The 520,521-nt window shown below is 53.9% G+C and overlaps 25 protein-coding genes across 59 annotated transcripts in view; 12 read left to right on the forward strand and 13 right to left on the reverse strand.

Moving 5' to 3' along the window:
• FKBP5 (FKBP prolyl isomerase 5) overlaps positions 1-12,090 on the forward strand; it is a 26,944-nt gene extending 14,854 nt beyond the window's left edge. For all 3 annotated transcript variants that reach the window (XM_075174419.1, XM_075174417.1, XM_075174418.1), the window contains exons 5-13: positions 50-194; positions 472-614; positions 1,466-1,580; positions 5,749-5,905; positions 6,428-6,518; positions 7,661-7,744; positions 8,288-8,473; positions 9,410-9,649; positions 10,784-12,090. In XM_075174419.1, coding sequence (XP_075030520.1) covers positions 50-194; positions 472-614; positions 1,466-1,580; positions 5,749-5,905; positions 6,428-6,518; positions 7,661-7,744; positions 8,288-8,473; positions 9,410-9,649; positions 10,784-10,891 — 1,269 coding nt within the window. In that variant the 3' untranslated portion in view covers positions 10,892-12,090. The remainder of the gene's footprint in view (positions 1-49; positions 195-471; positions 615-1,465; positions 1,581-5,748; positions 5,906-6,427; positions 6,519-7,660; positions 7,745-8,287; positions 8,474-9,409; positions 9,650-10,783) is intronic.
• Positions 12,091-17,373: 5,283 nt separating this feature from the next.
• On the forward strand, positions 17,374-23,925 carry TULP1 (TUB like protein 1). The gene is made up of 9 exons (XM_075174420.1): positions 17,374-17,428; positions 17,542-17,676; positions 17,844-17,935; positions 18,151-18,324; positions 18,739-18,851; positions 19,382-19,490; positions 19,698-19,796; positions 20,076-20,247; positions 21,088-23,925. Exons 1-9 carry the CDS (start codon positions 17,374-17,376, stop codon positions 21,219-21,221), a joined length of 1,083 nt encoding a protein of 360 aa, XP_075030521.1. The 3' UTR covers positions 21,222-23,925.
• Positions 23,926-39,126: 15,201 nt separating this feature from the next.
• TEAD3 (TEA domain transcription factor 3) lies at positions 39,127-51,440 on the forward strand. The gene is made up of 11 exons (XM_075174089.1): positions 39,127-39,476; positions 42,654-42,718; positions 44,767-44,829; positions 48,046-48,183; positions 48,417-48,460; positions 48,542-48,603; positions 49,133-49,266; positions 49,385-49,558; positions 49,745-49,885; positions 50,119-50,271; positions 51,120-51,440. The coding sequence occupies exons 1-11, from the start codon at positions 39,341-39,343 to the stop codon at positions 51,231-51,233; spliced, it is 1,224 nt and encodes a 407-aa protein (XP_075030190.1). The 5' UTR covers positions 39,127-39,340; the 3' UTR covers positions 51,234-51,440.
• Positions 51,441-55,568: 4,128 nt separating this feature from the next.
• On the forward strand, positions 55,569-60,597 carry SMPD2 (sphingomyelin phosphodiesterase 2). 2 transcript variants are annotated; one of them, XM_075174534.1, is made up of 11 exons: positions 55,569-55,647; positions 56,835-56,937; positions 57,359-57,455; positions 57,738-57,814; positions 58,083-58,176; positions 58,265-58,354; positions 58,695-58,777; positions 59,082-59,214; positions 59,288-59,392; positions 59,469-59,625; positions 59,861-60,597. In XM_075174534.1, the coding sequence occupies exons 2-11, from the start codon at positions 56,888-56,890 to the stop codon at positions 60,202-60,204; spliced, it is 1,230 nt and encodes a 409-aa protein (XP_075030635.1). In that variant the 5' UTR covers positions 55,569-55,647; positions 56,835-56,887; the 3' UTR covers positions 60,205-60,597. The 2 variants fall into 2 exon arrangements, with proteins under 2 accessions (XP_075030635.1, XP_075030636.1); XM_075174535.1 differs by lacking the exon at positions 55,569-55,647 and having other exon boundaries at positions 56,687-56,937.
• Positions 60,598-61,629: 1,032 nt separating this feature from the next.
• Positions 61,630-74,737, reverse strand: MICAL1 (microtubule associated monooxygenase, calponin and LIM domain containing 1). The gene is made up of 26 exons (XM_075174533.1): positions 74,627-74,737; positions 70,505-70,703; positions 70,151-70,429; positions 69,205-69,412; positions 68,992-69,096; positions 68,711-68,809; positions 68,477-68,632; positions 68,157-68,257; positions 67,612-67,869; positions 67,056-67,171; positions 66,842-66,968; positions 66,503-66,575; positions 65,884-66,034; positions 65,623-65,810; positions 65,412-65,521; positions 65,278-65,328; positions 65,116-65,193; positions 64,605-64,773; positions 64,436-64,518; positions 63,872-64,325; positions 63,678-63,751; positions 63,429-63,527; positions 63,204-63,297; positions 63,021-63,120; positions 62,851-62,924; positions 61,630-62,747 (listed from the first exon to the last, which is right to left on the reverse strand). Exons 3-26 carry the CDS (start codon positions 70,409-70,411, stop codon positions 62,617-62,619), a joined length of 3,360 nt encoding a protein of 1,119 aa, XP_075030634.1. The 5' UTR covers positions 70,412-70,429; positions 70,505-70,703; positions 74,627-74,737; the 3' UTR covers positions 61,630-62,616.
• A 1,540-nt stretch (positions 74,738-76,277) lies between these two features.
• LOC142093224 (uncharacterized) lies at positions 76,278-82,698 on the reverse strand. The gene is made up of 15 exons (XM_075174187.1): positions 82,548-82,698; positions 82,314-82,468; positions 81,348-81,394; positions 80,864-80,940; positions 80,646-80,709; positions 80,270-80,345; positions 79,991-80,018; positions 79,210-79,350; positions 78,961-79,092; positions 78,522-78,669; positions 77,975-78,027; positions 77,274-77,324; positions 77,070-77,152; positions 76,875-76,988; positions 76,278-76,540 (listed from the first exon to the last, which is right to left on the reverse strand). The coding sequence occupies exons 2-15, from the start codon at positions 82,433-82,435 to the stop codon at positions 76,381-76,383; spliced, it is 1,296 nt and encodes a 431-aa protein (XP_075030288.1). The 5' UTR covers positions 82,436-82,468; positions 82,548-82,698; the 3' UTR covers positions 76,278-76,380.
• A 7,937-nt stretch (positions 82,699-90,635) lies between these two features.
• FANCE (FA complementation group E) lies at positions 90,636-95,172 on the reverse strand. 2 transcript variants are annotated; one of them, XM_075174158.1, is made up of 12 exons: positions 95,077-95,172; positions 94,281-94,530; positions 93,352-93,988; positions 93,225-93,269; positions 92,882-92,941; positions 92,650-92,793; positions 92,449-92,572; positions 91,785-91,860; positions 91,585-91,651; positions 91,362-91,487; positions 91,136-91,230; positions 90,636-90,936 (listed from the first exon to the last, which is right to left on the reverse strand). In XM_075174158.1, exons 2-12 carry the CDS (start codon positions 94,502-94,504, stop codon positions 90,933-90,935), a joined length of 1,602 nt encoding a protein of 533 aa, XP_075030259.1. In that variant the 5' UTR covers positions 94,505-94,530; positions 95,077-95,172; the 3' UTR covers positions 90,636-90,932. The 2 variants fall into 2 exon arrangements, with proteins under 2 accessions (XP_075030259.1, XP_075030258.1); XM_075174157.1 differs by lacking the exon at positions 95,077-95,172 and adding an exon at positions 94,986-95,072.
• A 710-nt stretch (positions 95,173-95,882) lies between these two features.
• Positions 95,883-98,488, reverse strand: LOC142093103 (uncharacterized). Its single transcript, XM_075173975.1, has 8 exons — positions 98,418-98,488; positions 97,740-97,859; positions 97,375-97,628; positions 96,994-97,055; positions 96,666-96,886; positions 96,342-96,452; positions 96,084-96,254; positions 95,883-96,003 (listed from the first exon to the last, which is right to left on the reverse strand). The coding sequence occupies exons 1-8, from the start codon at positions 98,486-98,488 to the stop codon at positions 95,883-95,885; spliced, it is 1,131 nt and encodes a 376-aa protein (XP_075030076.1).
• A 673-nt stretch (positions 98,489-99,161) lies between these two features.
• On the reverse strand, positions 99,162-120,446 carry PPARD (peroxisome proliferator activated receptor delta). 4 transcript variants are annotated; one of them, XM_075174399.1, is made up of 8 exons: positions 120,416-120,446; positions 116,340-116,428; positions 105,353-105,587; positions 104,467-104,618; positions 103,571-103,709; positions 102,759-102,961; positions 101,997-102,447; positions 99,162-101,594 (listed from the first exon to the last, which is right to left on the reverse strand). In XM_075174399.1, the coding sequence occupies exons 3-8, from the start codon at positions 105,486-105,488 to the stop codon at positions 101,347-101,349; spliced, it is 1,329 nt and encodes a 442-aa protein (XP_075030500.1). In that variant the 5' UTR covers positions 105,489-105,587; positions 116,340-116,428; positions 120,416-120,446; the 3' UTR covers positions 99,162-101,346. The 4 variants fall into 4 exon arrangements, with proteins under 4 accessions (XP_075030500.1, XP_075030499.1, XP_075030498.1 ...); XM_075174397.1 differs by having other exon boundaries at positions 99,171-101,657; positions 120,416-120,445; XM_075174398.1 differs by lacking the exon at positions 120,416-120,446 and having other exon boundaries at positions 101,997-102,450; positions 116,340-119,341.
• A 1,982-nt stretch (positions 120,447-122,428) lies between these two features.
• Positions 122,429-138,901, reverse strand: DEF6 (DEF6 guanine nucleotide exchange factor). Its single transcript, XM_075174312.1, has 11 exons — positions 137,772-138,901; positions 132,477-132,617; positions 130,582-130,767; positions 128,464-128,691; positions 128,237-128,383; positions 127,938-128,046; positions 127,557-127,855; positions 126,869-127,035; positions 126,465-126,663; positions 126,017-126,107; positions 122,429-125,792 (listed from the first exon to the last, which is right to left on the reverse strand). The coding sequence occupies exons 1-11, from the start codon at positions 137,979-137,981 to the stop codon at positions 125,581-125,583; spliced, it is 1,989 nt and encodes a 662-aa protein (XP_075030413.1). The 5' UTR covers positions 137,982-138,901; the 3' UTR covers positions 122,429-125,580.
• Positions 138,902-139,423: 522 nt separating this feature from the next.
• On the reverse strand, positions 139,424-150,093 carry ZNF76 (zinc finger protein 76). Of its 7 annotated transcripts, none has more exons than XM_075174314.1 (16): positions 149,563-149,655; positions 148,677-148,781; positions 147,806-147,997; positions 146,389-146,469; positions 145,559-145,636; positions 145,212-145,414; positions 144,331-144,408; positions 143,818-143,934; positions 143,495-143,570; positions 143,037-143,162; positions 142,512-142,691; positions 141,985-142,218; positions 141,447-141,589; positions 140,513-140,665; positions 140,290-140,403; positions 139,424-139,929 (listed from the first exon to the last, which is right to left on the reverse strand). In XM_075174314.1, exons 3-16 carry the CDS (start codon positions 147,876-147,878, stop codon positions 139,825-139,827), a joined length of 1,761 nt encoding a protein of 586 aa, XP_075030415.1. In that variant the 5' UTR covers positions 147,879-147,997; positions 148,677-148,781; positions 149,563-149,655; the 3' UTR covers positions 139,424-139,824. The 7 variants fall into 7 exon arrangements, with proteins under 7 accessions (XP_075030415.1, XP_075030416.1, XP_075030418.1 ...); XM_075174315.1 differs by having other exon boundaries at positions 148,677-148,778; positions 149,563-149,626; XM_075174317.1 differs by lacking the exons at positions 148,677-148,781; positions 149,563-149,655 and adding an exon at positions 150,075-150,093.
• A 21-nt stretch (positions 150,094-150,114) lies between these two features.
• Positions 150,115-154,063, forward strand: RPL10A (ribosomal protein L10a). Its single transcript, XM_075174321.1, has 6 exons — positions 150,115-150,472; positions 150,691-150,765; positions 150,865-150,945; positions 151,302-151,450; positions 152,390-152,562; positions 153,861-154,063. Exons 1-6 carry the CDS (start codon positions 150,333-150,335, stop codon positions 154,029-154,031), a joined length of 789 nt encoding a protein of 262 aa, XP_075030422.1. The 5' UTR covers positions 150,115-150,332; the 3' UTR covers positions 154,032-154,063.
• A 3,988-nt stretch (positions 154,064-158,051) lies between these two features.
• SCUBE3 (signal peptide, CUB domain and EGF like domain containing 3) lies at positions 158,052-193,791 on the reverse strand. The gene is made up of 23 exons (XM_075174311.1): positions 193,689-193,791; positions 184,622-184,744; positions 183,494-183,619; positions 180,267-180,401; positions 177,038-177,163; positions 175,943-176,059; positions 171,967-172,014; positions 168,119-168,235; positions 166,410-166,532; positions 164,235-164,351; positions 162,936-163,058; positions 162,213-162,347; positions 161,805-161,897; positions 161,603-161,719; positions 161,364-161,525; positions 160,729-160,932; positions 160,475-160,636; positions 160,044-160,211; positions 159,780-159,941; positions 159,331-159,528; positions 158,709-158,861; positions 158,447-158,526; positions 158,052-158,257 (listed from the first exon to the last, which is right to left on the reverse strand). The coding sequence occupies exons 1-23, from the start codon at positions 193,789-193,791 to the stop codon at positions 158,108-158,110; spliced, it is 3,042 nt and encodes a 1,013-aa protein (XP_075030412.1). The 3' UTR covers positions 158,052-158,107.
• Positions 193,792-207,486: 13,695 nt separating this feature from the next.
• Positions 207,487-214,539, forward strand: TCP11 (t-complex 11). Its single transcript, XM_075173976.1, has 9 exons — positions 207,487-207,577; positions 208,039-208,171; positions 208,862-208,982; positions 209,714-209,934; positions 210,316-210,452; positions 211,154-211,374; positions 211,693-211,877; positions 212,336-212,499; positions 214,094-214,539. The coding sequence occupies exons 1-9, from the start codon at positions 207,487-207,489 to the stop codon at positions 214,330-214,332; spliced, it is 1,512 nt and encodes a 503-aa protein (XP_075030077.1). The 3' UTR covers positions 214,333-214,539.
• Positions 214,381-324,655, reverse strand: ANKS1A (ankyrin repeat and sterile alpha motif domain containing 1A). Of its 10 annotated transcripts, none has more exons than XM_075174070.1 (25): positions 324,410-324,655; positions 296,307-296,387; positions 295,369-295,525; positions 293,390-293,452; positions 287,281-287,577; positions 286,531-286,606; positions 286,124-286,225; positions 284,746-284,841; positions 284,439-284,635; positions 282,480-282,572; positions 278,428-278,545; positions 271,616-272,187; positions 254,067-254,133; positions 245,293-245,399; positions 229,502-229,600; positions 228,978-229,130; positions 228,701-228,808; positions 225,774-225,938; positions 225,284-225,409; positions 225,001-225,072; positions 224,506-224,592; positions 223,991-224,128; positions 223,094-223,264; positions 221,735-221,832; positions 214,381-214,441 (listed from the first exon to the last, which is right to left on the reverse strand). In XM_075174070.1, exons 1-25 carry the CDS (start codon positions 324,613-324,615, stop codon positions 214,396-214,398), a joined length of 3,495 nt encoding a protein of 1,164 aa, XP_075030171.1. In that variant the 5' UTR covers positions 324,616-324,655; the 3' UTR covers positions 214,381-214,395. The 10 variants fall into 10 exon arrangements, 9 of the variants coding, with proteins under 9 accessions (XP_075030171.1, XP_075030178.1, XP_075030176.1 ...); XM_075174077.1 differs by having other exon boundaries at positions 287,281-287,638; positions 324,410-324,451; XR_012677306.1 differs by lacking the exon at positions 214,381-214,441 and adding an exon at positions 215,615-218,715 and having other exon boundaries at positions 221,502-221,832.
• Positions 324,656-327,056: 2,401 nt separating this feature from the next.
• On the forward strand, positions 327,057-330,128 carry TAF11 (TATA-box binding protein associated factor 11). The gene is made up of 5 exons (XM_075174068.1): positions 327,057-327,287; positions 327,376-327,515; positions 327,844-327,931; positions 328,400-328,496; positions 329,616-330,128. Exons 1-5 carry the CDS (start codon positions 327,084-327,086, stop codon positions 329,744-329,746), a joined length of 660 nt encoding a protein of 219 aa, XP_075030169.1. The 5' UTR covers positions 327,057-327,083; the 3' UTR covers positions 329,747-330,128.
• Positions 330,129-330,413: 285 nt separating this feature from the next.
• On the reverse strand, positions 330,414-366,520 carry BLTP3A (bridge-like lipid transfer protein family member 3A). Of its 6 annotated transcripts, XM_075174061.1 has the most exons (23): positions 366,404-366,495; positions 361,545-361,762; positions 361,318-361,427; positions 351,924-352,086; positions 350,264-350,302; positions 349,703-349,794; positions 349,303-349,492; positions 348,714-348,854; positions 347,977-348,147; positions 346,678-346,855; positions 345,523-345,609; positions 344,765-344,929; positions 344,116-344,258; positions 343,208-343,349; positions 342,498-342,691; positions 340,211-341,760; positions 339,771-339,967; positions 339,078-339,229; positions 338,822-338,969; positions 337,563-337,834; positions 336,598-336,706; positions 335,897-336,012; positions 330,414-334,498 (listed from the first exon to the last, which is right to left on the reverse strand). In XM_075174061.1, exons 2-23 carry the CDS (start codon positions 361,551-361,553, stop codon positions 334,373-334,375), a joined length of 4,494 nt encoding a protein of 1,497 aa, XP_075030162.1. In that variant the 5' UTR covers positions 361,554-361,762; positions 366,404-366,495; the 3' UTR covers positions 330,414-334,372. The 6 variants fall into 6 exon arrangements, with proteins under 6 accessions (XP_075030162.1, XP_075030166.1, XP_075030163.1 ...); XM_075174065.1 differs by lacking the exon at positions 361,318-361,427; XM_075174062.1 differs by lacking the exon at positions 350,264-350,302.
• Positions 366,521-368,482: 1,962 nt separating this feature from the next.
• SNRPC (small nuclear ribonucleoprotein polypeptide C) lies at positions 368,483-373,928 on the reverse strand. Of its 2 annotated transcripts, none has more exons than XM_075174483.1 (6): positions 373,246-373,928; positions 372,861-372,903; positions 372,345-372,453; positions 370,879-370,971; positions 370,144-370,248; positions 368,483-368,878 (listed from the first exon to the last, which is right to left on the reverse strand). In XM_075174483.1, exons 1-6 carry the CDS (start codon positions 373,251-373,253, stop codon positions 368,754-368,756), a joined length of 483 nt encoding a protein of 160 aa, XP_075030584.1. In that variant the 5' UTR covers positions 373,254-373,928; the 3' UTR covers positions 368,483-368,753. The 2 variants fall into 2 exon arrangements, with proteins under 2 accessions (XP_075030584.1, XP_075030585.1); XM_075174484.1 differs by having other exon boundaries at positions 370,879-370,968; positions 373,246-373,925.
• Positions 373,929-374,389: 461 nt separating this feature from the next.
• On the forward strand, positions 374,390-409,074 carry ILRUN (inflammation and lipid regulator with UBA-like and NBR1-like domains). Its single transcript, XM_075174482.1, has 5 exons — positions 374,390-374,661; positions 389,354-389,508; positions 393,197-393,394; positions 395,831-396,159; positions 404,949-409,074. Exons 1-5 carry the CDS (start codon positions 374,504-374,506, stop codon positions 404,982-404,984), a joined length of 876 nt encoding a protein of 291 aa, XP_075030583.1. The 5' UTR covers positions 374,390-374,503; the 3' UTR covers positions 404,985-409,074.
• A 20,950-nt stretch (positions 409,075-430,024) lies between these two features.
• On the forward strand, positions 430,025-434,631 carry SPDEF (SAM pointed domain containing ETS transcription factor). 2 transcript variants are annotated; one of them, XM_075174233.1, is made up of 5 exons: positions 430,025-430,492; positions 431,457-431,654; positions 431,746-431,793; positions 432,260-432,403; positions 432,488-434,631. In XM_075174233.1, the coding sequence occupies exons 1-5, from the start codon at positions 430,045-430,047 to the stop codon at positions 432,664-432,666; spliced, it is 1,017 nt and encodes a 338-aa protein (XP_075030334.1). In that variant the 5' UTR covers positions 430,025-430,044; the 3' UTR covers positions 432,667-434,631. The 2 variants fall into 2 exon arrangements, with proteins under 2 accessions (XP_075030334.1, XP_075030336.1); XM_075174235.1 differs by having other exon boundaries at positions 432,263-432,403.
• A 1,055-nt stretch (positions 434,632-435,686) lies between these two features.
• Positions 435,687-447,236, reverse strand: PACSIN1 (protein kinase C and casein kinase substrate in neurons 1). Its single transcript, XM_075174468.1, has 10 exons — positions 447,071-447,236; positions 440,703-440,835; positions 440,161-440,317; positions 439,794-440,029; positions 439,470-439,625; positions 438,945-439,120; positions 438,507-438,627; positions 438,299-438,423; positions 437,825-438,018; positions 435,687-437,467 (listed from the first exon to the last, which is right to left on the reverse strand). Exons 2-10 carry the CDS (start codon positions 440,763-440,765, stop codon positions 437,358-437,360), a joined length of 1,338 nt encoding a protein of 445 aa, XP_075030569.1. The 5' UTR covers positions 440,766-440,835; positions 447,071-447,236; the 3' UTR covers positions 435,687-437,357.
• An 8,333-nt stretch (positions 447,237-455,569) lies between these two features.
• On the forward strand, positions 455,570-461,900 carry RPS10 (ribosomal protein S10). The gene is made up of 5 exons (XM_075174083.1): positions 455,570-456,640; positions 457,132-457,303; positions 460,725-460,802; positions 461,197-461,252; positions 461,813-461,900. The coding sequence occupies exons 1-5, from the start codon at positions 456,491-456,493 to the stop codon at positions 461,852-461,854; spliced, it is 498 nt and encodes a 165-aa protein (XP_075030184.1). The 5' UTR covers positions 455,570-456,490; the 3' UTR covers positions 461,855-461,900.
• A 2,270-nt stretch (positions 461,901-464,170) lies between these two features.
• Positions 464,171-495,984, forward strand: NUDT3 (nudix hydrolase 3). Of its 5 annotated transcripts, XR_012677308.1 has the most exons (7): positions 464,253-464,797; positions 464,949-465,062; positions 477,103-477,213; positions 485,265-485,309; positions 486,104-486,188; positions 486,690-486,817; positions 487,172-487,330. XR_012677308.1 is itself a non-coding variant. In XM_075174080.1 (6 exons), exons 1-6 carry the CDS (start codon positions 464,699-464,701, stop codon positions 487,339-487,341), a joined length of 624 nt encoding a protein of 207 aa, XP_075030181.1. In that variant the 5' UTR covers positions 464,279-464,698; the 3' UTR covers positions 487,342-489,636. The 5 variants fall into 5 exon arrangements, 3 of the variants coding, with proteins under 3 accessions (XP_075030183.1, XP_075030182.1, XP_075030181.1); XR_012677309.1 differs by lacking the exons at positions 486,690-486,817; positions 487,172-487,330 and adding an exon at positions 482,166-482,384 and having other exon boundaries at positions 464,196-464,797; positions 486,104-486,189; XM_075174080.1 differs by lacking the exon at positions 486,690-486,817 and having other exon boundaries at positions 464,279-464,797; positions 487,172-489,636.
• Positions 495,985-500,165: 4,181 nt separating this feature from the next.
• Positions 500,166-502,289, forward strand: SMIM29 (small integral membrane protein 29). Of its 2 annotated transcripts, none has more exons than XM_075174184.1 (5): positions 500,166-500,408; positions 501,004-501,176; positions 501,257-501,282; positions 501,356-501,510; positions 501,855-502,289. In XM_075174184.1, the coding sequence occupies exons 2-5, from the start codon at positions 501,066-501,068 to the stop codon at positions 502,031-502,033; spliced, it is 471 nt and encodes a 156-aa protein (XP_075030285.1). In that variant the 5' UTR covers positions 500,166-500,408; positions 501,004-501,065; the 3' UTR covers positions 502,034-502,289. The 2 variants fall into 2 exon arrangements, with proteins under 2 accessions (XP_075030285.1, XP_075030286.1); XM_075174185.1 differs by having other exon boundaries at positions 500,171-500,408; positions 501,356-501,461.
• A 1,261-nt stretch (positions 502,290-503,550) lies between these two features.
• On the reverse strand, positions 503,551-506,619 carry HMGA1 (high mobility group AT-hook 1). The gene is made up of 4 exons (XM_075174186.1): positions 506,518-506,619; positions 505,583-505,663; positions 505,063-505,113; positions 503,551-503,751 (listed from the first exon to the last, which is right to left on the reverse strand). The coding sequence occupies exons 1-4, from the start codon at positions 506,617-506,619 to the stop codon at positions 503,695-503,697; spliced, it is 291 nt and encodes a 96-aa protein (XP_075030287.1). The 3' UTR covers positions 503,551-503,694.
• Positions 506,620-520,521: the final 13,902 nt, after the last annotated feature.

The raw sequence follows: 520,521 nt of genomic DNA on the forward strand, positions 1-520,521 counted from the left end.
CCTTAGCTGTCCCATGGCTCCCTTCTCACGGGTGGTTTCTCTCTCTCAGATCATTAAACGACCCGGGAGCGAAGACGAGTCCCCCATGATCGGGGACAAGGTTTACGTCCACTACAAAGGCAAACTGGCCAACGGGAAAAAATTTGACTCCAGCCGCGATCGGAACGAGCCCTTCGTCTTCAGCCTGGGCAAGGGTGAGCTGGTCCAGGGGGTCCGTCCGTGGGGATGATCCCGGAGCGGGGGGGTGGGATGATCCCGGAGCGGGGGGGTGGGATGATCCCGGAGAGGGGTGGGATGATCCCGGAGAGGGGTGGGACCCTGTTGCAGGACAGATGGACGGTGTCAGCCTGGCCTTAAGTGACTTCTGAGGGTGTTTGTTTGGGTTTTTTTTGGAGTGCCATCCTCGCAGCACCCAAGCTGGGTTTTTTCTGCCGGTTGCTCCCTCCTGCCTGACATCTGCCTCTCTCCTAGGTCAGGTAATCAAGGCCTGGGACATCGGGGTGGCTACCATGAAGAAGGGGGAGATCTGCTACTTGCTCTGCAAACCCGAGTACGCGTACGGCTCTGCGGGCAGTGCCCCCAAAATCCCCTCCAATGCCACCCTCTTTTTCGAGGCAAGTAATGCCGGTGGGTGGATGAGCTCGCTCGCTCCCTTTCTGCTTTGCCAGCCAGCTCAGAAATAAAATAATAATAATAAAAAAAAAAAAAACCAACCCAAAAAACCCCAAACCCAACAAAAAAAAAAACCCAGCTTGGATTCCTGAAACGTGTCCCTCTGCTCCAGGAACCGCTGCCAGGGTTTTCTCAGAAATGTGTGTCTGAGCTGGGAGGCTGGGACTGAAACTCCGGCTGGGGAGAGCCCCGGTGCCGGGGCGGGGGGAGCAGGCAGATTCCTGCTTGAAAAATGGACGTGGGAAGGAGAAAAGCGGCTGGGAAACGCTGGGTGCTAAAAACCGATCAGTGCCGCGGGGTGGTAGGAAAGGCGAGGTTTTGGTACGGTGCGTTCGGTGGGGCGGGGGGAATGGGTCTGTCCTAAATTAAGGTTTAGTCTTTCCAAGTTGAGTGGGGACTAAGCCGTGGGTCGGAGCCGATCCCGTCGGAGAATGAAGGGGAAACTCCTGCCCACGCTGGTCCTGAGCAGCAGCTTCCAGCACCGGCTGCGTTGCACCCTTACAGGCTTAATAAACTTATTTTTACTGTTACTTTGTGTTACGCTTCAGGTACTGGACGTGTCCCAATTCCTAATAAATCGGGTGTATTATGCTGTGGCTTGGAGCTGGCTTTTATGGGCGACTTCTGCTCGTCAGCTGAATGGAGAATTAGCTGGCTTGGCTCTCCAGCCAGAGGATGAACTGCTGCTTTGTGGCTTTTCTGTTGTTTTTCTCCTCTCCTTCCTCCCTCCCTGAGCTCTGCCCACCTTTTCTTTATTATTTTTATTCCTTTTTTTTTTTTTTTTTTTTTTTAGGTTGAGCTGCTTGACTTCAAAGGCGAGGATTTGTTTGAGGATGGAGGGATAATCCGGAGGATCAAGAGGAAGGGAGAAGGTTACTCCAACCCTAACGAAGGTGCTACGGTGGAAAGTGAGTGCCAGTCCCTCTGTGGCGGGGGGGGGTCTGGAGGGGTGAGCCTGCAGCCCCGCTTTCTTCTCCCTAGCAAGGACCTGCGGGCGCTCCATAGGTTGGAGGTGGCCGTGCATCAGGGTGGGATGCAGTTGCATCCCTCCGGAGGCCGGACGGGATGGAGAGGGGCTGGGAGAGCAGCGGTTCGCTGCCCGCCCCGGGGATGCTGCTCCGAGCTCTCCTTGGCACGGCCCCGGCGGCGGCTCTGCCAGAGCTGCTGGCCGGGAGGATTGACTGGAAAACCTCAAGCCGCGGGAGCAGCCAGGCGATGAGGGAGCGACCACTCGAATATAACCTGCGCTGTTTTCTTAGTCGCCTTGGCAAACGCATCCCTGCGACCCGGGGGGGAGGATGGAGGGAGCAAAACCCCGCGGGGTTTCGGGGCTCTGCCGACTCCTCCGTCCCTTTTGCATCCATCGCGGTGTCCGAGCCGCTCCGGGATGCGCCGGCTGCCAAAACCCCGGCTCTGCCTTGCCTCAAAAGCGTCGGTAGCAGGGACGTCCTCCCTTGATGGCGCATCCCTTGCTAAGTGTTTTGGGCACCGACGCAGGCGCTCGACAGCTTCTTTGACCTCCTTGTTCCGACACTGATCATCGTTTTGGTGGGTTTTATCACATCTCTTGCAAAACTGAGCCTTTTCTTTCCTTTTCCCTGCAGCCAGAGGGCTGACGATGATGATGGGGGGAAGGAAATTAATACAGAGGGTTTGCTGAGGCCGGGGTGGTCTCAGCTGACATGGGAGGATGAGGAGCTCGGTCCCGTCGGGCTCTGCCTGTTCTGATCACATTTCTGGAGCAGACGTTTTGCGGGGCTGGATGGGGGAAGCCAGGCTCTTTTTTTTTTCCCCTTCCCAAGAACTTGGCCACAGACACAGACTCGCTCCGTACGGGAGGCATTTACTTTCTTTTCTCTCTTTCAGAGCTCCTGTACACAAAGATTAACTCCCTTTAGCGAAGGAGAAATTGGATCTGAGCTGTGACAGCTCATAAAGCTCGCCGCCTTAAACGGCTGGTTCTTCTAACGAGGCTTTCTTTTAAGAAAAAATGAGGTTTTGACTTAGATTCGACTGTCTGCCTCTCCCGCGGTGAGCATCCTAGCTGGGGACCAGCCAGGAGCCGAGCTTCAAGCCGGCTCCGCTACCTCAAAGATTAAACTAAAAGACTAAATATAATTGAAATCATGGCAGATCCAGCATTCCTCTCTATTTTGATTAGGTCTGAGCGCGTTACAGACAGTGCCGTGCCCAGCGCGGAGGACGGGGAGAGCCCCGGTCCCTCTGTGGTTCTTCCCTTTTGCAGCTCGAGGTTTTCCTGAACGTGCCGATGCTTTAATGGCTCAGGAGGGGGCTGAGGCCGGGGTGGGGGGGCACCAGCCAGGAATCATCTCTCTGAAAGGACATAAGGAGCCAAATAACGAGGCTCCTCCGACGCCTGATGCCCCAAAGCCGCCTGCTGCTGCTTTACCGATTTCAAACGAAAGCGTCCGTCGGAGCAAACACTGCGGGTGTGAGCACACGCCTGGTCAGAATAATGGAGATTAATGCCCTCCGAGGCAATCTTGCGTAACCGGTGTTGCTTGTGCAGGGCAGAGATCGGGAACATGGTGCTGATCCCGCCGGCAGCCCGCCTGCCGTGCCAGCCGCTCCATCCGCAGCTCCTGCAGCGCTGAATTCATTTGGACCTATGCATCCCTATGCATGCAGGGGCCGTGGACCCTTAAATATATCCTTGTGAGAAAGGATGAGGAGAAGCAGCACCAGGCAGCCTTGCAGGGAGCATTTTGGGTGCAAATAGGCTTTTTTTCTTTTTTTTTTTTTTTTTAACAAATGCAGTGCTATTTATGATGGGCCCTGGGGACGGCACGGTGGCCCTGGGGACGGCACGGCAGCCCGCCCCGGGGCAAGGCTGTGACCCAGGGGAGCAGCGATGGTTTATCTCAGCCACATATTTGGGAGGTGCATCGCCGCTGGAATTAGGCTGGAAGATACCGTGCTTGCAGGAGCGAGCATCTCCAGCCTGGAGTTTTGAAAGCGTTTTTATAGGTTTTAAGTTTTACAGAGCCTAATTCGCAGTTCCGGTCCCTAAAACCCGGGCTATAGTCGAAATCTGGCATTCCAGCTTTTGTTACAACCTTTCCCCCCCCTCCTCCTCCTCCTTCTCCGTTTTTAATCTGAGTACAAATTGCTGTCAGCACATCAAGTTCGTGTGCCAGCCGCACTCGGTACACTCTGTTCTCAGCTCTTCAAAAACAAAATCGCTGCAGGCACCGAGAGAACAATAAGTCAGGGCTGCAACCAGAGTGATGTTCCTTCGGTGGTTTGTTGGTTTTTTTCCTCCCCCCGCCCCCTGTAATCCAAGAGCTTCTGCAGCCAGCTGACCTGCTCCTGGAAACCTGAGCGGAGATTTTTTCCCCCCCCTCTTTGCCCGGTGTCTTTTATGCGCAATTAAAATAGAGCGAAACTATCCTCAAAGGGAAGGATCGCGGCATCCTCCCGCGCGTCCTCTTTTAAAGCGGGATCTTCCCGTCGCTGCCGCATCCCGCTGGGGACGGGGGACCTGGGCGAGCTGTCGTGCTGCTTTTGGGGTCAGGGATTCTGGATCCGAACTCGCTGGGAACGTGCGGGGAGATGGCACGGGGCTGCGGGGTTGCTGGGTTACCTGTAATTTAAGCTGAATTTTCTGCTTTTCTGTGCCTAGGAAAATAGCCAGCTTGGTTTTGGGTAGTGCAAAAGCAGAGGTTGGCCCCGGAGGAGCTGGATTTGCCTTTTGTCCTTGTCCCGAGCTGGGTGAGCGCAGGCCAGCCTGAGCCTCGTGGTCGCTGCACACCAGCGATGGATGCAGGATGCGTCCCGGGGCGCTGGCGAGCGCATGAGCATCCTCCGCTCTACCCGCACTTGAGTCCCAGCGTGGCTTCGGTGGCAGGAGGGGGGTGACGAGGCAGAGCTTGGGGTCCCGTCCCCGCTGTGGGGACCTGCCCTGGGAACGGGGCGCTGCCTGCGGTCCTGCTCGGTCCGTGCGTCTCATCCCAGGGATTTTCCATAGGTCCCAGGGCAGGGAAATGTCTGTGGGGCGGACGGGCAGGTTTCCTTCAGCCCAGGCTGCGGCTCTGCCGTACGCTTCGGTTTGTCCTTGTGTTTGCCTGCTGCCGCCGGGGCGGGGGGGTGCTCGGTGCCGCCGGGGCGGGGGGTGCTCGGTGCCGCCGGGGCCGGGGGTGCTCGGTGCCCCGCGGTACCTCAGGTCGCATCCTGCTCTCTCCCTTCTGCAGCGAGCAAAGGTAAAGCTCGTGTCCTTCCAGGCTGCAATGTCTTTAAGCAGAGTTGTGATAACGTGAATTTTTCCTCTTAAAAAGCCTTTTTTTGTTTGTTTTGGCTTTTTTTTAACAATACGTAGGAGTTCCTTAGGAAATTGCTTTTACTTTAAACCTGCCCGCACATGTGTGCCTTGTAGCCTGTGAGCAGAGGGCAAAGAACCTAAAACTGCCCCCAAAGCCCGGAACATCTTCAGGATCAAATAAATAAAGAAGAATCTTGCTGTGGAAACCCAGCCAGCGGTACCAGGTGGCGAATGTGCCAGGTACCCCCTGTCCGCTCCGGCCGCGCTTCTGCCAGCGTCTGGGGCTGGAACAGCGCGGTTATTGGTTGAATATTTTTAAAAAAAAAAAAAAAAAGTGTTTGTCTTGTACTTCTGAGTTCTTAGGGGCAGGAGAACATAGCCTTGTGTTGGAGGTAGAAGGCAAGGCGGTATAGCTCTGTATAGAAGATTTGTTAATCGCCGTGATAAACTCGGCGTGGCGGCGTGCCAGGAGCAATATCCAGTTCCAGTAAGACTTGACTCGTGCAGTTGAGTACAAGAGGAACATATTAGTCATGATGTTTATCTGTTGTCTGGTCCTTGGTTAGACGCGATATGCCTGTCTTGCTTTTCAGTGATGTTTCCAAGCCTTCCCCATCCCTCCCTGCTCACCAGGGGCTGCTCCCAGCTCCGTGCCTTCCGCCTTCCCGGGCTGGAGGCTTTGCTGGATTTTGGATGAAGTGTTTTTCTTTATAAGATGCTTTCTTTGGAGCCCACCTTGCCTTGGTTTGGGTGGCTCTGGGTGCGATCCTGCCCTGTCCCCTCTCTCCCCCCTGCAGTTCACCTGGAGGGATTCTGCGGCGGCACCAGGTTCGACTGCAAAGACGTGAAGTTCGTCGTGGGCGAAGGGGAGGACCACGACATTCCCATCGGCATCGACAAAGCCCTGGAGAAGATGCAGAGGGGAGAGCACTGCATCCTCTACCTCGGGCCACGGTAAGGAGCATCCCCGCAGGGATGCCGTCTAGTTTTAAGCTTCCAGCATCCGAGGTCATTTTAGCACTCGTGGAAGGCGGCGATCCCGAAAATAGGGACTCTCCAGGAGAGCCTCGGGATTGCAATGCCAGCAGGGATGGCAAGAGTGACCGGTGGCACGTAGGCAGGAATCTCGAGATGCTTTCAAAAATCAGGGCAGAGGGGTTTATCCGAGTCCTGCGGCTGAAAGGAAAATGTCTCCCTGGAAATCGCCAGGGCTGGGTCCTTACGCTGGAGAGAAACCCCTATAAAAAGATGGATTTGATGCATCCGGAGAGGATGATTCCCAATATATAATGCATTGTACATTCTCAGACATCTTTGCTCGTGGAGAATAACATCACCCTGGCCCCAAAACACGAGAAAGCTGCAGGCACGGAGCTGGCTGTGAGACCAGAATTAGTGACCTGGGTCTGTGCTTATGGCCAAACGCTGCCGAAACGAAGATTTCCCCCCTCCGACAGCTCCTTTCTGCCCTTCCAGGTACGGCTTCGGCGAGGCGGGGAAGCCGAAATACGGCATCCAGGCGAACGCGGAGCTGGTGTACGAGGTTACGCTGAAAAGCTTTGAAAAGGTGAGGGTAGGAGCGGGCTGGTCCCTCCCCAGGTTACGGGAACGCCGGTCCCTTTGCAGCGTCCACCCTTTGTCCCTGGCGCGGCTGCAGCCCGGCCCCTGCGAAGGGGATACGTCACCAGGGATCTCGGTGTTCTGCAGTTGTTCTTCTCTGTTGGTTTGTTTTATTTTGCTGGCTGGGCTCCAAGGCTGGTTCTCTTATTTGTTCCTAGCCTTGTGCCTTTTGTACTTTCTTTTTTTTTTCTTTTTTTTTTTTTTCCTTTTCCTTTTGTTTTTTTTTTCCTTTCCTTTTATTTTTTTCCCTTTTTCCCTTTTATTTTTTTCCCTTTTATTTTTTTCCCTTTTATTTTTTTCCCTTTTATTTTTTTCCCTTTTATTTTTTTCCCTTTTATTTTTTTCCCTTTTATTTTTTTCCCTTTTATTTTTTTCCCTTTTATTTTTTTCCCTTTTATTTTTTTCCCTTTTATTTTTTTCCCTTTTATTTTTTTCCCTTTTCTTTTTTTGTCCCCCCCTTTTCTTTTTTTGTCCCCCCCTTTTCTTTTTTTGTCCCCCCCTTTTCTTTTTTTGTCCCCCCCTTTTCTTTTTCCCTTTTTTTTTTTTTTCCCCTGTGGGCTGCACAGATTAAAAAAAAGTTGGTGTGTCCGGCCAGCTGGCTCCAAGTTGCTCGGCTGGCTCGCCGAGCCAGCTGTGTCCGTGGGGAGGCTGGGGATGGGACGCAGGAGATGCCCGTGGGATGGGGCAGGTGCTGCTGTGCCGCATCCCCCGGCTGGGTCCCCTCCCCACCCCATCACCCAGAGCGGGAGCAGCCACCGCATCCCCTCTCTGCTGGGGGATGTCTCTCCCCACCCTCCTCTTCCCTTTTTGGGGTTTATTTTTCCTCAGGGTTTTCCCTCCCGTGGGGTTGCGGTGGACCTGGCTCAGGGGGAAGCCCCAAACCTGTAAAGGGCTCCAGGTCCGCACCCCCACGTGTGCTCTGGGTGTCTCCTCGTCCCCAACCCCTCAAATTAAAAAAGCCGCCAGATCCGCCTTCTGTAGCACTGCCCTGACGAGCCCCGCTCGTTAACGAGCAATCCTAGAGAGCCCCGCGGTCCTGCCGGCGCGGTGCCGTGCTCCGCTGGGATTGCTCCGAGCATTTATTTGCAGGCCAAGGAGTCGTGGGAGATGGACACCAAAGAGAAGCTGGAGCAGGCTGCCGTCGTCAAGGAGAAGGGCACGATGTACTTCAAGGTTTGTAAACTTGGGGGTGGCGGAGCAAGGAGCTGGAAATAAATTGGGGGTGTCTGTCGGATACACGAGTTGGCAGTCGTGAGTGTGGGAGAAGCCATGTCCTCCCCAAACAGCGCTGGGGAAGGCGAGTCCTGCCCTTCCTCTGCCTTTTTTCTCACTCCCTGAGGTACCCCCTCCTTTCCGGGCATTGCCTTGCCCACGGGTGCTCCCTGCGGAGCGGGACGGCGGATCGGACTCTTCCCAGGGGTGGATGTGGCCAGGGCTAATGCCGAGGGGCTTTGCAAGTTCCCCTTCCCGGGCTGGAGCATCCCAATGCTCCTCTGCTCTGCCCGGAGGAGGAACGCAAGCTCCGACTTGGCTTTTCACGGGGGCAGCTCCCGCCAAGCCCCGGTGTGGTTGTCGGCGTTCAGCATCCTCCTTAATTCGTTTATTTAATTTAACACGCTGCGTTAAACTCCTAACCTGTTTGCAGGATGTTTCGGGAGCAGACCGAGCGTTGTCGGCGCGGGTTCCTCTAGCCTCTTCTTCTTTGCTCCATCCCAGGAAGGCAAATACCTGCAGGCGGTGATTCAGTATGGGAAGATCGTGTCCTGGCTGGAAATGGAGTACGGTTTGTCTGAGAAAGAGTCGAAAGCCTCCGACTCCTTCCTCCTGGCTGCCTTCCTCAACCTGGCCATGTGCTACCTGAAGCTGCGAGAGTACGCCAAAGCCGTCGAGTGCTGCGATAAGGTAGAGGTGCACGAGCCCAGGGGTTGGAGCATCCTCTCCTCTTGCACGTTTTCACTGGGGGTTTGGGGGCTTTTTGCATTTCTTTTCGTATAAGAAGCAATTTTCGAGCGGCGGTGGGATGGTGGCATCCCTTCTGCACCTCGGGGTCTGCGCGGATGCTGCGTGCTCGGAGATTGCAGGAGCAAAAGTGCTTTTTGGAGTTCAAAATCCACCTGGGCTTGAGCTTACAACAGCTTTTCTTCCAAAACCAGATCCATGTGAATGGATGCTGCGTGGACCGACAGCCTTAGGCTGCTGTTTGGGTCTGCCCGGGCTGGGTCTGGGCGTTGGGTGCTGATCTGGGTTCGACAGAGGCAGTCTCTGCCGGAGCTGCAGCGGATCTCCGAGTCCATTGAAGGGTGGGATGGGGCTTTGCCAGTCCCTAAAAGAGCTGCAACTTTGTCTTTGTCAGGAAACTATTAATTCTTTTATAAAAGGCTTAAATTTAAGCATCTTGCATATGGGAAAGATAGTGAAGCTAATTGTTTTAATCTAAAAGGTAAATCATCTCTGAGATGCGTTATGTGGCTTTTACTAAAGGAAAATAACGTCATTGCTAAAGCAGGGAGACAAAACCATGTTTAATCCATCAGCTCCCTTGCCTCCGAGCTCTCTGTGCTCAGGTTTAAGCATTTACGCCTGATTTTTTGTCTGTGGGTTTGTCTCCCACCAAATCTGCCACTTTCAGGGGGATTTTAAGCAAAGAGAAATAACTAAACTACATTAATGACCTGCCAACTGCTGGTGGAGACGAGTTAATTTTTGTTGAGCAAGATACAAGTGCTCTGGAGACTTGAAGCCACCTTGTCCTAATTTCAGCAGATTTAATGAGGCTTCGACCCTAAGGGGGTCTTTGGGGGATCCCCAAGTTGCTAAGAGGGACCTGTGTGTTTCCAGGCGCTAGGACTGGACCAGGACAACGAGAAGGGCTTGTACCGGAGGGGAGAAGCCAGGTTATTGATGAACGAGTTTGAGCTGGCAAAATGTGACTTTCAAAAAGTGCTGGAAGTGAATCCACAAAACAAAGCAGCGAAATCCCAGATCTCCGTCTGCCAGAAGAAAACGAAGGAGCACAACGAGCGGGACCGGAGGATCTACGCCAACATGTTCACAAAGTTTGCGGAGAGGGACGCAAAGGTGCGTGTTGCCCATTTTTGGCCATGTAACAGGCTGCACTGAAGGATGCTCGGCAGGTTTGTGGTGAGAAGAGATGGGTCAAAACCAATTAAATGGTAGATCAGGTTGAGGATGGAAGGATAGAGCCTGCTGCAATGGGAAGAAGTGGTTTATTTCTTGGTCTCTCTTCCGCAGAGACGGCCGTCAGATGCTCAGTCATCAGTAAAAGTATTTGCGGTGCGAGCTCCCGAGGGCTGATAACAGGGTTGGCATTTGTCCTTAATTTTGCTGTTCCCAGCTAGTGACTGGTGATGACCTGCGGGTCGCCGGTAAAATGAAATGTCATCCCATCTCTGGCAAGGCCAAGGGTATTTTGAGACATGATAGTATGGATTTCCTCAACCTGGTAAGGCGATAGCTGCTCCTCTGCTCGTACGGAGAGATCCCTGTCTCCTAGCAGGCTCTCATCCAAAATTCCTCCCAACAAAACCCGGTGTACTGTAACGAGAGAGGACACGGCTTTGCAAACCGTCTGCGCGGGTCATTTTTAGTATAATCTCTTCTGAACCGGTGCCTGGAGGTTGAAGCTGTGGAATAAGTGGCCGGCGCAGCCCCGGGGGAGCAGCGTGCCGGGGTAACCGGCTCGGGGCGGGGAGCGGAGCCGGCGCGGCCGGCTGCTGGCACCGTGGTGCGTCGGCTCGTGCAGCCGGCTGCGATGGGGAGAGTCACTGCTGGAGCGGGCGTGAGGCTTTCCCGTGCCTTAGCGCTCCCCTCCTGCACCCGTGGCCGGCTGTATGGGCTGCACCTATAGCTCGGTCCCGTATCTCCACTCCGACGCTGGTGCCTTATCTCCTTGTCCCTCTGTGCCCCGTCAGCCATCCGTCCAGGCTCGCAGTGCCCTGCTCCCGTCGAGGTGGGTCACATCATTCCCAGGGGATCCCGTACCTTGCCCAAAAGCTCGCTGAGCCCGTGAGGTTTAACCTCCGCCGGCCGCTGAGCCGAGAAAACGGGAGCCTCCGGCGTGAGCCGCGGTGGTCGATAGGCAGGGGGGAGCCAAGGGGGGAATGGTGCCGGGCTGGGCTGCCTGTGCCCGTCCCCAGCATCGCTATCACCTGCACCTCACTCCTTTTATTTGCTTTATTTGCTGTTTTGCAGGAAGCAGCTAGCAAAACCGGGCTCGAAAAAGCAGTGGAGAAAGCAGCTTGTGAAAAGAGACCGAAAACTCCCGGTGCTGAAGATGAAGAGGCTGAAGGACACGTATGATGGAGGAGGAGGAGGAGGAGGAGAAGGGAGAGCCTCCTGCCCTCGGCCCGCGCAGAAAAAGGTTGCTGCCAGACCTCGGGACTCGCCAGTGTTTTCTTGTAAAGCTTGTTACAGTTTGTGTGATCGTGGAAGCAAAAAGCGCCTCGCAAAGAAAAACGAACCCCATCCCACCGCCCTGGGTGCGCTCGGGGGCAGAGCGGGAGCGGCGGGACGCCGTGGGACCACCGCACGTGGAACAAATAGCTTTGAAATGGAGAGAAAGAGGGGGGAAAAAAAAAAATAAAGAAAAATTGAAACTCTTGGCTCTTGGGAGGTTTCCGTAGACAGCTTGTCCCGGCTCCCTTGGCTTCCTCTTGGCGCAGCATCCCGGGTCCTCCGAGCTGGGATGTGGGAGATGCTCCTTGTACACTGCAGGGCTGCCTCCGGTTGTATCCGGCACGCAACCGCGCTGCACCGCACCGGCACCAGCACCCGGTGCCTCCGCCAGCCCCCCAGCGCGGAGGGGAGCACTGCCGGCACGGGGACCCAGCGCCCCGGAGCACCCAGCGGCTCGCTCACCCATGGGTGCTCGCTGGGTTGGGGGGGAAAATTGGTTTTCTCTCCTGGTGGCTTCTTGCCTTGTGGCCGAAGGGGCTGGGATGCGGAGCCGGGTGTGAGGGTGAGGACCCGCATTACCTCCGCTGCAGCCCCTCGGTGCAGGGACGTAATTCGCCTTTAAAGCCCTGTTTCGGGGGGAGGATTTTATCTTCTGAAGAAGCTGGTTTCTATTTCCTTGGAGAGCAAAAGCCTCCTGTCCAGCTCCGCTGCTCGCGGGCGCTCAGTCCGCAGCCTGCACCCTATCCCTCGGCTCCCGTCTTTAAATGGGAGTTTTATTGCTGCTTTGGGGTCCCTACGGGGGGCGAAAACAAAAAAGAGCAGGTTGAGATAATGTGGTTTAGAAAATAAGTGGCTGGGTCTGAACCGGTACCGCGGGTTTACAGCTGCCGTGGCGAGGGGGGACCCCGGCGTGCGCAGGGCGCATCGTGTCCCCGCATCGGTGCTGCTGCCACCTCGGCCATCGTCCCCCTCCATCCTATAGGGATGTCGTCACTACCGTGTGAGAACAGCTTTCCGGTTGTTATTTTTCCTGTCTGTTCTTTGTAATACCCCTTCTGGAGCTTGAAAATAAACAACTGAAAGGAAAAAAAAAAAAAAAAAAAGTGCTTTTTCTCTGGATCCTGCTCAAAGGGGGTGGCGGTGGGGGGGGACGGGTGTGCTCTCCCCTGGGTGGAGGTGCCCAGGCTCCAGCGAGGGGTTCGTTAAGGAATTATCGGAGTCCCCAAGGACCCATGCTGCCCCTGTTTATCAGCACCATCGTTCCCTGGGGAGCCGGGGAAGGGCCAGCACACCCTGCTTCGGCGGTGCCTGCCTGGGGGATGCTGCTTGGGGGTCTTGGCTGTTTTTTCCAACCTGGGGGGGGTGTTTATCCTGATGCTTTTTTTTTTATTTATTTTTGCCAGCATGCACCTTTGGGAGGGGGTTCCCCAGGGGCACCTTGATGGGTGGAGGAGGCGTTTGTGCCCCTTGGCCAAGGGTCTTGCTGGGCGATGCTTTGCCCTGCTGCTGCAGCGAGCCCGGGGGAGCAGGGGACGCGCAGCCGGCGTGCGGAGCACCGGGGATGCTGTCCGGCTGCTCCGGCTGCTCATCCAGGTCTCCGGTTTTACACCATCCCTTGGGTCTCTCGTAGCCAGCAAAGCATCCCGGCGGGTGCTGCCTGGGGAGGGTGCTGCGAGACCCAGGGGCTCTGCAAAGAATTGGCTTTTTTTTTCTTGCACGCAGGGCAAAAAAGTTATTTGGGGGCAGCCCAAGCCACATTTTCCATAGGAAACAACCCTCAACAGGAAAAAACCAACTCGCTTTGCAGCTTCTGGGCTTTTCCCTGATTTTTAAGCAGATTTTTGGCTTATTTTGGCTTGGTGCTTTTCTCCTCCTCTTGGAAGAGAAATTAAACTGGGGCAGGTGATGAGCTGCCGTTTAGAGATTAAAGGGAAACGGGGAGGATTTTGTACCGAAGGCGTGGAAACCTTTGCGGTGCTGGTGGGTCCCGGGTGTGCGGTGTTCAAATGCCATCTAGTGGCACTGGACATGGGGTGGGAAATGGGGTGGCGAGGGATTTTGGGGTGTCTGTGGTGGGCCAAGGGTCCAGTGGGGACATTGGGGACACTTGGCTTGTCCGGCTTTTGAAGCGGAGAGCATCCGCGGGGCCTTGGGAGGGGAATATTAACAGCTAAATATTGAAGTGCTGTTAACAGCGAGGCGAGGCGGGAGCGGCGATGTGCAGGGTGTGAAAACTGTCACCCAAAGGGACCTGGGGACGTGGGACGGGGGTCGGAGCAGGGCGGTGGTCCGTAGGGAAGCCCTTAGCATCGCTGCCTTCCCCTGCACGGTAATAGGATTTCAGCCCAAATCTTGCTTTTCTCTCACCGAGGTGACATTTTTGGGTGGAAAAAGGTGCATCCAGGGAGGGTAACCCTAAACGAGGGCAGGCAGCATCCCTCTGCCCACGCCAGGCTGGAGCGAGCGGCCCCGCCGTGCCGGGGATCCCACCCAGCGTGGGGGGAGCCCTGCACCCCCAAAAGGCTCCCGGGGTCCGATTGACCCCCTGTGCCCCCCTGCGCTCCCGCAGGGCCCCCTTTTCCTGGGATTACCGCCCTGCCAGCTGCTCTCCCGGCGGGCCTGGCCGGCAGCCCCTGAAATCCTATTACCGAGTTTCAGGAGAAATAAAAAGTTAATCATCTCCTTCACCTGCTCTTCCTCCTCCTCCTCCTCCTCCTCCTCCTCATCCTCCGACCGCCGTGGAGGCTCACGGAGGCAGCTGAGCCGATGCTGCGAGGCCGCTCGGACCGTTGCCGCCGCGGCTGAGCCCATGGATCCGGCTGCGGGCTGGTAGGGGCTGCAGTGCCGGGGGGGTCAGCGGCCGGCGCCGGGGAGGAGGGAAGGAGGTCGGGGCAGGGCGGAGGGAGCCATCCCGCTGGACGCCGGGTTGGGAGCCATGCCGCTGCAGACGGAGATCCTGCGCGAGGTCTGGGCTGCCGACAGGTGAGTGCCGGTGGGCAGGATGCGACCCGCGGGGTGGGCGATGTGCTGGGCTTCCCCACTGGGTTCTCATCTCCTCCAGGGCCTTTTGCTCTTCTTTTGAGTTTAAATGCAATTTAATGAGTTGTTTTATCAGGTTTTTTTGCTCCGGGGGTCGGTGCGGTGATGCTCATTGGCTTACAGAGGGGAAAAGCGTGCGTTAGACGGGGGGGGGTCCCCAAATTAACCTCATTGCTGTCACCCTTGGCCCATCCTGTGCTCCCTGCTAGGAAGGATGCTGTCGGCCGAGCTCGACCCGGTCGAGATGGGGGGAGCTGCTTCTGGAGCCAAACGAAAGGCTGACCTTTCCCCAACCCCCCCAAAAATTGGGGTGGTGCTCGGCCGAAGGGTCTCGGCCCCCCCGGGAAAGCCCTCACCCCTTTGCTCTCTGTGCCCCACAGCCCCAGCGAGGAGCCGGGCAGCCCCCAGCAGCACAAGCCCAAGCAGGTGAGAAAAAAAATCCTTCCCCCCCCACCCCGTCCCCGATGCCACCGTCCCCTGCTACGGGGGACACTGGAGACCCCTAAACCCCAGCCCCACACCCAGACCAAACTGGGGCTGGATGGGCTGCTCTGTCGGGGTGCTGCAGCCCTGGGGGGGACATGAGCTTTTGGGGACCCCCCCTCCAGAGCAGGTGGGTAGAGGAAATCCCACAGCCCCCCTGCTCCTTTATGCATCCTTCCAAACCCCCTCTCCATCCCTTCGAAGCACCCCATGAGGTGGGCTCTCAGTTCCTAATTAATGCTTTAATTAAGCTTCTTAGTTAAGCCGTCAGCCGTGACTCACTTTCCCCCGGCCGTGGCCCCAAAGGCCAGCCCCCCCCCACTGCGTTTCGGCACAGCCCTCGGGTGCCGCCCAGCCTCCGCAGCACTTTTCATTGACCACCCGCTTTAATCAGCAGCCCCTCCTCGAAGGGCTTCGTTAAGTAATGAAGCGAGTGGCCGTCCTCCCCCCCAAGCTGCTTAAGGGATTAAAGGATGCGAAGGAGCTTTTCGGTGTGAGCTGATGACATGGAAGAAACCAGCCGGTTCCCAGCTCTGCCGTGGGACCCCCCCGCAAATCCACAGCACTGGAATCGCACTGGGATCCAGCCGGATCCCCCCCCTCTTGCAAAACACCTTCACCCACCGCGCTGGGGCACCCGGGAGGGACGAAACCCCTGCGAGGGGGAAGGTGCTTTGTTGGGTGGTGGGTGCCCTGCTGCAGTTGGATTTGTTTAAATCACTTTCTGAGGGCCGCGAGCTGACACCCACTCCCCAAATATCTCCTGTCCGGAGCCGAGTGCTGCCCCACACGCTCCGTATTTGGTAAATCAGGGTTATTTATAGCCCCTAACCAGGATTAGGTGCTGTGCCTAATCCCCTTGCTTCCCCGCTCCCGCTGACCTCCATCCCGGCATGGCCCCTTGCCTTCGACGGGAGCCTTTTGCATAGGCAAAAGGAGATGGAAGCGCGGAGCCGGGCTGCCTGCCCGTCCCCGTGTCCCCTGTCCCAGCTCAGGTCCCCCGGGATGCCCACCAGGAGATGGGCAGGTGCCCGGGGTGGCTCCCGGCCGGGGTCCCTCCCACCACGGCGTGGTGTCGGGGCAGCGCCAGCATCATGTCCCTCGTCCCTGGGGCTGGCACGTGGCCGTCTGTCCCGGCGCTGACGCTCTCCTGTCTGTCCGCTAACAGCCCTTTCTCTTTTCCTCCCTCCGCCTTCCCCGGGGGCTGCCCCATGGTAAGTCGCTCCCTTTGGTAATGGCTGGTTTGAAGGTGCAAGCGTGGCCCCGTCTCTCCGGAGCGGGTCCCTGCTCCCACGCGGGGCCGGAGAAAAGCCTGGCTGTATTTCGGAAAGGGAGCCGGTGCCGTGTGAGCAGGGGTTGCCTTGCAAAGGGAAAAGGGATTGAAGGCCGGCACCGTCTCCACAGCACCATCCGCGGGGGCAGAAGCTGAAGAAGAAGCGGCAGGAGCCTGCGATGGAGCCCGAGGCCAAGCCCCGGCGGCTGCGGGTGAAGAAACCAGGCGAGGCGGGGGCTGCGGAGGAGCCCCGTGCCCCTGCACAGGGTAAGCACAGACACCCCCCCCAGCTCCCATGGAAATGGGGGGACATGGGACGTGCTGGTCCCCCCAACGGCCCCATCCTGCACCAGTGGTGCTCTCCGTCATGGGCATCTCTTGAAATGCGCAGGGGTGAAGAAGCTGAGGAAGAAGAAGGAGGAAAAGGGGGAGGAAGAGAGCGAGAAGGACCCCTACTCCAAATTCACCAGGGAGCCTCGGAAGAAGAAGGAGAGCCCGGCCCCCCGCTCCCGCGTGGCCAAGGGCCCCAAGAAGCAGCAAGGTGGGGGGGCAGCACCCACCCCTCTGCAGGCACCCACTTGTGGCACCTCATGTCCCCATGCACCATGTCCCGCCGGTGCCATTGATGCTCCTGGTGTCTGTAGGGGCTTTGCATGTCCCTGGGGGGCTTTTTGGCCAAAACCCAGGAGAAAAGGGGATGTGGTGGGGGAGCTGCATGCGTGGCGTTGGCTGGGGAGTCGGGATCAAGGGGGGGGCACACACGGTCCCTGGGGATGCGGCAGTCGGTGGCAGGCCGGTGCCACCAGCTCCCCAGACATCGTTCCGGAGCAAAAAAAATGGGGTGGGTAAAAAGATGGGGCTCGTCCCCCCCACTCCGCACCCCGGGGCTGCAGCCGCGAGATGGCGGTGTGACTACGCACGCTGTGTCCGGCACTGGACACGTCCAGCGCGACGCTGGCCACCGTGGCTGGGCCGGGCACCCATGGCCCCAGCACCCTGGCCGTGGTGGGGTGGGTGCTCACACCGGCCGGCGCTGCCGAGGGAGGTTCCATGTTCGCAAACCGCGAGGCTGCGGGTCCCCGATGCCAGAGGCCATCGTGTTGCTGATGCCGTGGTGTCACCTCTGGGCAGAGCCGGCCGAGGACTCGGAGGATGAGGAGGAGGAAGAGGAGGTAGAGAATAAAGACCCACCAAAAAAGCTCAAGAAAAAGGTGCCCAAAGAGCCGCCCTCGAGCGAGAGCCGGGAGAAGAAGCTGAAGCCGAAGGGTGCATGCCCAGGGACGGGGATGGCTTGTACCCAGTGCCATTGCCACTGGCATCCGTCGTTGCTGGGATGAGGGGACCGCCTGCGTCCCGTTCCCATTGCTGTCGCGGGAGGCTCAGGGGGCTGTGGGGCAATCGCCCCGTCCCCGTGCAATCTCCCCCTGGCCCACCCCTTCCCGCTGCCCCCACCCTGCTACCTCCCTGACCCCCATCACCGCCCGGTCCCCATCCCCCCATCCGGCTGCTCATCAGCTCCTCCATCCTGCCAGGAGACAAGAGTGACCCCGACGGCAAAGCCAAATCTGCCAAAAGCACCAAGAAGGAGCCGATGTCCATGTTCCAGGTGAACGGGGAGAAGAAGGAGAAGAAAAGCAAGAAGAAAGGTTCGGGGCGAGCAGGGGTGGGGGTGGCAGCCAGTCCCACTGCCCCACGGCACCACCCCGAGCTGACAGCACCCGGTGCTGTGTGACAGTGTCCCCCGTGTGTCCCCCCCCAGCCGCCACCGGCAGCGATGAGGAGGACGATTCCGACTCCAGCACCAAACCCATCAGGTCGGAGAAGAAGAAAAACCCGGCGTCCCTCTTCCAGACCGGTGGGGACCCCCCCAAGGAGAAGAAAAGCAAAAAGAAAGGTGAGAGCCGGGTGCCGCAGGGGCTCGCGGGGGTGTGGGTGAACCTGGCTGTGGAGAGGGGGGTTATGATCGATGGTGTTGGCATGGGTCTAAGCTGAGCTCGGTTTTGGGGCTCGGCGGAGTCAGGCTCTTCACCCCCCTGTGCCCCTGCCTGTTCCTGCCTGCAGGTCCTCCCAAAGCAGCCGAGAGCGAGGAGGAGACCCCGGAGACCCCACAGAAAAACTCCAACAAGAAGGGGAAAGGAAAGAAATCAAAGAAGGTACAAAAAAGCCTCGGGGGTCCCCTCGGGGTGGGGGGCAGCAGCTCTTCCCCCCAGGACGGGTTGGGGGGCTGGAGCATCCCTTGGGGAGACCCGCTGCAGCACCGGCTGCAGAGCCACAGCCCCGGGGGGGGGAATGGGGAGCAAGGAGCGATTAGCTGGGAAAGGAGGGGAGCTTTTTGGTTTTGGGGTCAGCACCCCCTCTCGCGTTGCAGCCGAAGGAGGAGAGGCCCCCATCACCCATCATCGAGGTGGACAACCTGGAGGAGTTCGTGCTGCGGCCGGCGCCGCAGGGGGTGACCATCAAGTGCCGGGTGACGCGGGACAAGAAGGGGATGGACCGGGGGCTTTACCCCACCTATTACCTCCACTTGGATAACGACAAGAAGGTGAGCCAGGGTGGGGGTAAGGGGACCCCTGGGGCTCTGCACCCATCTCCGGGGGCACCCTCGGGGTTTTGGGGGGATTCCCCTCTGCATCCCACTGCGGGGGTGGGTCCTGGATGGGGCTGCTCCCCTCCCCTGCAATTCCTCCTGGGAAATGCCCTGCGTCGATGGTACCAGGGATAACGAGCAAACGGCGGCTGGAGAGCCACGCTAATGGAGGCCGGGCTCAGACCCTCTCGCCCCACGGCTCAGTTGATATTTTGGGGATCATCTTCACTCCATGACTTGAGGAAGGTCGCGGCAGTGACCTGTTGGGCCAAACCTTGCGCAAAGGGCTTGGCGAGGTGGCAAGCGGGGACGGTGGCGGCGATGGCGATGACAATGCCCCGTCCCCACGCGGTCCCGCCGCCCTCCCAGGTGTTCCTGCTCGCCGGGAGGAAGCGCAAGAAGAGCAAAACCTCCAACTACCTCATCTCCATCGACCCCACCGACCTGTCGCGGGGGGGAGAAAACTTCATCGGGAAGCTGAGGTAGGAGCGGAGGTAGCACCGTGTTTCGGTGGCACCCCATTCCTGCAGCACCCCATTCCTGCAGCACCCCATTCCTGCAGCACCCCGCTCCATGGGTTGCCGGCTGCCCCGAGCGATGGCTGGGTCAAGCAGGAGGCTAAATTCGGTGCTCCCCGCTGCCGGGTCCGACCTGAGGAGTGTCGGGGGGCCAGGAAGGGAAAACAGGCTCGTCTGGTTCCTCCCGGCAGACAGGTCACGGCTAGAAACGGCGCCCGGCGAGCCCGGCAAGTCCCAGCCCGCTGCACCGCCGGCAGCCGCGCAGCGATGCTGGGGGGTCCCCACAGCGGCAGCACCCTATAACACCGCGATTTAGGGGTGCCCTGAACCCAAGCAAACGGCTAAAGGGTGGGAAGGACAGTGTTGGCCGGGGGCTGCACGTGGGTTTTACAGCTGGAGCAAAGCTGGGGCTGTGCCTGGAGTGGGGGGGGTATGGGGGGGTCAGAGGGGACGCGGTGGCACCGGTCGCGGCTATCTCCCGTCCTCGGCTGCAGATCCAACCTGATGGGTACGAAGTTCACGGTGTTCGACAACGGCGCGAACCCCGACAGGGCCAACGCCGACTGGTCCAACGTGCGGCAGGAGCTCTCGGCCGTGATCTACGTAAGCAGCGGCGGGGGGAACCCCCCCGGCACCTCCCGGGCAGGCGGCGAGGGGGTCCCGACCTGCACCCTTTCGCTGGGCTCCTGCCCCGGGGGGGTGCAGAGATGCAGGATGGGCTGGATCCGTCCCTGAGCCCTCGTTCAGCCGCCGGCAAGAGGCTGCAGCCCGCGGCAGTCGTTGATTTTAGGGACGGGGTTTCTTTTGCAGGAGACCAACGTTTTAGGGTTCAAAGGCCCCCGGAAGATGACGGTCATCATTCCTGGGATGAACGCCGACAACGAGAGGGTGCCCATCCGGCCCCGAAACGTAAGTCAGTGGCCAGACTGGGAGAAACTCCTTGGGGACTAGATTTGGTGGGGTTCGCTTTGGATTTTACCCATTTTGGGGCAGGGAAAGGCTTTCAGGTGTCCCTAAATTCAAGGCACCTCCCTAGGAGGTGGGAGATGCGGTGTCTGTGGTTTTTTTCTGGATGCCATCTCCCAGCTGGGTACTGTACAGAGCATCCCCCTGGGCACAGCATGGGGGTTGGCAGGGCTCCGGGTAGGGTCACCCCAACCCTGCTGTCCCCCCTCTCGCCCTCCCCAGGATAACGACGGCCTCCTGATGCGATGGCAGAACAAAAACATGGACAACGTGATCGAGCTGCACAACAAAGCGCCAGTGTGGAACGACGAGACCCAATCCTACGTCCTCAATTTCCACGGCCGGGTCACCCACGCTTCCGTCAAAAACTTCCAGATCGTGCACGGCAGCGACAGTAAGCCGGGGAGTGGAGGGGACGAGGGGTGATGGTGGGGGAGCACTGCCCTTGGCAGCACCCCTCTTTTTGCTGAGGTTTAGTTTTTTTCTGCTTTGGGGTCCTGCTTGCCTTTGCCGGAGCTGGGGTGAAGGCGGCCAGGCTGTGCGGCACCGGGTGCCGGCAGAGGGAGCGCGCGGGTCACCTGTTGCCAGGCAGATTAGAGCAAGGACAAATCCTGTGGGGTGCTGAGCACCCCCCCCATCACACTACAACCACCCACTCAACCCAGAGCATCACCCCCGGCAAGCACCCCACGTTGCTGGCGGGCTCACCCCAGGGTGCATCGCGCCTTGGGGACGGTCCCTCGGGGGTGGCAGCGGCTCTGTCCCCGTGCGAGCGGCCGGACGCGGCCGTTTGTCACCTGTCCGGCACAGTCAGAAGCCCTCGGCCTCCGGGGTGTTGGGTTACGGGACAGAAAAAACCTCTCGGGGGCCCCCGGTTATTTTTACAGATTTCCTGTCACCCGCCCTCCGGTAGCAGCAGTCCCACGGGGGGGTGAGTGGGGTCCCTGTCCCTTGTGGGGCTGCGGCTCCTGACGAGGGGGTGCTGGGAGGACCGAAGGGTGCCGTGGTCCCGTGCTGGACCCGCGCAATGGGGAAATGATGCTTTTTGGTAACATGCGTTGCGGTACGGTGCAGCCGGTGCACGAGCTGCGGGCAGAGCTCGGTGGAAAGGCGGGGGGGGGGGGTGCTTCTTTGGGCTGCTGCTGCGCGGGAGAAGGACGGGATGGGTGCGCAGGTGACATCCCAGCCGCTCGCCCCCTCCGTGCCGACCGGAGCCATCCCCTTTCTCCCGCAGCCGACTACATCGTGATGCAGTTCGGGCGCGTGGCGGACGATGCCTTCACCATGGACTACAACTACCCGCTCTGCGCCGTCCAGGCCTTCGCCATCGCCCTCTCCAGCTTCGACGGGAAGCTGGCCTGCGAGTAGCACCCGCGCCGGGGCTGCCGGGGCCGCCCGGGCCGCGTGTCGGTGTCCGGAGGCTGCTCCTGCGTCCCCATCCTGCTCCGTTCCCTCGGTTTCCACCTTCTGCCCGGCAAATGCTGGCGGTTACAGCCGCTCGCGGTGCGCGGTGCCCGCAGAGCGCCGTGGGACGCTCATCCGGCCGCGGCCACCCTCTCCGAGCAAACTGGGGACAGATCGCTGGTCTGGGGCAGATGGCAGAGTCAGGCCCGGGGTATATTTAGCAGATGAGGCTGACTGCGATCCCAATCTCATCCCTTTGAGACGTTTCTTGGACTCGGATCCTGGAAACTCATCCCCCTTTTATTTTTTTTTTTTTTTTAGATTCTGGTTTGTATTTTGTAGCTCAATCTCACAGTGAGGGGGGGGGTTGGTGCTCTCTGGATTTGTGTTTCCTCATCCCCCTATGAGGGTGCTCTGCCCCAGTTCCCGGTGAGGGACCCCCTGCCCGGCTCGATGCCCACCGGGCACCAAACCCCTGTTTTGCCCCGTTTTGCCCTGGTGCGAGCGGCCGTGCGGTGCCCGCGGTGTCTCTGCACGTCCCGGGCTCTCCACCCGCTGGGTCTAACCCCGCTGCCTGGAAGCCTTCGGGGATTTGGGTCCCTGAGGAGCAGCCCGGCACCCAGAGCACCGGCGGCGCGCGGGCACGTGCCGAGGGAAGACGGTGCCGGCGGAGGAGGGCCGGCAGCCACGTGAGGCAGAGCCGGCATCACCGGCACGGGGCCAGGCTGGGTCGGTGCCACCAGGAGGGACCTGGAAGGGAAAACTCTGGGTGCACCAGGAAGCACCGGGGTGACTCACGAGGTGTGGTGTGGTGCTGAGTCACGCTCAGCGCCCGGATGGGCCCCGCCGAGCCCCCGTGCCCCCGCCGCTCACCGCCCCGGTGCTCTGCGGCATCCCTCCGGACCCCACCGGGGTGGTGGTCCCATGGAGCCCCGCGCACCCTGGGGGTCCCCGCTGCCGGGACCAGCCCCGCTGGTGCTCCCTGCTCGCAGGGAGGTGGCGGACGGGAGGTGCCACCCCATGGCACAGACCTGTGGGGTGCCACGGGGGGCTGCGGGGAGTCATTGGGAAGGGGAGGTGCTGGAGAGGGGCAGCTCGGGGGGAGCAGGGCAACCTGTGCCCCCATTCCCAGCACAAACCCGCCTTTGTGGGGTGAGGACGGACAGTCCCAAATCTGATTAATTCAGTGGTGAGAAACACCGGGACATGCCAAGGTGCCCCGAAACACCGTCCTCGACTCCCCGATAATGCTTCTCTCACCTGCTCAGATCACGCACTGACCCCGGGGGGGCTGATACAATTTGGGGTCCCCTTCCTGGGACACATACAGGTCTTTCCTCCATTCTGGGGGTGATCTGAGCCCCCCAAGTTAATGCTGCGAGAGGTAGCCGGGGGAAAGGCCGAGGAGCAGGAGACGGATGAGAGAGATGCGATTGTGCAAGGGGAATGCTCGTCCTTGCTGGGCAGTGTCACAATGCCACCACAGCCCGAACTCGTCCCTGCGTGGGGCTGGGGACAGGTGACAGTGACCGTGGGACCACGAGCTGCAGCCGGACTGTGGGCAAACATCTTTGCAGACAGAGCCGAGATTTTCCCACCAGCTGCACGAATCCGGGCTCCGTGATTCATCGGCAGATGCTCGTGGCGGGGGCGGACGGAGGTGGACAGCTCGGGGACAACGGGCCGGCGTGGGACATCGTCCGTTACCCACGCGGCGAGATCAGAGACCTTCTTGTGAGCTAAAAGGAGAACCAGCCACTGCGGTTCGGGGCCAGCGTCCCCTGGCTAGGTATGGCCAGCAAATGTGGGGAAAGCAAGAGCTTTCTGCCCAAATCCAGCCAGGAACCCACCATCTGTTTGAAATCGGGAAAAGCTCGGCTAACGGTTGAGCTCACACTTGTCCCCATTTCCTTCGGTGGAAGCAGAAAAGCCAAAGCAGGGTGAGAGAGAGCGGTTTGGGCTCCCCAAGCTCTTGCTGGAGCACGAGCCAGCATTATTCCAGCAGCTCCCCGGGGAGTTTCTCCCTCCCTGCACCCAAAACATCTCTGTGTTGCCCGTTGGTGCTTGCAAACCCCCTCAGGATTCCCAGCCTGCAGCTCAAACGGAGCAAAAAATCTGCCATGGGTGAGCAACGCGATGCCACCCCGGCCCAGAACACAGTTACCGCATCAGCCGCCCACCCCAAATCACTTACACAAACCCTCTAACCCAAACCAACTGCGGCACAAGAAACAAATGAAAACAATTTAATAGGGCGATGGATGTTCGGGCCCTTTGTTTGCGCTGGCTGTTAACACCAGAGGAGATGAGGAATGGAAGCAGTTGAAATGTGTATCTACTTTGGCCGACGGAAAGTGTGACGGATGCGCCGGCAGACCAATGGCGGAGGATGCTGGGGTGTGCGTGGGTGTGAAAGGAATGCTCGCTGCAAGAAAAGATAAAAAAAAAAAAAAAAAAAGAGAGAAGAAGGAGCCTTATCAACGGCGTTTGAGCCCAAAGTGTCTGTATTCCTTGGAGAAAGAGTTTTCTCAATCCCTAGGGATGATGTTTTCCCCGCAGCATGAGACACTGAAGCTTCTGAAGCTTCGTTTTAGGGGGCTGGTGTCGGGCTGGTGGTGCAGGGATGGATTTAACCCCACGAAGCGCTCGTGCCGGGGCACGAGCTCGGCCAGCAGCCGGAGGCGACTGTCGGCAGCTCCTCAAGGGAACCTCCTGGGAAATGCGTTTTATTTTGCAAAGATAGTTATAAGGCAAAGGGGAGGAAAAAAAATAAGGTCCCACCGTGATGCTCAGCGCCGCATCCTCGCTAGGACCAACGTCACTGTGGTGCCGGCGGCTCTCGCAGGCGGTGGTTGCCGGCATCCCCATCCCGCGCCCGTGAGTGGAAAGATGCTGGTCCAGAGCTGAGCAGGAGGATGGAAGCGGGGGGCTCTTCTCCGACATCTCCCTTCTCCCTCTGCCCCAGCCCCCCGGGGCTCGGGGGGCTCCGTGCACCCAGCCCTGAGCTCAGGCTCAGCCCCTCCACTTTAGGGGGGGCTGCGGGGTATTTCCATGGGGCTCCAAAAAGCAAATGCCCCATCAGCCGGGCAGCCCGCGGAGGGAGAGGGCTGGCTGCATCCCGGCAGGTTCGGGAGGGGAGGCCAGCGCGGGGCAACTCCTCGCCCGGCGATGGAAGGGCCGGAGCTGTTTGGTTCCCAGCGAGTGCCCTGCCCAGCGGAGAGCATCGCCTCAGCCTCGGGGGCTCTCGCTCCGTGCTTTGAAGTGGTGATACATTAATTAATTAAAGAAGTGACGGTGACCGGGTGTTTTTCTGTCCCCTTCCTCTCCCCGTGTATTTATTTCGGTGACATTTTTGAGGGGGAAAGGCAGGCTCGTGGCCGGTAAGTTGGGCTGCGGGTTTGCAGGATGGGCTCTTTCTCGGCACAGCAAGCGACAGGCAGTAACGGGCAAGCCAATATTTTTCAACTGCTTTTAAAATGGAATAATTTTTTAATTAGTGAATCCATTCTGGAGAAGTGTTGGAGTTTTACAATGTTGTAGCTGTTCTTGGTGTCTTGCCTAGACTTGGATGTTCTGGCCATAAGAAAATATTATTTATGGCGTTGCTGCCTGCAGCTCTTTTATATTATAATTTGGGAAAGGAAGTTGCTGTTCCCACCAGTGGACGAAGAATAGCAAAAATGAGGATTACGGACTTCTGAAGGAGGAAAAAAAATAAAAATTAAGAGGCAGGACTGAAACAAACCACCGAGCCGGGCTCAAATCGCCGCGCTCCGGAACAAGCTCATCCCGGCATCACCAGCGGTTGGGTCAGATGCTGTAACCGAGCCGAAGCCCGACCCCGGCAGGCCCGGCGCAGCGGTGACCCCCTCGGTACTCCCCTGCGCGGCGTTACATGTGTTCCTAAACATTTGCAGATCAGGCTTTTATTCATGGGCTAATGCACGCTTGTTTGCTCATGCCTTACTCAGCCTAAACTCCTATTGAACTCAATTAAGCCTGTCATCTCCAGGAGCAGTCAATGTCATTTTTGCCCAAGTAAGGGATGAGTAACGAGTGCTCCCAACGGCCCTTGGAGAATAGCAGCCATTTTGTTGCAGTTTTTGGTCCAGATTTCTTACAAGTTAGCACCAGGCCAAGGGTGGAAGAATGCGATACGGCTTTATTAATCACACACGATTGCTGAATGCGCTGGATGCTTCGGAGACGGTCGCTTTACGGGCTGCAGCGTTGGCTGTCTTGTCCCAAAATGCTTGACTATAACCGAGCTCGGCATGAAAATTAGAAAAATATGTTTCTAGAAGGGATGGGATGCAAAGAGCATCCCTTCCCCGAGCCGGGATGATCCCGTTCCCCGATTTACCTCTGTGGGTTTTGGGTACCGCGGCACAGGTCCTTGGCACGCATCAGACCCCATGGCCGGTGGGGCCGGGGTTTCTGCCGCATGTTGCCCGTATCAGGGCCACAGTTCCCGGCAGTCGGACTGGGTCACGGCCAGGGATTCGCATGCGATCAGCCGGCTGCGGCTTAGCACGTTACCACCCATCGGCTCGCTCCGAGGAAATGACCGTGGCCTGGCTCCTGGCTGGGTTCCCTTGGGAAATCACAACCGCGTGGGCTGAGATCCCCGTCCTGGGTACCGTGGGGTGGGGTGGGGGTCCGGGAAAGACGGGGAATCTGCACGCTGGTGGGGTGTGAGGGGCTGAGGGCGTGTATGGGGGGATGAGGAGGGGGATGAAGGTGTTTGGAGGGGGATGAGGGTGTGAGGATGGGGAAGAAGAGCAGGATGAAGGTGGGCGACAGGGCATGAGGGTGCATAGAGGACAATTAAGGTGTGTGGAAGGGAATGAAGGTATGCGGAGGGGGATGAAGGTGAGCACGGGGGGATGAAGGTGAGCATAGGGATGAAGGTGAGCACGGGGGGATGAAGGTGAGCACAGGGGTGAAGGTAAGCACGGGGGGCTGAGGATGTGCAGAAGGGGATGAAGGGGTGCACGGGGGACCCTGACTGGCTGGTGACGGGACGGGACAGCAGCACCCTCATGTCCCGGCCCGGGGCTGCATCCCGGGACTGCGGGCCGGAGGAGGAGGAGGAAGAGGAGGAGGGTGAGGAAGGCTCCTAGAGGCCGCTCCCAGAGCCCGGGCCGGGCCGAGCCGGGCTCCAGGGCTGCCCTTTCCACAAACAACCTCCCGGCGGAGGGGAAGCCCCGCGTCCCGGTGCCCATCGCGGAGCGCGGCCGCTGCCGCCGCCGCCCCGGGGGCGCGGGCAGGGAGGGAGGGAGGGTCGGCCGGGTGGAAGGAGGGAGGGAGGGCCGGGAGGAGGGAGGAAGGCAGCGGGAGGAGGGAAGAGGGTCGGCCCGGCCCCGCCGCCTCCTGATTGACTCCCAACTTTCTGCTCCTCCCTTGCATAAACTTTCCCGTCCCTGCGCCTGGCTCCGTGCGCGGACCCGGGAGCCCGCCGCGCTCCCCGCATTCCTGCCGCCCTCCCCGGCCCGGCCCCGGTCCCGGTCCGGCCCCGGTCCGGTCCCGGTCCCGGCACCCGCGGCCGGCCCAGCCCCTCCGGAGCACGGAGCAGGTAAGTGCTCGCCGGGAAGAGACTCCCAACCCCCCTTCCTCCTTCTCCTCCTCCTCCTCCTCCTCCTCCTCCTCCTCCTCCTCCTCCGGCGCCTCCTTCCTCCCGGCCCGCAGCCCTCCGGCTGCACCGAGCCCTCGGCAGCTCCGGCCCCGGCGGATGGGGGGGGCGGTGGGGTCGCACCAGCCCCCCCCTCCCCGGCAGCCCGGTGCCTCCCCCCGGGGCTCTCCCGCCTCTCCCCCCACCCCCCCGACGGCCCCTGGTGGGGGAGACACACAGCCGGGGGGTCCCCAAGGTGTCCCCAACCCACCCCCGTCGGGTCCCCAAGCTCCCACCCCCTCGGGGCTGCGCTGCCCCCCCCGGCCCCTCCGCTGGGTCCCCCCCGCTGCGGCGCATCCCCGGGGTGCGCGGCGGGCGCGGGCTATAGGGTTACAAAGAGGCCTTGTGTATGGTATAGCCTATACGTCGGGAGCGTGTAGGGAGCGGGCGCCAGGCGTTATATAAAGCGATAAACCGTCCCGTCTGCCTCTTGGCCCCCGCCGAAGCCCCCCGGGAAACGGCGCGGAGGAGGGGGGTCCCGGGTGGGGTGTGGGGGCCACACGCGTGTCACGTTACATGTGTGTCACACGCATGTAGGGGATGACCATACGCTGACTGTATGCTAAACACTTTGTGCCTCGTCATAGGGGCGCATTGCTAACGAGGCAGCAATTAGATGTATAATTTTCAGCAGTGTGTCATCTTTATTATTATTATTATTTTATTTTTACACCCTCCTTGGGTTTGGGGTTGTTGTTTTTTTTCCCCCTAACCCCCTTGGAAAAAAATAAGGCCAAGCCCTCGCAGTGCCGCCCGCCTCCGCTCCCCGAAACCGCTCAGGCCCTATGCAACGCGTTTGGCCTGTACCAACTGAGAAAAAAGCTCATATTTTGGGAAGAAACCAGCTGAAAACGGTACCGGAGGCCCTGCCGGAGCGGTGGGCACCCTGCAGCACCCCATCGCTGTCGGGTGGTTGGCATGGGGTGGCAGGGGAAAAGGCGAGGGCAGAGGTTTTGGGGGTTTTTGGTGCTTTGCAGGGAGCCAGGGCGAGCCGGGGCCGGGCGACCGTCCCACCGGCGAAGCGATAATCTCCGGTGTCAGGCGCGCCGGGGTATTTTGGGCTCCGGCGTCCTCTCTCCCCTCCTATCGCTTTACCCTGCGCGGGTACGTGCGCGCCGTGAGTCAGAGCTTTGGCACTGCCCGGCCACCCTGGGGGGCCCTGCCAGCGGGGCTGCCACCCACCCCTCCTCCCTGGTTTTGGGGTGCTCACGATGACGGCTGGAGAATTGAGGGGTCTGCCAGGCTGGTGACCCCCCCTGTGCACCCGCCAGCCCTGGGGGCTTCCGTGGCCCCAAAGCCCTTCGCCGCACCCGGCTATCGGGGTGGGTGATCGGGGTCGGCCATTTCCCCGTGGGATGGGGGGAAAAGGGTCCCCAAAGCAGACGGCGGACGAGGGCTTGCCAAGGTCACCCAACGGTGAAGCCGGGGGAGAAATGGATGGGGGGTGGTGGGACTGAGACCCCGCTAGTGGGGCAGGTGATGGTCACCGCGGCGCTGCCCGAGCGGCGTTCCCGGCACTTCCCCACCGGAGAGGACATGAGTGTCCCATTGGGAGAAGGCGCTGGATTTGGCCCTGTTTGAGTTTGCAGGGCCGGCATTCCCATGGGAAGGGGCTGCGGAGGGTGTGGGGTGAGCAGGGTGACACGGGGGGACGTTCCCGTCCCCAGAGGACCTCGGGCACTGAGCTCCCCCCCGGGGCAGGCGCGCGGCTGGCACCGCACTGGCTTTTCTAACAAAAATAACCCTTCGAAAGCGGCAGGCTCCGCGGCGGGCTCCAGCCGCCTTGCGTAAGCGGCACCTGGGTATTTCGAGGACCCTTGTCCTGACCGGGACGACTGCGGTGTCGAGGCTCAGCTTGGAGCAGGGGGATGCTTCGACTGAGGCATTTTGGGGGGCAAAGGGGCGCAGAGTCGAACCCTCCAGCAGCCATCCCACCTCTAACATCCCCCTCCTGCAAAGCAAAACCCTTTCCAGCCTCCACATCCATCAATAAAAGGGACTTGCATCCATTTCCCGTGACATACGGGCGCTATTTATCAGGATACCAGAAACAGCATCTCCTTTTAATCGCCATTTAATCCCTATCTTGCCACCATCGAGCGGGTCGGGAGGCGAATCCCGGTGGCCCCGGCACTGTGCCGAAGGAAAGAGCCTTTTCCCGGCGGTGTGTGAGCAGGTCGCGGCTCTGGGGAGGTGGGGGTGGCAGCGGTAAGCAGCTATAATTAATGTATTAAAAAGCGAGTAACCGCGCAGCTCCCGTCAAACACGCAGCGAGCACGAGGCCGGTGGCAGGTGAGCTCGGCGGCGGGCGGGATGCGGGCACATAGCAGCTGGAAAGGGGGGAAATGGGCAATTTTGGGCTGTTTGCAGGGAAAAAGATGTGTTTTCCTGCCTTAGTACCTCTTCTCCCGTCCGTGGGAGCGGAGGATGAGAGGAGAACGGGCTGCAGAGCCCTAACCAAGGGTGCTGCCAGGATTTGCGTGGCAAGAGCCATCCCGGGGCTCTTTGCGGGATTGGGATCCCTCTGTCTCTCAAAAGACGGGATGGATGCTGTCCAAAAAATGTCCCATTTCTCGGAGCTTCTTTCTCTTATTAAATCCTTGACGGCGATCGCAAGGGGCTGGCGGGGCTGCTGTGGTGTTTGCACCACCTTGGGCGCTGCTGGTGGATGGGGTATAACCAAATACCTTTGATTTTGGGAGCTCCCATCCCCGGGGGATTTGCCGGGCAGCCAGGCCATGCTCTTGAGCTTCTCAGCTGTGCGTCCGAGATGTTATTTGGGGTCGGTGCCCGGGCCGGGAGCGTGCCGGGGGCCGCGGCGGCCGAGCCCAGGCACCTGCGTGTTGCGGTCGGGGCAGGCACCTGAACGCGTGGGCGTTCGCTATTGCCACCGTCACGTGGCAGCTTATGAAATGTTTTTTTGGAGGGAGGGAGGGAGGGAAGGTAATGATGGGGTGAGCCAGCGGGGCCGTGCCCCGCGCCAGCCTGCAGCGGGCACGCAGCAGGAGCGGCCCCCCCCCCCCCCGCCCCGCGATAACGCATGGCCGGATCCTGCTGCGGGTCTGGACACGCCGCTACAACTCCCGGTGCTTCGGTTTTCCCCGCCTGTGAAATGGGAGCGAGGGGCCCCGGCAAAACGTCCTCGTGGTGCCAGACGGCCGCTCACCTGCCTGTGGCGGTGGGGAGCTGGGGGGTCACGCAGTGCCGGGTGCCGTTTCGGGCTCCCCGTGCAGCTCGTTGCAGGGTTTCGTGGTGCGGACGCGTGGCTGAGCCCTTCGGAGGTGACAGGCCACGAACCCCACGGTCTCATCCCTGGGGGTGGCAGCTGGTGGCCCTGCGGGCACGGCATTCGCACAGGGCTCTGTGTTGGCACAGCCGACGGGATCCTGCGGGCGAAGGGTCCGGAGACACACGAGTGTCCGATTGCACGAAGCACGTCCCATCCTGGCGGTGCAAATCCCACCGGAGTGTGTCCCCTCACCTGGTCCCAAATGGATGCAACGCTCCGATGTCCCCAGCGTCCCCCGTTACGTTCCATGAGACAGCAGCACCGAAACCCAGCGCGCCTACCTCGCACGCCGCCTTCCAGCTGGGCACTGGCTGTGTCACGAGATGTGCCAGGTCTCAGCTGGCTAAAGCCGACCTGGAGCTCATCCTTGGTCACCCTCGTACGAGCCAGAGGCGCAGAAGGTGACTTCAGCGGCTGCGCTTCACCCTGTAATAAATAACGCCGGGAAATGCTTGCTCGCAGGTGGCTCGTGGCTGGCGAGCGAGAGGCGAGCGATGGAGGAGGCTGGTTTATCCCCTTCCCGCTCGCCGCTGGGGGAATCGGTACCGACCCGGAGCGTGGGCTGGGAGAGCTCCCCCGGCTGCAGGGGGTGGCCGGGAATGGGACGGCAGAGCTGGAGCTGATTTTAGGGCAGAGCCTCGCGGGAAGTGGCCGGCCAGAGAGACGTGTCACGCCACGGTGCCCACGAGCATCGAGATGAGCGCCGGGGGTCCCTGGGTCTGAAGATGCTGCCATGGGTCGAGCCGTGCATTGGCTTTCCACCGCGGGGAAGAGCTGTGCCACCGCTGACGCCCCGGCTGCTGGACGGGCAACAGGTCTGGGGACACAGGGACAATGCCCTGGATGCCTGGATTCCCGGTTTGCATTACCCAGGACGCGGTTAAGCCCTGCGCCGCTCCGTGCCTCAGTTTCCCCAGGGCCGTCTCGCCGGCGCTCCCCCCCGGCGGGGTGCGGTGGAGGCAGGAGGGCTGGCCGGGCTCGGGGATCCTCGCCTGGGAGCGCCAAGCCTTATTATTTCCCCACGACTGTCTCCTCCTCGCTCCTCGTAAAATTAGATCCAGCTGTTCACAATAGCCACTAACTTCTCTCCGGAAGATGTTCAAAGTTTACAGACGCGGAGCGGCGCGGCGTGCGTGGAGGATGGGCTGCCGTTCCCATGCCAGCTCCTCGCCGCCCGCCCTTCCCCCAGAGGCAGCCAGCTCCTGCCTTCCCCCCTCCCTGGCTTAGGCAATTCGGGTTTAGGAAAAAGCACACCCGCACGCAGGCACGCGAACCCCCGACCCAAACGAGCGTCGGGTTTTTATTAGCGGGAAAATCTGGGTGCTTCGTAGTCCAGAAGCAAAGATCTGGTGCAAGACCCCGTTTTTTCCCTACCCGGCTTTTTGCCCGCATGCTTGGCGGGCGAGTCGGGCAGGGTGCTCGCTTGGTGCTCGCTTGGTGCTCGCTTGGTGCTCGCCGGCGCCTGTGCTCATCTGTGACATGCATTTGGGCTCCGGCTCTCGCGTGGGGTGGCCGATGTGCCCCGCTTACAGGCGGCATCGCAGAGCGGAGGGCCGGGGTCCGGCTCCGACGTTTGGGCACCGGCGTGCCGGTTGGGGGGGTAGCGCGCCGTGCCAGGCTCTCCGGCGTTCTTGGGCCGCGCTTCTTGCTGGAGCTCCTTTTTTACCAAGAATACCGCCTTCGTGTATTTTTAGCAACTTTCCTCCCCAAGGATTCCAGAGTAATTTTTCAATCTGCGGGAGCGGGAGTCGCTGTGCCCATTTCCAGCTCTTGGCTCGGGCAGCAGCGAGGGGTGCTGGGAGAAGGCGATGCTTTGCCACGGGCACCCAGTTTGCTCACTGGGCTGGTCTGGGGTGATGGCACACAGTAAAATGGTACTAAACCGAAATATCCTTTTCTGGGCGTAGATCGCCGATGCGGTTTGTGCGGGGCAGCGCGTACCTGCTCATGCAGCTCCTGCATTAAATGCAGGACCTCGGCGTGGAGGCTGCCCCAAGCTTCGTGAACTCATGGCAGGCGGGCAGGGAAGCGTGCCTCCTCGCAGGGGTGACAGTGGCCAAGTGACATTGCTATGGGATGTTTTGCCCCTGTCTCTGGCAGCCAGGGATGTCTCCGTGTCTCAGCTGGGATGGTAATGCCTGACAGCCCCCCCCACCGCCTTGTGCCTCGGGTGCCCGGGACGGGGGGGATCAGCTCTTGCATCCCCCCCACCCTGCTGGGTTTCTCCTCCTGGTCGCCCAGCCGGGGAGCGCGGTGGTGCTGGCCCCGGGCTCCGGCGGGTGCCGCGGTGCGGGCAGCGGGCGCAGCTGCTCCCCGGGCAGGGTTGGGTTTCGCGGGGGTGGAGGCAGCCGGGGGCGGGTGTGAAATGCATTGCAGCCTTCCTCCTCCTCCTCCTCCTCGCCTGGCAGCCGGCGTCCCCTGGAAGACGTTTTCCCTGGCCCTGCTGCAATGGCATAAAATGGGCTCAGCAGCACCCAGAACTCCTCCGTGGAGGCATTTCTCCTCCCAGGAGCGGGTCCGAGGGCTGGCAGGGTACCCGGGACGCCTGGCCCACCCAGGCGGTGGGACACCATCCCCCCGCAGGCACGGGGCTTCCCTGACCCCAGGCACCTTTGGCTTCCCCTTGCGACAAGCAGTGCTGGGAGTTCCAGGGGACTTGGGGACACGGTGGCTGCCCCGAGCTCATCTACAGGAGATGTTCAGTGGGAAAAATCCCGGAATGGGCGTATTTTGGTGCAGGAGCAAAATTCAATGGTCCCCAGTGGGTGCCATGCCCGGCACTGGCCGTGCCACAGGCCACCGACTCTGGGGGTGTCATGGGACGGCCGCGGGGGTGGCCTGTCCCTGGCAGGCGACTCCAACCCTGTTGTTTCCATCCAGCTCATTTCATAACGCAGAGAGCAATTAATGCTGCAAAAGCTTTCTATTTATGCGCTGCTGGGTGAAACGCCCCGTCCTGGCTGGGCAGGGCGGCCGTAATTGGGCCAGGGAGGGAAGCCGGGTTACGGTGTCCGTCTGTCCCCTGCCCTCGGGTTTTCAGCCCGGAGACTTGAGCAAAACCGGCTCAGGTCCTCCAGTAGCCGAAACCCAGCTCTGCCACCCTGCTGGGGCTGGAGGAAGAGGAGGAGATGGAGGGGTTGGTTTGCACGCCCGTGGTTCTGCCGTTAGGAAGGAGCATTTTTGCTCCTGGGGTTTGCCTGATCCCCCCTCCCTCCTCCCTGCCCAAATTTTTTCAGGGCAAATTGCTCAAGTTTCCCCCTTGTTCGCCCACAACCCTTTGGGATGAGGGGTCTGAGCATCCCTCAGATGCTTTGGGATGAGGACCAGCCGCATCCCTGCCGGGCGAGGGCTCGGGGCTTTGCTGGGAGCTGGGGGACCCTTTTGGGCTGCGGGGGTCCGGCTGGAGCTGGGGGGCACGTGCCCGGGGTGGCCATGGCAGCGCCGCGGACCCCAGTGGGATGCTGCCACGTGGCCTCCTGCGGTTTCCCCGCTCCGATTGCTTCCTGAGCCGCTCGCCAAGCCGGAAGGGACAGGAAGCGATAGAGGGGAGGAAATTAGTCGGGCTGTCTCATGGGGAGCAGGCCTGGCACACGGGGGGCTCTGCCACCGGCCGGGTCCCCAACCCGCGCCAGGGGTCCCTTCGGGGAGAAGGTGGCCGGTCCTTCCCGGCAGGAAGGTGCAAACCTGGGTGGGAGGGAGGAGGGTGGCCGCCCTTCCCTTCCCGAGCCGGGGAATCCCTCACCACAGCCCGAGAGCTGTTTGGAAGAGGAGCGCGATGTAAACAAACCTCCTTCCACCGCCCTCCCCGCCGAGCCGGGTCTCACTCGGCTGCTGCCACCCGCCTCGATGGGTGCTGGTTGTCCCCAGGATGGCCACGTGCCAACCGGGATGGTGTCCCTTGTGGGATCGGGGCAGAATTTGGGGCAGAACGTGGGGCAGAGAGTTCCCAAAGCGTCCCTGGGCGAGCTGCTGGGGATACAGGGCTCCTGCAAAAAGTGCTTGGCTATTGCAAGAAAAGTGCTGTAGGGTCGTGCCCGGCCGAGCCGAGAGTGTCCGGGCTCCGTGCACGGTGCTGGGGTCATCAGTGGACGGGGCAGCATCTTCCCTGGCGAGTTGAGGCCTTGCTGGGGTCCCCTGGGAGCCCCAAGGCTTTCGGGTTTGCTTCCAAGGGCTCTCCGGAGCCGGTGGCCGTGTCCACAGTGCGGGCAGCATTTCTCCCAGCCCTGTTCCCAGCCATTCCCTATGGCAGAGGTGGCAGCAGGGACCCCCTGCCCGAAACAAGGAGCACTTAATGACCCCTGCCCGAAATGAGGAGCACGTTAACGAAGGCCTCTGCCTGCCTCCAAATTGATGCCTGCTGTCCCCAACCACGTTCTTGCCGAGCCCCGATGTGCTGGGGGGACACGAGGAGGTTCTGGGGTGCCTGGGAACCTTGGCTTTGGGGTTTGCTCGTTTGAGGTCTTGCAGAGCCTGCTGTGTGACGGAGCAGCCCCTCTTGGTGTCCCTGCAGGAGAGCTGTCCCCAGGGACATCACCGCAGCGGGGCCAGCACGGCTTCCCGAACCAGCCCCGGCGGGGGGCTGCACGCTCAGCACCAGGGAGGATGGGGGCTCCTTTCCCCCATCACCCCCGGGGTACAGGTGCCACCGGTCACGGTGATGGGGAGGGGGTGACGGTGCCTCCGCGCGTCCCCCCCGCCGGGGCTGGCGCGGGCGGCGGTGCTTTGCCTGTGCTGGTGCGAGGCTGAGCACCGCGCTGTGCCGCGCCTGCCCGGGCTTGTCGGTGAACTTTTATCCTTTTGCCGTGGGGTCTGGGTGCAGGGGGGGAGGGAGGAGGGCTGGATCGCCCCGGGCCCCCCGCATGGGAAGGCGGGATGGAGCTGGGATGGAGCCGGACCCCCTCCGCCTCCTTTGCAGGGTCTGCTGGCCCCAGCACAGGGGAATCATCCTGTGGGGTCCTGGTGCCACCCCGCCGTGGGTCAGGGGAGCCCTGGGTAAGGAGGGGACCTTGGGGCCGCTCTGCCCCACACCTTGTCCCCCCGGATGGTGTCAGCTGGGGACACGCTGTGCTGCAGGCCCCCTCGTGCAGCGGATGCCGGTGGCCGTGCCCTGCGTCGCCGGCAGTTTGGGGGGATGCTGTGACAATAGCCACCCCCCTCAGTTTGCACAGGGCGAGAGACTGGCAGCCCTGGGGCTGTACCCAGGGAGGGGTGACACCGCCGCTGGCCATGACACCAGCCGGGAGGGCAGGGGTGGCCGGGGCGAGCAAGAACCACGGTGAGAGGCATCGGTCCATGTGCTGCGATACTGGCCAAGGCGGGACTGGGCGGTGGGGTGCTCGGCTGGGCGGGCGGTGGGGCATCACCCCGCTGCTTTGGGGAGACCCGGGTTCTTGGCTGTGCGCCCTGGTGCAGCCAGGACAGGGGGGCTTGGGGCGGCGCGGGGGCTGCCGGGGCTGTGCCTCGTGGTGTGCGAGATGGGGCAACGCTTTTGGGGCTGAGCACGCTGGGGAAAAGGAACACGCCGTTCCCCCCAGCTCGGTGGCATGGGACAGGGATGGGGACAGGGTGCTGCCCTGCACCCAGGGGCTTCGCAGGGGCGATGGGCACCTCTGCCCACATCATGGCCCCGTGGCCCTCAGCTCTGAGCAGCGACGTCCCCGTGCTCCCAGCCCCGAGGCCTCTCCCCCGCGCTGCCCTGCACGCCCCCAGCCCGATCCCTATCACGGCTGGTTGTGCTGGTCCCGGCAGCACCCTGCTCCTGACCTCGGCACCCGCGCCCGGCCCCAGCGGGGTGCCCACCGCGCTGCTCTGACCACAGCCGCTGCCTCCAAAATATTTCCTTCCCCCCATCCACCAGAAAACACCCATCTCCCGAGCACCCCTCCCTCCTTGCAACCCTCCTCTTTGCTTTTGCAGGGTTTAAAGAGGCTTCTCCTTGCTTGTCCAGGCTCTCCATCCCCAAGCAGCTCTCGCTGACGGGGCAGCTGCTTGCAGCCCTGCTGCCTGCACAATCCCCAGGTCTCCCTCGCACCCCCCCGGGTCTCCCTCGTACCCCCCAGGTCTCCCTCGCACCCCCCGCACACGGTGCCGGGGCCGAGCTCTGTGAGCCCGTGGGAACGCCGTCCCCGTCTACCAGCGCAGCCTTGGCCTCGCGGGGAGATAAGGGCGGCCCCGGCGGCATCCTCCCCTGCCCGCTGCAGGCACCCATCCTGCACCCGCTGGGGACCTCGCATGGGTGCAACCCCCCTCCAAGCACTCTCTAAAGCCTTGGGCTGGTGCGTGGCACCCTGCAAAGGCAGGGTGCAGAGGGGCAAGCGAGCTGGGTGCGGGGGCTCCTTCCCGGCATGGGTGCCAGCGAGCATCCGTGCTCATGGAGGGCGAGCATCCCCCCGGGGGTCGAGCATCCCCACGGGGGTCGAGCATCCCCACCACGGACCAGTGGTCCTGGGGTCCCCAAGCCCCGCAGAGATGCCTGCGCCGTGGGAGGGGGCTTCTCCTCCTGGTCCCCAGGGAGCAGCCGGGAGGCAGGAGCTGGTGCCATGTTTTCCGGCAGGTCCGGTCCCCTCCCCGCCCGGAGCAGGTCTGGCCGGCGGTCCCTCCGCAGGCCGTCCAGCCATGCCGGTTTCCTAATTGCTCCTGTTGTTGGTGTTTTGTAAGGGCTGGGTGGAGCGCGGCGCTCGGCCGTGCCTTGCGTCAGCGCGGTGCCTTGCACCCTCCCTCCAGGAAATCCAATGTCTCGGCCTGGCCAAAAGCAGGTTCGGTGGAGGAGGAGGAGGAGGAGCTGCTTCCTCACACCTTGGCCGGGGCCCTGACATCACCCTCCCTCCTCTCCTGGCTTCCCTGAAAAGGCTGGGCTGGGGTTTCCCTGCTGGGGGGGGGGGGGCAGTGGGGTGGGAGGGGGCTGGGGGTGCCGAGAGGGGGCTGGGGAGCTCCTGGGGAGGGGGGGAACGTGTGCCGCAGGCAGGGTGTGCGGGCTGCCGGCACCCTGTGCGTGCAGTGCCCGGCGTGGGGACGGTGACCCAGGGCACTGGGCACGCTGCTTGTTCCAGGATCCTGCCTGCAGTGGTGCAGCCAACCCTATAGATTTGCTCTCAGCCCTATAGCGTCATCCTTGGCCCTATAGCTTTGCCTTTGGCCCTATAGCTTCGCCCTTGGCCCAAAAGCACCCGTCAGTTGGGGAGGGCAAGGGGGTCTGGTGGGTTCCTGCAAAGCCACCCCCCGACACCAGCTCCTGGGACTTTTCCCTCTCGGGGTGAGCTGATGGCAGCCCTGGGGTGCTGGGGGGGTCCCAGGACGCTGCTGGGTCTTGGACTGGCGCAGGGCTGTGGGGTCCCAGGCCGCTGCGGGATCTTGAGGCTGGGGGCTCCTGAGCTGCCATGGTGCAGCTGGGGGGTCTTGGGCTGCCGTGGGGTCCCAGGCCACTGTGGGCTCTGGGGGCTGCGGGGTCTCAGGCTGCTGTGGTGCAGCTGGGGGATCTCTGGTTCTGGGGGATCCTGGGCTGCTGGGGGGTCTTGGGCTGCCACGGTGCAGCTGGGGCTCAGCACCCGGCCGAGGCAGCCGCACACCCCATTGTAGGCGCCACGCTGGGACGGAGCCCTGCTGCGGTGGGGGAGTGGGGGGGTCCCACTGGGGCAGTCCCCAGGTGCCACCTTTGCCGTCCCTGCCCAGCGCCTTATCCCCATGTCCCCCCACCCTCCCATCCCCGACACCCTGCTCGGTTCGGACAACACATCCCTCCCGGGGGGCTGCCCCAGGGAGCACCCCAGCAGTAGGCACAACCGGGATGCCATGGGACTCGGGGTGTCGTGGGACTCGGGGTGTCATGGGACTCGGGGTGTTGTGGGACTCGGGGTGCCGCGGGACTCGGGGTGCCGCGGGCCCGTCCGGCACCGCTGCCGCCATCCCTCCCTTGGCCGGCTGGCTCGATCCTACAATCCAGTTCTCCTTATTTGGCCACAGTGCTCGGCAAGAGGGGGAGCGGCAGGCGGGGGGGGACGGCGGGCAGGGGCGGGCGGGGGGGACCGGAGGGGCTGACATCACATCACGACGAGGGAGAGAGAGATGGGGAAGGCGGGGGGGGGGGGGGGGGAGAAGTTTCTATTTTTTATAAAAGAAAAAAAAAGAAAAAAAAAAAAAAGAAAGAAAGGCCTCGCAAGCGCGCTTGAGCCAGCGGGCTGCTGCAGTTCCTTTAAAAGGAGATGTCTGCGCCGGAGACCTTTGTACACTCCCAGCCCGTCCGGGAAGCGCAGCGGCGCAGGAGACACCTCTCCGCTCCCACCGCCGGCAGCTGCCGCCAAACATGTTATTGCAAAACACTGTGCCGGGAGCTGGGCAAAGGGAGGAGGAGGAGGAGGAGGAGGAGGGTTGAAGGCTCCCCGGCATCACCCGCCAGCCGGGGAGTGCCCAGGGCCCCGGCCGAGCATCCTCGGGGCAGGGGGCCTCTCCCGGTGCCAGGGGTAGGGCTGCCGGAGGGCTCCGGCCACCTGGTTCCCATTAGCGGGGTCTGGCTTGGAGCCGCCCAGCGTCTCCCTTCAAATCCCGGCTCTGCTTTTGCCAGGCGCGGCAGAGCGGGGATTTTTGGGGCTGGGGGTGGTTTCAGGGCCGGCTCGCCTGAGGAGGCGGCTGGGTGGCAGCGGGTGCTGGAGTCGGGGCTCGTGGGCTGTGGGGCTGCTGCTGTCCCGTCCCGAGGTGTCACCCGTGTGCCCGAGCTCCTCGTATGGATAATGCAGCGTCCCCGTTGTTTTCTTCCCAAACTTTATTTGGGTGGACCCTGGAGCGGTCACTTGTGGCTTGGATTTGGGGGTACTCATGGAAATCACGGCTCTGCCCCCAAGGAAAGCCTGTCTGTGTCTCTGACGCCCCACACCGGGATGCTGCTCCCAGCCCCGCGTGCGAGTGGGGACAGGGCCAGCACCGGGGACAGACCTGGGACCGTGCCATCGCTGCAGCCCCATACCCCCAGCAAGGGTCTCCGGGCGTAACACACGTCCCCTGTGTCCCGGCAGGTTGTCGCGTGTCCGTGGGGGCTCGGGGTCGGAGCCCAGAGCAGCCAGCACCATAGCGTCCAACAGCTGGAACGCCAGCGGCAGCCCCGGGGAGGGGCGGGAAGATGGCCAGGACGGCATGGACAAGAGTCTGGACAATGATGCCGAGGGCGTGTGGAGTCCGGACATCGAGCAGAGCTTCCAGGAGGCGCTGGCGATCTACCCCCCCTGCGGCCGGCGGAAAATCATCCTCTCGGATGAGGGCAAGATGTACGGTGAGTGATGGGGGCTGGACGGAGGCGGTGGGCAGGGCACCGCGCTGCCGGCTAGGATGGGGCGGCCGGGGTTGAAGCGAAACCTCCTGCCCCAAACCCACACCGGGGCATCGCCCTCGAGCACCCCCCAACCCCGAAAGCAGCTTCTCTGGGTGCATCCCGGAGCTGGACCGGGGAGGTGGCAGTGACCCACGTCCCCTCCCTCTGCGCTGGCTCTCCCTCCCGCTCCCTCCCTCTCTCGGCCGTGCCGGACCGACTGGTTTGGTGAAGCCGTCAGGCAGGGAGCGGGTGCGGGCAGGGAGCGGGTGCGGGCAGGGAGCGGGCGCAGGACTGCGGGGCCAGCGCCAGCCCTCCCGCTCCCGTGCGTCTCCGCATCGCTTCCCAAACCTTCCCCAACTGGACCTGGTGGTGGGGAGCACCTGGTGGTGAGGGCCACCCGCCCACCCCAAGCCACCGGCACCCGCGGCTCAGCGTTCGGTGACTTTGTTGGCAGCAGCGGGGCTGGTCGGCCCCACTGGTGCAATGAGTTTGCGGGGGGTCTCAGCCTAGTTTCTGGTGTCTCCCGAAACACCTCTGTCTTGGTGGGTCTCTGCAACAGGGGGGAAGAGGATGAGGACGGGCGCAGGCGGGGGCTGATACTGGCACAGGGTGCTTGGTGCCACCAAAGAGCAGTGGAAGCTGCCACGGTGTCCCCATCCCTGCCGGGGTAGGGGCTGGTCCCTCCTCCCCTCCGCCGCCCATGATGTCACCCCCAGGGCCGGTGACCTCAGACCCTCAGATGCGTTGCCATGTTACCGTCACCCCGAGGTGACAAAGGGACCAGGGCCGGCACCTCCATTCCCAGCTTCCAAAATAACACCCTCCCGGGATGCTGCCGTCACCGGCAATGGCTCACCCGCTGCCGGCAGAGAGGGGCAAAGGGGACGAGGCTTTGCGGTGAGCACCGTGCCACTGTCCCCGTCCCCGCGCCAGCTCCCTGTGCCACCCCGCTTGCCGGGGCCCCCAATCCGGGGCATCGGGGCTGGCGGCTGGGGGGGGAGCACAGGGCTTCCCAAGCGGGTGCATTTTTTGGATTTCTCCCGGAATAGCTGAAGTGCCGCCGGGAGCCTGGCCTTGCGCAGCACGCCGAGCCCCGACCGGTTTTTCCAGCCTTTCGGAGACATCTGGCAGCTGCTTAAAGAGGCAGCGGCCCCCGCCGGCTGCCTTTCATCTCCCCCCACCCTCCCCAGTATCTCCTCGCTGGGATCCCCGGGACCCCCAGCCAGCGGTGCTGAGCCTCCTGGGACCCCCGGGACAGGCGGCGGCACAGGCGATGCCGGCAACCGACATAAAGGTGTGCCGATACCGCTGCTCTTCACATCCCCCCGCTTTTTTGGGGGGGTCCCATGGGATGCCCACAGCCACGCCAGCTGATGCCAGCGGTGCGGGGGTGGCGAAGGGGCTGGGCGAGGGGCGCGTATCCCGGGAGCAGGTGGGAGCCGGGGGGCCGGGCCGGGCCACGCTGGCCCCCGCTCTCCCTCGCTGCCCGCCGGGTTAAAAATAACCCAGCCCGTCCAACTGGTTCACGTGGTGGTGTCAGGGGAGAGGAATTTGGGGAATGTGGTAATTTGGAGGAGGACGTGCCCTCTCGGAGGGAATGGCACGGTCCTGGGTGAATCACGGGGGACAGGGACTGGGACGGGGCACGCGGGCACTGGGACGGCTGCGGGGAGGCTGCAAGGGTGCAGCCTGGGGTGGTGGCCGGGACGTGGGGTGAGGCAGGATGGGTGCAGGAGATGCTTGGTGCTGGGCACTGGGTGCTAGGCTGGCACTGCCCCACCGGGTCATGAAGGCACCCACATTTATTTCCCACATTTATTTCCCACGGGCTGGGTATGGGGAGCGTGAGGATGGGACTCGGGTGTGCAAAGGGCGATGCTGCGGCGCTCGGTGAAGGCGTCCCGGCACCGGCATCCCCACCACCCGCACCCCTTGACAGCACCCTGTTGTGGGCATCATCTCACCAGGGCGACGTGGCCCTCGTTAGGTGCTAACGAGGCTAAGGAGCTGGTGCAGGCTGGGGATGGCAGGAGGGATGGGAGCCACGCTCGGTGCTTTGGGTGGCACTGGGGTGCCGTACTGGCCAGGCAAGGGGTGCCCCCATTTCCAGGGGTGCAGGGACCCACGATGGCCCCGGCCGCCCACCCACCAGCTCCTGCCCGGCATGGGCACCCTAAGGCGCAGCCGTCCCCACGCGGCACCTGGCCCTGTCTGTCCCCATGTGTCCCCCACCCAGGAGCGCCCAGTTGCTCTGGGGCTGGGAGGGGGCTGGCCAGGGTGGAAGAGTTGAGGGGGTGGGGGTGGAGGGGTGTGTGTGTGTGTAATTTTTTTTTAAAGAGATTTTTTTTTTTTTTTTAAAGCCGAAACCCGCTCCAAGGGCATTTCGACAAGTTCCAACCGCGACCATCTGGTCCATTAAAATAAATCTGGCGTGCCTGGCCGCCCCCGTGCGCGGGGGGTGCGGCGGCGGGGGGGGCCGGGGCCGGGGCCGGGAGAAGAAAGCTCCCAGCTGCTCTGACGTTTGAACGTAGATTGGCCACAGCTGGCCCCTAAAATGTGGCGCAAAAGCAACTTCTGCTTCGAATTAGACCCAGGACGTTAGGAAATACTGGTGGAAAGGCCAGCACGGCTTGCAAACGGGAAGCGGGGTGCCAGGGGGGCACCCCAGGACCCCTGTGGGAAGGGCTGTGGGGAGCGGGTTGATCGGCTCCCGCGGGGGGGGTGCTCCAGCTGGGATGGCTTTTTGGGGGGGTTCTGTGGTTGCCCATCTTTGGGGACACCGCTGTGGCGGGGGTCCCTGGTGGCTGTCACCCCCCTTCGAGCCCCTTGTGTATGGGGGCTGCCAAACCCGGTGGGGTGGGGGCCACAAGGTGGGTCCCGCTGGCCTGGCCGGGGGGGGCCCCGTGTCCCCCTCAGGCCACCCCAATGTCCCCTCGGGCCGGACAGCTGTCATGGCAGCGCCATCTCCTGGCAGTGCCTCCCTCATTAAGGACCAGCCTCATTAAGGACCGGCCTCATTAAGGACCAGCATCATCAGACCGGGCTGGCAGGTCGGGGTGGGGGCCGGAGGCACCTTTTGGGGCTGATGCCCCTGGCCCCCCCGTTTCCCCGGGGCTGACCCCGTGGCTCTGCCGGCAGGTCGTAACGAACTGATAGCCCGGTACATCAAGCTGCGGACGGGGAAGACACGGACGAGGAAGCAGGTGAGGCCGTCGCTCTGCTTTTTCTCTTGGGAGGGCTCGGGGGGGGCGGGGGGGGGGGGGCAGGTAAGCCTCGGGGTGTCTGGCAGTGTCACCCCCCCCTGTGTCCCCTCCTGGAGTCATCAGCGGGGACCCTCGTCCTCTGCGAGGAGCTTGGTCTGCGAGCGCAAACACCCTCGGGCTGGGCTGACCCAGCCTGATCTGGGGGTGCCCTGAAATTCGGGGTGCGGGGACAGGCAGCACCCAGGCCCCCTTACCTTGGCTGGGGTCACCCCGCGGGTGGCAGGAGCCCTTGAAATCTCCATCCAAGCAGCGTGTGTGTCTGTGAGCATCTCCCTTTGCGGCTCCACCTGGATCCGGAGACCGTTCCCACCTCTGCCCCTTGCCGGGCTTTATGCCGCTTGTGCCAGACGCCACGGTGAAGGCACCCCGAAAGCCCCTGGGCTGAGAGCAAGCTGTCCCCATCCCGGTTGGGGGACAGTGCTGGTCCTGGGGGGCCCAGAGGTACCGCAGAGCCCTCACCCCGACCTCGCTGCCTGCAAGGTTGGATGCTGGGGCGGGCAGCGCACAGGCAGGGAGCACTGGTCCCCCTTTGCCCGCATGGTGCGTGGGCAGGGTCACATCCAGCCCGGCTGCGAACCCTCACTGCACCCTCTTGCCAGAGACCAAACCTGTCCGAGGAAGGACTGCCGCAGCCCTGGATGTGACATGTCCGTTTGTCACGCGTCCCGGTGGCTCTTCCCTCTGTGTCCTGGCAGAGCCGGTCCTGGCAGAGCCGGTCGCCCAGGGTGCTGGGGAGTGGGTGCATCTCCCACCGCAGGGGGACGGATGGGTTTGGGGTGTGGGGACACTTACGTTGGGACTGTCCCCGTGCCACAAGTCCCCGCAAGGGAGGGATACTGGTCCCCAGGCACTGGGGGGGACATCCCTCCAGGACTGATGCTGGAGGGAGAGGGACCAGGGTCCGGCCACCGTCCTTGTGTTCAGACCAGCGCTGAGCAGCGCTTTAGTTCTGGCTTAAAGCCTTAACTGGCCCCCCTGTGCCCCCCCTCCATGGGGGAAGGATGTGGCGATGGGTGAAAGCGGTGCTCCGGGGGGACTCGGAAAAGGCACAGGGGAGAGTGCATGTGGCATTGTCCCCTCTGGGCAGTCGTGTCCTGGGCAGCCTGGGGTCCCTTCTTGGACAGCCTGGCGCTGGTGGGAGAAGGAGCTCACCAAAATCAGCCCTGGTGCCCGGTGGGTGCAGGGACCCCCACCCTGCCTGGGGCTCGGGGCAGGCACCCCAGCCACGCTGCATCTTTCCTGCCTGTACCTCAGCCCCTTTTCTTTGGATCCTGCTCTTACAGGGGTCTGGACACATAAAACCCAAACACTTTTCTCACCTTTCCCACCTGCAAAATCAGCAGGAGCCCTGGGGGAATGAGCCGGTCCCTCCTGGATCTCCCTTGGGACCGGCAGTCCCGCTGCAGGGGTGACCCAGGGGCACCCCAAACCAGCCGGGCCGTATGCTGGGCGCTGCGTGCAAGCAGCAGATCATTGCGTCGCAGGGGCCGGGGTCTGTCTGGCCGGGAAAAGATGATAAACGCAGACCCCCCAGCTTCACCCCAACCCGGGGAGGGCACAAACCAGCATCAATCAGCGCAGCGCCGGGGTCCCCCCCTTCAATTTTCCTCCCTCCAGCTCGCGGCGGGCGCAGGACCCTCTCAGCATCTCCAGGAGCATCACCCCGGCGTGCTCCCCCCCCCCGCCCCGCTTTCTCCGCTCTCCCTTCCCCGGGGACAACATCCCGCCTTGCGGGGGGAACATATCTTCACGCTCTCTGTATTTTCCTTTCCGAATGGCGTGGCGGGCGCTAGGTGTCCAGCCACATCCAGGTTCTAGCTCGGAAGAAGGTGCGGGAGTACCAGGTTGGCATCAAGGTACGTTGGGCGCCCTTGCCCAGGTGTCCGCGGCGGTGTCTCTGTGAGCATGGGCAGCCCCTCTTCTTCCTCCTCCTTTCCTCTGGTTGACGGCTCTGCTGTTCCCCCTCTCCTTCTGCTCTCTCTCTGCAGGTCTCTAGCCACTTGCAGGTTCTTGCCCGACGGAAATCTCGTGAGATTCAGTCCAAGCTGAAGGTACGCGTCCACCCCCCCCCGCCCCGCCTGGCCCCCCCGCCCGCTGACGACTAACGCACTCGGCTCTGCGGTGTGCCGCTTGCTTTCTTTTATACCTCTCTTTTTTGGTGGTTTTTTTTTTCTTCCCACTCCCTCGGCTCCTGGGACCGGATGGTTTTTAGTGGCATCATTGTGGGATGCCCAGAGAGAAGTGCAAGGGGGGGGTCCAGCTCAAAGGCTGGGTGGGGGCACCGGAGCCCTTCCCTCTCCCCCAGGAGGGTGAATTTGGGTGCCAAATCCCCTCCTTTTGCCCAGGCAAGGACTCCGCCGTGGGGTTTAAACCCTCCTCCGGTGATGCACGAGGGCTACCCCCTCTTTTGGGCCATCAGGAGGGGAAGGACCCCCCAGAGCACCCAGTGAGGCAAAGTGAGGTTCAAGCAAGGGGTGCAAAGCGCTCCCCCCCCCCAGCTGAGACCTGGCCCCGCTCGTGACGGGTGCCGGTGGGATGTGGGCAGAAGGAGGGGGGTCCCGCAGGTCCCTGCGAGCTGCCAGCCCGGTGGCCTGTGATGCACCAGGGTCCCAGTACGGCCCAGGTGGCACCTCAGGGATGTGGGTGGCAGCGGGTCTGGATGGGGCCATGCTGCCGGGGAGGGGGCACGGTGGTCCCGGGGAGGGGACACAGCGGTGCCGGGACAGCCCATGGTTCCAGGGGCCAAGGGAGCTGAGCGAGGAAAAACTGGATCATCCTCTCTTCTCTGGTTGGCTTTTCTTTCCTTCCTTCCTCCTAACTGGAGCCCGACTAACCCTTCCGTAACCGTTCCCACCGAGCTTCGTGGCGGTGGTGGGGAGGGTGATGATGGTGGGGGGGGTGTTGGGCATCGCCGAAGGACCGAGCCCTGCTCAGGTTGGACCCACACGGTGCGAGGTTGGGGACAGAGCGGTCCCCACTGTACGACAGCCCGGTGGGGACAGCCGGCTCCCGGCTGGGCTGCGCAACCCCGGGATGCTCCTGGGTTAATCCCTGCACCGTCACATCAGGGAGCAGCTCCTTGGGCAGGATCCGGGGGGGACCTGCTGCCTTCCCGAGGCTGTGGGAGCCCCAAAATCCTTTCAGCTCCCCCTGCCATGACCTCAAGGTCCCAAAAACATCGCCAGCTCCTCGTGTCCCTGTCCCAGGTGCTGTGTCCAAGTCTCCAGCACTGAGCTGGCAGCAGGGGCCACTGTCAGAGCTGGCACTGGCATTTTGGTCCCCAAAGCTTTAACGAGCTCTGGCTCACGCTGCCCGGGAGCCCACCAAGCCGTGCCCTCCAAAGCCTCCCTTCAGCAGGGACCCCTGTGCCCCATGAGTGGGGTGCCAGGAGGGCTCCCACACTCCGGTGGGTTTGGTTTGCTGGGAGAAGCCAGGAGAGGGCACCCAAAACTATTTTGGGAGGCTCCTTTAGGCTTGTACATCTTAAACCCAGCTCCCAACCCCAAGAGGGGCAGCTGGGGTGGGGGGGCAGCAGGGTCAGCAATAGCAGAAGCCTTTGCACAAAAAAATAAAATAGAATAGAATAAAATAGAATAGAATAGAATAAAATAAAATGGAATAGAATAAAATAAAATAGAATAGAATAAAATAAAATAGAATAAAATAGAATAGAATAAAATAGAATAGAATAGAATAGAATAAAATAAAATAGAACAGAATAAAATACAATAGAACAGAATAAAATAGAATAGAATAGGATAAAATAGAATAGAATAAAATACAATAGAACAGAATAAAATAGAATAGAATAGGATAAAATAGAATAGAATAGAACAGAATAAAATAAAATAAAATAAAATAAAATAAAATAAAATAAAATAGGCTTTCCTTGCCACACAGCGCAGGGCAAGGGGGAGTCAGGGGCAGGAGTGACCCCAGGGGTCTGGGGATGGAGGCCGGCGTCCGTGGCTGCGTGCTCCATCCCCGGCCACGCTGCCTGCAGGAATCCGGCAGGGAACAGCCGGGACAGAGGTCCCCCTAAGCAATACTCTGTGGATGCAAAACATCCTTTCCCAGCCATACTTGGAGGCAAAGCCTGGCGCAGGCAGCCCTCTGCCCTCACCCAGCGCTTGTCCTGTTGAATGGAAACTCCCTTCCGTGAGCAATATATACCTATATTTTTAAGCTGCAGTCACGTGTGTGTTAGCGCTGCCCGGCATGCGGCTGCATGCCCACGCTCCTACGCTGCCCCAGGTGAAAATAAATGAAGCGATTGATCCCTGCGGAAGGTTCAGAGGGAAAACAGAGGGTGTGCGGTGGGACCAGCACGCACGTGTGCTGGCGGTGCGGCTGGAGGAGCCGCGGGCAAGACCTCGGAGCCCTCCGCTCCTGTCCTGGGGCCTCCGGAGCAAAAGGGAAAAGGAAAAAATAATTGGTCTCCTATATAAATGCACACACGGCATAGGGGGGGTTGTGCCCAGGATCTTCCTTGCGGTGCCTATAGGGGAGTTGGTGCCGACATCCCGGGGAGCCGGGTGCAGGTGCCCTTTGCCGGGCAGGGCAGGAGCTGTGCGGCTCTTCCTTGCCGAGCCCTGGTTGCGGGCGTTGGGGGCTGCTGAGGAGGTTGTAAAGGATATTAAAGGCTGTAAAGGATATTAAAGAATACAAAGAATATTAAAAAGCCAACAAAAGGGCAGGCCTGGCTCGCCACAGTGACCCCCTAAAACAGTGGGGGGCTTTGGCATCCCGATCCTGGTGGGATTAAGCCCGGGCATCGGTGCCCACCATGCGCATCCCCCGGTGACCAGCCGGGTCGAGGGGTTCGCTCCCCAAATCAGGCTGCGGTGATGAGCCGGGGTGGGGGATACACAACTCGGGGGGCGCACACCGTGCCGCAGGCTCCCACGACGCTCTAACCTTTTTTTTTCTCTTTCTTTTGCGGACAGGCCATGAACTTGGTAAGTTGAGCTTGAGTTTGTGATGCCTTTTGTTCCCCATTGCCTTTCACCCCCTCCCGCGGAGGGGCTGGACCCTTCGCGTCCCCGGGGGAGCGGGGACACCTTCCAGACCCAGCAGCTCCTGCCCAGGGGACATTTGCAAGCTTAAAGCATTAATTAACATGGGTGTATTTGGGGAGGTGGGGGGCACCCACCAGCCCTGGTCCCTTGGCCGGGCTGCACAACCAGCTCCGTGGGCACACTCAGATTGGGAGGGGGGGGTCTCAGTCTGCCCATGTAACCTCCATCTCCCTCCTGTTCCCCCCCCAGGACCAGGTCTCGAAGGATAAGGCTCTGCAGAGCATGGCTTCCATGTCCTCCGCGCAGATCGTGTCGGCCAGCGTCCTGCAGAACAAGCTCAGCCCCCCCCCTCCTCTTCCTCAGGCCGTCTTCTCTGCTGCCCCCAGGGTGAGGACAGCCCCATGCCCCCCCATATGGGGACACCCCGGGGTGGGGGGGGACATGGATCCCCGTGTACGAGCTGCACAGGGGACCGGGGGGGGGGGATGTTTGATGGCCCCTTGGTCGCGGTGGCAATGCAAGGGGGGCTTTGGGGGCTCCCTGCGGTTTGCAGCAGGTGGGGAGGGGAATTGGGGGGGGGGGTCAGAAGCCGCTGACTCTTCCTTGTGCTGTTCCCCCAGTTTTGGAGTGGGCCTATCCCAGGACAGCCTGGACCCTCTCAGGAGTAAGTACGAGAGCCCTCGGCTGTGCAAGGGGCTGGGGCAACCCAGGCTTCGTTAACCTAACGATGCTCTTTGTTTTCCAGCATTAAACCGTTTGCACAACCAGCTTACCCCATCCAGCCACCCATGCCTCCATCACTAGCCAGTAAGTGCTGGCCTTGCCCCCTTCCAGGGGACCCTGCACCCCTGCTAGGTCCTGTTTGTCACCTGTCCTGTGCCACCCTCCCACCCACAGTGCCACCCACTTGCGGTCCCCTCCCCAGCCCCACCGGAGGAAAAAACTGGGGTTAAACCCAGGCAAAAGCCCCACAGGGAGCAGGACCCCGCTGCTCCTGGCTGTGTCCCCACTGTCCCTTTCCACCTGGGGACCGGCACATCCCACGTTTTGGTCGCCCCGTGGGAAAACCCCCGTGCTGGGCGATACGGGAGGGTGGGGGATGCGGCAAGGACAGCAGTGCCGTGGTGGTGCAGGGGGGGCTTGCTGCGGCGGTGCGGGGGGGGGCTTGCTGCGGCGGTGTGTGTGGGGGGCTTGCTGCGGCGGTGCAGGGGGGGCTTGCTGCGGCGGTGGGGGGGGGGGCTTGCTGCGGCGGTGCCGGGGGGGGGCTTGCTGCGGTGGTGCAGGGGGGGCTCGCCCCAGCTCACTCCTGCCCCTCCCCACCCCGTGCCCTCCCCAGGTTATGAGCCCTTGGCTCCGCTCCCACCAGCCGCCTCGGCCGTGCCCGTCTGGCAGGACCGCACCATCGCCTCCGCCAAACTCCGGCTCCTCGAGTATTCCGCCTTCATGGAAGTGCCGCGGGATGCCGAAACGGTAACGGTCCCCTCCGTGTCCCCACCACCCGGCTGGGAATGGTGCCCATCCCTGTGCTTGGTGGCATCTTGCTTTCATCTGACCTCTCGTTTTAATTTCCCCGCCCCGGTCCTTACAGTACAGCAAACACCTCTTCGTGCACATCGGCCAGACGAACCCCTCGTACAGCGATCCGCTGCTGGAGGCCGTGGACATCCGCCAGATCTATGACAAATTCCCCGAGAAGAAAGGTGGCCTCAAGGAGCTCTATGAGCGTGGGCCCCAGAACTCCTTCTTCCTCGTCAAATTTTGGGTACGATGCTGGGACGGGGAGGATGAGGAGGGTTGTCCTCGAGCCACGGGCTCGTTGCAGGTTGGGCACCCCGCCGGTGGCGCGGGAGCATCCTGAGCAGCTCCATAAGCCGGTGTCCCCTGTCCCCATCGAGAGCTGGGTGTGATGGCACCTAACGGGACCCTCTCCCCGCTCTCATCTCTCCAGGCGGATCTGAACAGCACGATCCAGGACGGGCCGGGGACTTTCTACGGTGTCAGCAGCCAGTACAGCAGTGCAGAGAACATGACCATCACGGTCTCCACCAAGGTGTGCTCCTTTGGGAAGCAGGTCGTGGAAAAGGTGGAGGTGAGTCCCGTGCCCCGGGAAGGGATGGGAATCGGAAATCGGGTCCACCACAGGTCCCAGGATGGAGAAAGTCCCAGAGCTGGGTGTAGGACACAGGAGTGCATGCCTGTCCATGGGTAGAGCGGAGAGGACATCTCCACCATGTCCCAGTTGGCCACCACCCACCCGTGCCCATGTCCCCGGCGGTGTTTCGGCTCCCGCGGGGCGGCGGCTCACTCTGCTGTCCCCCGCAGACGGAGTACGCGCGGCTGGAGAACGGCCGGTTCGTCTACCGCATCCACCGGTCTCCCATGTGCGAGTACATGATCAACTTCATCCACAAACTCAAGCACCTCCCGGAGAAGTACATGATGAACAGCGTCCTGGAGAATTTCACCATCCTGCAGGTACCTCCCCTTCTTTTCCAGGGAGCGTTTCCCACCGGGAATGTGGTGCCCGCACCTTGCACTGACCCTACCATCCCCGCCGTGTGCTGCCCGGCCCCGGGGCACCCCGCCTCGGCGTTGCAAATACAGGGGCTGTGCCTGCGCCCATGCAACCTCCAAAAAACGGGTAGCAGATTTTTGGGGGTGCAATTAAAGTCCTTGTGCCTGAGCGTGTGCAATCCCCCCAAATAATGGGTAGGAAATTTTTGGTGGTGCAAATAAAGTGGCTGTGCCTGAGCGCGTGCAAACCCCCCCAGATAACAGGTAGCAAATTTTTCATGGTGCAATTAAAGTGTCTGTGCCCGAGCCCATGCAAACCCCCCAATAACAGGTAGCAAATTTTTGTTGATGCAATTAAAATCCCTGTGCCTGAGTCTGTGCAAGCCCCCCAAAAAATGGGTAGCAAATTTTTGTTGGTGCAGTTAAATTGGCTGTGCCTGAGCCTGTGCAACCCCCCAAATAACAGGTAGCAAATTTTTCACGGTGCAGTTAAAGTAGCTGTGCCTAAGCCCATGCAACCCCCTCAAAAACTGGGTAGCAAATTTTTGGTGGTACAATTAAAGTGCCTGTGCCCGAACCTGTGCAACCCTCTGAATTACAGGGAGCAAATCTTGATGGTGCAAATAAAGTGGCTGTGCCTGAGCCTGTGCAAACCACCCCCCCCCAAAAATCGGGTAGCAAATTTTTCATGGTGCAATGAAAAAGTCTGCAAATTTAAATGTCTGTGCCCGAGCCCACGCAATCCCTCAAACAACAGCATCTCCCCGTGGGCACAGCCCCCTCCTAACGCGCTCTCTGCTCTGCCGCAGGTTGTTACCAACAGGGATACCCAGGAAACCTTGCTCTGCATAGCCTTCGTTTTCGAGGTCTCCACCAGCGAGCACGGCGCCCAGCACCACGTGTACAAGTTGGTCAAGGACTAGGGGCCCTCGGGGACGGGCAGGGGCACGAGGGGCGCGCAGGGGAGGGAAGGGGGGGGCCGTGCAGAAAAGCCGCCCGTGCCCGTTGCCTCGTGAGAAGTCATTTGAAGAGAGGAGGAGGAGGAGGAGGAGGAAGAAAAACAATAGCCAAAAAAGACTGACTTGCGATCGCAGATGTTTTCTACTTAGGAACAGTTTCTTTTTTTTTTTTAAATAAATAAAAAAAAAAAAAGAAGAATGGGGAAAGGAAGCGTAGGGAGAAAGGAAACCCGCGTCCGGCGCTGGATGGGGAGAGACCGGCCCTCGGTGTCGCCGATGAAGGCCGGGAGCCCGCCGTGCCGCCACCAACAGCGGGATATCGGAGCGGAGGACGACCCCCTCCTTTCGCCCCCCCGCCTCGCTCGGATGCAGTCCCGGTCCCGGTCCTGAGCGGAGAGGAGCGAGCACGGTCGGGCTGGAGGACGTGGCATCGCGCCAGGTCTGGTCCAAAACCGATTGGCACGGCAGCGGCCCCGGCGTCGGTATTGCCCGGCGGAGCCTGGGTGGCGGCAGGGACGTGGGGACGGACGTGCGGAGGCGGGAGCAGGTAGGAGCAGGGCAGGGCGACGGAGCGGGATGCTGCCGTGTCCCCGGGGACTGGCACCCGGGATGTTCCTTCTCCGTGCACGGCCGGGGCACCGGGAGCCGGCAGCGGTGAAGGCGGGAGGGCATCGATGATGCAAACCATTTTTTTTTATGGCTCATTTTTTTTTCCTTTTTTTAAATTAAAGCGCTTTTTAATACTTTTTAAAAAGACACCATGCTTGTAATTGGGATTATGCCCCTCTGCGGTGTCTGGGACCTGCTCCCCTGCCACCCCCACCATGCCGGTGACCGGAGGAGGTGACGCAGCCGAGTTTGCCGGATCGGAGCCGTGGAACAAAACTGCTGGGCACGGGGAGCCGGCTTGTGTAGGGAGGGCTTGGGGGTGTCTCCATCTCTCTGGGGTCGCTGCAGACCGGAGGCTGGTTTTTACGTGGCAGCGGGAGCCCCTGAGCTCTGCGTGTGCTTTCAGGGATTGCACTTGGGTAAACGTACCCCCCCGGGGTCGCTTGCCGAGGAGTAATGAGGAGAGAGCCGTGAGGGCGGATTTGCCTGATTTACTTTGCATAATGTACGTTTTCCGTCTTTTTTTTTTCTCCCCCCGCCCCCCCCCCCCCCTTTTTTGCCTTTTTTCTGTGTTGACTGGTCTGGTTTCAGCTGCTCCCTGCAGCTGCTCCGGCCGGCTCGCCTGCATCCCGCGGGAAGCAGCCAGGGAAGCAGCTCATGCAGGGAGAAGCACGTTGTGCAATGCAGGGCCAGGCTGCGAGCGGGCAGAGTTCGGGACAGAGAGAGGACAGAGAGGGGACAGAGGACAGGAGTGATGCCAGGACAGGGGGACGGGGTCTGCTTGGAGGTATTTTGTGGCTGCAGCCCAAAAATAAGCCAAGGCAGCATGCCCTGTCCCGAGGCGGCGGCTGCAAGGGCAGAGCCCGGGGCGAGCATCCCCGGGGCGCAGGAGGGACGCAGAGGGACAGAGGTCGGGTTTTGCGGCGGTGGCACAGAGCGGGGTGGCAGGAGGGTGGCAGGGGGACGGGGAGCCTGAGGTGGGCAGGTCTGGCAGGGTGTCCTGTGCCGGCGGGGGAGCGAAGGCAGCGGGAGGTGCAGAGCCAGGCGCTGCGGGAGGGCAGGAGTGGTTTGAGGGGCACCGGAGCCTGGGACGGGGGGGATGGGGGGGTTTAGGCTCGATGCTGCTGGGCATGGGGGAGCAGAAGCAGCCCCAGAGCTCAGGAAAGGGCCTTGGCTGCCATCACGATGCCACGTGTCCTGCGAGGGGACTTCGACCTCACTGCCGGGAGAAGCCACCCATCCCTGCGGGACGGGGCAGAGCCACCCCGGCCCCGTGCCCAGGCAAGGACGTGGCGGTGGGGATGGATGGAGGTGGCCGCGGCGAGCAGGGGGGGCCGGAGCAGGGGGGAAAGAGAGGGGGAAAAATCCAGGGAAAGGCACCGGCATCCCATCCCAGGGCTGTGCCGGGGCCGCCCGGCCGAATTCTCATATGTAGCATGTTTGTTGTTTCATGGTTCTTTTTCTTTCTTTCGTCTCACTCACTGATCTAAAACTCTGGGAATGAAAACTCAAAACTTCCCTGCCATAACACACAGGCGTGCCCTGCTCCCGGCCCCGCCGGGGGACGAAGCTCTTCGTTAACTGGACCGGTTTGTGCCTCCATCCCTCCCTCCATCCCTCTATCCCTGCATCCCTGCATCCCGCCTGCACCGAGCCCCGGGGCGCCCACCCGCACCCCACGCACACGGTGCTCCCGACGGCTCCGGCCGGGGTTTAGCCACGATCCCAGAGACACTTTCTCAACCCCCCCCAGCCCCTCCGTTCTCCTCCAGTGTATTTATGAATTTCACATGAAGTACTGTTTTATTTTTTTAAAGACTTTGTAAAGCTTACCAGGGTTACGATCACCATTTTTAGAGCTGTGTCAGTCCACAATGTTAAAAATCCATTTTTTTATGTATTATATTTTTTGTGTATTTTTTTTTTAATCCAGCTGTGATGGGTTGTATCATATATTTGTTGTGTTTACTGTATCTGTCCAACTTCAAAGAGAGGAGACTCTGGAGCTCCGAGAAAACTACGGTTCTGCTGAAAAAAAACATTAAAATTATTTGTTCATGGGTTGGCTCAAGCGGTTCTAAGTTCCTGTTCTTTTTATTTCTTGAGGTTTGCTGTGACAGCCGGGGCTATAAGCTCTTGGCTGGGTAACGCTTCTCCCGGGACCCCAGCTCCGGGCTTTCGGATGCCACATCCAGCAGTATTTTGCTGTGGTTTGCATCACTGGTGATGGTTTGCTTGGGAAAGGGGACTGCTGGGTTAACCTACCCCATGGCAAACGCTTCCCTGCAGCATCGCTGGGTTCAGGGACACGTATTTTAGAGGGTCACATCCTTGCCCACGCCTGCATCAGGTGACGGAGGGCTGAGTCTGTCCTACCAGTAAGAAATCCCCATCAAAGCTTTGCTCGCAGCACCTTGGCTCTTCAATACATCCCACCCCGTCCCAGAACAAGGCGACCCAGATGACATGTTCTAACACCAACCGCATTTCCAGCACTTTTCCCCTTTCTGCAAGCCGAACCATTGTATTTGTGTGCCCATTCCCATCGCCCCGAGGGCAGAGCCTGGTGCCCTGGCCGAACCCCGATGCCATTAGGGCCGATGGCTTTGCACATCCCAAACACCTCTAGACTCAGCTGCTTTAGCACCGATACACAAATCCTCCTGCCGCTGCTAAACACGCTCCAGCCCAGCAAAGAGCTGTCCTGCTGCTGTCCCTCTGCACCCGGGACAGTGTCCCCAAAGCAGGTGGGGGGACCTGCAGCCCTGCTCCTTCTGCTGCCCACCCCCTCCCCTGCTCTGAACCACGGGCCGGGGGTCCCGCACGGCATTAAGGCACCTGAGAGTTATTTCTAACGAGGTTCCCTGTGGGGCTAATCCAGGCTGGGTCACAGGCTGGGAAGGACAATAAAACACACATGCAGGATCCAAAAAGAGTCCCCGACAGCCCGGTCGGGCTCACTGCCATCCCGTGGGTACCAGCCTTTGCTGAGGACTCCGCTGCTCCGGGAACAGGCTGTGGATGTGTATGCAATGCTGGGCTGTGAAGGAGGAGGCTTTGGAGGAGGAGAGCTGGCCCCAGTATTGTGCCGCTGCTGCCTTTCCCAGTCTGGGCCCCTGTGGACAGGACCTGTTCCCTCCAGGACAAGTGAAGCAACAGTGGGGGCAGAGGGGGGGCAAGGCCCAAGGGGCCTGGGGGATGCTCCTAAAGTGACTTGGGACTCGGGAGCTAATGGAAGATGGTGTCCTGGGACAAGTGGGATGTCAGGGAGGATCCCACAGGCCTCCAAGGAGATGGAGGGAGGGGGGCTGTATAGACAGAAGCTGCAGGGGCTGCTTTGGGAAGGTGCAGAGCAGGGCAGGACCCTCCACACCCCCCTGCCACGGGGTGTGTGTGGGGGGTGTGTGTGAAGGGGCATCCCCATCCCCAGGGGAAGAAGCCGCCCTTACCCCTGGTATCCCCCCGCCCCGGGCACCCCCCAGTGCCCCCCTGCCAACGCACCCCGTTACACCCGCCCCCTCTCCTATCGCCCCCCACCATTTCCCCCACTGCACCCCAACCCCGTCCCCATTCACCCCTCACCGCACCCCTCCTCTCTCTCCACCGTTCCCCGCCCGCCGCCGCGCACCGCCTCCCGGGGCCGGCCCGGCCCGCTCCGGCCCCTTCCCTTCCCCTTCCCTTCCCCTTCCCCTTCCGCGCCGCTGCGCTGCCTGCCGGGACGCGTAGTCCCGTAGTCCCGCGGCCCCGCGCCGCTCCCGGCCCGCGCCAGGTCCGGTCCCGCTCCGCTCCGCGCCCCGCTCCGCGCTCCCCGCCCCCGCTCCGCGCCCCGCTCCGCGCCCCGGCTCCGCTCCGCGCCCCGCCGCCGGCCCCGCCGCTCGCTCCGCGCCCCGCTCCGCGGTCCGCCCCCCCCCCGCTCCGCCTGTTGCTCCGCGCTCCCGTCCCGGCTCCGCTGCTCTCCCCGCCCGGTCCCGCGGGGAGCTGGGGCGGGGGGAGGGAAGCGCTGCCGGGGCGGGGGGGAGCGACCCGGGGGGGCTCAGCCCCGGTAGGAGACGCCGGTATTAGCCCGGCGCAGGGGCGGGATGAGCCACTCGGTAATCCCGCCGGGGCAGGCAGAGCCCGTCTGCCTGCACCCGTCTGCCTGCACCCGTCTGCCTGCACCCGTCTGCCTGCACCGGGCTGCCTGCACCCGTCTGCCTGCACCCGTCTGCCTGCACCCGTCTGCCTGTAGCCGGCTGCCTGCACCGGGCTGCCTGTACTCAGCTGCCTGTAGCCGGCTGCCTGCACTGGGCTGCCTGTACCCAGCTGCCTGTACCCAGCTGCCTGCCTGTACCCAGCTGCCTGCACCCGGCTGCCTGTACCCGGCTGCCTGTACCCGGCTGCCTGTACCCAGCTGCTCGTCGCCTCCTGGAGCCCCGGGTTTGCTCTTTTGCGCTTCCTCAAAAATGGATAATCTCCCTGGGAGAGAGACGGGGGAGAAGCGGGGCTGGCAGAGCCGCCCAGCAAACAGCGCTGGGGCTGCTCCGGGAGCTGCTGGGCCCTCTGGGGCTTGGGGTTTTCAAAAGTATCCGTGGGCTTCCCAAGAGGGGAGGTGGGTGGTGGGGTGTCCCACGCCCGTGTCTCACAGCCAGGGTTAAAGTCCACCCAGGAACACGACTCGCTGACAGACAGAGTGTGAGCCCTGTCCCCCATCCCTGGCCCACCAGTGTCCCCACCCGCAGGATGGAGCGGTCACCCGTGTGGTTTGGGCACATGGGTCCCTGTCTGGGGACAAGTTGGGGTTCGGGGTGGGCCTTGCGGGCGGGAGAGGAGGGGACGGCGTGGGCCATGCTGGAGCACCCCGAGCGCTCCTCCCTCACGGCCTTTGCCTCGGCTCGGCCCCTCCGCCGTGCCAGCCCGGCTCTGCCCCGCGCCCTGCGCCCTCTCCCCAGGGCTGTCACCCCAACCCGCTCCCCGCAGGACCCCCCTCCGCCCGGTGTTGCCCTCCGGCCCCCACAAAGCCCCGTCGAGCGATGGAGGGAGATCCCACCCTGCGGCTCCGCGTCTTCGACCTCAACTGCTGGTGAGTCCAGAGTTCACCGGGGCCGTGCCGGGCTGCGCCGGTGGGGATGGGGACACCCGCACCGGGAGAGGGGTCCCACCTTGGCGTCACCTTTGTGTCCCCTTCTTTTCGGGGTCGCACCGCTCTCCCAGCCCCAAAGGGTCAGGAGGTGCTCAGCTGAGCAGTGCCCCCGTCCCCTCCGAGCCTGCTCCCCCAGCAAAGGGCCCCCCATTCGCACCCCAACCGGCCACCTCAATTTTGCAGGCAGGAAAAGCTGTCCCCAAACAGCCTCCCTGCCCCTCCCGCTTGTCCCCATGTCCCCCTTCCCTCCCATCTCCCCCAGTCTGCATCCTGCCCATACCAGTACCGGTTCCCGGCGTGCCCCGACAGCCCCCATCACCCCATCACCCCCCAAGCTGTGACGGTCACCCCTTTCCGGCAGGGCCATCCGCTACCTGAGCAAACGGCGGCAGGAGCGTGTCCGGCTCATCGGGGACACGTTGCGCCAGGAGGGCTTCGACCTGGTGCTTCTCCAGGAGGTGAGGGCAGCACATGAGCCGAATGCGCCCGTTCTCAGCCCATGAGATGAGTGCACCCGTTCTCAGTCCATGAGATGAGTGCACCCGTTCTCATCCTGTGAGATGAGTGCACCCGTTCTCAGCCCATGAGATGAGTGCACCCGTTCTCATCCTGTGAGATGAGTGCACCCGTTCTCAGCCCATGAGATGAGTGCACCCATTCTCAGCCTGTGAAATGAGTGCACCCGTTCTCAGCCCATGAGATGAGTGCACCCGTTCTCAGCCTGTCCCGCTGTTCTCCAGGTGTGGAGCGAGCGGGACTACAGCGACCTGAAGGCGAAGCTGGGAGGCTGTTACCCCTTCTCCCATTACTTCCGCAGGTGAGAGAAGCTGGGCCAGCCCCCCCCCGGGGCTGTCCATGGGGCGGTGGCAGGGCTGTGCCACGTCCTCGGCGTTTGCCACATGGAGAGACCGGTGCAGGTGCTGTAAGTCACTTCTGTCACCGTGGGAGGCCCCATGCCCGGAGAGTGGGATGCTCACGGGAGCACTCTGGGACCCAGGCATCCAGGGACCCCCTTGGCTCGGGGCTTGGGGGAGGCAGAGGTGGGGGGGACCACACTTCCTCACTGTGCTTTTCCCCTCTTGCAGCGGGGTGATCGGCAGCGGCCTCTGCGTCTTCTCCAGGTTCCCCATCCTGGACACCCTCCTCTACCAGTACTCGCTGAACGGGTACCCCTACATGGTGAGCGGGGCGGGGGGCACGCGGCGCTGCGGTGCCCGGCCCCACGGAGCCTCACCAGCCCCAACCTGCTCCCCTTCCCCTCCGGCAGCTCCAGCATGGGGACTGGTTCTGCGGCAAGTCTGTTGGCCTCGTCGTCATTAAGATCTCCGGGATCATCTTCAACGTCTACGTCACTCACGTGAGCGCCCCGGGGGAGGACCCGGCACGGGGGGGGACAATGGGGAGGAGGGGGATGAGTGGCCGTACCCCTCCTTTGCCGTCCCCTTGCTTTAACCACGGCTCTGCACCGTCTCTGCCGGGACCATGCACCGATTTAATGAAATATTGCTTGGGTGGGGGGGGGACAGTGACCCACAACCTGGCTGTGCAGTGGGTGAGCATCCCAGGCTGTCCCCAGAGGGGTGGGATAAAGACCGAGGGGTCAGCCAGACCCCAAAGGGACCGTCTAGAGGGGCTGGGTGGGTTTGCAGGTGCTGGCACGGGGGTCACGAACCACTTTGCCCCCCCGTTCTTGCCAGCTGCACGCCGAGTACTGCCGGGAGAAGGATGCCTACCTGCCCCACCGCCTGGTGCAGGCCTGGGAGCTGGCGCAGTTCATCCGGTGAGCAGCCGCGGCTCACTTTTATATTATAAAATATAAATTTTATATTTATAAAAATATAAAAATATTTTTACCAAATATTTTACTATTTGGTAAAAAATAGTTTCTCCCTCCCCACCCCAAACCACCCTCTGCTGCGGGTCCCCAGGGCGTGCGCTGTCACCCCTAGCCCTGGGGCTTGCACTGCAGAGAGCTCCCAGTTGCACCAGTCCCACCCAGGAGTATGGTTGGGGAGCACTGGGGGGGGGTCCCAGTAATCCCAGTCCGGCGCGGGGAAGGGGGTTAGCCATCCCCGTCCCCGCAGACACACCTCGAAGGCAGCCGACGTGGTGCTGCTGGGAGGGGACCTGAACATGCACCCCGAAGACGTGGGCATCCGACTGCTGCGTGGCTGGACGGGGCTGCGGGACGCCTTCGCCGAGGCCACACGCTTTGAGGTGAGCAGCAGGGGGTGAGCGGGATCCTGGGGCGCACCGAGAGCCCCCCACCCACCCAGGCCCTTGCTCTCAGGGCTGCGAGGACGGCTGCACCCTCGTCCCCAACAACTGCTTCACCGTCAAGACAGAGCTGCTGCCCTTCCCGCTGGGCATCCGCATCGACTACATCCTCTACAAGGTAACGGGGGGCCACTGGCTGCGGGTGGAAAGGAGGGGAGGTATCGGCGTGACCCCCCCCCCGTCCCCTCGCCCAGGCCATCTCCAGCTTCACGGTGAAGTGCGAAGAGCTGAAGACCACCACGGGGACAGCCCCGGGCATGGACATCCCCTTCTCAGACCATGAAGCCGTGATGGCAACGCTGCACATCCGGAGGCAGGGACAGGCTGCGGGTGCCAACGTTGGCACAGCCGGTAAGGTGGGGGGACGCTGCCGGGGTCCCCCATGTGCTGGGGGGGGGGGGGGGGGATGGACTGATGGAGTTGGACGAAGATGGAATTTTTTGGGGATGTTTCCCCTTGCTTAGGGCATCCTTTGGGGTGCTGCTTGTGGAGGGGTGCATGGACAGGGCAGAATGGCAGGGATGGGGAGAAAAAGGGGTGCGGGGGGGGGGGTGCCACCCAGCTGAGCCGCTCTTGTCCCCCGCAGAGCCAACGCTGGCGGACGTGGTGACGGAGGCGAGGACGGAGGTGGGCGTAGGGCTGCGGGCAGCGCAGCGGCAGCGTTATTCCACAGGCAGGATGGCCGTGCTGGCCCTGCTGCTGCTGCTGCTGCAGGCAGCGGCTGCGCTGGGCGCGCTGGCGGGGCTGGCGGCCGGGCAGCCCTTCCCCAAGCTCTCCTTCTCCTTGCTGGCCTTCCTCGCCATCGGCATCCTCCTCCTCGCCACCGGCCTCCATCTCTTCCACACCATGGAGGTGAAGATGCTGCAGGGCACCGAGGAGCAGATGCGGATGGCGCTGCGGGCGCTGCAGGAGCGTCCCAGCGACGGCTGAGCCGGGGCCGTGGGTGTCCCACGATGTCCCCCCCGGCCCCATCCCGGCCCCTTTCGGTCCCTTTTTCTAGTTGATGTCTGATTTTAGGCGAGCAGCGCTGCGGCCGGCTCGGTAGCGCAGGTTCGACAGCCGCCTCACTGGGTGAAATTAAGATTTTTGGGGCAGATTTGTCATGTTTGCCCCCATGGGAACCATGATGGAGGCGGGTTTTAATTGCTGGTTTTTTAACACACCTTTTGTACCCAGAGGGACGCGCCAGCGTGGCCGGGAGGCTCGAGAGGCTCAGCCTCCCCTTGCCCGGGGCGGCCTTGGGGGCTCCCGATGAAAGCTGGCGACTGCTCCAGCAACCAATTTGACTCGGATGGAAAATAAAGGTGGTTTTTTAACCCTTGGTGCCGGGTCGGGGAGGATTTATTTGAAGGGATGGGGGGGTTGCAGCAGGATAGTAGGGCTGGTACAAATGAAAGGCAGATGGGAGGGTGGGGGGAGGCGCTGAAGGGAGCGGCAGGACGAGGGCTGAGCGTGGGGGGGTATTGCTAACGGAGGAGCCCGCGCCCGGGACCCTCGTGCCCGACACGGCTGGGGCTGCCGTAAGCACCTTTAGCCATGGAGACCACCCCACAACAGCCGGGGACTCTGGAAAGGTCGGAGAGGTCTGTGCAAAGGCCAGTTTGGCATTGCCAAGCAGGAGAAACCCCGAAGAGGCAAGGAGGACACGGCCGCTGGTGTCCCTGTCCTCGGTGTCACACAGTGCCAGCCCTGGGCACAATCCTCTCGGGGAGCTGCTGGATAAAAAGCCCCTTCCCCGGCCCTGGGGCCTCGCAGGGAGGTTTCTGACCCTGGTTTCCTGCAGCGATGGTGGACAGCGTGGATGTGGCACCCAAAAGCAGCGATGCAGAGCGGCGGGATCAGCCCAGTCTGCCTGTCGTTGACCTCACTTGTAGAGCCAGGTGTCCCTGGCTGGGATGGATGTCCCTGGAAGAGATGGCTGTCCCAGGCTGGGATGGATGTCCCGGGTTAGGATGGATGTCCTCAGCTGGGATGGACGTCCCAGGTTAGGATGGATGTCCCGGGCTGGGCTGGATATCCTCAGTTAGGATGGATGTCCCGGCTTAGGATGGATGTCCCGGCTTAGGATGGATGTCCCGGGTTGGGATGGATGTCCCGGGTTGGGATGGATGTCCTCAGCTGGGCTGGATGTCCCGGGTTGGGATGGATGTCCTCAGCTGGGACGGATGTCCCGGGTTAGGATGGATGTCCTGGGTTAGGATGGATTTCCTCAGCTGGGATGGATGTCCCAGGTTAGGATGGATATCCCGGGCTGGGCTGGATGTCCCGGGTTAGGATGGATGTCCTCAGCTGGGCTGGACGTCCCAGGTTAGGATGGATGTCCCGGGCTGGGCTGGATATCCTCAGTTAGGATGGATGTCCTGGGTTAGGATGGACGTCCCGGGCTGGGATGGACGTCCCGGGCTGGGATGGATGTCCTCAGCTGGGATGGACGTCCCAGGTTAGGATGGATGTCCCGGGCTGGGCTGGATGTCCCGGGCTGGGCTGGATGTCCTCAGCCGGGCTGGATGTCCTGGGTTAGGATGGATGTCCTCAGCCGGGCTGGATGTCCCGGGTTAGGATGGATGTCCCAGGCTGGGCTGGATGTCCCAGGCTAGGATGGATGGCCCGGGCTGGGCTGGATGTCCTCGGTTAGGATGGATGGCCCCAGCTGGGAAGGACGTCGTGGGCTGGCTTCCAGGGGCTACTCCTGACGCTGCCCCTCCACATTTGGCATCTCCGCTGTGACTTGCCCGTGGGGGCTGCAGTCACAGCCCCGCCGCCGGGAGCGAAGCCCTTCGGTGCCGGGGGCGTGGGGCCGGCCGGGGAGCGAAGAGCCACCTCTCCCGCCGGGAGCCTCGAGCTCCCGCACGAGGGGCTCTGCCGGCCAAAACGCTTTCAATGCCCTGGCCAAGCCTCCGGGCAGCGTCCCCTCAAAACGGTGACAGTTGTGGGACCTCCTGCGCCGGGCAAGACCCCACTTCCCTGTGGGGCTTCTTCCTCCTGTAGCAAACCCCGGGCAGAGCCGCCGCAGCCCCCGTGTTTCGTAGCCCCCTGCAAATCTTGTTTTCAAGCAAGCACAAGGCAAAGGCAATCCAGCCAAGCGCAGGGACGCCCTCTCTGCACCCCAAAGCTGGGGTGCTCCTCGGTGTCTCCCCACGTGGGTGTCCACCAGCAGGTCCGGCCCCTCCACGGCAGGCTTTGGCAAGCGGGGGACCTGGATTCGCCGCAGCAGCTGCCTGCGGGCAGCTCAGGCATCACCACCTTCAGAAGCAGCTCAGGGTGATGCTCGGCTCGGGGTGGGGGGGACACCACTCGTCTCCCCCCCCGGGGAGGAACCGGCGGGTCCTGGGGCCGCCCGGATCAGGCCTGCAGCTCGCTGAGGCGCTTCTCCTCCTGGATGTGGATGAGGACGTTGCGCTTGTTCACCACCTCCAGCAGCTGCACCAGGATCTCCTGCTCGGCCGCACGATCCTCGGGTGTCTTCAGGGATTCTGTGGGAGAAGGGGGCTGGAGCAGGGCTGGGTGGGCCACAGCCCCGGCCCCGCTCCCCCCACCATGCCCAGGGACCCCCCCTCAGCACGTGCCAGCGCTCACCCTCCCTGTTCATGTAGCACCGGAGCTTCTGGTCGAGCTGCCACTGCTGCTCCTCCAGCTTCAGCTCCTGCACCCTGCGGGGAGGGAAAGGGGGTGCTGGGTGCTGTGCTCGGGGGGCATGGGGTGAGCCGAGCCCCCGCACTGCCCGGGGAGCATCCCCCGAGCCTTACGCGATCATGAGGTCCGACTCCTCGGACATCAGGCTGTTCTTCTTCTGGACCAGGTACAGCAGCTGGTTCATCCACTGCGTCTTTTGGTCGGCCGGGGTGCCTGCGGGGCGGCGGAGGGGGCGTGAGCAGGGCACAGACCCCCTGGACGTGGGGATCACAGTGCCCTGCCCACCCTGGTCTTACCGTCCTCATCCCGGAGCAACTTCTCCAACTTGATTCCCTTCTGCTCCAGCTCCCGGAATGTCACCTCGATCTCCTCCAGCCGCCTCTGGATGGCCTGCGAGGGAAGGGCAGTGCTTGCCCGTGGGCCATGACCTCCTGGCGCATGGCCACCGGCAGCGGGATGGAGGGGACGGGCTGGGGACCCCAGCGCTGGGCTGGGGACCTGGCTCTCCCCCGTGGGGCTACCTGGGCTTTGCAGAACCGCTTCATCTGGGCTTCCCTGGCCCGGCGGGTCAGCGTGCGCTTCCAGGTGGGGTATTTCTCCTCTTCCCCCAGGTCCAGGCACTGCGAAGGGACGGTGGCAGGGGGGGTCAGTCCCTGCGCCGGGCACCTCCTGCCCCAGCAGCCACGGCAGAGCCGGACCCGATGCCTCGGTGAGAGATGACACCTGCAAGAGCCCCAGCCACCACCCCGCTGCTCAGGGAAAGCACTCACCGACTCTGCCATGATGCCAAGGTCAGTGCCTTCCTCCTCCTTCTCCTCTTCCTCGCTGTCACTCTCCTCCAAAGCTGCCCCAAGAAAAGAGCCATTTCAGGCTGGTGCCTCACGAGCAAGACATGGGGCATGGCAGGGTACCAGAGGGACCCACAGCCCTGCTCGGCCAGAGACTCCAGCTTGCAGCCACCTACCTTCCTCCTCAGCCATTTCTTCCTCCTCCTCCTCCCAGGCGCCTTGTCCCCGCCACAGGGCAGGGAGGGCCTCGGGCGCTGCTTGGAGCCGCAGACGAGCCGGCTTCGGCGGTGGCTCGGGCTCCGCTTCACTGGTGAGGTTCAGCGTGGACAGCTTGAGCTTCTCCAGGGGCGTGAGGACGATCTTCCTCCTGCCCCCGCTCTCCTCACCCTCCTCCGTCACCCCTCGGGGCTCCGGTCTGGGACCCTCCTCCTCCTCCCTTGCATCTCCCCCAGGCTGTGCTGGCAGCTCCTGCTCCTCCACGTCACCAGCACCCACAGCATCCTCCGCTGCCCCAGGTTCTCCCCCCAGCTGTGGGGCTGCTGGTGGGGGCTGCAGGGGACCGGGTGCCCCCTCCTTGGGGGACACACATGGGCTCCCAGCATCCGAGGGCGGGCAGGCAGCAGCGGCATCCTAGGGCAGAGCCAGCAACGAGGGGTGATGCAGCACGGGGCCGTGCCCGAGCATCCCCCTCCACCTTCTGCCGTCCCCCCCCTCATCTATGGGCATTTACGGTGACTTACCCCATCCGGCAGCGCCGGGGGCTCGTCGCGGGGCAGGTCCATGCTGGGTGGATTGGGGTAGTGAAGCGAGCAGTAAAAATGACCTGGAAGGGGCCCAAACCCCTGTGACAACCTTCAAAGCGGAGAAACCTCGCCCCGAGCATCCCCCTCTCCCCAAAACCCTCCTCACCGTCCTCCTCGTCGAAGGCGTAGTCGCCCAGGCGCAGGGTGGCCCCGCACCGCCGGCACTGGAAGCAGCCGCGGTGGAAGAAGCGTCCCTCGGCGCTGGCTCGCTCCAGGATGTAGACGCGGCGGCCGCAGAAGTAGCAGGCGTCGCTGCTCTCCCCGCGGGCCGGCGGCTGCGGGGGGAGAGGACAGGTTGGGGTGGCACCGGGGTGCTGGCACCCACTCTGCCCCGGGGCTTTGCCGGCAGCCCAGGAGGTTCGGGGAGGGCAGGGGGGGCTTTGCCCCTCTTGCAGAGGTGGGTCTGGGTGCTCGGGATGGGGTTCCTGGCACCGACCAGGGAGTGGCAGCTCTTGGCTTGGGAAAACCAGTTGGATCAGGAAACAGGCAGGGAGGAGCCAGGAGCCCGTGGGCGTTCGCTTGCACAGCCCCGGTCCCAACCCTTGGCTCGGCCCCACCAGCCGCCGGTGCCCCCCAAGCACCCGCCCACCCCACCCTGGGGTGACACAAGGACCGACCTGCCCTGGGTCCATCGTGGTGGTTTGCGGCGGCTCGTGGGCACCGTCCAGAGTGTCTCCATCCAGCCCCGCGTCCAGCTACGAGCAACCCGAGGGGAGGATCAGCCCCCCGCTCTCTCCCCGGGACGGCTGCACCCCTCGAGGCGCCCGGGGCAGACCCACCTCGACGTCCCTGCGGCTCCTTTTGGCCTCAGCATCCTTCTGGGCACTATCCTGCAAATGCAAAGGGAGTGGTTAGGATGGGGAGGGGGGCATGGTTTTGGGGTGTCCCGAGGCTCCGGGTGGGGAACCCTCACCTGGGTGCGCTTGTGTGTCAAGTTCCAGCTCTTCTGCAGCTTGCTGAGGAAGAGGATGGCCCCTCGCGTGCCCCGGGGAGACAGTGGCTTCTTGCTGACCTCCTCCGCCTCTGCACAGAGGGGACACGGCCATGGTGGTGGTTCAAGGGGGGGCACCCAGCCAGCCCCGGTGGGGCTTGGGGTGGGATAAACCCCCTCCCAAATCTCACACCTGGAGAAGTCTTGAAAGCTTCATAAAACTGGCTGAGGTAGGTGATGAGCCCCAGGCGGTCGGGCTCTGCCATGGTGGCCATCTCGGCGCTGGAGAGGACGGGCTGGATGCCCAGCTCCTGCTCCGCCATGTCCAGCATCATCTGATGGGTCCGGATGGGATCCTGGGGGTCCACGGAGTCAAAGTCCCTGTGGGGAGACACGGGTGCCATCAGGGTGGGCTCCGCAGGGTGGAGGGTCCCGGGGGGGTCCCAGCACTCACAGCAGGTCGGGGCGGAAGCGGTGGACGAGGGCGCAGAGGGCCAAGCCGCTGGTCCAGGAGGTGGTGAAGTTGGTCACCGCCACGCCGCGGTACCCGGCCGTGCTGGCCTGGCACCAGCTCAGCAGCTCTTCGTAGGCGTCTCCGGAGACCGCTGGGGAGGCAGCACACGTGTCCCCATCCCAAAGAGGCAGGGGACAACCCCCCCCAACCCGCTCCCCGCTCCCAACATCAGTGCTTTAGAGGGGAAGGGGTCCCACGGGAGTGACACAAGACCCCCCCCCCACCATGCAACCACCCCCCAAGGGTTGATAAAGCATCCATCAATATTTCATGGCTCAGCATCAAGAAGGAGGGGGACAGCCTCCCCCCCCCAGAAGGCAGCTGGGGGGCTGCGTCCCCACGGGGGCTGTGGGCAGAGGGAACGGAAACCAGCGGTGTCACCGAGATGGAAACGCAGCCACTGCTGGGAGGAGCGTGGCGGCCGGCTGGACAGCGGCCAGGGCTCGAGAAAAGAAGGATGGGGAGGAAAATCAGAGCAGGAGCCGCTCTGGCATGGGCTGCCGGGAGGAACGGGAGGTCCTGGCGCTGGGGGGGCCGGGGCAGGACCGGCTGCTCCTACCGGTGCTGAGCCGGTTGTCCCTCTTCCTCTTGTGGTCCACCTCCACCATGCCCACGAGGTAGAGGTCCCGGACCTGCCGATGGGGACACATCGATGGCAGGTCACCACCTGCACAAAGCCAGCGCGGGGAGCTGACCCCGGCAAGGGGGACACCCGGACACCCCCACACCTCCCCAGAACCACCCGCATCTGCAACAGGCCATGCATTAAATGCCCTGGGGACCAGCAGCTTCAGCCTTGCATCCTTTGGGGACAAGGGACCGTGCAAATTGATGTCACCCTGACCGCTGGGGAGGCTGGGCTGGATGGCCGCCCCATGGCAGGACCTGGGCCGGGTACCTGGCTGGCTTTGATGGCCTGCAGGTTGATGTTGGGGTAGCGCGTGGCCGGGTCGATGCTGTACTGGCTGATGTTCTTGTTGGTGTTGTCCGGGGAGGTCTGCGAGAGGTGCTGGTAGATGCTCTCCCTGGGTGTGCACGAAGGGACAGGGCTGGGCTCAGTGCCACCGTCCTTGCCCGGTCCAGGACTAGCCCAGCGGGATGGGGACACTCACCTCTCGGCCAGCACCTCCAGTGGGGGGGTCCCGGCCGCCCAGCGCCGCACCATCCACGCTGCGTCGAAGGCGGCGAGGAAGCCCCTGGCCACGCCGGTGCCCAGCGGCCAGAAGGGCTGGGAAGGGAAAGGCAGAGAGGGACGGGGCTGGAGCCGCGCGGCCGGTCGGGGCGGCTGGGAGGAGGCAGGGAGCTGCTGGGCTTGGCCGGGGATGAAAGCGGGGAGCGGCGGCGGGACGCGCAGGGAGCGGACGGGCGGCCGTCTCCTCCCCGGCCCCATGGCTGAGCCGACGCTGCCGCCGGTGTGGATGCGTCTGGGGAGGAGCTGGGCTGCTCCTCCACCCTGAACCCTCCCACCCCCCAGATCTCTGGTGGGGCCGGGGAAGGGGAGAACCCCACCAAAGCATCCTGCTACCGGGGGAGCCGGCCGCAGGGACGGGGTGCACCGGGCAGTCGGGACGAGAAGAGCTCAGAGAGGGGGAATATATCGCAACCAAGGCATCTCGTAGGGAGAGGGGAAACTGAGGCACGTGATGGTGCTGCAAGGGGGACCCTCACCTCCACCAAGCAGTCGCCCACCAGCCCGAGGAGCAGACGGGCCCCGTTGTGCTCCCGCACCAGCGCCGCGTTCTCCGAGCGCGTCATGCAGGTGAAGTCAAACATGTCGACGTCCGGCAGGTCCCGGTGATTGAGGGCAAACTCCAGCTCGGGCAGGCGGTAGTTGGTGGAGAAGTTGGCGGCTTCTTTGGCGTAGCTGAGGAGGGCATCCCGGTTCACGTTCTCCGGGGACAGGAGGCTCTCGATGTCCGCTTTGTCCTGCAGGGATAGGGATGGGGTGAAGCCGGCCGGGATGCGGGGGGTGGTGTTTGCCCCCCAGCCTGGGTGCAGCCTGGGTGAAGCCGTGCCACCGGGCTTGGGGCTGTGAGCCCCCCAAAAGGAGATTTTCCCCCCGGCACCGGACACCGGCACAGGCGACGGCTGCCGAAGCCCCCACCATCCCAGGGGTGCACGGTCAAACCAGCACCCATGATTTGCATCCCACCCTCCAAGTTTTCAGCCGCCAATCAGTACGGGATCCCAGGGCCGGATCCTGCCCTCCTCACCTGGAGGATGACCCCCTTCTTGAGCAGGCTCTGCTTCTTGGCCGTCATGACGAAGTAGTGAGTGTCGTCCTTGTAGTAGACGATGTTTTCCAGGTCGATGCCTGGTGGTGGGGAAGGGGCTGAGCTGAGCCACGGGGCAGAGCCGGGGCCGTGGGGAGCCCCCGCACCGGGCTCAGCCACCAAATGTCCCCTGCAATGGGACACCATGCAGGGACATGCGTCCCACCACACAGGGGACATCCCAGGGCTGAGCCTCCAGTTGCACCAGGGGGGGACAGGGACCCCCGGGCACCCCCCATGCCAGGGCTGGGACCACCAACCCGTTTTGTTGTAGAGGTTTTGGAAGAACTTCTGGTTGTAGATTCGGGCCACGCCGCTGATCTCGGCCACCTCCACCTCGGCCCGGCTGTGGCGGTTGATGAAGTTGGTGGTGATGCCGATGGCCAGCTTCCCCCGCGTCTCCTTCCGCTTGAATCCTGCGGGATGGGAGAGGTGTGAGGCCGCACCCGGCCCCCCATACCGATCCCCGGGGTGCAGGGACCCTCTGCTATCACCTTCGGGGACAAATTTGCCGCCGCCGGCTGAGATGAGGACGTCGAACTCGTAGTGGCTGAGGGGAGAGGAGCCGGGCTGCAGCAGAGCCCGCCAGCCACCTGCGGGGAGAGGGACGGTCACGAGCGTGCTGGGTCTCAGCTGGGACCTGCTCCGGGGCAGGGGGAGAGGGTTGCACTTCATCCCCCCCTAAAAAGGCATGCCCCGGGCTAGCAAAGGGACTTGGGGGGCTCAGCCTGTCCTTGTCCCCGGGGATGCCACCCACCCCGCAGCGATGCCTTACCCTTGCCCGTGGGGGGGACGAGGCCCTTGAACTGCACGTTGATGTGCACCTCCACCCCCAGGAGCAGAGCCACCTTCAGCAGGATCAGCTGGAGCTGCCGGATACCTGGGAGGGGAGAGAGGGCACCCAGGGCTGTACCCCCTGGTCCCTGGGCTCCCCACAGTGGGGGGACCCCGGGGGGTGCAGAGCTTGGTCCCGCCCCCCAAAACTCACTAACGTGGTCCAGCGTGCCGGTGCAGAAGCGCCCATAAAACTTCTTGGCCCCCAGCGCCCGCAGGTCGTGGATGGTGAAGGGCCAGAGGTGCAGGACGTTGTTGCGGGAGAAGGAATCCCTCTTCTCCAGCAGCACCACGCGGGCGCCCAGCAGCGCCAGCTCGATGGCCGCCCGCAGCCCGCAGGGACCGGCCCCCACCACCAGGCACTGCGAAGGGGATGGGCACCCCCCCAAGAGCAGGGGTTTGGGTAAATCCCCAGGGAGCTCAGCATCCCCATAGGTAGCATCTCCCCCCTTCCCCGGGTCAGGATCTGGCCCTCCCCACTATTCCCCTTTTCCCCTGGGCTGCAAGCACTGCTTCTCCTTGCAAAGTGCGGGGCCCCGCGCGGTGCCCCCCGACTCCCTGAACCTTGCCATCGCACGGGGTGATGGCAGCAATTAAAGCACTGGGCGAGATAAGGCGTGCACGGGAACGGGGAGATTTCACCAGCAACAGCTCAAAACCAGGTTTGATCTGCACAGGGCTGGGGGGACGGTGGGGCACCAGCAGTGGGGACAAAAGCCATCAGCTCCGGGACAGGGGGATAGAAATAAGGTCCCCCAGCCCCAGGGGAACATCCTACCCCGGCATGCTTCTGTCCCCCAAAAAGGGCTCGGCAGGTCCCTCTGCCCCTTTGCAGCCCCCCATGGGATGTCCCCAGCGAGGAGCAGCCGGGAGGAGGAAGGACGCCGCTGGCTGGGTGGCACCGAGGTGGCATCACGCCACGGGGAGCGGAGCGGCACTAATTAACACCCTGTCCCATTAAACCCCATCAACCACCCGCCTGGCTCATCCTGCGTCCTCCTGGGGTGGGGGCCAGGGTGCCCCAAGGGATGCTCTCACCCCGGGGACAAGGACACAGGGCATGGAGGGACCCAAACCCCGCACCCCGGTGTCCCCGGTACCTTGGTGCTGGCACAGGCTGTGCCCTGGTCGTAGTCCGTGTGCCCGGCTTTCTTATCCAGCTTGGTCCACAGAGCCTTGGCACTCCAGTAGTTGAGGGCAGCCTTGAGGCCGTGGTAGAGCTGCAGCCCGCTGCCCTGCAGCCCCAGCCGCTGGCACAGCTCCCCGAAGCAGCCCAGCACCTCCCGGCACTCCCCGGCACGCAGGAACCTCTCGAAGGTGGCATGGGCCGGGTTGCCCGGCTCGTCGGCCGGCACGCTCATCCCGCTTCACCCGGCAGCCTGGTGAGGGACGGCAGGGATAAGGGTGGGGGCACCCTCCTGGACCCCCACCCTCAAACCCATCCGATACCAGACCTGGTGTCTCGGCGCAAGGTTTCCCAGCCGGGGGTGTCGGTGGGTGACGGTGCCACCAAAATCAGGGCCCTTTCCGGCAGTGGCTGGTGGAGCCTCCCCCGGGTGCTGCACCCAGCGAGCCACGGTGTCACCCTGCCGCGGTGACGTCAGGGGAGGGGACGGGGAAGGCAGCAAGTGGCTTCCTCCATACAGCGTGTACCTGCAGCGGTTGAGAGCAGAGCGAAGTGTTTTGGAGCTAAGATGCCGCTTCCTTCCTCTTCACCCTCAGCCTCGCCGGGGGAGGGACGGGGAGGGGGGTCCCGGCTGCAGGGACAAACCGCAGCTGCCCCAAAACCCAGCAAGACCCAGTCCTGGGGCAGGAGGGAGCAGGATTGGACCCATCCCACCAGCCTGGCTTTTGCAACCGGAGCGGGGCGACTTTCCCCCCCCACCTCCGCCTCTGCCACCCCTGGAGCGGGGCGGAAGCAGATTAGCACAGAGGAAGCACCGGGGGGGAAACCAAAAAAAGCCAAACCACTGCACGAACGGCCCCATCACGCCAGGGAACCCCTAGGAGGAGGGGTGCAGCGCATCCCCCTGTGAGCACCCCAAAACCCCCCTGCCCCTGGCACCTCCCAGGGGACCAGCGCTCCTTGCATCTGCCTCCCGCTCCTGGCACCGTCCCCCCAGCACCGTCCCAATGCCACCCTCTGTCTTGCCCGAGCACGAAGCACAAAGCTTTGCCCTTTCCAGCCGTTGTCGTTAAGCCCTGGGGCTGGGAAAGCCTCCCCCAGCCCGGCAAAGCAGCCGGCAGCGCTGCCAAGGAGGAACTGGTGGAAAGACTCATGAAACCGGAGCGCTCCTACCTTTGAACCATCGCTCTTTGCCCTCTCGCCACTCGGCATTACCATCAGGCATGCGGTGGCACCCCGAAGGCGGCAGCCGGCCCCGCAGCAGGATGCCGGAGGGGGAATGACGCTGCATCCGAGCTAAGCTGCCCTCGGTGGGGCAGAGGAAAGGAGGCGTTTAAGCCTAGGCTTAAATTTTGGCTGGAAAGCCCAAATTCTAGGCTGGGTTTCAAGTTCGGACTCGCTCCAGCAGCTTCTGACACCAGCACGGCACTTTGCAAGGCCAGCTGGAGGCACAGAGGATGCAAGGCACTTCTGCAGGTCACCTTCCCTCCCGAGCATCACAGCCAGGAGATCCCGGCGTTTTAACCTCTTCCTCCCTGGGCAGACACGAGGATAAAACATCCAGCCAGGCCGGAGCGGGAGCAGGCACCCACCGGTCCCCAAAGTGGCAGCATGGGGACAAGAGGACCCAACCGATGCATTTGTGGCGTGGCTGTAAGACCCGGGAACAGATTTCTGCTCTTCCCCCGAGCGGTGCCAGCCCTCCGACCCTGCCGGTGGGACAGAACGAGGAGCCTGGGGAAACTGAGGCAGCGCTGCAAACCTCACCGGAGAGTGCAGGCACGCTGTCCCGCCAGCCACCCGTCCTCCTCCCGCAGGAAGCTGCCCAGGCAGCCGTGCTGGCTGGCCGGGCTCCAGCACCCCACGCTGCCCGGGCACGATGGGTTTTCCCCCGGGGAGCTCACGTTACTGCACTGGCGCCTGCCAAGGCCACCATGCAGCAGCCCCAGGGCGATGGGGCAGAGGCAGCTGCCCGGGCTGGGAACACCCACTCCAGCATCACCAGCCCCTGGCTCCGAAAAAAACCCATCTCAAGGCCTCAATTCCCACCGGACACGGTGCTGAGGGAGCACGATGCCCAGGAAAGCTTTCCAGCACCAGCGTTTTGGCAGGGAGGCTCAGAGGAGACAGAACAACAAGCCTTGTGTTACACCAAGTTTCCTACGGAAATGATGCTCGTGCCGGCACACCACGTCCCCTTTGGCATGCTCGAACCCCCCCAACAATTGCAAGCAAGGACAGAAACCCCCACGGATACTTAGTTCCTGCAGGTTTGATGCAAATAAACAGCTTTCAGCCCACAAAAGCCAGTGCCAACGAAGGAGGGCACGGCACTGAGCCAGCTCCGCTCTCCCCACGAACGCCTTTTGCATTTCTTCCTTTAAAACTGCTCCTGCGAGATGGAGGGAGGAGGTGGGGGGGGTTGCAGCCAGCCCTGACTCAGCTCATGAAGGTTCTGGTTGGGGTGGCTGCAGACATGCAGCCTATAAGGACGTCACCCAGGACCGGCACGTGTGGAGCATCCCTGGAGCCGGGATACCGCATCCCGCTTTGCAGGTCGGGGTCTCCCCCCTGTCCTTGCCCTTGGGAGATGGCGGGGGGAGCCGCCCCGGGGGTGCTGGGCTGCTGGTGAGCTCACAGGCATGTGAAAATGGGGTGGGAAAGGACACGGCTCCATATGGAGCTAATGAAAGCCGGGAGGATTTCCAGGAGCAGCAGATCCCCTTCCAGCTGAGCCTCTCGCCTCACCGCTGTGCCAGCTCCCAGCATCTTTGGGATCCAGCTTGGAGACCCCCGGGCCAGGCTGCTGAGCTGGGCTGGACCCCGGGGAAAGTCCTGCCAGCAAATTCAGGGATGGCCCCAAGGCCAGCGGGCAGGATGGAAGGTCACACAAGAATTGTGGCCGTCCAATGGCTTGACCAAAGATCCTGCTTTCGACCGCTGGCTGAGCTGGGCCGGTGCTGGGAAGGGGCGAAGGCAGCGGGCACTGCTCTTCCCAGCGTTCCTGTGCTCGGGAGAAACATCCCAGGCGTGGGATTGGGCAGGGAGATCGCCTTGGCCGACCCCGTGGAAACCTGCCCTAATTTGGCTGATTTTTAATCCTTGGAGGGAGGGGAAAAATCCCTGTCGGTTTCTCTGGTTTGAACTGGGGATGGGGGTGCATGGGCACACCCCGGTTGAGCCCCCCCTTAGCAAGCCCCCAGCATGGAGCTGCGGGGAGAAGGGCTAAGGAGGGGGGACAAACCTGCCACCAGCACTGGCGAGGGCAGAGGCTGGCAGCTGCAGGGATGGGGTGTCGCGGTGCAGGGGGTTCTCTTTCAAGGGTGCATAAACCCCCCCTGGAAAGCACAGGCCAAAATCCCCCTCCGGAGGTGCAGGTCCCAGCCTCGGCTCCTGCAGCCACCGGGAGCAGAAGTGGGCACTTCTCCGGGGCATTTTGGCGTTGCCCTTCGCAGGGGATCCACAAGCCACAGCCCAGCCACGTCCCAGCGTAGAGACAACACTCGGGGGGGGGAGCAAACCTGCCCCCCTTATTTTGGCTGCTCAGCTTTGCTCCCCTGCCCAGCACCAGCACCAGCCCCACAGAGGGACCTGCCTTTTGCAGCACAATTTCGGTGCAAGCGGAAGTCTGCTCACGGCCAGGCTTCACATCCCGCATCCTTTTCCTCCTCCTGCTTCTCCTTCACCCCCAGCCACAGTCGTCCCCATGGGGTTGGCAGGAGACGTGTCTTGGGGTACAGTGGTGAACCCCGGGTTTGGTTACCCAAACGTACCAAGGCCTTCATGCACCCCAGCCTCAGCTCCGGGATGGGGCAGAGCCCCAAACCCCCAGCTGGGGCTCGCTGCCGGGGGCACATGGGGCATCCCTCCCCCTGCACCGGGCGGAGGGGTCAGGGTGGGGGAAAAGCACTTCTAGCAAAGCTCTTCCCACCCCATCCCACTCTGCACTGGGAGCACTAGTGGTACTGGGAATGGAGTCGAGGAGGAGGAGTGGGGGCTGCTCTCTTTGCCCTTTGTCCTGGGGGTTTGCAGAGCCCAGGGGCTGGAAGGGGAAAAGCAGCGAGGACGGGGCGGGGGGACCCTGCTGCCCCCCGGGAGAGGCTTTGGGGAGGGAGCAGCCGGAGAGCAAGCGCTACCCCGCCACCGAGCATCCCCGCTCGGCATCCCAGGGACGCGCAGGGCACGGGCACGGCGGGGCTGAGCGCTCCCCCCCCCCCCAGCACCCCAAAATCACCCCTCGGTTTTGGCAACCCCCCCCCCCATCCCCAGCTTGCGCAGCAGGGCGGGGCCCGCAGCGATGCTGCTCCCTCTTCGCGGGCGGCGGGGACCGGCCGGCGGGATGCTGTCCCCTCCGTGCCCGCATCCGAGCGGGGGGGACCACGGGGTGGGGGGCAGCAGGACCCCCACCCCCAGGGATGTTCTGCCCATCCCCACCCCCCCCCCCACTTACCTCCAGAGCCTCTCGGAGGGGGAAACTGAGGCACAGCCCGGGGAGGGAGTGGGGAGGGGCTCAGGACTGTTTGCAAGCGGGCGAGGACGAGCAGGAAAAGGGCTCCGGCTCCGCAAGCAGCTGCCGGCTGGCCCTCCCCCCCCTTCTCCACCCCTCCCTCCTCCTCCCCTCCCCCACGGCCGGGGGGACCCAGCGTCCCGGCTGCTGGAAGGCGGTGCTGGGGGGGTGGGGGCCGGGCAGCCCCCGGGGCTCCGGCTTTGTGCGGCTGCAAACGGTGCTGCAATTGGGTTTTTGCAGTGCTGAACGTCCCCCTCAGCCCACCCGCGAGTGGCAGCCCTGCCCTCCCCACGCCGCGGCGGGAGGTTTGGAGCAGGGGATGCACAGAGCAACCTCGGCTGGGTTTTTTGAATTTTAGGGTAAGAAACCGGCCTTTTCGCAAAGCAAACTAGAAGATTCGGGTGATGAAACCAAAGCGCTTCGCTTCCGTCCCGGCTCTCGCCCCTGCGCCGTACTTCCCCCCGCAGCCAGAAATAGAGGCCAGGAGGGAGCTGCGGGGACGGGGGGGGGGGGACCAGTGCCAGCCCCGCACCCCGACCAGTGACCCAGACCACCACAGCCCTCCTGGAAACTTTTGGGATGATGTTTCCACCTGGGTCCCCCGGGTGGGAATGACCCCCGTGGGGTGAAGGTACCTTGGGACAGATGATGGAGCCACCGGGGTCACCGAAGATCACTCCTGGCCGGGTGCTTTTCGGGGTTTTCTGATGGCGGCGTCCTTGGGGTGCCACTGGCCACTTGCCATGTGCCAGGGCGGGTGTCACGGCAAAGGGGCTCGCGGGGCGGTGACGCACGGTGACAACCTGCCACGAGGCTGGGGACGGTGACTCAGGGACACGGGGCGAGCTGGCATTCGGGGCGGGGGTTACGTCGGCCACCCGTGAGTCACTCATGGCACTGCCGGTGGCTGCGGCGAGCAGGGCCAGCCAGCCCAGCACCGCCATCCCTCCTTCCCGCAGCCCCCTCAGGCCTCTTCCTGGGGGTCCTGGTGCAGACCCCCCCCACCATGGTCCCCCCTGCAGCTCGGCTGGGGTGTTTCGAGCCCACCAGCCCCCTGCAAAGCTGCTGGGGGCAGGCGCAGTGGAGCCCACCTGCATTTCGGGGCTGCGAGAGGCCGGGGCGGACGCGGAAACGGGGCGTCTGCGTCAAACCAGGCAATTTTCCCAGGCGCCGGAGCGGTCGGAAATAGCTCCCTCTGTTTGTGAGTCCTTTGTGGTACCATGGGAAAGTCTGAACACTGACCCCCTCCTTCCAGCCCCAGCGTTGTCCCCTGGGCAGCAGCAAACGAGTATTAGATCTTAATTACAGCTCCCTATGCAGCAGGGACCAAGGACGTGCCGTGGTGAAGGGTGCCTGGCCAGCGCGGTGGGACACGGCTCTAACACAAGCCCACCGGCTGTGGGCAGCCCGGTCTCTGTCCCCAGCACAGGGGGAGGCGCGGTGGCATCCCTGCACCCCTTCGTGTGCCGAGAGAACAGGCAAACTCATAGCATCGATGAGGGCTGCTGCAGCTCCCTGAGCCCTTCACCCTGTAAGGTGGCTCCAACCAAACCTCAGATCCTAGCACAGGATGTTCCCCGCTGCTCCAGCATTCAAATTCCCCCATTTTTCCTCCAACTTTATTATTCTAAGGTTTTGGTGTTTTACAGGGTGGGGAAGGAGCAGCGACGGAGGTCGCCTTCCCCTCCCTGCTCCGGCTAGGCCTTGGGTGATGCCGCAGGCTGCAGCCGCTGCAGCTCCAGGACGCGGATGAGGAGGAGGAAGGCAATGCTCAGGAGAAGCAGCCAGAAGAAAACCCAGTAGTACTGCGGGAGGAAGAGCCACGGCCGCCACAGCTCCGCTGGGGACCCCTTGGATCTGGGGAAAAGGCGACCAAGGACACCCGTCATCCGGGATGGAGGGAGCAAATCCCACCTCCGCCCCAGCTGGGGATGAGGAGGGTGTTTAACTCAACCCCAAACCTCACTGGCCCTTTTGCAAACCCAATTGCAACAAGCCTGGGGAGGGCACGGGTGACCTGCAATGCACAGGGGAAACTGAGGCAGAGCAGGGTCGAGCTGGGGCAGTCAAGCAACATCCCAGCCTTCCATCACCAAATCCCCCAGCCCGTTTCCCACATGCTGGCCACCGTGACCACAGAGAGTCCAGCAGCCGTGGGGGGGATGCTGGGCACATGTGGGGTGCTGCTCACGTCAGCCCAAACTGCTCCGGCTCCTCGTCCTCTGCACTTGAGCCTCTGCCTTCTGCCTCGGCCGCCGGCTCCCTGCTCACGCCGCTGCCCTGGCCCTGCAGGTCCAGCTCGCTCCTGGGGAGGGAGAGGACGGGGTGCTGTGCCATGCCCCGTGGCCGCCGGTGCCGTGGCCTCCCCACCACCCAGTGCGGTTACCTCTGGGTGCTGGGCCGGCGCTGGGCCCCCTCCCTCTCCGGCTCACCGGCCAGGACTGCGCGGCTGTCAGGGCTGGCACCTGGCTGGGCACCGAAGGTGGGAGCATCAGTGGGGACCCAGACCTCCCCAGTAGCACCGAGCCTGGGGACACATGTCCGAGAGCAGGGCACAGCTCCTGTCCGTCCCCCCTGCGCGTGTCCTTACCAAGAGCTGCTTGGGGATGACGGCGATGCTGACTCTGCGGCGGGCAGACCCCTGCAAGGGAGGGGCTGGGGGTGAGCACCGCGCCGGCTGCCTCCCCGTGCTCCCCATCCCCTCCTTCCCCATCGCCTCCCCAGCACAGGGAAGGGACACCGAGGAGGAGAAGGGACGCTGCCAGCCTCCCCCTGGCCCTGGTGCTAAGGGGGGAAGCCGGAGAGCTGGTGAGATGAGGGAAGGTCAAAGCCAAGAGGTTTGCGCCTGTCCTTACTGCTTCAAGCCGTGCCGGCGGGGCTGCCTAACCCCCTCCCCGAGCGCTCCCCTACCTCTTGAGCTGTAGGGGAATCAGTGCCGAATTCGAGCTGGTGCTAGAGAACAGCCAAGCCTGCGGCTCTCGTGCTATGACCCTGCAATGCAGAGGGACCTGCCTGAGATCTCCTGGACAAGCAGCCCCCAACCCCAGGCACCCTGTCTCCCCAACCACGGGCACCCTGTCTCCCCAACCCCGGGCACCCTGTCTCCCCGCAGCCCTCCGAGGCCGCCCCTACATTTTGCCTCATCCCCAACATTTCTAGCAGACCTTGGCAGCAGCAAGCAGGAGTGGGATTGCCCGGGGACTAGCGGGTGTGTGGGGACCGCCGGGCAAGGGAGAGCGGCAGGGCACAGGGAGGCAGCTGTTCCGGGGCTGCTGAACTGGGACCAGTTACCTGCTGGAAAGTTCGCATCAGGGGGTGAGGCCTCAGCCGTGGTTCTGCGTCGTCTGGGAGCAAAGAGAAGCAGCCTTACATCACCCCCAAAAATGAAGACGGGGCTGATGCACAGACGGTTGCAAACCTCCCTCCCATCAAAAGCTGTCCTGGCCACATGCTCCGTGCTTGGCACAAGTCACAGGGGTGCCCTGGCCGGGGGGGACCTTGCTTGCCTGCACAGCCATGGTGTGCGTGGGCTTTGGCGTCCAGGGACAGAGCGTTCTTTGTATGCCCCGTGCCCCCCTGCCCCGCATTCCCAGCTGGGCCGCGGGACGATGGCTCTCCGGCCACCAGCACCTGCTCCCACGCTGCGTCTGCTGTTACACCAGCCCCTCACATTTGTCATCGGGTCCCAGCTGTCGCCCACCCCCGGTCCCCAGCTTGCACAACCCGCCAGCTCTGCGGTGCGGGGTCACACTGACCCCCCCGAGGCGTTCGGGACCAAATCCCGCAGGGTCGCCCCGTGCAAACCCCGCGCGGGCCCCGGCGGCAGAGCCCACCTCACCCTGGGTCTCCGCCAGCTGCCGGTTGCGGGAGTTTTGCTGGATCAGGCGCTTCATCTCCTCCAGTTCTGCGTGCTCCCGCATGTGGTGCCTCTTCAAGTTCTCCACGTGCTGGACCATCACTTCTGCTGCTCGGCTCATCCGGGCCTCCTGCGGCCAGGCAGGATGGGGGATCAGGCCCCCCATCTCCTGGTCCCCAAGGACCCATGTCCCTGCCAGTCCCTCACTGTGCCTCCACCCAGGGGGTGCAAATCCATCCCCTTCCTGCTCCCAAGGACAGGCAGATCCCTTGCACCCTGGTACGTGCAAACATGAGGTCAACGCCAGCACCGGGAGGAGGAGGGACAGACCCCAGCAAGCCCAGGCATGGGTCCCCAAGTCCAGCCGCAGCACCCTCCGGCCCTCCTGGCCCCGGCGGGGAGCCCCAAGCGCTGCACAGACCTGATGTACAGCTCCCAGCTTCTCCGCAGCGCTGATTGCCCGCTCGACAGCGGCCACCAGCACAGCCAGGCTGCGCTGCAGCTGCTCCAGCGTCTCCTTGCAGCCCGTGTCGGTGCAGGATGGGCCCAGCCTCTGTGGAGGGACAGGGGCAGGATGGGGCTGCCGGAGCCAGGACTCGGAGTTGTCCAAACGCCTCCAGGACTGGAAGTCCCCAGCAGATGCCAGACCCCTGCCCTGGTGCCCATCTACCTCCAGCGCAGCCCGGCACTGCCCCAGCTCCTCCTGGATGTTTTCCTCTGCTGCATCCCGTGCCCGTTTCTCCACCTGCACCCGTTGCCGCAGGGTGAACACATCGCAGCGAAAAGCCAGGGCGAGGTGGGCAAAGGCTGCCTGCGGGGTGGGAGGGCAAGAGGTGGGACACAGGGCGAAGGGGAAGCCACCAGGGCCATGCACTGCTGTCCCCAAGGCACAGACAGACCCCCCTAGCATGCCACCAAGCAGGGCAGTGCTAAGGATTATTAACGCTTGCCTTGCCCCAGCACCCGTTAGACTGCTGCACGCTGGGGACAGTCCCCATGAGATGCCAGCCTGACCGAAACACATCCCCCAGGCAGCTGATAATGCACGGAAATCCCAAGCCCTCCTGGCAAGAGCACGCGCCGGGCAGACGCCAGCCCTTGCTGCAGGTCCCGGCTGACAGCGGAGCCTGACTCAGCCCTGGCACTCACAGGAAAATTATTTTTATTAGCATAGCTTCCACCACCTCCCCAGCTAAGGGCACTCTCAGTGAGCTGCAGAGCACTTTGTGGGATTGCCGTGCAGAGGACGGGCTCATCTTGCCATGGAAATGCAGCTGCCTCTGAATGCCAACAGCATCACCGGGAAAGGGATTTGTAAGGCGGCTGCCAGGGGACTGCGGTGCCTGGAGGGTGGCCAGGAGCAAGGCACAGCCCCAGGACTGTGAGCCAGCAAGGTGTCGGTCCCTCTGGCCCCCTTCCCCAGCCCACCTGCGGCCCCCAGCAGCCCTCACCTCCACGTCCTGCTCCGTCAAAGCCACCCTACAGAAAGAGAAGTGCTGTCAGGGATGGAGGCATCACGGGGACTGCACACTGGAAATGCCCTTGGTCCACTCCCAAGGATGCCAGAGGTGCCAACCACCACCAGAAGTGAGGACCCAAGTGCCCCTCGCCTGGAGAGCGGCTCTTGTGCAGTGGAAAAGGAGGAAAGTCCAATCCCTGGATGACACGGTGTCCCTGGGACCCCCCTGTCCCGTAGACCCCGGAGGGACGCAGGTGCGCACTGGTCTTACCTGTGCAAGCCTAGTCTCTCCAGCACCGAGAGCTCGCTGGGGAAACTCAGCAGCAGCTCCTCCGGGGTTTCTGCATCTGCGAGGAGGCAGTAACGTCAGGGGAGAGACCACACGTGAAGGCTTTTCCTTGGCCTGTCCTCCTCCCTCTGCCCTCCTGTCCCAGCAGGGAGCAGGTGCCTGTGGTGTGGGACCGTCCCAATCCTTCCCCCAGCATCTGCAGGGCTTCAGGTCCCCCCAGGCCAGTCCCCCCTTCCCCGTGTCCCCACCAAGGGAGACGATCCCCATCAGACCACGCTGTTCCCACGCTTGTCCCCAAGCTACTTCAAGCCTTCCCCTAAGGGGACCCAGCTGGGATTTGGGATGGGGATTCACCCACCTTCCTCGGTCCCGTCACTGTCCCCGGTGCGCACAGCCAGCTCCTGCCTGTCCGTGCCTGGCACCTGGGGGGCACAAGGGTGCTGTCGGAGCAAACCCCTCCCTGGTGCTGGACGGCATCCCGAAAAGAGCAGCACCGAGAGGCTGGGGGTCCGGCCGAGCCCACGGGGCCAGGGAGGGAAGGGCCCCCCCAACCTGTCGCCCTCCCCTCCCTCTCACCTCGCCGACGCGCTCCACGCTCTGCTTGCTCCCGGCCAAAACCCCATCTGGGTGCCCTTGGGGACTGCTCATCCTCCCTGGGGACAGAAAGGGCGGTGGGAGCAGGGCAGCAGCGTCACCTCCCCAGCCTGACTCCACTTCAAGGGACACCCCCAAAAACACCGCTGGCATTCTGCAGCGTCCCAGGGGGCACGGGCTGGCAGGTGCCCCCCAAAATACCCCTGCGGGGTTAAGGGAGCTGCAGCTAGGCTGGGCCAGGGCAGGGGGAGGAGGGCGAGGGATCTGGTGCAGCGGGTGGGTTACAGCTGGCGAGGCAGATCCAGGGGATGGCATTGGGGTCCCAGGGCTGGAAGGGGCGTGGGGTTGCAGGCAGGCGCTGCCAGGCCAGGGGACACCCTCCTGCTGGACCCATGCAATGCTGCTCAGGGAGGGAGGGTGCAAAATCCAGCCCTTTCCCCCCATCCCCACTCTGGGCTGCCCTTACCTTCATCCGGAGACACGGGGAGCCTGGCCAGCTCTTCCTGCTGCTCCCTGTGGAGAGAAGCCTGGGTAAACCCCAAAGAAACTCTGGCAGCAGAGGCAGCATCCCCCCCCCTCTGCCCTCCCCCAGCTGCCACGGCACCCCTCGATGGGATGCTGCTCCGGACCTGGGTCCTTTCTGAGCATCCTCCGCAGCTCGCTCCGTCCCTGTCCCTGTCCCTGCTCTCCCTGGCACGGGTGCAGCAGCCCCCTCCGCTCCCGCGGCCGCTGCAGAGCCGCCACCGAGGAGCCCGCCGAAGCCGTTTCCAGCCAGCAATGAGTCACCGGCCCACGGCCGTGCTTCTCCTCAGCACGTTATTATTTTTTTTTTGCCCTGGCTGCCAAGTGGACTTCGCTATGAGCCGGCCTCTTCGCAGGCACCACAACAAACCCGGCTGCCGGCAGAGCCCAGGCGCCATCTCACGTCACCGCAACGGGGATGGAGGGCCTTGGCCCATGCTCTTGTCCCCCCAAAAGTGCACTGGGATGGCCTTGCCACCCCAAAACCCTGTGCTGGGTGCAAGGAAGTCTGGCAGCTCTGTAGCATCCCTGCTCATTGGGGCTGGGGATGCCGGAGCACAGCGGGGATGGCAGGTCATCTCTGCATGGAGACATGGGGGCTGCCGCGCAAACAGCCCTCTGTGGCCTCATGCTGGAGCCCAGCACCCAACTGGGAAAGGGTTTGAACACCCAAACTTTGCTCCTGGCTCTGGAAAGGGCTACAGCAGAGCTTTTCCCTCTCCTCCCTGCAAGCCTGGGGGTCGTTCCCCAGGAGCGGTGGCTGCGGGAGAAGGGGCCACTGTGCCGAAATGATGCTCGGTGCCTCGGAGCGGGGTGATGCTCCAGCCAGCGTCCCCCCCCTTGCCTGGCACTGCCATCCCTGTCCTGTCCTCACCCGGAGAGCCGTGGGGCGAGCCCTTTGTGCACATACCTCCGAGGTGAGGGGTTGGGTCGGCAGCTCGTCCTCTGCCGCTGCCGCCGTCGGCACCCCTGGGCGAGTCCCTGCGCCTCCTCTTCCCCTTCTCCCAGCAAGGTCCCTGCGAGCGGCTTCATTTGCAAAGCGCGGAGGCTCCAGGACCAGCACACCTATCATGAGAGACACATATTAGCTGCGCGCAGATGGGAGAACGCCTCTAAATGTTATATTTTTAAAGCATTTTCTCACCCAGCAGTAGCTCCAAGCTCCTCTGCTTAGCGTGGAGGCATCTGTGGGAAAAGAGGTGGGGAGGCCCGCTGCAATTCAGGAGGATGCTGCTGGGATTGGGGCGGGCATGGAGCGAAGCGAACAAGGAATTTATTACAAGCCCCATTTCTGTGCAGCGCTGAGGGTGGACTTTCCCGCTTGCCACCCCCGTTATCCTCCCACAGGGTGATCTTTGCTTAGGGCTCACGACATGGGTTCATCTCCATGGGGGAAGATAAGTTTGCACCCACCTACCGGTGCGAGCACCCAGCGCAGAGCAGGAGCAACGCGCTCTACCCCAGGCAGGGGACAGTCCGATCCCCGAGCATCCCCCTGCCATGCCAGCTCCCAGAGAGACAAATATAAGAGATTTCTGAGTCCAAGGGAGTTCGGACATCTCATTGAGGCTGTTTTGCAGTGTTCAAAAATCAGAGAAAGCCGGCAGAAAATCCAGAGATTCTCCCTCCCAGGCCAGGGTAAAGTCACTGTGCAGAAGGGGCTCTCCTGCAGGACGCGTCTCCTCGGGAGCTGTGCCCACGGACATGCAGGTACGGGGCAAAAGGAGATTTTTTTTTTTTTTTTTGGTCGGGAAATGCAGCAGAGATTTAAGGGGACAGCGAGCAGGGACTGGTTAAAGCCCCGCGTGCCTGTGCAAAGCCTTGGCCAAGTTCAGTCGCCCCAGCACCGAGCGGGGCCATCACCCATCTCATCCCTGTGCCGAGTGGGGCTGTCACCCATCTCCCAGAGTGTGCTCAGCCCTGATGGAGATGTAAAAGCAAGCAGCACTCGGCATCTGTCAAAACAAGCCCATTTCATGCCTATACACTGGAAATTGTCCCCGACACCTCTGCCAAGGGGCCCGGGAGCCCCCGGCCACCAGGGATCAGCCAAACTCATCACATCAGTGAGCATCAGAGTTTTCCCAGGGGCTGGTCCCTGCTGCAAAGCACTCGCTCTACCAGCCACGGCAGACCCTGCTGATTTACTACAGCTCAGACAGCCTTACAGACACTCGCTCCTTATCTTTGTTTTACGGATGGAAATACGGAGGCACACAGCTTGTTTGCCCAGCGCGGCAGAAATAACCCCCCGGGAAGCCAGACCGAGTGCTTTCCCTCGGCTCAGCGACTTTACCAAACGCTCCCCGGGTCGTTACCTGCCTGAACTCAAGCAGCCGAAGGCAGATGCTGGGGCCACCCAGCTCGGACCCGGCACTCAGCGCTGTCGGGTCCCCGGCAGACCCGGGAAGGGGGTTCAGGGGATGCGGCGTGGCCGGCAGACGGTGGGTCGGGGGGTGCCGGGGCCCCACGCGGTGCAAGCTGCCGGCGGCAGAGTCTCCCCGGAGGGGAGAGCGACCGCATCTGCGGCAGAAGGAGCTGCCAGGGAAGAGCTCGATGAAAGAAGGCCTTTAAAGGACATGCACAAGAGCGGCTCGGAGCTCCCTGCGCAGGGCTGGGGCGGGCTGAGCGGTTTGCAGGTGGCCAGGCGACCTCTGCTTTGGGTGCGGGGCTGGATCCTGCATCCGCTTTTTGGAGGTGACAGCTGTTACCCAGAGCTGGAAGGGACCACGGCTGCTCCCTCCGTGCCCGGTGTCTCCAGAGCGGAGTAGACCTGAGTCTCAGCATCTCCCTGGCAGGAGGCTCAGGATAGGGCGGTGGCACTCAGGACCTCCATAGAGGTGGGGATCCCCATGCCTCCATGGAGGGCACAGCACGAGGCTAAACCAGGATGGCTGGTGAGGAGCCCCTGTAGCATTGTATTTGATGATGCAGGGGAAGCCGCTCTGCCCAGGACCCTCATCCCTCCTGCCCCTCTTAACAGCCCCACTTTCCGCCCAGCCATCACCCCACTGGTCCTTCCCCTGCCCGACTCCTTTGCTCAAATCCGTCACATCCTCTAAAGCCGCTTTCTTCCCCTAATGAGCTTACAGGGAGTCAGACTCAATGCTCAGCGCTAGAGAACCAGGCTGCAGGCAGGCAGCCACTGTTAGCCCCCCCATGCCCGGGGACCCTGATGTACCACGAGGAACAAGGCAGGTCCTTGGGGTCTTGCAAATCTTATAAGCCTTCAGAGGTCAGCCAGCAAACAGCATCTCCCAGCCCCGGGGCAGGGCTGGCCCAGCCTCATGTCCATCTGCCGAGAGAGCAGGATGCGGCCCCAGGTCCAGGGAGCAGCCAGGGAGGGCTGAGAGAGCCCATTTGCAGCTTTGAAGCGGGAGCTGTGCTGTGCCACAGTGGGATGAGGCTTTGGAAATGGCCACCAGCAATGGTCCCCACCAGGTCAGGATCTCAAACATCCTTGAAGCTTCAGGGATGGGTTTTCCCCTGTTGGGGCAAACACCTCCTGCTCGGACCTGACCCAAAAGCAGAGCTGCTGAGAAATCATGAGTCATCTTAGGGGAAGGATTGCCTCAAATTCCCGTGCTGTCTTTCCTGTAACACACATACCTAGCAACGCAAGCTGTGATATGCAGGATTAGCACCAATTTATGACATTAACACATCCTAAGTTCACACCACCAGCACCAGGAAGACACTGGACATGCTGAAAGGCAGACTGGCACTGTCACCCTCTGCCTTTGCTTAAAAATTCTTCGCCGGGATTTCCTCTCTTCCCCATCCCTGTCTTTGCCATCCATCTCCAAGAGTTTCCAGGCACAAGGGCTGACCACTTGTGCTTCTTTTCAGAGAAGGATTTGCCAAGACACGCTTCCCGGAGTGAGCAGGTCGCCTGGCTCAAGCTGCAGTAGGATGCTCAGGACTTGCGATGGTCGGATCCATCCCGCAGGATGCAGGTACATCCATGCAAGTCTGTCTGGAGGCAGCTGAGCCCTGGTGCTGTGCAGCAGTGATAACTCCGAGCAGCAGCGCTTCCCCCCGTCCCTTATCCCCCAGTGCTTTCCCAGCTGCTCAGCGAGTTTGCTGGCTGGCTGATATCTCGAAACACAGATGAATTCTCCAGGCACAAAGTCAGGTTTGCATTAGCACCGCCAGTCCCGTCACTGGGCTAATTCGCATCCGGGCACCCCTTTGTTTCAGAAAGAGGAGACAAGACCCTTCCTTTGGGCTGAGACTCAGCGGATGGAGCCCAGCACCCGACTGCTGCGATGCCATTCCCCTCCTCGAGGACCTCCCCCTGCCCGCATTCCATGAGGGTCTGCTTGGGCACAGGGGTCTAAACTATATATTTTATTGTTGAGTGCTCTTTCTAGCCAAGCACAAGGTCTTTCCTTGACAGAACCTGCAGCCAAGGCTCCTGTAGCAGGGCACGGAAGTAAAAGCACCTTCACAGCATGATGCTGAGCAGACACAGCTCAAAACCAGCTGCCCCCGAGGACAGGCAGCAGCAGAAGCTGGCGAGCTCAGGGGATGGAAGACGGACACCTTTGCATACACCAGTGCTTTGCCATCAACACAGCCTGGTCCTGCTGGCCCCGTCCCCACAGAGACCCTGCTTCCTTCCCGAGAGCAGCAGCCTGGCACCAGGCAGGCAGCAGGTCAGGCTCCGTAGCCTCTGCTCTAGTGTCCTGGCAGGTCCCCGGCTGCAGCAAGTTGCTCCATGGAGGGGACAGACCTAAGGACACCATCGCGTTGGTTCCCCACACCAGAACGGAGCTTTTCTGCTCAAAAACTCCTCTATTCCCTCCCACACACACTTGCTGAGGGGTTCAATAAGAGGCAATGCCTCTCTTTGCAAACTATCCCATTCAAAGAGCCTCTAAAAGCATTTCCTAAAAGCACCCAGGGATTTTCATGTATTCTTATTTTTAACCTGGGAACATCGTGATTACAATCTAGGTATCGTAGGGCCTCAAACAAGCAAAAGCAGCCCAGCTCCCCATGCACAGACCTGTTCAGCGGAGATGAACAAGACCCTGCTGGGAGATGTCCAGCCCAGAGAGGTGAGTGGCAGCAAGCTGCTGCAGGCTCTGGCTTTGCTCCTCGCGTCTCCTTCCAGCGAGGTCCCACCGGCGACGCGGCAGCCTACTGCAATGACATCTTCCCAGGGCTTCTCCTGAAGCTGAGCTGAACTTGCAGCTCAGATCGCAGAGACCGTGGTCATCTGGATTATCCACTTCTGGGAGGAAAGCTGCTCAGACTGACACCGGCTGCTACTGCTGATGCGGCAAACATGATTTAATAGGGCTGTGCAGGGGGCCCAACCATAAAGCAACACCCCAGCCCTCCAGCAAATTCATCTTCACGTGGCCCTGATCCGCCCAGCTGACAGGGACCTGGCAGCCACCAGACTACCCAAGGGAGAACACGATTCTCTTATTATGATTAAAAGGTTGTTAGCAAAAAAAACAGATGAAAAAGAGGGTTTTTGCTTCTTTTGGTTCAGTTTTAAATTCCAGGCTGAAAAAAAGAAGACTGCTGAGCCTTCCCCTGAGCAGTTCAGCCTCACATCTGGGTGTCACAGCCACCAGACTTCAATGCAAAACTGCATCAGCATATTGGGGATTACACGCATGTGATTAACAGGTTGTCACTGAAACGCAGTTACCTCCAGGGAGAAGCAGGGTGACTATCAGCTCCCAGCATTGCTGCAGGAGGGGACACAGCAACTACCTGGACATGCCTGCAGCTCCTGCTTGGAAAGGGGCAGCCCCTCAGGGGATGGATATGGACTATTTTCAGGAAAGCAGCTGAGTTTCAGCCCTTTCCCACAAGGTGTTGCACGGACCAAGGTGGTCTGGCTCCTATGTGGCTCTGATGCCTGGCGTTTAACATCCGTGGATGCAGCATTTGCACGCCTCTGCCCACCTGGAGATTCTCTGCTGTCCGATCATGGCACCAAGATGCCACTTGGGGAGTGGAGAGATCATCTTGTCATGAAATTGGTTCAAAAATCACCGTGGGAGCATGAGGAGGCAGCAGAGTGGACAGATAACCCATGCAATTGCGTAATATTAATTTCCTTTAAAAAAAAAAAAACAAACTATTAGACCAAAAAGGGAATTCCCCTCCATACCATGAAGGAGGTAAATCTCTACAAGCAGAAGAGGAAGTATTTAATGAACTACTGTCAAATATCCCAAGTAAATTGCCTGAAAATTATACACTGCCTTCTACATACGGCCTAGGAAACATCTAAGACAAAGCTTCAGACCTTTCCCTTCGCCAACACTACTAATAAATCAGGACAAGGACAAACCCAGCCCTGGCTCTCCGTCCACTCCTGGATAAGGTTCTGCTGAACTATAAAACCTGACTGATGTTTTATTCTGCATCCACCTCTTTGCACTGTCAGGCTGGATTTTAAAGTTCTTGAGAGGATCAAGAGGAGTCAAAAGTAAAGTTTTCCGTGCGGGTGCTACCAATCACCACATAAACAAGCAGTCTTCCACCAGCATGTCTAGTGTCTCCAGGGTTTGCTTCCAATTCTCCTAACGTGACTGTTATCTTGCACGTACACCCCAGAGGAATCCACTGTATATGATAAGCTGCAGCCAAGAGCAAAAACAGGGCTACAAAGTCTCTTTCCACAAGCCAGTGTAACACTTCCCAGCAGAACAGGAACCCCCCCTTGCTGTTTGCAAAGCCTATCCCTGCTTAACTACTGTTTCTTGCAAAAACCACGTAGGCTGGCCCAAAATGCAGCTCCCAGTATCTCCAGATGAGTTGGAAGTGCAAGCTGCATACGGCACGTAGCAGCCAAGAACAGCCTGTCAAAATGAGACCGTTGCCTAAAGAAACCAGTAAGCAGTTACAAAACCAAACACCCATGAGGGAGGAGACGCACACCATGGCCAGGAGATTTCAAACCATTTATTGCTGCCCAGTCCAGAGAGATGCCGGGGCTTCCCCACGGTGCTCTAGATATACACAGCACGCGTGTTCTTCCAGTTCTTCTTCAGCAAGGACACCAGGAAGATGACCAGGAGAATTTTGGAGATGAGTTTGTCCTCGGTCATCTTCATGTGACCGACAGCCACAGCCAGACGGAGCTCTGGGGACAATGACACCGAGGTCACTTGGTAGAAGCTTTGCAGAGAAACTGCGAAGACCGCAGCCTGCTACCTAATAAAGCCAGAACAGCAGGCTCGGACCTTGATGATCAGGGCACAATTTCTATTTATGTCGTATTTCGGGCAGCCCTACAATAGCTTCAATATACTCAGCCACTAACTCACTGGTATGCAAGTACATCAACAATTTGGCTCCCTGGAGGTTTCTTTCCTCCAGCTAACATCGACTTTGAAGCCTCATCAGTCCACTGTCACCTAAAATAGCTTAAGAGATTCTTACTATAAAGAAATCCGTGCTCTCAGCGTTAAGAGCATCACTTAATGCTTCACAGTTTCATTCCTCTGGCTGGATCTAAACATTAATGAGCAAACTTGAAGCAGTAACATGTCACACCTACATGTTTTAATCCCTCTTCTCCCTTTGTAGATGTAAATGTTTATGAATTTTTACATAGTTCCCGCAGTATGCAATGCTTCAAAACCTCCATTAAAACTCTAGCACTCTCTCCCATCCTTATCTTTCCAGACCTCCGACCAGAAGGTGCCCAGACAAGGTTTCCAGTGGGTGTTTTCAAGGATACAGGATAGAAATTTGGAAACAGTCACACTACAGAAGCACTTTTTATTAGTGTATCACTAAACACCTTGCAATGGGAAGTGCCATCATCGCCATGTGGAAAACCAGAAATGTGACACAGAGCAGGGCTGCTTGCAGGCCCCGGCAAAACAGGCAAAAAAAGGCAGATTTAAAGCAGAAAATTCAAGTTTACCAGTTCTTCATCTAAACCCCACTCTTCTGCATCCTGAGATTTGTAAATGCCAGCAGACCAGATAAACAACCCAGCAGATCATTGCTGCATCACCCGAAAATCAGCTTAGCTGTTGGAGAGAAAGGCTGACACGCACAAAACGTACCACTTGTGCCTTGGCTCCTTCGAGCCAAGATAAAATCACGATGGCCAATTAGGCCTACTCCAGAATTATCATCTTCAAACACAGCCTCAAATCAGTTTACGTCTTGATTCAGTGATGTGTTAAGAGCATTAAGAACTAAGGACCTGTGAACTCCACCACGCGGTATTGCTTGCTCTGGGCCGTCACAATGCTAGAAAAACACTTGAAATGTGGAGGTTTTGGCGAAGATGACTCTTCGCCTTGGGTACCAGGCTGGCACTGTGAGCGAGGTTTGCCAGCTTTGTGCAGACTTGGAGCCGTAAAGGAGCAACCGGCTTCATCGAGGGCTGACCCTCTTCTCAGCTATGAGAAACAAAACAAGGGTACACACAGGACATACTGCAGCCTTGTCACTCCATTTTTTAATAAGAAGTGGATCTAGGTTGATTAAAACAAGTAGGGACACCTGCAAACCAGACTGATGAGACACATGGGTGCTCAACCAAGCTCTTCAGATTTACAGAGTTATCAGAGATGCTGGCACAGGGCAGGAGACATCGCGTCATGCGGCATACTCATCAAGCCAAAGGGGACCTGAAAGCAGAGAAGGGCTTCTGCTTCTCTGCAGCTTCTCGCTCCCCGGTTGGGTAACATGGGGACCTGCTCAATGGAAAACCCTTTTTAATAAGGGAACATACAGGGAAAATGGGCAACGTTTCCTCTCCAAGAGGAAATGGCAGCCGGCCTTGGGCCCTGGAGTCCTGCAGCCCACCTTCAGGTGCTCTTCAAGTACTTGTGTGCCAACATCACTCCATCAATAACGCAAAAATAATGGATTTTTTGTTTTCCTGATTAAAAAAAAGCCACCTTTTGGGCACAAACGAGTCACCTTTATGCAATTACCCCCCTCCAGGCCATGCGCAGCCAGGCCACCCCTCACGGCCATGGGCCCAGTGCCAACGTGGGGCAATCCAGGGCTTTGCTGAAGGTTTGGGAGAGGAAAGGAGAGGAGAGCCGCTGCCCTGAGCCGCCCTGCAGCCCGCCCCTCCACAGCTCCTCCTCTGCCGCCATCTTGGGAGAGGCGGGGAGGGAGGCGCCATCTTGAGCGTGGCAGGGCGGGAAGGCGGGAGTTGCCATCTTGAGTGCGGCAAGGCGCCTGTGGCGGCGGGCTCTGAGGCAGCCCAGAGACAGACCAGACACAGAGCTGACTGGAAACATTCATTGTTTAACCAAGAAAACCCTTATCTTCAAACCTCGGGGTGTAGGTGGGGCTGGGATGGCGTCACCCAGCGATAGCCCACCTCAAAGCAGGCCGGCCAAGCGCAAGGCATTGCTGCAAGGCCCCGGGCAGAGGCATGGGCACCCTGTGTGCCACGGCCCATGCTCGCTGGGTCTCCATCACACTGGTGGTGAATCCCAGTGAGGGACTGGGCTGCAGCTACCACCGCCTAACAAGCATCCTCTGCCCAAGGAAGCCATTGCCTTGTGGTTCCCTTTGGTGTTTACCTGGAAGGAGGAGAGAGAAAGAGGAGAGGAATCAAGAAAAGGAAAACCCACCACCAACCACACTCCGGCACGGCTTCTGCGGGCACTCGGTGGTTTCCCACCACCCAGGGCAAACCAGGAGCATGGAGGCTGCCGTCCCCCACAAGAGAGACCACAAGAGAGCAAACCAGGAGCCTGGAGGGCACAGCATCCATCTCACCTGGCTCCTTCCAGCACTGCCTGCAGCGATTTCTTCAAAGCTGCGTTGCTCTGATCCAGAGCGGCAGCCAGACGGCTCCGGTGGGCTGGGGTGACCTGGGAAGGAGAGGAGCAAGGTGCTCAGAGAGCTGCACTGCCAGCAGCCCACCTGAGACCCCTGGGTCAGCGGCAGCCCTGGCTGACAGCTCACCAGCTGATCTGCAGGACCCAAGCCTGGTCTTGCTCACCTGGCTTTGGTACATGGTGAGCACGGCCGTCACCAGCTTGGCATAATTCAGCGACGTGGCGAAGGCTGGGGCCTGCCGGCATAGAGTCAGGACCAGGAAATCGAAGAGCTCGGGGGGCAGCACCTCCTGGAAGAGAGCCATGAGCAGGGAGGAGAGCTGGTCCTTGCTCCAGGGCTGCTGGAACTGGCAAGGAAACCTGGAGGGACAAGGGGGGTCCCCTCACCTGCCGCCCCAGCACGGCCTGCACCACTGGCAGGAGCTTCTCTGACAAAGGCACCTCCAGGACCTGGCTGCAAAGGATGGTGAAGAGGAGATACGATGCTCACACGGCCTCGTTGGTGCTCCTGAGCGGCCGGAGCCAGCCAGACCCATTGAGGCAGACACGAGGGCCAAAGCAGAGCTGTCGCCCCTGTAATCTCTTACCTTAGCACCAGTCTCACACAGTCTGGCTCCAGGCACTCCTCCACAAGCTCACACACCAGCTTGGTCTGCTCAGCACCTGCAAGGGCAAAGCAGGAGGAGGAAGAACCTCCAGAGGCTGCCAAATCCACGGGGATGTGCCTGACCCTTCCTGGCACCCCTTCACACAGGGGTACCTCCCAGTCAGGACACCCAGAAGCCACATAGTGCCTCCTTCTACTCTTCAGGATAATCCAGCTTCCTTTGCCCACCTGCAGCAAGGGTTTAATTAGCACCAGTCCCTAGGAAAAGGGGATGCTGCTGTGGCAGAGATTCATGCAGGACCCTCTTCTCGTGCCACCCTGGGGCAGTTTTGGCCCTAGCATTAGGAGCTGTCAGGAATCCTCAAGTCCATGGAGGGATGGCAGCTGTTCTTTGGGAGAGCTGAGGCTGGAAACCAGCTTGGCCTCCCCCTCTATCTCAGGCATCTGTAAACCCATCTCCCATCCTAACTCTCAAGTGTTTACCTGCCCAGGTAATACCAGCACCATCTCCCTGTGCTTCCTAACACGTTTTGGGTGATAAATGCCTCCCAGCAGACAGCACTCTGCAGTTGGGGCTTCCCTTCCTGCTGGATGCAGCCCACAGCCCCTCTCCCTCAGCTGCTCCCAGAACAAGCCCATCGCACCTTCCCCCGGCTCCCGCAGGACCGCAGCCACCAGGACTCGACAGAAGGGCTGGGAATACTTGGAGCAAAATGAAGCGAGGGCAGCCATGAGGTGGCGGGAAGGCGGCTGGGTGAGGGACAGGACCTACGGACAGAAAAGGCGGGAGATGGGGCTGGCGGCGAGGGAAATGGGGTGCAGGAAACCTCCGTCCCTGCACTTACTCGCCTGAGAAAGAGCTGCTCTGCCAGGATGGCTGCGCTGGTGTAGCTGAGGTCGGGGGTGAGAGCCAGCAGCCAGCCGCAGAAACAAACCAGGAGGTGCTCCGGGCACGTGGAGAGCTGGAGGAAGGAGCACAGCCCCTCGAGCTGGGGACAGCAGAGGGGACAGGGACGTTAGGGACAGCAGCAGGCCCTCCGTGGCACCAGCGGCTGCAACGAGGATGCTGAGGCTCACCTGGCCGGGAGAGCAGTTGTTCAGGACGTGCAGCTCGGGCAGGATGCTCAGCTCTGAGTGCTGGAGGGAAACACAGCCCACCAAATAAACCAACCCACAAAATACAACTCCAGGGCTTTTCGCTTCCCTACTGTCCCCCGCTTCAGCCAGCACTGCCCATCATACAGCAGATCCCTGCGAGGTGGAGGTAGGTACCTGAACCCAGAGGAGGTGGCAGCGGGGCTTTTTATCTCCCTCCAGTCATCCCTGTGAAACCCACCTCCTCTCCCATCCCTTCCAGAGGCCCTGGCACGAGCCCGTTCAGATCATCAGCTCCAGGAGAGAGACAGAAGCAACCACTTACGTTGGACTCCTTCTGCAGCAGCATTTTCAGCCTCGGTCCATGCACCTGCAGAAAATGAGGTGAAGGAACAGAAATCAGACTGCAAAGGCTCACTGGCTGGAAGGGGAAAGCAATCCCTGCCCGGTACCTGGAGAAAGGACTGGACATCGGCTGCCAGCTCTGCCTGAGAAACCTTCCTGGGCTCCCCGGCCGCATCCTGCTGGGAGCTTTCCAGAGCAGCTCCGGCCAGGCTCTGAGCAGATCTGTCCCCTGAAGTCTCTCCAGGCACCTCCTCTTCCACCTCTGCCACATCCCCACCCTCCTGGGCTCCCGGGGGGACAAACGCCGCCGCCTCCTCCAGCAGCAACCTCTTCCCCTCTCTCTCCCCATCCAACTCCAGGCTCTCCTCCGACACTTTCTTGCGCTTCCCACCTTGAAGCACAGAGTCAGCCACATCCCCAGAAGCACTGGGCTGCTTGCTGAAGCACCAGTTCAGTTTTCTTCGCCCCCCTGGTTTGTTCTGGGCAATTTTCCGGCACAGACACCTAAGCTGCTGCTGGCATGCAGAAGACAAGGGAACGGGAGGTGGGGAACGCTCCTCTCCCCTCGGTCCCTGCCGGAGCAGATCCCCCAGCGTCTGCACCCAGGGATCTACGTGGGAATCCTCCCCCATAGCCTGGAGCAGCCGGTTGAGGCAGCCCCCCGGCAGCACGCCTTGCACCACGAGGAGCAGGGAGAAGAGGTTTCTCTGGCACACGACAGGGAGCAGCAGCAGACGTGGTTTGCTGGAAAAGAGGAAAATGGGAGAGGCGACGCGTCAGAGCAAAACCCTGAGTCCTTATTGCCAACCTGCCCCGTGGAGCGGGGTCTAACGGGACTAGGAAGCGAGAGGAGGCAGCAAACGCCTTCTCCAGCTTTTGCAGACACAAGCTGAAAGATTGGGGGGTCCCTGCTACGATCCTGACTTCACGTATGCACCGTTGCACCAGGGGGAAGAGGATGCATGGTGACGAATTGGGCCCCCAAAGTGCCAAACCTCTCCGAAAACACCAAGTTTTGGAAATGCAGCCGACTCACACAGCCAGGGCCCCCTCCGGCCCCTCCAGCGTGGGCTCTTCGGCGCACAGGGCTGCGGTGAAGGCCTGCCAGGGAAATGCCTGCCCCGGTCCCTCGTGGGCCTGGACCCGCTGCAGCATTCGGAGGGCGGCCAGTGCCCCGGAGGAGCCGGAGGCCAGCGCGTGGAGGAGGAGGCGGCACGGCTTGTCGAAGCTCTGCAGCCAGGGCAGGCAGGGGGGCTCCATCGCTGCTGGGGCGGCTTCACAGCTGCCTACAAGAAAATTGGGGAGAGCCTGACACAGGTCACACCGAGAAGGGTGCAGGGAGGATTGGTACCCCCAGGACCTGGCCAGCCGTGCTCCGGAGCAAAACCCAGGGTCCTCCCTCACCGGCTGCAGTTTCGGGGGCTGCCCTTACCTGCACGCAGGGGGTCCGCCAGTATCCTCCTCACCCGGGGGTGCAGAAGCATTACCGAGGATCACAGGAGGACCGGGAGCTCCTCTGAGCCCTCTAAAACCACTTTGCTCACAGCTCCCCCATCACCAGCTCAGCGCCCCCCGCGCTGCCCTCCCGGGGGGCCGAGAGGGAAAACCCCCGAGTGCTGCTGGCGGTGGTCCCTCCGCCCCACTGCGGCCCCCTCCTCCGGGAACAGACCGGCTCCAGCCCCCCCCCGGGGCCCGCAGCCTCCCGGCCCTGGGACTGGCCGTGCACGGCCCCGGTTATTACCGTGTCCCGGTTATCAGCTCCCGTTCCCCGGCAAACCCCGCCGCGCACAACCGCCCGCCGCCGCGGCAGCCCGCACCGGGCAGACACTCACCGCGGGGAGAAGACGGAGCGGAGGAGGGGGCAGGGTGCCCGGTGCTCCCCCCTCCCGGGGACTGCCCGGTGCCGGTGCCCCGGGGCCCGCACGCGCCACCCCGGGGCCGGCAGCGCGCGCGCCGCTTCCGGACCCGCCCCGCTGGAAAAGCGCGCCGCATATGCAAATCAACCCCGCATGCAAAATTTACGTATTATGCAAATATATCCTTAAAGCCAAATCCTACCATCCCCCCGCGCCAGCCCCCGGGGGGGGTGGTGTGTCCCCCCGCCCCCCCAACCCCCGGAAGGAGAGTCCCCAGGCAGCCTTATGTTACACAGCCCATTTTATTCCATAATTTGCAGATTTGCTAAAAACAGTTTAAAACAATGCCCCATAGCTGCCCGGCTCCCCCCGCCCCAGCCCCGACTGATTAAAAACCCCCACTGCCCCCCAGCACCCAGCCCCTCGCCCCGGCTCCCGCGAGGTCTCCCATGGGTGCAGAGCACTGCACCACCAAGGAGGCGAGGGCAAGGGAAGGGGGGGCTGTGCCCCACTGCCCTGAGACCCCTGCAGTTCTGTCACCCCCTGGCTTGTGAGGGGATGTGAGACCTGCTGGGGGTTCAGCCATTGACATGGGGGTGGCTGATAAATACCAGTCAGATTGTTTCCCCATCCCACCCCACCCCTGCAACACCCTCCATGCCCAGAGCCACCCCAAACCAATGCTGGGAGCAGCTAAACACGTCAACAGCAGATGCTTCCCCCTCCCAGAAGACATTTCCTTGCCACCAACAGCACCCAGGCCCAGTGGGGCATCCCATGGCTTAGTCGGAGTCGCTGAAGAGCATCTCGTGGCCGTAACTCGTGTACCGAAAGTCCGTCTCCATCTGGGCCAGGGTGAGAGCCCATTCGAGCATGCAGAGCTCCTCGTCCTCCTCGTCAGAGCTCTCCGAGGGAGAAGGGCTGAACTCCTGTAGCACAGGAGAGAGGATGAGCCCCGGCCTCGAGCCACGTTGCACGGCCACGCAGTGCCCCAGCCCCCCCCAGGACGTGCCGTCCCACTTACAACAGGCATCCTCAGCCGCTGCCGTCTGCGCCGCGGCAGCCGGCCGGCGGGCAGCTCGTGCAGGTAGATGCAGTCTGACTTGAACGGGCAGCGGCCACGGTTCCGGACAAAGAACTTGCACCTGATTTTCCTGCGGGATTCAAAGCAGAGTTGCGAGTGCAGCTCCCAGAGCAGCACAGAGCCCGCAGCCCTGCAGCCCGCAGTGCCTCGCACTCACCCCGTCCGTGCCTTGAAGTTTTCGATGAGCTTCTCCTTCTCAGCCACATCCGAGACCCAGTATTTGTGGGGGATGTAGTAACTGGAGGTGACTCGGCACTCCGGGCAGGCCCTGGGTGAAGATAATGGGTGCAGGTAGGTCCCCCGAAAAGGTCCCACCGCCACAGCCTCATCCAGCATCCCCATCCCCATCCCAGCTCCCAAGCGCCTGTTCCTGAAGGAAAGTCGCCCCAATCCCAAAGCCACATCGCCAGACCCAACGAAGGATTTCAGGTTACAGAAGGGGTGACGGTGACCACCCTGCCACGTCCCCATCCCCACTCACTTGATGACCGTGCTCTGGAAGTCCTGGCTGCGACGCCACTTGCGGATGCAGCCCACGCAGTAGGCGTGGCTGCAGTTCAGGAGGATCCCAAAGAGCCGTTCCTCCGGCAGCGGCTTCTCATACACCCGGTCCATGCAGATGCCACACACCACGGCCTCGCTCCGGGCCCTCAGCACCGCAGTGGGGACCGGGGCTGCCGCAGCACCCGGCTCCGTGGGGACCTGCAAGCAGAGCAGCACGGCATTGCAACCCCCTGGCTCCATCCCTGCCTAGGGGACCGACGTGGGGTGACGGGGACTGGCCGGCCGCAGGAGACCCCCAAGCCCACCTCTGCAGGGTCAGTCCATGTTGCTGTCTCCATCACTGCTTCTCTGCCTCGCGGTTGGGAACCTGCAGGCAGGAGAGCTCTTAGAGGGGAAAAGCACATCCTGCCCCACCATCAAAGAGGCAGGCTGGCTGCTCGGAGAGCACAGGCTTAGCAGTTAAGGTCCCCGCCAAAAAAAAGCTGCTAGGAGAGCTTTCCACAGCCCCAGCTGGGCCCTGCCCAGAGATGGAGGGAGGAGGATTTGGGTCAAGGACAGACACATGCACAGGATGCTCCACCATGACCACCCCGGTATCCTCAGCCCCGCTGGTCCCTGGGCACCCTAGCACCTACCTGAGGCACCCCGAGCTCGGGCAGGAACAAATTCCCTGCCAATGGCCCCACGGGGGACATTATCAGGTGCTGGAATGTTCTCCTTGTCTTTCTCTTCCTCCTCAACCTCCAGGCTCGGGAACTTGAAGGCCGCGTGCATCACCCTGGGGACAGGGTGGGCTGAGCTGCGCCGGGCTCCCTCCCAGCCCCGTTCCGCTGCCGCAGGCACACCGCCGGGCTCCGAGCCCCAGCGGCTGGGGGCCACAGTGGGCACAGGGCTGTAGCGGGTCCCCACTAGCACTGGCTCCTCTTGGATGTGCTCGTAGCTGGAGGAGGCCAGGGACAGACAAACAGAGGGTCCCATCAGTCCAGCATGACATCTCCTGGCTCCCAAGCCCATCCTTGTGGCATCAGGCCCCCTCCTCACTGCCCCTTACCTGCATCGCTCTCCGTAGCTGCAAAACCCGCTCTGGAAGTACCTGCAGATCTGGGCTGCCTTTCTGTCGTGCGAGAAGCGGCAGTTCTGGCCCCATCGACAGTATCCGCGGGCAAAATTCCTGCCAGCCGGAGAAGCCGCATGGCCGGGGTCAGACCCTCCCCCAGCCACCCCAACCCCCACCCCCCGGGCACTGGCTTTGCCTGGATGGGGCCATGGTTTCAGAGCCCCCAGGCTGGTGACTGGGCTCAGGAGCCCTGGCCAAGGGCAAAGCCCAGTGCGTAGAGGCTCTCCCGGCCTTATCTCCTGGCTAATTGCAAAGCAAACGAAGCCCAGGGCTGGGCCGGCCGAGGGGGCTCTCCCGGGGGCTACGGGAAGCATGGAGATAAGCCGGGGGTATGGAGGGCTGGGGCAGCCCCCGGCTCCCTATGGGGGCATGGAAAGGGGCAGGAGTCTTCGGCTTGGGGCTGGCAGGGAGGGGGTGCCCGGCCGGGGTGCTGCCGGGGACCCCAAGCTCCTGAAGTGGGGGGCGAGGGAGCCGGGCAGGCAGGCTTTGTCCCCTCCAGCCCCTCACCCTCCAGGGGAAACGGGCGGGAGGGATTCAAGGGCGTCACAAACCACCCTCTCGCAGCCCCATCTCCCCCAAAAGCTGCTCGCAGCCGCCCCCCGCCAGCCCTACCTGCACAGGGGTCTCAGACGGTCCCCCCGGGCCCTTAACGCCCCAGATGCCACCAGCGAGCCCCGCTCCATCTCCTCCCCGGCAGCCAAGAGGGCTGGCTGCCCTCCCAGGGCTATTTATGGCCTTGGATGGGCCGGTGGGCGCAGCCGCTCCCCACCCAGGTAACCGTCACCCGCCCGGCAGGCACAGCGGCTTAACCCTCGCCCTGCCGCTCCCCCCACCCCAGCGGGGACCTTCAGGGCTCTCTGTGCCCCCAGCCGCATGGGAAAGGCTGGGGACAATGGCACGGCTTCCCCCGGGGGCACTCGAAGAGGGGGGAGAAGGAAGCCTGGGAGGGGGGTCTGGAGCCGCTCCCCGCAGACTCTCGGGTGGTCAGACCCGGCCAAGAGCGGAGCCCGGTGCCAGCACATGGCCGGGCTGTCCCCGAGCCCATCCTCGCCCATCTTGGGGTGGCTACGGCCGGGCTCAGGTCATTGTCCAGCTTCACCCCGCAGCAAGGGCCACGGCACAGATTTGGGGGAGGGAGCGCTCGGCTCTGAGGCTCACGACCGGCTCTCGCTGCTTTTAGGTTTGATGGCAAAGGCAGGCAGGAAAACCACAGCAGCTATGAGACCTGGGAATCATGGCAAATCCCTGGAAATCACAGCAAATCCAGCAAATCCCATTGCCTCTGCTGGAAACCCTCCCCAGTGCAGTCCCCCAGGGGCCAAGAGAAATCCCACAAAGAAAGGCTGGATGCTAAAAGGTTCTTAAATATTTAGTTCAGATTTATTTAAAGTCAAGTCAGTTTGTGGACACTATTTATATTATTAAAAACACTTGGAGGTTTGTACTTCTAGCAAAAATATACATTTCAGTTTGGGGGTTGTTACACTGTGGAGGAGGGAAGAGCAAAAATTTCCCCAGGTGATGAGCACGCCAGTCCTGCATGCCGGCCACAGCGGGGGATGCCACCGGGGGCTTCGAGAAGGACAAATCCCCCAGGCTCCATCCAGCACACGCACGTCTCCGGTGCCTTCCCCGAGAGGGCTTCAAAGTGCTTTAGAAACGGTAATTCATAACACCCCTGCGAGGTAGGAAGGGGAAGGGGCTGGGTGGGCAGAGGGCAGGGAAACTGAGGCACGGCAAGGAGCCGGAGGGCGGCAGCGGGGGCAGGTTTGGGACCGGCCAGCCCTGTGACATGACGGGAAAGCCCAGCGCTCTTCCCCTTCGGGTTTTAAAGGAATTATTGCACCAGGGAAATCTGCTACCCTGAAGAGGAGGAAAACAAAATAAAACCAACTAATTTGCTCCCACAACCCCTCCTTGGGAATATCAGTATTTTAATAAGGCTGCTCAGGACACATGGGACCACGAGCTGCAGACGGGTAAGCGCCGCTTCTTAGGTCAGACACCATCATCCTGAGAGGGGACCGAGCCCTTCCCGGGTCTGTCCTCTCTCCCAGAGCCCGGGTGACGCAGCCCCCACGCAGGGGTCCCATCCCGGGCACAGGCAGCACCGTGGCGTTTCACTACAGCTGCGAGAAGTTGCGAGGTAAAGTCCCAGAACGGCTCTGGGTTTAGGCAGACCCCGAAGCCTGGAGCTGTCTCCCCACTCGGGACGGTGGCAGAGGAGGGCAGGGCAGCTCCCCCGACCCGGCCGTGCTCACCAGGAAGCTCCTGCTCATTGTGAGCATCCCACCCTCTCCCTCCCCTTTTATAAATACTCGGCATTTATACTGTGTTTTACAGCTGCAAAGCTCTTTGCAACCAATGCACTAATTAATCCTCGTGCTCCCCTCTCTGAGCAGAGAGCAGGTGACAATCCAGCTCCCTTTCACAGAGGGGAAACTGAGGCAGGGCAGTTAACAGACAGGGCAATGCCCTTTCAGCATCATGAGCACTGTGGGCTGGCCACGGCTTTGCTTTCCCCTTGCTCGTGTTGCTGAAGGCTTTGCTTGCTCCGGTGCTCACAGGAGCCGTACTGCCGGGGAGCCTCCGCTGCCCGCACTGCCCTGCAAAACCCCCAGAGCCCCCCGGGCTTGGGAAGGGAGCTGCAGGACAAGTTGCAAGCCCTGCCACCTAACCCCGACCAGTCCCAGGCCTGCCCCTGGCCCTGCATAGCCCTTTTTGGCAACTCATGTCTGCGCAGAAAAGCCTGGGGAAGCAAACAGATTCCGGCCTCTGCTCTGAAGGTGAATTTTTATGAGTCAAACCCTTTCCCTCCCACCTCTCCATCCCTCCCTCTCTCATACTGAGGTGCCGAGGGGCAGGCTGCCTCTGAAACCAGGAGCAAGGCTCCCACAAGCACTCAGGGGAAGGCAGAGATCACAAAATCCCTCTGGGAGACAGGAACATGCCGCACAGCGAGGTGGGGTTGCAGCTGAGGGTCTCTGCTAGGACAGCCCTACCCGACTTCAAATACTCTGGCTTTTCTTTGGGAAAGAGAGAAACATCCTTTCATTACACTGTCCTAGACTTCACGGCTCAGGACTACGTCCTCGGAGTGCAATATAAAAAAGAAAATAAAGACACGCTGTAAGTGCTGTTGCTGGCCCTGCTGGCTACCCGCACCATGCTCGGGTCTCCTAATGACCAGAGCATCTCCCACCGTTCCCAAGCTGCCGCAGGAACCCCACCGTCCGGGCCATGTAAACCGGCCGGCCGCTCCAGAGGCCCCGGGGAGCAGCTGAAGAGCTGGGCCGTAGTAACGGACACAGTAGCTTATGATTTGCCTTTGTAAATTTGTTAGTGTGTGTTAACGGAAGCCCTGGCCTAGCAGGTGGTGGCTGCAAAATCTTACGGCATCTTGCCCTTTGTACCGTACGTCAGGGTCACGTAGAAAAGTTTCCAGTAGAAGAAATGGAAGACATGGGGAAAGGTTTTCTTTGTTTCTGTACAAAGAGTCTTGATGGGAATCCATGGCTTCATTCTCATAAATAACAGGTCCTTAGTACATGTCCTTGTAGATCTCCTGCAGAAGCGGGTGCAGAGATGTCTCCGTCTCCGTCTTCTTGATCTTCTGCACCAGCTGGGCGTGCTCCGTCACCAGCTGCCGCAGGTCGGCCATCTTCTGCAGCAGCTTGGGGAAGAGGTACTGGGCATCCGGGTGGTTAGACTGCAGGTGAAACTCCAGCGCTCGCAGGATGTTATCTTGGATCTCCTCCACCTGCTTCACGTTCATCAGGCCAGGACGGTCTGTGGAGAGGAAGCACGGGAGCCGTAGTGTTATGGTGTAGCCCTCCAAAGCACATGCTCCTCCTGGAGAAAGGGAGACGGGGACTGTAACCCACCCACCGTGACTCCAACCTCGTCAGCTAGACAAGGGGAGAAGTGTGCTCTTGGACAACATATCCCACAGCAGCATACAAGGAGGAGATGCCACTTCTACGCTCCTTGTTCTTGGTCCAAGCTTGCTAGGCGTCACCGCCATGGAGAAGCTTTGGTTTTGGAACTGTTCAGTTCTTCTCTCATCCCCCTAAGACACCTCTGGCTGATCTCAGGGTCAGCTGCAGCTCAGCCCCCCCAGCCCAGCCCCAACCACCTCTAAGTACAGGAGGACTCTTCCCAAGACTCGCACGGCCAAGAGCGCTTGCTCACCTCCGCACAGGATAATGGCAGCCACAAACAGAGACAGGTCACTGTCATCCAGCTCCAGCGCGTTGAATTTCACAGCAAACTCAAATTTGGGCTCCATGATCTCATTGAAGGGCTTGCGTAGGCTACGCAGAAACTCACGGGTCACAAAGCCGTTCCCGTTGGCCACCAACAGCCCATCCTTGTTCATGATAGAGGCCAGCATGGCGAAGATGGCCTCGTGCACCCCGTACTTCAGCAGAGTCACTTGGTCGTTCAAGTAGAGGCCTATGAAGCTGGGGATGCTCTTGGCGAACTCCGTGAGCTCCCGCACAGTCTCCACCGTGGTGCACTGGCAGCGGTAGAAGACGTGCACCCCGATCTCCTTGTAGGGGGGAATGCCATTCACTAGCTGTTTCCAGACCAGCCCCTTTTCTGCCTGCCACAAGGTGTCCATGTCGTGGATCACAAAAGGCTGCTTGAAAAAGAAACAAGCAGTTAGGAACCTGCCGCGGGGACTCAAGATACCAGCTCTGCCAAGGACACTCGCATTTGTCTGCCTGTCTGTGCCCGGGCAATCTGCATCCACCCCCAACAGCACAAGTCTGCAGAGCAAGGGGAATATTCCCAGCGAGGGGCAGGGACGTGTAGAGCCCACCTGGCTGCAGCTGGGATCTGGTGCATGTGGAAGAGCTACAGCAGGAGGGAGACGTGCAGCATCTCCCAGAGAACAGCCTCCCATGTTGTTTCATGGCCAACCCCGCCTGCCCCGGGGAGGAAACTTACGGGGGTGCTGCTGGCCTTCCCGGTCAAGATACCTCTCGCCTTCTTTTTGGTCATGTTGAAGTTTTTCAGGTAGGCGTTGTAGATGTGCTTGGAGAAAGCTTTCAGGTCGGCCACCTGCGGGTTCTGGCAGCTGATCTCGCTCGCCGTCAGCCCTGCCACCAGTTTCCTCTTCTCTGCCTCCGGCATGCGGCCGAAGCGGATTGCTGTCGGGGGGGCAAAACCAGCGGGTCAGGACACGGGGGATGACCCCAGGAGATGCGTCCAGGGAGGCATCAGTCTGCTCTGCCACCGCAGACAGAGATCTGCTGGTGAACACCTGCAGCTACGCAACACGATGCTCCTCCAGGGCTGCGGCTCCTCTGGCATCAACACCTTCATGAACCAGCCATTGCTGCTACCCTCGCCAACACAACCTCACACTAAGCTCCCATCCCCACTCCTCTGGGCTCTCGCACAAACCCTGCTTCCCACATAAACACCTTTGCTTGGCCGGGAACAAGACGGTTACACCTGAAGTTTAAAAATCCCAGCACAGAAGAGCAATCTGTGTGTTGAGTTCCCTCTGGGTCAACCCATAAGGGACAGCCATGTGCCAACAGCCAGCCTGCACAGTGGGAATGAACAGCCCCTTCTCGTACAGAAGAAGGGGATGAAGAGTCAAAGGCTCAAAGCATTGGGTTTGAAAGATGATCCCCTAGCAAGAAGAGAGCCACAGGATAAAGCAAGCTACACACAGCCTCCCTGTGCGCACCCTTCACAGAAGGGCAGATGGCACCCAGCCGGCCAGGCCTGTGGACAGCGGTGACACTCACCGTTATGCGACATGCCCAGCGAGAGGCATTTCTGGAAGCGGCAGTACTGGCACTTGTTCCGGTTCTTCTTCTGAATCTTGCAGCTCCGCTCGCACTTCTCGTACTCCAGCTTCATGCGGATCGTCCGGCGGAAGAAACCCTGCAGGCAGGTGGCACAGAGGGGGACGCGGAGCAGGGGGACAAGGGAACAGCAGTGTTAGCACCTGTGGTTTGGGACCAGGCTGGTTTATTATCCCCAGGAGCCTCATGGAGGTTCAGCCGGGTGAAGAGAAGGAGCCCCGGGTCTCTTTGACACAAGCAGAGTCTCTGTCTCAAGGAGGGGTCGGGCGGTGGGAGAAGGGGGCTGCAGAGGAGGAACCGTGGAGGGCAGCCCGCGGCCCGGTGCCGGATGCCGCGCGTGTGATACTGCAGACAGCCAGCAGGGAGGGATGGAGGAACAAGCTGCGGGCCGGCCCCAGCCTGCAGGAATGTCTGGCAGGACCTGGGCCACTAACGCAGCCCCGCTGGCATCTGCTGTGGGGGAAAGAATTTCAGAGGCACATCCAAGCTGGGGCCAGTGATCCCAGGGGGATAAACACACAGCTCACTGCTGATCTGCAGCACAGAAAGCATCTTTAAAAGCAAAGCCAGGGTCCCCGTGGGGATAGATGGATTTGCCTTACAAAATAAAGCATGATGGGGCAAGATTTGGGCCATACGCATCTCAGCTGCCTCCTCCAGAACAGTATTTGTGTGCCTGCCTCTATACTCCACACTCTCTGGACAGGTTGCAAATGATTTTTTTACAGTCACTCAATCTTGCATCCCTGCTTTGCTGCAAACCTGCTTGTTTGAAGAGATGGCATCTAATCTCTGCTTGGCATTGCTGAACCCAGCCCTCCCCGGGGCGTACGTACCTTGCAGCCCTCGCAGGCATGCACGCCGTAGTGAAACCCCGAGGCTTTGTCTCCGCAGACCCTGCACTCCACGTTCAGCGCTCCCAAGGCCGCCTCCTCGCAGCCCATCTGCAGTTGGTCCGACAGGGAGGGAGAGGAGCTCTGCGAAAGATCTGCAAACACACAAAGGCCTATGTCCTTTCGTGTAGTAGCCACAAGCCCAGCATCGCGTCTAACTCCTCCAGCCATGGGGCTGACGAGGGATTTCCAGCACTGTCCCAGTCTGCCACTGGTGTTGCATCTGGGCAGTTAACATCTGAGATCAGGCACTGTCTGCAGGCAGATGCCACGCACAGAGCCAAGAGTGCCCCCAGTGTGCCCAGCAGCTGAGAGTCTCCACATCAATGCTGATTTCTTCCCTCTGGCATTCGTGTCTAGGCAATGAAACCCAAACAGCAAATTTTATAATCCCCAGTTGGCAGGCGGCTGGTACAGGGCTGCCCAGCTGGAACGCCCGGGGCTCTGGAGGAGCCTCTTCAGCAGCAACAAAACTTCTCCGCCAGCTCCTACAATCAGTTTGCACCAAGGACTTTGCACAAAAAGTGGCCAGGGAAGCGTTCTCGGGTACCCCGAGAGTCCTCCCCATCTGGCGCACAACGTTACCTGCCTGTCCTTTTAATTTCCATCTCCCAAGCCGCTGCCAACGGCTGTGCAGTGACTGCAGAGGAAGAAATAAGCCTCTCCGTAACTTAGCTCTTGATGCATTATTTCACAAAGGGAAGAGATTAAAACAAGCCAAACTCCATTCCCGGGCAGGTCCTCTGCCCTTCGCAGCTGAGCACGCTGCCCGGAGGACGCGGATGCGTGGATGCTCCAGGGACAGCTGAGCTCCCGCAGCTCCACTCACCCGTGTAGCTGCTTGAAGGCAGCGAGCTGTCTGGTCCTCCACTTGGGTCCGAGGGTCCGCTTGCCACCATCACTGCCTCTTCCTCTTCCTCCTCCTCTTCCCTGACCTCAGGTACTTCCTCCTGTAGTTGTTCCATAATTGATCACCCCTCAGTGCCAAGACTGCAATCCCTGTCATAGCTCTGGCATCATCCGCGTCTATCCGAGATGGACCCTACCAGGCTGTTCCTGCTAGCCTGCGGGACAGAGGGAGAAACGCGCGGTGTTGGCTCTGAACGCAGAGCATCTCAGCGGCAGGGCGGTGTGGAACCACGCTAGTCCTGCTCTGTCTTCTCTCCTTATCCAAGGAGACAAGCAGAACCTGCGGCCTTTTAAAGGTCACTTTGCACTCTGGTATAAACACTCTGTAGGACTCAAGGAAGCAAAAGCTCACTGGAATCGTATTTAAAGCCCAGCAGACAGAGCCCAGACCACAAACCAGCCCAGATGCCACCCAGGGACCTGGGCTCCCCGGTCCCATAGCAGAAACACTGCCTCAGACCATGTCCCCCAGAGCTGCTAGCGCCCTGGCATGTCACGGTGGCAGCCGAGGCCAGGGTTTGACAGAGCCAACACCACCAGAAAGATTAAGGTAGGGCTGGCTTTACCCTCCATCCCCATCCAGCCAAGGCAGAGCTCGGATCAAGGGCAGCGGCTGATCAGGGTGCAGCGGCTCCGAGTCCAAGGGTGGGAGATGCTGGGGGAGCAGGGCTCGGCGCGGCAGCAGGCAGTGGCTGAAAGCCCCTGGCCCGTGCGAGCCATCTGCAAGACCGATGGCTTCCTGCCGGCTCCTGCACTCACGCTCCTTCCCGTTACAGCGCTGCCAGTTACAGCGTTGGTGTTTATTTTCACTCATCGTGTTGTAACTGGCCCCGGCCCCTCTGCCAAGAGCCGCTGGGTTGAACGTGTTGCTGTTGCTCTGCGCAGCTGCCGGGCCGCGCTCAGCCACGGGGTCCAGCAGCAGGATCGCAACGGCCGCACAATCCAGCTAGTGTCTTAATCCTGGGTTTCCTGTGGGAGGAACGGCCCCGTCCTCCCCGCTGCGCGCTTCCTCTCCTTGTTTGCCTTAGTCCATCCCAAATAGCCCACAAAAAACTCAAGCCGTGCAAATGATGCATCGTCGGTACCGTGACCATCGCAGAGCCTTTCCTACCTCCCTCTTAACCATACCGGATCTCGTCCGAGTGTCCAGCTCCCACTGCAACATCCCGGTGCTCATTTACCTCCAGATTTCGATTCCTATACTGACTCTTGCTTGAGTAATTAATATCTCAAGTCCAGTCTATGTAGAGTTGCATCCACTTCCTTAAAGGAGCTATTTTTAAGTGGAGAAATATCCATCAGAAAAGCCACTGAAATCCAGCTTCCACCAGGAAAGCCCCAATTTGCAGGCACAAGTTAAACCGATGCAGCATCTTCAAGTCCACATTAGAGTGAAGTGAGCAAGCTACTTGCAGGGGACTCGTACAAGGGCAACACCCAAGCAATAGGACGGTCTGCGACCCATGCCCAAGCCCACGCCACAGCACAGGGCTTGCTGGGGGAGGGCAGCAGTGGCCCAGGACTGCCTGGGCTCGTTTTCCTTCCCACAGCAGACCCTCACACCCAACACTTTGAACTTGAGCCGCAGCCAGCTCCTTGGATTTGCTGGAAAGCCGTCAGCACGGAGCAAAGTCAGAGCTCCCTGCGAGATCAAGCGAGCAGCCGAGGGAGAGGACAAAACCTGCAAGCGGGAGGTTGAACGCAAACACGTCGCAAAGCCGGGACACAAGTCACCCCCCCGAGCCTGGGTCTCCCGTGGGCGAGGGGGCTTTGCTTTTCCCCTCCATGCTGGGAATTCAGACTGCAGGACAGATGGCTTTGTTCCAAGGAGAGGTACGTTAGAGGCTGCCCCGCTCTGCTCTACAGCAGGAGCGGGCAGAGGGGTGCTTAGACAAGGGCAGAGCGCTCCCTTCCCGTGCCTCTGCAAGAGCACTAAGGGACCATTGAAGGGCTGTGTTATCCTTGGCCTCCTCTCACACATCCCGCACGGTGGGACATGGCACACAGGCAGGAAAACCTATTCATCGGAGATGGAGGGTAACGAGCTCGATCGTTTTGAAGGCTATATATAAATGAATGTACAAACATCAGGAAAACGCTTTTGCCTGGAACAGCAGTTAGTGGGGGAAGCTTGTGGCAGGAGAAACTAGTCTGCAGTGGAAAATACATCCAGCAGCAGCTTAATGAGCTGCTTATTAGCTCTCCTTTGTCTCTGGCATCCAGCACAGGCCACTTGCTTTAAACTTAGTGCAGACGGAGCCCTCTGCTTCTCCCCAGATGCCTCACGGCACGTTGCCTTTGGAATAACATAGGCACATTCCTTCACCTGCATCCCTGGCACACTGTCCTCCATCCACCGGGTCTATCAGGGCTGTGTATTCCCGGGGTGGCAGCAAGTTTGTGACACACAGCTTGCTCCCCGAAACCCACCAAAGCAACCCCAAAACTGTGCTTGGAGTCGGTCTGGCTAGAGACGGGCGTGCAGCCCTGAGAAGGGGGAAAGCAGAGGGCGAAATGCGCACAGACAGCGACGCCGGGCTCCAGCTAGGGCTCCCCATGTGCACGCAGGCATTACGGGAAGGATAAGGATTCGGATCCCACCCTTCGAGAGTGGCTGGAGAGCCAGAGAGAGAAAAGCTTTTACCAGAAGGCTCTGAATGTATTCTTTTAATATCTCCCTGCAGGCCAAGAGTACAGGGGCCTGGGCAGAGGGAAGCTGCGAGAGCTGTTTGCACACCTGCCTTTCCCTTAGCCCTTCCCCTGTTTTCTAAACAACAGAGATAGAGGAAGAGGAGGAGGAAAAAGGGATTGATTTCACACGGGAGGCTGCACCCCATGCCTTCGGCAGATGAAAGGCCAAGGCAGCCGCTGCCCAGATGAAAGGCAGGGCACGGGCCGTGCCCGCGCACCCCGGCGTGGAGCGAGCCGGCTCGGCAGGACCGCCGGGGAGATGCAGACCCCCAGCCCTCCCCTCGGGGCCGGGGGCAGCGGCGCGGCACCACGCAGAGACTGCGGAGATTTGTCGAGATTTCACACTTGCTCCGTTCCCCTGCGAGCCCCTCGGTACAGAGTGGGGTATCCTGGGAAGCTGGAAGTTTGTCCGAACTCTGTCCCTCTGAGTACGAGGAGGGACCTGCCCTGCCAGCACGGCCGTGGGCAGGGTTGTCGCAGCCCTGCATCTTTGTGGGACGGCACCGGGGATGGCTGCGTGGATGGCAGAGGATGGCCAAAGGCCCCATCTCAACCCCAGGACCTCTCCATCCGTTCAGTGCCTCCCCATCCAGCTGCCAAGCGGGCAGAGCCAGAGGAGGGATAACTCGGTCTCCTCCCCTTGGCTATAAAGCCACCCGCCGGAGCACAGCACACAAGCTTCGAGCTGCAGGGAGAAGGGCAGAGATTCTTGCCCGGCGTAGCCACCCCCTTTTTCTGTTCGGCAGCTGTCACAGGGCAGCAATGGAAAGAGAAGAGGGAAACAAGGATGAGGACCGTGAATTCCTTCCTAAGCTTCTCCAGGGAATCCGGCAAAGCTGTTTCCCTTCCTCTTCCCACAGGATGGGAAGGAGCAAGAGGGCAAGCATCTCGTGACTTGCTCTGCCCTTGCCTCAATCCCCGTTCCAAGGAGCTTCGGTAACCCTGGCTGAGACAGCAGCCTCCCTCCCGGGAGCCTGCAGCCGGCGGAGGGTGGGTTTGTTTGCTGGCTCCGGGCTTGGGCAGATGCACGCTGGCTGCCCCGCTCCCACGCTGCAAACAGCGCAGGCAACAGGTTTATCTTTACTAGTAGCAGGAGCTGGCACCTATGCCAAACAAAACCATATGGTGGGAACGGGGGGAAGAGACATGGCACAATGAGAGGAGGAAAAAAAAACAGGAACAAAAGTTAAAAGGAGACAAATCTTCGGCGTGGACCCCCTGCAAGAAGGCAGTACTTCTCTGGAGCCGACCAAGATCCAAGCCTCCAGTTCATCAACGTGCAGCTTGCACCCTTTTGGCCCGAGAGCTCCTCGCTGCTGATTAGCACGTAAACCTCAATGCCAAGTTCAGAGAAGCAGAAGCTGACAAACCGGCGAGGAAGTGCCCATTTCCCCACGGTCCGTGCACAGGAGGGGTGGTGGGGCGATGCGATGGAGAAGCCCAGTTTCCCACCAGTATTCGAGTCCTGCATGCAAAGCAAAGTGTCACAAGAAGGGGACGTGCGTTTCAACACAGACACCCGGGAGCTGGCAGCCAGACAGCCACAAAACAAGAGCAAGGAAGTGGTCATAATTAGAAGGACCTCATCTTTAAACCAGGTTTAGTTTCACTGGTGGTGAGCTCAAACAAGAGGTAATTTGGGCGTGCTCATGGGGGTGGAGAGAGGACGCCCGCCCCCCTTTCCCTCCAGGAGAACATACGTTTATTTCTAATATATTTATATAGATGGGATTGACCAAGTCCCCACTGCAGTCTGGAGTGTCACCACACGAGATCCCTCCCTGGAAGATGGGAGTTTCCAGGCAAAGCAAAGTGCCAAAAAAAGGTCCAAACCTCCCAAGGGCCAAATCACAGAGCTGATCTACTCAAAGCGGTTGTTCAAGTTACTGTAAAAGAGGTCACCAGGAATTGCGAAAGGAAACCAATTTACCATGGGAGCACTTCTGGCTCGCATTTTTATTCCTCTGGACAAAAATATTAGCCAAATTCACAGCCAAGAGAAGTGAATCCTTTTGGAAGGGGCGAGGTGAGAACTCAGCCCTCTGTACAGCAGCGCTTTGTGACGTGCAGCACAAATTGAATCCACAAACAAAAACTGAACTGAATCCATAAAAAAATGTGATTACCGCTTGTTGGCCATCATTTGCAGATGTCCCTTGGGTTGTGTCACTGTTTCCGATATTTGCTGATCAAGTACCAGTTTCTGTTCCTCCTCCTCCATGTCAGAGGAGGGATGCTACCAATAAAAGCCGAATAAGAGCTAAACAGATGCTGCAATACAGGAAAGGTAACTAAGTGCACAAAACAGGAGAGAGAAACATTGAAAACATGTTTGTTTTTGTTCCTGAAAGATCAACACACCCACTCATCAGCTAATGAGATCTCAGCAGCACTTACTACCCAAGTGCTTCCTCCCTTACTCAAAGTCTTGGCCACAAGGCAGGCTACACGCAAAAATAAGCTACTAGAGCTAGCAAGGAAGAGCCCTTCCACGTAGCCCTGGCCAGCGCTGACACTCAGGGCTGGATTTTCCCCTTGAAGCGTCTGCTCAGACATTGTACCATGCCCTAGTCCGGTCCCATCATCTCTCCAGTGCTGCTCTGTGCAGGCTATCTGCATTTCACCAAGTACGAGCCCAGCCGACCAAGCAGCAGGGTGCTGCCAGAGCTGCTATTACCGTGTTGCTGCTAATTACTCAGGAACATGTGACAGAGGGTGCAGGAGATTCCCTCGCTTGCCTTGAACAGCCAGGCTTGCCAAAATGAATCACACATCTACCGCATGTTTTAACTCACCCACTTCCTGGACACTGAGGGGGGGGAAAGAAAAAAAAAAAAAAAAAAGAAGTTAAAAAGGTTACAAAACTCGCCGGATTCTTCTCTTTTTGTACCATAATTGATGCTGTCCCCAAAACCAGGTCACGGTATTTTGCTCCAAAAGGAACTTCTGCTTTCTCACCTGTGCTGGGTTTCTTCAGAGAGCAAGAGGTATCGCAGAAACAGAAGCAAATCAGACTTTGGGCCATGAACTCACAACCACGTGCAAAAGCGGGGGGTCTGCCAGGCTGCTCTTCTCTTTCAATTCATCCTCCAGGAGTTGCAGACGTCCCTGGCTCCAGCAGCTCCAAGCACGCATCACGTGCTCCAAAATCTTGAGGTGGCAGGTACTGGGAGAGGGTTAATGCTTCTACATTATCTATGAATTCCTATTCTAGGAATCATCCCCGCACATCTTTCCAGCGGAGGGACTCCCTGCCCTCTTCAGCCTCTGATGAGCCGGGCTCCAAGACTACCTTTTGCAGAAGGGGTAACAGCAGGGCAGGCAGCGAAGAGCTGAGCAGTTGTTAGCTCTTATCTGAAGCCCTGCTTCAAGACCTTCAGCAAATCCTGTCAACCCCCATACCTCCATTTCCTTCATCATAAAAAAAAAAACAAAAAAAAAACCTCCAAAAAACAAACGCAGGACTTTTACAGTGCTTCCTTCCTGATCCTTTCCTTGCTGCATTAGCTCACAGAGACGGCATGTTTTGGAAGCGCAGAGGAATCCATCGGTGCCAAGCGTCATTGTTTATTCCCGTACTACGGATTTTGACACCTGCTTGCAGTCACGCTCGCATGTCTGGCCTCCCCGGCCCCAGGTCAGCACACCACGCTGCTCATGACCGTCTTCTCCCGTTGTACATTCCTGTACGAAGCGTTTCCAAGATTACTGTCAGCAAATAAACTGGCACATCTCATCCTGGCAATTGCTGACCGATTATTTGTGTTTTGCTGTCAACTCGTGACAGTCCAGAGCACCAAGGGACAGGAGGGGCTCGTGGGTCTGACCCGCTGGAACAGGACCACAGCCACGAAACAAGCAGGTACCAGAAAGGTGACACGACCGGGACTTCTCAGAGCTAGAAACGGCATTTGAGAAGATCATTAAGTATGGTAAGGAGAGAGGATCATCCCCACCGCACCCCAGGGCACAGCAAAAGTGGCCGCGAAGCTGTGGCAATGCTTTGGGAACACGGCTGCAAACCTAGCGTACACGCCGCTGGGAGAGGGGCACAGAACAGCTTGCTCGGGGCTGCAGAGGTGGTTAAGTGTCCGCAGGGGACTCTGAACCCCCAGCAGGCACCTGCCGCCCAGCCTGGCATCTCCTGTTTGTGCTCCTCCAGCAGCCTCCGCTGCTGCTCCACAAGTGCCAGCTTTCCCACCCCTGCTTTTTTTCTGCAAGTGCTAGAGAAGCCGTCTGGGATATATTCCCCTTTCCTTTACCATCCTGAAGATGAGGAGATTGGCAGCTCAGAGAATCCACTGAACTGCTGTAAGCCGATGCTTTCCAAAACTCCTGAAGTCCTCTTGCGCGTTACTCCAGGGCACTCAGTTTGCTTACGGACCCCTTGTCCTCCCAAACCTGAGCAGGACACGTGGAAGGATCTGGTTTCAGGAACATCAGTAATTATAGAACAGGGCTGACGAGGGAGGAGCTCACGGGAACAGCAACAACACTTCCCAAGGCAAACAGTGGGCACAGGGTGTTACAGGCTCAGAGCAGCATTTACATGGAAAACCAGGAAAGCTGCAAGCGGAACAAGCTGCCACTGCAAACAGGAGCACCGGCGGCCGCCAGTAAGGCTGTCATTTGGCAGTGCTGCACACACCAGCAGGCCAGTAAGTTTTACTGCTAGGCTGCCAGTGCTCCCAGATCCAGGAAAATGCCCACAAAACCAGCAGCAAGCCTTCTCCTCTTTGCAGCAACTGAGATTTTAGATCCCATGGGCTAACCAGGGGGGGAAAGAAAAAAAATAATCCACCAGCCTGTAAGTTTTGTTATGCTTACACTTGGACTCCCGGTGCTACTCTTTTTGTAGACCTTAGCAAAATCTCCTGGGCACCAGCCATGCCGCTCTGATCCCAGGACGCAGCTGACAGCGAGCGATTATGCCCAGGCACAAGTTCAGATGATTCAGCAGGGCCTGGGAACGTACGCACCGAAACGGTTAGAACAAATCACCATGTTCGCTGCATCTCCATTTCAACCACAGAGCAGGAAAAAAGAGGGAGTCTGAGTTTGACCGCATACGCCTCCAAACAGAAAACTCCAGAGAACATTAGAATAACTTTGTTACACAAACTAGTTCAACACCCTCTTAGAACTAGAGGGGAATGATGTTTCCTCACTATTTCTGGCAACATTCACACAGCAAGAGCCGAGTGGAGGAACAGAGGTTTCCCTCTGTTTTCAGCAGCGATAGGAGCAGCGATCATGTCAGCGTGATCCTGCCAAGACTCCTCTGCCAATTAGAGGATCGCAGCGTGCTCTGACCATTTGAATTTCCGCCTCAACCCCTAGAAAACAAAACGCTCGAGCAAAGCATTAGCGCCTTTCCCAACATCCTCACATCTTTGGCACCGTCTTGGGGGTACGGAGAGAGCAGCAGAGGTACGCAGCAAGCCAACACCTACCACTTCCCGACACAGCCAGCTGCTGGGAGCTCCGCGGGCTCCACCAGCTCCAGCCCCAAGCTCATGCTCACCAACAACCCTTTTCCAGAGATCCCCATGTCCCTAAGTCCCACAACATAACACCCACCCCATGGACATGAGAACCCATGGATTTTTTTCAGAGATGTGGGTCTCTGACCATCAGCCCTCGTGGGGTTAACAACTTTCAAGGTCCCACAGCTCTAGCAGAATCCATATAATCAACTTAAAGGTGAAAAGCAGATTTGGACATCTTCAGAAATATTCCCGATTTTGCATTAAGATGAAATCAAGAGTTGCATTAAAAAAACGTTTGTAAAAAGTCAGGCAGGATAGCGATTTGAGCTTAGGTTCCCATCACCGAGGCGACTGCACAAAACACTGCGTATTTTGAAGCCATCTCACCCGTCCTCTCTTTGGCCTGACAAAGGCTTTCCTAACGAGACATTCCTTAGGCAGTAGTATGGTTCATAGTAAAGTTTGTCTTAACAGACCATCAGAGAAATTCTTCTCTATCAGCTCAGGTAGGAAAGCTCCTCTGCCCTTTTAAAACACCAGAACTTTCCCTGTCTCCATCCCACATCTCTATTACAGGGTTGAACGTGCATGTTCTGGTTTTTCCTATTCCAAGATTCCAGTTCCCAGACCAGGGCAAACCAGAAAATGCAGCATGAGGGCAATGATTCTGGTTAGCACAGACATTATCCGGCTGTTGCTATCCACAAGCCTCAGAGATGTGCTCTGGCTTGACCCTGCACCACGAGAAACATTCGCATTTCTGGCTTGTGCTTTCATCCTGCCACCTCCTCCCCGGTCAGGATTCCCCTGCAAACCACAGCCTCCGCAAAACCCACACTTTCGAGCAGAACCTGTCCACGGGGATCCCCAGGGAAGCACCCTGACACACACATACATCGGAGCCCTTTGCAAAGCCAGTTTCAAAGACCTGACCCAAATGATCTCAGACGTTCACAAGCTCTTTGCTGAGCCTCAGAGGACACAGACATTTTCCAGACGCTACGATCATAGCAGTGAATATTAGAGCATTTCAAGAAGTCATCCTGAAACTAAGATACATCTCGAGGCAGCTCTGCTCTGAATCCTTCTTGCAATCAAGCAGGGCTCCAGTGAACATCATCCCAAAACATTTATTTTGGGGAAGATGCATTTCACAATCTCCTTGACCAAAAGGCTTCATATTGGCATCAACCGTTCCACTCTAAACCCTGTTTTGGGAAAGTAATTTCCTAGGCATTCTGCCAATGCGAGCGCATTTCAGAGTATAAAATAAAAAAAAAGAAATTAGTTCTACAGAAAAATCTTACTTGTACTCACTATGGAAATCACTTCTGCTTGTCTAGACTTTCCCAGAGTCTCCAAAATTATTGCAGCAGTGATAAGCAGTATATATCTGAGTAGTGGCACTTCTAGAAAAGCAGAGATTGCTCCGCAGCGCCTGATGAGGAAGCAGCTACACAGCCTGACAAATCTGTGGGTATCAGCAAGAGCAGTTGTTCCTGCTATAAAGCAAGGGAGCCAATAGAAATCACAAAATAAACCAACATCTCTAAAATTTCATAGTCAGAGCAAGCCAGGCTGGGTTCTGGCAGCAAATAACCTTTCAGGCATAAGCACTGTAACATCACCGCACGCAATTAAAAAATCATTTGCGTGTCAGGTCCCGCTGCACGAAGGAGCCCAAGAATCTCTTGTCGTGCTAATTCCTTGGTCTCTAAGAACATTTACAGATTTCCAGTTCATAATTCAATAGCCACAGACAAAATATTCCCCGAAAGGCAACAAGATGTACTGTACAAAAATACATATTTGGCAATAGGCAACAGGCTAGAGAGACGGAGACCATTAACATCAGTAAGCAATTCTCTACAACAATGCTCTTCTGATCAGCAAAGCCTCATGTGGCTCATTACAAAATCCTCTCTGCACACTGCGAGGATCCTTGGAAGCCCATGTCTCGAATGCCCGAACAGAGACAGCACAACAGTTGCACAAACTTGACACAGAAAACCACATCTCTGTCCAGCTAAAAACCTTAGACGTGTGTTGCGGCAAAAATAAATCCACCCCCTACGCGCAGGCAACCACAGCACCCTTAGAAGCTACACGCAGCGTCTGGGTGCAGGGCGACCACCGTGAAGACTTTCGGGCATCGCTTCAGAGGTCTGCAGGCAGGACAACGTCCCCCCCAGCCCGTGTTGACCACCTCCTCAAAACCCCTGTCCCAGCTCGGCTGTAACCCGCTCGGCTTTCTCCCAGTAAGGCAGTTACACAGCGATAGACGGGATCGGTACTGCTGCCAGATCGCGTGTCCGGATCGTTAGGTGATTGTTTACCCAAGTGCGGTCCCTGATCTCATGTGCCCTCCCCAATCTAGAAGAGCTGATTTCAGTTGTAAAAAGAAAAAAAAAAAATCAGTGAAATAATACAATATTATGTTCCTATACTTTGAAGGTAACAGTCGGCTTAGAAGAACAGGATTAGACCATGATACTCACAGCATACTCCTAAGCATAATCCATACAGATTGTATTCAGAAACTGAACAAAAATAAGGCATAGAATTTAAATTTAAAAAGAAATTTAAGGAAGTTTAAGCTTGTGAACAAAAGTGAAACTTGCTGAAAGCAAGCCACACTAACTAGGCTCTTCCCTATCCCAAGTTTTTAAAAACAAACATAGGATAAGTGCTTTGGTAGATCGCCCGCGTGCGAAAGGGAAGGGTTACCTCTCCGGAGCAGCTGTCCCCGTCTGCCTGTCGCTGAAAGCCACCATTCAGTTACCATGTCAGCACAGAGAGCTGAAAACCCAAGTAACCTGCAAGAGAACACAACGCGAATTTCCACGGCTGTGCTGAAGGCCAGATATTTATGCTGCTGGGAGAACTGGGCCGGATCCAGTGACAGCTCTGAAATTTAAACACACGCTCCCTCTACCGCATGCTGAAACCATAGGCCGGGGACGTGGGGGGGCAGCCGCTGCACGCGATTGCAGCCGGCTCCCCCGGGCTCCGGCAGCTTCTGCAAACCGGGAGGTAGAGCAAACCCCCCGGTGTCCCAAGAGAGACGGCCGCGACCCCTCACCAGGCTTGGAGCATCAGGATGTCACCTTTGCCGTATGTCACCCACAGCCAGAGGCCAATGACCCCGAGCTTTTATGACAATGATGCTAGAAAAAGGTCTATGGTGGCCGTAAGATGGCTTGTTTACTCAGCTTGCTTAATCCACCTTTAAGAGGCTGCCAGAAAGTTACTGCAACTTTAATGAACTTCCCTCTCGGGTGGTTGAAACGTAAGAGTTCATTCACTCTTCTTGGTTTCCCTGATAACTTTGCAAATAGCCTTGTATGAATTTCAGGCTCAGGAGAGCAGTAAGAGACCAACGCCGGAAAAAAAATGGCTTATGAGGCTTTGAACTAGAGGACTTAGAGAAAGTATGTTCTATTTTTAGACACAGTTATGCAGACTAACTGGACTAACATATTAAACAAAGATGTTGTGAACATGATGCTACTTGAACCCGTGTACCCTCCCTGACATTACCCCGGCTTAGCTGCTCCTCCCACCCCGACGGAAAAGCCCTGTTTTGTATTACTACCTCCAACACGGGATGACTTGCAAGGCAGCCGAGCGCCGGCAACGAACCCGGCATCGCCAGCCCCCCGCCGAGAGGGACAGCTCGGAGGGCAAGCCGGCAGGTTCAGGGCAGAGAGTGAATCTCACCCAGTGCCGCACGCCCTCCCGCACCTCCCAGGCCTGACACGGCACCAGGAGCTGCAGCTGCTCAGAAGAGGATGAAAAAAGAAAGCAAAGCCCCTGCCCCAAAAGCCGAGGCCCCCAGCACACTAGCGTGAGCGTGGAGGGTGTTTCCTATGCCGCCGAGCAGCCCAAGTCCATCCAGGGGAGGGCACGAGTGCGAGATCCAAAAAAAAAAACCCCCAGTCCCTTGCACTGGAGCATCATTCGCATCAGGATCACTCTTTCTTGCGGTCAGCGATATAAAAATCACAGCTCCCCTGGAAGAAAGCGATTGCCCTCGGTTTACAGGCAGGGGGGACAGAGACAAGCCTGCCCGAAGCTCAGCCGGCGAGGGAAGGAGCGCAGATCCAGCGCCCTGCCCTCTGCTTTAGAGGAGGCCATAAAACCGCGCAGAGCAACTTCACTTTCACAGCAGGACGTTAAAGCTACAGCAGGTTTCTCATCCCCTCCCTCCCAAAACAGAAGGTAGTTTTTCTAAACACCCCAGACAAAGTTTCTCTTTAACCTTCCTGATGGTAATAAAGGGACAATAACAAAGTCATTACAATCCCACTGGCGCATCAGGAGCTGGCTTTCTTCATCTCCGCCATCAATAAAGCCCGTCCCTGATGCAGTAACAAAGTGTAACGTTGACACTGTCAACGAGGGCATGAATCACACACCGGGAGGGCACAAATCACACCCTGAGCTCTCTCCCATCGCAGATCAGAGCGCTTTGCTGCTGCCGCCGCCGGAGACCTGAGAATTAAAACTAAATTACTGGCTCACCTCGTCCTGCTCACAGCTAAATGCCAGGGCATGCCCCGTCACCATCGCACACAAGGCAATACTTGCACCAGCTCAGCAGGGCACAGAGGGAACCTGCCAGCACATCCCTGCTCAAAGCTTCCTCTTTATCCCTGGCTGACACATGATAAGTCACGGAGAAAACTCCCACCTCAACGCAGCCCGGAGGACGTTTGTACCAGGAGGGGAAAGGGATTCTCCGCTGAAGGCAGCAAGGGACTTTGCACGAAGAGAGTCGGCAGGAAGAGGGCCAAGCGGAGCAGAAACGAGAAACGGGACATGGGCTGCTTCAACCAGCAGGTCACCGGTTCGAGAGATCAACGTTGCTACCAGCCTTGGGACTCCAATTTACGGGGTGGCCGCAGCTGCATCCTCTTTCCGTGCTCACATCCCTCTGCATCGTCACGATGGATGTTGCCAGGACTCTACGGCACGACCAAAGCCTGCTTGCCTCTGCCCACCCATGGCCCATTCACAGGGGCTTTCCCAGCATGTGGGAGCTCAACGGTCCGATTCCTTCCCGCAAGCACGATCGTGACTCGCATGCAAGAGGCCTCCCAGCCCAGCTGCCGACGGGGAAGGTGGCCAAGGCTGAGGTAAGTTACACCGGGACGCTGTTTGAAGCCACGCAGATACAATACAGTCGATGACAGACAGATGCTTTGGGAAAAGCAGAGATGGGATCGTCACAGAGGGTGTGTATTCTCTCCTGCTCCACTGACAAGCTGCACCTTCAGCTGCTTTTCCTCTGCGTGCCTTGATTTTCCATCCAGGGACACTAAAACACACCTACCTCGTAAATAGGTTTTAATTCACTGGCTTCTGTAAATAGGTTGGAGGCTCTCTGATCATAAACAAATAGGGCTGTTAAACATCATTTGAGGTGGAGTCAGTGCACACAAACTTTTGGAAGTATAGCGAGGCCAGGAGGCCTTTTGACCACACGAAAAACGGGAGGTCAAAACTCATCTGGGGAGGAACAGTTCAATGTAACAACAGGATCCTTGTTGGTTATAATAACAGAGCTTGGAGCTAGCCAACGAGGAAGAAAAAAATGCAACAGGTTGGCAGAACAAAACGAAAGAGGGAAGCAAGAGGTAAAAGAAATTAGGTCTCTTGCTTCAAGGTCCTGCCACCTACTTCTGCATGCTCCTTCACCTTTCACCTAGGATTTTTTTACAAGCGCTTTTAAACTCAACCCAGCCAGCGCGCAGGTACCACCTTCCTGCATTCGGCTACAAGTGTTCGCAGCATGGCACAAGCAACCTCGTGCAGAACTCTCTAGTGCTTTAGAGCCACTATTTAATAAAGGCAGCAGTACCCCTACTTTATAGGTGGAAAAAGCACGGCGCAAAAAGCAAACATCTTTTATCTGGGATCTCAGGGAAAGCAGGAGCATGATGGGGAGCAGAACGTGGAGATATGAGGGACAAGAAAAGGGCTCTCAGATCCTTTCTCCCCGGGGAACCCCTCACCTGATGCACCACTGAAAGACCATCCTGACCCTCTTCCTTCTCCTCCTTCCAGCCCCAGCCCCAACAGTGCCCCTCACGGTACCCTAAAATCACAGGCCAATTCCCCCCTTGCCACCCCACCCCTGGGAGAGAAGAGAGAGAGACTGTGCCCCCTCCTCCAGCCTCCCTGTTTGGGCCATGTCCCATCCTCTGTCTTCCCTGATTTCCCAAACAGGAATGAGAGCCTGCACCCTAACATCACTCCCAGCACCCTCCAAACCACTGTCCCCCAAAGTCCCCCCCACCTCCTCGATGCTCAGACACCAGAGCTCCCTGCCCCTTCCACCCCACACCCTCAGAAAGCCCCCATGTGCCCCCATCTCCTCAAACCCACACCCACAGAGAGCCCCCGTCCCCAGCCTCACCCCCCATCCCCCAGCACAGCCTGCCCCTCCACCCCACACCCTGCCTCCTACCCTCCTTCCCCCCCACGTTCACGATGTCCCACACCCCGTGTCCCTGTCCCCCACACCTCCCATACCCCTCGCCCCACACCCCACGTCCCTGTCCCCACAGACCCCATCCCCACTGCCCTACACCCCCCTCCCTGTCCCCCACAGACCCCCTGCCCCACAACCCCTGCCCCCCCCCACCTCCCCAGCTCCCCTCACCGTGCTCCTGTCCCCCCGCGTGTCCCGTCCCCCCGTGTCCCTACCGCCCCGGCCCCCTCATCTCCCCGCCCCACACCCCCGGGCCCCCTCCGACCCCACGCCCCCCAGCACCCACCCGCCTCCACTCAGGCCTTACCCCGCTCACCTCCCGCGGCGGCGCCGCTCCCCCCCCGCCGCCGCCGGCGCCCCAGCCACCCCCCGCCCCCGCACGTCACCGCGCCCGCCCTGACGCCACCGCATACCCGGCGCCCCTCAGCCAATCGCCGCCGCCGGGAAGTCGTTACCGCATCACCACGGCAACGGCCCAAGCCCGCCCCGCCCCTCTCCGCCGCGCGGCGCCCCCTGGCGGGCGCGAACCGCACTCTCCCTCCAACCCCCGGCGGGCGCGGGGCCTCATGGGAAATGTAGGCGCTGCTCGCGGGGCATGCTGGGTAGGGAGCGCGGGGGTGGAGGCGCAAAATGGCGCCGGGGGGTGGTTTCTCTCTGCCGCGGGCTCTGTCAGGGACGGCTCTCCAGCGCCCAGGGGAGGGTCCCTGTTTTCCCTCACGGCCACCCTGCCCCAGCACCTGCGGGCTGCCCCGCCGCGGCGGGCAGGGACCCGCCGCTAGGCCCAAGCCTTCCCCCCGGGCCCCCACCGCCGTGGAGGGAGAGGGGGCCGTGTCCGTGCAGCGGGGCCTGGGGGAGCTCGTACCCTGCCTGCAGACGTGAGGGCAGAGGGGACCGCAGCCTCCCTGGGAACCCCCCCACTAAACCCTCAGGCCAGTTTGTGGCTGTAACTGGGGACGTGTCCCGGAGACGAAAGCCCCGCAGCTCCGTGTCACAGGCAGAGTGGCTCGTCCGGGGGCAGTCGCTGCGGCAGGACCAGAAACGGAGCTGGGCATGTGCTGCTGAGCCCTCGCAGCCCTGGGCAGGAGGACCGGCAGGAGGACCAGCAGTAGAATCATAGAATCATACAGGTTGGAAAAGACCTCTAAGATCATCGAGTCCAACCGTCAACCCAACACCCCCATGCCCACTACACCATGTCCCTAAGCGCCTCATCTACACCTCTTTTAAATACTTCCAGGGATGGTGACTCCACTACTTCCCTGGGCAGCCTGGTCCAAGGCCTGACCACTCTTTCAGTAAAGAAATTTCTCCTAATGTCCAATCTAAACCTCCCTTGGCACAACTTGAGGCCATTTCCTCTCGTCCCATCACTGTTACTTGGGAGAAGAGACCGACCCCCACCTCGCTACAACCTCCTTCCAGGTAGTTGTAGAGCGCGATGAGGTCTCCCCTCAGCCTCCTCTTCTCCAGGCTGAACACCCCCAGTTCCCTCAGCCGCTCCCCATCAGACTTGTGCTCCAGGCCCTTCACCAGCTTCGTTGCCCTCCTCTGGACACGCTCCAGCACCTCCATGTCCTTCTTGTGGTGAGGGGCCCAAAACTGAACACAGGATTCGAGGTGCGGCCTCACCAGTGCCCAGTACAGGGGCACGGTCACCTCCCTGCTCCTGCTGGCCACACCAGTTCTGATACAGGCCAGGATGCCGTTGGCCTTCTTGGCCACCTGGGCACACTGCTGGCTCATGTTCAGCCGCTGTCGACCAGCACCCCAGGTCCTTTTCCTCCGGGCAGCTTTCCAGCCGCTCTTCCCCAAGCCTGTAGCGTTGCTGGGGTTGGTGTGACCCAAGTGCAGGACCCAGCACTTGGCCTTGTTGAACCTCATAGTAGAATCATAGAATAGTTTGGGTTGGAAGGGACTTTAAAGGCCATCTAGTCCAACCCCTCTGCCATGGGCAGGAACATCTTCAACCAGGTCAGGTTGCTCAGAGCCCCGGCCAACCTGACCTGGAATGTTTCCAGGGATGGGGCATTGACCACCTCTCTGGGCAACCTGTGCCAGTCTCTCACCACACTCAGTGTAAAAAATTTCTTCCTTATATCTAGTCCGAATCTCCCCTCTTTTAGTTTAAAACCATTCCCCCTTGTCCTGTCACAACAGGCCCTGCTAAAAAGTTTGCCGCCATCTTTCTTATCAGCCCCCTTTAAGTACTGAACGGCCGCAATAAGGTCTCCCCAGAGACTTCTCCGGGCTGAACAACTCCAGCTCTCAGCCTTTCTTCACAGGAGAGCGTTCCATCCCCCTGGTTGGATGGAACCACTGTGCTCCAGCCCACGCTGCGCTGGAGGAGGGAACAGGGATTTGTCTCAGGCAATGAAACTGGGACTTGAGGTCCAAAGAGCTGCTGACACCAGTGCTGCCGGGCCAGGTGTTTCCTTGGACGCTATGGGACCATGACGACACATCGGTCGAGGTGCCTGCGGGAGCTCTGGGGCTCTCTTCCCCTTCCCAATCTGTGCCCCTCGCTGCTTTCTGCCCCCCTCAGGGCTAGATCAGCTGCCCGGTGGGGGTGTTGCAAGCTTTCTGCTGTCGATGCCGTTACTTGAGGTCTAGGATGGAGCTAATTTTATACCTTCACACCCTAGGTAAACCACAGCGGTGGCTAATCTGATAAGTGATGTCATGTTTAAAAAGCACAGGCCCTGTTCCCACTACGGTTACTCAAGGAGCAGTACAGGGCTCAGATGATGCCCCTCGTTAACGCAGATGTAGCCACAATTGGGATTTGGCCTGATCTTCCCAAAAACGTGGAACCCCAGGCCAGTGCACCGGGACGGCAGAGTTTGGGCAGAACTGCGGGCTTGGGGCTGCGAAAGATTCACGTAGAGAGCATCAAGGTTTGTATCTGACTCTGCAAACGCTCACACACGACGTTACCCCCCAGAGAGCTCCAGGAGCTTTCCCACAGGAGACACCCACGGGCGTGCAGACCCCGCGCACACCCACGCTGGTGCAAGGGTGGGATGGTGGGAGCGGCAGAGACCTGCTCTTTCCCAGCGCCTCCGTGAGCTCTCCTTGTGATCCCGCTCCAGGAATTTATTCTTAGTCGGAGGCGCTGGAGCGCACGCCGACGATGCGCATCAACTGCTGACTTAGGCAAGCTCCAGCCCTCGGTCGGCCGCTCCGGGAGGATGAGACAGATCCGGGCGCATCCAGACTTGGCGGCAGATCAAAGGCAGGTACTGACACTGGTTCCGGCTGTTCCCTCCACACTTGTCCTTGCCTGCGGCAGTTAATGTATAGCTTTTTGCTGCATGGGAAACTCAGCTCTCTGGAGCAAAAGCAACGCTCTGGTGAGCTGCTTTAAGGAGAGACGATGCAGCCCCGGAGTTGGTGAAAAGCGATGACACTGTCACCGGCAGGGATGCGGCCCCACGTCTCCTGGGGGCTGTGCACAGGATGAGAGCCCCTGCGACGAGGCTGTGGCACGGAGCCACGGAGACGGGTGGAGGTGGCCCTTTTCCTCCCTGCCTCGGCGTGGCGCGGCACGTACCTGTCCTGGCGCCGGATCAGGGACGACATTGAGTTAACGAAGGTGACGAGGATGCCATCTCCCATCAGTGCATTTCCACCCAGCCCATTTCCTTCCCAGTAGAGACCGGCGTTTGGCACCCTCCCCGTTCTTGCTCTGCCTGCGGATCGCAGGGAGCAACAAGCAGCTTTGCCAGGGTCACCCGGGAGGCTGCAGCGATTCGTACCACAGCCCCCACGCGCCTCGATGAAAGACAGAGCCCCAGCCTGCGCTGCGGTATGTTGGGAAGGTCTCGCTCCACCAGAAAACCTGTGCAGAGTGGAGGGATCCTGTGTGTCCAAGTGGACCGGCCAGGATGGCACAGGGTCAGGCAGGGACCCCAAATCTGCATGGGGACTGCATGGGGCTGTAGGAGCCCTGCCGCTGCTCAGGACCACCCTGCTGCGTCCCAGTGGGAAGGAGGAGGAGAGGTGATGAATTTGACCTGCAGCCCCTGTGGGACCAGGGCCACCACGGCCATCACCGCGAGGGCTGCAGCCGCCGTCCCCTCCCTGTGCGTCGGCGAGGCGGCGTGGGACCAGGGCACGGGGCCACCCAGTCACCCTCCTGGGCACACAGAGCCACTTTGTCCCAGGGCAGCCACACTGCTCCACTGGCACCCGGCCTCTCTCACAGTCAGGCACAATGAAAAATAATTGTAAAAAAAAAGGAACACTGTAAAAACTGGGGGGGGGGGAGGCGGGAAGAGCTGTGTGATCAAACGCTGAAAGCCGCAGAGTAGGAAATAGATTGTAATCTCCCTAACGAACTGCAGTTAATCAGCGTGAGCAACTGTGAACCGGGGTTTGATGCAGGGCTTGCTACCAGCGCCTGTTTCCAGAGGGGACCCTTATGTGATCGGGGGCTCTGTGCCCCGTACAATAAAGACGGCAAAGTGACAGGTGAATGGGAATGTATTTAAACAGAGGTGCTTGGAAAAACTAACCCTGATGTTGGCATGGGGAGTCTTGCAGTCCAAGGGCAAAGACCTAAATGAAACCCAGAGACCGTTACCTTCCTATATAAGCACTTGATTAATCCTAAGGAGGTGTTGGCCCTTCCAGACCCTTCCTGGTCCCTGTGCCAGCCCTGCCGCCCAGTTCATCGTCTATGGCCAGTTCACCAGCATCTGTGTCCCTCTTGGCCTTCCACAGACCAAAATCCACTGGTGGAACATCTTTCCACGGCTGGTGTCTGATTTCTTTTAATGGGCTCTTTTCTACAGCGGGAATCAAAACCCCGCACTGCCGAGGGGGGAGGTCTGGTGCCTGCAGGGCCACAGATGTGCGGGGAAGGAGGTCTGCGGGTCAGCGGCTCCAAAAGCTTTATTGCTTGTTGGTTTCTGCTAAGATCTACGTGACTCCAGTGACTAACAACCACTTCCAGGGAATGCACGTGTTAGTTAAGGACACCCCGGCCTTTCCGTGGGGGCGGCGAGAAGGCACCGCTCAGTCTGCCAAGGCTTCCCCGGCAGCCACCGTTGCAGGGCCACGCACCCAGGGGTGCAGCGGGCGATGCAGAAGGGTTGCTGGTAGAAACCAAGGGGGAACTGTAGCCCTGGGCCAGGCGCTCCAGACCCACCGGTGGCTTTTTTTTTTTTTTTTTTAAGGCAGGGTGGAAACCAGAGTCTGGGGAGTTGAGTCCAGGTCCCACACCTGGGCAGCCCAGAGGAGACGGCCTCGCTGCCTTCTCCCCAGCGTTGGGCTGTCTGAGCCTCCTGGCACACCGTGGCTGCAGCTCTTCCCTGAAGAAAATGGGAGCATCTCTGCCTTACGTGTAGTCACCTATAGGCTCTGTGCTGGTCCCCACTTGTCTCCATCCAGAGAGGGCCGTATTGACTGTGTCTGCTCGGAGGGACGTGCTGGGCCCCTCAGTTCCCTGCTGGGCTCTGCCGTCCTGCTGGGCTAGTTGGTGGGCTCTGTGGCCATGGTGTCCGCATCCGGACACGGCGGCATGCCGCTGTTCCCACCGTTGCTCACGTTTTCCTTGCTGTTGTCCCTTGTGGGGTCGCTACCTTTATCCTCCACTTTCTGCTTGAGTTTGAGGGAGGAATCTCTCCGGGAGAGGAGGGTTTGGTAGCCAGCGAAGCCTCCTCCGCTCACGTTTGTACGCTTGTCTGGGGACGGACAGAAAAAGAGGATTGTTTACCTGGGGTCCAAACTGACCTTTCAGCTAAGGGCTGCGGGGACTCTCCTTGCGAGAGGCATTGGGGTATCTTCTCTGAAAGATGGGGGTCCTTCCAGCCCCCAAAGAGGGGAAGATGGGTGGGAGACTGGGCTCGTGCCTCGGCGTGGCTGTGCTCAGGAGGGGCAGGGGAGGGTGTGATGGCCGGTCTCCTACCTCCCGGCCCGATGGGGTGCATCAGTCGGTTCATCTGGACGTTCCAGTGCTTGACGTTGGTGCTGGCCTGTCGCAGCTTCCGCTGGGCCGCCTGCGAGGGGACCGAGGAGAGGGGTCAGCCCCCGACCCGGGACCGTGGGCAGGAGTTTCCCTTCCCTGAGTAAGCCTGGGTTGGAGGCTCCCTCTGGGCCGGAGTCCCAGCTCACCCTCCTCTAGGTCTTCTGCTCCTCCTTCAATCCTCCCCCCTCCACACTCCCCCACTGTCGACATTGCTCTGGACACCAGCGCTGTTCCCCCGGGGCAGGACACGCTTGTCCCATCTCGGCCACGCAATCACCCCGTTCCCAAAGCTGCTGGGTCCTCCCCAGTGTGGAGGTGACTCAGGGAGGGCTGGGAAGTCCCGCGGGGCTCGCAGCGTGAAGGGATGTGGCACTGATGTGATGCTCACCATGACGTCTTGGTCCACCCGCTGCCTGTTCACTCTCACTTCTTCCAGCTGCTTCTGCGCCTCTTCCAGACACTTGTTCTTGTTCTCCATCTCCTGCTTGAGGACTTGCTTCTCCCGCTGAGTTTTGATGATGTATTCCTCCTGCTCCTCCTTCAGCTTCATCAGCTGCTTCAGCTTCTCCTCTTCCTCAGCCAGTAGCCTGTCAAGGAAGAGCAAGAGGTGAGGACGTCCCTCCGCCACTTCATCCACCAGCTTCCTCCACCCCTTCCGGCATACTGGGAGGTCACCAGCACACCCCAGTACCCCGGGGAGCACTGCATTGCCCTGGGGAGCGTGTCCCCACGCCCAGCCAGTCCCCTGGGAGTGGGGCTGGTCGAGGAGGGACAGGGATGCCCTGGTCCTACCTGGCCTGCGCATATCTCACGGATTCCTCATCCTGCCGCGCTTTCACCTCCTGCTGCAGGGCCTCCTGGAGCCGCTCCTGCATGTCCTCCAGCTCCAGGATGCGCTTGCGCTGACGCTCTGCCTCTGCCTCCTTCAGGACCATCTCTGCCTGCATGGAGGCGCGAGCCTGCGGCAGGGAGAGGAGCCATCAGCGCTGGCAGAGCCACGGCCGCCGTCCCCGGGGCCCCGCACCCCTGGGTGGATGGGGCCAGACGTCTCCTACACCGGGGAGAGCCCATGGGCAGAGCTCCAAGGCTGTTCCCCTGCTCAGGGAGACACACCACGTTGTTCGGAGCCAGCGCTGGCTGCAGGGTCAGAAATGGCCTCCCTGGCCAGCCCGGCACCAGCAGTCGCCTCTCACCTGCCCCCCAGCTTCATACACCCCGGGGCAGGTTGTCCTCATCTCCTGCTCCTCGGGTCTCTCATGCACGGCGGTGCTGACCCCTCTGTCCCTCGTCCCCGGGTCACACACGGCCCCTGGGGGCCCAGAGGTGATGGGTGGCAGCAGCATTGTTGCAAGAGGGGGACATGCTCCTAAAAGCTCCTCCAAACCCCGCTGGGCTGCCACAGGCAAGGGAAGGGGAAGGAAGCGGCCACCCCACGAGTGACGCAGCCCCGTGGCAGGACATGCCATGAGGATGCACCCACCTGCTCGGCCTCCCGCAGCTGGATCTCCAGAGTCCTCTGCATCTCCTCGTGCTGCTGCCTCCGCCGCTGCTCCTCCTCCTGCAGAAGTATCTCTGCCTGCCGTTGGGCCTCCTTGAGCAGCTCCAGCTCCTGCAGCTTCCGCTCCTTCTCCTCCTGGAGCTGCTTGAGCCGCTGCGTCTCCTCCTCCTTGGCCGCCTTACGCTGCTCCCGTTGCTCCCGCTGCTCCCGTCGCTTCTGCTTCAGGTCTTTGTGCAGGGACTTCTTGCCCTCAGCCTGCAGCCGGATGGCCGTCTGGATGGCTGGGGAGGGAAGGGGACGGTCAGCGGGGACATGGTGGGGGGCACAGGGAAGCTGGGGAGGGGGCGCAGGGTGGGCACGGACCTAACGTCCACTCCTGGCGCTGCCGGGTGTCGGAGGCGCTCATCTCGTAGGTACGGGAGGAGGTCTTCACGCAGAACATGCACCTCTTCCCATCCCGGTCGGGCAGCACCTGCAGGGAGAGGACACAGGATGGCGTTACCCCCCTGTACCCTACTTTATCCCCACTTTCTTCGGCCATAGGACTGGGTCTTCCCATGCTCATGGATTTGAAATTGTGTATTCTTGGGTTCCCCTTCCCAGGGTCTGAAGGGGGTCTCCTGCGTCTCCTGTCCCCCAGCTAAGCATGGCCCAGGCCATACCTCCACGCAGCAGTGCTTGTCCAACGTGATGCTCCCCTTCTTCTCCTTCCGTTCCTCGCTCATGTAGTAGGACAGGACACTGGGCTTCAGCATGAACCACCGCTCCGACCAGTTCCTCCTCAGCTGGCCCTTCTTCCAGAGGTAGCCCTGCGCCCGAGACACACAGGGATCAAAAATGGGGTGGGGGCAGGATGAGGTTTGTGCCCCAGGACGTGTGGGCTCCTTGCCTGTTTGAGCACATCCTCGATGACCTCCTGGTACACCTCCTCCACGGCCATGCTGATGGCCTCCTGCTCGATGCCTCGCAGAAACCGCCCCGAGTTCATCATGTCCAGGAACTGCCAGACCGTCAGCCCCCCCGGGCCCTGCAGCTCCTGGGAGAGGTAGTCATCCAGCTCGCAGGAGTTCAGCTCCACGTTCATGGCTGTGCAGATCTTCTTCAGCAGGTACTCCACCTGCGGGGACAAGTTGCTCAGCGATGGGGAGAAGTGAGAGCCATCCCCACTGCACCGACCCATTTTGGAGAGCCCAAGACCACATCTCTTTCCAGCCTGGAGATGCAGGACCATTATCCCAGGGGTATCACCCCTTGCAATGGTTGATGGTCATGGTCAAGGTGTTCCAGGCAGCGGGCAGGCTCAGGAGGTTGATGTTGGGTTAGAGCTTGACCGCTACTGAGAGTTTTTTCCTTTTAATCACAAGGCTGAGATGTTTTTGGCTTGTTTGTCTGCAGAGTGAGAAAACTCTGCAGAAGTCAAGTGCCTGAAGGAGAACAGACCAACGCTGCTGTCCCCCACACCCGGGCCGCAGGGCAGGGGTCTCAGACCACGGCCCTGACCTCAGCACCGCTCTGGTTTCCAGCTGACGTTGTAAAAACACTGGGGAGGAGCAGGGGAAGAGGTCCCTACGGCGGAGATGAGCGTCGTTTTGAAACTGTAAATAAATTGCTTTAAAAAGAGCTCAAATTGCTGAAAATAACATGATGTCGGGAAGACTTTTTTCAGCTCCAGTTTTGCTGCCAGCTCTCCTCTACCCACGATCTCGGGACCAAGGAGGGTGGGTGACTGCAGAGAGCCACGCAGAAAGGCGCAACACAGCAGAGTCCCCGCTGGATTTTTTTACCTCATCTAGCTCGGAGTAGGGCAAGAATTTAATGTAGTTTCTCTCTTTTTTTTTTTTTTTTTTTTTTTCCTAAGCTCAGCCCCGTAAGCAGAAGGATGATTCAGTTTGTCATGGTCTGGGGAACAGGAAACACCTCTCCCGGGGAGCAGGAAGTGCGGTCGCCCTCCTACATCTGCGCAGCGCTGCGCTTCGGATCTTTTTTTGCCCTTTTTCTTTTTTTTTTTTTTTTTTTAAGCTTTTCTGCTGATCTCAGGAGGTTGATGGTGGAGAAGCAGACGGCAGCTGCTTGCCCAGCTAAGCTCCTCCTGGAGAGGCCGCTCTTGGCTTCTGAGCTTGTCCCTCCTCCCCAGATCTGCCCACCTTCTCGTTGGGGTTTGATCTGGCCCCCGGCGAAGGGAGAACCTCCCTCTCCAAATGCCGGGTGGAATTTGGAGATTTGGAGATTACTGCCAGCAGCTTTGCAAGGCAGCTGGGGCAACCTGGCTCTTAACTCTCCAGCTGCTGGGCAGGGGGTGAGCGTCTGGTGGCAGTGGGCATGGAGAGGGACAAGTGGGTATGGAGAGGGACAAGTGGGTATGGAGAGGGACAAGTGGGTCTGCTCTGCCACTGCCTTCGTGGTGGCACAGGCTGAGAGCAGCCCGAGGGACACAGCCCCATCCAGCCTGACAGTGATTTCATGGGGACCAACCTCCCGTTGCACCAGACTTTACGGGTTTCTTGTCATCTTCTCTTTCTCCCCCATGAAAATCAGGAGGAGTCCTCCGACACCGTGCTCAACTCAAGCTTTGGGTGACACGGAAGGGCGTTAGGCACGGGACCAGCCCCAGCAAGAGCTGAGCTGCGGATGCTCCTTGCTTGGAACTGGCACATTCATTTCACAGCAGACAAAAGAGCTTGGTGGTGTAGGTTTGGGCCACGGAAGAGCACTATGGACCAGCCTACACCTCATCCTCCAAGACATCTAGACTTGAGAGGCTTCAGCATTTTGGAGGTGTCCTCCCAGGTCACCCCCCCTCTCCCTGGGCAGCGGGGGTGGCCATGGGCATAGCGGGGGGTGCCCAGGGCAGACAGCCCCCTCCTCCCACCGCTGTCTCTCAGACGTCTTTCAGGATGTGGTGGGACATGCCAGGAAGCGATAGCGGGGTGCGTCATCCCCAAACGGGGCTCTGCCAGCGCGCAGAGCCCTGGGAGGGTGGGGATGGGGGGGGAGAGGCAGGTCCTACCTCATCTGGCACCATGACGAGAGGGTATTTGTCTTCAGACAGAAAGTTGAAGAGACACCAGAGCTTGAAGGCATCTTGGTGGGATACAACGCTATTCCCGTTCCGGTCGGGCTTGTAATTCTTCTTTGCGGTCAGGGTCCAGCAGAGCTCATCAAAGTTTTCTTTGACAAAAGCACCTTCCTCCACCTGCGGGCAGGAGCCAGGGTGAGCGCGGTGCTGCAGGGCCACGGGGGGGGTTCTGGGGGGAAGCGCTGGAGGGCAGAAACCCTCACACCTGAAATCTCCCGTCCCTGCCGGTGAGAAGCACGGGCTGATTTACACGTGGGATCCACATCTGGAGTGTAAGTGGGGACTGACCCACGATGCCAGTGGGTTCCCAGCACAGGTCCCCTTACGCAGGCAAGATGCGCCGGGGGGTAGAGAAGACGCCACGGGACCGCTGCAGCGCCTGGGCACGGCAGCACAGCCACGGTGGCTCAGCCCTGACCTGCTGGGCTTTGGAGCACCGGCAGAAACCCCGTGGTGAAGGACATGTAGCATCGTGTGGTGCTCTCCCAAGCCCACCCCCCCAGTGCCTCCATGGCTTTGGGTCACTCTCGTTATCCCATTTTCTCATAAAGAGGAGCTGAGGCTCAGCAAAGGGAAGTGATGGCCCACGGGCAGGCAGCAGCGGGGGCAGGAACGATGCCTCCATCAACCTCAGCCCCACTGCCTGTCCACGAGCTTCTGCGACCGCCCGCCCGGCATCGCGAGCCGCTTCACGCGGCAGTTTTGGTGCAGCACCGGTGAACTGTGATGGGGACCAAAGGAGCTTGGCCGCATCTGGCTGCTCCATCCCAGCCGCGTGAGCTGCGCGCCGCCGGCACGAGGGCAAACCGCAGTCTGCAGTGGCAGAGGCGGAGAAAAACCTTTGGGTGGCGGAAAGCTGAAAGCCCCTCTTACTAGGAAAACCCACTTCCCCTCCTCAGGCAGCCTCTGGGATTTTATTAGCCATGGTGAAACCAGAAGAAGAGGGTTTAAAGGTCATCTCCCAAAGATGAGAAACTGGAAGGATTTTGGCTGCTCTGTGATGGGGAGATTGGGCTGGGCTGCCCTTGGGCAGCTGCCTGCCCCGGGCAGAGGGAGCCGGGGAAGGCTCTGCCCTCGCTCGCTGCAGACCAGATCCCTGCAGCCGAGATCAGCATCCCTGGACCAGGCTGGGCAGCTCCTGAGCTCAGGGCAAGGCAAAGACCGGCACGGAGGCCGGCACGGAGCACCGCACGCCGGGGAGAGGCACGGCTCAGCCCCGGGGAAGCGGCAGGGGAGGGAAGGGTTACTGCACCCAGCTCCGGGCCCCCGCTTCTTTCGAGCACACGGTGGAAGAAAGTTGTCAGTCATTTTTCCTCTCCTCACATGCCTGGAGGAAACGAGCACCCAGCCGCAAAGTCTCGCTGTGCCAAACAAAGGTGCCTTTGAGCCGCGTGGAAAAAAGGGAGAAAGCCCCTGCCCACCCCAACCTCTGCTCCTGCCCCGGCACCTCGCCCTCCTCCCTCTCCTCCTCTTTGCCAAATGAGGTCACAGCTCAAATTTGAACAGGAGTGGAGAGGAAAAAGAGGCTGATTTCTCTCTCTGAGCCCTTTAGGAAATGTGGGCAGAGATGCACCTCCACCCAGAGCCTTGATGGAAAGGGCTGACCTCATCCTTGCCGAGGAGACGCTGAGTGTTAAACATTTCTCACTCATTTTGGCATTCACCTGAGTGCTCCCCAGCTCTCTGTATCCTTTTTCCACCCGTCAAGGTATGGGATCTCCAAGAGCGGAAGCCGTGGGGCTCCCACGGGATGCGGGAGGCGACCAGGCACCGGGGTGTCCCCACGTGAGACGCAGCAGGTCGGGGTGGGACGGCCAAGGGCTCACCTTATCCAGGATGTACTTGTTGAGGTACGGCATGTAACCCTGGCTGGACACCGGCCCGTCGTCGTCATCGCGGAAATGCTCTTCCAGCGCCACGGGATCGTGCGGGATGCACAGCACCGTGTACAGGTTGTGAGACAGCACCTGGCCGAGCACGAGGGACGGTCAGAAGGTGAACAACCTCCAACCCTGCCCCAGCCCACCCCCACGGTGCCACCCACCCACCCAGGGACCATGCCCTGTCCAGCATCACCTCCCTGCAGCCGCAGCGGCGAGGCACGGTTTGGGTTTGGCAGAGGGACAGGGGAATATTCCCAAATAGAAACCTGAGAGAATTCTTTAGAAACAAGCAAAAATTGAGGATTTTTCCACATTCGTTTCTTTTCTTTCCTGGCACATGGGGCAATTTTTTTAAAACAAAACAAAACAAAAAGGGCTGTCTCAAACATTACAGAGCAAACAGGACATGCTTTGATCTAGAGAAGATGATAAGCCACCCCAAGCCATGCTGTTTGGCAGCTGCCCTTAGCGATTTCTTGAAAACATAACCAACGACGGCGCCCAGCCTGGCAGCGGTTGCTTTCTGCCAGTGGGGCACAGAAAGACGCAAAGATGCAAATAAGGAAAGATTTATAAGAAACTAAGAAAAGGTTTTGCCCGGAATGGAAGCCAGACAAGGGCGATCTAGAGACACACCATCTCCAGCAGCAGTCTGCGAGCGTCACCAACCAGCCCATTTTTGTTCAAATCCCCCAAAACAAAGCATGTTTTGAGGCTCCCAAATTTCCCACGTGCTGGAAAACCCACGCCGCTGCCGGGCCAGCAGCCAGAACCCGCAGCAAGGCTGCCCATGAGCACCACCAGCACCTCCGGCTCCTGATGCCGGGCAGGCGGTTGTCTCCTTGTCTTTACCTCCCAGCAAGCAGGAATTGGCTAAACGAGCGTCCCAAACGCTGCCGTCCCATTGCACCAGGGTTTGCAGAGACAGCTTGCCAAGGTTTCAAGATTGGGGCTGGAGGAGATGGTGTGCAGCATCCCTGCTCCTCTCCGTGCAGGGCTGGAAATTTCCTTCCAGCAGGAGAGGAGCCGCTGGAGGCCATGCCGGCTGCTGCAGCTGGAGACGGTTCTTGCTCAACCAGATTTTCTTTCTGGTTTTCACCCTCCGGACCGATGTTATCAGCAGGACTCCACCCAGCGCTCAAACATCAGCGGGCTGTAGCCCTGAGCGCTGCTGCTACAGCTGCGCCTTTCGGGGTTTGGTGCAGCCCCCGGGGTCCACGCAGGGGTGGAGAGGGATGGAAACACCCTGGGCATCCTCCGGGATGGCTAACAAATCCGTCAGGATGGATTGAAAGTTTGGGAATCGCATCCCGTGCCCCCTTTCCAATGTGGGGCCTCGTCCCCATCCCTCGCACCTCCTCTCGCAGCACCCCAAAATGACCTTGGGGGTCTTGCACGTGCCCCCGGTCGTGGCCGGCACCCCAAGCCCCTCCATCCGCCCTGGCACGCTGCAAACCACAGCCCCTCCGCTCGCCGGAGCGGTCACCTACAAAATGGAAGTGGGGCAGGGTGGGGAGGAAAGCCCCGGCCAGGCTGATGGCGGGGTGCGTGGGGCCGGGGCTGCCCCAACCCCACGGAGAGAGGAGAAGGGGGAACCCCCCCCGGGGTCTGAAACGAGGGATAGGAAAGGAAAATAACGGGGGGGGGGAGAAGGGAAGGGATGCTCTGAGAGCGGTTTGGTGACGCAGCTTTTCCTCTGCGGCGTGCAGGGGATGGCCGGGGAGGGGGCAGAGGTCTGCCCGACACCCCTGAGCATCCCAAATCCCTCCGAGGGATGTCGATGCTGTTCTCCCGATGCTGTTCTCCAGCCCCGATGCTGCTCTCCACCCTCTCCCCTGCTCTCCTGCCCCCCATCACCCCCCGCTCCCACCCCTCCGCAGTCGCCCACGGCCGCTGCCGTTGCCAGCCAGAGCCGGGGGTGGAATATTTAATGCGGCTGGAGAATGGCAGCCCCTCTTCTCCCCCGTGGGAGACACCGGGGCGATGCCAGGGCTGGGGGTGACCTTTCAGGCTGGAGCCTGGCCGAAACACAAACCCCTCTGGCCCCGACGGGTGGGAGCAGGGGGATCGGGGCTGCTGCCTCGGTTTCCCCATGTGCAAACAGACCGGCCTTGCTGAGCAAATCAAAGCCTCCCCGGAGCTGGGGGTGCAGGGAGTCCTGTCCCAGGGGACCCCAGTGCTGGGAGTCTTTGCCAGCGGTGAGGGTCCCTTGAGCTGCCCATTTTCTGCAGCGGGGACCGCTGCCTCGCCGCCCCATCAGCCAGGACCCCTCGGCTCAAGCCCAGCCCCAGGACCTGACCTTGGGGAAGGCTTTCCCTACTGCTTGCAGAGATGAGCTGCTCTCAGTCCTCTTACTGGCCAAACTGGGACCCACTGGCCAGTACCAAGAGCCTTTTGTGCATGCAACAAGCAGAGGAGCTTTCAGTCTGAGCCAGGCACTTTCCTCCTGCCCCCGGGGGGGTCCATAAACGGGCTGTGCTCTGCTAACCCAGCCCCCCCAAGGCACCAGTTATCCCCAGAGACCCGCACGGGTTATGGGCTCTTTCCCCAAAAGGGAGCAAGAGCCACCTCCCCTGCCATTTGCACCCCGAGCCTGCAACCCCACGCAGTGGGTGGGGGATCGCTGTGCCCCCCGACAGGCATTTAAACCACTCGCCTGTCCCCCTGCCTCCTCCTTTCTGCTCCCCGAGGGCTTTGCTGTAGCGGGCAGCCTCAGGAGACCAAACTCCGCTCAGCAAACGGCTCTGCAGCAGGGACAGGAGCGGAGCAGAGGTGCTGAAAAGCACCAGGATGGTGCTCGGTGGCTCCCACCCGCCTGCCCCAGGCGGGCTCGGCCACCCCAAAGGGCTCAGCTTTGCCCTGCCCGCGGGATCCGCATCCCGCATCCCAGCCAGCAGCCGCAGAGACGGGGAGTAGCTCCCCCAGCTCGGCCAGGGAGGATGCGACGGCACGGAGAGGATAAACGCTTATCCAGGAGCAGGGCTGGTGTGTGCCCACGCTGGGAACAGAACTACCCGACATCTCTCGACGCGTAGCACTCAACCACAAGACCGTCTTTCCTTCCTGTGCAGATACACACCTACACTCGCATATACATATGTACACGCTTGCTTGCATAGGAGTGTCCATGCAAAGAACTCAACTGCTGAACCCAACGGCTTCCCACAGCTTCGCCATCACGCTTTGAAACGCTGCGAAATTTATTTATGCAACCGGCTGGAGAGCGGTCGGAGGAGTTAAGCACCCAGCTCCCGCCGGCGTGCTGCTCATCTACCAGCAAAATCCCACCCCAGCTCCCGGCGCTGGTTTTGTTTCTGTAGGTGCAAATGCTGCGAACACCGGCATTTCTGCCACCCTTGTTCAAGACCCTTCTTGCAGCAACACGCCTGGGTGAGGGAGCAGAGCGCAGCCCGGCTCGCACAACCCGGGAGGAGTTTGGAGAGGGCACGGCCACCGCGGCTTTAACGCGTTATTGCTCAAACCTGCCAGACCCTGGATTTCTTCTGCACTGAACCTACGAGCAGAAATGCTGCTGTTGGCTTGCTTAGGCTGGGGCAAACCTGAGGTAGAGTTTGGCAGCAACGGGCGATGGAAACGAGCTCTCCCTGGCCTCGAGGCCGGTGGATAGTTATCCAGAGATGAGCTTCGTCGTGCAACGGCGCAGCCCAACCCGCCGCCATCCCGTCTCGGTGCTGAAGGCGGGTGGAAAAATAGCGAGGGGTGAATCTCCCTTCCCTTCTGAAATGTCACCCTGGGCAAAACCACTGTGGAGATGCCGTCCCCAGCATCCCCGCACCCCGCAACCCAGCACCCCGCAGCCCCTGCACGAGGGTTTGCAGCTCCCCCAGACCCCTGCACTAACTCTCTAGGAAATCGCCATTAAAATTAGGGTCTCTGTGGCCTCAGCGCCGTCGCCGGTGACGAAGATCTTGCAAGACAAGCGCTGCACGTGTTCACACCAGTGCTCTTGGGACTGGCGAAGAGCTGGGCTGGGCTCAGGACCCAAAGCCTGGGCGCAGGGGATGCTGTGAGGGGAGCACAGCAGCCCTTCTCGGGGATTAGCAAGGGCAATTAGGCTCTGACCTACTTTGGGATTTTCCTTAATTCCTTCAGGTATTTCTGCAGCTTTAAGTAGGGGAGTGTGGCTCGCAGGGCACACGTGCAACGAGTTTCTGGGGAGCAGCCGAAGGGGTTCGGCTGCAAAAGCAGTGGCTGAGCATGAGGAGCCCAGCTCCTGCTGCTTCTCCTCCAGACCCCTGCAAACAAAACACTTAATTTTGGAGCAAAACACGCCCCCCCCTGCCAAGCCCAGCACTTTCCCTGCAGTCTGTCCTGGGGGAAGCCCTATAAAGTAGAGGGAACAGAGGAGAAGAGGTTTCTTTGCAGGGTTTCACAACTCATCTCACAGACTGGCAGCAGCTGCCAAGTCCTGACGCAACATCTCCCCGTGTTTTGCATGTTTCTAGCTCAGGTCCTTCCTCTGCGTTGCAGCCCCCTGCTCCAACCGGCATTTCCAACCCCGGCGCCAGCCTAAGAACCACAACGGGACATTTACACGGCAACAAAAAAGGAGTCCCGACATTTGCAAAGAGAAAACAAACAAACAAATGAAAAAATCAATAATTATTGTCAAAGCCAAGGTGCAACCTGGCGGATTCGACCAGACCCCGTCCCAGAGGCAGACAAAAAAGTTTTTAAAGCCACGATGGTTTTGGCGAAGGACCGAATGCAGGAGCCCTCCGCAAAGCTGCTAAGGGGGTGGGGGAGAGGGGAAATCAGAGATTTTTTGAAAGCGCTGTGTTATTTCTGGCCAGACCGAAGACTTTTAGTTTAAAAATGGTCTGCCTCTACCTACCGACCCGCTGGCTGAACAGGAAGCAGAAACGCGAGTGCTCTGGCAAGCAAGAAAATATAACCCGAGTTTGGGCTGTTACTTGGCCATAAAAAGCATAAGAAACTGAAAATAACTAAAAATCAGATTTCTCCTCATTTTCACCTAGAAAATACATTTGAGCATTAACTCCCTCCACCTTTTTTTTAAAGGGAGACGAGGCAGAGACGGAGAATTTCACCAAAACCAGCATGGAGGCGACAGCAGGGTCTTATAATCTTAATATTTAACAATTCCTCCGTGGAAACCCAGGGGGGACTCAAAGCATCCCTGGACCCGCTCTGCCCCTCGCAGCCCACTCACGAGCCCCACGCCGGCATCATCCGAGCCCCCCTCCGAGGACTCACTTTGAGCTGGGACTTGGAGACCTTGCCGCTCTTCTCCACATCCAGGGCGGTGAAGGCGTACCAGATGGACTTCAGCAGCTCCGCTCGCAGGTCCATGGCTACAGGCGGCGATGGCAGAGGCGGCTCTGTCGAGGCCGAGGATCCGGTTCCAGGAAACCGCCTGCCTCGACAGCCTTGGGCGGCGGGGGACGCGCGAAGCAGGAGCGCCATCTGCTTGGGCGCGCCCCGGAGAAGCCCACGGGCCACATCTCGGTCCCACGGGCCACATCTCGGCCCCACGGGCCCCTGGGCTGCAGGTCTTTTCCCTCCCACGAACAGATCCCCCACGCCCAGGGAAGCACAATCCAGGGCTCACGGAGCACAAAGAGGACAGGGATTCGTAACCCTTTGCTAACTCAGCCTAGAGATCAAAAGCTTTCTCGGCATTCGTGTTCTGCGGAGAGAAATCCCCTCCCTGACTCAAATAGCAGCTTCCTCTTCTGGGATTTAAATGAAGAGCTTCCCCTCGCAGCGGGAGCGCGGGCTGTGCCTTTTGGAAAGGTTCCAGCCCTGCTTGTTTTGGGATCAGTCGCACCGAGCAGAGATCTAAGCCCGCTGCAGCCCTCCCCGGTTATGCCCATTCCTCGCCTGCAGAAACCTCTTCCTCTGCAAACTCCCGAGGCACATCCAAAAAATAAAACACCTGATTGCTGGGAGCCTGCGCTGTGTTAGGTTTATGGTTGGACTCGATGATCATAAAGGTCTTTTCCAACCTAAGTGATTCTATGGTGCTCTCTGCGCTGGCTTTGCCCACGAACTGCCCGGGGCGGGGGCACGCAGCGGAGGGGCTGAGGTTCCTCCTGCTGGGTTGAGGAAGCCAGCCCAGGTCTCTCTCTCCAGCTCAAAGGGCTGTAGGATGCATTCACAGACACATTTTCTTGTATTGACGCAATTCCCTAAATCTAGGCTTGCAGGAGTCCTTGGAAGAGCCGAGGCCTGATCTGAGATTCAGGAGACAGCTCTTAGCCCCTCTAAGACAGACGCTGAGAGCTCAGAGGCTACAACTTCTCTTGCTCACACCCCTCCTCAGCGCTGTTTTTGGACAATCACTGCACTTTCGGTCAATTCAACAGATCTGAACTTCCTTAATTCTTACATCTGCAAAACAGCCACATCCATCCCACCCTCTGCCAGGCACTGGCCCTAGGGACTGAAAGAGAGGAGGGTGGTTGGTTTTGTTTTTTTTTAAAAAAAGAAAATTTTTGATTTGTTTTTATTTCAACTCAGTATTTACATCCAAGTCTAGCTCAGCCCCCAACAAGTAGAGGGAGCGCTTTGCTCTGCTCCACAGCGCCGAGTCTGCCAAGGAAGTTTGCTCGAGATCGGAGTGTGATGAAGAGATGGGAGAATTACTGTCGGAGCCAGGCCGGGCGCTCGCTCCAGCGTCAGGAACTGGTCACCGCTCCAGACACCGAGCCCAGGACAGCCTGGGCTTGCTTTGACGGGGCTTTATTGCTTCTGTGCATATGCTGCCCACTTGTCCCTTACCTGGAGGGGTGGGCAGGAAAGGGGAGCTTTGGGACCATTCCTAGAAGGAGAGGGCAGGAAGTGCCCCTCCAAAAATATTTTGCACTCCCAGAGACCGCTGAAATCTCTGTGGCTTCACCTCTACAGCAGAAGACTGGCAGGTCTTGGAAATCTTAGCCACAAAGAAATAAATACTAGAAGACACAACCTGCCATCTTCTCCAGACGGTGCCCAAGGCAAGGAGCAGGAAAGTTGCTGCTCAGAGCCCAGGAAAACAGCAGAGCCTCCAGGAGAAGGCAGCAGCTGAGGATCTTTGAGATCCCTCCTCGGAGAGAAGAGCCCTAGGAAAAGGGTCACTCCGGTAGCCCAACGCTGGCGGCATCAGCTCTCACCGCCTGCGCGGTGCACACGCTGGCCGCTGGTCTCGGACACCTTCCCTCGCTCGTGTACCGCACCGCTGCGCGCCAGCTGGCCCGGTTCCTGCAGCTCCCTGCGGAGAACAGGCTCGGGCTGCCTGCTCTCCCTGCCCGGGAGGCTCTGCAGGGTCTCAGCACCCATTCTCAGACACGGCTGCGTCAAGTGTTACAGGTTCATGCTGGATTGCTGCTGCGGCCATGCTGATGGCTTCCTCCAGGCTCTGCTGCTCTTCTAACTGGTGGAGGAAAGAGAGAGATAACACTGTCCTCCCAAAAAGGTGGGCTTAGGAAGCACGGGCTTGCTCAAAGCAGCCCCCAGCAGGACAGAGGTACGAGGGACTGGCAGTGGGTGACACAGGGAGAAAGCAGCAGGGCAAAGCAGAGAGAGACACGGCTACGATGGGGAAAGGCTGTTTACAAAGGAGCATTCTGCAATCCGAGGAGCACGTCCCTGCTCTCCTCTATACACAGGGCACCTGGGAATTAAGGAGCAAGCACCCTGGGCAAGAGGAGATGCAGCAGAGCAGGAGGGTAAGCGCTGAAGCCAGTGGGTGGACGGGGGAATGAAGGGGAAGGTGGCAGGAGCTGTGCGGTACCTGCACTGCGATGTGGGTGCCATTGGCAGTAGCCAGCAATGCCACCTGCTGATGACGGAGGGATGTCACGGCTGATTCTTCAGACATGACTGCCCCAGAAGTGACTATGGCAACCTAGGAAAAGTTAAGATAAAAACGAATCATATTTTAAAAGAAAATGCAATTCCCTTCTAGCAGGCTGTTTCTCCACAGGGAAAAGGGAAGGTCCCAGTTTTGTCTGTACCGGCTGTGTCTCGGTGCCATCTGTGTTGGCCACAGTCACGGTGTGTGTGTCACCACCCACCAGCTCTTCCTCAGGCACGGCGAGGGCACCGCTCTGTGTCACCATGCTGATCGCACTGCCCAGGGCCTGCAGGTCTTCCTGCGACAAACTGACCTGGGCGGGATAACAGCGGATGCTCTCAGCCAGGATGGCTTCTCAGGAAGCTTTATGCAACTCCTGAGTTTAGCCACACAAAGGTCTCAGTGAGGATGAAATATTCTCTCCTCCTCTGCATGCAAGACCTAGGGCACAGAGAATCCAAGGACTTCGCCCATGGACAGAATCGATGGAGAACTCACAGAGCTCAGGTCTCCAGCCCTCCCCCTTCTACCACAGCTCCCCTTCCCATTTAGCATTTTCTCTCCAGGTTTTGAAGGGACAGCTTGTGCATCGCTGCAGCTGGGAGCATCTCAGACTAAGAGGAAACAAGCGTTACTCATGGCAGCTGTTTCCTTTGCCCCATGCCACAGAAGGCAGTTTTTCCCAGTCAGCACATGGGCAGCTGGTGGAGGGAAGTACAAGAAAAGCACTGCCGTTATCAAACTAGGAAAAAACAATCTCCAAATCCAGCCTGTGTCAGCAGAGATTGGGAGCTGCCTCTCAACAGCTGTCCGGGAGGCGAGGGCTGCCAGGCGCTGCATGCAAGCCTGGGCAAACGCCTGCAAGACCCCGTCCAGCAAGGCGGCGAGTTGGGGACGAGAGGCCCATTCTTTACCCTCCACATCAAGACTGCAGCAGCGGGGTAAGGCTGTAAGGAGGGAGACCCTGGCATGAAGCCCCAGGGTCTGTTTTATGCTGAAAAAAGCCTTAAAGAGAACACAAAGGCTGGGTAGAGGCAGAATCTTACTCAGTTAACTGCCGTCCCCTACATGCTGGAGGCTGTCAGTGTCCATACCTGCTCTGTCCCATCCTGAGAGATAAGTGAGACCTGTGTAGGCATACCATCATCATCTTCCTCTTCCTCTTCATCTTCCTCCATCTCTGACAGGAAAGCAATATGCTGGCTCTTCAGGGGGGAGCCTCTGTCAGCAGCAGCAGCTGAGTCAGGGAACGGGAAGAGCAAAAGGGGTGAGAGAAGTGCTAATCAGAGCGTGAAAGAACACGCCTGACCCCAGGACCTGCCTATTGCCTAAGGGGCACAAGATCATGATAACAGCCCAGTGTTGGCCTGGGAAGAAGGGTCTCTACCTCTCCCTGTACTACAGAAGGGGCAGGACTCCATTCCCAACCTGTGACATACAGCGAGGACCACGGAGAGCCCTTTTCTCTCGTCTGTGACACAGATCTGGGTTTGATGGGGGAGGAAGGAGGCCACAGCACAGACCTGGGTCTGAGAGAGGGGAGCGGCTGCAGGCTTTTGCGGTCATCTCTCTCCCCATTGCCACACGGCCTGACCCGAGCCTGCCGCGGGTGATGGCAGAGTGGTTGCTCACCCTCCAGCTGCTGCTGTTCGTAGAGGGCCTGTTCGCTCTCCTCCGTGGCCTCCAGCTCGCCGTGGCTGCTGCGCTTGTGCATGGCCAGCGTGGAGGTCTGGCGGTAGGTCTTCCCGCAGCTGTTGCAGGTGTAGGGCTTGCAGTGCGTGTGGACCACGTGGTGCTTGTAGAGGCTGGAGTACTCTGTGAAGCGCTTTCCACAGCCCGGCACAGTGCACATGTACGGCTTCTCTCCTAGGGCAGAGGGCACAGAGCAGAGTTTAACCCACTCACCCTCGTCATGCTCTGGGAAGGGATTCCTCATCAAGAGGGAATAGCTGGAGACAGACCACTGGAACAGGTGGAACAATAATCAGCCCAAGAAAGGAATTCCTATTTCCTCGCTGGCTACTCCCAGATCTACCCCTGCAATGCCTGGCCTGGAAATGACCGTTTCAGTCCCACAGATTTTCCCGCTGCCTCAAGCTGTCAGTGCAGCCAACTGACTGGGGAGGAGCTGTCTGCGTTTCGCCCTCTCCTCCTCTTACCTGTGTGGATTCTCATGTGGTTCTTGTAATTGGTGGCACTGGTGAAGCCCCTTCCGCAGTTGGGCTCCGGACACATGTATGGCCGCTCGCCGGTGTGCGTTCGGATGTGAACCTTGCGGATGTTGGATGTGGTAAAAGAGCGGCCACAGCCCACAAAGGGGCACTTGAAGGGACGCTCACCTGCATCGAGAGAGTAATGTGGATGAGAGTCCTGCTACAACGCAGACACCTGTATCCCTTCACTCCTCCCCAGGATTACACCAACGAGACCTCAGATCAGACCCAACTGCTGGCACATTTCCTCTAGCAACATTGGCATCCCTATCCCTTTTGCTCTGCTGTTCATAACTGAGTCGAGAATCCCTAGTACTACTTCTACTACCCATCTACTACCGTCTGAAGACAACTTCAGTTCTGCCTTGCTTCACCCAAGATACAAAAAGGCATGTCCCGGACAAAGGCTGAAGCAGTACTTTATCTTGGAGACCCTTTCAGTGGGGAGCTCCGTTCTCCTGTACTGCTCACCTGTGTGTGTCCGGATGTGTTTCTGTAGATCCCCAGAAGTTTTGAAGGCTTTGCTACACATGTCTTCTGGACACTTGTATGGTTTCTCACCAGTATGTGTTCTCATGTGGCTCTTCAGCCCATACCCTGTCCAGGAAAGAAACTACAATTAAATTTTATCACGAGAAGAAGGCAAGCTGTGTATCACCTCTCCGTTCATGCATTTTTGAATGTCTGTCCTGTGTCTGCAAAGCTGAAAGGGAAGAAATATCCAAAGAACACAACTGAAAACTCAGCTTCTTCCTGTAACTCCTTTAATCTGTCCATAATCAATCAAGTCCCAGGCAGTCTCCCAAGCCTTCTCAGAAGGCTTTAAAAGCTATGCTTATTGTGCTTTGCTGAAAAAAAGCCAGAGCTGATACTCAAGAGCGGTTTGGACTGGAGAGAAAACAAAATTTGCTCAAAAGAGAAATTGTTACCTGTAGCAAATGCTTTCCCACAGCTTGGGAAGTCGCACGTATATGGCCGGTCACCTGTGTGAGCACGTTCATGTACCTGGAAAAGAAAGAAGAGGTCCCTAAAATGAGGACCAAGACAAGGAGGAAGGAAAACAGTGTGGAGAAATCTAGCTGGTGGAGAGAATCTGAAGTTCTCTGTTGGATTTCACCTTGGCCAATTAACACATCTCTTGTGGAGCCAAGCTCACAACTCAGCCTTTTGTATAGCAGCATTCTGATCTGGCACTATAGCACGGGGATATGCCTGGTCTGCACACTGCGTGACTGCATGTTACCTGCTTTACCTTTAGATGGTGGGCGGTGGTATAGAGGCGGCCACAGCCTTTGTACCCACAACGGAAAGCTCTACTGCCGACCTGCTGCCCCTTCTCATTGCTGTGCACTTCCTCCTCCTGCAAATCCTGCCGAGAGACGTGTGGAAATTAATTCAGTGAGCCACTACAGCAGGCTTCGCAAAGCCCACACAAATAATTTCCCTCCATGCCATACATAGGCACTCCTTCAGTTACCCTCACAAAAACATGTTCCTACAAACACAACTTGTGCACCTATGGTAAAACCCAGGTAACAGGGCAGTGGTCTAAGAACCAGCATTTCCCATTCCCACCTCCCAGCTCACTGGGTGTTCTCAGACACATAATTTGCCTTTCTGTGCTTCATTTGTAAATCTTGCAGCTAATATATTTGCTAACCTTGCAGAGAAGCCACAAAGCTTTTTCAATTACTAGCTGGCAAAGCATTCTGCATCAAGAGGAGTTTGGCCTAGTTTCAGAAATGCATCACTGAAAAATTCAGACCTGGGAAGGGACGTCGCTGGAATCCTCACTCTTCATATGGCAGGTGTCTGTCACTCCCTCCTCTTCCTCGTCAGATACCTACAAGCAAAGAGGCACGGGTACTGTTCATACCTCCCTGTACAGCGTGGAGCAGGTGAGCAACCCAAGCAGGAAGGCATTCACATCAGCAGTTCACTCTTCTCCAGAGAGCTGGGGGAGGCTGGTCCTACCACAGCAGAAAGGTCTCCATCGGCAAATCTTAAAGCTGCCCAGCTGAGCACCGAATCAGCCCACTCCTGGTAGCCCCTTCTCACACAACACCATGAAGATGGGAGAAAATGGCAGCACCCAATGGATGGAGCACTGCAGTGACAACACGGTAGGATCTGAAGCTATTTTGGTTTTTGAGGCCTTTGTCAACAGGGGAAACAGTGGCCATAACTTAGCCACTCCTGACACGTAAAAGGTTAGTCTTGATCTGCTGCCTGAATCATCTGTAGAAGAGAATATCATAGCCAGGTGGCGTTATGAGAAACCTAGCAAACAGAAAGAAAACACCTTCAAGGAGGGACATATAAAGCAAGAAAAAAAATCCAAGCTGTATCACAGCAGCTCTCTGCTCTTCCCAAATCTGTGCCTGCAGCAGGTTAAGGGTGGTGTGGGAACTAGCTAGAGGGTCCAGCAGGAAACTGCCCCGTTCTCGGTCCTTAACTGTCAGCCACTTCTCAGTGGTGGCACTCTCACAGGTGCCCTGTACTCTTCTCAAAGCTGGCATTGCTGAGAAACGAATATACAGAAGTACTAATGAAGGGAGGACACTTAAACCCCCAGGCCAAATGTGGACAACTACACCAGCTCCTCAGTGCTGCTGGCAGACCATGAAAGAAGCATTGACTCCTCACCTTACTGGCGTACTGCTTTAATGCATTAATAGTCTCAACATCAAAGGCATCATCTTCCTCCTCTCCAGCCAACTGCTCTAGCCCAGTTTCTGCCTGCACTTCCAGGATGGTGCTGCCAGGTGGCACGATGACAGGACGATGTATGTAGGCAGTGGAGCCATCCTCCAGCTGGACGGCCTCGAAAGTGCTGGGGTCATAACCTTCTGCAAGAGGAAACCAATAAAATTAAACGTAAAAGAGGTGCGAGGTACTCTTCATGTCCCTAGGCTACCTACAGCCTTGGAAATCTGTGACACTTAGCAGCTTCTACTCCAGCCGCCAAGGGAAGAACAGGGAACACGCTTTACCTTTAGCTGTGTGATGTATGTAGGCCATACTGCCATCTTCCAACATTACTGGCTGACCATCATCAAAAGCCACAGAATCTAAAAGAAAAGAAAAAAATCCACACACCTTATTGGAAGACTCAGCGGCTTTCAAGCAACCTTTTAAGAACGGAAAAGGGAGGTGGTATACAAGGAGTTTGGGAGGGCGAAGGAAGGACTGCCCAGAGCAATGCAGTTCTTTTCTTTTCTTATGGTGGCTGGGGAGGATTCCTCTATGCCGCTCTGGTGCCTGCCACATGAAATTAATTCCCATCACCTCTGAGATTAATTAATGTCACCTCATTTCAGAGGTGACATTGGCTGATGGGTCAATGACCAAGGTGGCATTGCTTCCAGCAATCCCCACCCTCCCCTGCCAAACACCTATTCCAGAAGTAATATATTATCTCACAGTTCAGAGAAAATTCCTGTCCAACTGCTCCCACGTGAAACAAACTTTGTTTGGGCTCTGTAGTTGGCACAAACACAACACACAGCTTACTGGCCTTGCTTGTAGACTTGTCAGGCTGACAACTGTGAGAGAGCCCACAGGTGAAACAACACTTAATCATTTGCTTACACCACCAGCAAATTTGCCTTTTTATCAGATTGCTAAAAACTTTGCAGGAAATCACATGTTCTATGTCCTTGCTCATTCAGCCTCAAAACCACAGGCAAGAAAAAAACCCTACACCTATATGGACTTCTTAAAGCTAGAGCTAATAGAGAAGCCCGATTGTTGGAACACAGACAATTGCAGTTACATCTACAATGTCCTTCCAAAAAGAAAGAGGTGAATTTATGGTCCTCACCTTTCTGAACTGTAACCTGATGGATATAAGCTGTGGTGCCATCTTCAAGTTCAATGACTTGTCCTTCAATCAGTTTTTCACCTGAAACAGTTAAAAAATTGCCATCAGCGCTGCCTACAGAGTCCAGTCTTTCTGGTCCCACGAGCTGTCCCCTTTGCCACATCTTCTCAAGGAAACCAGTCCCACAGAAGACAGCAAAACTCTTACTTATAAGCTGTTATTTATCAAGCTTTCCCCTGAATAGCCATAGAGGCACTTAACTTCCCAGAAATGCTGGAGCCTCCCTTTCCTAGACAGGATGATACAAGACAAAGAACCTCAGTCACCACTTGTTTACAAGCTGCCCTTAACAGCCCTGCAAGCCAAGAAGATGTGTGCTAAGAATGATGTGTGCTAAGCGTTTTGGATCTAAAGTAGAAAGCAATTACACTTGTGCTGGAGAAAAATTCAACTAAGAGCTTTTAACGGCATCAGCAGGGGCCTGAAGATTTATTTTCTTCTACTTTGGTGGAGGATCAACTCTTGGAAAAAAAATACAGGACCTAAAGCGTTGCCACCCTTGATGGGTTGTGAAGACCGGACTCTTAAAATAGTGTAACTCTGAGTAACCCTATAATAGTATTTTAGTTGCCAAATCATTTGATGCAGAGAGGACATCGCTCTATCCCACTTGGACATGAAGAATCCAGGTTGCTTTCACCTGGTGCACAATGTTTGTGGGGGTCACAAAACCTAGTGGTTTTCAAGATAGTCCAACTCCTCACATGTAATAAACTTGCAGTGAGTTCACACAGAAAAGCAAGCAAGAGAGCAATCCCCAGGACATGAAGCCTCGCAACTCAACCGTCCTGTTCCACAGGCTGGGAAACAGCGTGTTCCTTTTCTCAGGAACAGTGGGTGGTGAAAGAAGCAGCACCTCACAAACACCAAAATAAGGGCAGGTGTTGACTTTGGCACTGATATCGCTTCAGTTAACCAACGCTGAGCTCAGCACCCTTTGAGTGAGAAAAGCACTACTGTGAACCCAATTCTATGCATCTCAGTGAAGTAAAACATCCTGCTTAGCTTCAGGGGAAGTTTTGGTTGAATACAGTCCTGCAGGCCATAGCGTGAACTCCACTTCCCCAGTAACCCCGGAGAGAACAGGGCTCACTCTAGTCTGAACAGAACCTTCGTTTTCTACAGCAACAGCTCTCCCACCTCCAAAGTTTTATTTCCAAACCAAAGGCACGTTTTATTTCTCCTGCATCACTCTTCTGTGCAAATCTAACAGATAGCGGCTAGCTTCCTGTACAAAGTGACCATAAAAGATGTATGACAGTTCGCATGCCACGAGGGCACTTTTGATAAGTCTGATTTTAATTTCACAGGGTCAATCAAGAGACTTTTAGACTTCGCAGCCCAAAGGAACCGTTACCTTTGACAGCCTGCTGAATGTAGGCTGTCGTCCCGTCACTAAGGGTCACTGCTTGCAAGCCCAAGCTCTCCATCCTGCCCCGATGACTGGTCCTCAGACATGAATTTCACTTTACTCAGCGTGCTCGCAGAGAGCACCGGGACCCAGAGCAAGAGGTCTGTGGAACAGCGAGTTGTCGTCTTTGTTGCAAGCCTTAAATAAAAAGAACAATTCAAATTTTATATTCTCCCAACATACGTATACTTCTGCACATTAAGAAGGGCTTGAACAGCAAACTATTTTGGAGATTATAAAGGATTAAGTTGGACAAAAGATGCACCCTTCCCATACCAATGGCAGGCAGGGCTAACAATCTATTCCAGAGACAAATATAATTATAAGATTCAGGGAGACCTTATTGCGACCTATCAGTACTTAAAGGGGGCTGATAAGAAAGATGGCGGCAAACTTTTTAGCAGGGCCTGTTGTGACAGGACAAAGGGGAATGGTTTTAAACTAAAAGAGGGGAGATTCAGACTAGATATAAGGAAGAAATTTTTTATGCTGAGGGTGGTGAAGCACTGGCACAGGTTGCCCAGAGAGGTGGTCAATGCCCCATCCCTGGGAACATTCCAGGTCAGGTTGGCCGGGGCTCTGAGCAACCTGATCTGGTTGAAGATGTCCCTGCCCACCGCAGAGGGGTTGGACTGGATGGCCTTTAAAGTCCCTTCCAACCCAAACTATTCTATGATTCTATGATTCCATAAAGCTTATCAAGCCAGTGAACTGACAGGCTCTTTTTAGAGATAATGTAAATGCCACATTCAAGCCCTTCCCATCCCCCAAATGATCTGCCGGAAAGGTTTCCAAGTACTTTAAAGTCTGAACCTACAGGCTGAGGGTGTCCTCTACTGCAAGAAGCAGGGGCAGGATGATGAGCTTTGTCCCTGGAAGCATCCTCATTCTCTCCTCCCTTTCCTGTCTAATTCCCGGCCTTCTGAGGAACAGAATTTCAGGCTATAAGCAGATGATGTTAAAACATCCACACACCCCTAAGAACACTTTGCTAAAGAGGCACTCTGCTGATAGATTATCTTTAAAAGCAGCTGCAGTGGATTCTTCATGAGTAATCTCTGAGACAGCCTGATATTTTATCATTTTGATTTCCAGGAACAAGTCTGACCGCTCTGTCTGCCACTGCAGCACCCACGGGTGCAGCCAGGCTTAGTGCCCTCTAACCCAAGTGCTCCCTACACCCGACAGACAGCTCCTCTCCAGCTGCAGCAGATTCTGCCTGCTTTTAGGGCTGACACCTCCTGAGGGGCATTGCAGCTCGTTCCCCAGCGAAGGCTCCGTCCCAGCCGGGTCGCTGGGGCATCGCGGGGGAATCGAGGCCCCCTCTGAGCTGCTATGGCTGCCATGCAAACCGATGTCAGCACTGCTGGGGGGACTGCGACCCCCTGGAAAGGATGGGGCAGGCGCTGCCTGAGGAAAGCCAGGTGTAGGCTGCGGTGTGAAGCCACCCAGAGGGTGACAGGGGACGTGCCTCCCGCCTCAGGGCGGGCTGGGGACCAGGGCAGGGCCTGGCGCCATGGCGAGCCCTGAGGGGAGCGGCGGGGCAGGCCCAGGTGCCCTGGGAGAGGCGGGGAGACATGGCGGGGCTCCCCCCGTGCTGTTGACCAGGGGGGTGGCGGCAGCAGCTCGCCGGGGCCCGGCTGCCCCTCGGCCGCCATCTCCCCCCCTCCCCTCAGGCCTCCCCCACCACCACCGGCACCGACCTGAGGAAACCCGACGGGACCGAGTCCGCCGCCTGACCGCCATGCACCGGGGCCCGGCCCCTGCTCGCCCCGCCCCGCAACCTGCATAGCGACAGCGCTCACCGCCGCGCCTCAGCCTCCGGCAGCCCGCCACCCAGGTTCCGGGGCACCGCGGCACCACCCCCCGGAACTGGGCTGGCGGGGCCGGTTTGGGAAGAGGGCGCCGCTGGGCGGTCAATGCGCATGAGCACAGCCTGGCAGCGCATGCGCGGTGCCAACATTGAAGCCGAAAGACACAGCTTGCCCTCAGGGGCCTTGCCCTGGTGCAGGCCCTTCCCAGGCGGGGCGCAGCGCAGGCCTTCAGCGGGTACCTGCCCGCGTAAACTTAATAATGTTTTATAGCACTGAAGCCCAAGAGGGGGAACCTGTCCCAGCAGCAAGGCGTTGTGGCCCGGGAGTTCCTCACGCAGGGGCTGCGTCCCGCCTCCTTTCCGGCGGCTGCTGAGGGGAGGCCGGGGCTCCTGGATGCGTACCCTCATCACCGCGCTGCGGAGCGATAGGGGAGCTCCCGGCCTGGTAGTCGGAGACAGGAGGCAAAGAGACCACAGCCATTCGTTAACAGCGGGGGAGATGCGGACCGGGAACTGCCCGCCGAGGGGAACCGAGAGGCGGGGAAGCCAGTACGGCCCTCCAGCACCACGCTCCGCCACTCCCAGCATGGCGGCCACGGTGCCACGCTCCGCCACTCCCAGCATGGCGGCCACACCGTGCCACGCTCCGCCACTCCCAGCATGGCGGCCACACCGTGCCACGCTCCGCCACTCCCAGCATGGCGCCGCGCCGCGCGGCCGAGTCTCGCGAGATCCGCCCCTATCTATAGCGCGCAGGGAACAGCCCCGCCCTTTCGGTCCAGAGCAGCCGCCGCCATGAGGTGGGTGCTGGCCCGCCGCGCCATCCGCCGCCATCCGCGCCCGGCGGGCGGCCGCGGGGCCCTCCGGGCGGTTGGCGGGGTGCGGGCAGCGGGGGAGGCGGCCGAGGGGGAGCGCGGATGGGCCGGGGTGGGCTCAGGGGCCTTGTCCCCCCTCCCCGCGGCCTGCAGGAGGCCCGGGCGGGGTCAGCCCTGAGCCCGCGTTGTCTCCCCCCCCGCAGCAGCAAGGTCTCCCGCGACACCCTGTACGAGGCGGTGAAGGAGGTGCTGCAGGGCAGCAAGACCAAGAAGCGCAAGTAAGAGCCCTGCGCCGTGGCAGGACCGGGCTTGGCCGGGGTCTCGCTCTCCCCCAGCCCGGCTGGGCCCTCAACCTGCGCCCCTCTCCCCTCCCTCAGGTTTGTGGAGACGGTGGAGCTGCAGATCAGCCTGAAGAATTACGACCCGCAGAAAGACAAGCGGTTCTCCGGCACCGTCAGGTTCGGCATCCTCTTGCTCCCACCCAGCCTTCAGCCTGCGTCCCCCCCGCTGCCGCCGGGCCCGGCCCCAGGGCAGGCCGGCTGCCGCAGCAGGAGGACGCGGCGCTGAACCGCTTGGGTAGTTCAGACCACCCCAGCTAAGTGGGTGCGGCTGGACGGACCCCTACCCTGGGTCTTAAAACATGAGGGGAGGTGTGGGAGGCCCCCGCGCTGTCCCCACCGACCTGCTGGAGAAGGCAGGTTAGAAGCTGTGGAGGAAGATTCCCAGGCACTGTGGTAAGGTATCTCCGTGATGGCTCCCGTGGAAGCGTGTGTGGCGCTGGCGGTTCATAGTAATTCGGACCTTCTGTCCCCAGGCTGAAGTCAACTCCACGGCCCAAGTTCTCGGTCTGCCTGCTGGGGGACCAGCAGCACTGCGATGAGGCCAAAGCGGTTGACATCCCTCACATGGACATAGAGGCTCTGAAGAAACTCAACAAAAACAAGAAGCTGGTGAAGAAGTTGGGTGAGTGGTGGTGTGGATCGGGCTCTGAGTACCCTGGCTAACTTGGGAGGGCTGGGTAGGCAGGACGGTTTTCGCTGTGCTCAGATTTCCACGTTATGGTTAACTGCTGGGAACAGAAAGCTGACCAGCATCAGCCTGAAGTACAGAAATCTGTCTAGAAACTACCCAGAAGAGCAAACAACCTGTCAGGAGTGCAGAAGGTCTGACAGGTCAGCCCCCCAGGGGTGAGGTTGATTGTTCTCCTTCGGAAGGAAGGGATGTAGAAAAATTGCTCCTGTCTCCCTGAAAGTTTCACCCTTAGCTGGTGTTCCTCGGCTCAGGGAGCTGGAGTGCAGCAAAAGCTGAGTAAAGCTGAAGGCGAAAGTTTGCTTTAGTCCTGCAGTACTTAAGTGAATAGAATGAAATTTGCTTATTTTCATTTGGTAAGAGATAAAATCTTTCCCTCCCTGCAAAGTCATTTTGATACATATCTTAGGCAGGCAAGAAAACCTTCCCCTTCAATCCATAATTAGCCATGGAACCACATGCAATTGGGAAATGACAGAGGATACCACGGCTGCTAGCTGAGCCTTTCCAAGATGTGTGATCCGTCCACACGGGCACAGCCTGCAGTAGGAGGCTCCTGGTAGAGCTCAGAGTTCAGCGTTGGTCACCTGTGGCTCAACAAAAGCTTCAGGGAAACGAACTACGTACAGTAAGAGCGTGGGACTGCTGTCAGGATGTGAAGCTGAGTGCTGGCAGGCTTGGGTGGTGTGGCAGCAGTAATTTCTAGTATAATATTAGTAAAAACTGCTTAGGTTCAGCTAGTCAGGACTCTGGGAATGTGGAAATGCACGTGTGAGGGAAATGGAGCAGTGCAGCCTCAGCTGAGCTCTTAGTTTTAAGCTTGCTGTAGGAGCTGAGAGTCCGTCCTTACCTGCATTGGTTCTCTCCTCACAGCTAAGAAGTACGATGCCTTCCTGGCTTCCGAGTCCTTGATCAAGCAGATTCCTCGAATCCTGGGTCCAGGCCTGAACAAAGCCGGCAAATTCCCTTCTCTCCTCACTCACAATGAGAACCTGGTGGCCAAAGTTGATGAGGTCAAATCTACCATCAAATTTCAGATGAAGAAGGTAAAGCAGGGCTTTTCCTCTCCAGGGCAGCTACATACCTGAGGGTTACTTGTGACGGGTGGTCGCTTGTATGTGGCTGCGATCTCCGGTCCGGGCTGTAGGTGTCCCTCGAGCATCTTCCTAAAACAGCAGCTGGTGAGAAGCATCCAGTGCTCCCCTCTGCAGTGAAGGCAGACCATACCCAGAGCATTCAGCTGCTAGCTGGAGAGGAGTAATTTATCTGTGGTTGGAAGATCTTAGAGTAAATGATTAGGAGATGATCTTGATGTTTCAATGCTGAGCACAATCAGTCATAATTAACGCTTCTTGCAGTAAGCGGGTGACACTTGCGGGATGGGTCTGTGCACACAGCAGTGCTTTGCCAGAGGCGAGTTTGGGACTTTGCAAGTGAACTTTGGAGCGGCTCTGCGGATATCTGCTCTTGCTGTCAAGGCGAGCCGACTCCCTAAAACCAAAATAGCCCCGTTTGGGCATTTTAATCTCGTGTCAGTGGTCTGAATGTGACTCATGGGTATTACTCGGAATTAACAGCTCTGCTAGCTGAGGTGCATCCCTGGACTCCAGCTGATCTGGGCCTGGGGGCACAACAACTGGGAGGACACAGCAAATGTGATAGTTTGCAAATGCTCGAGCATTTTAAGTAACTGAGCTAATGATGTCCTGACACTTCGCCTGTCAGCTCACTCGTAAATCCTTTTGTCTTCAGCCTGTGGGGAACACTGACTTACAAGCTTCTCGGCGAGGCTGGCAGGCAGGGGCTTGGCCTCTCTGTGTCTTGTTTGCGGAAAGAAAGGGCTGGTGGCTGGTGCCCAAAACAAAAAGTGAAGCTGGCGCCATGCTTAGCAGTGAAGTTTGGAGCTAATCGTCTGTGCTGCGCCGGCTTAGCGGTTTGCAGGGCACACGCCAACGCCGCCCAGTGAGCGGGCTGTGGGAGCGGAGTTAAACCAGAGCTCTGCTCCGGCTCGGCACAGCGTGTTACACGTCCTTCCCGGTTTCCCCATCTCTGGGAGGCAGCGGTGCTCGTTGCAAGCCACCTTTGCGCTCTGAGGAAGCAAGCTGTTGTCCAGAGATGCCATCCAGCTGCTAGCAGACAACCATGGGCACCACATGCCAAATAAAGAGATCTGTGGAATCACCCGTGGATAAGCTGGAGAAGTCACATCCAGCTGACAGAACATGAGATAATTCAATGAGTTTAGGTCAGCACTAGGCTGTTTTATCAGTCGCTTAGCTGTAATCTTTGATTTCCCCACAAAACCTCTACCTGCACGAGTGACCCTGGTGTCCGTGTCCCCCAGGTACTCTGTCTGGCTGTGGCCGTCGGTCACGTGAAGATGACAGAAGATGAACTCGTCTACAACATCCACCTGGCCATCAACTTTCTGGTGTCCTTGCTGAAGAAGAACTGGCAGAACGTGCGTGCTCTGTATATCAAGAGCACTATGGGGAAGCCCCAGCGCCTGTACTAGTTGGGCAGCAATAAACTTTTAGGACACCTACAGCTGTGTGTTTGGTTGTGTTCCTCCAAAGCTTGGTGGGAAGGGTTTGCTGAAGCAAGAAATGCTGTCTTGAGCTCATAGGGACATGAATTCAAGGAGAATATCGGAGGTTTTGAGGGAAGGAGCCTCATTGCCCTGCATTCAGAGTGGGGTGGGGGGGAGGAACAGCTCCACTCGCATCCACAACAAGCAAAACTGAGGTTACCACAGCCGAGGGTGTGCGGTGCAGGTGTAACTGCTCCGCGGACGTGCTGTAGCCCCAAGATCCCCAGCTCACCCACAGAGGGGACCCTTACCTTGTGCTGCGGTCGCCTGATGCCATCCTGCGTGCAGGGCTCTGCCCCATCCCTGCGGCCTCCCCACTCTGGGGAGTGGGCTGGGGGGCACTGGCCTTTATAGGCGTCTGCTGCCCTGCAGTGACCAATGACCGGGGCCTGGGGGTCCTGCCCAGCAGCAGCTCGTCAGGACTTGATGGTGTCTTCCAGCTGGTCCCAGTTACCCACAGGATCCGGAGGGATGGAGGGGGGTGCAGGGTGGGAGCTGCAGCTCGGCAAGGGGCTTGGGGTCGAGGTAAAGAGTGTTTTCCATCCCCTCTGCTTCCCTCTGAGCTAGTCCCTGTCCGACTCCATGTTCTGGGCTAAAAATGAGATACGTTGCATCTAATTAATGTATATAAATAAATACATTGTGTAATGACTGGCGAGCTTATGGAAGTGTGTAGGATTTAAGCTTCTGGGGGGAAAAAAAACCTATGCCTTTGAAAAGAGCTTGTCTTAGCATCCGAGGGAACAAAACAATGAAAATAGCTTTGGATCCTGCTGTTAGAAACCTTTAAAATAAGCGTCGGAGCCAGTTTTTGAAAGATCAACACAACACCAAGAAATTCCATTTAATAATTAAAAAAAGACAATACAAAATGCAAACATTTCTTTTTACAAAGTTCAGATACATTTTTTTTCTTTTAATCAAGTGCAAATAACTTCATGAACTACATCTTTCTCATTTAATCATTTTTGCTGGAGATGGTATGTCGTGGCCCGCTGCAAAAGGCAGATATAAATATTCCAACATGAAAAAAAACAAAAAAAACCAACGACCCTTATTTATGTTCACCGCGTCGAAACATTCAATACATCCGAGGTGGCTGATGATGCAGTTTTCAGCCTTTCAAACCTTTTCTGGGTCGTGGGTGCGGGGTGAAAAGAGGAACTGAGCTGCAGTGGGGTGGTTCTGGTGGCCCCGTGGACTTTTTTGGGGCGTTTATTTGAGATATTTTGTGAAAGGAGGGGGAGGAGACGTTACCAGGTGTTTTTGGCCATTACGGGAGGATGTGCTGGCCCTTCCAAAACTGCTTTAGGGGAGCGGAGGTGGTTGGTGCAGTGACAACGGTGACAACCAGGACACCCCGAGGCTCCGGGAGCCCCAGTCCCAGCAGGGTCAGAGCGACAGCAACCCCGCCGTTAAATCCCAAAGAATTAATAAACTCTGTAAGCACGAGTGGCTGCGTCGCACCGGGGCCACCGCAGCGGGGTTAGTCATTCCCGGGTTGTTTTTATTTTTGCTGTTGTTTTTTTTTTTTCTTTTTCTTTTTTCCCTTCTAACTATGAAAGACCCTTTCAACGGTCACTGCTCCGCTGCGACTGCCCCAGAGCAATAAAACCCCCCTCCCTCTCCAAATCCCTACAACAGCTTTTGTGCATCAAAGCAGCTGCTTTCAGACACCAACCAAGTGACAAACAGCTCAGCCCACAGATGTTGAGCTTCCAAACAGGCTGGGAGCTGGGCGGCAGGAGGGGAAAATCCACAGCTGGGATGAATCAGGACAGACTTTTCCAACCGACGCATCTTGGGGACAAACCTCAGCCCCCTTTGCCAGCGCTCACCCAGCCCGCAGCCCCTAATAGAGCCCAGAAGCAGCTCTCGGGGTGCTGGAGCAGCACGGATCGAGGAGGGAAAACACGGGCGAGCAGCTACCTCCTGGTTTTGGGAAGGACTGACCCGGGGGAGGGGGAAATGCAGAGCAATAAATAATTGTTCATTAAGAGCAGGGCTCGCCCCAGATGTGGTCGAGGGGACAGCGAGAGACAAGCGAGGACAGGAGGGGACCTGCCAACAAGCTGTAGGCAAGTCGACCACGTTTAGTCCTGGCAGCTGCAGGTCTTTGAGAGGATGAAGATGGGGATGAAGGTGCGGGGAGGCGACAGCCGAGAGCCGGTTGCAGGGCTGGAAAGGGAGCGAGGCTTGGGGAGGAGGAAGAGGGGTGATCGATGGCAGCGGTCTCCTGTCCCCAGGGGTCTCGTCTGGCTGCGTGAAGATGCTGGGGGCCAAACCCAACGGTGACATCCGCCTGGCCACCGTCCCCAGCCGTGCTTGTGTGCGAAGCTGGGGACGCAGGTGGTGGTGAAAAGTGGGGGTGGCAGGACGGGGGGTCCCCCGGCATCCGTGCCCCGCTCCCTGGGGAGGGGTCCCGCAGCATCCCGGCAGGACGAGCACGTGGAGCGGGATGGAGCCAAAAGCATCTGAAGGGACTTGGAAGCACGAAGCTTCCCCAGAGCCGGGGAGGGATGGCTCTCCCTACCGGGGGGAGAGATTTCGGGGCTGAGCGGAGGGGCAGCTCCCCTCGCCTCCCCAGACCCTGCCTCGGGACCTGCCCCCAGGTCTCGGCTCGTCCCCAAGCCCCTGCAGGGAAGCAAAACGGTTTGCGACAAGGAGGTGATGGAGCCTGAGTTTTGCATCCTCCTCGCAACGGGGCTTGAACAACCCACAAACCGCGGAGGATCAGCCCGAAAGCGCACAACCACCCCAGCCGCTCCATCTCCTCCGTGGACGGACCGAGACGTCCCAAACCCCCTGCAAAAACTCACCCCATCACACGCCGAGCAGGAGAGGCACCATCTCCCCCCCGAACAGGGGGTTTTATCGGGGACAAACGCGGCAGAAAAGGTTGCAAGGCCTGAAAACGGCATCCCACCGCTCAGCGGCAGCCCAGGGCTGGGTTTGCTTTGGGTGGGTGGTTTTTTTTTTGGTTTTTTTTGGTTGTGTTTTTTTTTTTTTGTTACAAACGCACATTCTCATTTCTCAGGCAGGTATAAATATTGTCGTTTCTAGTAGAAAAAAAACACTTCCCTCTAAATAATATAAAGAAGACTCAAATGATTGCACTTAATACATATGAAAAAGGTAGAAAGGAGGATATCCTAGTGCACAAACATTTACTCCTGCTCTTCACAAAGCTTGCTTTTCCGAGTTACTCTTTGGCAGAGCTTGTAAGAAAGTCTGGTTTCTTGGCACAAGTGTCTGGGGTGGGGGGGGGGAAAAAACCCGAACCCGGCTGAAAGTCCTTCTCCTTTGCTCCCTGTTTTCTCCCGTGCAGCCAGACATTGTTCTCCGGGAACGTGGCTTGGCTGTGCTTCCCTCCCAGCGCCAGCGCGGCTCTCCGGCGGGACGGCCACCGGAGCCACCACGGTTGCCGTTCGCTGGCGTGTTTTGCCGATCTCTCCTTTAAATTTTCTTTTTCATCAAGTACGCTTTTTTAAAATTCTTTTCCCCCCGATCTCTGCAAAGCGATGCCGATACCCACGACCCAGGCGCTGCGATAAATACGGCGTTACCTTCTTGCCATCCTCTGCGAAAGAGCTCGGTGGGGCTGCAGCCGGCGCCAGCCCCGTGGGCTGGAGGGACGACGACCCCTTCCCGATGTCCCGGGCTGCTGGTGGCACCGGGGAACGGGGACAGACCTGGCGTAAAGGAAACCAAAGGGAGGACAGAGGCTGGCGAAAAGACCAGTGCTTCGGTTTCGTAAAATGAAGAAGCTGCTTCGGAAGAGAGGAGCGGCTTCGCCGGCGGCTGGATGAGACCGGAGCATCCCCCCCTGCCCCGTGGGGATGCGGGGAGCGGCGGAGAATCGTGGGGGGACGTCTGCGGGGCGAGAGGTGGCGGTCCTGCCGGAGCCGAGGGGAGGAAGGAGAAAATCGGAAAGGAGAAGGAAGGGAGAAGAGGTTTTCCTTGGCTGCGGGGCGGCCCGGGGGCGGCGGGGGCGCGGGGGGCTATTTGTAAGGCCGGAGGAAGCTGGAGACTTTGGAGCGGAGGAGTTTGATGAAGGAGCGGGGCAGCATCTCCTTGTGTTTCTCCGTGTACTTGAAGTAGTTCTGGGGATGCGCCAGCACGTCGAAGAAAGCTTTGATGAGCTTCTTGTCCTGCGGGGAAGCCAAGCCGGAGGTGGGGGGGTCACCATCCCATCCCCTGATCCCCTTCGGCGGCTCCGAACCGAAGCCACGAGCGCAGGGAGGGCGTGGGGGCACACCCGAAGGGAAGGGAAGGGTGCTCCTGCACGCCAGCACCCTCCGGAGCCCCGGGCAGCGAGGACCCGGTGGGGACACGCTCACCTTGAGGATCTCCTGGTGGTTTTCGGAGGCGTAGAGCCTGCCGTCCCGCACGATGTCCTCCACCAGCTGCTCATAGTCCTCTGCAACACCCAGCCGAAAAACACGGTCAGGGCATGAGCTGTCCCTTGTCCCCAAACCTCTGGTCCCCACCCCTGAATCTGCTTCCCCCAAATACTTGGGAGGTGTGAATTGGGGGTGACCCGGGTACCAAAACGGGCAGGGAGGCACCGGGATGCCAGGACGGCGTCCCCCCGGGGCTCACCGTCGTAGGTGACGTAGGGGATCTGGAAGCCCCGGGCGCTGTTGGCTTCGCTGGTTTTGAAGTTGATCCACAGTTTCCGAGAGCGGGCGGTGAAGGCGATGGGCCGCTCGTAGGTCTGACACGTCTCGTAGGTGGTGATGGAGGACGGGGAGGCTGCAGGGAACGGCGAGGGGACGCCTGATGCCCGATGCCCATCAGCGGAACTACCCCCAGCTTTACCGTACTTAAACGCTCACGGCAAAAGGGGGGCTCCGGGGATGGGGATTGTCCGTGTTCAGGGAGGCTGAGCCACCCCCAACCCTCACGTTACACACCGGGGGTGTTGTTATTCCTTCCTTGCTCTGGAAAGCTCCAAACGGGGCTTTTTACCCCAAAAAAGAAGAGCTGAGACCCAGGTGTGCAACCCAGCCCACGCTTAGCCCACGCACATCCCCCCGATCCAGCAAGACACCGGGGCGGCGGGGCGATGCCGATCCCCCCGCTCACCCCATTCCCAAAAATCCCCTCCTGCCTCCCCGGGGCCGCGGCTTTCTCCCTTTGCACAAGGCAGCTCTGCCAAACCCCAGCCTTTTCCCCCCCCGGCGATGCCGATCCCCCCGCCGCCGCGCGCTCGGTTACCTACAGTTTTTCCGCATGACCAAGACGTCGCCGCACTCATCCTCGGAGGGGAGGAAGATCTCCGGCACCACGATGAGGATCTTGCGCTTGGGCGGCGGGTTGATGTTCCAGGTGCACTCGACGTTGGCGGGGTAATTCCCCGGGTAGTTGGGGGACTCGATGTAGCCCGTGTATTCGCCCAGCTCCCCCCCGCACTGCCGGTCTGCAGGGCACAGAGAACTGGTTCAACTGGGAACCAGTGGCATAAGCACTGGGACAGGGGGGGTTTACTGGGTAAGGGGGGAAAGTTCTCTATTAGCACTGCTCAATGCATACCCCCATGCCCGCCTGCACACATAAAGCACAGAAATGACCCGAAACTCTACTTTAAGCGATTTTTAAATAATTTTGAGGAAGGACCCCAGTTCACGCCACGCCTGTCCCTCCCCCTCCATCGCACCCCAGCTCGCCTACTTTTGCACTGGGACACAGAAGTGGAGCCGTCGAAGTCGGTGGTGGTGTTGCCGGGACAGGCGATGCAATAATTCTGCCGAAAATCGGGCTGGTAGGTGCCCACGGCGCAGCGGATGCAGCGATGGACGCTCGTGTTGTAGTAATGCCCGGGGGAGCACTGGACTGGGGAGGGTGGGGGGGGTGTCAGAGAGCAAAGGGGGCTGCGTCACCCACCGGCACGGCCCCGCTGGGTGCCCCCCGCCCCGGGGACCGGCTCTGACCTACCTTTGGTGTCGCAGTCCTGGAAGGAGAGGGCTCCCTCGTGGCGGGTGGTCAGCCCCCCGCCGCAGGGGAAGCAGAGCGCCCGTCCCACCTCGGGCTGGTAGGACCCGCGGGGACACGGCTGGCAGGGCTTGAAGCCATCGGCCGAGTGCTGGCCGGGGGGACACTGACCTGCGGGCACAGGCATCGGTCAGTCCTGGCACCCGGCGCGCCCTGGGCTCTCCCACCCCGCACCCAGCACCAATAAATCCGGAGCAAGCGCTGTCCTTCCCGGAGTCCCCTCTAAATGCCCCAAATTAGCAACTTCTGCGGGTCCTGGGGACGCTCCGGGCTTTCCCCTCTCCTGGATGGGGGCTGATGGTTGAGGTTGCAGCCCTGGACATCCCCCGGGTGACCCTCCCGGGCCCCCCCACCACCCCTCTGTGCCCCCTTACCCGTACAGCCGGTGATGTTGGTGGCTCCCACCGGTCCGAAAGCGTCACCGCGGGGACACAGGTCGCAGGAGAGCTGCCCCTCCTTCTCCTGGTAGGTGCCGGGGGGGCAGGGGACGCATTGCTCCATCTGGCCGTGGTAATACGTTCCCTGCGAGCAGCTAACTGAGAGCCGGGGGGGGACGTCAGTGATGGGGGGGGGTGGGTGTCACCACCGAGGGGACACGGGACCCTGGGCACCCCACGATGCTCCTTACCACACTTGCCGGCCAGGCGCTGCTGGCCCGGTCCGCAGCTCTCCTGCCGCTCCGGGGCCACGCTCAGCTTCCTCGCCACCTCGTACTCCATCCCGGCGAAACGGAGCAGGAACCGCTCCTGGTTGATGGATTTTTTCAGGGCTTTGATGGCCGACTTCAGCTTTTTCTCCACTCTCTGTCGCAGGCAGTGCAGGTTGCAGCTGGCTGGGGGTGCAGGGGGAAATGGGGGTGGAGGGGGGAACAGGGGGTGTGGGGGGAAACAGGGATGCAGCAAGAAGGGAGGGATGGAGAGGGAAACCCAGCAGGATTAAAACCATCTCCCAAATGCTCAGCTGCAAGCGCTGCCCAGCGCATCCCACTCCGGGGCAGGATGAGGACCAGTTCAGCTCTCCTTGCTGCATGGGGATGGCACCATCCCCCTGGTCCTATCACCGTCCCCCTGGTCCCACCACCATCCCACTGGTCCCACCACCGTCCTCCTGGTCCCACCACCATCCCCCTGGTCCCACCACCGTTCCCCTGGTCCCACCACCATCCCACTGGTCCCACCACCGTCCCCCTCGTCCCACCACCGTCCCCCTGGTCCCACCACCCCTGCCTGCACCCGTGACGGGTCAAGCCAGCGCTGTGCCCACCTGTGATCTCCTCCGGCTTGATCTCCGCCTCGAACTCCAGCGTGATGCGCGTCACCTCCTTGTTGGAGGAGTTACGAGCCCGACGGCCCTTCCCCTTCTTGGACGAGTCGCACTTGAGGTTGACGAAGGCGACCTGGCAGTCGGAGCAAGGCGCCGAACCGCCTGCGCACGGGGGGGGACAAGTCAGGACCCCGTCCCTCCCGGGGGGACGGGCACCCCCGCTGTCCCCCACGCCTCACCTTGTGCCCCAGCCTTCCCGGCCTCATCCTGCTTGCCCTTGGCTCGCGGGTGCAGGTGGCACTTGGCATCCTTGATCTTGAAAGAAGCCTTTTGCTTGATTGGCGCAGCGACAGTCTCTAAAAGAAAAGGCGGGTGCTCAACCACCCTGGCACAGGGCAGCCTGGCCGGTGGTGGCCGTGGGCACCCCAGGAGCCGCCTTACCGAGGCACTGCTGGCTACTGTTGGTGGGTCTCTGCTGGCCACCCTGCCGCAGGACGGGGGTCCCACAGCTCACCGTGTAGCTGCTGTCGGATTCTGCGGGAAGGAGGAACGGGAGTCGGGGGATGCCGGACCCGGTGCCCACGATGCTCTGCCGGGGTGATGCAGGGAGGCACGGCTGCGCCGTGGGGGGACGACGCCCAGCACCCCGCTGCGGGGATCCTGCACCCCAACGGATCTACACCCAGCAACGAGCCCCCCCCCGAGCAACCACCTCCCTCCCTCACCCCGGCCACTACTTGGGTGCTCTGCACCCTGGCTGTGCAGCCGCTCCTCTCCCCCCGCAGTTTGGGCCATGCAGGGAAACGGGCACCCCCCTGCCCGTGCCGGGGGTGGCACCGGTGCCGGTACCTGGCAGAAAGCGGGCCTTGGAGGCGCAGGTGAGGGCACAGCTGTCCTTCTTGCCCGTCTTGTTGCAGGTGAGGGTGGCCCGCGGCGGCACCGAACCTGGCAGGCATTTCACCAGCTCTGAGGGACACGCGCCGGCTGGTGATGACAAGCGGGGACGCCCATGGCTGGCACAGCCCAGGGACTCGCGAGGGACCCCCATGCCCTCCCAGGTCACGGAGGGATTCACCGGGGAGGAGAGGGTGCCGGAGCATGGCATGGGGACCCCGGACCAGTATCCCAGTCCCCCAGCTCTTCCTTGGAGATATGAGACGTGATTGATGGGATTTCAATTTTTTTTAGGGGGACAGTCGGGTTCCGGGGCACGGCCAGGGCCATGGAAACAGCTCCCTTAGGGACATTTGCTGGTGCAAAAGCTCACGGCCAGCCCCGAGCACGGTCAAAGAAGCAACAAGACAACCGAGGGCAGAGGGAGCAGGGCAACACCTTACGGCACTTCCCATCCAGACCCACGCGAGACGGACGTGGGGCCCCAGCCAAAAGCAGCCCACCCCGGAGCATCCCTGCGCCGGGATACCCCAAAAACCCCCGTGATCCCCCACCCTGCCCTTAATCCCAACAGCCCCAAGTGATGGAGGGGCCATGGGGCATCGGGACCCTCTGGCTGGGGGATGTCCGGGCTATGCTGGAGCATCCCCGGCTGCGACGGGTCCTGCCCCGACGTACCTATACAGTCCTTTTTGTTCCAGTGCAGCTTGCAGCCGGCGGGACAGGTACACTGGTAGCTGCCGGGCGTGTTGATGCAGCCGAATTTGCAGCCCCCCCGGTTGATGCTGCATTCGTCGACGTCTGCGGGGAAGAAAGGAGAGGCGGTGGGCGAGGGGCAGCGGCGGGGGCTGAGCGGGACCCCCCCCCGGCTCTGACAGCGAGTCGTCGCATCGTCTCAGGGCTGTGATTTTGGATGGAGAAATTGCACGATCCGTGCCCGGCTGGAGACGGGGGGATGCAGACCGCAGGGCCTCCCCCAGCCTCCTCCCTGCGGCCACGCCACGGGGACGAGGGAAACCCCGACTGCCGGTGTCCCCGAGGGCCGGGCGGTGAGGGGTGCAGCCCACCCAGGCTGAGCCCGGCCCCGGCCCCGCGGCGGGCTGGGGAGCTGCGGGGGGCAGCAGACGGAGCCGACATGGAAGCACTTAGCAGCCGAATTCAAAAGGCAGCTGCTCGGCAGCCCCGGCCCCTCTCCCTGCGGCGGGGACCCTCCGCCCCGGCCCAAAACGGGGGGCCGATCCTCCAGGCCTGGCACAAAGCAAGGGCGGAGGTGGGGAGCAGCCAGGGATGGAGCTGCCCCCCAAAAACCCCTCCCTGCCCGGCTCCCTCTTCTCGGGAACATCGGTGGGAGCCAGCGACCCCTCCATCGCAGGGTCACACCGAGAGCGTCCCGGGGGCCGCGCTGGCTCACGCCGGCTGCGTATTTTGGGAGCACGAGGAGGGTCGCCCGCCCTCGCCGGCCGGGCAGCGCTGGAGCACCCGGCCTCGTGCCGCCGTCTCCCCACGCCAACGGCACCGCTGCCGCGACACGCTCCGGCAACCCCCCCAAAGCGTGTTTCATCTGCCTCCCCGCTTCCCGGGGCGCCGCACGCCCCCGCCCTTGGGAGCTATCTGCCTTGTGAAACTTAAATCAAACCCTTTTGATGTTCTCCTTCCCACCCCGTCCCAGCTCCCTGCCAAAAACGCCGGGGATTTCTCCCTCTCTCCCGCTGCAGACAAGTCACAAATTGTTCCTGTCGCTCCGTTTGAAGTTGCAGACACCAGCGTCTGGCTGCGAGCCCCCTCCCTGCCTGGCCCCAGCTTGGGGTACGTGGGGAACCGACCCTCCCCGCGAGCCCTTGGGGTGAGCAGCACCCCAGGGGTCCCGCAGCAACCATGTCGCGGGGCTGCCCCATCCCTGGGTGCCCCCTGTGCCTCCCCGGGACCCGAACCCAACGGGGCGATGGGCTCCTCCTGCCAGCATCCAGCCGGCCCTACCTCCGCAGTGGGTGAGCCCGTAGAGCGTGTAGCCCTTGTTGCAGAGGCACTGGAAGCTGCCGGGGGTGTTGATGCAGAGGTGGTCGCAGGTCCGGTCGAAGGAGCACTCGTCGATGTCTGGAGGAAAGGCAAGGTGGGGAGGTGAGGGCCGGCACGGCGGAGGGGCAGCCCCCGCAAAAGGGCTGTCCCCTTCCTGCTCCAATTCTTCTGCTCTCAAGCTGGGGGCTGCGCTGGGATGCTCTGGGACCCTGCACTGGGATGCTCCAGGACCCAGCACCAGGATGTTCCAGGACCCACCACCAGGATGCTCTGGGACCCTGCACTGGGATGCTCCAGGGATCCAGCAGCAGGATGCTCTGGGACCCAGCACCAGGATGCTCTGGGACCCTGCACTGGGATGCTCCAGGGATCCAGCAGCAGGATGCTCTGGGACCCAGCACCAGGATGCTCTGGGACCCTGCACTGGGATGCTCCAGGGATCCAGCAGCAGGATGCTCTGGGACCCAGCACCAGGATGCTCTGGGATCCTGCACCGGGATGCTCCAGGGATCCAGCACCAGGATGCTCTGGGGATCCAGCACCGGGATGCTCCAGGACCCAGCACCGGGATGCTCCAGGACTCAGCACCAGGATGCTCCGCACCCTGTGCTCCCACCCTGCCTGCCTCCAAGCTCCCTCCTTGCCCGGTCCAGCTGCTATTACCTGGGAGCAGCAGCCACTGCACCAGCACCTCCCCCTGCCCCAAGCTCCTGCAGCCCCTCAGCACCCCAAACAGGCCAAACAGGGCCAGCACCGTGTCCCTGGCACGGGGCGGCTGCGAAAGCCCTCGGCTGCTGCCCGGCCAGGGCTCTGCCCCTCTGCTGCACAGGCAGGTCCTGCCCCGGGGACGGTGCCAGCGATGTCTGCTCACCCCTGCGGGGCACCTCGCCGGGGCAGGGAGGTCCCGGCTGGGTGGGTGAACCCAACCCGGCGGGTTTGAGCATCATTTCTTTGGCTTCATTAAGTTAATTGCCGCGCTCGCGTCAAAATCCCAAGAGCGCAGAACCTGGACGGAGATGAAAGCGGTCACAGCCCCGGAGCGTGCCAGCCCCCTCCTTCCCCGGCCGCGCGCTTGCAGGAGGCAGCACTTGGGCTCACACACACCCGCCGTGCCGGCCCTGGGCCGGGGGGCAGAGCCCCGTGCTCCCCCCGGGATGGCCCAGCGACCTGCCAGGTCGTTTAAACCTGCTGGGTTTATGTGGGATGTGCAGGAGGATGTCAGGAGAGGGAGAAAAGGGTGGAAGAAGCCGCGCGGAGCAGCCAGCTCCCTCTGTAGTGAGCAGGATGCATCTGCCCCCCGCTCCTGCCCTCCGACAGAGGAGGGAAGGGGGAATCCCTTCGCAAAAGCCACTGAAATCCTCGCTCTGCCTTGATGGCTTGCAAAAATGGCACGTCCCCGAGCAGGGCAGGATCCAGCCGTGCCGCAGGGCGGCTGGCAGAGGGGGAGAGGCAAGGCAGGACACGTCCCGCTGCTCTTCTCGTCCCCTGTCCCAGGAAAAGCGCGGCCCCTCGAGAGGGGAGGAAGCGGCCGGTGCGTCAGGGTGCGCTTTAGCAGGGAGCTACGGTCATGCCGCTGCGGGATCGCTACCAAAAACTTTGTGCAATAAATCAGAGCAGCTTAGGATAAACCCAGAGGTGTCAGGGTGGGTGCTGAGCTCAGGGTGGCCTCCCCGGACACATGGGGTGCTGCTGGGGTCCCCGGTCCCCTGGCATGGGTGCCCCGGAGCAGAGCCGACGGCCCCAGGCTCGGGATGTGCTTGCCGCAGAGCTGCGTCCCAGCCCACGGGGCTGCGGGGAACGTCGTGACTGTCGTCCCAGCCCTGAGTAAGGCCGGAGGATTTCACCTGGCATCTGCCTAATTGCTGGCTTGAACTCTGCTGCGAGAAGAGCCCAGAAATCCCCAGCGCGGGAGCGGGGCTGGGACGGCAGCCCAGCTCTGCAGATCAAAGCGCTAAGCTCCAGACCAGAACCCAAATCTAACACTAATCCCCCGAAGGACGCACGCGGTCCGGAGGAAAGCAAAGAGGAAGGAGTAACTGGGCCGGCACTGCTCCAGCAGCGGCCATGGGAGGGCTGAGAAACGCCGGAGGGCAGGGAGAGGTGATGTCCCCGGGGAAGGGGACCGGTGTCCCTTACCTTGGCAGTTCCTCTCGTTGATGAGCAGCTTGTAGCCCTTCTTGCAGCTGCACTCGAAGCTGCCCACCGTGTTCCTGCAGATGTGGTCGCAGCCGCCGTTGTTGAGCCGGCACTCATCGATGTCTGGCGGGGACAGGGGACACGGGTCACGGCCCGGCGGGGTCCTCCGCTCCGGACCCCAATCCCACCAGGAGCCGGCAAATGGAGGAAATCCTTTGGGCTCTGATGGTCACTGGGAGAACGTGGCTGCTGGTTTTATCTGGGTGCATTTGGGGAGCCGATGCATGACACTGGGGACAGGGCTCCTGGGCTCGGCTCTCCTTGGAAGTTGTGCAAAACGTTTAATTTCTGCAAGTCTCGGCATCCCCCGGAGCAGAGCCGGGAGCCAGGGTCTCCGAAAGAGCCTCGCAGCTGGGGGAAAGCACCAGCCCAGAGTCTGCAGGGTCACAGCTTCGGGCTGGGGGCTACTTTTGGGGACCAGGAGCAGCAGGAAAAAAGAGCAAGCCGGGAGGGGAAACCCCCTCCTTCAAAAACAGCCGCTCGATAAAATATATACTTTTTAACCCTCACCTCTCTGTTTGCCATCTCCTTCCTGCCATAAACAAAGCTAAAAATGACGATGCACAATAACGGCAAAGAGCCCCAACAACCTGGAAAGAGGCTGGGACTTGGTTTTTTGGTTGGTTTTTTTTTTTCCTTTTTCTGCTAATCACAAAATTTACTGCTAGGAAATGACCTGTAAAATGGAAGGAGACCAGGAAGAAGCAGCCGCCTTCCCCATCCCTCCATCCCCCAGCCGCCAACGCCGGGGCGGCAGCTCTGCTTCTCTGGAGCTGGGGCTTTCTTTTTACGACTGCGAGGGAGCGAGCTGTAAACCAGCCCGCAGCCGTAATAAAACCCCCAGACACAGGGGACGTGGCTCCGGGTTATTGCACGTTCTTGGAAACTGCAGAATTGGAGAAGGCGGGGGGCGGGGGGGGGGATGCTCTGATAAAATAACAGGGGGCAGGGGGTTTCTGGAAGCAGTCAGCAGGTAGACAGGCAGCCGGCAGCGGGACGGGCTTTCCTTTCAACCGGGGTCAAGTTCCCGGAGCTGCCGAAAGACAGAACGCAGGCGCCGGCCAGCCCCGGGGTCGCGGTGTCCCCTTGCCTGGGGGCGGCACGTTTGGGGTGGCTGGGGCAACCAGTGCGGACTGCTCCCCCCTTGCAGAGGCAAGTGGATGGGGATGTCGGTGGGAGCGTGCAGAGGCGTGCGGCATCCCGGGGTGTCCTCCCCCAAGCAGGACACGGTGACCCAGCTGGACAGTGACCGCGGAGGGACTCATGCATCTCAAATTCCCAGAGCGGGTGTGGATTTCTTGCACACCCCTGGGGAAACTGAGGCAGCGGGTGGAGCGAGGTGGAACGGGACCCTCCAGCCCCACAAGTGCCATGCCATCGCCTCCGACTCGACCCGATCCCCCTTTCCTCCTCCCCATAGGCTTCCCGAGGGAGCGGGGCCGACCGTGGTGCCTTTAGCAAGGCGGCTGAGCTCCCCGTGCCGAGGGTGATCCCCGTCTCCACCCCACGGATGCAAACACCAAGCAAGCGAACGCTGGGGCCAACGCTGAGCCGAGCTAAACCTGAGCCTTTTCTAAGGGCACCGAGGACACAAGGGGAGTCTGAGGCACCCGAGGGTGAGCACCCTGGCCCTGCTTGCACCCACCTACCTTTGCACGTCTTCCTGTCGGGCTGGAGCATGAAGCCCATGGGGCAGCTGCAGTGCACGCCCGTGGCCGCGTCGTGACACTTGCTGTCGCAGCCCCCGTTGTTCACAGCACACGTCTCTGCACGGAGAAGGGAGAGAGCGGCCGGGGTGAGGCACCGGTGTTTAAAAGGCTGGAGGGGGTCACGCCACCCGGATGTCCCCATGCCACCCAGGTGTCCCCATGCCACCCAAATGTCCCCACGCCACCCAAATGTCCCCACACCACCCAAATGTCCCCACGCCGCAGCCTGGGAGAGGCAGCGGGTGCCAATCTCCCTGCAGAGCTCACCGAATCCACCCTTGGCTTTTCACGCAGCAGTAAATGAGGTCACGGAGCCCCCAAATTAATAAACACCCCAGATACAGAGCGCGAGGGCTGGGGGAGGTAAGGCATTAACGTTTGGTGAGCCCGCAGCACCTTCCGCCTCCGCAGAGGATCAGCACTCGTTGCCTTTCCCATCACCCCACCACGCAGCCGGGTGCTGCTCCCTGGAGATTTCGGAGGTGAAATAAGGGCGCCTGTGATTCACCCCAAGTTGCAAACAGCGCTAAGGCAGGAAAAAGCACCCAGATTTCCCAGTTCACCGTCCGAACCCCTGCGCAACCCTCCCGCCTTCCAACAACCTGCTCTTATGTACTGGGTGTCTGCATTTAAGGCAGAGAGGGGAGCAGGGACAGCCCTGTCCCCTCGTCAGAGGACGCTTTATTAATCGCAGGCAGGGAGCAGAGCGGCACCCAGGGAGGACGGGGCCGGGGACACGGGCAGGGATGTGCAGGCAGAGCCGCTGCCTGTTGCGAAAGAGCCGACACTCGGGGCGCTGGGAAAAGCGGAGGTGGTTCGACAGAGGCTCTTTGCTCCCGAAACGCGTCGGCTTTTCAGCTGACGGAGGGAAAAGCGGCTTCGTGGGATTAATCCCGCCGCGCTCAGCCCCCACGCTGGCATCGGGGCCGCGTGGCCGCCGAAAACAGGGTCTGGTGGAGTCTGGCTTTGGCAGCTCCGACAAGGAGGAATGGAATTTCCAAGTGACAAAGTCACAGCACTTGCTGTGCAAAACGCAGCCAGAGCCGGGTCTCGCCGGGGGGCCCAGGCTGCGGCTCCCCGGGGATGCAGGTCACAGCCCCGGTCCCCCCGTGGGATGGCGGGGGGGGTCCCGGCCCCCTTGCTGCCACCGTCGCCAGCGAGCCGCAAAGCCACGGGTGACCCCGTGCCGCCGGTCCCCAACCGTCACCCGCCGCTCGGGCACGCCGGCCGGTCCAGCGTCATGGGCTAATTTGGGAGACGCTTCATGTAATTAGAACACACACACAGAGGCAGGCAGCATCAGAGGAAAAAAAAATCCAATTTAAAAAAAAATGCTAATTATTTCAGTATTATCAAAGTCAGCTGTTGCTGGTAGGACTAGAAGGGACACTAATTTAAATGAAGCATTTTCAGCTTGACAGCTTCCCTGTGAGATCAATCCTCAATTTCGGTCCTAACCACCAGAACAATGGTTTGAAGTGCATTAAGTTGTTCACAAAGGATAATAAAATATTCCTTTCAGAAGGCTGGTTGCTTGGATAAATGAGGCATTTGGGCTTCAAGGAACCCAAGATGAAAATGCCTTGAAGAAATTCCTTGGAAAGAGCAAATCCCAGGTTCTCCCGCTCTTTGCGAGCGCCGCATGGGGTGGGAATGACTGAACCATCCAACCATTTGCCGCAGGGCGAGGGAGCTGGGATCGCTCTGTGCTCGTCTTGCCGCTGCTATTTTTATGATGTCCCATAATAAGAGAACAAAAGGGACCATTTTATGAAATTAATAGCCAGCACAATTACAAAACTTAACGGCAAGGGAGGGATTTCTGCAGATATTATTCCTCCAGCCAGGTCCTCGTGCCGCACGCAGCCCGGCCGTGCCGGGATCGTCCCCCGCGGCAGCGCCGGGGCGAAGAGCACGGTGCGGGCGACACCGCACCGAAGGGAAGGGAAACTTTCTGGAAGCCCGATGAATTATTTAACGTCAGCCTTTGTTCCAGCAGCTGATGCAGAAGCAGCCCAGGGAGGATTGATTTAACGGGGTCGCCGCCGAGACGAGACGATGGGCTCAGCGCGGGCTCTGCTTTTGGCAGGACCCAGGAGCCGGAGAAGCGGCTGCACGGGGGAGGACGGGGCTCTCCGGGGAGCACGGTGCCCTGGGCAACGCTTCACCATGCTCACAGCCTCCTCCAGCGCTGCAGCACCCATCTCCCCTCCCGGCCCCTTTGCACCTTTGGGAATTTCGGCTGAGCTGTAAAGCAAGCCCTACCCGCCATCCCATGCAGGATGCGGCCGGTGCCCGGGGTGTGCATGGGGTGGGAGCGGAGCCAGCACGGCTGGAACACCACTGCAAACCCCTTCGCAAAGCTGGGACCATGTCCTAGGCTTGCAAAAAGCTTGGAGGGGGCTGCTGGGGTACCTGCGAGGCAGCGGAGGTCGGGCGGCGCGGGGCCAGGCGCTGGAGCGGGGCCCCGGGAGAGCAGCATTGTTCGGCGGTGCCGGCAGCCCGGGGGCTGCTCCCAGCCTGGCGCGAGCCGGCGTGACTCACCCAACCACACAGGGCTTTGGCGAGGGCCTCCATCGCTCGGGGAGGGAGAAGACAAAGCAGCTTGCACACACACACACACACACACGCTCTTTCCCACCCTCCTCCATCCCAGCTCCGGTCTGGTTTCCCGACTGTCGTGCCATGGAAATCCTCGCCCCGCTCAGCACCCGGCACTGCACCGGCTGTCACCGGGGACCGACGGAGCCCCTGCCCGTGCCCCCGCAGCGCCCTGCCCGCACACGCTCCGGCTTTGCCTCCACCTGCCGGGAAGCGGCAATCGCAGCGGGATTGTGATCCCACGAGCCTAAGGAGATAATTGCACGGTAATCGGAGGGATTACAGCCAGGTTGGCTGCAGCGGGGTGACGGCACGGAGCTGGGGGTCCCCCCTTTTCCCACCCCTGTGGGAAAGCCCCCCGAAAGCTGCGGTCGGTGCTGCCTGCCACCGGTGAGCCGCGCACCCACAGCTCCTCCTGGATGTGCCAGGAGTTTGCGTGCCCCCAGCACATCCATGAACAAGATTCCCCAGGAACAAGTCGCTGCACCTTCAAACCGCCTCGGTTTCCTTGTTGGCGGAGCAGAGGCGTCGCCTTACCTTCGTGAAGGGCTTAGAGACCTGACGGGGGTTGCAAAGAAATCCTTGGGGAAGCAGCCGAGGTGCCCAGCCCGATAAAGGGTCATTGCAGCTCTGCAATTTGCTGCAGCTCTGGGCTGGCTGCCTCTGAGCGCGGCTAGCAGCTTTGCTGGCCCAAACCCTGGGACACCCTGAACGTCCCCGCACCCGCAGAGGGGACCATCCGCGAGCGGGTGGGCTCCGGGAAGGGGTAACTTTGGAAGCGCAGAGACGGGCACGAGCATCCCCCTCCCCATCACGCAGCCGCCGGCAGCCCACCGCTAGCTCCTCTCGGGCTTGCTTGGCGGCGGTGGGGGGGGGATAACCATTGCCGCAGCCACTGGAAAGCGAATTATCACCCCCTGCACCGGGCTGGATCGCCCAAAGCAACGCGAGAGCCCCCACCTCATGCAAGCGCAGCCAGGGGAGGGTTTCTTTCTCCGTCCCCCAAAAGCAAAGTCCGCCTGCAGCCCGAGGCCAGGCTTGCTCTGCGGGGTTTAAAAGCAGCAGCGGGGGGACAGGGTTAGTGAGGCATGCGGTTAGCTCAGCCCCCCGAGCCCGGTTATGATCTCGAGATGAGAGACCGTCTACGGTTAGACCCCTTCGTAGAGATAGAGAACAAAAATATTTACCATTAGAAAACGTCTCAAGGATAACGTGTTGCTGGAAGTGTCTCTCCCCTGTTTAACATTATAAAAAAGTGATTTAGAAACAGTGTCCAGCAAGGAGCTCGGTTGGTGTCACACGTCAAAGGTTCGACTCCGCTGCCTTTCCAGCCTGGTGGAAATCGTCCCTTTGGGGTTTTTCTCCCCCCCACCTCCCAAAAGAGCCAAAACCCAAGGTTTGGGTCCAGTGCTATCGACTCCTCCATCACCCTGCCCGAAGCATCCCGTGCCCCGCAGCCTCTCCAAACCCCTTGGGTTTCACGCTCTGCATCGTGCTGGCCGGAGCCCCAAGCGAGAGGGAGGAAGCGCGTTACGAGGAGCGTTAGTGCAGCCCGTTAGTCTGGGGAATCGGGTCCTCGTCCTCGCCGGCGCAAAACCAGCGCGTGTTGGGCCGGGTTGCAATCCCCGAGCGGAGCCGTACGGACACTGTGTGGCCGCGGGCTCCGGGAAGGCGACCATGTCCCGCATTTGGATTTAGCGGCGAAGCCGGCGCTGAGCCCAAATTTTGGGTGCGCTTGGGCTGCTCAGTCTCACCCGTGCATCGGTGCACCCGGGGGCAGGGAGCCCCGGCGAGGCACGGCACAGCCCCGGGGTGCTGAGCACCCGAGGGAGCGTGTGGGAGCCTGGAGGGGACAAATAGCCAAGAAGGGACTGAGAGCAGCCTGGGCAAAGCCGCAGACCCCAAAATCGGTGCTAAAACACCCAGGGATCATTTTTGGGGATTGCCTCAAAAAATTAGCTTGAGCTTTGCCCTGCAAAGGAAACTCTGCCTGGCACCACCCATCCATGGCTGGGAGATGTCCCTCCTTCATCCCGGTCATTTTGGGGAGCAGACAAGGCACCCCAGTACTTCTTTTTGCTCCCACGTGGGGAAAGAGCCCCACGGCAGCACTGGACCGAGGCCGGAGAGCCCCCGGGGCTGGGGTGCTCGGGGCACGTGGAGCCCATCACCCACGGGACCGAACAGAGACGAGCGCATCCCCGCTTAATGAGAAACGACGCCGGGTCCGTGCGGGGGGGAGGACGGTGGAAAGGGAAAAGAGGGGAAACGCAGCCCCCGGCTGTGCCTGCGCTGTCCCGGGGGGCTCAGGCTGAGGGCAGGGATTCAGCAGCCGGGACACGGGATGCCGAGGCTCTGCAGGGACCGTGTCCTCCTCGGGGAGGTTGATGTGCGTGGAGGAGCACGCATGGCATGCTCACGGCCACCCGCCTCGCGTCCCTGTGTCCTGCTTTCCCCTTCCCAGAGCCCTCCTACGCCGCGGTCCCTTTGCTCTGGTGTCCCCAGCATTGACCCGGCAGCGGGGTCCGGCACAGCCCCCGCTCCCGGCACCGCTCCCGGCACTGCCGGCTTCGCAAAGCTGGGGAGCATCGGCGGTGCCGCCGCAAACCGCCTGGCCACGGGTCAGGAAATCGGCCATAAAACTTGAGCTGGGTTTAGTTTCCTTCTCCATCTAATCGTATTTCCTCCCCATCCACCGCCTCCCGCTCCGCCGGTGCTCGCCGCAAGCCGGGGAACGGCGACGGCCCCGCTGCACCCCAAATATCGTCGGGAGGGAGCTGCAATGCTGCCCTGGCTTGCAAATCTTCCCGGAAAGCCAAAATCTTCATTAACCACGACGGCCCGGTTTGCATCTCCCCGCGGGCGCTGCATCCCCGGCTGCTGGAGGGCAATTTTATGTGCTTTTCTTTTTTGGTAAAAAAAAAAAAAAGAAAGGCTGCTTTTCGAGCATAAATATAAATATATAAGGTCATCGGCCTCCCCTCCCGGCTCCCCCTCCCCCTCGAGCCTGCAGACATGTTGGGAGCCATTAGGGCTGGCCCTGCTTTGCTCAGAGGCATGTTATTCATTATCTGCATTTTTAAAAGCAGCAATAAAAAGCGGAAAAATGAAAAACACCGGCCATGGCCTAATGAAACTGTCATTCAAAGGGGCTGATCGTGCTTCCTGCCGCGTGGTGTGATCTGAAGGGAACCTGGACCAGGGGCCTGTCCCGGCAGCCCATCAAACGCACCGCGTACAATTTCAAAGCCCATGGCCCGGGGAGCGAGTTTGCGTTTCCCCTCGCTGGAAACTTTATTCCCCTTGAAATGATGAAATATTTCAGAGGAAATGGGGAAGGGGCGGCGGAGGGAGCACCGGGGAGGGGGGAGGGCTGTTTGCTGAGCCCCGGCTGTAAAACAAGAAAGGGTGGTTATAAATATCCGAGCAGGTACCTCGGCCGTAAATCTGCCGGCTGGGCATCCCCGCGGGGCGGCCGCCGGCTCCCAGCGGCCGGAGCACAATCCCGCAGTGTTCCCGCGGTGGGGCTGGGGGGCCGGGAATCCCCCCGGGAACACGGGAGCCGGGCGGGCCCCTTCCTGCGGAGAGGGGGGCTGCAGACCTGCAAGGGATGCAAAAGGCACGGCGGTGGGTTTTGGGCTGGCGCTGCTCCTAAAATCCTCCATCGCAGTGTTTCGTTTTCCTCGGGAAGGTGGGCGAGGGGCGAGCTCGCGGGGAGGAACCGGCTCCGGCGGGAGATGCCTCCCCAGCAGACGTGGCGCACGGCGGGGGGACCACGGGGGAGATTTTGGCCGAGGCCATGAGGACGAGCGATTTTGGAACCCCCCAAATCCCACCCTCACGCCTGTGGTACCCAGGGTCCAAGTGCTGAGACCCTCCAGCACCCGGCCCCCTCTCGAGCATCCCCCAAAATCACGAGATGCTTTGGAGAGCTGCGTTCCCACCCCCTGCACCCCAGAAGCATCATTTTGGTGCCAAACCTCCCCGACTCCTCGCACCCACACAGACAACTCCGTCCAGGAGGAACGCACGAGCCGCCGCACCCCGGGGTCCCAAAGTCCCCGTCGGAGGAGCGCTCCCCCCCACCCCGGCACAGCAATAACCCCGCGGGAGGGTCCTCGGCGGGTGGGACAGGATGCAACGGGCGCAGGAGCAAACAGGAGGATGACGGGGACAAGGGGCTGCGAGCATCTGCCAGCAGCCAGGAGGGACTGGGATTAACCCTGGAAGCGGGCTGGGTGACAGCGGTGACGTTAAGGTAGATGACAGGCAGGAGGGTTTCGCTGGGGGTTCAGCCCCGAGCATCCCTCGAGCCGGCGGGGAGCAGCCGGGGCTTCGGGGGGCTCCTCCGCTGCTCGCCCCGAGGATGGAGCCGGCTTTGGAAAGCGCAGAGGTTTTTCTGTTCAAGCACAGCGGGGACACGGGGAGCCAAAACCTCTCTCTTGCTTTCAATTCCTTTTTCTTTTTTATTTTGCAATAAGAACTGAAATGTCTAGAGCAATTTGTGGACTTAATCACTCCCCGAATGTAACATTTTTTTAAATCAAATCAGCTGTTAAACAGCACAAGCATATGAAACCAGTAAAACTTCTATCTCTGTTTGATGTTTTACAATTTGAAAACACACACAGGAAAAGGACAATTTTGGGGGTGGTTGAGTTGTCGGGTTGTTGGGGTTTTGGTTTTTTTCTTGCAAGACAATTGTTCCTGAGCCGAGGCCCCACAGTGCCAAGTCGGAACGGATCTGTCCCCTCCGTGTCCCTCCCCGAATGCTGCCGGTGACAGCAACAGTGACGATTTCTAGCGTGGGGACACCCTCACCCCTCTCCCTCCAGCGGCACGGAGGCAGGCAGGGACCCCTGCCCGCACCCCAGCACAACCGATCTGTCCCCAAAAGTCCCCTCAAAGCATCCCCGCGGCCACTTCTGCTCCCCGCGGTCGAGCAGCGACGCATCCCTGAGCCTCGCGGGCACCCGCAGCGTCCCTCACAAACGCACCGAGTTTCTCCGATCTCAGCAAATAGAAACGCCGCATCCCCAAAGCTTGGGGGGAAAAAAAGAAAACCCCTTCATCAGGCCAAGAGCAAATTGCCCAGGGGGGGGAAGACGAGCCATCCCGCACCCCGACCCACGTCCCCGCGGCCAGGCGATGGCTCGCACCTACCTATGCACGTCACCCCGTCGGAGTGCAGCAAAAACTTGACGTGGCAGCCGCACTTGGGCCCCTGGTCGGTGTCGTCGCAGGTGTGCTGGCAGCCCCCGTTCCCGTAGTTGCAGGTCACTGCGGGAGGCAAAGCACCGGCCGTCACCCGGGGACCCGGCCCCTCTCCTCCCTGCCCGGCATCCCCAAGCGGTAGCATAAAGCTGGCTTGGAAAAACCTCGTCCGTACCCTCGGAGAGATCCCTCCCTCCTGGATAATTTCTAAAGCCCTTCAACTTTCCCTGCGGGATCTTGGCAGATGCAAACTGTTATGTGGTTTCTCGCATCTTCCCTTTGCATATTTGCTAAATGCCACCGGTGGAGCCCGAGCAAAGGGGACCAAGTGGGCTGGTTGCCCCTGACCCTGGCTCTGGTGTTACAGGGAAAGGGTGGGACTTTCCCGAGCTCTGGAATGACTCAGGTGCTCCTGGGAATCCCTCCCAGCCCTCCCCGGGGGGCAAGGCGTACTGTTCATTTAGCTTGGAGGGATAATAGGCTCATAGGATTAAAACTCCATTTCATCAGCGATTTTACACGTTTGCTGCAGACAGCAAATGAGAAACAAAATAAAAATAATTGCATAAACACATACATATCTATTTAATAACGCTGGCAGTGCCAGCGAGATGCTGGCAGGAGATCAGACAGGCTGAGAGCACCACATCCCCCGGGGAGAGGATTCCTGCGCTCCTTCCGTGCCGATCGCATTCTCCCTGTTCATCTCCCCTTGGGAAAGCGAAACGGTGGGACAGGGCCAGGGCCAGGGGATGCTGCGCCTCTGGGACCCCCTTTAACTGCCATGTCAGCCCGCCCCATGTAAGGGCACAACGTCTCGTGGGGACACGGCAGAGGGGAATGCCAGGAGCATCGTCTGCAAGGGCAACGGAGGCAGAGCCAGGAATGCCAGAGGGAAATGAAGCCAGAGGGCTTCAGGCTCGATAAATCAACTAGTACCGGGGGGGTCAGGGCTTTGCAGCAGGGCCAGGAGGGGGCTGTACCACTGGGACAAGGTTAGGGGTCCCCGGGAGGCCGCATCCCCATCCCCGGACTGCTCCTTACGTTTGCAGTCGCGCTGGTTCTTGGTGAGCTCGAAGCCGGGGCGGCACTCGCAGGCGATGCCCCCCTTGGGGGTCTCCCGGCAGATGTGGGCGCAGCCGTGGTTCTTGTTCATGCAGTTCATTCCTTCTAAAAGAGAGAAGGAAGCAAAGAAAAGCTCCAAAAGCTTGCCGGCACTGATCCGCGGCGGCAGAAGGATGGCTGGGGGGGGACAGGGATGGGGAGATGGGGGTAACGAGGGGAAAACCTTGCAAGTGAGGACCAAGCGAGGATAACCCCGGGCAATGCCTCGAAGGGCAGCACCTCCTGGCACAGAGCTGCTCGGGAAGGTGGCCAAAGCCACCCTGGAGCCTCAAACCTTTGATTCTCTCCCACCGCCTTGGGTGAGACCCCGCTCCCACGCCTTGGGGCAAGCAGCGGGCGCAGAAGCTGCCCACCAGCCCTGCCTGGCACCCACGGGACGGAGCGATGCAGCTTCTTTTTGGAAGATGAAGAAGACGGGGTGAGCGTGGTTGTGGTTACAGACCCCCGGGCAGGCAGTCGTGGCATTGAAGGAAGGGGTTCGGAGGGGCAGAGCCGGCTGCCGGGGTGGGGGGGGACAGCCCTGGAGCTGCTCCGCCGGGCTGAGCCCTGGGGCTGTGCCCGTTAAGCTGCAGGATGCACAGCTCCGGCAGGATTCATACCCTGGCACCTCCTGGGGAATGAGGGTTTGGGGAGCTGCTGGTTCCCATTATCGGAGCTGCCGTTTCGCCCTCGCTGACCTGTCCACAGCCCCCTCCCGCCCCAGCCTCCCTCGGGGCACGGGGACACCCAGCTGCAGAAAGCCGGGTTCAGCGGATGCCGAACGGGGCATTGACGGGAGTTTATAAGACATTTAGCAAAACCCACAGCAAGCCGGGGATGGCCCTCTGGGAGGTGCAACTGCCTTCTCAGAGCCTTTTTCTGGCAAAGGGAGGGGGTCAGCTCCTTTCCAGGCAGCCGGTGCCCAGCCCACCACAGGGTGAGCGATGCCGGCGTCAGGATGGGGGACCGGGAAGAGCTGCAAGCCTGTGGGCTGCCAAAAGCCTGGGGCAGGAGGGTGAGGGAAGGTCCTTATGGGGTCAGGGCACCTCGAAGGAGGATGCTGAGATGCACCAAGCATGCACGGGAAGGGTTAAAAAGCACAGGCTGGAGCCTGTGGGTGTCCCAGGCTGCTCCCCATCACCTGCCCGGCAGATCCCGCCTGGCTCCACTCCAGGACAGGGCCATCATCTGTAATTGCAGTGGCGGGCAAACCCTCTGTAATTAGAGCCTCCCGCCTCCAACCACACCAGCCCTCCCTTCCCTGGCCTCCGTGCCGGGGCTGGGAACCCCCAACCTGTGGGGAGCCCCGCTCCATCCCTCCCGGCACCCTCCAGCCTGCCTCGGGGCCAAGATGCTGCTGGGAGCCCCCGCGCTCCCCCCAGCCCTGCGCTGGGACCCCCTGGGGCACGCAATGCCCCAGGGATGCTGGGGACAGCCGAGCGCTCTCAGCCTCTCCTCCGAACAGCGGCTTTTCTCTCCCCCTCTTTTTTATTGCTGCTCTTTACAACCTGGCAGCATCTCCGCCGCGTCCCGGGTACCACGGCGGACACAGAGACCTCCGAGGCTGACCCTGCCCTGCCGTGCCGCTGCTCCCCCGGAGATGCCACCTTCCAGAGAAGCCAAATCCCGACAGCCGGCAATCTGCAGAGATCCCCCGGCACGTCCCAGCAGAGCGTGCCCTGGCTCCCCTCCCAGCCAGGACGGCCGCACGCTGTTTTCCTAAGACTCCCCAGGAGATTCCACCCGCGCACGGTACCCTCCTCCGCTGCACGATGCTGGGACACAGCAATCCCTCGGTGCCTACAGCCACCGCCCGGGAAGGGATGCACCCCCTTTAATCCTTCCTCTCCCTGCAACATCGTCATCTGCTCTTGCACCGGCACCGTGCCAGGACCCTGCTCGCCCCTTTTGCTTTCGGTGGCTTCGCTGTCATCGTCGGGCTGAGCGTGATGGGGTTTAAAGGCACCGATATCCCAGCAAGCCCCAACCCTTGGCCTCTCCTTACTGGGAGGGATTGGTCAGTGCAAGGGAGAGGGGTCGAGATCCATCCCCCAGGTCTCCCGACCCCCATTTCGTCCCCTCTGCGTCAGGAGGGAGAGAAGAAAGCAAGAGGGAGACTGAGAAACAGAGAAAGAGCAGAGGAAAAGGAGAAAGCCTCCTGCCAGGGTAGGAGAAGAGAGACAAGGAGCTGGCAAGGACCCCAGAAGGAAGGAAGCAGCCGTAACGTTGAGGTTTAGCTCTCTAATACCCAATGCAGTGCCCAAGGAGCCAAAAGTCAGAACAGGCTTTAACATCGGACCCCAACTTGTCCTCAGCTCTCTGCTTTTTCCAGGCTCACAGCCCTCCCACCCCTCATCCTCAGCAGCCGCTCCTGAGCCCGAGCTCGGGGACCACGTAGCAGCTACAAAATCAATCTCGGGGTGCAGAAGCGACACAGACATCCCCGAGCCGACAACGCTCTGCAGCCGTTCAGCTCAGAAACCAGCTCAAAACCCAGCACCTGCATCCCTGTCCCCAGTCGGGGCCACCCACCGCGTCACCCCGGGGAAGGAGCAGCCAGCTCACCCCTCCTGGACACACAGGGGATGGGGATGCGGGAGATGCCACGGCGGCTGCTGAGCCACCCTGGGCTGGGCGAGATTCCCCAGGGAAATGGAGGGACCAACACAGCTGGGAAGGGGGAAGGAGGAAAGCAAAACCACTCAGCTGGCTTTGCCAAGCAGGGGAGATAAAAATCAGCAGAGATGCAAAAATCTCTCATTTCCTCCTATTTTGGCTAAGGGATTGCTCCAGACGGCAGCAATTTAGAGCTGATATCGAGATGAAGGGCTCGGTGCTGCGCAAGACCTGGCAGGAGAAGACGAGCCTTGCAGGGTAGCGTGAAGATCTCCGGGTACCTTTTATTTAATAAAACGCTCTGGATCCAGGATTAATGTCCTCTGTTCTTCTTACTGTGCTTGATTAAGGGGCCTGTGAGGGTTTTGTTAGCCCTGCAACATCCTCTCCTAATGTGCTCAGAATAAATTTGCTTTTAAATGTGCCACACCGAGAAAGGTCATAAACCAGCACCAGCACCCAAAGCCAAGCACCCTGCAGGGGTGGCCAGGGGTGATGGGGGACAGACCTGCCCGATAAACGCAGGGGATGGAGGGGGACGCCGCGCACTCACCTTCGGGGCGCTGGATGCAGGTGTGCTGGTTGTCGCTGAGGAAGAAGCCCTCCCGGCAGAAGCACTCGTAACTGCCCATCATGTTGACGCAGGTCTGCTGGCAGCCGCCGTTGCCCTCCGAGCACTCGTCCAGGTCTGCAAAGGGAAGGTTGGCAGGGGGTGAGCGCGGCCCCGTGGCACGCCGAGGGGATGGGGAACCGGCTGTGACAGATTCGCTAGATAGCGAATTATTTCTGCTTTACATCCGTAAGCCTCCAGCTAGAAGAAAGGGGGATGCTTGAGGGCTGCAGGGGATGAAGGCAAAGCACATCAAGGGGTGAGTCGCAGAGGCCGTCCGGCTTCCCCGGCTGAGGGCAAAAAAGGGCCGAGAATGCCAAACCACAGAGAAAGGGATTTTCCTCGTCCCGGGACCCCCAAAGCACCCAGGATGCTCGGCTGCGACGCCGGCTGCAGCCGCCCCCGGCTCCCAGCCCCTCCGAGCCCGTCGCCGGCTGGGGATGCCTGCACTTCATTAGGGGGAGCTGGGAAACCTTAGCCTGGAGCAGGGATAATTACTTGTAAGGAGACTCAAATCCCCAGCAGCTCTGCTGCCCTCGTGCCTGTTTTGGTTTAACAAACCAAGGCTGGAAGGGGTTCGAAGTGCCCACCCGTGGCAGCGGCGATGCCCTCGCCCTGGGCTGCTCCGGCTCCATCCCTGCAAATCCCTCATTTAATGAGGAGCAACCGCCCGTCACGCTCTCCAGAGGGTTTTTGGGGACAGTGGTCCAAGCTGAACCCACTGGTGCCCCGAGGTGCCAGAGCAACCAGGATGCCGGGCTCACGCAGAGAGGCAAACCTCCTCCGCGGCCGCCCTTGCCCCCTCCGCCCGCGGTCCCGGGGCCGGGCGACGGCGTCGGGCCGGGGAGCGAGGGGCCCCGTGCCAAAAAAAACCTCCCGTGAACTCAAGCGTTGCAGAGCCGGCGGCCGAGGGGAAAGCTGAGCCCTGCCAGCATCAGCCGCTGGAAACGCCGGAATAGCGGCTCGGTGATGGCACGCACCAGGGGGGCTCCCAGCCCCGGCCCCCCCAGCACCGCTCTCCTCCCCGAGCGGCACGGCACGCACCGAAAGCCCTTGCTTTTGGGCAAAGAGATGGACGGACGGACGGACGGATGGATGGATGCCCGAGCAGCGCAGGTGCCTTGCACCGTGCCCCAGCCCCAGGCAAGCCCCGGGAGATGCTGAAGCCCCGGGGGATGCTCAAAAATCAAAGCAGGGCTGCAGCTCCAGCTGGAAAGAGCCCAGGAGCACCCCACAAATCTTCTACCTTGGAAAGGAGATGCTGAAAACATCATCTCACACCCGGGCGCCCGTGGGGTAGGCTAGGGCTGACAGCCGGGCTGCAGCCAGACACAGAAGGGATGTCCTCTGCGACGGCAGGAGGCTTGCGGCTTCCTCCGAGGCTCGTCCCAGCCAAGCTATATGTCCTGCAGATGCCAATAACTCTCCTCAAATCCCCCCGCTTATAACAAGGGCTTAACATCTTGCGACTTCTCCTTCAAACTCCGCTCAAAAATGAGGAGGCAGCCGTTCAAACCCGATGGCTGAAACGAGACTCCGCCGCTCTAATACCTGTTTTATTAAATACAACGGAGATGGGCAGAAGCCAGCAGGGCCCGTGTCAGGACGGGGGCTCAAATTCCTGTCCTGGTTCAAAAGGTCGCCCGGGGTGGGCGATGGGGGGACCGGTGGGCTCCGGCGGGCACGCACCCCGATTCACCTCCGGCTCAGCCACTGCCTGTCGTGCCAGCAAAGCCCGGGCACGACTCTTCGCTTTGCTTTGCTTCTGGATTTCTTTCTGGCTAAGAGGGGCTGCTTGCAGGGTGGGCAAAGCACGGTCAGGATGGGGGGGAAGGAGGATGGGAAAAAACCCGCTGGGGTTCATCTCTGCTGCCCTCCGAGAGCAGCCGCTGAGCAAACCCAGCCAGAGAGCAGAGGGTCTCAACATCCTCACCTGTAAAATGGGCTCCAGGGGAATAAACCTGCACCATCCCTACAGCAAAGCAACGCGGCCGAGATGCTGGGATGAGCCGAGGAAAGGCTCGAGGCGGGAGCTGGGGTTGCCCCTCCAGGTCCCCCCTCGCCCGGCTGCTCCCCAGCCACCTCCATCCCCTCCCACCCAACTCTGTAAACACATGACGTCTGCGGCTCGCCGAGCCCGGCTTTCCTTTCTTCTCCTCGGGCTCATCCTCCCCCGGGAGAGGAAGGCAGAGCCGCCCGCCCGCGCCTCCTCCCAGCTGTGTAAATCTCCCCCCTCCCCGAGGAGGCTGCAAAGATCCCGGTGATGGTGGTTAATGCAAAGCGTATGTGTCCATAATCCCTTCCCCCTCCTCCTCCTCCCAGTGATGAGCTCATTAATGACCCCTCTGCAGACACTAATTAGAAAATAGCATGAGCTCCAGGCGGAGGGGAGGCGGGCGGCCCCGTGCCCCGGTGATCCCACCCGCGGGTGCTGCGGGAGGAAGCGGGTGCCGGGGCGCGGGCAGCCCGGCCGGCCCCGGGGCTCTGCCGGGAGCTTTGGCTTCGCCGCGGCCGGATGGAGTTTGGGGTGGTGGGAAGTGGCGGGGAGGATGCACGGCCGCTCCGTAGGCAGATGCCGGGTTTGTCTTGGCCCGGGGATTATTTACCCAGTCCCTTCGCTGGTTCCCATCCCCACCGTATTTGCTATTAACTCATCTATTTTGGCAGGTGCAGGGCTGACCTCAAGCACGAGCGGAGCGAGCGGCAGGGCCCGGCTGAGCCCCGCCGGCTGGTCCTGCCTTCGGCAGCGGAGCAGAGCTCCGGCCCGGCCGCTCGCCGCAGCAGGATGCGGCCGTGGGGAGGCTGCGACTGGCGCCCAGCATCCCCAAACCCAACCCTCCCAGTCTTGCCTTACCCCAACCTCCCCCAATCTACGCGTGGATCCATGGAGCAAGTTTTTCTCCCAGCCCGGAGCATCCTCCCTCGGCATCACCCCCGTGCAACGGGGAGCATCCCCCAGCGAGCCATCGCGGCACGGGACATCTCTGCAGCCGGCTTGCTGCCCTGGGAGTGCCCCCACGGTCCCCCAGCTCTACAACGGGTCTGGGGGGGTCAGAGCTCGGGAGGTGCCCGGCAAGAAAGCCAGCAGGCTGGTCCCAAGGTGCCAGAGCTGCCGAGCATCTGCGACACGCTGGCATCCCACCCCGGGGTGGCGGGGGCCCAGCCCTCACCTAAGCAGTTGTGGCCGTCGTGCGCCAGGCGGAAGCCGTCGTAGCAGGTACAGCGGTAGTTGCCGGGGATGTTGACGCACTCGTGGACGCAGCCCGCGTTGTCTTCCCGCTCGCACTCGTCAACGTCTGCGGAGAGAGGAGGGCAGGAGAGCTGCGGGGCTGCCCCGGCTGAGGACGGCCAACTCGTTGCATGGGTGCTGCTCCCCATCTCCAGTGCGTTTGTCACCCGGCTAATATTGCGCCCTGGGGTCTCTGCTGTCTCTGCTTCTTCCAGCAGGTCCCCAGCTCCGTTATCACCTGCAGCATGCCTCCACACCCGCAAAAACATCCCCTCTCCTCCCCAGACTACAGCCTGGACTTCCAGCTATCCCGCCGTCTTAAAGCCTCGGCACAGCGCAGCGACCTGCCGAGTGCCCTGGGAATCCCATGGGATTTCCCGAGGGCGGTGGGCAGAGCAGCCTGTCTCCATGGCGAAGCCTTGCTGTGCCTGGAGCGCGCTTTAATCCCTCTGCTATTTGTACTCGGCCCATCCCAACCCCGGACCCGCTCGGAGCAGAGCTGGGAATTTTTCCCCTGCCCCGCTCCTGCTTTCCTGGTGCCGCTCCTCCAAGGAGCCCGTTTTCTTTCCATGCCCCACTCAGATGCATAAATCTATATCTATCTATATCTATATCTATATCTATATCTACATCTATATCACCTCTATCTATATCTCTATATCTTATTTTTAAGCTTCTCATGTTTTATCCGCTAACCCAGTTTTGCAGCCTCTGGGTTGGAAATCCTGCAGTTAAAAAAAGCCCAGCTTTGTTTAAAATAAGGCCCAGGTGCAGCCCCAGCCTTGCAAACGCGGCTTTTTGCAGAGCAGGGGAGGGAACGCGACGGCTGCCACCGTCGGAGCAGACAGTCCCACTTTGCCGAGCAGGGACAGGCACGCTCCTCTCCATCCCCACGCATCGCAGTGTCAACAGGCCAGGAGTTTGGGGCAGAAAAGGGGAATAAAAGGTTTGCAATAGGCTGGGGTAAACAAGCAGCCTTTTCGCAAGGGCAGGGGACCTTGCTGACGACCTGCCGGGGCTGTCGCGCGTCGGAGGGGCTCGGGCTCCGGCGGCGGTGGCGTGCCCCTACCTTTGCAGTGCTTCCCGTCGCCGGTGTAGCCGGACTTGCAGATGCACTTGTAGGACTTGGGGGTGTTCTGGCAGATGGCGTCGATGTGGCAGTTGTCGGTGCCCTCCACGCACTCGTCGACATCTGCAAGGGGAGAGGCGGGGGGAGCGATGGGGAGAGCCGGGGGGAGCTCTCCCCGTCCCCCCCATGGGAGCCATCACCCGAGGCGATGAAACCAAGCAGCTTTTCAACCCGCACATGAAGCAGAAAGGCTCGAGGGAGCAACGCTGCTGCTTTGCTCCTTAGCAGCTTCGCTGCACCCAGCCCTGACGCAACGGGTGATGGGCTCGGGATGGGGCACCGCAGCAGTAAGCACTCCCGAACAGCGCTGCCTGTGTCCCCGCTCTCCTACAAGCCACCCTGAGACTCCCCGACCCTTTTGTGTGTCTGATGGTAGGAAACACCGCTCAGGCGCCCGTAGTCCAGGCTGGAGCCAGCCCAGGCAGAGGTGAAAGCCTCTGTCTCCAATTAGCCATTTCCTGAGCCGACCAGTCACCCAAATAATCGTCATCGCTTTCTATTCTTAGGCGTGGAGGAATGTGCACGAATTAGCAGGGACCGCATTAAATAAACCTGGGAGCCGGGAGCGGGAAGCAGGAGGGAGAACTGGGAAAAACATCAAGGCTTCCTCAGGGGCAGAGCCAAAATCCGTGTCCCCCTCATCCCCCTTTGCCCCTCAACCCATTTATCCGGGATGCAGCGCTGTGGTACCCGGGACATCACGTCCAGAGCATCACGTGCCGGTGATGGCCTCAAGCGGCGATGCCCAAGGGTTTGCCATGGCAGGAGGCTGCGGGAGCGGAGGTTTTAATGGTATTTGGGAAACGGAGAAGCCTCGAGCGGAGGTTTATGAGCAAGAGGCTGCTCACCTGGCTGCTCTCTGCCTTCCCCGCGCCGGCGGTAAGGGAGACGTGGTGCCCCGGAGCGGGCACATCCCCCTCCCTGGCTGTCAATGCCTGGCAGTGGTGTACGGCAGCTGGGTGCCCCCGGGGAGGGGAGACGGGGGCTGAGCATTGCCCGCAGCCCCTCGGGTACGGGCAGGGTCCCAGAGCACCCCAGGCTCCCCGCTCCGACTCCACGGGCACGTGGGGAGCGTCAGCGCTGCTCCTGGGGGGGGTTCGCCTCCGCCACCTCCCACAGCGATGGGGAGGGTCCCACCAGGGAAGGGGGGATCTGAGGGTCCCTCCAGCTTCCCTGTACCCCATAAAGAGGAGCCCTGAGGCTGCGAAGCTTTAAGCTGCCTTTAAAAAGCTGCTTTTCAGCAACCCCATGAACAGAAGTGCTCCGGGAGGTCCCCAAAGACATGAAACATCCCTGCAGGCAGGCAGCCCCGCCGGGACGGGGGCCACGGCCACGGGAGCGCTGGCCCGAGCCCTCTCCCGGCCACCCCGGTAGTTTTTTTGCCGGGAGATGTGAGTCACCCGGCCGGGGGGAGGAGAGCTTTGCCTTTGCACCAGGGAGGCGGCACGTGCCTGCGCATTGTATAAATATTTACAGCCCGCATTCATATTTGTTATTTGACATTAGCCATGGCCCGCGGCCACCACGGCCTCCCTTGGGCCATTAATCACCGGCTGGAGGCTGACCCACCGCGGCGGGGACGACGGAGGGATTGCACGGGGGACCGGCACCCCGCTCCCGGCCGGCACCGGCACCTCCAGCACCCACGGCATCGGCCACGGCACCGCCGCGACCACCCCAGCACCCCACGGCATCCCCGGGGAGAGGCTCGCAGCTCGCCCTGTGCCGGGGGTCCCGCGGGGGTCGGGGGGGGCTGTTGTCCCTTCGGGGAGCTGAGCATGGCTCAGGTTCGGGTTCTCCCCAGGCAAACTTCACATTTGGCCGCAAACCCCATCCCCGGGGGCACGGCCGCCCCACCGCACCCCTGACCCACCTGCAAAGGCCCCGTCCTGCAAAGCGAAAAGCCCGTGCAAATAATCACCGGTGGAAAAAAACCTGCAAAAGCCGCAGGAGTGCAGAGCTCCCTCCTTCCCCACCACGTTTTCAGGCTCAAAGAGCCTTTCGGCACGGGAGGAAGCACCTCCATCGCCGGCGAGCACCGTTTGGCATCACAGCGACTTCGCCTCCGGCTCCAGCACCCCTCCCCGGGGCTCGTGGGTGGGTGGCGGGGAGGGATGCGGCACCGGAGCGGCGGGGACGCGGGGGGGACGTTGAGCGCTCGCCGCTGCGGGGGCTCGGCAGCAATGAAGCCGACGCTGAACCCAAGATCTGAATTTGCAAATCCTGGTCCTGACCCCGTTCGCAGCCCTCCCTCGGCTCTTCAACCCCCAAGTTATAAATCACGGGGCGGTGCTTTGACCCAGCACCCAGGGCACCCACCCCAGCGTACAGGTGGGAACCAGCACCCGAACCGTCCATCAACCTCCATCTCCTTCCCCTCAAAACACCCAAACCGTGAAGCATCCATCAGACATCACATCGTTGACATTTTCCCAGCCTTTTGCCAGAAATCTCACTTTTTGGGGGGTTTTATTTTCTATTTCTTTTTCCTCCTGCGCCCTCAAACTCAAGACAATGAACAACGTCTGCGCGGCACTGAACACAATGCCGTGCCTTTCCCACTCGCGCATCTATATTATTTTTTTTTTTCTATCTTTTTTTTTCCATTCTGTAACTTCAAAGCTTCTCTAACTTTGGAAAGATGACACAGCAGCAAAAGTACAAAAGAAAACATTATAAATTTGCCACTCTGTAATTTTTCCAAAGCTGGAGACATTCTGAAAGGTTACAGGATTATAAAAAAAAAAGGAAAAAAAAAGGGGGAAAAAAGTGTGTGTGTGAAGAGTGAATAAATACCCTCCTCGGCACCCCAGGAGCCATCCCGAGATTGGCAAAGATCCTAATTTCAGAATGCTGAAGTTTTGGCTCCTAAGAAGTATCCTTCAGGAATGATGTAGTGAATTAAAAAAAAGCCCTCTGAAAAACTAAATTTTTGCATTTTTGTCAACGCAAGCGGCGTTTTCCCACGAAAGAGAAGGTTTGCCGTCGGGACGGCCCGCTTTTCCCGCAGGAGAATTTTCTCCATCCAAAAACACGCCCGCGGCCGCGCTGCAGGTGCTTCCAGCCGCCGCCAAGGCGCGAGGGATTTCATTTTCAAGCCAAGCGAAGAGAAGATTTTTTAAAAAAAAAATCCTTATTGATGTTCTCGTCCCTATTTGCTCTTGCAAAATCCTTGCTGGGATGCGCCCTGCGCGTCCCCCTGCTCGGGGGGACCTTTTGAAATCCAGATCCCAAATCCAGGTGGGGTTTTTTGGGGGGGGGGGGGTTTGCCAGCCAGGACCCCCTGCAGACCTGCATGAATAATCAAAAATGCCCTTTTTCACCCAAAGTTGCCTGAAATGGGCCCAAACCGGCTGGCGCAGACGGGCGCATTGTGCCCGCAATCCCCAGAACCGGGGGATTTTGCAGCAGGCGGGGAATTTAATTTTGATGAAGATGCCGAGTCCCGTCGGGGTCCCAAGGTCTCGCCCACGGCCGGCAGCCCCCGCTCCCTGCCCAGCCCCACCTCCCCATCCCACCACACTTTGGGGCTAATTAGGGCTCATCAGAGGGCAAGAGCATCCTCGGCATCGCCGCCACGCCGTGCCGGGGGGTTTGCGGCGAAGGGCAGGAGGCTGCGGCGCTCGCCCCGCGCCTCGGGCGATGTTTTTTATTCCGTTGTGGGTGGGATTTTCCAGCGCTGGCTGTTGGGCCCCGTTCCGCTCCAGCTGCAGCTTTATTCTCCATTTCAAAGGCAGCGGAGGCAGACGGTTTCAACGCCACTGCCATTTCGAGCGTGCCAAAAGCTGGGGGGATCGCCAACCCCCCGGGACCGGCGCGCACCCACCGGGGAGGCGAAGGGCTTTGACCGAGGCCGGCGGGGAAGGCGGTGGCGGAGCCCACGGGCACCTGGGTCCCACGCTTGCGCCCTGCCCTGCGGCGTCACGCCGCCCCCGAGACGTGACGGCGAGGGGGGATAAAGCAACAGCTTGTATATTTTTAGAGCCTGGATTGAGGCTCTTTCCTCACTTCCTTATTTTGTTTTTAGAAAAAATAATAAATAATAAAAGATGGTTTTATCCATAGGTTGAAAAGTCTCAATGAAGTTGAGGAGGGGGCTGAGATAGGGCAGCAAACACCCGCCAGAAAACCCCTAAACAAACAAAACCGCTGTCCTTTTTCTCTCTTCTGCAAGCGCTTCAGCTTTTTCTTTCAAATTAATTTTATTCTTTATTTTTATATAGGCATATATATTAACAGCCTGTCTGTATAGGGATGTGTGTGTAGCTGTTGGCAGACGCGCGGAGTTTCCACTCGGCCTTAATGCCAAATTAAAGCTTTATAACTTCAGTAGCTCTTTTTACCAGGGTATTAATAACCACCTCAGACACTGTGGTGCAGTTTATTAATCATTTGTTCGCCCGGGGAGCTCGCGAGGGCGACTCGTGCTGCGCCGCAGCGGGACGGGCGCAGGGCACGGCTGCGGGCGGCTCCGGCGCAGCCGACGGCATCTCGCTGGGATGGGGGCTGGGGGTTGGCGAGAGGGGAGGAAGATGCTCGGCGGGATGGCATTTTGCAAATTGGCCAAAGATGCGTCATTTGAACTTGAGAATCCTAACTCAGGTGCTCGGCCATGGCTCGTCGCCAGGCTGGGGGTGCCGTGCCGGGGATGCCGTGCCGGGGATGCCGTGCCGGCGGTCCCTGGGTGGGTACCCGCGCTCAGGTCGGGTCGGAGGGGATGTTTGCATCTCACCGCGCGATGGAGACCCCTGCACCAGCCCCGCTGCAGGAGCCCAGCGCCCCACACACCCACCCAGCTCTCCCGAAAGCAGGTGGGACCCGGCCGATGCAGCCACAGTGCTTGGCCCGGCGGAACGACGGAGCACGGATGAAGGACGAGGCAAGTCGCAGCGAGGACCTGGGGGGGTTCCCAGCCTGGTGACCCCATCACCTAGACCCTGCTCTGCACCTCTCGCCCCAGGTTTTGCTTCCCCAAAGCTGGCAGCGCCCCAAAAGGGGCTTTTTTCCCCCCATCGACGCTTCCCACTCCCACGAGGGCAGAGCCGTGTTGAGCTCCCCATCCCCTGCACCAGCCTGGGTTATCCCGACGGATCCCAGCTCCACCACCAGATCCGGCATCCCCTGGGCTGGAAACGCTCCCTCCATCCCCATCCCACCTCCTTGTGCCAACCCCGGTCGCTTCGGCTCAATTCAAGCCGCGATTTCGCCAAGGAGGGTTTGATGCTCCACACCACCGGCGTGTTCATCTCCCCGGGGAATTGTTGTTGCTGTGGTTGTTCCTTTGGCTTATCGGGCTGACCAAGCCTTGCCTTAAAAAAATGTGTTTGTTTGTTTGTTTTCGGCTTCGGGAGCAACAATCGCAAGATCTCCAGCGGGGAAGACGGCCTTGCCGAAAGGCGGCCGCCGGGCTTCCTCCAGCGCCGCGAGACAGAGCAAACTTTATTTGCCATCCCAGGCTTCTCCTAAAGCCTCTCGGGGGACTTATAATTTTGAAAGTGAAGGTTAAGGTTATTCATGCATATTTTTTTCCTAAATGGATTACTCCGGTGTGACCATCTGCAAAGGAAAAAGCTATATAAAAATAAAAGAAAAAAAAATACAAACTCCTGAGCAGTTTGGAGACAGCAATACATCTCCGCGCTGGAAGACTCGAGGTGTCTGAATATTTATACTCCCGTTGGCAGTTACAAAAAAACTCTTCTTCCCTCCTTCCTACCCCCCCCCTCCCCTTTTTAATCTCGGTACAGGCATGTTAGACGCCCTCAGTCAAAGATCTCCTTTGAACTGCTGTATGTTGAAATGTTTACAGTTTTACATTTCATATTTCAGAGGGGTGGAGGGGACAGGCACAACAGTCGCACACTGTGAGTGCATGAGAGGGAGGAAAAGCGGAGGCCAAGGGGGAGGAGGTTCGGCGGAGATGGGAGGGGAATCAAACAGCATCTCCCGGCTGCAATTGGAAAATTTTAGACTCCTTAAAAAAAAAAAAAAATATATATATATATAAAAAAAAAATCCCTGGCGGCGTAGGCTCTGCAGGTGCATCCCCACCGAACCCAGCCCCTCGCGCGGGACGGTGGCTCCGTCCCCGGGCGGTCGCGCGGCACCGGCCGAAAGGGCTGGTTTTACCCACGGGTGACCATTGAGCTGGGCTGGTCCCACTCAGGACCCCGCGCTGGGTGGGTGGCTGGGGCTGGGGGGGTGCCAGGGGCTGCAAACTGGGGTGCCGGGGTCCCCCGGGGAGATGCTGCATCTCCCTCCCAGCCCCGTTCCCCCGGCCCCATCCGTGCAACTCGGTTGCAGGAAAAGGTGGAAAATCCTGCGACGTGTCTCCAGCTCCTCCAGCTGCCAGAGGAGCGCGGCAAGGCCGGATCCGGGTGCTGCCGGCTACAAGAGGGTGCAAATCCGCCAGCCCTTGGGCTCCATCCTCCCCAGGGCACAGGGAGGGACCGATGCCGGCAGACGACGGGCAAGGGCACTGCTCCGCTGCGTGGGAGCTGAGGAGAGGTTCTTCTGCCTGGCAGGCTGCGAGACGGACCGATGGAGGACGGGATGGGACTGGGGCTGGCTTCATCTGTCCAAAAAACAGGGGAGCTGCGGGTACGGCAGCAGCTTGGGGCCGTTTGGGCAGCTTGGCATGGGGACCGCAGGGAGACTTCATCCCAGCTGAGCGTGCATGGGGTTATTTGGATTTATATTGTCAGTTCTCCTCTTGAAAGCTCTCCCAGCCCTAAACTGACCCAATAAACCCCGCAGACAGCCAGACACCCTCCAGGCCCGGCGGACGGCTCTGCTAAATCCTTCCTTCCCTGCAGACTAAACTTTCCGGGGTAATTCAGTGCGAGAAACGAGCCAGCGAGCCCTACCCACGGTGCGATGTTATCACAGCAAAACAAGCCCATCCGACGGGAACAGAACCGTCCCCAGCCCGTGACAGTCACCTGGCGAGGATGGCTGTCCCCCGAAAGGGCAAAGGCTTCGGTGAGGGCGGAGGGGTGATGTGTACCCCCATCCTTGGGGCATCACCCCACAGATGCGGGGGGGATGCCCGATGCTTTTCAGAAATATTCTACTAAACCATGCCCCAGGGGCACGGGGTGGCTTCGAAGAGCTCAGCGACGCTCGTGCGTGCAGAAAACCAGGCGATAGTGGGTTCCTAAGGAAAAGCAGGGTTTTATTTGCCATCGCTGATGCCGGGTCCGTGAGTTCAGCCTCACCCAAAAAGGACCGGGTCCACCCCTGCCCAGAGCCCTCGCGGCCCCCAGCATCCCCGCGGGCACCAACCTTCTCCCCTCCGCACCCGCCTCCCCCTCACCACCCCGTGGGACCCCCTGGCAGCGGCTTTGGGGATTAAGTCTCCATCCCAAACCCCCCCCGGCTGCAGGGCGGCCGGACCCCCTGGGTCTGCTCGGTGCCTTCGCCGGGGGCCGGGAGGAGCCAGCACCGTCCCGGGCGTACGGCGGGCGATTTACCCCGGCGCAGGATTGAGCTCACCTCTCTCCACCCCCACTCCACCCCTCTCCTTCCCCGAAGGGATCTGTCAAGTCTCTGCACGATGGAATTTTACTTTGCTATTTTAATGCAATTCTGGCTCAGGCTTAAATGGAACTGGAAACCAAAAGGCCTTAATAAATAAATATTATGATAAGAAATGAAAGCAATGCATACACTCAAGATAATTTGAGGGGGGATAAAAACCTAAGCATTCCTTTCTAAGCCTAAATCATAAAGCTTTACATGAAACTGGACGCCTTCTTACCAAACCTTTGCCCTGGAAAATCTGCCCCGTGCTTGCCCAGACTGCCCTCCCGAAAAGTCGCCTATTGTTTTAAAAACACTTTAAGCCAGATAAGACAATAGCCTTGAAATTCCTTCTAACTTTGTCGGTGACAGGGCTCGGGGCGACCATGCGCATGGCTGGAATACGCCTATCACTAATGCTTACAAGAGATCTTTAATTATATCCTGCGCTCCTATATTTCATTCACACTCTATTTAATCTCGCCCTACGCGTAAACACGCAGCTACTACAATAGCAAGAGTCAAAGCTGGTTTTGATAAATCTTACATACTGTTAAGTGCCATGGAAAAAACAAGAAAAACCAACAGATCGTAGAGATAGTGGTGAATTAAGGAGAAAAAACCCCTTGGAGCCAGCCAACAGGATCATGCACATAGGGCTGTGTGTGTTTGTGTGTGCGCACGCACTCCCGCGTGCGTGTATAGAGCAAAATCCGAGCTAAATATAGAGGTGCTATAGAAAACCTAAGGTATAGATAGACCATACATAAAGCTACATGTGTACGTTTGTGAAGGAGAAACTCCGGCTCAATACGGGAGCGGTGAAACAGAAAAGCCTGAAGTTGATAACGATGGGACATACCTCTCTGTTCTAGAGATAGGGAAAGAGCTCCCGTATTTTTCAGGCTTTGCTGTGTTCAGCTACCCGAAGTTTTCTGCAGCCCACACCCCTATAGCACAACAGTTGAGATTCAGCCCGCGCCTATGTAAAACACACAAACGCAGATGCCACCTCCCAGCGTTGCCGACACCCGCTCCGCCGCCCCGTCCCTCCAACCCAGCCCGAAAGGAGCCCTCCTCGCCCGCACCGCCCTGCCGTTAGCCCCATCTCACAGGCACCGAAACCCGAAAACCAGAGAAGCCCCCCCAAACCGCCACATTTTCCCTGCGATGGGTGCAGACTTGTTTGCCCACCCTCATTTTCTGCCTCTGCACCCCCTGCCTCGAGATAAAGAGTCCGAACCAAAAAAAAAAAAAAAAAGTGTAAGAAATGCAACTCAGTAAAGAGTTTACAAAAAACCAACCCCAATCAAAGGCAGCAGGCAAGAATATCTGCAAGCAACATTTAAAATCCCCTCCACTATTTGTTGTTATTGCTGCTAATTTCTCCAGCCTGCATATAAAATCCCAGATCTAAAGAGGAGGTCCGGCTGCCCAATACACACATCAAACAGCAAACCTTCGAGCTGGGAAGATTTTCTCTTACCTTGACTGGCTTTATTCGCCAGCGTGTTTCCAGAGTGGAGGAGAAAGAAAAGGATGGAAAATCCAGCAATCTGCAAAGCTCCCATTGCAATCCCAGTCTGCATGGAGGAGCGGGGGCAAGAAGGGGGGATTTCTAGTGCTTTAAAGGAAACAAGAGGCTGAGCATGCGAAGGGAAATCAAGAGGAGGAAGGGGCTCTCTTCTTGCCGTGTGTGAGACAGAGGGAGGGAAGGGAACTGAACTGATGGAAAAAGCTGCTCTGGGTTCAGTTTGGGGCTCTTGGTGTTGCTGAAGAGGAGAGAGTGAGGGAAGGAGACCCAGGGCAGTTGGAGGAAAGTGGACTCTATCGCCCTCTCTCTGGCGGCTGCTCTGATCCCTTCTTTTTTTTTTTTTTCCTTAAATAATCCCAGCCAATTCCAGTTTTGCAAGAGAGCAGCAGCAGCAGGAGCAGGAGCGCTGGAGGGGGGAAGCAGGCGCCTTGCCCTGGTGCTGGGGACCTGAGAAAGGGGAGTGGAAAGGAGAGCCCCATCCAAGCAACGCCCTTTTTCTCCCAGCCTTTCTTTCTTTCTATTTGGCTTTGGTTACTCCTTCCCGGCTCCCCCCCTCGCACCCCCAAGGCTGGGCTTTGCCTGCAGGAATTTACAGTCTGCGCTGGAGGAGAAGGGCCAGTAGCCATGGAGACTGCTTCCCTGGGAGCAGGGAGGTCAGGCGGAGACCATGGGCGATCAATGCATCAATGCAAAGCCCCCCGCAACCCCCAGACCCACCCCGCACCTCGCAGCCCCTCGGCCAGCCGAAGGCTCCGGGTGGTGGCAAGGGGAAGGGGAGGGGAGGGGGGGGCAGAGGGAGGCGTGTGGCATGGGAAAAGGCAATGGGTGAAAAAGAAAAGGGGAAGGAAAAAAAATATATATAAGGGGGAAAAAAAAAAAAAAAGGAGTTTGCAGATGGCACGACCTGGCTGGGCTCGGCGGCTCCGGGAGCGTCTTGGGGTGCTGGGCCGGTGGAAAGCAGGACCGGAGAGCAGCTCTGCTGTTTGCAAGGGCGAGGTGGGGAGGGGGGACTGGAAATAAGGGTGGAGGGGGGAAGAAAAAGACCTTTCTGAAATATTCAGGGGGTTTTTCTTTGCTTGCAGGAGCCTCTCGCAGCCTGGCCCCCTGCAGCCGGCATCCCAGGGGTGCAGGGGGACCCTCTGCCACACCCCGTGACCACCCCTGCACTGGGAGCTGCTGGCACCATCTCTCTTCCAGGGTGCTTCTGCTCCCTGAGTCAGGGGAGGCATCGCCAGCCGGGAAATTGCAGCGGGAGATAAGGCTGGGAGCCGGGAGCGGGGCCGGGAGGAAGGTGTGCGGTGATTCCACCTGTCCAGGGACGCGGGGCCCCACGGCCCCCGCAGTCCTCCTGCCCACGGGGTCCTCCCAGCCCGCCGTGCAGCCCCTGCAGCCTCTCGTATCCCCTTTTGTCCTAATAATCCCTGAAGATACAATAAAGAGAGCCGGAGGCGATGGAAAACGTCCAGCTAAGCCAAGGCACCCGCTGCCGTCTCGCTGCGGAGAGAAGGGGAGGGACCGCAGCTGGACGGGAGGGTGCTGAGGAGTCCCTGGGTCTAGTTATGCTTCCCCTACAAAAATGTGGAACCCCTGGGCTGCCTTCATGGGACAGGGACCTTCCCTGAGGGAGGAGGTTTGCAAAAGCAGGTCTGCTTTACGCAGGACGGATGCAGCGCAGCCAGCCCAGGAGAGCAGCACGTTCGGAAACCAGGAGCTCATCTGCACGCCGGGACTTTCCAAAGGCAGAGGCCAAGGGCCTCCCGGGGGAGCGGGAGACCAGCCTCAGCTGAAGGACAGATGCACAGACCTGGCCATTACACCCAACACAAATCTCCAACGTTCAAATTCACGTTTGCATGGCGGCTGCAGGTGAACCCGGCGCCAGGGGAGCCTGCGTGGCTCTCGTCTGCCTGGGCTGGCAGCTCAGGGCAGGGCAGCTTCCAGCCCACCATAGTTCTAAGGGTTTCTCAACAGGGACAACTGGCTCTGCCATAGCCAGTTGGACAAGAAATCCGGTGGAAGAGCACTTGCACCGACATGACCAGCCCCAATAACTCACAGCACATCTCGCTACGCTGTATTGAATCAAACCAGTAATGCAAAACCATCCCTGGCACAGCCGGGCTCCAGGGCAGCCTGGGAAGGGACAAAGGTGCAGAAATTATTATTAAAGCTGTAAAAGAATTTTATATATAGAAATATGAATGCAGAGGCGTCATCGTTAGGATGTATCAGGAGAGGACCATGACCCACCAGTGGGAACGTGCTATCCCGCTCGGCACTGCTGCTGGAGGCGGCTCCTGGCTCTCCTGCCAGCCCCAGTCTGTGCCAGGAGCTGTTGGGGACGAAGGCTGCTCCTCCTCGCGTGCAGTGCCAGGTGGGAAGGGGCTCTGGTCCTTGCAGCCCACGTCCTGGCACAACCCAAGAACGTTGCTAGTGGGAGCATCGGCTCGGCAGCCGGGGCACCGCTTTTCTTTCCAGGCTGGGATTTGCCATGTAAACACGAGTCTCTTACAGCTGTCGTGAGAGCAGAGTCAAAATGGAAACCCACCGCTCGCTTACGCCGGCGGATCCCTGCGTCCGGCCGCCGCCCCTCGGAGTGGGACACGCTCGCTTCCCATCCCGTGATCCTTTATCATCACATCCAGAGGAAAACTAAACAGTCCTCCTTTTTTTTTTTTTCTTTCTAACCTGTCTACTAAATCTGGAGACCGATCTCAAGGCACGAGGGACAAGACCTTCAGCGATGTTGATTTATAACCGAGCTTCTAAATTACAGGTTTACGCATTAGTATAAACACCCATAAACCAGCCTTAAATACACAGTATCGTATGTAATCAAAATGCCAAAACACCGGGCAGCCACGTGACGGCACAGGGGGATCAGCAAACTCCTCGCTCACGCCCGGACCGCCTCGGCGGGGATGGGTCTCCGGTCAAATGCTCCCAGTTAAACCAGTGCCTTGCACTGGATCTCGCCTTTGAAGGCAGGTCCTCGGCTGTCGGCGGCATCACTCATGCCACGGGGAGCGAAGGGGCTGAGCCCCGTATCTCGCTCCTCCAACGGGGTTGCAAAGCACCACGGCAAAGCAGCGGGGTTGGGGTGAGCTGCTGATGTTCAGAAACTCCCTAAAAAAATATATAATCTTGCTTTCTTCCAAAAGCCTGCCGCCTGGTTGAGCAGAAGCAGGGCCGATGGAGGTCCCAGGGCTGCGCACGCCGCGGCGTCCCTCCGAGCGCAGGGCCGTCCCCCTGCCCGGCGCGCAGATGGGGAAAGTCAGGCAGATGGAGATTCCCGAGATCACACAGGGAGTCTGGAGGGAGGGCCATGAATCACACTTAAATCGCCTGCAAGACAGCCCGGCGCTTCGGCCCCGATGGCTCCTTACCAGCTCCTGCTGCCGCGGCGCGGGGCTGGCACGGATCCGTCCCCGGGAGCCCTCTCCGGAGCCCTTCAAAGGCATCGGGACAACCCTGCCAGCCCGAGCCGTGTGCGCACACGCGTGTGTGTGTGTGTGTGCGTGTCTGTGTGTGTGTTTCGGGCAGGGGAGGAGGTGGCAGGACTCTCCTCCCCGCTGCCTCCACTCCCCGTCGTGCACTTCTGGGCAAAATCCATTTGCTTTGGCTTCACGTAGGGCCAGAAGATTTGGTCCATTGTGCTGCGGCGCTGAAGAGCCGGCGAGGAATTGTCGACCATGCTGAAACGGTTACATGGGGAGTAATGAAAATTTACTGCACCCTGCTCCGGTCCCTAGCCAAGAAATAAAAGCAAAAGATCACAACAGGCATTTTTTTAATTTGAAGCAAAATTAAAAAAAGAACAGATCCGCACTTAGAAAATAACAACCACATCCACAGATCAAAGCAGCTGTTCTCCTCTCATTCGGGGTTTTAAGAGGTTTCTGCAGCTACGGGGATGTTTACACAGGGAGAGAGATACATACATTGTGCTGTCTTGATGCTGCCTCTCCCCCCTTCATCTGGCAAAACATTCCCCGGGAGGCGATATGAGGTCATTCCTAGACCCTGCGTTGTTTTCCTCAAGCTGCAAGGCTTCGGGGCAAGAGGCAATTCATTTCCCATTAGCACACACACATTTGCACTTGGAATCCTCCCCATGCACATTTTGCCGGGGGAGCTCGGGTCGGACGGGGGACCAGCCCTCACCAGCTTGTTATTGGGTTCCCGGAGGGACTTCCAGCAGCCGGGGCTGCCGGGAGGGTCAGTGGCTCCGGTAAAGTCACTGGGAAGGGACATGGAGCCAGGAGGTGGGCTGGCATCTTCTGCAGACCAGCATCTTCCGCAGACCAGCCTTAATGTTTCTGTGGCTTCCACCACTTTTATTACAAGAGGGGCTGAACGGCTCTGGGGAGCACTAATGGGCTGTAAAAAGCTTTTTCCCCTCTGCCTCCTTGGCTGGAGCCCAATTCAGAGCGGCGGTGAGCCCCGCTCCGGTGCTCGCGCAGGGACGGAGGTCGCGGGAACGCGCCGGGGCAGACTCTCCTTTCGCCTCTCGGCATCAGCACGTTGGTCCCTTCGCTCCAGGGCAGCACCCGCTTCGGCAAAGCGGACAAATTCTGGCTCGTGAGCCACCCTGCACTACCTGTGCAAATGAAAAAAAACTTTGATACTAGACCTCCCCATCTCTAGCATGAATTTAATGCCATATGCTCTGAACGAGCCACATCTTCAGCTCTGACCGTGCGTATTTGCACGATGCTGGAGCCAAAAGGGGTTTCTGAGGCTGCGCAAGAAGCTGCTGCGAAGTAACAAGGCAGAAGCAAAACTCCCGTAAAGGACCTTAGGGATCACAGAACCGGCTATTGAATCAGGCAGGGATACTGGAGGAAAAAGAGGCCAAAATGCTGCGAATCGGGAGATTTCCCTTCCGCTCCGGTCCCTGAGGACCAAGGGCACAGCACTGGCAGCGCAGGGCAGGACCCGACCTCTGCGCTGCATCCCGAGCACCCGCAGTTGGGTGATCGATGCTGGCACCGTACCCCCACGCCGCACGCGGGAAGGAGCTGGCTCGAGAAAACAACAGCCGAGACGTTTCGATGCCCTAGCGAGGGGTGTGGTCTAGAACTCAGAACAGAATAGACTATTTTTAAAATCGGAGAGGAAAACACTGTATTCCCAGTAATCCGCCAACGGCCCAGGCTCCGGCGACTCAGCCAGTCCCCATCGCCAGCTCCCGGCTACATCCCTCATTTCCCCAACCTGCAATTTTATCAAGATGCCTCCGAGGGGGGTAAAAAAGCACCGAGTCCCACTAAATGACTGCCTGTCACCCTGTGACACCTTTTTTCCAGCGTCACGGAGCTTCCCAAAACGCTGCGTGTGGAGAAAGCCCTTGTTTGTAATTCCCGGTTTGCAGCAGGAGAAGGTGACACACGCTGAGGTGAGGTGACTTACCCGGCGTCACCGGGAAGGTCGATGGCAGCGCCAGGAATAGCCCCGTTCCCAGCCAACCACTAACCACGCTTACCCCAGAATAAGGGTCCCTTTTTCCAGCTGAATTTATAACAGCTTTCCAAGTGACATAAGCTCTTACAGAAATAGGCAGGCTTTTATTCCAGAATAATTACTGGGAAATCATACTGGAGCGTATATAATTACACCGGTGTCGTTGCTGGTGAGTCGGACCCTGTGCCACCGGCAGACTCGCTGCACGCTCCATACGGCTTTTATCTCGTCCTGCTTTTCCATGAGCATGTGAACGTCAGCTGGCAGATCGTCAGGATGGGGGTGGAAAAGGAAGGGCTTTGGGTAGAAAGGAAAGCGATATATTGCTCTTTAAAGCTCTGTTAATTGTATTTCCCATAGAAGACACCCCAATAATAGCTCTTGCAGCTACTGAAGTCAACAGGAGTCTTTCGGGGTGCGCTGGATCACACCCCAGACAGATTCAGCCACGCTCCGTGCATCTGCTTCAACTTCATCCCAGGCTTGGCTTTGGAGCAGGTGTTTTGTTTTAAATGCATTTTATGTCCCACACAGGTAAAATCAAGCTCAGAGTTCAGGTTGAGGCCTGAAATGCATTTCTGACATAAGCTGTTGGAACACATGGTACTTAATACCCTTCAAAAAATAAACGCGGAGCATTTATCAGGTGTTGATATGTCTATATATTCGGCGAGAGCGCTATCTGCCAAGAACGGGGCTGCCTGCTCCGCCTGCCGTTCCTCCGGCAGGGGAGGCAAGGGTTAACTCAGCACCAGCGACACCACTTTAACTCCAGGACCCAGACGCGTGTGTTTAAAAGTAGCACTTCTCTCCTTAAAATAGTTTATGAATCTTACTCGGGGATAAATCCAACACCCCCGAGCAGAAGGAGACCTATTAATTCCTGAGTTTTTTCACGCTGTAGTAAAGCAGCGATTTTATTTGCCCGCCCTGTGTAAGATGTCAGTCATTTTCCCACTTGCATTTCCATCTACAATTTAACAAGGCAGCAGTTTATTTCCAGAAGCCCCAGCCAGACCCCAGCCAACTGCGTCAATATTTTGTTGCTTACACAAAATGCCACCGTTAGAGTCAACACGGCGTTTGGGGGAGGCATTTTTTTTTTTTTTTTTTTTTTTTTTTGAAAAGGGTTCCTCCGGGATGATGTATGTATAGCTCTTAAAATACTAAGGGTAATATAAGCCTTTCGGAGCGGCTTACCTGGGTGCAGAGGCATTGCTGTAAAGGATGAAGCACACTACTGAGGGCGCTGACCTGACCAAAGGCATTTGCTAATTAATTCATTCTTCCAAAAGACTTAACTGCCTCTTGCCTTCGGAAACCAAGGCAAACCCGAGCCAAATCCAAAGCCTGTCGGAAAACACGGAGAGACCCTTATTGACTGCAGAGAACTTCAGAGCCGGGAGCTGGCTCCCACTCGGCCGGTGCCAGCCACGGAGAGCCGACGCGGGGCAGCCGTCCAATTCAAGCTGGCCGCTTCGCTCTCTCCCGCACGGTTCCTCGGTGCCGCTTTCGGGATAGAGGAGGGATGCAGAGCCTGGCTGGGGGTCCCCACCTTCCTCAACCCCCTCCTACGATGCTGTTTTGGGGTGGCTCTCCTATGCTGCAGCAGCAGGGCACGGGCTTACCCTGGCTGTTGGCTTGTTTGATGGATGCTCCTGCAGCCCGCACCCTCCTGTTGTCTTTGGCACGCTCTCCCGAAAACCCTCGGAGGTTTTCTGGTCCGGCGTGAGCTCAGCGCGGCGGGTTCACCCCTCCGCCCCAGCCTCCCCAGCACGGCTCCCGAGCCACGGGGCTCTCGAGATCCCCCCAAGCGCCTCCCTGCATCCTCGCCCACCGGCACCCCCAAAAGCTGGGTGGTTTAACCCCGAAAGGTCGGATAAAATCCCAAGCCCAGGCACAAGCAGGGGAACAAGAGGAACCCAAAGAACAAGGTTCCCCCAGCACCGCCAGCCGGGAAAGCCCTGCAGGATCTTCTCCGTGATCCTGCACCAGAGCGGTTTTGTACGAGAACAGAGCGGCCTTAGTGTGTCAACAAGCCCTAAACACCCGAGGGCAGCTGGAAGTGAGATGCCATTATTATTTTTTTTAATTTAAAACGAACTTCTTAACCTACAGGAAAGTAAACGTTCTTCTAGGATGGCCAAAAAAACCACGCTGGGATTTTCCAAATGGGTATGACTGACTGTTTATGAGCAGAGGCTTCCAAACGCAGAAATAAATGGCTTGCTCTCAGCAGGTTTTCCTTTCTATATTTACCCTCACCTGAAATGAACATTATTGCACACTGCAACATTTATTCCCTCTGATCAGGGGAGCGGGTGAAGAAACTAACCAGCCGCAACACGCCAAATAAATTGTTAATCTGCTGTTTGCGCTGGGGCAGGGGGAGGAGGGAGTCCCCTGGTTTTTGGGCAGCGCCCAGGTCCCGCTTACAACTTCCATTTCAGCTCAGCAAGGAGCGCTTCGCTTTCCTGCTGCCGCTTGCGGCTGCTGAGAGCTGGAGCTGGGTCCTTCGTGGAGCTGATCCATCGGTCCCCGATGGGTCTCCGGCTCCCTCCCCGCGGCACCCGGGCATCCTTGATCTGGTGGAAAGGGTTGCTCTCCCCCCTGCAAGGGAGGAACGGAGCTCCAAGGTGCAAGGACCTGCCTGAGGCTGCACAAGAAGCCTTTTGTAGGGCAAGAAAGTGCACCCAGATGCCAGGCAAATGCGCAAGCATGAGATAACCCTCTCCAAAGCGCTGGGCTTTGCGATCCTCTTCCATGAGTCCCAATTTCCACACTGGGTGTTTCTCTGCCTGTTTTCAAGGTGGGAAGTCCCTACAGATGCAAGGGGGTGATCCCCCCCAGGGACCAGGACAGGAACTGCCCTGCTGACATGCAAAATGGCCATAAAAGACCTAAAAGGTCCTCCCTGACAAGGGGCCGGGGGGCTGAGCCATTGCAAACCAAATCTTAATATGAGGCCGGCCACCCAGCTGTAAAATCTCTCCTAATCCCAGCCCTGGGGAAAGGAGAGGACGGGGAGATCCCCTGCTGCCCCAGGACGTCGCCCACATCACATGGCTCCTGGGTCACGCTCGCGCCCACCACCACCTTCAAATCTGGGCTTGACCTCCAATTTACCTTGAAGTTCATCAACTAATCGTGCCAACCGCTTTGGCACGCCAGCCGAAAAAGGGGTTCACATCGCCCCGGAGAGAACGGGGGGATTAATCCTCTGCCGGCAGCGGGGGAAGTCGATCAGTCATGAGGGTATGCGGGTGCCCAGGATGACCCTCGAAGGCATCCCGTGGATTTGGGCAGCAGGGATGAGAACAGCCTGGCTCTGTTCGCAGGGCTCACACGCACTCAACGCCAGACAGGACCTGCCTTTTTTTTTTTTTTCTTTTTCCCAGCTCAAACTTTTCACTTTTGGAAAAGTCTGTCCTTGTCGGAATAGCTGAGCAAACCCTTCCCCAGCCAGCCGTTCCAAGAGCATTTGTGTTAATCCAGATTAACGAACATAAAGCAATTTAGATAAACCGCATTAAGCCAAAAACACCTTTGAACTTTTTTTTTTTTTTTGGATCAAAATCCCTCCCCGAGCGCTGTGTGTGGTTTGGGCCTCCCCATACCGCAGCTTCGCCAGAGCTGAACTCTCCACCAAGCGATAATTAAGTAAAGTCAGCAAATACGAAGATTACCCAGAGCCAGCAGCACTGGCAGCGAACCGGCGCTTTGCACATGGAGCCCAAAACTGATTTTGGGTCCGGGGGTGTCCAACGGGGCGAGACAGCACGAGGAGCATCTCCCCGGCTCCGTGCACATCTCCTGGCCACAACACCTGGGCTCCGGCCAGGCTGCCTACGTGACCACGAGCCAAACCCCTCCAAGCCTCAGTTTACCCAGACCAACCCATCCCCTAAGTACGCGGATGACGGGATCGGTCTGAAATGCCCCGAGATCGGGCGCTGGCCGCAGCAGGCTGGGCAGGATGGATGATGGTTTGCTCGAAGCGGCCAGTCCCCACGGCTCGGACACGTGCACCGTGACCGAGGTGGTAACAGCCAGCTCATGCATATGGGATGTCTCATGGAAAAGGTCACGCACCAGCTTAGGAGAAGGGAATTAATAGATGCTGTAGTCGTTGGAGAAGCACGTGGTGTGTTACGGGCACGTACACACCTTGCACACCCACGCCAGAGCCAGCACCGCAGCGGACACTTGCCTCTCCAAAGGACTCCCAAACCAAAAATCAGGGGCTACGGCAGATCTGGCACCAAGTCACCCTCTCACCTGGACAAGGTGGACACCACCACTTCATTCGCCCGCGGGGAAGCTGTGAGTTCCTCAGGATCCAGCCGCCTGTCCACATATTTGCACCAGCATCCAGCACAGAAACAATCCTGACCTTGTCTGGTGCCTCAGGAGCTCCTCCAAAAATAGCTTTCCTGGCTGATGGGGCAGAGGAAAACTCCTGGCTTCCCCAGCTTTCCCCTCCACACCCTCCCAAAACACCTGCTAACACTTTCTGCCCTCTGCCCTGATTGCCTTCCTCCTAGAAGGAGAATTTCCAACAGAGCCAAAACTGTAGCTCGTAGGCTCCAAATTCCCTCATTTTTTGGGAGCGGGGGGCTGTAACACCAACCGGGCTTTGCCTCTCCCTTTGGGACAGCGTTTGCTTTATGGCAAAGAGAGCTTTCCGCGGCTGCTCACAGCTCGGCTGCTCACAGCTCGGCGCACTGTGCTCGCTAAGCTGCGCTCCCAGGTGATTTGGATCAGGATACACCAGAAGTTTGCTTTCGGCTGCCTCCGTCGGCGCGTGGGTGTGCAAACAGTGACCAATTTCACTGCCGGTTCGACTCCTTTAAATGGGGACTTTCACATTCGTCAGGCTTGAAAAAACAACGCCATCTTTTAAACAAAAAATCCATTTCCCCTTCCATCGGCTGCGGCCGCCGCCGAAGGTATTTCTGTTTGAACAAGCGGGCCCTTCCCACCCGCCGCCGCCTCGCTGCGCCCGGCGGGGTCGTGGGTTTGCAAAAGTGGAGCCGTCCCGCCGGCGAGGATGCTCCATCCACGGAGCTTTCTCTGTCCTGCTCCTGCCGAGAAGACGGAAGGTTTTTTGGAAAGCTGAGCCCTCCCCGCCAGGCTGGTTTTGCTTTTTTGGGGGGAGAGATGCGCGGGCTCTCTGCGGCACGTTGTCCACACTGTCGGAAATGCAGACGGGTTTGCAGCTCGGATGCTCCCTCTACAACATGATTGTCGGGGTTACAAATTTCCGAGGCGATAAAAGGGCAAACTGGAAATGTCCCTGTGGAGTTTGCTGCCTGACACTCAAGCATTCACCCTGAAAGACTCAAAATCCCAATTTCCTCGGTTGGGATTTCAACTAGATGGCTTGGCTAAAATAAATGAGATTAATCTAATCAGAGAGATGGATGAAGCTCATTAAAAAGGTAGATTAAAAAACCCACCCTGCCTATTACCAATGCTCCCGAGGTCTTCTGCCTTTGTGGCAAGTGAAAGTCACCCAGGAATTGGATTCCCTTGCAGAAATCGCCAGGAAATGCATTAAAAATACATTCTGCTATTACAATTCTTCATGTCACCAGTCACTTGGGAAAGGAAATGAATGCAGGGCAAACGCACATATATTTAAATACATACAATTGCCTACTCTGGGATCAGGATTTATAGGCTGGGAGCTGTGGGTCCTGCTTTGAAAGAGAGAGAGATAAGAGCAAATTGAAGTCACCTCAAGAGCTGTGCTGTTTTATTCTCTACAAATGCTATTTCCCCGCCCTCAGCTTCCTCACACGAAGCTGAGGATCAGAAAGGGGCAGAAGCCAGGTCTGGCATTGCATGAAACCAAACACGGAGCACCAGGGGGGATTCCTGGACAGGATTTGGGCCAGACTGGTCCCATGATGAGCTCTACTGGTTTTGTTTCTCATGACCAGTTGCTTTCCTGCCCACAAGCCACCTGCCTGCCCCTTCCTGCAGCTTTAAGCAGGGCAACCACCCTCCAAAGCCTCTTTGTGCCCCCGTTCATGGGTGCAGGAGCTCTTTGGGATGAACCCACCACGTAGACGTTCCTGCACATGCAAATGTGAACTTTGCACCATGTGCACGGGGCCCCGTCGCCTTCCCGTGGTGTTGAGTTTTCCATGCAGGAGCCACCAAGAGCTGCTCTGGTTGCCCCTCCGACACATCGCATATCATATTTTTGGAAATTTTCACACAATAATTGTCAGCTTGCGCACGGGGCACAGACAGCCCTGCTTCTGCCCAGGGTCAGCCTACTGCGCCGAGACACGCCTTCTCTCTTGGAAAAACAGTTCAACCAAAAAAAAAAACAAAACCCACCAAAAACTGTGTCCCCCTGCCTGCAGAGCGCACAGAAATCAGTGTCACGGTCTGTGCTGCCACACTGCACAGCCCTCAATTTGGGAGGAGGTGAATTCTCCCCAGGGCTGGGTGACCTGGCAAACCCCGCGCGCCGGACGGGCCCTGGGGTGCTTGGAGCGGGAGGAAAGAGCCGTCTGCGCTTCGGGGCAGTTGGTTTTCCCAGCTCCTTTCTCAGCGGCGTCCACCCCCAAGCCAAAGGCCAGCCGCCGTCCGATGTCGCTGCAGCGCTGCCCAAGCTGAGCCGTTTTCCCTTATTGCTTTTTGATGGGATGATTTTTACAGCTCCCCGGGGGCTCGAGGAAATCACCGACGGTTTAAGGAGATCACTCCAACACAGCCTTGTGCTGCAGACGTACAGCGGGACAGACGTGGTTTCAGACTATGGCTACCCCTCCGGCATGCTGTCATTTATGACAGCTAAACCGGTTACAACTCATCAGCTGAGCTGCATTAATTGCGCTCGTAGCTTGCTGCAAACCCAGGGCAACGGTGGCAGCTCCAACCACCTTTAAACCCACCTGGGATTCTTTCCTTTGCAAGGGCAGCAGGCTGAGAGCGCCGCAGTGCCGTTCATGCAGCCCAGCTGTGAAGCTGTAACTAATTAGGGGTGGTAACGGGGTTGTCCTTCCCCGCATGCCGTGCCAGCCCTGAGCCTTTCATCCTCTGCATTTCTCCAGCCACAACACCCAGACGTCTTAAGCGTTTTGCAGACTTTGGAGGACAGAGCCGTGCCAGGGCTGTTTTACGAGGGGCGGATCAAGGCCCCGGCTCCCGAACGGGCTGGCTCTCGTGCCTGTCCCTTGCACAGGTCGCCACGTGTGCGGAGCTGGGGGGGGATGGCGAGACCCCGAGACCCCCCATCCCCTGCCCCATGGCCCCGCCGTGCTCCGTAACCTCCCAGCTCCGGTCCCTGACGGCGCAGGTGTCAGCTGGTGGGTGTTGCTGGATGCTTAGGAAAGAAATGGGGAAGGGAAATAAATGATGGAAGGGAGAAGAAAGGCAAATTGTTCATCGGCACACAAGGAGCCTCATCCCAGACTGGGCGTTTGTCCCACGGATTTAATCCCAGTCTCCGCAAAGTCAAAGGAAGGTTATAGCAAACAGGGAGGTGGCCAGAATCAGCCAGTTTTCTGGGCCCACCAGAAAGAAAAATGGACAAAAAGAGATGAATAAAGCGAGGAGGAGGGACGCCACAGCTGTTGCAAGCCCAGCAGCGCTCTCCAGAGCCTCTCCGGCACTAGAGAGTCGCCATTTTCCCTTCCTGCCCTCCGGCAGGTCCGAGGTTGACACCCTGGCCGTCGGCAGGCACTAGGCTACAGCCGCTCGCAGGCCGCAGAGCCCCCGGCTCGCAAAGCGGCCCCCGGCTGCGAGTGGAAACGCCCCACAGCCAGGCCTCGCCCGGCCACCGCCCCTCGCTTCACACCCGCCGTCCCGTCCTGCCCTCCCCGCCCCCCGCTTAGCAATGGGAGAGCCCCGCCGCGCCGCCTCGGCCCGGGGCCTGGCGCGTTCCATTCGCAAGGGAGGGGGGAGGACAGGAACCCCGCGGCTGCGGCCGTTCCCGTTGCGGGGCGGCCCATCGGCGCCAGCGGGGAGGGGTGCTCGGCCCTCCGGGCTCCGTCAGCGAGACAGCACCCGGGAGGCGGCGGCTCTGCGCGGCGCCCAGCGGAGCGGCGGCGGCTATCTGGCGCTAGCGAGGTGCGGCCGCCCTAAGGGTGGGCGCGGGACGCCCCCCGAAGCAACGGCAGCGGCGTCGATCCCCCCCCCCCCCCCCCCGCCCTCCGCGCCGTGGCTCGGCCCTGTTTGAAGGTGTGGCGGGCCGGGGCCGGCACGCGCCGCGGGGCCAACGGCGGTTCCGTGAGGGGAGAGACGCCGCCCCGGGCCCGGCCGCCCCGCCATGCCCAAGCCCCGGCCCGGCGACGAGCAGCCCCCGCGGGAGGACGGCAGGCCCCGCGGCGAGGAGCTGCCGGCCCCCGGACCGCCACCCGGTACGGGGAAGGGGGATCGGAGCGGGGAAGCGGCGAGGTGCCGGGGCCATCGTACGTGGGGGCTTCTCCCCCAGCCCTGCCGGCGATATTTAAATGGGGTTAAATATTAATATTTGAATATTTAATTCACTGCTGAATGAAGGAGTGGTGCTCTCCAGCGTGGCCGCCGCTCCCGGCCGTCACTAGGTGTCAGCCGCGCTCCGTGGGAGCCCCGCGCCCTCGTGGGACCGGCCCGCGGGGCTTCGGCCGCCGCCGGGCTCCGCTGGGCGGGTGGGGGGAGCGCTGCTGAGGGGGAAGGTCCCTTTGCAGAGCAGAAAGTGCGGGGTATCGTCTGTACACAAGTCTGCACGTTTTCACTTTGTCACTTAAAAAGCTTTAAAAAGTTTTTTTTAAAACCCTCTTCTCTCGGAAGACTATGGTTAAAGTTCCTTCTCTCATTTTTTTATTCTGCTTTTCTACAGCCAGCCAGCCACAAGCTCTCTCCATGAACGAGCTACAGGAAATAACTGATGACATTTCCAAACTGACCATTGCGCACGAAATTGTACTCAATAGTGACTTCAAACTGCAAGCGGCCAGCTTCTCCCCAAAAAGGTGTATATACATATTCTGTCACATTACGGAAAACCTGTGAGAATATGGGAAGGAAGTGGGTTTGGATCTGACTGTAGAAGTTACAGGAAAATAAGATAGCTCCTGAAATAAAAAAAATGTTGGAGCTTGTTTTATTTATTCATTGCTTCATGATTTACTAAGAAGTTCTTAAATATGATGAGCGTCAGATATGACTCACTAACACTGAAAGATTTAGAGACTTCAGCTGCGTAAGCTGTGACTCTGACAGGAACAAAGCAGACTTTTCAGTAAAGATCTCCTCTGAGGAGCCTACGTTTTAGTTAAAGATCTGTTTAAGTGACAGACATTCTCTCATTGCAAAAACAAGCGCTAGCTAGAAAATCATTCTGTTGATCTTCTCTGAGGGCTTGGAGATTTTCCTTGAAAAATGCTATGTTCTTTTTACCCCTCAGTTGAGACCGGTTAAGTGCTGCATTTTATGAACAGGGTTGAAAGGAAGGCGTTCCACTTTAGAAGAATAGGAAATTAAGGTTGAGAGAGATTTCCATGAGCAGGTGAGGTGCATTGCTGCCAGACAGCAGTAAAAACTAAGAGAAGAAAATGTCCAAAGACCTGAACCGCAATGAAAGCCAAGAGGAATGGTCCCATCAAACTGAGAGGTTGTCTGATGTTAATAGAAAACTCCTCCCCTCCTCTCTTCTTTCTTAGCCTGGAAAACCAAGTGAAGGAGACGTTGCACAAAGCCTTCTGGGACAGCCTGGAGGAACAGCTCTCTGCTAGTCCCCCAGACTACACTCGGGCAATCCAGCTGCTGCAGGAGATAAAAGAGGTGAGTTGTTCCTGAACCGGAGAAGATGGTTACCTTAGAATTAGTCTTCTCTGAATCATCACCTCACCCCTTACATACAGTATTCCTATGTGAACATGCGTCAGACGGAGGAGAAAATAGCCTCCCTTTAGTTTTTAGGCAGAAATAAATTACACAACTGCACCTTCTAAAACCTGTCTGAGAAGGAAATTCATTCTCTGGTCCCAGGTCTTTAAAACACATACTTTACCAAAAGGATGGAAAGCCTTTGTTTGAACTGTTGGCTATAGTAACGGCCATAGGCCATTCCCAGTATAGTGTCTGCCAAACAAAAACTGCAGTTCTCTATACAAAGACACCTCTTTAGGTATATGAGAGCTGTATCCACTATTTAAGTGTACAATGAAGTGAGTAAGAACGTGGTTTAGCACTAAAAGACGTATGCTTTTAGCAGGGTATGAAGTGTATAGTTTGCTTTTTCAGTCTGTGCTTTCCCATTAGGCTCCAGACAGGTAACTCCCTCTTTCATGCATGACAGTAAAGGAGGTTTTGCAAGATTTGAAACAGTAGCCAGACATCCTGAAGTGAGTCATTAGAGTCGCGCATTCCCTTAAAGCGATTGTGTACTCCAGAATTTATGTACTGAGTAGTTAGCCTAGTCTCAGTACAAGGCCAATCTCGATTCCTGTTGAGCAACTCTGGAAAACTGTTGAGTTCCTGGAACAAAAAGAGACTGCTGCTGCTTTGGGCAGGCCCTGCTATCATTGCTGCTGCCACGGCACAACCAACTGCGAAGCCAGATTGAAGAGGTGTTGGACGTGGAGTTGATTAGGCAGGAGGCTGAGCACGGGGCTCTGGATATCCACGGTCTCACCATGTACGTCCTTGGCACGATGGCAAGGCTGTGTGCGCCCGTTCGAGATGAGGAAGTGCGAGCGTTGCAAAGCCTCACAGACCCAGCTCAACTTCTCAGGTGGGTGATGCTGACTCTGCCTTGGTCTACACAGACTGGCCAAACCTTCAACCGTAAAACATTGGGTTGAGAGGAAACTGCCTTGGAATTAAGGCCCAAGGACACTTTTGTGCGTTCTGGGCTTTGACTTCCTTATTTTTTTTCAATGTAGACATATTTCTGTCGCCCAGCTGCAATTAGACAGCAGAAGAGTCTTTAGTGAAGTAAATCTGGTTTATCCAGTAATTTTTAGGGACCACTCCAATTAGACTGAACAACCTTTTGTGAGAAAATGGAATCAAGTGAGAGGATCTGAATTCCCCTTTCTCAGCATTCTAAAATGGCCCCAATTACAGCATTTACTGCAGTATTAAACCTTCAGTTCAGTGTGTCTCATCCTAGGGAGATTTTCCGGGTGTTGGGCCTGATGAAAATGGATATGCTGAATTTTACCATCCAGAGCCTCCGCACCCACTTGCAAGACCACACTGTCCAGTATGAACAGAAGAAATTCCAGGAGCTCTTGGATAAGCTGCCTAGTAAGTCAGAGGGGAAGGGAGAGGAGAACTGCTACTTCTACAGGGGCCATTAAAGCACTAAAAGGGAACTTTTAGTATTCCAAAGGTGGTGCTTTCATCATGTGCTCAGTGACAGATGAGAGAAACGCCTCTAAAAGCTGGAGGACTCCTGGGTCCCTTCCTCAACGCTCTTCACTAACATACCTTGTAGAAAAGAAGTAAGTTGGTGTGCTTCAGTTTCTACATGCATAAAACAGAGCTAATAGCTTTCTCAGGAGGAACTGTAAGTTCTCACGAGTTTAAAGTTTTTTGAGATCCTCAGAGGAATGAGCAAAATGTTGTTAGGAGGCATATTTAAAGAGGAAAGCCTGCATTTGATGAGGACATCTCTTTTGCTAGGCTGTAGAAGATTTCTCTCCCACTGCCTCTCTCCTTCATCAGACTCCATTAAAGGTGCTTCTTGGAGACTGAAATCCTCTATGAAATATAACGTTCTCCGGATACCAGTCTCAGTAGCCTAACCCTGTGCCCTGGCAACAGGACATTAATACTGATTGTTAGTGATGGGGTAAGCCATTCCCCACCGTTCCAGGAGCCAGCACGATGCCTTCGCCTTCCAAATGCACGTCCCCTTCAGCTTGCGGTATAGCGTACCTGCTTTCTGCTGACTTAGTCTGACCGGTCTGTTCTTGCAAACATCCATTTTTGTTACCCCATTGCAGATAGCCTGGATCACACAAGAGAGTGGCTGTGCAAAGCAGCAGCAGAAGTGTCCGCGTCCTCTTCGCAGCCGCCACCCCACCCTGCAGTCAGTGGCTCCCCTGCCGCACACTCGCCGGGGGCTGTCAGCAATAGCACAACTGTGCCAAGTCTCACGTCCGTGCTAAATCGAGGATACGCGAATCTGCTCTGCTGGGAGCCTGGGCAAAAAAAATACCCTGAGGTAGGAGAAGTGCTTGGACACCTTTACAGCGTTTTCAGGAAGATGTACAAAATGAACAAGTGTACTGGTTCTGCATCTTCTGTAGAAAAAACTGGCCAGACTCTCTGTCCCCTCTTCACCAAGAGTCATTGCACATGGTTTTTTCCCCTATGTGAAACAAATTGGATTTTTCACAAAACTAAACCTCCCCGCTGCCAGGCAGCTGCCTTCCACTCAGCTTCATGGGGATGTTACAGCCCTGCTCCACAGCTTGAGACGGGCTGAGGTATCACAGCTGCTGTTTCTACACCCACAGGCTGATTTGGTTTCTGTTCACAGACACTGTTTATGGATCAGGCCCGACTGCAGGAAGTACAAGCGCAGGTGAATCAGCTTACCATCATAGCTGCAGTCCTGCTAGTGACCAGTGGCATGTGTGGAAGCACCTTATGTGGCTCACCTGGGTTTGTAGCTAGGCTGAAACGGGTAACAAAGGTCCTCTTGGAAGGGCTGTCTTGTACCAGGTGGGTTACTTTGAGTTTTCTTTTCCAGAAGGAGAAGAGTGAGTGTGCAGGCACTGGTTGGTTGTGGGATGAGCAGCAGGAACCTCCCCTGGGAGTGGAAGAGGATCTGAGATCCAAATAGCAGCCAGGACTACTGCAAAGAGTGGGGGAAGCCAGCCAGCATTTTTAGCTGGGAGTTAACTCTCCAGAGCAATAGTCCCTTCTCAATTAGAGGGGAAAATTAGCAGTGCTGATCACTATGAGTCAGCTGCAGGGCAGCCTAGTGCTTGCCAAAGAGACAGGAAGGGAAGCTTAGTTCGCCGAGCTCTGGCTGAATGTTGGTTGTCCTCTGCTAGCTGGCTATGATGACACTCCACAGGCACGTGGAGGGACTTCCCTCCTTGCTCTGTGCCTGCAAGACCCCTTCCCCAGCCAACGTGAGTTGTGGCCAAGCGTGCATGTACCTTTGTATGATTTAGGTATGAAGAAGCTTTAGAAGACATCAGCAACCAAGTGCTGCAGGAAGTCAGCAGGACTCTCTCGCAGCTGGGTTGCGCTGCTTTTACCGCTGACAAATGTGCGTCCCTGAAAGGTCAGATAAAAAGCATCGCGGACAAGGGCAATGCAGTCCGGCGTGTCATCGGTGAGTCTCTGAGCTTATGTCTAACTCAACCTTGAAGCCACTTAGCACTCGTAGGCCACAACTTAGGTTTAGGATAATGACCCTGGCACGTGCAGGACAGGTCTAGGATCGGTACTAGCAAAGCAAACGCCCTGCATTGAGCAGAACCACTGCTTGAGGGTGGGAGCCGAGTTCACTCTCTGGCCCCTCCACATGGTCTGCACAGCAGAGGAGGGTCAGGGAAGCTAGGTTTAGAAACTGCCTTGATTTTCCTATTCCACCCTGAAACGCTCCCAAACAGTAATTGCTTTGAAAAATCTCTTCAGTCCTCCCATCCTTGCTAAAAGCTAAACAGGCCCAAGTGCAAGATCTGTTCCTAGGTAGCGTTGCAATCTCCAGCCTAGGATGTAGAGTGAGAGCTTAATCACCGGCTGTAGTAAAGCACCATGCTAAGGTCTTTAAATAATATTTATCCCTAGAGAGTGCACTGCTTGGTATTCAGCTAACCAGCTGCCCTATAATGCTGCTCCATCAAAATATTTATTCAAATGGTTTGGATAAGAGCTGGTTATTTTGACCTTTTATTAGTACTCTGAACGCTAACTCCGCATCAGATTGCAGTGCCACAGACAGCTAGTATGCTACAGGAAAGATTATTTCCACATGGGAGACTAGCTTTTATCTGCTATGAAAATAAGGTGAGGCTCTTCCTGCCCACTGCTTCATCTAGTTAAGTATCCTTCCCAGCCCGTGTGGACGCCACCACACTGTTTATTTGGGTTTATTCTTTCCATGTCAGAGCAGGCTATTCTGTTTTGATGTAATTCAGAAGGCTGAATTAATAGCCTAAACCAAACCTCGATAAACTACAGGCTGGGCAGTGTGTGATGGCAATGACTCACCGATCGTGTGGCATTAGAAGCTGCAGAACCAGCCAGCCTTCCCCGCTCCGTGTCTAAAAATCAAGCCCGTGTCTTGCCTGCACTCTTGGCCACTATCAACATTTTCCACGTACTCACTTCGAGTGCAAGAACATCTGAAGCAGCCGGGTAGCTGAATCTCAGCCCTGTGTTCCTCAGAGAGGCTTCTTGAATGCTTTCGATTTCAAAACGCTGCTGTGGCAGGCAAGATAAATCCCGGGCTCTGAAGTTCTACCTTCCATTACGCTTCTAAGATGCTTGACACTCCAATGCAGTACAAAAAACTCTGAGTGGGTGAAAAATCTTTACTGTTGACCTGCTCCACTTTAACATTAGGTTTGATGGATTTGACCATTCTCAAGTCCTCCAGCTCTATAGCCATCGTTAGAAGCACCGTTGAAAACAAGGCAAGTACACCTGATACTCAAGTACTCTCCTTGTGTCACACAGTTCGACCTCGGTTCCTGTGCTGGATGCTCTTTCATCTGCTTAGTATTTGGAAGAGGAATACGTTAATCCACTCTGTCCCTGAGTCGGTCTAGAGCGTTACTTGTCCATAACATCCTGCACAATGCGGCTGTCCTCAGATCTGCTCTTGACTGCGTGAGGAAGTCTTTGTCTCAAAACTAACTTTCTGTGCAAAGGTTAATTCTTTTCTTTTTTTTTTTTTGTTTTCATACTTTTGCTCCCTGCAGAGCAGCGGATTCATTCCTTCCTCTGCCTTTTCATTTCCCCTGATGGACAGAATTCTCAAAAAGATTTCCCAAAGGGCCTTGATCCCATTCAGGAAGAACTGCTGGAAGTTGGGCGCAGGTTTGGCAGCGTGATCCAGCACAACAGGCAAGTGTTTGGACCTTACTACTCAGGAATTCTCAAGACACTGCTTCTCCCAGACGCAGAACCAGACTCAGACGCAGGGATGGATTCTTTCTGATCATCTTCACCACGTACCGGGCAGGGGTGGAACGCATTCTCCAACAGTTTCACAAATCATGCTTCAGCTTGTAAAAATCAATCGGACAAACCCACCGGGGCCAGCGTTGCTACGGGGAAGTGACTCTTGGCATGTCAGTATCTGAATAAACCTCTCAACTACAAAAGATAGTGGCTTTTTTTCCCCCAAAAAAACCTGCCGCTATTTGGGATGTGGAGCTCATAAAATTGCAGTGCAGCTTAGGCTTTTTTTAATTCAAGGTGTTAATTCTGCCTGTAACCTACTTTGCTGAAATGGTAGTCACAGCCCAGGGACGCTGTTTGCATTTGATAAAGCCACATGGTATTTAAAATCATTAAAACTGCTCAATATATTTCAGTGTTAGCTTGAAAACCTGACTTACTGAATTATTAGAAATGGAACATATGGTATAAATTTAGCAATCCCTGGTGTATTTAGTATTTTACATCAGGCAGATCTTACTTGACGTGAAAATCTGAACTTTAACCTGTATTTAAATGTCTGGATTTCTTGCTCTAATTTTACATAATGAAAATGTCCTACTTCTTGGCAAGCCAAAAATCTTTGCTGGGTAAATACTACGCACAATGGCTGCCCAAGCTGTTACAGTTGTTACATGAACCACTTGCTGCCGTGCTGCAGAAAAGTGATTTTAGCATTTATCATGAGTAAATAAGGGTCCTGACAGTCCCCAATGGAACAATCCTTGCGGATGTACATTAGTGGGGGTAAAAATGAGCTTTTCTCACCATCACGTGGAGAACACACACAAAGCGGTTGGAGACCATTGTGCTATAGGTAGGTCTATCTTTAATAGAACATGTGGATGTGTTTTTATGCATAAATTAGTTTGTCTCAAAATAATAATATTTGATATTTGGGGTCATTATGACCAACTGCAAAAAGAGGGGCTTCAGCCAAAGCGACTACTCGGCAGCCAGCACTCCCCGTCCTGCGCGCCACGGGACAGCGCAAAGCCCCGGTTCTGCTGCCACAGCGTCCCGTGCTCTGCTTCCACACCGCAGCACATCACCTCCGCACAACGCTCTGCCGCTTTCTTGTTCCTCGGATTCACAAAGCGGGGAAGTGCAGGTACGGTGCTGGACTGAGCTAATTAAACACCGCATAGCTGCCTGCCCTCACCCCTCTTCTCTTGCCTTCACAGGTCAGGTCTGTGAGACGAGGAGAGGACAGCACTGCTTTAACACGGACCACCAGGAGACTTCGTGTAACACTGAGGTCACAGTGACAACGGGGCGAATGTGTGTCTAAGTTTGTTTATTAATTCAGTCTGTTCTAAGTTGTACAATTATGAAAACAACAAAACGACTGCTGGAAGCCCAGGAATATTTACAATCTCGCCTTGTTGTAGTGAGGTCAGTCTATGTTGTTGCACAGATTGGTTATGTTTGGTACCACAAGATGTTTAAAATTCAGACAAATTTGAACAGATTAACAATTGTATATACAGGAAATAAAAGGAAATTCAAGTATCAAAATACAGACAGATTAAATAACATTTGTATTACAAATCAGTCCCACTGCCATACATCACAATTAGCAAAAATGTCTACATTGCAAACTGAACTCGACTGTTCTCTGCCCTGTTAGGGAATCTCAGGTTATTCTTCCACGGGTGAGAAAAATGTTTGAGCTAGATCGACTTTGCAAGAGCAGCACAGTTACTTCCTTTTGGAAAAAAAAAAATGCAGTAAGAAACGCCAATATGAGACCTAAAAGGGAGATCTTTTGCAACAAGACAGCGTTGCAAACACCATGCTTGCTCTAAAATAAAGATCTGATTGCATGGGAATGATGCGAGCAGAAGAAAGCCAGGGGAAATTCTGCTGCTAGAAACTTCTGAAGTGGGGCGGAAGGAGCGTTAAAGCAATTGACTCCAGCCACACACAGAACTGGACGTGTTCGGAGGGACTATTTGGCATCTGGTCTGCGTCTCAGCAGCCTCGTGAAGGTACAAACTTTTCACCAGAGGTACGTCCTGCAAGGTGCCAAATCTCCCTGGGAGGGGGGCAGGCACGTACCCCGCAAAAGTTGCATAATTTCTTCTAAAAAGAATCCCAAAGCAAGTTCAAAGACAGCTGAACGGCTAAGAATAGCTTTTCTTTTTGGTAAATACAAAATTAAAAAGGATAAAGCAGCTTCAATTTGAAAAAAAAAAAATCATCCCCTCCTATATAAAAAAGACACCAACTCTGCGTCTTAGTTTACCTATCTTGAGTCCTCAGCCTGGACTCATGCCATGCGCAAACCAAAGTCTGTAAAATACGATCTGTCCTTAAAAAGGGGAACAAGGCCCAGGGCAGCACCACCTCTTCCCAGGCAGGTAATACCACAGATGCGTTTTGATTCAAAGTCATATTCAGCACCAGAAATTTAGGGCACTTTCCTCCAGATACCACGCAACCCTGTAGGGAGGAAGAGCCAGAATACTGCGCAACGGATGGGTTAACGGATTACTGGGAGTCAGTGACTGGCATGGTCCAGGATGAGTCTCCAGCATGCGAGTACCTTGAGAAAACCCATCGAAATAAAAGGGGAGATGCACTGCCAAAACAACTGCTTTGTCTACGAAGTGAGAAAGAGAGTATCTGGCTAAAGAACTGCTGGATCACTGAAGACAACCATAGGATTACACGCAGGACTGGAAAGGACCACCAGGGTCGCCAAGCCCAGTCCCCTGACGAGTGGAGTCTTCATCACCACGTCACCTCCAAGCCAACCTTCAAAAAGCTCATGCATCAAAAAAAGAAAGGTGTCCCTCCTCCCAAGCAGAGGTTCAATTTGCAATCTCTCCAAAAAGACTTGTTGCCAACACACCAAATATTTACACTTACACCAGTATGAATTGCAACATATGCATAACAAGGAATGTTAGGTTTCCTAAATTCATCAACTTAAAAAAAAACAAAACAAAACAAAAAACTCCACTTCCCCCTCCTAATCATTTACAGGTCTATGCCCTTGGGATTACGGTTCACTTCTCTCCCAGCCTCACTGGCTAGAGAGACTAAATGAAATCCTGACATACAGCAGCAACTGGAGTTAAACAGAAATTATTTGGGCATATCATTCTAGTAAAGCAGCAGGGTACCACATCCCCAACCATTACAATGCCTGTCGAGATTATAACAAATGTGCTGCGCTACATTTTTGTGTCTGAAGAATTAAAATCACAACCATTTTAACATCTCTCCCTTGAGGAGACCGGTACTGTGAAAACACATCAGTCACAGCCAAAACTACTGTTAAATATTCTGGTAATTCGAAAGAAAAGTAAGCACACAGCACCTTCGAGATGGTATTTGGGGATACCGGACTTAGACGGGGGCCAAGCCGTCCTCAGGTTGATATGATTTATCCTCGGGCAGGGACTGTTTCAGTGTAATGCCCAAAATTTAACTCCTTATTTGTTCATCTTCTGAAACTGTTGCACTAATTAAATAATGAGCTAGTATCAAAAAAGTGCTAAATCACAATTGAATATACTTAAAAAAAAACCCCAACCCTTCAGGGCAGAACTGCATTTAAAAAACAAGACAGGTGCACAAGAGGCTGGAGAAGGGAGTCGTCTCCAGGTATTCAGTGCGTAAATGGGAAGAAATTGTGTCCTTGCCATAGAAATGTCAAGTATTGCAATGCAACAGTTCTCTGTAGGGGAAGCAAGCTTTGTACCATCGGTAATACTTGGCCACAACCACTCTGGGGTGAAAGATCCTTTGCAAACTCTTAAGTTACTTCCATTTGCTATAAAAGCGTGGAGTAGCTTTGAAAACAAAGGATGCAGACTTACCCTGCAAGGCTTCTCACACTGGAGGAAGTTATTTCCAAGAATTTGGCATTCTCTACTGTTCACCCAGAATCAAAGCAAATGTAAGTACCGTTAGAGAGGCGCACACCACTCCCACTGCTAAGACTTTCTATTGTACTCCTTGCCGGACTGCGTGGATTCTCAGTAAATAAGGATTTCCCCCCCCCCGCCCCCCAAAAAACTGCAGTGCTACATTTAAACCGCGAACTGGATTTGCTCTGTATCATTTCGCATGTTAAAAAAGAAACAGGTCGAAAGACGTTTGTCTCCAACTAGAAAAGGTGACATCGCTCTCGGCCTCGGAAGTCTCAACTTTCCTTTGCTAGAAATGGAGAGAGCTGCTTTCCTCAGCTGGTGGCTGGGATCCCTTTCCCCCCTCTGCTTTGGGAGCCCTCACTGAGCAGCCATGCACCCACTCCGAGGCAGACACCAGTGCCAGATGGAGATGATCTTCGTGTCAGCAGGCCACTGCTTCTTAGGTCTCTGCCCCGTTACTACATTTCCGTGGTAGGAGACAGCTGCCCGGAGATCAGCTTTTCAGAGGCAAAGAGAAAGGAAGATAATGGAATGAATGATTTCCGAGTCATACAAAAACAAGTGCTGGGAAAGACGAGGCATACGGCCAGGAGATGAGACGCAACCGTGAGGGTTATGGACACAGCGGAAGCTTTGCAGTTCAGGCAGGGCTGCCTGTGATCCCAGCTGGGTTTGGACGGTCACCTTAGAAAGGCACATGCTCTAGTGACCCGGTTTTAGGCGGTGCTGAGGAACCTGCCCTTCCCAGCTGAAAGCAGGGGGAGATGCAAGAGCTCAGACCCTCTAAAGTCAGGCGTGGGCAACTACACAGTAAATGCTACCATTGCTAGCATTAATTCAGTTTCTCTTTGAAGGATATAGAAACTCTCAGGGCACTCTTACAGCTTGGAAAGATGCTGATCAAACCCAAACCCAACCTCTCGGAGCACCTCAGACACAGCAATGTTCTGCTGTCCACAACGCTTCGGCGGGCAGGACGGGCAACTGCAGTGCAACCTCTGCTTCGGGGGTCTTTAGGCAGAGGAGCGCTGGCTCTATGTTAAGGGGCTCCATGGCATATGAAATATATGCACTAGATTGAGCTTTCCTTTTTTCTTTTTTTTTTTTGCTTTAAGACAATCCTCTTAATCCTCTTCACTTGGGTTCTTACTAGCCTGGCCCTTATTTTGAAGTCAGTTTGCCGCTCAGTGCCATTAAGCCACAAAGGACTTGGGAGATCAAACCCATTCCTGAGAAAGAGCTAAATAAAGATTTTGAAACATCAGATTTCACCGCAAGTCTGGGGAAACAGAAGCTGTCAGGCAACAGCTCTAAAGCCCTGGCAAAACTCAGACAAGCTTGTTCTAGCCCCTAAATACCAGGTGTGTAAATAACCCAGGGCTGCTCTGACCGCTCCCCGCTGATGCCAACTGGTGATTGCGAAGGGAGATTTGGGGTAAATTCTAAAAGCTATTTTGGAAATGGAACATCCTCTTCCCCATTTATGTCTAAGGTGTCTACGTCCACCCAGACACCTCATGCAGAGGTGAGCAGGTAGCTGCCGTCCGCCTCTCTTCACAGCTCTAACACAGACCCACTGTCACCGCCGGCTCTCCAAAACTGGATTTTGCCAAGATGCGAAACCCACGGCGAGTTCCGACACTCGCATCAAGGCGCGCATCAGCGAGCTCTGTGCAGCCCAGCCCTTCTCCCGCTGCCCCATCTCCTCAGCCCTCTCCCCGGGAAAGGTGCGACAGCCGCTGCCTGCGAGGAGCTGGTCGGGGTCCAAGACGCAGCTCTGCTACGAGGCCGTCTGTGCGAGTTAAGCACTTCGTCTGTCAGGAGAGCGCCGGGGGTTTGCTGCCACGGTGTGGAAGTCGCAGGGCCTTTCACTGAAGGGTCTTAAAACTTCTCTGCAAACGGAGTGAGCCTTACACCCCCGAGAGGTAGGTAAGTACATCCCCATCCTGTACACAGGGAAACTGAGGTAAAGAGAGGTGAAGTTGCTTGGACGAACAGCAAGTCAGGGAGAAGCAGCACCAGGGCAGGAGTCCTGCCTCCCAGCGCTGTTATTCATCAGATCATCCTCCTGCTCCTCCTCAGTTTCATCTCAGTGAGCTTTGCAAATGCAAGCGAAGGAACCAGAGGTAGGACCATGGGCGGCTCGCTGGGGCTTTCATGGGGTCGTGAACCGCTGTGTGGCATTCCCAGACCTGTCCCAGCTCTGCCTGACCTGTGCCTAGTGCCCTGCGGTCTCATGCAAATGATTCCCAGTCACACTCTGGAATTAAAAGCTGCTTCTACTGATACACACAGAAATGGGGATGTTTTCCCAGAGGAAAAACACGCGCACTTGAGAAACAGCCAGAAAAGGCAGAGGTGCCCACTGACGCAGGGCCATCTCTAAGTGAAATCCTCGCTCTCAAGGATGGAAGGTGACAGATGTTTCAAGATCCCTACAGCCCTCATCGTGCAATGGTTTGTAGACTGAAAACAAGCTTTGGGATCGGCAGCAGACTGATTTCAATCATGTTTCTCCCTTCAGCTAAAAAAGTACAACTGCAGTAAGCCTGAACACAGCAGAGCTCCGACTGCTTTACCAGACCTCTAACAGTATCCAGCCCCTCTCAAACACTCTTCCTTCCCAACACGGGGCTAACAACATGTGCCTTTAAAAGCTTAACCTCTTCACAATCTGCCAAGTGAGAACTACGCCCATAGCTCACAAGAAGTTTGGTGAGTGTAAACAGAAGGACTATGGGAGGGAAAAAAATCCTACACGGGACTGAAATGCATGCAACCAAAACCACACCTCATCTCCGAGAGGGACAAAGCTCACAGTGGGAATGTCACACCCGGCCCAAACCAGCGCTCCCGTCAGAGCAGGTTTTCTGCGCCAGGCTTCGAGGGGAGAGATTGCGGGCAAGGGTCCCCGTGAGGAAATCTAGTGAACGTGTGTTATTTGCAGACAGCATCACAGTGGTTAGTGTCGATTCGAATGGCAGGTAAGAAGAGGGGTGAGTTCACTGGAACAGTACGCAGCCGTGGCTCAGTCGGGAAGAAGAGGATCTAGGAGGAGGGAGTGCGTGCACCGCAGAGACAAGAGGTCTCCATCAGTCCAAGGATAAGAAGGTGAAATAGAAAAAAAGGCCTGGGGAGTGTCACGTTGCCCCAGGGATTCACAGTGCCAGAGCGAGGGGAAAGACGTGAAAACAGCAGGCGGCTTCCTGGATCCACATCTCCGATTCCCCCAGCCTGCATCCCTCTGCACCTCCCACCTCACAGATATCTAACAGCGTGTTACCCTTGTTTCCGAGTAAGGAGAATTCACAGTGTTCAGTAGTGATCAGGTACAAAAGCCGTTTAAGTCTACAGTCTCCTAAGTGCTGCTGCCTTTGACGTAGTGCCTACGCGGGGCTCAGTGCGAGCAGCTGGAGGAAGAGGGAGTTTAGAACAGCAGACAGATCAGATCGCAAAGGCACGGTTAGACTAGGTGGACACGGGGTGTGTTTGCTTTAGAAGATAGTGGTCTCATACTTAGTGCTGAGGGTCCGCTTGGAGTCCTGTTTGGGGTCCACGACCCAGGAGACACTGGCATGAGACTGGGAGTCTTGGTCCACTTCAGGAGGCTCCAGCTAGGAAATAAGGAAAGAAAGAGCATGTTAGGTCACCCGTGCTTCTGGGACAGAACGAGTGGGGATTCAAAGCACAGAGAGGCTGCTGCTCTGCCTAATGCCCATCCCAAAAACGTGCACATGTGCGGGGAAGCAGCTCTCACTGGGGAGGCATTCGAGTCCTTCACAGCTAAAACGTGTCTAGCCACGTCCGTCTCAACCCAGGACCCTGAGATGACTTCCTGAGTTAGGCCTGCAAGCCCCTATTACCATTAGTGACAGCTTCACTTCATCTCACAAATTCAGGGCTATAAAGATGGCACTACAAAAAAAAAGAAGCAAAGGGAGAGAGAGGGAGACAGCTCCTGGCAGGTGAGCTCCCACATGATTTACTCTCCTGACCAAGCAAGGCTCTTTCATCTTGTCCTCCTAAATCAGGATCCTACAGGAAGGTTAACAACTCCAGAAAGAGCAACGCAGTTAGTTGAGAGCTGCCACTCTACATCAGCGGGGACAGATATGAGCGGTTTCTCCCTGGGATTCATCTGAGCCCATGGCACGGCCCTGGAACGAGCAGGGAGGGAAGACAGCAGCGAGGCAGGACACGGGACCACAGCAGGAGACGTGGGAAGCGGGGAGGCAGGCGGGCCAGAGGCAGCTGGGGCAGCCCGGGTCGGTTCGCAATGGAAGATGGCAGGAAGAAGGGTAAAGACCTTAGCTCCGGGACTAACAGACTGCAGCGGCAGGTAGGAGGGGCGGTGTGTTGTACAGGTGTGACAGTAACAACAGCGAGTGTCGGGAGGGAGCGGCACCTGAGCGGGGGGAGCAAGCAGAACACAGACAAAAGGAGACATTAAAAGGAAGGCAATGGCTTATGCAGCAGTCCCTGCTCCTCAGCAGCTCCAGTCTTAGCTGGTTTTGGCTACAGGGGCACTCCCGTGCTGCAAACCGCAGGTTACCTGCTGATCTTACTGTGGCTCTGCAGGGTTTGCGCATGGAAGCTGTGCTGGACCCAGCAGGGCACTTAACCCCCATCCCACCCGGGCTATTTCCACCTCTGCTTGCCCTCACCCTACCAGGGGAAGCCCTAACACCGCAGCAGCGCTGCCAGCAGAGCCACGGACACTGCAATATCAGCGGCGCCTGAAGCTACAGGCATCGTGTCCGCATCTGCGCTCCCCCCAGCACGAAAGGGGAGGTTTAAGCATGTGGTGCCCAGGAGAAATCCCAGCTTGGACCACGCAGATCGCACCCGGCAGCCTGCCAGCCCGCACATACGTACTGCGGATTTCCTCATGCCGGCTCGCGGTTTAGGCACCGGTTTGGAAGATTTTGTTTCGATCATTTCTCCTGCTGCAGCACCCAGAGGCTTCGCTCTCTGGGCTTGGAGAGCCAGCTGGTAGGCGACCTCGAACGCTTGCCCCAACGTGAGGATGATCTCGTACGTCAGGTTCTTCGGAGAGACCACAGAAAACACAAAGCCGTTAGGTGCACACCTCGCCCTGCGCAGAGTCCATGCGCTCAGCAGCTTGCTCTGGAGACGCAGACCTCGGCAGAGCCCATCGCCTTTCCGTTAGCAGGTCGCATCCTGCTGTATCCCTGGCAAAGCCGCTCTGCACACATGGGGCAGCGCTGAGCTCCTGCCCCGCGGGGGAGCTGGCACCAAGCCACCTCCACGCTCGCACGGCCCCGGCCGGTGGGACCACCTGCGAGCTGCTACAGCCCCGTAAGCATCGCAGTTTAGCAGCGTTTTGCATTGTAAAGCCCAAACGTCTTGTACAGCCGATTCTGCCCAAGAATAAAAGCAAGTTATGCTTCCACACTCTCAGCGAATTAAAAGGCTGTTAAATCAGCCTATTACGCTCAACATAATTGAGAGCGTATTAGGGTTTTGTTCACAGCATATTCCCCAGGAGGGAAAAACTCCTGCCCTGCTTTATTCAGCACTGGAGACTGCGGTAATAAAGCCAGACAAATATTATCTTTGTCAACAGAGCTCCAAAGTAAAAGCATTTTGAGCCAGGACCCTGAAAGGAATATTTTAGGGTACAAACAGGTAAAAAAGCCCTAGAACGGACCAGATCCTGTTCTATGACTCGCCGATAAAGCTGAGTGATGAAATAAGTGGATTGCAAAGGACTGCAGCGCTCTGGGAGATGAGATGCGATAACCCACTCACCACATCCACAGTGCTGAAGACGTGGCAGTAGTGGTGGCTGGTCTGCAGGTCCTTGGTGATGTAGGCGAACGTGCAGAGATCCTCGGGGTCCTGAGCAGCGCAGGAGATGTTCCGGATCTCGTGCTCAGCAATGACATTCTGCCGGGGTCAACCACAAGCACCCGTCACCCTTCTCGGGATGGCAAATACGCCCCCGGCAAACGGTGGTTGTGGCAAGCGTGGACTGGGGGCCAGGAGCAAAACAGGTACCGGCGGCAGGGGGTGTTCTCCCAGCCAGACCAGTCCTAGCTCCCTCCCATGGTAGGAATAAATGGCAACATGGTCCACAAGCAGCCAGTTTGCCAAGCCTTCGGCATTCAGATAACCATCACCACCTTGGTGCTCTCCTGCAATCCTCAGAAGCTGGGCTCCTCAGGATCAGCCGTGGCTTCTGGAGCCACCAGGTATGACCTGCAGCCCCCAGGCAGGTGGGACTTGTCCCTCCAGACATCAGCTTCAAGGCATTTGAAGCTCACCTTGTTAGAGGCATCGATGAACTTCACCCCCTTGTACGTGATGGACAGTATTATGGTCGGGATCTTCTTCATATGCTCTGTGGATTTCTTCAGAAACAAGAACATTCAAGTGACCGGTTGTGAATAAACGCTCCCTTCCTCACCACCTCCCCAGCGGCACACAAAGGCAGGCCTTGGGGGTCCTGGACCAGGAGGAGCAAAGCCTGCTCTTGGTGGAAGCAGAGGGGAAGGGACGGGGATCTGAAGCGAACCCAGCACCTCCTTCTCCAGCCCGTTCTCCCACTGCACAGACCTCCCAACCACGGGTAAAAGCTGGGGAGGGGCAGTTCCCCAGCCACAGCGGCACAGCCTGGGACGTGCCCTGGGCCCCTGCTCTGCACACGGGCAGCCTGCAGGGTTTGGGGAACCATGGCGTCACCGAGATCCCCCCATTTCCCTCTCCACATCATCCACCACAGGCTGTGAGCGAATCCCCCGTCCCCGTGGCCTCCGTACCCTCATCTTGGCACAGGCGTCCTGCGTAGACTCTGTCCCTCGGAGGTCTTTGATCAACATGGAGCCCAAGTACTGTTTGGAAGAGGGAGAGATGTTAAAGGCTTCAGGCAGGAAACCCTGCCAAACCCAAGGCAATGCCACGGCCCCCCGAGCGGCCAGCAGCCGTGGCTGGGGAGGGACAGGTCACCCAGGGAGGGGGAGGAAGTGTGACAACTCTACATGCAACAACCTGACCCCAGAGCCTCCTCATCCTCGCCACCCCCAGAAGCCAAAAGCCACTTACGTTGGCCTCGTACCCGCAGGACTCGAAGATGAGCTTCTCTGGCTGGTGCTGCCAGTTTTGGACTGGGGCGTACGGGGCAGCTAGGCTGGGGGGGCGCAGGGTCAGCTTTGACTCCCGACGGTCCTCCTGGAAGGGAAGAAACATGGATGTGAAGCCACAACAGGTCCAACCTGGGTTGAAACACAGATCCCAGGAGGGCTCTTTGGGTTGATGCAACTGAGGTTCATGATGGCCAAATCCCACAGGGGCTGGGAAGAGGCGGCACGCTGTGGGTGAAGGTGCCAGTGCTGATGGAAGTGTGGGTCATCCATTTTCAAGGTGAGACTGAGGCATAAACGAGCTGCTGGCTCTAATGCTGGAGGGAAGCTGTGCCTGACCGGCTCTCTGGCTCTCCATGCATCGTCCTAACTCCTCGCTGGCTCCAGAGAAGGGGGAGTCTGCACTAAACTGAGCAGAGGGGCCCCCAGGACACAGAAAAGCACCCACTGACCTGTGCTTTGTAGCGCTCAGCTCTGGAGTAGGGAGCAACCTCGGTGCCACGGTCGTGTTGCCTCTTCCCGGTGTCCCCGGAGGGCAGCAGGAGATCGGCGGATCTGCCCGTGCAGGAGTCGTTCTGGCTCAGGGGCGACGACGTCTGGGACATCAAGTCCTGGCACTGAAAGAGGCAGACACCAATAACCATCCCGGTCAGCCTGTGCCACAGCCGTGCCCACCCCTCGCACCCCCACACAAAGGGTGCAACGAACAGAGCTAACGGGGTCAGCTCCTGCTCTGCAGGCTCCTGCCTCAGTGCCATCAATCACACCATTTATTTTCCGCACGATACCCTTGGTTTGCTCCAGGACGGTTTCAGGTAGGTATGCAGCCCTGCCCAGCACACCTCCGCCTCCCGTGAGCTCATGCCGGGAGGGCAGGAGACACGCTGAGCTGTGGGCAGGGCGTTTAGAGAGGAACAGGCTCTGCTAAAGCACTAAGCAAAGCACTCAAAGCCGCTGACCATCAGCCACCCCAGGAGAAAAGCCCTGGGAGCCCAGCGAGAGATCAGCCCAGACGCCTGACAGCCTGGCTCTTACTGCAGGCAAGAGTCGCTGCCTGTACGTGCCAACCGGCCCGGCAGACAATGCGGGAAGCTCACAGCTGCAACACGCATTAGTCCTATTCAACGGACTTGCTTAATTTGCCATTGACGTCCTTCCGCTCCCCACGCCGGAGCCAGGCGCTGGATCGCACCAGCTGTAGCACCAGGAAATGCTGCAAATGGCCCATTTTCTTACACAGCCTCCCCGTCCAGCATATCAATCAGTTGATGCTGCACCAAAGGACTCCTCTCCCCGCCCAACAACGCTGCCTTCAGTCTCATCGGTCTCAGGAGGAGACTTCAGAGAATTGCAGATCCTCAGCTGGATCCTCTGCTGCCCGTCCGGGCTTTTGTTGTCTGGAAAGGGGGTGGTTGAGCAGCGGGGCGAAGGTGCAGGGTTTGTACGTGGCACCCTCCCGGCTCCCAGGCACACGCTGCTGGTGCAGTACCAGCGTGAACCCTCTCTTTTTTTACACCTGAACCCCAGTTCCTAAAAAATCCAGTGTGACCAAGCAGGGCACAGCAGCCCAACTCGCTTCAGCTAAGACTGTTTTGGTTGAAAAGCCTTGGGAATCCAAGGCAGGAGGGAAGAGCTCTGCAGCAGGGCAAGGACCAGATGTTTGGGATGGGGAAACTCCAATCACTCCCAATTCCTGCTCCAGGAAGCTGATTTGCAAACACTGGGAGGAAGCAGCACGACACGCTCGCCCTCCGTGGCACGCCGCCCTGCTCCCGAGATCGCAGGTTAGCTGCAAGCTCAAGGGGTTTTGCCAAAATCAGCTCTCAAATGTCGGTTTTCAGGAAGAACGGCGAACGCGACGGCTCCCCTCCCAGCCAACCCCGATAACGAAGGGCTTGACATCCTCAGGCTACCACTCCCGCAGCAAAAAATCAACATCCACAAATCACGTCGAGTGCTATTTGGCAGCGAGAGCAAGAGCTCTAGAGAAGCCCAGCCGGCCCAGGGAGACAGATCTCAGACTCCCAACCGGCGCAATCAAAACACAGGTCCCAGCTGCATCCCATCTCACCAGCTGAGCCATGTCACATTCCTGCCTGCGGGAAGGCTGCCTTACATCTGGCCAGGAAACAAGGGGAAGAAAGTCAGCTCAGTATTCCCCTTCGGTGCAGGGCACAGAGGTGGGAGTAGCACCCTGCTACCCGTTCAGTGCAGGCACCCACCTTGCATGGAGGCACCTGATCCGAAGGAGCTGCCTGATGTTTCCCATGGGGCAGCATCCAGAATTTGACCTGCGAGGGCTGGATGTTATCTTCCCCCACTCATTTCAACAGCAGGGTCATGCCCGTGCGAGTATTTGCTGCTTGGGTCGCTGGAGTTGATAAGGTGAAAAGCTGAACCGATGCAACTGGCCACGTTAAGATTTCTCCCAGCACTGACGTGTTCACACGTTTCAGCTTTGTTTGGCACAGGGAAGATGGAGTTTGACCCACAAAGAAGAAAGCTGAGAGCTGGTAAACTTGTCCACCACTTCAGCTAGAGCGCGTCCCTCCAAACAAACGATGGCATTTGTTGTTGTGGGGCCCAGCTATAGCAGAATTTGTACAAAATTTGTAAGTTGTTTTTACTCTGCCCAAGCGTTCCAGGTGCTCTGGTCAAGTCAGAGCCAGCCTGGCTGTTACATTTCCCAAGTTGTGCTTGACCATGCTCGAAATGGGAGTATTGGGCTCTGCATCATCTCCAGCAGCAGCCAAGGTGCATCCATGGGAACTGTTTAACACAAAACACTCCCTCCTCCGCACGGCCAGATGTGCGGTTGCCTCAACGCTTCAAGAACTTTCTTCCCAAACCACCAAGTATCTGAGAACCAGGAGCAACCCAAGCTTCCAGGTCAAATGGATTTGTTTTAAAAAGAAACAAGCCATTTAAGTTTTACCCTTTCCTTTTTTAAAAAAGCAATGCAATTTTCGAAGATCGCTCTCTACGCTTATTACTCTCAATACTTACCTTCAAAGGAGTTTTAACTTAGATATTGACATTGTAGGGTTTTTTCCCACCATTTTTTATAGATTTTGCTAGGTAGAATTTCCTGTGCATGAAAGCAGCGGAGTAAGGCTGAACGTGCCTCCCTCTGTGAGCCTGGACCCCCACCCAGGACCTGAGCTCTCAGTAAACAGCCCCTACAGATCTCTGAGTCCCCCAGAGGTGATAGCTGCTAATCAGAAAGGGGACAATTACTCCTGACAGACCCGGGTTTAGCTCTTTGAAAGAAAGGGAGGAAAGTGAAGGAGAGCCAGGACAGAAGAAAGCACCCCGGCCACTGCCGAGCGCGCTCCGCACAGACATATCAGCCAGGCGGGGAACGCAAACAGTGACTCACTCTCAGCTGCGAGAACCGCGGCGGCTTTGCCGGTGGCTCCTCGTACGGTCTGTCTGCCAGAGAGGCGATGATCCTCTTCCGATGGCCGAGCAGATTCACTTTCAACACCTGCAGGGAGAGACCATGGTCACTGTAGGCTTTCCTGCCCTCGGCACCAAGCAAAGCTTCCCCCCTTCGAGCAGCGCTGTTCCCGTTGAACACGGCTGCCTGCAAGTCACAGCCTGGAGGGAACGTGGGCAGGATCTCACTGCCGTGGCAAGAGAAAGGCAATACTCACGTTCACTATTTCAAGCTCCCAGAGGTTTTTCACAGTGTCAATAGAGCTGTAGCCGCTCGAGAGGAAGGACTGAACATAATCCTGCAGCCCCAAAGAGTCGAGCCACGCGGGAACCGAAGGCTGGCTGTTCCCATCACAGCCCAGGGGTTTCAACTGTAAAAGCACAAGAAAGGGGTTAAAAGCCCCAGTGGGCTGGGATCCCAGCGTCAATTAAAACCAGTTTAAAGGCCATCATCATCTCCATCAGCAGCTTTAAAGTAAAAAATCACCGTATAAACAGGCAATGCACTTAGGATCACAAGTGGCAGGAGGGACAGCCACCCTCTCCCCAGCACAGAGTCATGCCATCCACATAGCTTGGCGGACCAATATACTCCTCCTCCTCCCTGCTATTCCCAAAACCCTTCCCACAGCCCCTCGATCCCTCTGTGGGTCACAGGGACGTGGTTTTTGTTTCCTCTGCTTTCACAGCCGTGGTGAGCAACGCCCTGACCCTGCTTCACGTGAGGGGTGTCGGTGCTGACCTTCGGGAGGGAGCGAGCAGCCTGGAGGAGCTTCCGACGGTGCTGCGGGTCACCGATCCCGATGTCCCGAAGGTCCTGGTCTTCCATGACATTACAGCCCTGCAGGGACAGGAAGGAGCGACATGAGGGCAACAGAAGCCACATCAGGTGCAGGAGCAGAGATCACGCGCGTTACAGCACCCTCCTGACCTCCCAGCACGTCCCCACAGCAGGAGGAGGAAGAGGAGGAGGAGGAAGGGCACCGAGAGGGGCTGTGGCACACATGGCATCGGTGGGGCAGAGCACTGCCACCCCCTCCCTCCCGCAGCCTACTCTGCAGCATCCTCTTCCAGCCATTAGATTTCAGGCCATCGCTTACAGCAACCTTTGATGCGCAGATGCTTTAATCACTGCGTAACAGCACCCAAGTAAACCCCAGCCCCCCTCCACGCGTGGCGCCTGAGAAGGGGCACTCAGTTCTGCTCAGCCTCCCTCCACGGCCACAGAGAAATCTGAATTTCTTTCCATGAGAGCAGGCAACCTAGTGAAGGTCAGACTTGGCCGCCGTCCCCCGGGCAGGGAGGCAGCCCACCCCGCGCCGGCAGAGATGCTCTGGTCGCCGCACGCCGCTCTGTTAAAGCCCATTTTCTGCCCCTCTTCCCCCTGCAGAGCACACGGACGCATGCAGAGCGCACTGACATTACCCCCCTCTTAAAAGCCTCCATCACAACCTGCTTCCCTGCCCCTCGTACCTGGGGAGAGCTCAGCGGGAAGCCCGGACGCATCTACCCATGGCTGGAAGAGCCACGCCGCTGTTTGACCGCGGGCTTCGGCTCGAGCCCAGACCCCCCCTCCCCAGACCTGCCTCCCTCTGCTCTCAGGAGAGTCACAGCTGAAGGTCTGAGCTGACAGCGCTTCGCTGTTCCACATTTTGGTTTTATAAGAGAAACCTAATTAAAATTGGCTGTCGGGCAATACGCGGCTGCAGGGGCATGCAGGCTGTGGGAACAGCGGGCTGAACGGCCAGGGCTTCAGGAGGGAAAGGCGAGGGGAAGATCGCCAAGTATCCTCTCTAAAAAGGGCAGCAAATGTTTTATATTCCTTCCCACCCCGCACCTTCTGTAGTATTTCAGCACGTACGTTTTGCTAAGTACCACCTGCTTTAAATGCAACAGCCAAAGGTGAAAGCAGTGAGCTGCTCTCCGAGCAGCCGACCCCCCCCCCCGAGCATGCCCTGCCAGGGCAGAGGAGGAGGAACAGCTCTTCCCACTGTCCCTTCCACTCTCAGATGCTCCTGGACAAGCGCACGGGCCCGTTTGCAGCCAGGGCAGCTCACGGGGAAAGCTTGCCTTTGGCGATGGCTTTATAAGAGTCACCGGGTGCATTTCATGCAGCCAGATGCCAGCCTTGCAGCCAAACGCCGGCCGGCTCGCTCCCGGCAATGCCGGCACCCGCTTTGCTCCTGACTTGCTTGGTTTGTGCCTGGTCTACGACAGCACCCGGGCAGCATCGCTCCCACCACTTCCACAGCCTGGTGCGGTAACTGCGGAGTAGGACGCCAGGCGGCTTTCCGCCCCCGAGAGCTGCTCTTCCCCTCGGCCGCAGAGAAAATCGTTCAGAGAAACAGAGAATTAACCCTGCAGATAAGAGATGCCCGAAGCAACATCGCTGGGAGAGCTGCCCTCAGAGGCCAGACTGCAGAGAAACAATTACTTAACAAATGACAGTGGCAAATTAAAGCAGCGGGTGGCGGGGAAGCAGGGCCCTGCAGACACTCCGTGACCGTCAGCACCCACAGCGCCGAGGCGGAGGCTCCGCTGCCTCCATCCTCCCTTGGCAGGCAGGGATGCCCGACGCCCTCAATTCCTGGCAGGCCGGGGGGGGGACCGAGACCGCAGATCTGGAGCAGACAGCCGCAGCACAAAAGCATTTGCCTAGGAGTTGTTTAAAGAGCAGAAAGAGCCGGGACTAAAGACCCTGCAGCCGATGAGGGTGGTTCGCTCCCTGTTTTCCAAAAGGTCAGTTTATACCAGCAGGCTGCGGCGCTGGTCTGCAGTGCCACTGCCCCGCTGCCAGCTGGAAAGAGCTACTGCCACTGCTCGAGACAGCACCCTGGGTGGGCGGCAGCTCTGCAGGGGCACGGGGCCGCACCGATACCTGCCTTGCCTTTCTCGGATTGCACCCCACATCCTGCAAGCAAGACCACGTGAAACGCCTGGCTCTCACCTGAGCGGTAACGCTACTCACACAAAGCTCTGGGCAAGGATGTAACTATGTCATATAAGCTGTTCTGAGGTCCCCTCAATTGCACAAGATAAATTAAAAAAAAAAAAAAAAAAGTTTTTTGTTGGTTGAAGGCTCTGAGGGTGCCCATTTGGTGCAAGAGCAGCAGCAGGCTCTGCTGCATTGAGAGCAAACCCCTTCCGTGAGTAAAGCGGAGAGGCTGCCGCTGTCAGAGGCAGTGGTCGCGTCGGCTGGTTAGCAGCAGCATCCCAGCAAAAAAAAATGAAAATATCCCTCCCCTTTCTTGCTCACAAATTTTAAGCCAAAGAGCCATATTTGATGTGCATTCCTGTAACAGCGGGAGATTGGGCGCTCAGCTCAGGGGAAGAGGGAAAGGATTAAAGGCAGCTTAACTCCCCTGACACGCACCTTACCTGGCACAAACGTTTTTGCATGCTACAGCTCTGCTACAGGGATTGCCAGAAGATCCTGGCGAGGCAGCGTATATGCAAGGAATTCATCTCCTAGAGGGAGATGGCTTTTAAAGGGCTTTTATAAATGGACAGAAGAGGGCTAGAGCAAGTGATGGGATTTCTCTTGTAAGCCTGGAGAGCAAAGCATTACTGCCCTGCCTGGGGAAGGCAAAGGGAAGCACAGGAAGGGACTGACTCACCAAAATCCCTGCAGCAGGTGAACGTCACACCTCGGGTACCTTAAACCTGCAGGTCCCGACACCTCAGCCCGCTCTGCTCCCCCAACCTGCCCATCTTGGTGCTCTGCTGCTTAATTCCGCTGTAAGGAGCTGGGTGTCAGAGCTGCAGCAGGCGCGGGGGCTCGAGGAGGATGCTAGCAAGGGCACGGCTCCCAGCGAACCCTTCACGCACCAGGACAGCAAGAACGGTTCGCAGCCAAATGAGCTGTGACCATGGTGATGTGTAATTTTCACGTATAAAAATTAAACAAGCTTGCTGATCCTATTTACATTTTTACTCATGTGTATTTTCCAATGTTGAGCCTTTCTGGTGCTAATCCACTTCAGCACAGCAATGCCTGGCTAGCACAGCCACGTTCCCTCACCAGCAGCACGGGGCTGGCAGCTCACGCTCTCCTAGGATGCCTGTTTTATGCTGACACGGCCAGTGCCAGGCCCAAGGCAAGGCAATAGGTGTTCTCCCACTTTTGGCATCTCAAATTCAAGGAAAATTGCTTGCAAAGACACAAGCTCGTTAAAGACTGTAAAGCCTACAGCTTTCTCCAACACTCCTTATTTTTATGTGTTGCATTAAATTCCCTCAGTGCCAGTCCGTATTCTCAGGGTCCTTAACAAGGATAGACAAAGCACAGCAGCTCCGAACAAATCATTACAGTCTATTGTGCATGAGCCTCCGCTTAGAGAAACGTCCTTTAAACCCATCCACATTTCATCTCCTATGAAAAAAATATAGTCTGCCACTAAAACAGATAATTAAATGCAAACACACTGGAGATCTTTTAACCTTTGCCAAGCGAACAGATGAGCAGACTTTGAACCTGTTTGCATTTAACACGCTGTTCAGACAAAAGCCAAGGGGCAGAGATGCTTTGCCTGGGCCACCACCGCCACCTGCTCCCGAGCCACGCTCCTCCAGCGCAGCAATAGCCGCAGGTTTGGTTAGCGCCCTGCCCGCTGCTCGGGCTCCTGTGCCTGCAAAACCACCTCTCTGCTCAACCAGCAACTAACGACTTAGCACAAAAAGGCCCCGAAGCCAGGAGGGTTCCCAGCCACGGAGACCCAGCTGGGGTCTGCCGCGGCTTTCGTCCTTCTCTGCCTCTCCCGGCATCTCGCTTGCTTCTCACCGCCAGCCCCATCCTGACCTCCGCACCGCGGGCTCACGCTGGGGACTGGGCTGCTGGAGGGTCTTAGGTCTGTCCCTGAACCAGCAAGAGCCATTTCGTCGCTGTACTGGGGAGGGGATGACCGCAGACACGTCCACACCCAGCAGCTCGCGGAGGAAAAGGGAACAAGGCATTCGTCACCGAGATGAAACAAAGCCTCTTCGTTACAAAGGGCTGCTCAAAAGGAGATCGCCTTGACGCAGGGCTGCAAAAATTTCAGAAAAACTGCTGTAAGGGTTTGTGAGGGTTTTTGGGGGGAGTTTGGTTTTGATTTTTAAACACTATGCCAACACAGGTTTTTGTTTGCTTGGTTTTAGTTCTTTTTTTTTTTAAACAAAGGTCCCTTTGGTGCTGACACAGGTCGGCACCCAGGTCAAAAGGTGCCATTTCCCAAGCGCCCCGCTGAAGGCTGCAGAGCGGTCCCGGCAGCCTGAGCCCAGGCTCACGGTCAGCCCCGCTCCGGGTCCTCCGAGGACGGATTCAGCAAATGCCCGCGGCGGGGGAGAGGAAAGCTCCCAAGGACTCGCTCTGCTGTTAGCTGGATCCTCTATGATCCTCCAGCAGCAGCCTCAGAAACGCCAACTAGAATCGAAAAGACTTTCCAAAGACCTATTTCAGACGTTATTCGTTGCGACAAGTGCTTTTTACCTTGCGCATTTCTCCCGGCTGCGGGGCTGAGCGGAGCGAGCGCAGCTCAGGGCTGCACCGGGCCAGAGCTCTCGCTTTCACCCACGCTGGGGAAGAGGGGGACAGCCCCGCTCATGCCAGCACCTCACCATTTTCCCCTCGCTTCCACCAGGAACGAGCTCTCAGCATTTCCTGCACTGCAGGTGGCTTGTTCAGGGTTTGTTCCTAGAACACACACCCTTGTGTTAATCCAGATTTTAGTATCACACCATGCACACACGTTAATCCATCTTGGTAGAAAAGCTTTGGCAATTTTTTATGCCCAGAAGAGCTGAGATGATCCCTAAAAAAATCCACCAGGAAGCAAAGGCTGAAATTTTTTCTGCAATGGACACAGGAGCGCAATTTCCCCCCTAAGCTTCAGCTGCACACATGTGCATTAGGCGGAGGAAGGGAGTATTTCTCCAGTGCAAGTGCATCTATAATGCGGTGAAATGCATCACCCAGATGAGCCCTCCTCCGCTCCCACTAGCAATCCAAAGAGCCTGAACGATCAGCCCAGCCGCAGGCATCTGAAACTGGGCAAGGTGAATGCCACTCCCCGGGTCCAAACTGGCAGAGACTGGCTGCCAGACAGTCCGGAGGGGCTTTCATCCCCCAACCTGGCCTTCAGCTTCCTCAGAGTTGAACAGAGCTCCCTCCACGGAAAGGCACAAACACACACGACCATGAGGGGCACCTCTGAACCCCGTCTCTGCCCTCTGCATTGCCCCGAAGGAGGGCAGAGATCTGCCAGTGACCCACGTCCTCGTCTGGGCTGCCCCAAAGGATGCTGGTGCAGCCGACCCGCCTGCAGAAACACAAGCTTTTAGAGAAAGGGTCTGCTTTAGTCATACTTCACATCTTGCACTGTAATTAAACAGCCTGCAAGGCTCCAGGTTTCTCATTAAAGGGGAAAAAAAAGCACAGTCAGAGGTTACATTGTAGGAAGGTAGCGTCCCCTCCTGCTAGTTAGGTGACCCCGAAGGCAAGCGTGCCAAAATCGGAGCTGCCGAAATCTGCCGGCATTCCTCCTCCAGCAGGGCACTCTGCAGGCACTTAACTACCCAATTTTCAGATGCTGCTTCTTGCACAGAGCCTGGCTTCAGTCCATCCTCTCTTTCCAGCTAAGGAAGGGCCCGAGGCAAAGAAAGTTTCGTATAGGACGCGTACTCTTATCCAGCCAGCAATGCAGTTTAATGAATCCCGACTGTCTCACTAAGCTCACGCTAACGCAAGTGCTGTCTCTTTACTAAACCCTGTATTAAAGACAGGCGACGGACTGCAGGGAAGACGGGGACCGGAATGTGTTTGCTATTAAAAGCAACAGATGCAAAACCCAAACACAGCTTTTCCAGACTACAAAGGCTTCTGCGAACATCTATAGCAGAGTGCCTTCAGCTGGATGAGCCAAAGCGTCCATTTTTTCTTAGATTAATGCATACAAAGCTCTTTTTCTTTTTCCCTTCAGTACATTCAAGACAATTTGCATCTTGTCAAGGATTTTGCTGCCACTGCTATTGCTTTACTTTTGGCAACCAAAAGCCTGGATGTGGGAGGTGGAGACGCATCCAGCTCACCATAGACCCAGCCTAAAGAGGGATAATACACAGCAAGTCCTGAAAACAGAGGTTGCACCTTCCTTAGCCTCAACACCACTTGGATTTCTCCTTTCAGATGAAAAAAAGGATCAGGAACCTTCATTTTGGTCATCTTGGGACCGGCTAGCTGCAGCTTTCAGGAACGTCATGCAAGCAGGCAGTACAGGATTTGCAGTCCAGAATACAGCGGCTCGATTACATACTCAGCAAGGGGATTTGGCAAGCCCCGCGTGGCTCTGCCTGAGCTTGGTTACTTGTAAAAAGCCGCTGGTCTTCATGGCCCCGCAGCTGCAGGCAGCATCCCGAGGATAAGGGAAGGCAGCGAAATTCAGAAAGATGAGCTATAGCGAAGGTATTCCTGGGAGCTGACAAAGCTACCGCAGCCAGCAACGAGCTCCTCGTCCCCAAATCTATCAGCAGTTAATGACGAAGCACCCTCTTTCCCTGCAGGGTTTGGAGGTTGCACATTTAGCCTCCGCCAGCCCCTCCGAGCCGTGCGTTCAAACCCGCCTGAGCAGGGTGCAGGGAGCCTCCAGCCAAGCCCTGCTCCCTCCGCAGAGCCCGGCCAGCCTCGACCCCCTTACTGCATACGGGGCTGTACGGATCTGCACTTGGAGTAAAAAGCCCCACTAATATATCTTGTTCAACAGGACAAGAGCAGCTAATGCCTCGTTAATGGACTAATTTATAAGCTTGTCCTAGAAACAAGCTTGCATTCTGTCTGTGTATCTGCACGATTTGCACTTGGGGGCTTTTCACCCGAGACCCCCGGTGCTAGCACAGAGCATCACCCCCTTTTACAGCCAAAAAAAAGCTAAAAACTCCCAAAATAGAGCCTTGATTACAGACAATGCTGAATACCTACAGCTCCATCAGCTCAGCCCCTCCAACAAACCTGCGCCAGTGGCTTATTTATCTCAGAGCAGGCTGACGACCCCAAAGCCGGGACATCCACACCCCAATTTCAGAGCCAGGGGACCAGCACTTGGTCACACAAATATGTATTTGTAATTGGCCTCGTGATCCGTGGGGTTTGGTGCCTTCCCTTAATGGTATCTCTAGTTTGAGATAGTTCAGTGGAAACTAGGGGAAAAGAAGCATTTGTTTAGCTAAGGGCACGACAACGAAGCCTTAGCTCTTCACAGAGCATTGATTGTGGAAACGGCTCATATACAAAAACCTACAATAAATCCTAGATTAGCACACAGCCACTTCATTTTTGTTTAATTTTCTTCCCCATGCAGGCTGGCAGCGTGACAATGGCAATGGAGGGAATCGGTCATGGTTGTCAAGTTCAGGCAATTTTATTGAGAGGAAAAAAAAAAATTAACTGCTACTTTAATGGCTTTTTTAATGTTTATTGGGCCCGGAGCTACTAATGAATCAAATGTAAGTATCCTCTAAATTGCCAGTTCTGGTCCACCCACTTTGCTCCTCAAAATCCACTCTGAACTCGCTGCTCTCCGTGAAGTCCGTGTCCATCATCTGGGGAGCTTCAGCGCAGCTCTGCCGTGTTTCCCCGGTCAGAGCCGCGGGTGAGCGGCCGAAACGCTCTCTCAAACCCCGGATCATTGCATGTCTCCACTCTCACCATTCCCTTCCAGAGAAAACCCAAAAAACCATACCATGGTGGACAAAGCACAGTCCTTGTGAACCACCCAAGTAGCATGTGAAACCCACTGGAGAGCTGTCAAAAAAAACTCATTTCATTGTATGAATCGATTTCCACTCAGACGCTTGGCAGAAACCCTTACGCAACGGTCCAGTTCCACTCTTACGGAGCGTCCATCCAGGGCATCAAAATCAGTCTGGGGACCAAGAAATGCATTTCCAGTAGGTTGGCAGCAATGATAAACAGCAGACAATACCATGTAACGTGGCTGATGTACTCCCTGCCTAGGTCATAAAAATAAATGAAAGCCATTTCAGGAATAAATCTGCCAGCTGGCATGAACCAGTCCAAAGAGATCCCCAAACCTGATCAGCAATCATTAAAAGGTAGACTGCCAGCACCTCAAGGTATCAGCAGTATTTACTTCCACCCACACCAATTTACAAGCTCAGTCACCGACCTGCAGGACAGAGCTTTGCCGCACAGGCGCTGGGAAGACCAAGTCCAGAACCAACCACTCAAGAGCTTCTGCCTGGATGAACAGAGCTTGCTTCAGCTTGAAACCAAGCCTACCTGCCCAGGCACAAACTACACATGGGGGCTTACCTGGGTCTATACTAAAGTATTCTCCAACAGCTGCAATCACGCCAAGTTCTCTCTTCGTTTCACCAAGCGTAGAAGCAGTAAAACCTTGTCTGTGGGATCTCTGATGGGTCACTATTCTTCATAGATCATTACCGGGTGCAAAACACTACTGGAGTATGTCAGTTAAGACTTCCCCAGATGACTACTATAAAATGACAAGTTTTATATGAAAATAGAAAAAAGCTCTGGGACACACACATTCTCCGAGCATGCTAAAAGCCTGGCTGCTGCCCAGGGGACCAGCATCTGCGAGCCAAGCTGGGTAGTTATGAAGTGGATCACGCAAAGCAGAGCTACGATTCACCGAGGACGCCAGGAGATGCCCCGGGCTCCGGCAGGACAGGTATCGGGTGAAAATGAAGATCATTTGCAGGGGGATTTGCAGGGCGAAGGAGACCCAGCTCTGTGCACGTCCCGTCCCTCGGCAGCTGGGAGGGCTGTCCTCGGTCCCAGCCTGGCAGATGCTCACTGAGCTGCACTTCAGCTCTGCTCAAACATCAAGCCAATGCCTCAGCTTTACATTTTTATCAACCGTTTGCTTGCACACACACACAGGGGAGAGAAGAGGAAGGCTCTTTCGTAACGAAGACCACTGCAGGCTAATCTAACATGGCACTGAATAACATTTAAACAAATTAATGTCAGTAGTCTAAATTATTTGCAGACACCCCGTTCTACCATCATGTTTCTACCACTTCTCCCCAGTTATAAAAAAAAAAACAAAACCAAAAACCCAGAGAAGCCCACGGCGCTACACAAGGAGAACAGATTTCCGTTTCTGACACTGTCTCATTGAATCAGCATTAGCTGCTTTCCACACACTCCATGGGAATCCAGGCTTGAACAATAAAAAAAAGCTATAAAAATGGTTTATGTTCTGTTTTACCTGCTCATTTGTGAATCAAAATATCTTTGGACTGAATAAAAAGTTCAGCTGCAGAATAATGGTACAATTGCCAGAGCATGTGAGGTTTGCCCTTCTCAGATGTCAGCCTGAGAAGTTTTTTGGGGTAGCAGCAAACATTCAGCCCTCCAAGGGAAGGGAAAAGCTTTTGCAAGCATCTCAGACACATTTATGGGATCTGTGGGATCACAAAACACTGTAGTGAGGGTGCAGGTAATGGCATTTCCTTCCCCACTTCTCGTGGGGAAATTCCATCATGAATTATTGCAATTCCTTCTTATTACACTGGCAATGTCCCTTCCTTCCCAAAACAGCCCAGCCTGGCCTTCCCTCTAGGTCATTCCTGTGTTTGCTGGAGGGCGCTGGGATGCGCTGTGCATCTCACAGTGCAAAACCAGTTTCCCATGGACCTCCCGAAGGGAGCAACTGCTGCAGGGGCACTGGCGATCACAGGAGACACGATGGCACCAAGCTCTAGGAGCAGCAGAATCCCTCTTGGTCCATATTCTTGTGACATTTTTCCTGCTCTTACAGCTCCCCCAGCTCATTACCGGCCAAGGACTATTAAGTCGATTTATGGTGCATTTTTCTGAATGACACTGCTCACTCATTGCTACCGTTTTGTGATCTGACCTTTTACTTTCCTCCTCTGGTGCAGGATGAGGCAATGGGTCTCCCGAAACCCCGCGCACACCCAAGGGCTGCATTCCTCCACGTGGGAGGTAGCAGGGCTGGCTTCTTTTGGGTGGTGGGGTATTCTTGGTTCATTAGTACTGTTTAACATTTGGCATGCAATTCTCCCGAGGATTTTATTCCATTTGCAAAGCTGTATTTTTGCTAAGTCAAGGACAGCACAGCCCATGCCAGTAATACTCAGCTAGCAGCTTCAATTCGGTTATGTTTACCCACTGCACAAATAAACCTTTCCCCTCTAATGAAAGGATTCCAGTAGGCTGCGAAGCAGAGAAGGAGAATTTGAAGCGCCATCTCCATTTTTTTTAATCCCCGGCTGGCTGAACAGGCTGCTCTTCGAATTAAAGCCCCACATTAAAAGCAGAAGTTGAGTGTCACAGTCTGATTGCCCCGAGCCAGCATCGCGGGCAGTGAAGGTCACCCAGCGGCAACGGAGAGGATGAGCGGAAGAAACTGCTCCCTTGGACGGCGGGGTTCGTGCTGGAGGGTAACAGCAAGAAAATCAGGGAAAGTCTCTTTCCTAGCATTGCACACAAACACCACAACAAAGCTATTGTAGGCAACTTAAAGGGAAGATAAGAATTCCTCCAGACACAGAAATGTGGCCCAATATGCAGGTGTTAGTATTTGGAAAGAGAACTCAATCTTTTAGAAAACTAAGCTACCTAAATCCATCTTTTATAGCCCCTTTCTTCCCTCACCCAAGCCAAAAGGTTACACACAACCTGAAGTAAACGTAGGCGTCAGTCCCTTCCCAGAAACACGTACATTGGCAAGCAAGCTTCAACGTCCTGTCAAATTGATGTTTAAATAATCCTGCTGACTTGTGTCAGCAATACCCACCCCGACTGAAGGCAGTACTTGATCAAGACCCTTTCCTCTGAACTAGGCATAAACATTCTTGGTTTCGCATTTGACTGTGAAACGGGTCAGCGTCACCGAGATGCTCGCGTGTGCCATATCAAACGCTGCACCATTTTGTTTTCTTCTGCAGATTTAACAAGAATTTTACATCATGGAAACACTGATCGAGAAACTCTGCTTCCAGTGCTGGAAAAAGCAACACATCAGTGAGGCCAGTGCTGCAAACTCAGCCCGTCTGCAGCGTCCCATCCCAGCTCCAGTTCCTAAAACTCCCAGTAGCTGTGTCCAGGCAGGATGACAGTCATTGCATTTATGCATTAACACTTGTGATTCCCTTCTCCTCGCCATGGTTGTGTCGACTTGTTCTTCCCCCATCACCAATTCACAAGCCCTCAAAAATCTCTGCAGGTTCCAAAAGTGAGAATATTCCCAACAAGCCCTGCCTGACACCACTCAGAACCAACGGGTACTACAAGTAACACTCTATTATTTGTCCTGAATTCCCCCAAAAGAGAAACGGCGCTGGTAGAGACAGACGCACGCGGGGAGGGTCAGTCCTGACGGCAGTCATCACTCTCTTACCAAAGCAGACCTGAACTGCAACAGAAATTTTTAGTTTGCTGACACTGAAGTGCTGATGTCCCAAGCTGTGGGCAAGGGGTCCTGCTGGAGCATGAGGCCCCCAGCTCTAAGTCACCAAAACCTTGTCCCAGATGCAGAGCTGGAATTCCCAAAAGCAGAGAAGCCTCAGCTCGACATTCACGGCCCACCCCAGCTATCTGCTGAAATACACTTTTACCTTCTCTTTTTCTAGAAAAACCTGTAAAATGTTCACGACTCACATTACGGTTTACATCTCCAGCCCTGCCTCATCGTAAACCTGTGAAAACTGCAGGTCTCCAAAGTCCCTTTCAGCTGTCAATGCTGCCTGTTAAAGCGTACGAGCAGACCCCGAGAGAGGAGCAGGATTATTGCCCCCTCCCCGCTCCCCGGGTCTCCTCGGTGCTGCTGGAGATGCAGCTTGCACAGAGCTATCACCAGCGAGGTGCCCGGTCGCGTGTCCGGAGGGCGCAGATAATCACCTCATAACGAATCTCTGGATTTCCGAAAAGAACAGAATTATTATTCTCGGAAACAATGCATGTTTCTGCCTTCCTAGATTAACATCTAATTAAGCAGCCCAATGCATTTACAGAGCACTTTTCAAAATCCCTTTACCATACCGTGCATTCATGAATCATTTCCCTTATCTGGGGGGTAAGGGCTTTTATAACACAGGGTGCAAATTAACACAAGAGCCAACTGAAAACACAGAGGAAATTAGGAATTCCTGAAACCAGAACTGGCTAAACTATGGGCTACAAGAGCACTAAAAAGCCCCAGACAGGCTTCTGCACCCTCCAGTTTTTGTCTCTTACCACTCCGTACTGCCTACTGGGTAGATAGTACGTTTTAAACATCTTATTTTTCTTAAGTGAAGAACAGCACCAAATGCCACTGTGCCACTGGACTTCACCCAGTCCCCACTGCAGTTACAGGATTTGCTCTTTGTCAGACTGTTTTCTTAATCCTACTTTAAATTACTATTTACTGCAGGCTGAGCATTCTTCACAAGTATATTAAAGAGCTCTTCTTCTAGGACGCTGCCTCGGTTTTACAGCTGTACTATCACCACACATCTAACAGTTTGCTCTTACAATGCTTTTCTTGCCTACCCAACGCACAAATTTCTTGTTTGCTCACAATCGGGCACCCGGGGACTCGGGCAGCCAGGGCAGCGTCCTCGGCATACCGAAAAAACCGCAGCGCTATATGCAGGGAGTAATGCAATGCGAAATCTTACATAGAAAACAAGAGCGTTTCCGTATCAAAAGACACCAACTTCTTAATTTTTGCTACTAAAACTTAATTAGCCTCATAGCCCATCTGGCAATTTGCAAACCATTACCCAGCATTCTTTGGACCTTGAAATATTTAACATAATGAGGCCCTAATAGGGACTAATCCTTTCACAGAAATCATTTAACTCCAGGAAAATAATGCCACTTAGTTTGAAATATTCTTCGTTAGCGATTGAAAGTAGCAGTTAATAAAGCCATTGTTATGTAAAAAAGAAAAGGAACGGACACCCTGCCATGCCAGGCGCCAAGCATCCAGGTCCTTCCAGTACTCGCTGCACTAGCCAGCTTCAGCGTTTACAACAACTTTAATAATTCATCTCAGAACATCAAAATCGCTACTAAAACCAAATTAACTCCTTGTTCCTCATTTGTACTGTATCTGAAAGTTTTACTCCCACATCAGAAGCTGAAGGCAAGTAACATCACAGAGGAAAAGATTCTTAATAATTAAACTTTCCTACTGGGCTGACTGTATTAGCTTGAGGTTCCCAGGACTCGGATGAAAGGATTTAAAGCCAGTCTTGGCATGGGTGCCAGAGTCAGCTTCCTAGTGAAAGGGATAAGCAGCAAAACGGAAATCAGACAGGGTTTGCAGGAAATCTTCGTTAAATTGACGTTTTAAAATTGAGAGGAATGAGTGAGGCGAGTGTCCCACTTCCCGAAACCAGCAGAAGCCGATTCCCTACACTGGGAGCGGCTACCCAGCACCGGATGGGGAAGAAGAACATCCAGCCGTGATCCAGCAACTCCTACCACATACACCACAAAAATCAAACTATGAGACATGTACAAGGAGCCTTTGCTTTCATCTTATAAATGACAAAATTCTGCATCAGACAGTTTGCAACTAAGCGTTGCCATGTACTGCAAATAAGCACAATCAATAAAAATTCCTGCTTCCGAGCCTCCAGCTCCTACCTCTCTGGGGACAAGTGGAAAGTTAATTTCCTTTGTTATTAAACTTCTGTGCTGAGAGAGGTCTATCATCACACTTGTCAGGCAGGGCCAGTCAGAGTAAAGGCATTTTTATCTGCTAACTCCTGGAGTGAGAGCAGCCCACTGATACCACAAAGGTCAAAGTTCCACCAGCAGAGGATCCCAGGCAGGGGTATGGGGTATTATTGAATTTAAATTCATTGTACCATCTCCAGAGCATCCCAGAAGTTGAATCAGACCGCCCTCAGCGTCCCGGGGATGCTGAAACCTTGCACAGAGCTGAATGCACCTGCCTGAAGCACAGCGGTCCCAGCAGCCAAGGGTCCACTGAAGGGCTGGGACCAGCTGGGTGGGACACTGGGGGGGCCGGAGCCCCCCGGGAAGGGCTGGGGAGCAGCGGTGGGAGCTGTCCCTGGTCCTGCCCAGCTGCGGGCGGTGCTGGAGCCCCCTCGCCCGGGGCTTCTGCGGGGGCAGCTCGCCCCAAATCCTCCCCGGGGAAGAGGGAAGGTGCCACACACAGCTGTAGGAACAGGATACGGTGGAGGCAGAGGGTGCGTGGTAAGACCATCGCCTGTCGCCGGCAGTTTTTCTCTACTGAAGGTGCATAAATAGCTGTAAAATCCAGCTCTTTAGGGGAGCGTTCGTCCTGCCAGGCTAAGGGGAGACAAAGGGATAAGCTGCTTGCCATGGAGGCCAGGAGGTATGGCTGGATACTGCCACAGTGCTTGGAGATCCCGTGACATTCACAGGGACATTCATCCTGTTGGTCAGGTCATTTTTTAGAAGCGTAATTACATCCTGCCTTTAAGTACCCCTACTGACACTGCTCCGATGCGCACTTCCTTGCCCCTCCATCCTTGCCCTATCCAATCTTCCCTTCTTTCTCCAGCTGCCCCCCAGGTACCCTCACCGCCGTCGGATGGCCGCTGTGTTTTCCGAACCCCCTTCACCCAGCTCACATACAGCCGTCAAGCGCACATCCTCCTGGGTATCACCTCTCCGCACCGTCCACAGCACCAAAGAGATGCCTCCACTCCCTTTCCAAGGCAGGATATGACATTAGCCCAAATGACTTCTCCAAAGGTTTACATCCATTTTTGGAAATTCTTTATTTGCAAAACTTGGGAGTCCACACTCAAAAAGCATTTCTTTAAGCCATCCAGGAAGAACCCTCCCACAGCACCACGATTTTCTGTCTTTGCAGTTCATCGGTCCATATGATTCTCAGATTTTTACACCATGCAGCTTTAAGTTTCTAGACACTATTTAAAAAAACAAAAAACCTCAACATTAAGCATTGCCATCTTGTCATCATTAGGTTTCAGAGCCAACAGTGTCAATGCAATTAAGCACAGCTCATTAACATCCTGCCTGCATGCTTAGAGGAAGTATACTTCCAACAAGAGGTCTACCGCTTCCTTCACAGTCCAGAACACAGACTGCTCAGTGATTTCTCCAACACACTAGTGAATTTCAGATCCCATTTCTGGAGTAAATTGGATAGTAAAGATTTAGGGAGCAGAGTAAATAACATTTTGTATCAAAATTATAGTGAAAAAACTATAACACCTGAATGAAACGTGAAGATGAATGACCCTGACCCAACACAACCCTCATTTCTTCCTTTTGTCTAACCCTCTACACACCCCCAAGACCGTTCTGCTGGGCTGCAGAACCCAGACCTGCTCTGCAGCTGGCACGGGGTATCGATAACAAGTGAGGGTTTGGTATCGATACCAAGTGAGGGTTTGGTATCGATACCAAGTGAGGGTTTGGTATCGATACCAAGTGAGGGTTTGGTATCGATACCAAGTGAGGGTTTGGTATCGATAACAAGTGAGGGTTTGGCCACCACCTTTGTTAGAGCCCGTGGGTCCCACCCAGCGACTTACCAGGAAGCGGACATCATCAAAGCCGTTCAAAAGCAGCTTACTCTCATATTGCTGCAGGCCAATGGACTCCAGCCACTCCCCGACACTCTGCTCCAGCATCCGCGAACCTGACGAGAGAGGAATCGGCAGACGCTTGAAAAGGGAAAAACCGTTAAGGCGGTAGCAGCGGCACTCTGAGGAAGACAGATGGCATTGCCACATCATAGTCATTACCATAAAGAAACTCAAAAAATTATGCTCAGAGTACAACAAATCAGCTGGCAGACAATTCCTCTTGTGTGCACAGACCATGGACAATAAGCTTCTAGTGCCTCCACGGGCTCCGGGTTTAATTTGTATCCCAGTTAACACTCAGAAAAAGAAACACCTTGCCCGGGCAAACTGTTTAGAAGCACTCCTGGGACCACGACATCACATGCACTGCTTTCAGGGCTCAGGCGAGTTCCTTGCCAGGCAAACATATGAAGCCCAACCCCACGGGGATGCGGATCCACTCCTTGGCTCGTCTGAAGGGGGCGGGAGGAGGGTAGCAAACTTTCCCCCAAGGCATTCCCAGCCAGTCGTAGGTGCGAGGGAATGGAGTGGAGCCGCTCACAAACGCCCAGAGCTGCGCCGGTCCTCTCGTCCGTGCAACTTCGGACGCACCACCCTGCTCAGCGGGCCAGCGGAGAGGGCCAGGCGCATCGGAGGCACAAAGCGGCTAGAGAGAAAATACATCTTCATGCAGCCGAGACACAAAACAGACACGACGGACTTTCAGAAAAGCAGCAGAAGCCAGACTAGAGCAGCTGTCCACAGGAAGACATGCAAGACAAAGAAAGCACACAAACTGCAGCAGAAGAAAAGAAAGGCTTATACTTTTTTTCCCCAAGCAGTCCTGAAAGAGGCAAACCATGGTAAGAGCTTTTTCTCTCTGTTATGGTGTTAACAGGAGCAGAGGTGTGAGTGACCCCGAGCACGAGTCTGAGAGTCCTGGCACTGTCATTTTACCACCTATCCGGACGCATGGCATTTCAGCACGCTGCTCGGACCGGGCTGGCTGCACTGGAGAGTCTAACTACACCGCTGCACGGGGTGACAGCAAGAAAGACAGAGGAATCAGTACGGTTTTCACCCAATACATTCAGTCCTGCCAGGTGTTTGGTGCATGGTTGTATTTGCCCTTCTTTCATTTTCTTCAGCTCAGCGCAGCTGCTGCATCCGAGCCCCTCACTCAAACCGGGAGCAGCTCTGGAGGAGGCGGCATTTTAGTTCCTTGCTTCCCAACCACGTCAAAACAAAAAGAAACCAAATGCAATCACACTCTCTCCTCTTCCCGCAGCAGCTCAAGTCCGAGACATGCCCTGGCACCTCCTCTCAGCTCTGATAAATGAGATTCTTCCCAACACCCTACAGAAGCTGTGCAGACAAGCTCTCCCTTCCCTCACCCCTGGGAAGAGAGTCCAGTGACTTGTTACTCTCCTCTAGAAAAGCTTGAGACCTTAAATATGACAAAAAAAAGTTCAGAGATCTCCTTTTCATCAGAGAATTTGCTATGCAAGACAGGCAGAATTTTTCAGGCTTCTTAGCACATCTGTTTCAAGGAGATACGCAAAGAAAAAGATGATCAGGAAAACCAGGTTTGCTTTCTTTGAACCTTCAGGTCAGCTGAAGCTGTTTGGTACCTTCCAAGCCATCCTTCCCACCCCCGCCCGCTGCAACGGCTGCACAACACAGGGCTCACGGTGTTATCTGGAAATTCTTGGGGTAAGGGATCCTGCTGCTCTGGTCCACGGGAGAGCTCCTCTGCCAGGTGAGCCGCGCTCGGCGAGTTCGAGAGAGCCGGCCAGTCTTTCTAGTGCACACTGCAGCACGAGAAACGCAGAGATCACAAAAGGTTTCCGTCTCCCTCCCCTATCACAGCCTGTGCAGAAGGGCAGCATCTAAACCTGGAATTTATGCAACAAGCTCCCGCTCGCCCGGGGTCTCCATCCTTCCCTTCCGTCGATCCTTGCTGGTCCGCCAGCAGCCAGGCAGCCGTGTCCCCTCGCCGAGCAATTGCGCGTCCTTGCAGCGCGCTGCAGCGGCGTGCTTTGTCTGAAGGCAGCGAGCTCCACGCTTGCCGTTCCACTCTCAGTCCTGTCTCCTGCTCTCACATTGCCTGTCCCTCCCTTCTCTTCATCCTCTTACCCCTCCCAGCTTTTCCATCCACTGTACAAGCAGCGAGCAGCCTTCGCAGCAGAAGCTGCAGGAGAGGGGAGGGAGACACAGCAGCTTTCTAACTCTCTAGTGGAAATTAATGACTTTTCAATATTTACTCGATGATGGACTACACAGCTTGGGTTTTCAAAAATGATGTTACAGGTCTGCTTTAACAGTTCCAAGTGATTTGTGGCTCGCTCAGAATTAATTTATCGAGAGAGAGGTGAGGAAACTGCTTGCTGCCTACTACAGCATTTCTGGAAGCAGTCGGCTTATTGGCAGGGGGAATGAAACCACAGCAGTTCCTTCCTCTGGGCTCCTGAATTTCATTTTAAAAAAATTATTTACTCTACTCAGCCTTTTGTACACTCATAAATGTATTTCTGCTTTTAAAGGGGAAACCTACAGTGGCACCAAGTGCAGGTTTTCTGTTTCTAAAACCACTTCAAATCAAGAGAAAACAGAGGGAGGGGAATGGAGGGGTTTACTTTAAAAAGAAAAAGAAGAGAACAGATGCCCCAAAACATCCTAGACTGAAAACAAGGAAGTCCAAAATACACTTAATATTTGCATGTTATGAGGATGACAGGGGAGCAAATGGATCCCAGTCACTGTGCCCCCCAGCAAGAGCCCGATCACAACTTCTGATTGAAACAAACTCCTAATTCTCAGCTCCATCCTTCTCCTTATGCTCCACAGTTTAGGAATCCTACCTTTAAAAGGTCTGCAGGTGGAAGAAGGGGAAAACAGTCAATAGAGTGTAGTTAGAAATAATTAGAGTATTTAAAAGTTGCAAAAAAAGCAAGCCAAGCAATTCAGTTCTTGCAGGACATTTTTCAAGTAACACAGCATGCTTCAAAGAAAACAGGAAAGGGAGAGGGCTACCAGGGCTCAGAAAGGTCCTTTTACAAGATACTGTTTCAAGAATGACCTTTAGTGCAAAGTTTGAGTCTGTTTGGAGGAAGAAATAAGTACGTGGGCCATGCCAGACAAAAAGCATCAACCCCGTTTGCTCATGGAAACGGATAACAGTTCAACGTGACCTGGTGTGGCCTGAAGGGACACAACCAAGCTTCACCGGGAAGAAAAAACTGCAAGTCCAAGCAAGTCTTGATGAAACCACTGTCCACACACAAAGTGAGCATGCAGACAAGCAAATCAGGCAGTTATTGTCACAGCTGGGGACGATCACCAGCTGAAAGTCCTTAAATCCACTGAGTGGGCTATAAACTCAGGCAGTGCATTAGGCAAGATGGATAGGCAAGGAGAATGTAGTCACTAAAGCTATCAGATGCAAGAAATACAGCCAGCGTCCGACTTTACTGGAACTAAGATCAATTAGCCAAATGCAGATTGCTAACAAATTTCCCCCTCTTTTGTCCAGTGAAACACCAAGCACGTTCCTCACGTCTCAAGTCAACTGCAGAGTTAACTCACCAAGCCCCAAACGCATTCCCTGTCCAGCGCAGCATGCCTCCCGCCTGCATCAAGCTGATTTATTGAGCAGAGACCACTCATCTCTATTTTTGGGGAGAGAAACGCTGCCTGACAAATCACCATAACCCAGGGAGCAACACACTTGCTTGTTCAAAGCCAGCAGGGAGAGGAGACGCTGCAGTGCAGCGGGGTTGAGTTTCTGCGGCGAGACCTGTACTCCCCTACCCCCCTGACCCACATCTGGAAGGAAGGGATGATCAGAAGAAGGTTGCTGGAGCTAAATAAATGCGTGACTGCAAAACATGCATGCAGAGAGACACAGACGGAATACAAACATCTGTTCCCAGGCCAAAAAAAATCCAAATGCAAAGGTTAGGTGGAATCCAGTACCCTCTAAAAGATGGTGTTCCTTGATTCCCCTCTGAAAAGCACTTACCGCAACACGGATCAGTGACAGACTTCTCCTTTCCTCCCACCTATACCACCCCACCCTCGGGAAATACATTTGGAAGATTTTCTTACAAGCTCTACCAGGAAATCAGAGGATCGAACCTGTTGGCCAAGAAATAGATTCCAGCTCCAAATTCTATAAAGATGCCAAGATGCATCTAATTGTCTTATCATCCAGGGGCCTCAGAAGTTTAATGTGCTCGTCCATAACACCATGGCAAGACACGGAAGTTTTGTTACACTGTTTTACGTGAGAAAGCTTGACGGTACAGGAACCAGCTATTTGCCCAAATTTGGGAAGTCTGGGGCATGGCAGGGACCTGAAACCAAGCGTCTCGGGGCCTGGGCTTGTTCCAGCACGGCTCCAAGGGTCCCTGCTTTCCCTAGACGCAAGTCAGTTGTACGTAATAACTGCCGGTATAAACAGACGCCAAACATACTCATCTCCGCAGTAACTGCCAAGCAAGGATTTTACCTTTCCAGGCAAATTAATGATCCCAGAAACAAAACTAGCCACGAGTCCCAATATCCTCGAAGCCCATCCATTTTTGAGGATGAGGGCGCATTTGGAAAGTTCCCTGCAGCTCCCTGCACATTTGGGATATGATCTGAAGCGTTAAAACAGCCCTAGCAAAGTCCTGAGGACCAAAAGCTAAACACGGCTAGAAAACAAAAACGTGGATGCACCTCAGGCCAGCTTCATCCTTGCAGCAAGGGGCTGGCAAAGCACTGCCCGCGCTCTGGCTAGCTGCGCTTATAGGAAGGGAAGGAGAAACAGGGAATATGTACAGCAGCTGATCTGCATAGGAGGGATCCCAAACCGAGCGTAAGGTAGCACAGCCCGCAGGAAAACACCCGGCTTCAGGACAAGGCAGCTCCTGGGTCTGCCTGCTTCCAGAGACGGGTGTCCATTTTGCTGAAAACTCCCTGCACAATGGCAGCTTTTGCTGAAGTGCTGGCTCCTCCTCTCCCCTCCATGTTAGACCTCTTCACTAACGATATCGATCCATCACACTCGCTGCTACAGCCACGGCCGGCTCGGGGAGGGGAGGGCTTGTCACAGGCAGGATGTTGAACAGTTGCCGTTGCATTACACCAAAAACCACACACCGTTTCGCATCCCGCTGCAAAGGCATTGGACCCTAGAAAACGTCAGCTCTAATCAGCACGTAGCATCCAGGGCAGGCACAGGTTAAACTCCCACTGGGAAAGCATGGTGGATTCCTCCTCACCAAAGCTAAAATCCGAGTGACAAATGGATAGGAGATAAGCTTTATTACGGCAAGCGTGAGCGGATACATATTAGCATCTCATCAAGAGGAGACGCTGCCCACCCGGCGCAGTTCAGACGCAGCAGTTTGGAGGTGAAGGATTTAAAAGGACAGAATCCTTCAGGCTCTCCGGCATCCTCCATCACGCTGCAGTAAAGGAAAACAAGCCTTGAGTTCTGCTTTTGTCTTTGCTCCTGATTTAAAGGCGGAGAAGGGAATTCATGCTTAAAGTATAGGGGGGGAAGCACCTGTCCTGCAAGCAGCCTTGTTTAGTGGGTATCGATAGCTACGGGAATACTCAAACAGCCTCGCATCACCCAAGTTGAGGCACGTGGCAGATTAACCACATCCAAAGGGCACGGCCACCACGACACCCGTGCTGACCCGCAACCGGCACCACCCCAGTCCTGCTCCCAGCACAGCCGCTGCCCTAACAGAAGTGGCTGGGGAGGACGATCCTCCCTCCTGAGACACCCAAGAGGCACCGGGAAAAGGCCATGTCCCCGGACAGGCAGGACTGTTCCCGGCTATTGGGTCAGCCAGGATGTATCCCAGAGGACAGCACTGCCACAGCAGAACTGGTCTCACCATCAGAAAGCATCTCCTCCGACAACAATTTCGAGATGTAGATTTTTTAAACCCCTTGAGCAGTACATGATATTTAGGCACCTTTGGTCCCCAGACAGCAGAGTTCATCGGCATCCATTTAATCAAGCTCTGCGTGCTGTGTCTCACTACAAACAACTCCCTTTCAAAAGGCACCATTAAAGCCAAGCAATTATCTCCTCCTTTGAAGGCCACAGACTCGGCTCCCGAGGACCCATGGCTCTGCCTGCAGCAGCAGGGAGCACAGGTTCCTTAAACTGCTCTGGTTTCCAGAGCGAAGCTGCATCCCAGGAAGAGAAGAATTAAAATAAACCTCCCGAGCAGCTCGGAAATGTAGAAGCGTTGAGAGAGTCGGCTGGGAAAGGGGGAGGTTATTTCCCCTCTGCAAACAGTATGGAGACACGCCTAGGGACCTTTGCACCGATATCAAAGCCTCCTTCCTCTATTAGTTCCACCTCCCCTTCGCACCTACTTTCCTCAAAAGAAGGCACAAAAAGTATAGGGAAAAAGCTGGTAAAACGGCAGAACGATCCTGTTTGATGTGCAGAGCCAAGGGATGCAATGAGGTCACTGCAGGAGCAACGGAGGAAGATTTTTAACTGAGACTTGGTTCTCTCTGCTGCTCCAGTCCGGATCCTGAACACAAACTCGGCACAGGGCTCGCTATCCCCCGCACCGCAGCCGCCTCTACTTACAACGTTTATGGAAATGAGAGTGTTTTAACCCAGGATCGTCTCCCGTCGCTCTGATGCTGCATTGCGGAGATAAGAGTTATAATAGTTGCAAACATGGCTGGAGGAGGACGTTGCTCTGTTTGAGGAAAATCAATGCGCTAAATGACACTACGATTCCTTCTTCACCTTCTTTTATGGAAATTAGAAAAAGCAAAGACAAAATGCACAACTAAATCATCTCAGACACTATTTATAAAGTTTTATTTATAAAATTAATAAAACTACATACTTCAAGGTCACAGAAGTACGTAGGTGAAATATATAGAAAAAAGAAATTGTGATGAGTTTTATCTGATTTGAAGCAACGATAGGGCATCTAGAGTTTTACAGGTGGAAAGTTGGAGAAGAAACATTATAATATTCTGGCAAAAACATTTTATGGGCTGCAGAAAACCAGTATTTTTGCTGGAAAATCGCCGCAACCCTCCAGTTACTCCGGACGGTTTGTTTTAGAGGCTGGGTGGCAGAAGCAGCTCTTTACGCCTTATTCTATTGCAATCAAGCTAAAACCTGGCCCTTACAGGCTTTGCTCAAGCGTTCCTGGTCCCCAGGAAACATTTCTTAATTTGTGAAATACAAACAGCCTCTAAAGGACGCCTTCTGACACAACCCAATGTACACTGAACCCCACCGGCAGCCAGACAGCCCCTCCGAGCCCACGCGTCCCCATCAGCTGCTCTCACCCAGAGCAAACGGTCCCAACCGTGCCCGCAGAGCAGCTTTACTTCCAAACGTGCCCAGCAGTGAACGTGCAGCCGGGATGGGTGAATTGCCGTGGAGATAACAGGGATATTTGATATCTTGGCTATAGTCACTCTGATGGACAACTCTAAATACAAAATTCCTACCCTACCCTCCCAGGGCTGCGAGGATTTTGTGAGCCTTACAGAACAAAATACTAGAACGTGGAGGGCTATAGAGAGGTTCTGCTCATTTCCAAAAGGACAGACCCACACTCACATCACAAAAAAAAGCCAGAAAAGAGAGCATCTTGCTACCGCATTATGTATTTGAAACAAAAGCAAGATTGTTGTGGGGATTGCGAGACCAGCCAGAAGACAAATATGCAGCGGCTCTGTTTCAGACTGACTGCTTGAAGAAAATTTTGTTGCTATCCACCAGAGAAGAACAGAAACTTGAGACAAACATATTCTGAAAGGCAGGAGCAAACTGTAAGCAATCAGTTTGACTTTCTCAGAGGCTATGTCGAGAACAACAGTAATTGTAGGAGCCAGGAGATCAGTAGAACTTTCTGTCCCTAGGATACCGGCTGGAGTCCTTACGCCATCTTTCAGCTGCAAATTAAATTTTTTTTGTATGTGCAGAAATCCTGATCTTCCTCCTACACACTGAGCAAAGGCTAGTTGTGAAGTTTTAAGTATCAGAACACAGCAGTTATTGGGCTGTGCGAGCAGGGGCAACAAGCCAGCCGCTCCAGAGCCGATTTTACTGCCACAAGCTTGCAGAAGAGCACAAGAAGTGTCCCAGACCACACACACAAGCCAGCAACTCTCATCTCCACCTAAAGGGAAGGACTATCAAGAGTCACTTCAGGTATTGGAAAGCACCAATAAAAACTCCACAATTGTCAGCAATAAGCCTTTGTTTAAAGCTATTCAAAGATGTAAAACATCACTGCAAAATTTACCATATCCCAAACAGTAACACTAAGCCCCAAAATTTATAAACAGGCAGTTTCAACAAAAAACAAGACCCCCTACACACACACACTGCTGTCACTGGGTGAGTATTAATCAACACTGGGGTAATCAGGGTCCCCCCCTTTCCCATCAGGCTGGGGGTACCAGCTGCAATGCTCTTCACCCAGCCCATTTTCCCCAAAAGCCTACTAGAAGGGAAGGACGGCTGCATTATGTAAAATTAAACGAATCTACCTAGGGGAGTATTGAATTAAAATTACTGGTAGCAGTATCGAGCTTTACGCTGGGAAGCTGAGGTCTGCTCCTTCTGTGCCAGAGCTTTCCTTTCCCTTCTGGGAGCCAAAGCAGGTTAAAGAGCTCTGCACGCAGGAGCCAGGCCCTTGTTTTTGTACAGAGCACATCCAAGACAGACACACACGAGCTGGGTACGCTACCTGAGATCCTCTGCTGCTCCTGAGAGAAGTCAATGCCTTCCCCGATGGAACTCATGATCTTCTCAATCTGAAAATAAAAAAAAAAAAAAAAAAAAATCACATGCTGCGTTATTCATAAAGCCTCAGGAAAAGTTAAAGGCAGCCCCGGGATTTCACCTGCCACGTGACTGCCTAAGAAATCCAGGAAAGGATGTTAAGATACCTCTGACCCAAAGGAGGTACCCTTAACACCTTGCCTGGAAAAGTCTTCGTAAGGATAGATGACTCAGAAGGGATGCGTAGAGGTTGGGACTCCACAGAGCCTTCCCTTCCACAACTTGCCAGTGCCTGAAAATAAACAGCTCCAACAAAACCATCCCTCTGGAGCATGAAATTAGGGAGAAGGAAGGGAACCCCAAACTCCTCAGCTCACCCTGTACAAACATGCAGCTCCACCTTCACCAGCAGCAAAGCCTAAGAAATGCAGTTCACTCTAACTCTTTCACAGCATGCAGAAAGTAAACTTGGCTTTACCTCAGTCTGGGTTTTGTTGGGTATTTTTGTTTGTTTTGGTTTTTTTTTTTTAAACCATCACGTTTCCCAATCCTGTGCATGGACACTGTGCTCCTCACCACTTCCACTGAGAGCAGAGATGCTTAGAAAGAGTTTGAAAATACATCAAGTTTGCAAAAGCAGCAACATCATGGGGGCAAATGCCTTAACTACCCAGGAGAGGGAGCTAAAGACAATTTCATCCCCTGATTTAAGCGATTCACAGTCAATAGCTCAAGGCAAACCTCATGCAATTACAAAAAAAGGTAAAAACTACTGCCTGAGATGGTGTCTTTTCAAGTCCACTTAAGAGTTGACTGTATTTGCCACAAAAAAAGAAAATTAATGCAAGTTGCAATTTCCATAGAACCTACAGGATACTTTCTTAAATGAGAATAGAAACTTTTCAAAAACAATTCTTGAGCAGAATTTGTAAATCGAGGCTTTCTAATGCAATGCTGCAGAGGGAAAACTGACAGTGACAATTGCTTGGTTAATTCTGTTAAGATGAAAGACCTGACAAATTGCACCTCAGTTAGTCAGTTCAGAATTTTCAACAATCTAAAGCACTAAAGCCCACTATTTTCCAAAGAGCAATGAGACATTTAAAAGGCTCAGGTCTGGTTGCTTACCCCAGTCTTCAATCTATAATGAGCAGAAAATTAAAAAAAAAAACAAAACAAAACCAAAACTAAAAAAAGAGCCCCCAGTGAGAGATTCCTGAACAGAAATCTCCCAAGAAAATATTCCTGCGAGGCACTTCAGAGCCGTTGCTGCTGAATGCAAAGCCGATACATCGACTGGCAACAGAGAGTGGGGGGGAAAGAAACTTCAACTCTTACACAACTTTTTTTTTTTTTCCTGGTCTTTTAAGGACAGATTTGGGGAAGGAGTCCAAGTTTTCCTGGACCTCATCCCCCAGCTGCCTTTGCACTGCCTGCATCCCAGCGCGATGCTTTGCTTGGTGCAGCTGCAGGAGCTCCCAAAACTGCCTGGCCGCCGAGCAGGACTCCTGGAAACGCTGCAGGGAGCCGGGAGTTTGACTTCTAATCAAAATCAATGGCAGCTTGAAGCTGAACTCCACTAGGGAGTGTGTTTTTTTGGTGAAACAAAGACAGTCTTAAAAGGCTCCTGCCAAGTCAGATCTCCAATAAAGTCCTTCCTGTTTGTGGGGAACAGACAGGCAGTGCACTTGTAGCATTAAATCTCACCAGGGAGAAGGCATTCATGCGATCTATAGAAGTCATTAAAGGATGCGGATCCTCTGCCCCTAGAAAACCATGAGGACCAGGACTTCTACTGGGCTTGAAATATAGTAAATGCTAGTTTACTGGGGAGCTTTGAAGACCAGCCTGAAAAAACAATAATCAGAATTCAGAATTCAAACATGTATGGAAGAAAAGCGAAGTATGTTCTAAAAAGAGATTTCAGTTAAAGGAAGGGGTTTGGGTCCTGCCATGGGCACGCTGCCCTGCGGGACATAAGGCAAAAGCGTTCATTGCTCTTCTGCCCCCGGACACAACCAGAACTCAAATGTGACCTTTGCTAAAACAGCTGAGAGATACCTGACCCCAGCGCCGGGCTCTCCATCGGGCTGCCGGGGCCGTGCAGGTCTCGGACAAAGGCCGGACGCCATCAAACGCTGACACAAGGGCTAAGAGAGTCGCTAACAAGGTGGCAGGATGAGCGATCAGATCCCTTGTTTCATCAGAGGGTAAAAATGACAAGGGAGAATTGATGTGATAGCCTGGGACATGAAAGCTTTTACTTACAGAAGACAAGTCGTTCAGAACTTTAATCAAAAACTGCAAGCTATCTGTACAAGAAATGGGATTTTGTCTTTTAAGCTCAAGTTTAAAAGGATGCACTAAAAAAGGACGAGGCCACGCAAAAGGCAAAAGTATCCCGATTCCAACTGGACACAGGCAGCCCTTAAATGACAAAAATCAAACACAGACAGGGTGGTTCGTTTTGCAGCTGCTTACATCACTAGCCATTGCTTCAGATAAAAATTACACGGCTAGTCATCATGTCATCTGATCTTGCTATTTAGACTCACTGTGGCTGAATAAGGAAGCCCCAGAAATACAGCTTTGAAAACTGCAAGAAAAAGTTGGTTTTTTTTGTCAGCTAACCTAAGGCTCTTGTGTAAATCAGCAACTCTGCAGTATCAGCAACAGAAGTGTGGGATCAGCTAAACTGGAACCAGTTAAGAGGAAAAAAAGGAATTTAAAGTCTGCCTTGTGATGCTGAGTTTTTCCTCTACCCTAATTATGCCTTTTAACTGTTTCCCTCTGTTGGAGGCGTTTGTGGCAGTCACCTTCACTCCATCAGCCCCGCTCCTCTCCACGGGCTCGGTTTTAAAGAACTTTTCCATTTCTCATTAGCTGTGATGGAGCCTGAAGGACACGTGAGCGATGCAGCAGCTTCTGCTCAAGCCTGTAGACAATGTGAAATAACTGAAAAGTATTACTTGCCTCATATTTCTCAGCAGAGGTTACTGACTGGAACCCAGAGGTAACCTAGGTCTCACGATGCACGGTTTTGCCAGTCACCGTTTCGGCAAGAACCACCTGCCTTATCTGCGTTTGCCCCTCCGAAGCAGCAAATGCTCCCCAGCAAAGCCTTGAAATTTCATGGTGCCCTTATGTATCATCAGTACATAAAGACCATGCAAGACTGGAGGGAAATACAGGGATGGTGCAAAACAAGTCTCATTTCCAAATAAGACCAAGGGCTTTGGTACTGACTGTTTTATTCACTTCCATAAGCAGGCACCGAACCCGAGCTGCGGCAGGATTTCTGGGAGACTGCCACAACCCTGAGGGCTCGCTGCAGAATTTGGGTCTTGAGGTCAATTCAGTTCAAGCTCCAGAAGTTTAAGAGCATTAAGCTTTTAAGATTTATGTCAATTAGCTTCATTAGAAGGTATACTTCTAAGCTGGAGCCGCTCTTGTACCTACTGTCTGGGATCTTTACCTAAAAGACGTTTACTTCAGCTGATCTGGAAGCCTGTGTGGTTCTTTAGTCTCATGGGATCATTTGGAGCAAGAATCACTTGGTTCCAGCCAAGCTTTTCCTATAACCAGTCACCAAGAGGGAAAAAAAAAAAACAACAAAACAAAACAAAAGGTGGGGAGGGAGGGAAGAGAGGAGGCGAGGAAAAAAGCGTGTTTGTTCAAGCAGCCCCAGCTCCCTCCGACTGTCTCCCAGCAACAGAGGCAAAGCGCTTTGCAGATCTCTTACGCTGTGCCGGGACCCAGCTCTGAAGACGTGCGGGGACTGCTGCCGGTGCTGCTGGGAAAGGCAAAGAGCACAAGAGCATGTTTCCGTGGCAGATTCAAACCCATTTGCAGCCCCTCTTTGGTCAGAGCTACGACTCTGAACGCTACTTGGCAAGAGCCAGGTAAGCTCCCTCCCATCAGATGCTCGTTACAACAAAATCCCATTTATTTTCCAGCATTTTAGCATCGGTAGAGCCAGCATTTCGCCCTCCCCCACTGCACTCCATGCTTGGATGCCCTCTTCCACCCTTACCCACTTGCAGTTTTGCTCTTTCACAATGCAGGATGAAGGATAAGAGAAAGTTTTAATTTGATTTTAAGAAAGGTCGTCTCCTCTGCTGTGTTTCTCGCTGGGAAGAAGCAATGCCTACTGCAGTACTATGGCCCTGGAGAGGACGGTGCAGGATAAAAGGACTCTCCCCGTCTTTTCACTTCCTTTAAATGTAGATAAGAGTTTTCTAAAAACAACTTCTCCCCCGCGCATGGAGGTAACAGGTGCCCAAAAGCTGCAGACAAGAGGACAACGTGAATCCAGATCACAACCCGCTCTGTTCTCAACAGACTGGGTGAGTTCCCCTGCCCAGGGCAGGTCGCCACGGTCTGGCACCGTGAAAAATTTGCTTCCTTCCCCACATCCCTTTTCTATAGCTGGATTCAAAGTGCAAATTAACTCTGGGTGCCAGGCCAAGTTCACTTGTTTCCATCGCACTGCCCTCCCCTAATGCGAGAGGGACTTGATGCTTTCCAGGTTCAGCCCCCAGCACTGACAGCTCTGCAGTCAAAACACAGCGGGGAGGACTTGCAGGTGCTTCTTCAGCACTAAAACACCCACAAACTTTTCCTCAAAAGCAGAGAATCGCCTTGTGCTATATAGAACTGAATGGTAATGAAATAATCACATGGCAAAGGATTACCGTTCACAACTCATCCTTTGCTAAACATCAGTTTGTGCACGGTTATGCACAGTCAAAACTGTATTACAATTAATGTAAAGGGAAATCCTGCTTCATGCCCTCGGCTCTCCATGAAAAGAAAACAGTCTCCCAAGTCACACATTTTATTGCTGGTCATCTTGATTTAACTGTTAAGAGGTTGCAAAGATAAGAATACAGGGGAAGGACACAAACCAAAAAGGGAATGAAGGCTTTATAGCATCCCTGTCCTCTGCCACCAGCCCTCAGCTGCACTCTACGGCACTAAGATGGGGCTGGAAGAGAAGATACCTTGAAAACAGCCTACGCTACAGTTTTTTAGGCTGTTCTTTCCCAGTGGTTAATTATTAAAATACAAAAATACCATGTTTAAATATAGTGCTGCAGTTCAGACTTAGTTGTAGCTTGAACACTCAGTTCCGATTTGTTTTGGCTTAACCTGTTTTTTTCCACTAGAGCACCAAGCTCCAGTCCCTGAACAGGTTTGGAGTGGGGTTGGGGTGGGGTTTTTTATGTTTTCTTTTTTTACACCCACAGAAATAAAACCAGAAAAGCCTTTTGCCTCCTAAATTAATACAATCATATCTGTTATTCCTAATCTAGAGGGGTAGCTGGCTCTACGCTGTAAAGATATTTTAGCCTATGAGGCCTGAAACCCTACCAAGAAAGGAGACAAACTATTGCAAAGCTAAAATACTTTGGGAGAAGGAAAGGCTGCAAGGATGGGAGAGCCCCCTTCGGCAAACCCCAAAGCAAGGGACGTGATGGGAAGGAGTTGCAGAGCAGTTACCAGGATTGAAGCACCCTGATGTATTTTCACATTTGCCTACGTTTTGCCGAAGAATAAAAATACCCCGAAAAAAGGAGCTGGGTGCGGCTGAGAGTCATCCTGGGACTGGGGAAGTGGTAAGCTCTTCCATGCAGGCAGGCAGCCACGAAAACATAGCAACTGGCAATTTACTCCAAAACAGAACTTTATCTTAAAACAAACTACCCTGAGTGACTGAGTTCCGATTAATGGAGAAAAAGGTATTTGTTTGTAGAAGGCCAGTAAAAGCCAAGCCAGCTTGGAGGACACGCTGGATGCTGAGGTTTGTTCTGCAGCAAAACAGAGGACATTTCAACAGCAGAGTCCTGCAAAGTAATTCCCCACCTCACAGCGCTCATGCCAGAAGCATCTAATGGCTTTCGACATGAGAGGAGGCAAAATATCTCCTTTCCTCTGATACCACCCTGCATGACCAGCGGGAGACAGGTTCCCACATCTTCTGTCAAGACAGTGGTGCCAGTACCGGGCATCGAAGCCTCCAGGGACCCTTCTCCTCGGAGGGCACGCGTGGCCCCGCAGAGGCGGCACTCCGCAGCCAGCCCTGATGGATGTGAAGCCGTGGTGTCCATATTAATCTCTCCAGTTTTTCCTCCGCACAGCCAGCACTGAAGTTTGGAGCCAGCCAGTCCATTGAGAGAGACAGAGGACGATTAAACAAGTCCCAGGGTTTTCTATCACCAAAATAAAAGACAGCCTTATGCAATATGAGCTGTCTGCAGCAGCTCATTTGCATGCAGGGAGAGGAAGCTTCATTCAGAAAGCACAAAATTGAGCAGCACTCCATTAGCGTGACACTCACCCAGGTTCGGGGGTATCTTTATGCTACTAGAGCTTTCTGGAAGGGGCTTAGTAAAACCTCACCTACAGCTGAAAAGCCCTTACATTTACCATCAATATAAATGCAGAAGTTTTGTTCTCAGTCTCTGCATGCAGCATCAGTGATTCCCAAGGACATAGCAAGGTTGTCCTGGGAGGAAGAAAAAAAAAAAAAGAATATATACACGTGCATGCCAGCATTTGGATGACCAGATATTGCCAAGAGCTACAGCTATCCTACCCCAGACGGTTTACAAGCAGGGTTTCCCCCTCCCTCCATCCCCTCCGAGAACAATAGGTGGTCAGAGCATCCAGCTGCTTCGGACAATGATCTGCACTGCTGTTCTGCAGCTCCGCAGGCGTAACACCCCGCACTTGCATCCCCAACCAAGCTCCACGGTTCAGCTCTGAGCCCCACAAAACAGCTCTGTTTAAAGTAAATGCATGCTTCCCCGCTTCAAAATCAAGGCGGCCAGCCAGAAGGGTATTGCGTATGTGAACTAGGAGGTTGGAAGCGTGCCCAAGGCACCAGGCTATGTCGGCCAACCTTTCCACGCAGTGCTCTCTTTCCAACACCTCCTCACGCACACACAAACACAAGCTCCTTCGCAGGGAGCTTATTTCTGAGAAGCCAAATATTACCATTAAAATCCAGATATGCCTCGAGATACAAAGGAGAGCCCCTTTGAAGCTTTTATCCTGGAAAAACAGCTTTTAGAATTAACTCAGGGGCACTGAAGAAAAACTGCAATGAAGTGTTTTCCCCTTACATCACTGTAACTTCAGACTTGTTAAATCAGGTACGAACAGAACGAGACACAACACACTGCTTTATTCTGCTGCTCTTCACAGGCTCCTCGCTGCTGCATCAGCCCCTGATACCTGGGAAGCCTGAACAGGGAACTACATGTTGTCATCTAGGGATGGTTTAGAGACGAAGGTGTGTCTGTGCATGTGGACATACACATACACACACACGTAACTACAGCATGTTGCCTCTGGGAACCAAACCAGCAGAAAACGGCTTTTTTTTTTTCCTTGAGGTGCTTTCTGTGGTTCAGAAGTTCACCCAAAGGTGAGAGCAGCATCCCCACCTCCGTGACACGGGGGGACTGTCAGCTTGTGCCATCACCAAGAGGGTTAGGGGACAGTGTAAAGGGTTTCTCCTCAAAACCTCTCCCGCCTGGTGCTTCCCGAGCTTGCCTTCCTTTATGATAGAATTTTTGTTACCACGCACCAACACCCATCTCTTTCTGAGCTCTGCACATCGCAAGGAAAAACCCCGTCTGGGGTCAATGCCTTCTGCTTCCTCTGTGGCCCCTTCCCAAATTGGCAGCTTAAGATCCCCAGTCCAGAAGCCTGGTCCCAAGGAAGATAAGCTATGGCACGCCTGCGCACGCGTCAAAGAAACAGAAACACTGAGCAATAAAGTTATTCAGATAAAAGTCTATAATTAAATAAAACCACACAGAAACAAATGGCACACTATCTACCATATGTATGGTATTACTGCATTATAATGACACCCTGCAGCATAGGCATAATTAAGAATGTATCAGGATTCCCATTATAAATCCTTATTATTAAGGGGTTCATAACCTAATGTACAAACTTGCCTGGGGCTAGAGCTCGACAGACAAGATAGCAGTTCAAGCAGCATATTTTATTCTTGAAAGCTACTTACAAAGTTGGGTTTAGAGGTTATCAGTATTTTAAATTTCTGCAATTCCAAGTAAGTGTCAAGGGTTAAGACTTTATTATTTCTAAGCTTCTACAACGGAGGGATGGGGCGGATTTGGTTTAAAATTATAAAAAAAATCAGGCAAGTTGCTTCTGCAGTTTAAAAACCCCTTCAAGTGCAACAAACACCTCCAGTCACAGAGTGACCAGTCTCATTACAGCCTAACGGGCTAGCTGGAAAAAGCAGGGGAGAAAAACAAGGGTGCAATGGGGATGCTGGAGAAGCACAGAACGCCTCTATCCGATGCTTCCATTTTGCACCAAAACCACAGCAACAAACCCCAAATACACAAAGGTAAGATCAATCATGAGCTGTATGCTTGCCTGAAAAAGATGATCTCTCCTGCGCACAAAGCCTGACAACCTTCAATATCATGGTTGAAAGTGTGTGTCAGACAGTTACGAGGTGGCTCTAGCTGAACACAAGATGCTGCTAGCTGTTTCCAACTGTTTTATAGGTTTTCTAGTAAACAAGAGCAAGTTATTTTGGGGTTGCTGGGAGGAAAAAGAAAGCAGAGCTATTTAATCAAGATCTAGGATTTTCTTTTTTAATTGCTGACTTGTGAAATCATCTCTCAAGAGGTGTGGTCCGGAGGGGATAGAAGAGGTCAGCACAAGCAATGACTGAAGTGGCAATTGCACAACGGTGCTGAATACCAACACCCTGCGCAAGCGTGACAGACTGAAAAGACAGCCTTAGCCTCTTTGAGCACCTCAAAATTAATACCCGGTTTATACCACGAGCCCCGTAAATGGCAATAATGCCCCTTAGCTGATACTTCTACATTTTCTAGGCTTCTCGGTGCAGCGGTCATCGCACTGGCCCAACTCCTCCTGCTTCTCATTTCAAAAGTTTAGGAAACATGGTGAAAAGACCCCTCAGCCAGCCTTCCCCAGCAGCCACACCGAGATGAAGTCCACTACATTTGACATCCATTAGCTGCATCTCTAAGCACTTGCTGCTCTCCCAGCCCGCAGCCCAGTAAAGCGAGGCACGGCGAGCGCCCAGGGTCGCACGCTGAACTCGCTGCAGCTTCCAAGCATTTTGCAGATTCACAATAATTGAGGTTTGATGTGACAATAGCACAGATAACAATAGAGCGGCCAAAGCCAACAGAAAGGCAGCTTTTCTAAAAGCCGGCACAATGCAGGCTCAACATACCACTGTGATTAGGGCACTCGCAGGCAGCGGGCAAGCCAAGAAGATGCTGCATGCAGACCTCCATCTGGGAGACAATATAGCAGGTGCTGCTTTAACGAGCAATTAGGTCCTGCCTGCTTCCCTCTTTATCCTGCTGATGCAAGACACAAGCGATCTAAGGCATCTTCCCCGGAAAAGTCTTTGGTTAACGGATACCTGATATTACTAACTGCTATTGCATCCCTGAAGGTGGGCGCAAGGCTGCTCAGACCCAGCTCCATCCTCGGAGCAGAGGGATGGCTGGATCGCAGCATCCACCAGGATCTCTGAAAGGGACGGAGTTGCAAATATTCAGAGCAGAAGGATCTGGGACAATAACCTGCTGGCTCCTTAGCGCAAGTGCAGTCCTGGGAAATTTGGATCTGGGCCATGAATCTCATTTCTAGATTGGTGGCAGCACATAAACCACTTCTGGTTTAGTTTATGATGCTTCAGCTTATGTTCTCAACATCACCATCCCATAGAGCAGAAGCCTCATATTTCATCGCTCAATATATTCTGCGTATACAAAAGATACCAGCCTGTGTTATGAACTCAGCATAACAAATACCAAAGGCCTGGAAAACATAATGCTCAATTCATTAATTCAAATTTAAACTACAAAAGCAAGCCTGTTGTTTGAGGCACATTTCAACACTTAAACTTCAGAGTTCCCATGCTATATCCTCCTCCAGCAGCATGTGCTTTCCTCGCACAACACGAGGACTCACTAGATTTGTTATTTATTTCAAGACATTCTGCAACTGTTCATTAGCGATAAAGGCGCACACATTTTCTGGCTTAATATGGTCTCTGAGAAACTCATTTGGATCAGGATCAGGGACTGTTGCTTCATACCACTCTCCAGCCTGTGTTTTTGTACAAATCCCAGAATTAGAAATCTGAACATGTACCAAAAGGAAAGGAACTTATGGTATAAATTTGTAGTTCACAGCCAGTGCATGGTGGATCTGGAGATTCAGGGCCCTCCAAATATCACTGCTTTTTGACAAATACCCAGTAAAATTGGATGTTAACATGACAAGAAAGATGGCCAAATGCGACAACGCATCTGCTCAAAACACTGAAATGGCTGGACGCCGGTTGTTTTGAACTCACAATAAAAAAGGCAAAAACCCCTTAAGAATATCGAATCAATTAACTGTCTTCACAGCTACATTTTCATACTCTCGCATCCTAACACACAAAGCCAAAAATGATTTGTTAGGCTTTTGGTGCAGGATGCAACACAGCACGGTGAAGCCCGCTTGGAGCCTTTGGATAGAGCTACAGAAACGCTTTTTTAAAAATAACAACTTCTGAAGTGCTGGAAGATACGATGTAAAGTGGAAGAGAACATAACGAAAGACTGAATTTAGTAAGGACACTGAGACCGGGCATTTCTGTTCCTGAAAAAGAGTCCTGAAAACACTAACGATCACAAGATCATTACATAACCAAAATATCTGTCAGAGCATGAATAATTTACATAAAAGAATCAAAAGCTTCCGATTCAGAAATACTGAGTTAATACACTTGAAAAGTTAACAGAAACACATAGCAGCAGCGGACTGAAATTGTTAGATTATTCTAGTGCACTGGATGCACACACGTTAATTCAGATCCACGTTCAGCCTGTAATTGGTGACCTATAAATAAGAGGAGAAAGAAGTCATTGTGCATTTAGATCTGTATTGAGGGCATTTTCACAAATCCTTTTGAATGCATGGATGGAAGGTTTCTTCCACGCACAGGGCAGCCGATTAAGCCGCTACGTCTCCTTGTATTTTGCAAACCTGCCTTAGGGAGAGCTGCCCCGGATACCTGTCCAGTTCCAGATGAATTGATACGATTCAGAGAGCTGGCAAATATAATTCATGTTTTGTTTAAACCTTGCTGCTAAATACAGGAATAATGCTTGGTCTTTACATTTGCCTTTCAGACCAGAACACCAACCAATTTTACCTACAAAACTGGTAAATTGTCTTAATTTGGCTTGGTTTGGCTTAGTTCAGTATTGGTTTATAATTTTAACAGGCTGGCCATTTGCAATAGATACAAAGCAAACCTGTAAGGTGGAAACACAAAAGCTTTCACTTCAGAAAGTTAATCAGGATGGAGGAAATCTCGCCACTGGGGGCAAAGGGAAAAGAGATTCGACACGAGAGATGATGTAAGAATTCCTGACCTTAGCACAGGAAAAACAAGAGGAAGCGTTGGGATCTGGAGATAATAATCAGCCAATAATTAAGTTGATTAAGATCCTGATGGACATGCTTGTTTAGAATAGCAGAAATCAGAACAAAAATGCTGACCACATTACTGCTTTTCCCCTAAACAAAACAAAACAAAAAATTAGAAAAGATTTCAAACAGGCAAAGGGAAAACTGGAATGAGAGCTGAGAAACGAGGGCCAGCTCTAGGCAAGGGACGTCGGCCGAAACGCATGCCAGGCACACCTCCCTTTGAAAACAGGCTCTGCCTGGTCCCACAAGCCAAACCCAGGGCAAATGAAGCGTTAAGATTTAAACACCTGACCCAAAAGAATAAATTAAACATTTTAGGAAGCATAGGCTGCTGGCAAGCGAGGAAGGAGCCTTGTGACCCACATGGCAGGGATGCCCTTGGACCATGCAGGACCACGCGAGCCAGAGATGCGATGGCCAGCCTGCATGCTGCAAGGTGGTATGAATTCGGAGAGGCTGAACATATTGTTTTCTCAACTGCGTTTCTCACTTGAAACACCAGGTTTTTGATCTACAGCACGGGCCATACGGGAGCCGTTACCCAGCAGGTAAGCTGCATGAGCTTGTCAGAACAAAAACTACTGAGCTTTTACAAGATGCAGTTTCACCAGGCACAAAAATAGCAGCTCTCCCCCTGAATAACAAGGGAAATATTTGCATTTTCTTTCAACGCCAGCTCGCAGCTCTGAATTTCAACTTCTGCGTGTAGTTTTAAGGCAGTGGCAGGTTTTGCATCAAGAGCTTTCCTGAAAGTTTCACATTTCAATGCAAATGTCCTTAATCCTCAACTGTAAGCGTGTAATTAAGGCACGAATTCCACTAGGTTCTTAAGCACCCAAGCAGTCCTGACAAGGTTAATTGAGCTCAAGTATTTAAAACCACCCCATAGCAGCCACAACTTCTAACAACTTGCTCCCCCGCTCTTCAAAACCTGTGATGGAAGGCACGGCAGATGTGCCATTTACTCCTGGCATCCATCCTTATGTGACATTAATACCCCAAAAATGGGTCAGCAACAGGCGAAACACCACATCCACAGTTACTGCAAACGGGAAAGAACTCCTTCTGCGGTGACAGTGAACCATGGAGCACCACTGCAATTATTCATAGGAGATGATGGTTGTCCAGTGCCATAATTAGCTACAGAATATTCATTAGTTCTTCAACTAATTCACTTGGGGAAAAAAACCCATCAAAGTGGTGGACTGTGCATCTCCTTTTTTCTAAAAAAAAAAAAGCTAAAATAAAATGCATGTTTTATTCAGTTCCCCAAGTTTCTTTTGAAGGAGGTTTAATCTCTTCCTAAAAGAGCGAAAGACAGAACACAAGGCAACTATTTCATTTTGTGAAATTGATGCTGGAACCTCTGAGCCCAGCATTCATTACAAATTCAGCATCGGAGCCATTACTTGATAGCAGACAGCTGGAAGTGGAGGATTAAGGGATGTCAGGAGCCAGGTCTGAGGCTAATTCTCAGTAACCTGCCTCATTCTTTGCCCCTGACCACTTAACAGGTCATTTTTCTTACTGATACCTATGACCCAAGAAGAGCAACTAAGCTCAGACATCATCCTTTCTGCTCAGAGCGTGGACGTGGATATGGGCTGGTGACATCAGGTTGTACAGACGCACCTCCTGGATCATACACGTATCAGGAACAACCACTCTGCAACCCTCAAAAAACAAAAATCCGCCAAGCAGGGCATCCTGGCTGCACGGCCGCACAGGGGCAGGAGCGCGGGGTACGAAGCAGAAAAACAAAAGCAATAATTGCAGAAGCAGCAGTGCACTGGAAACCTATCACAAAAAGCACTAAACCTCAATTCCTCGAAGCCAAGATATTGCCCAACGTTTCTGCATTTTACTGAACCCGAACATCTCCCCTTTTCCTCCTCCTCTACAAATGGAGCTCATTTATCTGCTATTGGCATTTAAAGGTTTTCACTTCATCACCTCACTTGGTCCTGCGAGAAGCGAGGCTGCATAGGACACGGGTTCCAAACACCCGTGCATCGCTTTTATCAACCTGACAGCATCTAAAGGACAGAAAGCGTTTGTCACAGCCCGACTTCTTCTCAAGCCACCACAGTTTCTAGAGGACTATTTTACAACATCCTGAAGCCCAGCCATCGTCCCTCCGCCGCTTCCCCGGGGAGATTACGTCCCCGCTAATTACTCTCACTGTCAGGAAGCTGCTTCCCCAGAGGAGCTGTGGCAGCTCAGTGAATGATTATGATAAAGTTTTACTTCATCTTGGTCAGGCTCTCTCCTTTTGCACAGACACGCTGATATATCAAATGGGTAAAAGGACCTGGAAAAAAACACAACAGAAGCTGGGGCAGGGGGAGAAGGAACCATTCAACACCTAAACCTGGCCAAGAGCGATCAGATAGCATGGGCTCAGAATAAAGCAAAGTTGTTGCATACCCCTTAGCTTTTGTTAAACAGCTTACTGTTCATATTAGACATGTATAAGTTGCCTTTCATCCAAAGAGACCTGGAATAGCTTATCATCAAGAGAGAAATCAGTTCAGCCCCTCCTGGATCGCACCCTGCGGGTGGGTTTGCTGAGCAAACTCCAAGGGACTCCAGCACCCTTTTGCACGACGCAAGGTTTGCCGGCCTGCGGCAGGGCTCGGGCATGAACCCGGGCAGACGTGCGGGGCTGGAGCTGCTCTACGGAGGAGGAAGGCAGAGCAGATGCGAGTTAATCCGCCCCGGAAAGGGGGCTGGCAGCCGAGCCGGGCACCGAGAGCCCCCCTCCTCCTTCAGGAGTGCAAACGCAGCTTATTCTCTTATACAAAATTCATAGGGAGCGGCGACGGCCGCGTGCTCATCTCACGGCTGCTAAATATTTATAAGCCGATTACAAAAAACAAATTTATCACTTTAGCTCTCAGCTAAGTTTGGAAGGATTCAAATATTTATTCTGACTAGGAGCTCTACCCCCTCGCACGCTTCCTCTCCCCCACCTTACTTCCCACTCAAGCAGAAGATGGAGCATTTTTGGTCCTCACCCCTCTCCCTGGGCAATACATTGCTGTTTGCTTTAGTAATTTCTCTGGCTTGCTTGCAAAGAGTTTCTATCGACAGCAGCTGGAGGGGGGACTCCACGTGTGCGCTCACGCTCCCACGAAGGAGCCGGTGGGTCAGGAGGCAGACGGGACGCATGCTGAACATCCTTTGCAGCACGGAGCACAAGGCAGCGCCGTCGGCATCTGTTATTTGGGCCAGGCCCTTGGAGCAGAGGAGCTGCAACTGGGAACAGGGGCGAGCTTTGCCAAGTGAATCATTTCTTCCCCATCCCACCCTTTTGGCAAAGCCAGCACCACCTTCCACTTCCAACAAAGGGCATTGGCAGCGTTCGGCTGGGGAAGGGATGTGACCCTTGGCTTCCAAGCAGCAGATTTTCCTGCTGTCCCCGATCAACGAGACTGGCTGAGCACAGTCACCCACGGCCCAGAGCGATGCTAGCTCAGCCTCTGCCACGGATCCCATCTGTCCGCAGACATAAACAGGTCCCTCCCCAAGTCCCCGGCGCCCCGAACAGACACACCTACTGCTGGCAAGGCCAGTGGGCAAAATCCTCAGCTTGTTTGCTACAGCTGCGTGTTGCATAGAGCTGCACATGGATCACTTTCCTCCTCAGTTGCCTGCATAAAGACTATTAAAATTAACAGAATAAGGCATATAAATCTGCCATTGTTTCTCCGCACCACAGAGGAAGAGCCAAATCATTGCTAACAGGGGTGGCTCAACAAGGTTTTCTATTAGCCTGGTAAATTCAGAGGCTGCAAGTTGCATCTAATTCATAGCAGCTGCATTATCCCATTCAGGGAACTAATTAAACCTCCAACAACAGCACTACATTTATGTTTAAATCTCATTGTTGCCATTACGACCAGCCCCTTTCTGCACATACAAATCACTGCAAAAAACCCCAAATGTTCCCCACAGGCGCATCTTTACCATTTCTTACCAATCATAGGAGTCTGCTTTAGGATATTTTATAGCAAGAACTGGCCTGACTATATAAACTACTATCAGCAGTTCCCTTTTATGCTGCTTCTATTGAAAATTGCTCTGCCCCATGAACCGTGCCCCTCCTGCCGACAGCATCAAAGAGGGCAACCATTGCACCAGGAGCCAGAATGAGACCCCAAATGCCTCTATACAGTCTTTGGAAATTACAAAGCAAATCAAGCTGAAGGCAGTGAATCACCAGCTGCTGGCTTGTCCCCCTTCTTATAAGAATATTTAACTTTACATAGTGTTTTTCAGGGGAAACAAAAACGTTCTGCAAAAAGAGGCTATCGCCATCTCACAGATGGGGAAACTGAGGCAGAGAGGAGAAACCTTTGTCCAGAATTATTCAAGCTGGTCTATGACAGCCATGAGACCCCAAGGCAAATCAGTGCTCTAGCCACAGGATGCTACTACCAGATTAAAGCAATTCCACAAAATGTTTAAGTTACACCAGAAACCAGGAAGACAAATAAACCCATCAGGTTTTGATAGTATACATTTTTTTAAGTTAGACCTGCCCCATTGTAGACAGATGTGAATTTTTCACATTTTTCTTTGGTTTCCTCACCTAAACATAACGGGAAGGAAAAGCAGATTTTCCTCTGGTGGCTTGTTAGGCTGACACTGGGTGGAAATGATGCTTTTTATTTACAAGCAGGGAAGCAGATCTGCGGGTTCATTTCTCCGAGCAGAGGAAGCACAGGCACACTAACACTTGACCTCTGCTACTAGTAAAGTCGTGCAGCACTGTAAAGCCAAAGGCTCCTTCCCTTTCAACGTCTGCTGTAAACAGTTCGGTTAAGCATGAAAAGCACAGTGAAAATTATCTGGTCCTTTCAAATAAGCCTTCTGCTGCAGAATCTTTCACTCACAGTCATAGTACAACTGACCCAGGTAATTAACAGCGAAGCCGCTACAACCAAAACAGCTATCAAGGAAAATAGACGTATTTGGCAACCCTGAAACACTGCAGGGAGTGAGAGTATGAACTGAAAGGTGGGCTCGTACTGAGGAGGCATTCCCACCTTGCTTTAACATCTCTGAATACCTCCCTCTTCCACGAAAGATGACTTTATCTCCGAGTCAGGATCAGGGAGGCAGCTGAGCATCAGTCAGTGCACAGAGGACAGGGGCACAACCGTCCCACGAGTTTACACACCCGGCACACGCAGCTCCACACCCCCAGCACCACACCAGGGGTTTTATTTCCTTTCAGTGTACAAAGAGTGGGTCATCTGAGCTTATCTCTTCTGCAGCGCTGCTGCTCTACCAGCAGAGAATCATCTCCAAAGAATGTTTCGGTAATGCTGCAGTGCTGAATTTCAGAGGGACACTTAATCTCGCCTGAGTGGTTCACTAGGGCCAACTCTCTAAGCATGAAATATTTAACTATCCATGGGCCTCCTGTACTATAATAAAGTGACTTCTAACAAGCCTCTGAAATAAATATGTGAAGAGGAAAGCGGGAGCTATTAAACAGACAAAACACAGCCTAATTACTCTCCTCCTTCCACCCCCATGAACCCAGGACACTGCTCAACCCCCCCAGCAACAGGGACCCAGAAACAAACATCTCCTCTGGATGTTGGAGGAGAATTGGAAAGAGGTCAACACACAGATTTGTGAGGAGCACTGTTATCAACTCTCCCTCATTTTGAGGATGTAAAAACTTACCTGGCTTGCCTAAAAGAAATCAAGTCCTGTATTTGAGCAACTTAAAAAAACTTTGAAAAGCCCCTCACTTCTTGCAAATCTGCTTCTCCCCTGCTCCAGTTAAGCCTATCTTTTGGCATTTAACACCTTAAAGACTTACAAGTGAGCATTTGCCTGTTAATGTGATGTGAGAGTTAGTAAAAGTAGTGAAAACCACCCAGGACCCCCTCCGAAGGCCAGTGCGGTAGAGAGGAGCTCATGCTGTACAGATTCATTCCTGGCACAGAAGCTCTTAAGCAAGGTCAGCCTTACCTCATCCCACTCCGAAGCAAAGGACGGGGACTTCTCCAGCCTCTTCTTCCCAGTACTGCAGTTTGAGAGTGATTCGCTCCGGCTCCCCATGGCATCGTCCTCTGTCGGAGAGCAGGTCAGAAGATCAGAGTCCGATTTGGACAAGCTGCGGCTGAGTTTAAGCTCGGCTTTGGGCTTGCTCCCTGGGTGGGCTCTGCCCACAGCTCTGTCCCCCTCTTCCTCAGCACCGCCGGGGTGCTGTAGCACGTGGGGCGTGACTACAGTTTCAGGATCCGCCCGGTTGACGTGCGTGTGCTGGATGGTTGCGTAGACCACTTTCTGGTTTTGGTCCGGAGAGCTGGTCCGTACTGATCCAGAGGCAGGTAAGTCAGCATCCTCCAGCTGCATAGCAGGTGGGTGGCTTGTAGCTTCTGTGCCTCCTTTCTCCGCGGAGGAAACCAGCCTGAACGGGTCCTCACTTATCTCACAGATCGGGGAAGAACCGTGAAGCAACCCTGAAAACTGCTCTGGAACCTGGATGTCCTGGCCGTCGGCAGAGTCCTGGCTGCGGCTGCCACTGCTCCTCCTGTGGTCTTCAAGGGGATGAAAATGGGGCGGGGGGGGAAATTAAAAACATGGAAGAAGCAGCAAAATTCCAGCTCTCCCCCTGCCCTCCCTCAGCAAGGGAGGGAGAGATAAAGAGAGAACAGTTCAGTATTGTTCCGCGTGCTCAACTTGTACCCAAAGTCATGGCATTTATGAAATTCCAAACACTGGCCTGATTTATGCAATCTGGCAGCTCTCCTTGTTGTTTTATTCCTGTTAACACTAACTATCAGGCCTTGCTATATAAGGCTAAGAGAAGTGCTAACTATATCCTGCAGAGAGAGCAAGTGAGGTAGGAGAAGCAGAGACGGAGGCTCCTGGAACATCTGATACATTTCCATAAAGGCCAAAGTGTTATTTAGAGCAGCGCTCCCTGCTCTTGGCACGAGCTGCAGGGTGGGAAAACTTCTGGACTGTAATCAACCTGCGAGTTCCAAAATCCGTTCCCCAAAAAAAACACTGCTTTCCTCCCTAGTGGTTTCCGAGTTTAACCTCTCCTCCTTACTCAGGGGAGAGAAATAAACAGTTTACGCAATAAAAAACTTGATCAAAAAGTCTCTCTCTTGCAAGCGAACTGCTGAACACAGAATGGTCTGATCTACTAACGCAGCGAGCTGCGTGGAGTACCGGCTGTCCCAGAAATATGACACTCTCACTCAGCTACTCCTGCACCAACATCTTTAATATCAGGTACCAGGGCCCTGCATAAATCATGAATAATTGATCAATTCCAATTGCCAAGCATGTGCACGGACATCCGTGTCCTCACCTTGGTCACATTACGCACATTCAAACTGCAAAAGCAAAACTTTGTAAAGCTAAGTATAACTTCTGTTTACCAAGGATTCCTATACCTGCCCATAATTGTTTGCAAATTTTAACCCCTTCAATTTAGTGCTGAAGAAACACTCTTTGGACCAAAAAACCACACTGCAAAGGAGCATTAAGGCAAAGCACCCCGATAACGTGGCTCTGAAACGCAAGGAGGATGTTCAGATGTGAAGAGGAAATTGCCTGCTTTGCAAGGCAGAAGCCAAGGCAAAAGAATCCTCATTTCAGTGAGGGCAAAATACACTAATGAATTTTACTTATCTTTAGCTAAAAGCAGCCTATTAGCGACAACAGTGAGATCAGCTCCTTCCCCCCAAGCATCCTTTCCAGCACTAGGCTTGACCAGGTCATTTTCTAACCCTAACACCCATCTGGTTTGGTGGTCTGTCCTCACACCAGAAACGAGGCAGGGAAGGACTGAATTAGTCACTTGTCTTTGCAAGCCGTTTTAGGTCCTGGGGTCTCATGCGCTCTGTGTTTGATGAGCGTAAGCTAGTCCCTCTCGAGGGCATTTGTTTACTCCACAGAAATGCTAAAAGCAGCTTGCTCAGTTGGCAGCTGAGTCAGGAACAGCAAAAGCCTGAACGGAGGTTAACTGCCAGGGCAGCGCGCCGGCAGACCTCGCTTCGCGCTGGGATCAAGTGATGCAAGGGCTTATTTCATTCTGGATCCTATGAGTTAAAGATTCCAGGACAATGAAGTAGTTGTTGATTATCTTGCACGGGCACATAAACCACAAGTTCTGCAACTGAAGTTGCCAAGGGGGAGGCACATTCCCTGCGGGCAGGTGGTGTCACCAGCATCATTCCTAATGCTGGTTGGGAATGCCAACAGCAGCACCCGATCAGAAGATCTCAAGACCAGACTATGAAGCTGTAATGCTGGAGAGAAACCTTAGAAGAGATCAGACATGCTGCATTCATAGGACAGACTGGTATTAATAAGAAAAAGCTACCGACCTGGTAAGAGGGACACAGCATTGACGTGACAGTCACATTAACCTGATGGGGAGGGAAAAGCTTTTGCAAAATCAACAGCCTTTCTTCTTAACCTCTTTCCTTCCTTGGAAGTAATTTCTTCCATGCCCCAGCTTAACCTTTACTGACATTTCTGCTGAAGGCAGAGACGCGGCTGGTGAAAGTTTATGCCATGTGCTGGAACATTTGGGTCCAGCCAGGACAAAGTGCTCCAAATCCAGCTCCAGAGACTCACAAAAGGGCTCCTGTTGAACAGAAATCACAGCCACCCATTCATCCTCGAGCCAGTGAAGGACTTTGAAATACAAGGCAGCTGCCAGGGAAGGAAGGGATGAAGCAAGGGCAACAGCATTTGCTCAGATGATGTGAGGAACATCTTGAAGGAGACATTTCAGAGCTGCCCTGAAAGCTGCAGACGGAAGAACTAATGTAGGAAGGAAAGAGTCATCCCGCTCCTTTTTATCACCGAGGTGCACATGGCAGGAACACTGAGGGTTCCACAGGCCTTACCTTTTGGGGTTTCAACTAAAGGTGCCTCAGGATGGCTAGCAGAGAAGCCAGAACAACCACGGGCCGTCTCGGGAAGGTGTACCTTGTTGGGATAGGTTACTGACGTGATTCAGCTGATGTGCTGATCACTTTTCTCACGGCAAAGAGATGAACAGTACTCATTTTTCCAAGTGTGTAGTGAATTTGGAGAAGGGGAAAATAATATTTAGGTGCTAGAAAAGCAGAGAGACCCCAGTTCCATCTATCTGCTGCACTCCAAGGGATTTGAAAGCATCTTCCTCCCGTTACACCTTTGAGTGAAGAGGGAGTCGTCCTTAGCATAGGGACTTCTGTCCAACTCCCTTAGATGATTTTACACCCAAGCACAGACATCTGACTGGTCCTGACTTCTTCAGCCATGCCTGCTGCAGGTTTCACCAACAGGAGAGGTTGCTTCCAACACCTAATGGGAACAGGAGCACCTTTTGGGTACAGACTGCTGCCCAGGGAGCATTCAGTTAAGAGCTCCGCTGCCAGCAGACCGATGATTCCAGACACGGAACACTATCATTCATCTCGCGGCAAACCGAGAGGGATCTGTCCCTTCCAACCTTTGTTTGTAAGACCCATGTGTCCCCATAGATTCCCTATAGTGATACCCATCCCACTGCTTCTGTAGCCATACTCTGGCTCTGTGAAAAGATATTTTCTTTAAATCTCGCAGCAGCATGTTTTGTCTTTTATCATTGGGTCAGATATCTGGTTTAGAGCACAGCCATACATCTGGTTAAGCCAGTACAACCGTAAATAAAAACTCCAGCAGGAGGAAGGCAAAAGTAGGGACTTCAACTGGGCTTTCTATGGAAGCAACACAGCAAAACCTCAACAAATCAGTTTTTAATAATATCAGAAGGAACCAAGTCAGTCCTACCTGCAGCTGGTTACTGCTGACAGCACTTGTGGATGACTCTCCTGAGAGGCAAGACAGACCAAAACTCAGAAGTATTTTCCTCATACACACTCCATCAGGTCTCTCTCAACAGCAGGAGTTGTACGGGCTCCTCCTGGTCAGTTCGCCACTCTTGGCCTATTTACAAGTCCCGTTACAAGGTCTGAATGCCCTGACTTCATGCATGCGATTGCACATAGTTCCCTTACCAAAGGGGATGGGAAAGCATTTGGCTCCAACCACTTCTGATACTCTGCCCAAAACATTAAGCCAACTTTTCCTAGTGCTCCAGCATGTGACAGCAAACTGCTGCAACATACACAAAAGGCAACCAATGCCAGGCGGATAATACCACATTCATCGAGTCACTGGATACAAGACAACTTGCAGCAAGAGGAACAAAGGCAGCTATCACATATGAAAGGCACCATTAAAAACAGCGTGCCTGAAATTCAGCCTTTCAGCTGCCCTGAAAAGCCCTTCTCAATAGCCCGCAAGAATCGGTCCTCCTCTTCTGACCAAAGGCTCCTCCAGAACTCATCAAGTAACATCTAGAAGCCCAGCCTCTTAGATGGAGGGCCAAGAAGCAATTCAAAGCCATGCTTCAGCCTGCTCCTTGTCTTGGGATTGAGCTGCTGCCTTTGATGCTCCAGGACCCTTCTGATCCAGAGGTGGGAAAATTCTCCAACACCCCAATTAAGGCTTCAGTCCCTCACTCAGCCTTGTTTAACTTTTTGCCAAAACGACTCTGCTACTCCCTAAATGCATCTTCCCCCCTCCCATAGGCATATAACTCGCATTTCATACTTGGCTACGCCTGCTTCCCCATGCCTGTCTGGTATCTGACCCCAACTACTGCGAAAGCCGGAAACATTTCCTTTTGTTCCCAGCGTAATAAAGCAGATTTCAAAGCTGATCCACCCTTCCAGAGCAGTTATGAAATTCGTGTGCAGAAAGAAGCAACCTGTAATGCTGTAAGAGAAAGCAAGGATGAACAACACAAAATAGTCAGTGCTAAAGACAAAAGAGAAAAATAGTCAGTGCCTCACTTCCTACGGGGGTTGAGAAGCCTGAAGTCCCCAGGAGGACAAGCAGCAGGTGAAGGATGACATGGGGCCCTGTCAAAGCTCAGCTGCTCCTGCAGTACAGGGAGAGCTGCCAGCTGGGGACACTGCCACGCGTGCAGTCGTGCCACAGGGAGCACTCTGAGATGTTTTGGAAAACAGCTGGTACCCTCTGGAGAAGGGGGACAAACAATCGTGTCCCTTTTTCCAGGTCCACCACAAAGAGCAATAGGAGATGGCCCTGGCAAGCTTAAGAAATGCAAGAGATGAGAAATAGATTGGCTGGGCCCCTTCCCCCTAGGAGCAGCTCTTCACCTCCACCAGATCGAAGGCTCCACCGCATTAGTCATAGCGCTAATTGCATTTAAAAGAGCGGACGAGTCCTGGAAGGTGAGAAAACTCAACTGCATCCTTGGATTTCTCCCACTACAGCAGCGAAAAGAGCTCTCGGTTTGTTATAAACACGCTAACACTTTCCATAGACTGCAAACCCTGAAGTCACAGCTAGGATCTTTCTAGCTGTGCATTAAAAGACAGGACTCTGCTCTGGATCCTTAACAGGCTGAAGATGCTTCCCACAACGTCTCCATGAAACAGGGCTTAGAGGGCCTGCAGTACCAACGTCTTCGGGTGTTCAGGGGAAGAGACTTGCATCAAGAACAAGCAGATGAATTACTCTGAGATTTTATTTTCATCTGACACATAATTACGACACACCTTCACTCATATTAATCAAGCCTAGACATGGTAGCCAAAGAAAGGAGCAAAGTCGTCACTTTGAATAACCAGCACTTGAATAACCAGCAATAGCTGCACACTGAAAAGATAGCCTGAAAGCTTCTGGTTCAATGGCTGTCGCCCAAGGACTATTCCTGGCCAAGACCACAAAGCACCAACCCAAAAAGCACCTTAACTTTGCCTGCGGCAGCAAGTGGCTTTGGCAAATGCTGGTGGGAAAACAATGACCTCTTGTGCCACCCTATACAAGCTAGGAGTGCGGCAGGACTCAAGGAAGGAAAGCTATCATGCTGCAAGAAGGAAAAAGAAAAAAGCTGCAGGTCTTACAGGGCAGTCAATGAGGCATCACCTCAAGTTCTCATTATCCTCCGTTCATCCTCAAAGCGAGATGGCTTCCAGGTTTAGAGTCCAAACTAAATCCTTCCAAATTCCTGCTCAGGACTTTTGAATGAAGCAAGAGATGTTTTTCCTCTAAACAAGTCTTTTGTTGTTGTTGTTGAAAGAAAGCCAAAAAGCCCAGCCATAGCCAAACACAAGAGACAAGGTGTTCCCAGATCCTTTGTAAAGCACAAAAGTCCCTCTGGGAGAAAAGAGACTAGTTTGATACTTAACCTGGCTATATAGTGGATTTTCAGTCAGTTCTAGAAAGGGGCTTGCTCTACACATGTTTGTTTTCCTCCTTTGTCAGTTTACATCTCGAATTAGCTTTAATACACAGCGGGATGTTGATTTTAAGACCAGGATGGCAGGGCCAATCATCTGCCGATACAAACATGCAACGCCAGCAGGTCTTCAAATTCAGCTGGATGGAGAATACGGCTCATTTAAATGCTTGCGTTGGTTCATCTCACTTGTAACAACATGGCACAGCCTTCCACCCCTCTGCCTTTACTTGACTGTGCACAAGATTTGCTTATTTTCTAAGTTAACGGAGTAGGTCCTTGCAATCTCTTAGTTGTCAAAATAGCAGAGTTCCCCTTCCTCTGTGTACATTTTGTACAGGAACATTTAGATCTCTCCTTTATAAAAGTGAGATTACCAGGAAACAAAACAATTGCAATCCAGACCCCAGCCACCCCACCCAACAAAGAGTTTGATTGTTCCCGTTACTCTCTGCCCTCTATATTTTCCTTAAATGCATCTAAGCAAACAGCTCTGCTTTTTGGATGGGTCACTTACCTTTTGTTTTCCTATCCACCGCAACTGGCTTTTTAGTTTCTGCTGTAAGCAACAGCTCGTAAGGGTGTTCCTCTTCCTCAGCTCCACTTCCCCTGCTCTTTCCTCGTGCAACAGAGGCCTAATGAAAAACAGCATAATGTAGTGCTCCACAAAGCAATGCTATTTATCCCAGCAATAAAGCACAAGGCCTCTTTATGCCATGGTTTAAGCAAGGAATTGGCAGAGGCAACACCTTCGCTGTGGAGTGTGATCCAAAATGTAATACTCCCTTTTCTTTTTTTCCCCCCTTCAAAAAAGAAGACCCAAATCCCCTTTATTTTCTAGTATTTAAGGTTGCTGACAGCTTTCTAGCACTGACCAACTGATTGACTGTGCAAAGTCTGCAGACAGCCTGGAGGGGGAAAAGAGCTGAGACCGTTATTCCTGTTCATCCCAACTCAGACTTACTGTTGCTATTGGAATTTGCATCGTCATTCACTATTTAGTTGCTGACCCTATTAGGATGTGGCTGAAAAAAAAAAAAAAAGCCCAAATCCCTGTCACCTTCTCAGAAGTCTCAGTATCTAGCATTTCTAACCTCAGGATGCACAGCGTATTTAGGACTAAAGAGCCCTCAGGCAACACTCTACAAACTCAGTTTGACCTCAGGATGTGCAGCAGCGGTTGTGCTCATTTAAATCCCAAAAAGCCTCTGATTAGAGCTTGTTTGTAATATTGGCAGACCCTCCAGCAAGCTGCTCTGGAAAGCCACCATCCATGCGCAGGGATGCGGTCTTGATGCAGGATCCAAATGAGTCTTGCTGCAGACTCGCACATGTTGGTCTACCTCAACGCCAAGGATGACAGGCATTCAACATCCTTAGAGCGCCACGTGTGCCATCCCAGTGCTAATGGGACTAAACTGGGCTTCAAGGCACCCTGCCTGCATGGTCAGCTGCCTTTCAGCACCATCTCCTGGCCAGACCCTGGCAGGTTGATGCAACCCCGTCCCAGGAGCCATGTGTGCCTACAGCCAACCGCGGTGGGGTCAAACCCAAGCCAGAAAGCAAGTGATACCTACCTGCTGCCAAGACAGGGAAGAACAGGTCTGAACAACACATCCCCCCAAGGAGGGCTCTCATACTGCTCACAGACTCCTGGAACTGCCACTGTCTAGACAGCAGACTAAGCATCACCTCCAATATCTTCCCCAAAGTGAAAGCATCTGAGTTGCTTCAAGGGCAAGGAGGTACCTACCCAACTGCAATCTAGCCAGGACCTCTGGAAGCTTAGGGAGTCTTGGAAAGACACCCAGGAGTCAGCAGCACAGACAGGAGTCCTGCATCCGTGTACTGTTCCTGCATAAGCCCAGCTGGCTTTTAAATCAACTTTCTCAATGGGAGGAAACGGGCCATGTCCAGCAAAGAAAGTATTTATTCTACCCGCTTCAAGCATGAGCTGTCAGGCAGACCTGCTCCTTTTCAGGTGAAGGAGCTCATAATGAGCAGATTAAGGGAAAAACTTCTGACCAGATGGTGGCACAAAAACATCAGACCATAACAGTAGGTAATAGACTCTCACCAGAGATCTTGGAAAAATACTGCACAGCAGCAGCCTGCCGTAACAGTTGTAGCCTGGATCTCAAGCCAGGCATCAGTATACTCCTAAGACTCCTGCAAATGATGATTATTGTGCTGCCCTCTTTCAAATGCACTGAATGCATTCGAAGGCAGTAGCTCCCTAGCAGCACACAATTCCCAGCTTTTGCTTTGTAAACTTTTGTGCATGCATTTATAGGCTTGGTTACACTTTGTTTTCTCCATCTCTCATCCTTCCAAGCTTTAAATAGAGTTTCAGGTTCAATTTCACTCAAAATGAAGACCATTGTTTGCTGGCAAACCGTGCCTGCTCTGTAGGCTCTGCAACCAGGAGTAACAAAATCAAATAAAACCTTCTTCCAATTCATCTTTCATTTATTTATACATGTTGGTTAGCATGTATAAATATTCACTATTAGCAAAGCCCCAAAATAAGATGATGTTAATAATGACCATGTTCTTTAAAGTGTACTTAATCCACAGCAGTGGACTTTGAAAGACTTTTTAAAGACTTTTTTTTTTTTGGGGTGGGACTCTCTCCTCCCCCACCAGAACTGCAGACCAAACTGCTGGAACAATCATGGCGCCTTGTCTTTTGTCTGCACTTCCCTTTCGGAGATGAGTAGTAAACAAATGGAACTGAAGTTTAATTTGACAACGCAGACTCTTATTCAGCTACAAACCCAGAAGGTTTCTGCAGATAGTGAAAGAAGGCACTCGAGCACCTCCAAACAATCAGCTCTTTTTGCCTGTTTGTACTAATGTTTTTCCATGATGAAAGTTAAAAGTTTCTTGTTTATGCACATCTGCTTTGACTGATAGCCCCATCTTGGCAACGGAATAAAAAGACTACTTTTGAAATTAGAGTTTGGCCCAACCCCAGAATATTCAATGACTAACTGTCCTGGCTCTAATGCGAGAGCAGGTCTGGAGGATGGCAGATCAGGATGCTGCTCCGAGACGTTTACAGCATTCCCTAAGCGTATTCCTGTTGACGCCTGCCCAACCCAGAGAGAACATGTACTGAGATGATAAATAATGAGCAAGAGTCAGAAAAGCAGGGCACCCCAGAAGTAGAAAGCAAAGAAAAAGAATCAGACCCAAAACTGCCTTATCGGTACATCTAGAAGGTCATTTCCAGGCAGCGACACACGCTGCCTGTAAGTTATATCAATGAAATTGATGCAAATCAAGATCTCCCCAGAGAGTCACTTTGCATACAAGTCTATTTGCCAGCAAGATTTTCTTTAACAGATCATGTTTCTAAAGCTGTTAATGGCAGGACAACACAGCAGGTGTTTTATAATTAAATATGGCAAGATAACTCAGCAGGAGCAGTCAACGCACGTTTCCCTCCCTCGTGTTTATCGTCATAAACAAGTTCTGCTTTCCAATTGTGCCGTGACCTGCTACCCAGCTCTCTTCTGCCCAGAGTTGGCCATGGGACTGGTTACCACACACTGCAAAACCATTTTAACAGCAGTGGAGAGATCAGTCCACAATTTCACATTTTAATTTTACTGTTTATGCACTGTTTGGAGCTTTACTCTCTCTATAAAAAGTCAGTTCTATTGAAGCGAATAACGTTTACTCATGTCTCATGTAGATTTGACATACTTCAGAAAACAGATCACATCTATGCCTTGTAGGAACTTCAGCAGATCAACACATTCAAAGCAAAGCAGCTGGTGAACGGGAGTCTGTTCTGACAGCTAGAGGCAGCACACACTCCTCTTGCTTTACATACAACCTACTGCATTTCGAAAAGCAAGGGAATCCTCAATATTTGGTTTTGCTTTGAAGATTTTCCTGGGTGTCAGCAGAAGTTGCCAAGACAGATTTGTGGTTTCACACACCCCCATACGCGGGTCTCCCGGGGAGCTCTCACATCTGAGGTTCACAGGCAGGTGAATAAAAATGAGCAAGAGGAAGCCCAGGAGCAACAATAGGAGAACTTTAGTTTCACCAAAAAGCAGCTCACACACATTGACCTCTGCAGAAGACAGCTTTAACATATGCTGGGCCAGACTCTCAGCTGAATTCAAGCCCCTGATCCCTGTTCACGTCAGTGGGACCCACAAGCCCACGCATCTCCTCCACAGCTGGAAGCTAAGAGGAAGCAGGAAGCCACAGCCCTCTGGGTTTCAGTCTCAAGTGAAGATGCATTTGGTGGGGTCATTACAAGCGGGCAACAGTCCACATCGCAACGTGATTCAGAAAAATCTCTTCCTAAGGGAATTCCCAGCCAAGAATAGGAAAGTGAGGCTGAAGGTCAACACAGAGGTGCCCTGGAAGAACCGCACAAAGGAAGTTCCCATGGCAAGTGACAGCAGCAATGCTGGAGCAAAAGAAAACTTCACATTCACAATCTGACTTGCAAGGGAGGTAATATCATAGCTGGCTCCTCCCAAATTATTAAAAAACTGTTCTTTAAACCACATTCATATAAAACATCCCAGATCAAGTCCCACGTACCTCACAGGAAGCACCATGGCCTATCTTCTTCTCCACATGCTGATCCTCCTCTTCATCAGGTGGAGGCTTGGCAGGCGGGGGTGGACGTTCTCTCTGCGATTTAGAAGACCACTGTCAACTGCCTTGTGTTAAAGCACGTCGCCTTCTGCTTCCACCAACACTACATCCATGCTGCTGTGAATGCAGCATGGTAAGGACCTCCTGAAATTAATCTGGGTGGACTAGAAGTTCAGTCCTAACAGCACAGAGCTTGGCAATGGTTGCTGCCTCTCCTCCTCCTCTCCAGCAGGATATCTGTTAGGGCAGAGAGCCCTTTCTGCAGATTCACTGTACTGCAGTCCTGTGGATGGACTGCTATTGATAACACAGACCACCCACTTCTGCTCCGCAGCGGTAACAATGCACAAGGCCAGCTCAGACCCACGTGAGCACCAACTATGCTTTCAGGAGAATAAAACTGCTCGGGTGGAAGGTGCTGTGTACACAGTTTTACTGCTTCATTACTTAAGCCAGTTCATTCAGACCTAGACCGGTAATCTCGATGGCATAGCATTTCACAGAGAAGGTCAGTAATGAACTCATGCAAATGGGCAGAAAGGGAAGACTCATATCGCTCGTGTCTTAATGAAACAGTAACAGGAGTAAGTGATTCCAGAGGCACCTTTTATAGTGGAAAACCCCAGAGATCAAGAGACAATGCTGCACTGCATTCCTCAAATATCCCAAGATTGCCTGTGGGCAGTTGGAGCTGCGCTGCCTTGTCTTGATGCAGAGCTAAACACATCTCTAGGTCATCTCCTGCCCTGCAACAGCTCCATCTAATGGCACAGGGAAAGACGGCAGAGGTGAACCGCTCACTCCAAAAAACTCAAGCAAGTGTTGGGATAAACTGCAGCAAGCTCCTGGAGCACGTCCCTCTTTCTTGTCCCTTTTCGCTGCAGTTCAGCCTCTCATCTTTTCTTATTTGCGATAGAGCTGAGCTTATTTCACGTCAAACACTATTAACACAGGACAGTACATAGATGGATATAAGTCACCAAGATTTAGTTAGTAACAGGATAGCGCATCTTGTACTGCATACCCTAAAGAGAGATCTGGCTGAAATATCAGTCTTCTAAAGCTTTTGTCTCATTTCTACTATATTTGCTAGTAGTACAGGAAAAAGGATGCACCTCTTTGCAGAGAGAGAGGAAGCATGGTTACAGTACCACCAGCAGTTTAATTGTTCATTCCTGCTTTGCCTTTTGTCCAAAAATACATCCTTGGAGCAGGCTTTGTAAAACCAACCAGAAAACAAACCCTGAAGCTGACACAGCATGCTGCAAGGCCAGCATCCCATCTGCCCCGTAGCAGTGTTGCCACCGATTGCTAAGGGGGCAGCAGATGCAGCTAACAGAAGGTGAGGAAGACTTCTTTGGAGACAGTTCCAGGAGCTTTGCATTGCCTTGTCAAGCCTTGAGTACCCTCTACAGATCTCTGCAAGTAATACACAAAAAACCAGTTTCCGCTGCCAACTAGTTTCCAACAGGATATTCTTAAAGATAATTTCTTAAGAGCCTTCTCTTGGGCAAAGCAGAGAGCAACAGAGATGAGAAAAATGCTCCACACAAAAGCTGCCAAAGCTTGCTTCTAGACAAGAAGTTAGCCCTTCAGCTAAGTGCGATGTCCTGACAAACCAAAATTCACAGGCACCAGTATTCAACTGCCAGAAATCAGAAGGATGCAACACGAGGTGAAAATCAGGCATGTAGAAGCGGCTACTCGTGGGCAACGCAATGGAAGTTATGTGAACAGGCCAGTGAAAAAGGAGAGGTACCTGCCTGCTCTAATCAATGTCAGGGATGGGTTTAAAGATTTCCTCAAGCTCGGGGATTGGCAGCCTGCTGCAAAATCATGAAAATGGAGGTAAGTTACCTATCCTTCTAAGGCAAGCAGAGATGAACACACATAGCTACATACAGGCCTGACTCCTGCTACTTTGAGACCAGTTGATTCCGCTTCCTTATTCACAGACTCTCGATCTGAAGATCTCCCACTGGCAAGGCTGTCCAGGGAATGGCAGGACGTTGCATTGTATAAAGCTTCATACGGGCTCTCCTCTTCTGGGTTCACATCAAAATCTATGATCAGTTCTGTAACTGCTTTTTCCACATCGCCTGTGAAAGGAAGAGAGAGACAAGAGCATCACTCGGGGCTTCTGCCCTCGGAAAGTCAGCGTTTGCAGGAAGAAGAGTGCTAGCGACTGCCGCGTTGCATGGAAGCCTACCCTGAGATATCCGGCACACAGGATCAGTGGCTGGAACAAGCGGTGCTTGAACAGTCTTCTCTGCAGCTTTGGCACTTTTCTTCCCAATCGTGTAATCTGCAATGAGGTGGGGTGACAGGGTCAGTTTATTTCAATCTAGTTTCACGTCCACTTCAGCATATGGTGATTCCTCCCTTGTGGACGGAAGGCCAACTGTCAGCTTATTAAGTCTCCAAAAAATAACCAAAGTACATTATTAAAACTTGCAGCTCAGATCCCAAAATAGAAGCAGGCGGCCTCTTTAATCACATGCACAAGGTTAAGGATGGTTCTTTGAACTTTTACAGAGTCTTTAATCAGAAAGCTGCAAAGCTCCTGTACGGACACAACATCATAGAGGAGATTACTTCGTGTTGTAGACACAAGCTACATCACTAAACAGAGATGCGGTCTAGTCTTCTGAAGTCGTAAGACAGCAGAGAAACCAATTCTAGCTGTGGTCCCCTACCCACAGGCAGAGCCAGAAACATTAAGACAGCAACATCTCATGCAGCTAGCTCACTTACAGGAGCAAACTGCATTTATCTGCAAGAACTTTAGTTTTAAAGCTCATCTTTGTCTTCAATTTCAGAATAGAGATAATACCTACCAGCCTCACAGGCAAAGCTTAATTAAAAGTCTGCAAAGTGCTTTGAACCTGTAAAGCTCTCATGCTAAGCATGAATAATGCACACCAGTTGCATACGCTTCTGATCGTTCTCCCCACAGCTGAGAGGAAATTGAGACAGCATAATTACAAGGTATGAATTTAGCTAAGATGCCACATTTCATTCCCTAACTTGGACAGACACAATGGGCCAAGCTCCTTTATAAACCACAAGTAATCAAGGCCTTTTCTGTAAATCTCATCTGCAAAATCCATGCCCAAGCTTCACAATGAAGTGAGGAGTAGGATGCAAGATCTGTGGATGACTATTTGCCTACGCAGACACATAAAAGATAGTTAATCCAAAACCATTTCTAAAGCTATTACTTTGCATTCTGCAAGCAGATTTAGGCTATCCTTAATTTTAATTAACTTCTAAAGTGAGCTAAACAAAGCTCAATTAAGCCCATTTAAACTGTAAAAGTCATACCACACTCCTTCAGCAAAGGAGCTAATCCCCCTAAATCCCCCCCTGGAAGTCCCCCTGCAAACACTTGCTCTGAAGACAGTTCACCCCAGCGTTTAAGCACCATTCCTTCCAATACCTTTAAGATTCTCATCAAGGGACCTGGCCCAAGGCTGCTTTGCTTTCAGCACTTTCCAGGACTAGAGAACAAAATCCTGTACTTGCACTGGCACAATTATCACCCCAAACTTTTCCCTCCTGCCCCCACACAGAGCTACACCACTTACCTTCGATGAGAGCTGCTATGTGTTGGCTTTTCTGAGAAGGAAGTTCCCTCACAATATCCAGAGCTGTCAGGCCTCTGTTATCCTTTATGTTCACATCAATACCTACGGCAATAGGTGTAGAGAAGGCAAAAGCAAGAATATTTTCAAGCTACGTGCAAATTCATGCCTTTAATCAAGTTAGAGCTTACACGTGTGATCATCGCTGGGGGCAAGGGGAGCTAAAAAAATGCTCTAGAGAAGCAGATTTAAAGCCAAACACCAGGAGATAACCTCTCCTATAACCCTCTCCGAGCAACAACACTTTGATAGCTGGTTGGAGAAATATGCTGCCACTATAAAGGGCTTTCCTTAAGTTCTGGGTGAAGGGATCACCATGTTATTGCTTCAAAAGGGGAACATTCTCTCACCTGCGGCCAGCAATATTTGTACCACATCTGTCTTGCCAAACAAAGCAGCTTCGTGCAAAGCACTGCCTTTTTCAGTCTGCAAATTAAATGGAAAATAGCATGAAGCTAGACAGTGGGAAATGGTGATGGAGGCATGTTTTAGAAGGTTACAGAAGCAATAAATATATGGCATCACATACAAGGCGTGGGCAACAATATCTACAACTGAGGACAAACTGTCAATATTACTACAATGCTGAGAATTTGAAATGGAAAATGGGATGGTCTCTTCAGAGAAACATGTGGGCCTGGGTTAGGGACCAAGAAAGGACTTTCTAAAGCTTAGCAAGAGGTCATGTCCTGAAAAAGAAAGACAAGACCACCACATACAAGCTATTGCTGTGAAAACAGCATATTCACAAGTGGCTTGATAGGAAAAGAAACAGTTTGCCTCCATTGCTATCAAGACTTCATGGTTTTGCGGGGCAGAACAGCTTAGGCGAAAGGGCTTTTTTCCCCCTCCCTCGCTATGCGTCTGGGGCTCTTTGTCAAACTAACGAGCAGGCGTGAAGCATGCACAGCACCAGAATCCCTCCGAGCAGCTTCTCAGAGCAACCAAGAGCTGAACAAACAGCCCAGAGGAAAACAAAGCTATCGCTCATCTTTCATAAAGGATCCCTCCAGGAGGAGGGTTAGGTGGAGCTCTCAGTATCATGGGGTTCCCCACTCCCCAGCAGTCAGACCAGCCCTTCACACAGACACTCCAGATACCTGATAGTTGCTATCCATGCCAGCATCCAGGAGGACATGGACTACAGTTTTGTGACCATTCCTAGCTGCCAAGTGCAGGGGAGTGTGTTTCTTAGTGTTGCAGCTTAAAAGATTGGGGTGAGCGTTCAAGAGCATCTTCACGACTTCCAGCCTCCCATAGAGCGCGGCCAGGTCCAGAGGAGTCTCAAACTTGTTATTGCGCATGGTGGGGTCGGTCAGCTCCTCCAGAAGGACCTTCACCACCTCTGTGTGGCCGTACTGCGCGGCGCAGTGCAGCGCCGTCTCGTTGTCGTTGTTCTGGGGGGTCACAAACGCCAGCGCGTCAGAACGGGGGAGAACAGAGCTGCTCCGTGCCTCGCTCAAACCATTGAAGTTTAAATGCAAAAACAAGACAAAAAAAAGCAGTCGGGAAGCAGAGAGCCCAGTTTGAAACAGAGCCTGGAGCAATGTTTTCACCATTTCACTAGCCATTTACCAGGCACAGACATCCCCTCATGAACTCATCAACCGACCCACCCAGTAAAAGCTTCAAAAACATTCAAAACAATAAGCTTTACTCAGATATGGGAAATCTGCTCAACGGGAAATAGATGCTACATATGGAATAGCCGGCTTTCAAAGCACTGAGATCAAAATCAAGGGACCATGCTAAAGTTTAAGGGATTGTCGAGCTGTATCTGGATTCCCATTAATTCTGCTAGCACTTGGGGAAAGCAGTCTGTTATTTGTTGGCAGCATCCCACACTTTGGGGTGCCACAAAAATAAAAGGCTGCAATATATGACAGGCAAACTGCAGCATGAATTCTATCTGCTGTAGCTTAATCGTCATCATTTTAGATTTAAACTTCAATTGTTTCAAATCCTACTTATCCTGATTATAACAGTCATTCCACCTTTGCAATTCTGAAGCTCGCAAGCTGGCCGGTTTAGAGAAAGGGTGCATAAAGTTACATGCAGCTTGTGATTAGAAAGCTGTGCAATTAGATCACTCCACTAACAAGCCCTTGTAGTCAAGGTCTCAGGTCAACTGAGGGGAAGAGATGTCCAAGCCACAAGAGGACACCTCCACAGTGAAAGCCAGATCCAATTAATGCATGCAGCAACTGTCAGGTTGAAAATCAGCAATGCAAAGCAACCTAACACATTTCACTTGCAGGTGCAAAATAGGAACATTGCCAGATTTAAGAGAGCCTTTTCTCAAATTAAATTCACCTCAAGTTTCTAGTTTTACTACTGTGTGTTATACACAGAGGGATTTCTGTTTAAGGACTTCAGAAACAAATACTTATCTAACAATTTGACCCAAAAAACTTCAGTACAAACCGTTACACACGTCAACTTTAGCTGAAAGAATCATGGTTGAACTTGTCATTTTAAGAAGAGTTCCCATTAAAAAAAAACCAGAGAATGTACTTGTCTGGATGGAGTTAGAAGTACTACTTTAGAAACTGAATTTGATCAAAATACCTTCCTTTTTGCTTTGAGAGCACACGAGCTTTTTTGGATTCTAGGAGCAGTCAATATTTTGCACCATTTCACAACCATGCTGCAGAACTTGCTCTGTTGTACAAGTACTTTAATCCTATTAACGTGTTAAGTCATTCTAGGATTACAGGAGTCATGCATGCAAACTCCCATTTGTTTTTATCTGGTATTTGCATCATTTTTCAGCCACGTGAAAAGCATAAGGGAAGCGAGGAGTTCTGGAGAGGCTCTCTGCAGCTCCAACTTGTATTAAAACAAAGGCTAAGGAGGCAGCAACAGCCACATGCAGAAGTGAGATATTTAAGAAGGTAAGGAAAGTACGGCATCACTGTTAGCACAGAAGTTCAAAGTCAAACAACAGGCTCTATACTTGGAGTGGCAGAGGCAGCCATGGTGAAGGAAGGCACATACAAGTGGACAGAAGTTACTGTAGAATAAAGAAGTCTGCACATAAAATACACATACGGAGTGAGAAGGGGAGAGAATAGAGAACTACAGAGATTACGCTTATCAATCAGCTTAAGCTGCTGGTCTCGAGGCATTTAAAAGGTTGATAAATCGCATTATTCTTATTTGACAGGGAAGGGAACCCAGGTATTGGTGAGCCCATGACGCAGCCAGACCGAGGCCTCAGCCTGCCCCATAGCACGAGGGAGGTTGCTGCCGATTTTTGCAGAAACAGTAGAGAACCCCCGCCCCTCTGGAGCAGCAGGTATCTGCCAAAGAGCCACGGGGGGTATGCACAGCTCATGCCACGCTAGCCGTGGCTACAGGGGATTTCCACCGCTAGGACCGTCTCCCTCTCATCCCTCCCTGGCACAGAGACCACATCCCTCAAGGGTGCTTTCAAGCACACAGCAACTCCAAACACACCTGCCTGATGGCTCAGAAATGGGAACATAACATCCTTTAATAACATAATTGTTGAAGACTTCCCCCATCTTCACTGCAATTTAGTCTAATTTCCCTTAAGCAGGTCAGGGCTCTGACGCTTAGGATGAAATCCCCAGACTTTTCTCCTGCAACAGAGATCCTCAGGTGGCAAATTCCCCTGAATCATTACAGCAAGTCTTTCCCCGTCTCAGACTGTAGAGTGGAAACTCTCGTTATTGCATAAGTCTTTATTGCCTCCATTTTAGGAGAGCTTTGAGCAGCCAAAAATGCTGGAGCCATTCCGGGCAAGGGAGTTTGCCTCCCTTCCCCGCATCGCTTCTCCAAGCACAAACCAGAGCGGAGCCTCAACAATGAGCATGAGCGCTCAGACATACATATTTATCGGAGCTGGAAAAAGAAAATTCCTTTCCAGCAGCCAGAAGGCATGTGGGTTCAAATTTCAAAACTTCTTAGAAAAACAGAGCCCTCGACAGTGCCCAAGGGCTGCATTCTTGCAGGAATCCTAGGACCCCCCAATTCATAGTTGGGAGTGAGAAGCTGGGCTCATACGATGCCTGCCTACAGACCACAAACCGGGAACATAAGCTGAAATGCCTCTGCTTTCATATGGGCTTCATCAAATTTTTCAAGCCCTGGTAACTAGATACCACATACCATAGCCCTTATGCTCCTCATCACAAAATAAAATGGAGCATCTACAGCTCCTTGAAGTATATCTGTCTGCACTCCTGCTCTTAACACACCATATGAGCTATGATTGAAGAAAGGGAGATGGTTTAAATAAGGGTAAGTCCTCTAACTTTCTAACCTGCAAAGATTTGAACAGTCGAATAAACTGCCAAGGGAGACCATAGAACTGTCCTTCTCCAAGGTTTCTGAGAAGCTGCTAGACAAACACTGGTCAGGAATGGTTTAGGTAGACCTGATCCTGCCTCAGGGCTGCAGAAAGAGGCTACATGACCCTTTGGTCCCATCGAACCTATTTCTAAGATTCCTTTTTTGTAGGATTTTTGTCAGGGTGTGCACATCTAACGTAGGCTCGCCCTGTTAAAAACCTGCTATTTTGCCCTGTTAAAAACCCGTCCAGTGACACGACTGATCCTAAAGCACAGAACAGGGATGTCCCGCTGGCATCCACTCCATAAAGTTTCAGTTAAAGGCAGGAAAAAATGAAAGAAAAAAAAAAACCCTTAAGCAAAATCCAAACTTCACCAGGAGGTGACACCCAAGGCACATCACAACCTCGGGCACAAGGCAGGCCAGAAGGGTTGGCTGGAGCTGCCCAGGCAGTTGTACCATCTCCTTCACCTCCTTTTGCAGCACAAAATCTCCATCAGTGCCCCACATGGCACTGCCAGGAGCAGGATAAGGATGAACAGGCCTCCTTCCTTCCTGCAGGTGCCCAACAACGCCAAACACATTTCAGGAAAAAAAAGATCCCCATATGTCCAACTTTCGGGAGCTCTGCGGGTGGGTTCACTGCCCGGTTTCATTTGCAGACTCCAGATGGTAGGCTTCCACTTTTCTCAGCAGCCCATTTAGATTTATAGCACTTTAAACCCAATCTGCATGATTCATTTGCTTCCAATTAAAAAAGACAAAGGTAGTTTGTGCACTGCACAAACTTGAGCTATGTGACAGCTTTTTCTACTTTGGCTCTGCTTAACTGGTTGGTTCCTTCACACAAATTAAATAACCAAATTCAGGACAGCAGGAGTTACTGAAGCAAAAGTTGCTGCTCCATCTCTTCACTTTGCTTCTATCATTTGCTTTTCAGAAGTCCTTCAGGCTCGTAACAGACGCATTGCAGGGACCTCCCATTGAACAAAAGATGTTGAAAAGGAAGGGGCATAAAAAGAATCTGTTAACTATTTCTTTAACTTTTAGGAGAGCAATAAGCTTCTGGCTTTCTTATCTCTTCCTCAACAGGATATTGAAGTGTAGTCCAGCCTTATATAAATGCTTTCCCCCTCTTCTAAATATCCCAAAATGTTTGGAAAGATGAAACATCTTCCCTCAATCATTTCTGTACGACATCCCATCCTGCATGGGAGCTGCGAAGCTGGAAGCACCAACTAAGCACAGACTCTTACACTTTGCAGCTGGACTTTTTGTGGTTCTCCCACCTGCAGCGGGGCTATTGAGAAAACAGCAAGGTTGGCATGACAGGTTTGATTCCACATGCTCTTCATCAAACCTGGTCAGAAACTGGTGGAAAGCTGGTAGGAACTTGCGATGAACCTAACAGATTGCGTATAAAACATATCTCTCTCCTTAAAACCAAGGCAAAGATTTCAAAAACACTAGCCTTGTTCTCGAGAGCACTACAGCCATCTTGAAAACAGAATTGAGAGCTTAAAATAATGCACTTGTCAACAATATAAAATCCAAATTAGAATACTTCATAAACAAACATCCACAAGAAAGTGAGCTCCCTGTATATTTCACCTTTATATTCCTTCTTCATTCAACGTTTTAATGCTGGAGTGTGTAAGATTTTACTCTGTTATTGACAACATTTTAGAAAACTCCTTTCAGGCAACTGACTCGACTATGTTGTTTCCACAGAAGACGTTGGTGGTTGTAAAATTCCCATCTGGATTTTTGTAAAAATCACTGATAGGGATGAGCTTCATGTAAATATATTTGTGCTTAGAGGTATGCACTAGAGTATTTCTTGAAATAGAAGTCTGCAAAACCAAATGTAAATCCCAGCGGTTAGCAAGCTCAGGAACTTTGAATGTGTGTTTTTAAGGTACTGCAGATCAAGCAGAGTGAAAGTTTTAACTAAACTTTGAGAGACAGAAATCTGCCATGGATGGCTGGATCCAAAATAATTGGCTGGAAGAACTGTGGCATGGTAGCTGAGAGCAGAAGTATCTCATGATAAATCAGCAGACTATTATGCCATCACTGGCCTGCAGCTTCACTGTAAATAAAAATGAAAAATGGTGTCTGAGGAAACACCACCAGGAACTTTCTCATCTGCTTCCTCAATGGCTCAGCCTCAGTGCATCGTAAGTGCTGATGTCATGCCTTTTTGTAGCTCAAGAACCACTAAAAGCAAGAGAGGAGCAAAATAGGCAAGAAAACAGGAACAGGAGACTAGGGCTGAAGGGTCAGACGACACAACAGACTTAACATCAAAAAAAGAGAGACTGATGCAATAAGCAGGACATGAAGGACTTGGGAAGGGAGGCATGAACATTACTGCCTTCCCTTCTCCCCACCACCACCAAAAGAATTAACTCTCCATTCAAATGACAAATACATCATTATGCATTTTGTAGAAGAAAACGCAAGAAAATTCACTCCAAACAGCCCACAGAGAAAATGCATCCATGTTTAAGCAGGAAAAAAAATTTCCTTCTCTTTGCATTTATCAGCAACATTAGCACATGAAACAAAACCTAAAGCATTTTAATTGAAATAACATTACCTTTTGGAAGTCATCCAGCCAAATCAAGCAAACTGACCATCACCTTGAGTCCTACAAGGCTAAGCAATGAAGGAGCCCCCAGGAAAGTAAGGAAAAGCTTCCCTTAAATTATGTTTCTATAACTGCTTTGAAGAAAGAAACCCACAGTAAATAAATGGTCACATTTTACTTTTCCCCAAGCAGCTGCAAACTGAACAGGTATTATTGCAACTGGATGACATTGCACCTGGAAGCACACGAGTGCAGCTTGGAGTAATGATGCAGTGAAATGCTGACAGCAAAGTACACACCTTGGCATTGATATATGGGTCAAAGGGGCCGTACTTTTTGAGTTCTTTGATCTCAAGAGCATTCTACAAAAAGGAAGAGGAAAAAGAAAAAAAATGTGATAATGAAATGGGTGAGATATAGCAACAAAGCAATGGGTGACTCCCAAGGGGTGGAAATGACAGAACACAGCATCTTGTTCCAGTCAAAGCTATTAACAGCAGAAGCCATTCCAGCTGCCGATTCCTGTAACTTGAACCACCGTGCATTTCATTTACAAGACTCCAAACACAAGCAGCACAGGCTATTCGGCTGACTTTTCTCATTTAAAGAGGTTCCTACTAAACAGACGTTAATGAAACATTACCTGGAAGGATTACACTAAGCTTTTAATCTTTTGCAAAGGTTTCCCCTATACCTGTCCTACTCAGAGCAGAACAGTTTACACTCAGGGCCCTTAGTCAACTCTTATCAGATTGATTGTAAACAGCTAACTACACTTCTCCAATCTATTTAAACAGACTGAATGCCTGCAGCTGTGCCTGAAGACATTATTAACCACAGCCCCAAACTATCAACAAATACATTAAAACACACACTCTTAGTTATTTCTGCTCAATTGAGGAGCAGTAGTGAATAGCTTTACCACCATATTTTTCATTTCGTGATGCTTTAGAAGCAACCATTTAGCCTTGGAGCAGCCTCATGCATCAAGTTAGCCATCTTATACTGAAGAACAGAAGACTTAAGCATGGCACTTTGGTCCCCACAAAGTATGGCTGGAAGCAGGATTAGGACTCCTAGACCCGACTCTGAAGGGAGTTTGCTCCTCAGCGTCTGAAAAGTATACATCGCAGATCAAAATTAAACAGCAGAAACTCACAGATCCCAGCTGCTCATCTTGTCTTTGACAGATTTTGCTAAACTTGAGCCATGAGTATCTGACCTACTTGTGAATTAACTTCTGAATGAATTAATATACATTTTTAGCCTTGTGGTACTAAAGCAGACAAACTTATTTTCGTTTACTCCTCTCCTCCTGCATGTAAACCTGAGTGGTTTAGGAGTCGATTCACAGGGACATTAGATATTCCTGCCTTAGGGACAGGACAGCCAAGGGCTCTTGTAGCTTTAACCGTCTGATTTGGACCTGTTACTGCACATCTGCCCAAGCTCACTCAGCCATCAGTGGTTCAGTAACACTGCTCAGCTGGACTCACTCAGTAAATAAGTTCCCTTATCCAAAACTCAAACAAAAGAAATATTTGGGTCTTCCAGCAGCAGCATTTCAGAAATTCCCTGGAATTGTAAGATACCTGCTGACTTCCATGGGGAAGTTACACGGGAGCCAGCCCTCCAAAGTGGACACAGTGGCCGCTGTACAGAATAGCTGTCTCATACAAATCAATCCCTCTGCATCCTAGACCAAAAACTATCGGCTTGACAAAGGGAAAAAATCCATCAATTTTTTTTTCTTGCCTTATTGAGAAAACAATTCTTTAAGATTAAGCTAGGGATTTGTCTGGGGGCAAGTAGGGTTAAAATTATCTTACAACTTACAAATTAGTTAACTGGAGCAAGTGCTAGAGACAAGCCAGGAGAGTAGCTAAGAGAGCATGGCCAAAGACTAAACAAAGCTGCTTTGATTAGTTCCCAAAGAAGGGAGCCAATGTATCCTTTGACAAAACTAGAAACCTTCTCAGCTATCCAGCAACTGAAAGGAAAAACTATGGGTTAGTTTTAGAAGCCCAGTATGAAAGCAGGAGACTACTTCCTAGGTGTTGAGTGGTTCTCGTATTTACATATCTCTATATAAACGTTACGCATTCAACCACTAACTCAGAACTGGAGGTATTTGCTTTAGGCAGTGCCCTTCTTATCCCATTAGCAAGTAGGACTTTATAACAGTTGCTACTAGTTTGGGAAGGGTCAGGAGTCAGCTGAAGTAGTCTCTCCACCCGAGGGAAGCGATTCAACAATTATTAGAGAAAAATACGCAGACCTGCTCATTCACTTTAGTATGCGAAGGTCCCTGGTGGATGAGGAGCTTCACTATGTCTGCATCTCCTTTCCAAGCTGCCAGGTGGAGAGGGTAACAGCCTTTACAGTCCGCGACGTTGGTTAGTGCATCGTTCCTCAGCAGAACTTCCACCACATCCCTGCAAGAGAAGGAAACTTGAGTCCATAAGATATTCAGTCCTTGTTTCTCAGCTTACATTCTGCAGTATTTTACAAAAAGTTCATCTGAACAGGAGTATTTCAGAGATCCTCTTGAAATGTGATTTTAAAGCGTTCCTATTAAATGCTGCCCAAGGGAAAAAAAAAAAAAAGAAAGACTGCTGAGATGAGCTCAGGAAAGACCTATGTTACCTTCGTACTAATGGAGCTGAATAGGGACTGAAGTCATCCGCAAGCCACTCTGGTGAGAAGTGAATTGCACCAGCACAGTGAAGATGAATAAGGATTTTAACTCTATTCAATTTCTCAGTATCTTAAGTAGCAATGAACAATACAAGATTTACCACACTGAAGACTGGAGTTACTTAAAAATGTAATATGCACGAAAGCAAATTTTAAGTGGTGCAGGCACAGCAACACATTGGACACCAGACAGACTGCAGAGGACTGTTACTGGAGAAGCCACCTTTAGTACGTTGTTATATCTTACCCAAATTGCTTATAAATAAAAGGGTAGTTGAAAACATCAGTGTTTTGTCAAATTTTTAAAGAGATGTATGATCATACTGTGCAGCAGCCAATGCCTCTATAGCTTCACTGCACTGATGTTCTTCACTTCTTGTCCTGAAGATGGTGTAGTGCTGCACCATCGCCACGTTTTCCATGAAAACAGCATTAGACTGGTGAATGAATTGCACAGAAACCATAGCTTGTAAAGCACATAGTATCCTCTATGATCAAAGGCATTATAAGATGACTCACTTATGACCATTCAAAGCAGCATGGTGCAGTGGAGTGTATCCAGTACTGTCAACGCAGTTCACATTTGGCCCTCTCCAGATGCTGCAAGACAGAAAACGTACAGGGAACACTTAGGCATACACTAAACAGACGGACAGCTGGCAAGGACAAGTTTCAGCAGAGTTCTCACACCAAGTTGGTTATCTGGAAGCAAACCAGTGGCTGGACAGCTGTGGTTAAGAGCAGTGATACAGAGAACAGACCGCAGAGCACTGCGTCGTGCAGAGGGGTTAGTGTCACAAAGCACACAGCCAGTACAGGGATTCATTACTCGATGCTTTATCGGACCGTCCTGGTTTTAAATCAGAGCTCCCACGTTCTCCTGCTACTAGACATCTTTCAGCCATACATGCGCTTGCCAAAAAGCATCTTCAGAGGAACATGTGTCTATTCAAGTTAACCACAAGAGACAGTAAACCATCAACCCACCACTAATTCACACCCCTCTGAAGAATTTTGATGGGTCTGGGAAACCCTCTTCCCTCCACGGCAAGAGTCACTAGTCAAAGACTGTGGGATACAGAGCCTGCTCTTGGTCACCAGCGTGATTCCACGCTGACTTCTGACTGTCCAAAAATCATTTCCATCTGACAGCTGTTGGCAGTCTATATGGAAGAGTAGGTGGTCTCCGAGCGCTTCTGAGAATGTCATTAACTTCCCTCCCTTGTTCAAAAGTTGAACACCAAGGATTTAAGGATTAACCCTGTAGACTATTAATCTTCCCTCCAACCCCTGCAAGGTGTCCTGTTTAAAACAGGGGAGAGACGCACGTGTAAGAAGCTGGCACTGCTCTTGAGCTTGCTGTTAAAGGAGTTCGGTTTCTACTGCCACCCCTCACCAGCGCTACCGCCCTCTCGCAGAAAGGGCACGGGAATGCGAATCAATACGTTCTCATAAGCAACTTGAAACCGTTCACCTTTCCTGAAGACTGCCCTCTCCGTTACAACCCATCATTCCTTCTATGCTGGCCTGTTTTAAACTTAATACTTTCAAGAATTATACAGGATTTATTATAAGCCTAAACAATCACACTTTTGCTAATACAGTACATTTTCCTGCTTTGTTTTCTTCAACTAGGGGTAGAACTTAACAGCACCCACTAATCCCCAATTTAATTGGTTTAAAATAAAGTCAACTGTTGCTTTTTATGAAGTAGGCCTTTCCTGATCATTTAATTTCCTCCCCAGCATGTAATCGCTACGACTCATTGTATGATACAGAGGCAGCCCGAGCAGTAACTAGGTTTTCTAAAATAACAGTCATTACTAGAGGGCTCCTAGCCAGAAAAAAACTCTGTACCACAGTGTATAAAAGCAGCAGGAAAGGCACCAAACCAACAGGAATCTCGTGCAGACCAAGTGGAAATTCAGAAGTAAACTAAGCAGCATGCTTACTCTCGAGCATGTTTCAGGTGGGATTCAGGAGCACGCTCGGAAATGGAAAGTCTCTCCCCTCCAAGTGACTCCCAATCCCGCAGAGCATTATAAAAGGCTTTGCAGTCCTGAGACAGACAAGAGCTCCACTAGAGGAGAGGCAGCTAAGGGGAAACTTTACCCAAGAGGACAGGGAAGTAAGCCACAAAATCCAATTTGCAAAGGATCAGAAGGCTTATCCAGAGGCATTCCTGCACACCACACACCATCCTGCGCTTCAGAAGGACAGCAAACCAATGCATTCAATGCCTGCAATGCACTTCAAGTGCTACTCGCATCATTTGCAGGATGATGGCTTAAACTATGTCCAGAAGATATGTGAGACACCAAAAAAGCGATCAGATTGAGTCCAGGAGGTGCCCTACCCCATCCAGCTGCAACAGTCCTGAATCATGAAGGGGACCCGAGTAATTCTCAGGCTCTGGTTTATTTTTGGCAGTGGGCTCATGCAGTGTGGTTGCTCAAATAATTTATTGCTGGATTTAAAGTGGCAATTAATGGTTAAAACCAGTGCCAGAAAGACTTGTGTGTAGTCTGGAGCAGTTATAAATACTGCGCCTGCAGATCCCCTCGCACAGGCTGACTGACCAAAGCCAGGGAGTCCAGTGGTTTTACATATTAAACAGAGCTGTGTTTTGATGCCGAGCTCAAAAAGCTTCAGGGTGTACATATGAAAGACCAGCAGCATTTAATACAAATATTTCTTTCAGCTGAAGTTATGAAGTAAGGAAAACCAAGGTTAGTGGTGTAATGGGCATAAACCAAGTCACTCGCTCAAAGTGATCCACCCAGTTGGCAGCAAGACGGGGACTGGAGCTCAGGATATCCGTCTCCACCAGAACACGGTCTCCCTGTGAGAAAACACACTTCCATAAACTTCCTTAGACATTTTCTGGTTAATGCTTTAGAGTAAAATGCAGAGTTCACTCAGGGGACTCGGAGGAGGAGAGAAGTTGGAGTCCAAGATGGAGCTGGTTCAACAGCAAGCGCTGGGTACTGCAGAAATCAACTGCTAAGATTTTTTAAGATATTTAAAAAAAAAAAAAAATCTGCTGTGTCCTTTCCTCCCCTTGCCCTTTTATTCTTGCAAATAAAGAAAGCTTTTATCAAAGAAAGGTCAAATCACCCAGAAGTTCAGACTGAAAGGATCCAAGAAGAGAACGATTTATATTTAGATGAGAGGACTGCAGTGAAGTATATCAGTCTCTTCCCTCCTCTTCCTCTCCAGCTCCCCTAGGAAGGCCATGCAGTTCCCCTGACTTAACAGAAATCAAATCTTTCATCCCATTTTTATTTATGCAATGCATAGCATTAAAGCGACAGACTAAGATAATAAGCCAAGCTTCTCATGTTAGATCGTAACACAGGAAAATGACTCCACTACGGTCCGCAGAAATTAGGACTTGGAAAAACACCAGCATGGAAATGTTACTTCTGAAAGACACTGCAACTCCCCCAGGCACCACTTGCAGCACCTGGTGCATCTGATCTGAATGACATCTCGGGCAAAATCTGTAGGGATTGTGGCAAAACTATTGGAAACAAAGCCCAGGCTCTAATCTAAAATATTAGGAAAACCCCCTAGAACCACTTTGGGGAAGAGGTGGGTACTCTGGGATTAAAATTAGATCTTTTGAAGCGAGGAGTCTGTCAGGTCTTTTCAGGCCAGGCAGGGAAATTTAAAGAGGTTTAAGTCAACAGGAACAACTCAGCAAGACTTCGAGATGTCAGACTCATGGCCATGCGGAGCCCCGTTCAGCCAGCCCCACTTCGGGAGGTTCAGCCCAGTGCGAGCACTTTTCACAACACGGAGAAGAATAAAAATTATACATTAAGAATCAAGTAAGTGGGTTTTATGGAGACAGAAAAAACACTGCAGGGAAATCAGGAGTCTGCAGCAGCTGGGCAGGCTCCATCCCCTTCAGAAGGGTTTCCCCTTCCAGTCACCAACCTCCCGCTGTGCTAAGGCACAGATGCTCAAATCAAGGCCCAGGGCCCGCATCTCCACCTAGAATATATTACCTCCGATGGATTGCAGATGAGAAATGAAATGAGAAAGAGACGAGCGCTTATTTAGGCGCGGTGAGATCATGCGGTGGTAAAGCCTGAATCATTTCATCTTAACAATACCTACTTACAGACCTGTTGCTCTGATTTTACAAGGCAGAGGGGAAGTAATTCAAAACAGGGCCGTATAAGCGTTGCCTTTGGCAAAAATAGACAAGACAGAACAAAATGCAGGAAATCCTAACGCCAGACCGCTGCGATACTCTTCGAGCCTTGCAAGCCAGGGTGTAGATGACGACTCTGGAAGCCACGAGGGCTTTACTCCCCGCTGTGTTACATGGCCTTGGGAAAAGCTCTACTTCCAGACCTCAGTTTTCCCATCTGTAAAATGGAGATACAGCATTGAGAGAAGCAGAGTACAAAGCCAAGGACTATCTATGTACCGTGTGATTTTGGGCTGTTTCTGATTAAACAGAAAAACAGATCCCGGCACAGGAAGGAGAATGCTGTAAATACAAGTCTCCAATAAAGCTCAGAGAAGGTCTGGAGCCAATTCAACTACCACTGCTGTTTGCTTTCTTTTCTCCCCCAATCCCCAAAAACCCCTTTACATCAAAGAGGGGATTTGCTCTTACATTAGCAGTGTCCCTTATGAAAGAAAACTTCCCAAATGATTACCTAGATTTCACCTCCCTTTTGCTGCACCAAGGAAGTATTCTAACAACGTTTCTGAGGTATTTGTTTAAGGCAGTTAAGACCGAACATTAAGGACAGAAGAAAAGCTCTGAAAATTGCAAAATCTGCTATGTTTAAACTAATTCTTGCGCTCAGTTTTCTCTTTCTCCATGATTCAGCAAGTGCCATAGCCTTTTAAATAAAGCTTCCTGTTTGTAAAAATTGCTGAATAAAGCAGATTACTTTAGGTCATGATAAAACCCAATAGTTTGTTTAAACAAGACCATATTTGTCCTCTTGCTTTTCCGTTTATTTCTTCGTGACTGTAGTAACTTTACTCACAAAATCGTCTGGGGCAGTGGGCTAGGGCAAAGGCCAAGCCACCTAAAGAACAACTCAGTGTTTTCAAGTCAAACGATGCGTCTTCAGAACTGATTTATAGTCTCACTTGTATGGATTACAGCAGCACCCGGAGACTTGAGGGACCGGTACTCTTACTTGTACAGATCAGACAGCAGAGGCCATTGCTACCCTGTGTATTTACGTACTCAACGCTAAAGACAAAAGGAACGATATTAGTACTATCACTGCTTTAGGTACAAGAAACCAGTGCACATGAGTGGCTTGGCCCAAGGTCAAAAAGGAAGTTTAAAGCAGCTGAGAACTGGTCCCAGATGTTTGGAGACTTAGTTCAATGCCTTAGAGACAAAGTGTCATGAGGGCAGTTAAGGCTGGAGGCAGATTAACCCCTAGTCCATTGCCCGGAGGACATCACAAGCAAGTCAATACGCACATCTCGGCTATTAATATCCATACAACCGCTAGATTCTTGCAACGCTAACACAACCCTCTTTTGGTATTTCCTGCTTATAGACTGGTAACACAAACAACTCAAATGCTTTATGCAAGACTTTAGAAAGTGCACTTAAATGTTTCTGTAGAGTGAGAAAGGCAGCGCTACGCCCATCTCACCGACGGGAAGGGGTACGGCATGGTAGGGCTCACAACGGAGCTGCGACCCCTTTTCTTGCATGCCTCAACCACTAGATAAGACAATAGCCTTTCCAAAAATAAACTGCTGATGCAAGACTGGAGAAGATTAAAGCAGAGTATTCCTGGGCCAGGGGAGAACGTGGCTACATCCCAAGCAATACTTTCTCGGCCCCTCTTGGCAGGCTTCAGGAAAGACCGCGGAGAGCAACCCGGTTAGATTCCAGCTATTGGAGAGGCTGCAAAGGAAGCCAAAGCGGTGATCTTTGGCTTCTACACTCCTCAACTTCTTCGTCCAGATTCTTCTTTGCTACAAAGCAAGCGGTCAGTTCGGATGATTGCTCCCACCCAAAACCCCTTGGCTGCCTTCTTCCTATACTCTTGTCCGCACTATCATCCTCTTACGCTTTTCACATCCCCCTTTTCCCCCTGTTCAGCAGATTCCTTCCAAACTCGACTGTCCCCCACCCAACAAAACGAGGAACGTACAATCTATGCATCTGCCTGGTCTGTTCTGCTCAGGTCTGAAGAGTTTGTACAGCACCCAGCTCAACGGGAGCTTAATTTTGACTGCCGCTTTCAGCTTATCATAGAACACCTGACAAAAAATGTGCTTTCTGCCTTTGTTAGTATTTTCCACTACCTGAGGCAGAGTTAGCTCTAAAAGCACAATATTTAAGCAGTTGGCATTGTCATTTTACGGCTGCGTAACTTATCAGTTACAAAAACAAATTCAGACATACTACAGAAAATGTGGGTGGCCATTTAATATAGAGGATAATTATATAATGCTTTGCAGAGAATCCAAGCATTTTAAACACATGCAGAAGTCTCACTTCACATTCCAGTCCTACGCAGGAAGCATTTCTGTATATAAAATTCTCCCACTAATATTACTGTCTCCATTTTTCTATTAGAAAAAATAAAATATAGTAATGCATATTTAGCACTTCAAGCATGATGATGTTGCCAAGCATTTTACAACCAAATACAGTAATTACCTTCTACCTGATGCAGAAGAGCTCTGTTAAGGGCCAAGGGGCTGCAAAGGGAGAGGTACGGATTGATTTTGTTGGATTTGTTGTTTGAGTTTGGTTGTTGGGTTTGATTTTTTTTTTCCTTTTTGCAACAATTCAGAACAAAATTTTCTTCTTGACTGACAAGGCTAAAAATGCAACTTCATATGCTTAAATGAAAGGGAAGAAGCTGAATGATGTGAGCTAATACTACACCTGCTTCTCAAGTGCCTCTAGACATGGGAAAAACACATGCAAGAAGAACTGTCAGCAAGGATGCTATCCATAGATCATATAGCCTGCAAGACCTCAGGAGAGCTGAAGCTCTCAACCAGCTTTTCACACTGAAAGAAGCAGGGAAGTCAGAGCAGAGCGTATTCCCAAAGCTGTCGGGAGAAGCGTGGAAAAATCCTTCATGCTGCAAGCAGTAAGTTACATTGACAAATCTTGACAGCAAATGAATCGGAAAAGGATTACAGAGGTCGAATAATTAAGGGTAAATTAAAGAGCAGATGTGGATTTACAGGGCTGTCAGCCCTCCGACCACAGACTCTGCGTACAGACAACTCAAAAGGTGCAATGCTGAGTGTGTCACCTTAACTGGCTATGAGGTATTACCGCCCACATTTCCTCCTGCTGGAACTCACCGGGTCCTCACTGTTGTGCTTTAAGAAATCTAAAATTAGAGGAAACGGGAGACCACTGACGCCACGCACAAGAATTAACACACTGAAGAGTACAGCACTGCCCAGCTGCTACAGCATCAGCATAGATTTACACACCGCTTTTAATACCTCTCCCTTCCAGAAAGCACCTATGATATGTGAAAAATCACCACTGAAATGCCGTTAGTTCTGGGCAGCAAAGCAGAAATTTTCCTGGCAATTAACACACAGGAGCAGCAAAGCAACACCTATAAGGAAAGAACATTGGGATCATAAACATCTGTGCAAAGCATCCAGTTTTCAAACATGAAAAGAACAAAACCGCCAGAGCAGACAAATTGATCCTGCTGGGATTTGAACACACCATTCCAGGAAATCTGGATACTTGAGACATGGTGCATAGGTCAAAGTCAAAGTTAAGGGGCACATGCGTTAAACGTGCAGCCACTTAGACTGCTGAACCTAGACACAGAAGACTGGTAAGCATCATTCCGAAACCGACAAAGCATGCTAACTCCAGGCTCCTTCCAGGACAGAAGTATGCCAACGTCTCTGCAGAGAAGACACAGTTAATACGGGATGACTCACTTCTTGCGATCAGCAGAAGCCTCGATCTTGCAGCTATGGGATTAATGTTGTGTCAGCCCATGCAAAGCGGGACTAAACGGTAGAGGTAACAAAGCTATTTTCAGAGATTCACAAGGCAGCAATACGAGATCTTACTGTCTCTATTTTTCCACATTGTCGGAACATACCTTCTTTCCTTACAGAAATGTAGGCTTACACCAGACAGAGCTGAGTCAGGCAGTCAATCTATCAAGGAATGACAATTGTGTTTCCAATTAGAGCAAACAGGTGAAGACATGCAGTATACACATCGCAAAGAAGAATTCAGTGCCTGCTGGAGGTGCTTTTCCCCACTCTAATTGCAGGCAGCTCTTTCCAGAAAATTCCTTCCAAGCGCACGAAAAAGAATACAGTTTCCCAGTGCATGCATTTCTTTGCACAAATACCTAACAAATCTTGAAAACTAAACTCGGTGGAAGCCTGCTGAAAGCGTTACATTGCAGCATAAAAAGATCTCCTTGAACAGGTAGTGTCCTCACCTAAGAGCAATTTCCAGATTTATGGACATGTTCATAGGGAGAATTTGTTTACTTTGCAACTGCATTTGTGTATCAAGTAAGTTTTATGGAAGTAATAAGAGTTTTCAACAGCTGTATCCACGAAACTGCCTTTCATTCTCACACAGAGGTCTGTTTGCATACAACGAACAGCTCTACATGGCCGGGTACGCTTTCATCTCACATAGTAGCTGCAGTATCAACTCGCACTTCCCAGTGGACTTTGTTTCAACAAATTTTAGATCAAGTTTAGATCAGGATCTTAGTGAAGAAGTACTCGACGGCTTCAGCAAATCTTAACTACACATCTGCAACTTTTAATGGAAACTACCACCTAAACTTTCCTGGCACCCAAGTTTTGAAGAGGGACAGTTAAGCGAGAGTATGAGACTAAAACTCCATCATCACATCAAACATGAAAATTCATGGATATTTACATAAACCAAAGAGAGCAGGAGAGCAAGTCTCCCATCTCAGCTAGTTCTCTGGTAGGAAAGAGAGCGTGGCTGGAAGGAGAAACCACAGCACGGCTCTGTAATGTTACAATAACAAAGCAAAATTGGGGGTGAGTTTTCACTAGAGTGACTTTTTGATCTCCCACATACATCTGGATTTCTTTCCTTTCAAAATTTTGGCCAAAAGAAGTAGGTTTGGCACATGAGAAAAACAACTTCCTCTGGAGCGAAGCTGTCACACCGCCCAGTTTCCAACAGCGGGATGCAGAGCTGAAGTTTCCCAAGAGAGGAGAATCCATGTGTTCGGAAGGGGTGATGGTGGGAACGAGTCTTTGACAGACACAGCAGAGGAAACAAACCACGTCCACGTGCACGCACCAAGAACGGCAGCATCGGGGCGATCGCTGACCGAGTCCTCGAGGAGCCAGCATGGACATTCAACTCCAAACTTGTATGGCAGCATCCATCTGCACCGAGGCCGTTACAGGATTTTGGCCACTGTCCCACTTGGTTCCTTTCCCTTGCTCTCCAGGGACCGCTTCAATCATCGCACAAGCAAGAAGGCAGTTCTGCTGCTTTCTAATTGGTATCTGCACCTCTCCCAAACCACTAAGCACATCCTACACACCAACTTGCTAATAACATCCAACCACTTGGAGGAGAGGCTTAAAAGCATTTTTTCTGAAATTCTCTTGGGATTTTTTTACATTTAAGGCTCACATTCCCTGTAGTAGAGTACTTTCCTTATTACTAAGCGTGCTAAACTGTGAGAAACTGTGAGACCAAATATACAGGACAGACAGATTAAAAGACTTAATCCTATTGCACGAATGAAATACGCATGGAAGGGATGCATTAATACCTGCAAGCAAGACAGAGCTGATGGTAAGTACAACTAAAAAAGCAGCTACTGGGGGACACTGATGCCATGTAAAGTCTGAGCAGCAAGACCAACCTTTGGTCATTTCACCTCCCGGTACACCCTTCCCTTTCCTCTACAGCATCAGGGCCAGAACGAAAAGCTTCAAGCCATTCTGTCCTGAAAGCCTCAGGGCTTATTCTTTAGCACTTGCCAACTATTTGGCAATGCCAATTTTGCATGTGCGCGGCAAAAAATTAGAGCTAAGCACTAAGAGGATGAAGCCCAACCCCTTCCCTATATCCCACCAGCTAAATTACAGCCAAAGACAGTTTAACAAGGTAAATTTTCCTCAAAGTCATATGATCATGAGCTCAAGTACACGATGCCAGAACGGACGGGGAAAAGCAGGGACCTTAATAAGGGCAGGACATGTGAAAATGACCCAGCTGACATTGCACAACACCACAACCCAGCCCGAGAGCTGCCAGAGCTCCGTAATCAGACACTGGCTCTCAAGGTACCCGGCAGCGAAGGCAGAGCTACTGACAAGAGATTCAGGTGAAAATGCTCAGATTCAGCCTGACTTTCTGGCTGACACACCGCGGCAGTCGGAGACCGTGCCTGGCCCTCTGCACAGCCACAGTATGAGGCCCCGAGCTCCCACTCCTCAAGTGCTTCCACTTTGCCAGCTCATTTTCAGTGTGAAGCAATAGTTACGAACACGGATTGCTAACAGCTCCAGCCTCATTGCCCAACACCGACAGACAGTTCAGCCAGCGTAAGGTTAACAGCGTGCTGTGGAAAAGCCAGCATTTCAAGCAGTGGAGCAATACCATGCAGCAACAGATCCTCTAACGGCCAAATTGTTCCTTCCCTTTACGGATAGAGCAGAACCGTCCGCTGCCGAGATGCGACGACTGGCTAAGGAGGCAGCAGGAAATCTGCAGGAGTTTTCAAAGTGACAGCAACCCTGTGAAGGATCAGTTCCAGAACTGTAAGAGGCAAAAGGTAAGCTCATCTATTTCTCTCAAAACCAGCCTACCAACTCCCACCCCTCATTTCCAGGAGCTTGTTTCAGGTTGGCGCAAGAACTCGATGACCACACGTTTCACCTCCAGGCTTGCAGGCTCATGCCATAAAGGAACAAGATAGCGTTGGCATCGCTAATAGAAAAGCATCCATCCAAGCTAAAATTCTGCACTAGGAAGAGGGCAGCCCTAGCCTTACAGATGGCTCCTGGCAGTGGAAATGCATTTCTTTAAACTTAATGTATGGTGGGGGGTGACAGCGGGCTCTGTCACCTGCATTATGCAACAGGAGACAGAAAGGATGGCTCACGCGTGCATGTTACGCTACATCAAAGAATCCCTCCAAGCAGGAGGCAAAATAAATAGCTGCAGGAGAGGAAAAAAACAGGTCTGGCTTGAGTGCATGTGCTGCCCTTTATTCTTAAAAGCATTACAGACGCTCACTCTGCAATCTGCTCCCATTACGGGAGCATTTCCAGCTGATTACATGCAAAGGAGCAGAGTTCACATACGACATGGGCTCTACATGCTGGCACTGACTACAGGGGTCGGATCTAAACAAAGCTTTTCTGAAAGAGGTGCAAAAAATTTCAATCATCAAGACCGGGAAAGCCGAGCAGCATCTCCAGGGGAGAGTGGCCAGGAGCTTTGGTTTCTGATGCATACGGTGTCAGGAGCATCCCCTCTCCACACACAGTCCAAGGGCAGCGTGTTGGTAGGCGAAGAGAAGGAAAAATGGGAAGGTAACATCAAAATGGCATCACCCACAGGTCCTTCACATTTTCAGCTCACAAACACTACCATGCCTGATGACTTTGGCACTTAGCTCAACTGAAGACAAAACTCAGAAGAGATGAGGAGATTTCAGAAGGAAATAGAAGGGAAAATGCTCACTGGAGTCACTTTAAAAAGACAGTTTGCATATAGCTTCTAATGCACATAACAATGTGAGATGCAGTCTCCACTATAGTACCACTATAAAAGTATTCTCAAACTGGAGTGCCGACACTTGTCAGGGAGCAAACCTTGACCACCCAACATACAGATGTAGGATTTTACATGAAGCACCGAAGCTGAAAAAGCTGCCTTGCTTTTTCTAGGTGGGGAAACTGACCTCTAAAAGAGGAGAGAAATTGGACAACATTTGCAAAATGCTTACAAACCTCTTAATGAGATTTACCAATTTTGCAGTGAATCCTCCTCTTTTGCATCTGACTAGATAGGGTTTTGAGCAATATGAGCAAAAGGAAGCAAAACATTCCTGCAGAAATTCAATAAACTGGGCAGCATTATGAAAGTCATATAAAACAGCCTGGAGCTGACAATATCACAGAATTGCAATCTGGAACTAGCAGCATTGCTAAGGTAAGTATTCCTCACCCTTCATTTGAAACTAAGCTCTACTGTTTCCACAGTGCTGGAGAAGATGCAACTAAGTGGAAGAATATGCAGTATTTAAAAAAAAACAATAAGATACAGAGAAAATTAGCAGGACACACCTAGATGCTGCAGGCTCCCAGGTTCTGCTTAAGCACAATTCCTTAGAAAGGTGGAAAACTTTCCCTTCGCCTACTCTCCATCCAGCACTTCCAGAGAAATGGAAGCAAGCTGCCTGGGCAACCACAAATTCCTAATCACAAAATACCAAGCATCTCATACTGCAATGCTGAGCTGGCTACAGCTGGCAACCTCGCACTGTATCTTCCCTCCCCCTTTTCTTTTGTGAGATGATTTAACAAGTTACAGAATCCCAAGAGACATGACAGTCAAACAACAGAAATAGAGCATCGTGTCTTGAACTGTACATGTCCATCTGCACTGTTCCCTTCTGACAGACACACAAAAGGTCCGGGTTTGGAGTAAAAATGTTGCCAAAAAGAACTTGTGCAAAAAAAATTCTGGCAGAGTGCATTTCATTCCCACCGCCTGTCATTCCCCCAGTCTGGGGGGAATTGATGCACTAATTAAGTGTTTCGGGATGGCAGAAAATGTGTCACCCTCTGCTAGCTGTCCACTCTGCAAAACAGCTACATGTTCATTGTCAGATGGAACCAACGGGATTACAACAAGTCAAAGTCACTATTTTTTTCCAGCACCCACAGTGATCTAATCCAATACACATCTCAGTGGGAATTTGGGATTTCTAGCAGGGAACCTTGCACCTAGAAGCATGTTGGAAAGATGATACTTTATTTAAACATGGACACCCTCCTCCTGGTTAAGTCTTAGATACGCTTTATACAGAGAGAATAACTACGCTTCCATGTTTTCCCCCATCTCTCAGTGCCAAACAGACTGCTCAGAAGACCTGCCCTCTCCCCGCTCCGGCCCACGACAGCCAAGCTCAGATGCTCCATTCGGTCACCGTGCCCTCCAGCCTAGGCAAAGCCACCTCCACTTCATGCCTTATCATCGTGAAGCCATGCCAGCCCACCCACTTCCACAGCAAAGCCGGTTCTTCCTTTTCAGACTGGTTGCTGCCTCGAACGGATGCCCGAAACGCTGGACAACGGCACTCGTGTCTGACCTGGAGTAGATGAGAAACAGGTAAATAGGCCAAGTAAAGCAGAGCCAGAGAAACAAAGATTCAGAGACTGAATTACCCCTTCCCTACATCAATTAAAAGGCAAATGCAATTATTTTGTACCAATAACTGCATCTAGAGTGCACTTTTGCCTTAGGGAGACTAAAAAAATATGAGATGGGGGCTCACGTAAGATCCCATTTCGCTTGTGACATTGCCAAGATCAGTGACATGAGGGCTTTGAATTTATGCTGGCATTGAAGTGCTGAATTGTTCAGACGGACAGGGAGAGGGCACTGCACACGCAGGGAGAGACCCCGCACGCCTTCGGGAGAGACTTGCAGGGCACCAATCCCAGTACATCAAGACAAGCAGGGAGAAATGTCAAGCTTAAGCAAAAAGGAAATTAGTCACTCTGATATTGAAGACCGAATGCAATGGGATGGGAGAAGAGGCCCTCAAGGAAGGGAACGCAGGACTGGAGAATTAAGAGCTACGACAAAGCTTCCACTTTCGCATTTGGAGCAGACTTTGCCCTTCAACACAACCCACATCAGCAGTCAAGCCGTTTCACCCACAAAGCTCAATTTAAGCACGTATCAAATCCCAGCGCTCCGGCTTCATCAGAAGCCCCTGAAGGCTAAAGAAAGACACGGCCGAGCAAGAAATTAACTGGCAACAATGTGGGACACAAACAAGGCAACTACATACCACTGCACTGACTCCAGATGAAATTCTTTCTCGATGAGCTTTTTAATGGATGCCCAAAGAGCAAGTAACAGGGAAACGAGAGAGCAAAGACAGTAAGGGTAAGAAGGCAAACAGAAAAGTGACCCCGCAGTGGCTTGGATGGGAACGTTAAGGAGACACCTGAGCTGTCACGTTCAAAGAGCACTGTGATAAGCTCCTCCTCGTTCTCGGCGTGCGTCAAGCAAACAGAGAAAGCATCAACTTAAGACAAGACAACAGTTCTTAAGAAAAGTAGGATGGAAATTAAAAAGGGCATCTTTTTACTCTAGAAGCATCTGTGAAATCCAGCCCATTAAAAAGCAGGCACGAGAGTGAATGTCTGAGGCAGTGAATTGTTTCCGGATCTTGAGATAGCTCCTATAAAGTTGTCATTACTTGTCTACGCTATCTGTAGAACAGAGATAAGGTTAGAGCTGAAAAATATGAGTGTATAAGTCAGCCAGCCAAACGATATGTATTAAATGCTAAGGTTCTTTCCCTGCTAACTGCTTGTGAAGAGCTGTGGGGAAGGGCAGAAGGGCAGGTACCGCTCCTCGGAGAGCTGGCAGAGGCGCCTGTAGACATCCCTAACACTGGTAAACTGAATAAATAATGGAACAGGCAGCAAAAAGAGCTCTTTCCCACACATTTCACTGTACATCTTAAGCTTCCAGTCCTGTTTTCATCCACCTGCCAGATTTGATTTTGCCCAAGATAACAAGCCAGACTCAAACAGCCTTTTTCCTCACCAGGAAAAAACATTTTCTTTGGGGAACATACACAACATAAGATAATGTGTTTCAAACCCCTTAAAATATTTCTGCCCACTTATTTGAAAGCATACAAAAACAGTTCTGAGCTTTTTCCTCTGTTAAATACAGTTCTCCGAGCCAGGAGCTGCTTTTAGTGGCAGAGCCTTCCCCAGCCTAACATTTTTAATGTATAGGAAGAATGTATATATGCAAGTCAGACTACTAAATTATAAACTTATGCAGGGATAAAACTCTCCATTACCTCAAACAATTTCAGGGTCATTGCAGCTCTATCCCAGCAAATAATTATATCTCGGCTGTAACAATTTATACCCATATAACTACCAGGATCCTAAGGCGTTTCAGATGGCTTCAAAAGCTTACCCACCACTGACACAGCTTTTGAGATGGAAAGCACAAACTCCTTTTCTCAGACAGTAGCTCTGCATAGCTGTCTTGGAGCAGCACTGAAGACCATTAAATTGTACCCAACTTTCCTGAGGAATTTGGAATAAAAAGCATAAACCAAGTATGCGCGAGTTGTGGAGAAAACCAGAATCTTTAATTACCTCAAACTGAGATAATGTCAGAGACCGAAAACTCAAGTCTTGTGCATTGACCTTAACTGCCTCACAAGAAAAAAACCAGCTTATTTTATATTTATGCACACGCAATTTAAATGCAAGATTTAACATTCAAAAGTTTACTTCAAGATTCAAATTTCTTATATTTATTAACCGCACCTCAAGAGCCGACATTCAGCCCATTTATCTTTGCATCTGAAAAACTGGTCCCAGATGATGCCAACAAACAAGCCCGCGGCAAAGCCCGTGCTGCACTGCCCGGCACTTCTGGACACGGGAAACCATTAAAGCCTAACGAGAAGAGCTCGGATTAGAAACGCCGCATTCACAAGGATGAAACGCCGGGCACTATAACGGTGGCAAGAATAAGAGGAAGACCAAGGCAAACAGCGACTTGCCTCTCTTCTGAGTCATTCTGAAGTCGTACTTACAATCTATAGCATCTTTGGGCTCTCGTTTCTAGGCTTGACAGGAAAGCAGGGCTGGACTCCTTACAGCAGCACCCCCGCAGCCGAGCTGTTTCCAGCACTAACCTCAGCACAGACGCCGTATTCGAATGACGTCCTCCAAGTTGGATGATCAGAAAGACAGCAGTTTGTTTTTTTTAACCAATTCTCTTTTTTTAGGTCTTTATTTTCAGCCTAAAGGAATGTCAAGGACACATCCTGTTTCACTTTCTGTGAAATAATTCCTGTTGAGGTTAAAGGAAATATTTCCAAAATGCCAAATCCAGCACTAATTACGCATGTCCTCCAAGTTCTCTGTGTTTTCAGCCGTTTCTAACTCAATGGAGATGAGCCATAAGAGTTCAGACATACGGCTTCAGACTCCACGAGGCTGTAAAGAGAGCCTAATGTCACAAGGGGAACGCAAGTAATTTGAAGTCACGCAAAGGTAGTTACTAACGACACTCCAAGACAACCAGAAGTCATCCATGGGGGATCACAGGATGAATCGCGGTCATTTAAATGTCTCTGACATGACAGCCAACACTTTATCAGACTTCACACTGTGCAGCGAGAAACTGTGGCTTTAAAAAACACTGGAAAGAGGTACTAGCAAAAAAAACAAAGTCTACAGGACATATAGTCCCTTATTTAAGTCATCCGATGGACTTTACAATCCTTGCAACAGAACCAAGACCAGAATGCAAAGCTTTGAAGTCCCCAGAGTTCAAGGCTTTATCATAATCCCGTTCCTGCTTCCTAAAAAAATTGTGCTGATTTGTGAAATTAAGAGCAGTAAGGAAGGGTCTGGGGAGCCCATCTGTATCATTGCACGGGGAGCCTTCAAACCTTACAAGGCACTAGGCTTCTTTAATCAGATTACATTTTATAACCAGGCAATTTACTTTGTGATGCCAAACTTGAAAGGATTTCTCATAGTGTCTTAATTAGGATGAGGCAAAAAGTCATTTCACCTAATTTCCAACCCACTTCAATATTAGATTTGAAAGACCACCTATGACATCTTCAGCCTTGTTTGCCCTAAGAGTCTGAAAAACAGCAGGCAACAGGATTAGATATAAATCTAATGAGATAATGTATTTACATCGTATTTATGGCACTCACTTTTAGACAAGGTTGTGTTCTTCCATCCTTAGTATGCAGCACTACAGACACTTCCTTTTAGCTGGAAAAAGCTTGAGGTTTATTTTTAAATATAATTTCCCTTTAAAAGAAACCAGGTGTTTAAATAACAAGGTAAGAGTGCTAATGTAGTCTGGGTTTACCAAACCTAAACAACATGAAGTCAAGCTCTGACTTTCCTTAAGCTAAGTAACACAGACTCTCTCAGAGAGCCCAGTAAAAGCCTTGCACACACGCTCCTGTTTTAAAAGCAGCTTCTTCTGTAATTTCATTAACATCCTGCTAGTTTCAGACGTATATACTGATTTTAATCTGAAACACTTAATAGCCATGCAAGGTGGGATACGTCATCAAGAATGTACGTATATACATGTGGTCTCAGCACTTGGCATCTTAGGGTCTCCTAAAGATTTAAGCAATTCACCTTTACTAACCACGGGGGAAAACAGCCACCTCAACACCACTGTATGTACCAGTCTGCTACGACTCTTGGTTTAGGCAAAGGTAAAGTCAAAACCTACACAAATCTACATGCTGTATAGATAAAAACAGTTTTAAACTCAAGCACCTTATCCAGCAGTCCAGGTGCTTTACAGGATTTTCTTCCAGGATACAAACATTTACGGAAAACTCTGCCGTGGCACGCGCCGTTATGGAGCATCCAGTTCCATATTCAGTTTGAGTTAAAGGGTAATCAAGAAAATTTAGCTCAGATATTCATCCAAACCTCTCAAAGGTCATCTTCCAGTTCATGCAACAAAGAGATTCCCTGATAAACCTCGAACTTTTCTCAAGCAAGCCATGGTGAGTCACTGCAGGACAGAAAGTCATTTTAAATCCAGGTTTAAAAATGTGCACTTGACACGATGAACACCCAGGTACTGAACAGCATTTAAAGCACTGCCTTACTTTAAGCAGAGCATTTCCCCACCCATGAGAGGGTGGCAGGCAAGTTCAGAAAGCAGTCCTTTGGAAACAGGATGTAAATAGCTCTGAGGACATAATACAGGCTCTCCAGGTTTTGCACAGAAAAGAGAACACGTTCACATACTCTAGCACCAATTTCCTTCCAAACGCAGCTCACATCTTCCTGCCCCCCGTCTTTAATTAAGCATTTCACCCCTTCATCAGTCTATTGAAGATCTTTCTTTTGCTGACAGCTACAGTCCCAGGTGGACTAACATTTCAATTTATGTTTTTCTCCCTTCTGCAGAGAGCAGCTGTATTAGCTTCTCCAGTCTGTTGCTATAGAAACAAATCAATCCTCAACAGTTTTATTTTTACCAGTTTCTGTGAAATAGGATTTATCTCATTTCCATGACTAAGCTGTACTCCAGAGCGAGCTCTTTGGGACAGGGACAGTGCCATCTCAGCATTGGACAGGACCTCGTACCGGGTGTCAATGACAAGGGGAAATGGCCATCATCCTCATTTAAATGCACCTTCTTCATTTGAAGAGGACACGTCACCTTGAAACGATTCCAATACCAGAGCGTTACTGAAATGCAGCTGTATCCGTGGAGTGGAAGAGAGCAGAGGAGGGGACGGCACAGCCTGGAAGGCTACAGACATGCTGGGAAAGCTCAGCAGAGCACCCACCAGGAAGCTGACCCACCAGATGTCAAGCACTCTCTACAAAGGCAGAAGGATCGTCTTCATCGAGTCCCCACAAAGAGCTGCACACACAGGTTGAAGTCAGCTCAGTGTAAGCTCCTCGTGAAAGGCAAAGGGCTCACATGGGAGTCGAGGCATTAACACATGTTATCTGCTGCTAGCCAGCGACGCAGCCCCTCCGGGTGCTACGATGGAAGGAGCTCAACCTCCAGGAACTTGTCTTATCCTTGTCCAAGTGCAGCTGGGAGGGGGCTTTCCCTTTTGGTCTGGGATGAACGCAGGTGTAAACTGTACCTCTATTCTGTATCACATTTTTCACTTATTCTTTTATATCCTGCTTGCTTTCCTTCAATCTCAGTACAATAATGCATTACATTAAAAAAACCCCACTGGATGAACACTGTTTCTTGGCTCAGCTGCTCCTAATATATCAAACACTGTTTCATACATTCATCTTTAGAAAGTTCAGTTCTCTGCCAAACAGCCTTAATCAGCCAGAGTAGCGTAGGACCCACGTCACCAAGTTGAGCAGCTCCACTTCCATAAATACATGCTATTTAGGCAGTCCATATGCAGATAGGAATTACGGCATGCACAGAGCAGCAGCAGGACAAATGCTCTCCAAGCGAAAGAGAAAGGAAGGGGAGATCCTGCTCCTCTGTACTGTTACCTGCAGGTTTCTGCCATTTCCCTCCTATTGGATCTAGGAACTGTGCAGCCTCACGAAACAAAAGTTTTCTGTTAGATCAGCCAGCTGGAGTGATTCACTCTGGCACAGCCACACAACAAGTCAAATATCAGGGAAAGAAAATGGGGGAGGACAAGACCACCGCTCTTGGCAACTAACTGCTGGACAAGCTTAGTTGTAACCTTCAAATTTCATTATTAAGTGCCAAAACCAGTTTGTTAAACATTCAGTGTCCAGCTGAACTCTGCGTAGCTCCTGCCTTCGAAAGACAGAGCACTCTGGAAGTACTCAAATCTGCAGTGACATTTCTTCAGTTTCGGGACTGCGGACAAAAGTAGAGAGCAACAAGGCTATGGAAATGTCAGTATGTCATTGCTCAAATATCCCATATTTGTTTACATGCATAGCTGTGGTTTTAGTCCTGAAATTCCTACACACAGCTCAATGGTAGGATAATAAGTTGGGGTGTACAGATCAAAAAGCCATCAGGGAATCTCACAAACAGCCACTCAGTCCACTCAAGTCTCACAAGCATCCACTCTGCCATCAAGGTAAACACAGAGAAATCCCCCTGCATGAACGTGCTGAATGCAGCTGCTAATTCCAGCATTAATAAAGTGAGCCCTAAAGTCTTCAAGATGCAAATTTCAAGACTGCACCTGGCATTTTAACCAAATCATCGGTGCCTAGCTCAAACCGTTCCTGCGGGCACCCTGAACACAAACCACCTCCTCAGTCCTCGGGCTTCTTACAGCTCTTTCGGATACTCCAGCCGGCTCTTGAGCCAGTCTTGTTCAGGGCATGGAAAATAAGTAAATCATAGAATCATTAAGGTTGGAAAAGACCTCTAAGATCATCGAGTCCAGCCAAAAACTGCACGTCACAGATGCATTTCACTGTTCCTCCCATGATGGGGCAGAGCACAAACCTTATGTGAGCCCTGCGAATGCTAAGAGCTGTAAAATGATGCTCCTGGGAAGAAGTGTAACCTAGCAATTGGAAAAACACCCTGGGAGCCTCCTCGGCTCTGCTCCTGCCCCCGGACGCGCAAGGGGATACTGCAGCTATTTAAATCCTGGTATCTGTTGGCGGGTGATAACTGGCTTGGGTCTGACATCCTCAGCATCCTCAACACAATCTGACCCACCTAACACTCCTCACCTAACATCCTGACCCACTTAATGCTCCTCACACCACGTCTTAGCCCACAGTAACTTCTTCATGGAGTATTTGAGGTAACCTGTATGAGCATATGGATATTTCCAAAACCTGTTTGGCACTTCAAAACACTCTGCTGAGAAACTCCCAAAGCAAAGCGAAAATTAAGCTAACGAGTTCTCACCCTCCGTCTGCCATATTCACATTGGCACTCCCAAGACAGCAAGTCCCAGGACACTGGAGGTCTCAGCACCCAGGTAAAGACTGACGGGAAGTCAGCAGCCAGAAGAATTTGCCCCAGCCTGGACACCCACCTATGTTATAGAGCCAATGTCAGATTAATCAGTCACAGAGGTTTTGAGTCACTCCCTATACAGTTAAGACACTTCTACTCAGAGTTAACAGAGAGATTCCTATCCGACGTGCTGCGCTCGGAGCATTTTGCTTGAAGGCTGCACTGCTTCAATCTATTCACATCTGCTCCCAACTCCTTACCCATTTAATTCAGCTCTTACACACCCTCCACGGCACCGCTGCACCTCCCTTCAACTTCTGACCATCTTTTCTGCCAACCAAACCAGGCAGCACCAGGTCGCTGCCCTCTGCGTGCATGGCATGGAAACCTCAGACTCCACACAGCGGGTCTGGAAGGAAGCAGGACACAACTCTCCCAACGGAGTTCCAAAGAAAGGGAAGCCACCTACACAACACAATTTTCATGTGTACGCCAAGCAAGCCCTGGGTGCTACATAAAATCCAAGTCCTCCTCTACAGAGGAAAACAGGTAGCATCCGTGGCTTAGGTGAGCCAAGCGGGACACAGCTAATGTGACTTGTCCGAGGTCCCACAGCAAGTTTACGGCATGAAAAACCCAGTCCTCCCCAGACACAACCCTAATCACAGAATCATGCTGACCAAAGCAAGCAAATAAAATGTTCCAAAGCTGAATTGGAAGATCACACAGATACAAAACGCTTAAGAGTCACTGCCATTAATTGCAGCCTTCCCGCATTATTTAAAAAGTGCTTAGAAAACAATTCACAGAAAAAGAGCCGGTGCACACCTAATGCCTGTGGCACTAATACTCCTAGCAATACCTGCGTTCAGGTATCTAATTAAAGAGAGATCTGTCCTGCTTTGCTGTTTGCACGGTAGGGTGTGGAATAGAAAACAGTTTATAAGTGGGCGAGATTATTAATCACAGCACCAAGAAAAGTGAAAGACCCAGTCGTGATTTCTAACACAGCCCTGTTTTATGTGAACGCACCAGGAGCGACTTCCTTTTTATGGGGGAAGGGGACGATAGGGAAATATTTTGTTTGTACCTTTACACAATCCTGGAAGCTTGGACCTTGGAGCGGAGCTGCTGTTCCCTGCCACTATCTCAGACAGGCACTGTAGGACTTGCCACTTAATCACAAGACCTGGCCACACATAATGCGATAACACCACACCTGCGAACGGACAGACACACGAACAGCCTTTTCTCTACGACATATGGGGCAATTCCTCTTTTCCCCCAGTCAGCTACACCGTCGGTGTGGGACCTCCCTTCCCGATGGAAACGCAGCAGGCAGCAGCCGAACTCTCAGACCACCGGCAGAACACGTAGCACCAACAAATCATTTCTTTAAATCAGCCAGCCGCACAAGAACAAATATGAAATCCCACTTTTTTTTAAATAGAAATAATTTTTCTGATTCCTAACCACATTTGGACTATTTGAAGCTACTTTAAGTGTTCAGCCATTACACCATGTCATTTCCTAAACCAAACAAAATACTCACCAGTAATAACTGCTGCAAATTGACTAGAACACTTGCTGTGGCTTCTGTGAAGCAACAACCGAATCCTTTCCCACAACAGATGTATACAAAAAAGTCCTAATTCACAGCAGAAGTTTCTCCTTGATACACTTACAGAAGATTACATATACAATCTGGGGCTCAACAACAGCCTCAGTTTCCCCTCTCGTCAACAAAGATCCAGTCTTTTCACATCAATAGATGAAAATGAAAAGCTTTTTCTGCAGATTTGGCTTTAACACAATTCATCCCTTACTGCTACTGGCAAAACCTACTGAATGCAGCTTGATATTTCAGGCCACAGATTGTTTTGTCGCTTCCTGCCTTTAACTTCACAGTGAAGTGGCAAAAAAAAATATCCAAATTCTGCAGCCTCTATGCAGAAGCGCCCCCTAAAACCTGAAAAACCTCATGGATTCACAAAGAATTTGCGATTTCTGGACTTGCTTTTGCTTATAAGCATTAAGCTGTATTTACATTAAGTTGACTTTATCTCTAGATGCTCACTGATCCACAATAAATGCTTTTGCCCATGCTATACGAGATATGTTCTGAAAAACGGAGCAGCCAGGGTACGATCAAGGAGCGGAGATCTGCATCAGACTCCCGGACCTGGTTTCCAGCAGATTTCCAGGCCTTGAATGGATCCCAACGATCAGGTTATGCGAGCAGATCCCGGAGGCTGCACGGATGGCAGCATGAAGCCAAGCCTCCCCCCAAACCCTGGCAAGCCACCACCTCTTTGTAAGCCCCACCATCTGCTTCGGCAAAAGCCGGAACCCGATCTCCCTCTCCTCTACTGCTTCTCATCCTCCCCATACCCTTCTTATTACCTCAACCTGCCATATGCGTTCCCTTATTCACATTAGCTTTCCACTGGGGTTTATTTTCCTGCCTAATATTTTTAGCATTGCACAGTGGCACTTTCACCCCCTAGGGAGAGACTTTATCTTTAATTCTGTCTTTGCATTTCCTCCTCGTTTGGCTTATCATGGTCTATCACATCTTGCTTCCTGCTTACCTGCAGAAATTGGTGATTTCGTTTGGAGTTTGTGCACGTCTCACACCCAGAGGGCTCAGCTCAGTGATCTAAGCAGGAAGTACAAAAGCCTCAGACCTTGACAAAGTTCACATTTAAATTACAATAAACATGGTGGGCAGTTACGTTTATGTGATAAAACAACGCGTTCCACAGGATTTACTGCCGGGGGCATCTTCTATGACTTTACAGACCAGCATTTGCTCTCTTTGTAAAAAAAGGGCACAAAATGATTCGTGTGCCAGCTCAGACCAGTCCCCCAGCTCAACACAAACGCTTACCAGGTGTAACAGTGGGAATGCAGCTTCCCGCACCATGCCCACAAAGACGCTCGTTTCTTCCAGGAAATGCCTGTTTTGTACCCAATTGAAAACTCTATTGAGATGTCTGAAACGCTGCAGAACTGCACAGAAAAAGCTGGGACCGGCACCTCAGAAGAGGAGACGGTCTTTTGAGAACAGGTAGTCCAAACAGTGAGTCTTAAAAAAAAAAAGGAACTAAATACTGTGCTGACATCAAAGCGACCCAAAATCAGACGGAGGAAGGAACAAGGGAGCTCTGCCAGCCCAGCCGAGCGTTTACAACCCTGTTCTTGGAACGAGCTTCAGGGGGTGGAGGATAGCTTAGCAGCTCCCTTATCAGGGGATATCTTTAAATATGTGAGCAGCTTCAGCAGGACCAGGAATCAAAATCACCGCACAATAGAGGAGGGCTGCTGAAAGTTGTTTGAAGAAGGGAAAACACGAAACGTACAGAACTGACCATGGACAGGTTTCTCCACCACAACTGAGGAGTAAGAAACCGCTAATTAGGAAAGTTCCCATGTTCTAGTGTTCTTGATAAAGTTTCCCACACCACGCACATCCCTAGAATTAACCTGTCTTTTCTTTACAATTGATGTAGACCCCTACCCCATCAACTTTGGCCATCCTCTCGTCTTGCAGGCTGACTGCAGTTTTGCAAGGCAATTGCGTGGGTGTCAGAGATGCTTTTCACAGGTGCCCAACTAAAACTGTGTTTGGCTCTTATAAACGGCACAAAGCCATTTTGCCAGAAGCTTGCAGCAAGATCCACTTCCGAACAAGGATAAAAGCAGTCTTACCCCTTTTCTAAATACTTCCAAATCTCAATGACAAAGCTTTGTAAACTAAATGCTCTCGGATACAGCTTTATCATACATACAAAAAACTAAATCCTGCTCCAGATACCCATTTTGTGATTTCTTTACCCACCAATACTGAAGACATCTACTGTTTAAGCAGCTTTCCTGCATTGCAGAGCCTTGATAAAAAGTTAGCCACCGACGGAAGCACCATAGTCTTCCCCATCAACTTACTACTTCCACTAATGCTTCCACTTAATTGGCACCGTGACTTTCTCTGGGCACATGTCCAGTCCATATTTACTGGTTTTAATTTAGAAAATGTATCTAATCATCATCAGGGAAAAAAAAAAACAAGATATAGGAATAAGATTTAAGAGAAAACCCTTCAACTTTAAAGGTATTCCAAAGTTGTTGCACACCTTGGGATGCTGTACTCTGGAGAGGGCAGGGGTTGGTGGGGTGGCCACTGTGCAAACTCTTTTCTGTCACCTCTACCCTTCCACCCTCCTCGCACAACATCAGGTCCCTTTAATTTGTCAATCTTTGACTTCCCATGAAGTGTCAGGCAGACAAAATTTCATATTCCCTGTTTCCAAACCCTTGAAGTTATTTTTAAAGGACTACAGAAAGGCAAAGTTAGCTATAATTAAATACCATGCCTGCTGTGAAGAACTTATTGCAACATCCTCCCTGCCCCCGGGAAGCAGGGAAACCGCAGGCGAAGGTGCTCCGGAGGAATCGCACACCTCGAGATGAGCAAAGAAGTCAGTAATCAGGCTTGGCACCAGGGGCAAGAGGTAATTTCACATTGTGCAGGGTGAAAACAGACCACAACAGAGACAGGGTGACACACAAGCAGAAGACAACCGCCCAAATTTCTTCTCGGATATACTATGGCCACTTTGAAACTTAGTCTGGTTACTTTTTTTGGAAACTCAATCCCCAAAATCCAGTATTTTGCTGCTGGACTAAGGGGACATGAAGGAGTATGTTGCTACTATAATAAACCTTCCAGCAGAGCTTGTACATCTTCGAGCCATCTCACAGCCACACCAGGATGCTAAGCAGTCGCTTAGATTGAGCCCACACTACAGAAAATAACAGTTTTGAAAGCCGCCCAGCTTGTCCCAGCAGCTCCCCAAACAATTGTCAGACTCTCCTTGCAGGTAAATTTAGCAGCTGTTTCTCATAAAAACCTCCTCGCTATAAAACAAGCCCAAATCTTCTCACGGGGAGTCATTTAACCCAAAGTAAAAGCCCAACAAGTTGACAGAGCACTGGAAACAATCAGAAAGCCTCTAATTCGTTAAAAGTCCATTTTCAGTATCTAGCATGCATCATTCACCACAGCACCCAAGCCCTCGAACGATCCCCAGTTACCCCCTGCTTCCCAGCGCTGCAACTGCCAGTTTGCAAGAGGTGACTGCAGGTAGGAGCGGACTATCCTCACGGTCGGTGCCCGGCGTTTGTAAGGCTGAGATGGAGGAAGGCTGCGGCCACTGCTTGTACAAACATGGCACAGAGGTCACGATCCACTCAGGTTTGCGATCACACTCAGGGCGAGCATCCACGTGGGGTGTGCATGCAAACCCTTGTAAATCCAGGGATGCTGCTGCAGATTTCACACAGCAAGTTAACGATGCACTGCAACGACTCCCAACATGCTGGGAACACCAACACGCTTCCAGAACGAGAACCACTACCATAAACATGCAAAAAGCCTGACTGTAACTCAGCAGCAGGAAGAAAAAGGTTCAGGGATTGGGAAGTTTGGTGGGAGAAAGGGATCGTTACAGTGTCAACTGACAGACAATTAAGGCAGTTAATGAACACAGAAGCTATGAACGACAGCTGTGACATTCGCCATCCTTCAGATACGCATCTACACACGAAACCACGTTTACATGTGAAAAATCACGCTAACTGATGAGACATCAAACAGCCTGCCCACTCCACAAATCAGCTGGAATCACAAGCCGTGGTCTTACCGGGGAAAAAAGGTCGCCGTCATCACCACGCATTGTCAGAAAGTGCGGCAGAGCTGTTAGAACAAGAGGCTGATAACACTTGTGGTGTGTATTTAACTCACTGACCCTCTCCACTTTATCTGAACACCCTGCAAGTACATCTATCTTCTACCATTGACAAGCCTGAAGTGGTCAGAGCAATTTCCCACTCAAAACAAGGGCTCAGAGTGTTTAATATATTAAAAGAGGAGAATAAAGTTCAACCCAAGAGCAGATTTACATTTCAGAGAAGCAAATGTACGCACCAGGAAAGCACAAGCTCTCTGTGCCAGCGAGTCTCTGCCATTCAACTCAACATGCAACAGCAGAGTTCTGATAAGGTTATATGAAAGGAAAAATGGATCAAATTTGGCCACAAATGGGCAAGTCATATCCTTCTAAATAGTCAGGCCACACAGTGACAGCATCACTCGGCACTGGACTCAAATCTCCTCCCCCACCCCAATATAAACCAGTTGCTCAGGGAACAGGAACACCAGCATTCCCAGCAGAGAAGCTGAAATGGCAAAAAGCTGCAACTCAAGAAACACACCAGCAAGTGGTTTCCTTGGGAGATGCTGAAAAAAAGGGGAGAACAAAAAAAAAAAAATCTGACAAAGGTCTAAGAGCCTCAAAACAGAGCAAATCACATAGTATGGTACTTTAAATGCTAAAGCAAATGACTGTGCCCTCCATCTGCCTGTGCAGCCTCCAGCACAGCACAGCCGACCCCCAAACCCCACCAGCCACGGCTGAGCTGAGAACCATAGCAGAGGAGTTTTACTGCAAGCCATGAAAATCACTGAGGAAGGGCAAGCGTGCATGGAGCAAGAGCAGCGAGGGGACGCCTTGCCGAACACCCGGCTGCACATCTGTCCCAGTAAACTCATCCAACAGCTCTCCTCACCATGGGAACCTACACACGTCCTGCCTTCAGAGTCAGCAGCCTCTGCTAGCACCCTGGCCCAGAGTCCTTCTCCAAACGCATCACATTTTCCCAGTTACACCAGTCTGCAGCTACTGACGTTAATCAGCAGCATCCACAACCCCATTGCCTGCAGCAGTCCGAGCCCCAGGGGACATGCCACCACTGGGCAGCAGCCAGCCCTGGAAGCACCCGCTCCAGACAGACTCCTCTCCTCTCCCAGCCTGCCGGCCCCTGCGGCTCCTCGCCTCAGGGTACGCAAGCCCAAGGGGCTCTGCCGCCAGCCCCCTCCAGCATGGCTTCCTTGCACCCCTGGTCCCACAGGCAGCACCAAACCCTCAGGGCTCCCCGGCCCATCCTCACACACCCCGTGCACCCCACATCCATCACAGCCCACTGTAAGGTCTCAACCCATCCCCTTAGCCCCCCAGTTCCCACCCAACGCTCCTCCTCCTTTGGCCCACGCTGGCCCAGACCCGCAGGCGACTGCCGTCCTCAGTCCCTCCGCACCCTCAGCCCACGTCCGTGTCCCCAGGGCTCCAGCCCACACCGCTGAGCCCCAGGGACCTCCAACATCCCCTTATCCCACAGCTCTCTCGCCCACACGCTCCACCCCAAGAGCACATCCAAACCCCTACAGCTGCCTCTCTGCCCTACAACCCTGACCTCCTTTCCCCCAGCCCACATCCCTAGTCCCTTGCCCCACAATCTCCAGCTCACACCTTCCAGCCCCACACCCCTACAGACCCCCATCCCCACACCTCCTGCCACCCCCAGCCCCTATCACCATGGCTCCATGCTCTCTATCTGCCCCATAGTCCTACAACACCCCAAAAGCCCACTCCTCCTACCTCATCTACAGCCACCCCAAGCCCCACAGACACCACCACCCCCCCCCGGCTGCATGGCCCTACAGGTCCCCCAGCCCCATCCACACCACCCCCTACCCTGTGACCCTGAATCTCCCCCGGCCATACACCCCTCTTCCAGCTCCATGGCTCTGCAGCACCCATCCCCATACGCCCCACTGCTCTAAATCCCCACAGACCCCACCTCCTGGGCCCCCACCACACTCTCCCTACCTTCCCCGTCTCCCTGCAGCCCCTCGGTCCCCCTCCTGCCCCACAACCCACCAGCTCCCCAAGCCCACACAGCCTCCCCCTTACCCAACAGGCCCACAGCCCCCTCCCCATACCCCCTACCTCCTCCTCCCCGGCCCTACAGCCCCCCCGAGCCCCACTCCCACCCCTACCCGCCCCCAGACCCTCAGCCCCCCCCAGGCCGCGCTCACCTGAGGAGACTGGACAGCGGGTGCCCCACACCGCCGCTCCCGCTGCCTCCTCCGCCGCCTCCCCCCCCGGAGCCGCCTCCTCCGCTTCCTCCTCCCCCCCCGGAGCCACCGAAGCCGGAGCTGAGACGTTTCCCCGATAAGAGCTTCTCCACGGCGGGCAGGTTCCCGGTACGGGCGGCCTCCAGCAGCTCCTGCTCCTTCCCCATGGCCCGGCCCGGCCGCCGCCGCCCGCCGCCACCGCCTCCCGCCAAGCCCCGCCCCCCGAGTGGCCTTCCGGGGCGGGGCCTGCGGGGAGGCGGGGTCCACGGTGGGGGCGGGGCCTGCGGGGAGGCGGGTGGGGCCTCTGGCCCCGCCCCCCCGCTGGGTTATTCTTTCAGTGAACCTCATTTTTTGGCTCGTTTTAGTTAATTTTATTCGTTGAACGCGTGAATAATATAAAAGTGGGATTCCAGCACGTGCCGCAGGGGGAAAGGGGCGGGTTTTGGTCAACTCAGGTTTCTAATACACTGGAGGAGCCGGGGGTAAAACACACACGGGCGTTAGCTCAGGGGTGTGTCTGCAGGAGGATGCATATAAAGGAGGAATGTATACAAAGGAGGATGTATATAAAGGAGGAATATCTTTGCCAGGGGTTTCCCTGGGAGGATGAATATTCATGGATAATTTCGCAGCTATTTTCTGTCTTCGGGGAGGCACGGTGTTTTGCATTGCATGCTGAGGATCAGCCTACGCCGGGAAGTGAAATGGTTAGAAGCAGTTATCCACTGCGTAACGCTATAAGCTAGCATAAAAAATAATTCAAATGTGGCCAGATGGTTCGTTTAAACATAATATTAATAGTATCAGCCCTGACAGACAGCTGAAAGGGGATTTGCACACGTTGACTCTGGCGGTTTTCGATCCCCGTGTTTGGGGAAGCCCGTTATGGCGGCTCGTGCCTGCGGGAGGTGAAGGAGCCCGTCCCGACCCCGTGTCGTGCCACGTGTGGACTCACAGGGATCACACCCTCCGCATCCATCCGAAGCACCACCGGCCTCACGCCGCTGAGCGCTCGTTTGGGTCTCCACACGCAGCATTACCTGCGTGCCGGGGGGGCTCGGGACTACCGAACCTCGCCGAGGAGGAGGATGCGTAAAGGCGCTGATGGAAATTTCACGTATTTAGCACCTTTTGCCAAAGGCATTCCAGGACTTTGCACGCCGGAATGAATCCTGCAGCCCTGTGAAGCGGGTGAACGTTGTCCCGCTTCACAGCATAATGAACAAAGACACAAGGCAGCGGGGTGAGGATCCAGAGGCCGAGAAGGGGCTGGGGCAGACAGGGACGTGGGCGCCGGGGCTTCCCCACACTGTGCCCCAGCCCGACCCTCGCTCCCTGCTGCCGGAGAGGGACCTGTTAGAAGGAAACACTGGAGGAGACGGACTGTGTCAGCCTGTCCCAACCCATCCCTGCTTCCAAGACGCAAAAGAACAAGAGGAAATGGCCTCAAGTTGCGCCAAGGGAGGTTTAGATTGGACATCAGGAGAAATTTCTTTACTGAAAGAGTGGTCAGGCCTTGGAACAGGCTGCCCGGGGAAGTGGTGGAATCACCACCCCTGGAAGTATTTAAAAGAGGTGTAGATGAGGCGCTTAGGGACATGGTGTAGTGGGTATGGGGGTGCTGGGTTGACGGTTGGACTCGACGATCTTAGGGGTCTTTTCCAACCTCAATGATTCTATGATTCTATGAAAATCAGCGGGAAACCCGCAGCGATACCTCGAGGAGGTCTGGCTTGTCGGTAACTTCGATCTGGGCCCAGAGACTGAGCTGTGGACTCCGGATGCTGCCCCGCTGTAACGTGTCTCCTTCTTAATATCCAGCTTTTCCTCTCATTCTACACAAAAGAGCCCCACAGCTGGAGGGGACCCGCCTGGCCCCCGGCCCCCCTCCCCGCTGCAGCCGCCAGCCTGGCTCCCCGCAGGGCCCTCCCTCACCCCACACTCGCCCCGGGTCTCCCCTTGCCCCTGGCCACCCCTGTACCCCAGCACCGGCACCAGCCCTTCCCACCCCAGTGCCCCCACCCCAGTGCCCCCAGTGCCCCTAGTGCCCCCCAGCCCTTCCCACCCCAGTTCCCCCAGTGCCCCTAGTGCCCCCCAGCCCTTCCCACCCCAGTTCCCCCAGTGCCCCCCAGTCCTTCCAACTCAGTGCCCCCAGTGCCCTCCACCCCAGTTCCCCCAGTCCCCCCACTGCCCCCATTCCAGTTCCCCCAGTTCCCCCAGTTCCCCCAGTGCCCCCCAGTCCTTCCAACTCAGTGCCCCCAGTGCCCTCCACCCCAGTTCCCCCAGTCCCCCCACTGCCCCCATTCCAGTTCCCCCAGTTCCCCCAGTGCCCCGCAGCCCTTCCCACCCCAGTCCCCCCAGCCTTTCCCACCCCAGTTTCCCCAGTTCCCCCACCCCAGTCCCCCCAGTTCCCCCAGTCCCCCCAGCCTTTCCCACCCCAGTCCCCCCAGTGCCCCCACCCCAGTCCCCCCAGCCCTTCCCACCCCAGTCCCCCCCCCAGCCCGGCCCCACGCCTCACCCGCAGCCGCAGGCCCGTTGCCCTGGCGACAGGCCCCGCCCCGCCGCCGGAAAGGCGCGGCCCTTCGCAGCAGCCGTAGCGTCGCGTCATCAGGAAGCGACGCGGCTGGGCCAGGCGATGGCGGATCCCGGCGAGGCGGGCCGGGAGGAGCTCGGGGCCGCCGCCGCCGCCGAGCAGGAGCCGCCGCCCGCGGGCTCGTCCCCCGCGGGGAATGGGGCGGCGGCCGCGGAGGAGCCGGCGGCCGCGGAGGTGGCAGGCGAGGGCGAGGCGGGAGAGGCTGGCGAGGGCGGCGAGCCCAAGGCGGAGGCGCCGGATGGGGAGGTGAGGCCGGGCCGGGCTCGCTGTGAGGGGGGAGCGGGGCCCGGGCGGGCTGCGGGGCCGCCGAGCCCAGCGCTGCGCTCTCGCCCAGGTGAGGAGCGCAGAGGGGGAGGCGGTGGACGGGGAGGACCCCAGCCTGCAGCCGTGCGCGGCCAAGAAGGTGAAGCTGGAGCTGAAGGAGAGGAAGGAGAAGAAGCACAAAGTGGACGAGGACGAGATCCAGAAGATGCAGTGAGTGCCGGGGCGCCGGGCGGCAGCGCCTGGGCAGGCTGGGGCTCGGGAGGGCACCGCACACCGCGTGGGGTTTGCCCCTGGGAACCGTGCAACAGGCGTTTAATGGGTTTATGAGCCCGTGGTTAACGATGTCCGTAGCTCTGTCCCAGATCCCTCCCCTCCCGAACGGGCCCAGCACCGCCAGAGCACCATCTTCCCCTTCCCGGCTCTGTTTTGTACTGCAGGAGGCTTAGGATGGTGGAGGGGCTTTGCAGGACTGTTGCAGTGGCCTGAAGAGCTTCAGACTTTTATTTTTGCCGTAAACGATCAATTCTCTCCACTCAAGGATACTGGTCTCTTCCTTTTCTGAAGAACAGTTGAACCGTTACGAGATGTATCGCCGGTCTGCTTTCCCCAAAGCTGCTATTAAACGGGTACGACTTCAATAATACTTCACCACAGAAGGAGTCTGAGCGGAACAAGCAGGCTGAGCCTTACTAAGCCTGGCTGCGGTCACGTCTAGGCCTCGCAGGACATGAGCTGGCTCTGCGTCTTGGCCCCCGTGGCTGAGACCGTTGTCCTCAGATCAGTTTATCCCATCGCGTTCTAGCTCAGTGCCCTTTACGCAGTTTAAATAACGGTGGTCTGGGGGGCTGTGAGGCAACGGGAAAAAGTAATTGCTGTACAGGGTGTGCAGCTGAATGAGGGTAAGCTAGAACCTTGACAGCCAGCGTGTGCCCAAAGCTATAGGACCTAATTCTAAAGATCAGGTACTGCTGTTGTATGCATTTCATTAGCTGTTGATTGATATTTGACAGGCTCAAACTGCTAAATAGGAGTTTAAATGTTTCACCGTCGCTGTGTGTACCTCGCCCAGCTGACTGTCGGTCTCTCTTGCGCAGCTGATCCAGTCCATCACCGGCACCTCTGTCTCTCAGAACGTGGTCATCGCCATGTCCGGCATTTCCAAGGTCTTTGTTGGGGAGGTGGTGGAGGAAGGTGAGTGGCAAAAGTTGAGTAAAAAGTTAAGAGTGGCGTAAATTCATTGCTTAAAGCAGAGCAGAAGGACATGGAACAAGACTGGACACTTTTGGTTCCCAGTCTTGCTGCCCCGCAGGGCCCTCTGACCTTCCAGCAGCAGCAGAACGCCACAGCTAAGCCAAGAGAGGGGCGAAGGGTGGTGTTGCCCATAGTCCCCTCTAATCCTATCAATATCGCTGCCCGTGAGTCAGCAGAGGTTGGTGACCACTGACCTCCTGTTTTATCCTCTCTAAGGGGGATAACTTAGAAGTTCTTGCCCTGTGAGCAGGCTGCAATGGGGCAGAAAGGATCCTTTGTTCAATACTGCCGTGGATGAATTCAGCCCAGAGGGAAATGAGTTATTTAAACCTGTAAGATTCTTCCTTTATGGGATGAGCTGAGATCTTTTTGGGACACCGGGTGGGAGGCTGCCCCATCTGTGTCCCTGCTGTGCTCGGGCTGGAGGAGGCGATATTGGTTTTGATGCCGACCAGTTCGTATAGGCTTGTCACACAAAACGTGGCCTGTATGTGCCGGGATTGCCATTACCGGGGCGACGCAGCTTTACTGCTGCTGTCGCTGCAGCGCTGTGTTTTGCCTGAGGCGGTTTGGATAAGCAGCTTCACTGCTGTTAATTGCTTCGTGTCACCAATTGCTTCGTGTCCTTGGCAGGAGGCGTGAATGATACTGTAAACGATAGAAAAGAAACTGGCCTGTAAGTCCACCGTAGGTTGTACCTCCCTGTCACTGCTGTACGCAACCACCCCAAAACACACCACCCACCCTAGGGGTGCCTTTAGAGCAGAAGGTTTAAGATCGTAAATTCTTGCATGACTCAAACCAGCATATTCCACAGTAGCTGGAGCGGTTTAAAAAGCAGTTTATTCTGGTCCAGTATTGACGTCCCCAGGACTGACTTCTCTTTCGGACAAAGAGAAGCACACAAAGCAGTTTCATTTTTGTGTATTAACAAAATGTGAGCTATGAACTCTGGATGAAAATGTTACGTGTTGCCTTTAAAACTAAAGCTCAAAGAGCAGCAGACTGGCTAAGCTGAGCCGTCCTGCTCACGTGAACTCCTTGGTTGTTGTTGTTTAGCACTGGACGTGTGTGAGAAGTGGGGGGAGCTGCCACCTCTGCAGCCCAAACACATGCGAGAGGCGGTCAGGAGGCTCAAGTCACGAGGCCAGATCCCCAATTCCAAATATAAAAAGATCATCTTCCACTGAAGTGTCCCAAAGGCAGCCAGAGAAGACGGAAGTTAAAACAAGCTTCCTGTTGTGAACCTCACAAGTTACAGCAGAGCTACGAGACTGAAGCTCCTTCAGGAGTGTTGTGTGTAGACTTAAGTGACTGCAGGGAGGCTGCCTGCCGTCGCTGCTGAAGGCTGGCTTGTCATCCGAGCGCTCCGCAGAAGCCGGCAGGAGCCAAATCCCTGACCTGGCGCCTTGGGCTCCTCTGCTTCCACAGAGCAGGGAGAAGAACGTTCAAGGTCTTCAGTGTATTCACCCACCGGGGTCATACTTTCTGCTGGCACAGATGTAGTTGTGTCTATGTACAGAAATGTCTTTTTTTTTTTTTTTGTACATTAAACTTGTTATTGTATTCTTAGTCTTGCTGGGAAGTACTAATTGTGTAATGGCGTTTGTGTGCATCCAAGTAGGGGGAGTGCAACGTGATGATCTGTCTCAACCAACCCCGACATGTTCCTGAAGCTGCGCCTTGCCGCCGGCATGTATTGTTCCATTAGCATAAGCAAGGGAACGCGTGCTGAAAGCTGATGCGTCTGAAGTCATCACTGACTTCTTCCCCGAGCCAGTTTTATGGAGCTGTCTAGAAAACAGTGCAATTAGGAAGCTGAAGGGAGAGGGGAGAAAAAAAATCATGAGCCCATAAGGAGGTTAACAAGTTTAATTTCTTTTCATGGTTCATAGAACCAATAAATGCATGAGTGGAAATATACTGCAACAAAGTTCCAATACTGCCTAAAAACTCAAATTCAAGTTCAGACTTGCACATTACCCACCTGTACGTACAGTAGTCCCCTGTGAGCACGCTTTTTCTAACTAAATGTAAGAGATGCTGAGGCCATGTGCTCTTCCTAGGGTAACTGTGTTGTAGTTACACAAAGGAGTAAGTTGGCTCTCATCGTAACAGAAAGAGTCCTTAAGTAAAAGGCTCTACAACGTAAACTTTGCTAATCATCATCAGTGGAGATACAGGAGTTTTTGTCCTCCCACACATACGCCCTGTAGAAAGGACATGGATTTTGTTTTACAGTACTTTTTACTGGTACTTAAAAACAAAACAATGGAAGTGCTTTAATTCTTAAACAAAACCAGTTGACTTGAGTTGCTGGAGCAAGAAATTTGCTGTCAACAACTTGGCCCCAGCTTGCTGCACACGTGGGAGGGAGTGGTAAGGAATCCTGTGACACGGCAAGTAGGCACCACCTCTGAGAAAACCCTTTGCACCCTACTCATTTCCCAAGCTGGCTGGAGATGAAGCTGGACACCCAATCAAACAAAAAGTCATGAAAATTTGAAAGCGAAGAAAGAAACCTCCCATTTTCAAGCAATTAGTGAATAAAAATTAAGAATACCATTGCATTCCACCAAGGCAAGCATTCTTATATTTCTTGCTTCACATAGGAAGAGGGAGCAAGCACAGAAGCACGTAGGTTTGACTAAACAAAGTTCAAGTTTTGCTCGTGTGGGCTTTGTGCAGTCGTAATGGTACTTACAGTGAGCTGTTCGCATATAGGTTTGTTTCACAGCAAGTCTAGATACGTAGATGCTTTGTTACCTCCCTTCTCTCTTGCTACGAGAACTGCTCACAGCAAGAGTCTTATTTACCACAGAAGATAACTTGCATGTCAGAACCCCTGCTTTTATTTCTGAATCCTTCTATGCACGAGGCAGTATTGGTGAAGGAAATGCCTGCTGACGCTTAAAAAGTTAAAGTGCATTTTCCTCTTGAGAACAGGCCTGACAGGCTGCTCTAGTACATCTTCCATCACAGGCAGCACCACAAATCTGTCCTGTCAAAGGCTGCGCTGAGCAGGGAACGGGTCACGGAACGTGCTCCAGAGAAAAGAGCCAGGTTGTCTAACAGGAACGAGGAGGAGTGATCCTCTCCCGTGGAGGAGGGAAAGCAACTGGCAGAAGTCACAGCATCCGAACATCAGAGCTAGCCCAGGCTAAGTGGGTGGTGAGTGTGAAGCCTCCTGCAGCTCAGCTCCCGTGCTTCTGCCAAAGGCAAGTACTCCTCCTTTTAATTCATTTGTGGCTGCCTGCTTCCAGAGGTTCTAGAAGGAAGGTCAGGCTCTCGCTGCTGCTGTCGTATCTGGTTGTAGGCACTGGTCAGTCAGATCTTGGCAGAAATACTGGACTCCTGCCTGCCCCAGGGCTGTCTGTTCAGACCTAGCATACAAGGACTAATTCCAACAAATGTTATTCAAAGCTACCTGCAGTTTAATGGAGTCAAACATGGAATTAAGACGATGATCTTAGGAGTGACAGTTGTTTTAATCACCGTCCCTCTCTTACATACCTCTTTTTTCAAAGTGAAAGCTAACAACCACAAGGAATTCACTCTTGGCTCTCCGCAAACCACAGACAGCAGTGCCTCCACATCTAGCCTAGCACTGTAAACACGTCCCTGTTTCCCCGAGAGCTAAAGGAGAACTAAAATGATCTCAGGAAAGCCTGTTAAGGGGAAGTGTTCAACAGCTCCACAGCTGGGCAAAGGGACAAGTATATAAGAGCACGGTAGGAAAAACAAACTTAACTCTCAAGTTATTTGCTTGCTTTTGCGTAGTTTCCAGCCTCAACTCATCATGGCTTGTAAATCAGAGGCTGCTCCTTGCATAGTGAGCAGGATTAAAATCTTGTATTACTTTAGCTAAACTAATTTCAGTGGAGTAATGCTTACATAGAAAAAAATAGAAAAATCCATTAGATTGAAGTTTTGGGGAGTGTGTTCAGCTAAAAAACACAATAAGGGTTACCTAATCTTTATAGACAAGTGAAGTTTTCATCCGATTAATAAAGGAGAATCGCATATATAATCTGTCACTTTTCCTAGCACTTAGTGTGTGGCAATCGCTACCTGTTTTACATGCACTAAAAAGCCTGTGCATCAGAAATGGTACATTTACACAATCACAAAATGCATCTGGAAAAATCCAAATCAAAGTTTGAAATAAGATAAAATCCAACAAACTCTGCACACAGTAAAGATGCTGTGTATAACAGGGGAGGGAACAGGCATTCATCCATAACACGGGGGGGGCTGAAAGTCGCACCCTTCTGTATCAGAACACAGAACAAATTCTCTGGAACAGCTTCTCCCATCACAACTGCCCCTTACGGCTGCTTCAGCACATCGACCGTGTATTGCCTGGACTAGTAGAGCAAAGAAACCACGTACCAGTTCGCCTTCAGGAGTGAATTTGATTCTTGCACTTCATAAATGACATTTCCTTTTTTACTTTTTAAAATTAGTGTTTACTTCATATTTTACTAGGGTTTTCTTTTTTTCCCCTCCACCCTTGTAGAGGCTATTTCTTTATTTATAAAGTCAGTCACTGACCACAGAGACTTCCTCCTCTTCAGGGGAGCAGCTCCAGAAAAGGCGAGAATACAAACCATGCTCAACCCAGCCGCTACTGTTTCATCTCCACCCATAGTGAGCAGTTAATAGTGTCAGCCTCCACCCAGGGGGGGCCTGGTCACCCCCCTTCTCCTGACCCACACACCAACATCCCTGTTAAAAGACATTTAAGAGCAGGCAAGAGCTCGGTGCTATTAAAAATACACGACCATGTAGGAACACAGACAGCTATTTCCTTGCGCGGCCAGTACTGCTCTCCCTCTCTCCACTGGCGAAACTCTGGTATACAATGGTTTGAGGACAGCGTGCATCCCAAAGATGCACCTCGTTTTGTGACTTAACCAACTTCGTTCACCCCTGTTCTTTGACAGTAAAAGAAAGTTTAAACAGTGCTTGGTAATGAAATAAATTAATTCCTTTGTGTTTCTGCATCAGTAAAACCAAACATTGCGGGATTAAGTGAGAATGAACTAGGCTAAGTCTAATATACTACCGATTCTGTGTTGACACAACAAATTACTGGTGAAAAAAGAACTCTGAAGGAATTTCTTTGCTGAACTGACCCTGTTCTTCAGAGAATAGTGAGCTGTAGCCCCCTTACTCCACAGGGGGGAAATCCCTTCCGCATCTCCCACGCTCACCGACCTCCTATGTTTCTGTTTTTCATGTGATAGTACACATGCTTTCTTATCAGAGCTCTGAGCAATGTTTTCTGCCGTACCTATTCTCTGTCACTCCTGATGTGGCGAAGTAACTGCACTCCTTTTTCTGTGTTCTTTGGCATGCATGATTGAGCAAGAACACAACGAGGAAGGCTGAAAGGAGCAGAAACCCCAACGTGGATCATCTCTAGATGTTGCCATGAAAGGTGAAGGCTGAAAGCACACTGTCACTACCACCGTATGGATGAAGAGACATGGGGTGTCCCCCCAAAAATTCTGACCTTTTGTTTGTAGGCTGACCACTGCCCTGGTTCAGTGACAGAGGCAGCACCACACTGCCAGGACAGAGGAAAGTGGCTGCAAACAGATAACTCCTCCTTCCTTCCCTGTTGCTCAGCCAGGCCTTCTTTCCTTTCTCCCTCTTTCAAGTTCATTTTGCAAGCACAGTTGGTTTCCATTTTTGAGGTGACCAGTCTCCAGGAGGTTGACCCATTTAGCAGCAATATAATCAAACTAGCCGCCTTAGTGCTGGTGGTGGTCTCCACTCCTCCTGAGCAGCTGCAGCCTGCGCCTTCACTGTCAAAGCTGGAAGAGGGGATTGTATTTCCTAATTTCCTGCAGAAGGCGAGCCTTGTCCATGTTGGCTTCTGCAAGGGCTATTTTCATGGTCTGAAGCTCCCTTTGCAACTCTGGCACTTCTTTTAACTACAAGAGACAAACAGACAAAAAAACAAATCAGGAGTTTCCAAAGGTAGGCAGCAGGGCAGATCTGACTACACTGATCCGCTCAAAGAGGAAAACCAAAGCAGGAGCTTTTGAGATGAATTACGCTATGTGACACAACCACACAAAGCTCACTGACAACGTGACCCAGTTTGAGTTGCAGAAGTACTTGCCAATTGGTGCCTGCTGACTTCCATACCTGTCACTGGAGTCAGCTCAGGCTGGCAGTGATGGCTGTTTAACAACTATTTTCTCCTAAGACTTCCCTTCACATTTCTAGGCATAGGAACAAGACCTGCAGTGGGCAAGGTTTTTTCCTGCAAAGCGGCTAGCTGATTCTGGCTGAAGATAACTATACAAAGAAAGCAGGAAAAAAAACCTGGGCTCTGATCTGCATTCTTCTTTTATAAGGGGTCCTGATACACTTCTAAAGATCTGTTAAAATTAAGATGATAGCCGGAGCAAGCAGATGCCCGACATTCCTATTTCTTGTCTCCATGAACAAAGTTAATTCTGTCCTCAAACATTGCCAGTGAGATCCCACTACAGTTTCATGGCACGGGACAGTTTTTTCCTTTGGCTCTCAGAAATATTTTTACTCAAGAATTTAGCCTTTGCATTTGATCCTATTAAGTTCAATAACATCAGAAAATAAGCTGAAGCTAAGGTACTGTGATGCTTATGTGCTCCAGTTCTGGTCAGGGCCCTGTTTCACAAGATGCTATGAATGGGAAGAAGAGAAAGTCTCTGCACTAAATGGAAAAGAGAAAGATGAGAAAGTGATGTGCCACCAACTTATGAACAGAATCCAAAGTCCCTATCCAGTTCTGTATCTAGTCAGCCACATTGCTCCCTTATTATGTATTTTTCCATAGCAAGTGATCAATTTACCAAGCAGACCTGGCATCAAGCAGGAAGTATAATTAGAGAACACTACATATTTAAAAATAAACCAGTCATCTGAATTCCAGATACATGGATCAAAATGGAAAGAAAGTTCAAACTGAATAGCAGAAACTTTAAGCAACCTGAAACTCCCTAGCTGTCAGACTTGCTCTACTCTGTCAAAACATCTCTTTCTTTGTGGGAACCTCTCGATTCCTGTTCTTCTAACAAGGAACTGGACGCAGGGGGAAGATGGAGCCAGTCAGAAAAAAAAACAGATTTCTGAAAGGGAACAGGAGAATTTATGCTGGGCAAGGTATCCTTACTTCTCAGAATGCCTGTAAAAGGAGGTACAGGCTGCTTTTGTGTGCACTCCCTATCTGCAACACACCACACCTACCAGTAACTGCAAACACATGAAGACAAAAGACTTAATTTTCCAGCCTAGTGCCAGCTATCTAGTTGTCCAGACAGCAACAGGCAGCAGTGACTCACCTGCAGTCCACGTGCTCCTGCTGCTGGGGCTGCCAAGACACACGCCGCTGGGGCCTTCTGTTCCTGAAGAACTGACACAGGTTTTTCCTGTTTCTGTGAGCCCTCCCCTTGTGGAGCTGGGAAGAAGCATAGAAAACATTCAGGTGTGGACATTTGTACAACAGGGTTCTTAGGACAAGAAGAATAACTTAAACATTTTTTCTTTTTTTTCCTTCTCTTTTTAAACAGAGGGGAAAAAAAAAATCTCATTCCCATTTTAAAATAGAGAAAGTAAAGCAAGGGAAGAAGCAGTAATCTGTCCTGACTGCATGAGCTCAAGGAAACATCAGGCATGAATTCAGGCTGCCAGTTCGTTGTTTTAGGTATTAACCTGTCCTGCCTGAGGTATCAAATTTGCTGTCCAAGCAAAACAACAAAAGCAGCAAGAACTAGAGAGGCAGGAATGCATGCATCCAGAGATTAACACGGCAGAGCAGCCAAAGGACCTGGGTGCTTGCACTGAAGACAGAAGATTATTTGCCCATTCTGGTAGAAGTGACTGCAGAGAACAGAAGTAGGGACTGCTCACACACCAGAGCCCATCCTTCCCAGCAGCAACCATCACATTTCAGTTCCAGTCTCCTCCAGGACCAGGCACAGCAAAGCACTACCTCCGGCACAGCCTGGGGGGTGGCGGGGGAGAATAAAACGATGTTGCTGACCTGTTAGATAGAACACCCCATCATCTCTGCGCTTCACAATGATGTGATCTACTGCCAAGGTGATAGGAACGGGGCCAGGGGAGGTAGGGTATATCCGGGGGCTGTCATCCTGGAAAAAAGCAAAGCAGTGAAGAGATTAACTGCCGTGACAGCTATGGCAACTCTGCAAAGGATTCCCCTTGCCCCCAGCCTTCACAGGAGTCACATTACCGACTGGCAGCACTGCCAGAGCTCACCAAGGTCACCCACCATATGGAAAAGCCTGGCTTTATATACAAAGCTGCATGTGAGCCTTAATCTGTGTAGAACGCACTCACACAGATCAGAACCAAGTTCTGTCATATCCCTAATACAGGTTGAGGAGAGGCCTACGACCACCACCCTGAAGGCTGCTCTCACAGTTGTCATCCTACAAATTCCTGATTCAAACCCCTAGCCAGTATTCCTTAGCCAAAAAAAGCAATATCCCTTGGTCTGGAGATTTTCATGCTGCTGTGCAACACTGGTTCCTGCTCGTCAGTAGAACCAAAGCATTGCTTTCAAAAAGGTTTAATCAAGAACTTCTGTCAGTGCCCCCTCCTAAATATGAACCAGCTCTTACAGAATGTTTTTCATCTGTAATTCTCTAAGAGTTTACAGAAAAGATCAAATATTTCCCATTTCACACAAGCACTTGGAGGAAGAGGTATTTAATTCTTTCCCTTGAGTCTGCAAAACAGGTCACCAACAAAGCTGGGGAGAGAATCTGAATGTCAGGCTCCCACTTCTCCACAATCTGATCACTCAACAATTCCATTGTGTTGCTCGTTCATCCCTAAGGCAGTTTTTAGAAGCAAAATAAAACAGTATCAGGAAAACAGGACCCCTACAGCATCCCACAGCATCCTTTCCCAAGCAGAATCTTGCAAGCGAGCTCTGCACAGGCTACCATCCTGGGGGGAATATCCGGTTCCCCATACACTCACCTTCAATGTGATTTTGGCATCCACAACTTCTATCTCCATGGGGATCACCTCTGGAATTATTTCATCCTCAAGAAAGGGGCCAAGGTTGGTAAGGAAGGACATGAAGAGCTCTGCTGTGTAACTGTGGACCAGCATATGAAGGAAGCCATTCTGAACAGCGAGCGGTGAATGCACAGCAGCATTAGGTCCTACTTCAAGACGTAAGCACACTTCTGGCTGGGTCTTACTAGCTTCAGGGTCTGAAGGCTTCTCTATACCTGGATCTCCTAGAGCTATAGCAGAAAGATCTCACTGCAGAAGATGGCATCAGTAATAAGATATAAACTCAAAACAGGTATCTTGAAAAGCCCTTTACTGTCCAAATGCAGAATGGAGTCAAGTTCACAATGATAGCAGTCTGAAATCATCCTTCACATGAAATGATCCAAATTTCAAACAACTAAGAGTCCACATCACAGGAACTAACACCAGAACTGGACCATGTAAGGCCCCAGACGCGTCCCTCTCTCAGCACACTTTAAAACTAGCCTTCGTTTTGCATATACACGAGTCGACCACAAACTCACCGCTCCGCTCTCCAGAGCTGATCGCTCTTTCCACTGTCCCCCACTACCTAACCTTGTGTCCCACTTTGCCCCCTCGCGGCCACAGGCAGTACTGCAAAGGGAAGGATCAACGGTCCAAGAACTGCTCATGCTTTCACTTGAAGTTTTGGGTTGTAGGTGCTTTTGGTTTCCTTTTTTTGGAGTTGGGTGGTTTTTTTTTGGTTGTTTGTTTGATTTTGGTTTTGGTTTTTTTTTGGTTGTGGGTTTTTTTTGTGGGTTTTTTGGGTTTGTTTGTGTTTTGGTTTTTTTTTTAATTCAAATTTAGTCCTGGGGAAGTACCCTAGCGCAGAAGCATTATTCTCAGGGCAAGAATAACTTCAGGGTTTCCCTAGATAGCTTTATTCACTCTTTTAATTCATTTCATGCATCCTAGCAGCAATTAAAAAAATCCCAGTCAATGATTACTAGGCACCATAGAGCCTGACTGTGTAGGCACTTTGGAAACATCTTTCAAATACCAGATTGGAACCACTGACAGAAAGATTCTTAGCATTCACATTCAGTCACACACAAGTCGTATTCAATCTTAAGTACACTAAACGTTAACACTGAAGCACCAGTTAAAATGGAGTATTCCCTGACGATGGCGAGTATAAAAGCCGGTTATAAAAGTGCAGCTATAAAAGCAGCAGACTCCAAGAGCCAGCATCTTACCCAGATAGCCACGCAGATACTGCCACATTCCAACGTTGTTCAGTTGCTCTGGAACCACGTTCTTTACTTGTAAAGCAACGGACAAATCGTCACCTCGTGCCTCTATTCCGCAGTTCACCTCATTCATCTTCAACACGAGGACAGACACCTAAAACAGCAAGCGACAAGCTCACTTATTAAAACAAACACCACCGCATGGTTCGCTTCCAGATTCACTTAGAGACAATATTACAGTGAAAAGGAACAGAACTCTGACCGGCTGAAGGCTGGGGTCTTCACTCTGTGAAGTCGAGCTGTCTATTTCAGGAGACACTCCACCCTCGTCCTCTGCCATCAGGCTTGCTCTACTGCCTGTGTCATCGTGGACCTGAGGAAGATGCCCTGAGGGAAGAGGGTCCAGGCTGGGTTCTGAAATGGAAGGAACAACAACAATTTGATCCTGTTTCTTTTCTGGTTTTAAGAAGTCCTGATCTCAGCATCTGGCTGAATCTCATGGCCTATCAGCCTATTCCATCCTCTAGGGAATTCTCTCCAGCTCCTCAGATGAATTTAAGCAATACAGAGCTGAAGCGAAAGACGTCCACTGATATGCTCAGTGTACCCTGCTTCCAACCCTTCCAACCCTTCCTCAACCCCTCCTAAACGCTATGTACCATCCACCTACGTGCACACATTTCCAGTCCTTGCTCTAGTATGGTCAAACGCCTTAGAACACCATTGTGATGTGCAGGGGTCACCCTCCCACCCACTTATACTCCTCATCTCAAAGAAAAGGCACCTATAAAAGCAGAAAGAGCCATTGTGGGTGAACTACTCATGGCCTTCAAAAAGGAGGAGTGGCACAAGTGAATTCCATACGAACAGAGCATGACTCAATTGCCCATGGCAGAAAACCGTTCACCGGTGTGAAATAAGAGTGGGGGATAGGATAAAGCCAAGCGCTTGTTACCGGAGTCTGTGAGCATCACAAAGCCGTCGCTGCCATCGCTGTCTACCGACAGCCCATCCTCAGGGCCGCTCCCGTCCACAGATGTGGTGTCAAAGGAATGCTGGGATGCTGTCCTCTTCATGGAGAAGAAACGCATTCGGCTGCTGCCAGCCCCGCCTGGAGTCACTGCTCCCTCTTCGGCTTTGGGCACAGAATCCCTACCAAAAGAAAAAAGCGATAAAGGCAAACAGCTTACCCTCTGGATTATACAGATATCAGGCTGGACTCTGAACACTTCCAAGTCAGACTTTTGTGTACTTAGACCATCCCCAGGAGATGAAGATCTAACCCATCTCTAATCCAAATGATATGAAAAGAAAGGGAACAGTTGGCCTATATTTCCCCCCTTCCCAGCAGCCTTGCTGCTGCTATCGTGAAGCACAGGAGGATGGCCCACTCACTTGGCTGGGGGGAGAGAGAGCATTTTCTGCATGGTGGAGGTCATTTTCTCCCGGCTCAGGCTCAGAGCGTCTTTTGTTATAGACATGGCTTCTTTGGTGAGGTCCATAGTCACGTGCAGAGCTTCCTTCGTGGCATCCTTTGTGATATGCAGTGCACTAGACAACTCCACCTCTATGTTCTTCAAAGGGATGAGCTCTGCCTGGCCATTGAGAGTGATGTTTCCTCTCCCCAAGGGCTGCGTGTCCGAGATTGGGCTAGAAGGGAGGGCAGGAGGGCTCTGAGGATGGCTGCTCGTCTCTGCTGGTCCTTCTGCAGCCAGGGCTTCCACAGCTTCATGTGCTTCCTCTATCAAACCTTTCTCCTCTATACTCTTACTACGCGGAGCTGTACTCAGAGCTCCATCACTTGCAGACCTTGGGAGCCTCTCCAGCGGTACACTGGTTACACTGGTACCTGTATTTTCAATCCCACTGTCCTCTGGGATCTCTGAGGTACTGCATACTCCCTTCTCCGAACTGGTCTCCGATTTCAGCTCCTTCTCTTCGGCCACGAGCCCCTCCTTGCTGTCTGAAGGCGAGAGCTCAGACTCTATCAGGCTTGTTGTGTCGGAGTCAAGGGATCTGGGTTCCAAGACAGAGCCTGGTGCGGGGTTCATGAGTAGGGCCACTTCGGCACTGTGGAACATAACTCCTACACAAGCAGACATAGAGTCTAAAGGAGACCCAGTCACTTCCTGGGTATCTTGGGCCAACTGCTCCTGTAGTGTTTGCAGAACTTCTTTCATCCTGAGCAGCACCAAGTACTGGTAGTGGTTGAGCCGAACTTTGACATGAACAGATGAGGACACAAGCACATGGATATCAGCAGAGGCGTCCAGCTCTTTATCATCTACTCCATCATCAATTTCACAGTCAGATTCTCCCAAGACATCCATTGTCTCTGGGACCTTGTAGATGTTCTTCAGATCTTGGTCAGTCTTTGATCTTTGACAAACCCCATGTTCTCTGGAAAGGTTCTCATTCTTGGAGTGATTGCTAAAGCTGGCAGAAGGCTTGATTTTCAACTCAGAGGCAGCCAATTCCTGTCGCTTAGATACCTGAGCTTGCCCCCATCTCTTGGGAAGGCAGGCCCAAATGGAAAGCGGAAAAGGGTCAATAAAGCTAAGGGCTCTGCCCTTTGAGCTTTCAGCCCCCTCGAAGTCCAGAGAAAGCTCAGTGAAATTCATAGACCACAGATCTTCAGAGGCAGAGGTTCTGTGTAGCAGCTGGGGAAAGCCTGGATGCTTCTGAGGCCTACCATCCACCTCATACGCATGGCGCAAGAAGAGGGTGTGGAGAAGGCTGAAATTGTCCTGAGACCTTGGGAACTTAGTGTAGCTGGAGTGGTAGAATTCTGAACTGGCAAATTTACGGAAGAGGCTCTGGAGGTCCTGACAGCTGCAGAAGGGAGCGTGGCGGGTGTTGGTGGCAGTCATCTCCGATGTGCAAATGCTGAGTGTCTGTGGACGATCTTGATGGTCAGTGACTTTCTTCTCCACGGGGATGTTAAGCTACACAGAGGAGAAAGACATTACAAATGAAGTGGTGAGAAGGGAAATTAACAGAGGCTTATCCTGCTCATTTACACAGAAGATCAACTGTGGAATATATAAACAATCGAGAAGTCTTGGTCTCTACTAAAATCCCAAGAGCTGGACTAGACTCTCAATTTATCCCTATCTGAAAAATTAAATAAAATTTACAAATCAAGGAAGAGGAATCAGACGCGAGGGAATTTAAACTGAGTTTTATTTCAGGTTCTTTTACCATCCATGGCTTATGTAGCAGCTCAACTTACAACATTCACTTTGATCTTTCTCTGCAAGGACTTACTATACTTTCAGGCCTCTAAGACTCCTCACAAAACTGCTAACAAGGGTGGTCGATGACAAACACCATAGGGCATCAATGCAGCAGACACAGGCCTACCAGGAACGGTATGAGCGTCAAAGTAGTTTCCAAAGGCCAGAAAACAACTTTCGGCTACTTGAACCATCAATTTCTCCTTGAAACTGTTTTCATAAATACTGACTTGCCTGCCTGTTCTGGGCTAGAACTCAAGCACCTGTTTCACTGCCCACAGATCAAAACAAAACTAACACAAAAGTGTTATACAGAAGAAAGGCAGAGAAAGGTGGAGGTTTTGTTTTCTCAGTCTGGACTCCAGCTATGTCCTGGTCTCATACTCCTTCCACGACAGGGAGGGAGCAAACGCTGAAGACTGGGAAAGGAAGGAAATGAATGGTACCTTCAGCCGGAAGCCATCCAGTCGAACATCAAAATGCTCATCATGCTTGCCCGAGTCCTCCAGCTTGTAGATGGCTTTGAACTGCTCCAAGCTGCGATAAAGATCCAGACAGAAGAGGTTTATCCAGAGCACGCTTGCTGTATCCAGGGTAAGCATCAGGCCATTCAGCTGTACATACAGGTTTGGGCATGGAACTAGAAAGAAACAGAACCAAGACAGATCACTAATAGCAGAAAAGGCACTTTTAAGTGGTCTGCAGCTCAGTGTATGACCTGCACTGACAAAACCAATGCAGAGGGCTTCAACACCCACTGGGAGAGAGATCTCTTGATGAGAGGGGGAAGCTGTGGTGCACCAGAGAAACAAAGTGTTCCAGGTCTCACATTAAGTCAGCTGCAGAGCACCCAGAGCACCCTACAGTCCTACTCCAGTGCTAATCAATAAGGCAGAACCCCAAGAGTGGCAGACACAGCAGCTCCTTCAGTACGTTCCTGGATACATTTTGCAAGCACAACTTTGCCTCCACATTTTGCATCAGGAAAACTCTATCCCACTTTCCCACAGGCAAAAAAAAATATTAGAAATATCAGAAAACTGAAAAAAAATGGACACCCAGAGAATATGTAATAGGGTTAACACACCTAAATAATCAAGAGTTGACTGATGCTTTAAGAAACTTATGAAAGAAGGTGCTAACCTTGGTGTATTACCTGGAAAGTCCTGATTGTCTGGGAAGTAATACTCTGTGAATTCAATATGGATTGCAGAGACCTGATCAGGAAGTTTGAAGAATTTTCTACTACATGAAAGCAAGGTGGAGGGTTTCTTACTTTGTTGACCAGCCGTCGAAACCTGAAAACACAATGGTAAGGCACTTGTGCAGAATTCAGATTTGGTAAAATAAAGTGTTCCAGTAACCCTGCAGTCTCCCGTATTCAATACATCTCATTTACACATCAAACATACTGCTTTCAAGTAAAAATAAAACTTTTTTCTACCTGCTAATATTGTCAACTACTCTCCTTTGAGGGAATTCAGTTCTTTATGTCTTCTGTCAGTGCTAGTAACAGCCATGACAATTAGAATTAGGTGATGTAAATGGACAGAACTGAAATCTATTCGAGCTTTCTTCAAGATTAACAGCATGTTGATAAGTCCATTATAGTATCTGGTACTGATTATGCTCTGGCAATGGTTACGGAGTATATGGATGTACAGCATGATCCCGTCTAGTGATGCTTTCTGTCCTGGGTCAGAAAGCATGAGGGAAGACTTACTCCTCCTCTGTCAAAAATCATATCCCCACTAACTTCTCAAATGCATAAAATCTTTTATCCTGGGCCTGCCTAATGCTTGATGCAAGTTTAGATGTGAACAGACACAGAGTGCAGAAACTCTGTGGTTATGCATGCAATTTCCTCTGAACATGAAAATTATCAGCAGTTCATACTTGGTTTAAAAGTTTTACATGCTACATAATAATGGCATTTGAGTTCTCTGGGCAGAGTTTTGATTGTCTTGGATGACATGAGATTTGCATGATTTATTTGAATCATATCAGATTAAATTTCTTTTTTAAAAATTACATGAACACATCCAGACACTGCTCAAATCCTACCTGGTGAACATCCAAGTCATCCACTCGAACTACCACACAGCTGGATCGAAGCCGGTTCCAGGGAGGCTGCCGGAGTCGTGGCAAACTTGTGGGAGGTACACGGCCTTTCTCTAAGGGACTTTTCTGAGGACTTAACGAAGTATCTGTGGGGATGGAAAAGCAGAACCAGTAGGGTTTTACTCGCCTCTTTTGCAGCGAACTCCACCATCAATACCAACTCGTATGTGCTTACAGAGCAGAATTAACAGCCCCAAAATTAAAAACAGATGGGCACAGCTAGGCAGGAAAAAAACCTTAAGACTTCTGATGGAAGAACACTGTGAAAAATGAGTGTGCTCTGTAGCAAGAGAACACATTCTTCAGCCAGGCTTTAAGTATTTAATTTACTCCTTATATACTCACTTATGGAGAAACGCAATATATAAGCTAGGAAAGCGACCACTGCAGTCTGTCCATTCGTGCTGCAGTGTTATTCCAGTACGACAGCCACTTTCCTTTGCCATTATATTTATGATTTTTACTGTGCTATGGATTTCTGCACCAACAAATCAGCCTGCTAAATTGGGGAGAGGTAACTAGAGATATTGCTGGATGGACCAAAATTGTTACCATCTCCTGCTTTACTAGGAGTTTTATCAAATACCATTACCTGGTTTCCTTTTGAAGGGGGAAAGTGGAGTCCTGGCAAATGCAGGGTCCATTTCTTCATAAAGCTTCTCAATCTTGCTTTGAAATTCACTGACCAACTTCTTTGCCCATTGTCCCCGCGTTTCCATTGCTTCACTGTACCTCACCCAATGCTTGCAGGCATCCCCTGCATGAAATCAAACATCCTGGCTTTAAAAATGAGGTTCTGGATACACACAACCCTCCTGTGCCCCTCAAACATTTGCAAATCTGTACAGCGCTCTTTATTGATACCACATCTGGAATACGCAATATGCAGCACACTAAGTGCTTGTGAAACAAGTGCAGGCTTTCACACAACAGAGCTGGTCCTACCAGCAAGTGTTCCAAATTGAAGTGTTGGGAAGAATGCCAAGGTCACTTTTCCTTGATTCTTCAGTTAACCACAAACAGATTTTCCTCTGGGATACATCCTATAACCCTTCCAAATTGATTAGGCACATGTAAGAACCAGATCCAGAGCTTAAGCAACTGAAAAGGAATCCAAAGTTTCAACTTTAAGTCTTCACTAGGCAACAACTTATTCCTCTCTTTGTTCTGCCAGCACCTTGTCAGTCATCCACTAACAGATAAATTAGATTAACCCTGCCCAGGAGGATTTAAGTTCCAAGTCCTTTGTGTAGCCTTTCTTCCAGTCCTGCCTGAAGCCATATAGCATCACTGTTCTTCAAATTCTTTGTTATCCCCCTTCTCAAGCTGGGAGGCCACATACTCCCCTACCTGCCCTGTGGAAAGGGTAATAGTCAAAAGCCATCCTCCTGAAGGTCAGCTGCATGGCACCTCCCAGCATCCCATGCTTCAAAGTGCCTGTGGAAAACAGAACAGAGAAAACCATGATCAGCTCTGCAAACCAAGTCCTGATCCAGGAGAATTCAGAACAACATTGCTTTGATTGCCACTACAGATTGATTGTCACCATGGACAGTATTAGGGTATCATCTTTTAGAAAGCTGTATCAAATCTTGTCCTAGGCAAGGAAAAGGACAACTAAATGTAACAGGCCAACAATTCATATCATAAGAACCAGACCTAGAATCCCAAATACCAAAATGCAAGATCCCATTGCTTCCCAGGCCCCTATCAATTATACTTGCCACTACAATAATCAGCACTTGTGTTTCCAACACTTGCTGGTAGGGCCACTGAAATAAAGACAACAAAACTGGGCGAAGATGTTGATAACAGCAGCTCAGGAGACAGTGATACGCAGACCAATTCAAAAATACCTGGAATAGTGATGGACGTGGGTAGGAGAATTTTTTTTCTTTTTTAAAGGGAAGAAGGGTAGAAACAAAGAGTACAACTTGGATCAGAGATGCCTGTGCAGAGAGAGAGGTACATTTGCCTCAAAAGAGAAAAAAGTACTTAGAAGTATATCTCAGTAGGGGGGAGCTAGGAGTAAAACAGACACCAGTTAGCAAAGGCTTGCTTGAAAAGAACATGGTAGGCAGGAGAATGGTCTATCAAAGGTGGCCAAGAATCTTTGTAGCTATGCTACTGTTAATGTCCTGAACACTGTCAAAACAAAAATTTTTCTTACCAAGTGGAACGATCACACTTTATCCCCCTTGCTCAATACCAGATTGTTCGTAGAGCATACCCTTTATCACTTCAACTAAGTCACTGGCAACCATGTCCACTGATGGACTTCCCCATGTTTATCCCATGGAGCCAAGGAAGATTTTCCAATACCTAGTTCAGACATACAGAACTGATCTCTCCATCAGCCTGAACAACTGCCTGTTGCCTCACTGGGAACAGGAACATGAAAGATGCTTGTTTTCAAAAGAAAAATCCTCCTTCAAGAGAGAAAATTGGTGACTGGATTAATGTTTTCCTCCTGCAGCATCCTCCTGATGCTGCTCTCTCAGTTACCTGACTCTCGAGTGTGGCTGTCATCGCAGATATGCAGATCCAAGCGTGAGATGAGGAGGTGGTACGATGACTCCTTCATGTCGTGCTTATCAAAGTATTGACCAATGCTACTTGCATTTGGGCTGACTCCAAACGGCTGAGACCAGGACTGCTGGGTACTTGGAGCAGGCGGTGTGATCTATTAGAGAGAGACAAGCTTGGTAAGAACTAATAGAAAGGGGCAGGGGGGAGAAAAAAAAAAGAAAAGAAAATGAGAGAGGTTATAATGTAATTAAAAACAACTTATGCAATCTTCCAGACTGCAACGCATCAATTTATAGAAATTGAATTGGGAGTCCAGAAATCTGGATCCTTTCCTGTGTTCTCAAGAGCAAACTCTTTGTCTGTGGTTCTGCCTCCTCTACATCAAGCTACCATTCACTTATCTTGAAATATGCTTTAAGACTCCTGGACAAAAAAGGCTAAGTATTCCTGATCCCACCTTCTATGTAATCTCACTGCACTATGTGCATAGCCCTCCTTCCGTGGAGCTTCCACCACCAGCAGTGATATTCCTCTTCCTTCATCCTTGTCCCTCAAAACATCTTTTTTCCTCTACCCTATGTATTTATTCTGTGACGTCCGTCAAACTCAGCACGGCATTTTGAAAACAAAGAAAGTGGTAAGGGAAGTTCAAGGTTACTGGCAGAAGCAGCTGTTCTAAGGTTCTCATACACTGCTAAGCTATAGGCAAACCGAAGAACAATTGCAAAAATCAAGAACTCTCTCCAGAGTATTAGGAAGAAAAAAAGAAACCCGAACAACAACAGTGAAATTGGATGCCAATGTTTTCCCTTGAGCATCACAGCTCACTGTGGTCTTATGTCATAATTTATTATACCAGTCCCTTCCCCCAGGCTATGCAGATTGTCATTCAGAGACAGAAAAAAATTATTTCTAGAACATATTTATTGTTTATTACCAAATCAAATCCTCATGGGACCCTCTGCAACTTTCCACGTGCCAGCCAAATCCAGAAACCCATGCGACTTAAAACCAATTTTACCCCGCCACCAGACAGAATCTAGCCTATGACTACATATGAACATTCTCTAATGCTTACTGGCAATGGAATCTAACTCCTTTGGTGACTTCATTATCCAATAGCCCACAATCCACGCGATGCTGATCCGACACCAGGTAAGCCTATCAGTTCCCACCAGGGAGATGCTCCGTGAGCAAGGGCCAGATGCCACACTAACAGAAACCGTCTCTTTCACCTTGTCTTTTCCTTTCTCCTGGCAGACCAACATCACTCACCTGTACAGACTCTGGTGCCAAGCTTTTCCTCTGCTGTGCAGACTTCTCCATGGCTTCACTCAGAGACTCTGCATATTTCATCATTGCTTTCAGCTGAGAGTCTGTCAGCACCCAGAGCAGGTCATCAAGCAGAAACATCAGCTTAGATGCCATCACATTGCAATCTTTGGTCTGAAACAGCAAGGAAGAGTCAGGGACGTTAAGAATTGCAACCATATATATACATTCTTCATAATAGACAGAAGCTGTGGCAGGAACAAGAGATGCTGCTCTGAAACTCATCTGAGAGAGAAGTTAACTTATCTGGTGGATGTCCACAGTACCTCCTCTGAGAAGGAAAGTAGTCAAAGCTAACTCCTCTTTAGGAGGCAAATTGCTCACTGGTTTTAAAAAAAAAAAAAAAAAAGATTTAATTTTAATTTTTTTTTTTATCATCAATTTCCGTTGACACCCAAAAATAAGGCTACCAGGCTTTAATCTCCCAGTAAAGAGATGACAGGTCTCCTTGGGATGTTCAAACTTGCTCCATACATGTTATCCTCCCCTGGGAAATAAACTGCTTTGACATTTGGTAAGAACACAGCTGTCTCTAACAGAAAACACAGAGCGATATAGCAGCTTGGGCTCAACATTTGTGAAGGAAAAGAACGGTTGCTGAGGAACGTGGGAGGAAATATGCATCATCACTGCACCAGGCAGTGAGACTGTATTCTGCAAAGCATGGAGGAAATTCTCACCCTTCTCTTGAGAGAGATCTGGATCCTCCCTTGGTTGGTAATGAGTCTCAGAGGAGTAGTAACAGGATCCTGATCGCCATTGTCAGTGGCATCTGCTTCTATCCGAAGTGTCTGCCAGGTGAGCTCTTTGAACGTCAAAACCTACCCAGAAGGAAAAAAATAGGAAAATGCTGAGATTTTCTACAACTTTAAGGATTAAACTAAATGCTTAGAAGATGTGGAATGAAACAAGGCCACAGAAAATAATTCAATGCACTTTTCTTCTGTGATCCCAGTACAAAACCAAAATCATGCCCCAGGTAATATCTAACCCCCCCTCTCACACTGAGTTTAAAACCAGACAAACCACAAGGGCATTCAGAGCTTCTCCAGTTTCACTCTCTCAGATTAGAAGAGCTCAGAGAAAGCTCTGAACACAAGTCAGCTCTCAGCCACCCTGCTCCAACAGATGATAGGCAAGCTCACCGAGGCTCTCTGCTGTCACTGTATGAGAATTCAGACAACAGCCCAATTATCCCAGAGGGCTGGGGTAGCACAAGCGCCACTCTTATGTTGCCTGTCATAACGTGCACAGAAGACGACTCTTTACCTCTCCTCTCTGTGGATCAGTAATGCGGGTGAGTCGCAAGTCACTCTGTTGCCAGTTCGGGTTGACACTGTAGCCTTGGAGCTGCCATAGCTCAAAAGAAGCATGAAAGGCCTTGGAGTGAATCTTGATGGTGATGGAATTGACAACAATAAACATCCCCTCCACAACCTTTTCAGCAAAGCCATATTCACTGCAAAGAGAAGATCCCTCAAAGTCATCACCTGTTACAACAAAAGGCCTGGTAGAGGTAAGGCTACACACAGAGAGACTCCAAGGTTTATAAGCAATATTAGAGCCACTTAAACCGGAGTGCAGAGAGGCCAATGGTTAACATCGAGAACAACGGCCACCCACACCCCAGGAGCATGTCAGAAAGAAACCACAGGGCTGGGGGTCTGACCTTTGACCTGCAGCAAGAGCAATGGGAGACTGTCCGTTGGGTGGCCGAGGCTCTTCGCATGTTCGCATCTCTACCTCCACTTTATCCAGGTACTGTAAGGACAGAACATAGGAGCGATAAATACAAGACCAAGACTCAAGCTCAGCCTACCAGCCTTAGGTCTGAGACTCTAGGGCAGGGATAAACAAGCTCTGGAGTCTCTTGCCTCTCCAAGAGTCTCATGTGTTAAAGCTCTCACACCATCAGTGCCAGGATCATTTGGTAATCTGAATTCCCAGAAGCAGGGGAAAACAAACAATAAAAAACAGGCACAAAGTTGCCCTGGACTCCACTGAGAGCTCAGCCCAGCTCCATCCTGCAGTGAAATGTGGGAAGTCACTGATTGCCAAACAGGACTATTCTCAGAAGTCCCCTTCCCCTATGTACTAAGGACCTAGAGAATTTAGGTCAAATGAAAATTTGAGCATGCACTTCACAGTTTCCCTTCACAGAACTCTTCTGAAGTAGAAGAGATTAAAAAGAGTGAGGAAGAAAAAGAATGAACAAAAGAGGAAACATTACCAGGCAGATTGGGTGTGTTTTCAGCTTTGTCCACTGGATCTGAAACAATAAAGTTGAGGTTACAAGAGTTATCTTTGCATTGGAAAGTGAGAAATTGCAGGGAACCATCTGAGCCCAACATTCTTCTCTGAGAAATTACCACAGTGACAATCCATCATGTCTCACTGGATCTAGGTCACACAGGCTCACACAGACAAGTGAAAAGACATTCCAGCCACCAGATCTATAAATCCAGCTTAGCTTTTGGATCTCATATATCATCAAGAGTAACAGATACTTTGCAGGTCAAATTCTGATTTTTCATATTCCTTTATGGAGAACATTCTTGTCCTTAAAGAGTTTACAATTAATTGCTGCTGTCAGTGGAAGTCAGGTAACTTTTGAAGGCTGTGCACAAACCAAAAAGATTCATTTTATTTTCTTACAGCAACGCTTATTCTGCAGTTCTCGTAGGAGGGGGAACAAATGTTTGTTACTAAATTAAGCAGATCTGACTCTAAAAACAGAGCGGATCAGATGAACAAGACAGGCTCATTTTTATTGTCACTTGGCAGAGTAGAACCATACTTCTTTTATAGCAAGTCTCTTCGATATACTAAAAACTTTTGCATTCATGTAATGCAACTATAGTTAGTACCAACTGAGATTAAACAATCTGGCATTTCATATAAACTGAAAAAAAAAACCCCAATTTTTTTGCTCTCAAAAGCACAAAGAGGAAGAATTTGTAAGAGGAGTTCAGTGTGCAAAAGTGCAACTGCAAGTGCATGCACAATTTCAGCGATTATGCATGTAAATGGATAACTGTGGGCATAAAGGCTGACTGAGTGCAGAGAGTGCAGCTTTTCACATGCACTATTCATGCATTTCTGAGGAATTGCATTTTCAACAATTAAGACTCAAGTTCAATTTATTTTTACAGTACCTCAAGCATAATTAGGCTTTCAGAGAACTGCACTCCATTTCTCTCTGCTTCCTATTCCTGTTGGAGGTCTGCGTTACTTCTTTAGCATTAAAAAAAAAGTCAGCATGGAGGAAGGAAGACACCGAAAACTCCCCTGTTATCAAAATAGCAGGGAATGACCAAACAGAGATGTCTGTAAAATCCTAAGTGACATGGAGGTGATGAACAGGAAATGATCGTTCACTATTTCTTCCAGTAACACTGCCAGGAGGTTGTCAACTAAAACTAGAATATGCAGGCTTGATACAAGCAAAAGCAGATGTAGTTAAGCTCTGAGATTCTTTGCCATGGCTCTGGATGTTCAAGGAGTAAGAGGGTCCAGAAAGCATCTGGGCAAATTCCTGGAAATTCATCAGTGGCTATTAACTACAGAGACCTCACTACTGGCTTAACAAGTCACCTGAAGGTGAGGAAGGATCACAGCACACTTTTCCTGTGCTCTCTCGGCATCCTCTACGTCTGCTGCCGGCCACCATCAGGGGCAGAGTGCTGGGCAAAGCCAGCCGCAGCAGGTTTCACCACAGGCCATCTCATAGCATTCAATTAGCAAATCTCACATCTAAGGCACAGGCTTTGAGATGTGTGGATCAAATCACATCACGATTCTTCATCAGAAATTCCCAAGTGACAAACAGAAGCTGCCACTAGAAGGCCTCAGCTGTGTCTGGGGACATGAGCGCAGCCTCCTCCGCTCACCCTGATAGATGCCTTGTTACAGTAGACCCGAGTGATGGCAAGCCAGGTGGGCAGCTCCAGCACATTCTGCAGCACCTCTTCATCCAGCTCCAGGTTGGTCAGCTGCCCCTGCCCTTTCAGCGTGCTCAGGTTGATTTTGTCTGGAGAGAGATTCTTGGTAAACCTACAAGAGAAGAAAGAGGAGACTCTAAAAGCAAGCCCCAGCAAAGCTGCTGAGACTAGAGGAGCCTTTAAAAGAGCTATTTTAAGTATAAGAATCTGCTTGCTGTTTTGTTAAACCCCTTCTGACATTTTTAAACCCAGGGCATGTTGGTTACTCCAGAAAAAATGTCTTTAAGCTTTGACATTTGAAGGGCTTGTTTTGTTTGTTTGTTCTTTGTTTTAAATCAAATTCAAGTTTGAGAAACTGAAAATTCCTTCTAAAGCACTGGGAACCTGGAAACCAGCAAAATTGCCCTAGGACAAAACCAATGAAAACCAAAGCCAAACTGCAACAGGTCAGCAATTTTACTCCCCCCAGAAGTGCCATGTCAGTGGTGAAAAGTTTAATTAGATTCTTTTTGATGTTTTTGACACAGCAAAGTAAAAGATCATTCATAAATCACTTTTATGGCTGTCTCTTTAAACACCAGCCTTGCAATCCAGCCTGCTCTTTGGTCAGCAGGTCCAAGCATGCAACCTAACTCCCCTGCCCAGTGACCAGCCCAAGCTCCTGTCCTCTCCTCCTTTTGGCAACCAGCAGCTGCTGCTCTCTCCCGTTGCAACTCCTCCTCCCAAGGGCTTCTGTTGTTTCCACCTCCCTTGTACGCAGCCCAGTATCTTCAGATCCCTCATGTGTCTGAGATCTAAATGCAATGGATGAAACAATTTCAGCAGGACTGCTCAAGAGCAGTCTATTCCGGGGCAAATCTGAAAACCTCTGACTTCATTAAAACCATCGTGACCTCTAAGGAACCAGAAAAGCCAGTTTAGAGGGCACTAGACCACAGAGGAAGTATGCATGTCAGCAATACCTCACCGGAACGGCTGTCTCCATCGAACAACCCTTCTGTGCAGAAGGGGCCACTGCCAAGGGAGCGAGGCAGCTCGCACCAGGACACTCCGCAGTCACAGGAATCAAGGCTGAAGACTTCCTGCCAAACAACTTACCCACTACCACAGCCAGGGCTTATTCCACACATTACTCCATGCTAATGCTAATTCCAATTCTGTACAGTGGTCCAGAAAGCGGAAGAGAAAGAAAGACCCTATTGTCAGCGTAAGCAGGATTAGGTTCAGAGTTTGTCACATGCTGCCATTCTCTCTCCTTTCCCTGCACCAGCAGCGTGGGGTACTTCTCTGTGAAAGGCACAAAGGGCGTCTTGAACAAAGTCATTGCTCAAAGAGGGGAGGGGAGGAGGAACCAGAGCAACACCGCTGGGTTGGCAGCTGATGTGGCCACTGTAGGAGCACGAGGTGTAGCACAAAACTGACTGGGATGCCAGAGCACCTGCTGGTCAGTCAACCCAGGGCTTCCTGGAGGAGAAGTGCCTTTCCAAAGTGAACATTTTGTTAGGAGAAAGTCTGATGGACAGTGAAGAGCCACTGATGTCAACCCTACATGACCGATGCAGCAACTCCTGGAAGAGGAGGGTGGCACAAACAGCTGTGAGTTTGCCTACTACTGCTTTTTACCTCGATCCCTGCTACTGTAGAGTCTTCTGCTGCCACAGACGCCCGAGTCAGACATTTACTGTGTCATGCTGTCACCTCCCTCCCCTGAGCTGAAGGTACACACTGGCAGCTGATTAAAGACCAAGTTTATAACACACCTGCCAGCATCTCAGGCTGACACATTCACTTTAAACTCGTTACTCCCTTTAACCACAGGCCCTCTTGTTTAAACACACCTAGAAAGGCAGCCAAATTCAACACTGCTTCTCAGCATCTGTACAAAGAAATAACATACTCCAGAGCGTGCTACAGCGGCTGCTCCACTGGAGGCGAAATGCAGGGACAGGCTGAGTATCTGTAAGGTCTGTGCTTGGAGACCCATTGCGAGCACCCACAATCTCAGACACTGTTGAAAATTAGACCAAATACCTCCACAGGCAATACATGAGCATCCTCGTCTTGTGTTAGTGAACCAGCTCTGTTGAAAGCTGTTGTAATCATGTCCACTTGGGATTGGATACTAAGAATAAAACAAATACAACCTGAACAGGTAGATAATAAAAAGGACTTGGCACTGTTAGCTCACAGGCTGCTGTGGGTAGTGATCAGCTTACAGGCGGGGAGAGGCTGAGGCGCAAAGCAGCTTTCTCACACTGGTAAAGCAAGGATCAAAACCCTGGTGTCTCAAATCCTCATCCTAGGCTAAGCATGCTTAGACGGGGAAGCTGCTTTCAGCTGGTAATACAGAAGCAAAATATAAGGACATGTCTAAACCAGGGAATTACTTTTATTTAGTGTGTATGCGTATCAAAAAAACCAGTAACACAGTGAAACAGGACACTGGTGGAGAAAGTGGTATGAAACACAATATAGCTGAAAACAAACAACTATTTGTAATCATCTACAGGGAAAGGCTGCAGAAATCCTGCTGAACAGGTCAGAAAACTACCACAAGTACTACCAGACTCTACAGAAGAATCCTTTCCATGAGACATTCTAGATGCACCACGATGTGCCATTCCACCCCCGAAAGAAAGGCCACAGACCCCACCAATGATGGGACAACAGAAGCTGCAAGTTTTGTAAACAAAAATCTGAAACTAAAACAAATTCTTTTAAACCACACAGTCAAAATTCCTGAAGGTATGCCTATTACCAAGTCCCTTGCTCTCAGTTTCCCCCCCTGTAAAGGAATCCGAGATCTTCAAATGGAATAATCTTCACATTTAAGACATTTTGATACAGATAATGCATGTTAGACGGGGCTTACAAGAAGAAAACAGATGAAGTGTGCCTGTGAACTCCGGAGTTCACAGATGTCAAATCTTCATTACTTCTTGAAAGGAACTGCTTTGGTCACTGCCAGGGGAAGGAAAAAGCAGTGAGAGCAGACAATTTTAGATGTTTGTTGGCAGACTCGCTCCATTCATACTCATCAACAGTAACATTTTTGGCAGCATGGATTGCTGGCTTAGAGAAAAGTGAATGAAAATGGTAGCTATTAGGAAAACTGACAGCGTGGGATATTTGCACTTTTTTTTTTTTTTTTTGCAACTCTAACAGAAGTCACGTAGCGCTAAGCCAGTAAACTCAAAGGACAGCACTCCTTTTGAGCTTGCCAGGATTACCATGACAAAAGTCAAATCAGAAAACCTTTTTCTATCTTCTATGGAATTGTCACTGCTGAGTCCCAAGGGCATTTTGCATCTGTGTACACTTACACCAGCACGCATGTATCCATACTAACAATACCATAAGCAACATTTTGTCTCTGAAAGTGTCTGCTAGCCAGAAACTGATCTGCTTCTGGTAGCCAAATGGACCATCACAGCCACCAGCATCTCTAGCAAGCCTTCAAGTGACTAAAAAGGTCTTGCTGCATTCACAACCAAGGCAATGGGAAATACAAGCCAGAAGCTTACAACAGCTATAGCTAGGGAAGTCCTGCTAGGTCAAGCCTCTTACTTAGCCCAGTGGTTTGCGGAGAAGAGTTTTCCCTACAGTCTGTTTCCCACTGTTTCTTTCCACTTTAGATGACACAAGTATTAGGGGCCTCGATCAATGTTCAGAAGAAGCAGACAGATACAGTCGTTAACAGCACTATCCTAATTTCATAGCAGACTGAAGGTCTCACTCTTTCCTAAGAAGCTAACAACACCCAGATGATTTAAACCTCAATGCCTTCTTGGGATTTGGCCTAAAAGAATGATGTTCTTTACAGAAACCCTCAGCTTTCTTGGGCAGTTTCTGAGATCATGATTTATTTGCTTTGAAGCCTCATTTCATGTTTTAGATGGGGAAGGCACAGGAGTGTCAGTCTATTTGCTCAATCATCAGCTTGAATATACACCAAAAAAAATGATGTCACTACTAAAAGAACGACTGCCCGATGCATCAGCCTGCATATCCAGAGGCCACAAACTCACTGATTGCAAGAGGCAGTTCGGCCAAATCCGATTGCTGGCCCAAAGCCACGCTATAATCATAAATAATAAATTTATGTTCACATTTGTAGCTGTCTGGCCACACTGTCTCCAACTGAGCAAATACATAGACAGATAATGTCAGGAGAAGATGTCTGAAATCATAAAACTTCTTTTCAGATCCATCTCTCTCATTACCTTGCTGCCACGTGGTATGGGAACCCTCTCGTCAGTAGCTTCATACGCTCAAACTAGATTTTCTGCCCCAGCTTCTTCTGCAGTTATTCAGTAATCATTGTCTATTGTACGTAACCACTACCTACAGCTAAACACACTTATTTCTATTAATACCTTTGTTACTATGGTTATTATATGTGAGAACTAATTAGCAGTACACCAGTGACCTTGATTTTACTCAATGACAAGCATCATCTATTGGCAGAAGCAAGCAACTGTATGGCTTGCAGTACTAGCCACAGTTGCAGGCAGCAGATGGAAAAACACTCAAAACACAAGTAAGCCAGGAAGGGGGTAACTTGTCAGCTGCAATCTGAAAACAGACAAGCAGTATTAAGGGCCCCAGGGAAACTGCTGCAGACAAGGTTCGTGCCTTCATAAGGGTAACAGCAAGGGAAGAGATGAAGATTTTCTGCTTTAATTTGTAACACAAATATGTAATCTAAGCAACTACGGCAGACGGACAGAAATTAGATGTGGGAAAAAAAACCCCTATATTCTGGCCAATGCAGATTTGCGCCTCACCCAAAATCTTTCCCAGAGCCTTGTCTGGTTAGGTTTTGGACAGGCCTTTTAATGGGATTTCCATCTTCCTTGGGGAGATCTTCTACAATCCAAAAATCTCTGTGATAGAACATTTCCCCTCATATTAAACCTTCTTATCTCAGGAGCCAAAGAGCATGTTTACTTGGAAAAAAAGGTTCACAATTAGTAAAAGAAAAGGTCAGCGACTTCCAAATACAGGAAAACTTTCAGCAGCAGAAGCTTTAACTGCAAGATACGTCTCTGACAATGAACTGAAAAATAATTTTGGAGGAAATAAAAGTGGGCAAGTGATCAAAACTTCTGTAAAAAGGGAAAAAATAGCGCCTCGAAGACACATAGGAAGAAGAAGTAAAAGCCCTTTCAGGAAGAAAAGCCATTTTACTTATTCAAGCTTTTGGTACAGCTGTGGAACAATCTGTCCGGTGAGCATGCACAGAACTACTCAAGATTGAGAGATTCAGAGTTGCAGACAAGGAAGAGAAACACACTGAATTAGCAGAAGATGAGACTAATTTACGCACAGTATTAGATGGTATCTAGTACTAATCTAGTTGGTATCATACCAACTCAGTATAAAGCCATTTAGAATTTAATGGAATCTGATCAATACCAAACTAACCGCTTGTTTAGAAGATGGAACGCACCACATCTTATTATTGACAATCATGTCCGTAATTCCAGCCCTACACTGCATACAGTAGTGGTGTACCGTAGATATATTGTAGGCAGTAATATTTTCCTTTGCGGACGAAGAGGCCCCAATGCAATAATCCTGATGACTTTGCCCTACTTAAGTTACACAACAAATTCTGTACACGTTACCATGTAACCTGGTAACGGCCTTTAGCACCATACTGGTAGGCTCCTTTTCAGGGTGGATTTAAGTGCATCGATGTGCCTGTATACATGTGCCACTGGTGGCTTTCATTTACCAGCTTTCTGTTTTTCCAAGCTTCAACTACATTGAATAAAAGGCTTGACCACTCAACCACCCAAAGCCAAATGCAGTTTCACGTGGGCCATAAAACATCTTTAGGCCCAAAACAAACAAGTTACCAGTTTTGTCGGCTCCAAGTTATCTACTGCAATACAACATGGCTAAGATAAAAAGACTTAGAAATTCAATTCCAAGTTAAACTTGCAAAGGAAAATCAACATTTCCAAACAGATCAGGAACGAGACTGAACTATTACACAAAGCACAAATGTCAGCTCACTCCTCCCTGAAGTCTGCCTCCCCACATACTCAGACCCCTGAGGACACTTTGTCCCAAACAGAAATGACTCTGAAGCTCTCCGAATACTGGAAAACTGCAAAGGCTCCCGACGAGGTGTGCTTCTTACACCGCACCCACTGTTAACTAATTTGGTACTAGGAGACCTGTAAAGCAAACCATAAACTAATGAAGGACAAGAGGCTGGGTTTTTGGCAGGGGTTGAACTCCACCTTGCTGAGGAACTGTTTTACTATTTCTAGCTCATCGGCTGAAAGCTCAGTAAAGTTTAAATGCCAGCTGCCCCATGCTCTGAAATTTGGAATGCAAACCCTCGTCAGCTGCCAGGGAATTTCCCAAGACTAAACCTCAAGCAAATAACAACACACGGAGAAAACTAGGAAGAAACATATAAATAAACGCACTAGTCAGAAGCCCCACTTCTCAGATTTTAAGCAACTATTCACCCTGCAATCCAACCTGCTTTTTTGTTTCCAACCTGCAGAAAATAACAGGTTATTACATAATTCAGACTCAATTGAGCAGCTGTAGAGGAGGTAAGAGCTCAAGGAGCCTAGGAGAAATAAAACAAGGGGAGAAGAGTCATGTTTAACAGCCCCTTTTCCTGACCCGGCACTTCGTCTGAAGAGTAGCAGTGGTGTGGAGAGGTTCCGTGCAGCCCGCGCAAGGCTCTGCAAAACCCAGCAGCTGATGTGAGGATATATCCAGCCACATTTTCCTCCTGAGCTACTGAAGTGCAATTTATTTTTGCTGCAACGAGAGTCTATTTAGCATTCCAGAAACAGCCCATACTTCTCTCTCTCAAGCCGAGTGGAAGTGGTCGGAAACACCTTACATCCACCAGCTGACAGTTCGTAAAATTGACAATTTGGTTTTTCTGGTAAACTACAGCATAGCAACCCTGATTTTAGAGATTACTCTCTGCGAAAGGAAAACGCCACATCCTGTTACATGCGCACTCTCTTTTCCCATCCATCTTGAACAAAGAAGTGGTAGCTGTTTATTATTTTACTCCATAATAGCCTGGGGTTCCGTCCTTCCGTCAAGAATTCCTCAATATTAAAATTTTAAAAAGTAAAAAAGCCATCAAAATGTACTAGGAAATAACAAATTTCCAAATTACAACATTAAAGGGTTTGCATCCAGCCTTAAATGCTTTGCTAGACACAGCATGTAAGAACTTAAGAGACAAGCTTATTATCGGTGGTTCAATGCTGGATGCCTCAGGAGCTCTGCCTGATGGCCTGCAAAACAGCAGCCACTGCTGGGAAGCAGACTTGACAAAGCTTCTTTCTTACACATTGGCTCAGAGTTTCGTGCTACAAACTGTTTCCACCCCATTCCCAAAACTGCTTCTATTTGCCAGTGTTCCCAGAGCTATTTTCAGAGCAATGTACAAACTGGCTCGTTAGTATTATCTCTATTTAACTGCTGGGGAAACTATGACACCAAATGATTAAGCGACTTCCCCATAGCCGCAGGAAGCGCCACGCTGCCGACTGCCCTCCAGACCCAACCGCCTGCCCCACCCAACACAGCCCGGCGGCGGGTGAGCTGCGGGCACCTCCTGTCCCCAAACCCGTGTCCTGCTCCTTTCAGCCACATGAAGAACAAGATGTAGAACTTAAAAATTCAGAGAGGTTATCCACACCTGGATTACCTGCTCTCTGTAATGTACTTGGGTTGCTCAAGTCCTCTTCAGCCATGCCAAAAACCCTTGCAGGTGTGAGAACACAATCACATCCCTCCTCTGTTATTCTCTGCTGTTGTTTGTCCAAGTGCTGGCTGCAGGAGGGGGTTATTTTGGGCTTTAGTTACCAGATTTGTTTTTCAGGCCTTCATGCTTTGGATTCCAATTTGTGCTTTGTGGCACTTGGGCATCAAAGAAATTATTACCTGGCCGAACAGAATGCACTGAAAAGCAGGAACAGAATGCTTTGCAGATGGAAAAGTAATGGCTTTTTTATCATCAATTTTTAACTGCTAGCAGCTTTGTGGTTTCACGTATTCCCCATAGCTGCAACAGCTATTTTAGGCAAATTATCGTCTTCAGTGGTAGAAATTTCCCTGATCACTGAAGGAGGATATGAAAGCAGCTAAAGCCAAAATTGCAATGTTGGTCTCAATTCTAGCAAAGAGACTCTGTCCCAGGCAAAGGTTCTCTTCTGCCTAAATCACTCCATGATTCTGTAGCTTCATCAGGCCATTTCCAGATGCAATTCCCTTGCTTTCCTCCCTACCAACCATGCTCTTTAAATTTCTTCCAGTTAATTTAGAATCAAGGTCAGAAAACTCAGAGAAACCTGAAGGGTTAAGTGGTAAGCACACACCTTATACTGACAGTAAGTGTTTCTAAATCAGAGGGTTTCCAACACATTTTACTAACTGAATGTGCCATCACTTTCACTGTCACTGCAAGGGCACAGCTGCCTCTCAGCGTTTGAGCACGCAGCGATGCTGCGAAACACTTCAGGACAAGTGAGAAATAAACAGACCAGAGAATTCAGACTGTATTTTCTTATAGTGATTTCCAGATTGCAGCATTTAGCCAAGAAATCTAAGCGCTGAGGGGAAAAAAGTGCTCTTTGGACTTAGGGAATTCCCCACCCTTCTGTGTTGGGCAAATGATGCGTATCTGATAACGTGATCTGACCTTCTGTCCAGTGCAAGCCACAGAGCCCATCTCAATTCCTGAACAGCAGACTGAATCCCATTTTCTGAGCTGAAGAACCAGCGCTTCTGCCTCTTGTCCCCATCTTTTCTGAGGAAAAGGATGGGTCTCCTTGGGATAATACATCTCACTTCTGTCATCCTGACCTCAGAGAGTCTATACCACCAAACAGCAGGATGACCATCAGCTGCAATGGCCTTTCTTTATCCTGTCTTAGCCTGAGAGCATGTCTTTGATGGTGGGGGTAGATTGAGGGCAGGCAAGGAGATCATATACTTTTGAGCATGGAGGCACAAACAGCTCCAAGACTGACTGAAGAGCTAATCCAGTAACGCTACAGAACAGGCAGGCCTCATGTGGCGGAGAGCAGTTCTTGGTCTTGGAGCCAGCTCTGAATTCTTTGCACGTGGCACAGAAGTAGCACAACTGCTTGGAAAGGGCAATACCAAACACGTTTTTAGGGCCAGGAAGATTCCGAGCTTCCTACATCCAAGTTATGAAATAACAGCCCACAGAAGCCTACACGTTCCTAGCTCGGCGCACTCTGCGACACCCACGTGTTCCTTACTGCTAAATTGATCCAGAAGAAACTAAAGACGCACTATAGGCTTTCCTGATATTTTCACTTACCTACTAGCAGTGGTTTTCTCTGTTGCAAGGACTAGGTGCAATTGCAAATGAAAGAGGGAAAGAGTCAAGGCAATCTTGTCTGGAAAAAGGGATATATGGCCTTTAAAGCACTGGGAACAGAGAAGAAAGGCTCTACTAAGATGCAGTACGATTTATGAGGAGTTACACGATGCTGTTCCTTCTGGCTGCGTATTTGACCAACACCTACAAGCATCAAAGTATTATACCTTGCACATGCTACTCAATTGCTTTGTTTTCTAGGATTTTTTAAAATTCTGTTTCTAAAGCCCATCTTATTTATCCAAAAAGGTGGTTCCAATACTGTGCTATGAAAGACAGTTCTGCCAACTTCTGCCATGCCCCGTCTTCCTCTGTATGACATCGGGATGGAGAAGAAGTGACAATTGACGGTACGATCGATAAACCTGGATGCGCAGCCTTGCACCTGCCAAAGATAATTTGGCTTCAGCCTTCGTTGGAAAGGTTGTACTGTCCAAAACGTTACCCATCATTCAGCAACCTCCAAAACCCGGGAAAGGAAGAAACAAACCAACCAACAGAAGCAAAACACAGTATAAAATGACACAGAAAACCTTGCTACAAACACTGTCTTAATCCCTTCCACAATTCCCAGTCTTGCTCCACAGCAACATAGTGCCTTGCAGATACTGTCCCAACACACACATGAAACAGCAGCTGAGATCCTGCGTGCCTAGTAACCCAGTGTAACAGACCGGGAATAAAACAGAGCAAAAATCCCAGTGGCACTCAAGTCCTTCATATACTCAGGAATGAAGGGCCTCTGCGAGCGTCAGGCCCTGTTTACAAGCACAGCTTTAGCAAAGACAAAACCACCAGCCCAGTATCACCTACGTTTCTGTTGCACGCATCTGTTATCAACTGGGCCAGCTGCCTGGACTGGTGGCTCGAGCACCGCACTCTTCCCTCTGCAAAGAGGTCTCATTTCCCGTGCTGGTTTTCCTCTATTTTCTCAGCGATAGTGCTGGTGTTACCTCAGCCAACTTTTCTCTCTCATTTCTCCTCTGCTTCCTTCTCACCCTACTTTCAGAGATTCCTGAAGTCCCTCCTCAGCTGCAGTTCTCCAGGGCTCCTGTCAAAGCTGGATACACTTGTCGTCTCCTTGCCCCGCATTCAAACCTGCTCCCAAACCCCACCCCAGCCCCTCTGCTGACACCAGCTTTTATTTCTCTCAGAGGCTTCTGACTCAGTGGAACATCGGCCCTTTGAAACTGGAGCAAGCAAAGCTATTATCTGATTATTTTCTCCACCTAACTTTTATTCTTTTCTTCCAAACAGAAGGATTACATGTTGCATTTCTTCTGGAAACCACGTAATGTGCGCAATTAGATGGTCTATTAGGGCCTATTACTGCACGAGCTCACATGTTGTAACACGTATAATAAAAGAAAATGTCAGATGCAGCAGTGGATAAAAGCTTCCTAATGAAATTAAATAAAAATAATTTTGATAAGGATTTCCACTGCAGTGCTGAGAACTGAAATCCCGCAGTGTTAAGTAAGTTTGGACAGTTTGGCTTGCCTCAGTTTCCCTGTTTACCAAATGGGGATAAATACCACCTTTATAATACTCTGAGATCAAGTATCTACTACAGCTGCACTGAGCACCTCAAAAAAGAAAAAAGGGACTTTCAAACAAAATGAGAAAGAGGTAAAGGCAAATCACTGATTTTATTTTAAAGTAATAGATGTGCTTCCATGAATAATTACAGACTGGTAAACACAATCGAAGTACTGCTCTTGTTGAACAGCCTCAGAGGAGTTCAAACACACACCCGGCAGCTGATGCTTCGGAGAGCGCGCAGGGCGAGCCCTTTGTCCCAGCTCTAACCATTTGATGTTTGGTTATAAACATTCTCCCTGCAGAATCTGCCATCCCAATACTGCAGCCATGTGTGTAGAAGAACCAAAACGTGAAACCACCTAATCTGTTTTCTTTTCCAAACTAAATATAGGACAAAAGAGTGAAAAGCACAGATGGTGAAAGCACTGCAAGTTTTTAGATTCTTCTGCTCTAGGAATTTAAGCTGCTAAAGCACAACACAGGCTAAGCCTTCTAAAATACATTCATAACTCAGCTCTGTCACCGACAGCAAAGCCCAGGTTTACAGATCACCGCAAGTGACCACTGTCATTCTATTTGACGTGTGATTCACTTAATCTGAACAGTTGGTGTGAAGTAACTTTCATATTTCCCTGATCTTGCAGTCTCTCATGACCCTTCCTTGCAAATTTCCAGATAGAAAAGGAACAAAAACACACCCCATGAAGAAATTACTTCAAATGAAGACATAACAAGAGGAACAAGGAATTATTTCATATGCAAATGGAAAGCAGAAAAAAAAGGCAGATTAATGATTCGGTAGCAAAATTCTTCTAGGCAAATGAGCAGAGCTGAAAGACAGCCCCAAAGGGAGTGTGAAGCTGAGGTATTTAGAGGAAACAAAACCAGAATGGAAAAACATCATCTTTTTTATACATCATTAAACCGTGTTCAAAATGCATTTCTCCAAAACATCCACAATACATATGCAAGAGAAGGGCAGGATCAGACCAACCACCCCAACGACAGAGTCCAGCTAGTAGGAAGACAGGTAAAGCTCCAGAATTTTTCGTAACTCCCTGTCCTCCCTGGAACTGCACAAAGAGAGATACAGGTGAACACTAACAACTGGCACGATCAGAGGGAAAAATGGGGGCACTTTGAGCAGGAATGTGTTGTAACAGTGCAAGGTAAGGGAGACTGAAAAGCAAAATTAAGTAGAAGCACCAACAAGAAAAGTGTATTTATCTAAAGAAAGATAATTATCCATAAGAACAACACACACATTCTTTCATCCTAGGAGGAGCAGTACCTAAGAATAAAGCCCAGCTCTATTTCAGCCTCCATTAGTAACTGCTCTCATCCACCTCTCCTTGTTATAAATACTTCAGTGCCTCCTGACAAGAAGACTGAATCCATAACGAGCACGACGTGCCGATTTGAGCTGGAATGAGACAGAAAGCTCGGAGATTTGCGATGTCAGGTCTAGCAGAAATTCATTTAAATTAGCGCACTGTTCAGATCAAGCAGCAGGCTCTATTACACTCCTTTTTGGTACACTGCCTGGAAAGCTGGAGTACTGAGCAACTAGTGACTCAGAACCACTGCAGACAGACACTGTATTGAGGAGACTGCTCGCTTAAAGTTTGCAGGGATTCTTCTGAGGTTCCAAAAACAGGATTTACTACCAGCCTCAGAGAGCCAGGATTCCCAAGTCTTAATTCCTTGCTCAGCACTAACACCCCACACAAGGCATCTGAGCTTCTCCACCAGTAAAAATGGAAAGGACTTGATCATCTGCAGCTCATAAAGCACAGAGGGGAAAAGCACTGTGCAATGCCTGGGCTCAGTATCAGTATCTTCACAGATATGCCACCTCTGTATTTCATCATATTATTCTGATCTTTCAGCAATGCAGAGGGAGGACGCGTCCATGGCCATGAGATAACACAAGAACTGCTAGCTCTCATGCAGCTCTTTTCTTTCAAACGGCAGGGAAACTGAGGCACTGCCATTTCCCCAAGGTCAACCCCCAAGAGCCACAGCTGAAGCTGGATTTACTGACTTGCAGTCTTACACACAAAGCACCAGATGATGGTCTTCCTCAATGCACCTTTTAGTGCCTTTAATGAACCTCATTGAAAATGACAAAACATCAACAAAAATGACAACCAAGTGCCTGAGCACGTGCTATGTGTATCAGGTATTACTGCATTCCTTCTCGCCCTCGGTACCTTTCGCTGTTCATATTCTCCTCTTGTCCCTTTGACTTTTTATTCACGCTCACCCACTCCCAGCCAGCGGGAGCTGCTGTTGCAAGCAGCCCAGGCCTACAGCTACCCCAAGGGTCAGCAAACGCAGCCCCCCAGGAACACGCACCCAGCTGGCCGGTGCCCCACAGCCGCCGGCACCATGGCAAGACCGGCAGCGGCAGGAGCCAGGCCGGGCTGGAAACCTCCACCGCAGCTCCCACACACCGGGGGCACCGACCCGGGGGTCTGAGGGGTCTGACCCCGGCAGGACGCCGCCCTGAAGGGAGGGCGGCATGGCTCATCCGCGGAAAGCCAGACCCGCTCTCGCCGGGCCTGCTCCCCCGGGGCCCTCAGCCACCCTTCCCGGGGCCCCACAGCCCCCGGCCCTCAGACGCCCCCCCAGGGCCCCACAGCCCCCGGCCCTCAGACGCCCCCCCCAGGGCCCCACAGCCCCCGGCCCTCAGACGCCCCCCCCAGGGCCCCACAGCCCCCGGCCCTCAGACGCCCCCCTCCGGGCCCCACAGCCCCCGGCCCTCAGACACACACACCCCCCCCGGGCCCCACAGCCCCCGGCCCTCAGGCGCCCCCCCCAGGGCCCCACAGCCCCCGGCCCTCAGACACACACACCCTCCCCGGGCCCCACAGCCCCCGGCCCTCAGACACACACACCCCCCCCGGGCCCCACAGCCCCCGGCCCTCAGGCGCCCCCCCCGGGCCCCACAGCCCCCGGCCCTCAGGCACACACACCCCCCCCGGGCCCCACAGCCCCCGGCCCTCAGACGCCCCCCCAGGGCCCCACAGCCCCCGGCCCTCAGACGCCCCCCCCCCCGGGCCCCACAGCCCCCGGCCCTCAGACACACACACCCCCCCCAGGGCCCCACAGCCCCCGGCCCTCAGACGCCCCCCCCCGGGCCCCACAGCCCCCGGCCCTCAGACGCCCCCCCCCCGGGCCCCACAGCCCCCGGCCCTCAGACGCCCCCCCAGGGCCCCACAGCCCCCGGCCCTCAGACGCCCCCCCCCGGGCCCCACAGCCCCCGGCCCTCAGACGCCCCCCCCCCCCCCGGGCCCCACAGCTCCCGGCCCTCAGAGCCGCCGCCCCCCCAGGCCCCAAGACCACCGCCCCCGGAGCCGGCAGCTCCACAGCAGCCACTCAGGCCCAAGCCCTCACCCACCACCCCGCCTCAGGCCCGGGCCCTCCCTCACCCGCAGCCCCCCGGGAAGAGGAGGATGAGGGCCGGGCGCGGGTGCCTCACCGGGAGAGGTGCTTCAGGATCTGCTTCTTGATGATGCCGGCCATGCCGCGGGGCGGCGGGGCTCAGGCCCGCGGGCGGCGGGACCCCATCGCGGCGCCGCCGCCGCCTCCCGCCCCGCCCCGCGCACCGCCCCGCCGCGCCCCCTAGCGGCCCCCGCGCGTGCCGCAGCCGCACTTCACGCGTGTGCGCGGAGGGGCGGCCCCACGGGACACCCCCCCCCGCGCCACGGGCCGGGCTGCGGCCCGACTCGTCCGTCCCCCGCGGTGCAGCCGTGCACGCCGAGCGGTAACGGCAACGCAAGAAGCATCAAGGGGAAGCCTGTGAGCGGGGGTGCCGGCCATTTTAGGCAGCTTTTAATTACGTGCTTTTGGCTCTATTAAATAACGTTGATTAGTCACACTTGGAGCTGCGGGCAAAAATCCACAAGGCACAAAACAGCTTAGTTTCACACCTCTTCTTTGTCACTCCCTTACCAAGACTATCCCAGGTCAGCCAAAACCAAGATTTTTTAAAAAGGTGCTCACACCAAAAAAATGAAATGTTAAATATAAACCAACATAACCAGTGAGGCTGCTGAATGAAAAAAAACAATCTCAGTTTCAAGCAGTTTCTGTGCTACTTAGTTTATGTTTGCATTTAACTCTTTAATGGATGACGATGAATTAGACCATTTCACAAACTGTGCGAGATTTCAGCTTGGATTACGAGGAGTCTTTTGCTTTCAAGGCGATGCTCAGCAAAGGGAACCCCATGTAAACGGTGACACTGCTCTGCAAGCACAGCATTCCCCCTGGAGCCCTGCACTGATCAGTCACGCCTCCAACAGCTCCGTGACAAGAAAACCACGTGCTTTGTATGTTACCGAGTACGTTCTGTTTTAATCTGACAGTAGGCGGGGGGAACTCCAGTGGCACACAAGCCTTGAACTTTTATCAAAGCCCAGCGCTGATCATCACCAGTTCCTGCCTATTTTTTTCCCCGGAGAAAGACATTAATACGCATTGATGGTGTGTGTTGGTACAATCATTTCAGCTCCTTGCAATCTACTCGGTGTCTGACGTGGGAGATGAAGCTGCACCACGACCCCTTTGTCAGGCGCAGGAGCAGCAGGATCCCCTGCGCCTCCGGGCCTGTCCAGCTCCGGCGCTGTGCGCTGCAGAAGTCTGTTCCCGGCATGGTTTGTTGTGGAAACATCCTCTAACATTTGCCTCATCTCAATGTTTGTCGAACACAGCTATTAAATATCGAGCTATTAAATATTTGATGTCTCAACTACACCGCATTCTTCAGAGGAGATTGTTGAAAGCACACAAGCTCCTAAAAATCTCCTCTAAAGGATTGGACTGTCCTGTCCCGTAACAGAAAGCAACTCGGAAAAGGAGCCCTCGCAGTTCTGCTAACCAAACACTTTCTTCTAAGATGTAAATCACTCCCATGCTTTTATATTGGATGCAAATATGCCAAGAATGAGTTGGACAGTTCTGCAGACTGAAATGGATGAAGCCGACATGCACAGAGCAGCCGGTTATGCAAACAGAATAAATTCTTTTAATTCAATTGGAAATGTGCACCTGCATTACATACAGCTCATCAAAAGCAAAATCCTTTCAATAAACTAAAGGGCCTGGGATACATCTTCAACAACGCATCTCTTTATGCTAAGAAGGGAACTGAGCATTAATAACTACTGTCGCAACAACTCCAATAATGTAATTAAATGTGTTCACACAAATGCACCAGTAGCATTAGAAAAGCAGAAATATGTTCAGCAGCATCAAAACAATTACCGTAAGCAGTAGCCTTTTAACAGCATCTCTTTGCTTCCCTCAGTAGAGAATCAACATTTTACTAAATTCAACCTATTTTGTGCTAGTAAAGTCACTTAATGTTGCAGTCTCGCCAGTTAGAGATACCACTGCAGTCTTTTCTAATGTCACTTTTTCTTTTTTTTGAAACAAGTACCTAAGGACTAAGGAGAAAAAGAAACCTGAAAAATTCTGTGCATGACAGGTAGAGAGGGAACAAAGAAAACTGACATCTCTTTCTGCCAGGCAGAAAAACCACAGAGTAAGGCTCAGATTCTCCGTATGTAAACCAGCATCAATGTTTTATTGTTGTGTTTTACGATTCAATGGGGGGGGAACAAACAAAAAAACCACCAAAAAAAACCAGGCCAGGTACAAAAGCATCAGTCCAGTGTGCATCTAGGTCAAACCGTCTGCAATTCGAAGTAACAGCAGATCTCCTCTACACACTGTTTTAATACAAAATCCTAGGAACATAGTTCTATGGTATTTTATCATATGGAAGATCGTAATGTGAAAAAGAAAAGGTAGCTCCATTTCCACCTTTATCTGTCTGGACGGGTCATTCCCGGCCTGGTTGGCACCATCATGGGTCTGGAGGGTGGTCTCATCATTGGGGGCCCTGGCATCATCGGCATGTGTCCTCCCATCGGCGGCCTCATCCCTGGGGCTACGAGGGGAAAGGGAGGACGTTAGAGAAGAGCTCTCGGGAGTAGCGACTGCCGAGTCACATCAATAATGTACAGGTTCTCTCCCCCACCCTCCAGAGAACTTTCATTTTACAAGTCTGTAAGCTTTGATCTGGAAGCTGGCTGAGATGGATTACATTTCCCTGAAGGATATTAGCAATTAGTAGAGGAAGAACCAAGTTTCCAGGTTATATGCCCGCTTTTGACAATATTCACTGATAAACTATTTTCAACCACTCAAAAGAGACACTAGCTTAATTACTGAATTGGAAAGTTTATTTGGAAAAAAGTGTGAAATCCTCCAGTTAAGTGTGTTCAAAAAAAAAAAAAGTACTTCTTACAGCTGGGTAACAGCTGCTCTACTGAAAAGCACTGAAATAATGGTTTCCATCCAACTTCTCCATTTATTTTCAGGCAGGCACTACACTGCCTAATATCGCAGATTATGCACGTATTTTGTGCCTTTAAAAAACACTTAAAGAACAGTTTCTACCAGCAAGACAATAATTGCAGACACTTGACTACTTTTAGTGTGCATGTGCGTATTCCTTTAGATTTGTTCCAGTAACTGCTTCAATAAGACGTCCTCTGAGAATTCTTCAAATGCCAGTAAGCTCAAAAGCGGAATGGATCAAAGTCATTTTAGTTTGCCTTTGCAGTTCTGAAAAAAACTTTTTAAGGCATGTCGTTTCTCTGGAACACATTATCTTGAGACATTTTAAACAATAAAATTCATTTAGTGCTGAAATGTATCCCTTGTGCAAAAACGTAAGCGCTACAAACACAGAATTCCTAAACAATTACAGATCATACTGCTAAGACTAGAGGTAGAAAAGCTACAATTTACCAGAGCGATAATTTCCGTTGTACAGAGGGACTAGTAACTCTCAACAAGTCGTAAAGGAACTTTAATTAGCAGGTGTAAGACTGTTTTATGCCTCACCACGCAGAGATAATGGATCAGCAAATGTGCATAGGCAGTATATGCAAAATGAAATACTTCCACAGCTTGACACTTGGGGCTGTCCATCCACGCTGCGTCTAATATGATATCTGAAGCGACGCGAGCTATAAACTGGAGTGCATCACTACAGGTAGTACCCAAGTACTGCAGCTGCTTCATATTTTCCGCTGAGTTCCTTTCACAACTCTCTATTGCCCAGCGAGACAGAAAATATAACCCAAACATCCTGCAAACCAGGCCACAGTACCTCAACTACAGAGATTTACCGGTCTCCAGACTTACCGGGTCCAACCGGCATCATTCCTGGGGGGGGTGGGCCCATCATTGGCATCATCGGCGGTCCGCCCATATGAGGGGCCGGCATCATGCCAGGCCGCGGGGGGCCAGCTGAAGACATACACAGATTGGTTACGCATCTGGCCGCTTTCACATTCATCAACAATGTGCAATGCGAAGCAGTTATTAAACTTAACAGGACATTTTAGTAATTAAGGTGTCTTAGATTGCTTTACAACTGCCTGCCTTCATTTTCAGTTTCAACTCTGACTTCAGGTGCCAAAAAGCGAACCGGAGGAGGAATATGCTAGCTCTTATTTCCAACTTTGCACAGCTAAGGCAGATGACTACCGCTTCCAACAGCAGGACTCTAAGCAGAAAGGCATCTCAGCCGTTTGCCAGCTGAAGTGCAAAAGAAGGTTATCAATCCTATTCTATTTTAAAAAACGAAACACCGTGCTGGAAGTTTTAATGAAGCTATCTACATGGCAGCTAGCAAGTAATGAGGAGGCACACATTTCTATTAATATGCCCAACGTTACTAAAATAAGACAAACTAAAGACTAAGATGGTTGCTGAAACACTCGTACAAAGCATTCTCTTACATTTTGGTATTCACAAGCTCAAAATGTCTTAGCTTGATTTCAAGCTAAAAGGACTTTTCTTTACAAGTCCAGAAAACATGCAACACAGCTCCAGAGGGCTACCATCCCAGTCAAAAACTGTCCAGTTCAGACTTACGGATGCTGGGAGGAGGTGGTATCATGGCTCCTGCGGGAGGTGGTGCCGAGAACGGTGTAGGTGGGATTTTCCCTTGCTGAAATGCAGCCGCTACATTGGGGGGGAAAAGAAAAAAAAAAAAGGAAAGAAAGAATCCCAGGAAAAAAACCAGTTACTAGGCTGAGGAAGCTCCTGCGTCAATCTTCCTTCTCATGCCACGCGGTCAGAGCATACTTCATGTCATGCTGCGTGCTCAGTTGCTCTAACTCTGGAACAAATCCCTGGTTTATGCTGCTTGTCATGGCGGAAACACCTGATATTCTTGAAGACAATTATTACAGTAATTACTCCAGCTGAGACTAGAGAACTCCTTGATGAATTTCACACACCTAACAGGAAGGCAGATGGTAGAGAAAATACATCACGTGAATTGCAGCTGCGACTTTCACCTGGGATCATTAGGTAAAGACATGCTATCTTGAAAATGGTAATAAGGCAATGACTTAGGTAGGTGACAAAAAGCATGAAAAACATCTTATGTGAAAGGGAAGAGAAGAAATTCAAAAGACTGGAATCGACTAGAAGGAAGGCAAAAGATGTGACAGTTGGAAGCATCACGAGGAAAATGGACACAAGAAAATGGAATGAAGCTGTGTCGGGGAAGTTCAGACTGGACATTAGGAAAAGGCTGAGAGGGCGGTTGGTCACTGGAACAGGCTCCCCAGGGAAGCGGTCACGGCACCGAGCCTGTCGGAGTTCAAGGAGCATCTGGACGATGCTCTTAGTCATATGGTTTGGTTTTAGGTAGTCCTGCGAGGAGCAGGGAGTTGGACTCGATGATCCTTATGGGTGCCTTCCAACTTGAGATATTCTATGATCTAAAGAAAGTTGCCACAAAGTTAATCTGGCATTTGTATTTCTTTTGACAGAGAAAAGAACCATTATTCAGAGAACAAATGAGAGGAAAAGAACCCTATAAACTGACAGAGGAAACACTTCACACTTTATTCAAGCCTTTAATAGCAAAAGAGGAAAAAAAAAAATCAATATCCCTAAAGAATTGAGGGCAAGCAACTACAGCATTTTAAAAAAAAAGCAAAAATCCATACATTTTAATGTCCATTTTCCTATCTTTTGGATTTCTTATTCATGCTCTTTACATAAACGTGCTACTACCAAAAAGCAAAAATGTGTTATGTGACCGTGTATGACATTACTAGCCGTGCTAATGGCGGTGGTATCCTCGACCACAGTAAAGCAGTGAACGCCTGCTTGCAACAACCCCTCAGTCTCTTACGTGGAAGCCCACGCTCTGACGAGTTCAGAATTCAGATTCTAAGCAAAGTTTTCGCTCATGAGTCACAGAGCAAAGACTCACCAGTGAAGCAAGGAAGAATCAACACGGAAGAATGGAAGAAAAGCAGCTAGAGGAAAGACAGGGGAAGTAACGGGAGAGCAATCCAGGGTCACGGAAGGATTAGCCTTACTTGTTTTGTCAATCAGGCTCTGAGCTTGTTCCTCCATCCATTTTTGATAGTAGTCTTTCACATTCTCTTTGTGCTTTCGGCCACTGCAGTGGGTTTTTCTCACAGAGGGCTGAGAAAGATCACAAAAACCCAAAGTTTACTGGGAACTGTTGTATAATTTTAAACGTATGCAATCTAGCAGTATAAAATAGGTTGGTTTCTGTGGCCAGTCAGAGGACAGGTGATGTGCAAAACCTTTACGTCCAAAGTGTTGAGATGCCAGTTTAAGTAAAAAAGGTTGCCCTAACACCCAGCGAGCTGTCTCCTACTACCTCACCACAACACTCGTAAGCAGCCGTGAGTGTCAGCTGCCCTCGGCTGCTGAATGAACTAGATGTTCTCGTTGTTTTTTGCAAAGAAGTAGGCGAGGACAAGTAAGGACACCACAATATTTCAAGTAACCTGGTTTTCGCCACTGTAAGTTTTATTTTAATGCTCTTGATACAACGGAGAAATTCATGCAGATTTGGTACTTACCGAGTCATGGGTGAGGTATGTGTCACAGTAATCACAATAAAACCTGAGGAGGGAAAACTCTTGTTATTAAGAAATCACTTTGCGCTGTGAGCGTTAAAACACAACCCCCCCACGGCTGTGCCCGGGGGCGGCTGGACAAAGGGCTGCTGCGCGAAACAGGCATCCAGGGCTCGGCCTGCCAGCGCCCCCGGGCACCCCGCGCCCCTTCCCCGCTTCCCGAGGCTTGACCAAGCACGAACCGCCCGTCGGGGTTACCAAACCCCGCCCGGGGACCCACCGCCCCCTCCCCGCCGGGCCCGGGCAGCCCCTCGGCCCGGCTCCCCCCCACCCCCGGGCCAGGCCCTGCCTCCCGCGGCCGCCCCCTCAGCGCCGGTGCCGCGCTCACTTGGGCATGGTGCTCCCCGCGCCCCGCTACCGGCGCCGCCAGGAAGTGACGCACTTACGTAGCGACACCTTCCGCCACTTTGACCTCCGGCGCCTCCCGTAGAGCGACGGCGCAGGACGGGCTGAGCGCTCGACAGCGGCCCGCGAGGGACAAAAGTAGCTGCGGGCTGGCTTCGCTTTTCCCGCCTCACAGGCGGGGCCTCCGCTGCTCCCCTCCGTCACTTCTCCGGTCACGCCGCGGTTTATGCGCCTACAAACCTACACCCGAGCTGGGCGCCGGGGTCGCGCCCCGGTGAGGCCCGTTCTGCTCTGGAGCGGGGCCCGGGGCCGCGGCAGGCGGGGCTGGCGGGCACACGGCAGCTCCTCGGCCCGGGACTGCGCTTAGGAGGGAAAACGCTTCACGTGACGCGGCGGGTTTGCGTTGAAAACCAGTGAGGGTTTATTTACATTAAAAACATGAATGTATAGCAGGCCTCGTGCTAGCCCGTGTGCTGGCGGGGCGAGAACCGCGACCTCCTGTGGTCTTCAAGGGAAATACTCGGCGTTACCGGCCACGGAGCTGCCGGGCCTCGCCCCCAGGGGCCGAAAAATGGGGGGATTGCGGAAAAACCGTCAGTTTGGGGGAAAAAGCCCCCCCTCGGCGAGGCGCCGGGCCCGCGCCAGCACCCCCGCCCCGGCAGGCTTTGCGCCGCCTCGTTTGCAGCGCGCCACGTGACGTCACAGAGCCCGCCTGCCCGCGGCTCATTTGCATACATAAACACGCGCGCTCACCGCCCGCGCCGCCTCCATATAAGGAAGCGCGCAGCTGGGGGCTATGCAAATTTACCCCGCCTTGTGACGCAGTCGTCGTCCCTCCCCCCCCCCCGCCTCGTTCGTGCGCGCGGAGCCCCCCGTCACGCGAGGCGCCCGCCCACGTATACAAAACGCTCATTTGCATACGCGCCCCCACCCCCTCGCCCTTGCGGCTCTCCTTCCGCCGGGGGCGGACCGGGCCGCCGACGCTCCGCCTCCTCCTCCCACGCCGCGCGTGGGGTGACGCCACCGCGCCTGGCGCCAGCGCGGTGGCGTCATAAGCCGCGTGCCCCTCGCGTGAGGCGGAGCGGCGCTTGCGCAGTGCCAGCAGCGGCTGGCGTCGCCCGCGCCCCCTCCCCCCCGCCCCCCGCCGTGCCCGCGCTCCCCCCTCGCCCCCATGCGGCGCTGAGGCGGCGGCGGCGGCGGCAGCGGGGCGGCCCCGGGGCGGCGGGGACCGTCTGAGCGCCATGGAGGGCATGGACGTGGACCTGGACGCGGAGCTGATGCAGAAGTTCAGCTGCCTGGGCACCACCGACAAGGACGTGCTGATCGGCGAGTTCCAGCGGCTCCTCGGCTTCCAGCTCAGCCCCGCCGGCTGCGCCTTCTTCCTCGACATGACCAACTGGTGCGGGGGGCCGCGGGGGGCCCTGAGGGGCCGCGGGCCTCGGGGAGGCGGCGGAGGGGAGCGGCGAGAGGCCGCCGGCCCTGAGGGCGGCTGAGGGGAAGGGCGGGAGGCCGCCCGCCCCGCGGAGGCTGAGCGCCTGAGGCGAGCCTGGGGAGGCCGCCGGCGCTGAGGGGCCGCGCACCGAGCCGGCCGCCTTGTCCCCCGCCCCGAGCCGCCTCAGGGGGCGGCAGGCCCGTCCCGCCACCCGCGGGGCCCCGCCGGGGGAGGGGGGAAGCTGTCGTGTGGAGGGGGGGGGCGGTGTTTGTTGCGGGCCTCCCCCTTTCCCCCTCCCCTTCCCCGGGGTCGGTGGTGGCGGGGCGAACCGACGGTGGGCCGCCAGCGGAGCGGGGTGCGTGTGCGGTGGGGAGGGAGCTATCATGGCAGCGCGGAGGAGGAGAGGAGCAGGACGGGGCTGAGGAGGGACTCGGGCTCCCCTCCCCTCTCTAGGGTTGTGATTTTACCAGTTCGAGGAGCTCGTCGGTCAAAGGGCTGCAAAGCTGTTAAAGAGTGACTAATTGATAGGAAGAGGGGCATGTGATCCAGCGGACCCAGAAGCTCTTAAAGGGCGCTTTCTCTGCGGAACGGGAGGATGAGTTGAATTCAGGGATGGATTATGGTGCCCCGGACCCTAAAGCAGGCTTCAGAAGGGGGGAAAACTGTGGTGGAAAGGCTGTATGGACGTCTTAAAGCTACCACGGTCTCCATGTGAAAGTTAACCAGGTGTTTGGTAAAAAGTTAGCATCTCCTTGCAAACTCGGGGTCTCTCTTTAAATACTCTGGCTTGCGGTGTATATTTTGGCTTTATAAAGGCTCTGTGTTACTGCCCTAGAAAAAAAGCAGGTACAAGTTATCAGGGAAGCTGCAGCTTGAGAAAAACGTGGGAAATATGCAACATAATGGGTGAAAAACAGAAACCGGGAGTGTTAGTGGTGCAGTAAGCCCAGTGGCTGCGAAAGAATGTTGTGAAATTGCTGCTGTCTGAATTGTGGGGTTTGACTCGTTGTTACTACCTGCGTCTTTTAAACCATCTCTAACAGCTTTGCTGTTGTGCAGGGCAGTAACCAAAATGGGACCCTCTTGTTAGGCTTGCATCTCTTCACTGTGATGGGTGCAGGAGAGCCAAGTGGTTTTTGTTTCAGATATTGCTAACAGAGATTACTTAGTAAAGTTGTAGTTACTATTTTTTGTTAGTGGTATGGCATCAAATCCAGAAACCTCAGGTTTGGAACTTGAAATCCAAGCGAAAGTCTTGATATCAACAGTTGGGGAAAAAACTTGCGCGGAATTGTTCAACTAATAAGCGGTAATAAGACAACTTTGTCACCTTTTTCCTTTCATCTTTCCCTCCTTCTGCAGCTCTATATTGAATTATATTAGCAAATCTGCATCTGCAGAGGGAGTAAGGGAATAGCAAATAATACCATGTGTTTTGTAAGCTGATCCAATATGAAAGAAGGTCTCTCCTGAGGAGTTCAGGAGTTTGCTTTGGAGAAGTGGTTCACAGCAGAAGATGCTTTCCCACTTTATTCCTGTGTGGATAATATGAGTAAAACTACCAATGCTGCAGCGTAACACTGGTTTTTTTTCTGTGATGTTCCTTGGGAGAGCAGAAAGCTTAGCAGAGCTGAACCTGAAAGTTACTTGTGAAGATACTATGTATAACCATAGTATTCCTGGTTTGCGTTGAAGAAGCTCTTTCTTTTTCAGGAGTATTTAATTTCATTTTGAAGTAACAGTATCTCAAATACAATCTTATAACCAATGGCTTTTTTGAAAAATCTTTTAATGACAGTTGAAGAAAATTTTAAGTGATGAAAATAGCTTTAATTTCATGTCAGTGGCTAGTTTGGTTCTGAAAACATAAGTTTTTGATTTTTTTTTTTTAAGTATTAGTTGATAAGCTTTGTATATGGGTGGGGGCGTGTAAAAAGGAAATCTGTTAAGTCGGTGTAGTGTATACAAGAGTATATGAAAAATAGCGCAGAGTGTAGTGTGATTACTCTTAGAGTGGGCTTAAAGCCTGTGAGAGTTTAACCTTTCAACAGCAGGGAGTTGAGTTAGGTATGCTGACAGGTGCTGCTCGTTTTTCTCGTGTGTTCTTGCTAGGGCGCTGCTTTCCTGACCTGCGGTATCATTTGTTGTGCCTGTTTCTGTGCAGTTTGCAGTTCTGCCGCTGTGTTTCGGTCCTTTTCTCCAGCTCCTACCTCTTCTTAGTATGGTCTTTGGGTTATCGGCCTGAATATGCTAACCCAGCTCTCAGTCATTATAAAAAGCTGCCATCAAGACACATTTTACTTTTCTGGAAACCTTTCCGTTGTCATGTTGAGGGACCCTGCGTAATCCACACTGTCCCAGGTGATGTTATGCAGTGGCCTACTAGGTTTGGTTTTTGTGGCCTAGAATTAGGGTCAGAATCTTCTATCGTCAGTCTGTCCTGCAAATAATTTGTCTTGATGAGACTGTCAAGTCACTTTTCCTTTTGTTAAAGGTATGGCACTTTTCTGCAATGATGATCCCTTCCCTCTCTTTCTGCATCAGGATTAATGTTCATCTGCAAGAAATGGTGAGGGAGTTCACAGCAGGGGTGAGAGAAGTGCGCTTACCTGGTAGACTGGGTTCTTTTTAGTGATGTCCATGTATGGGTTATTTCACTAATTTTCGCTAGAACTTTTTTCACAAGTGTGGCAAGCTGCTCTTTGGCGATAATTACGTAGTCTCCAGACCTGAAGTTACTTCTCTGTTGTATGCCTTTCATGTATTGTGTAGTAAATAATCTGAGATGTAATGTGTTTTGAAAGAATATTTCCAATAGTATCGTTAGAAATTGTCTTTAACATATTTAAAGTAAATTTGCAGTCCTGCTGGAATAGAAGAATTACTTTAAAAAAGCTTGTTCAGCCAATTTGGGGAAAAAAAATCAGTGTTTGATTGTGGAGCAATGCAGATATTTGTAAGTAGCCTTTAAAAGTCTGTCCACTTCCCCAGTTTACCTGGAATTGCTCAATGCACTTTCGAAGTTCTGGCAGACTTGGGACAGTACTAAGAAACTGCCAACTGGTTTTATTAACAATACTGCAAAAATGCTTCAGGTAGAACATATGCATCCTAAGTTTCTGAGACTGCTCCTTGATCTTCAAGAAACACAGGTTAAACACTTTGAGTTGTCTTTTCCCCTGTTATTTATTAAACACTTTCCTAGAGTTCTGCCTCTTTCTAATTACGCATGGAGTTCTGTTTGTGGGCTGTTCTAACTTCTTAGCTTTCTGCTGCATAAACCCGGCTTTGCCCTTTCTGAGAGTCCTGGCTGTACATTCTTTAAAGGCAGCACACATTGTCCCTCTTTACTACTTATTTATTTATTTTTCACCAGAAGTTGTGAGGCTTTAGAGTGAGAGGTTGAGCTTTTGCTTTTGGCCTAAAGCCAAAAGCGAACTTCTCCAAAAGATGTTTTGGCACTGAAACATTTTCTTCCTCGGGAGGAAAACCCAGGCGGCGTAGTCGTGGAGGGCTTTTTGCTGCCATTGCATCTAGGATAAAAATCCACCCTCCATTAAATGGCATGCTTAACTCTCCCTGCTCCCTTCCCCCCTCCAGATGTTATGCAATGCAGAAGCCCGGCTGCCTGCACACGAAGCACATCCAGCACCGCAGGTTGGAGGGAGGGGGCTCAGTGGGCTGGTGGGAGTCATTTTTGTGGTAAAGCTAAGTTCCAGGTGTTGGCTACAGCTCTTCACTGTTATGTGATAGTAGGGCCAGGAACGTGTCTGAACTTGTCTAGACTCGGTCTACCTACATAAGAAACTCCTTTTGAAAACCCTTTGTGCTAATGCTTTAAAAATAGGGATTGTTCAGGTCAGGCAGTTGATGCGGAATGAGTCTGTGCTGAAATACCTACTCAGTCTTCCTAACATGAGAACAGTTGTAGGTGTCTGGATAGGTGGCACCAGGGCAGATTGGACTTTCCGAAAACACTTGCAAAGCAAAGTTCTGAAGTGTCAGCCTAGCCTTGACCGGTTTTCAGCAATATGGGTTAGTGTAAATGTAAGAGCAGAGGAAAATTTGCACAGAACATGCATTTTATTTTTTGTTGACACTCAGTTAAGGCCTATTTCATAAAAGTCATTAGATTACTCTAAAGCTGGTATGGAAATTGTATTGTGAGAAAGAAGAGGAATTACCTTTTTTAATTGGAGAGTATATCAAGTTTGAGGGTGAGAGGCTGCAGCGTAAGGCTTGGAGCTTCTTTAATTCTGTGAGAAAGTGAATTTGATTTGAAGTAGCTAGTGGTGCTGGGTTTAAAATCTGTATTTCAACACAGTTGGCTGTGAAGGGATTCCTAATTTGGAAGACTTAATTTAGTGTATGTATATTTCAGTAATTTACATGTAATATTTCTTTACACTCTTTCTAGCTTTTGTTTAGAAAGCTGAATTTTTATGAGTCTAGTAGGTGTGATAATTAATTGAAATGTGTCGGATAATGATGGTTTCCACTGTGTGTGTGTGGGGAAAAGCTTTATTGCGAACCCTAGACTTTTTTGATCTAGCTTTCTGGTGAAAAAGGTCTTTTTAAGGTCATTTTTTGTAAAGTTGTCAGATCTCTTCTGGAGGTCCTCAATTTTTTTCATATGCTTAGAAGAATTTGTAGCTGTGTCATGGTTTAACTAGTACTCTAAAGATGGTGTTTTGCATGAAAATATTTATAAGTTTATCTCTGAAAATATTACAGAAATCTGCTGTAAAATGTTTTTCTATATTGTGTAAAATGTAGGGCATTTCTGTATGTATGAGTGAGGGGAGCCAAGGCGAGGTAGCAATTAGCTAGTGGCAATATCGATTTTTACATCAGAGATCTGAAATTTTCGAGCATAGCAAGGAAAATGTATCTAACATTTCTGTGCAAGTGTTTTATTGGTCTTGGACAACAGACAGTATATTGGCTTTTAACAAAATTAAAATTGCCTTATAAATGCATGTTTTGATCCCTGTGGATGGGCTGTTTAAATTCTTTATATCAAATGAACCACCTATATTGCCCAGAAGTGGATGTACTTGATTGGGAGTCTATAGACATGTTTTAGCTAATAGGGTTTTTTTTAATTGCTTTTACTCTGACTTTGTAGAAGTGTTTAATTTTTGCTTTCTAGCAAATGTGATAGGATGCTACTTTAAGTAGAACTGGGATCTGTGGATGAAAGCATATCTGTTAATACTTGATAGTAGTGCTGGACTATAGGTACTATTCTGAGAAATACTCAAAGTATATTTAGGTCAGGACATCCAGAATTTAATGTAACAGTCTCAAATCAACTGGATTCACTCGCACATGATGCATTTCGCATAATGGGTAGCACTGGTATTCCTGGTCTTGATTTTTAACCTTGCAGGTATTTGCAGAACTGCCATTAAAAAAAACCCCAAACATGTAGATGTCCTCCATTAAGAGATTTTTGGACTGCTTTTTGAAAGAAGCTCTCCAAGTGTGTGTCAGGAAAAACTCAGGTTTGAAATGCTCCTTCCCAGCTCAGACACAGACTGGTTGCCACGGGTTGGCCAAAGGACAGTACTGGTGTGCGGGCAGGCTCTTCACCCCAGTGTCCTCAGCTTTCCCGCAGTTACTGTATTTAAAGGGTTTGCTGGTACAATCTATCCAGTCATCCTATGGTAAATCTTTTTTCTTTTTCTTTTTTTTTTTCCCAGTCTTCGAACAGTTGCATGTTATGTTTCAAAGATCTATGGAAAAAGCATATATAGAAAGCAAATATAAGGACCTGCAAAGTCAGACTCTGCAGCTGTGAAGTTTTTAGGCATTACCTATCAGGATATGAGTATTGAGGTGGAATGTGTGGCCTTAGCTGCTCCTGCACCATGAATCCTTTGATCGTGTGGTTAAAGCAAAAGCCATTTTATTGATTACAGTGTGGCTCTACATGATTGGTCTGGTAGAGGGGTTCACTACAACTAACCACTGCCATTAAAATACCTGCATTTTTATTCCAACCCTTGCTTAAACACTAGCAACCCCCCAAGAATTTAGTTGATCTCTTAAATCAAAACACTTTTTTATCATTCTTCAGATGCAAATATGCATCTCTCATTACTGATCAAATACTTCTGATTATAGATCTAATATGTTGTTAGATTTGTGTTTGTGGAGAAAAAATGTCTATTCTTGTCAAGATATCAAGATCCCTTCTCTAGCTTTTATTTGGAAATCCTGACTGAAGTGTGAACAAATTAGTTTGGCTTCCTCAGCTGTTTGAAGGCAATGTTTTGGTTGATGTCCAGTAAACTAATCAACTGCTATCAGAGAACTCCATCTGATTTTCAATAGAAGTTCTGTCTTACTACATTTATTGAGTTTTCCTCTTTTTCTCCACATGTGAGAAGTGAAAGGAAGGTAGGGTAAAACCACAAACGGTAGGATTTTCTCTTTCCCTGAACTGATGAATATAAACCCTTCTTTTGTGTTTATGTTGGCTTTGTTGGATTTGCCACAAAGATTATTATGCCATTGCGAGTGGGGAGTTGTGGTGTGTGTGCTTTACCTTAGAAGAGTTCAGAGGTCCCTGCTGTCCATGTTTCGTCTGCTCCTTGTCTTGGTCCATGGGACTCCTATGACTTCCCTTTTGCTAATCCACATTCAGATAAATCTGAGGAAAACTTCCCCAGTGCTCTCTATAACAAGCTTAGTCTTGATACTCCTTTCCTTTTGAGAGGGCGGTGGGGGGAATCCTTGTGTCACGGAGGAAACCCGAGACCTAATCTTTCAAGTCAATCCTCCTCCTTCCCTGGAAACTTCTTTGGGTTCGTTCAATACTCATCCAGGCATCTATTAGGGGACTGATAGTGGGGAGTGGGAAGTCGTATTACTTGGCTTCTCTTCTTCCTAGATCGGGTGATAAAAACAAAACAATCTTGTGTTCTATGTGTCTCAGTACATGGGAATTGTTTTAAGTGATCTAGGTCTTAATGTAACTCTAGTTATTAATATTTGTGGGTGGTGACCAATTGAACTGAACGTGGTGAGAAGGGTGAAGCACTTGGTTTAAAAGATCATTGGGGTTTTGATAAATTTTAGTAGTAGGGAAGAGGGAAGACGAGGATTTAAACATGATAGCATTCTTACTCTAAAACTTTTGATGAGCTGCTCTCCTTACAGGCAGAAAAGACACCATAGAAATAAATGGGTCTAGTAGCTCTTGAGGTGCTGTTGCCGAAATGCCAGGACAGACTGCCAATCTCTGAGCTATGGCTGCTGCTAAGTGGCGCATACATAGGGTCAGTCATACCCTATGGCTGGGGAGCAGAAAACAGTTTTTAAACTGCTTCAGCCATTGTGGCTAACTTAAAGCATAGTGGATGTCTTAGTACATGTGAACTATTGTAGACTGTTAAATCTCTGATGTCCATAGCTGTCCCCTGATGCTACTAAAAATAATAAAATTATAGATTTAAACAATTGAAAAATATTTTCTTGGACAGCTTTTATTTAGTGCATTAAAAAAAAAGCGAACACACACCTCTTCTCCAGAATAACTCAAAATATGTGACCTGATTATTTTGAATGAAAGCTAGACTGTAAATATATTGTATTTTTAACTGTAGAACATGCTATAATTGTGCTGTGCTCCAAGTTACAAAACATTTAAAAATTGGGTGCGTGTGAAATGGAAATGTAAGCAGACAACTGTAGCAGAAGGAATCGGGTACAATATAATTTTAGTCCAGCTGGACTGCCTTACATGCCTGAACTTGTTCTCAGACAGTTTCTGTAGCTTAATCCCCCTTTACTTTAATGCAGACAATTATAGATTGGTGACATAGTTTATACTGTGGAATTAGCAATTACAGAATCTTTTGCGTACTGGCAGCTCTTGCTTACTTTCCATGGGGAAGAGCTGTTGCCTGTGTTCAATGGCAGCAAGTAGAGAGCAGCTCCTGCTGTGACATTCTCAAAATATTTTACCCCCTGCTTAAAGCTCCTGACCACCTGCTTTAGGAGGGTTCAGCTGCTGGGGATGGCTGTGTGGACTTGTGCTTATAGCAGCATTGTAGTATTGATTCTGTCATTGAGACTGCTTGCTGCTGTTTGGCAAGGTACAGCGCTCAGCCAAGTGCAGGCACCGCGATAATGGTTAAACTGCCGATGTGTGTGTTTAGGCATCTAAAAGCCTGCCAAAGGAAAGTGATTTCCTTTGGTGGTTTGGGGTGCACTGAAAATGGTGTGCCTCTTCTGTGGCCTCTCAGTTTCTTTCCTTGTGCTGCCCCTGCAGAGAGCACAGTATTGCTTCTAGTCACCGCAGGTTTCTGTCGTCTTCCTGGAACATCCCACTTGTATTTGGAACTGGCTGTTTTCAGCTAAGACAATGAAATGTTTTTCTGTGGCTTCATGTGAGAAAATACATAAGCTTTGAATTAGCCAACTCTTCCCCCCCCCCCTTCAGCTGTGTAAGTTCAGCTTAAAGTTTTTGACTTCCCTCAGTGGTCATTTTGGATCATCTAACGTTTTCTAAAGTAGCTTCCCAACCTCATGGTTTAGTGTAAGAGAGGTCAAGAATGAAGTTAACTGATACACAAATTTTGCTTTCTGAAATTATGTCTCTATTGAAAGCTATTCACTGATTAAAATTCCAGTCCTTCAAAAACATCTTGACACTTTCCACTTAATTGCCATGTGTCATCTCTATTGAAAATGTTTGAATTGAAAACTCCAGGTAAAAGTGCTTCCCTGCGGCGTAATGAGCGCATCTCTTCCCCCTTCAGCTTTCTCTAAGGCTTTGAGGGCGGCGTCTCCTACTTCAGGAGCAATAGGAGAGCTGTTTGAGATCTCCTAGCCCATAGTGTTATCAATCCAGTTCCCCAATAGCTGGGGCAAATAAAATCCAAATAAGATGCTAGGCTAAGAGACAAAAAGAGTGGACTTGGGATTGCCTCGTTTGGATGTCCTCCGTGTACATTTTTAGTCTCTCCCACCTGTATCACGTAGAGATGTTCCATTATTTAGGAGTGAGAAATTATCCATCTGCTGCGCTATTTCTTTTGCACATTTCTTTCTGTTTTTAACAATGGACACCTTATGGGGTATTATGGTGCCTGGTTACATACTGCATTTGGAGAACGAGAGAAAGGTCTGTAAAGGTTGAGAATTCAGTTACGGAAAGAGTACAAGGTGTTCTGTGTAACTTATTGTGTTCTTGAGATTTTATTGTACTTTTATATTGCTGCTCAGTTTTGCACTGCGGGTTTCCAGGAGAATAACACCTGAGTTGCCTTTCTCATGAGAAAATATTGCACCATATGTGAGTGCTGAGGACATACAACGAACATACATTACAGATTGGACACTTGCCTGGCTTTTCTCTTCCTCCACAGAGGGAGAGAAATGTAACTTGGCAGTCACTTTATTACAGTCGCTCTGCACAACGAAGTGACTGAGTCCATTTGTCAAAGTGCTTTCTACTTGACTTAATAAATGTCCTCTACTTACTGTCTGTGTATGATCTAAGGGCTACATCCTCTGTGAAATTCTAAATTGAAGGCTAACTCGGTATAGCACTGAGAAGTCTAGCCTTTGCTTTTTCTGACAGCTCAGGAGAATCAGAGCACTAGAAAATTTCACCTGTTAGCTAGGGATAGGTGGTGTGGCTGTAGGAGTGGGCAGGAGCTAGTAAGAGCAAAATCTGCATGCTAGATTTTAAGCTTAAGCTTTGATTTGATTTGGATTTTTATCTCCCAAAAATCTATCTTTCTTTAAAAAAAAAAAATCTTTTTCTTTGCATCTTTCATCAAAGAATTTGACAATAAATGAAAACTTAGATTCCTATAAGATTTATAGTTAAAATTTTAAAGTTGTTGCTTTCTACTGTAAATGTTATTTTGCTGTGGAATTCTTATGTGTCACCACATACACTAGACAACCTGCACATCATAAGAGATTTTTTTCGAGTTCAGATCCTTAAGCTGCTGGATTGAAAACAAAACCAAAATGCCATTCCTTGTGTCAGCCATGCACGATGGTCGGTGGGAGAGGTGTGTGGGAGGGTTACAGCTGCTGGATGGTAGACGATTCCTCCAATTCACTTTCCCTCTTCCTCCTTCCAGAGTGTCTGTTTGCCAGGACTCTAATGTCCCTTGTCTCGTATGTTAGGATCACCTTGTTTGTATTGCTTCCCTTCCATGATGCTTAACTTGTATATGTTGAAAGAATCATATGTTTTATTGGTAACAGAAGGATTAGGTATTGTGCATATGCCCTGCTTTGCATAAGGCTGCAGTGAGTAAGCCTCAGTGCTTTGGTTTCTTCATTCTCTTAAAAAAGAATCTGATTCAATTCATTACAAAAAAATATTTCCAATTACCTGTATATTGCTTTTTGTTTGCACAACAGTCAGGTTGTATAAGGAGGCCTCTAGTTTTTGAATTGATTTGGGAGAGTTTCTTTTATTTTTGAATACTGCGTGGTGACCTAGTTAATTGGGAGTAATTACTGTCTAAATATATTGGTTTAACATAACAAAAGGCTGTCTGGAAAAAAACAGGGAAGGGAAAGAATGGCTCAAGATAAACCACCTCTTTGCAAACACTTAAGAGTTGTTAAGGGACATCTCCAGAGCTATTAGCAGAGAAGGTTTTAACTTCACTATTCTAATTTAGCTCCTGAGGCTTGAAACAAAGCAGCAGAGCGAAAGAATTGATCTGAAAAAGGAACACTTTCTCTGGTTCTGTGGGTAGTAGTTTGTTGGAAAAGCACTTGACAGGTAAGAGTCATGGGATGCCCTTGGAGAGGAAGGAGTGGGATACTCGTAGTTAGAATGGATCTGGTTGATAATATGGAGCTATAACCTTTATTGCTGTCTTCTCCCCTCTCTCTTTCCAGAATCTTGCTCTTAGGACTAAAATTGAGCACTGTGTTGATTTTAAGTAGGCTCACCAGGTCGCTGGGGTGACTTCTGATTGCAGGCTTTTTTCAGGAGTTTGAGCCTAAATCCTGTCAGACCTGCTCTGTAGGGATGGCAGAGCTAGAAACTGTTAGAGTCCAGGACTGCTCTGAAAATGGAAAAATTGCTTAATTTAGGAAAGGTAAGGAGGGCCTGACACCTGAAGGCCTATGTTAAGAAAGACATGTATGGCCATCCCTGTAATTAGCAGAGATCAGTCATGTAAATTACACTGGCTGGATTTGGCATGCTCATCTTCATTTCAAAGTTGTTTGGTTTATAATAGTAATTTATCTCATATGGCAGAGAGCAAAAGGGTAGTGTGGTGCAAGTCACACCTAGGACAAGTAAAATAAAGCAGGCATGGATGTGTAAGCAGAAGCTTTAGATGATAACCCCTTCCTCTCGGACGTCTAACTCTTCGTTTCTGTCCCTGAAGTATCTGCAGTTGGTGCTATGCAATTACAGCTAAGGCACAAGGGTAAAGACCTAAAAAAAAGAAAAAATTGTGTGTATATTAAAACAAAACAAAACAAAAAACAAATTTCAGGGCCTTGAGTGTGTTTGACCTTGAAGCCATCTCTCTCATTAAATGCTTGCATTTGCTTGTAAAGTCGGGTAATACTGTGCCTATAGTAGAAAGGCAGAGCAGTAGGGTGTACTATAGTCTCAAGAACCTGCAAATAATCAGGTCACAAATAGGTTGCCTCCGCAAATGGCACTCATTTTCCCCAAGCAAAGTACTGCATTCAAACTGATAGTTGGGTTTTTTGGGGGTAGGGAAGGAGGGGGGAGCACTGTCTCTTGGAAAGAGTGGAAACAAAGCTAGCAGTGATTCGGTGCTGGCTTTGCTGGTTGTGTAAGCAGAGAGCATGACTAAAATGTGAGCACCGTGGGTATCTCTTGCAGCAGAGCCGTGCCATACGGCCTCTCAGTGGCTATCTCTTAGGGTTGTCTGTGTCAAAGAACCTGAACTTAAGTGAGATTTGCTTTGTCATCCTGACTTTGGCTCTTGGCACTTTCAATTTCTCTTTAGTTTCTGGAAGCTTCTTTTTAATTCTCTAGTGGAAAAGGCAAGATGTATCTGAAAGTGTAAAAGGGCTCACCCCAAACAAAGCCTGCTGCACATTGATCAAAATGGCAGGAGCAGGAAGGTGGGTTTGTGGATATCTGATCACAAAAGGGTGGCAAATCTGTTTTTCAGCATGTGTTCTTCTTTAGTTAGTTTTTAACTAAATGCTGCGGAGGGCTGGAGTTGTTTCCCAATGGCAAAGCAAGCAATGAAATATGACACAGGGAGGGGAAGAGAGTTGGCAGAGGGCCTATGTGCACAAATAGCCCACTACCTTTTGAAGCGTATTTGCAGCCAAGCAAACAAAAAACAGTGCAGGCTGCCTTACAAAGAATTACAGTAGAAATCTTCCCCTTGGAACTTTTTTTTTCCTCTCAATGTCAATAAAACGTCATTACTACTGATTCCAGAATCATAACTCACAAGATGTTGTGGTCTGTCTGAAAATGTATTTATGTAGTAGGGGATTAGGAAGAGAAAGAGCTGTATTGCTGTCTTTTGTAGCTCTTGGAATACTTTTTGCCTTGGATTGCTGTAATACAGGAAGAAATCGTAGTGAAAACTAAACTCTAGATCATAGTGTTAGCTGGTTGAGCGAACAGGAGTCTCTTGGCACAGCCCTGTTGTGAGTTATGTAAATCTTGTGCAGTGTATAAGCAACAGGCGGTTGGTGACGTAAAACTGAGCATTTGTCTCTATTTATTGGCTAATGTGACATGCACCCTTCCTGTAGCATTTGACTGAGCTGGCTGTATTAAATATAGCCCTGACACTCCTAAGTAGAAAATGCCTCAAGCTGAAGAATGGCTTCTTGGTCTGAAATTCATTGTTCTAAACATGGAGATCTTACACGGTGGCTCTTTTGTCCCCCCTTTGTAGCAAAGTCCGTTCTGTGTCGATGGCAAAAGGTCTCGCTGTAAGCCTCAGTTCGCTAAATTTGCCAATCGATCACCATGGCCATGTTGTGCAGAACATTCCTCCAGTGCCTCCTAACGCACTGGCTGTGCTCTGGGAGACTTAGCAGGATGTCAGTAACTCCTGTGGTGATTATCTTCTGTCATTTGTGATGGATTACCAAACTGATACATCTGTTGTTTAGGCCCTCTCCTACTCGACCCCATCGCGGGTGGCTCACAGATCTGCGTAATACTGCTATTACCCCCTTTGACCCAAGCTCCAGTGCTATTAGCTACTACACTTTGGGTCCCCTATGTTTTCTGCAAGGAGAAAGCAGTGATACTTCTTCCATGCAGTTCTGATTTTATCTGGAATGTCTGATTTTATTTTTTTTTTCCTTGAACACTGTAGGAATTGGACAGGAGGCAGTTTCTTTGCTCACCGTTTCAAGCCTCTTTCCAGCTGGCAAGCAGTCCGAAAAGCCCTATGTTTGCTCTTTCTCAGGGTCATGCTGCAAATGTTTCTCTTGCTTTCACCTTGGCTTTCTGGCTTTGGTTTAGACACATGACACTCCACCACATAATAAAAACCCTCAATACATCACTGTACCTATATAATGCAGCTTCTGACTCGCCTTCTGCATGGTTTTCGTTTAGGTGGTGGTTCCCTGTTCTTGAAGGTTTTTTTCCTATCCTGCTCAAAAAAGCAACACAAATTTTTTGTAATCATGAAAGAAAAGCAGTTATTATGCCCATTGCTTTTGGGGAGATTTTACTCATCTCCATTCTCACAGCACCTACTCACAACATGTAAATTAGGGCCACAACCTCACAGACATGCGTAAACAGAGGAATTACATGACTTGCCAAACACTTACATAATAACTTAATAGTATATCGTGGAACGGCAGCTAAGACTCATGAATCCTCTTCCTGTTTGACTGCTCCTCTTTTCAAATTAATTATCATATGTGTTTCAGCTACACCACAACTCAGGAATCAATAGCATTTATGGCTTTCTGAATGTCCTTAATATATCACAGACTTCTGCTGTCATTTGTCTTTATTCAGTAAGAACTTTTGACTCAGAGGGTTTATAAGTTCCTTTGAGCTGTGACTCTCCAGAGCTGAGCAGGCACTTTAGTGATTAATAAGTAGTCTTAGAGTACTTGTGGCTCATACATGACCATATGTTTCAAAAGCAGCAAGGCTTGAATTATTATCTGTAGCTACTGATGCCCTTTGGCCGTGAGAGTTATCAGAAGAGTGTTCTTTGTGTTTTGTTCATCTTGTGCTCCTTTGGACCTTTTGTGCCAAAATAAAACGGAGAGGTTCAGTCCTTTTGAAATTAGCTCTGGAAACAAGGCTAGTATAAAGAAACAGCCCTGTTGTTTACATGCAGCTGTGTAGCCCTTCTCTCAGTATCTCTTGAACTTTTTGGCAAATTTCATTAAGAGCTAATGGGGTAGAGGTCTCCAAGACTCTAAGTTCCAAGATTTCCAGTGAAAATAAGAAGCAGAGTAGAAAAGAGGTCTAAAATAATGTGCCTGGCAAGTAAAATGCTGTATTTTGAATTCTGTTATCTAGGAGAATCCATGTGTGATAGAGATAAAAGCTTTAAAAAAATGTGAGCAGCAGAGCTAATACAGTCTGGACAATATTTTTGCTTAACTGTTTAGGATGAGGTATGTAAACCTGTGAAAAGAACCTGTACTTTAGGTTGTAACCTGCTTTTTTGCTTTCTAGGAATCTACAAGCCGCCATTGGAGCCTACTATGATTTCGAGAGTCCAAATATCAATGTACCCTCCATGTCCTTTGTTGAAGATGTCACCATAGGTGAAGGAGAGTCCATCCCTCCTGATACCCAGTTTACAAAAACATGGAGGATACAAAACACAGGTAAGGCTTTTAGACTGTAGCAAAACCCATGTAGTGTGTATTATGCGATAGGATGGCAGATCTAATGGAAGAGATGCTGGCTGAAGGCAGTAGGTTCGTGTGCACTTCATTTGGAATAGAGCCACCCTGTTACCCAAGGAGGTAGCCTGCCAACCTGTGCGTATTCCCCTTCTTCTGTCGGCAGAAACATTTTGTGGCGAGTTGCACAGCTCGGTCAGTTCCCCAGACTTGTTCCTTGTGCCACCACACAAACAAAAGCTCTAGGAAACTTCTGTAGGAAGAGGTAGATGAAAGAAATTGAAGTGCAAAGTTTTGGTGGTTTTGTTTTGGGGTTTTTTGTTTGTTTTTAATGGAAGTAGTTAGATCTGAAAATAGATTAAGAATCCTCAGCTAGTCATGTTTCTGATCACTTGATGCAAGCAAGTGGAATATATTTTTAAGTCAATGAAGAGATCCCTTTTAATCTCAAAGCCTTTTAGCTCATGACCAGCTTGTATATTACCACTACCCTTCATCGCACTTTTTCTCTGAATGTCCCTGTCGTTTGCTCATTTGCCTCTCTATAGAACTGTGTTCTCTGTGGAGGCAGTGATGCAATGATCTAACTCTGAGAAGAGGGTAATGTGGCAAGGGTAAAGTACCCTTTACTTTTTAATACACTTTTGACAGAATTGCTTTTTCATGCTCTGAGAGGATGCAAGGCTGGAGAGACCACATTCCAGTATGAAATAAGGCAAAAACGGTGACTGGAATCCAGGAAGTGAGACTGGGCAAAATACATTCTCAGTGCTTGATCTGTTGGGATGCAGTCAGAGAGAAAAATGAGATCCATGGATGCAAAGCGGAATACCTTGTCTTCAAGTGTTGCAATGACAGGATGTTGCATGAATGTTTAAGCTGTGTGTCTGAATTTAATTGACCTGCTTGCACTTTTGTGAAGAAGAATGATAGCACAACAAGGTATAATATAATGAATCATCATGAGTAAAGTTCAGCTGTGTTAGTATTTCTCCTTGTAAATAACTGCAGTACTTGAGTGCTGTACAGATTTGTGCTGAATATCAAAGTGTAACTAAGAGACTAAAACTAGACTAAAAATCTAGGAGTATTTCATCAGGACATGAGAGGTGAGAAGGGGTGTTTAAGAACACTGATTTATAAAGACAGTATTCTAGAGAAAGGGCTTAATTATTTCAGTTTACTTTTTCTGCCTCTATTTGTTTGACTTAGTACAATGGAAAGGTGACACGTATAGCTTGCTTAAACTCCAGTAATGTGAAAAATTGGCACTTTTTTTATAACTGTGTCTCAAATACAATTCTTACAAATGTAGAGAGTTTGACAGATCTTGTTTCTCCACTATTAGTAATTTAATTTGTGTGTGTTATGTGTACATCCCTATCTTGCTCCTTTCTGACTCCTTCCTCTCTTGTTCCTCTGATGTACTCTTTCCTGCATGCAAATTCAGCCTTAATTTAACATCCTAGTTCATTAACATCCTAGTTCAAGCAGTGTTTCATTGTTCTTGGAATGTTTGACCTTCTGAAATTCATGGGTCTTCTAAAATGAGGAAAGGGAGTTAATCTTGACTTACGAGTTCTGGCAAGGCCAACATTTGTTTTGGCTTCTGTGTGGGTTAAAGCTGACTTCTTAAAAAGTACATCTGTACTCTAACAGTGGTGCTGGAGGCCAGATCTTGTTAAAACCATGCTGTTGAGGCATGTTTAAGTTAAATGCAACTTCACATACTGTGTTATGACTGTGCAATTTAAGGAGGACAGTAGCATTTAAAACCATTTTATGGTTTAATGAAGGTATAATATCAAAGGACTATAGTGTTTCCAGATAATATCTGCTTGTTAGGTAGATAACTGAAGCAAAGCCAAGTTTTTTAACAGCTCTACAGGAACCCTTGATTAAATGACTTCAGTTCTAGAACATGAAATACCTGAGGCATGTGTCACCGAAGCGTTTACTGTCTTGACGAGTGACAAGCAGAGCTCTGAGAGATTGTCAATTTTCAGCATGCAAACAGTAAGCTGGGTTCAGTCAGGTTTTCATATGTGTTATTAAAAACTAATACCGTGCTTCTACCTTCCAAGACAGCGCTTGGCTTGTCTGCCAAAAGACCAGTTTGTATAGTAGAACCATTGCTGAAAGAGCAGCAGGATTTAACAGACTTATTTCCTCTTCCCACTCTAACCCCAGCTGCTGCTGGCTTTGCAGGACATTTACTACAATTTATCATCTCCTGAGAGATGAGTGTACTGAAATAGAATGACATAATCATCATTTCATTTTATGGGGCTTATCAGTTGCAGCATTCTAGGCACCTTGCAAGCCTAAAGCCATTAAAACAGATAAAAATCACATAAATTATTTAAACTGAACCATGTTGCTGGACTGCCAACCTTTTCAGATGAGACTTCGTACTCAACTCCCACACGCCATAGTCTGAGGTCAGCTAGTCACTCGGCTCCTCTTTCAAAGACCTCCCTATCTCAGCACTGTTTCCAACTGTAGTGATATATCTCCCACTCCGAGTATCCCACATTACTTGTTCACATCATGCTTTCCCGGCTAGATTGTGAATTCCACAAATGAGGACCTGACTGGAAAACCAGCCTCTGCCATGTCTTCACTGAAGTATCCACAGGGATTAAATTAGCAGGCAGGCTGTTGCAAAGGATGGTCTTTGGGGTAACCTAAGGTCAGATCAGCATCCACTGTTCTCATCTCAGACTAGACAGAGAGTGGTTCCAAGCTTCTTGGTGGTTCAGGCTTTCCTTAGCTGTTTCCATCTACCTCAACCAAGCAGAAGGTATGCTCAAAGTCATTGGCTTACTCATGTCACATTACTGGGGAAGAAGCAAAAGAAAATTCTGCTAAACTGCTTTTCCACGAGCCTCAGAAGCACTTTTCTTTTTGTCTGCCCCAGTACTTGTTATCTTTGGCGGAGATGGCTGTGCTTGTCTGCAGTAACTGTTCTCTGTATCTCTACAGATTGCCAGGTCACACTGTCAGTCCCAGTATCTGCAGTCTAAACATTGATCTCCACAAATAAATCATATGTTCACAATCCTTTCCACCTTTGCACAAGGCTGAGAGAAGGGCTGGTGCAAGAAGGGAAATAAACCCATTTAGAAAATAGTACTAGCTCTTCAATTGTAGTTCAAACTATTAGTTCCTCCTGAGACTGCTGACAGGCTTAAAGAATGAATCCCTGAAAGAAAATGTTTCCAGCACTTTGTATTAATAACACGTATTTTGATGTTGCAAGGCTCAGGAGTTATATGTAGGGAGGCAGAAATAAATGGGGAAGGGAACCACCTAAGTCTGACCTCATCTTCGTCTCTAGCATTGGTAAAATATATGTGCATGTTGATTTTTTTGCAGCTGTTACACTGTGACACTGAGAATTTTTCTGTGTAAAGAAGACCTAGAGATTATTCAAATAGAAATATAAATTGTCCTGCTGGTCTCTAAATGGACCAGTTAAGCCTTGTCTGAAAACTGTATTCTTCTCAAGCATCCATTGCTGGCTGTGTTGTGTGTATCTTGGTATTCCTTTGACTGTTCAACAATTGCACGACTGTTTTAATAAGCATGTTTCATCCAGTCTTACACAAACAGCCACAAAGCTTTTCCTGGTGCACTGTCAGTAATTCTTTCTTCTGTTTAATCCCAGGGACAGAGGCGTGGCCCCCGGGCGTTTGTCTGAAGTATGTCGGGGGAGACCAGTTTGGCCATGTAAACATGGTGATGGTCAGGTCCCTGGAGCCCCAGGAGATTGCAGACGTCAGCGTTCAGATGTGCAGCCCCAGCACAGCAGGAATGTATCAGGGACAGTGGCGAATGTGTACTGCCACGGGACTCTATTACGGAGGTGAGTGATCCCTTTTCCGGCACTTCAGGATCTTCTTTGTGCTATTCCTACCGCAGACAAAATGGACACTCCTGGCCCCTTGCAGATGCTCTCCTGATAACTGAATGGTGAAGGTAGAGGTCTGCCAGCTCTGAGACTAAATATAGAAAATAGAATAGAGAAAACATCAAGTGAGCTGCTTTGTTGTCTTGGTCAGTGCAGAACTGTTTTCTAAACACTGGAACAAATTGCAGATTACAGAAAGCTCTGAAAAACAAAGGGACTTGCACAGTTCTCCTGGAGACTCTTTCCCAGCCGATCCTTGTCAGGATTCTTTCCCAGTTTTCCAGTGCTGAACATCGTGAACTACATATGGGCATAAAATGTATTTAAATGGTGCAAACCTCATCTGAGAAGTTCAGTTAAGGCCCAGGTTTTAATAGTGTAACTTGGTGCATCTACTGTGAACCATTTTTCTGTGTTTAAAAACCACTTTTTGATATTTCGCCTGGTGCCTCAGTCTGAGCCACCAACATCTTCATTCATTTGGAGTCTTTCAGTCATTTTTAGCCAGCTTTAGTTTATACTGAGAACATCTTTGTGTCTGTTTTAGCAGTTGGGAGTATCCCAAGTTACATGGGTTTGAGTGAGAGATGTTAGCACTCGGAGTCAAAAATAGCTCTGCTCAGAAGTACAGGGTTTTTGGCAGAATTGTCAGCAAACGTATGACTCTGGCGTCAAAAGTGGATGTAACTTGTCCCTGAAGAAAGGGCATAAATTCTTCCGTGCAGGTTGAAAGGCCTGTTCAGTTTGCATTGCCTGCCACAGGCCTGCGTGTTTATAAAGCCGAGGTTTTCCCAGCTGCTGACAGTTTAAGATCTTACTAAACTTCCTGAAATCGCACATTTTGAAAGAAAACGATCTACAAATTAAAATCCCTGTGGCTACTGAGCTTCGAGTCAAAGATGCCCTTCCCCTGCCATGTAATTAATGGCTTCTATGCTAGTTATCCCCCGGAGTTAGGCCCAACAGCTGTGCGAGGGCCTGGCAAGCGGCCGGGGCTGTGGCCCGGTGGTTTTTCATGCCGGCACGGATTTGATAGCACCGGGGCCTCCGGGGCGAGCGGCCCGGCCGGGCGTGCGCGGCGCCGCGGGCGGGCAGCAGGGGGCGCCGTGGTGCCGCTCCGCCGCGGGCGGCGCGGCCCGGCCGCGGGAGGGGTCAGCGGGCTCCGGGTGTGCGCGGTGGCCTGGGCTGTTGTGGAGCCTCAGTGGTATTTATGAGGGGGTTACAGCCCTGGCAGGGTGCTGGGGGTCCTTAAGCAAGTCCTATTTTTGTAAGGTAAAATCCCATTGTCTTTAATTGGGTTGTAAAATGCAAACTAATGAGCCCAGCCCTGTTAAACCGGGGGAGGGACTGGAAGGAGAGCTTCCATGAATTAATGCTGCTTGAGAAGCGATGGTGGTACAACCGAACAGCAAAAGTACCTGCTGTTTCCTCCCCCAGGCCACCAGTGGCAGCACGAAAGAGCCCCTTGTAGGTTAACACTTGACTGCAGAAAGCCTGGAAACAATTACATGTGACATGAGGTGCTGTTATTAGATCTGCTGAGATGAGATAAGGTATTGCTGCTGTTCTCTTTAATTTTCCCTCTCCGTGCAGCAGAACAAAACTGGAGCTCATTTAATGGAGAGGTAAAAAAAGAAGCAATAAAACTGAACTTGGATACGTACCAAGAAATGTGTTCATGTAAATAGGCCATAATGTTTGCATGAAGTGTAAATGAAATGGTAAGTAAAATAACAATCTTATCTATGGACAAGAGACAGACATGCATTAGGTAAGAACTGTAAATATGTTTCTTATTCTAACCAGTAGTTTGCGAATTCGTGTAATAGTCTACCAAGCCTGGGTGTCTTATCCACCTACTGTGAGTGTTTTGGAACTGGAATGGAGATACTTTGCAGTGAATTGTCATAAACTTAATTACCTTTTAAGTCACCCTTTTGTTGCTTTAATAGTCAAGCCTTTCAAAGCTAAACAAAAAACCTTGCCTTTTCTTTACCATCAGAGTAGAAGATTGGCAGTGTTATCTGCTGACCCTCACTTCAGTCTTGCTGCGTAGCCATGGATAAAGTCACTTAAGGTTTTCCTTTTTCAGTGCATCCTATTGGTAATCTGAAGTATGGAGCTTCAAGTTGTCATGTCAGTTTGGTTTTTATATGTTCTCACTGGTTCATGTAAGTTCAGTAGGAGTAAAACTTGCCTGGTTTTCTTAGAAGATTGGACACTAAATTAGTGTTTAACTAGTACTTCTGATGCTTCATAAAAATGTATTTTAAACAATCAGTCTTTTTTCTTGGCGTTGTAAAGGATGGAATTCATGTTCTGTTTTTCTCTTTCTGCCCCCTTCTTCAAAAACTCCATTTAGTGACAACCCGAATGTCTGTCTTTCCACAGATGTCATCTGGGTGATCCTCAGCGTGGAAGTTGGAGGACTTCTAGGTGTAACACAGCAGCTGTCATCCTTTGAAACAGAGTTCAACACGCAACCGCATCGCAAGGTAGAAGGAAACTTTAACCCATTCGCCTCTCCACAGAAGAACAGGCAACCAGATGAAAACAACCTAAAAGACCCTGGGGGTTCCGAGCTAGGCACAATCAGCAAAAACACATGGGGGCCTGCTCCTGACCAAATTGAACAAGATCAGAATGGACTGTCACAAAACTCTGTAAATCTCTCCCCCAGCAGTCACTCGAACAACTTGTCGGTAGTGACGTACAGTAAGGTAGGTGCCCTGGGAGAACAGGAGAATGGGTAGGTGATGAGACTGTGATGTATGTAATAGTTCTTCGTTACAAACTGCAAAGCCCTTCCCTTCTGCTTCTGCCAGACCTGCTAAGGAAGGTTTTGAATTTGACTGTCTGACTCTGCCAACTCCTCATGTTATATTAAAATATTTTTGCCTCTGATAGACTCTACCAGATCCACCTTTTTGTTTTGCTTCAAGTCCTTCTTAAAATTTATATAATCTTGTCTGGGTGCTGTAACTATTAGTGGCTGGAGCCTGCTCCAGTTGCGTGTGCAAATAAGTCAAAATATCTCTCTAGATGTGCTCCTGAGTTTTACATAATTTTGAAAAGAGGAAAAAATAACCACACCCTGAAAACCTAAGATTAACCAGATAACTTCTTTTTAGCTGGTGTGGGGAGACTACAGAGCTCAACATTTTGATCCCAGAAGCTACCTGTCAGGAACAGTCAATCAAAGGACTATTCCTGTCTGTGTCCTTGTCTTGTTTATAATTGTAGGTGACTTTTAAATTATCTTTACTTAAAATCTCTCTCAAAAGCTTGCTTGGTGGATGCTATATGAGTCTGAGTGATATTTTGACTGTTTTTATTTGCTTGTGTGTGAAAAATGAATTGCAGGATTATTTACAATTCAGAATCCACCTGTTAATGCAGCCAGTATGTGTAGGTGTGTACTGTCGTATGTCAAACTAGTTTGATTTTTAAAATCCTTTAAAAATGCTTTACTGTACTTTAAGCAGGCTGTGTAGGACAATAACACTTGGTTGCTGAATGACTTAATAAAGCCCTAATGTTAGTTCACCTACAGCACTTTAGTTCCTAACTGGATGAACTGCCTGTCCTCTACCAGTGGATCATATTTTAGTGACCTACTTTGCACCAGGGCTATGCATTTTTTTTTACTGATGGCATGCGCGGGATTAACTGTTTGACAGACTACCAATCACCCTTTTTGTGTTTTGCACCCCAAACATAAATTGCTATAAGCTGTATTGGCTCCTGCTTCAAGATTCTCGCTCACTAAAAGTGAAATGGATGGCTTAGGAAATGATTAAAAAATAAAGCCTTTCACCTATCAGTTCAAGTACAACCTGATTTAGCAGTGACCGAAAGTCACTGCCCTTCGGTGGCTGCTTGGTGGGTAGCGGTGTTCCCTGAAGAGACAGGCCGTTGTCTGACTGCAGAGGCTGTCTATATACTGATACAGCTTCTCTGCATAAACTTTATCTCAGGTGCTTCAGGTGGGGGGTACTGCTCTGCGGCTGTCTGTTGTGCGTATCCCAGCAAAGACTGGTATCAGCTCTGTGTATCAGTTGATGAAAAATAAAAATCAGTTACTAAGTACAGCTTTGGTGAGATAGTGGACTTGCCTAAGCCTTTCATAGCTAAAATACTAGGTTTAATTTAGGCAGCAAAACTCAATTCCTCCACTTTTGGTGGTCAGCGTTAAGCTGGAGGTGGCTTTTTTTCCCCTTGCCTATTTTCTGAGTGCAGAGCTTGGCAATCGCTTCATAGTTGATTTGCACTTGCAGGTGAACAGATGTGGAACTGCTAATACATGCACTTCTGAGAAAGTTCCTATGTAGAAATTCTGGATGTGGGGTTTTGGCAGTAATGTGGCCTTCAGTTTTCACTAGGTCTCTCCCTGTGATATATATCCTTACCCTTCCTGGTGAGAGGAGAGCGGTGTGGGCACCAGGAGGTAAAGTGTACCAACAGACTCTCTTGGCTGAGGAGTAGATGTTTTGTCTTTTCTAAGAACGTAGGTGTAAGAAACCAATACCTATTGGAGGTGCAGAGCACATAGCAAAGGTCAGCTATACTGTCGCAAAGAAAAGCCAAAAAGGAGAGTGAAGCACTACCAGAGAGGATTTCACTAAATTTAAGTAAGCTAGTTTAGCTAGTAACCCAAAGTTCATCATCAGTACTCTTATGAGATGTGGGCCATTTTAATCTAACCTCAGATGTAGGGTAGGTGGCCTTTCTCCTTTTTTTTGTTGTTGTTGTTTTGTTTTGGGTTTTTTGTTTCTTTTTGTATTTACAGAATATTCTTGGGTGGATTTGAGGTGGATTATCTGAGATAAAAGCAGAAATTTTGTTTCTTGCTTGCTTCGGAAGGGATAATTTTTGTTCCTTTTTGGAGATGGGGTGGGGTATGTAAACGTTCATGGATTTTTGAGGGTTTTTTGTCTCTACTACAGTGTTTCTATTTGTGACATAATAAAACAAGTTAGCTTTTCCTTTGGAGGCCGTTATTAAGGTAGGTCTGAAGATCAGAGTCTTGTTCCAGCCTTGCCTTTCCTGTCCAGGGCAGGAGGCATTCTGCCACAGACTTAATATTCATATTGGTACAATACTGTTTCTGTACTGAACAAGTTTGAGTAGGTTTGACATCCGAGATACTTGCTCTCGTTTAAAATTGCGGGTGAACATGCTCACCTTCCCTGCTTTAGGTCTAGTCCTATTGCATGCCACCTTCTTGCAATCTGGAAAAGAAGGTATTTATGTTTTTTTCTAAAAAGGGGTAATGTGTAAGCAGTATTCCCAGCTGGGGATACTGCTTAAGCAGAAAAGGGCTTATTGGAGGTGATGTCAGAAGTATTAAACCACCTGATCAGCAGATAGTGTTCCAGTGCCTGTTAGGAAAAGCTATATCTGGCCCATCTTCCCCACTTCCCTGGGGACTTGACCTGTACTCTGCTGCTTGAGAGATGGAAAGAAAACTACTACATTTGGAGCTGCTGTCTTGCGGTTGAATATTGATGTGAAAGGCTTTATTTCAAGTTCTAGGAGCAGACAAGAGAGTACTGTGGGTTGGTTATGTAGTTGCACGTTAGGATTCCTGGATTATATCTTGAGCAGGACCTCTAATATTTTTGTCTGCTTTCATGTACCTGGAGAATGGAGTGAATCCCTAGTCACGTTTGACACACCATTTGGTGAGATACAGCAAAGGGGATGGGTAAAGTCTAGTTAAGGTGTTCAGAAGGGCCTATATCCTGTATTTATAAGTAGTATAAGCCCGTAAATATTTCCCAGATCACTGTGGAGGCTTCCTCTCTGCCAAGAGATCGTGGAGAACCCCAGTCATGCAGTTGCATGAGACCATGAAATCTTTGAGATAAAACTAGCAGTTTCTGGCATCTGCAGCTGTAAAACATACTAGAAGTTGTCAGACTTTGTATTAGTTCTCCCTCTGGTGCAACTGAGCAGGTGTGACTTGTCCTCTTAAAATTCCCCATTGGAGTCAGGATCTCAGTGACACTGATGTGCCATCTGCTGCTGGATTAGACAAATATATCAATGTTTCGCATGTGGAGACATTAAAAATGCTTTTATACAGCAGCATAGAGTACATGGTTTGGATGTTCTGCTCAGTGAAACAAACTTTCCTAGGAAAAAAACCAAAACAAACAAAACAAGATGCTGAATTCCCGATAAGCGGATAAGATGAAACCTGTGATATGATTGAAACAAACTGATTGTGATCTTTATTCCTGCTATAGTGTATGCCTTCCCTGGGTCAACCCTGCTCATCTTATCAAATAAACTGCTGGAAGGTTGTAGATCAGGGTCTGTGTTCAGGGCATTGCTTTAAGCATGTTGTTGTTATATCTATTCCAAGTGGAGTTTTTGCATGTTCTTAGAATTGAAGATGGGCTTAAGTGCAGGATAGGATGCTTATCTCAGGATAGGGATGAGCTGTATTGGAGTCCAGATATACCCATGCATGGGTACTTTATTCTCCTCTTTTTGGCAATCGCTTTCTCTCTGTATTCTCGAGAGAGAGATGAAGCTAATATAGCTTCCTTCTATTTACTCGCTCCTGTCTCATAGCAACACTGTCGAGGTCATTGCTGCTCTCTTGTGACAGTCTTTTACATTAAAAGCGCAAGATGCAGTCTTATAGTGCCTGGGGAATTAGAGTTAAATTTCTTAACTAAGGAAAGAAACGTACAGGTTTAAATGTCTAAAAAGATCTGAAGTGGATAGCCATATACTGACATTCAGATTGTACTTGTCATCTATGTATAAAAAATATATATATCTCTCTGAATCTGTTGCCCGTATGAATTGAGGAATTGCTGCTCTCTGTGTAATGCAGAAAACTGCATGTCAAAGTTCTGATTCTGCAAAGATTTGCCCATACAGAACAATTTGCATAGTCACCGCCATAGCAAAGGACGTTCTACAGCTTGTCTGGTATTAATGTGTTCTGTTCATTACTCATGCTACTCTTAAAAGCCCAATGAAATATAAGCATATTTGGAGTTCACAAAATTAAAATCTTAACACCTTTTTTTCCTGCTGTATTTACGCTCCCCATCTTACTTCGTTCTTTGTGGAGCTGAACTCTGATCCATGCTACTTGACAGCTTTCTGTATGTAAGGGGAAACCAAACCTCTCTCTATCCCTAGAGCCTTTAACTGGCTTCCCCTCTCTGAGTTTAAAAGTTGCTGCTTCTAGATGCGTGCTTCTTCCAAACCAGGGCACTCCAATTTGCGTATTTTTGGAGTACATCTCTAAAATTTAGACAGAAATTTTTTCACTGGAAACTATTTGGGTACGAAACTATTTGGGTACCCAACTATATTTGTGGGTAAGGAAGATGCCCCAGAAATGTTTGCATCCATGTAGAAGAGAAGCTCCTTCCATCCTGATATGTGGGCTTCAAACTGGGCTAGTTACCACATGGTTAAATTCATTTAGAACAAACTGGGAGAACGTTGGACTCAACTACTATAGCTACTCTTTGACAGCCACACTGCTGCATAGCATCTGCAGGCTAAACTGATGTTGCATGAGCTGGTTTGCTTATCTGGTGAAAGACTAATGTGTTTGGATGCTGCATGTTAGCTCATCCATGAAAACTAACAGTCCGTGTGCTTTCGGACTGTGCGAAATGTGAGATAATCTGATTTTAGCTTAACTTTGCTCCATTGCAGGCCAACAGAGTTTCCCTGTTCTTTTATCTCTGTAGACTAAAAGCACGCCATTGATTAAGTTACAAGAGCTAAGTTGTTGCATGGTAACTTAATCATGTACCTGAGCCCTCATGTACTTCATCAGCTATGTGCATCTAAACCAGCCCTACGAGTGGCTGCGCTGCGGGAAGGTTCTTCACTTCCTGGTGGTCTTAACTGCCACGCCATGTTTGCACAGCATGCATGGAATAAAAAAGTGCTCAATACTTTGTTCTTCTGTTTGTGTTCAGTTTACCTAAGTTAGTCAAGAGAACTCTGCGTAGTTTGGAGAAGCACTGACTAGGGGCGGCCCAGGAGGTGACGAGGAAACGGGGACTTGTAGCGTTGTCTGATGCTACTGTCAGTGTACACTGGGAGACTCCTGTATTGCTTTGCAGCTGTGCATCAGAAACTCCTGTCTCTCTTGAAGTGTACCTTCTATTGACTCAGTCACAAAGGTGAAATAAAGATAGCTATTTGAAAGCCTGTGTTGTGATGTTTTATGAAAGATGAACTTAATCTTCATTTTATTTCTAGCACAGGTGCCTTCATTTAAAGAGCTCAGTACTTACAAAGGCCTTTAACTTTCCAAAACATCTCAATTCTGTTCTAGATACACAAGTCAAATGATAATTTATACCAACAATTTTCACATAGAGTCTTTTCTTGAAAAAACATGGTCCTCTCTTCGCACATATTTATCTGTATGAATAGCAAGTATGCTTTCACTAGCAAGTTAGCAATTACTTCTGTGGAAGATATTGGAAGAATTGAAAGTAAATTTGCAAAGCTGCAGCTGAGCTTTTCATAAAGACATGATCTCATTTTGAGAATAGAAGGGAATTCACTAAAAATAGTGTGAATAATTCTTCAGCTGAAATAACTCAGAAAAACTGCAATTGTATGCAGAATTATTTTTGCATGTTTATGATGTAAAACATTGCATACAAGGGATAATTATATGACATTTTCAAGAATAATGGAGTTTGGTATTTGTGTTGCAGCAGTAACTGAAGTTTTCAGGTATCAAGACACTATTACACTGTGCAGGTTGAATAAATGTAATGAGAAACAATTGCTCTGCAGAGAGCTTGCATCTTACTGAGGAAGAAAGAAAGTATTCTCATTTCACAAAGAGGAGTAACAGTTTCTTGCTAAGGGTCTGATGTTAAACCAAGTCTACGCTCGATCTTAAAGAAAAGAAACAAGTGGGTTTTTTAATTTTGTAAGTTCTCGTGTACACTAATAAATCTCACGGGTAAGTGAAATGCAGTGAAGAGTGGCAATCCCAACAGCAAAGACTTTGGGCTTTTTCTTCGTGGTGAAATTCATTGCATCAGGAGAAGCTAACCTTGATCACAGATTCTGGGACTGTTCTTGGAATTGCTCGTGAGTGAGGCCCATCTAGAGATGTCAGCCTGTTAAGTGCAGTGTAGTGAGTGGTACAAAGCTGTATATACTTAGTAATCTGACACTCTGAAGGTGAGCTAAATTCTGGTTTTAATTAACATGTGATTAGCATAATTGTGCAGCTTTAAATTAGATACTACAGAAAACAGTATCTGAAGATTCAGAGGGTTTCCCTGAAAAAAAGGTTAATAGCCCCTTCACAGGGTCTCTCTCTGCATACAAAAAGACTAATGAACTGTTCTCACGTCTGACTTAAGCTGAGGACTCTGGACTGCGTACTGATGAACTGTGTTAATTCTTTTATGTCATGGGGTGATGCAAATGTCTTGGCTTACGGCGTGAACAAATTAAATCAACAAGGTTTTGCCTGTGACATAAACTGTAAAATACATAAACGGCACAGCGCTGGCTCTGCTGCGCAGGCGGTAGCCCCCGGCAGAGGGAGCAGGCAGCTGGGAGCAGTTGATGTTTAAAGCACTCATGAGGCTTGTGAGTGCTTCCCAGTCAGTATCTGCAAACAAAGCCTTATGTGCAGGTAACTAAAAGGTGAAGCAAATTCTGGCAAGTGGGTCTGTACAGGTAATCGGCGACAAGTCCTGTTTTTCTTCTGTAGAGCAGTGATAAGTACAATAGCTTAATCCCTTTGAGGTGAGACTGCTTACGATCCTGCTTATAACATTGTTCTCCTTCTGTGTCCTTTGGGGTTTTTTTGTGCACCTATTCACATTATTTTAATGTTTCTCTTCTGCTCTCCCCCTTCCCCCTGTTTCAGTGACTGTATTTTTTGGAAAAGTTGAATATCTCAGTCTCTTGATTTTGATGGGAGCTTCTCCTTTCTGAGGTGAACTGTTGTGCTGGAATCTGCTGGGTGTTATCTTTTGAAAAGCTTGCTTTACAAATGCGGAGTGCAGCGTATTCCTAGGGTAGGAGCGCGTTTGGTTTTCCATCACTTGCCTGTATTTCTGTCTGCAAACAGCAATTTCCAAGTTTCCAGTCTTCCATACTTCTCACGCAGTTCATGAGATGTCCTGTTTAATTGTCTGCTAATCCTCCTCTCTTGGTTGAATTTTGAGAGCTGCTGATAGATGCTTTGTTTTACCATTGTCTTGTGTTTTGCCACCTGATATATCCTAAATAATGAACTTTTTCTCACCAGCTGTAGCAAGATTATAGGCTTCTTACAGCACTTCCTTTAGAACATAAATATACAACAGAGCTCTTGAACTTGGATTTTTGCAACCGGGCTTAAGCTAATGAAGTTGGTGCTTTATAGGAGTCACGTTAAAGACTCATTGCTTCATGGCTCCGTGGCTCACGCAGCGAGGTTGTTATAGAGTTGTAGGAGAACATGCAGGAAACGGTGTTTCCTTTGAGATTTGCCCTGTTAAAGGCAAAATGGTGAAAACTGAAGTCAGAGCTTCGCTTAAAGACCAAGAATGGCTTTGTGCTAATTGGGGTCTCGGCTGTCTTACTCATCAGCATGCTGGAAAGAAGCTGGACTATATCAAAAAAAGCATTTGCGTAATGGTCTTCCAACTTTGACAATGAAATATAATGAGCTTTTTTCCCTTGTCTCACTTCTGACCCGAGTATGTGTCTGGATTTTACAGGAGGATTTTGTGTGTGGTTTGTATCTTCACCGTTATGACAAACTTCATATCCCTGTGACTTGAGAGATCTCTTGCCTGCCTGTTGGTTGCTTTCTTTTGCTTCCTGATGAAGCCCTGGGTAGTTGATTTGAACAATAGAAATTACAGAAAGGAGTTCCTGTTAATCTGAGGCCTGTTACTAGATCTGTCATTTAGATGACTCGCTTCAGGATGTCGAGGGAAAATGGGTTCTGTAGTAAGCATTTTGATTTTTTGGTTAAATGCTGGGGTTGATTTTTCACATGAGGAAAATGTATATTGTTATCTTGAGAGAGCAAAAGCAGCAGTTGTAGAAGCGTGGATTTCCAAATCCTGTTTTTTTCTTAAACACTCTTCTACCAGTTACAGCCTCTTACTTAACTGTTTGCTGTAATCTTTAGAATAGACTTGTGAAACTGCAGTTGCTTGGCCTCGCAGGTATTGTAGTGTCTGTAGGGGATTTCTGCTCTGGTGTAGAAAATAACCACAAGTTACTTTGTGGCCCAGTAACACCTGGCTATTACCTGGCCTAAATAGCACCTGAAAGAGGTAAGTAATGGCATCTGACATCTCTGGGGAAACCAGCTACAAACACCAAAATGTGCATTTTAAGTGTGTTTCATAAGGCTGGACAGCAAAGGTCATATTGGTGGGTAAAGGGCTAGAAGTACTGGGATGGGATGGTCAGCATTTGTAGGCGTACACTGATCAATTTTATTTCTTGCCTATTGAAATTGATTATGTCTCCAACTTTCTTTCAGGGTTTCCACGGTCCTTATCCCTTCGGACAGTCTTAAAACACAAAAACACAAAACGGGTATCGACGAGGAGAATTTAACAACTGACTTTTGAGGGAAGGGAGGGGGATTCATGTGCCAGACAGACACAACGTGGACCCCCCCTTCTCTGCCTCCGTGTTCTGGATAAAGAAGAAAAAACAAAAGCCCACTAACTATGACTAGTTGTTTCCAGAGAAAAATACAAAATCTAAGTACGCATGCGTGAATGCTGGATTTCAGGAGTGTTGTTAAATGCTATGAGAAAGAAAATATACCAACACCATGGGTTTTTTTTAGAAATCATTCTCACACATAATTAGGTAGCTTAAAAAGTTTAAAAAATGAAAATGAAAAAGCCATCTTTAAAAAAAAAATATTTTGCCTACAGAGTGATTGTAGTTTGAGCAAATGTTTAATTTCTGTTTGTTTCTTGTTCATATTTTTTTAAATAAGGGACAGCGTGCATTTTTATGGAACTGTCATGTTTTGCTTGCTACCGAATGGGAATTTGCTTAGCATCTTCTGGGGTTTGTGCAGTGACTTCTTTTTGTCGGACATTTTTTAATGACAGGTTGGGTCTGCACCCAGCTCTGCATTTTTAATATCATCTGCTGGTTTTAGTTACCAACTTTTTAATCTTTTTTTTTTTTTCCTTTTGGTTTGGGTGTTGCTGTTAGTTGTCCTGCATGTCATTGGAAACCATGCTGAAGACCAGGTCTCAGTATCAAAGTTGGAGAGAGAGACTCTGGGACTTCTAGGATAAAATGGAGGGCTCATTTCCCTTCCCCTTGTACATGAAGTACACACAAATACACACCCATATTAATAAGAAACAGATTTATTCAAGTTCCAGAGCTGTCCTATGTGGTTAGCATTTTAAAATACCTTTTTGTTAACTCTTGATGTACAGTAGCTGTGCCTAGAGCAACCAAGCAAGTGTATCGGTCTTGTGCCAAGAGGAAACTCTTTTTCTGTAGCTGTAGTTCACTTGGTAGTAGATGCAAAGCTTTCCAAAAGTCATGGCCTTTTAATTTTGAATCTCCCATCTCTCTCTTATAGAGTATAAGTTTGCATTCATTTCTCCTGTGATAAAGTATTAGCATAGAGGCTAATTGTTTGTGTTTTTGAATGCAGAGCATGAGTTAGCATCATCAGCTGGATTCCACTCTGTCGCCTTGTATTCATTCGCCTTTATTTTCCTGGCTTGTAGCTTCGTTGAGGCTCCTACCTTCTAAATGGGCTCTCCAGGGCTTGGTATTAGAGGAGGAATCGCTCCTCTAAAGATTCAGGTTGCTCTGCTGTTCCTCCAATGTATTTTCCTCCAGTTATGGATTGGGAAGTCCAGTGTGAGGGGAGGGAGGATGGCCTCAAGTGCTGTGGGGGATTTCTAAAGCGCTGAAGAGGCGCGAGGTGAGGGGACACAGTCTTAGTCAGAAACGTGAACAAGGCTGGAACAGCCATCTGCCAAAGATGCAGTAATATGCAAAGCTCCCACTACCTTCTTCCAAATCTTTCTGGTGAAGACCCTTGTTCTCCTTGTTGGAGCAAAGCGCAGGCTTGCTGCATGGTGTGTGGCTTTACACCGATTGCTCTTGACTAGTTGTGTTTTCTTAGTTGATTTTGAATGGGGGATTCATTTTCATTGCAGCTACCAAGGACTGTTTTATCTTAGTGCATACAGATGGATCTTGTGGAGGACAGTGGAAGTTCCTTGTATCCAACAGAGGAAGAATTGGGCGATAGATTTTGTTTGTATTTCAGAGGTTTGGTTGTTAAAGGTCACTGTTATGTGAAGTCTCCCTTCAAAAATCTGTTTGCTGGGAGAAACAAGTATAATGTAAGAAATTATCTTCATGAAAGAGGCACTGCAGGATTTGGACTGCTAGCCATTTGCACTTGCAGTTTGGTGAGCACCTGGGTCTGTCTCGGCAGCTTGCTGGAGCTGGGTGAGGGTTAAGATCCAGAGAGAACCCGTGGAAGGTGGTGCTGTGCTGCTCAGTGCAGCTGTAATGTCTGGTTCTTGTCCTTTGTCTAATCATTTTGCCTTGGATTAGTTGTCTCCTCTTAGCATTCAGTCTAGGGAGTGACTGGCATCACTGTAGTGTGCTGTGGGCAAGTGGATTCTTTCTTCGCTCCCTCCTTTCAGAGCAGGTGGCTTGTGTGACAAGCTCTGAAGGCATGAACACATACCAGACCATCACACCTCTTGCAATACTGCTGCTTCCCTTCTGAAGGCGTCTAAAACACTGGAGACTGCTGTTTGTCCAAGTGACAAGGTGATTCCTTATCTTAATTAGCTCCTTTTATCAACTGTGTAGTGGAAGGGGGGAAAAAATTAAGATCTGAGTCTGTATGTTATAGCTGGTGCTGCAACCTTTGCCTTGTGTCAGCTGAGGCATCTCGGAGACCCTTGATCTCGGATACTCCCATGCTGGCTTTCTTCTGCTCCCAGCCACATATGCTGTAATGGCTGCCGCATTTGTATTCCTGTGCTCCTCCTAAGACTGAATTTTTCCTTTTCTTGAAGAAAAAAAAAAAAAAAAACAAACAAAAAAAACCAACTTGCATGCACCCCAAGTAGTCGTGTGCTTTCCCACTCAGAAGGCATACTTGATCTGCACAGACTTGAATTCTCTCTCCTCTTGAGTGTTTTCAGTCCGTGGTGTCCTTGTGACAAGGGTCACTTACTCCAGGGTGTGAAGAAAGGCAGAGCCAGATCCGAGTTGCTGCTGAAATCTGCAACCTCTTGCTGCTCACAACACTGCTCTTCCCCAGGTAGCTGAGCGCGAGCGCTCTTGTCTGCAGGAACCATCTCTCTGCAAACGATCGCACAGAGCTCTGGATGCTTTGAGGGTTGGGGAGGTAGCCCTGGCTGTGACACTGGAAGAATGTTTAAATTAGTGGTTGCTCTACCTCTGGGTTTTTCCTCGAGTAAAAACTGTTTCACTGAGGCCAAATGTGGTTTTATCTCCTCTGGTTCCTTGGAGCTTAGTGGTGCGGCCAGCCCTCAAATTGCTCTCTGCTGTCAGGTTTCCAGGTTTAAATAGGGGGATTTGAGATGTATTCAGCAAAGCTCTTTCCAGGTGGCTTCAGGGCACTGTGATTGTATTGGTTTCCGTAGGGCTGATGCATTCAAACTCGCGGAGTTTTAACATCAGATACATGAAACAAAGGGCCTGGTTTTTCAAAAGTGCTGAATGCCAAGTATTTTGGTGAGCCTGAAGCGCGTGCGGTGGCTCGGATAACCCAGTCCAGGTGAGTTACGCATGTAGAACTCAGGCCTGTTAGAAATGGGAGGAAATCCTTACTGGGTCGAGACTGGTGAACAAGTAAAGAGGCTGTTACCCCAGTGAGGCTGGTGTTCCTGACTGGGGGAGGGATGGGGCTGGTACCCACTGGTACGGGAGGATGCAGTGACAGGCTGCACCCTGCTCCAGTCTGATTAACACCCATCTGTCTTGAAGTCCTGAGAAGGAGGGGAAGAGACATCTTCCTTGCCCCCCCACCCCTCCAAAAGAAAAAAGATAATGCGGAACATCTCCGATGGTCTCTAAATGGATCCTTGTGTCAACATGAGCCAGTAAGGATGTGTCCTGTCGCTAATACGAGTTGAGCAACGGCAACCCAGGCACCCTCTCTCAGCCTAGGCAAACCGGAGCGTGATATTCCAAGGGCTACCCCAAAACTGGCAATGCCACATCGAGGGGGTGAGGGAAGCTGGAATCTTGCTGCTCACATCTCAGGAGCATTGGATTCAGACCCCTCCAAGGTTTGGAAGATGCAGCTCCCCCACCGAGGGGCAAAGCCGTCTGGTCAGAGAGCATGTGGGCACGAGAGCAGCTGGAGTCTGCAGGGTTAGGAAATGCACGCTGTCCCATGTCTGGGTTTCTGTTGTGTGTTTAATTTTTTTTGTGTGTGAGTGCGTGGGTGGTTCTGCAGCCTGTCTATTCTCTCCGGGGGGAGTGCATGTGTAGAACAGGATGGTGTGTTGCCTCATTGAGTCTGGGAGAAGTCCTACGATAGCACATTGGGGGTAAAAATAAAGGAAGCTTTTTCCTTGATGTATAAATGAATATTTGTATGATTAAATTAACACAGAAAAAAAAAATGTTCTGTAGCTGTTGAGAGTTTTATTGAAGCTGCAAAAACTTCCGAATCTGTCATCTTCTAGTTAAATGTACCCAGCTTGCTTCTATCTCCAGGGTGTTTCCAGACACTAAGGCACAGTGTCCTTAAACCCAGTTCTAGCCCTGTCTTCACCCCAAATCACTTAAAAAACAAACAAAACCCAACAAATGCAGTGCATATTGAGTGTATCAACCAACCTTTGCAGTCTAGGCGGATGGGTACAAGGATGGCTGAGAGGCCCATGGAGATTTTTTTGTGTGTAAAAGGCGATGGGGCAGGAGAGTGAAGAAGGGAGGGGGCTCACCGCAGCACCCGTTTCTGGAGGCAGATTCCCACCGGGGCTGCACGGTGCCGGTTCAGACTTACTGCATGCGGTTATACCTATTCACCGATGTCGGCGGTGGATGTCGCTGGTTGTAAGGTCGGGTAACTTCTCCACAATAATGCTGTGGCTCCTGCCTGCACCAGTCCTCGGCCGGTGCGTGTGAGGGGATGGCTGGGGCTCAGCACCGTGCCGGTGCCCCGGCTGGGGGATGGAGGTAAGCGCCAGCTCAGCACCGTGCTGCCGGCGCCTTCCAGCTGTAATCGGGACTGAAGCAGGAGGGGAGGCGGCACTGAGAGGTCCTGGAGCAGATGTGAGGAGTGGAAATCTGGTTTTGGTGATCTTCATATGGGGGTCCCCAGCACAAAGCAATGCTGCAGTCACAGCCGGGTCCTTAAATGCTCCTTGCGTGGCTTATTTACATCCTGGCACTTTACTCGGAGCCTTGGTGCAGCGTGCGGTGATGCCTCAGACTTCAAACGGCAACAGATCAGACCTGCTGTTCCATGAGTCTCTTGGCGAGGCAGGAGAAGAATTTTGAATGAAGGAAGTTTGAAGGAAGGAAGTCTGGTGTTTTTTCTTTTCTTACTGTCACTAAGGGACCATCTAGTGCTCCTGTATATCAGAACGGGGGCATGTGAAGGTCGCTGCTTTGGCGGGCACTTGCATGGTCATCTCAGGCTGATCCTATTTCCCAAGCAAGGCTTTACCACTCAGGGCACCCAGCCGAAACGTTTGCCTATATAAACTATATTGTGGAGCAGCTTAGCTGAAGCCGTTCTTCTGCTTACATGTGACTTTGTTACTAATCCTTGCAAGAAGCCTCAATTTGTGTGCGCTGGGTTTGCTTTTTAACATTTGAATAAATGCCTGGAGCTTTCATGTGCTGTTTAAGCTTGACTGAAAGCCTTACTGGGAACAGACATCCTGCTACCAGTGCCTACGGGTATTTATTTTGTCCCTTGAAAAGAATGCACCCTTGAGCTCTTGGTGCTCACGGGTGTTTTTAAGACCGATCTGTTTGGGTAGGTTAGGATTGCCTCCCCTCCTCTCTGCCCAACTTTTCATTTACAATTTTTTTTTTTTTGCTTGAAAGAATCTGTTTGTCTTTAGGGTTGCAACCTGTCAAAGTTTGCCAGTACAGGACAATACCATCACACCTTCTAATACTATCTCCTGAGCAGGCAAATAACTTGAGGGATTGCTGTAATGGAAGTCATCCTACCACCGTGATCCCTGCACGGAGACTGGGTGTGGTGCAGGGTGGCAAGGCAGGAGGCCAAGTCAAACGGCTGCTGCAGTCACCTATGAACTACTTGGGTTTGCTTTTTCTGCTTGCTTTTTTTTTTTTTTAGGGGAACCAGATCGTTGTTCATTCAGTTATAAAAATAATTCTGTTTTTAAGCAGCTTTTTTTGGTCCTTGAAGCAATGCTGCAGTAGGCAGAGGATGTTCGCTGCCGTATGGGTTGTGTGTGATGAATTACGGCGGGGAAGGCATGCTCAGCGCACTGGGTAGTGCCCAGGACCGAGCAGCACCGTCCCCCGGGCCTCGCTGCGTCCTCCTCTTTGCCAGTGCCTGGGGCTGGAGGGTGCCCTGCTTGCCCGGCTGACTGCAGAGTGCAGGATGTGCTCCAGAACCTCCGCAGCATCGCTGCGTCTCCTCGTACCTGCAGGCGTGGGCCCGAGGGCTCCAGCAGCACCCTGCCTTCCAGGAGCCGCAGCTGTAACTGCAGCAGAGAAGAAAAGAGCACATTTTCGTGATTTTTTTTTTTTTTTTTCCTTTTTCCCCTCCTATCTAAGTCCACTAAACCGTGTGGCACGCAGCCTGCAGTGCACAGCAAGGTGCTAAGGGAGGGATTTGTGCTCTCTTCACCTTTTCTTCCTTCTGCTCTTGCTTCTCTGCAAATCCTTCGGGGATGCGCAGGGAAATATTAACAGGCCAAGTGGGAAACCAGGCCACGCTGGCGAAGGGGATGCTGTGAGGAGTCTGGGGGGAAGGAGTATGGGATCTGCGCGTACATACGCGGGGTCAGGAATGACTTTTAGTGTAGGCTTTCTCTGGAAGCTTTCTATAACCTGTAATCTGTCTTTCGTGTGCTCCGCCTATGTGTTAGTTGGAAAATACCCAGTTAAACAGAAATTATTGAAGGAAATCTAATCTCAAACGTTTCCTACCCCATTCATAAAACAGCTGAGTAGTAAAAGCACGCAGCGGAACCAAGCGAGGAAGCAGATGGCACGCGCAGGTAAGGACCAGCCTTGTTTGCCCCGTGGAACGCTGTGGGCTCAGCTCTGCAGAGCAGCGTGGAGCGGGGCTGGCTTAGAGCTGTCTCACCTGTAGTAGGTCCTTGTTTTGATTACGCCTTCCCTGCAGAAGTGATACCTTCACAATAACTTAAAGGGGGGGGGAAAAAAAGTGTATTTTTCACCTACATATGAACGGAGTAACGGGCGCAGCATCCTGTGAGGCAGCTCGGCTGTGCTGCGTGGCCGTGACACCATAGAAATCATGGCTCCATCTTCTGCCGTGGTGACGGTGTTGGGAAAAGGGTGATGCTGGGACCTGGGTGGAGGGGTTGACCTGGACAGGGTATCCTCCAGACAGAGGAAAAGCTCACTGCTTGGCCTTTACACTTCGAGTTTCCCGGAGGCCGCAGTCCCGGCTCCTGTCAGTCAGGGCTTTATGTTTGAACACCTTCTGCATAAAACCAGTCGTATAACCAGCTCCCCAGAGCCTCCCATGGGCTGCTTGGGCTCCTCTCCCAGCTGAGGTGTGCTACCATTCAAGCTGAGGGTGTTTGAACAAGCCTGAGGCTGGAGATAGGACGTAATTATTCTCCTTCACACAGTGGTGTGTTTTTTCCAGCAGTCAAGTGCCAACTCTTCATCTCTGGAGCTCTGCTAGATCGGCTGTTCATGGGACTTCATTAAGGATCTCTACAAACGAGGACAAAAACCTTCTCAAGAGCTTTCCCACTTCTGGCAAGGCTCAGCCCTGTGCTAACGTGCTTCAAGTGCCGGTTAAGGCGTGCACGCTGTCCCGCGAGAGCTGCGTGCCCGCAGGAATGAGCTGGGTGATGCTGATGCACCTCCTGAGGCACCGTAAAACTCTCCAGAGCCACCGATCTCTTGCAGGCAGCTGTTGAAAACACAGTTAAAGTGTCCAAGCAAACCCCAAATTTGGACGGCCCAGAGGCGAGCAGGTGCGTGGGTGGGGAAGTCCATATAGGATGTCTTGCAGAGCCACTCGCGCTGGTGGCTGCAGTGTCTCCATAGCAATCTCCCTTTATTGACTTAAAAACAAGGCTCCTGCTTCCCAGCTGCTGCTGCGGAGCGCGGGTGGAGCAGGGTGGGTTGGGGCCGAGCATCGTGCCCGCGCGCTTTCCCATCCGCCCCGCTAACGCGCAGGCAGTGACGTGCGTTGCCGGTGGGGTGGTGACGGCCGGGGATGCTTTACCCGGCAGCCGGTGAAAGACGCCTGACGGGGAGGTCGGGCTGCTCCGTACCCAGGTCTGTTCCCTTGCTGTGTTTTATAGGTGAGAGAGGCTGAGGCAGGAGGTCCTGAGTCCTCATCCAGCTCTCCAGCTGTGAGACCATCCGCTGTCCCACAGGACTCGTTTGATACCAGAAAGAGAGCTCGTGGGTGTCTTGTCTTTGCTCCCCAGCTCCGCACGGGCATGCAGCGGGGCTGCAGCTCATCCCTGCTGTTCCCGGCTCTGCTGCTGCCCCAGCTGACCCTCGCCAAGCAGTTTCCTCATCTGCAAGACAGGAATAAATGCCCTGAGCAGGCGGGACGGATGGGCTGTGTGTCCTTCTGCTTAACAGGCTGCTCCTGCTTGGTCGCAGCGTGTGGCAGGAGCTGGGGAGCATCTCCCCGGCTTTGGGCTGGGCGGGTGGCACCGTGTCCTGTGGGCAGGGAGAGCTGCAGGACGGCGCTTGGAGATGTTGGTTATAACCAGGGTTTGCCAGGGAAGGGTCTGGCCTGAAGTAGGTGCCAGCAGAGGGAGCTGAGGTTGTTCCTCATCTGCAAAACCCTCCAGAGCTGCTGGATGTGGCTTTTCCAGGCTTTGGGACCTGCTGGTGACGGTGGCCAGGCGGGCGTGAGCCGTGTCCCCATGCACCTCCGGAGCGGCTGCCGTCCTGCACCGAGCACGGTGCCGGGCTGGGGAGGGGGTTGCACGTTTCTGGGTGCATGGGGTGTGTGGTCCACACTGGTCACCAAGCAGGAGCATGTGCTGGGCAGGACCTCCACAGGGCTGAGGTGCCCTAAAGGCAGAGCTGCCCCGTCAGCGGGGATGAGGAGGGTGTCTGGACACCAGTGGGCCCCTGTTGTGTCCAAGTTTGGAGGGTGACGTGCTGCTGGGGACAAAAGGGGGTCTGGGTAACGCAACCTGGAGCCAAACGTTGCTCTGATGGGGAAGCTCGGATGCAGCCAGCTGGGAAGGGGTGAGAGTTTCCCCTTTGTTGGGACCCTGTGCCTTTACGGTGCAGTGGGGACAGTAATGCTGCTGGCCGGGACCCTGCCCTGCCTCTCCACCAGGACAGAGCAGCAGGTCCTGTCCCCCCATGCCCCCTTGTAGCGGTCGCTCTCACCTACCCCCGTGTCCCCTCCAGCGGTGATGGGGAGTGGGGGACCATGTTCTGCTCTTGCTGCCTGCACCAGGGCGATGCATGGCCCTGCGGGAGGGAGGGGACACCCAAACCTTGGGTCTGGGCTAAGCCGGACCCTTTTTTAGGAAAGCTGTCCTGCAGAAGGGGGGTTCAGCCTCTCCTGGGGCCGAGCTCCCTGCGCTGCTGGTGAGGAGCAGCCCAGGCTCGGCAGGGTCTGTGCCCGAGTGAGCGGGCAAGGCTTGCCATCCAGGGGGAAAATACAGCAAGAACCTCGCATTCCTCGTTATCTAATCTGCCCCGTTTTCCCTCCTCATTGTTTACCATGGCTGGGTTTCCTCAATTAATTCTGACAGCTGCAGGCTGGGCTGTGACGTCAACCTGTGGCAGCGAAGCCCAAAACCCCAGAGTGGCGTTGGACGGGACCCCATGAGGTGACCCCAGGGACCAGTCCCTCGCAGCCCAGCCGAACCCGGCGGGATGCTGAACCTCTCTAGTAGGTGACAGCGAGAGATGCCTGCGGACCGACGTTCCCGAATTCGACAGCAGAGAGGGTCTCTGTCCCCAGCGAGGCTGCAGGGACGTCCCCATCCATGCTCATGGGACGCTTGAACCCGCCTTCACCCCCAGCGGCTCTGGGTGCTGCTCTAATTGGTGCTGTTAATAGCCGAGAGCGGTGCTTGGCTGGACTTTGCACGGAGGAGTGTCGGGCAATCGTGGCCAGCTGCTGCCACTGCCTTTCCAGCTACCTGGGCAAGCGCCCATCGCTTCACCCACCCTCGGGCACCGCAGGCAGCAAGCGGTGGAGCAGAGGAGGGTGGCTTGGTTGCCACCGGGCTCATCCTCGCTCCCTCCGGTCCCTGGCAAAGGCCTCGTGCAGCGGCTCTGAGATCTCTCCATGGTGGGCAGCGAATGTGTAATGTCATCTTCTTTCCTGACCCCCTCACTGGCGTCCCCCTCCTGTACCCCGAGCCCTCCGAGCTTGGCAGGACTTAGCAGCAGCCCCGAAGCATCCGTGTCTGCTGCCGTGGTCCGGGGTGGGATGGGGAGAGGAGGACGAGCTCCCCAAACCACAGCTTTGGAGCATCCCGGGAAGGAGGGGGTAAGCGGGGGCTCGATGCTCCGCACGTACCTCCCCGAGCAGGGGACCCGCCTCCCGGGACCAGCCGAGCTGCGGCCGTGCAGCCTGGCCGCTCTGCCCTGCCCGCGGGCAGCGCAGGGAGCAGGGTGGGAGGAAGCGGGTGACGGTGCCTGAGAAGCAGGTTTGTCTGAATTTTAAAGGGATCTAAATAAATAGCGATAAGGAAACAATTATTTAAAGAGCAAACAAATGGAAACTGCTAAATGTACTTTTTTTTTTTTTGCGGGTGAAGGGTGCAGGGCTGATGCCGTCAAGTGCTGGGAGTGGGTCCCTGCGGGGGCTGGATCTTGTGGCCGGTGCTGGCCAGGGTCAGTGGCCGAGCTGGGCTAGAGGAGCCGCCCTGGGGTGGGCAGCAAGGGGAAAGCGCTGCTTGCTCAGCCTGCAGCCCCAGCCAACCTGGAAACGAGCCTTGCCATGACAAAGTTTTGTTTCGTTCCACCAGGAGAAAGGTTTTATGGGTCATCTGAAAATGCCAGTCCTCGGGAGAGCCTGTTTGTGACGGGCTCACGGTGTCACAGCCGAGGGCCGGGTCCATGGGGACATGGGACAGGGATGTGGCAGGCTGCGCGGAGGGGGGGTTTGCTGCGTGGACGCTGCGCTGCATTGTCTACACTCGCTGGCTTTGGTTTGCTTAAAGGGAGAGAGAAGCCTTGACCTGCCGCTGAGGCCAGGCGATCGCTTCGGAGCAAGGATGTGGTGCTCGGGGGTCCTGCTCGGGTTTAAGAAGGAGCATTGATTTGTGGCAGGGCCAGGCTGGAGCTGGAGAGCCGTTCCCCCTTCCCAGCCCCTTTGCAGGGTGCTGGGGCTGCAGGGTGCTCGCAGGTGATCGGGGTGCCGGTGGGGGGAACCTATTCCCCTCGTCTCCCCAGCTGCACCAGCGCTGCGCACCCTGGAGATGCCACCCCTTGCTTCGGGGCTGTGGCTGTCACCGCCGGGGCTTTGTTTCAAAGGGCAGCTTATTCCCATCATCCCCCATGGCTTTTTTCATCAGCTTTTGGTTGGGGATTAGGCACATGTTGACAGAACAAACATTTTGCTGCCCTCAAAATCCACCACTGTGGAGAGATGCGACATCCTCGCTCTGCCGGTGCCCCGAGCCCGCGCTGGGATGGGGACAGCCAGGCTTGGAGCCGGGGCAGCCCTTCAAGGGAAAAGCGGAGCCATTTCGGGTCACGTCCCACACCAGGGCTGGAGCCTGGCTCCGGCTCTCTGCTCCCTTGCAGAGCATTAATCGCTTTCTGCTTTAATATCTCATCCTGTGAAACCAGGGATGCCACCGAGGAATGCTGCCCATCTCCGATGGGGCTTTGGCGGCCCAGGTCTGCCGAGAGCTCTGCGTCTCCCCTGCCCGTCTCCCGGCATCGGTCACGGTTTGGTTCTCCCCAAGCCAGGCTCCGGGAACCGAGGCTCCTCGTGGTGTCGGGGAGGCTGACGGGCTGAGGATACCCATGAACTTCCCCCAGGAGCTTCTGTTTGCTGGGGAAGAGCAAATTCCTCCAAGCTTTGAGGCCAGCCCAGTGCCTAGGGAAGGGGGTGAAGGCAAGACACGCTGCTGCACCCCCTTGTCCCCAAGCGTGGGACCTCATTTGGGGTCCTGCACCCCTTTTTGCCTACCCAAGCCCCCAGCTCCTGGCTCCTTGCTGAGCCCCCAGGACAAGGGTGCCTGACCTGGGCGATGCTCACTGGGAACGACACGTTTCCTTCGGAGCCGGGTGACTCACCGCTGAGTCACGGCTCGCTCTGCCACAGCTCGGTGCCCGTTTTCCTCCCCAGCCTTCCTCCAGCCCCGCAGGTTTTCCCCTTTCCCCGCCGAGGGACTGGGAGCGCCGTGCCTTCGCCCCAGACCCACGGCTCCATGCGATGCTGCGGGACGTGGAGCAGCCTCGTCCCTTGTGGGGTCCCTGCCCTCTGCGTGTGGGGGGGCACGGAGGAGTCCTCTCCCCTCTGCTCCCCTGGGAGCTGCAAACCTGCAGCGGGGTTTGGGGCTTTCTGATCCCAAGAGCAACGGGACGGTGTGGTGGTGCATTCATTCGCGACAGACGGGGGTGGCTCTGCTCCCGGCTGACCCCCTGCCTTCCCCTCCCCATCAGCCAGCTCTTAACTTTGAGCTGAGACAGGGCTCTGCGTGGGTTTTAGCCTTATTTTTAGGGTTTTCCCCCCCTGGGGCAAAACCTTCTGCAGGCTCTCCCGGGATGGATAGCGCAGGACCGAAGGGGAAACCGCAGCCAAGAGCCTCTCCTGCTCTCCGGGGCGTTGCGTGCTGCCCTGGTCCTCCTTGGCTTGGAGACCGTTGGAGCTGCTCGTGCCGCCCGCTCCCACCCGGGAGGGGTTTCCCTGCCCCAGCAGCTCCCACGCTCTCCGGGGCTGCCGCTCCGTGGGGCCGTTATGCCCGAGGATCGTTTTGCATGCGGGAAGAAACAGCAGAAGAAGAAGAAAAATGAATTTGCATTTCTTAATGGCAACCAGTGTGGGAAACAAAGCCCCGAGGGTTTCGCTGCCGCTCGGCCCCGCACCGGTGCTGTGTGAAAAGACAACATCCCGTCTGCTGGCACGGGGCCCTGCCCGTCTCACCTGGCTGCCTGTGTGTGCCTGGGAACTGCCACCACCAAACGGCCCCGAGCCCGCGGCACGGGGAGGGGGTGCTGGCCCCGCCGCCCCATCGCCCAGCCGCACCGGTGGGATGAACGGGCGATGATGAGGAAATGGGGGTACGGTGCTTGCGTGGGTTATTTTGGGGGGGTTTCTCTCATCCTGGATGGGATGTGGGGTTTGCGTGCAGCTGTAGGGCTGGTGCATGGAAAACCCAGACCAGGAGCCATCCCCGCACGTGGGTTCCCCCCTCTGCACCCCCAAATCGCCGGGTGCAGGGTGGGGCTGTGACTTTTCCTCATCCTCCCTCTGCCAGAGCTGGGTGCACCCACGCCACCCTAAGCCCTCTCTTCCTGGCACCGCCGGGCCACCTGCAGCCATTTCCAGGTTTTTAATCCCGAGAGACAAAAGCAGGACTTTAATGCCACCGGAGGAAGAAAAGAGCAGGGCTTTGAGCAGGGAACAGCAAACACGCCGGTGGATCCCGCTGCTCCCAGCCCGGCCGGGCACCCTGCGACCTCCCCGCCTGCGTCACCCAGGGTTTGCGCTGGCAGCGCTCAGCCTGACGTGGGAGAACCGTCCCCGTGGGGTGCCCCGGGGGGAAGTGGGGAACCGGTGATGTGGCAGGAGGGAAGGCAGCGGGGTGGGAAGGGTGCTGGGAGCAGGCAGGGGAGGCAGGGGGGGTGTTTGGATGGGGAGCTGGTGCTCCAGGGGCTGGGTTGAGCTGGCATCACCCTGGTGTCTTCATCCCCCACCAGCTTGTCCTTCCCCAACCACCCTCCCAGGCACGGCCGGACTGAAGAAGGGGGGCTGCGGCACCCCAGAGCCAAACCTCGGTGTCTCCTGCCGCTGCAGGGTGTGGAGGAGCCTTTGCATGGGGCCAGGCGAGCACCGACACCTCCATGCACAGCCAAGGGACGGCTCTGGGACCTCCCGTGCCACCCGTGCAGAGCAGACACCCACCCCTGCACCCCTGGGTGGAGCTGGGTTCTCCAACACCCCCCATTTGCACCCTCAAGGGCTGCCTAGAAGTGCGGGTGCCACCATTTGGGTCATGGTGTCATTAACTCTCCTGCTGCTGCTCTTTTTCTTTTTTTTTCCTTGCTCAGGTCTCCCCGCCGCAGCTCGGGAACGCCGGGAGCCGCCTCGCGCAGCAGGGACCGAGCACCGGAGCAGCGGCCGGGAGTCCCGGCTCTTTTATCAGGGTGGGCCCGGCAGGCGGGTGCCAGCAGCAATAATCGCGGCTGTTTGCCTCGAGCATACGCACGTCCCCCGTAAAGAGGGTTTATGGCAGCATCTGGGAGACGGGGAAGCCCAGCAAAGGCAGCCCCGGGGAAGCAATAAAGAGGAGCGGCCCTGCTTGGCCCCGGGCTGCTCGGGAAATGGGTGTATTTGACTGGGGCGAGGAGGAATTTAAGGGGATTCTGTTGGTCTCTGCTCTGGAGCGATCTGAGCCGTTCGAGAGCTCTGAAGATGCTCCCCGGTAGATCTGCACAGGGTCGTGGCCCAAATAAAAAGCGTGCTGGCTTCTCCGTGCACGCCTGCGAGTTATTTCTCTTGCGGTCTCTGGCCCTTTGGTTAACTTTGGGGCTGTAGCTCTGCTGGAAAGCCCTTTTCCCCTCCCAGGTCCCCTTCCAGGGTGGCAGAACCTTGGCCGATCCCCAGCTCGGGAGGGTGTGCTCAGCCCCGATTTGCAGCAGAGCACCCGGAGCACCCAGTCCCAGTGGGTACCTGGGCTGGCACCTCACTCCCTTTCCCCCTGGGCTGTTCGTACCCCTTGTAGGAGGTTTTGGGGGGATTCTGGGGGACCACGAGCAGCAGCTCAGCTGAATGCCAATGTTGTACTTCCAGCTGTTTGCTCCGGTTTGGTGGCACGGGGACACCGTGCGGACATGCCGGCTGCGGGAACCGTGAGCAGAGGATGCTGCTCTGCACCGGCACCTCTCGGCAGAGCATTTCCAAAGCTCGTCTGCAAAAACCAGCCTGTCTGGAGCATCTTCCTGGAGAGCAGGACGTGCAGTTTGCCCGGTGAGCTGTGCAGAAGCAAGGGGACCTCTCCCAGGGTGGGCGCTGAGTCAAGACTACAAAGCAGACGGGAGCTGGGATGCAAAATGTGGCCGGTATTCCCACCTTCTGCCAAGCCCCCTGCCCTTTTTGGGGAAAGAGGAGCTTACAGGCAGCGGGCGAGACATGTCTGAGACCTGCTGGCTCCCGGACCCTCTGCCTGCTCCACTCCTGCCATCGAGACTCTTTCTAGGATCGCAGGGAGCACTCCAGGCTCTGAGCTTCCATACATGCGTTACCTTGAAATAACACACGAGCGAGAGCGATAAACGCTCTCGGTGCAGGCCGGGAGGAAACAAATTGCTGTTAGCAAACAGCCAGTGAAGAGCAATTAAGATTACGGGCGGCAGGAGAGGAGTGAGCAGCCACCGCTTCCCGCTGGGACCTTCCTCCTGCACGGTGGCTTCAGCCCCGGGATCCCAGGCTCTCCCTCGCCCTCAGCAGGGATTCCCTATGCCCTGGTGCTTTCCCCGTGGTTACTGGTTAGTTTGAAGGTTGGTTTCTGCCTTGGTCTCAGCCCAGCGTTGGGAGCATCCCCCGGAGCCCCTGCGGGTACTCGGGTGATGGTGCTGGGGAGGTGGAAGCCCCGAGGATGCTCGGTTGGGTGGCAGCCTGGGAGCATCCCTCCTCGCCATGCTGCCGGCCTGGAGCCGTGGCGTGCGTCTTGGGACAAAAATACCTCCCAAATATGGGGCTGAGGTGCTGGGTGCTGCCGTTGTGGCTCCTCTGGACTTGAGCCAGGGGTGCGTTAAAGGCATTTCGACCATTTCAAAGTTTTCGCTCTCCTTGGGTTGCAGAAAAGCCCGAGAGAGCCCATCCTGCAGCCTGGGAGCGGGGATTCATCTCCTCTCCGAGCATCGCCTTTGTACAGCCCGGAGCGCGGGCAGGGGATGCAGGATGAGGCCTCTCGGAGGGACCCAAGCTTCTGGGTTTGCTTTGCCCGGGGACCACCGCTGTCCCCAAACGCGGCGCAGGAGCTGAAGCAGAGGAAAGCCCGCTGCAGCGGGGGACCAGGAAACGCCGCTCAGCTCGGGGACAAATCAGGCTCGATGGCTTCTGTGGTTTTTGCAGTGACATCAAGTGCCTTCAATAGCTTTATTATATATTACATGGCTGCTTATCTATTATTCTTGCGATGGAGCCAGAGATTAGCTGCAGGCAGGTGGGCAGAGAGATTCTTCCAGGCTGATTCATGAGCCGTTTCTCCATCCCTCCCCTCCGGCCGCGTTCCCAAGCGTTGAAGTTTCAGCTGTGGCAAAAGGCACTGGAATCGGAGCCGATGGGTTGACAGGGAGGACAAGGAAAAAGCATTGAAAACTGCGCAGATGGGGCAGAAAAGCCAGACTTTATTTCCCCTCTTTTGTTGTTCCTCAGGTGTTGCAACCTCTTCTTTTCCTGGTTTGCATATGCAAGCAGAGCCCTGCTGAACCGCGATTGCGAAAGGCGGCGGCGAGAGCACGGCATGGCCGGTGACGCCGGACGGCTGCAGCCACCAAACCTGCTTTGGGGAGGAAAGCAGGGATCTCGTTTTGGAGCCTTTTGCCTGTTTTCGCAGCTCCGCGACATGCTGCCCAGCTGGCCAGCTCTCCCCGCGCACGGCAAAGCAAATGTTTTTCCCTTTAATCTCTTTTGCTTATCGAAATCTCTGGTGCTACCGATAAGAGGAGCAGGAAAAGGTTTTTCAGACCCAGATGTGAGACGGGCAACAGGTTCCCAGACAGACCGGGATAACCCGGGTCTGGGATGCTGCGGAGCAGGGACCCGGCACCGGGCACTGCCAGGGCGTCCCCTCTGCCTGGTGACACCCTGCTGTCACCCGGTGTCCCCGATCGCGCTCTCCTCCGCTTTGCTCCTGGCTCCTTCAGGTGCACTGTTTTGATGTTTGCTCTGGTAACAAGTAGTAATTAAACCTAATAAACGAGGGAGACCTGCGGGTGATGTCACAGCGAGGAGGTGCAAATCCAGCTTGCACAACCAGTGCAAACCGTAACCTGCTCGGCAAACTTTCCCCGAGCCGGCAGCCCGGCGGTGGGGCAGCAGCGATGCCCAGCACATCTCGCGTGTGCGTGGGTGTAGAGTTTACACACGGTTTTACTCTGTATCTTAAGTTTCCACAGCCGAGACACCTGCATTTCCATGCTGTCTGTGGAGGGCTACGGCCTCGGCTCCAGGGCTGCGCTGGGATGCTCCTGCCCCTGGTTCCCACGTGGGGATGCTGGGGTGGGACACGGGAGCAGGTTTGGGTGCTGTGCACCAGCCCCTGAGCCGGGCAGAGCCCCGGCGCGGTGCCCGCTGCTCCCGGCTTCCCGCGGTGGCTCCGGCCGGGACCCGGCATCGCGGGTCAAAAACAGGCAAGAGCGAGGCAGGGGGAGCCGAACCCCGGCAGCCCGACCTGCTGCAGCTGGCTGGAGCTTTGGACCGGGCTTCGAGGGGTGCAGGATCAGGCCTGCTGCCGCAGGGCAGCAGTGCTGGGTTGTGCCCGTGGTGCTTTGCCCGCAGCAGAGAGGAGATGCTCCGAGTGGCACGGGGGGCTGTGCCATGGCTGCTGTGAGCTGGCAGCACTGGGGGGGGGCACTGGGTGGCCAGGACCCCCCTCCCGGCTGTGCCACATCCCCACCCTCTGCACCTACCCCATGGCAAAGCCCAACCGGGGGCTGGTGGCTTCCCCGCTGCAGCCGCTCGCCCCCCGTGCCCTCCCCAGCCCACGTCTCCCCCCACCCGCCGCCACGTGTTCCGGGCCTTGGCCGTGTTTACCAAAACAGGGGAAAAAAGCTCCCCTTGGATGGCAGGAGCCCTAATCCGGGGGGAACATTTTCCCCACCGATAAGATAACATTGAGGCGTTTCAAAAGGGAGGCAGAAACTCCTGGCGCTGGCGATAGCGCGGCAAAGCCCTTTGCCAACGCGCCGGGTGGGCCGGGGAAGACGTAACGCAGGGATCGCCTTCCTACAGGGTTTTATTTTCCTCCCGGCAAACAGCTCCGATGGACGGCTTATCGGCTGTGCCGCGCCGCCGCCGCGCACCGGCCCCGGGGTCAGGGTGGCCGAGGGATGCTGGCTTTGCCGCGGCACTTTCCATGGGCTAGGGATGCAAAGCCCAGGTGTGACGGCCACGTGGCCGCCGGGACGCAGTGACGTGGGTCCGCCCCGGGTTGCATCGTGCGTTTGTGGCCAGGGTTTTGTCTGACGTGGGTTTTTAGGGCACGGGGGAGTTTGGGTTCAGCAGTGCTACGTGCGTGGTAGAACTGCCTGAACTGCCCTGCGTTCTTCACGTGTTAAAAAAAGACCATAAATACCAACTTGGTGTCTGTCTCGGTCAAAACGGCTTTTTCCTGCTTATGCCGGTGAAGACAACTCAGGCCTGGAGCGCTGCACGTTCCTGCCGTGCCCCCGGCGCCCCGTCCTGCCCGCAGGCAGCAGCAGCGCGGACCCCCGGGGAGGAGACGGTGCCGTATCCCTGGTGTGAGGGATGGGTTGGTTGGTGTGAGGGGCTCCTTTTGTCCCTGACGGCTCTGAGCATCCTCACTCGCAGCTTGTTGCCTCCATCGCAAGCCCCACATGGCTACGCTTGCATGAGTGTTGGTCGGGGATGCTCCTGGGGTATCGTCGGGGATGTTCCTGGGGTATTGTCGGGGATGCTCCTGGGGTATCGGTCGGGGATGCTCCTGGGGTATCGGTCGGGGATGCTCCTGGGGTATCGTCGGGGATGCTCCTGGGGTATTGTCGGGGATGCTCCTGGGGTATCGGTCGGGGATTCTCCTAGGGTATCAGTCGGGGATGCTCCTGGGGTATTGTCGGGGATGCTCCTGGGGTATCGGTCAGGGATGCTCCTGGGGTATCGTCGGGGATGCTCCTGGCCCCAAAATGGGAGCGATGTCGTGCTGCAGGGTCCAGCCATGGACTCTCGTGTACCCAACAGGTCTCTGTGCTGCAGAGACCAGGAGGAGCCTTTGGTCTCACCCCCTGCAGCGTCCCCATCTCTTGGCCGGGTGTCTCAGATGAGGGTGGGAAGGGGTTAACAGTGCCCGGATTTGCCCCACTCCCCTCCCAGGGCCCGTTCGGGTCTGAGCCCGGTGCCTCCACGCACCCCTCAAGGGTTAACCCCGGCTCGGGCTATTCAAACACCTCCAGCTGAGGTAAGCACCCAGCTTGTTTGTTCAGGTAAATAAGGAAGGAATTAGATATAATGGGCAAAGGAGGCATTTGCTGAGCACCTTGCACTCGGCTGCCGGCTTCCCCCTCACATACCTCGGCACGGCCGCCGGCTGGCTTCATCCCTCCGCTGCCCTCGGAGCCGCTCGGGGTGCCCTGTCCCCCTCCCTGTCCCCAACCCTGTCCCCATCCCTGTCCCCATCCCGCTGGTGCCTGCTGAGAGCCGATGTGGCTCAGCCCGGCCACCTTGCCGCCGCGGGGCCGGCATTGAGCCGGGCAGGGTGCTGCTGGCCACCCTCCCTGCCGGTGCCGGGGCACCCCGCTTCGGGCCATGCCCACCCTGGCCGCCGTGCCGAGCACCACGGGGACGGCTCTTCCCACCCTACGCCGGGACCCATGCGGTTTCTGAGCCACCCGCGCACCCTCGAGGTAAGCCCCACGCTGCTGCCGCGACCCTCCCCGGCTGCCCGATGCTCCACCAGCACCCACCAGCGCCCACCAGCACCCACCTTCCCTCCCTCCTGGGGCTCCTACAACCCTTTCAGCATCAACTCGGGGCGGACACGGTGCCGTCCCATGAAAGCATCCCGTCCCATGTGAGCATCCCGTCCCATGTGAGCATCCCATCCCACGGCTTCTTGCACCTCCAGGTGCCGTTAGGGCTAAAGAGGGACAGGTTGTGCCCTGGCATGAGGTTCCTGGCACTTTTCGAGATGGTGTCACCCAAAATAAAAGGGGATTTGCCAACTTTGTGTCTTCACAACCCCCTCCTGCTCGGGTGAGGAGGGTGAGATGGGAGCCAGGGCTCCTGGGGCCGGCTCCTCCCGAGCCCACCCGGTACCAGCAGGGACACTGAGGGTCTCACGAGCCCCTGTGCCTGGCGGGAGGCAGGGGACGATGTGCTTTGGGCCACTGTGTGACTGATAAGCAGCCAGTGGCCGTCGAGGAGCTGCCAGCTCAGGGGTGTCTCTATAAAGCGCTTTGAACCCCTTTATCAGACCCGCACTGTCTCAGCGCTGCTCTGCTTTTTCTGCTGGGTATTTTTTCTGTCAGTGCTAAAGGCACATTGGCTCCAGGTTTGATTTTTATGGTTCTGCTCGGTTAGTGAAACACAAACGCCGCTCAGCTGCCAAATCCCCCACAATACGGGCTTTCTCATGGGCAGGGAGCTCGCGGGGGAGGAAGGTGCTGCTATAAATAGGGGCTCCCTGGCCCTGCATGGGGAACACCAAGCTCTGCTGCTCACCTGGGGGACACCGAGCACCGGGGCTTCGCTCAGGCCACCGGCGGGTTGTACCCGTCGTCCCCCCCCCCGCTGCTGTTTGCCTCCCTGCGCCGATGGAGAGGGCAGCCTGACCCGGGGCGTGGGGACCCGTGGGGACGCCCCGTCACCGCACCAGCACCCATGCAGGTAACGGTAGGAGGAGCCGGGGGGGGGCCTTGGTGGTGTCGGAGAAGGCTGGAGGGGAGCTGGGGGTCCAGGACCCCCAGGATAGGCTGCATCCCTCCTGTGCATACATCCCACACGAGCTCTGGGCTTGCCCTGGCCCCAACCCCATCACTAAGCAGGGTACCAGAGCGAGACCCCCGGTCCCATCCCCAGGCCCCCCCGAGCACCGTCCCAAGCCCCTGCCCCGGCTGCGGGGTGATTTTGGCCAATCCCTCCTCCCTCCACCCAGAGATAAAAGGGGTGCGTGGCACAGGCAGGGTTTGGCAGCCGGAAGGGACGTGGCACAGCCGGCGCGGTGAGGCTGGCAGGGTGGGTGGGACGCGCTGGCAGGACCCCAAAATGTCAGCAGCCTCTGAGCACCCGGGTGTCTGCTGCAGCCCCGGCCCGTGCAGGGACCCCACGTCCCTTCACCTGCTTAATCTGGGCCCCATAAAACAGCTCGTGTCTCCTCCTGGCCGGCAGCCACAGGCTCCATCGCCTCCCCATGCCCCGGTGCGGTTATCCTCGGGGTGTGCATGGCGGCGTGGGCTGGCCCCTCCCTGGGGACCGAGCTGAGCTCAGGGAGGTGGCCGGGGCAAGAGGTGCTGAGTCAGACCAGAAAACAGGGAAAAACCACCCGGATTGCAGCCCGGGATGGGCTTTTAGGCAAAGAGAGGATTGCTGGGTCCGTGGGGTCCCCATCCTCTCCCACCCCTGGGGTCCCGGCTTGCTGTGCTGAGGCATGCGGGGTGGGCGAAGCCGCAAGGATCGGATAAAGACAAATCCCACTGCCCGGGGGGCTGTTCCGGGCGGTCTGGGACAGCTCGGGATCCCGCACGTCTCAGGTTCCTTCCCCAGATGGCACAACACATCCCTGTCCCCATCCCCCCCGCTGCCTGGGGGCTGGAGGTGACCCCGGGGTCTGGAGGTGACCCCGCAGCCGGGCCCACCGCCCTGGCCGCTCCCGAGCCTGGCTGCCTGGGAAGGGCTTTCGGAAGTGCCCCGGGATTTGGGAGACATCCTGGGTGCCGCGGGCAGCACCTCCTCCTGCAGCGGGCCAACCTCCGCCGGTCCCACGGGGCTTCCCGAGCCGTGCTCCGGCACAACCTGTTTAACCGCAGATTTAATTTTAATTAACGGACCCATTGTTTGAGGGTGGTGGTTGGGTGGATTTCTTTTTTTTTTTTTTTTTTTTTGCTTGCTCCCAAGGGCTGATCCCTGTTCTCCCCCGTCACCGGTGCCGGTGTTGCTACCCCGAGCGATGGGGGGGTTGCGTTTGCCAGGAGAGCTCGGGGTGATACAGGAGATCCTTGTCCCCATCCTCATCCCCCTCAGCTGCGGCATCCGCTGCTTCCCTGGGCTCCGAATGGGGCTGAGTCCCTGCAACCCCGTGGAGCTGAGCCGACACCCAGCACCACCCAAAACCCCGGGCTTGCTGCTGGCCCTGCCGCCCTGAGCTTTCTGCTCGAAGGGAACGTCTGGGTTTGTTTTCTCAGCTGCTGTTGGAGCCGTTCGGGGCCGGGCTGTCACGGTGCCCTTTGGCAGCGGCCGCTGCCTTTTCCTCCTCGCCCTGCTCCGCGCTGCCGCGGGAACGAGCCCTTTGCCGCAGCATCGCCGCGGTGCCGGCGAGAGTGGGGAGCAGGGGCACCTCGCCTCTAAATCCGTGGGTAGCACCGGGGAGTGATGCGAGGTCACTCATCGTTTTGGGGCTCAGGGATGGAAAAACACTCAGGGGGACTTGATGGCTCCATCCTGGTTTAGGGTCTGCTCCATCCCAGTTTGGGGTCTGCTCCATCCCGGTTTGGGGTCTTCTCCACCACTGCTCTGCACCAGAGCCTTGCCTGCCCGTGACGGGGTTGCAGGCAGCACCGGTGCATGGGGAGGGCTGGGCGAGGGTGCTGGGGCAGGGGTGGGTGTCCTGCGGGCAGCACCCCACTCTGCCTGGCACCCCAGGGACGGCACCGCTCTCACTCGGAGCCTCCCCACGGGCTGCTGAGCCCCTGCCACCGCATCTTGGTGCCATGAAGGCAAAACCTCGGGGGCCTGGCAGGCTTTTATATCTTGGTGGTTGCTGTTTAAAGTGCTGTAAGAGGTAATTCCCTGATCGCATCCCCTCGTGCCTGCAGCAGTGGGATGAGCACGATGCTGCGGTGGTGTGGCTCTGCCGCAGGCGAGCTCCGGTGCGAAGCCCATGGGACTGGGGCCACGCTCACCGCCGGCAGCGGGCACAAGCCGGGGAGCGTTTGCCAGGGCTGATGCAATGACCGGCACAGCCCCGTTTAGCTCGGGCAGGGAACGTGAAGGTTTTTGGGGTGCCATGCGGGTCAGTGCTCTCCATGAGCATCTCGGTGCGCCCGGGGCTGCTCCTCCAGCTCTCCTTTTCTAGGGAAAAGCAAAAAAGGGAGAGGAGAGGGAAACGGCTGCCCAAAGCAGTTTTTTAGAGCAAACAGGTCCCCACCCAGCCCGGCCGCCTGCGTGCCAGAGCGGGAGAAAGTCAAACAAAGGCCCCCGCCCTGAGAGTACAGCACCGTTCGGCGGGTGAGTGCTCAGGTTTTTTGGGGCCACTTGCCCAAGGGATCGGGTCCTTCTGCTCCCGACCGGGAAGACGGGGACGGGATGGGGATGGGGATGGGGCTGGGGTCATCCATCCCGCCGCGTGCCCAGGGTTGGCTCCGCAGCCCTGCTCCTCCGTGTGTCTGGCTGGAGGCTGCAAGAGCGAAGCCCGGCGGAGGATGCACCACGACCCCAGAGCATCCCGGAGCCTTGGGGACAAGACCCCCGTCCCCTCCCCAGAAAGCCCCTGCAGCCGGCGCCGTGCAGCGGGCTGGAGCCATGCAAGCTGTTACCGCTTCCCTTTTGTGCCGGGAGCAGCGTGAGGCTGGATTTAAGGCTGAGCTGCTAAAGCTCTTCTTTTAATCCAGAGCAAATCAAGGAGAGGTTTGGAAGCCAACACCATCTCTCAGGGAAACTGTTTGGGCAGTGGGGGCAGCTCGGTGGCGCGGGCACCCCTTCTCCCTCCTCCTCTTCCTCGTTGAGGTGCTACCGAAACCCCTCGGGGACATGGGCTCCAGCACCCGAACCTGCAGCCCCTCCCCGGGTCCCCGTGGGGTCAGGCTGGTGCAGGTGCTGTTTGGGCAGCCACGGTTCCTCCATGCATTTTTCCAAGGTTTTTTGGGCTTTGCCAAGGCTGAAATGTTGGGCAGAGCTTCCTCGTGGTGCAGGTGATGCAGAGCCTCAAAAACCGTACTTCTGGGGGCATTAAAATCCCCACTGAGTGCATTAAACTCAGCCCCACCAGTCCTGCTGCGGTTAACAGGGCCGTGGCACGTGGCTATTAATGATGTTTAATTAACACCTCGGGAGCAGAGCCGGGCCCAGCAGCGTGGAGCCCAGCAGCGTTTGGCTCGGCAGAGCTGCAGGACGGCAACGCACCGTCCTGGGCGCTCGGTCGCTAGCGTCCCTCCTACGCCAAGCAGCCGGCTGCTCGGCTCCCCGCTCTCGAGGGACCCACATCTGGAGGAACCCGATGGTGTATTTTCCCCTTTAGTCTTTTAAACCTTTTTTTCCCCCCAGCTGCAATTCAGAGCAAACAGGGACCCCCTTTCCGTGGCCGCTGTGTCCCACTCCACTCTGGGGGCTGCCTTCTTTCTTTTCGGCTTAGTTCAGGCTTTGCACCGTCCTTTTTTATTGCAGGCTCCGTTGCAAAAGCTGTTACTTTTTCTGCTTTTAAATAACCTATTTGAGGTGTTTTTTTTTTTCTTCTGCTGGAGGCAGACAAGGAGCTCGGTGGTGCCCTGGCCGTGCCCGTCACCAGCCTCTCCCCTGGCAGGGGCTTTCTCTTCCCAAAGCCTCAGGACGGCTCTTGGGGAGGTTTCTCCACGGATGGAGCCGTTCCCTGGTGTTGCCATGGAAATTCAGCAGGCTCATCCTCTTCTCGGTGGCCTCCAGGACTCCCCGCGTACCAGAGACAGATGGGGACAGGCTGATATTTGGGGAGATTTTCTTGCAAGAGAGTAAAAGGAAAGTTCTCATCCGGGGGTTGGCAGCAGCAATGGAGAGCCGGGTGCTGCGGTGCTGGGCTCAGTCCCCGGCCCAGGAGAGCCGGGTTTGGGTGCCGTCGCTGCTGGGGCATCCTCAGGTGAAAGCAGCAGATGATGTTTTCCATGCCCAGAAATGTGCCTGGGTGCTTTAGGCATCCCGCAGCCCTTGGTGCCCACGGGCCGCCCTGCATAGGTGCCTCGGAGCCCCTCCAGCATGCCCCGCTGCCTCCTGCGAGGGTGTCCAGCCCCAGCTGGGACTGAACTGCTGCTAACCCGCTGTGCGATTCAGGGGAAGACCCCAAAAGCCCGCGGTGGTCGGGACCCATTCGTTCCCCGGGCTCCTTCTCCCTGCTGGCTGCTGCAGCTGACCCTCCCAAATTTGGGACAGCCCCCCCAGCCCCACGGCTGACCCCGAGCCTGCCTTCATCCGGGGGCTCACAGGACACCGTGGGTCTCTTTGGAGGTTTTTTCCCCTCTAACAGGCTTAGTTCCTCCCTTTGTGCCTGGCCGCTGGGCGGGAAGGCAGGAATCGGTGCTGGGGTGAGCCTCTCCTCTTCTCCTCTCCTCCTCTCCCGGCAGGTTTGGAGCCGGCGCTGAGCGGAGGGATGGGCAGCGCCAGCCCCGGGCTGACCGCTCTGCCCCCCAGCCGCCTCGCCCGGTCGGACATTGCCCTGCTACCCCCCCCCCGGGACCCCGACACGCGGAGCTGGGGCTGCCCGGATAGCCCCAGCCCCCCCGCCACCCCCGAGCAACCCCTGCCTGCTTTCTGCCTGCACTACTTCGACATGCTCTACTCGGAGGACATCGCCTGGGCCACCAAGGGCATGGGGGAACCGTCCCAAAGCGGTGCCCAGGGGGGGCGAGGGGAGGCGCAGAAGGAGCCGGAGCAATGTCCCATCATCGATAGCCAGGGCTTGGGGCTGGGGGCCGAGGGGGACCTGCAGGCCAGCCTGCACCTGGAGGAGCACTCGCTGGAGCAGGTACAGAGCATGGTGGTGGGAGAAGTGCTGAAGGACATCGAGACGGCCTGCAAGCTCCTCAACATCGCCGCAGGTGGGTGCCCCCACAGCCCTCCCCGGGGGGGCTGCGGGCAGGGTGCAGCGAGGGAGGGATGTGCCAGTGCGGGAACTAAAGCCATGCTGCAGCTCGGGGGGATTTGCAAGCAGATTGCTGGGGTTTGGGGGAGCACGGCCGCTGCCTGGGTCCCCTGGGTATCGCTCCTGGGCAGGGCTGTTTGCTAACGCCCAGGGATGCCAGCAAAATACCCCTCCAGCCTCGCTGGCTTGGAGTTAAGCTGAGGCAGAGCTTTACGCAGAGCCCTGTGCTGGGTGTGGGGTGCCAGCGTGACCCAGCCGGTGCCGCAGAGCCAGAGAGGTGCGGGGACACAGCGACCTGATGCTGAGCCTGTCCCTTCCCCTGAGCCGGGGGTCCCTTCCCCTCTTGGGGAGGGCGTGCGGTAGCAAGGAGCAGGCAGTGGGACTTTTATTATCCTTTTCTCTATCCCATATTCCTTTTCTCTATCCCATATTCCCTGGGACATTAGGAACAGGCGGATGGGATGGGGACAGCCTGGAGCCAGCTGATGTTATCTGAGCTGGGCGTGGGGTTGGGTGCGAGGGGAGCAGGACAGCCCAGGACCGAGTTCCCCGGGGTGTTGCTGCCACTGGGCATCGCTGGGGTATCCTCCTCGGGGCATCGCTGCCGTGACCCAGGCAGGCTTGGCTTTATGCAAGCTCTGCCACCCACTCCCTTGAAGCATTTGGTGTCACCCGGAATGGTGCAGGGAGCAAGTGGGGCTCCAAAAGGCTGGATGAGGCTTCCCAAAGCGAAGGAGGTGGCAAGGGGACAGTCTTGTCCCCAGGGACCAGCGCAGGCTGGGAGCGGGGTGCTCCCACCCTGGTGGGTGATGCTGCAGCGGGGCAGGAGGGGCTGGGTTCCCGGGGCTGCTGTGGGGTGAGATGAGTTTCCCCGGGCTTTGCCCGGGCTGTCGCTGGCCGCACTCACCCTCTGCCTCCAGACCCCGCGGACTGGAGCCCCGGCAACGTGCAGAAGTGGATCCTGTGGACGGAGCACCAGTACCGGCTGCCGCAGATCGGGAAGTCCTTCCAGGAGCTGTCGGGAAAGGACCTGTGTGCCATGTCCGAGGAGCAGTTCTGCCAGCGCTCGCCCGCCTGCGGCGACATCCTGCACGCCCACCTCGACATCTGGAAGTCTGGTAGGTGCCAGGGAGCGGGAGGGAGCTGGGGAGGGTGGGCGATGCTGTGCAGCAGGAGATGCCCCTCTGACCGCCCCCTCCTCCCTTCCAGCCGCCTGGATGAAGGAAAAAGCCGCCCCGGGAGATGTGAGATACTGCGGTGAGTTCTGCACGGGCTCAGCTCCACTGGACTCACTTCTGCCTCAGACAGGTCCGGGGTATTTGAGAGGTCATTCCCTGCTTAATTGCAATTATCTGGTGCGTTGGAGCGGCTGCTGCAGCAGCATCCGTGTGGTTGCAGTCCCTCTGCCCCGGAGCAGCCCCTGGGCTGTCTGCAAGGTGCAGCGAAGGGGAGATGTCCACGAGACCCTCGCCGGCCCCGTCCCGCACCCCGGGCATCCCTGTGGGGGCTGCGCAAGGGCAGGACTGAGCTGTTTTCCCTGCTCCAAGATGGGAAGGAGAAAGCCACCGCTTTCCAGACCCAGTACCTGGACTGAGTCTCCAGTCATCCCACAGGCATCGAGCTGGGATTTCCCGGACAAGGACTCGTGCGGGTCCCTGGGGTGGTGCAAAGCAGAGAGGTCTCTCCCCACCCCCATCTCACCCATCCCCATCCCTTCCCGCAGCAGGAGGTGATGCCAGCTGGGCGGACAGCGAGGTGGACTCATCCTGCGCCGGCCAACCCATCCACCTCTGGCAGTTCCTCAAAGAGCTGCTGCTGAAACCCCACAACTACGGCCGCTTCATCCGCTGGCTCAACAAGGAGAAAGGTGGGTGGGTGCTCCGGCAGCCCCGGGGCGGGTGCTGGGGGCACAGGTGAGGCTGTAACCCCCCGTGCCCCGCTCCCCTCCCAGGCATCTTCAAGATCGAGGACTCGGCGCAAGTGGCCCGTCTGTGGGGCATCCGGAAGAACCGCCCGGCCATGAACTACGACAAGCTGAGCCGCTCCATCCGGCAGTATTACAAGAAAGGCATCATCCGGAAACCCGACATCTCCCAGCGCCTCGTCTACCAGTTTGTCCACCCGGTCTGAGCGGCGGCGGTGGGACAGGCTGAGCCCCGGGAGGGACAGGGGACCTTCACCACCTCCCTCTGCATCCCAGCCACAAAAAACATCTCCCAGCGCTACGGACCGTGGCTGGGGTGCCGAGAGGCTCAACCCCCCCAGGGCCACCGGCGATGGACCATGGGACCCCTCTGGCCCCCCAGCCTTGGAGGGGAGGGATGAGCCCCCCAGCTAAGGGACGACCACCAATGTGCCCGGGTGCAGGGCAAGGACCGTGCAGAGCCCTCGTCTCCCGCGAGCGCTCCCAGGGGAGGGTGGGCACGGAACGTGGGGCCGGTGGAGGAGGCGTGGGGTTGATCGGGGTGAGATAAAGGCAGATGAATCTGTGGCTGTGGCGGGGCTCCCCATAACCTTGGTGCCCTTTGGCAGGGATTGAAGGTGGGAGGGTGGCTGGGGTCACCCGGGGGAGGAGCTGGGGGACGCAGGAGTCCTGCCCCCAGGTCTGTTGCCCCCCGGCACATTGTCCTCTCACCCCGCAGCCCCAGGGCATCGTCAGGACACAGGGGCACGTCCCAGCAGGAGACCCCAATATCCTCGTGGCTTCTTGCCCCAGGGCTGGTTTGGGGGGACACGACACCATCGGGGCCACACTCCCCTCCAGCCAGATCCTGTCCCCGTGCCACCCCCGGCCCGGCGGTGGGACTGGCTGCCCTCGGTGCCCGTCAGGACCGACCCTGCGCGCTGCAGCGGGGCTGCTCGGGATTTACCCCAACAAGCAGCTCCTGGCCCTCAGCCCTGTTCGGGGTGGGGGGCAGCGTGGCGGGGGGCTCTGCCCTTTGCTGCACCTCAACCCTCAGCTGCAAAGAAAGGGGCTGCCTGAATTTTGGGGGGGGGATGGCGGCTAGGCTCGTCCCTCCCTCCTCCCCTCCCTCCCTCCCGGGTGCTGGCTGCGGGTGGCTTCACCCCGGCCATTGTTCAGGGAAGACAAAGCCCAGGCGTGAGCCCGGACAATGGCACCCGTGGGGACAATGGCACCCGCAGGGACAATGGCACCCGCAGCTGCCCTTGGCTGGGCCCACGCTGACCCGACCCGCGCGGGAGCAGCCTGGCACCGGCAGCACCGCAGCACCCGGGGATGCTGCCGGCCGTGGGAGCTGGGTGCAGGGTAACTGCTCTGGGGACCACGGGCATCCCCCCGGGATGGGCGCATCCCCCCTTTGATTCCTGCTCCGGGACACGCTCGGCTTCTCACCTCTGCAGGGATTTGGGGCTGAAAATGGGTGTTTTGCAAAGGGAGCAGCTGTAAAACGCGGGCGCGGGGCCGTGCACACCGGGGCATCCCTGCAGGCGAGAGGGGTCCCCCAAGCTGGGTCCCCCATCCTCGGGCACGGGGCCACCCAAAGCCCCCCGAAGCCCCCAGGTCCTTGGCCCTGGCACAGGGCTCTTCCCTTGATTTGGATTTTATTTGGACTGCCTGATTCCTGAGTTTGGGAAAAGGGAGATGGCAGCTTTGCCGTTTCCCTCTGGACAGTAAATCTGAAATGCAACCCGCCGAGCCCGGACTGGGACGGAAAACTGGGGATTGCTTAAACTGCACATTTCATGAGAGCCTAAGTGATGTTGATCTTTTATATTATAGTTTTTTTATTTGTTTATTTGCTTTTTGGTTTTGGCTGGCAGCAAGTTGTGGTTTAGGTTCAAATGATGAGGGTAGACGGGCGGCCCGGGTACCCACGAGATGCTTTGTGGGAGGAAAGGAAAAAGACACTTGGTTGTTGGTCTTTTGTTTTTAACTTAAAAATAGCTGCCTGTAACAGCTCCTGCCTTTTGCTTTTTATTCTGCCCGTTTCGTACTGTTTACACGGCAGAGGAGCGGACGTGCTTCGGCCAGCCTTGCAAGCATCCCGGCTGGAGGGATGGAGGGCGGCTGGAGCGGAGAAGAGGAGCAGGGGAAGGAGGAAAAACTGCCTTGGCCTCTGGAAAAAGGCGGGGGGGTTGGAAAAAAAGAAATGGGAAAAAAAAAGCAAAATGTGTCTTGTGATTTCCTGTGTGCGACTGCTGCTCCCGCAGCCAACATGGGGAGCACCGGGAGGACGGGCTGGGGGTGCCGGTGCCCCAAATCCCGTGTCCCTCTCGCAGGTCCTTTGGCAGGGTGGGTGAAGGCACGGGGGGTTTGCACGTCCCTGCGGGGAAGGGGGGACGGCAGGGGGTTAAACAGCGAGGAAAGCTGCTGCCAGCTGGGGAGGGTGCACCCGGGGACACGGTGGCCCCAGGGACACGGGTACCTGACCCAGCAGATGCCCACCGCAGCGGGACGGGCAGCCAGCGCCGCAGGGCTCACAGCCGGGGTTTCCCCCAAACCTCTGCCAGCTCCAGCCCTTAAATAAGGGAAAATAAACCCCTTTTCTCTGCCCTCTCCCCACCAGGACCCCAGGGAGTCCCCCCCACCCCCCGGCAGGTCCCGCTCCCTCCACCCCGTCCCCCTCGGCCGCTGCCCTGCCCTGGGGCTGCCCGGGGTCTCCAGGGAGGGGAGCGGGGTGGGTGACCTGCAAATCGTTTTTGCCAAGGTTTCAAGGCTCGTAGGGAGCCCGGGAGGCTCCATCTCCTCTGCCAGCATTAACTCGCTGTGCCGGGGCTTTCCCATCTCCCCCTGCCCGGGGTAGGGGGGAGCGCTGGGCCGGGGGCTGCTGCTTTTGCTGGTGCTGGGAATGGCCCCAAAATCGGCTTTGAGTCCCCCCGCGGGCTTCACAAGGCTTCGCCTGGCAGGTTGGCATGGGGGGTCCCCAAGGGCAGTGGCTGCTCCCCCCTTCCTGCAGCCCCCTTGTCCTCCAGGACCCCAGCAATGCATCCCAGCCCCCCATCCCGCTGCACCCCAAAGCCTCAGGGTTGGGGCATCCCTACCTGGGGGTGCAGCGGTTGCAACTGTGGCTCCCCGGGGTGTGGGGGGCTCGAGCACCCGCCCCGGGCGGGGGGTCCATAACCCCAACAGCCGCCTCCACGCGGGGCGAGACCGGCGCACGGAGGCAAACGAGGACCCAGACCCGGAGGACGCTTACAGAGCTCAGTTATTTTTGCTTGCTGCTTTTTGTTGTTGTATCCACGGTAATACAATCACGATATATATATATATATTATATATATACTTCTTAAATTACACAATCAATGTACAAAAAACCGGGGTGCATTGCTGAGACAGGTGGTTGGTTGGGTTTTTTCTGACTTTTTTTTGTAGTTTTTTTCCTGTTTGCATACTTGGCAGGGGACGCGGGACCGGGCGGCTCTCGCCCACCGTGCCCAGCGCATGGTGCATCTCCTGCCTCCCCGAGAACACTGGATCCCTGGGGCCAAAAAATTCACGAACCAACGGAGGGTGCAGGAGAGGAGCGGGAGGAACGTGTGGGAAGATGATGGCATCGATGCTGCTGAGGGTGATGGTATGGAAAAAAATGAGAGATGATGTGAAGGGAAGAGCTCAGGATGGCAAATGTGCCTTGGGACAGAGGGGATGGGGTGACCGTGCTGGGTGGCAGCGCCCACGGGTGCTGAGGGGGTCCCGTCCACGCTGCGGCCGGTTGCAGAGCCCGAGCGCAGGAGGGATAGAGCCCCTCGGGGAAAAGCAAAGGGCAAAGCCTGCGGCCGTTCCCCTGCTTTGGTGTGTTGTTTTCGGCCGTTTTCGCCAGGCAGCTGCTTTGCTGCCGGGGCTGGGGTCTGCTGCCTGCACCGAGCCCTCCTCATCCTCCGGCTGGCTGCAGCTCCTGCCGGCACCGTGCAAGGCTGGACGTTGCTTATCCCCCATCCCCGGTCTGCTCCTGCCTCTCTTCAGGAAGGGAGTTGGATGGGGACCGTCCCCAGCAGCATCCAAACCGGTCCCCGCTGTCCCAGGCTGGGCGTGAAGGTGCTTCCAGGGCTGCGGTGGGTCCTTCTCCAAACAGCGGTGGATTTTGGGGCCATCTCCCCCTGGATCTGGTGATCCCTGGATAACTGCCCTCGCGAAGGGCGGTGCTGCTCCCTGCAGCACGCGTGGGGCATGGGCTCGGGAGCCTCCACCCGCTCCAGGCGGTGAGGAGGAGGAGGAGGAGGAAGCCGAGGAGCGGACCGTCCGCCAAGTTCCATGGCAGGGCTGGTCCCACCTCACCTGGGCACCTCAACCTGCCTGGGAGCAGGGACCTGCCCGCCGTGGGGACGGTGGCTGCGGGGCAGGAGGGGATGTTCGTCCCCTTGCTCCGGGGAGGGAGGATGAACTGGGGAGAAGAACATGGAAAAAGATGGAGTCAAACTCCATTCCCTCTCGTTTTTTTGGGGTGAATCTGATTGGTCCCAGGAGCTTCAGCGCTGTGCATTTCAGAACAGTTCCAGCCAATCAGAAGGCGGCTCATGATTTCAGTATCTTTAAAAACCAACCAATCAGGAGCTCTCACTGGTTGGGCTTTAAGATCTTGAGGTATCGGCTTTTCGCTCGGAAAAAAATCAACTAACGTAGACGAACAGACGTCATCTTTCGCTTCACGTTATCTTAGAAGAAGAAGAAAGCGACTATGCAAAATACTCTTCGGAGACAACTCTTAAAAAAATAAAAGCTTGGTCGGAAAATATGTCTGAATCTCTAACTGTGAGGGGTGAAGGACCAGACGGCAAAATGGCTGGTTGGCTGGTGGAGAGATGGAGACAACGGAGGGTGGATTTATCTGCTGACGGCGATGAGGAGCACACCACAAGACTTAGATCGCCTCCACGTAGTTGGCAGGGTAGAGACCTAGCTGCCCGTTGTCCAAGCGCCCTTTGCACCATCCTTGCTCGTCTTCTTCACCGAGTTTGGTTAGTTCATCACCTGGAGAGGAAGGTGGAAAGGGGAGAGCTCGTTGCAGGTGTTGGAGCCTCTTCTGTCCCCTCGTTCCTCCCCCGGATGGAGCTGCTGGGGGGTTCTAGGACTGATCCTGAGCACACAGGTTTGTAGAGTAGAAAGGCAAGGGGTGACCCGTGAGACCTCACGCGTCCCGTCCCACCATCTCTCCGGTCCCACCCGGGTTTAGGCTCAGCTCTGCCTTCCCCTTTCTGCCAGTTCAACGTTTTGAAGGGCTGGGTTAACCCAGAAACGATTTGAGGGATTTTACACCAAAAAGCAGCGTGGGACTCGCGGCTCCAGCAGCCGAGCCCTGGCCGCCCTGGCACTGGTGAGGGACCGTACCTGCTTTGAAGCTAAGCTCGTCCTGCTCCTGCCCGTCGTAGTCGTACAGAGCCCGCACCCGCACGCCCTTCCCCGCCGACTCCTCGTCGAAGGGGTTGGTGCCGCCGTTGGCCTCGCTGGTGTTGAAGGAGTTGCTGCCTTCGTCGTCGGACCACTCGGCGCTGTAGGTCTGCCCGCGGTCGTGGCTGCTGACGCTGGGGTCGGGGGGGGGGAGGAGGGAGAGGGCCCGTCAGAGCGGGTGGGGGGACGGTGGGGTGGGCAGGCGCCGTGTGCCTGGGGGGATGCTGCGGTTTTCCCGAGGTTAGAGGGGAGCGGGGGCTGCAGTGAGCAGGACCCCCCGGCTAGTGACATGTCCAGCATGACACGGAGGGAGGACAGAGAAGAGTGGTGGCTGTCACCGAGGACATCCCCCACTGGGAATGTTTGCGCAGGCAAATGCCGTGCCTTTTCCGCGGCATCTCCCCTGGTCCTCACCTCCCACGCTCGCCCGCCGGTGCCCCCGTCTCGCCCATGCTGCTGGTGTTGGTCAGGGTCACCCCCTCGCCCTTCTTCTGCTTCTCCTTCCTCGTTATCGTGTGCGTCAGGTCCGGGTTCCACTCCTGCAAGCACAAAGCAACCGGCCCCTGAGCGCCCGGCCGCCCCGTGGGGCTGCCAGCACCCCAACCGGGGTGCCCAGCCTCACCTCGAACTGGGGCCAGTTCATGGGCATCCCGGGGCCGCTGGTGCTGCGGAACCACCGGAGATCCTCCTGCGCGTCCGAGAGGCGGATGGTCTGCTCCAGCTCCCGGTAGACGTTGGCGTAGCTGCGAGGAGAGACGCCGGTCAGGGTGCTGCGGGTGGGGGTGGACCCCAGCGGGGTGCCCCAGGGATGGGGTGGGACGGGGACATGCCCAGGTTGTCCTACAAGGCACTAAGGGTGCCAGGCTCCTGCCCAGCCCTCCTGCCACTCTGGTACCTCTTCATGACCATCGTGTTGGCCAGAAACCCCTCTCCCTTGTACTGGAGGGGATGGGTTGTCCTGGAAGCTCTCGGTCCCTCGAGGGCTTGGTTTGCTTTCCAGGCAGCACGAGGAGACCTTGTGTGGGCACTTTCTGCCCAGCCAGCGCAGGAGGCACCTTACCTGCTGCTCTCAGCCAGGTTCAGGTGCCTCTTGATGTCCAGGAGCACTTCCTTGAGGAAGTTGAGCCTCTTCTCCTCAAACTGCTGGCACTGCTCGAAGACCTGCTCCATGCTCTCGATGTACTGCGGGGTGCACTTGTTCAGCTCATCCAGCACCTTCTCGTACTTCTCCTGAGTCTGCAAAGGTGCAGGAGGGTACCTCGGTTACACCTCGGGCACCTCAGAGGCCCCTTCTGGGTGCTGGGAGGCTCTGGTTGGTGGGCCACCATGCTGGGGAGCCCAGATTGAGCCAAGAGCCTCTGTGGGTGAAATCAGTCTGGTTGTCGGAGAGATTTTGCCCCGGTAAGAGGGGTAAATCTCTGCCCTGCTCACACTCCCCTGAGCACTGCCTGCAAGTCCTCACCCTCCACAGGAACGTAAGGATGGGAAAATGGGAATGAATGGGGGAAAAGGGGCGTGGTGGCCGTTTCCACTGGTTTTCCCTGCCCGATGCCTCGTGAGCCCAGAGCAGGGCAGCGGCTCGCACCTTTTGCACGTCTTGCTTGCACTTTTCCACTTTGTCCTGGAGCTTCTTCTGCTGCTCGGGGGTGTTGGACTGCTCCGCCTTGCTGTTGGCTTCCCGGGTCATCGCCAGCTTCTCCTCCTTGCATGCCAGGTGGTAGGCTTTCTTGGCTGTCTCCAGCTATGGAGAGGAGAGAGAAGGGACATCAGAGTAGCAGTCACAGCCCCCTGCCCATCCCTCTGCCTGCAGGGAGGTGCCACCCGGCTCTCCCAGCCTGGACCGGGCACCCAGAGCCGGAGCCGGGTGGTGGCACGGGTGCCTCAGGACATGCTGCGCTTCTCCTCTTACCTCCTTGAGCTTCTTGGCCCAGGGCTTCTGGGCTTTCCGGAAGCCGTCCTCAGCCTCCTTGGCCTCCTTGAAGCCTCCCATGATCTGCTTGTGGTAGGCGTCCTTCTGCCAGTTCTTGACCTTCTCGAAGTCGTCGTTCAGCAGGCTGTTCTTCACCTCCTGGTGCAGCTCGCTCACCTTGTCCGCTTCCGTCATGATGGCACCCCATGCCTTCTCCAGGCTGCCGTACTGGGGACCTGGGGGGCAGAGGGGACAGCTGAGTGTCACTCCACAGCCCTTACCCCCTCCACCTCTACCAGGTGAAGTTGTGATGGTGCACGGGACCCAGGTGTCCTGGGGGACCCTCCCCCTGGGGAAGCCACGCTACCTTTCTCGATGAGCTGCCTCCACCGCTTGGACCAGTCGGTGAGCTGCTGGGCGTAGGACTTCTCGATCTTGGCCCGCTCGTGCACGCAGTTCATGAGGTCATTGCAGAGTCGGTGCCCGTCGTCGATCCGCTTCACCGTGCGCTTGTAGTTCCCCACCTGGGACGGGGACGGGGACGGGGACAGGGACAGGCAGGCATGGGAGCCGCGGCCAGGCTGCCCCGCTCAGCCCCAGCTGGCCTGAGGTGGGAATGGGGGGAGCACTGGGCACTTTGGGGGTGCAGGGATGGAGCTTTTGCTTTGGGGCTGTTCAAACCCAGCTCCTTTCGGTCCCCTCCATCGCTCTGCGCCCCTCGGGGACAGCCGAGGTTGAGACCCCCAGCAGAGCTGGCTGGGACACCCGAGCCACCGCAGCAGGGATGCCCGCAGGCAGGGCTCGCTGCAGGAGGGGAGGGCAGCGCCGTCCCCCCCAGCCCGGGGGACACCCCGGGGTGCAGTGACAGCAGCAGGGGCCCCGTGGGAGGAGAGGGCGGCCGGGACTCACCTCCCAGAAGCTGTCGGTTGTTTCCTCTGCGGCCGCTGCCGACTCGTCGTAGGAACCCGACATGGCTCCCGGCGCTGCCTCAGGCGTCAGTGCGGGCGCTGGGTGGCTCTTGGGCGAGCACCAGCCTCATGCACTGAGGGGAGAAGAAGGGGGGAGTCATGGGGGGGGAACCCCCATCCCTCCTGCCCACAGCACCACGGGACAAGCATCCAGCTGCAGGGGACGGGGATGGGGACGGTGCCTGTTCCGGCTCCGGACACACGGACCCCTCCAGTGCCCCCCCCACCCCAAGGTGCCATCCAAAGCCCCCCGAAGCCAGCTGAGCTGGGAGGGAGAATCGCAGGGAGCAACACGGCGGGGAGCTCACCGGCCAGGGGCCTGGCTCGGCACTGCGCGTCCCTGGGGAGCCGCGACGTGGGCGAGAGGCTGTGGCAGGGCCGGGGGGGATGCGCCGCCCAAATAAATGCTCGTCCTGATATTCTACCCTCATCAGTCCTGCTCTTCAGAAAAACGGCATCCCCGGAGCATCACGTGGCCCCGCTGCACGGCTTAACCCTTTGCCGCTTGCCGAGAGCCACGGCTGGGGATGGGGGCTGGTGGGTGGCATCACATGGGGACAGAGAGGGGACCACGGTGGCCATGAGCATCCTCGTCATCCCCATCCTGCCCCAGCTCCGGCCAGTGCTCCCGCGGGGAAGGGCTTGGCCTGTCCCGCATGGCATCTGCCACTGGGATGGGGACAAAGTGGCCATGAACTGCCCCAGTTTCCTCCTGTCCCGTCCCCAAAAGGGCTGTGGGAGCGGGATGTGGCCATGATCCCCGTGCAGCAACACTTCTCCCGGGGAGACGGAGCAGGCAGCAGGAGACCTGGCTGCCTGCATCCCACCCTGCACCTGGGAGAGGGCGCTGGGATGGGAGGGCAGGGCTGGGGGGTGCGGGGTCCTGGTGCCCCGGTGCCCACCCACGGGGAACACTTGGTGGGTGGCTGCACACTCCAGCTGTGCGCACAGCTGGCCCCGAGGAGCCCGAGAGCCGGGGCAGGGCGGCAGCAGGGCACGGCCCCGGGAGGATGGGGGGCTGAAATGGTTACTGGAGCGCAGCGCAGGGCTCGCTGTGCTGGAACTAACAGGGCCTGGCAGGGATTTAGTGATATAATCAGGGAGGCACCAATCCCCGCCGCCCTCCCCAGCCGGTTAAAAATAAACGCATGACTGTCCCTCGCTCAGCCGCCGAGACGCAGATGGATGGGGGACCGCGGCGGTGCACAGCGCAGCCAGCACCGTCCCCCCGCAGCCGGCAGCACACGGCGCCCACGCCTGCCTGGCACCCATGGCACGACCACCGCCCTCCCCACCTATGAACCCCAACCCGGACACCCACGGGCTGCCCCGGTGCACCCACAGCGGTGGCAGAGCAGCCGGTGGCACAACTGCAGGGGACCCCGCAGGGTGCCACGTGTGGCCATCTGTCCTGCAAACCCCGGGCACGGTGCAGCACTCAGTGCCGGGGTCTTTGCTTGTGCCTCTGGCTCTCCGTTTTGTTGCAGAGGCTGCGCTGGCACGGCAAGGGCATCCTTGGGGTGACAGCCCTGGCCCTGCTCAAGGCCAAGGCAGGGACCCCAGGGAGGGAGCCCACCCACGGCTGGGGGTACCCTGGGACCCACGGGCACATGAGCCAGCCCGAGCTGTCCCCACCAAGCCACCAGGAGCTGAGGCCGTGGGGCACTGCGGGACGTGGCTGCCGCAGCTCCCGCTCCTCGCCGTTACCTGGTCTGAGCCGCAGCCTGGGGGTTATTTTTGGCTCTGCATCACTTCCCAGCTAACGCTGACACCTTGTTGCTGCTCTCCTGCCACGCACCCGCACCCACGACCATCCTCGTGTGCCCCCCGGCTGCCTGCGCAGCACGTGCCAGCCCCGCGCCCGCCGCCCTGGCCCCGCCGGCGCAGCCCATCGCTTCGCATCAAGGCGGCTGGCGGTGATGCCCGGCGCCCACAATGGCGGTGGCTGAGCTGAGCCACGGCGTGGCGAGCTGCCAGCCCCGGCCACGCGCTGCCACTTGGGCACCCTTGGCCGAGGGGGCTCCGCTTCGCCCCCCCAGCCCCACGTTTCCACGAAGCTGCCGAAAAGAAGCTGCAGAGCATTTGGCATCAAGTGATGGTGAAATTTGTCCCAGCTCCTGCCCCCGTGTGCCCTTGGGTTGCTCCCGCAGCAGCCGCCCCCCTGCATCTCTCTCCCCATCAGCCCGCTCAGCGCTGAGCACTGCTGCAGCTCGTCTCACCCACCGGGCAGCTCCTGCTGCTGCCAGTGTCGCAGGGGGGTCTCTGCCCTCCATGGGGGCCGGGGACGCGGCCACCGACCCTGCGCAGGCAGGAGGCTGCTGCAATGCAGAGGGCTGGCGCTGCCGACGCTGCGGGCACGGGCAGCTGCCTGTACTCCCACAGCCGCCAGCCCTCGCCGGCAGCGCCCTGTCCCCACACAGGCAGGGACAGCCCGGTTTTGCCATCCCCTGCTGCTGGCAGAAGAGCGTGGGCACCCGGGCAGGGGGCAGCCGGGCCCCTGACTCTCCCTGCCAGAGCTTTGCCTTTGCTGTAACACCGCCATTAAACGCGCAACCCCCCGGTGCAGCTGCCACGGGGTGCCCTGTCGGACGGGGGTGCCCCATCCTGGGCTCTGGGGTCCCCGGTGAGGTGCCAGGCACCAGCCCCAGCCCCGGGGAGGCTGCGTCCGGGTGGCATGTTGCTCTGCCTCCACGTTTTTTGGCTGCCCTGGCCCCAGCACCTCTGCTGCAGCCAAAAAGCAGGTGATGATGTGATACAGGCAGCAGGCAGCTGCCTGCGTGTGCTCCCGTCCTGCCTGCTTGCACATCGGCTGAGCCCGGTGGGGACCGGGGGCCGGGAGGGGCTGCAGAGCCTGCCGGTGCGGGTCCTCCTGCTGCGGAGAGCCCTTCGCCAAGGCAGATGGTGGCGGATGCGCTGCAAGGAGGGGAGCAGAGCACGGAGCGAGCCTGCGTCCCCGTCCCTGTCCCCATCCTGTCCCGGGGCAGGAGGTTCACGCCCGTGGTAAGTGGGAGAGGGCTGGCTGCGAGGCCCTGCCGTGGGAGCGAGCGCCAACGGGGCTGGGAGGGGAGTCGGTGCCTAATTATTGGTGAAAGCATCCAGGGAAGGGGGAAGCCATGCTGGCAGCTGCGCTCCATCGGTGGGAATCAGAGCAAGCGGGGAGCTCCCCGCCACCAACCCCGAGCACAAACCGATGCAACGCACGACGTTTCCCTGGTGCAAACCCCTTCTGCAGCCGCAGCGTCCCGACACGGAGCTGCAGCCCAGCCCGGCCGGCGCCGCCCAAGCCGAGGGCAGCGGGGACCCTTGTTTGCTGGAGCATGTGAGCTGGGGACAGGGTGGTAATTTGCTGCATGATGTTGCCTTGCAGTTACCAAGGGCTCCTGGCAGTAAAGCTGAAGCTCAGCAACTGGAAAGGACCCGATGGTCTGAGCCGGTTTTATTGCAATTAAACGCCGGGACTGACCTGGCCTGTCAAATCGAACCATCCATGGGGCTGCAATGTGAAACAGTTGCTGCGTTTTGGCTCCTTTTGTAAGCACACGAGGCCAAGGATGAGTGCAGAGGTTTGGGGGGGGAAGTCAAGCTGGGGTTCAGGTTTTTGGCCACGGGGAAGGTCATTTGCTCTCCCTCATCTCGGCACGGGGCTGGTCGGGGGGCGTAGCACCAAATGCCACCGCGGCGCACCACTGCTGTCGCCACATGAAAACCACTCGCGGCAAAGACAAATGGACTAGAAACGGCCGAGGAAGCCCAGGCAGTGCCATGAGCAGGGCCCAACTGCCCGCAAACCCTCCGGGGAGCCTGGCAGCAGCGTCTCCCACCACGCCGCAATGGTTCCAAGGCCGCCGTGCTGCTGCATCGGCCGCCGGCAGTACCCGACCTCAGCACCGCATCCAGCGCGGGCACCGATGCCCGCGTGCTGCTCCCGCTATGGCAAAGTATGGGGGGGTGAGATGCCCCCGGCACGATGGCAGGTCCTCAGGCAAAGCCAGTGACGCCGGGGTGCTTTGCGAGAGGCTGCTTTGCTGCCGGTTTGCTGCTCAGCTTTGACCCGGCTGGGTGGCTGCCGGTTTCCCACCGATGCAGGGCTGATCCGTGCAATCCATGGGGCTGGGGCAGGGAAACGCTCCCGTGGGGCTAGCGAGGGTCACAGCCTCGGGAGCGAAGGGGGTGCAGAGGGGTTTGCTGTGGCGTGGCTGAAGCGTCCCCCCTCTCTGGACCCGACGTGGACCCTGCGAGGAAACGGTTAAGCGGGTGCTGCTGATTCACTGGTGCTGGCAGACGGCTCTGCACCAGGCACTGGGCGAGGAGGCAGGAGCGGAGCTGGGGCTCGGGGCTGAGCAGCCTGGAGGGGCGTGAGCAGCCTGAACACACATCCTCCCCCCTCGTTATCAAACAGAGCCCAAGGCCAGGCGGGAGGTGAGCCTGGGCCCTTCCCAAGCTGCCGGCTCCATGCAAGCAGGCTGCAAACAGCTCGTGTCAGGGCCCCTGGCAAAACCCCTCCGGCCGCAACAGGAGTAGAGCTGGAGTCCCGGGATGCAGAGCCGAACAGCGGCCAGATGGGAGGGGACGGGTGTTCCCTGTACGCCGGGGGCTTCTCCGTGGGATTTGAGCCAGGGCAGCGCCGTGGGGCTGGTTTGGACCTGGTGCACGTGGTTGCTCGAGCAGTGCACGAGGTGGCTGCGAGGACAGCAGGTCACGCAGGTAACGGTGGGAAACTTCTTCTGGGAGCCACTTTTCCAATGAATCCTGTGTGGGATGTGCCCGCGGCGGCCGCCTTGCTTCAATTGAAGTTGTCTGCATCGACCACGGGGGGCTGAGGATTTGAGGGGGGCCTGGCTGCAACAGGGACTCGCTGGACCTTTCCAGGTCAGGGCTCGGAGGCTCCCTAAAACCGGAGCATTTGCAAAGGAGGTTCAGTGATCCAGGAACATTACTGGGAGCCACAAGATCCACGTGCAGGCGGGAGGACACCCACCTCGCTGGCTGGGGTGGGGGCCAGGCGCCGTAGCTTGCAGTAGCTGGGGGAGACGTGTTTGCTCCAAGCCCTGGCAGCAAATGGCTTTGCATTTGGTGTGGGCTCTGCAGAAACCTTCACCTTCCTCCTGCGCTCCCCAAAGTTACCCTGCTCAGAGCGCAGGACACCCATCAAAGTCTTCTAGGGATTTGACGAGCCTTGTGCAAAGATTTCTGGAAATATGCATGGCATTTGCAGATAACGCAAGTGTTTCTCTCCAGGGGGGCTTGCAGCCCGGCTCAGGTACAGCGGATGTGCCAGGAATGTGGATAGGCACCCCGGGCTGCAGAGGCAGGATTGTCAACCCCATGCATGTGCTCAGGCCTGGGGAAGGGAGACGGGGCTGAGCCTCAGCTCGTAGGGTTTCGACTTGCCTTCCAGCTCTGCAGCTTTTCTCAGCCTGCCGCCTGAGCTTGCCACTGTAAACAAGGCTGCTCGGACTCTCGAGCAGGGATTTTTGTGGTCCCAGGAGCGGGGTTTAGGCAGAAATCCAAATATGAGGTTTGCAATTAAACCAAGAAGCAGCAAACAACAGTGGTGGAGGGTACGGCGGTGCTGTCCCCTCGCTTCCGCATCAGGGAGGGGGGAAACCACAGCGTCACGCGCTGGCACGGGGGGGTCCCATCCCCTGTACCTTGGCGGGACGGACCCAGGGCTGGCAGTGACAGAAGGTGAATGGGGCTGCCGGGAGCAGGGCGATGTGGAGGGACAGCGGGATTTTAGCTGTCTGTGGTGGGGGAAGGAGACTTGGGAGTCGGAGGGGGCCCAGAGAGGGGGTAGGAAAGCAGGGGGATGGGGGGGCAGAGAAAGGGGGAAGCTGGGGTGACAACGGCAAAAGGAGGGGCTTCAGTGATGGGGTGAGGCACTCATTTGGGCAGGGGGACAGCGATGACATGGACAGCACAAGTCCCCCCTCATCATTTGCAGCTGGGGAAACTGAGGCACAAACCGAGGAGTGTGGCAGCATCACAGAGGGGGTGTCCCTTGCCCCGGCACCCCATGGGATGCACAGGGGGGGTGAAGGTCATGTCCCCCCCGGCCTCCCTGGCTTGCAGAAGGGATCAGGGGACACCATGTCCTGCTGGAGGGGTGCAAACCCACGCCGTACTGCCTGGTCCTTGGACAGCATCCCCCCCGCTCTCCCCCCATCCCCACAAGGGACCCAGGCATCCCGCACCCCCATCCCCACCCACGCAAAGGCCCCACGTAGCCCCATCCCCACGGGGGACCCGGGCATCAACTGCCCCTTCCCAGGCTGCCCCCGGTAAAACCCCGCAGGGGCTGGCGCTTACCTGGGCCGGGCGGCGGGGGCCGCGGGGGCCCGGGGGGCTCCGCCGGGCACGGCGGGACGGGCGGGCTGCGCTGCGCTGCGCTGCGCCCCGCACCAGCCGTGCAGCAGCGGGAGCGCGCACGGCCGCGCGCGCTGCCTGCAGCCGCCCGTTACCATGGCAACCGGGGATGGAGCCGCTGCCTGCAAAGGTTGCAAAAATTATCCGGGGGGGGGGGGGCGGAGGGGATGGAGGACACCCCCCCCACCTCCCCCTTGGCCTGCTGCCAGCCCCTTCCAGCCCCCCGGGCCATGCCGAGACCCTCGCCCAGGGCACGGTCCCCTGGCACCTGCCCCCGGTGCCAGTGAGGTGCTCAGCACCCACCGGACAGGGCTATTCTGCTGCATGGGGTGCTGAGGCCCGGGGCGTGGGGATGGGGGAGGCAGTGGGGTGCCAGGAGCCTGCGGCTGGGTACATGTGGGCATCTGGCTCCGTTAGGGCCACAAACAGGCTCCTTCCCCCTTCGGCTGCACTGCTCTTTGGGGAGCTGAGCGAGGGTACCCCGGGGGTCCTCATCCTGCTGCTCCTTGGGTCCTTGACCCTCCTGCACAGGATGGGACAGAGCAACGCGCTCCCTCCTCTCCTCCCCCGGGTGCTCTGCCACCTCCACGGCCCCCGGGAAGGGGCTGCAGGGTGGGTTTTAGGGCTGACCCGCAGCTTTTGCAGAAACAAACACCCCAAAATGCCCTCGGAGAGGCAGCCGGTGCTGCCTCCTTGCCAAATGTGCCAGCTGGGAACAGGCTGGCAGGAGAAGCAGAAACCGTCCTTCCCACCTGGCAGGGCTGGGCTGGGGAAGGGGGTGACGGGGGCTGCCCCCCCCCAAGGCTTCTTTGCGGCCAGGGAGCTGGGCAGCTCCCTCCCCGCTGCCATCTGCCTCTTCCCGAGTCCCGGCACTCATGCCTGGGGTGACAGGATGCGGGTCCCAGGGGGGAGCAGGAGGCTGGAGCCCTCCCGCCCCACGATCGGGGCTGTCGGGGAGCCGGGAGGATGCGAGTGGGGGTGGCAACAGGGTCTCCCCCTCTCCACTGCCCGAATGCATTGCGCCTGCATTTCCCCCGGCTCACGGGTGATGTCAGGGAAATTAAAAGCCAGCAGGAGACGAGCGCGTCCAGCCGAGTAACCGAAGCCGCCCACAGAAGCTGCAGTAATGAGGCTGCCGGGCCGCTGCCGCCGGGATCGAGTTGCCCGGAGAATGCAACCTGGTCCCGGGAGGCTCCGCTGGCCTCCGACACCATCTCAGCTTTCCCCTAACGAGCGCCTTCGACTGCTTAATGAAGCTTGGTGGGGCTCTCCATCCTGCCTGCCTTCCAGCTCCTTCCAGCTTCATGCCATCTGAGCGTGTCTTCCCACCTCACGGCCGGACAGAAAGGCCCCTGAAATATTTCATGCCCGGCTGCAGCTGGCAGCAGCATGCAAGACCAAAGTGATCTAATGCTCCCCGATCCTGACACGGGAGCGGGGATGGACCGCCGTTCCTGCAGGTGCCAGGGGATCTTTGCCCGTTGGCATTTCAGGGCGAGGAACCGGAGGGTGCTGGTTAACTGGGCTTCATCCTTGCATGCAATGAGTTGGCAGTTCTCAGCGCAGGGTCGCTGCAGGCGCTGCTGGGCTGTCCCAGCTGCCTTCTGCCCTGACGGCATCCATGCTGCAGAGGAGCAAATGTTCTTGGCGTTAAGCACTGGGTGACAAACGCTCTCCAGGAGGTGACAGGGGGGACCTCAATGACTTGGGGGGGTTTCCCAGTGCTAAAACCTCATTGCCATCAGCTTTGTGGCAGATGTGGTCCGTGCAGGTAGGACTGACCCACGTCTCCCTCCCCGGCGGCTCGGGCTGCTCAGTGCTGGTAGCAGGCAGGAGCCCTGCCTCCACAGTACGAGGCTCCCACAATGAGGGTCAGCCGGTTCCTTCACCAAAAACTCGGCCACAACAAACTTTTCCCTGGCTCTCGCCATCCCACCGCTTACTATTTCCCACGGTAAGTCATTTCCCCTCCTGTAAAATGAGTTTGCTTGTGGGAAGCAGCGGCCAGTATTGGCAGGAAATAAGCCCTGATTTATTGGGCCACTTACCGCTCTGAAATTACGGCTCTTTGAGTGCCACGGCAAACTGAGAAGCGGAGCAAATTAGCCCACACCGTGCTCTCGCGGCTGCCAGCAGCCTGCCTGCGCAGCGAGCCGGTGCGGGCAGGAGAGGAGAGAAATGCCACCAGCTATCAGCCGCTCTGCCCATCACCCGGCCACGAGTGCCAGCCTTTGCACGAATAAGGGGGGGATTTTCAAGCGTGGCCTGCTCCTGTCTGCCTCCCTAGCAAGGAAAGGAAAATGCATTTCCTAAATGATGGCAGAGCCCCCGTTATAGTGCTCTCTGCTGAGCTGGCTGATGCTGGGAGCAATGGGAGAGCCCCCGGCCCATGGGCGCTCCAGGGAAGGCTGCTTGGGGATGGGGGCAGAGAGGGGTCCCGGCATCCTGCGCATCCCGAGCCCATCCCTGGCCCCCCACTGCCCCTTCCCACTCGATGCGGGGGGGCAGAGAGGAGCGTGAGCTGGGGCTTGCGGGGCTGGATGGGGCCATTGCCCCCGTGCTTGCCCCGTGCCCAGGCTGCACCCCCACTGCGGATGTGCCGCTGGTCCCAGGAGCCATCTCGGGCTTTCTGGGAGAATGCAAGTGCAGGGCTATTTTGCATCTCTAATTAGCAGCGGAGGATAATTGGCCTCTGCAGCAATTACGCAGAAAGGCAGCCATTGTGGAGGGCCCTGGTGCGGGGCAGGTGCTGCCAGAAACCCAGCTCCCACCAAAACAATCCCCTTCTTGTCTGCTCATAACTGGCCCTGGGGGCATCTCCGAGCCCTTCCGGGGAAGGGGCCGGGGACGGGACATAAAGGCTCCATTTTTCCTGGGAAACTGCACGGAGCTCAGTGCAGGCAGCTGCCTGTGAGGAGCCCCTACGTATTGCCCACGGCCACAGCGACGGCGGTGCTGGGGCCCCGCTGCCTCCTTCGCCCCGTGCTCTGCCATGCTGAGGGCAGCCGGATGCCGGCTCGGCCCCTCCGGGAAGCTGCCGGCTGGATGCAGCCTCTCCTTCTCCAAGGCTCCTCTGCAGAAGCACGGCAGGGTCCTGTGTTTGTCTTCAAGGTGTTGCACAAACACCAGCCGGGCTGGCTGCCCTGCGGGGACAAAGTCTGTCCCTGGGCAGAGCTGCTCGCCGAGGTCTCCTCCTCCTGCCGAGCTGTGCCGGAGGAGCCCAGCTCCATCCCAGCTCCATCCCGGCCCCAGCAGCATCACCTCCCGGCATGACCAGGGAAACCAGCAGGGCTGGGGACACAGGATTTCCAGCAAGGGGGATCCACATAGAGCCAAATCCAGGTTTTGGCTCGCTGCAGGACACTGCCCCGGTGCAGACGCCCTTTGCCGGCGCTGCTGTTCCCTTCCCTTTCTCGCCCTGCCCCTCTGCACGTCACTGATCGATGCCTGCCAGCCGCCCGGGCTTGCCTTCCTCAATCCTTTTACAGTTAAATCCAGCTCCCGCCCTGCTGCAGCCCCTTCGGCGGCCACGCACCCTGGGGAGAGGTGGGAGAGGAGGGGGCCGAGGGGGGGTCATGGATCGCTGCAGACCCCAGGGCAGGGTCAGCACCGTCAGAAGCGGCCGAGCCGGTGGCTTGATGAATTCCCCAGTTTTCTCTGGGCTCCTGCAAAGGGAACACAAAATCCCGGGGTGGGGGGAAGGACCCTCAGGGCTTCAGCCGGGGTTTCGGGGTCAGGTGTGACGGGAGCCGCAGCGTGGCACCGAGTCCTTGTTTGGGGCCGGCGGCGCAGTCCCCCGGCCGGGCTGGCTGTGCTGCGGTGATGGCCTTGCCCCGAATATTTGGCTTAGGGATGGGGTTTGCCTGGGGAAGGCGGCGCGGGGGCCAAGGGAAGCGGGAGCAGCCTGAGAGGCTGCCGGGGAAGCTCTAATCCGTTTAGCAAAGTGCTTGCTTTGCCATTTCCAAGGCAGACGCAAAAGCGGCAAAGAGGAGGCGCAGGCAGCGCGGCAGGACGAGGCGGCGAGGGCAGCTCTCCTGCTCCGCGGGACGAGCCGGGAGATGCATTTCGCCCGGGGGTTGCTGCAATTGTCACAGCATCCCAGGGGCTGCCCGGGGGGGGGGGTGCGTGTGTCCTCCCCCCAGCTCCATCCCTGCTCTCCAGGAGAGGAAGAAATAAGGTGATAAAATGGTAGCAAGGATGCCCTGGTGCCCCAGGGCGAGGGATGCCCAGCGAGGTGCCCCAGGATGGCACCAGGCAGCTCCAGGCGCCTTGGGACCTCCGCATCCCTCAGCCCCTCCTGCCCCAGGGCTGCACCAGCCTCCAGCTCTGCCCGGGCAGCCCAAAACGCGCAGGCACAACCCCCGGGTGGGTACGAGCCTCCCCCAGCCCCGCGCACCCCGCAGGGACCCCGCTGCTCCCTCCGGCTTCCCAGGGCAGGCAGTGGTCCCTCTGACCACCCTGCTCACCCTAGCGCACCCCCAAAATCACAGCTCTATTGCCCTGTGTGCCTCCAGAGCTCACACCCTGGGGGCAAACGTGGGCTGGGGGGGGGGAGCATTGGCCCCTGCCTGGGGCTGGGAAGGCAGAGCCCCCCGGCAGCGCCCGGGCTCAGCCTAAGCCGTCTTGCGGAGCCTCAGCTCCCTGCCAGCTGCTCGGGCGTCGCGGTGCCCGGCCGTGCCCCTGCAGCTGACGGGATTAGGGAGCTCTGGGGGGGCTCTGCCGTGAGCTCAGCCCCCAGAGCACCCCAGGGAGCTGGGCGGGGGCTGCCGGCGCAGGCTGAACCCCTTTGACCGCAGGGCTTGGAGCAGGAGCCTGTGTTTCTCACCGGGTGAGAAGATGCCAAACATGTCCCAGGGAGGCAGCGGGGGGGAAGATGAGCACGGTTGCTGCCAGCCCCCCGACCGCGGGCTGGCCCGGCTGGGGTCCCAGCCCTCCCTTATGCATCCACGGGGGGCTGGAGGGACCCTGCGCCCAAAACTGAGAGCAGCTGATCCACCAGCGGTGCCAGCCCCCCGTGGGCAAGCGTGGCTCTGGGGCATCCCTGGCCCCGCAGTCAGTGTGTGGGGCCAGGAGCCTCCCCCCAAAAGCCCCCCAGGAGCCCTGGGTGCAGCGGGTGCCCGGGTGGGCTATGGGGGTGATGGGCACAGCGTGCAGAGCGGGGCCAGGAGAGAGCTGGCGTGCGCTGCATCCCACCAGCCCCATGGTGCCACGTCTCGTGAGCCCCCAGAAGCTCTGTCCCCTGCCAGACCCCCGCCAGACCCCTGCCAGTCCTCTGTCAGACCCCTGCCAGACCCCTGCCAGTCCTCTATCAGACCCCGGCCCAGACCCCTGCCCAGACCCCTGCCCAGACCCCTGCCCAGACTCCTGCCAGACCCCTGCCAGTCGTCTATCAGACCCCTGCCAGACCCCTGCCAGACCCCTGCCAGTCCTCTATCAGACCCCGGCCCAGACCCCTGCCCAGACCCCTGCCCAGACCCCTGCCAGACCCCTGCCAGTCGTCTATCAGACCCCTGCCAGACCCCTGCCCAGACCCCTGCCAGACCCCTGCCAGTCCTCTACCAGACCCCTGCCCAGACCCCTGCCAGACCCCTGCCCGAGCCCTGCCCCTCGCTGCCGCTTCACACCAGACCCAGCTCCCCCGGGAGGTGCAGGCAACCGGGCAGGGACCTGCGGGACCCACGCTGCCTTCCCACCCTGCCAAAGACGCCGCGAGGCCAGGAAAAATGGGTGAACCCGAAATTTGGGGGGTAAGCCGAGGCGGATGGCGAGCCCTGCTCAGCACCATCCGGCAGAAATCACTTAAAATGGGTCAGGGAGCTGCTCTGCCGAAGCGGGTTTCATTTCCCAGCAAGCAACCATTGGCACGGGGGGGGGAACACCCCCATTTCAAACCCACCACCAGCCAGGGACCACCGGAGGGGACTCGGGGTGACAGCACTGTCACGGTGCATCCCATCGGGGGACACCGCTACCGTCACCCGCCGTATGCCGGCAACCCAACCGCAGCAAGCCCCAGCCAACCCAACCGATGCCAACCTCCCGCCTCGCCGGGAGCCGGGTCGGCCCCAAATCTGCCGGGAGCCGCGTGGCGGTACCTCTGGGACGTGGGGCCGCTGGCGGAGCGGGGCTGGCTGCCTCTCGCCGGGGCTGGCTTTGCACATCGGCAGGAAGGTCACGGCAGATGGGGAGGAGGGGGGTAAAGATCAGCACGGAGATTAGGGAGGCATTTTTAGCCAACCAATCGCCGTCCCGGCGTAATGACTCCTTGGCCGCACAAGGTGAAAACACGACTGCGGAGAAGGGTGGGAATAAGCCGGGAGCCCCGCTTATTCCGGTGGCGGTGGTGGCGGGGGGTCCCCAGCCTCCCCGTGCTCCTCCGAAGGCTTTTGTCCCCTCCTGCTCTTTTCCCTTCCCCTGCAAGCCTTTGCTCGCAGCCTCCCTTCCCCTCTCCTCTCCCCATCCAGAGGGGGGTTGGGGGGTGCCATGCGGCAAAGCGCCCCTGGCTCCAGGGGGTTTGCGGGGGGCAGCGGGGACGTCTCCCCTCCGCCGGCTGTAGGAGCCTGCTCCTGTCGCTCCTGGGGTGTTCAAACCTCCAAACAGGGCAGGAGCCCCCCCAGTCTGTGGGGGGACATTGCACAGGGTGGCCCTAAGGGGGCACGGCTCCGGTCCCCCCATTGCCTGGGGCTGCCATGTCCCTCCTGGACCAAGAGCCTGGCCGGGGGGGGCTGCAGGCAGGGGGGCTGCAGGCAGGGGGGCTGCAGATAGCCCCCCCCTCTCCTGGCTGGGCATTTTGGGGCACAAAAGGGACTTTGTGTGCCTCCAGCGAGCCCCGAGCCCTTTGCTCGGGCGTGTGAGCCCGGCGGGGAGCAGCCTGGGGTGGGACACATGGCTCCCCCGGGACCCCAGCCAGGGCTTTACAGCCCGGCTCCAAAGGGCGCTGCCGGCGGGACGGGCTGTGGTGACGGCCGGGGTGCCGCGGTGACGGCCGGGGTGCCGCGGTGACAGCCGGGGTGCCGTGGTGACGGCCGGGGTGCCGCGGTGACGGCCGGGGTGCCGTGGTGACGGCTGGGGTGCCGTGGTGATGCCCGGGGTGCCGCAGTGACGGCTGGGGTGCTGCGGTGACGGCTGGGGTGCCGTGGTGATGCCCGGGGTGCCGCGGTGACGGCCGGGGTGCCGTGGTGATGGCCGAGGTGCCGCGGTGATGGCTGGGGTGCCGCGGTGACAACCAGGGTGCCGCGGTGACAACGGGGGTGCCGCGGTGATGGCTGGGGTGCTGTGGTGACAGCCAGGGTGCCACGGTGACGGCCGAGGTGCTGTGGTGATGACTGGGGTGCCGCGGCAGAGCACCGGGCGCCGGTGGCCCTGGGCTCCCTGCCACACTCCTGTGCTCAAAGAAGGGGAGCAAGACCCCCCCCCCCCCCGAAATGGCCACCGGTGCCCGGTGTGGAGCAGCTGCCCGGGGAGGGGAAGGAAGCCGTGCCTGGGGGAGCTGGGGGTCTTCGCCCCGGTACCCCCCGGGGTGGGATCGGAAAGTGTCCCACGGCTGGGGACAGCCCGGCCACCGCTTGGGCTGTGGGGGGGACGTCACTCGTGCCCCAGCATGGAGTGGGGGCTCGCCACCCGCCCGCAGAGCCGCTTCCCCTTCAAAATGGGGGGATGGTGTTAGGGGCAGCGCTGAGGTGGGGATGAGGGGTGACACGAGTGGGGACGTGGAGGGGATGGCAATGGTGGGGACGTGGAGGAGGTAACACGAGTAGGGACACGGAGGAGGTGACATGAGTGGGGACATCGGAGGGATGTCACGAGTGGGGAGGTGGAGGGGATGTCACGAGTGGGGACACGGAGGAGGTGACATGAGTGGGGACATCGGAGGGATGTCACGAGTGGGGAGGTGGAGGGGATGTCACGAGTGGGGACATGGAGGAGGTGACATGTGTGGGGACATGGAAGGGATGTCACGAGTGGGGACATGGAAGGGATGTCATGCGCGGGGACGCGGAGGGGGTCTGGGGGCCGGGGCCGCTGTTGACCCCGCGGAGCCGCCGGGCGCCGGCTGCCGCTGCCCGCGGCGGCGGTGACGGTTCCCATCAGGCACCGCAGCGGGCACCCCGCGCTCAGGCTGGAGGGGGCCTGCGCGCCCCGCTCAGGCAGCGCCGCCGCCACCCGCACCGCTGGGGGGGCCTTCGGGAGGCCGGAAGCGCCCGCGCGGGGCATGCGTACTCCTTTCCGTTCTTGGCCCCGCCGCCGCAGCCACGGTGAGGCCGCGCTCTGGGCCCGTATCGGCCTCGTATCGGTGCCATCCCGGGGCGGCGGCGTGGGGCCGCTGCTTGGCGGTGGGGGGGAGCCCTGGCCCGGCTCCCCACGGGGGGATTTCCGTGATGGGGGCGGATCTAGGCCGGAGTTTGCGGGGCGGGAGGGACCGGGGGGCACTAGGCCGCGGGGAGGTCCCGTTACCGGGGGGCCAAGCCTTGGGCTGGACGGCCCCGGGCTGGGGCGGCTGCGCCAGGCTCCCCCCGCAGGCTGCAGGGACGAGTCGCGGCGGGAGCCCCGTTGAGTTCCCAGCGGTGTCACCGGGGCCTTCCGCCCCGAGAGGCTCCCGGGGTGGAGGTCCGCGACCTGCCGCGGGCTCTCCCCTGGTCGGGGCCGGCACGGGGCTGCGGCTGGCGGGGGTGTTCAGCGGCTCTGTGCACGCCGCCGTGCCACGAGCACCGGGAGCTCAGCGGTTCCCCGCTGCTCGGGCCGGAGCGCCCCGCTCCCGGGCCCGACGTGTCGGGAAGCATCGCTCGGAGTCGAGTGTCCCCTCGCTGGGGTGCGGCAGCGCGGCTGCGGTACGCGCTTGTGGGCCTCGAGCCTGCTCCTGTGTGAGCCGGGTGCGCTGCCTGGCTCCGCTCCTGGCCCCGCGAGGGGAGTGCGAGGGGGTTCCTCTGCTCCCGGGTTCCTGAGTTACGTGTGAATTAAAAACAGCAGCACAAGTGTCCTCAGGCCTCCGGCACCGGGGGTAGAGCCGAAACACGCCTTACCCTGAGCTGTGTCTGCGCCCCACCTGCGTCAGCCCTTGTCTCTTGTTTTGACTGACATCAGGTAGTTCACAGTCTTTGATATGGTGACGTGATTTCATGTTAACGATCAAAAGTTTGGACTTTCCTTCACAGGAAAGCAGTGGGAAGGGATGCCCAGCAGCTCAGGTGTTGAAAAGTAGTTCATAAAGTTCTTACAGGAGGCAGTAATCTGGGGGGTGTCATTTAAGCATTAGGCTTTTCATATGAACTAGCACTGTTCTTACTTTATTACTTCTGGTAGACTCCTGAATGCATTTATTTTAAATCAGCAGTATTTACTGCCTACTGCTTATCTCTTGTTTAGATGTTGATGCCCAAGAAGAACCGAATTGCCATCTACGAACTCCTTTTTAAGGAGGGAGTGATGGTAGCCAAGAAAGATGTCCACATGCCGAAGCACCCCGAGCTCGTCGACAAGAACGTGCCCAACCTCCACGTCATGAAAGCCATGCAGGTACGGAGGGCAGGGCGGGCTGCGAGGGCCAGGCTGCCGGCCAGCTGGGATCTGGGCACACGAGATTGTTGCGTACCTATCAATAAACGTCGTCAGTCGTTATCAAATAAATGTTGTCAGACTTTGCCTTGTATTTGCTGTTTCTTTCCTAGTACAGTTATTTTCCCATTTTCCTGATTTTTCCTATTTCCTCTTTGATTTATTGCTCCCCACAGACCGTAGAAGGTGACTCTTTTGTGGATCCACATCTCTAGCTCCGTTTTTGAAGCTGTGACACCTCTGTGCGTGGTAGCCTTGTATTTTCTCACAGAATGGGAATGATGCTGTAATTTTGTCCTGTGCATGTGAACTTCTGTCTATTTCTAAATTTCTATTCCCCACATACCCCCGATAAGCTCTTGTGCTCATAAAAACATGTGGTGAGGATATGATCGGAGATGTTGAGTGATAATAAGGATTGTACATGAAGTAATTGAGAATTCTCTCTCTAGTCTCTGAAATCCCGTGGTTATGTGAAAGAGCAGTTTGCGTGGAGGCATTTCTACTGGTACCTGACCAACGAGGGCATCCAGTACCTGCGCGATTACCTTCACCTCCCCCCTGAGATCGTCCCCGCCACCTTGCGCCGGAGCCGCCCGGAGACTGGCAGACCACGGCCCAAAGGTAAGCTGCGGTTGAGAGGTGACTGCAGAATCTGCAGGAGGAAGTGGGGAATGAGGTTAAGCGTGTTAGCGAGTGCAGGTGTGGTGGATAGTCAGCTGAATGTCAGCTTCCAGAGCAGACTGGTGGGAGTTGCTGTGATTTTGGGTGTATAAACATTCACAGATCAAGGAGGCACGTATAGGTTTTATTGGTGTTGTATTTGGCACTAGTCTGATGGCCGCTGGCCTACTAAAAAGTTGGAGAGGGCTAAAGAACGCTGTGAGACTGGCTGGGGGAAACGCTTTGAGTGTGGGACTTGGCCTTCTCTGGTGACACAAGTGACTGGAATTACTGAGAGCAGGCGCGCGGAAACCGCAGGCTGTGGATTGAGGTACCAGTTGGTGCCCAGACGTGGCTGAGGTCCGAGACGAGGGATGTCTCTGGCTGCCAGGGCTTTTCAAAAACTCTTCTTGTCTTTTGGGAAGAGCCTGCAGCAATCACCGCAGTTCTCCCTCGGGTAGACGGTGTGTGTGCTGCCCCTCTCGTCCAGCAGGTACCGAGAACCTTGTCTCTGGCTGAGTTACCCTTAGAAGAGCTACCGGGGCGGCTGTTGTATGAAAGTTGAGTGGCCTTGGCTAGGGTTGCCGAGGTAGGGAATGAAATTGAATTTGGGTGTAGCACTCGGGAACAGGATTCAATGACTGAAAGCGAAAGCTAAGCCTGGGTGCTGGATGCGCTTCACACGGGGGTGCAGCTGTGGTACCTGTGGTCAAGTTGGATAGCCACAGTTCTGGCTTTATCACGTACACCTAACGAGCTGTTAGGCAAGTCAGATTATTAAAGCTGCCTTCACTTTTTAAAAGATTTACAACAAATACGTGTGGTATATTGGGCTTGTAGTTCTGATTTTTTTCTTGGTGGGTTTTTCATACCTCAAAGTGAAGGAGATGCCAGTCATGCAAGCAGGTGTGTTGCTGATGCTGACTTCTCAGATTGCCTGCAGCTGCCTCTTTACAGGTGCCTCCCTGCAAAATGTGTTGTAGACCTACCTGCAGATGGCTGAAACGTATTTCCAGAAGGTATTCTTCTCCAGTTGCAAATAGCAATCCTAAATAATAAAGTTTGGGTTGCAAACCAGCCTGTTCAGTCCACCCAAGGCAGAAGCTACACTTTTTCCTTGCGGATGCTTGGTATTGGCCTATGAATGGCTTGGGAACCGTTTTGATACCATTTGTGAGCCATGGCATGTAGTAGTGCAATATAAAAAAACTTGAGGTGAATGCGTTGAAGCCACCATGCCCCTCAGTTCAGTTCTAAAATTACTGTGTTTCAAGCTAATAATTTAGAATAGGAAGGATTGTTACGGTGCTCGTATGTATTTCAGAATGCTCTGCAAAATCCCTTCTGCTTGGTTTTCCTGCTTTCTTGTCCAGTAGTAGAGAAGAAACACCACAGTGCAGAACATGGATTGTAAAATTGCCCAGAAGATCTTTGGGGAGATGAAAAGTAGAAACTTAGAGAAAGGAGAGAGAAAATTACTGCAGCCGTGGTTGGCAGAACAGCATTGCCAGGTCTCTAGGGGCAAGAAATGTTTCTTCTCCCTCAAGGCAGGAGATGGTGGGTCTGTCTGCCTTGTGTGGAGTTGCCTCTTGTGTTTACCAAGAATAATGCTGTAGGATGCCGTCCTGCCCTTAAAGAAGGACTTGCTCTGTGAAAGGGGAGTCCTGCATGACAAAGCTCTTTCTGGTGTATGGCAGGAGTCTACTCCTCCTGCTTCTGAGCTACGTCGTATCCCGTCAGCAAGTTCTGGACGCTGCGCTGGGGAGGGAGGCTGTGGGCATGGGGTGCTGAGGAGTTCACCTCTATCTCCCACAACTTGTTTTTTAGCCTAACAAAACGGTAGCATTGTCTGCTTCAAAGGCAAGAATTGCATTGAGACTAGGAAGGTGATGGTTTCTTTGATCTCTGAGTAGCTTTGGATGTGATCAAATTTATTCTTTAGATGCTGTGTTTATCCAGCGAGCTAAAGAAACTGCATCTCCAATGGGAGGGTGGGGCTTACAGTTCCTGGCTAAAATGTGCTCAGGGTTTCTGCGGCGAGGAAGCTTCACTTTGCAGCATCACAGCCCTTCTCAGTGCAGTGCCAGTGACCTCATTCAGTCCACACCTTGGCAGGGTTAGCTGGTAGGGCTGCACAAATTGTCTGTTTCTGTGCTGTTTCTCTGTGGATTACCTGCCTTAGGCTGCAGCAGACTAGGAGTCGCAGAGGTGTGTGTGGATGTTGGTGCAGAATCCAAGCTTACAGGTGTTGCTGGACCTCTTGGGGTTTTGGGGCCTTTTCTGGTACTTCCATGCAGTGCTACCGACTTTCTCAAGTAAGGCTTGGTACAAAAGCTGGGACAGTTAGTCTAAAGCAAGTTTTAGACTACTGTGTATTTGATATTTGCAATTTGTGCCTCTGTTACAGATGTAATTGAACTGTTAGAAATTAAGGATGGTCAGATCTGAAATTTAAAGAAAAAAAATCCATTGGCTAGGGGATGTGCTGTAGTGGTTTAACCTGAAAGGAAGGAGAGATGTAGAAGCACTTGTGGGATAAGTTAATTTGTTTTCACATCAGTGGGTAGTGTTTCTCTTTGTAATAAAAGCGTCTGTCATAAGAACTGTTTTTTGTATGGGAAGACTAATGCCTATAGTATAAATCAAGTCTGTAGAAGTGCAGGATTCACATTTCTTGCAGCGTGCATGGGACTGCTAGTACACTGCGGCGCACCAGGCAGCAACTGCCCTTAAATGTGCCTTACTGCGCGAGTGTGAAGACCTTGGCCTGGTGCTGTGGGAGCGCATTTCATCCTTGACGCTCTGGGGGAACCCCGCAGGAGTGGCGCAGAGGCTGGCAGTTCCACCACATCTGTTTCTTTCCTGCAAGTGTTCTGTCTGATATTAATCTGATGTTACATAGATAATCTGCTCTTCGTTTCATTAATCTATTCCATTGTGGAGGATTTGTGATACTGATAGTGTAGCTATATTTTAGATTGGGGTCAGAATGTCATGCAGTTTGTGACTTAGCTATGAGCAAGCTTGTTGGACGTGACAGTTTCCCTGTATTTCTGATGGTTTTTTTTTAATTATCATTAATTTTTGGCTCTTATTTGAAGGCCAGAAGACTGCTGAGATGATCCTGTAAATCCATTTTTCACATTATTTAACTTCAACTCAGGCACAAGCTGGCGCACTTTAGCAGATTTCACCCTTGAAGTGAAGTTTTCCTTATAATCACATTTTTGTTTAGGTTTATATACACTGAGCTGTCTAAGATGCAGCTCTGCTGGTAGATGTAATGCTTAACTGGAGGGCTTTCTTCCACCTTGAGGTGCAGGGTCGCCCATGGTGTCCTGGGTAAGCAGTGTATTTGATGTTGCTGTTTTTTCACTTTCAGGTCTGGAAGGTGAACGTCCTGCGCGTCTTACTCGGGGAGAAGCTGACAGGGATACGTACAGACGCAGTGCCGTTCCACGTGAGTGTCCGTCGTGTTGCTGTATTGATGTCAGGCAGACCTTGCTCTTTGTGCAGCTTATCTCTTTGGGAGAATTGTTTTCAGTGTTGGCCTCCTTTCAAGAAGGCAGGGGGAAAATTAGACTCTTGGCGTAGCTTAGGCATTTACTTAACAGAGTTCATCTGTATCAGCTTATGGATGTGATTCTTTTCTTGAATGTTGTCAAGCTGGACTGTGGGATTTTCTCTGGGGTGAGTGCAGTAACTCTCTAACAGTCTCAATAACAGCTATTTTACTTTGCTATATTTCGCCTCCATTTTAGTCGTCTTTGATTGTAAACCTTTGATTCCAAGCAGGAGCGCTGTACTTGGGGAGTGTATTCCTTGGTTAGTAACTCGTTCATCTCTCTCCTCAGCTGGTGCTGACAAGAAGGCTGAGGCTGGTGCTGGAGCAGCCACTGAATTCCAGTTTGTGAGTATTTGCATTTGAGATTTGCTTCCTTTATTGAGGCTTTGATTAGGAGAAACTGGATAGGTCGTATCTGCATGCTCCTCAGCGTAGTGCTGCTCAGGTATGCCAGCTGGGGTTAGGTATTTGGCTCTGATTGTCTAAGAGAGGCTGGCAACTGTTGCCCTTTACGCCCAGCTTGCTGCATTCCTGTTGGGGAAACTATGCGATGGCCTGGCTGCTGTGACAGGCAGCCAGTAACACATTTGAGAAGCAAGCCAAGCTCTCTGGAGGAAATGCATGATTTTATATTTCAGAAATGGAAGAGTTTCACTCACAGAGCTGGCTAGGATGGGTTGATTTTGTTGTTAGACTCACTCACCGGGTTAACCTGTGTCAGGTAGCTAGTCTCAAACAGATCAGAGTTAGGCTATGCTTGGAGCAGGGGATGCTTATGAAAGTAATGCAAAGTTGAGGAAAGGCAGCTAGCTCTTTTATGATGTTGGTGGTTCTTGCTGCTGTGTATTTGCCGCTGTCACTTGCTTAATACGGTGACTTCTAACGCTCTTCCTTTTCTGTTCCAGAGAGGTGGATTTGGTCGTGGACGTGGTCAGCCTCCTCAGTAGAACTTCCTGCTCATGTTTTGTGTATAATAAAATAGGTGAAAATGCCCCCTTGGGTTGCATCACTGTGTCTTATTTAAGTGCATAAATCTAGAGCTTACGTAGCAGAAAGGTGACTCAAATCTTTGGCATGTGTAACAACAGTAGTGGAATAACTTGTGATTAGAAGCAGGTTATAGGAAGGAACTTTGTAGGTTTGGTGGTTACTGACGTAGGGTTTCGTTAGCGTGTAGAGGTGATTCTTACGGAGGAATGAGGAGCATTGGTTCATGGCAACGCGGAAGCGCTGCAGGCAGTTTTTGTACTCTGCCCAGGAAGACACTCATTTCTAGTAATTTCCAGTAATGCAGTAGATCTGGGCTGAGAGACAATTCTGTTCTGCAGACAGAAAATTCAGCAAGTTCAGCTGTGTTGGCCTGAGGCCCTCTGTGAATCGGACACAACCAATGCAGGCAGGTGAGCGGTTCCTTTATCCCGGTTCTGAAATCACTGGGTTAATTAACCGTGATTTAAGAAAGATGAGGTGGTTGTGATGGCACCTGCTGTCTGGAGCTGAGCAGAGCTGGGGCGGGGAGGCGCAGCCCAGGGTCCCCTGCAGTGTGCAGCCTGCCAGTAGATGTCACCCGCCAACTAATAACGGGATGATGCTAATTGGGAATGGGTTTCTGTAGCCTGGTCAATGGTATCTTGTCCAGGGCAGCCTTAATATCACAGAAGTGCTGGACACTAACCCCGGGGGAAAGGAGTTCATTCCAGTCCTAGTTTGGGGTGAGGGAAATGGTGGGCATGAGATTATTTTTTAAAATTTATTTTATTTTTGAGGGAGTTGGAACTGTAGGGAGAGATATTAGGTGTTTCAAGTCTTTGTTTTAACTGATCCACCTGCCTCCATTGAAGTTTGTAGGTTGTGATTTAGCTAAACCTAATCCAGACTAACCTGCTGAATCCCAGGTGACTGGATTTAGCCAAGATGCACTTTACAGCCTTGTTCTTAATGGAAATGTGCACTAAAGCCGCTCTTTTTTCACCTTTGCTAGTGATATCCTTGAGTTTCTGGGTTGTCTGCATCTACTGGGGCTTTTTGTTCAAGTTTCTGCTTATTTTATTCTACAGTGTAGTGGTAACATTTACACTTGCTGCTATGCATTTATAGTTGCGATTCTGTTTGGGAAGCAGTGTTGTGTTCAGCAAAATGTTGAGCTTCATGTGAAATTAAGCAACTATTTAAAATCACTTGGAGTACTTAAGTGTGTGGCAATTGGTATGAAGTGCTAAATGTTTTCTTCTAAAAGAACATTTGACTCATTAAAGGGAAGATCCAAATGAGCAAGTAAAAATTGCTTTTGTTTTGGGGTGAAGAACCCCAGTCTAAATAGACTCGTCCACCAGGGAAGTATCACCCTCACTTTTTTAATCCCATCCTAGTCTCCTAACTACACCAGTCCGTCCATCCCAGTCCCTGGGATGGGAGCTCTGTGCGGTGGAGAACAGATCCCATCCTCTTCCTCTCAAAGCTTTTTAGCGTTCAGCCGCCTGAGCCGATGGACGGGGTCTGGGAGCCGTGGCTGTTACCGGTGTAGGGAGTCGGAAGATGTTACAGCCTTTTTGGTTTGTCCTCCATTTTCGACTCTTTCCTCTTGCGGCGCGCAGGCCGGGCTGCTGAAGCCAAACCAACGCTGGGCAAATGCCGCTCGGAGAAGCCCTGGACCCCTTGCCAGGGTTTTCCTCCCCGGGGGGCACACGGAGCTGTGCCCGGTGAGCCGGTCCTGGGCTGCGGCACGCGATGGCACCCCTCTACCTGCCGCGGCCCTGGGTATCCTTGCAGCGGGGCGATGCTGACGTTGGCCGCTCCTGGGGTGCAATTTTGGGGCTTACAGGGACATCGAGCCCTTAGGTTGAAGCCTAAAAATGCCCACGGAAGGCAGCGCGTGCAGTAGCGGGGGGGGGGTGGGGTGGCCTACAAGTGCCCCCCATGAGGCGGCTCGGTGCTGCTGCCCCTCGGCTTGCAGAGGACGCCCCCCCACTTTGTTCCGCTCCCGCCCGCGGGGTACAATGGGACCCCCGCAACCGCGCTCCGCCACTGGCGTAAGCTGCCCCCCCCGCCTCGCGCAAGATGGGCATTCTTCCCTCCCCAGCGTCTGCGCGCTTTGCGTAGAGCCGCTGTCAAAGCGGAGCCATGTGCGCGGCGGGCGCAGGGGGCCGGCTCTGCCCCGGCGCCTTTTGCGTAACTGCCACGGCGCTCCATCACGCAGCCGCCCGGCGGCTTACGAACAGCCGCCTTATTCTCGAACGCGGCCTGCGCCGCGCCGCTGGCGCAGAGGGCTCGCGTCGAGGCGGAGGGAGGAGGCGGAGGCGTGGTGGCGCCGTCTGCGCGGGGGGAGCGATTCTGGAAGCTGGGCTGCGCCGTCTGCGTGGCGGGCGCGCCGTGAGGCGGCAGGGGGCAGCCACCGCCTCCCCCGCCCGGCCGCTCTACGCCGTTTGCGTAGCGTGCCCCAAGATGGCGTCGCGGTCGTCGTCGTCGGCGGTGGCCGGAGCGCTGGCAGCGGCGGCGGAGCGGCTGGAAGTGAAGGGAGGGATGAGGCGGGCAAAAGGCGGCAGCGCGTAGCGGGCGGCTCCCGGCCTGCGGGAGACAGAGCGAGACCGAGAAAGAGACTGTCGCGGGGAGGCGGCCCCTCTCCGTCCCCCCCCCCGTCCTTCCCCGCCCGCCCCTCGCGGGAGCCCCGGTGGGTCCTTCCCGGCGCCGCCACCCTGCCCGCCCCCGCCGCCCCCGCCCTCTAGGCCGCGGGCTTCGCCGACCTCCGGCCTGCCCCCCACCCCCCGCCCCCGGCCGCCCCCTCGGAGCGGAGGATGATGAAGCTCAAGTCCAACCAGACGCGCACCTACGACGGGGACGGCTACAAGAAGCGGGCGGCCTGCCTGTGCTTCCGCAGCGAGAGCGAGGAGGAGGTGAGGGCCGGGGGGCCGCGGCCGGCCGGGAGCATGTCGCCCCCCGCCGCGGGGGCAGGGGTGGGGGCGCGGCCGGGGACCCCCGTGCAGCACCCTGCGCCCCGGAGCCGGCCGTGACTGGGTTGCAGGGAGATATGTTTTTTTTTTCTAGGTGCAATTAAGCGTCGCTGGGAAAGTTGGTGTTTCTCCCCAGTCTTTATTTCTCTCCGCTAAACATGAGAAAAATGCCCAGAATGAAATGCTGGTGGGGTGGTGGAAGTGTCTGGTAAGGAGTGTTGTGGCACGGGATGGGATTTGGCAGTTGAGCGGACCGACCACGCTGGCAGAACTTCAGTCCAGCACATCACATGAGATGGGAGAGGAAACCTGACCTTGGATTTATAAAAAGAAACTGGGATAAAAGGGGACTGATGGAGTGCCAGAAGTTGCTGTCCAGAGAGGCTTGGGAGGAAGTGGGAATTAAAGGTAGATTGGTTAGTTTAAGAACAGCCGTGTTGCTAAGTGGTCGTATTGTCCATGAAGTTAAAAAGAAAAACTTTACTCAGCTGTGCAATTTTTCACTATTCTTTTTTAATATCTTCTTAACGTGGGCTTGGGGTACTCGGGACAAGCTAGGCTGCAGGTCTTTTTTTGCTTCTTCTGGAGTCAGGCATACTTCATTTCATTTACTGGTTCCTGAGTGGCTGTGCTAAAGTCTTTGTTCTCCTGATTATCATATTTGTAGCTACAGGAAATCGGAAGGGAATGCAGACAGTTCACTGGAGGAAAGTAAATTAGCATACTGTTCAGTTATTATTTAACATGGTGAAGGAGGCTTGACAAACCCTTTGTAGCTGTGCTGTCATGGTGAAGAGTGTCAACATTTCAAGCATAAATGGTCTGAAATGAAAACAATATGTTTTGGTGAAGCGTTCATCGTAGCTGGTCCTTCCCGCTGACTTTCAGGAAATTTATGATACTTTGAACTAACTATGGAGAAGAACGTAATCATATTGTGTAATGATACTGGGGCTAATCAGCATGGGTGATTGAAGGCATCCGAGTTTCCTGATGCGATTTTATACAATTTGAGGCAAGTGTGGCAATTCTTCTCAAGAGTTAGATGCTTGACCATGTTTGATTACAGTGTGGTTGAAGATAGAAACCTAATTTAACAGCTACCCGATGCAATCAGCCTTTGACTGGTTGTTAGCATTTATTTTACAGCGCCTCAGTTCGCAGTGTCGTAGGGGCTCCAGCCTACCCTGTGGCCGTGGTCTGATACGTCTTCTGGCCAGTGGGAACTGGTGACAAGAGCTCTTACGGTGTTGGTGACACAAAAGTTTGTTAACATGGCGGTTTCACAATACTGACCCGAAGGTTGAAGAAGGAAAACTAAACTCCTCCTGGAGGCATGCTAACTTGTGACAAATTTCTTTCAGTGTAGGTTAAGCTGGTTAGGTTTGTTTAAGGTTGAGCTTTAAAGCCGTTTTTATGTCAAAGTTGTGTCTGTGTTGTGGTTTGCAACAACTTTCAGTGGATTGAAAATCTCATTTAATTTAAACTGGTACAATTTCAAGCTTTAGTTTCTAGGTAAGACCTAGAGTAGAAAAATCTGTTTCGAATTTCAAAGGCAGGAGTTGAGGTAGCTGTCTGCCTGTGCTAATTGTGCCTCGTCATTCCCATGGGTCTGTTATGAAGGCTGCATGTGAAACTCTGGAAAACTTTTTGTGTATCAGGGCAATAGAGGCTCTCACGTGAGCGTCGTTTTCTCGCTTGAGCTTTGGTCACTGTTAATGTTTGGCCTTGTCTCTGATCTCCCCGGTAAAATCGGGTGGTGTGTTGTACTGTTCTGTGACACATTAAGGAGCAGTCATTGCGTTGTAAATGATGCAGCCTGGGATGTAGATTGATTTCCTCAAGTATGTGCATGTGTGTGCTTTTTTGTAAGTGAGCCATAGAAATAGTGAAGCAATGAATTACAGTTTTGTTTTATTTTGAATTGGCCTCCTGAGGACATCACGCAGCCTTTCAAACACCGTATTTATGGTATCTATGTATTTAACGCAGGGCTGAAACTGCATCCTGCGTACTCATCTGTTACGTACCTACTGCAGTAGCCGGCCATGAAGTGGACTTTTTCAACAAATGCATTTAGGAAAGTTATTATTGAGTCAGACCATACTAACACATGCACACCAGAATGGTCCTTTCACAGATACTGCTCTTGATCTTAGTCAAAAGGCCTAAAAGCCATTTAAATTATGCTTGTATCGATTACTGAAATCAGCAAGCAGGAAACCTTGACTTTTATTAATTTGTCTTTCTAATTATTGCTTAGGTTAATGCTCATTTTTTTAAACTTCAATTTGAGAGAAGTCTGCTTTTCTAATCTTATTGCTACTTGCGCTTTTTCGATAACAAGAAAGGTGTTGCATGTACACATTTAATTATATAGTTTAACATGTCTGTGAAAGATTTCTTGGTTTTCTTTTTCTCTTGGAGAATAATACAATTTTTTTTGTGCTACTGACATATTTTATTATTGATTACTTCTATTTAAATGGAAATTGAGATCTATTTAAAAGGCCTCTCCAGGGAGGGGGGGGAAAACAGAGCCAAAGTATGTTAGTTAAAGATCTATTAAAAGCTTACTGTTTGAAAAGAAAAGAAAAGGGAAAAAAAAAGGCATGTATTGATAAATAATTTAAACTTGCTGTATTAAAGTATTATTTTTTTCTAGGACTGGCTGTTTCTGGTTACTGTTTCTTTTAAGTGCTTAAGAAATAGTAGATCTTAGCTCTCACATTTCTTCTTCATTTCCTGCTATGAATTTAAAAAAACAAGCTTTCTCCCGTTTTGAACCCCTAATTAGTTCCTGAATTAAACAATTTTGTCAATGAACAAGAATAAATAAGAAAAATTCTGTTTACACTTACAGAGGAGGCTACCTTTTTTCTTTTTAGGTGTTTACCCCCTAACTCTTCAGTTCATTGATTTAATTTTCTTTTAAATCTTAGCAATCAATGGAGATTGCTAGAACAGCATGTCTTTGGTTAGGCATTGATTTTGCAAATAAAGAGTCTTAACGTAATAATACTTACTTTGTTTATTTTTTAGTTTTAAGGGATTTATTTTTTCTTTCTGCTTCTCGAGGTTGCACATTTTCTCTGTATTGCATTTGGAAGCTACTACTTTTGGACGTGAAAGAAGCTCTGGAACGTTTTTGGAAGACCAAATGTTGGCTGAAAAGCTGTCTTTGTTACATATTCCTTTAAAAAGCAGTACAGGGAGAATTCATTTAACATGAACCTCAAATGGAGCAAAAAATACATTTCTTAATTGGGCTGTGGGGAAAAAAAAATCTATATCTGTGTTGTTTCATAAACAGTAAGCCGCTGCAGAGTGATGTCTCTTTGGGCAGGAGGGAGAACAGGGGAATCAACAGGATTAATTCAAAGAGAGTGTGAACAGACTTCAAAGGACCTTTCGGCAACCGAACGCCAGGACTCTGCTGTTTTCATCTTTTCAAATGGAGTAAACTCCCTTGATATTTGCTGCTTCTGCGAAAGTGGGGAAGGAGGGTGTGCAGATCAAGAGATCCCAAGTCTTGTGTTATCTCTGAAATCACTCATTCTATTGCTTGTGATGTCAGTGCCTCTCAATATTGCTATTATGGTGTTATTTTTAAATAACACAAGTATTTTTTGTGTAGACCAGCTGTTTCCCTGAGGAAATGTTCCAGAAAATTTCACTAACGTCTTACTATTATGAAGCAGATGGAAGCCTGCTCAATGGCAGCATCTCTGTGTTATATTTTAACAGAAATAAAAAGGAACGGTCTGGCTTTAAGTCCTGCGCTGGTGTAGCTACAGGTTTAAGCATGCCTGCATTGTATCTGGTGAAAGGACAAGCTGCTCATTAACAACTGGTATTTTTAAAGACTTTTTTGGAGGAAATGCTTCGGAAAGAATAGGATCCAGGATTGGTCGTCTTTTCTTAATTGTGAATGAAGTCTAAAGTGAGATGAGAAAACAGAACTTTCACACAGCGTCTGGTAAGCGCCCTGGCTCTGCAGCTCTATGAGCGCGCCAAGCCAATACGGTCACCAAAAGCTACGTTTATGTAGCCCCACAACAGCTTCGGCTGGGGAAAGTAATTTGAATGCAAACTAACCTTTTTCTTCTTGCTTCTCCTGGGTCAGTTTTAAACCGAGCTATGACGTAATACAGCAGTTCTCAAATTTTAGACTATATTGATGATCACACAGTGTTCCTGGGCCATCCTTTGTGCGTTTGCTTCAATATAAAAATAATAATAGCTAAAAACACATGGAGTACTTCACTGTTGGGACATAAAGGGAGCCCAGCATCATATGATCATTGTACTTTCCATGGAGTATAGCCTCAGAATTTCTGTGCCGAGGGCTTGGCTTGACTCTGTTCCCTTCAGCTACATAAAAGGGTTGTGGCTGAAACCAAATAAAGTTCTCCCTGTCTGTTGCTAACACATTACCACATCTCCAGTAGGATATAGGCCAGTTTAGAAATAGTTCTCTTGCTTGTGCTTCTCCTGTCTCTCTCCGCTCTGCTTGTAGTTAGTTTTCTCCAAGAGCAAGAGTATAAACCTCTGCAAAACCTAGCTTTCATCTTAAAAAGTGTTTTTCTAGCCTTTTCATAAAGGCAGCTTTCATAAACGATTTTACAAGCAATTCCATGGTCTCTTGTACTTTCCCAAACTACAAAAGAATGAAAATTGTTAAATTTTCACTTAATTTACTGGAAGCTCTGTAAGCTGTTGTGAAACTGAAGAATTGAGTCAGTTTTGTTCTGCTGCAACTCAGGGAAAGTGATGAATATGGAAAGAGGAGAGAGTGAACCCCACCCCTAGGTTTGTTGAGAAGGACCCAGCAGCGGTGGCCGCTGTCTCTTCTCTGCATAACACTTCTCAGAAATCCCGTTCGTCTCGGATTCATTTATTGCCTGACCAGGGGCTGTAGCTGGTTTTCCTACCTTTCTCTCCTCACTCGTTGTGTCCTGTCACCCCCTTCCTTTTTTTTTTTCAACTCATGGTCAGTTCCCTGACTTGGTTCATCTCAGCACCCTTCAGACAAGCTGCTGAAGCGTGGAGACAGGTACAAGCAGTTGGGAGATGTACCCAGCTGCCAAAGGACCTAATCTTTCCATAGATGGTCTCTCAAGGTCTGGAAAAACAACTCTTCCCCTTGTCAGTCAAAGGAAATGATCATGTGCTTGGATTTTATCTTTTTTTTTTTTTTTTTTTGAAATAAGGAAAATTATCCCGGTTTGCATACCTCTGTGATGGGGTCGCCCAGAAAAATTGGTTAGAACAAAATTAAGCAACTCTCAATTTTACCTTGTGAATAGTAAACAGTGCTCAGATGCTGTATGTAATATCCAGCAACTGGGAAGCAGGTACTCAGTTTCTTTAAACAGTAGTTCTTTTTCAGTCTAACTGGGAGACTGACTGCACAGACTAGTCAAGGATCGTTCAAATTTTGTGCATATTTATATCAGAATTTGTGTCTCTGTAGCTGTCTTTGTTGTGCAGTGGATAATGCACAGTAACTCTTTGTTCTCAGAAATTTCATGTTAACATGTGAAATTTAGAGGGATACAATTACCTACTGGGTTGATTTTTTTTTTAAGATGCTTCAGATGGTTTGAATGTTATTTTCATTCGTATTGACTTGGGTGCTTACTTTTTCTGTGTAAATAACATATATTGATGTTATGCGTAGAATTAACTACTTATATTTGAAAAGCTTCTCAAGAGTTTTCATGGCTGCAGGGTTTTTGCATGCTTTATTTTATGAATAGGACTTGTTAATCAAAACAGTAAGTGTATACATATGCCACTGCTGACATCCAGAGTCATTTGGTCTGTGTAAAAAGACCAAAATACTCCCTTCATTTCTTTTTTTTTTTTTTTTTTTACCCCTTGAGAAAAAAAGGCAGTTTAAAAGCTAGCATTCCTTCTGGAAAAAGTCTGCCTGGATGAGTTGTGTAAGTACCAAGTGGTCAACAAACTGGTTTTGACAGGCAGAAATAGGTTATCGGTTTTGGGGTCTTTCGCTGGGAGTGCCTCCTTATCAGCCCTTTGCTTCTGAAACAAGCGGCTGCTGGTTCAGGCATTTCAGCTGTTTTCTTGGTCCTGTCCCTGCTGTGAAAGGCATGTTGCAGATAATTTTTGTGGTTATCTAAAACATAATTTTGATGGAGGGAGAGGACTCCGGATTGTGTTCTTCTTCGGTAAGAGCAAGCAGTCACTCTAAAGGCACAAGGAAACTGTAGTAACAGTAATATGACCCTTGGTATTTTGCAGGCAGAGTAGCAGTGCAGTACGTGATGATTTATTATTGTTATTCTAAGAAGCAGCCTAAAAACCAACAGGATTTTCTTTATTTTTTCCTCTATGGCTATAGTACTGTAGGTGCGATCCAAATGCTTGAAATTACTTGAACTTCTTCCAGTTCACCTCTTACTCCTTTTTCAAGACTTGTGCTTTACTTTGTCAAGTCTGTAGCGTGAATAATTTCCCCTTCTAGCTTTCTGTCATTAATTTCCTGCTTCCAGTTTCCAGATACTGCTTTCTAGGTTAAATCGCATTATGCCACGGAGGAAGGTGCGGGTATGTGTGCGAAAATAACACTTGTCTAAGGAAATGTATACTGTTGAGGAACAGTGAGGACATGCTGTTATGGTCAGGAGAGGGTTTTTCTGTGGCTTGCTGTTGAGGTTGTGTGTGTTCTTGTCTTAGCTAAAGACATTGTCATGTTTAAAGCTGGCTGTAGCCTTGCTGACCACAGGCTGTACTCAATACTACTATGTGCTAGCTTCGTAACGTGCCCTGAATAGCAAGAGGGTGGGAGAAGCCCTCCTGTAAGCCCTGGCGTGTGTGTTTAGACCATCCTGCGTTAGGAGTTTGGCAAAATGCATGTTTTGTTGTAGTGTAATCGAGGCCGTTTTTCTGCCGGTTAAATTAGATTGATTTTTGCATGGCTTTGCTAACTACAATATCTCTTTTCTCCTCCTGCTCCTCTTGAACCCCGTGTGTCAGTGTATGCTGTTCTTAGTGTTTAGAGGTGGTTTGATGTGGTCGAATCGAGATCCCAGTTTTGTCAGATGTAAAAGCATGAAGTACAGTAACAATAATATATTGGGATTGTGAGAACATTTGTTAACTTTGGGTGAAGCATAAGAAGTCTTTATTATGCTGGACACAGAACTGTACCGGCTACAATATCCTGCCTGGTCATAGGGCAAATCGGAGAGTCGCTAGCACAGCTAAGCTCCAAACTCCTGAATACAGAGACTCTTATTAAATTGAAACTTTCAGACAAAGACAGATTGTACAGGCAAAAATCATTGAAGTCAGCCATCTTCTCCACCAGTCTCACTACAGCGTGTTATGAGACATGTTATTTTCTTGCAGTCAATGTTCTGCTAAATAATGCTAAAGTGTGAAATGAGTTTAAATGTCGGGAGGTTTGTGCTTTAGTCGTTATGCAAAATGCATGATTTTGTGGCTTTATATTGATAGAAAGCATGAAAGAAAGTGCAGAGGCTGTTTCAGTAGCCAGTAGCTATAGATTGGCTTTTGGCAGCAGAATGCTGGCTGGGCCAAAAAACACGTATTTAACATCGTCTGCTATTTCTTAAGTGTGCCAGCTTGATTGTCCTTAGGCTGGAGCGTGTGGGTAGGACTGTCTTTTCCTGGAAGCCTGGAAGGTTCACAGCTCATTTTCTAATAGCATTGTAGCCTAGCTTCTAATAATGCTGTAGCCCTTTTTGTCTTTGCTGTAATGCTTCTATGGAGCATCTTTCTAGGAATCGTGTTCCTTCCAGTGTAGCTACTCCTGTTTTATTTATGGATGGTGGTGGTTGTTGTTTAAATCCATAGCATGAAAGAACCCGGGAATCCCTCAGTCTCTGTTCTGTTAACTGAGAGTTAATTCTCTGCCTTATTTTGGTTGCCCAGTTTTTGCTTTTTAGAGCACCATTATATCTGGGCAGGGGGAAAGAAAAAGAAAAAAAACCCCTTGATGTGAATACAACAGATTTGTATGTTTTAAGGTCAGCATTGTGTATCAGGACTCCCAGATTTATCCTGGTGACAAAGTCTTTTCCCCTTTTCCCATGGAGCTCCTAGCTCCGTGTGTGGCGGTCCAGGCAGCCTTAGATGTCTCGGCATGTTTCCTGTCTCCTCGGGGGGAAAGTTGGTAGGCTGCTCTAGATTTGTTTGGGTTTTTTTGTTTGTTTGATTGCATGCTGCTTTGAAGGTTGCTTACCATGAGGGCTACAATCTAGCACTGTTTAGGAGCCCCTGCTGTAGACTTCAAACTTTGCTTATTTTTCTAACCTTTCTCTTCTTTCATGGATTGTGTGTGAGAGCTACTTCAGGGCTGCCTCCTGCATTGCCAAAGAGGCTTGTGTTGCTCATTTCCCTGCTTTGAAATGACATAATTGTCTCTCAAATCCTGGAAAACAGAACTTGGCCATGTGATGTGATACCTGCAAACGCTTTTCCAAAAAGCCTGCAAGACTTGGCTCCAAAATCTGCCCCCAAGATCCCTAGTAGGCCAAGAGTCTCAGTAGCCATCTTAAACACAGCTGCCTGGCAAGAATAAAATGGAAATGTCGACATTCCTTTGTGTTTTGGCCTGATTTAAAAAAAGAAAATAGATAAGTCATTTTTTGTATATTTTTTTATGACTGTTTTGATTAAAATATCTTCCTTAGTATACATTCAAATGACTGTTTTTATGTAATAAAGAAGTTAATGAACAAAAATTTAGGTGTCAAGGACATAGGAGCTACCAAGTGGTCCTTTAAAAAAAAACAACCTGTACTCTTTATTTTATAGAATTCAGTTGTATTGGAAAATGTTCAGTCTAATTGAGCAATTGAATAACATTTTTTATCATGTTGTGTTGTAAAACGAAGGTATAGTTGCCGTTCTCTGTCTTGGCTTTTTGGTGTAAGTTAGCCTTACGCTATATGGCATGTTTGTTCTGAAACTTAGAAAACAATTCTGACCTTGTTATGGCAGAAATACAAACTATTACATCTCTCTTCTGCAACCTGCTCAGCTGGGATCTTCGCTTCCCCAGGTATTTTATGTTCACCCTTCCAGCTATGGTGGGAAAAGGTTTGTGCTGGGGAATGTGTTTCTTATCTTGGAAACAGCATTCGGGCTGTTCCGCCCAAATATTAATGGTTTTCAGAGAGAGGTCGTTTTTCAGCAGATCTCATTTTACTGGCTTTGGGTGCTTTGTAAAATATTTGAATGATGAAAATATGGATTTGGATTATAATGACCTTTTTACTTGATCCCTTTGACTGTGTTGCATGTATTGGGACACAGGACTTTTTTAGATGCGTGTTTTTTTAAAACAACAGTGTCTCACCCTCATTTTGAACTAGGCCCCTTTGTCTTGGGAGAGCTCATTGGTAGCAATATCCTGTTTAAAGTCGTTTTAAAAGAATGACCTTGTAGGGCATGTTTCCTGCTCTCTCTTGATGGGATTTCCTTTTTATTAAACAGGAAATAGTCTGATTACATAAAAGTGTGAGAATGACAGGTTTTTCCTTCCCAGCAAGGGTTGTTCATGTTAATTCTATTCAGAAAACTCTCAACTGCCGGAGCAGCTGAAGTTAATTTACTTTGCCTAAAACTGTTGTTTACACCTAAAGGTTCCTACTAGTGTGTGGCTAAAGCATTGTCTTAGTCTGAGCAGTCCAGCAGGCTTTCCTGTAGAAGTCTTTGTACGGGGAGTTTCTTAGCAGATACTTTTTCTCACAAGTGGAAGGTGGCAGGAGTTCAATGGCATGAAGTGTGCTGTGCTGAGTTTCAAAGACCTGTTTCTGCAGCTTTTTTTAATCTTTTTTTTTTTTGTTCTTCTTTAAGCTGGGACTCCAAATTGAAATCGGAAATGACAGAGATGATGCTTCCTTACCTGGCAAGAAAACGTATACTTGAAATGTCCATTACTTTTCTATTAACTTTGTCCTCAGAAGCGCCTGCTGACCTCAAGTTAGGAATTTCAGTCGAGCACTTCTGTATACAATACTGGTAAGGAGTCAGGACGAAGTAGAAGTCCTGTAACAGGAAAAGGTACCGGGATGAGAGGCGCAGGGGCCGAATATTGGCAAACCAGAGGTGGTTGCTGGTGACGGCCTTGCAGTCCCAGCCCACGGTACCTGGCTGCTGCCCTGAGCCTTGAGGGCTCAGAGGATGAATGAAGCTTACATTCCCTATTTAGGCATGGCTTACCAATCGTGTTTTATATGGATTGGATGTTTGGGGGAAAAGGATTCTGTCTGCCTCCTGAAGAAGGCCAAACACTACTATAATGTAACTGCCGTTCCATTGCAACCTAAGCCAGAAAAGAGCTAAAGTAGTAAGCCTCTCCATTAGGAAACTGCAGAATTAAGGTAGCCCATTCCGCTAAATTCATTTCTGGTATGCCTTGTAATTGCCTTAATTCAATAGACAGATTGGGGAGTGCTCAGGGATTTAAATGGGGTTGTTTGATAAACGATGTTGCTTCGTGCTTTGCAGGGTTGAGATGTGGGTTCTGACTGAAGCAGGAAGAAGAGGCTGTGAGACATTATTATTGGTGGGATCCACAGAAAATTGCTGATTAGAGGAGTGCTGACACTTGAGAACACTGAGTTTAGCTCCAGACTTAGGAAAGGTTAGACCAGCAGTTGCCAAAATGTTTGTTGTGACCCCTCTTCAGTTTCTGCCTTAAGCTTTGCTACTCTGCTTTGAGAGCTGTTGTCTGGACCCCCACAACTGATCCATGTCTCCTCACCCCGGCGTGTTCTGGTCTGTTGGCCCCCTCTTTTCCCTGCGCTGAGCAGGTGTGATCTGGGTGGCCCTGGAAAACGAAAAATCACTTTGCAGGGTGGTCGGTTGGCAGATGAGAATTTTCAAAAGATAAAAGAACTGGGAAACCCTGGAAATCTTGTTTCTGTTTCAGAAGTTTAATTTTGAATTCTGTAGGTAGGTTTCCTCTTGATAATTAGTGCAAATCTTTTCATATCCTACTGGTAAATCAACATTTACACAGTAAAGCCTGGGATTTTAGTGTCTCGCACAGTTTAACTTTGAAATGTCTGATTGAAACTGCTGGAGCTGGCCTGTAACCTAATTGGACTGGTATGTTGGAAAGTTTCTGGAGCAAGATGCTTTGGCTCTAAGCTTTGTGCCAGTGAAATGATGAGTATAGCATGATGACTCTAATGAACAAGCTTTGTTTAGAGAGCTGAAAAACAGTATTAGTTTTGTTTTTAGTTTCCATCTCTGCTCATGGATGTATTGCAAGTAGATTTGATAAGCACAGTGTCTTGATAGTCTTTGGGAAAATTTTTAGGCAGTTGAGATTATTAGCTTTTTTGTTTCTAGAAGACAACAAAACAAAAACTGAACCTGTACAGAGCAGAATTACACTGGAATAAAATGTGTTTCAAGAAAAACTGCCACAAAGCATGCTTATGAAAAATTACTCCTGTGAAAATGAATGAACGTGGTTGAACCATTTTCCTGATTCAAAAAAGTCTGTCTGCCTATGCAACCTTTTCATAGGGTTTTTAAGTGGTTTAATTTAGGCTTATATTTTGCTTGTATCTCATTGAACAACCTTGTCTAAACCAAAAGTAACCAAGTGCTGGCTCCCGAGCTGAACTCTTTGATACCTGCTGCAAAAGAAGAGGCAGACAGGGAAGTTGAGAATCTGTGTTAAAACAATTGCATGTAAATATTTTAGTGGGCAGTTATGTGGCTTGTATATGTCGTTAGTGTAACTGCAGAGGCAACCAAGGCCAAGAGTACCAGTAAAGTTAAATCAAGCTGCTTCCGCAAAGGGTGAAGGTGCTGAGCAGCTTCTTATGTTGTTGCATGATGTGTATCCCGAGCTGTCAAGACTACGTAGTGACTTTGGGTACAGCAGTGAACTCTTACACTGTAAGTATTGTGATGCTGTATCAAATAGCAAATCGTCATTGTGGTATGCAGAGGCATAATTTATTCTGCGACACGTCGGAGCAGTGAGAAGGTAATGGTTGAAATAATTGGGAGCATTGGAGTGCCTTGGTGTCACTGGTAATGTAGTTTGCACAGCTGCCTGAAAGGAACTAAGGAAGTTGTCTTGGGAAAAGTGGAGTATTTTCAAGGACTTGCATTGGATTGGTCATGTTTGGAGGTGTGAGAGATGCCAAGACAACTTCTCCTCTTCAGCTGGGCTCTGAAAAGGAGCGTTGCCTTCAGTTTATACATCAGCTGCGCTGTACTCTCCGCAGGTGCTGCTGGTTAGCAGTAGTCGTCATCCTGATCGATGGATTGTCCCTGGGGGTGGCATGGAGCCCGAAGAGGAGCCCAACGTGGCCGCTGTGCGAGAAGTCTGTGAAGAGGTGAGTGAGTGACAAGAACGGGAGCTCCTGCAGCTTCGCTGCTGATTGTTAGCCACGGCTTTGTGAATTTGTTTTCATCGCTCTTGCTTGTTTTCCTTAAGGTGAAGAGGAATATAGGGTCACTGGTGATATCCTCATTGTATGTGGGAGGGAAACCGGAGTCCTAAATAAAGATAGCATAGGAATGTAATTAAGGCTCTCAGTCGGAATGAACTTTTCCTCGCCTGATAACTTTAACTGAAAATAGATAAAATTAAGCTGTAGTCATTTCAATACATAAGATGGTATTCTCTGTTTTGTTTTCTCTGTATGAAGAACAGTTATTTAAGAGAATTTCAAAAAACAGCTGTGCTTTTGTGGAGCTATCTAATACTTGGGTAGAAGGTAGAAATGAGACCTTATGAGCTACTACAGACACTCCAAATATAGGGACCTCAATATGTTTTAGTCTAGTACATGTTTTGAGTTTTATGTGAATAGGAGAAATTGATCCTAAGACTTAGAAGCAACAATTCCTAATGTGTTCATGTGTTTGTTTTTGTGTTTGTTGGTTTTTTTTTTACTTGAAGCTATTTCAGAAAGGAGATCAAACAGCAGATTAAACACAGAGTGATGATCTGTATGGAGAAGGCATATTTTTCTCTTAAAGCTGGAAGAACAATTTTATTCTTCATAAGGAATTTAAAGACAGCAAATGGCAGTTGACTACATTTTATGTAAAACATGTCTTTAGAATTCGCTTCTGAATATTACCAAATTGGAGAGATGCTTGGATTCAGAAACGATTAAATGATTATGTATGGATGACCAAGTAGGTTCACAGTTATATAAGGCAGGATTAAAAATGCTTTCAAGAGGGTTATAAATCTTTGTGCTGTAGAACAGAAATCAAGAGCTAATTGATGGGAATTGGGAGGAAGCTTCTCCAGTAGTTGCTTTATTTAATTGTCTGGTATATGAAGGTTTTTCTCTAAAGTATTTGGAAGTACCTGCTGCTGTCTAACAAAATGCTGAATATTTGGGCCTTTGGACTAATCTAATGTGGCAGTTCCCGAGTTGTGTGTTTGTCTTTGGATGTTTTTATAATCTAGCAGTTTATCAGAAAGATATGAAAGATTATACACAGTTTATTTTTTTAAGTGTCTTTAGGTCCCTCTAGTACTGGGGATTGCTGCTTGCAAATTTTGTTTCCAGCTTGTAGTACAGCTCCTGCTTTTTTAGTAACTCGGCGATCTTTCAAACACATTACAAGCCAAAGCGAGTTTAACCAGAACAATAGAAATATTTTTAGCTGCAGACTCCTGCTTTACAACCCAGTCGTTATTATTAATAAAGTTATTTGATACAGAAGTCAAGGGTTCATTCAGGAGATGCATGGCTTCGCCTTTCAAATCCTTAAAATAAATCTGTATCGACCCTCCCCTCCTCGGGCAGCGCAGCGCCTTGGAAGAGTCGCGCTCTTTCCATGACAGCTCGGTGGCTGAAAGGAAGCCTTGGCACGGGCTCAGTCTGCAGCGAAGAAACTGGTTTGGGCTGGCTGAGATAATCCCCTCTCGCTCAGCTGGTGTTCCCTCGCTCACGTGGACCGGTGCCGAATGAGAATGTAATTCAAACTGTGGCAGCCTGGCAGGGTTGAGTCATTCCCAGCGAAGCACCTATCTGCTTGAATGCCGCTCGACAAACAGTAAACATCAAGAGCTCCAAAAACGGCAGGATTACCCCAAGGGCTAACCTCCGCGACACCTAGTAGTGTTTGATGCGAATGCAGGGTGGGAATCCGAAATGGAGCTATCAGATGCTGTTACGATAAAGGCTTTCCTGAAAGCTGTCTGCAGAAGAGCAGCCTGTCATGTGTATAAAATTACTTCAGCGCTTCTGCAGCTAACGATTAGGCTGGCTGACACGGGTGGAAAACGCAGGCGAGCTTTTAGGTGTGCAAGGCCTTCCTCAGATAGGTTTGCGTTCCAATACGCTGCTTACGATCCGCACACAAAATTATAACGTACATCAACTGTCTTAAGCTCAGCGAGCTGTTCAGCTGTAAAACGTTACTGGGGAATGTGCGTGCAGGGAATGTTTGTTATATTACAGCTGTAATGCTGTAAAGGACTTGTGCACCCAGTTTGCCCAGCTTGTACTATTGATTTGGCAGACGAGGTGTTTTAGGAGACTGCTGGGCAACTGGTGTGCGTGCCAGCTGGTAATCCTACTTCATCCTTTCATGTGAATCTAGGCTTTTTCAGGTAGGTGGTAGCTGACGCTGATTTCTGAGTAGGTTTGATGTCTTTGCCCCTCTCCTGGGACAGGCGTGTCTGTCACTCGCGAGGAAACAAGACGTTAGCTGAGCAGGTAGAGTCTGCTGCTTGTGTTGGGAAAGGGAAAATCAGTTTTCCTCCGTGTCGATGAACACAAAGTAATTTTTATCCTAAAAGAAGGTGGTTTGGTCCAGTTTGGGGGTCGAGTGCAGCTGTCACAGATTTGCATGCTGGTCAAAGTTATGGAAGAAATTTGTGGACTTTCTTTCACGGACTCTGGTATGCCTTTTCGGTTTTAATAAGAGACAGTTGAAAGAGCTGGAAGGACTCATTACCCTTTCAGTTGCTTGTGGTCTTTGAAGATGACAATAGGCTGTTTTTTCTCAATTCATTCTTTTTTGCATGCTATGCATTTGCTTTTTTAAATATGCTTCCCTAAACTAAGATTTTTAACTTCTGCATTCAGTGTTTTAATTTCACCACGTAAGTGTTTGAGTTTATCCGTGTGATTGCTGGAATAATTGTCATGTAAAGAAATCTGACTTTTCCCTCTTTCTGATTTCCAAAATTTTAGAAGACTGTTCTGAAAATGAAATGTTGATTCTGAGTGAAACCTGTGATCCCTCTGTGCCACTTTGAGTTAGAAGTCCTTGTCCTAGTTTGAGATAGTCCTTATCTACATTAATCTCTACCAGCAGAAGTATTAAAGTAGACAGGTACCCACGCTTGTCATGCTTGCTGTTGTCTGCATAAAATTTGATGTGACTTGAGTTCTTGGGCATTGTTTTTAGGTAAAGAGGCAGTAGAGAAGCAGGCTAGCTCTGAACGAGCACAGCCTTTTCAGAATAAAAGCACTAATTTCTTACAGATTGTTGAAAAATGATGTCGTCAGTCTTACACAGCTGTAAACTCCAGGTACGTTCTAAGGTTCACCTTCTAGAAAATGATGTGCCCTTTATGCCCTTTTAACTAATGACTGGTTAGTCATTAGTGCCAATATAGTATATTTTTTGCTGCTTCGTTCTTGGAATTTTTTTTGCTGTTGCATTCTCTCCCCGAAATTAATTTTGTGTTAGGAATAAAGGTTTTTTTATGGGTGTGAGCAACTGGTAAAGAACATGTTTTAGAAATAGATGCCTTAAATTAAACTTATTATAGAGTGACTTTGAAAAAAGCCTCCACACTCATCTGTTAAACCCAAAGGCATTTCATTTTGCACTTACAGCATCTTTCACATCCTGACCTTTAAATACTTAGTAAATGTCAAGTTCTATAAAATTACGGGAGTGTTAGTCGTGCTTTATTCATGGGAATCAAAAGCCAGATAAGTTGTGCTTGATCTGTGATCAAACAGGCAATTGATGCCAATATCAAAAATAGTCCATCGTGATAGTACTTTGATCTGGTTGCTAGACCTCTTCTTTTTTTTCTTTTCCCCTCTTAAATATGCTTTATAAATAATCCTGTTTCATATATTTTGTTAGTGATTTAGAATATGAATATTGATATCTTTCAGTGCTAAAATAGGAAGGCTTTTTTTTTTTAATATTGCAAGGACCATTGATGAGTGACTGAGATGATGGCGCTGAACTCTTCCTAGATTTAGTAATATTCAGTGCAAATAGTGGACCAACTTCACTACTGTCTGTTACCCTGTCCACTCAAACTTCACGAGAATGAGTGCAACGTCTTAAAATTCTTCGCTCTGTCATGGTATTTCATTTCTACTTCGCAAATGTAAAAGCATATATTGGTTGTAATGCAGTAAAGAATTAGATGAGCAAGTATAACCCTCTCTGAGGCACAGTAGAGACGGCAAGAAAATTTGCCTAGCAGGTCTGTAATTGGTGTCTCCAGAACTTGTCTAAGCTAGCAGTCTTTATGGGTGTGATTTACTACCTTCAGTACTGTGAGTATGAGAGCAAAGATTTGGGTGTTTTACCACAGTCCTCTTGCCCAGCAGTAATCTGTAGTAGATGCAGGCTTTGAGCCTAATAGAGCAAAGTAAAATAGCTGAAATTCCAACCCACATTTTCCTTAGCTCAGATGGAAGGAAATAAAAGCTGTCCCTAGGAACAGATGGTGTTGCTGCAGGCTGCTTTTTGCATCTGACCCGAACTTATTTTCAGCTTTGAAACCTGAACCTGCTGTTCTTGGATGTCTTCAGTAATTTTTCTTTATTAAAACAAGTTGTTCCATGGGCAGCAGAACTAGTAAAGCTTCATTTCCTCCAGATTTTTGTTCCTTGTCCTGAACGCCCAGCCCACCCCTCTGGGCGTGCGGCAGCGGTTTGAAGTCGTGTGCTCTTCTGGGGCAGCTGGCTGTTGCTGTGACACTGATGCACTCTTGCCAGGTCTGTCTTTTTCCTCCAGCGAGGACTACCTCGGACATTAGAAACTGATTTGGATCTGCAGATCTGCAGTGGAAAGAAGTTCATTCTGCAAGCTCTCTCTGTCCTTTTTTATAGCTGAGTGTGCCTCGTCCCGGGGAATACTGTGGTTTGATTGATTTGCTTTATTTTCCACCTGCAGATGGAACAGTTGGTGCTGGTGCTCTCCTACCCCTTGTTGATAGGTTTAGTAGCGTCCTCCTAGGACATGCGTGTATTTTGAGGATTGCAGCACGGGCTCTGTGTGCAGCACTTCTGATGCTTGGTGGGGGAACATGTGCCCAAATAAATTGTGCTGTCTCTGCCAGACACTTACTGTTGTGGCCCATGGGGGCGGAGGATTCTCAATCCTTTTACTACTGAGGAGAAAATTCCTGAGTCATCTGGTGCAAATTAAGATTTAGATCCAGCTTCAATCCTGGATGAGCCTGTGACTGTGCTTTTAACTTTCCAAGAAAATGCTCATTGTCCTGCGGTGAAGATGAGCCGGGAAGGTTCTGAGGGGTTGGCCCATAGGAAAGCAAGAGGTATGGAGCTTGCCCAAAGAGGAACATGGCAGCCTTGTTGCTCGTTATCTAGCTTGCTTTGTTAGTGATAACGGCTATAGATTATTTTCTCGGCTGTCTTGGGCAACTTTTATGTTAGAAACTTGTGTGAGACACTGAATTCCACTTCCACATTTGCTTGTTCCATTAAATGAAGTATGCGATTGTACAGAGACTACGACTTCCCTATTTGTGTGTGAATTAAGTGCGTTATCAAAAATAAGTGTATAACAATCCAGTCGGTCTGTGTTAGATGTCCTATATGTTGTCTTTAAAATCTACTATACCAGTAAAATAGGATGAGAGCACCATTGGTCTCCAGGATATAATGGTTGATGTGCTTCGCAGCCTTTGGTAAGGAGACTCTGTACAAAATCAGCCCAATATTTGTTTGAATCAAACCGTTAATTTCTGTCACCATTTACTACTACATGTGGTAAATTCATACATGAAGAAAACCTTAGCACTTTTTTGAGTTGTCTAATGATAATTCAACATGATTTTCCTACAGCGCGTGTTTGTCTTGGCATCACTTTTTGTGCCTTTTTGGGTGAATAAGACTAGGCAGGATGGAGAAGGATGATCTTAGCTTGCAGGCAGAGTGTTATTTCCGTCGCCTCTCTGTTTAACCAGAACAGAAGGAAGGGCTCCTCACCTGCCTGTATTACTTCAAGCACAGTTTTAGAGCTGGGGATAAACTGCTTGGGAGGCTGGTTGTGTCGTGCTTAGTTTCCAGGCTGGCTAGTTGCCTGGAGATAAATTTGTTTCTAGTCAGACTTGCGAGTTCGCTAAACCATCACAACATCATCCCTGGCTTTTGATTCAGTGCCTCTGCAGGTAAGTAAGGAGAGCAGAAATTCAATAGCCTTCTCCAGGAGCAAGTGAAGAAGATTGGCTTAAGACAGTTATTTACCTGAAACATTTGATTAGACTTCACCTTTTAATATATTTACGTATGTATGTATGTTGTGAAGGTGGAAGCCTTTTGTTCTTCTCTGTGTTATTGCTGGCTGATTGATATGGTTGCTTATCTTAAAAAAAAAAAAAAGCCCACTGTTCGAGGCTGCTGAAGGAGTTCTTTGAATGAAATTCATTTGAAGTATTTGCCTTCCAGTTCACTTCTGAGAGAGATTAGTCCACGTTAGCAGCAACAGTTTTGCAGATGAGGTAAAATCACTCATCCGCAAAGGTCAAAACCAGTTATCTGTCCTCGCCACGCTGGTGTGCACATACACGTGTACATTGACCTTCACGGAATTGCTGTCTGACTCCAGAAATAGCCTTGTGGTGAATAGTCAGTGGTCCACCTATGGGCTGAGCACAATGTCAGAAATACTGATGAGACAATAAATTTTGCATCCAAAAACAACATAAAAGATTCAGTTGAAAAGCTCCTTCCTAGAAGTAGAGGTCAGGGAGCATGTTGCAGAAAGAATTATAGATTTCTGTGAATGCTTGTAGTTGGGGGAGCTACAAATCCTGTTCTCCTGGGGCAGTTCTACCATCAGCTATTGTTAGAAGCCACAGTGAGGTGTGCTCTGGCTGTATTGTTTGGTATCTGTGTGTGTTCATTTAGTAGGCTGGGAACTTAACCAGTAAAATCTTTTAATTCATTAAAGTTCTTCCTTTCTAAAAGCATGACTGTACAACAACTGGTTAGTAGCTGAACAAGCGGGAAATGGTGCATCTCAGCTGCTCAGGACAGAGAATTTGTCTTATTAAATATTCAGGTGCCCTCACCCAAACATCTTTTTTAAACAAACAAACAAACAAACAACCCCTGACATAATCAGATCTATATATCTTGTCTGCAAGAGCAGAGGCACTATTTTCCTGAACTGTTCAGGATGTGTTCCAGCTGCCAGAGACGGCAGCCGAATTTACCTTCCAAACGTGGCTGGGTTGTATGCCAGATCGTGTGTGTTGTTTCAGACCAATTAAGACATGGAGCATCTTGTCTGTAGCACTTGAGTTCCAACCATTTACAGTTGGAACAACCATTTACAGTTGTAAAAGGAAGGGAATGTAAATTATTGGGGGAAAAAAAAAGGGGGGGGGGGCCAGGAGAGCAGGGTGGCATTTTGCATTCGTGCGTGATGCAAGCCCCAGAGAGCAGAGGTGAGAAACAGCACTTTGAGAAAGTGACTGAGCCACAGCGGTGAGTGAATGTATAAAAAGTGACAGCAAATGAGATAAAGTGTAGTATTCAAACAGAAGACAAAACTGTTGCTTAGATCTTCTCTTGATTTGTGTCTGTGCTTGATTCAGAAGACTTCTTTCAATGCGCATCTGCATTTTGTGTTATATCAAAAATAGTCCTGTTCCTGCTGCGGAGGCCACATTACAACATTGAAAGTATTTTATGTTTATATTAGCTTGCTTTAAATGTATGCAGGACACCCCTGAAATACCTGGTAGCTGTCATGTTGCTTTGACGGTGTAAGGGGATGTCTTATACATACTTTAAAGTTATTTTCTTGAACTGTAATTTTAAAGAGGTAAAACTGCTAAACCCAAAGCAAATTTTATCCATGCTTACGCTATAATAACTTTTAGAGGAGGTTCTGGTCATTCAGGGTATATTGGTATGCAATTAGTAACTCACCAAATAATTTTTTTTTCTCCAGATTGAATTGAAAATGGTTTGAATATAGAAAAAGAAGAAAAAATTCCTGGGAATGCATACATGGTTAGAGCTCGTGATACATTTGTCATTTTTCTTGTGACCATGTTGTTTTCAGATTAACAGAATTTTACAGCATTTGCTTCCTGTTCTAAAGGAACTGTTCCTGCACAACAAATAAAGAAATATGTACTGACCTGTTGTTAAAGCATGTTGTTTTCTCTTTGAACTTTTCATAGGCTGGAGTGAAAGGGACGTTAGGAAGATTAGTGGGAATTTTTGAGGTAAGTTTCAGACATCGAGGCTGTGAAATTTTGATGCAAAAAATTGTCTTGGAGTAAAAATTACTTCCTAGCTTGTTGTGAAGTAAACTAGATAACTTGTTTGAAGGAAAACTTAAAACTCCCCATTTAAGTAAAAATGCATGCTGATCCTTTCAGTGATATTGATCATCTGCAATTTCCACTTCGGTTGAAATCAGGAGTGGTAAGCTAGTGTAACAGGGAATATTCAGTGCCTTCATACCTTTCTTGCTGCCAAAAAATGCCACCCCCCAGCCGGGGAGCAGTGGCTCTCCTTTGTTCTTTAGCACCTGCCATCACCCGGTGCCAAACTGGCCTCTGCGGCGCGGTGGAGCGTGTGCGCTCCCATTAGCAGTGTGGTGACACCTGATGAGTACTAGCGGGATGCATAGTCAACAGGTACCAGGCACAGCTCTTTTTACAGTTGTTTTTTCACTATTTCGGAATTGTGTGAACTAGATAAAAATCTTTCCTGTGTTGTTGTTTTTTTTTCCTCCCAGCTGAGGAACTGATTTATAAGCATATCCATCCACCAAATACTGCCTTACAAATTAGGAACTAGGCTTTTTGGCTGCAGTCACTATTAATACTTTCAGACCTCTCATTTAAAACGCAACAATTTTTAATAGCTAAGAACGAGCTATAATGTGAGGGAGACGGCACATAAGGTACCGCAGCATCATAGCGAGGCAGCATGCGACTTGTAGTCGCCATGTGCCCACCTGCCTTTTCTCCTTCGGTAGCTTTGTCGTTACTCTGTTCCTTTTGCCTTCTAGAATCGGGACAGGAAACACAGGACTTATGTTTACGTACTTATTGTCACAGAAGTGTTGGAAGACTGGGAGGACTCTGTCAATATTGGTAAGCTCTTTGTGTTTGCTAGCATTAACTGGTTTGATGCGGACGAAACACGCCAGCTTAGCATCCCTCTGGGACCTGGAATCCTTGTGAGAGTGATCGAGAAAAGTTGCAACGGTGTGTCCTTTGGTTGCTTGGGAAAAAAAATTGTGGTCAAATTGATGCTTTTGTAACTTCTGTGGCCCAAGAGAAGTTAATTCAGCTGTACAGCCGCCTCTACAGCAATTTTGTATTTAATTCTTGCACTTCAAGATACTGTGCAAAGAGCATGAAGAACTGTCCTTTCTAAGACAAGAAGAAAATATATGTGGGCAGTGTGGATTAATCATTACCCGTTCTCTTTTGAAATCTTGGTGTTTAAATTGGATTCCCAAATGAAAATGAACCTGTTGTTCCACGCGAGGTTTGTCAATAGCACTGTAGCACCTATAACTTACAGAATTGTTTAGGTTGGAAAAAATCTTTAAGATCATCAAGTCCGACTGTAAACTTGACTTTCCTCAGGCTGTGTACGGAAGTGGTTTTATGGAAAGAGTAAGAAATGAGTGCTGTCCACTAAAACTGAGGTTCACCTTCAGTGATGGAAATCGGGTGGTGATTGCTGTCTGTCTTCATGGATTGTCTTCAAATGGGTATCTGACTGGAATAGAAATTGCAGAAATAGCAAAATAAATGTGGGGTTTTTTTTAAACTGGGAAATGCAAGACCAGTTTGATTGGTTAGTGGGTGTACAGCCCTAAACAGATACTTGTCATGGGGCAGAAGAGCCTTTGATGTGGTATTTGGAGTAGGTGGCCCTTGAGATCAGGGAATACCGAGAGAAAATTTCCCAATGTCTTTTGAACTGATGCTTTGCTACACGGTGAAATTATTCTTGCAGTATTAGTGCATGTGATAATGATTGAACGCTAATCAACAGCAAAGTTTAAGCATAGAAAGGATAACATCGTTTTGTTGCATCTTCTGATTTTTCTTTCTGCCCACAGGAAGGAAAAGGGAATGGTTTAAGATAGAAGATGCCATAAAAGTTCTGCAGTATCATAAACCAGTGCAGGCCTCCTATTTTGAAACCTTGAGGCAAGGTTGTTTGGCAAACAACGGCACTCCTGTCATGACCACGACGTACTCTGAGAGCTCCATGTCTGACATCAGATGACTGAAGACCTCCCTATGAGAGAAATTTTGAAAAATAGACTGAAACATGGATTCCCCTCCCCCCTCCCCTTTTTCACATGCCTCCTCTATCAAACAAGGCATGGGCAGCAGCCTGTGGCAGAGCAAGTGTTAAGAGTGCTGCAATTTAGTGCAAGGTGGGATTTTTTTTTTTTGTTGGCTTTTTTTGCTTTTTTGGATATGTATTTTGTAAAATACATTTTGTGCATGAAGTGCCCCTTTCCCGTTACACCGCTTCCATGGCCTGGCGAGCGAGGCTGCCAGTTTCGCCTCTGCCTTGTGTTCTGAGGTGTCCCGTTTGTGTCATCCCAGCCATAGCCACTTTTTTTTTTTTTTTTTTAATTAAAAGACTTCAAATGTGAGATCAGCTCTTTAAGTCTTAGTCTGTACTGTAAGGTGCTGTTCAGACCTGTGTGGTGGTCACTTTCAGCGCATATGTATAAACTTTTTTTAGGTGGAGAATCTAACATTTTAATTTTGCGGGAATTTTTTTAATCCTGGTCTGCTTCTGAAAAGAAGGGTTCATAATTAATCTGTTTGCCTTTTGTTCTGTTTTTTAAAAAAATACACATTCTGTGACAGTGCTCGTGGCTGGGCCAGTTTACTCCCCTTTCAGTATCTCCCGATTTAGTGCAGTGACACTTGAAGTTGAGGGCAGAGTTTTGATCACCTACAGACATCCTTGCTGCTCCGTTGCTTCTACAGCTTCCGCCAATGTTTCTGCATTTACATCAAAACGAAACAAAAAGGAGTTGGTCTTTTAACACTTGGCCAAAAATAAATAGCCTCAGAAATGCTATGATAGAAACTGAATTTCATTGTCTGTGGTAGGAATCAGGGATTCAGAGTGGGGTCAAAGTCTGACAAACTGGAGCGTCAATCACCAATGCTGTTCTGCTGATCCTGCTGCGTTCTGCTGATGTCTCTTCTTGTCCACATGCCTTATACCGTGCTGAACTGGATACTTGTAATTTGTGCTAAAGCATCGGATTGTACTTGCTGAGTGTTACTGCACGAACCCTCGGTTGAATAACCATGTGTGTCCCTGAAAAGAAGTCCTGGGGGAAAAATTCAGGTGTTCAATCTCTTGTCCTGTGGTTCTGCAGCACTTACAATCGCACCATGGAGCATGCTCAAAATGTTTAAACTCTCCCTCCGTGAAAGGTACAGCTGACTCCCGAGCAGAATTGCTAGTTGGAGGAGTACACGTTTAATAGGATAGTTCCCCTGATGCCTTGGCACACTTCACATTTCTTTTTTTTGTTGTTTTATTGATGTAAGTTTCATGCTGTCTTGATTTGCCAACAGTGTTGTCTAGTTGGGAAATAAAATGGGAAGGGTTGGGGCTGGGGGGTGGGTTGGGACAGGTACAAGTTTTGGGAGGGGCATTAATTAATCCCTGGCTTGGGACAAGAAGTAGTTGCTGAATTCAGTAACTTCTCCTTTGTCAGAGCATAGCCAAGATGTGAAATTAAATCTGCAGTACTCTTTTTTTTTTTCTTTTTTTTTTCTTTTTTTTTTCCTCCTCTTTATTTAACAAAAAATATTCTAATAAATACTCACTGTTCTAGAGTTTTCTCTCTTCCCGAGAAGCGCTTACAATATGAAAATCTGATAGAAATATCCATGGAGCCTGGGACAAGGGGGAATGGTATCCTTGCTGGTTTGGCAAGAAGCTGTTCATTTTAAGATCCTATTCTGTTCCTTTACTTGTTCTCCTTGCTTTCATCAGTGTGGAGTAGCAAGGCCAAAAGCAGTGCCAGTGATCGCTAACATGAAAAACCACGCATAAGAAAAAGCTGAGAGGCATTATTCAAGAAGTAGCTTGAAACCGAGCATCTGGAATTGAGCCTAAATTACACCAGTTCAGTTCACTTCAACTTAGAGACGAATGTACAATACTTTCTTACTCTGTACTGATCGGCCTGAACCAAACTCTCAAAAGGGCTTGAATATTGTATCTGGAAGCGTACAAGAAATTCGGACAGTCCGCTGTTACCAAGCCATGAGTGGCACCTAATACAGCCATCTACTGCCTTCAATTGAGTTTTTGTCTTTACTGTACAGATTAGTATGTTGAAAATGCTTTGCAACAAAACAGCTGGTACTCCTGAAAGAGTAACTGCAGTTTTAATATCAACGGCATGCACACTTTTGTTTTTAAACTAAAAATGTTTTTACAGGGCTGTTAAACTGACAATTTAGGGTAGAATATTGTTAATGACTTGCTAATGGCTTATTTGTTTGGGTCAGAAAAATAAATTGTGCCAAGAAAGTGTTTTAATGTGGCATGAATTGACGCTGTTAACGCAGTAACATCGAGTGGCTGATATTATGCCGCCTTAACTGGAAATAGCTCCTGGGGTAGAAATAGCCTTTATTCAACAGATGCGGATTTCAAAACAGGCCTTAGCCCTGTGCCACCTGAATCTCTTCCTGCACCACACCAATTCCCGTCTTCCTCAGCATCTGAGGTTCTTCTCTAGTAACTGGTATAGCTGCGTGCCCTGGCAGTTTAAGCGATTTTATCCAAAATGATGTTAAATTGGTTTGGGACCGACAATCAAACTACCTTTATTAGTGACAAAAGAGTTGTTCTAAGGACGGCGCGCCCGCTGGGTTTCGCAGTACAGACTAGTGCCTGCTTGGTTGAACTGCTTAGGGCTGCTGTCATGACCAACTGCTAAAAAACCCTGTTTTAGGATTAGACCCAGACTTCCAGCGTTGCTAAAACTGGTGCTATATTGAGCTAGTGTTGGAGATAGTGGGATTCTTACCTCAAATGATGTAGTGTCTAGCCTGGCCCCTTAAATCGAGCATTACAATGTGTTTCAGCTTCTTGTTGAAGAATAACGTTCTTAGTTCGGCTTTCGACATAGCTTTGATCTTGCTTGGCACTGGTGTATTCGTAGGTAAAACAGAGGAATACCAATGCTTCATTTAGCCATCCTGCAAGTTTGCAGCAAACTTGTCAAGTCACCCTCAAGTTGCAGGTTTCAGATGCTTGTCTTGGTTCTCTGAAATCCGGTTTGGGCTAAATACCAGGCGTGTTGATGACGCACAGACCCAACTCAGAGAGGCTACGTTAATTATCTTTTGGCACACCTCTGAACCCCGGGGTCCCATGAAAAACTTCCAGTGTCCTCTGCAACTACTTAGGGGTAGAGTAATTTTCACTAATAAGATTATTTTTTCCCTTGCTGCTTTTCATACATGTATTCATGGTATATACAAGGACACCTCACTCTTGATACATCAAGAAGCGAGTCTGCCTGCGCTGAGGAAGAGGGGGAAAATTATTGGCCCTTGGAACACTCGAGTACTGGATTTCTCTATGCACCCAAGTGTCACCTCAGGGTTGCAAGATGAGCGATGAAGTAAGAGGAAGAGGGAGGCCCGCTGCTCAGCGCAGGGAGGGGCTCTGAGCAGTTCCCACTCTTCAACATTGATTCACTTTCTCTGGCATTGTCAAAATTAGAAATCCTCGTATATTGGAGTTGCATCCTGCTGTCTGGGTTTTTAAATGTATTTGAGACCTTGATGGGAGAAGGGAAGCGCATTCAGCGCTTAGACACCACCGCTTGGTGCGATTATCTTTTAAACCTCAAAATACTTACAAAATCTAGATCTCTGTCACTGGAAGCGTTTGACAGCCCAGCTTGCGTTACTGCTGTGGCAGGAAAATGTTAGCTGGAGGTTTAAGCGGGTGCTGCGTAGCGAGTATACTGGCATTTGTTGAGTCCAGCATGGGAGCAGGAGAAAAAGGAAGATGCCCCCGGGGTACCAATGTCTCCAGCAACTGCTGCTTGATTCTTCCAGCAGGATTTGTCAGGTCCCGTACCTTTTTGATGATCTTAACTGATGCGTAAAACTGAAGAGGCAGGTGGACGTCCCTCTGCAGAAGGGTGCCAAGTGTAATTAAACTTAGCGGAGCTGAAATCGTATGTATCGAGCTCTAGGAAGTCTCTCTCAAGTAAGGTTTTGGTATGGTGGAACAGGGATTTCTATGCATTGGTTAACGTCAGCTTAGAAATCGTGTGCGGTAGAAAACGTACAGCACCTTTGTCTTGAAGTGGTTACTGTAAGATGGGTTTTGGGTTTCAAATTTGACTTTGCTCACGCTGAGGCTTTTCAAAGGCACGTTTGAAAAGAAAGAATTTTTTTTCAGTTAAGTAACGCGTATCGTTTTCTATTAGGTGAAGCTTTCCCGCAGTACTGTGCGTGCCACGCGGCCGTGCGTGCTGGTGCTCCTGCCTGGCTGTGAGAGGCTGTGGTGTGACGCTGCGGGGCCCGGGAGCTGACGCCTTTTCCTGGGAGATGTCTAGAGAAGAGTGAAAAAAGGGTTTTTTTTCCATTCTCCCTGAAATCTGGCATTCAGTGCTGTTAAAGTACTTTTGGTCGCTTCACAAAGCTGTCTTTTGGTTTCTTCACAAAAATGAATTGTTTAATTCTAGACAATAGTTTATTGGCGATAGAGAAACTCGGTATTGTTACAAAGCCAGGGGAGGCTTGTACCTCCTTTATTTTTGCACAGTGTTTCTACTTCTTACCAGCACTGGCCGAGCTGGTTTGCGCTCTCTTAGGTTAGCCAGAGCTGCTCTGGCAGAGCTCAGCAAACCCTTGCTCAGAACTGCAGTGACTTTTTAGAAGTAGGAGTGTTTGGCATTTGCCTCTCTAGGTTTGGCATTTGTCTCTCCAGGTCGATCATTTGGCAAAACATTCCTTTGAGTTAATGGCCACTTCGCAAACTGAAAATGAGATATTTTTTCAAATGGAAAATGCATTGGACTTTGAACAGTAAAAACTCTTTAGGATTGAGGCAGTGACAGCTGAGAGGGTGCAGGACGTGATGGCAGTCTTCCTCACCGGCTGCTCTGCCATGGGCACTGGCTGGGGTAAATATTCCTTGCTCATGATTTTGAACTCTCAGAAGAAGGCATGTAGCCTCTGAGTGGTTTTACAGCGGAAATGTCTTGAGATGAATCTACCAAAGAGAGGGTGTCGGAAGGAGGCTGGTCAGTAAGTGTGGGGCAGTTGTATCACCTGAAAAAGATAATTCAGAAGTTGCTGATGGTCAGCTCACTTGTTTGTGTTTAATGCTATTAAACAGAGCTGAAGTTGTAGACTGGTGTTACTGATAAACTCCATTAGCCAGTAACTGTAATTAAAACCAAATAGAAGGGGATAAAAGTACGGCCTTTAACGGAGCGGCACTTCATAATGAGTTTTTTTTAAGCTGCTGTGTGGATTTGATGGGGAGAGTATATCTGGCTTGTTGAAGTCTTGCTATTTCTCCCCCCCATCCCTTGCTCATGTTCAGCACGGTAAGATGCAAGAAATACTTAGGAGTGGCCGTTGGTTCTTGATAGTAAACCTGCTGTGATTTAACTGAGTTCTTCTGTGTGCGTTACTCTATAAGAAACTATCAGATTTACAGGTAAAGGGAGCCCAGCCAGGGCTCCCCCCAGCTAACGTCTCTTGCCTTGCTTTGCCGTAGGAAGGTGGCACGGACGGGTGAATGCATGTGCTGTCTCTCTGCATCCTTTTTAAATACATCCTTTGGGATTTGTTTCCTTTTTCTTCCATTCTGCGGACCTGGTCCCTTCTTAGGTTGATTTGGTTCCAGCTTAGCCAGGCAGGTGCGTTCTCTAACGACTGCTGCGAAATAAAAGCGCTGAGTGGTGCAGGTGGGGAAGGAGCAGAGCCTTGCCCTGGGGGGTGGTGGTCAGAGCCCCTCCACCGCGGGTGGCTGTGGAGGGCTGCACCCGAACAACCTCTGCATCTCCTCCGATGATGGCCTTCAGTCTCGCTGCTGTGGAGGAAGGTAAGAGCTCTGGTTTGGGGGCTGGAAGGGAGCTGCGGTTTAAGCATTCACATCAGCTTTTTTATTCCGCAGATGGACATTGTGTGCCCTTCCCAGATTTCTGTTGAGCAAGAAGGCAGTTTAGTTCAGCATGATCTTGAATGTGCCTTAAAGCAAACTCTATAAACTGAAAAATTAAAAGGGATCGGAATCTGCTAGTGTTGCTTTTTCCCTTGTGCAGGCACAAAGTATTCAGTGGCTAAAAATGTGGGTAGGGAATGTCAGGAATCCTCAGTTCCCTTCCCAGATCTAGCCTGGACTTTGGGCCTCTGCCTCAGCTTTTCCATGCAGAAAATGTGTTCACCATTTTGCAACACGCTGGTTGCTCCAGAAGAACAAAATATTTGAAGCTGCACGGATCGAATGTTTGCCTCTCCCAATTATAACAACTTTAGATTTTCTTGCTATAACAACTTTAGATTTTCAGTAAGAAAACGCTGTTTTATCCCAAATGGATATGTTTGTGCTTTTCAGACAGCCGGATGCAATGTTTGTACCTGTGCAAAGCACCCAGTGAAAGGAAACGTGGGTGATCTGGGAGTTTTGTAAAAGATAGGTTTGAATATTTAACTTTCCCGGAGTAGAAGCTACAGCTGGTGCCAGTTCTCGGGAGAGGATCAAAATCTGTCGGTCTCTTTAGCCAAACTTGCACCAAGAAATGAAGTTGTTGCAGACGCTTGTTGGCGTGAAGAGCTCTTATCTTACAAAGCTACTCAACGGTGGTGTATAATTCATCGACTGCTCTGGTCCTGCTCTTAAATGACTCGGTTTTCCCTCCTGGCTCTGTTCTTCCTCCTTAATAAGATAGCATCATCTAGTGGCTACATCTCAGCCTGGGGATGCAGGTGACCTTGCTTCTGGTGTGCTCTCTCATCGTGTCTCAGTGTTGGAGACTATAACATACACATATATATATATATATATGTTCTTCACTTTTCTCAGTGTTAGAATGAATTTAATACGGTTAGAGAGGGCTCTCGGCTTCGGTGGTGGAAGGTGGTGTGTAGATACGTGTAGTGTTTTACTGGGTATAGTGTCATGAGGTCTGTACATAGTTAAAAGAGGTGTAGATGGGTGAAAAAGAACACTTAACTGGATTGAAGATGTATTTAGGAGATTTATAAAATCTCTTTTTGGTGCTAGTTGATAGGGGTTTTTTTCTTTTTTTTTTTTTTGTGGGAAAGTGAGAATTTTGAAGTTATGCTTGAGAAATTGGCTCTAGAATTGCCTCAGATTAATCTTGGGAGGTCCAAGAGTGTTTGCTGAACTTCCTGTATGTCCTATTTTTTATTTATTAAATCAGAAGATCTGGAACGCTCACTTTGCATTTTCTGCTCCGTCTTTTCATGAATTCTCTGTACCTGAGACTCCCTGGCAGCACCCCCGAGCTGGCAGAGCAGGATCCCAGAAGCCATCAGAGCCTGTGCCTGGCGCTGGGATAAATAACCGGGGCGCATCACCCTGCCAGCAGCACGAGCTGGATGTCGGTGGGCATGAGCATATCTGCCTTAGGCTTTTCCATTCCTTATCGAACCGAGATACCTCCAAGATCAAAGCTGCGGGGCTTTGACTGTCTCTCCTCTTCGTGTCTGAGCTGGTACGTTCGCATTCGCCTTTGCGACCAAGGATAAGACTTTGATACCGATCCAGGTGCCCACCGGCCTCTCCTACTTGGCAGCGCCAGCGTGATCAGCCCCTATGGGAAATGGTTTTTAAACCTTGCAGATACTTTTCTGAGTCACTCAGGTGTCCGGGCTCGGGTGGACGGCGGCGGCAGCAGAGCGCGGTGAGGGATCTCCCCGGGTTTCGCGCTGGTGGGTGACGTGGTGGTGTCGGTTGGGATGTCTCAGTGGAGGCTCTTGCGCTGCTGCTGCCCGGCTTTCACACGGAAACGTCGGTGAGTTTGGAGGAGGAAGAACTGGTGTAGAGAACAAACTTGCTAATTTATTAGAATTAAAAGAAGCCTGAGATTTTCAGTGATTTTCAATGAATCATAAGTTAACTACTCAGTTCTCTGTGAATTCTAGATGGTTTTGGACTTGTAATTCCCATAATCTCTTTTGCTTTATTTTTCTGGCTGCAGACTTCTGTTCCTCACTCCAGTGCTTTGTGTTTCTAATCTTCTGGTAAAGTTAACGTGTGTTTTTTTTAATGATACATTAAGTTGAAATGGTTTGCAAAAACACTTTACAACTGCAAGGGCACTTTGGAAATCTAGCATTTCAGCTGATAATTTTTCTTACTGACTTGGACTTGTTCTTACTTAGGACACATTTGTTCAAAGTCAAATGCATTCAGTAGAAAACACATTTTGTTTTCTTTGAGGCTCAGATCTTAGTTCGAGCCTATGAATAACGCAGGTGCTCTCTTGCTCCTGCTTAGTCTTGGCTGGCAGGCGTAGTGTATACCTACAGAATTTGGATCTTTTCATCCATAGTGTTCCCAGACAGACCGGAGGGCTCGCTGTCCACTCCCCGCTCAGCCCTGGTACCGTTACAAAGCCCTGTCCCTCTTCTGCATTGAGTCTGGGTGCGGTTTGAGCCAGACGTTGAGACGCTGTGAAGCTGCGCTGATGTTCGGCAGCCTGGGTCTTTTCTCAAGGCGATTCCTCTGTTTGAGTTGTGCGCGAGGGGGAGGTCATCACTGTCTTTAAAAGATTAAAAAAATAAAATATAAAAAAAAAAAAATTCGTGGATACAAGTTTGACAAAGAGTGTAGGCTGTAATCTAGTGCCAACCAATAAACACGCCAGTATTTCACACACGGCTCTGCTTGCTGCGTGGTCTCTTCTTCCCCGCGCTGTTAGCGTTGGGTACGGGAACTTGGGGACTGGGCCATACCGGGTCGGCGGAGGAGAAAGCCCTTCCTGCAGCGGCCTGGTACGTTCACTGTCTGGAGAAGAAAATTCGGAGGGATGTCGCCAACAGCCTGATGCTGAGACGGGCTCGTCTGAGGGCACCCTGCAATAAGACCGGGGTGAATTTTAAGGCATGGCGTAGTCTTATTCAGATGTTTCTGGTCCTGACCCACAGCCTCGTGGAGCAGAAGTGATCCTGACTCCGAAGCTGCTCACAGCTATTTCACAAAGTCCTCACCAGAGCCCTTCAGGTGGAAACGGCCCCTTGCCGTGGGAGAGGCTGGGTGCCACCTGCACCGAGAGCACCAGCACCCGCGTAGGTCAAGGAAAAACAACGCGAGCTGCTTCGGACCCCGTTCTTACAAAAATCTGCTGTGTTCGTGCTCCACGCGTGTGTGCGCACGCGTAAATGATCTGCTGAAGTCTGGCCGCTTTCCCAAAACCCACGGCCAGGCTCGGGGTGCCCCAAACCCTTTGGAGTTTGAGGTCTTCCCTGCCTGCCGGGTGGAGGGCGAGCAGCGGGAGAGGCTCAGAGGGGGTTCAGGATCGGTGCCAGGGCGCGTGCGGGGGCTCTTTGCACCGCGGCGGGTCCCGCTGTCCTCGCCGCTGGCGGGATGGGACCACTCAGCACCTTCCTCGGCCTCCGCGCGCTCCAGCGGGAGCTGCTGCATCCCTCTGCCCCGCGCTGCGCCCGGCTGCGGGGGGAGCCGGCCGTGCCGGGGGCAGCTCCCGTCCCCACGGGTGCCTGACGTGGCCCCTCGGAGCCGTCCCTTACCCCGAACGCCCCTGTTTCTCCCCAGCTTGGGGGCCGGGCTCTGCTGATGGCCCAGTGCAGCAGATTTGCCTTGGGGCTGGGGCTCCCTTGCGCCAGGGGAGGTTTAGATGGGACATTAGGAAAAATTTCTTTACTGAAAGAGTGGTCAGGCCTTGGAACAGGCTGGAGTCCCCATCCCTGGAAGTATTTAAAAGAGGTGTAGATGAGGCGCTTAGGGACATGGTGTAGTGGGCATGGTGGGGTTGGGTTGATGGTTGGACTTGATGATCTTAGAGGTTTTTTCCAACCTTAATGATTCTATATTCTAAGAGGGAACCAGCTCTTCCCGACTCCCGGGGCTCTGGTCTGGCCCTGGCGCAGCCGGAGTGGGAATTCCTCCTCCTTTTGGGATGTGAAGCAAAATGCTGGGCAGGATCCAGTAGTGCGCGGCCCCATCACAGCAGCGAGGCTGTAAGTGCAGCCACGGGAGCTCTCGTGTTTATCTGCAAAGCGAATGGGTCCTTTGGAGATCCACCTCTTACCTCCCCCCTTTGCAAATTCCCTTTGGGATCCGAATGCAGCCGGGCTCCTCCTGCACCGCGTTATCGCAACGAGGGAAAACGGGCCGGCTCCTGCGCACCACCTTCATGTTCACGGCTGCGGCTTGGAGCTGAGGGCAAAATTAATCCCTGCTGACGGCGGAGTTAACGCCTTCGTGGGTGAGGCAGAGCCGGAGCGGGCTGTGTCCCAGGGGGGTGGGCGGCAGCGCTTCCCCCCCGCTCTGTATTTCTGGCCGGGTGAGCAGCCGGAGGGATGCGCTGGCTGGAAATCCAGCCACTCGCGCTTAGCTGCTTAAACGGGAGCTTAGCGGCTCAGCAAAGCTGTCCCCAATTATCTGCTGGGGGCCGAGCAGCGGAGAGGAGGGGGCTGATGTCTCTCACAGCTGGTTTTAGGGCAGAAATACCCCATGTCGCTATTCTAGCTCTCGTCGCCTGACAAAAATTAGCCCCCCTGGCTGACCCCCCTCCCACCCTGCTATGTCCTCAGGACTGGTGGCGATGCTGCCCTCAGCCCCCGGCATCCTTCCCCACCCTGGGGGTATCGGGGCGATTTCCCCAGGGATGAGCAGCCCCTGCGCTGCCCCGGCCTCGACTTCCCGTTTTCTCCTTCCGGATGCTCTGGGCAGTGGTGGATGGGGAAAAAATATTCACCCGGGATTTGGGGATACTGCAGGTGTCCAGGGCTGCCACTGGCCATGCAGGGGGGCTCAGTGACCCCCCGCAAAGTCACGCTGCTTCCCCCAGGACCCCGCATGCTCCTGCAGCCGGGCTGGGCTGGCCGCGCGCTCCCGCTCGCTCGCTCTCTCCAAGGAACTTTCCTAGAAATTGCTGGATTTATTTTTAGCCACGACACGGCAGCGCCGGGTTGGGAGGGGATGGGCAGCGGCGGCGTGGGAGGCCCATGGGGTGTTGATGTGCTTCGGCCGGCTCCTGCCCCGGCAGCGGGGGGCTGAGGGGGGGCTGGGGGGTCCAGCCCTGCTGCGCCTTTCCCCCATTGCAGCGGTGTTGGCCAGATCCTGGCCCCTTTGAGCATGAAGGAGGGGAGGAGGATGGGCTGCAAGGAGACCTCCTGCCGCTGCTCACGCAGGGGTGATGCCCCGCTCAGGGTGCGAGGCTCCCCCAGACCCCTCTCGCTGGCGCTGACCCCCAGGATCTGCCTCTCCGGTGCTCCCAAAGCCCCGGCTCCCGCGGCGAGATGGGCGCTGGGATGGAGGTGATGCTCCTCCGGCTCCGCGCGGGGATGGGTTTGGGGAACGGGGGGTGCCGGGGGGGTCTGCGGCTGTGGCTGGTTTGGGAAGGCTGCGTTGGGCAGGGAGGGTCGACACGCACAGTGGGACCAGTGCGACCACTGGGGACAGCGAGGGCGCTGTGGACAGTACGGCTGCCAGGGCCAGTGGGACCACTGGGGACAGTGGGACATTGGGAACCGTCAGGTGCTCTCAGGACAGCTGGTGCCCTTTTCTGGGCTGGGGGATCCCCCCAGCGTGGGGACAAGCCACCCCGACCGCTTCCCACCCTCCGCGAGGGACTCCAGCATCCACATCATGCCCGGCCAAGGGCATCTCTGCTATCGTGGTGGCACCGAGCCCCGTCCCACCACAAGCCTGGGCACCAGGGGCCGTGTCCCCCCAGCACCGCCATCTCCAGGCTCCTCTGTTCCACCTCGTTTCACTTGATTATTTTTTTTTTTAGCTATTGGGAAGCAAAATGGGGCTCCTTGCTCCCCAGTGTCCCCTGCTCCCGCCTGACCCACTTAGCGGGGCCATCTGGTCCCCGTGCGGGCAAAGCGGATTAGCCCCGCGGCCGGGGATCAGGGCTGGGACGCTGCCACCGCCCCGGGGCTCTGCCGTGGGTGGCACTGCCGGCGCTGTGACAGCCCCTGCCCGGGGTCCCTGCGTGTCCGGCCCCGGGGGGATCAGCCGCAGCATGAGCCCCCGGCCAGGGATGGGACCCACGGTGGCCCCCGCCACGGGTGACCCTGCCCGGCCAGCCTGCGTGCCTGCACCCACTGGGACCCTGGCCTCCCCTGGCCCCCACAGGTCTGTCGTCTCACCCCATGGTTACACCTCCGTCCCTCTGTCCATCCGCCCACCCGTCCATCCACCCAACTAGGTGCAGGGATGCACCTACCCACCCTGGTGTGCACCCATGCATCTGCCCGTCCATCCGTCCATCCACCATCCATCCGTCTGTCCATCCATCCACCCAGCCCTCCATCTCTCTCTCTGCCTTTTCACCCCCCGTGCCCCCAGGGGTGCTCCCCCCTGCACCCCCCCGCACCCCCCGCACCCCCTTGCTCCCCCCTACACCCCCCCTGCTCCCCCCTGCACCCCCTTACACCCCCCCTGCTCCCCCCTGGACCCCCTTGCTCCCCCCTACACCCCCCCTGCTCCCCCCTGCACCCCCTTACACCCCCCCTGCTCCCCCCTGCACCCCCTTGCTCCCCCCTACACCTCCCCTGCTCCCCCCTGCACCCCCTTACACCCCCCCTGCTCCCCCCTGCACCCCCTTGCTCCCCCCACACCCCCCCTGCTCCCCCCTGCACCCCCTTACACCCCCCCTGCTCCCCCCTGCACCCCCCTGCTCCCCCCTACACCCCTCTGCACCCCCCCTGCACCCCTTACAACCCCCCTGCACCCCCCTGCACCCCCCCGCTCCCCCGCGCTCCCCCCTGCACCCCCCGTCCCCCCTCCATCTGTCCGGCCCCCGTCTCCTGGCCCCTCCGCCCCTCCCTGTGCTCCCCCGTGTTCCTTCCCTCCTTTTTCTCTTTTTTCCCCCTTTTTTCCCCTTCTTCTCTTCCCGTTTTTCATTTTTCCCGTTTTCCTGCTTTTCTTTCCCCTTTTCCCTCGTTTCTCCTCCCCCCGCCCCCCCGCCCGGTCTCTGCTGCCCCCTGCCGGTCACTCGCCGCCACTGCCCCGCCCCATCCCAAGCCCCGCCCATTGCCCCGCCCCTCGGCCCCGCCCCGCCATCACGCGCCGCGCGGGTTCCGGGTGCGGGCGGCGCGCGGCGCGCGCAGGTGGGGCGGGGCGGGGCCGCGCGCGGGGATGCGCGGAGGGGGGGCGCGGGTGGGCCGTGGGGTGCAGCGGGGGTGCAGGGGGGCACGGGGGGGGGGGGGAGGAGGGGATGCAGCGGGGGGGGGCCCGTGCGCAGCCGGAATTAGGGAGGGGGGGCTGCAGGGGGCGGGGGGGCTGCGGCGCCGCGCGGGCCGAGTGTCCCGCGTGGGGCTGGGGTGGGGGGGCAGAGCCTGGGGCGAGGGTGCCGCCGGCGCTCGCCCCCCGCCCCGGCCCGTCCTCACCCGCCCCGGTCCTCCGGGGTCCTCCGTGGAAGCGGAGCCCCCCCGCCCCCGGCTCTGCGGGAGGAGGGTGCGGGGGCACCCCCCACGCCGGCCGCCCCCGACCCCGAGTGGGGCTCCCCGGGCGCTGGGCACCCCTCTGCCGCGTCCCGGGGGTGCCCGCCTCCCGGGGAGCATCCTCCTGGCCGGGATGCAGGTACGGGTCCCCCGCGGTTCCTGCCCGGCCCCAGGCGTTGTTCCCGGGGCGGGGGGCTATTACCGGGGCGGAGGGTTATTACCGGGGTGCTGGGTTATTACCGGGGTGATTGTGGGTTCACAGACGTCCCGTCCGGCGGGGCCGGACACCCGCATCCCCATGCGGAGAGGAGCTGGCTCTGGGTCATGAACAACACCACGGCCCCCACGGCCCCGGGCACGGCGGGTGACTCGCTGGTGGGCTACGTCCTGGGACCCTTCCTCCTCGTCACCCTCCTCGGCGCCATCCTGGCCGCGGTGAGTGGGTGGAGAGGGCCGGGGGTGGCCGAAACAACCATCCCGAGCCCTACTCATGCCTTCCCCTGCTTTCCTTGCAGGTGATGTACGTCCAGAAGAAGCGGAGGTGAGCGTGGGGCTGGGTTTGGTGTGGGGGGGGAGTGGGACCGGTCACCGCTCAGCCACCGTCCCCCTGCCAGGTTTGACCGCCTGCGCCATCGGCTGCTGCCCATGTACAGCTACGACCCGGCCGAGGAGCTGCAGGAATCCGAGCAGGAGCTGCTGGTGGAGGCGGAGGACACCCGGGTGGGTGACCCGCTGCGTTTCAGGGACGGGAGTTTGGTTTCGGGACCGGGTACGGCGCGTGGGTCGCTCACCGGCCATGCACGGTGCTGCTGGGAATTGCTATTTATCTATTTTTTGCCTGAAAAATTAGCATGAAGCAGCATCAAGTTAAGGGAGCCCACGGGGGCTGTTGAGCCTGGGTGGGAGCTCACGGTGCCAAGGGAGCACCGGGGCTCCGGGCAAGGGTTTGGGTGTAATCCAGAGATTTTTGGGAGGGTTGGGCTGTGCCTGCAAACCCGGGGCTTCTCCACCCGCCCTGACGCCGTTGGGGGTTGCTTTGCCCCCCCTGCTTGGCACTGGCGGGGGTCTGGGCTGGGGCCACCCGCCGCGCTGAGGACACGCTCTCTGTTGCAGGTGATGCCCGGCTGGGGGGGTCCCTCACCCCATCGGCCCCCGCGCGGGGACTGGAAGGCCTGATGCTGCCTGGAGAGCTGGGACCAAATCCTGCCCGCAGGAGGCAAGGGAGGACGGTGTCAGCACCGGCGCTGCTGCCTTCGCCGTCTGCCGGGAAGGGCAGGACGCGCCCGCGGTAGCGTGGCGATGCCGGCGGCCGCTGCCTGGGAGCGATCCCACCTTGTGAGCACTGACGCTAACGGGTTATCTCCCACCTCGGCACCTATTTTTGCCATTTTTTTGCTTGAACCGCCCCGCCAGCCCCTTAACGTGCACCCAGCGGGACGGCCGGGGCTGGCACCCTGGCAGGGGAGCAGCCGGGCTCCGGGGCTTGAGGGCAGGACGCAGAGGAGCTGCGCAGCGCGTGCGGGAGCAAATAAACGTGTTTGCATTCGGCCAAGAGCCTCCCGCGTCGGGCAGGGAGGGTTTTCAGCCTCGGCAGCGTCCTGACTCGGTTTGGTAATAAAAAGGCACCGAGGATGGGAGTTTGGGGGGGGAGGGCAGCGGGGTTTTGCCTGTTTCTGTTTCCATCGGCAGCTCCCGCCCGTGCCCGCGGAGGATGGCTGGCACCATCACGGACGTCCCTGCGGAGAAGGTACCGTGCGGAGCGGCTGCTCCGTGCCGGCGGGCTCTCTCTGCACAGAGAAAACCAGCTCCCACCCCGCTCCCGGGGGCTGGACCCCAGCCCGCGTCCAGGGTAGAGGCGTCAAACGTCCATAAAATGTTTTATTCAAGTAACTGCAAATAGGAAACCAAAAGGTCGTTAACAGCGGATCAAAAAAAAAGAAAAAACAAACCAACCAAATCCCAATTTTCTCCCACCGGGGCCGCCCGGCACCGACCTCCGGTCCCGCTGCAGCCGTTGTGCAGGGGGGGCACGGCGGGGGGGAGCATCCCACAGTCCCCCCACCCCACCGCCCTGCCAGCCTCTATCCCTTGGAACAGCAGAGCAGCCTAAACCTTAAAATAACAATTTAAAAAAAAAAAGAAAAGCCCAAAAAAGGGGAGGGAAAAAAACACCCCACAGCCCCCAGCGACACCCTGAAAAAGGAAACACCGAGCCAATGATGCCCCGGCAGCCGGCACAGCAGCAGCAGATCTGTGAGTTCAGAGAGTGGAACTTAAATATCCAGAGGTAGTTGTGAATGAAAGGAAAAAAAAAAAAGTACTAAAAAAAAAAAAAATATATATATATATATATATATACCAGAACCTATGAGGAAAGGGCTGCCCCGAGCCAGCCCCCCTCGGGGACCCCCGGGGACGGGCACCGAGCTCCGGCATCGCTGCGGGAGCTGCTCTCCCACACACAGAGCGGTCGCCCAGGGCTGGGGGGGTTTGCCCGGGGTAGCAGCAGGCCAGGGCAAAGGTCTAATGCATTTGGGGGTCTCGCCTTCACTGACCCCCCCATCTCTTCCTTGCAGAGCCCGGTGCTGGGGGGGCAATGGGCATCTGCTTTGGATGGGTGAGATCACTGCATTGGGGGGGGGGCAGCGAAGGCGGGGGGGTCCCAGCCCCGGCTTTCTGCCAGGCACCCCTTTTGCCAGTGGGGCTGCCCCGACACCCAGCGCTGGGGAGAGGAGGGGAGCCGGGGTGGGTGCCCCCCCCGGGCAGGGGGGGCTGCGGGGGACACCCGGGTTGGGGCATTTTCCAGTGCTGCCGTTGTCTGAGGGTGAGGAAGGAGCGGAGGAGGGAGGAGGAAAAAGCCAGGGCGGCGCGGTGGGTTTCTCCCCGTCCCTCTCTCCCGGCCGCCGAGGACGCGGGACCGTCGGGCGATGAGGTAGCGCCGGTTCGGGAGGTTTCACTGCTCTTCCTCGGATGACTCCTGGGAAATGTTCACCTCCTCCTCGTCCTGCTGCTGCGAGGCAAGGGAGTGTGGTCGGGGGGTGCCAGGGGCTGCAGACACCCCCCCTCCCTCCTTGGATGAAGGGCTGACCGGGCACATCACACCCCTTGTGCAAAGAGGGAAACTGAGGCACCAGCACCCTCCTGGATTTGGGGACTGGCCCTTGCTCCGGGTTAAATCCCAGGTAAGAAACCCCCCGGGTGGGCGAGGAGGGGGGAGCTGCACACCCTGCGAGTGTGAGACCGCGGTCCCCAGCGCCACTGCCGTGTCCCCAGTTGCCAGCAGGGGAAGTGCCGGTGGCGGCAGGAGCGGGTGTCCGTGTCCGGCCCCGCACGCTGGGGCGGGCGGCCGTGAGCATCGTGGCCCCGCACGCGGCCGTGAGTCAGGGCTGAGTGTGAGCCTGAGTCAGCGCCGGCCCCCGCTTCCTCCCGCTTCATTCATAAAAAAGCCATCGCGGCCGGTGGCTGCCAAAGCGGGACACGATGTCCCCGGCACGGCCCCGCCGGCATGGGACGGGCTCGGTCCCACCCCGCTGAACCAGCTCCCCACCCCCGGGGGTCCCCAAAACAGCCCCTGGTGCTGTGACACACCGGTGCGGGAGACCCCAGGATGCGACCCCCTGGTTTGCAGCCCTGGCTGGTCTCAGCCCCTCGCCCTCCGTAAGGAATTTAAGTAGGAAAAGGGGCAAAACCCCGCATGGGGCAGAGCAGCTGCACCCTGAGGATGCTCGTGGGTGGCTCTTGTGTCCCAGAGCCTGGTGGCAGCTCGTGGGTGCAGGGACGTGGGCTGGGGACAGTGGGATGTGCACGCCAGGAAGGGAGATGAAACTTGTTCCCAACCGGGTGATGCTTGTGGGTGCCCGGCAGCTCCGGGGGGCTGCAAACCAAGGGGGGAGAAGGGGAGAGAAATGAAACGGAGGAGGGAAAACGCAAAGTAAGAGGGTGCCATAGCGCAGGGGGGCAGAGGGGGGTTGCTGCGCACGCAGGCTGCAGGAATGCCGCACCGGTGACGCAGTGGGTGCCGGGGCAGGCGTGTGCCAGCGTGTCACCGAGGCAGGACCAGCCGCCTCCCGCACGCCGCTCCTGGGGCCACGGGGAGGTGGGGGAGCCGGGAGGGCTCAGTCCCCCCCAGCGCCGGCACCGGGACACGGCATGGCCGGGTTCGGAGCCCATCCTGTGCCACCTCATGTCCCCTTTTTGCTCACTGCTCTGCTCTCCTCCAGCCCGGCAGCATCTCCCCCGCACTTGTGGGGACAGCTGGGGGGGCTGCCGTGCCCCCAAAGTGCCCAGCCAGGATGGAGGAGGAAGGGAAAAGCCTACTCACCGATTTTTTGGGTCGGCCTCGAGGTTTTCTCCCTGGTGTGACTGCAGCTTTCTGAGAAAAAAAAAACCCAAAAAATAAAAAAAAAAACATTTTGGTCAGGCTGGGGCCATCCCCTCGTCCCCAGGATGCTGCCGGGGGGGTGGGCGGTGTTCCCCTTCCTCCCACCCACGACTGCCAAATTCATCACCCCAGTGGCATCTCCTGGGCCGCTGCACCCAGGTGGCCCCGGGGCCGCAGCCAGACCCCCCCAGTCTGCACTGGGATGGCCCCGGCCCCGTGACTCACGAGGTGGGTGCAGGATGTGAGTCGCATGTTTTGCAAACAGGTTTATCGCGGGTGTCCACACGCTGACACATGCGGTCCCCAGCTCCCCCCGCCCCCCACCTTCCCTGGGGGCCAGCACTGAGACCCTCTCCCGGGATAGATCTGTCCTGAATTGTCTATAATTGAGCTCAAAATGGACCCGTCGTCCCAGCGCACGGCTGCTCGGCCGGAGCAGCCCCCGTCCCCAGCCACCTACCCTGCCTTTCGGGGTGGCCTTGTTTTTACTGCCCTTCGGCCGTCCGCGGGGTCTCTTGGGGGTCGGGGCCTCGCTGGGCTCCTGCTGGAGGGAGAGTAGAGGGGGGTCACTGTGGATGAGGGGGTCCCCGGGGAGGGATGCGTGCCTGGAGCGGCTCCTGCTGCAGCCGTGCACCCCGGGATGCTCCGGGCTGGGAGTCCCATTCTCCCCTGCAGACCCCACTGGGGCAGGGATGCTCTCGCACGTGGTACTGGGAGGACTGGTTGCACTGGGATCGGCGGTCAGACACCAGGCAGAGGCTCCTGTGTGTCCTTCAGCCAGGCACGTACGTGACCCGTCCCACCCCGGCATTAGTCGCTCGGCTTAGCCGGACAATTCCCACCGGTTTCTCAGCCCCGGACCCCGGCTCGCTGGCGGTGCCGCTGCCTGGCAAAGCATCGGGGAAGCAGCAAATCGCCTTTTCTGTGGGAAAACGATGTGCACAAACCCCACCTGCCCCGGTGGGGGGGTCTGGTGGGGGGAGGAGTGTTTGGCACTCCAAAGGCTCCGGCAGCATCTTATCCCTCTGAGCAGCTTTTGCTAATGGGGCTTTAATTAGCCTGTCCGCAAAGGCAGGTTCAGCTGCAGCCTGGGGAGGAGCAAGGGGAGGCCCCGAGCCCTTCCCTGGGTGTGGAGGAGCTCTGGGGTGTTGCAGGGTTGGGAGGGGGGGCTGTGAAGCCCCCCAGGAGGGATTTGCTGCTGGTGAGCACCCGGGAGGTGCTGCCCCAAGGGAGGTAACGGGGGCTGCGCTGCCGAGCATCCCCACCTCCTGCCCGGGGGATGCTGCCGGGGTGCGAGTCGGGGGGGTTTCTCGCTGCTCCATAGCCCCATCGCTGTGGGCAGAGCTGCCCCGTGGGGTGCCCCCCCCGCCCTTCCTCCCGGGGGACCCCACATACCTGCGGCTTCTTCCTGGGCCGTCCCCGGCCCCTCTTCTCCGACACGTCCTTCTCCCCCTTGGAGGCCAGGGGCTGGCTGGATTTGGCGCTGGATTCGCTCATCGTCCTTCCAGCAGTGGTGAGGAGGAGCAGGAGGAGGAGGAAGGTCGGTCAGCAACGGCTTGCCATGCCGGCCGGTGCTGTTCCCCCCAGCCCTCACCCCGGGGCAGGCGGGTGCTGGGGGCTGGGGAAGTGACCCACGGGGCTGCGAGGGACAAGGGGAGCCACCGCAACCTCCCGCGGGGTCAGCCCGGCCGTGCCCCTGCCACCCGCTGCCCCCCGGGTAAGGATGCTCGGCCCCCCCAGCTGCCGCCTGGCCCCTCTGCGGGGATGGGGGTGGCCGGTGGGGTGTCAGCACGGACAGGAGGTGACAAGGACCAGGGTCCCCCCCTCTAAGAATGCCCCTTAGAATTAAAATCAACTGAAATGAGCAGCGTCTGCCCTACCCCAGCCCTTCCCAGGGGTTTGCCCGCATCCTGCTCCTCTCCTGGCATGGAGCGGAGACCAGCCCGTACCCAGGGCACTGCCAGGGCTGGCAGGGCCAGTGGGGGAGAAACCAAAAGCATTGCTAAGAACTATGCCTAGAAGAGACCCCTGCTTCTATTTTTTAACCCCCCGAGCCCCTTTGGCAGCACCACGCCGCGGGGTGCCGGGATTTTCTGCCCCAGAAACGCGGAGGACCTCGGGCAGGCGCGACCCTTCCTCCCGCTGCTGCAAAGCCGGTATCTGCAAAACTGCCCCTGCTGCTCCCGTGTCCCTCCTGCAAACAGACCTTTGGCCCGTGCCGGTCCCCGCCGCGCGTCCCCTCGCACCGCCGGTGCCCTGTGACAATGCCCTGGTGCAACGAGCCCAGGCCAGCGCCGACGCACGGGGATGAAGCAACGTGTCTGAGGCTGCAGGGCCGGACTCTGTGGCAACGGGACCCTGGTGCCGCTCCCCACTCTCGTGGCCCTAATGACCGGCCCCACGTGGCGGCTGCTGCTCTCCTGCCGGCTGGGCGAGGCTCTGGGTGCTCAGACCTCCCCGTCTCACCCATCCCCGCACCCTGCCTTCCCCCAGGGTGGGTTTGCAGCTGCATCCCTCCCAGGGATGCAACCTGCATCCTCCCATCACCGGCTGGGGAGCAAAACAAACCGGCTGCCAGGCAGGATCGTGCCCCAAGCCGACGGCACGGACACCCCGCTGAATTAGCCAGTGCCCCAATGCTAAGGCAGCTCCCGGGGTCCCCAGGAGGCATTTGGGGAGCAGTAGCTTGGCCAGCCTTTCCTGCAGAGCCCGTCCCCTTTCCCCAAAAGGAGGAGAGCGGCTCCAGATTTAATCTGGAGTCCTTGAAATCCCAGACACGCTGCCGGCACCGGCAAGTTGGAACAGGACGAGCGGTGGCATGGCACTGGCGGCCTCCGGGCATCCCCACGGGGGTCCCAGGGCCCTAGATGGGTGGTGCAGGCTCCCGCAGCCCTGCTCCCCCCACCTCACTGCACCCAGGGTGGGATGCTGCATCCCTGACCCTGCTCCTGCCACCCCGCCTGGGTTTAGGGACAGGCACCACCCGGCACTTGTCCTAGGGACGCCAGGTTGTCCCCTCGCCTATCCCAGAGGGCTGGATGGCTTTCCTCGCTCATGGCGAAATCCCATGGAGGAAAAGGCTCCATCTTCCCCTCTCCACCTTGCTGCTTCCCCAGGGGCGTAGGGAAAACCTGCTTTTCCAGAGCCGTGGGGCCGGTTCCACACCCAGCTCCCAGCCCAGCAGCCAGGAGGATGGGCTCCAGGCTGGAAGGGAGCAGGATTGCTACCACAGCCCCCACGCTTCCCGGAGACCCCGAGCGCGGGGCGCCTGCTCTGCTCCTCCGTGGTCGGGCGACCATGGCCATGCGGAGGGGGGGCACCTGCTCCGAGCGGTGATGGGATGTTTCCCAGCAGGAATAGGGCCGCGAGAGCAGCGTCCCGATCTCACTGCCCCGTAAGTGCAGGGCTTGGAGCTGCCTGGGAGACTTGGCTAAGAAAATCATGGTGTTGCTTTGGGCTGGGTGCTGCAACCCCAGCGGGCCACCTCTGCCTCTGGGGACTGTCCCCTGCATCCCTGCCCCGGGTCCGACCCACGTCTCTGGAGCGTGGCAGCCCCCCGGCACGGCTTCTCCTGCAGGTACAAGGTTGTGCGCCTGGTCTGCATGCAGAGACAGAGGCACTCTCCCTACCTCTGCCTACAGGTTAATACCTCTTAGTTTTGAGCTACTGGTTTCAATTTGGATGGTGTTAGAGCAGCCGGGGCAGAGCTACCGCGGGGCAGCCAGGGTGCTGAGCCCCCCCGGGGACGCTGAACCTCATCCGAGCGGCTGGAGCGGGCATGGGCGAGACGTGCGGTGCGAGGAGCCACGCTCAGACCTTCGAGGCTTTTTAAAAAACACGCGTCAGCTCCCGCTCCCCTCTGGAAGTGACTCACGAGTGCGAAACAACAACAAAAACCACCCTCGGATTCTTTTTTTTTTTTGGGAGACAGAAACCATGCTGTCGTGTAAACACCCCGAAAATATTACTCACAGCATCCCAGAGCCCTTCAAGGAGTCTCTTAGAAAAAAAAATAGTATGGTTTAGATTTAGGAAAGAAAAACGCCGGCCGGCTGACTGGGAGCTGGGACGGGTTTGTCTCTTTTTAAGTCAATCTTTGCCAGAGGAAACGCAGCCTCTGAGCCGTGCCGTACCCCCTCCAGTAGCTGGAAACAGATGGGCCCAGTATGACCCCCACGCTGCCACACTCTCCTCCAACCCGCAAGGGACGGGCACAGGCCCCATGCGGTGGCTCCGGCCAGGGATGCTGGGGGGACCCTCCCCGCCGTGGGGATGCCCCGAGCCAGACGCTGCCACCACAAAGTTCTTGGTGCTGGGGAAAGTACGTGCAGATCCCACCCCTCCCTCCGCCGCCTCCGAGCTCTCCCCAGGGGCTCCGGGGCTGAAAGCACCCCGGGGGACTGAGGGCTCCATGCCCCGCTCGGGCAGAGGGGGATGAGGAGGAGGATGCCCGGGTGGGAGACAGGGGATGCTCCTCTCTCCCACCCCAGCACCTTCCCAGCCAACACCCCTCTTGCCAAGAGCAGCCCCGGCTCGGTGCGATGCTCCCCAGCTTGGCGGCACCTGCCCGGCCCCGGGAGCACCCCGAGCCTGTGGGATGGTGCTGGGAATGCCGTGGGAAGCAGCTCCGGCCCCGCTCGCGTGCATCAAAGCCGTATAGGAGGGAGGGAGCAGCTGTGTTGCCATGGAGGAAAGGAAGCAGCTGAGAGAGAAACCTTTCCACACAGGGAGGAATCAGTCGGAGACGAGGGCAGGGGACTGCCGGGCTCCCCGAGGCTGGGAGGGATAAATCTCTGCAAGGTTTGGAGGTGGAGGGGCTACATCTGCCTCTCGATCGATGGAGTTGGGAGATGAAAAACTCCTCCCCTCTCCATCCCTGTGGATGGTAAGCTGCCGAACTCTCCTCCTCTAGCCCCATCGGGTTCCCTCTGCTCCACGACACGAGCTGGGCCGTTCTCAGCAGCCACCTCTTGCACAAGCGACGCTTGGGTTGCAAAAGAGGCAACCTGGCCCCTCGGAGCGATGCTCCTGCCTGCCTCTGGGCCTGCTCCTGCCTTCCCCCACCCGCCCGCGCTGGCTTACACCGTTCCGTGCAAATAACCCCATAAATCCCCCGCTCCTGCCACCTACTCTTAGATTAAACAAACCAGCCCAGGAGAAGCAGGGAGACAGGCGGTGGCTTTAGATCTTAAAAAAAAAAAAAAAATCAAAATCTCTTCACGCCCAGGAAATCTAGCCTGATTGCAGCTGGGGAAGGATCCCGGCCGCACCTCCTGGCAGAGGGAGGACGGGAGAGGGAGGAGGGGAAGGAATAGTGGAGCAGAAGTTGAAGAGCCTGTTCGGCAGGGGTGCGAGAGCTGGGAAGGGATGTGCGCGGCTCCTCATTAGGACAAGCCCTCCATGGGGCTGCTTTGAAGCCCCCCCCAAGCTTGCTATTAAGGAAAGTCCACCCCCCCTTCCTTCCTGGGCATGCATAATAAAAGGAAGTGATAAAAGAAAGGAAGGAGGGAGGTGGGGGAGAAAGAAAAGAGGCAGGAAGGGCACCATCACACGCTTTGTGAAGCCCCTGTCCTGCGGGGTATAATAAAACCCCGGGTGGAGCCAGCCCTGTGTGGCATCACCCCCCCCACCCCGCCGGGGAAGGGCTGGGTGCAGGGGCTGGGGAGTGCAGGGCCCCGCGATCTCGCAACGGGGAGCAGCGTGGGCACTGTGCGGGGGGAGGCTGAGCCCCAGCATTGCAACTTTGCACCGACCTGTGTGCGTGTCCCCCCCCCCCGCGCCGTAAGCCGGGCTTGGCCTGGCCCTCCGCACCGACCCCACGCACCTTGCACCGTCCCAGCCCCACGCACGGGTCCTGATCCCACGCCCATGCACCAGCCGCGGCCCCACGCACCTTGCACGGTCCCATCCCCAAGCATGGTCCCGACCCCACGCACCCTACACCGACCCCCACGCACCCTGCGAGCCCGGGCACTGGGGGTGCCCAGCGCCGGCGGCCGGGGCGGGGGGCTGCACCCCGGGGCCGTGCGGGCCCCCCCGGGCGGTGCGGGGCTTTTGCATCACCCGAAACCGAGTAAGTGGAGGAAAAGTCCCGCTGTGCCGGGAGCGACCGGCACCGGGGACCCCCGGCCCCCCCTCCCCACGGCCCGAGCAGCCCCGCCAGGTGCATCACCCTATTAATAACAATAATTAATAATAAGAATAATAAAAAGAGGCATTGCAGAGCCGGCCCGCCGCAAGCACACACGCGTCCTTGCAAATACAGAGCGAACCGGGGGCGATCGTGCACAGCATGCGGGCAGGGGGGGAGCAGAGCCCCGAGTCCCCCCCCCCCCAGCACCCCCGCACCCCCCCCGCACCCCCCGGAGCAGAAAGGAAAGAGGAAGGCCGGCACTCACAGTCAGCTTGATCTCGGAGCTGGGTGCTTGGGGTGGTTTTTTTGGGTGGTGGTGGGTTTTGGGGGTTTTTTGGTTGGTTTTTTTTGTTTGTTTTTTTTTTTTTTCCTGGCGTGTCTGTGTTGTGAAGCGAATTAAACCCCCCCCCTCCCGGCGGCGGCGGCTGCTCGCAAATGCGGATCTGAAAGGAGAAGGCAGAGAGAGAGGCTGCGACTCACACACGCATCCACAGCCCAGCCAGGCCCCCCTCTTATTTATATAAATAATAAAGAGAGAGGAAAAAAAAAAAATTGCTCCAGGAGGAAGGAAGCTGGGTCAAAATCATTTGCAGGGAGCGAGGAAAAAAAAAAAAATAGGAAAGGGGGGGAGAAGGGGGGAGAGAGGGGGGGGGGGAAAAGGAGCGAGCTCCCAGCCTTACTGGAGGGGATCCAGCTGCTAAAAATAGCAAAATCACACTCGAAATTAAATAAGGGCAAACAGGCTAAGGGGAGCTTCCAGCCCTTGCGGAGCGGGGGGAGGAGGAGCCGGGCTGCATCACGGCCGGCGGGGGCGGGCGGCGGCGGGGCCGGGAGCGATAGGTCCGTTCAAAGGGCTGCGGCGGGCGGGCGGCGGCTGCTCCCCCCCCAGCCCCGGGCCGGGCGGAGGGTCCCCCCCCGGGGCAGGTGGAGACAGCGCCGGGGGAGGATGGAGACACCACCCCCCCCAGCCCCGGGGCGGGAGGAGGGTCCCCCCGGGGGCAGATGGAGGCAGCGCCGGGGGAGGATGGAGACCCCCCCCCTCCAGCACCGGGATGCTCCAGGGATGCTCCTGGCTGGGGCCATGTGGGGGGTGCGAGTACCCCGCGATGCCCCCGACCTGGCCTTGCCGCTGGGTAAACCCCCGGCTGCCCCCACCACCCTCGCAGAGCGGGCAGCGGTGTTTTGGGCTGGCGTGGAGGCGTTTGGCATCACCGTGGGGGCAAGCACTGGCCGGGGCTGTGCCATGCACCACATCTGGCACTGATGAGCAAAGCGCGATGCTCTTTCCTTTTGCTGCCTCCCTGCCAGGTTAAAGCCCCCAAAAGAGCCTCCGGTCCCCATCTGGAGGCACCAGCAGCGGGTGCTCCATCCCCGGGGCCTCCCAGGGCTGGCTGGGTTTTGTCGCGATATTTATATTTTATTTTTCATTGCAGAATCGCTGCAGAAATGGGAGGCCAGGATGGAAGTGAGTCCTGCACGGCTCGGCGTGGTGGGGTTTCGGGAGCTGGTGAGCAGCCCTGAGGTCCCTGGGGTTTAAGCGGACGATGGGCTTGGTCTGCAGTAGGAGAGCTTTAGTCTGAATTCCTGTGATCTGTTTTGGAAGTGGTTTAGGTCAGTCTGGAATAGGAGCCGAGATCAGCTCTCCAGGTAGGTACCCCAAAAACCAGAGTGCCGTTGTGTCGGGGGCAATGTTTTCCAAGGCATGTCAGGCATTTGGGATCTCGTGGTGGGTTTTTTGATGGGATACAAGGAAATCCAGAGCTCAGCATCCTCTCAGTGATGGGATTGTGCCAAATTCCCCCAAACTGCTGTGGAAACTCCAATCACAAATTTAATGGAAGCTCTGATTTAGGGGCTTTCAACCATCCTGACAGCAAGCATCGAAATCTGGAGTTAGGAGCCGAACTTTAGACTGGCCAATGCTGCATTTAAGTTTCAGGCAAGTTTTTGTTAAAAAAAGCACCTTTAAAAAAGTGAAACTTGGAAGTATCAGTATCTACATTTGTGCAAAACTTCTTCTGCCGGGAAGATTTATGATGTAAAAAGAAACAAATCAAACCGAGCAAGGCTCATGGCGCTTTTTTTTGCTCATTGTTATTTGGATTTTTAAAATCCCCTGCAAATTCCCCTGACTAAAACACAATCAAAGCAGTGTCCCTTTCTGACGATTAAAAAATGAAAGCAAAGAGGGGGAAAAAAACACCCTGTAAGAGGCTGACCTGTTTTCAAATGCCTGCAAAAAGAGCAGGCATCACCCTGCCCGCTGTGTTTTGGGGCCGAGCCCGGCCACGGCTCCCTGACCCTGTGACGGTGGAGGGTCTCCTCCATCCGAGGACCTTGCATCCAGGCCAGGTGTTTTTTGCAGACCCTGAGCATCTTTATTTTTTGCCTAAAATCCATGTCCCCCCAGCTGCGGGCAGCCCCACCTGGGTTCGGAGGTGCCGGGGTGCCTTCTGCCCGCAGCAGCCCCATGGCCATGCTCAGGCTTTCCCCCCTTTGCCGTGAGCCTGGCGAGGAATTTGGTTTCTGTCCCTGGCAGAGGCTCGTTGTTATTAATATCCCTCGTTATTTATTCTGCGGTGGCGGTGAATGGCTGTAACCGGAGAGCTGTGAACAACCGGGGCTGCTCTTTCTTGCTTTGATCCCTGAAACTTTCGGCAATTCCCCGTTCGTTGAGCCCACGCTGGAGCCTCCCCAAGCCGGGTTCACCCGTGGGGTGACCACTTGGTCTTTAAAGCAAAATAGTGCTGCGGTGGTCCCCAGAGACTAAAGAGCGGCGGTGAGATGCTCCCAGCAGCCGGGAGCAATGCCCTGATGGGAAACTGGCACATGACTGGGTGCAATGGGGAGAAATGGGGAAAAAAAACCCTGGGATTTGGGGAAATGGGATTTGTTTGGTGCTCAGAGTGTGTTTGCCAGGATGGGAGGTCCCAGGGGATTTCAGAAATAGCCTGGCAATGCATGGCAGTGAGATCTGCACCTGCGGGGAGGGGGCCGTGGGGCAGTGCCCCCCGCTTTAAATAGAAAGAGATCTGTGCGTGTGCGATGCCCACGCAGCAAGGTGAGACGCAGAGCGGTGCGAGGCTGCTTGGATCCGAGCAGAGCCCAGTCCTGGGCCCAGGACTTCAGCCCGGGAAGATCATTTTCACTTTTGTTTTTGCAGTTTTTCTGAGTTAAAGCCTGTGGCCGGTGCGGATTTGGGAGCAGGTTCACCCGACCTGCGGTTCAGTTCTGCAGCGAGACCAGAAAGTGAAAATGGCTGGAAACAGGGAAACAAGAAGTGATTTATTTTTTTCCCCCCACCGATGCAGGGCGCGGAGGAGCAGCCTGCGCCGTGCCGCGGTCGGCGTCGCACCGAGCGGTGCTGCCCGGGCGTTATCCCGGTGAGCCAAACAAGCTGGGAAGCCCGCTGGGACGCAGGCGGGCGATGGCCCCGGTCGGGGCGTTTGCGGGGCCGGCCATGGTGGGAGGGGATGGGGACGGGGATGGGGATGGGGACGGGGATGGGGATGGGGCCTTTGTTTCCCCTCTCGGCTTTGTTTCCCCACAGCCCCATTGATGAAGCCCCATGTGGCCAAACAGCCCCGGACCCACCTCGAAATAGCTATTTTAATTTGATTGAACAGCTCCTTCCTTCTCACCCTTCTCACCACTCACTCACCAGTGCAGTATTTTCCTGTAGCCCTATTCCGGGGACAAATTCCTAAATCACCTGACAAAATTCTAGGCTTAATGCTGCCTCTTTTGAGAGCATTGCGTTCGCAGGACACGGTGATGCCAGCACTGTGGGATGCATGTGCTGCAGATGTGGCGTGCACACATGAATTATTGAGTGTCCCTATTTTTTTTTTTTAGCCAATATTTCAGGTCTGGGAGGAGACCTGATGGGGAAGTGGGTGCCCAGTGCCTGGGAAAAGCTGTGCCTCCTCAAGGTCCCCTGAAAAGAAGGTGCTTGAAATCATTCCCTGCTTCTTCAGCTCAGCAGAGCTCTGCAAAAATGCGGGTGCTGATTGTCTGCTCCCGAAATGCAGCCGCCTCCGGGAGGGACGTGGGGGACCGGAGGGTGGCCCCGAGGGGGAGGACATCTCGTCCCGTGCTGCCCCGCATCCCGGCGACTGCCACCGAGCCCCGCAAAGCTGCGCTCGGGATTTGGGTGCCTAATTCCTGCTAATTTCCCTGGGAAAGGGGAAACCGGATACTCTAAGGCAGCTCTGGAAAAAATCTCAGCCCAGGTTGTTGGGTAATTGGAAGGGCTACCCGACTAATTAAGAGCGTGGTGTGTTTGTCACCTCCAAAGCCCTCTTGAACAACAGTTAATTAATCCGTGTGGTTCTGGGCCTTGCAGAGAGAGGTGTCATTACCCTTATTTCACAGATGGGGAAATGTGCGGGTCAGAGGTGGTGAAACGTGTTCGAGGCCAGGTGAAGAGCACGTCTCGCCCGTGTTAGTGTCGGGTCCGGTGCTCAGGGCGCACCGTGTCGCGCTCAGATGCCTTTGCTCAGCATTGCTGGTCACTGAGATTTTTGTTTCACGCTGTGCCTGGAGCATCCCCCTGCACCGCTCCGGTGTGGCTGTGTTGGGAGCATTTGCTGAGGATCCTTCTTCTGCACAAGCGGTTTTGCAAAATGCAAAGCCACAGGCAGGACCCGGCTCGCTCTGAAGCTGGATTTTCTCATTTCCAGCATCCTTGGGTTGATGGAGGCAAGGGAGCACATATTTGGCTCCTCTATACGGAGGAGCCCCTCTCCCCACAGCCTCTCGGATGCTCTCGGTGTCTCCGGGGAGGGGACACATCTCAGCTGGCAAAACAGAGCTCGGGCGCAGGAGGTGCCCACGGCTGGGCAGGGGGACGGCGGCAAGGTCGGACCCAGGTCTGGGCTTACTACTTCGGTCGTGTCCGTCCATTTCCACCCATTTCTGCCCAAAGCTGCTCTTCCTCTGCAAGATAAGCGATGGCAGCACGAGCAAGAAGGCTCTGCAGACTGGTCCATGATTAACCACCTTTGTTAATTCTTGCCCAGCAAATATGGTGAGCATCACATTTACCCTGCTTCTGACTTTCTCAAGGCACCGCAGGGCTGAACTCCTCCTGGCTGCAGCTCCCATCCCGGGAGGACATCTCCAGCGTGGAGCATCCTGAGAGCACAGCCCTCGGGAAGGGCTTTCCTGAGATTTGCCATGTCCTGAAGAGTTTCCAGCAGAGAAGAAGAAATACTTCTCCTTCCTTGAAGAAGCAGAAGGACTTGCCCAGGTCCATGTGGGAGAGGCGGTAGTGGAGTGGGGCACATGAGACCCATCCTTCCTCCCATTGCCACTACCTCAGAGCTTGCGTGCAAATCCCTGCTGAAATATTTATTACTAGCCACAATCAGTAATTAGCTCCCAGGAAAAGATATTTGTGGCAGCCGGCTCCTCCGCTTGCTTTTAGAGGGCAGTACGGGGCCAAGGCGTGCGGGTCGCTGAGCGCCTGCCCCCCATCCGTACCCAGGGGGGAAACGGGGTGGAAATGGGGGGGCTGAGCACGGGGGAGAAGAGCTGCCATGGGTGTGCTTGGGTCTCCATGGAGCCCGCCTTGGGGCAAAGTTGGAGGGGAAGGAAGGGAAAATTACGCCTTGAGCCTGTCCCAGCCCTCCAGTGTTGAGGGGCCCGGGATGACGAAGAGTGTGGGTGCCCTTTGTGCCTGGAAAGAAGTGGCCAAATCTGCCCGGACCAAGCAAAGCACGTCAGGTGCTGTCTTGTTCTGAAATCTCTGCAGGGAAGTCACCCCTGGGACGGCTTGGCTGCCTGGGCGGAGAGCCACAAAGCTGGTCCCAGTGCTGCTGGGTGCTTGCCGCTCCAGCCTGCCCCTCCAGCCGCACTGCCGGACGCGGCATTTTGTGTTTGCAACTGGGAGGTGATGGGGGCTGGATCCCCTGACTCCAGGAGCTGGGGATTTAGAGGAGAGCTCGTCCATTTGGCTGCAGTGTGAGGCAGCTCCAGCCATGCCAGAGGAACCAGAGGTGAAGCCACCCCCATCCCCATGGCACAACATCCCTGATGGGGGGACAGAGGCTGGGGGCAGGCGTGGGTCCCCGGCGCCCTGATCGGCCAGAGCGACCACCGACCTGTCCCTGTCCCATGCACACCCTGTCTCATCCTTCCTCTTCCCCACAGTCCCTAAAAAACCTGGCTTCAGGGGTGCTGAGCACCCTTGGGTGCTGAGCTGCTGCCTTCCACGCTGCGGGGCCTGGGCTTCATCCCCCCTTGATCCCAGAAGCCAGGTTTAATTCCCCCCTTCCTTTAAACAAAAATTGGGATTTGCTTTTAATCCCCTGCCAGCAGGAGCCGGGCTTGGAGGTGCTCACTGCCCTGGGCTTGGTGCTGCCCGGGACTGTAATATATATAACCCCATATACAGAAATATATACATAACCCCCCTAATGTATAGCTGCCGCAGGGCACTGGCTGAGCCGCGGCAGCCCCCATGGCGCAGGGCGAGCAGGACGAGCCGGTGGGGCTGGAAAGCGGCTCTGGCTCAGGCGGGGACGCTCCTGCCATGCCCGGGCAGCCACCCCCTCCCTGCACGCCCTGACCTGCCAGCACCCGCGGGGATGTGTCCCTGCCTGTCACCCCTGCTGGGCTGCGACAGGGACCGGTTTACCCGCTTGAGCCCAGCCTGTGCCTCTCCCGCCCCCCGGGATGGCGAGGATGCGTTTTGGGTGCTGCTGTCAGTGGGAAGGGGGTGTGCGGGGGTGCTGCTTGGCTCAGGCACCCCAAAGTGGAGCATTCCATTAGCTTTGGGGAGCTGCTCGGTGTCCTGCAGGTGGGTGGCCCGTGCTCCTCGGCCACCGGCCATGCCACCTCCCGGGGCCTGGGGTGGGCTGCTCGGCTCCGGCCCTGGCAGGGGAGCTGGGATGCTCTGGGGCTGCAGCCATCGCTGCGGTGCACAATGGCCTTTTGTCTGCGGGGCTGCCCCGGGAACATCCCGCCATCCCAGTTTCCCAGTAACATGAAACCTCCTCGGGGCTGTCTGCCGGAGCACAAAGCCTGGGGGCTGCTTGTGGTGGGGGGCAGCTCCGGCCCTGTTCCCGGCTCCCCCCATGCTTCAGCATGCATGCACCGAGCGTGTTGGGACTCAGATGGGTGGTGGGCGGCCGCCAGCCAAGCCGGGGTCCTGCATCGCCTCGCTCCTGCTAGAAAGGGGGTGGCATAAATCAGGGGACCACCAGGAACGGAAGCTGTGTGCCGTCCCCGTACCCACAGGAGCCTCCGAGCAAGGATGCGGCCGACCATGGTGGGGGCTCCGGCACCTTCCTCGCTCTGGGGCTCCTCATCCTCAGCAGACCAAGAGCTCCCCAGTCCTCCCCTGGGGCACCCAGGGCATGTGCAAGTGGGTGAGAAAATACCTACGGGCCCTCCCCGGACCCCATTTTCCCTCTGCAGCCCCAGCCAGCCTGCCCCGTGGCTCAGGGCTAACAAAGGGGGGTAACAAGGCCGGGGAGGACTTGCTGTAAATCATTAATGGGGGACGCGGTGGAGGAGAATGCGAAGGGTCATTAATTGAGGACTTGCTGTCTGGCTCGCAAGGGAGTCTGGCTGCCTTATTTTTTTTTAATCAAGGTATTTTATTGCAAGTGGCACATCAAAACTAAACAGGGCAGCAAAGAAGCTGGCGGCGGCTGGTGGGGGGGAAGAGGAAATGTGGGAGGGAGGTGCTGCAGGGGGTGGGGGGCCCCTGCTACAAGGAGTGGGGGGCACATGCTGCAGGGGGAAGGGGAACATGCTGCAAGGGGCTTGCAGGGGGCTGGAGGGTGTGCAGTGCAAGGGGACGGGGGACACAGTGCAAGGGACAGGAGGGGACATGTTTTTCCTGCCCTTCCCAGTCGAAGGGCTGGCTTCTCCGTCCCCTGGAGTCTCCGCAGGCCCCGTGCGATGGGGAAGGAGCCCCCCCACACCGCAGCCAGCTGGCAGCTCCACTGCCCCACCTACAAAGGCCACCCCGAGCCGTCCCCTCTGGGCACCCAATCTTGTGCAGGGGCACATCCTGAGCTCATCCTCCCAGCCAGGGCAGCATCCCAGGGGACACATCAGCCCCACTCCCGGTACCTCTGGGACAGGGGACCCAGCCCAGGGGACAGTCGTGTCCAGAGCCGCTGCCGCTCGTGTGGCTTCCACATTTCCCCCCCGGAGGGGTGTCTCCGGTGCTGCCCCCCATGCACGTGCGTGTGTGTGGGCGCAGGCACCGTGTCCTTGTTTGCCCAGGGTTGTGCTCGCTGCCGGTGGCCCCGAGTTCACTGTGGCAAAGGGGACGTGCCGGAGAGGCTGCTCATTGCCGGGGCTCCAAGAAAACTTTTTTGCCAGCCAAATTCCTTGACACTTTCCCTTTTACTCAGCTCCGGTTGGAAAAGCATCAGGGACCGAGGGACTTCCCTCCGTGCCGGTGACTCAGGTGGTGGTCACGCGTGACTCAGCCGCTGGCAGTGTCCCCGGCTCCGGAGGCATGGGGGGCCTGGGGTGACTGCAGAGGCAGGGAAACGGGAGGGGAAGGCAATGCCGGAGGTGACGGGACACGGGACGGGGCCAAGCTGTAAAGGAGGGAGCTGGGAGCTGGAGCAGCCCTGGTCTCTGCTGTAGGTGCTCGTGTCCCCCTCCATGGGCTGGGGTGTTTAATTAACGGGCTTTGAGGGCGATCGGTGACGGTGGGCAGTGGGTGCAGCACCTTATGGGTCAATAAATGACCCAAGAGGCAGCAGGGCTGGGTGGGAGGGGGTGTCCTGAGATGTAACCGGCAGGTTTTCCTGGGGGGCAACACTCTCCCACCTTGCCAAAGCAGGTTTTTGGGGCTGGAAAACTGTTTTCTGGTGGAAGGAGAACCTGGGTGCCCACCGAGTTGGTGGACCCAGCACCGGCGGGCAGGATGCGGCCTCGTGCCCCTGGGGCAGCGGGCTGCGAGGGCCCGATCCAGACATCCCCGCCAGCACCGGGATGCTGCGGTTCCCTGCTGCCACCTAACGGGGAGAGGCCTCTCGGCAGCGGGGGGGGGGGGGTGGTGTGGGGGGGAAGGCCCTTCCCCGGGAGCCTCCTTCCCTGTGGGGTGGGCGCACACTGCAGTGGCGTGCAGGTCACCCGAGGGCTGCATCCTGCCCGCAGCCGGCTGGACATGCATCACCTTGGAGCTGTAGGGTGGGGGGACGCGTCCTTCTGCGGTGTGGGGAAACTGAGGCACACAAGGGGCTGATTGCACTGGAAAGGGAACCTGAGTATCCTGGTGCTCATCCCAGCCTACG

Source organism: Calonectris borealis, chromosome 26, assembly GCF_964195595.1.
Source record: "Calonectris borealis chromosome 26, bCalBor7.hap1.2, whole genome shotgun sequence".
Classification (NCBI taxonomy): Eukaryota; Metazoa; Chordata; class Aves; order Procellariiformes; family Procellariidae; genus Calonectris; species Calonectris borealis.

Coding starts and splice junctions, on each gene's coding strand:
- TULP1 (XM_075174420.1), top strand. CDS start 17,374: ATGTCCATGTTCCAGGTGAACGGGGAGAAGAAGGAGAAGAAAAGCAAG. Junction 18,852..19,381: donor AACTTCATCGGGAAGCTGAG/GTAGGAGCGGAG, acceptor CCTCGGCTGCAG/ATCCAACCTGATGGGTACGA. Junction 19,797..20,075: donor TGCCCATCCGGCCCCGAAAC/GTAAGTCAGTGG, acceptor CGCCCTCCCCAG/GATAACGACGGCCTCCTGAT.
- TEAD3 (XM_075174089.1), top strand. CDS start 39,341: ATGGACAAGAGTCTGGACAATGATGCCGAGGGCGTGTGGAGTCCGGAC. Junction 48,604..49,132: donor CATGCCTCCATCACTAGCCA/GTAAGTGCTGGC, acceptor TGCCCTCCCCAG/GTTATGAGCCCTTGGCTCCG. Junction 50,272..51,119: donor AGAATTTCACCATCCTGCAG/GTACCTCCCCTT, acceptor GCTCTGCCGCAG/GTTGTTACCAACAGGGATAC.
- SMPD2 (XM_075174534.1), top strand. CDS start 56,888: ATGGAGGGAGATCCCACCCTGCGGCTCCGCGTCTTCGACCTCAACTGC. Junction 57,456..57,737: donor ACCTGGTGCTTCTCCAGGAG/GTGAGGGCAGCA, acceptor GCTGTTCTCCAG/GTGTGGAGCGAGCGGGACTA. Junction 59,393..59,468: donor TCGACTACATCCTCTACAAG/GTAACGGGGGGC, acceptor CCCCTCGCCCAG/GCCATCTCCAGCTTCACGGT.
- MICAL1 (XM_075174533.1), bottom strand. CDS start 70,411: ATGAGCGTGCCGGCCGACGAGCCGGGCAACCCGGCCCATGCCACCTTC. Junction 67,172..67,611: donor TGGGCGACTGCTTGGTGGAG/GTGAGGGTCCCC, acceptor TTCCCTTCCCAG/CCCTTCTGGCCGCTGGGCAC. Junction 65,329..65,411: donor TGACACACAAGCGCACCCAG/GTGAGGGTTCCC, acceptor TTGCATTTGCAG/GATAGTGCCCAGAAGGATGC.
- LOC142093224 (XM_075174187.1), bottom strand. CDS start 82,435: ATGAAGCCGCTCGCAGGGACCTTGCTGGGAGAAGGGGAAGAGGAGGCG. Junction 80,346..80,645: donor CAGTGACGGGACCGAGGAAG/GTGGGTGAATCC, acceptor GCCTCCTCGCAG/ATGCAGAAACCCCGGAGGAG. Junction 80,019..80,269: donor GAGAGACTAGGCTTGCACAG/GTAAGACCAGTG, acceptor CTCTTTCTGTAG/GGTGGCTTTGACGGAGCAGG.
- FANCE (XM_075174158.1), bottom strand. CDS start 94,504: ATGGAGCCCCCCTGCCTGCCCTGGCTGCAGAGCTTCGACAAGCCGTGC. Junction 93,270..93,351: donor ATGTCCAGTCCTTTCTCCAG/GTACCGGGCAGG, acceptor CATTTTCTGCAG/GTGCATGGACCGAGGCTGAA. Junction 91,231..91,361: donor TCACCATGTACCAAAGCCAG/GTGAGCAAGACC, acceptor TCTCCTTCCCAG/GTCACCCCAGCCCACCGGAG.
- LOC142093103 (XM_075173975.1), bottom strand. CDS start 98,488: ATGGAGCGGGGCTCGCTGGTGGCATCTGGGGCGTTAAGGGCCCGGGGG. Junction 97,629..97,739: donor AGCTACGGAGAGCGATGCAG/GTAAGGGGCAGT, acceptor GGCCTCCTCCAG/CTACGAGCACATCCAAGAGG. Junction 96,255..96,341: donor AACTTCAAGGCACGGACGGG/GTGAGTGCGAGG, acceptor TGAATCCCGCAG/GAAAATCAGGTGCAAGTTCT.
- PPARD (XM_075174396.1), bottom strand. CDS start 105,488: ATGGAACAACTACAGGAGGAAGTACCTGAGGTCAGGGAAGAGGAGGAG. Junction 102,451..102,758: donor GGAAGGCCAGCAGCACCCCC/GTAAGTTTCCTC, acceptor TTCTTTTTCAAG/CAGCCTTTTGTGATCCACGA. Junction 101,658..101,996: donor TGCCATTATCCTGTGCGGAG/GTGAGCAAGCGC, acceptor CCCTTTCTCCAG/GAGGAGCATGTGCTTTGGAG.
- DEF6 (XM_075174312.1), bottom strand. CDS start 137,981: ATGGCGCTCCTGCTTCGCGCGTCCCCCGCCGCCCAAGGCTGTCGAGGC. Junction 127,036..127,556: donor AGCTGCGGGAGGCCGAGCAG/GTGGGTGCATCC, acceptor TCCCTGCCGCAG/GCTCGCGCCTCCATGCAGGC. Junction 126,664..126,868: donor GTGAGATATGCGCAGGCCAG/GTAGGACCAGGG, acceptor CTTCCTTGACAG/GCTACTGGCTGAGGAAGAGG.
- ZNF76 (XM_075174317.1), bottom strand. CDS start 147,878: ATGGAGAGCTTGGGCTTGCAAGCAGTGACCCTTAGTGACGGGACGACA. Junction 142,692..143,036: donor ACACATCCGGACACACACAG/GTGAGCAGTACA, acceptor CTCTCGATGCAG/GTGAGCGTCCCTTCAAGTGC. Junction 140,666..141,446: donor CTCAGGATGGGACAGAGCAG/GTATGGACACTG, acceptor TATCCCGCCCAG/GTCAGTTTGTCGCAGGAAGA.
- RPL10A (XM_075174321.1), top strand. CDS start 150,333: ATGGCGGCCACACCGTGCCACGCTCCGCCACTCCCAGCATGGCGCCGC. Junction 150,473..150,690: donor AGAGCAGCCGCCGCCATGAG/GTGGGTGCTGGC, acceptor CCCCCCCCGCAG/CAGCAAGGTCTCCCGCGACA. Junction 151,451..152,389: donor GAAGCTGGTGAAGAAGTTGG/GTGAGTGGTGGT, acceptor CTCTCCTCACAG/CTAAGAAGTACGATGCCTTC.
- SCUBE3 (XM_075174311.1), bottom strand. CDS start 193,791: ATGCAGACTGGGATTGCAATGGGAGCTTTGCAGATTGCTGGATTTTCC. Junction 176,060..177,037: donor GAACCAGCGCGACTGCAAAC/GTAAGGAGCAGT, acceptor TGCCTCCCGCAG/TGACCTGCAACTACGGGAAC. Junction 160,637..160,728: donor GCGCCTGGCCGGCAAGTGTG/GTAAGGAGCATC, acceptor CCCGGCTCTCAG/TTAGCTGCTCGCAGGGAACG.
- TCP11 (XM_075173976.1), top strand. CDS start 207,487: ATGCCCAAGCCCCGGCCCGGCGACGAGCAGCCCCCGCGGGAGGACGGC. Junction 209,935..210,315: donor GACCCAGCTCAACTTCTCAG/GTGGGTGATGCT, acceptor GTCTCATCCTAG/GGAGATTTTCCGGGTGTTGG. Junction 211,375..211,692: donor GGCAAAAAAAATACCCTGAG/GTAGGAGAAGTG, acceptor TTCTGTTCACAG/ACACTGTTTATGGATCAGGC.
- ANKS1A (XM_075174078.1), bottom strand. CDS start 324,615: ATGGGGAAGGAGCAGGAGCTGCTGGAGGCCGCCCGTACCGGGAACCTG. Junction 282,573..284,438: donor AAGTAGCAGGAGTCAGGCCT/GTATGTAGCTAT, acceptor TCTAAATCGCAG/AGAGAACGTCCACCCCCGCC. Junction 224,593..225,000: donor ACGCCTGTGCCAAGATGAGG/GTACGGAGGCCA, acceptor TTGTTTCTGAAG/AAATCCACAGAGCATATGAA.
- TAF11 (XM_075174068.1), top strand. CDS start 327,084: ATGGCGGATCCCGGCGAGGCGGGCCGGGAGGAGCTCGGGGCCGCCGCC. Junction 327,516..327,843: donor GACGAGATCCAGAAGATGCA/GTGAGTGCCGGG, acceptor TCTCCACTCAAG/GATACTGGTCTCTTCCTTTT. Junction 327,932..328,399: donor CCAAAGCTGCTATTAAACGG/GTACGACTTCAA, acceptor TCTCTTGCGCAG/CTGATCCAGTCCATCACCGG.
- BLTP3A (XM_075174061.1), bottom strand. Junction 348,855..349,302: donor CTGATCCACAGAGAGGAGAG/GTAAAGAGTCGT, acceptor CCTTCTGGGTAG/GTTTTGACGTTCAAAGAGCT. Junction 336,013..336,597: donor TGGGGTGTTCTATCTAACAG/GTCAGCAACATC, acceptor GCTTCTTCCCAG/CTCCACAAGGGGAGGGCTCA.
- SNRPC (XM_075174483.1), bottom strand. Junction 372,454..372,860: donor CATACCTCACCCATGACTCG/GTAAGTACCAAA, acceptor GATCTTTCTCAG/CCCTCTGTGAGAAAAACCCA. Junction 368,879..370,143: donor AATGATGCCGGTTGGACCCG/GTAAGTCTGGAG, acceptor TTCCCCTCGTAG/CCCCAGGGATGAGGCCGCCG.
- ILRUN (XM_075174482.1), top strand. CDS start 374,504: ATGGAGGGCATGGACGTGGACCTGGACGCGGAGCTGATGCAGAAGTTC. Junction 389,509..393,196: donor ATGGAGGATACAAAACACAG/GTAAGGCTTTTA, acceptor GTTTAATCCCAG/GGACAGAGGCGTGGCCCCCG. Junction 393,395..395,830: donor CACGGGACTCTATTACGGAG/GTGAGTGATCCC, acceptor GTCTTTCCACAG/ATGTCATCTGGGTGATCCTC.
- SPDEF (XM_075174233.1), top strand. CDS start 430,045: ATGGGCAGCGCCAGCCCCGGGCTGACCGCTCTGCCCCCCAGCCGCCTC. Junction 431,655..431,745: donor CCTCGACATCTGGAAGTCTG/GTAGGTGCCAGG, acceptor CCTCCCTTCCAG/CCGCCTGGATGAAGGAAAAA. Junction 432,404..432,487: donor CTGGCTCAACAAGGAGAAAG/GTGGGTGGGTGC, acceptor CTCCCCTCCCAG/GCATCTTCAAGATCGAGGAC.
- PACSIN1 (XM_075174468.1), bottom strand. CDS start 440,765: ATGTCGGGTTCCTACGACGAGTCGGCAGCGGCCGCAGAGGAAACAACC. Junction 440,030..440,160: donor GAGGCAGCTCATCGAGAAAG/GTAGCGTGGCTT, acceptor TCTGCCCCCCAG/GTCCCCAGTACGGCAGCCTG. Junction 439,626..439,793: donor GGGCCAAGAAGCTCAAGGAG/GTAAGAGGAGAA, acceptor TCCTCTCCATAG/CTGGAGACAGCCAAGAAAGC.
- RPS10 (XM_075174083.1), top strand. CDS start 456,491: ATGTTGATGCCCAAGAAGAACCGAATTGCCATCTACGAACTCCTTTTT. Junction 457,304..460,724: donor TGGCAGACCACGGCCCAAAG/GTAAGCTGCGGT, acceptor TTTCACTTTCAG/GTCTGGAAGGTGAACGTCCT. Junction 461,253..461,812: donor CAGCCACTGAATTCCAGTTT/GTGAGTATTTGC, acceptor TTTCTGTTCCAG/AGAGGTGGATTTGGTCGTGG.
- NUDT3 (XM_075174080.1), top strand. CDS start 464,699: ATGATGAAGCTCAAGTCCAACCAGACGCGCACCTACGACGGGGACGGC. Junction 464,798..464,948: donor GCAGCGAGAGCGAGGAGGAG/GTGAGGGCCGGG, acceptor TTTTTTTTCTAG/GTGCAATTAAGCGTCGCTGG. Junction 477,214..485,264: donor TGCGAGAAGTCTGTGAAGAG/GTGAGTGAGTGA, acceptor AACTTTTCATAG/GCTGGAGTGAAAGGGACGTT.
- SMIM29 (XM_075174184.1), top strand. CDS start 501,066: ATGAACAACACCACGGCCCCCACGGCCCCGGGCACGGCGGGTGACTCG. Junction 501,177..501,256: donor TCGGCGCCATCCTGGCCGCG/GTGAGTGGGTGG, acceptor CTTTCCTTGCAG/GTGATGTACGTCCAGAAGAA. Junction 501,283..501,355: donor TACGTCCAGAAGAAGCGGAG/GTGAGCGTGGGG, acceptor TCCCCCTGCCAG/GTTTGACCGCCTGCGCCATC.
- HMGA1 (XM_075174186.1), bottom strand. CDS start 506,619: ATGAGCGAATCCAGCGCCAAATCCAGCCAGCCCCTGGCCTCCAAGGGG. Junction 505,664..506,517: donor GGCCCAGGAAGAAGCCGCAG/GTATGTGGGGTC, acceptor TCCCTCCAGCAG/GAGCCCAGCGAGGCCCCGAC. Junction 503,752..505,062: donor GAGGCCGACCCAAAAAATCG/GTGAGTAGGCTT, acceptor CTTGCCTCGCAG/CAGCAGGACGAGGAGGAGGT.